The following is a 498,603-nucleotide window of genomic DNA, read 5'->3' on the forward strand; positions in this document are numbered from 1 at the left end:
GTTTCGAATCTCCCTTATTTTCGCCTTGTTGATCAGTTTTGACAGTTCCGCGAATTCTATCCTATCTCTTGAGTTGGACACTTTCATTTTTGTCGTTTCTTTACTAGGTCCTTTGTTACTTGGGAGAGCTTGCCTACTGGTTGCCTTGATGCCTTTCCCCCAACTTCATTTGCTGCCTCTGAAGTCAGCCTAGTTACGGTTTCATTCATTAGCTCTATGTCATCATCATCTCTCTGTTCTAAGGCTGCATATTTGTTTGCAAGTGCCAGCCTGAATTTGTCTGCTTTTACCCTTACTGCCACTAGGTTGACCTGTCTCTCCTTGACCAGTTTTGCTCTTTCTCTCTTCAAATTGAGGTGAATCCTAACCCTCACTAACCTATGATCACTGCGCTTTACCCTATCTATCACATCTACATCCTGCACTATGCTGGGATCAGTAGAAAGTATGAAGTCAATTTCATTTCTTGTTTCACCATTAGGGCTTTTCCAGGTCCACTTTCTGTTGCTATGCTTCCTGAAAAAGGTGTTAATTATTGATATTGAAAGGGCTATTGATAGCCTATGACATCGTGCTGGGTCCCTGCTTTTAAGGAATAAATTCGCTTGGCAGAAAATACTTGAAAATAAATTCTAGAGTGTGTTCTGTAGGTTTATGTCATGCTCTGTAATTAGCAGACATTCCTTTGTTTTGATGCAGACATTTAATGTCTGTACCCCTTTAAGCTTTATCAGATCAAAGGTTTCCTTGTTATCTAGACAAAAAAAGAAGTGTGAATTAGAGAGGGAGTACTTCGAGGCAGATTGTTCTTGCATAAGAAGATTTTGGTTCAGTAGGTTTTAGGTCACAGGCTTGATTCCAGCCCACTGCATCCATATCCCAGTGGGGGCACAAAGCAAAAAAAAAAAAAAAAGCTTATCTTCCATTTATTGTGTGACATAAGAGCTCCATGTGATCATAATAATCCAGAAGCCTCTACTATAGTGGGTCTCTTTGCCTCCCATTTGCTTTTGGATGGTGAACTGCACCAGCCAACATTTTCTATAAATTCTCTTTGAGCAGCTTTTTGTAATGAACCGCCACATACTCCATTGGTGACTTGCCACACTTGTTCTTCCTGCAGTGTTCAAGGAAAGATGGTTCAAGTTGAAAGGAAACCTACTGTTCTACTTTCGCTTGAACGAATATGGGGGAGTGTTTGAGAAAGAGGTAAGTGGGCTGATATTTTCTTTTTTTCCATATTCGGTATCATCAGCATGTACTTGTTTTTCATTCTATAGTCAAAAAGCTTTGGCTGAGCATCTGGAACTTGCTTTGCCTATATATAATGCCTGTGAAATGTGTTTCCACAATCTCTCTCTCTCTCCGGTGTGTGTGTGTGTGAAATTGCCGACCAAGATTGCCTTAAAGCATTGCACCTCTTTTTGGAGTGGCAGTTCTCTGATGTTTGTGCATATCATGTGTGACTAAGCAGATGTTGGGAAATAGCAAGACACGGGAACATTAGCTTTTGATGGGTGTAAGTATACATTTTCAGCATGTGTCGTCGGTATAGACTTGGTAGCAACCTTGCTTGTGGACAAACCTTACCTGCAAAATTGTGTTTATTAAAGTTATTGGTTGAGTGAGCTGTTACAATACCAATCAAAGCATAATGTTCATTGAGAGAAAGTAAATTTTTGAACTGTGTCTGATAAATTTGTGAGACATGCTACACTATCGTGATCATATCAGTAAAACTTTGCAGGTGAACTTTTTTGACATAGAATTATGCTGAGAGATAAAGCAAACTTTCGGAATTTAAGATGTCTTTCACTGAGGAATTGGCTAAGAGTGCTGTGTGTGGCTCAGGTTCTGATTTTCCTTTTCCAGCCTGTGGGCCTATTTGTCATCGAATGCTGCAAGGTTCAGCACGAACCAAGCGTGGACTATGCGTTTGCATTTTCTATAGGTGCGTTTGGATTAATTCTTTTCTGTTGCAGTTTAAAATATCTGTGTATGCCAGTGTTATGGCAGACGCATGCCGAAAACACTGAAGGTCACAATATTCACAGAGCGCAAAGAAATGAAGTCTTGTATGCTTTCTTAAAAACCTTCTGTACTGCTGACTTTGGGAGAATGCTTTCATGTCTTGAAAACCAGCACTTACTTCAGTGCAGCATGAATACCAGCATGGTTTAAAGGTGTAGAGCTTAAAATGCCTGTGTAGTGCTGCCCACATAATGCTTTCTTAGTATTTGTGTGCTGACTGCAGCATTTGCAATTAATTGCCCGTAAGAAGAAGGTGCAGTCATAGTACCACAACCACAGGCACTCTATGTTTTGTGCATATGCAAGAAGTTAAAGATGCACAGCCTATTTTATTGTAGGGAACAACAGCACTAAATTCTACTGTTCCTCTTGGTGCAACAGCAATTTTGCAAGTTGTTTGCTATCACGTTAAACATGATCACACTGTTGCTTCTGGCTCAACATACTTCTTTTTCATTACTGTTTTTCACCCTGTTTTTTAATAAGTGTCATCAAGCAATGAAATATTGTGTGCTTGTAAGGTTTCTTTCTTCCTATTCCATTACACTAATTAGATTTTCTGTAGCCTCAATAGTTTTTCTTCAGTGTTGCCGAAAAGAAGAAAAACGAGGGAATTTTGTGTATTACTTCTTAAATATTACTTTTTCATAAGGAACATAAGAGAACAGCTTAATCTACTCTTTAATAATGATAGAATGCCGAAAACTAGCTGGAATTTTTACGTAAAAGTAATAAATATTGAAAAAAAGGCTTTCAAAGTTGTAATGCTTCTTTTTTCTGCGCTTCTGAGAAGTAGGCTCAAGTTTGCGAATGATATCACAAGAATATTGCAATTACTGATAGATATTGGCATTTGCACAGCTTAAAAAAGTGTACGAAATTTTGTTGGAGTAAGCCGTACAGAACCATAAAAAAAGTGTGCGCGAACTTTGAGAATTGCTCAAAAATGCAGAAGGAGAAAGCTGCAATTGAAAGTTTTAAATGAATGTATTCATAGAAAATAAACTGAAATGTATTCATAAAAAATGAACTTCAAGCAGAGAAATGGTATGCTTCACTTTGATTTTTCTAGACAAGGAAGCAGAATGTTCAAAGATTTCAAAACAATAAAAAAAAAATGAAAATTTCTGATAAAAATTTTTTTTTTTTTCGACTTGTATCTGCCCTAAAACAAAGTGTAGACACTCAGTTAAACAAACAAGTATGCAAACACGAAAAATGAGGCAGAGGTTTTTGTTGAGAGAGAACTGCAGCTAAAGTAAGAAACTTGAATACTCGTGTGTCAAAGTGCATAATTAATGACTGCTTAATGCTCCTTGAATTTTGCCTTCAGTGTCCTTGGAACCTCAGAATTTTTCTTGAAACTTGACTTGCAAATCGGGCGTGCACTGTCAGTTTTTGCTGGTTTTCTGTGATGTACCCACTTGTGTCTCAAATGTAAAATTTTGCACCGAGGCTGCTCTATATCTGCAACTAGAACATTACTTGCACAAGAAATTGAAGCTCATATTCAACTAATTAACAGAAGTTTGCTAATTAATTTCTTAAGTAATTACTTAGTTATGCATATTGTGATTTATTAATTGTAACTGGTAAGCTTGCAAGGCATGTCCACTTGGAATAAATTTACAGAATTACACCAGTTCAGTGATAAGCACCATCAAACTCACCGTAAAAATTCACTGTTGTTCTACTTAGTTTTTTAATAAGAAGCTCTTTTATGCATTGAAGCACAAAAGTAACTGGAATGCCCATGTATTCTGTCTCACACTTTGGGAAATGATATGTCGAAACTTGTCATCCTGGAGATTCATTTCTAATGGATGCATCTTGTAAACTCATTGGCTACAATTTGTAAATTGCAATATGTGCCATAAAGTAATTAAGTTTATTAGTAAATATTTGCTAACTAGTTGAACACATGTGTCTATTTCTCGTGCTAGTGATGATCGCCACTTTGAATAATCCAGCTCTAGAATAAGAACTACTCTATCTGCCAAAGGCGATTTATAAAAATTCCAGAAAACTTAAGAACGATCATGCCGTAGAGCATTAGTGAGTTACGAGTGAGCCGACATGAGTATGAATGGGAGTGAGTCTGTGATTTCAAATGCAAGTTAGTCTGAACCCTGAACCTGAGTGAATGGCAGTGAGTGGGATCGGACGCAAGTGCGAGTAGGTGCCGCAAAGTGTGAATGGAAGGGGCTGTGGACGCCAATGAATGTTGGCGAGTGTGATTTGGCGTGAGTACAGGTAATAGAGAGGGTGACAGGGAATGCAAGCACACACGAGAGTGGGAGTGTTGGAGCCTGCGAAAATATTGGTTAGTGCGTACGAGCGAGTGTCCACTTAATCTGCCGAACTTTGAAGAGGGGTTATGCACCACAGTTTAATTTCTATGTGACTGATGATATGAGAGTTTACCTTCAACAGAGTTGCAGATAACTTCGGTGTTCTGAAAGTGCGGTACAGTACAGCTCGCCTTGAAATGGGCCTCTGCTAAGATGAATTTTTTGACAAGGTGAAGGGCTCAGAGGACCTTTTTGTTTCCCACATGATCAGTGCATATGCAGGAAGTGTAACCGATTCGCATGATGTTCTCTTTTACATTCACATTTAGAGAAATCTACGGTGCACCAAATATCGCAGCTGGCTTGTGGTGTTGAAGGTTATTGAACTTTGTCGAACTACTACTTTATTGCCAATATGTCTGCTTGACTAAGGGTCTCTGCTTGCAAGCTACAATGGGTGGCGTCTTTCTCGCACGCAGTTGACTGGATCTCATGGCGAAGAGGCAATCGGCAGACTTGTGATGTGTTGGACGCTCTATATTAGTGCACAGATACTCTAGTAATATCTTAATCTGTAAAGGTTCTGTTGTCTTTGTTTGTGATTGCTTTCTGCATTCATTTTTAGCATTCTTAGATGATGCGGACCGGAAGCATCTGTTCACGTGCACGACACAGAAGCACTGTGATGAGTGGGTGAGCTGCCTGCAGCAGGCTGGGTGAGCGTCATTGCTTTGCGTTTGTATGACATTGGAAACAATCAATGGACATCATTTGATGCCTCCTAACTTATGTATGCTGTGGAGTTATCATATTGCTCTCGTGTGCATTGAAAGCCCCCTTTGTCTTCCTAGCAAATCTGAGCAATCTGAGCAAGAGCTGCATGTGTAATCTTCATGAACTCCATTGCAACAGCATGCTTGTGGTGCACTAGTTACAGATGCATTTAATTGACACAAATGAGTTACATAAGTTGTGCAGTGATGCGTACATTACAGGAGATGCAGGAAAGGTATGGACAAATGAAACGAGAGTGATAGGAAAACAGATGTACCAAGGCTATGAGATCAGAGACAAAATTATATATGTGCATTTAAGGTTTTCATTACTGCTGTTTTCTTATGTTGCTGAATTGAACTACTTTCATCCTCAGTAACTCACTCTGGATGGTTTTGACAACAGCTGCATGCTCAGATCAGTTGGTCTTTTTTGATGTTGGCCATTCAAGCACATTGGCAGGTTTCAGCGAGTCTTTCCTGTTGTATGCTTATTGCTTAGGCTCCTTCTTAGTGAAGTCCTTTACATTGTGGGGATGCGCGACTCTCACGCGTCCCCTGATATGTTGTTTTCCCGCACGGCTCGCGTGGCCTGGCGCCCGCGGCGGTCGGAGTGGTTGAGGCGCATTACGAGAGATGGCGCGAGTGTTGCGCTGCTAATGCCGCCGACAGGCGGGGTTACTTGGGCGCCGAAAGACAAGGCGCTTCCTCTTTGGGTCGGGACAGCAAGCAGTGCGGACGTGCCGCGCGTGCGCCGATCCATGCTTCTGCGAGACCGTCTCGCGTGGCCGCCTTCGAACGCGCCACCGTTCGCGTGACCGTACACGCGAATGACCAGGCGTTGGGATCCAGCATGGGGCGAACATATTCGCTCGCTATCCGGTCGCGGTGAGTCGGACTTCTAGATTTGTCACGCGCCCATCGGCATGTTTTGTGGATAGCAACACGGCTAGCTGGCATTGATCTATGAAAGGTGCAATAAATGCCCTTGTGATTGTTTGCACTACTGTGTTGTCGTTCCTTTGTCCCAAGAGCACGGAGGAGAACCCCACAACATATACTAGTCTGCAGGTCTAGATCTTGAAAACTGTGAGGCCACAAGTTGAGGGTGGCATAGTCATGATTCTCAGCCAGCCATGGTCAGTGCACATGTCATTTCAGCAGGAGGAGTGTCAGTACATATACCACGTAAATCTTCTATGCTGTGTTCTTGTGCACATGCTTGACTGTTAACTCTGATGCCTGCAGCTTGGCAATAGCTCTTGTCAAATCCTCCTGAATGTTGCCAATGAAGGCCTATGCATACTGGAAACTCAGCAATTCTGTTGGCATCGGGCCATTTGTAGTGTTTCTTTTTCCTTGCCATGGGCACCATATTGCTGTTTGAAACCATAAGATCTATCAATGAAAACAAAAGATCTTGCTACAGTTGGGAAGGTGGCGACCTCCATGTTGATATTGTGAATAGCAAAGGCAATCAGTCGGATCGCAAATGTTTGCCTCTGGGTGCACCAAAAAAGTCTGAACTACAAGCACCTGTCACTCACATGGTCAATTGTTTGTTAGTAGCATGTCATTTAATGGCACATTCGACTGGTTTGCAAGCACTCTTGTGAAGCTTCACATGTCTTAACAAAGTAACTGACTGTTATCGTGACAAGCATGCTCCTATGTTAACAGAACCTTAATAACACCGTTAGAGGCCTTTGTCTGTGCAATCTAACTTCAGTGTCATTTGACACGACCTAAATTTTCTGGCAGCGCTCTAGAAAGTCCAGCCGAATGTGCCACAAGTCTTTTTAGGGCCCATTTAGGCACTGTGACATATTTTCCCTCAGTGTCCTTAGGCGTTCAATTGTGAAATTGTGATGTGTGTCCGCTGAACTACTATTGTAAATACCTCTCACTAATTATTTTAGAGACACAAAATCTTATTTCGATATCACCGCCCCATCTTCATTTGTGAATGCTTGCTTTCTAGCTATGAATACCAGAGGGGTCGCCTGCTCTACATGCAGCAGAAGATTTTGGAACTCACTGGACGGGTGAGTTAAAGAGTCTGAACTCTCACACAAGAGGCCTCTGGAAGAAAGTACATCTAACCTAAAGTGGTGCCGCCCCGCGCGGTGCGGTGAATGGTCATTGGGCACTTAGTATTGACCAGAGTTGTGGAGTGGTGACTAGGGCGTAGACACCCGAAATGGAGTTGGAATGGAACGGGCGCATAGACCTGGAATGCTAAATGTTGACTTTGGGAGAAGCAACCACACTGGTAAATTTGCCATTTAGACTAGACTTTGCCAATATATTGTATTTTGACTACCAGTGCCTTCAATGTCGCCTTTAGGTGACTAGTATCTCGGCCACGGTAATTATAAACTACACTGTATTCTGCACACTCTACATTTTTGAAGACATGGAAACCTTTCTGTGTTACAAGAATGAAATGTATTAAAAGACAGCAACTTCTAGAAGCCAAGAAAAATGTTTCGGCTTAGCAAGCACATTGACCTACGACACGAAGATGGAGGCCAAAAACAATGCCGCAAACAGTTCCTTCCTACACAAGTCTACGGTAATTTCAAACGGGCATAATTTTTTGGGCACACTGTCCAGTATCCAAAAAGCGCAATAACAAGAGCTCAAAAAAGTATCCTGATCAAAATTGTGCCCGTTAATATGCCCATAGGTACTAAGATCAGCCTGCAAGACATATCATTGTGTTTTGCTTTTATGTTAGTCTTCAAAGTGATGGAATAATCTAGCTGGATGCATGGCATACATAGTGCTGGAAGATTATTTTCTCCTTTGCTCTATGTAAACTTGTTTTGGGTGGATAACAGCTTTCTGGAAATGGTGGATGTTATTTAGAACGCAAGCCTTGCTTGTGTTGCAGCGTGCGATGTAGTCGTAAACTGCCAAACATGTGTGCAGCTGTAGCGAAGCTAACTTCAGTGGTCAAAAGGTGGTAGCTTCGGGCTATAGGTGTTTGAAGAATTGGTGCACCGTGATGTCAGAAATGAGTGTCGTGTTTGGCTTATACCTAAATTGAAGAAAAACTACATAACTATGATGAGGCATAATTTCACTTATGAAGGCCTTGATTATTACAGACCATTTTTGAAATATGGTTTTGAAGAAGTCTAAAGAGTAAATCCTTATTTGGCTCATCGCTTCTTTGGGTGTAAGGAGGCAGAAGCTTCGAATAGTGGACGGCACCTCAGGCTGTCGTCACAAATTGACATGTTTTAGAGATATTTTGATTGCAAGAACTGAACATATTTAGGAATCACATCACATATTTGTGGCTTCTAACCCATGCAACTAACATTTGTTTGTTGATGCTTTTTGACAAGCAAGACAATAAAACTTGTGTAATAATGTTTTACATGTTTCTTTGTCTAGTCCTGTTACACTTATCATTCTCTTGAGTACACATCTTGTGTGTGTGGTTCTGAAATAAGTTTCCATATGTATGGGTACTGCATTGACCAGGCATGTGCTCTACCATCCGAGTGATCGTGCAATGCTACTTTGGAGGGCTGATGATCGTCTTCACAGCACATAGGCAGAGAGATTTTCGCAGAAAACAAAATTCACAAAGGAATTCTTTTTAAAGAATGTATGCAGATCCAAAGCAGATCTTGGATCCTTTGTGAAGCAAAGCGTACGTGAAGCGATTGCTATAAATTTTCTCATTTCAGAACTGCATCTTTTGTGTAAAGAAAACTGACAAGTGCACACGTTTTCTCATGCACCTGTGCTACTTAATGGGACACACATGGAAATCGTCTCAAAGAGCTAGTTGATGCTGGCACTATAGAAGTGTACGTGTGATTGTTCCCTAATGGTTGCAGCATGTGGCTGCTGTGTCGAAGAACCGAGGTTCGACCCTGACATTGGGCACGTAATTCAGTTTTCTCTCTCTCTCTTTTTTCTTCTTTATGTACGAGATATTTGGCAAGACCGCAGCAACTAGCCATGGTCGGGAAAGCCCGGGAGGGTTTGCGAAGAAAGCTTCACTTTTAAACAGTGGATATAATAGAGATATTACAGGCAACAATGGACTGCAGAGATAACAGGCCACAAACATGTTGCTGATGAGAAAATAATTGCATGTGAATTATTTGTCACATTTTTTGCGACTTCAATAACGTGGTTTTACTTCCTAGGAATGCAGGTGCAAATAGTAAAAAAAAAAAGAAGAAAGTGTTAAATTTACTGGAATTAGATTGCTGAAATGGTTCAGCTCGGTCACTCCGGGAGTGGGAACTCTCACCACTTCGAGGAGTTAAAAGCAGTGGGATTGATGAGGATTTCTACTCTACCGAATTGTGTGGGAATGGAATGGAAGGCCCCACTCCGCAACTCTGGTCTTGACTGCCCAAGTCTATTTGGAATTGGTACCTGTTCAAAAGGTGTTAGTTCAAAGTTTTTGAAGGTCTTTGTGCACACCAGCTGTGCAACAAGAACAGAACACTACCATAATTCCTGGTTCTTACACCTACTGCTGCCTCCCCAAAGTGGGAGGCATAGATGTGTGCTGGATTGGCATTAAGCACTAAATGGAGGGTGACATAAAGTGCACATAGTGAAGCTTTGTGACATTGAACGCTCGCAGCTGAGCTCATAATGAACCTTCTTAAAGCGTATTTTCAGAAGAATGTCCCTCAAGTGTTGCCTTACAATCGTGGCCCTAGAATGAAAGTGATCTGGGATGGATCAGTGACGGGTGTGACTAGAATCACAGAAATCCTAAGTACCCCTTTGCATGGCACTCTTAGATGCACAAAGAACTCTGGCATTGTAGCCACAGTTGAATTGTTTACCTTTCTCATAGGTACAGTATCATAATCGTAACCATGCTTTTCTCAGTGACAGGTGCAGTGATCACCAAAGCTTTGAAATTGTAGACACCCTATCTTGGCAATCTTGGATGCTTTAAGAATTTGCGCCTTGCAACGTCTTAAGTGCTTGTTTGCGTTACTCATTTGTTTATAATAACACAATTGCCATTCCTTTTGTTGCCAGGACCCTTTGGCAGACTTCATTAGTCGGCGAAATGGCAATGCTCCGGGGAGCGTACAGGCCATTCAGAAAGCACCTGAAAGCAACAGCAGCACTGCAGGCAAGTTGCTTGCATTCCTTAGCACTTGGTAGCATCTTCATTTGATGCCTTGCAAGCTGCAGCAACGATTGGGGTCTGCATGCTGGTATTGCATTGCGCTTGTTTTCTTCTTGCTTCGCCGTTTGATAGAGAGCTGTCTTTAAATGTGTGCTTGGCTTCTTATGCGTTGCTCTGTCTTAGTTTTGGCTGCAATAAGTGGTCTGATGTTTTTATTCGTTCGTTGTTTTTGGTTTGTGAGACGTATGTCCTGTTTAAAAGCATTTTCATAGTAAAAGAAATTGAGTTATAGATAAACTAGGTTGACCTTAAGTTGTGCTGCATCATAATAGCTAATTTGCCATTTTTGCAGTTAGCCACCATGTACTAATTAATGTATCCATGGCATGTTCAACCAAAACTACAGATTGCACAAACCATGTTTCGGTGCACTGTGGAAGAATTGCTGTAACACAGTCATTGTGAGCTTGAAGATGTTAATAATAGCAGATGCAGTGGATGAAGTGTTTGTTCCCCTAATTATTTACTATATGTCATGACATACTAATATTTGTCTATCTTTACTATAGCAATGTTCAGTGTAGCAGTGTTCAGCTGTGCATTGATGTAATGACATGGAGAGCTTCTGAATAGTTGTAAGGTGCGCTCTCACATGAACGACTGTGTAATAGCTCATAACAGAGCAGCATTACGCACTGCACTCCAGTATAATTTCAAAATTTAAAATTTGGAAGTTTTGGTTCGCATGTTCTTCTGCTCCATGAGTTAAATGCCCCTCCCCCCTCATCATTATGGCCGTAAAAGTATATGCGGCATGGCATATCATGGCATATCATGGCTATCCTGGCAGCGACAATCTTGGAGTTGCTTACGCAATTATCGAAGGCCCCTTCTATGCTTCAACTTGTCTTTTTTTTTTTGCCCCAACATGATTATGTGTGCTGAAATGAAACTGTTACAACCAGTATAAACATTAGAGTTTATTAGCTGCAGCTATCGCTTGAACATATCTTAATGTCATGAAGTTGGTATGCAAGCTACATTTGAAAGCCATGTGCATATTTGTTTACTGTGGTCCTTAATTGTGGTAGTTAAAATGCTATGAATGTGATTGTTGATATTGTACAGCTAAGTGCAATATAAGGGCAGGTCTTACAAAAGAATGAACATAAGCCTCATAACCTTGCTTTCCTTGATAAACATGATATATATTTACAGTCATTTATAATCACATTGTTTTGTTCCTTTTAGTATGATTCAATATGACACATGTTTATGCGCTTATTTGTCCTGAAAAATATTGGTCTTGAAGGTTTCTTTATTAAGATTTTTATTTTCTGGAATGAAAAGTTGTGTGGGACTGATAACTAAATGATAAAAAGCTGTTTCCTATTTCAGATGCGAAAAAGAGAACCACAATATGGCACTGATATCATGCCACTAGGTCACAGTATGTTGTGGTCTCACATTGCCATCATCTTCATTCCCAGCGCTGCATGAGTTGCACACGCCAAGTGGAGTATCACTGATCCTGCTTCACCAATCGTTTCAGCCCTTCTTGGGTGAAGTCATGCCCTGTTCATGACTTCTGATGTTGTACATTGCATTTTAAATGTGTATGTGTGTATCTTGATGTTCCACCACTTGTGCCTGCACATTGCTCAACTGGTCCTTATCCAAGTCTGGAGTGTGCTCTTGTGCGAGTTTACTCGGTGATACTGAAAGTTGTTTACGTGTGATTAGAGCATTGGATGTTTTCTGGTGCTGTATTTTAATACCACTTCATTATTTTTTGTCTTTAATAGCACCACTACTTTTTTAATTGTTGAACTGTCCGTGAAAGGTGATTTCATAGAAGATGGGTGATATGAACAGAACACCTTATCAATTTATCACGAGCCAAGGAGCCCGCCTTGTGCACAAGGTGATGATGTGGTCTGGTTGACGCATGTTATGAGTGGGGTTCTTTTTTCGCCTTCTTTCATCAATTCAGTGCAGCGAAACAAATATATAAATAACCTTTTGCTGAACACAGCATTCTGTTCATTGAACACTGTAAGACATGTTTATTCAACACCTTTATTTTAATCATCAGCATCAGTTCATTATCATAGTTACAACAGGAGTTCCCACGTTATCTCTTATCCGTGAAGCACTGGTGCTTTGTGTACAAGAAAAAGAAAATTAAGCATTTATCACTGTCATATTAATGCAGCTTTTTGCACACAAGACGAGGACAAAGAAGGGGCTGAGACACTGCACTCGTGTGTCTGTCTCTTTCTCGTCCTCGTCTTGTGCGCAGAAAGCTGCATTCATGTCCTACCAACATGCCTAAATAGTCACCTTAGTCATATTAATGTAAAAGACGCAAAAAGCAGCATTTTAGTAGACAGCTGATGATACTTATCCTATTGGTTATGGCATAAGAAGAATAAAATGACAATTGCTAGGTTGACTGGAGCCCCCCTTGTTCTAGCCTGTCTGATTATATATCTGGGCTTTTAGATATGAGCAATTTATTTTTGCTGGTTCTCTTTCCTTTTTTTTTTCTTTTGTTGAGCAAGTTGTACAGTAAAACCTTGTTAATTCGGATTTCGCGGGACCGAAGAAAATGTCAAAATTAACCGCATGTCAAATTATTGAAGGTATCAAGAAAACAAGTAAACGCTTACTACATCAACATGCTTTTGTTTATTCATCGAATCAGCAAATCCTGTTTCTATTTTGCACAAAAGCAGTGTGGAAACTGCAATTCTCGTCTCGTGACTGATTAGTGCTCGCAGTAGCGAAGACCTCGCGACTTCCTTCACAGCGCGGTCACGGCCTTCATCTGAGACTCTTTTCACTACCATGCGCACATCCTGATTATTTTTTCGACACTGTTGCCAGGTAAACGCCCATCGTGATGTAGACTGCAACTCCTCATCCTGAACAGCTTCGCACTGAGTAAAAACAAAACTACTGTTTGCCGCAAGCGCCGTGCCGCTATCGATGGGATCCTGTATGGCAATGACGCAGTCGTGAAGGCATGCGGCCAACGTGGTGCTAAGTGCAGCTGTAAAAGCAAGAAGAAAGGCTTTAAAAGCACAAATAAGCACAACGCGTTCTGGCGTCACTATCATTGGCATTTGGTTTCCTCTTATGACTGTGGGGATGCGAACTGTGCCATTTTCGTGTACGCTAACGCTGTTCTTGCTCTTTTGCGTCGCTCATTTGCAGTGCTCCGCGCTCGCCGAGCTCCAAGAGTTGTCTGAATTAAGTGGTGTGTGGCCAAATACATCCGAATTAATGAGTTTCATTACTTTAAATAATGCATACGCTTGCCGTGACCAGAGGACGAGTCTGAATTATCTGACTTTCCGAATTAATGAGGGTCGTATTAACCAGGTGTTACTGTAATGGTATAGAAAGCAAGCAGCCAGTTATACATGGTGTCCTACATAATTTGAGCTAAGAATTTAAAAATAAAACGTGTGTCGGAAGCAAATTGAACCCAATGCATGCTATTCGCAATAGCCTATAGTAACTCGGACAATTCTTTGTTTTCCCAATAACTCGCTAATTAAGTTTAATTGCCCAACTTTTTTATTATTGGCTGAGGACCCGAAGTATGATATGCAGATTTGTAGTGCACCTTCAGAAACCACTGATCGAGTTGTTTCCTTTACGATACGTCTTGCGTAGCCCTTTTTTTCCGGGTTGCAAAGAAAGCCCGCAAAATATGGATAAAGCCAAGTGATGGGAGCGTTTGCATAGAGGTATCGTACTGCTCTCAAGCATGCGTTTGGTGAACAAGGTTAGCTCCCGTTGGATGACGGCAAAAATGCATGCCATTGGCGGAGTACTGCCGATGAGATAAAGAACGGCCTGCCGCTTCCTCGTCGCCAGTCACGATGCAGCCGACCTTGTTCGCTGAATGCACACTTGAGAGCAGCACAATACCACTGCGCAAACACTTCATCACGTGGCTTTTTTTCATATTTCGCAGGCTTTCATTGCAACCCGAAAAAAAGGACTACGTGAGACGTATCGTAAAGGAAACAACTCAATCAGTCAACTCAACTATCAAGTCTGATGCTTCTACTGTTCTTCTTTGCAAAGCAGAACCCCATTGGTGAGAATTTTTGTGAGAGCATCACAAAGTGTCTGCATAGCAGAAATGGTGGTGCCGATATCTTGTGACACTATTTAACCAATGCATGCCAAAGTTTTGTTGGAATGACTGACTGTTCTAGGGTCTCAGTCGTGCTCTTGGGACAAAAGAACGACAACAAGGTAGTCCGAACAATCAAAAGGGCATTTATTGCGCCTTTTAAACACTAATGCCAGCTAGCCAGGTCGCGACTAATGAAACATGTCGATGGTGCTGACAAATAGACAATTTTTTTTTAATGTTAAACATCCCTATACTCATCCGCTGAGCTTGCAGCTTCAGAAACATAAATACCACAGTAGCTGCATTATCATGGGCCGTTTCTGTTGCATCCATTTCTTGCACTTCAGTTCAGGAAGGCTTAAGAACTATCGACAGGTTATGTCCCATGTCTGGGTAAATTCATGCTTGCTTGAATGATTGGGGCAAGAGGGGAAGGGGGCAAATCCATAGTCTAGCTCATTCTTATTACCCTGCACATTAATTAATATAACACAGTAACTCCTCTTACATCACTCCACTTGCAACCCGAGCCATAGTCATAGTCGCATGATTTTCTTGTGTTGAGGTACAGGACGCATAGGGATGATTGCTCTATGCCAGGAGGCTGCTTTAAAAGAACATTAAGGAGAAATACATTTTATTACTGAATTGGATTCTCTTAAGACCCTATTTGCTTTTGCTTTTTCTTTTTTTTTTCATTTATTTATTTATTTATTTTACTTATACAGTATCAGGAAAAAAAGTTCCGTTCTCAAATTTTGTGCCAGAACTACGGTGGCGATGACATTAGTGTGCCACCGCAACGTATACCCTCGAATATTTGGATTGTTTCTGCTCGGGAAAATGTTCAAAAAGTTGCCAGCTATAGCCTGCTTTTGCTTTCGAAGGCATTTGAAGATGATCCCAGTGGTGCTTCCACCTTTTTTCCTTTCTTGTATCTTTTGTGGCTTGTGATGGCTCAGATCATGGTCTCACTCACTTGTTTGGTACTTGGCAATGTGATATACAAATACAGGTTACTTAACTTGCTATTTCTCCACAGTGTTCTTTTAAGGTATGTACGGTGCTTACCAATGAGTAGGAAGTCCAGCATGTCCTTGTATTAGGAATGGTTTGGTCCATGTGTGCCCAACAAATGTATTGTCCTTACATTCCACCTGGAATGGCACTTCGAGTACCTGTATCATAAAACTGAACTTGCGTTTGGTGTCTCTGCTGCCGAAAATCGGAACAATCTCCATGCCGTTGGTGCGCGAACATATATTTTGTGCCTTTGTTGTCGTGTGCCTCATAGAAGCACTTGTGATGAATGATTGTCCAGTGTTCCAAGGGTAGCAGCCCCCACTACCTCCCCGCATTGCTGAAACGTTGTGCCGGCCATATAATAAAATAAGGGGGGAGTTTTCTTGACATGACTGACTGCTTTGAACAAAAAGCTGTAGTCAGCTGTAAATGCAGACTCTTGTAATAGTTTGTCTTGGCTTGAGCTTGAAAACCTTATTATAACAGTATGCATATGTGATACTGTGTGTTCTCATCATTGAAGCATTTTCAGCAGCTGCGCGTCGTGTTACAGCAAATGTTAGCACAACCTTCTTTTTTTCCTTCTCGACTTTGTAAGTCTGAAGGACTTGGTTAAATCAGGAAAGCTTAGAAAAGGTTGAAAAATTTTTTCACCACTGGTTTTTTTCACCACTGGGCTCTTTCAGGTTTTTCTTCAAGTTGTCTTTGATACAAAAGCCTTGCATCCACCACTGCTTGTAGTCTTAAAGGCCAACTGCACCAAAGTTTCACTTTGGCTCAGTTGGTTATATATGAGTAGTTATATATTGCAGCAAGCTTGGCAAAATCTAACCAGGCTACACATGCACCCGGTGGTTAGCAGATGGTGGTCAGCGCATTGCCTTGCAGATCTTCAACGTACCACAGGTGCCCCCTAATCTTGCTTCTCAATCTTGTTCTCAATGTTCTGGGTTCTTCAGCGAGAGCTAATGGCATTCCCCCCCTCCTCCCTCAATTTTAGAATCAAAATTGTCTATTTTTGCAAGTTGTTGTGCCATATCCACATGTATTTCAAAAGTTAAATTTTGCACAGCGGCTGCTCTATGTGCATTGCTGAAATCATGCTTTTTACGTGTTCATAAATTGGTTTGCAGTTGGCTTTTAAGTGCAGTGAGATAATATATATATTTAGTAGTACTACGTAACTGTTAAATGAAATATTATTTATTGAGAGTTTCATTATGCTTGCTGTTGTTCACAGGGGTTTTCACTGCTGTATCGTGCAAGCAACCATTGTGCCATAATGTTACAAGTGCCGATCTTTTGTATAGGGTTGATAAACATGGTAAAACTATATGAAGGAGAAGCCTCGTCTAATCACTGTCTGGTGTTGTTAAGCAAGTTGCAGCAAGTGGTTTAGCAGATTTTTCTGAACTGAAGTAGACAGCTGCTGTTAATGTAGGTGTCATGTTATTTGAGCTGAGTGGCCCTAAAGCCTTCAAAATCGGCTGACAGTGGTCGGACATGAATACTGTAGAGGAATAAAATCAAATTGCAATCAGACACTGTACTTTAGTTACTTTATTGACAATCTTGGCCTGTCACATCAATCTGTGCAATGCGAAAAATGGAATACTCATGGCTTTTAATACAGTATTGTAATGATGCTTTAGGCAATCGTAGATAGATATATTGAAAGTCATTATTAGCAGATCCAGTAGTATATTATGTCAGCAAAAGCTTGAAAGGGCTTTTGCTATGTTTTGTAAATATCTCTCAGATGAAGACACATTTTGTGGAGTGTATAAGATCCTTGATGTGTTCACCTCAACAGTCCTTGGCAAGGAATTTCTGAGGCTGGGCACATTCATGAAGGAAACAGTTGGTTCTCATTGATGTTGCCAGATCTTTGTATGATGTTTTAATCTGGCTTTTAGCAATGTTACCTCATTGGGACCAATAAATGCACATGAAAGTCTAAGTTGTCTCTTCTTGTTTTGGTTCTTTATGTAGCCAGTTAGAGGAGTCGCTAACATTTGACACTGCTCTTTTCTGGTGCACTCTAATGGCTACGCCCTTGCCATGACTCCTAGTTATATGAGACTATGGCAGCACATGGTGCTCGTGCAGCAAAGCGGGATGGGGCAGCGATCCAGCAGTGCTGCTGTCTGTCTCAGTGAAGGCAAGAAAGACTGCGGTCCACGCTAAGTGATCTCCCCTTATGACACTTTACACTTAACTCAATTGTGTCACACTAGCGTTTTCTTGGACAAGATCAATACTCGAGGACCGGCTTTCCAAAACTTTTGGCAGAACAACATGGTTCAGAGCGGCAGACAATGAAGGAGCCGGAAGGCAATGCATTTGCTCATTTGTATATACACTTTTGCAAGATCTCCGAGATACAATCGAAGATAATTTAATGCGGCCTTAGTGATAGACCGGTGGCCTCCGTTGCGCGACAATGCTTCGGCCATATGCCTCGGTGCAGTGACTTTGATATGACACCGCTGCGTAGAAGCTCAAAAAGCTGAGAGGGCTCGAACGGAGGCTACTGTTATCGAGCATCCGATGGAAGCACCAGACTAAGATCACAACTTTAGTGAATAATGATTACAACTGCACCCCCTAAAAAAGTGTCTTTAAACATAACTTCTAAGCAGCAATAATGTGCCTTATTGAACGCTTTGTTAATGGTTTGTTAGCTTTCTATTCAAGTTCAAATAAAGATTTAGGGCAAAGATTTTTGCATCAGTTGTAGTGTTTCCGGAAGCTATATCAGATGTTACGTTTTCCTGGATTATGCGGTCTTTTTGCGTGCTCAAACGTATTTACTGGGTTGTGTATCTGCTTCGTGAGGATAATGTCGCAAAGGAAAGGAGGGGCGTTTGTGTTTTCCTTTTCGTTCCTCCTTGCATCCGTGTTTGCACGCCTGCCTTTCAATACCGTGTGTCCTTATACGAGCTTGCTGAACTTTGTCATTCGAAAATAAGAAGTCCTGACACTTACTTTGGACAGGCTGTCTTAACTTTCGACGTCAAAACCTGGCCACTTGCACATTCACGGGTGTAGTTGGAATCGCACTTGTCTAGAGTTGTTCCGTTTTCATTTGCGCCAGTTTGTCACCATATATTGCAAAGAAAAAAAAGCACAGGCCGACGGCGCACTGAGAACACGCATGGCCTTTCTGCTTGCTGGGTGCATGGGCTACAGGAGAAACGTGTTGAACCCAGCAGCTACTTCGAAGTAGCAACTATGGGGAACCAGCGCTAGCTAGGAGGTGCTACGGCATGCAGTTTGAGTGTGCAGCTGAAATGTGCTGACACCATCCACTAGGGAGGCCACGAAAATTATACTAAGTTTTGGATGATAAGACGCGCACCTGTGTCAATCTTTGCTTTAGCTCTATGCATCCAAGCAAGCTCTGGCCATGCCCATGTCTGTCAGAGAAGCATGTGTGCTCGTGTTCTGGCACGGCGGTTACCAGTCGGGCCAGAATCTTGACACATGTTCCTCAGGATCAGTGGGGAAATCTGCTGACGTGAAATCACAGCATGGGCTGCTGAAGAATGTTTCCACCATTTACTGTGTGCTCTGGCACTGCTGTTGGCATGCGAAGTTTCAGCACCGGTTGCCCTTAGGGATGCTGGCGCTGTCCACAGCAGCCAGCCCCACGGCCACCTTAGACAAGTGCGTTTCGGTCTGTGCATGCAATGTTTGCCAATTAAGAAACAGCGAGTACTGCAGTACCATGAACTGACACAATACAAATAGCAATTCACGGATTGCGTGCGTCGTCCTTGCAGCGTTGCCTTTCTAATGACCATTCAGCGACAACTGTCGGAGCAGAGAAGTCGAGAAACGGCATGTGAAATATTTGCATGCACTTCTGACGAAGAGGCGTTTCCCTAGCTTTCTGCGCAACACCTCTTACAGTCTACGTTGTTGCTAATCTGGTGTGTGTGTGTGTGTGTATATAATATGTATATATATATATAAACGAGAAGAAAGGGGGTTAACCGAGGGGCCCGATTTTTATTAGTCATATCATAAGAAGCCAACAAACACTGACACCAAGGACAACATAGGGGAAATTACTTCTGCTTAATAAATGAAAATAAAGATATGATAAATTATGGAAATTAAAGTGGATGTAAAAACAACTTGCCGCAGGTGGGAACCGAACCCACAACCTTCGCATTTCGCGTGCGATGCTCTACCAATTGAGCTACCGCGGCGCTGTTTGGCCATCTACTTTCTTGGGTATTTATGTGTACTAGTGGAACCCTGGGAGTGTTAGCCAGCGCCACCACTCACAGACCTTGACGGCGGACGTGGAACGTCTTTTTTGCCGCAGGCGTCACGAGAACGTTATCTTTTGTGGGGTGAAGGCAACTGGTCAATAAACCCACATATGCTACCTGTAGGCATCAATGTTGCCGGATTCGAGACCCTCGTTAGTTAATAAACGAGAAGGAAGGGGGTTAACCGAGGGGCCCGATTTTTATTAGACATATCATGAGAAGCTAACAAACACTGACACCAAGGACAACATAGGGCAAATTACCTGTGCTTAATAAATGAAAATAAGGAAACGTTAAATTATGGAAATTAAAGTGGATGAAAAAACAACTTGCCGCAGGTGGGAACCGAACCCACAACCTTCGCGAAATGCGAAGGTTGTCGGTTAACCCCCTTCCTTCTCGTTTATTCACAAAACCGTGCGTTTTCTGCAACCTCAAGGTTAGCGCGCCCGATCCTATGCATGCAGAGCTTCCTTCTTTGTGCGCTACGCTCGCCGGATGGTAGACACAAAAATCGCACTTTCGTCGGAAAGGCTAAGCATTGATTGAGATAGCAAATTAGTAGACGGGTATACGAGTTAGCATAGTAGATTTATCGGCTGTATAAACTATTCGCTCACTAAGTAAATTAACAAGCACGGTGTCACGCTCGCACAGGCAAACATATGGACACATCTCGCTCGATGACTGCAGGAACTCGCTCTCAAAACGCAGGCGCGAAGAAGCGCGGCAGCAGCAGCGAGCGAATTGACTTTTGTGCTGCGTCTCGCTTCAACGCGAACAAAACGTCGAGAGCACAGCGCATACGAAGCTGCACCAGCATTCGGCGCACTTTGTGCATATCACAGATCGCTTTGAAGTGAGGCCCACGAAACCGCGCACTCTGTCCACATCGGAGATCGCTTTCGAGATGGGGGCGCCGCGCCTTCAGGCCGGCCCACACGGAGCGGACTTTCACGGCGAACTGCGTCCGGCCCGCACCAGCGTGGCGAAACGCCAGCGTACAGCCGCCGTGCTGAACACACGTGCGGCGAAAAACAGGCGGCCGCCGCCGCCACGATTTCAGTGTTGCTAGAAGCGGCGGGTTTCCATTCCCGGTAAAATGCAGTGAAAAATAGTTTTGTATCTGCAACTGAACCATTATTTATGCAATGGTGGCAAATAAGACGACTTTTATCTGCGCTTATTAGCGATTTGACAATTTTTTTTTTATTTCTCTTATCCTTCAAAACATGTACTGGAGGACGCGGAGAAATCGCTGAGGCTGGCCACGCTGTGCAATGGCAATCGTGATCGCGTTCAGCCACACACGTGTAGCGACAACAACAACAGCAAACACCAACTAGATCTATGAACTACACCACCTGTCTAGGTGGTGTAGGTGGTGTTACGTAAAAAGTATCAGTGGGCCGCTAAAGTTGGAGGACAGACGACAAGGTTCGCGCTCGCTTTGAAACAGTTTGTCATCTGTTCTTGCTTTTCTTCGATTGGTGATGCATTGTAGGTGAGTAAAGATGTAATATGCGTGAATGGAAACATTTTATGAAGATTTTACTTTCAGAACGCGTTCTATGTGTAGCCATATCCACGTTTTAGACGAAGCCTCCTACAACACCAGCCAACACGAGCCTCGCCGACACATATACCGTCATTCCCATGACGGCACGGTGCCCCCTTAAGAAACTCCCATAGACGGTGGCGCCAGATTTCCCTCTAGGTGTTATAGTGAGAAACTCTATGGCGGACGCAGCGCGCGGCCGTTCGGCAGTTTTTCGCAAGAAAGTCGCTCCAGATGGGCCGGGCTTTACGCAGCAGCCGCGGGAGTAGAACGACCCCCGCCCACCCTTCAGGGCCTCGCACGCGACGGAAGACGACGCGCTTCCTCCTCGCTTTCCTCTTTTGTGCGCGCGAGATTGAGCCGCGATCCTCTGCTGACCCTCGCAAGCTTTGGCTCGCACATAGAGCATACGGCGCACGGCGACAGTGTTATCGCTCTTGCAATTTATACGGAACATCACGGCGACGGCAATACCGCTGTCGACAGCATAAATGCACCTGGAGTGTATGTAATTGCTATCGTAATAAAAGCCTTGTGCCTACGTCTTGTCTGATGCGTCAACCGAAGGCGCAGCAGTACAACCTCAGTGCGTGTCGTACTGATCCGCCTTCGGTTGACGCATCAGTACCACACGCACTGAGGTTCTGGTCCCTAACACGTTTGATATGGTCCGCTAACGCACTCGATCAATTAGTTTGCGCGTACAGCACTTTCGTCGCACTGGCGCGAAAATGGCGATTGGCGCGGGCTGGAAAGAAAAAAAAATATATATAAACGCAATAGGTGCTTCGACTTGACACGCATTGGCCAATGGGAAGCGCAGGAGGCTGGAGCGATCGGAAGCGGTGAAGAGGAAACGTTGGGGGAACGCGGGGGTGGAAAGGTGGAAGAATGGCATTACTTTTGAAATATATAAGGGCTTTACTAGAAACTCCGTTTCTAGCGCCGTCAAGAACACACCGTAGTTCACGTGGAATCATAATCAGAATTTAATATTATAAGTTGGGTCACATGACGTGGCTTCAGCATATTGTGGTGTTATCATTTAAATGAACAATCTCGTGCATCTCTCAGTGTCTACATGAGCATTTTATGTGTAGGCAAACCATGGTTCACCACTCACGCAGTATCCGTTGCGTCGTTATGGTAAAAAATGAAAAGTGAAAAAAGAAGAAAAAGGCATTATAGGCGCTTCCCGGGACGTTCGGCAAAACAACGTAAAAACCCACGAAAATAATTCTGATGAAAACTGAACACTTGTTGGAGACAACTGAAAGTTGGTATTTATACGGCAAATGTGACAAAAGGCGGCAGTGCGTACACAAGAAACAGAAAAGGATCCGTATAACTCACAGTTGCTCAAGACAACGTTACAGCGTTGTATACAAGGCTTGCAGTTAGCGCTAAGTGGGAAACTTCCAGTAGCCTCAACGCTGTAATGTATCAGTGGGGGTATAATTGGAATGCCGCCTGCACAGTGGGGAAGTTCCGATTATTCCCAACTGGGGGTGGGCACACACCGGGGAAGTCGTCGTACTCAGGGTTCATCACGCCAAACACCTCTTCTTCGTATTCACTGTCCAGTGCCTGCACGTTGTAGTATACGTCGTCTCCATCAGTGAAAGCGATGGCATCCTCGCCTTTACAGGCAAAATGATAATTTGGACGAAAATTCGCGCTGTCGGCATAAACGAAGGTCTGGTTCCACGAGGAGTCCAGGATGTCGCACACTTCTGGCAGCGACAGGATGCCCGCCATCTTCGTCAGCGGTCCCGGAGGCCCATATCCCAGTGGATCGATGTCGTACGGCTTGCTGCGGCTTCCGTTCTCGCACTTAGCAGGGTCGATCTTGTACGTCAGTGCCACAAATGGATACAAGTGGCAAAAGGCGGGGCGGTCTGTATAGTTCAGCTTTTTCGAGTAGACTTTCAGTTCCCGAATGGTGTACGTCGTCGCCTTTCGGTGGGTGAGGTTACGCGGGTACTCGTGGTAGAACACGATGGTGTGGTAAGCCTGTCTGTGCGCCAGCTTACTCGTGTTGTACGATGCCCGTTCGTAGGAACCGTATGGAAAGAGAAAGCCAAACGTGCGGTTATTGTGCCGCATGAAAAGATCGTTGGTGTGATTGTAGAGCTCCGCCATACTGCGGTTAAGCGAGTCGGGCGCGTTGTTCCACCACATTCGGATGGCGTCGTAGTTGTTGGCTTTCATCCAGGCGAGCGCGTTTCTTTGGAAGGTGGCCTTCTCGTTCTTGGCGTTGTTCAGCAGTTTGAGAAACACCGAGTCCGGGCCCCGAACAACGAGCCACACCTTCAGGTAAGGGTTTTCCGCCTTGAAGTTGGCCATGCGGCGCACGGCGTCCCTTGGCGGAAGGTCCACGTCCGGTCGCTCCGGCTGCAGCTGCATCTTGTTGTCGAGAGTGTAGCAGCAGTACATGGCGTAGTGGCAGAACATGTACGGGAAGAAGGCGATTCCGTACGTGCGACGGTGACTGCGAAAGCCCTGCTTGTCCGCCCAGAAGGGACAGAGGTAGCTGTGCAGAGAGTGCCAGATTGGTAGCTTATAGTCTTGGCTGTAGTGCCAGCTGTCCTCTGTCGTTGTGGAGATCGTAGTAGCCTTAGAAGTAGTAGTAGCCTTAGAAGTAGTAGTAGCCTTAGTAGCCTTAGAAGTAGTAGTAGCCTTAGAAGTAGTAGCAGCCTTAGTAGCCTTAGAAGTAGTGGTAGCCTTTGTAGCCTTAGAAGTAGTAGTAGCCTTAGAAGTAGTAGCAGCCTTAGTAGCCTTAGAAGTAGTGGTAGCCTTAGTAGCCTTAGAAGTAGTAGTAGCCTTAGTAGCCTTAGAAGTAGTAGTAACCTTTGAAGAGGGTATCGTGGTGGTGGGCATGGGCGTGACTTTAGGCGGTGGCGGTGTGCGCCTCGGCAGTTGTGTTTGGCTCCACGAATGACTTGAACGTGACGATGGCCTCGTGAAGTCCGACGACCAAGACGTTCTGCTCCTTGTCGTGCCTCCACCGCGATCAGTTGACCGAACAGTATGCGTAGCGGTTGTACTCCCGCTCGTCGTCGTGGCAGAATTCGGCGTCGCCCGTGGCGACGATTTTTTGAAGCCGCCGCCCACTTTCGCGTAGACGGCTAGGTCGGTCTTTCCACCTGGTTCACTCTCTTCAGAAGCACCGCTAAAGATTCCGCTTAAGAACAGCAGCAGCAGGATAAGTAGAATAAGGAGGAAGCAGCACAGTGCCACCATGATGGTACGGCGGTTGTCATCCTCACTCTGGCTCGTGTCTGTGCTGACCTCGGACAAGGCGCTCATCTCACTAACCTCACTCATCTGGCTCTCTTCCATAGCTGCAGTGTTGCCGACACGAATAAAGAGTTAAACGCCTACGAGAAGTGGCTGCCCGGAGCGCGCCAAGGAGAACCTGACCTGATCGACCGGGGGCACTCGCAGATTGGTAGCTTCTAGCGAAGCGAAAGAGCGCAATCCACTACGGCGGGTATGCGCGTAGTCGGGCGCTCGAAGGGGGCAGGAGCGCGGTGGAACAGTTGCATATTCAAGTAAGGATGGTAACGAAGCATGGCGATACCTTAATTGTACAAATGTGAAGCAGAAAACAGCTTTTTGTCGTAACGTCTTGCATGCACACCGCATATAAATGCAGTAAAGGCTTGCTGTTCATGCAGTGCGCGTTCTGTTAGACATTGTGAAATACAAAAGAGACAATGTTTAATGCCTGTTGGCAAATTTGCTTAATTATTAAAGTTGAAATCATACTATTGCCGTCGAATTATTGCGTCATGATTTCATCTCATTTATGATGCAGAAATATCCTAATTAAGATGTAGCTTTAAGGCTAGAATGTGTAGCGAAAGCGAGTGGCTGCAACGACGAACTGGATTATTTATGGGCAAATATGACTTGAACGTCTGCTGAGAGCCATATTTCTGTTTGTGACGTTTTATGTTTTAATGGTCTGTCAGATCATAACGGAATAACACCATAAATTATTCAACGTGACGTGCAGGCAATGCCAGCGTCGTGAATTATGATCAATTTTAACGCCACTCTGAAGCGCGCGCCCAACACCGCAAGTGTCGAAGACAGAGACTGATGTCAGTCGGGTGCAGTTTGCTGATAGCAAGGACCTTTCTTCCTTAATTGATAGAAGAGCTGTGACTGATTAACATGGCGCTGGCACGATTGCTCGCATCCCGCGTTCTCTTCGGTTTTCAGCACATTTCCGCGGCAGCGTCGCACGTGTGCGCCTGCAGGAGGTGCAGCCGTTGTACAGGACGGCGGGCCTGCTGGCCGTTGGACAGTAGCATCGGGAATGACCACACCATGGCGTCTCTCGCTGGAAACGCTTTCGCACCGTGGCTGATATTTCATGTATGAGGCGGCGCCTTTATGCCCTCGGCGACGAGCTCGTCGGGCTGTTAGTTTGACGACTGCATCGGCTTACTGTGTTGAGCAGAGCGTAGAGGAACAAGAATTATGCTCGTTCCCTCAGTTTTCAAAACCGTCGAAGAAGACGCTCCGGATACCGGACTCGTCGTCGTGGCAGCTGCATCAGTCGTCGACGTTTTCGTCCCGGCGGCAGGACTTCTGTTGCGGCTTTCTGCGTGCCGAGACAAGTAGAGTCCGGAACGGCGTCGTGTACAAAAGCTAACATACTCCAATGGTGGCTTGGCAAGTGTCGTTTGCGTCCTTTGGGTTTCGGAGGTGCCTATTGCACAGAGTCGCCGCATCTCTGTCGGGTCAATTTCGTGCGCGCATCGCCTCTTCTGTTCACACGCAATGAATAGGGTGGACGTGCTGGTGTTCGGAGACGCGCCCTACCGCTTGGCGTACCCACCGAGGCGTCTACCATTAATTGGTAGACGCCTTGGACCGTGCAACCAAAGACAGTCTTCACTGCGCATAGGTCGCTGCTTAGCCTTTCTATCCTTCCAGTCAGGAAACGCCAATAATAGTCGGACAATCAGAGCACGGATTATCGATCTCGGCCGATCGCCCTGTTAATGCTCACCAGTGACAAGCTCCTTGCGTTCACGCAAGGGTGCGAGGAGATCTTGCCCGATCGCCAGATTATTCGTGGTGTAGACTTCAGGTAACTCCAACGCTTCTAAGTGGATGTCGCTGTAGTGAAAATGACTGGGGAATTTGAACCAGATACTTCCACAACTGTAAAGGCGGGAATACTTAGAAGCGCCAAACGTCGACAAAGAGAGGTCTTGCGCCCCGAGGGATGGCAGGTCGAGCCTTGTTGACAGGTCGCATCAACTGAACGTTCTCTGGCTGCCAACCTCAAGCAGCAATCGCACAAACGCGGAGTTACCGCACTGATGCCGGTACAGGTGTCCACGTCGCATTGATAGCGTGGAGCGCTTGTGCTTCGCGCATTGTCACTTTTCGTAGTCTGATGGTTGACTCGTGTGTAACTGTTCTCCGGAGGCGGGCTACCGACGTTTCGTTTCCACATGGAGCAAAGTGCGGAAACGCGATGTCTCGAGCAGTATTCGCACTTGAGTCCCGCTGCGTTGTGGCGCTTTCGTTCGACGTGTTCCTCTCTGCTATATTAAAAAAAAAACTACAGTTCTTGCCAGCGAGTCCGCGTCTAATCTCGTCGGCTGGCAGTTTGAGGTGAAAGTCCTTTATGGCGTGGTCGCGCTTATTGCACAGTGGGCATCAAGAATAGGTGTTCGTTGCAGATCTTGCGGCCAGCGCTAATGCTGACGGTGCCTGCGGTGGTAGACGCGGTTTGCATCGCCCGTGTCTAGCGGAGGTGCTTTTTCGGTAGGGACCTTGAGCGGGAAGTATGACCTTGTTCTCTACTCTCGGCTTACATGTGCAGGCACTTCATGACCTTGCCCTCCTCTTGTTACAACCTCGAAGAAACCCCGTCGATGACCTCAGTCTCCTTCATGCATTGTTGGAGTTGCGCAATGTGGCAAAAGATGCGGACCTCCTTCTTTCAGCGACCGTATATGTTCAGCTGCGCGGTCATTCACGCATCTACCCGTTTGGCCCACATAGGTTTTCCCGCAGGGCAATGGTATTTGATATACCACACCGGTTCAGCGCTCTTACAAACTGCTTGCCATGCTTTTTGCTGCAGCTGCTCCTCGCACCCTCGCGCTCGACACGGGCGCAGAGTTGTGCTTTTTTTCCGAGGAGCCGAAAACATGACTGGGATGCCACGTCTGTTCTCCCCCCTTTTTCACGTTGCGGGCGATACTGTGTACGGTCACGTGCAGTATGACCTGCCTCACCAGTACCCATGATCAAGGGGGCTCCAAAACGTACAGCTGCGCAGACGCAGGGTATGTTCCACACCTAAACACAAGTTTCAATCAGTGGTACTTATTACACCGCTATTTCGTATATCAGAGCCCCTGCACAGCCCTGGAGCCTCTTCGACCATAAACAAGAATGTTGAAAGTCATATTTCACGCGACCGTGCGTACAGAACCGCGCAGTGACCGCGCAGCTGAACATGTGCGGTCACTGAAAGAAGAAGGAGGTGCGCATCTTTCGCAACATTGCGCAACTTGCACTGTGTCTGACCGAGCGCGGCAGAACATTCGCCACGAAAACAATGCCTGTACTGCAAGAAGTGTGAACCACGACTCCGAGAGATAGAGATTCTTGGCAGAAGCAGAGATACACAGGCACGTGAGGTTTTGGAAGCGTTTCATATAAAGAAGAGTGGAAAAAACCTGAGTTAGTGATACCTTTGTGACCCTCTTTAGAAGCGAAATGTCATATCTTGAAATGTTTGGCAGGTGATGCATTGTGGTTCTTGTGCGCAAGTCTGTGATTTTCCTTACATGTGCGGATTTTTCAGTGAATAAAGAGAGATGAAGTTGGCGCCTGCCCTGTGTCGTTCTCCCGCACGTGACTGTCTTAGTTGACGCCGTTCTTTCCTTGTTCGAATGCGCAGGTGAAAGTCGCTCGAGGCCGGGAGCGTCACAGTAAAATGTAACACCGTATCCACCAATAGTTGCGCTTCATTCTCTCCTGACCTAGTGCTTGCATCGGATGCTCGATAACAGTAGCCTCCGTTCCAGCCCTCTCAGCTTTTTGAGCTTCTACGCAGCGGTGTCATATCAAAGTCACTGCACCAAGGCATATGGCCGAAACATTGTCGCGCAACGGAGGCCACCGGTCTATCACTAAGGCCGCATTAAATTGTCTTCGATTGTATCTCGGAGATCTTGCAAAAGCGTATATACAAATGAGCAAATGTATTGCCTTCCGGCTCCTTCATTGTCTGCCGCTCTGAACCATGTTGTTCTGCCAAAAGTTTTGGAAAGCCGGTCCTCGAGTATTGATCTTGTCCAAGAAAACGCTAGTGTGACACAATTGAGTTAAGCGTAAAGTGTCATAAGGGGAGATCACTTAGCGTGGACCGCAGTCTTTCTTGCCTTCACTGAGACAGACAGCAGCACTGCTGGATCGCTGCCCCATCCCGCTTTGCTGCACGAGCACCATGTGCCATAGTCTCATATAACTAGGAGTCATGGCAAGGGCGTAGCCATTAGAGTGCACCAGAAAAGAGCAGTGTCAAATGTTAGCGACTCCTCTAACTGGCTACATAAATAACCAAAACAAGAAGAGAGAACTTAGACTTTCATGTGCATTTATTGGTCCCAATGAGGTAACATTGCTAAAAGCCAGATTAAAACATCATACAAAGATCTGGCAACATCAATGAGAACCAACTGTTTCCTTCATAAATGTGCCCAGCCTCAGAAATTCCTTGCCGAGGACTGTTGAGGTGAACACATCAAGGATCTTATACACTCCACAAAATGTGTCTTCATCTGAGAGATATTTACAAAACATAGCAAAAGACCTTTCAAGCTTTTGCTGACATAATATACTACTGGATCTGCTAATAATGACTTTCAATATATCTATCTACGATTGCCTAAAGCATCATTACAATACTGTATTAAAAGCCATGAGTATTCCATTTTTCGCATTGCACAGATTGATGTGACAGGCCAAGATTGTCAATAAAGTAACTAAAGTACAGTGTCTGATTGCAATTTGATTTTATTCCTCTACAGTATTCATGTCCGACCACTGTCAGCCGATTTTGAAGGCTTTAGGGCCACTCAGCTCAAATAACATGCCATTTACATTAACAGCAGCTGTCTACTTCAGTTCAGAAAAATCTACTAAACCACTTGCTGCAACTTGCTTAACAACATCAGACAGTGATTAGACGAGGCTTCTCCTTCATATAGCTTTACCATGTTTATCAAACCTATACAAAAGATCGGCACTTGTAACATTATGGCACAATGGTTGCTTGCACGATACAGCAGTGAAAACCCCTGTGAACAACAGCAAGCATAATGAAACTCTCAATAAATAATATTTCATTTAACAGTTACGTAGTGCTACTAAATATATATATTATCTCACTGCACTTAAAGGCCAACTGCAAACCAATTTATGAACACGTAAAAAGCATGATTTCAGCAATGCACATAGAGCAGCCGCTGTGCAAAATTTAACTTTTGAAATACATGTGGATATGGCACAACAACTTGCAAAAATAGACAATTTTGAATCTAAAATTGAGGGAGGAGGGGGGGAATGCCATTAGCTCTCGCTGAAGAACCCAGAACATTGAGAACAAGATTGAGAAGCAAGATTAGGGGGGCACCTGTGGCACGTTGAAGATCTGCAAGGCAATGCGCTGAGAACCGCGTCGTATCTGCTGACCACCGGGTGCATGTGTAGCCTGGTTAGATTTTGCCAAGCTTGCTGCAATATATACCTACTCATATATAACCAACTGAGCCAAAGTGAAACTTTGGTGCAGTTGGCCTTTAAGACTACAAGCAGTGGTGGATGCAAGGCTTTTGTATCATAGACAACTTAAAGAAAAACCTGAGAGAGCCCAGTGGTGAAAAAATTTTTCAACCTTTTCTACGTTTTCCCGATTTAACGAAGTCCTTCAGACTTCCAAAGCGGAGAAGGAAAAAAAGAAGGTCGTGCTAACATTTGCTGTAACACGACGCGCAGCTGCTGAAAATGCTTCAATGATGAGAACACACAGTATCACATATGCTTACTGTTATAATCAGGTTTTCAAGCTCAAGCCAAGACAAACTATTACAAGAGTCTGCATTTACAGCCGACTACAGCTTTTTGTTCAAAGCAGTCAGTCATGTCAAGAAAACTCCCCCCTTATTTTATTATATGGCCGGCACAACGTTTCAGCAATGCGGGGAGGTAGTGGGGGCTGCTACCCTTGGAACACTGGACAATCATTCATCACAAGTGCTTCTATGAGGCACATGACAACAAAGGCACAAAATATATGTTCGCGCACCAACAGCATGGAGAGTGTTCCGATTCTCGGCAGCAGAGACACGAAACGCAAGTTCAGTTTTATGATACAGGTACTCGAAGTGCCATTCCAGGTGGAATGTAAGGACAATACATTTGTTGGGCACACATGGACCAAACCATTCCTAATACAAGGACATGCTGGACTTCCTACTCATTGGTAAGCACCGTACATACCTTAAAAGAACACTGGAGAAATAGCAAGTTAAGTAACCTGGATTTGTATATCACATTGCCAAGTACCAAACAAGTGAGTGAGACCATGATCTGAGCCATCACAAGCCACAAAAGATACGAGAAAGGAAAAAAGGTGGAAGCACCACTGGGATCATCTTCAAATGCCTTCGAAAGCAAAAGCAGGCTATAGCTGGCAACTTTTTGAACATTTTCCCGAGCAGAAACAATCCAAATATTAGAGGGTATACGTTGCGGTATCACACTAATGTCATCGCCACCGTAGTTCTGGCACAAAATTTGAGAACGGAACTTTTTTTCCTGATACTGTCTAAGTAAAAAAAAAATAATGCAAATAGGGTCTTAAGAGAATCCAATTCAGTAATAAAATGTATTTCTCCTTAATGTTCTTTTAAAGCAGCCTCCTGGCATAGAGCAATCATCCCTATGCGTCCTGTACCTCAACACAAGAAAATCATGCGACTATGACTATGGCTCGGGTTGCAAGTGGAGTGATGTAAGAGGAGTTACTGTGTTATATTAATTAATGTGCAGGGTAATAAGAATGAGCTAGACTATGGATTTGCCCCCTTCCCCTCTTGCCCCAATCATTCAAGCAAGCATGAATTTACCCAGACATGGGACATAACCTGTCGATAGTTCTTAAGCCTTCCTGAACTGAAGTGCAAGAAATGGATGCAACACAAACGGCCCATGATAATGCAGCTACAGTGGTATTTATGTTTCTGAAGCTGCAAGCTCAGTGGATGAGTATAGGGATGTTTAACATTAAAAAAAATTGTCTATTTGTCAGCACCATCAACATGTTTCATTAGTCACGACCTGGCTAGCTGGCATTAGTGTTTAAAAGGCGCAATAAATGCCCTTTTGATTGTTCGGACTACCTTGTTGTCGTTCTTTTGTCCCAAGAGCACGACTGAGACCCTAGAACAGTCAGTCATTCCAACAAAACTTTGGCATGCATTGGTTAAATAGTGTCACAAGATATCGGCACCACCATTTCTGCTATGCAGACACTTTGTGATGCTCTCACAAAAATTCTCACCAATGGGGTTCTGCTTTGCAAAGAAGAACAGTAGAAGCATCAGACTTGATAGTTGAGTTGACTGATTGAGTTGTTTCCTTTACGATACGTCTCACGTAGTCCTTTTTTCCGGGTTGCAATGAAAGCCTGCGAAATATGAAAAAAAAGCCACGTGATGAAGCGTTTGCGCAGTGGTATTGTGCTGCTCTCAAGTGTGCGTTCAGCGAACAAGGTCGGCTGCATCGTGACTGGCGACGAGGAAGCGGCAGGCCGTTCTGTATCTCATCGGCAGTACTCCGCCAATGGCATGCATTTTCGCCGTCATCCAACGGGAGCTAACCTTGTTCACCAAACGCATGCTTGAGAGCAGCACGATACCTCTATGCAAACGCTCCCATCACTTGGCTTTTTCCATATCTTGCGGGCTTTCTTTGCAACCCGGAAAAAAGGGCTACGCGAGACGTATCGTAAAGGAAACAACTCGATCAGTGGTTTCTGAAGGTGCACTACAAATCTGCGTATCATACTTCGGGTCCTCAGCCAATAATAAAAAAGTTGGGCAATTAAACTTAATTAGCGAGGTATGGGGAAAACAAAGAATTGTCCGAGTTACTATAAGCTATTGCGAATAGCATGCATTGGGTTCAATTTGCTTCCGACACGCCTTTTATTTTTAAATTCTTAACTCAAGTTATGTAGGACACCATGTATAACTGGCTGCTTGCTTTCTATACCATTACAGTAACACCTGGTTGATTCGACCCTTATTAATTCGGAAAGTCGGATAATTCGGACTCGTCCTCTGGTCACGGCAAGCGTATGCATTATTTAAGGTAATGAAACTATTTGGCCACACACCACTTAATTCAGACAACTCTTGGAGCTCGGCGAGCGCGGAGCACTGCAAATGAGCGACGCAAAAGAGCAAGAACAGCGTTAGCGTCCACGAAAATGAAGTGGCGCAGTTCGCATCCCCACAGTCATAAGAGGAAACCAAATGTCAATGATAGTGACGCCAGAACGCGTTGTGCTTATTTGTGCTTTTAAAGCCTTTGTTCTTGCTTTTACAGCTGCACTTAGCACCACGTTGGCCGCATGCCTTCACGACTGCGTCATTGCCATACATGATCCCGTCGATAGCGGCACGGCGGTTGCGGCAAACAGTAGTTTTGTTTTTACTCAGTGTGAAGCTGTTCAGGATGGGGAGTGCAGTCTACATCGCGATGGGCGTTTGTTTACCTGGCAACAGTGGCGAAAAAATAATCAGGATGTGCGCACGGTAGTGAAAAGAGTCTCAGATGAAGGCCGTGACCGCGCTGTGAAGAAAGTCGCGAGGTCTTCGCTACTGCGAGCACTAATCAGTCACGAGACGAGAATTGCAGTTTCCACACTGCTTTTGTGCAAAATAGAAACAGGGTTTGCTGATTCGATGAATAAACAAAAGCATGTTGATGTAGTAAGCGTTTACTAGTTTTCTTGATACCTTCAATAATTTGACATTCGGTTAATTTTGACATTTTCTTCGGTCCCGCGAAATCCGAATTAACAAGGTTTGACTGTACAACTTGCTCAACAAAAAAAAAAAAAAAGGAAAGAGAACCAGCAAAAATAAACTGCTCATATCTAAAAGCCCAGATATATAATCAGACAGGCTAAAACAAGGGGGGCTCCAGTCAACCTAGCAACTGTCATTTTATTCTTCTTATGCCATAACCAATAGGATAAGTATCATCAGCTGTCTACTAAAATGCTGCTTTTTCCGTCTTTTACATTAATATGACTAAGGTGACTATTTAGGCATGTTGGTAGGACATGAATGCAGCTTTCTGCGCACAAGACGAGGACGAGAAAGAGACAGACACACAAGTGCAGTGTCTCAGCCCCTTCTTTGTCCTCGTCTTGTGTGCAAAAAGCTGCATTAATATGACAGTGATAAATGCTTAAATTTTTTTTCTTGTACACAAAGCAGCAGTGCTTCACGGATAAGAGATAACGTGGGAACTCCTGTTGTAACTATGATAATGAACTGATGCTGATGATTAAAATAAAGGTGTTGAATAAACATGTCTTACAGTGTTCAATGAACAGAATGCTGTGTTCAGCAAAAGGTTATTTATATATTTGCTTCGCTGCACTGAATTGATGAAAGAAGGCGAAAAAAGAACCCCACTCATAACATGCATCAACCAGACCACATCATCACCTTGTGCACAAGGCGGGCTCCTTGGCTTGTGATAAATTGATAAGGTGTTCTGTTCATATCACCCATCTTCTATGAAATCACCTTTCACGGACAGTTCAACAATTAAAAAAGTAGTGGTGCTATTAAAGAAAAAATAATCAAGTGGTATTAAAATACAGCACCAGAAAACATCCAATGCTCTAATCACACGTAAACAACTTTCAGTATCACCGAGTAAACTCGCGCAAGAGCACACTCCACACTTGGATAAGGACCAGTTGAGCGATGTGCAGGCACAAGTGGTGGAACATCAAGATACACACATACACATTTAAAATGCAATGTACAACATCAGAAGTCATGAACAGGGCATGACTTCACCCAAGAAGGGCTGAAACGATTGGTGAAGCAGGATCAGTGATACTCCACTTGGCGTGTGCGACTCATGCAGCGCTGGGAATGAAGATGATGGCAATGTGAGACCACAACGTACTGTGACCTAGTGGCATGATATCAGTGCCTTATTGTGGTTCTCTTTTTCGCATCTGAAATAGCAAACAGCTTTTTATCATTTAGTTATCAGTCCTACACAACTTTTCATTCCAGAAAATAAGAATCTTATTAAAGAAACCTGCAAGACCAATATCCTTCAGGACAAATAAGCACATAAACATGTGTCATATTGAATCATACTAAAAGAAACAAAACAATGTGATTATAAATGACTGTAAATATATATCATGTTTATCAAGGAAAGCAAGGTTATGAGGCTTATGTTCATTCTTTTGTAAGACCTGCCCTTATATTGCAGTTAGCTGTACAATATCAACAATCACATTCATAGCATTTTAGCTACCACAATTAAGGACCACAGTAAACAAATATGCACATGGCTTTCAAATGTAGCTTGCATACCAACTTCATGACATTAAGATATGTTCAAGCGATAGCTGCAACTAATAAACTCTAATGCTTATACTGGTTGTAACAGTTTCATTTCAGCACACATAACCATGTTTGGGCCAAAAAAAAAAAAAAGACAAGTTGAAGCACAGAAGGGGCCTTCGATAATAGCGTAAGCAACTCCAAGATTGTCGCTGCCAGGATAGCCATGATATGCCATGATATGCCATGCAGCATATAGTTTTACGGCCATAATGATGAGGGGGGAGAGGCATTTAACTCATCGAGCACAAAAACATGCGAACCAAAACCTCCAAATTTTAAATTTTGAGATTATACTGGAGTGCAGTGCGTAATGCTGCTCTGTTATGAGCTATTCAGAAGCTCTGCATGTCATTACATCAACGCACAGCTGAACACTGCTACACTGAACATTGCTATAGTAAAGATAGACAAATATTAGTATGTCATCATATAGTAAATAATTAGGGGAACAAACACTTCATCCACTGCATCTGCTATTATTAACTTCTTCAAGCTCACAATGACTGTGTTACAGCAATTCTTCCACAGTGCACTGAAACATGGTTTGTACAATCTGTACTTTTGGTTGAACATGCCATGGATACATTAATTAGTACATGGTGGCTAACTGCAACAATGGCAAATTAGCTATTATGATGCAGCACAACCTAAGGTCAACCTAGTTTATCTATAACTCCATTTCTTTTACTATGGAAATGCTTTTAAACAGGACATACGTCTCACAAACCAAAAACAACGAATGAATAAAAACATCAGACCACTTATTGCAGCCAAAACTAAGGCAGAGCAACGCATAAGAAGCCAAGCACACATTTTAAGACAGCTCTCGTATCAAACGGCGAAGCAAGAAGGAAACAAGCGCAATGCAATACCAGCATGCAGACCCCAATCGTTGCTGCAGCTTGGAAGGCATCAAATGAAGATGCTACCAAGTGCTAAGGAATGCAAGCAACTTGCCTGCAGTGCTGCTGTTGCTTTCAGGTGCTTTCTAATTGGCCTGTACGCTCGCCGGAGCATTGCCATTTCGCCGACTAATGAAGTCTGCCAAAGGGTCCTGGCAACAAAAGGCATGGCCATTGTGTTATTATAAACAAATGAGTAACGCAAACAAGCACTTAAGACGTTGCAAGGCCCAAATTCTTAACGCATCCAAGATTGCCAAGATAGGGTGTCTACAATTTCGAAGTTTTGGTGATCACTGCACCTGTCACTGAGAAAAGCATGGTTACGATTATGATACTGTACCTATGAGTAGGGTAAATAATTCAACTGTGATTACAATGCCAGAGTTCTTTGTGCATCTAAGAGTGCCATGCAAAGGGGTACTTAGGATTTTTGTGATTCTAGTCACACCCGTCACTGATCCATCCCAGATCACTTTCAATCTAGAGCCACGATTGTAAGGCAACACTTGAGGGACATTCTTCTGAAAATACGCTTTGAGAAGGTTGATTATGAGCTCAACTACGAGTGTTCAATGTCGCAAAGCTTCACTATGTGCACTTTACGTCACCCTCCATTTAGTGCTTAATGCCAATCCAGCACACATCTATGCCTCCCACTTTGGGGAGGCGGCAGTAGGTGTAAGAACCAGGAATTATGGTAGTGTTCTGTTCTTGTTGCACAGCTGGTGTGCACAAAGACCTTCAAAAACTTTGAACTAACACCTTTTGAACAGGTACCAATTCCAAATAGACTTGGGCAGTCAAGACTAGAGTTGTGGAGTGGGGCCTTCCATTCCATTCCCACACAATACGGGAGAGTAGAAATACTCATCAATCCCACTGCTTTTAACTCCTCGAAGTGGTGAGAGTTCCCACTCCCGGAGTGACTGAGCTGAACCATTTCAGTAATCTAACTCCAGTAAATTTTACACCTTCTTTTCTTCTTCTTTTTTTTTTAACTATTTGCACCTGCATTCCTTTGAAGTAAAACCACGTTTTTGAAGTCTCAAGAAATGTGACAAATAATTCACATGCAATTATTTTCTCATAAGCAACATGTTTGTGGCCTGTTATCTCTGCAGTCCATTGTTGCCTGTAATATCTCTATTATATCCACTGTTTAAAAGTAAAGCTTTCTTTGCAAACCCTCCCAGGCTTTCCCGACCATGGCTAGTTGCTACGGTCTTGCCAAATAGCTCGTACATAAAGAAAAACAAAGAGAGAGAGACAGAAAACTGAATTACGTGCCCGATGTCGGGGTCGAACCTCGGTTCTTCGACACAGCAGCCAGATGCTGCAACCATTAGGGAACAATCACACGTACACTTCTATAGTGCCAGCATCAACTAGCTCTTTGAGATTATTTCCATGTGTGTCCCATTAAGTAGCACAGGTGCATGAGAAAACGTGCACACTTGCCAGTTTTCTTTACACAAAAGATGCAGTTCTGAAATGAGCAAATTTATAGCAATCGCTTCATGTAAGCTTTGCTTCACAAAGGATCCAAGATCTGCTTTGGATCTGCATATATTCTTTGAAAAGAATCCCTTTGTGAATTTTGTTTTCTGAGAAAATCTCTCTGCCTGTGTGCTGTGAAGATGACCATCAGCCCTCCAAAGTAGCATTGCACGATCACTCGGATGGTAGAGCACATGCCTGGTCAATGCAGTACCCATACATATGGAAACTTATTTCAGAACCACACACACAAGATGTGTACTCAAGAGAATGATAAGTGTAACAGGACTAGACAAAGAAACATGTAAAACATTATTACACAAGTTTTATTGTCTTAGAACGACAGAAAGCTGAGCTAGTTGGTAAGGATTCATTATGCAAAATAGAAGTGAGGCGTGCAGACAGGACACAAGAGTAGAGAGGTGGACAACACAAGCGCGTTCGTGTTGTCCACCTCTCTACTCTTGTGTCCTGTCTGCACGCCTCACTTCTATTTCGCATAATGGATTTTATTGTCTTGCTTGTCAAATAGCATGAACAAACAAATGTTAGTTGCATGGGTTAGAAGCCACAAATACGTGCTGTGATTCCTAAATATGTTCAGTTCTTGCAATCAAAATATCTCTAAAACATGTCAATTTGTGGCGACAGCCTGAGGTGCCGTCCGCTATTCGAAGCTTCTGCCTCCTTACACTCAAAGAAGCGATGAGCCAAAGTAAGGATTTACTCTTTAGGCTTCTTCAAAACTATATTTCAGAAATGGTCTGTAATAATCAAGGCCTTCATAAGTGAAATTATGCCTCATCATAGTTATGCGGTTTTTCTTCAATTTAGGTATAAGCCAAACATGACACTCATTTCTGACATCAGGGTGCACCAATTCTTCAAACACCTATAGCCCGAAGCTGCCAGCTTTTGACCGCTGAAGTTAGCTTCGCTACAGCTGCACACATGTTTGGCAGTGCACGACTACATCGCACGCTGCAACACAAGCAAGGCTTGCGTTCTAAATAACATCCACCATTTCCAGAAAGCTGTAATCCACCCAAAACAAGTTTACATAGAGCAAAGGAGAAAATAATCTTCCAGCACTATGTATGCCATGCATACAGCTAGATTATTCCATCACTTTGAAGACTATATATATATATATATATATAAAAGAGAAGAAAGGGGGTTAACCGAGGGGCCCGATTTTTATTAGTCATATCATAAGAAGCCAACAAACACTGACACCAAGGACAACATAGGGGAAATTACTTGTGCTTAATAAATGAAAATAAAGAAACGATAAATTATGGAAATTAAAGTGGATGTAAAAACAACTTGCCGCAGGTGGGAACCGAACCCACAACCTTCGCATTTCGCGTGCGATGCTCTACCAATTGAGCTACCGCGGCGCTGTTTTGCCATCTACTTTCTTGGGTATTTATGTGTACTAGTGGAACCCTGGGAGTGTTAGCCAACGCCACCACTCACAGACCTTGATGGCGGACGTGGAACGTCTTTTTTGCCGCAGGCGTCACGAGAACGTGATCTTTTGTGGGGTGAAGGCAACTGGTCAATAAACCCGCATATGCTACCTGTAGGCATCAATGTTGCCGGATTCGAGACCCTCGTTAGTTAATAAACGAGAAGGAAGGGGGTTAACCGAGGGGCCCGATTTTTATTAGACATATCATGAGAAGCTAACAAACACTGACACCAAGGACAACATAGGGTAAATTACTTGTGCTTAATAAATGAAAATAAAGAATCGATAAATTATGGAAATTAAAGTGGATGAAAAAACAACTTGCCGCAGGTGGGAACCGAACCCACAACCTTCGCGAAATGCGAAGGTTGTCGGTTAACCCCCTTCTCGTTTATTCACAAAACCGTGCGTTTTCTGCAACCTCAAAGTTAGCGCGCCCGATCCTATGCATGCAGAGCTTCCTTCTTTGTGCGCTGCGCTCGCCGGATGGTAGACACAAAAATCGCACTTTCGTCGGAAAGGCTAAGCATTGATTGAGATAGCAAATTAGTAGACGGGTACACGAAGTTAGCATAGTAGATTTATCGGCTGTATAAACTATTCGCTCACTAAGTAAATTAACAAGCACGGTGTCACGGTCGCACAGGCAAACATGGACACATCTCACTCGATGACTGCAGAAACTCGCTCTCAAAACGCAGGCGCGAAGAAATGCGGCAGCAGCAGCGAGCGAATTGACTTTTGTGCTGCGTCTCGCTTCAACGCGAACAAAACGTCGAAAGCACAGCGCATACGAAGCTGCACCAGCATTCGGCGCACTTTGTACATATCACAGATCGCTTTGAAGTGAGGCCCACAAAACCGCGCACTCTATCCACATCGGAGATCGCTTTCGAGATGCGCCGCGCCTTCAGGCCGGCCCACGCGGAGCGTGCTTTTACGGCGAACTGCGTCCGGCCAGTCCGGCCCGCACCAGCGTGGCGAAACGCCAGCGTACCGCCGCCGTGCTGAACCCACTTGCGGCGAAAAACAGGCGGCCGCCGCCGCCACGATTTCAGTGTTGCTAGAAACGGCGGGATTGCATTCCCGGTGAAGTGCAGTGAAAAATAGTTTTGTATGTGTAACTGAACCATTATTTATGCAATGGTGACAAATAAGACGACTTATTATGTACGTTTATTACCGATCTGACAATTTTTTTTTTTATTTCTGTTATCCTTCATCAAAACATGTACTGGAGGACGCGGAGAAATCGCTGAGGCTGGCCACGCTGTGCAATGGCAATCGTGATCGCGTTCAGCCACGCACGTGTAGCGACAACAACAACAACAGCCTATGATAATGTAAACCCAGAAAAGTTATGGAGCCAGTTGAGGGAATATGGTCTAGATAGAAAGATGATTGAGTTCCTACAACAAGTTTATACAGATAATGAGGTAGAGATAACATGGTAGGGGGAAACTACAAAGCCAGCTAAAATAAGAAGAGGTCTCAGGCAGGGCTATCCATTGTCGCCTCTGCTTTTTATGATTTACATGAGCCAAATGGAAAAGAGACTAGAACAGAGCACAATATGAACTGACATAAGCTGTATGCTGGAAGGGCAGAAGGTAGCTGAAGTACTAGCCGGACTGATGTATGCAGATGATATTGTACTGCTTGCTGACACCCGAGTAGGGCTACAGGAACTAATGAACATATGTGGAGAGGAGGGAGAAAAATTGGGACTGCAATTCAGTAGAGAGAAGTCTGGGATAATAGTATACAATGAAGTAAGGGGGAAACCATTGGAAATACAAAGCACTAAGATTGATCATGTTGAAAAATACAAGTATTTGGGCATATGGCTAAACGAGGGCAAAAAGTACTTGGAAGAACAGGAAAAAATTATGATTGAAAAAGCGAAAAGGAACTCAGCTGTAATGAAACGTAAGGCACTTTGGAACTATAATAGGTACGAGGTCCATGGTTAGGGGCGTATGGAAAGGGGTTATGGCACCTGGCCTCACATTCGGAAATTCAGTACTGTGCATGAAATCGGAAGTTCAGGCATGCATGGAAACGAGACAGAGAAGTGTAGGCAGGTTGGCCTTAGGAGCACACGGGAACACCCCTAATGAGGGAGTGCAGGGGGACATGGACGTCATTCGAAGGCAGAGAGGCAATAAGTAAACTAAAATTTGAACAGAGACTCCCAGCACTGGAGGAAAAAAGGTGGGCAGGAAAAGTGTACAAATATCTGTACATGAAAAGTTTGAACACAAAGTGGACACTCAGAACGAGGAAGCTGAGGAATAGATACCTACAGCCGAGGGAGGGGGTCCAACGTGGTTCTAGTGTGGGAAAGGAGGTGAAGGAGACGGAAAGAAAAATGTGGGAAGAAAGAATGCTCGGAAAGCCAGCGCTATCTATGTATAGGTCACAAAAACAGGAGATTAAGAGAGAGAGCTCTTATTTGATAACTCGCGGGGTAGCTCACTATTATTCGAAGCTAGGACGGGGGTTTTGAGAACGAAAACATACAGGGCTAAATTTGAAGACGTGGACCTTCGGTGCACAGCATGCGGAGCCGAAATGGAGACCACTGAGCATATAGTGCTGAGATGCTCAGACCTTCGCCCAACCCTGGCAGAGGGAACTTTGGCAGATATGGAAGGGGCATTAGGTTTTCCCGGGGAACGAGGGCAAATAGACGAGAAAAGAGTGGCAGTAACGAGGGGGAGGCTAGAGGATTGGTGGAGGAAGTCAAGGGAGAGATAATACCATAAATCGGGGAGATAATGTTTCCTCTACTGTTTTAGATAGTTATTTTGGGGGGAGGAGGGGAGTGAAAACTAGGTTAAGGAAAAGAGGATAAAGAAAGGGAAAAAAAGAATAATATTAAAATAGGAGGGGGAGCAAAAGGCTAGGTGGCGCCAGCCGCCGCCCGTTACAAAGGGTATAGCCGCCATCCATCCATCCATCCATCCAGCCAACACCAACTAGATCTATGAACTACACCACCTGTCTAGGTGGTGTAGATAGATCCAGTTTGCACTCAAAGTAATAGCGCAAGGAAGTCACGAACACATATATTTGGTAGCCGCAGAAAACGCCCAGCTGCGGTGTGAACCGGTGCGTACATCGCCATGCTTCTGCTCAAGTTAGTGCTCTTGAGAAAACAAGAAGCAAAAAAAGAGAAAAAGAAGACCTTGCGTGCATTGTGCGCACGAAAAAAAAAGTAGGAAAAAAAAAAGGGGGAAGGGGGGAGAGACAGCCTCAAGCAAACCAAAACAAGTTATAGAAACGCTTGTTTGTGCCTTTTTGTTTCGGATAACCAATGCGACAATGAATCGGAAGAACCCACGCTGATGTAAAGAAAAAGCACACGTCAATAAGAATTGTGATTATTGTTGGCTTACCTTCAGGATGGCTACGATTCCACAATATTGGCCGCGCCTGGACTGCTGTGATCAGTCGATCGTTTTCGCCGTGTTCGCTCCAGGATCCTTGGCTGGCTAGCCGAGTCAAATGCGGCGGCAGGAAGTCGGACGCGACCGCGCCCTGATTGGTCCGCGCTGACAGCCTTCATTCGCCGCTTACGGCGAGCGATTGACCGCCTGCGAATATATCCAGCCCGCCTTGATCGCCGGCGAACAGCTGCCGGTGGCGGGGCGGACGCCATAGAGTTTCTCACTACATTACCTAGAGGGAAATCTGGCGCTGCTGCGCTGTGGTATGCATGGGAATGCCGGTATATTGTGACTTCGGATTGGCATCGTTCTCGGAGAGACAGGACACCTTGAAGACGTGCTTGGCAAGCACCGTTCCGTCTGTCGCAATGATTCATTTTCAACTAAAACAGCACGTGAAAAGCTGTTTCGGTTTTATTATTACGCAAAAACATGTTTTGTTTAAATATGATAACTTGTTATTGCGTGTACGATTATATGTTACGTAAAAAGTATCAGTGGGCCGCTAAAGTTGGAGGACAGACGACAATGTTCGCGCTCGCTTTGAAACAGTTTGTCGTCTGTTCTTGCTTTTCTTCGATTGGTGATGCATTGTAGGGGAGTAAAGATGTAATATGCGTGAATGGAAACATGAAGATTTTACTTTGAGAACGCGTTCTATGTGTAGCCATATCCACGTTTTAGACGAAGCCTCCTACAACACCAGCCAACACGAGCCTCGCCGACACATATACCGTCATTCTCATGACGGCACGGTGCCCCCTTAAGAAACTCCCATAGACGGTGGCGCCAGATTTCCCTCTAGGTGTTATAGTGAGAAACTCTATGGCGGACGCAGCGCGCGGCCGTTCGGAAGTTTTTCGCAAGAAAGTCGCTCCAGGTGGGCTGGGCTTTACGCAGCAGCCGCTGGAGTAGAACGACCCCCGCCCACCCTTCAGGGCCTCGCACGCGACGAAAGACGGCGCGCTCCCTCCTCGCTTTCCTCCTCGCTTTCCTCCTTTGTGCGCGCGAGATTGAGCCGCGATCCTCTGCTGACCCTCGCAAGCTTTGGCTCGCACATAGAGCATACGGCGCACGGCGACGGTGTTATCGCTCTTGCAATTTATACGGAACATCACGGCGACGGCAATAGCGGTGTCGACAGCATAAATGCACCTGGAGTGTATGTAATTGCTATCGTAATAAAAGCCTTGTGCCTACGTCTTGTCTGATGCGTCAACCGAAGGCGCAGCAGTACGACCTCAGTGCGTGTCGTACTGATCCGCCTTCGGTTGACGCATCGGTACGACACGCACTGAGGTTCTGGTCCCTAACACGTTTGATATGGTCCGCTAACGCACTCGATCAATTAGTTTGCGCGTACAGCACTTTCGTCGCACTGGCGCGAAAATGGCGATTGGCGCGGGCTGGAAAGAAAAAAAATATATATAAACGCGATAGGTGCTTCGACTTGACACGCATTGGCCAATGGGAAGCGCAGGAGGCTGGGGCGATCGGAAGCGGTGAAGAGGAAACGTTGGGGGAACGCGGGGGCGGAAAGGTGGAAGAATGGCATTACTTTTGAAATATAGAAGGGCTTTACTAGAAACTCCGTTTCTAGCGCCGTCAAGAACACACCGTAGTTCACGTGGAATCATAATCATAATCAGAATTTAATATTATAAGTTGGGTCACATGACGTGGCTTCAGCATATTGTGGTGTTATCATTTAAATGAACAATCACGTGCATCTCTCAATGTCTACATGAGCATTTTATGTGTAGGCAAACCATGGTTCACCACTCACGCAGTATCCGTTGCGTCGTTATGGTAAAAAATGTAAAGTGAAAAAAGAAGAAAAAGGCATTATAGGCGCTTCCCGGGACGTTCGGCAAAACAACGTAAAAACCCACGAAAATAATTCTGATGAAAACTGAACACTTGTTGGAGACAACTGAAAGTTGGTATTTATACGGCAAATGTGACAAAAGGCGGCAGTGCGTACACAAGAAACAGAAAATGATCCGTATAACTCACAGTTGCTCAAGACAACGTTACAGCGTTGTATACAAGGCTTGCAGTTAGCGCTAAGTGGGAAACTGCCAGTAGCCTCAACGCTGTAATGTATCAGTGGGGGTATAATTGGAATGCCGCCTGCACAGTGGGGAAGTTCCGATTATTCCCAACTGGGGGTGGGCACACACCGGGGAAGTCGTCGTACTCAGGGTTCATCACGCCAAACACCTCTTCTTCGAATTCACTGTCCAGTGCCTGCACATTGTAGTACACGTCGTCTCCATCAGTGAAAGCGATGGCATCCTCGCCTTTACAGGCAAAATGATAATTTGGACGAAAATTCCCGCTGTCGGCATAAACGAAGGTCTGGTTCCACGAGGAGTCCAGGATGTCGCACACTTCTGGCAGCGACAGGATGCCCGCCATCTTCGTCAGCGGTCCCGGAGGCCCATATCCCAGTGGATCGATGTCGTACGGCTTGCTGCGGCTTCCGTTCTCGCACTTAGCAGGGTCGATCTTGTACGTCAGTGCCACAAATGGATACAAGTGGCAAAAGGCGGGGCGGTCTGTATAGTTCAGCTTTTTCGAGTAGACTTTCAGTTCCCGAATGGTGTACGTCGTCGCCTTTCGGTGGGTGAGGTTACGCGGGTACTCGTGGTAGAACACGATGGTGTGGTAAGCCTGTCTGTGCGCCAGCTTACTCGTGTTGTACGATGCCCGTTCGTAGGAACCGTATGGAAAGAGAAAGCCAAACGTGCGGTTATTGTGCTGCATGAAAAGATCGTTAGTGTGATTGTAGAGCTCCGCCATACTGCGGTTAAGCGAGTCGGGCGCGTTGTTCCACCACATTCGGATGGCGTCGTAGTTGTTGGCTTTCATCCAGGCGAGCGCGTTTCTTTGGAAGGTGGCCTTCTCGTTCTTGGCGTTGTTCAGCAGTTTGAGAAACACCGAGTCCGGGCCCCGAACAACGAGCCACACCTTCAGGTAAGGGTTTTCCGCCTTGAAGTTGGCCATGCGGCGCACGGCGTCCCTTGGCGGAAGGTCCACTTGCGGTCGCTCCGGCTGCAGCTGCATCTTGTTGTCGAGAGTGTAGCAGCAGTACATGGCGTAGTGGCAGAACATGTACGGGAAGAAGGCGATTCCGTACGTGCGACGGTGACTGCGAAAGCCCTGCTTGTCCGCCCAGAAGGGACAGAGGTAGCTGTGCAGAGAGTGCCAGATTGGTAGCTTATAGTCTTGGCTGTAGTGCCAGCTGTCCTCTGTCGTTGTGGAGATCGTAGTAGCCTTAGAAGTAGTAGTAGCCTTAGTAGCCTTAGAAGTAGTAGTAGCCTTTGAAGAGGGTATCGTGGTGGTGGGCATGGGCGTGACTTTAGGCGGTGGCGGTGTGCGCCTCGGCAGTTGTGTTTGGCTCCACGAATGACTTGAACGTGACGATGGCCTCGTGAAGTCCGACGACCAAGACGTTCTGCTCCTTGTCGTGCCTCCACCGCGATCAGTGGACCGAACAGTAGTCTGCGTAGCGGTTGTACTCCCGCTCGTCGTCGTGGCAGAATTCGGCGTCGCCCGTGGCGACGATTTTTTGAAGCCGCCGCCCACTTTCGCGTAGACGGCTAGGTCGGTCTTTCCACCTGGTTCACTCTCTTCAGAAGCACCGCTGAAGATTCCGCTTAAGAACAGCAGCAGCAGGATAAGTAGAATAAGGAGGAAGCAGCACAGTGCCACCATGATGGTACGGCGGTTGTCATCCTCACTCTGGCTCGTGTCTGTGCTTACCTCGGACAAGGCGCTCATCTCACTCACCTCACTCATCTGGCTCTCTTCCATAGCTGCAGTGTTGCCGACACGAATAAAGAGTTAAACGCCCACGAGAAGTGGCTGCCCGGAGCGCGCCATGGAGAACCTGACCTGATCGACCGGGCGCACTCGCAGATTGGTAGCCTCTAGCGAAGCGAAAGAGCGCAATCCACTACGGCGGGTATGCGCGTAGTCGGGCGCTCGAAAGGGGCAGGAGCGCGGTGGAACAGTTGCATATTCAAGTAAGGATGGTAACGAAGCATGACGATACCTTGTAGAAATGTGAAGTAGAAAACAGCTTTTTGTCGTAACGTCTTGCACGCACACCGCATATAAATGCAATAAAGGCTTGCTGTTCATGCAGTGCGCGTTCTGTTAGACATAGTGAAATACAAGAGACAATGTTTAATGCCTGTTGGCAAATTTGCTTAATTATTAGAGTTGAAATCATACTATTGCCGTCGAATTATTGCGTCATGATTTCATCTCATTTATGATGCAGAAATATCCTAATTAAGATGTTGTAGCTTTAAGGCTAAAATGTGTAGCGAAAGCGAGTGGCTGCAACGACGAACTGGATTATTTATGGGCAAATATGACTTGAACGTCTGCTGAGAGCCATATTTCTGTTTGTGACGTTTTATGTTTTAATGGTCTGTCAGATCATAACGGAATACAACCATAAATTATTCAACGTGACGTGCAGGTAATGCTAGGGTCGTGAATTATGATCAATTTTAACGCCACTCTGAAGCGCGCGCCCAACACCGCAAGAGTTGAAGACAGAGACTGACGTCAGTCGGGTGCAGTTTGCTGATAGCAAGGACCTTTCTTCCTTAATTGATAGAAGAGCTGTGACTAATTAACATGGCGCTGGCACGATTGCTCGCATCCCGCGTTCTCTTCGGTTTTCAGCACATTTCCGCGGCAGCGTCGCACGTGTGCGCCTGCAGGAGGTGCAGCCGTTGTACAGGATGTCGGGCCTGCTGGCCGTTGGACAGTAGCATCGGGAATGACCACACCATGGCGTCTCTCCCTGGAAACGCTTTCGCACCGTGGCTGATATTTCATGTATGAGGCGGCGCCTTTATGCCCTCGGCGACGAGCTCGTCGGGCTGTTAGTTTGACGACTGCATCGGCTTACTGTGTTGAGCAGAGCGTAGAGGAACAAGAATTATGCTCGTTCCCTCAGTTTTCAAAACCGTCGAAGAAGACGCTCCGGATACCGGACTCGTCGTCGTGGCAGCTGCATCAGTCGTCGACGTTCTCGTCCCGGCGGCAGGACTTCTGTTGCGGCTTTCTGCGTGCCGAGACAAGTAGAGTCCGGAACGGCGTCGTGTACAAAAGCTAACATACTCCAATGGTGGCTTGGCAAGCGTCGTTGGCGTCCTTTCGGTTTCGGAGGTGCCTACTGCACAGAGTCGCCGCATCTCTGTCGGGTCAATTTCGTGCGCGCATCGCCTCTTCTGTTCACACGCAATGAATAGGGCGGACGTGCTGGTGTTCGGAGACGCGCCCTACCGCTTGGCGTATCCACCGAGGCGTCTACCATTAATTGGTAGACGCCTTGCACCGTGCAACCAAAGACAGTCTTCACTGCGCATAGGTCGCTGCTTAGCCTTTCTATCCTTCCAGTCAGGAAACGCCAATAATAGTCGGACAATCAGGGCACGGATTATCGATCTCGGCCGATCGCCCTGTTAATGCTCACCAGTGACAAGCTCCTTGCGTTCACGCAAGGGTGCGAGGAGATCTTGCCCGATCGCCAGATTATTCGTGGTGTAGACTTCAGGTAACTCCAACGCTTCTAAGTGGATGTCGATGTAGTGAAAATGACTGGGGAATTCGAACCAGACACTTCGGCAACTGTGAAGGCGGGAATACTTAAAAGCGCCAAACGTCGACAAAGAGAGGTCTTGAGCCCCGAGGGATGGCAGGTCGAGCCTTGTTGACAGGTCGCATCAAATGAACGTTCTCTGGCTGCCGACCTCAAGCAGCAATCGCACAAACGTGGAGTTACCGCACTGATGCCGGTACAGGTGTCCACGTCGCATTGATAGCGTGGAGCGCTTGTGCTTCGCGCATTGTCACTTTTCGTAGTCTGATGGTTGACTCATGTGTAACTGTTCTCCGGAGACGGGCTACCGACGTTTCGTTTCGACATGGAGCAAAGTGCGGAAACTTGATGTCTCGAGCAGTGTTCGCACTTGAGTCCCGCTGCGTTGTGGCACTTTCGTTCGACGTGTTCCTCTCTGCTATATTAAAAAAAAAACAGTTCTTGCCAGCGAGCCCGCGTCTAATCTCGTCGGCTGGCAGTTTGAGGTGAAAGTCCTTTATGGCGTGGTCGCGCTGATTGCACAGTGCGCATCAAGAATAGGTGTTCGGGGCAGATCTTGCGGCCAGCGCTAATGCTGACGGTACCTGCGGTGGTAGACACGGTTTGCATCGCCCGTGTCTAGCGGAGGTGCTTTTTCGGTAGGGACCTTGAACGGGAAGTATGACCTTGTTCTCTACTCTCGGCTTACATGTGCAGGCACTTCATGACCTTGCCCTCCTCCTCTTGTTACAACCTCGGAGAAACCCCGTCGATGGCCTCAGTCTCCTTCATGCATTGTTGGAGTTGCGCAATGTGGCAAAAGATGCGGACCTCCTTCTTTCAGCGACCGCACATGTTCAGCTGCGCGGTCATTCGCGCATCTACCCGTTTGGCCCACATAGGTTTTCCCGCAGGGCAATGGTATTTGATATACCACACCGGTTCAGCGCTCTTACGAACTGCTTGCCATGCTTTTTGCTGCAGCTGCTCCTCGTACCCTCGCGCTCGACGCGGGCGCAGAGTTGTGCTTTTTTTCCGAGGAGCCGAAAACATGACTGGGATGCCACGCCTGTTCGCCCCCTTTTTCACGTTGCGGGCGATACTGTGTACGGTCACGTGCAGTAAGTATGACCCGCCTCACCGGTACCCATGATCAAAGGGGCTCCAAAACGTACAGCTGCGCAGACACAGGGTATGTTCCACACCTAAACACAAGTTTCAATTAGTGGTACTTATTACACCGCTATTTCGCATGTCAGAGCCCCTGCACAGCCCTGGAGCCTCTTCGACCACAAACAAGAATGTTGAAAGTCATATTTCACGCGACCGTGCATACAGAACCGCGCAGTGACCGCGCAGCTGAACATGTGCGGTCACCGAAAGAAGAAGGAGGTGCGCATCTTTCGCAGCATTGCGCAACTTGCACTGTGTCTGACCGAGCGGCAGAACATTCGCCACGAAAACAATGCCTGTACTGCAAGAAGTGTGAACCACGACTCCGAGAGATAGAGATTCTTGGCAGAAGCAGAGATACACAGGCACGTGAGGTTTTGGAAGCGTTTCATATAAAGAAGAGAGGAAAAAACTGTACTAGTGATACTTTTGTGACCCTCTTTAGAAGCGAAATGCCATATCTTGAAAGGTTTGGCAGGTTATGCATTGTGGTTCTTGTGCGCAAGTCTGTGATCTTCCTTACATGTGCGGATTTTTCAGTGAATAAAGATAGATGAAGTTGGCGCCTGCCCTGTGTCGTTCTCCCGCACGTGACTGTCATAGTTGACGCTGTTCTTTCCTAGTTCGAATGCGCAGGTGAAAGTCGCTCGAGGCCGGGAGCGTCACAGTAAAATGTAACACCGTATCCACCAATAGTTGCGCTTCATTCTCTCCTGACGTAGGCACTTCCCTAGCGACGTTATCAGTTGTACTTTAGCCGCGCTATGGGCAGGACGCGTATCGTTCGCTCTGAAGAAAACAGATGCGCGAATGGGTTTCGGGCCCATCGAATAGCTATTTCCTCGCGGACGAAGGACAACGTGCCCGTCTAGATCATCGGCAGCAACAACGGGAACACGTGCGGCGACGGCGGGTCAAAATGACCGACGACGAGCGGGTCGCTAACGCCAAACGAATGCGGTGCGCCCGGTATGACCGGTATATATATATATATATATATATATATATATATATATATATATATATACACACATGCATATACACATACATATACGCAAGAAAACCAAAAATGACAACTTTCAATTGGCAAAGAAATACTTTTCAAGCGACAAAACAAAAAGTTAATATTCACAGAAGTTTTTGTAGTAATGTTCTTGGAGATATGACGTATGTTTGCATCACTTAGACTGTATTTGTTAAGTGTTGAGGGAAAACAGTAGGAGAGTGCTTGAAGGCTATAGTTAGTCCGAGGGCGCGGGACACACACACACACACACACACACACCCCACTGTTTTGGACGCTGTCGAATTCCGCCATGCTGTAAAAGTCGCCATCTTGCCTTCACTGATTGCCTAACGGTGCTGCTACGGAGACTGAATAGCCCAGAACGTCAACATGCGCAAACTTAATATACGCTTGGCGTTCTCTGTGTGAGAAAGTGCTGTTGCTGGAAGGATTTGCAAGGGACCCCATAAATAGGCTCAGTTCAGCGGGCTGACAGCTCATAGCGCTCTCGTCCGGAGGCCGCCGCATTTACGGCTTTGAGCGAGGCGACCGTCTCTGCCAGCGCTGTAGCCACGGTGTCGACTACGCTGAACAGCGTCAAGAATGACAGGCCCAAGTAGATGCCCATTGTGCCACCAATGGCGGTCACCAGACTGGATAGCTGCACATGGAAAACGAAAGGAAAGCGAAGGAAGGTGCTATATTTTGACAGCATGAACCGAGCTATGTGATTATTGTGATACATGATGGATCGGCGCATTGCCTTGATCGTTCTGATAGCAGGTGTTAGCACATGTTTGAAAAAAGCATAGGATTCTTGCTCGGTTGTTTTAGAACGCTGTTAATTCAGTGCACGTCCGCCACACTGTTTAAGAGGCCTGATTGGTGAATGCTGAAGTTGTACGAAATATTCTGCGCCAAACAACAATAACATAACTACATTCTCCCCGATGCAGCCTAAATAAATTCAGGTATTCACATGTGCATGACGTGCAAGGTAGTGGTACACGCTGAAAGTGGCTCGATCGTCAATATTGGTACACATGCAGGACCAAATGTGAGATGGAAAGACGCGCGCCGTGAAACTTTTTCGTGGCGTTTGCAGCGACCAACCTCTTTTGTTGTCCTTGTGTATAATTTAGGGCCTCGCCGCATTCGTCATTCAATAAGTATTACAAGAGTATTTGTAGAAAAAAAGCTTTTGGTAACGGGCGCCTAGAATTATACTGGCGGGTGCGGCAATTCCGACTTGACATGTGTTGTCATTAAATGGCAGTCCAGAGCTTCTTACAAAAAAAAAAAAAAAGATACTGGCAAGAGTAATAGCGCCCTGTAATGGTGTAATGCTCGTTCCTACAAAATAGTTGTGAATTTCGACAGTGTCCCAACTTCTACTCGGGTTTAGTTGATTGCTCATCGTTAAAGGAAGATTACACAGCATTAAGAAAAAGAAAGCTGCCTAGTTAAGAAATTTTCTCGCGTCAAAACTGGCAAAAAGAAATTACCTTCAAATTACTGACATTTCAATGATATACAGGCATAGAGAGGCAAGCGGAAAATTCCAGAACTGACTTTCAGTTTAATTTTTTCCGCTACTGGATAACCTTTTTTTTTTTTTTTTTGGTAAAAGTCGCACTTTCGCGCAAAAGGCAGAGCATTGACAGCAATAGCAAAATATTACACAACTACACCAAATATAAGGGTCTTAGTTCTGCCGCATAAGTTGTAGTAAAGATTCGCTTACTAATCAACTAGCATGGGCTCACGCACGCGCAGGCAAACATCATGAACAGGTATCACTCGATAAACGCGAATACTGGTGTCAACGCTGGCGTGAAGAACATCGCAAACACAGAGTAGACGATGCTTCCTGCTGTCTCTCTCCAACGCGCTTCTGAAACTTGAGATTACGTGACCTCCAGCATTAGGCGCACTTGATGAAAGCGTGCACGAAGCGACCAGCCATCTCGACTCGCCCAAACCTTGCACCCGCCGCAGATTACGGTCAAGATAACGGCATGTGGCTCGCGTATGCGCTCAGCCACGTGAACTGCCAGAGAGGTGGTTCACTACAGCCGGGAATAGGGGAGGAAACGCAGCCTCTCCTGCCCCTCTCCCCCTAACTCCCTAGTTCGCCTTGACGCCGTCACGTGATCAAGGGTGCGCATCATCCACCATCCTTCTCGGCTCATCCTAGAACGCTTTCTCGCATACCTGCAGCCTGCGGCTGCGATAGGATCTTAGCGCACCTGGATTTTATAAGGAACATCGAAACGGACGACGGTGAAGATTCGACTGTAGTGTCACTGTACTCGCTTCGTAGAAAAAAAAAACGAATACAGTCTTTTGAAAAGATACTTTGACAGCGTAAACTGATTTAGTATTTGACGTAATAGTTCTGCGAGAACGCGAAAGGCGGAGAGAAGTAATTAACAAAGGGAAAATCAGGCATCCTCCCGTTCGTTGCAATTGCTACAAAGGAAACCCATACGAGTTCCTCGAAAAAAAAAGCGTCGCAGTTGAAGAAAAATTCGTCCTGGTGAGGGACCCGTTAGTAGCAACTGCTACTAACGGGTGGATGTCTGATTTCCCCTTTATTGATTTAGTATGATTTAGTATGATTTAGCTGTGTCTTACCAGTACTCACCTACGGGGCAGAAACCTGGAGGCTTACGAAAAGAGTTCTACTTAAATTGAGGACGACGCAACGAGCTATGGAAAGTAGAATGATGGGTGTAACGTTAAGGGATAAGAAAAGAGCAGATGGGTAAGGGAACAAAGGTGAGTTAAATGACATCTTAGTTGAAATCAAGAAAAATAAATGGGCATGGGCAGGACATGTAATGAGAAGGGAAGTAACCGATGGTCATTAAGGGTTACGGACTGGATTTCAAGGGAAGGGAAGAGTAGGAGGGGGTGGCAGAAAGTTAGGTGGGCGGATGAGATTAAGAAGTTTGCAGGGACGACATGGCCACAATTAGTACATGACCGGGGTTGTTGGAGAAGTATGGGAGAGGCCTTTGCCCTGCAGTGGGCGTAACAAGGCTGATGATAATGAGGATTTAGTATTCTTTATTGTGTCTTTAAATCTTTAAAGAGAAGATTTAAGCTGTTAGGATATATAGTTTGCTCTTAGTTTGCATAGAAATCAAGATCATCTTTATGGAAATCAGCCGCATGTCGCAATAATCTAGGAAACTCGAGGGAGTGTTTCATCCAAGCTAGAGGGTCATTATCCCCAGAGGTTACTAGAAATACTACGTCGCGTACATAGCGTCATTATAATCATAATCAATGTCGCGTTAAACACTTACGGTAAACTGGGGATAGCGCTGGCGTTTCTCGATTTTCTCGTCGTCTAGGTAGATGATCAGCTTTGCCACCGTCCTGGATGACACACATACAGACAACAAATTTAGGTTAACAGATAACAGCGAGTGTCAGGTTGAGCATCAAGGTCGCCAGTTTCGAACAGGATTTTTTGTTCCTTCGAGTTTGCTCGGAAGGTTATGTGCATGATGCAACGAGACATTAGGACTTTCTTCGGCAGTGGGAGGAAATCAGAGTTTCTGGCGTCTTTTACAGCCACCTTTGATTATGCAATCTTTATCATACATCTTGCTTCAGTGCTCCCAATAAGAGTCTGAAATAGAGCAACAAGGTCCGCATGTGAGCGTAGGTGGGGTTGGGGGCGTAATTTAAACCCGGCGAAGGAGATTTGGCTCACAGCGTCTGAACTCTTAGAACTCGCAGATGATTATGTAAGGCAAAGAATTCGAAGTCTTGCAGGGTTAATCGGTGTAGTTAGGTGCCCTGAACAATATATGCGAAAGTTTTCTATGACTTCATTTGTGATGACGTGTATATCTGCGTGCTCACATGCACACATGTATACCTGCCGTACGTACGTACATATGCACACAAATATGTGCACCGACTCTACTGCAACTGTAGGCGACGTCTACATTTCGATATGTAAGGTTCTCGAAAATAAATATTGAAATGGAATTAGCCTATCCACGTTGGAGCATCACACGATAATCGTCACTTTATGCTACGTAATAAAAATGCTTTGTTCTTTTCGGTGTAAGAGTCGTTTATGCCTGCTCACCTGTTTCCGTATTTTCGCCTGGCCTGCAAACGAATGAGGAAAGAGAACATTAAGCGACACGTTAGTTCAGGCATAACGGGGCTCGTCCTCAAAACTGCACTGCCATGATTAATGTTGCTTACACGAGTATCTCTGACGTGGGCAGCATTTTCTGCTGGACTGAAATCTTGTAGCTAAGATTTACTTCCAGTTAACAACACTTCAGAAACGAGCCGACGTCACGCGTATTAAACGCAACAGTCGCCGCCTTATGCAGATTTCTTTGTGCAATTGTCTCGAGCACATAACACATCGGTGCTTTGTAAAAATTGTTTGACTTTGTGTATTAAGATTTCAGTACGTTCATCTGTTCATTGTCCTTCTACGGCACGTTGCATCATGGATGCAAAATACGACAGCATGTTTTGCGTTGATTTGGTACGTACGGGGGGCCATGCTCGGTGAGTCAGCATTTTCTTGTAGACAGCTTCGCTGCAGGTAAACAAAAGAAGTGCATAAATAGATTTTTGTTACGGTTACTGCATTGTACAGGTCTGCATGCTATGTGATTTCTTATCAAGAGTGCTTAATTCATACGACCCTGAGGAGAATTCGTAGAAAAAAAGTGCTGAAGCATGCGACTATTCGTTCATAACGTATTTTCTTTGTTTCACAGTAGTTCTTTTTTTTTTCAATCATTTTTCTTTTCAATTGTATTGCTTGTAATCCCAAAGAGCACGAATTCTTAGCCTTGTTCTGATGATGGCGATAATTTTTTTTTTTTCTAGTTGGGCGGCAAGCATGGAACGTCTCTTGCACCTCATGCTAAGATTGCGGTGAAGATGCTGACGAAGAAGAATAAGATAGAACCTATTCGCCAGTAACTCTCCGAATCCCTTAACTTACTTTCAGAGAACAGCAATCTCAAACTGGCAATAATTAGTACATGCTCATTATATCAGCACAGTCACTCACCTGCCCCTACTTTAGTATTGCTGAACTCCCCGAGGTGCGAGGAACTCTTTCGGTCTTTAGGTCCTCAGAATAAACAAGTCCAGCCCTATTTCCTAGTTCATTTATGTGCGACTACTTTTTCAAACTCCTGCAACTGCAACATCTTCTACCTCGCGTTTTAGAAGAGCACGCAACCGATCTTGGCGTCACGCGGAATGCTGCTCTTTTTTTTTTTTTTTGACATGTTAGTGTACCCTGGCACAGCGGATGGTACTTAAAAAGAATCGAAGTTTCATTTACCAGCGTGGTGTTGCCAGATACCAATGCTTAATTTTTATTCACGCATGTCTGGTTTGGCCCTTTCCTCTCAATGTTATGTTCGGTCGGGATCCCGTGAGCTACTACTTTTAAATGTCCTCTGCCTGTTATCAGTGTTATTATTGCAGTGGACCTGAAACCACGAAACATCTCTTTTTACAATGCCATAGGTTTAGAATCAGAATTAACGCCTTCTGGAAAGTCATCTCTGCCAGCTTAGATTAGGTTTTACGCTTCCTCTGCTACTCTGCCTAGGGGCGTCGGCACAAGGTTTAGGCACCAGGAACGTGCGTGATGCCATACATAACTTTTTAAGTGAAACTAAGAGACTGCCATGCTAATTTTATCAATTCTCTATGTTATTTATCAATTCGCAGAATAATATAGCTCCTATAATGTCATTATTCAATAATGTATATTATTATAGCCCCGTAATATATTCTCAAGTTTACAAAATTCATTTTTTTAGTTGTTCCTTTTTGGCTTGCTACCGCCCACCCGCCGTGCTTGCTTAGTGGCTATGGCGTTGGGCTGCTTATCACGAGGTCGCGGGATCGAATCCCGACCACAGCGGCCGCATTTCAATGGGGGCGAAAACACCCGTATGCTTAGATTTAGGTGCACGTTGAAGAAACGGAGGTGGTCAAAGTTGATCCGGAGTCCCCCACTACGGCGTGCCTGATAATCAGATCGTGGTTCCAGCACGTAAAACCCCATAATTTATTTATTCCTTTACCACCGCCCGACTCGGGTCCTGTCTCACCTGCCGATCGCGAAAGGATAGAAATTGGGCGAGTTGGTACGGTAACATGATCTTGGATTGTAGCGCGAAGTGACACGGACAGAGAGTAGAAGCAGACAGGACGAGGATAACACTCGTCCTGTCTGCTTCTAGTCTTTGTCCGTGTCACTTCGCGCTACAATCCAAGATCATGCTACCGGTCGCGCCCACATTGCCCTCTCTCCCCTTCGGCTACAGCGCATCGGTCTGCGCGCATCCAGGAGACTCCCTACGAGTGCGCCTCTGATGTCACAATAAAGCCTCGGCGTGACGACACAGGCGGTGGTTGTTGCGAACGGACACGTTCGCCGTACTTCGCTCATTCGCAGCAATAAAGAAAAAGAGAGTTAAGGACAAAGTGGACGTTTAACAGTCTGCTGCTTGTTTCAGGAAGCACAGTTGTTTTTGCTGAGTTCCACTAAAGTTTCAAGGAACCATTCCAGCATGGCATAGTTATGCGCGTTGACCACCTGAAAACCTCGCAAGCTCATATAATAGGTTATTAGTATCTTTTTTTTCTTATGAATAGTGTTTCCTAGTCTATATTACCGCCGTTTCTTTCTTTTTTCTTTCAAGTATATTCAGTTTTATAGTTTAAGCGAAGTTCTGTGCACGCGAAGAGTCGCAGATCTTCGGAAGTGCAAACTCGTGGCGAAGTACGATCAGCAGCAGGAAATGGGAAATCGGGCGCTCATTTCTGATTCACAATGGCAGGAAATGAGAGATACGTGAACTGTCCACCTCCAGCTTTGCGCGATAGCGAGGTCATCTATCTGGCCAATGCTAATTCTGTCCATGAAAGAGCTTAGAAAATGCAGACTTACTAACACGGCAGAAAACAGGAACACGGCAGCTGGTGCAGGGAGTACAATCGCTTCACATCAGTCACGCACGCCTCCGACTGGCATTCTGCGCGAGATAACCAGTGGTTACGTGAAAATAAGAACTTCGACAAGGTAGGGAAGCATGATGCCAGGTGCGGCCTCTGCCAAAAGGGTACGGGCCACTCCGCGTATTCAGTATTAGCTGTCGTTCGGCTGTGTGGTGCGGTTCACGTGGCGCTCAGCCCTGACACAGCACACCTCTGGACTTTCAGGGTGCTGTACTTCAGGCTCCTGTAATTAACCTCGCGATCGCAGGTAATTAACGCAGCTCGTATTCTTTCGACAAAGGGCGGACATATCACGACGATAGCTCCTATGGTCAGCGACGACGCATCCCTCTTCGTTACTATATCCTTTCTGTTATCCTCTCTCTCTCTCTCCCTCTCTCTCTCTCTTTATCTCTCTCAATCCTTTTTCTTACACCTCTCCGCTGCTGAGCGCTGTTAAGTTGTCGGCAGCCTGCGCTAGACAGTTTCTGCGGTCAGCAGTAACTTCCTGCCCTTCCTTTTCATTTATCATTTAAAAATAACGATGAACGACCAATTGCTACTAGCGCTGCTACTGACTGACTGATTAATAATGCTATTGGTTAAACCTAGAGCTATGATTCGGCACGACTGCTTAGTTCTCTATGATCTCACTGCGCTGTCTGAATCTATTCTCCGCGAGCGAGGGAGTGCATCTCCCAGGAATGCATTTCGCTGATTTCTTATTCAACTTGTGAGTCTTAAGATTCTCCGCCGTCATCGGCAGGATAATTTAGGCGTGACACAACAACATAAGATCCCCGCGCCGGCAATAACTAGACGTCTGTGTAACACGCCAATGATGACAAGGCCGCCTTGACGATAGGGTTTTTCTTTTCCTACCCGGTAGTCAGCCAGCCTTTCTGAGGCATTTTACCCTGCTTTCAGCCGGTTTCTTTCTTTTATTTTTTACTCACAAATAGACTAGTGACACCGAGCGTGACAGATACCACAGCATTAGAGGAGATTCAGGGTGGCGAGGTGAGCCAGTTGGTTTGGGTTCATTTTAACGGGTAAAACAGCGCAAACAAGGACAAAAGGAAGAACACACGACCACACGGGGCTGTGTGATTCGTTGTCGTACGCCTAGTCGTCCGCGGGTGTAGCATTAGGCGGCTGCCGTGTTTTGTTAGCTGTCACCATCACCAGCACTGTTATGACTAATATGAAGCATGGCTAATATGAAGCGTGAGAAGAGCAGCAAGAGCGTCGGACTGCTTAAATTCTTTTGCTACAATATCTTCGGGATCATACTACATATTTAGGTTGCACACGCCCATGCGAGCAGCCGGCATATTTAGGCTTCATTACCTCCGGGATCGGCGCATATGTTTTAGAATGCACCATCTCCAGGATCGGCCAACTCGCTAAGAAAGATAAAGAGCACGAAAAATAGCAACGAGGAGTCTTTCACAGCGTAATAAGTTGTGGAGTTTCTGTGAGGTGTGAGGTGTGAGGTGTGGAGTTTCTGTGTGAGGTAAGCCTCGTAACATCAACAACCTTCGACCCATCTCCCTAACGTCGTGCGCGGGGAAACTCTTTGAAAAGGTTTTGCAGGTCCGGCTCTCGAACCACATAGAGCTAAACAACATGTTGCCCTCCAACATGTTCGGTTTCTGACCCCACGTGTCAGCGCAGGACATTTTTCTACTACTAAAGCACGAGGTCCTGCACCCCAACAGAAGGTCGGAAGATAAATTTGTACTGGCATTGGACATCAAAAAGGCCTTCGACAGCATCTCCCACCACGCTATTCTGGAGGGACTGGAAGCGGTGAACTGCGGATCGCGAATTTATAACTACGTGCGCTCGTTCCTCAGCCACCGCATGGCCACAATCGGATTAGGCTCCACGAGGTCCGACACCTTCAACTGTCCGGACAGAGGTACCCCTCAGGGAGCTATACTCTCTCCACTGCTATTCAATGTAGGGATGAGAAAGCTTGCCCTGGAGCTAGATAAACACCCGAATCTCGGTTGTGCGATATATGCCGATGATATCACGTTCTGGGCTCACCAGGGGTCCTACGGGGACAAGCAAGAAACCCTTCAAAAGGCCATAGACGCAGTCGTGGAATACGCGAGGGCGGCGGACATGGCATGCGCACCCGAAAAATCGGAATTCATTCGGGTGCGTGCGAAGTACGCAAGAAAGAAGGACTGGGTGCCGCTCACTCTGACTCTCGACGGGGTGCCAATTCGTGAAGTGGAGACACTCAGAATATTGGGGATGTGGATACAGCAGAATGCTGGAACATCTCACACCCTACAAAAACTAAAGGCGGTCACAGGAAACGTGGCCAGAATGATAAGGAGAGTGGCAAGATGCAGAGACGGCCTAACTGAGGGAGAGACCATCAGCCTGGTTCACGCATTTGTAATTAGCCGACTCACATACGCCCTTCCGTATCAGGCCTTGACAAACCAAGAGATTAAACAGGCAAACGCAATAATAAGAAAAGCCTTCAAAGCCGCCCTTGGTCTTCCCGAATGCACTAGCACAGAGAGATTCGAGGGACTGGGCCTGCACAATACTTTTGACGAGTACGCAGTCGCGACGTTATATGCCCAGAAAGAAAGACTCTGTTCTTCAACTCAGGGCAGGGAAGTATTGGCGAGGTTAGGCTTTCCCCTGAGACCCCAGTATTGCGGAGAGGAAACGGCACAGATAGACCGCAATGTTCGATCGCACATCGCGGTGGCCCCAATTCCCAAAAACATGCACCCCAAGTACCATCCCGGACGACGCAGAGCAAGGGCAAAGACCCTTCACAAACGTTTCGGCATGGGCCCGGGGGTGTATTATACGGATGCCAGTCGAGCCAGCTCAGACACTTTCAGCATAGTCTCTACATGCAACAACAACATAACAACGGCATCCTTCAAAACCTCCTCGGCATGCGTGGCAGAGGCTGCAGCCATCGCCTTGGCCATTCAGGACGTCGAGCGCCAAACCAGTACGGCTGTCATATTATCCGACTCACAAGCGGCTTGCCGCCTGTTTTTACAAGGAACGGCACCCAAATCAATAATCAAAATTTTAGGCACTCAACTAGAGGGGCACCACACTATCGTCTGGTGTCCGGCACACGAGCGACTGGCAGAAAACGCTAGGGCAGACCGTATTGCTCGAGGTTTGAACGTCCGAGCAACGGCATGGCCTAGCGACGTCCTTCCACCGAATTCTCGTGACATCCTCCTACAGCAAAGGCAGGAGCGGAGACGTTTTGGACATCCTCACTCCGATTTAAACAGCGAACAGGAGAGGGACTGGCGTCGTATTCAGACGAATACATACCCCAACCTGCACCACCTACACAGAATACACCCCACGAGGTTCACTGACGAGTGCCCGTGGTGCACAGACACACCCACACTAAACACATCACATGGGAGTGCCCCAGGAGGCCTCCGCACATAGACAGTCCCATATTACACCAACATCCACTAATGAGGAATAGGCAGTGGGAGGCATGGCTTGCGGACGAGGGTCGGGAGAGCCAGTTGGCTCTTCTGGACCAAGCCCAGCGAGCCGCTCGTGCCAGTGGGGCCCTGGAATAGGGGCTCCAACCATCGTGCCTTATTTTATTTACATTGAATAAAGTTTTACTCTCTCTCTCTCTCTGTGAGGTGTCTAGGGAAGCTTAGAGACCTGCGTAAAGGAACGATTTTATTTTTTCGTTGCCTAAAGCAACGTCACCTAGGCTAGGGTGCTGGTGGCCTCACCCTGCGCAAATCGACGGACATCTTCAATAAAGTTTTCACTCACTCACTCGCTCGCTCGCTCACTCACTCACTCACTCACTCACTCACTCACTCACTCACTCACTCACTCACTCACTCACTCACTCACTCACTCACTCACCCACCCACTCACTCACTCACTCACTCACTAACTAACTAACTAACTAAAGCACCGTTGGTTAATACGCACGGCGTCCGCTGCAACACTGCTTCGCTCCGGAAATATTGAAGGTTCGCACGCTGGAGTCCATGCATCCGCACCGTTCCACTATGGTCAGCTGCAGGCAAGCCGCCAGGCACTTCTACGTCACGCGCGAGAAATGAATACGTAAAAAAAAAAACGAAAGATAGTTAGCAAGTTCGGTATGCAAACCGTTAGTAGGTTGTATACATCAAGAGCATCATTGGCTGAGAAAGAATCGCTAAAGGCACGCGAGTATTCACAATTGCAATCTTTGATCCGCCTCGGTGATTGTGGCGCTCTGCTACTGAACACGAAGTCGTACGTTCGATTCCCAGCTGCATTTAGATAAGGGCCTAATGCAAAAAGAAAGGGTCGACCGAGTGTTTATGCTAAAGAAGACAAGGCCGACGTACAATTGGGGTTCAAATTGTTCGATGAATATATATTGATTGTATCTCTCTATACTGTCACCTTTTCTCTTTTTCATGTTCATTGTTCACTGATTTCTTATCCTATTCGCGTCGTATTTCACCGAGCCATTACGTCTACCTTATCCTCTTAGCGTCGACATCTGGTTTCCTTTTTTTTTTAACAACTCTTTCAGGCATGTAAATGCCAGTAAGGACGTTAGCTCCAGAAGCACGGCCTGAATATTTGGTGCAGTCACCACAAACTTTTGGTGCTCTAAATCAATAAAAAAGTAACGAGGGGGGATTCAGGAATAATTGCCAGGTATCACCTCCCGCGTGTAGCTGGTCTGGGTGTAGAGTATCTCCTTGTATCCCGGTGGCCAGTCATGGCGGCAGGGCTCCGGGTACGGAGGCTCCAGTCTTTGTATCGTCATCTGCAAAAACAGGCACAAACCACGACACCACTTCAGATGCGCGTGCCTTGTTTGGCAGGGGCTCACGGAGCACGTCCGGAGTTCCAGTGTCCTGTTCCTGCGTTCCTTACCCTCTTGCGAACTCACGAAAAAGAAACGCAAACTCTGACGTAACGACTGAAGATTAAACAGGAAAGCTCCAGAGTTGGCAGGAAATCTTTGACGCTAAAGAGTGCAAAAAATGGAGAGGCGCCCATGTGTATTTTAGTTTGTATGCTTACATGAGCACGCGAGTGAGAGAGCGTTGTGTGTGTGTGTGTGTGCGTGCATGTGTGTGTGCGTGCATGTGTGCGTGTGTGTGTGTGTGTGTGTGTGTGTGTGTGTGTGTGTGTGTGTGTGTGTGTGTGTGTGTGTGTGTGTGTGTGTGTGTGTGTGTGTGTGTGTGTGTGTGTGTGTGTGTGTTTGGGTGTCTGAAATCACATGCACGCGTGCCTGCTGAGTTCAGCATACCACGCAAGATGGCTCTGGAAGCGAGCGGCGCGCGAATGATTGACGGGCGTGTGTTCTGACACTTCACCGCCCACAACACAAGCTGGAGGAAGAAAGTCTCCCGGAAAGGAACGCTGGTGATTCCACGCGTAAGGCCCCTGCCACATCTTGCAGAATCGCAAGTGCATTGCCTTTGCGACGCCAATCGTACAAGACTTATGCGTCAAAGACCCTCAAGCTGTGTAGTCATCATCATTATCATCAGTTTATTTTCACTGTAGGGCGACCGCCACTTCTGGCAATATCCGGTTTGCAGCTTGACACCAAAAAGGGCTTCGCCGCAGCAAGCTTCTATTTGCAGTGAAGTACGCTTTACAGGCTATGGCGGCATCCCCTCACCTCGGCCGAAATGTAAGCAGTGGCGATCGCCCTCGCTCACGCAGAGCGTTCGCAAAGGGACTCAGTTGTGGTCACGGACTTCCGGGAGACACGTCGCATGTTTCTCAAAGGGCACGTGACTGCGGCTAGCTTCGCGATAATTGCCAAATCTTTCAACCACCGTCATCGCCTACTCTGGTGCCCGGGACACGCGGGGGTACAAGGAAACGAACAGGCTAACACGTCAGCTCGAGGGTGTATCAACCGAGCGACGGCATCCTCTTCTAACTCCAACCTCTCGCACTGTCCCTCTGAAAATTCCATCAATTTAAACGCCAAGGACATCCTTGCTCATCAGCGCGGAGTCCGCAGAAAATACCCGCCGCCTCACCGACAACTTAGCGGGGAAGAAGCCGCCGATTGGCGCAAAATGCAGACTGGGGTATTCCCCCATCGAAAATTGTTAAATGCCGTGTATCCCACTCGCTATAGGGCCAACTGCCCTTGGTGCGATGACATACCCACCCTAATACATGTAACTTGGGAGTGCGCTAAGCGCCCTCATAGGCCAAATAGCAATGACACAAAGAGCAGTGGGAGGCATAGCTCGCCCGTTCCGACTTGGCAGGACAAAATTCCTTAATTAGCCAGGTCAAGCAGGTGGCAGAGGCCAGTGGGGCCCTGAACCGGGGGCCTGCGACCACCCCTCCTTAATATCTCTTCCTATCCAATGAAGTTTCTATGTATCACTAAGTTTATCATTCTGCCGATGGTAAATATCTTTGAACTAAGGCGCGGTATTACTTCGCGTTGTGTGTTCTGAGTCTGGAAGGACATCACCCATATTCCATATTAAACAGACGGACAGGAAATCAAAACAAAGTTTTGAGTGTCAGGCACAAAATTGACTGAATATAGCTCGGTTGTCTAATGCGAATCAGGACCCAGGTACACTATCTGGAACCTAGATTGTGAAATGAACATAACTGGAAAAGTAAAGAAGGTTCAGCGTAAGGGCACTAAGGAGAAACACTAAGTCAGTTCAGACTGATAAGCCATTCCTTGAAAACTCTCTTGTCGCTAATTTCGCGATGGTATAGGTTGAATATTAAAAAAAAACAATATGGACAAAGTTTTATTTTTTTAATATTGCGCTGAACCCCACCGCCGGTACTTCAATCCAGCTTGGAAAAACAAATTGAAAATGTGGCATCACGTATTTCAAAGTATTTTTTTTTGTATCTGAGCCACGTTGGCTCAGTAACAGTTCCCAAAACTTGGCGTGTTCAATCTTTGGCATGTTGAAGAAAATATGGTACCAGATTCAACGACGTAGCATTTCTTGCTGACGAATTGTAAATCGCAGTCAACCACAGAAAACTGATACAAAGTTTGTGGCGTTGCGTTCGAAAATGGAAGGTAATGGAGTTTGGCAATTTAATTTTACTTTCTCAGACTGACTCTCATTTATGTGTTACCGCGTAATGTACAAACTACCGCAAAACGTGTCGATGATATTATATTCCTTCTTATTTTAACAATTTCCCCAAAATTATATTTGAACTTTCTCAAAAGAAAGCCGAATGAAACGTGGAGTTGTAGTTGCTGTCTTGTGCATATCACAGTAAAATGTTTGCTAAAAATTGTATTCTTTTTAAGATGGTGTACTTTATATTGTTGCTTTCGTATAGTCTAGTTTCGAAGCAACGAGTAATACTTTTTGAGCTGCAGAAATAACAATGTAAGTGTATATATGTATGCGTCTGCGTGCACATGTTGTAATGGCATGTGTCATTAAGAACCTACTCACATTTCTCATTTTCTCTCTAGGCGCACTTACCTTGGTAAGCTGTAGGTAGGAGGCGAATTCCGGTGGGATATGTACTCCGTTGCGATTGTAATCCGACTCCACCCCCGGCTCGTGGATCATGACCTTGAAGCCGACTTCTGTCGACAGGGGCAGGTATTCCTCAATCTCAGTGTCCAGTACCATTCGGAGAGCTGTTCGTAAGCAAAAGCAGGTGAACCCATTGTTTATTTATTAATGCGAGAGCATTACATGGCTCATTGTGCGACCCAGTCGTCGTCATCGGAAAGCCGTGGCATAAGAACTGTACACAAATTACGTCATCTAGCTTTCTTTTTTAAATGTGGCCACTGTGAGGATTCGATCTCTACTTCAACGCCACTGCTACCACTGCGTAGCCGAGCAGGCTAAAGACTGCGTGACCTTTGTTTTTTTTTAGACATGATATTTATTACGACGAATAACATTATTTATGTACACGAACTATTTACCATAATATGAGCACTATAGGAAGTCATAGACAATCACAGGCCGACTAGCAGTACATACAAAGAAAACGTCACCCCAAAGCAACTTCTTCCATCACGACAAAAAACTTGAAAGGACAAACTGAACACGTAATCAAAATAGGATACCAATCCGGGTGACACCCTTCCTGATCGTAGATGTCCTTTAAGTGCGTAATCATTTGAACGAAATGCGATTTCGAGGAAATTGTTCTTTCTGCATTTCAGTCTCGCATTCGAGTTTTCCATAGGTTATGCATGCCTGTGCAACCCTGCTGTAAATCTTGCCCACCAACGTCTGTCGTAGTGTTTCGAATCCGCGGTCTTTAAGATTTAGGAACATTCAGCTCTCAAACGCGCGGTATAACTACGGCATTATACACATTCGTGACACTCTCTAAATGTAAATCATTTGCAGCAAGAGCTTATAAACTAGGAGGAAAATGAGGAAACGAGAGGTCGCCGGGTGTCAGCCAAAATACTGTGGCTTCTCATTCACCTTGGGTCACACTGGCCTTACGCACTGACCGTTCATGAGGTCGTTTCTGTGTTCCGGGGCAAAGTGAAAGCCGTGCCTGAAGTTGAAACAGTAGCAGGTGCCGTAGCGTCCAAACGGGACTGCGTAGAGAAGACTGCACACAAGGCAAGACAATAAACGGGAGATGGGAAACGTGAAATCAAGAGTATTTATTTATTTATTTATTTATTTATTTATTTATTTATTTATTTCGAGCACTCCTAAACGTCCTCATGGAAAATTATTATATTTTCGTAGGAGGGGGGAAGGCATACGCTGGGAAAATTGTTCCTAGTAGAAAGACAGAACAAAGAAAGCACTCGACTCACCGGATGTCAGTGTTACATCAAAGCAAAGGGTACAGGGTAACATATCGAGATGCATTAATGCAGCAGATGATATCGACGACAGCAATATAACAGCCAAATAAATACCCGTGCAAGTGTTACTTAAATATATTATTGATATATGTATTACTTAAAAAATTTTATTTAACTTGATTCACAACTATTATAATATTGACCTAACAAAATACATATGTTTTTCGCAGTCACGATCATCGAGACATAAACATGCACACGCTTTAACAGAATATTCATGCCACAATGACACATTCATGTACGCTTATTTCCCTTTCGTGATAAGGGAATGGAATCGCCTCGATCCGTCGGTCATTTCTGCAGACTCATTATCTCAGTTCACATCACGGTTAGAATCCACATCTAGTATTCAGTAACGCAAATCTTATTCACATAATATGCTTTGCAATTCTTGTAAGCCATGCTGATTATCGTGAAGGTGTTTACTGTTGTTTTTGTTCCCGTTTGCTGTTCTTTTCATGATGTATTATCTGTATTGCTGCGCATGTCTCCTAGAAATGTGCTATCTATATTTGTTTTTTTTATGTATTCTTACCTTGTTCCTTTACGTTCCTTGTTTGGCTTATTGACACGCAATTTGTATGTGCACGTTTATTACCATGTCTTTCATTTCTGTATGTCCACCTGCTATGGTCCCTGATGGGACTGGCAGTATTGAAAATAAATAAAACTAAGATAAATAAATATGCATCACGTAGGCTAAACTGCGCAGTAGCTGATGCAGTTTAGTAGTCAAGTTCAGTTTCAACATACGGTGGTAGATTATTCCAGTTAGTTGCGATTCGAGGTATGAATGAACCGGCGAAATACTGTGCGAAAAGTGATTCGTTTGGCTTTACGTGAATGAGCGCCGCGCACTTTTCAAGGAACAAGAAGCAGTGCAACCAGTTGGCTCTTCCTTCGTATAATAAACTTTCTAGTTTATTGAATATTGTGCATTATCGCGTTTTATGGCCGCAATAAACTAACACGTGCACGTTGAAGCAGTGCCTCGTTAGAATGGACTCGAACCTTAGTAAATTTTTAGCTAAACTGTTTCTTTCGCGTACTTGCAACAATAGTCAGTTGCCTGCAACTTAATCGCCTACTTGAAAACTTTACCAGTACCCGCTGTCTGTTCCGTTTGAAACCTTGCCCGCATATAACGGTTTCCAGCACTTGCTGAGGAAATTTACAAAGGTATCAATTCACAAATCATTTTTACCCAGTCTTTAAGCGAGGGTACTGTGCCCAAAGACTGGAAACTAAGCAAAGTAACCCCCGTTTTTAAATCTGGTAAGCGCTCCGACCCATCCAATTATCGCCCGATCTCACTTACATGTATTGCCTGTAAACTTTTAGAACATATCATATATTCCCATATAGCGTCCCACCTCGACAGAAATTCTTTTTTCTTTAGCAAACAACATGGCTTTCGTCCAGGCTTATCATGCGAAACACAACTTTTTGAATTCACCACATATCTCCACCTAAACTTAGATTCTTCATTTCATACTGACGTAATTTACTTAGATTTTTCAAAGGCTTTCGATCGGGTCGCTCATCACCGACTAGTGTCCAAACTTTCATGACTTCACCTCGACCCACTAATCCTATCATGGATCATTTGCTTCCTGACAGATCGCCCCCAGTTCACCTGTGTTGGAGGTCGCTGTTCAGATACTACCAAAGTAATATCGGGTGTACCACAAGGATCCGTCCTCGGCCCACTCCTTTTTTAATATACATTAACGACCTCCCAACAGACATATCATTCACAATACGTCTACTCGCCGATGACTGTGTTATTTACCGTCGTGTCACTACTAACACTGACCAATCCATTCTGCAAAATGACCTAAATTCTATTGACATGTGGTGCTCACGCTGTATGATGGAACTAAATGTCTCCAAATGCAAGTTAATGCATGTATCACGTAAACGCTCTATATCCAAATTTCTATACTCTTTGGGCTCTGTGAATTTATCTGAGGTCGACACTACCTTGGCGTTATCATCACTAACAAACTAAATTCGTCGAAGCACGTTATACAAATAACAGCCGATGCCTCAAGATCCCTTAATTATATTAAAAGATCCCTATCCTTGTCTCCTCCGTCGATTCGTAAACTAGCATATGAAATATTCATCCCTACCAAATTATAATATGCGTCTACAATTTGGAATCCGCATCAAAAGTACTTGATTGACACTTTAGAAGCTACTCAAAATCGTGCCTCCCGTTTTATCTTATTGAATTATGACAACACTATCAGCGTTACTAACTTGAAGTTATCTATTGGTCTACCCCTTTTAGCATCAAGACGTGTAATTTCGCAACTCTGCCTATTCCATAAATTGTACTATAACTTTCCTGACCTCCGTTCCTCGCTTTTATTTCCACACGTGCGCTCATCACATCGTCTATTCAATTCTTTATGTATCCAACGCCTTCATGGTTCTACAAACGCTTTCAACAAATCTTTCCTTCCCGCTGCAATGGAACAATGGAACTCGCTCCCGGAATCCATTGTGTAGTAGAGCGAAACCCTTCGAAATTTCGAGAGTTACTAACCACCCATATTTGCAACTAATTATGCAAAAACCTGTTCTTTTTAGTGTATTTTCAGTTGTTGCCTTTTAATGCTTCGTACATGACCATTCCTTCGATGTTTGTATTATTGTTTCCCCCCCCTTATGTAATACCACACATGGGGCCCTTAAGGGAATAGCAAATGATGCATAAATGATGATGATGATCCACACACAGTTTACTTCGCCAGAAAGTTGGCGATGGTTATGTTCAAGGCAGAAATATGAAATTCTCACCCCATAGTACATTTCGAATTTCCCTTGTTTTAACTCAATTTGATTTTGGTCTCTTGTGCCTTTGTTTCATGGCTCTGTGGAACGTCGCCGATGAAGGCAGCGTGGCGCTCTGGAACGCTCGAATACGTAGCTTTCTACGAAGGCTGTAAGTAACCTTACGCAGATTTATTTATTTATTTACCCTCAGGGCCTTTGGAGCGTTACACAGGGGGTGGGTACATGGTTTAACAAGAACATAATCTAAAGTTCCGCATGAAATCAAGAGATGAAACAGTTATTGCTAGTTAATCACGACGTGATTCTTACTTAAAAGAAATAAAGAAATATTAGCACCGTGCTTGGCATAGTTAACTGAGGACACCGGTGAAAAGCAATTGCATGCCTAGAACAACGCATAATATTGAAATGATGACTAGTATTCATTGATTATTTTCAAAGCACGTAAATAAACTGCATGCTTTAAACTTTCGTTACACGCTTCCTATATAGTCTCCACCTCCTCTAATTTCCTGGAAATGTATATTATCTGCCGTTTTCTTCGTCATCTTGGACAAGCAGAGAAATTTTTGAAGCGTTTCATATAACGCCTCTAAACGGGCCGAGAAATGAGGGTTCAGCAATTTTCGCTGAAAGCTCAATTGACACGCACACTTCAAATTCAAAATTTTACCCGCATGTTGCCGCTATAATTAACCAGATTTTGTCAAAACATAAACTTCTCGAGTTGTGAATTTCTTTTTTCATAAAAGTGTGAAAAGGGGCATATAACGCTTTCGGAGCACTGCTATAGTCGCATTAACAGCTTCGCTGTAAAAAAAGAAATTATCATGGTTCTGTTAACTTTGCAGATAAATGAACGCGGACTGCCCGTAGAGTGACCACTCTGTATTTCGGCGGAGAATTGAATGGCACGACTTTGAACAGCGCTCGCGTGGAATCGAACGCCGGCCACGGCGGCCGCATTTCGATGGGGGGGGGGGGGCGAAATGCGAGAACGCCCGTGTACTTAGATTTAGGTGCACGTTTCAGAATCCCGGGCGGTCCAAATTAATCCGGAGTCTCCCGCGCTACCACTTGCCTCATAATCATACCGTGGTTTCGTCACGTAAAATCCCATAATCTAACTTTGAGCAGCGCACCTTTTTTTCCGACAGTTGAGCGAGCCGAAGGTGCACTCGAGGAACAAGCGTTTGCGTTGGTGTCCCATCCGCTTGCCCAACGCAAAGTTTCGCCGCTGTATTCGCATCACCCATTCCGTGAAGTTCTCCGCTTCCTTCAGTACTTCCTCGCTCATCTGCAAATTACGAAGAGGGTGAAATAACAAGAAACAGGTTAGGAGAAGCCATCTGCGATGCTTGCCTAAGCTAGTGTTACCATCATTTTTTGAAGCGTGTCGCTAAAGTGAGAGCAAAAAAGTCGCTAAATTTCTGCTAAATTTTGTTGAAGATCCGCTAAAACTGTCGCTAAAACATTTGAGTAAACTTTGCGTAACGTAGGTGTTTTTCGCATCACCCATTGCGTGAAGTTCTCCGCTTCCTTCAGTACTTCCTCCCTCATCTGCAAATTACGAAGAGAGTGAAATAACAAGAAACAGGTTAGAAGAAGCCATGTGCGGTGATTGCCTAAGCTAAGGTTACCATCGTTTTTTGAAGCGTGTCGCTAAAGTGAGAGCAAAAAAGTCGCTAAATTTCCGCTAAATTTCGTTGAAGATCCGCTAAAACTGTCGCTAAAACATTTGAGTAAACTTTGCGTGACGTAGGTGTTTTTCGCATCACCCATTCCGTGAAGTTCTCCACTTCCTTCAGTACTTCCTCCCTCATCTGCAAATTACGAAGAGGGTGAAATAACAAGAAACAGGTTAGGAGAAGCCATCTGCGATGATTGCCTAAGCTAGTGTTACCATCATTTTTTGAAGCGTGTCACTAAAGTGAGACCAAAAATTCGCCAAATTTCCGCTAAATGTTCCTGGACATCCGCTAAAATTGTCGCTAAAACATTTGAGTAAACTTAACGTAACCTAGGCGTTTTTTCACAGCGCTATAATATGCGCTAGCATGGCGTAAATCATTTACTGAAACATCTCACGTTTGTCTCCTGTTCGTATGAGAGGAATAAGCAGGGAATTTACCAGTGTATAGTAGTGGGCTTCTACTTTAATCTTGTACGTACGTAACAACGGGCAACGACAGCTGAAATTCGGCGTTTACCCTGCGGTTGGGAGTTTCCAGGTGCAGCACGATGCGAAAGAACACAAGCAATCTGATTTTCCTAGCACGCAAAGGCACTTGGTCTACATCATCCCTGAAAATTTTCTAGTTATCGGCCTTCCCGAAAGGATAGCAAAGGACAGCAATTTCTGCAAGACGCACAAGATCGCATGTTAGCACAGCGATGGCAATTACGTTACCCTTGTGCGCATGAAATACTATGCTTGTACGCCAGTTGGTCTATCTGAAGGCTCTTCTAGTTACTGATTTGTCAAGAACACATGCGATAAGGAAGCAGGATAAGGAAGTGTGTTGAAGTTCGAGTGAACGAGCCCAGCGGCTCCTATATATACGCCTTTCTCCGATCTGTCTATTTTTCACCTGCGGCGTCCTAAATCTCGCAATAAAATTTGTAAATTTTTACGAATCGGACGTATTTAGTAAAAGTACAGAACGAGGAGCGTTAAGTCCCAAATCGCTTTCTAAATTTTTTTAAAGAAACATGCATTTTGTGAGAAAACTGGGAAGGTAACAATTACTTCATCATGGTCACAGAGCCTGCATGTCTACAGCCCATTTCGGTCACTCGTAATTTTTGAATTATGATATGCGCTCTAAAAGGCTATTTCAAAGCACTTTCCTAACTTCGGAGTCGCTAAAGTGTCACCAGCTGTTTTGTAATATGGCTAAAGAAAGCCGCCGTTTGCTAAATTCAAAGTTTCTTTGCTAAACAGACAAGAAGGTCGGTAAATCTAGCGACAAGATTTCTAAAATGACGACACCGTGAAGCTATGCGAGAGTGTGCGAAAGCGTGAAGAAAATTAAAGCTTCTCGACAACCGCCACTGAGGTAAGATTTGAACCCTTGCTAATGAAGCAGTGTGCATTTAGGTGTCGATCGCACTAACCGCTGAGCTATTTCACCTTTTTTTTCATGGTATTTATTACAGTGCGCGCAGTGTCATCAAGAAGCATCACCTGATAAACAAACTATTGATACTCATACTTAGAGACGCTAAGGCACAGCGATGCCAACACCACATATGTGAACTAGAGACAATAACTGTACCGCTTACTACTGCACACCCTTAAGAGTCACCACAAAACACGCTGTTCACATTTCCGGGGCATTCTTCAAAGGAATACTTTTCACTAGAAGGTTGGAAATGGTAAACTCCCCACCGAGATGAGGTACCAGTCCGATGTAATGTCGCATTCTTCATAAATGTCTTCGAGATGGATTATGAGCAACACGAGAACAGTGTGAGAGCAGGAGCCAACGTTTCGGCAAGTTGGCTACTGCTCTCACCTTGTTCTCGTGTTGCTCATAGTCTTGAATTTCCATCTCCCGCATTCCCCTTGTTTTCCGTAGATTTCTAGATGGATAGCCATTTGAGCAAAATGAATTCTTGAAGATATGATTGGTTCTGCGTTACGATCCTGCATACGCGTTTTCCTCGAGCTGTGCATTCCCATCGGAAAAAAAAAGACAATTCAAAGGGTTCATCATCGGGTATCGCACAGTGTGAGAGTTGATGTTGCAGTCCTGTTTCAGAGTTCGCTGAACTATATCCCAAAAGAGGATGGCGTATTTGCAGTTATAAAAATAAAACGATGTTGAACTATCGCGCAACAGGAGTGCTGCGAAATTAGTTCGGGGTTTCGCGCTCTGCGCAGACCTTGAGAGTGGTGCTACGCTAGCAGGGCTAACAGCGCAACGACGAAATGCTTACCCACACGTTTTCCATCGGTCTTCCGTTGCAGAGCCGTTCCTTCCAGTATGCAGTGCCCTCTTGGGCTTCCAGGTCCGCGTCGTTGCCACACAGCACGGACCTCCGCATCTGGTTCATGTTGCAGACGGTAATGGCCGGCAGCGGCAGCTCACCGTCCTCTATCTCTGACAGCTCAATGTCTATTGCAACGCGTCGCTCCAGAAACTCGGTCACGCTCCTGCGTGGCAGGGAGAAGCAGGGGGGGGGGGGGGGGGGGGGGGGAAGGGGAGTGTACAGACATCTTGGTGTATAAACGTGTGTGCAACATACGGCACATAATGATGTCGACCATAACAATACGCTGACTGACATTAGAAGGACGAAGAGACGGCAGAAAATGTTGCGAGACGTGAAAAATGAAACAAAATCGTAGCACTGGCAAGAAAATTCGTCGATATCGGCGCAAACGAACTGTGAGCTTAACGTGATCTAGTGTAGTGCCATAAACGCGACATAAGACGAAGTTAACACACTGACGTTTCGCCTTTATCACGCTGCGGTACGTCATGTTTAGTCAATACTGATTAAAACAGTTTTCTGTTCTGCTAAGCTAGTGAACTAGTCGTTTTAGGCAGAGAATAGATCTTATCGGATCTATTCCACGTTGTTTTGGCTTGATGTCATTTGTGCCAATTGAGGGCTGACTGGCTTCGATTTAGTATTTCTAACTTCTTATTCCCAGTTGTGTTTCCTTTTTGACTGAAGAAAAACATTTGAGTGGCACTTTAGGGTATCGCACCGTTCGGTTAGAACATCCAAAATTAGTTTCGCGCTGTTTGCTACCTCTGGGTCAAAGTTTTAGGGTTGTTACGATAAAACTGGAGCGTACGTCCTGTGCGAGAGAACGTCTTTATATCGACACGTTTTCTCACTGTACGTCTAACTCGGAAGGAGGCTTGTCTCGCATGTTATGGCAACCTGTAACGCACTCGGTGTACCAGATATGACTACCTGCGTACGTGTTCGCCACGCGAGAAGACGTAGCCAGAGACAAGACAAGACGAATGCCCTCTCAAACTTCGTATTAGCGCTCGCCTTGGGTTGTCTTTGCTTGCGTCACTTCGCGCTGCCACGAAGTGTGTTACTATCATCATTATAATCATTATCGTCATCATCATCATTATCCACAGCCTATTTTATGTCCATTGCAGGACGAAGGCCTCTCCCAGCGATCTCCATGCAATTACCCCTGTCCTGCGCCAACCGATTCCAACTAGCGCCCTCGAATTTCCTAATTTGATCGCCCCATCTAGTTGCGGTTCCCTTCTATTGGCACCCATACTGTAACCCTAATGGTCCACCGGTTATGTAATTTACGCATTACGTGGCCTGCCCAGCTCCTTTTCTTTCTGTTAATGTCAATTAGAATATCGGCTATACCCGTTTGCTCTCTGATCTAAACGGCTCTCTTTCTGTATCATAACGTTGTGCCTAGAATTCACAGTTCCATCGCTCTTTGCGCGGCCCTTAACTTGTTCTCAAGCTTGTTTGTCAGTCTCCAAGTTTCTGCCCAGTATGTCAGCACTGGTAAAATGCACTGATTTTACGCCATCCTTTTCAATGATAACGGTAAGCTTCCAGTCACGAGCTGACAATGTCTGCCGTATGCGCTCCAACCCATTTTTATTTTTCTGTAAATTTCCTTCTCATGATCAGGGTTCCATGTGAGTTATTGACCTAAGTAAACGTACTCCATCACAGATAGAGGATGACTGGTGATCCTGAAATCTTGTTCCCTTGCCCCGCTACTGATCATTACCATTATCATTATAATCATTATCTGGTTGTCTTCGGCATATTAATCTTCAACCACACTCTTACGGTCTCTGCATTAAGGTCCTCAATCATATTTTGTAACTTGTCTGCAGTGTTGCTGAACAGGATAATGTCATCTGAAAACCGAAGGTTGCCGAAATACTCGCCGTTGTTCTTTACTCCTAAGCCTTCCCACTTTAATAGCTTGAATAATTTTTCAAAGCACGCAGTGAATAGCATTGGAGAGATTGTGTCTCCTTGTATGACCCCTTTCTTTATAGGTATGTTCCTGCTACGCAATTTGTACACTTGTATGTAACGAATGCAGTTGGGCACCTAACTGCATATATGCCGCGTTTCGAGTTTCCTAACGCGTTCAGCCTTTTTGCGATGGAGGAGAAAGAGAGGACATTGCTGGCTACAGGTGCATCTGACCTTGCAAGACATACTACAACTCGTGGGAAAGTTCGTGTGCAAGGCGTTCTTCTAAAAGCTAGAGAGGGCGACTTCCTGCCATATTTTTGTTTGACAAATGCGCAAGACGTCATAATCTGGTTTTTATCTCACTTGAGAATTTCGTTCCGATTCAGGATTTCAGAATCAGTATAACTGAGAAGTCAGGCAGCTATACTTCGCTAAAAAAAAGAAAGAGCCCATTGTCAACATATATGTTCGCCACTTCTTTGAAACTTAGTCGAGAATAAATGTGTCTTTTTTTCCTCATGTATACACTACCATTTCAAAATCAGACACACTCATAGTTGAGGCAAGCAACATAATAAACGCGACGTTCTCCCCCCCCTCTCTCTCTTTCTCTCTCTTTTTTTAATCAGGTGATAGTTGTGGGGTCGGAGATACAGAGTGCGCGAATGAACTGAAATCCAGAAGCACCCGGACCACATGCCTCACGATGTCCCAGCACGTAAGCGCCGCGAAAACCGCGAGCATCAGGACCCAACATGCGCGTCGGCCGGAGGTTACTCGGGGACTGAAGACCACCTTCATGCCAGGAATATGGGACTTGTACAGATGCTCCTTGAAATGTGAGCGCATGGTCGCGCCTACGGGGACTTCTGCGCGAGCTTCGTGTACCGGATCTGCCTGAGTCCTCGCACCGGGTCGCGTCCGTGACTTCGTTGGTCTTGTCACATTGGAGGCCTCGGAGGAAGCTCCGAAACTGCATATAAGATTCATCGTCATCACCGTCATGATCAACTTATTATGTCCAGCGCAGGACGACTGCTCCTCCAGCGACCCCCAATCTCGCGCCACCTGCACCCTGTCGTATTCCTGCAAGCTTTTCAATTTCATCGCACCACTCAGTTTTCCGCCGTTCTCGACTGCGATTCCCTTCCCTTGACACCCAATCTGTGACCCTAATATACAACAGGTTATATAACCTACGCATCAATGGCATGTCAAGGTCTATTTCTTCCCCCTTAATGTGAACTACGATATCGACTATTGCCGTTTTGCTCTCTAATCCACACCGCTGTCTTCGTGTCTTTCAACGCTACGCTCGACGTTTTTCGTTCCATTGCTCGGTACGCGGTCCTTCTTCTCAAGCTTCTTTTTTTCTTATCGAAGTTTCAGCCCCACATGTTAGCGCCGGTACAATGCAGTGTGCACTTTTCTTTGCAAAGGTAGTGGTCAGGTTCCCGTCGTGACTCGGTAATGTCTGCCGTATGCGCTTCAACCAATTTTCATTTTTCTGTAAATTTCCTTCTCGTGACAGGGATGAAATTAGACGCGTCTTGATTCCACAAGAGGTTGCACTTCTCAAGTGACACATGTACAGGAGTGCTAAACAATAAGGAGTTCCTATACACGGCGACATCTTTCTGTGGCAGCGCAGTCAAAGCTACCGAGCCGAAGAAATTTTTTTTATGCGCATCTTCATATTTTCCGCGATCGCAAAGAAGTGAATGTTACGTAGCGTAAAACAAATCGTATCAGTTACTATTTTAACTTTTTTGTTCAAGATTTATTTCGTACAAAATAAAAAGCTTGCTTAGGAAATGGATTTCCGTTACTTGTTTTTCTTAGTTTTGGCTTTCTAGTGGCCGCGTCTGGTTTCCTGGTCCTATAAACCGTTACAGCAAAACGTTAGAACTACTTGGCTTTGTAACACAAAAGCAGAAGCTCCGGTCGTACAAGTACATGCACGCAGCTTTGTCTCTGCTGCCACAGAAAGTTGTCGGGCATAGGGAAGATGGAGATTTGTGAAGTAATCAGCAACGGTCGAACATTGGAACGCTCAGGCTGGAGCCAACGTTTCGACAAGGGGAGTTCATCTTTATCGGGGCGCAGGCAAGTCCCTTGCCCTGACGAACTCAAGTTACCTGCCATAACGAAGGCAATTCCCCTGCCTTGACTAAGGCAAGTCTTTTATGCTGACGCTGACGAAATCGAGTTACCTGCCCTAAGACAAGTCCCTCGACCTAAGGCAAGTTCCTTGCCCTGACGAACGCAAGTTACCCGCTGTAACGAAGGAAAGTCCCCTGCCCTGACTAATGAGAGTCACCTTCTCGAAATCATGGCTCCAGCCTGAGACTTTCCCTTTTCGTGCATTGTTAAGCACAAAGGAACACCGACACGCAAGCACGAAACGTAACAGAGCCCGTGAAGTAGCTACACGTGTTTGCTGCGGTTAAGACATGTCATACCAGATACTTTTAAAACTAGGCTATTTCAGAAGTGTGTATAGACATTGAAAGAAGTTGGAGTGTGATTGATCCTGTAGTTCATATTTATGAAAGACGACGCCTTTCTGAGCGAGTTGGGGTTGAGAAGGGGGCTTCGTGAACCACTGCTACCACTGAGCCACGAGTACGATGCTTCGAAGCGGTACAAAAGCGCCTCTAGTGAATGCGGTGTTGCCTTAGAAACGAGCTGTTTCTAAGGCTCAGGCGTGCGTCGCTTGCTCAAGCGCATATTTCGTTGCCGCGCCGAACGCTGCGTTGCTCGACGCTCACCGCGTCCAATGCGGGGCGCGTAGTCGCTGCGCCGTAGCCCATTGTCTTACACCCCTTGGCGGGTCGACGGGAACGCTGTCGCGTTCCACTCTTGAAGGCGAAGCAGAGTAACGCATGAGTTGTTTCTTCTACTAGCCGAACCAAATATAGCCAAGCAACAGCAGTTCACCAGGCTAAACAGTGGTTCAACAACTAAAATAAAGGCTAGTATGCTTCGCATCCTGGGCTTAACCTTAGCTAAGCCACAGCCATTTTTTTAGACTAGACTGTCTCTGGGATCGACCAACGAAAGCAGCGAGAAACCTACCCGATACGGAAAAGTGGGTCCAACTTGATCCGTATTGCTGTGCACATAACGGTAACTGCTGCGGCGCAGTCACAGACTAAGTGGCGGTAGTAACGTTAATGTTTCTCAGCGATTTTTCAGCTGAAGCGATTCCGAGCACAGGCGGTGCACGTAAAGGCAATGAATTCACAGGGAACTGGCGCAGAAATACCTATTCGGCCTCGGCTAACCCTCTATCGCTTTTGCGTCGTTTTTTTTTTTTCTTATACAAAGTTTCCGCCTACGGTAAGGCACACCTATTCAGCATAAATGAAAATTATCATCCGCACCGACTGTAGCACGAAGCTACAAAGCTTCTTGCTGAGGTCGTGTAGATGACAATTTGTGTTTTGCTTTTTGATGAAGCTTCCAACACATTGTGGTCTTTCGCAAAATTAATTTACCTGTTTAGCATTTCAGAAGCGTGATCTAACCAATGAGACAATTCGTGACATTTCTCCGCATTGTTTATACTCCGTCTCAAAACCTTTGTGCAGGACAGTGAAGCCAATCTGTAGAGAGACTTGGTTGCGCGTTTTAGATAAGGAAGGAAGGCTCTCCCATTGCACGGCACTAATCCTTAGGTGATGCTTTCATGCAGTCGACATCGTGCAGATGACAATCAGCGTCGGGCACAGGAAGAAGCCGTTTCTTTTTTGTCTCCTCTTTACTGGCTCGCTTACGCCAGCTGCCCCAACTTTTGCTTCACGGCACGGCGCTGATGAGATGGAGTAAAAGTGTGAAGACGCGGCTGAACCAACTGCTCGTGTGCGAGTTTATCATACGGAGTAGTTGGAGCTCCCTCCACCTGGCTCGCGTGCGAGTTCAGCAATTCGCTCGAAAATGCCGTTCGCTTTTCATTAGACCCGCAGCGAAAGGCACGAACGACTTCGCAAGAAAACGTGACACAACCTCCAAAGCTTACGTAAGAGCACGTTTTTTTTTACGCGTAACGTAGAATCAGATAAACGGATAAGTCCCACCTTTCCATGCTGGGCATGTCGCCGGGCGTATCTTACCGTCCACTGCGGCACAAGCCGTAGAGAAGTCTTTCGCCCACACAATCCAAAAAAAAAAATAGTTTGGTTGGAAATGGGTGAGCGCCATTTTCGACGATATTACTTTTCTTGTCTGAAGTAAAAAAAGAAAGGCAAGACAGCTTGACACGCGATTCGACCGTTCTGTTGGAAATCAAATTGCGAGTTCTGCCTTTGAAGTTAGCGACACACCACGAAGTAGTCGTTGCCGTGTTATCACTGCGTCTTTTTGTTGCTCATACTTACCTTTTTTTTATGACATACTTTTTCTCAAAGGCATGCTTTTATTGAAGACGTCCGGTGAAGGCTGCAGGGGGATGTGTAAGGTAAGTAAATGTGTGCAAGGCTTGGCACCTCATCTCCATCTGATTGTCCTTATTTATACTTCTTTATATAAGGAAAAATAGTCTTTTTCTTTTATTCGCGGACCGGAGTGCCTCGAGGCGATTATTTTGATCACCTGGATCTACACTTGCACCTTACCCTGACTAACTTGCGAGACTCTTTCGCGTTACAAAACGACAAACTAGCTCGCACGCGTGTCTCCAGCTGCGCGTTCTATAAACCAAGTTGACGAAACTCGTCAGTTTCGTAGAAAGCAGCCTGCCAAGGGGCGCGACGTGATCTTTAACTATGTTTCACCACCAGCCTAGACGACCTCTTGTGTAGTTACCTGATCACGAATGGCGCTTATGCGCGTGCGTGCGTAGATGCAGTGCATGCTGTGGTTTTCTTTCTTCATTCCTCTCTGTTTTTCATATGAATTTTGAAATGAAATGAATGAAATTTTGGAATTGAATATTAGGAGAGGTTGGCGCGTTTATGGTGGCACCGGCTACTCCTTGTCACTTAGCAATGGAAACAAATTTGCGTAAAAAGGAAGGATAGCGACACAAACGTTGACACTCAGTAGAACACTGGATGAATAAAAAATATACAGTCCAACAGTACATGAGTCGCAAAGTCTTGTGCATTAGGAGTATCCACATGCGTTACGCTGCTGAGTTCGAAGTGTTGGGTTCCATACAGGCCGCGGCTGTCGCATTTATACGGGGGCGAAATGTAGAAACGTTCGCGTACTTAGATTTAGGTGTTCGTCAAAGAACCCCAGCTGCTAATTAATAATAATGATAATAATAATAATAATAACACGGAGTCCCCGACCGCGGCTTGCTTCATAATCATATCGGTTTTGGCACGCAAAACCCAAAAATTAAATATTTTTTCTTTTCTTCTGGTCATATTTTTAGTCCTCTTTCTCCCTTTCCCCCCGTTCGGGGTAGTTAACCGGGTTCAGCCTGGCTAACATACTTGCCTTCCTCTTATTACAACTATCTATCTATCTATCTATCTATCTATCTATCTATCTATCTATCTATCTATCTATCTATCTATCTATCTATCTATCTATCTATCTATCTATCTATCTATCTATCTATCTATCTATCTATCTATTATCTGTCTGTCTGTCTGTCTGTCTGTCTGTCTGTCTGTCTGTCTGTCTGTCTGTCTGTCTGTCTGTCTGTCTGTCTGTCTGTCTGTCTGTCTGTCTGTCTGTCTGTCTGTCTGTCTGTCTAACTAACTAATCTCCACTGTGCTTCATGGTATCTTTTCTACATGTAAATTTTTATTAGAGCTGCAATCTCGAAATTCATATCACAATCGAAAAAGCAGACCATAAGAGCTTTTTCTTTTTCTTTCTTCTTTTTTAGTGTGGTATGGGGAGGGAACGTCTTATAGCCGATGCAAGGAGGCTGCGTCTCGCACTTTCGCCGGGCTAAATGGTCACTCTATTTGTTGGGCAAAATAATAAAAAAGTTTTACCTTCACGTCCTCATTAATAAGTAATATTATATATTTCTCCGTCGACGAAATGCAAGAGGGTTACGCAAAACATTAATTTACTAGTCTAGCTTGATTTATTGTTGCCCTCCAGTGATTTGTTGGTGTCGCAAGGTCACCTGACCGCCCCCGGCGTGTGTCCTAGCGAGCGTAAAGCAATGCTGGAATGCAAATGTGCTCAATTTATAATACGATTTCTAGCTTGGCTGAAACTAGAAGAATAATCGCGTCTGTCACGCGATTCGGGCGTTTTGCGGCAAATCAATGCGAGGACATGACTTTCAGATTAGGGACACGCCCACCGAAACAGCCGCCGGCGCTTAATCACTGTAGGTCGTTCTTCCTTGCCCCTTTTTGTCACATGAAGAAACTTTTTTTTTTTCTTTGTCTCAAAGGTAGTTTTGAAAGGGATAAAATGAGAGTAGGAAATGGAACGGCGGGAGTACACTGTTTAGTTTTACTAGATATATTTCTTTTTTCTCACTTCTACTTTGTCCGTGGGTGGTTTGGGGTTACAACAACGAATTGCTTGTACACTTGCTTTTTCGCAGTGCCCAACTAAGAGCAGTAGTCGCTGCTGAGCAAGTTCCAGCTGCTTATCATTTTGCGAGCGCCGCTCGCAGAATTCTCATTTCCAATAGGTCCAAGCTTAAAGTCGATACGAAATCCGCCGAAGCTGTCCTATCCTAGCGACAAACCATCTTTGGTTATGAATGGAAAGCTACAGACTAGAGTTCCATACATTTACTGTAGAGAACTGTGGCGGTGTTGTCTACGGGAGCTTCAACCAGGACCAGCATGGAGATGATGGGCAGTACATGAATTTGCCTAAACCTCGTTTTTGTGGCCTTAAATGGCATCGTGGCTTTGAGAAGTGATCATTCTTTAAGAAAGTACTCTGTTATATATAATTAAATAAACGTCACTAAAATGGTGCTAAAGTAGGATCCGAACATTGAGGATCTCTCTATAGCGCAGGAGCCCAATATTAAAATCAATTACGCCACGCGTGCATGTACAAGCGGAACCACAGCAATTAGCAGCGATTATGCGTGTTAGCAGAATCTCATTATCTTCTGCATTAAAAGAAATTATGAATTTCTTTGAAATACAATTCTGTTTAGGCCCAGATAATGGGTAATAAACGAGGCCACAAGAACGTTTGAATCCACAAGCACGAAGATCAGACAAATCCACGCACTACCCATCACTCCCATGGTGGCTGAACGATAGCAGCGCCAGTGTGCCCTCTAGTAATTGTTGTAGGAAACTCTATGGCTACAGGTACGGGGGCTTCCGCACGTGTGTTACTGTGCCAAGTAGTCTGGCGGCGTTAGGCATGCACTTTTGGTTTCTTGAAGCAGACACTGAATCGGCGTAGCTTCCACGTGCGGAGGTTTCGTAATTGCCCGAAAGCGGAAGAAGCAGGAAAATGAGCCAAATTTAACATTTGGTGCTGTATTGTGTTCCACCTTTCTGTTGTAAGTAAGACGTCTATGCTTTCTCTTCCACAGCTGAAATTATCGCGGGTGTCAATGTGGGACTACTTTCAGTAGCGCCCTCTCTTGTGCTGCGCTTTGCTTCCGCAGCTTTCCCTTCATTGCCATAGAGAGTTGTCTGCGAGTTTAGCTAGAATTATTCTCAGCTGCGGGTCTGAACTCTACTTTCTATAGGTATTCGTACTGTGTGTGCGTGTGTGACATGTTGTGCTATGGCTTCCTGTGCTCTCTTTTGCTTCTTTATTTCTTCCTCATCTCGCGGGAGGGAAAGGGCGGCTTGAAATCTCGGCTTGAAAGCCGCTAAGCCGCGTTTTATTGGAATCCATAGTTTCGGATTTCTAGCTCATAGCTCTACGCCTATAGTTCGCCTTTCCATCGCTCCCTACGCGGTTCTCGCAACTTCCTTAAATTGACACTGAAGGGAAGCGCAGAATCAGTTCAGATTGATAGAGTAATCTCTCAAAACTCTATTTTTCCTAATGTCATGGTAGTAGTTTGGATATTAAAAAGAGAAAGTAAAAGATAAAGTTACGTTTGTTTCTTTCTATTTCGCACCGAAACCGCGGCGCCGATGCGTTACGGATTTCGAAGTATTTTCTCGTATTTGAGCTGCTTTAGCGAAGAAAAACATCTAACAAAGCTCGATAAGTTTAATTTTTCACCTTTTTAAAACACAGTGTACAGTCTATCTTTACCGATAAGAAATTAACCAGGCTCAAGCAGACTTCGTCGAAATCCGTGACGTCATGGCGAGATCATGCGGGAACTTCAAGGCAGCGTGGTCACGTGCTTCTCGTTTTTAATGCGAAAGCATTATATGCCCCATTAGGCGGAAAATCCCGTCGGCCTAGTCAGCGTGACCGAAAGATGGTACCGAAAATGGCCGACTCCGCAAAGAGTAAAAACAAAATTTGACGGATTGACGTCAAATTTCTCACTAAGGTTCCTGCAAAGTAAATTAATTGCTTTGAGAAGAATCCTTGGTAAATTTTGTTGTGGATGGGAGTCGAACCCAGGCCATCGGTGTGCAAGACGAGCACGCTTCTCTGACGCCATGGCGGCTCCATGTTTCTGGCTGACTCGAGGTGTGCCTAGTGCGGGCGTCATTGCACACGTGACGACGTCGCAGCCAATGGGAAGGAGGTGGCGCCACGTCATGAGTGTATAACATGAGCGCGTTCATGGCGTTTCGAGGTCTACAAACGGTACAATGCCTTCCCATTCCCACACGTAAACAGTCTTAACTGTCTCCGCCGAATTTTCCATGTTTTATGGCTTATCAAGCGTCCTCACGCGGTAAGAGTGTCATTTCTGGTATTGTGGAAGGGTAATTTACTAACACAGCTCAGTCGTGTTTTTGCGATAAAGTTACTTCAGTTAATCGAGGGTTATTACAAGATAGAGATCTATCACATTCTTTTTTTCTCCACGGTGTATGCCACAAGCACGAAGCACGAGTTAACAATGACTCCATTTCCACCTGTAATAACACTTTTAAGCATTCTTTCTTCTTCTAGACAACAAGCGAATAGAATAAACTTGTTAACGAAGCAGTCTTGCAATCATCTATAAACCTTCTTCTTTTTATTATTATTATCGTGTTTTACGTGCCATAACCACTTTCTGATTATGACGGAAATTTTGACCACCTGGGGTTCTTTAACGTGCACCTAAATCTAAGTACACGGGTGTTTTCGCATTTCGCCCCTTTCGAAAAGGCGGCCGCCGTCGCCGGGATTCGATCCCGCGACCACGTACTCAGTAGCCGAACACCATAGCCACTGAGCAACCACGGCGGGTGCCTATAAACATAGTTGCCCCACACCTTCATCAGTGATATGCGGCTCACATCATGGGCTGTGTTTTCAATTTCGTGCTATGTTTCGGGTATGCGTTTGGTGTTTACACGAAGCATCGTGATGCATGGACAATGCATGTTTTCCTTTTTCCTGTATTATTGTTTCTTTCTCTGTCTGCCAACTTGTAAAAAGATAGTAAATGTAAATTAACTCTCCCAAATTCCCAAACCGGTGTTGCAGTATAAATAAAAATATGAAGAAATAAATAATCTCTTTCGTGTCCCTGTAAGCTCCACAGCCTGATCGCTACAGACAGTCGCTTTTCAAGGTCAATCGTTGCTCAGGAAAACTTGAATTCGAGTTTCCATGCGTGCTTGAAATGCGGCGCACTTGCTTCCGGATCTCCTTCCTGTGCGAGTCGCTCGGTTCCTAGACTACAGCTGTATCGGTTCCGGCCTTCAGGCATCGATTTCGCTGCGGCACGCGTTTTAACACCCGTACGTGCACACGTGCATTTTGTGAGTCACGCTCGCGTCTCCACGCCCGCAGTCATTGTGTTCTCAACAACAAATCCCGACTCCCGTTTCTTTCCCCGCACCGGAAACCAAGACGAAACGAAACATATACCCACACAGAAGCGACGCAGGGTCCCGAAGCACTTCAACGTGGCTCGATAATTTCGTGCAGCTTTGAGGGAAGCAAGCGGTGGCATTGCGGGATGACGAGTTCACGAAGCTGACTTCACGAAGCCGAGTACCCGAAATTATTGTCTCGTATGGAACAATGGTAAATGTCATATTATTATATTTGCACGTTACATACAGCACGTTGTGTATACGTTACGTGCATAATAGCATCCTGTTTATAAGAAGGTCAAGGGAGTGCATGTGTGTAAAACTCCAACACGTCAGGAGGCACGATGTAGGCGACGCTGCATTTAATCCGTGTAGATTTAATCGTGTCGATAAAACAAATAGCATTGATTTCTGCATAAACATTGATTTCTGCATCCTCCAGAATTTTTATTAGGGCTGCTTTTGCTTCTCTGCGCATTGAAATAAATTTTCTCAATCATAGCCCCCCCCCCCCCCCCCCCCGTTTATAGGCACAGTTAATTTACTTCGCCTACCTGTCGAATATATTCTTGACTGTATGAACGTATAAATACATTCTCTTGACAAAAGTATTTGGCAAGTGTTATTTTGCTGTGCCTATTGTTGTGGATATACTTAAAAAGTCAGAGCTTCGCCCGAAAGTCGAAGCATCGATTGAGACAGCAATTTAGCAGACAGCGATACGAAGTAAAGATCGTACTTTTATCGGCCACATCAACTTGTAAACTTTCCCTTGCCAACTAAAGTAACAAGCGTGGTGTCAGCACGCGCAGGGAACATGAATACGTCACACTCCATGACCGCGGACACTTGCTGTCAAAACGCTGGTGTGAGGAAACGCGGCAGGAGCAGCGAGCGTAGTGACCTTCGTGCTGTCTATCGCTTCAGCGAATACTGAGCGCCGGGAACACACGGCACGCGCAAAGCTACGAGTCGTCGACGCACCTAGACTCTGCCCCCAGCGCAGATCGCTCTCAAGATAGGGCCGGCCGAGCGAGCGCAGCCGCCGCATGCGCATGCGCAGACCACCGCCCCTTTGCTCTCTCCCCTCCCGGTGCCTCGCGACGTTGGATGCTTCGCGCGCGACGGAAGACGGGGTGCTTCCTCCCCGCTTTCCTCCCTCTCGCGCGGGCGAGATTGAGCCACGATCGTCGCCCCCCCCCCCCCGTCACCTGCTTTCACTCGCACATAAAGCATACGGTGCGCGGCGGCGATGCTGTCGCACTTGGACTTTATACGGAACCTCACGGCGACGGCAGAAATGCGCCTGCAGTGTCCATATAATTGCTATCGCGATAAATTGTTTTCGTGCGTGAAATTATCATCGGTTATAGGTGACAGAAAGTAATATATTAAGAGTCTCACGGGTTGTCTCGTGCCGTTTTATAGACCTTGAACTATGACATTTCTACACTTTCTATGAACTGACCAAATAATTTGTGAGGATGCGTCTCAACAGAACCACGTACCACCGTGAAAGAGAAAGTGTCATGCGATTACGAGACCAGATCACAAAGTTAACAAATTAGGCTGTAGGAACCACATGAAATTACATGCAATTGTGGACGATTCTTTTTTTTTTTTTTTTGACACGATAGACGGAGATGGTGGCACATAAACACGGTGTCAGCTATACCTTCCCTGTTGAGCAGGGGGTATAATTAACGTACAATTTTGTACAATTATGCCCATGGTTTTGCAGGAAAACGAGAATAAGAACATTTAGTGCGCGCCCAACGACGTTACCACACAATAGTCAAAACGACACACTGCACGACGAACGGCATCCTCAGATGATATGGTATGGTATGAAAAGCTTTATTCGATTGACTCCTCAGATGTGCAATAAAATTTCAGATATCAACGTCTCACCAACTCCCTATAATAGCGCGCACACTCAAAACGAATTCCTGAACCACTTTAATTTGACGTCGGTATTTTGACAACCGACGTTTTGTGCACTGCAATTCACAAGCGGTGTGAATGGTATTTCGAATTTGTGGGCTCAAACACGCGCCGTTTCGATATCCGACAGTAAGAACGAAAGTCATGTCGTTGCTGCAATTTGGAGCAGCGCATCTTTTGTTCGAAATGTCTATAGCGGTTATTTCCGGCGAACTTGCAGCGACGGGCTATACATACTGTCAGCGTGGCAGTGCACTATACACGTAAAACGCCAACGAACCGGGAACCAAGCAAAGCCGTGACGTCTTCACCCCTTCGCGAGAGCGCCGTTTCGTTAGGTGATGGCCAGCCAGCCAGCGACGGGCCACTCGGCCGCTTTCATCGTCGTGTGAGTCAGCATTGTTGGCTTCTCTTTTTTCCTTAGCCCGGTCCCTGTCACTCGCCATTAAGTCTGATAGCCCGATTGCTCGGATAGTGGACGGTGCCGGCGTAAGCCTGGTGGTCGGCCGAACATATTCTTTTCTACATAGGCCGAATCTGGCAAAGAACGTAAGCGGAGCGACGGGGGTCATAAAACCGTGGAACGAATGCGAACGAATGCGAGAAGTGCGCCATTTTGCCTCGACGCGAGGTCGGTCCGCGAACGTGTGGGTCCCAGGAACGGCTTCCTTTTCAGTAAGTATCTCGGTGTTCCTGGCGAAGTAGTGAGAGAGAATAGCGTGTACGTGTGTGCAGAGTGCTTTACGGACGGTCAGGATAGTGCGCGCTGCCCGATTGCACGAAGGAGCATCCCAGAGTTCTGCACGAAGAGGCGTTGAGGGACCACCGGCGTCGATGTAATTGCGTGATGGAGGTTAAGTAGAACGCACGTTAGTTTTGCAATGAGCTATGCTGTTTATTCCTAACCTATTACTCTTGATTTACTGGTGGCTTATTAATTCAGAAGCGGGACGGCCTTGCTGCGTAGTCTTTTGCCAATTTGGGCGATGGTGTTGAAAGAGCAGGCTGGTTCCTACTATACGCTGCTGTTACTATGGGCGAGGTCTAGAAATGTAAATGCAGCATGCATATGACCTTGCGTGAATAGCGTCCGCAAGTGTTTGCAGTGTGCGTTTAGTGATTTTGTCTTCAGGTGGATCCGCCGCTGCCCAACTGTACCAACCTTAGTAATAACGAACTGCTGGGCCAGTTGTTCTTGCGTAATTGTTGAGGGTAATTACCGCTGAAAAATAGGCACATGTATAGGGCTCGTCTTCGACTCCCTTGTTGTGTGTTTTTTTTTTCTTCTTTTTTCTTTTTGGTGCTGTAATTCCTCTCAACGTTTGTGCCACCTTTAGTTAATGAACGTCGTGAAGGAACTGCACTTGGGTGGTATTCTTGATCATTACGACAGCGATGTACACAGAAATGACCGACTAGAGACTTGTCCCGAGTGAATCCATAAGTCACACTTAGAGTTATTTTCTTGTTTTTCTTTTAATTTTTTATCCATGCAAAGTACACATGGGCAGAAGTTGTTAGGAAACTTACTTTCTTTGGTCCATCGTGGTATTACTGTAAAAAGATTGAGGTTATACGTATTTAGGCTCTCTTCTGATATCGTGTGCTAAAACGCCAATAGACCAGACACATTTCTGTCTGTGGTATCGGCTTGCCCGTCAGGCCATGGGACAACTCGTTAAGGAATCTGTTTCTGTAAGTCTGTAGCCTAGATATTTCCAAAAGGTCGCATCTAGACAGTAAGTTGACAACAGTCAACAACAACAAAAAATCCCCGTAGAATTCCCGGATTGATACCCTTGTAAGCGATAGCTTTGTAATTTTCCATCAGCATATCATGTTATGCGGTAAACACACACACACACACACACACACACACACACACACACACACACACACACACACACACACACACACACACACACACACACACACACACACATATATATATATATATATATATATATATATATATATATATATACAGTCTGTTGAAATTATGGGGTTTACGTGCCAAAACCACGATCTGATTATGAGGCACGCCGTAGTAGGGGACTCCGGAAATTTTGACCACCTGAGGTTACTTAACGTGCATCTAGATCTAAGTACACGGGTGTTTTCACATTTCGCCCCTATCGAAATGCGGCCGCCGTGGCCGGCATTCGATCCCGCGACGTCATGCTAAGCAGCGCAACACCATAGCCGCTAAGCCACAGCGGAGGGTGCCGGGTGTTTCAGCGAACACTTTAAAAAAAATGTTTAAAGGTTGCCTGCGGCAGATAGTACAATTCTAGTTCTTGAGCTGGTTTACTCGAAGAGGAGGGCATTAATTGCAAAAAAAAAAAAATTGAAGTGCGTATCCGATTAATTAACAACGATTCACTAATTATGCTTTTAACTAATTCTCTTATGGCCCATATTGCAATTTACAATTTCTAGTCGTGGAGTTCGTAAGGCGGATGCACTTGGAACGAATTCTCAGGATGACATCACCTTCGAGATAATAATTCCTGAAATTTACGGAAAAATGCGTCGGCGCTGCAGTTACTTTCGCGCTTCAAGGCATAAAACGACGTTTTGTTAATAAATTAACTGAAACGCCAATGCATATCTCCGCAAAGTTCGGGAATTAATATCTCGAAAGGATGAATTCTCAGGATGACACCAGCAGTATTAGCGAATGCTGCCAAATTTAAAATTTGCGCAGTTCTTATGTGATGAAACTTCAAAAGTACAGTGCGTATCGGCTTCCGTCCGTTACTGTAGAGATTCGCCGCAGAGTTGTGACCTTGCTTCGGTTAAAACCTAATTTCGAGAAAACGAGTTCAACGTTCTTCCTGCAACGTACTTGTTTCGCTTTACGTGAACGCGATGAACCCTCGTTGCTCGGTGGTTAAAGGTATTTCTGCCTGCTCACAGCTTCGCGAATCTAGTCGCTGATTAGCCGACGGTTATTCATCTAGCCTTAACAACGCTGCATGCATCTTGTGACGTGGCATGCGAGCTTATTCACGCTCTAAATGTGATCGACCCATTAGGACCTACGCGACTTCCATTTTCGTCTGCTCTTTCTTGTTTTCTGCGTACTTCCTTTCTTTCTTTCTTTTCTTTTTTTGCCTAACTCGACTTTGTGTAGAGTCGTGCTTCGTGGCTCGACGGGCACTGAATTTTTAATGGCGGTCATCGCACGCTTTCGCTTGCTTCTTTCGTGGGTGTATGGGGGGGGGGAGGGGGTAGTAATGGCACTATGAGAAAGAAGCATCCCCATAGCAAGCAGGGGGAAAAATCACGCGACTCTGTGAGGGCTAATAACGCGATGCGTGAAGGATCTAACCGAAAACAAAGCGTAGCCATGGTTCACCCTTTCTTTGTAAGTACACTTTGTTTTAGTTGTCGTTGCATTGGCTCACGGAGTAAGTGCTTCGCCCTTTCGCGTTTACTTTTCCTTCTTTTTTTTCTGATACAGAGTGAACGGACGACTTCGCCGGATGGCACGGCCACAGTGGTGTCGTCTGCTGTTCGACGGTCGTCTGCTCGAGCCACACCGCCGGCTGGAACTGAAGCATCACTTCAGAGGAAGCCCACGTTTTGCAAGGTTAGTAATTCGCCCTTTATGAGCTTATGAAATTTTTTTGTTTCTAGTAGCCTATCGTGCACATTTAGAAAAATGATCGCTAACGTTAGAAGCAGCGTGGTTTCTCACGCGATGCGCTCGGACAACGAATATTGAAACACAGCTCTGTGATTGGATCGCAGAAAGCAAGGATGATGAGCGATAGCTTTGAACGCGGCGTCGATGTATCGCTTTGCAGAAGGATGCAATGCCAGCGATGAATATTGCTCTTGCTGAAGTTCACGTTTTCGATTTTAGAACGAAGCCTTTTTTGCCTACCGTCCCGGGTTTGCTGTGGCTGCTACTGCTGAGTGGATTGGTCGGTCGGTATCTCGGCGGATATATTTGTGGATATATATACGAAGGTGGTTTTGTCGGACGATTGTTCGGTACCGGACACAGCGCAAGCCGCCACCAGATATAATACAGACCGACGCGGCCCGGTGTGGCAGGTGATGTAACGTAGGTACGGGCCTGACTTCCAATACAAACACGCTGTCGTAGTGATTTCCTCGCCTTCGTTCCGTTGTGATCATTATTCCTTCGTTTTCAGGCCGTCGTCATCATTCCACTCTCATCACTCTGTCGTCGTCACTGCGTCGTCATTTCGTGGTCATCACGCCGCCGTCGTAACGATACTGTCCATTGTCATTCCGTCACCCGCCGCGGTAGATTTGTTGCTATGGCGTTGTGCTGCTGAGCTCCAGGTCGCGAGTTCGGTTCCACTTTGTGGACGCGCGCGAAATACCAATACGCTTGTGTAGATTTAGTTGCACGCCAGATAACCCCAGGTGGTCAAAATTAGTAACGGAATCCCCCACTATGGCGTGCCTGATATCAAATCGTGGTTTTCGCACGTACAAGCACAGGAATTATTTTTTTGTCATCATTCCGTCGTTGTCATCATGCCACCGTAATTATGCCGTTGTCGTCATAAAGCCGACTTTCCATCGTGATCATGCCATCGTCATTATGCCGTCGTTATGCCATCGTCATCATTCTGTCGTTGGGATTCCAGGTTCGTCATCCCGTGGTCGTCGAGCCATCATCCTCATGTAGTCGTCTTCACTCCAGCTCCATATCATCTTGTCGTTATTCCTTCTTCGTAATTCCATAGTTGTCGTGGGGTTGTCGTACGTTGTTAGTCATTCTAGTGTCGTCACAGCGTCGTCGTCTTAAAGTCGTAGTTTTATTGTCGTCATACCGTTGTCGTCATGCCATCGTCGTTCAATCGTCGTAATGCGTGGGATCCGCATGTTTGAGTGCCACAAGGTTAAGTCCAGTGAAACTTTTTCCGGTGAACATGCGTACCATTTGGTCGCGTGTCCTACGCGCTCTCTTAATTGCGTGATGATTTGCTAGCAACGCTCGATAAAAAGGTCGCAGTATCGCCCGAAAGGCGAGGCATCGATTGCGATAGCGAATTAGTGGACAGCTATACGAAGCAAGGTTAGTAGTTTTATCGGCCGCATAAACTTGTAAACATAGGCATACTAACTAAATTAACAAGCATGGTGTCGCGCGCGCACAAGCCAACATGAACCCATCTGGCTCGATAACCGTGGAAACTCGCTGCCGAAACGCTGCAGTGAGGAAACGTGGCAGCAGCGGCGAGCGAATTGACCTTAGTGCAGCCGCTCACATCAACGCGAACTAAGCCGCGAAAAAACAGCGCAGCGCAGCGCGAACTCTGTACCCGTCGCAGATGACTTTCGAGATACAGCTGCCCTGGCAGCCCGGCCTAGAACGCGTCCCCCTTCGCTACCCTCCCCGTGAAGCCTTGTGCGACGGAAGGCGGCGCGCTTCCTCCCCGCTTCCGTCCGTTGCGTGCACGAGATTGAGCCGCGATCGCCGACTCACTCTCGTACGCTTTCACTTCCACATACAGCAGGCGGTGCGCAGCGATGATTTTATCACCCTTGTACTTTATACGGAACATCACGCAGACGGCAGAAATGCGCTTGGAGTGCCCATATATTTGCTGTCGCAATAAAAAATGCCTTTGGTGGAGAGCACAATTTTAATCTTTGAACTGTTTCATTCATAGAGGCATTCATTATTTGCACAATAAATCAAAACGCATAATTAACCAATTACCAAATATTCACTAATGGCTTTCAGTAAATACTTTACGGCACATTGCAAATTACAAGATGTAGCTGGTGAGCTTGCAAGTCATATCCACTTGGAATGAATTCTCAGGATGGTACAAGGATGGAGATATATGCGCCGTCAAATTTTCTGTAAATATGCACTATTGCTCTACTTAAACTGGTGTCGCCCTGACAATTCGTTCCAAGTGAACACGCCTTGCGAACTCACCAGCTACAATTTGTTAATTGCAAGATATGTGTCATAAAGTAATTGGCTCAAAACTTAATTAGTAATATTATGTAATTTACCGTTATGCATTTTTACTTCTCGCGCAAGTAATGTCCACCTTTTGAATTAGTGCAACTTGAGGGCTTGAATTGCGCGATGTGCCACAGCTGACTTCTGAAAATTCCGTGCAGTAGAAAAAAGAACGCCTAGTATTCGACCGAGGAGTGGGAAACAGAACGAAATAGCAGCGGTGGTCTTTCCTTGTATCTCTTGCCTACCGATGCTGTCCGGCTATCAAAACATTTGTTTGGCGGCAGAGCCAAAGTGCGTCATATTTATGATCGCAACTCTGGCCGGGCCTAATATCAGTCAGTCGTAGTCAATATGTAATATCTGTCACTTCCAGGCAATATTTTCTTTGCCCAAAAGCAACCGAGAGAGAAGGGCTTATGTTGAAAGGAGCATAGTAAAAAACAAGAAGCGATGAATTTTTACCTGTCCAATTTGTTTTCGCCCTCCCATGTTCTCTTTGGCAGAATATTATTTGTTATCTCGATGTGTTTTTCTTTCTTTCCCAGCGCATGTAATAAAACTTCTCAGCCTTCTTACGTTTACTGGGGTTTGGTAATTGATTATCTACCGATACGAAAGCGAGAACGAACATTCCGCCATAAGTTATTGAAAGCGTAAATGTTTTTCCAGCTTTCACAAATGAAAAAACAAAAAGGAAACATAGCAAGGCTGCTCGTCGCACTGGTTGTGAACAATGAATGAAGAAATAGCAATGGCAGGCTATCCGTCGGAAAATATGGGTACAGAAACAGCAATAACAAATAGGGGCAACCAATAGCGGCCCCAGCGAGGTATCACGACTTCCATTTCGGTGTCTCGACCTGGACAGGTCTATCTTACTTGCCATCATAGCGGGGCAAGGCTTTCTACTGGCCGTTCATCGACGGCTTTGACTCTGTGACCATCGACGCATATGCGCCACAACAGATCGAAGCGGCAAACGCATGGTGTACGACACATCAATCGCCGACCGCATAGAGAAGGAATGACTAAGGAAAAAAAATAACTACAGAAAACATGCAATCCCGCGAAAAATCGTTGCCCTTCTGCGGGTCGCGAAGGGGAGACTCTAACCCTGTCAATGAATTCTCTCGGCGGCGCGATTCTAAACGCCTCGGTAGCACGCGACCAATCGCTATCGACCGGCAGGAGTCGGCTGACCAACTGCAGCCCGTCGCGGTCATGACGTCACTGCCGGAAGGCTCGCGCACCAATCGCCACCCTCTGCTCGCGTGCAGACGGCACGCTCTGAGCTGCTGCGCGCAGAAAATCGACTCGACGAGATGTTTTCTGTGTCGGCTGAAGCTGCAGAGAACTCGTGATCGAGGAGCGTGTGGTTAGCTTCGGATTGACTTCTCGGGTGACTGCGGACTTGGTACATTTGCAGCGTGGGCCGTTTCTCGCTTTCTACCTCACTGTTTTTCTCATTGGGAACGGATACTTGTGATCGTTCGGATGCAAATGTTCGCTGCCAGTTTTTCTGGGCATTCGACGAAGGAAACGACGGTGGAAAGGCGTCTGCCTTGAAGCGTAAGTGAGAAATCGAAAAATAGTGTGACCATATATTGCTTATAAACGAGCATTTTGTCAGATTCGTTTCTAGTTCGGGTGTCAGTAAAGAAGGGAGTCTACGCTCGCGCGATTGGTAGAAGCCGTAAATTCAATTAGAGCTGTGAACCGGAGCGGCTGTTGCATAGTTTCTCGCGTGACACGGTGCGTTTGCGGTTTCACGTTTGCATGAGATATGAATATTGCATGCAGAAAATGCGATGGCTTGTTGTGTTTGAACCGCAAGCATTATATGGCATGTCTGAAAGGTGAACACCTCTAGCTGGCAAAATCGGAGAATGTTACCATAAAGTTGGAAATACGTAGTAATGATGTGCGAAGTCTTCAATAGGAAAAATGTGTTAGTTCCCTTGAGCATCTGGTGCTCAAGGGCTGCCTCCCATTCTGTTTGAGACCGATTTCGGCACAATCTCTGTCAAACCCAGCATCAATAGAATCAATGTAAAGCGAAACCTTAGAGAAGTGGTTAAATAAAGCTATACAATTAACTAGGAAGCGTTCAACTGCGTTTATTTTCATACTACGCAACGCGTAATGTCGTGCAACGCTTAGTTTGTTTATTCACCACAAAGATGACAACTTTTATCTCGTACAACCTTTGTGTTTATGCACTACATCTCTCACAAGCTATGCCGAAGCCGCAAAACCAAATTAGGCGGATGTACAGTGAGACGTATGCGGAGCATTGTCAATATGACGAAGGTTATATGTGATGCTTGTCGAGGGCGGGGTTGCTCTAACGCAAAGCTATTCCGATTTGTTTCTATTCCATTTATGCTCAGCCCTCCACGAGGGGTCAAAACTTATGGAGCCATGCCCACTTCGTCTGCCTGTCAAGCGACGTCACGAAAACTGCAGAAACTATCGATTTAATACGATGTGTACCCGGTGATAATGCATGATTAGCCCGAACAAAGAAAGTTATTTCTGACTCTACGCCGCCTTCGCCATTAGCGCTCCGTTATTGGCGAAATTTCTTTCGGTTTGCGCCTGCTTCGTCTGTCTGTTGAGCGATGTCACAAAACCGCGATAACTCGCCACGTCAAAGTTACGTGTACGCACCAAAGAGGAAATAATACGCAGAACAAAACTGATTTCTTTTTTTTTTCTGAATAGCCGGAGACATCCCCATTTCGAGAGGAATAGAGGATGGCTAGCCGCCCATCGTTGCGGCACTGGCTGCTCGGAGCTGCCGGCGAGGGTGGATTTTGTTGCGTGTAATATAAATTTTTGCGTGGCAGTATAACGTTGTCGAGCCCTTTCGACACATATCAGACATCTCTTTGCCATCTCTTCATCGTTGAGGGCCCGTTTTAACGACATTTCTAACTCCCCGTTGCATGCTGCCGAAATTTTCGACCAGCGACCGCAGGCTGAGCAAGGGGAAGCGGACCAATTGCAGACGCCGGAACCACTTTCTTCTCCAGATTACCTATTTTCACTGCGCTAGCTCGGCCCCACCAAAACTTTCGCTACTTTTGCGTGCTTTTGCCTTTTGTTAGCCAATTAGATTTAAAAAAAGGACTGCCAAAGAGAACAATGCTGCTCGCTTTAAAAGCAAACAAAAGTGATCTCCCATATAACCGATGAAAGCGTTTAATTTCAAACAAAATTCGGTTTATGGCCCGATGCTTACGCCGGAAGTTAAGTAAATTTGACGTCTGGAGATTGGGGAGGTGGGGTGGGGTGGGGGGAACAAAGCAGAGTGGTATAGTTTTGCGTCATATGGCCACTGAATAGCGATGTCAAATGCATGCGCAGAGAAGTACAACCTATTTCTAGCTGCGTTCAAGGATTCTGTACCTCTTGTGTCACTGTGGCCACTGGCCATTCTAGATGATTGGTTAAGGATGGGCAAAGCACCCAGTGGCACGTATCGAATCGCTAAATCAAAGGGTAAATCGAATAAAATCAAGTAAGTCCGAAAATCCATTGAATATAATGCGCTATTTCAATACGATGTTGGTGTGTTCCAAATATATCCGTGTGCCGACATTGTGTGTTCATGTTTGATGTAGGAACGCTTATTGGTACTGCTTTGTCGGTCAGCGGAGAGGAGTTATGTAGGCTCGTTTATATATGTATATATATATATATATATATATATATATATATATATTATGTATTTTACTTCATGTAACGAAGCACACACTTATCTTGCAAGCTTCTCGACGTTCAAGAAGTCCTCAGTGAAAAATGTTAACGTTTCGAGATCTGGGTTCTCTGTTTTAACAAAACACATCTTTAACAGACCTGCATCCAAACTGCAGGCCATTCAGAAGGGTAATTTACCGATACGTTTAAAATGATATTTCTTGTTCGAAGCAAGGCCAATATAGTCGCAATGCGGGACCAGCATGGTCTGGCGTTAAGCTGATGGGGACGCACGTTAGGCCAATATGTTCCCAGTTTCCTGTGCTGAGATATCTAACTCCTTTTGCGCGAAAAATATAGTCATATTTGGAAAGCGCATATAGGCAGCGAAGACGACAGTAAGGTATTGATGTTTGTTATATTCTCTGTTAGTGGCTTTGCTTTCTCTCTCCGTGTGTGTGTGTGTGTGTGTACTTCGTACTTTGGGTTTTCATTAGGACTTTTGCACCGCGTCAAGGACATTTCATTGCATGAAGAAGAGATACTGAAATAAACACAGAAGACGCCACGGTTTCTTTCTGTCGCCTTATATTATGCACTACGATGTTGTCAGAGTATCGGTACCAACGATCCCGACAACCGGCTGTGCTGTACGTCTTGTTTCAAGCGTAAAGGGCCGGAATTGACAAAGGACAGAGCAATGCGGATAATGAAGCCTTCCTTTTGCAGAAAAGCACTTCTGGCGCGGCGAAACATGACTACATGTCTGATAATAACCAAATAAGTAAGTTTACCGATTGTCAATAATCAGTTGAGGCCAGTTGATGAAACTGTGCAAAAGACCGATTTCAGGACAAGTTTCAGTACCCCACTGCTGCCGCAAGGCATGCCGGTAGTAGTAGTCATTAGCCGGCTGAAGGGCAGCAACGGAAAGAATTGTGATGTGTTTGTGCCATGACAAACCTGCTTACGCCTCTACGCTCTTTAAAGGGAGGGAGGCAAGAATAAAAAAAAATAGATCGCAACTCATCTACGATGACTAAGTATGATAATAGCCGAAATAAGCCGTGTGTGAGGCATGTACTGCAGCTGGACTCCCCCCTCGCGCTTCACTCTGGTCCTCGCATGGCACACACACATCGGTCCAAATTGGCGTCAGGTAGGTTCATTGTGGAGCAGCACATACGCGGGCGAACGGTCAAGATTTTTAAACTGCGCCATCTCCGGGATGAGCCCACATTTTTTGGTGCTATAGCTAGACTGCCAGAAAAGAAAATTTTGCCTGAGTACGACAAGAGTGATATTCGCATTAAACGATGGTACAATAGGCGTACAGGTTGAGAAGACGCACCCGCCAACTTCCCTCTAAACTTCACAGGCAAAAAATAAAAATAAAAACAAACAATTTCATTGTTTTCGCCATCCGCCTCAATGTTGCCTCGAATGTAAAACCCGAAATGGGGTTTTTGAGGTACAAATAAATAAATAAGTAAATAAATAAATAAATAAATAAATAAATGTTCAGCGGGAAAGGGGCGAGATCTACCGTGTCATCATGACCCTAACAGTTCCGTGGCGCGTGCACTCAGAATATCATGGTCTTTCTACTGAAGTCGGTTAGTGCTCGAGCCACTTTACTTAATAAAACTTATGAGAGTATCTATCACCAGTTTTTGTCGTACTTGTACTCAAAACACTTCACAAAATGCAGCGGTCTGCTTAGGTTTGTGGGGCATTGCGCCGTGGAGGCGCCTAAAAAAATAATATATGAGCTGGAACTTCAGTGTAGTTCATTCTTTTTCTTTTATTTTAAGAGAAGAGAACCGTGAGGGTAGGTTTTTCAAGGACCGGCTATCTCGAAGTTTCGAACACTACCCAGGAAAAAAGAAACAAAAAGAAAAGAACTATAAAATAGCGATAAACTACACACCACTATAGCACAGGTCACAAGCGCGCAATCAGCGTTACTCAAATACTGAGTACTTGAGGAACACTCAAGTACTAATTTATTGGCTTAATCACAAAAGGTACACTCATCAAAATCCTAAGCTGTATAAGCGCTGGGGTGCTTCAGTGCAGCGCATGTTTTTTCAATGTTATCCTGTTAAACAAGGCACCAATTGAACGAGATATCACATGCAAGAGATCACGAACCTTTAAAATTTTTGCAACCTAAAGAGAAATGATTAGCTTGATTACGAAGCATAGCGCATACAAGTTCTCGTCTGCAATCATTGCAAATCGAATGTACAAGAAATCGTATTACAACGCATTTATATCGTGATGTCACACGATACCGCACGATAACAGCACATATCGTGATATCGCGCGCTAGTTCTGAACTGTGCTGTCAACAGCCCTAAAGAGACCTACGTTGCATCCTGTGTGACCCAGTTACCTTGTATACAGATTTGAGAACTGGCTCGTCTCGGTGTGCACTATCTCATCAACTATTTACGACTCCGAGCATGTTCCCCTTTTCTAGATACACTGCTCGCTTACATAAAACTGCATAACCGTTGCCAGGCCAAAGAGTTTGAATGATGATCCGCTATAAAACGCTTGTCCCTCCGGGGTGGGTATTACCAGGATGAGTCGCGATCACGTAAAACCGTTTACAACGTTCGGGCCGGAGAGCGTTGTATTGATTACGATGCTTAACAGAGCGTGACTGAATGCGACCTGGCCAATTACAGCTCGAGCGTAAAACATGTCCTCATTTTGACATATCTTTTTCACCATCTCCGCTTTATCTTTTTTTTATTGCGCACTTCGCAGTGCTAACTTCAAAGCATACACAAAATATAAAAATAAGGGGACGTATTCCTACTCACTAGTTCGTTTGATTACTGCATCTGAGTATTTGCCTTCGTTGCTTTTATCAATTAGCACGTGGGAATAGTTTGTGGTTCTGAACCAACTCAGAAAGGAGATTTGTTTGAAAATGATGTTTTCTAGTCATTTACTAAAAATTTTTGTCTCTTTCTATAGAGTTTATACAGATGTTTCGTTCGTTTATTTGTGTGTGTGTGTGTGTGTGTGTGTGTGTTTGTGTGTGTGTGAGAGAGAGAGAGAGCAAGCGAGTGAGTGAGTGAGTGAGCGAGCGAGCGAGCAGTACAGATTCTCTATACGCTGCTTGTGGTCTTACGGGCTTACACGTGTTGTTGACTAATACATAGTCTAGCGGTATTGTCAAATCCAAGGAATGTGGTCAACAGTCGTTGAACAAAAATGTCGTGGGATATAAAGGTTCAGTTGTTTGTTTGATTTATTTATTTATTTATTTATTTATTTATTTATTTATTTATTTATTTATTGACAATTAGACTTGTCAGGGTGGCATCCCTCGTTCGACCATTGTTAATCACTCTATCTTACTGTGAGCCTAAATTCCTTGTAAGACTGTATACCATGTCGCCCACGTTACTTGAATTAACGCTAAAGACAATTCTGAATCAATTTAGAATGATAATCTATTTTTGTAAAACTGTATTTTCATTTAATCGGGCGGTAAATTGTTCAATATTACAGGTTAAAATTAGGCCTAATTGGCTCACGTGGGCAGCTGACTGACCATCATCTCTTTGGCCACTCTTTTTCCACCCATTCACATACATGCAACATAGACCAAAGCGCCCAGCCTTTCCAATTAGGATGTAATCAATTCATTCTTACGCTTTCTTGAATTTCACACTCGAAGCTTAGCGTTGGTACGTCAGTGTGACGTCACGGACTTCGAAAACTGTTTTCTGCTATTGAAGGCCGGCTCTCGAGCAGGGAAAGTTATCCGAACTTGCCATGTTGAGTCGTAGTTTTCTTCAGAATACAGTGTAGCCCTTCTTTTACTGGTAAACAGTAAATTAGAACTGAGCAGACGCTGTCAGCATCTACGACGTCACGGAATGCCGGTGCGGGTTGTTCAGGACAGCGTCGCGACCAGTGTTTCGTTATCACGCGCACGGTGCTCTTAAACATTTCCTTGAAACGCACACGCATATTCGAACTTCGGCTGAGACTAACGCACATGGCACGGCGGGCCAGATGTGTGCGCACTGGCGCTTATATAACCGTCATCTCGCTAAGCTTACGTGTCTGAGTTTGCTTATTTACGTTTTCGAGAGCTTCTAGTCGAAATGAAGCGTTTTCGCTGCATATAGAAAGGCGTGTAGGGTTGAGAAAATGACCTTTTAGAATGTTTCGTGCCATAACCAGGATCATATTATGAGACACGACGTAATGGGCAGGAGGGGGGGAGGGGCGTGCTCCGGATTAATTTAACTTTTTAGTAAAGCAATCAGCGGGGCTAGTTGGTGCACTTTCTACTTGCACCCACTGCCCTTGCACCCAATGCCCGGTACACGAACTTGTTTTTTTTTTTCTTCTTGCATTCTGACTCCTTATAAATGCGGTCCCTGTGGACGGCATCGAACCTGCGACCTCGAATGCTCAGCAGTGCGATGCCGAAGCATCTGGGCTACTGCAGCTGGTGTACGGTGATCTAAGGTGATGATCCCTTAGCTAGCGACATGATGCGGCAAAGGAAGGATATGTCTTGCGAGGATAGCGTCATTAACAGCTATTCGCTGTCAAAAGAAAAGATATGCGGCGGAAGAGAGAGCAATTGATGAGAGAACAGCTGCAAGGAGACTGGAAGTGTGCAGACTGCAATAGAGTGAGCCCGATTAACAAGATAATCCCCATGTTTACGAGATATCCAGAAGAAAAAAAGCGCCCTTTCGCACTTCGTTATATAGCCTTATAGGTTAGGACCGGTGCTAGGAGGTCAGTGGCTCTCCCGCACGCGATGGGCGTATCGCGAAGACTGACGGCTCCGCGCTATCAGCATTCGCTACTGCACCACCCCAGAGCACACGCAGCATGTAGTGTAACAAAGCCTAACCGCTTTGTGTCACGGGATCGGGTGGATCCTCGCGGAGGCGCGTCGTTATATTCGTGACTCGCTCTTTCAGATGTTGTACGCTGATACGATGATGGTGTCTACGAAGCGGGATGGCCAAGCGCTGTAATAAGGGCGCACGCGCGCGACCACAGAGCCCGTTTAATAGAGTGTGCCGAGATAATTGACGTAGTTCTCGCTGAATTTGCCTTACTGCCTTGTCCTTCGTGACAAGGGAACGACCGCGATAACGACGAAGTCGGCCATTCTTTCGTTCCCATACGACCTTCAAGCGCAACCCTTTGGTAGCGACGTCTGTTACGGGCTGTTCCCCGGCTCGCATTTACGAGCGGAGCTTAAGGTAACCGACGTAAATTTCTCGACATCGTGTAACCTGATCTGAATAAATGAAAAGGGGAATAAGACACACAGAGAGAAATTCAGATGTTAGCTTGACCATGTCTGGCACGCCACACTAGAAGCGTGCTTCTCCACACAAAGACTCTTGATGAGAGAAAGCCGGAACTGACGAGTACATTTAGCGGGAGTTGCGGTCACACATGCGCGCAGGGACGTCTTTTAAAGCACATCGAGCGTACCATATATATTATTATCTACGGTTGAAAAAGATCGAAAAGGAATAGTAACGGCTCTGCCCCGAGTCCGAAGCAGTGATAGTAATTCGAAATGCAATACTAAGTAGCCCCAATCTTTGACGTTGAAAAGTAACAATGATGGAATTGCGCAACTATGGAGACGCATCGTTGTGAAGTTCCCTCTTTGAATTCTGTTGTCTCCAATGATGTCTCGACGGTGTTTTGACCTCAGCTTCCTGCTGAAATATTAAGCGCCTGAGCACGTCTTCGGCTGTGCTTATGCGATTTGCAGTTGGTATGCGTACAGTCGCGAGCAAAATTCTGAGGACCACATGTGGTACCAAATAAGCCGTTGACTTCGGAGCCTAGGTATAACAGCTGAAATAAAATGGCTAAACCTACGTGCGTCTGTTCTACCAATGTATCTCATTAAAGCATTTTCACTTTGCACAGGCAGTGCCAGAAGAAATGTATTATTGTTATTGTTTTTTTTTTTTTTTCGGATACCATGGTCTTCACACTTTCGTTCTCGACTGTAGATAGGTGCAAATACTCAAGTCTTCGGGAACGATGCACTTGCTTTTCCGGGTCCACTTAAAATTTTGAGTACGTTTTTGAATACTTTGTTCTGCTTTATAACTGCCACGAGGACGTGGCGATGGTGATAGTGATGATGATAATGATGATCGTTCTTTTCCTGCGGAGTCTGGACAGACACAATGAGAATTGGAAAAAAGAAACAGAACGGCTACACCTGTTGAAAAAAAACACAAATAAATAGATAATTAACATATCTATGGCAATCTTAGTGTGCAGCTAGAATATCATTGGTTGAGAGCGGATCGCTAAGCACGGGCAAGGATTTTTAGGTGCACTCTTTAGGTGACGCCGGGAAATAATATATTCTGGAGTTTTTTGGCCCAAATCACAATCTGATTAGGAGCCATGCCGTAGCGGGGTCTTCAAGATAATTTTGACACCCCTGGGGTTCTTTAAGCTTGCATCTTAATTTAAGTACACGAGTGTTCCTCCTGCATTTCGCCCCATCGATATGCGACCGCCGCGGTCGCATTTCGATGGCGGCCGATGCAACTGCCGTAGTCGAACCCGCGACCTCATGCTCACCAGCACGACGCCATAGCCACTGGGCCTCCGCCGAAGGTAGCTGAAACTGGAGCCTTCACAGGGTATAGCTCGTGACTATACATAACCTTGCATGAGGACCCTTATAAACTTCGAGAAGGCTCCTCGCCTCCGTCCAGAGCGCCTGACGGCTCTACGAGTGCTCAATGCGTATTTGTCAATTAATTATTGGCTTTGAGGTTTCACCGTGCACAATTTTAAGGCTTTCACCAGAACGTACACACAAAGTATACTCGTTTCAGCATGCTCGTTTCCTGATGCGTTTTCCTTCACCGTCCTGTTGCAATCGTTCAAAAAGGCATCCCGCTTCCTCCTGTGTCTCGGTCATGGCGAGCAAAATTAACAGCTAGTGCTGACACGTGCACATGACATGGCACTTGCACGTGACATGCCAAACGTGGCATGTCACGTGCCACACGTGACATGTTCGCACATGGCACCAAACCAAACCTAAGCAGGAGAGGACGGAAAAGGTTTGCGCTATAAATGCTCTTGCTGACGTCAGCGCCTCTCGTGTTCTGCACGACTGCGGTGGCATTCTAACGGCGCCAGATTGGGGCGGCGTTCGTGGCGCGGCACGGCCTTATCACCCGCGGCGCGCAACGGCCGTGTCATGCGTTGTCGTTACATGTGAAGTTCAACCAAGCGAGGCGAGCGGCGAGAGCGCGTCGCAGGTCACGGAGCACCCGACATACACCGCTGCCGACCGCTTGGATGCAGCGCGCCGTAAGCCGACGGTGGCGTCCCTAATGGAGACAACTATTAATTGCTCTCGTGCGCTAACCACTCATATGTTTGGACTAAAAAGCCGCACCCAGGTGACGAGCTATCACTATCGCGTTTGCTTACAGTTTGGGAGCCACCTCGCCCCCCCCCCCCCCCCCTTGCTCGCCCTCAACAGAAATTTCAAAGCTTGCCGAATAACCCCAGCGTGCTGTTCCTACTCTAAAACGCAGTGCTCCTACTGATGAGGTACCAGTTGCAGATCAGCGAGTCATATCCGTAATAAGGTTGCTGTTGGCGTTTCCGTGGGCTCTTTGAGCAGTCAGCGCACTGTGCGGGGGCTTAAAGTGCGATGCATGCACACGATGCACCAAAGGCAGTGCTAGCTTCCCTCGAGTAAGGGTAAGGCTCCACGAGCTAGCTTCATTTCGCATGCAGAACATTCCAGCCACAAAAAGCGTCCTCGCCAAATCTGAGCACAGAGAGAATGGCGCACCGGAAACGCTCGTGTGCAGCGTGTTGGGTGCGCGTTTAAGAACCCCAGCTGGTCGATATCAACCGGCAGCGCCTCTACAGCTGCGTCTGTCGTAACAACTGCATTACTCGGCGACGTGGAAGGGGCGATGAGGGACACTGCATCAGATTGTACTCGTAAAGTATTGTTTCAAAACGCTATTTTCGTTCACCTGACAGGGAAACAACAAGAAAAGGTCACTGAATGTAGAAATTTCCTTAAATTCACCGCTCAAATCCCAGGGAAGCCAGATTAATGTGACGTCACCAACAGTGGGAGAAAGGGAGGCGTTAACCTGGAGCCAACATTCCGTCATTGGACTTGTCCTTAAATTATTGTCAAGGCCCTGCTAAAGGTGGCAAGTCCACTTCTTAACATGTTGGCTCCAGGCTGGTGCTTGTTTCGTTCGCCAACTCTTGATCACTTCAAATCTACATCTTCCTGCGAACCGGTTGTTTAGCGTGGCGTCATGAATTCAAATATATTTTCTTGCATTTGGGACCTTCTTTAGGCTCAGAAAACGTTTTCACAACTTGCCCCGGTTGACTATAGGATCCTTTTAAAGTTAAATGTAGTCCTTACTCTAGCGTTAAGCAATTAACTGTACCCAAACAGACGCTCTCAAGATCAATGACGTCATCGCGGGCTGCCGCAGGAACATCACGGTGGCCTCGCCACCGATCTTTACGTCTTCTTCAGCTTACGAAGTCTCATCTCTTGGCAATAATGGCCGTCTTGCTATTGCAGGAACGCAATTCCCTAAATCAGCTTGCCCGCACATTCATCTTTAGTGTGCTTTCAAACATTCCGTCTCGACCAGTCAGACCACCCGCGCGTAACAGTCCAGAGAGGACTTCTGACGCTCTCACGTGGTCACGCTTTCTTTCTTTCTTTCCAGACTGCAACCGAGAAAGAATATATAAGGAAGCTCCGCAACCACGCGGTCCCAGGGACATGCGGTGAGCGAGCGTCGGCCGAAGGTCGCATGTGCCGCAGATGCGCCAGGGCTTCCCTCTCCAGTGGACGCTGGCCCTGGTGCTACACGTCCTGACCGGCGCCCTCCTCCCGCAAGTCGTCTGGGCTGACGAGAGTGAGTCGCACAACCCAAGAAGAGCCCCTCCCCCCATCTTTCTTGTTCGATAGGCGTTCTACACAGACTTACTATACAGTAAAACCGAGTTATAATGAAGTTGAAAAGGGAGCCAGAATTACTTCGTTATATTTGTTATTTCGTGCACTATACTATGGATCTGCGTGCGGACTTCAATGAGGATTTCACTTACCTCGTTATAACCATTATTTGTTATATCCCGTTCCGTTATAACGGGGTGTTACTGTATGCTGTACACACCGCACTACAGCTGCGGTACTGTTTTATTTCCTAGTGCGATTACACTATAGGCGGACCTCGTATACTTTGTGGGTATCTGTCTGGCGAAAAATGTAGACCGATCCCGAAGGCAGTGAAGTCTAACACAGCGTCACTTAGCCCTAGCTCATGCCTTGATGGTTAGGGCATTGAGGTAGTACTGTACTGGAACACAGAGGTTCGATCCGACCATCCGTCACGTATTTTTTTATGGCATTCAAAATCAGTTTATTATTCTCCGCATTGACCTGGTTACATATAAAAGTATACAAGAGACTTCATCTACTCTGTAGGCAGACTTCGCCTATTTTAGAGGTATTCACCTACTTTGGAAGTATCTAGCAGAAAACTCGAGGTGTGTTGGGCGATTTCGCCACAGTGTGCACTTAATCGCGAAAGAGATACGAGGTATTGAAACGTCACTTTGACAAATGCGTCTTTATAACCTGGCGCACAAATTTCTTCTGCAAACAGGTCCACTACGAATAGGTAGTGAGCCCGATTGCAAAATTAGACCGTAAGACTCCCACTAAGTGTAACATACGTTAGGGATGTAAGCTTTCCAATGCGTGAATGAATGTAACTTATGTATTTTGTTACGCCATTTCTGTGTATACCCTAGTGCCCACACACACCTTGCAGCACGCACAAGACGTTTTACGTACCACGCAACGACTGCGTCTTATCCCCCCCCCCCCCCCCACACACACACGCCCTTCCCCCAAAGAGAGGCTTCTTTTCTGCCCCGTTTTCCTCTTACCCGGTAGAGGGAGGTCAACCGGAGGTACCCCTCCTTTGGTCAATCTTTCGACTATCTTTTTTCTTGTCCTCTTTCGGCAAAAAAAGGTGTCGGTATTGTGGCGTGAGCAACCTCCACATGTCACGGGACATCGCTTCGTGATATACCGACGGCTTTAACTTCAATTGGGCGGGCAGCCGGAGAAGAGGCGCAACGGGACCTTGTCAAGGCGAGAAAGATTAATGCCTTTCTCAGCCCGGTGTTCTGTTCGCGTTGCGTGGGTAGCCACCCTATAGCGCGGGCGGTGAGTGGCGTTGAAACCGACCGTGACGCCGAACGAAGTCACGTGATACTATACACTACGACTGCGTGCTGAGAACACTGACGGCTTTGACTTACTGGCGCCGTGCGTTGGCGGCTCGGATGGCGTGCCATGCCGCCATCACGCGTTGAAGTCTCGGCTGAATTGCCGCGGGCGTGCCGCGTCGTTCCGAAAAAAAAAAAAAGAAAGATAGCCCGGGGCACCTCCTGTTTTGTGTGACAGCGGTAGTCACAACCGGAGTCGGGACTCTCGTCCTTCCATCGACTTTCTTAATCGAGCGTCCTTTGAGGAGATGCAATGGCTGTTAGTAGTGAGAGTTACGGTCGGGTAGTGTTTACGTGACCATTGATACGCTGGTATGAACGTTGGAATGCCTTACCTGGCGAGTTTCGTTCGTAGCTACTGATCGATTTTTTTTTCTCTGCAATTCATGTGTGATGTTATCCTCACTCTTACAATAGTCCCAATGGGGCTGCAGCACGTAAGAATAACAGAAAAATAAAACAGAACTTAAGGCCATTGGACAAGGGAGAAAGGATGTTCTGTGTCGTCGCCGTTGTTCGTTTGTTGCAAATACAATTTTTGACATTTTGTTAATTACTCAATCATGCATTTAGATTTCGTGTGCACTTATATTGTCCGCCTCTTCAAGAGTAACCCAGCTCGAGGGCTAAATTCTGCCATCTGCCACAAGTGATTTTTTTCTTAATTCTGTATGTCACGTAAGAAAAATAAGCACCCTGCATTGTTCAGTAATATTGTACCTTCCCCTGTAATCTCATTATCGTCACCTGCAACGTTCCTGTTGCCAGTCACGCCCGATATAGTGTCGCCCGGCCGTAACGTTAATTGCCCCGTGCGTCGTGTTTCAACCCGCACGTTTGCGACGCGCAGAGTGTTCGAGCCTCGGCTTCGGCGGCGGCGCCTGGCTCAACCCGTGCGGCTACTGCGTGGGCGGCAACACGGGCCTGGAGCGCACCCACGGCCGCGACTGCCGGGGCGCCTGCGGTGGCACGGCGCGCAGGGACTGCAACGGGGTGTGCGCCGGCGGCGCCTACGTCGAGCCATGCTCCGGCCAGTGCGTCTGTGAGTTGAACGACGACGCTGCGTCTCATCCCCGCCCGCGCAATAAAGTGCGTGAGAACCGGAAACCCCTTCGCGCGGTGGAAGCTTATTGTTGCTGCAATGCTTCTCTTTTAGAGCGCAGCTCTTCGGTGCCCGCTCCTGCGTTTCGCGTCGCCGTCGCCGTTGTGCCTCGCCGTTGTGCCTCGCCGTTGTGCCTCGCCGTTGTCCCTCGCCGTAACCAGCTCCGTAGCCGGGGCCAGCGCGCTGCTCTAGCTGCGCGAGCTCCTGGCGCAATTTCTCACGCCACGGCGTGAGCCTTTTCTCTCTTCGCTCCTCTTCCAATGCGACCCCTGTGCGGCGGCAATCAGTGCGGGCTCAGTGGCGGCTGTTCTCGATGATGTGCTGCTGCCCAAGGCGAAACGTATAGCCGCCGCCGTTCGCCACTGCGTGTATTAGTAATGCTTTTTTTAACGAAAAAAAATTTTTGCCTACCCCCGACTGTGATCTGGCGAGTGGTCGTCATCGGCTGTCTCGCCGAGTAAGAAATTGTCGCTACACTAGCCAGCGTGTTGTCGCCGTCGAGGTTACGACCGCTTTCGAGAGGTTTCGCCTCATTCGTCACCGGACGCTACCATTTGCACGGCTGGCAGCGTTTGGAAAAGCTGTACCCGAGCTGGGGGCTGCTTTCGCGCATTGCCAGGAACGCTTTCGGCTGTCTACTTCGAGGCGTCCGGTGTCTGCCACGCGAAATCTCGCAGAGGTAACAGCACCTACGAGCTCGATCGAGAATACCAATACCGCCCCTGTACAAAACTTACCTTTTGCTCAACAAGGTATACGCCACCGCGGCAGATCATACTGTGATGCGCTGTTTTGTGTTGTCGGGTTATCGAAGCTTTTGAAATTAGCGTGATAAAAAAAAAAGCTTAACCAATACCTATTAAGAGGCGAACGCACGTAGCAATACTATTCACACGCTTACGGGTGCTATTCAAAGTTGCGGCACATGGTCGATAAGACTTGTTTCGACATTTATACGACACGTTTTCAAACTCAATCATAATAACAAGTATCTTGTTCATTCAGTCTTGGGCAGTGAACACAGTAACAAAATGCATAGGAAGAAGTCGGAAAGATCCAGGCTGTAAGGGGATCTCCTGTGCTAAGAAAGAAAGAGTGATGAACTTTATTTCTTTACGACTCTTAGTCCGAGTCGTCACTCAAGCTAAAGAAGCACGCAGGCTTAAGCAAATGCAGCAAAAGGATCAGAGTCACAAACACTAAAACAACGCGAAAAGAGAGTACAGTAAGATAACATATTGGTTGTTCAGTGCTATAGATTATAAATAGAAAAGGAACTCCCAAATCACATTAAATGACACTGCAGTAAAATATGATTGTAAGGAAAGCAAAAATAACATTAAGCCCTTTTAAGACTGCCTATATGACAAACAAAGGACAGTGGTTAGAAGGAAAATATGGATTTTCCTAATTAGTTTTAACTTTAGCTAAGAGGAAGATATTAGCTGATGCAAATTGAGTTCCATTGGGATTAACAAGTAGGTCTCTAATAAAATTTTTTGAAGGAATGTTTAAGTAAAGTTGTTCGTAAACAATGATCGCGTTACCTAATTTAAATAACTTAATATTTAAAAAAAAGTGCGATGCTTTTGCAAAAGTGACGATGCGCTGTATCTGAGTGAACTGAAAGCAATAATGCAAATGGCCCTTTGTCGAACGTATTGCAGCGGAGCCCTATGGATGTAATCAGTGCATACCAGCCAACTGTCCCGAATGTTCATAAAGTTTATGAATTTGAACTCGTTTTACAATTTTACGAATTTGCTATCAAACTTTACGAAAAATAAATTTGGCGGCAAAAGGAAATTTTGCTCGTCGATCTTCGAACCATTCGTTGGAAGCTTTCTAATGGCGAAATGATGCAAGACGGGTACGTAATTCGGAGCAAATTCACTCAGAGAAGTTGGGGAGGCAGGCAAAACATTCGACAGGTGATCGTGAAGTCATCGTGAACTAAAAGCAGTGTGTTGTTTGCCGGACTTTGCTGTTCTAAGTCTGCCGCTGCTTGTAAGTTCGGGGCAATTGCTTTAAAAGAAAAGCATGCTTTTCACCCCACTCCATCTCGCTCGTGTCCACAGAATTTACGAATTTACAGCCTAATATTTTCGTCAGCGTGTACAGTTGTGCTCACTATACGGCTTAAGAGGATCATCATCATCATAATTATCATCATAATCATCATCAGCCTGTTTTATGTACACTGCAGAACGAAGGCCTCTCCCTGCGATCTACAATTACTCATGTCCTGCGCCAACCGATTACAACTAGCGCCCGCGAATTTTCTAATTTCATCGACCCACCTAGTCTTCTGCAGTGCTTGACTGCGTTTCCCTTCTCTTGGTACCCATTCTGTAACCCGTCCTGCCCAGCTCCATTTTTTTCTCTTGATGTCGATTAGAACATTGTCTATACCCGTTTGCTCTCTGATCCAAACCCCTCTCTTTCTGTCTCTTAACGTTATGCCTAGCAATCTTCGTTCCATCGCTCTTTGCGCGCTCCTTAACTTGTTCTCAAGCTTCTTAAGAGGACACGGAAACTAGAGTCCGGCTGTGTCCACTTCTGCGCCACTAACACGTTCCCTTTGTCCGTCGTTGTTCTTCGGGCCCCGCGCTGCCAGACGGCAAGCACAGCAAGGTGTACGCGGCCGACAAGGAGCTGCTAGCCCAGCACCGGGACTGTCGCGGCATCTGCCTGGCGAGCCAGGTGTCGAGCTCGGCCCGGCCCACGTCGCCGTCGTACACCAGAGACTCGTGCGGCGTTTGCGTCCGCGCTCCGGTCGCAAAGGACGCCAGCGCTTACAAGGACTGTCTCGGAGTGTGTCGCATACCAGGTACCGTGCATCAACCGCTTCTTCCCCCCTCCTCACGCTCTCTCTCTCTCTCTCTCCTTTCCAACATCATTCCTTAGGGTTGTGTTCGTGTGTTTGTTTGCTTGCTCGTTTGTTTTGTGGCGCAAAAGTGACTAAGGCTACGGTGCGCCAGCGAGAGAACACCGCAAAAATGACTAATTAAATAATGTAAGCAATCACACTAACGTCACTACAGTTTCCTTTAAAAAGCACATTCTTTCGAGATATCAACGATGTTAGCCTACGAAACAAGAGCGTTCTCACGTGAAATTAAGCTGGGATGCAATGGTATTATTAGTCTGTGCAGCTCGTGAAAATTTTTTTTTTCGCGCGGCATGTAATTAAAAATGTTACGTTATCGTAAGTGGTTCTTGATATTCGATGCACGTAGGTTGTCGTTCCGTCCTCGATAAATAGTTGCGCGTTACGTGGCTGCATTCTATGCGCAGACGCCGTTCGCGCCTTAGATGCCTTAAATGCGTTAGGTCTGCCTCATATTTGCCTTTTATATGCGTTCGGGTTTAACTTGACACAAGAAGCGCAGTTTTAGATCGATAGCTTCCTCTGTGTGTCATTGTTCGTCGTGTGACATCGTCACCATTCCGTCGTGTGACATCGTCACCATATACATCGTCACCATTCCGTCGCGTGACATCGTCACCATTGACATCGTCACCGTTCCGTCGTGTGACATCGTCACCATTGACATAGACACCATTCCGTCATGTGACATCGTCACCATATACATCGTCACCATTCCGTCGCGTGACATCGTCACCATTGACATCGTCACCCATTCCGTCGTAGACACCGTCGCTCGTCATGTCGGCGCAGCCGCCGTTGTCAGCTTTCGTCCTGCCGACGTTGCCGTTGCTGTCATGCCAGTTACTGTTGTTCGAAAAGTGGCACCAGAGAGATAGACAGAAAGGTCATTGGGGAAATGCAGGGAGATTAACCAGGCTGGGCCCGTTTTGGGCTGCCCTTCACTGGGGAAAAATGGAACTGAAAGATGAGGAACAAGAGAGACGTTCACACTTTGCACTGGTACACCCACAATCAGATGTTCATCGCTGAGTCAATCACAACTGGTGATATAAGCACCCGAGTTCTCTTGTGGCACAGGGAAGCTGAAGCGGCTTTTGAATTGGAACATCTACAGTGGCTTGCAGAGTTACCACAGTGTACTTCAATTCCTGAAGTTACTGTCTAATGTTGTCTAGAAGAATGAAGTTGTTTACTGCTCTCTCAATTGCGTGTGTAGAAACGCAACAATCGGCCGTTTGCATTTTTCTTGAAGAACCCTCCCCCCTCCCAACCCTCACGCACCGAGCGTAGCGGCGAGAAACTGGGCGCGAGAATGGCGTCAACACAGGGGTCACGTGAGCGGTGATTCGCTGAAATGTCACTTCCTCTGAAAAGTGCTTCAGCTTACCTTTAACTTTCTTTATGTTACCCTCCACAAGCTCTTCCTTCTTTTATTTTTCTTTGCATACACTCGGAAGAATTGAATCGAGACGCTCGTGCGTAGAGAAACCGCCACGGTAGGCCAACGTTGCCACGACGACGGCATTCAGGCGAAATAGGATATGAAACAAATAACAAGGAGCAGTATAGCGGCGGAAATTGAAATTCTAGGGTAATAATAAACACACCCACCCAAGAACCAGGGCTCTCAAAGTGCATGCGTGTACGCGAAAGCCGTGGTTCTTCAAACAGTGGTCGATCCGTCGCGCATCGCGGCACGCTCAATAAATATTCTTTTCTTTTTCTTTTTTAGTGGTCTCCCGGGCAACATTTTACATTCTCGGCGTATACGCTGAAGGAATATTAAAAAATAACAAAAAAATCAAAGAATATATTTAAAAAAAAGCTTCGATTGGAGTCGGGGCCGGATTTCGTCCGTTTCCCTCTCTTTCGCAGTATTTTACTACACGCCAGAAAAAGCGGGCCTGAGCCGTCCACTGCAACGTCGTGTTTGCAACAACGCGATCGACTCCCGTCAGCAAACAATGCGAGAGACTCTCCAGGTGCATTGCGAGCGAAAAAAACAGGACTAAAGAGAAAAGAAGCCACGCCCATTACACGAGTCCGCTTCTAAGACACTGGGGTGTTTTTGATGCCGTATTCGATTATTTTCATGCTATCGAACATCGGCCATGATAACTTGTATTTTTTCTTCTTTCCTATCACTACTATACTTCTTCCAACTTTTGGAAGCTGGGAACGCTCAATATTGGGAACGCTCAATGAAATTCTTTTTCTTGAATGCAAAGTATTCCTCTTTTGAGCTGACTGTATTCAGTAATTTTATTCCATGCAAAGCTCGTTATAGAAATTCTAATGCGTTTCTACTGCTTTTCGAGTGTCCTCAGCTGCAGGAATGTTTGGGGGTGTAATCGATTTCCTGCAATGTACAAAACCTTGTATAAGGTTACACGCTGCACAGGATGAAGTTTGTATGCATCATCATTAGTTGTATAGCGTCTAAGTAAACGCTTAAATAAAGTTTCTCTTCCCATAGATTCTAATTGCAGCTACGCGCTTTTCTTGCCTTTCCTATTGCTATTGCATTTATTTCAAGTCCTTTTCGATCGAAATTGTTCAATGAAACCTTTTTACCGAGGGGATAGGAAAGATAGTTATCTTTAGAGCCTGCTATTCGAAAAATTCAATTTCTTACGTAACTCCTTACAAAAAAATTTTGTTGGGTTTCTGTTGAGTGTTGAGTTTCTGTTCAGTTTCGTTGCAGTGAATGAAGCTATTTTATAGAATTTCCGTTGAATGTGATGCGTGATTTTTGTAAAGTATGAGTTAACTCTTTGTGACATTACCTGACCTGTCCCCTTTCCACGGTGCTTCCTTTGTTCACGCTTTCATGCCGTTCATGTCACGGCCGTGTAGTGTTTTCCCTAGTAACACTTATGTGCCAGCTTTTGGACGTTGTGTATGTTGCATAATCTCCTCCCTGCGTAATGATGAGGTGAGTGCCCGAAATACTAGACCATACCTGTAGTGCCGGTCGTTGTGACACTATTCGTGGGCTTGTGACTTTCGTTTCTGTGCGTAGGTTTGTTATTTTCATCAGTGAAGCTTCTCTCTTCTAAATATTTTATTAAGTGTCCATTCATCTGGTCCGACCACTCAGTCATGTAATATTCTTTCTCTTAAATTATTGGATTTCTTCGTCTAGTTATTTTTCTTTTCGTAATATTTGTAATACGTTTATTAGTACCACCCTTGTTCTTGGCTCGTACCCCTCAGTGTACAAATATTCACTGCATAACTCTATGCCTCAGTGGATACGTATCATATTTCAGAAGCAACAACTGCAAAATGGCGTTGCAATCGACGGTGGGCTTCGGTCAGCTGTCTAGCTGGGGCCGTCTACAACCGAATCAGAGTTTGCACGCCGGTATAATTTCGCTAAGACAGCACGAATGCAAAGTATTGGTGAGTGACGTTCATATTGATCGTGTATGGTTCTTTGGTTCCTTGCTTCGCGGGGATATCAGTCATGCTCCCTAATCTATGGCCGTGCGTCTTGAAGTGGGAGCCTTTCAAAATTTGTATGGCGACCCGGTGTGAAGGAGAATGCGGGCAGGCGACTTGAAAACTTAAACTAATGGACATGAAATTATTGGGGCCGAGGTCGCAGCGTCCCACTGAAAGTCATCGCTTAGGTTGTTATTGTTGCTGCTTGACTTCTTTTATTTACTGAAGAAAATTTACTCTTTGGTGCGGACTGTCAAAAAATCACAACAGCGCTATTTAAAAGAATTAAAGGGAATGACAAACCGACAGCAAACTAAGCTAAGGACCACTGTCCTCAACCGTCGCAAGCACACAATGAATTGCACAACGGGTTTGGCACTGGAAGCTTGGTCTAGTATTTCAGGCAGTCACTCATCACACAGGGCGGAGCCTACAAAACTCTTCAGTAGACTCTCTATTGATTTGCAGCCGGCTACGATGCGTGACTTGTGCGAGAAAAGTGTTCACTCGCTGAGGTTGTCACTTCGGCGTTGTTGTATTTCAAGCTTAAACTACACACTTTTCTCGCAGAGCCTTGCAACTTCCCTCTCTTTTTTTTTTTTGTTTCGCTTATGACGTTGTTAAGGTATGTCTCGAGAGAAGGCCACAGTCACGTGCGGCAGCTGCGTCGGTGGCAACGGAACCGTATCCAAGGCCGACGTATTGGACAGCTGCGGCAACTGCAAGACGTCCAAGACGCCCTGCCTCTGCGACGGGTGAGTGAATGGCGTTCTTGAGACGCTACCTGACGTTGTACCGCGTCCGGGACCGGCCCAGGTCGTGCCAGAACGCGTTGTAACGTTTCGTTCGCCGGAGTGCAGTCGTCATGCCATCACCCTTTTACTGTCGTCGTCATTGTCGACTTTCCGCTGCCATCGCGTTCGCGTCACGCTCTGAATTCCGCGCCTTACATAAACAAGTTGCTCCACCTGTTGGTGCTTTCCAGACCCCCAAAACAATGTCGGGTAACCGGCAATACCTGCAGAATGCTTCAGGTAAAGTCGGTTTCCACACTGCGTGGAATCCTTTTTTTTTTTTTTTTTTTTTTTACGGGAAGCTTTCTTTAAACGAACCCTCCTGGATTTTCCTAACGGTGGTAAAGCCCCCTCCTTACACGTTTTCGCCGACCAGGTCAACACGTCGAGCTCCACGCGACCAGGTCAACGCGACCAGGTCAACGCGACCAGGTCAACGCGACCAGGTCAACGCGACCAGGACAACGCGACCAGGTCAACGAGACCAAGTCAACGCGACCAGGTCCATGCGTCAACGCCGCAAAAGCGGCGTTGACGCGTGGTTGGAAGGGCTTTAGACGGTGGCTGCTGCCGTGTTTGCGTGCACGTGCTTGCGTGACCAGAGTTCGCGCGGTAGCGTGGGCGCGCGCGCCGGTTTCCACTAAGCCACGAACGCGCTAATGGAACCGGGAAAGAAAAAGAAATCATGGTAAACGTTACCCCTGTCTTTTGCGCTGTACGTCTCTCAGCACACATCCCTGTCCTCACCACTGCATCGTCGACAAACGTCACCATCGTGCTCGCGACATTGCTGCGTCGTCGACGACCCAGTGCGTGCGTTCGCATGAAACGATGTTTGCATTTCAGCTTATACTGCGAACAGTACGTGTCGCACGTGAGCGCAGACATTGCATGAGATGATACGCGTTGCATAGGTGATAATTTAAGTGAACGCTTCACGAATGCTTCCGTTTCTTGAGATTCCAACCTGTGTGTTGGGTCTGCGGTTTTTTTTTTTTTTTCTCTTCAGGAAGGGTGAAAAGGACGAGTGTGGCGTGTGCAACGGTAAAGGCGCGACGTGCTTCGTTCTCAAAGCCGTGCGACCGTCCGCCGTACCGGCTGACGTGGACGTACAGGTACGGCAGCCATTGTTCCTTGTCGTCATTGGTGTTGTTGTGCCCTGCTGCTACAATAACTTCTTCTTCTACTCATCCTCCTGGTCAGCTTCTGGTCCTCCTGGTCAATTTTTTGCATCTCTCTTGCGAACACATGATCAGTTACACCACCGCCCTTTACGGCTGTATTCGATTTATTCACGGTGTTGAACATCCCAAAGCGACACTGGGGCTACAGCAGACGCCATGGATAAGACGAAGGGAAGTACCTCGCTCTTTGAGGCTCGAGCTGGTCGCCTAAAGATAAAAGCATACCGCAGCAAATATTCGCAGTTGGATGAGACCTGTGTAGGTGGCAACAAAAAACCCGGAGACCATTGAGCACACCTGATGGAATGCGAAGGGATTCACCTAGCTAGACCCGTACGTAAGGTTCAACTTCAAGAAGCGCTTGGATTTAATGCAGACACAAGTATCAACCAGTCAGCAGTCGAGATAAGCAAGAGACGTCTTGAGTATTGGTGGAAAAAAAAGCGGGGGAGAGACTGATACGACCGGATCCATTACAGGCATAGGCAGCGGTACAAAGGTAGATAGAAAGAGATGTATACAAGATTGCTAGAATGGAAAGCATTGGTAGCATACCCGAGTAACTCAAGCAAGTTAGGTGACGATGCCAATAATAATAATAATAATAATAATAATAATAATAATAATAATAATAATAATAATAATAATAATCCGCGCCCCTCCCCGATAAACAGGTATATTGGCTGACGGTAATAGGTTTACGAACAATCTAAAGCTCTCGGGGGAGTTTTGCGGTTTCATTGTTGCGGTGGCCGTGAAGCGCTCAAGTTTCCTACATAATATATCGATTGCTTCAACAATATGTCCGGTGGCATTAACACGCTTCGTTCATAAGATCACCAAATTCCCTTTATGGGTCAGTGAACGAGATCGATCGAACTTCGTCGCGTGTTATATACAGCGAGAGTACATTTGACAAAAAATGTAAAAAACCTTGCCGCAGAAACAGCAAATCTAGCCGGCCATCGCGTCGCTGTTTCAGTGAATGCATTTAGAGTAGTGCCAAGAGTCTCTTAAGTTTACGGATAACAGGATTTGACGAGCCACGAGGAAGACCATCGTCGATCGATTAAGGTAAGTAGCAGGGGCATCACGCAGGGAGTCTTAAAAGCGTTTTCATAGAACAAAGAAAAAAAGACACGCCTTTTTTTTTTTTTTCTGGCCAGAGCTACAACTTAGCGAAATGCTAAGTCCTTGCCTTCGATCACCGGCGAGATTCCGTCCAACTCGAATACGTGTAGGCGAGCCATTACTCGCCGCCGGCAGCTCGGTGAAGTTTGCGGTCAATGAGCTCGTGGCTCTCACGTGATCACGTCTATATACACTTAGCTTCTCTGCGTCGGGTCGACTGGAAGTAAAGTTCGCGGGTCCACCAGTGCATCGATTCACCTGGACACTGGCCTGCTGGGCTTGTTTTGGCTCCTGCTTCGTCTGCGCGGGAAGCCGATAAGGAGAGCTTGTCGCCGAACTCTCATGTCACGTTGCTGAGGTTCGAAATTAGGTCGCCCCCTTTGATTTACGACGTCCTCTTGGCCACCGGGTCTTCGCAGTTCACAGGGATACGACGCCGTATCGACGGTATATGAATTGTTTCTGTTCGGAGCTTATACGGTCGATGAAGCTTGCTAAGCAGGACAGGCCGTGTGACTTCTTTTTTCTTTTTACGGGAAAAATAGAGCTCGTTTCGAAAAAGTGGGAACTCGGTCTCGTGACTTGTTATTGTTGTTTTCGAACAGTGAGAGTCACGCACTAAGAAGGATCAGCAAAACAAAAGCAAGAAAAGAAAGAAAGAAAGCAGGTGTTATTGGCATTATATTAAAGCGAATAATATGTTATAGATCAAATTCGCACTTTCGATAATGAATATGGGAGCGTGTAGTTGCCCGTGAAACCTAAAGAAAAGGATTACGGATATTTGTAGTAAGCTGAAGATAATTAAGGAATTTCGGCCAGTAATGTTTGAACAAATGAAGCGAGCGACTATTTTGAAAATTTCAACGTGACATACTTTTTGGTGTCTTAACCGACACATGGGGCTCAGTGGTTATGGCGTTCTGTGACTTTTCTGTCAACATCTGTGACGTCACGGTGAGCTGTTGCGGAAACATCACAGTGGCGTCGCCACCTGTCTTGTTTCTGCCTGTTTTGAGGCTAACCCCCTGACACGGTGGCCTTTCTAGCTATTTACTATGTTATTGACTAATACAACGTAACTAAATGCAACCACTCGTATCCCTTTAAGTGCGCTGGATAGTGTCACTATAAAAAAAATATGAAATGGATCATTTTTACCTGAAGAGTAACAAGTGTTTGCTGGAAGGAAGATATTCATAGAAAGCGTCACCAATCACCTTTCACCATAGATTAACACATGGTTTCTGCATATTTCTGTGAAACCCATCCCTTATGTAATACGCCGTCACAGGGTCATTAAGGAATAAAAATGAAATGAAATTTTTCTGTCGTTGTTACCCTACCCGCCTGTCTTGTTCACGCATGTCGAAGTCAGTCGTGCTTGGCTTCTTCAGGTCACGCTAGAGGGCGCCTTCAGTGGCGAGTCACGTGACGTCCTCTGCGTGTTCCGGCGGCGTGAGGCGACCACAACAGAGTCCGGCGAGCCGCCCCCGCCAATCACGGCCGCTGGTCGCGGCAATGGCACCGTGTTCGTCTGTCAGCCCAGTGCATTCCCTCAAGGTACGGAGACACCACACAGTATACTTAGGCGTTGACCAAATCCTGTAGAGCTTACTGAGTTTGCCTGTTTCCGTTTCCTTTTTAGGCTGTGTTCGTGTCATCGCTGTTTCTATCTCTCGCATTTCGTCTCCTCTGTTCTTTACCTTTATATCCACATCCTTATAGCCTTTTAAGGATGTACAGTATTGTACAGTGCACAATATTCTTTTTCTTCTTTTTTTCAGTTTCTTTTTTCTTGTTCGCTTTTCACTCTAACCATCGAAATTATCATGTGAAACTTGTTGCTTGTATCGGTCCATACACAAGACTCCACTAAAGTATATCTCTCCTTTCATTCGCCTCACCCCCGTTGGAAGCTCAACTTATGCTACTTTTGTCTTATATGCTGATGCTTGTCACGTCATGTTTGGTATCGCTATTGATCCAAGGAAACTCTTAGCCCTAAAGCATGAACCATAAATGGCAGGTATAATAGATGAACTTGCCTAGACTTTGTCTTTGGCTCCAAATGACCTTCTGGAAGCCGATGTTTTTCACCGCGGATATGTTGCACGCCGATTATTATTCTGTATTTCTCTGAGTCGGCCGAGCTGGGTGTCTATTTTGGTAAATTGGCGCGAGGAACGCTGACACGGGAGACGCCATCTTTACGATTACGGCTTCGTCACCGCTTGCTGCTGTATAAAGCCAGCGAATGTGGATATTTAGGCGATCGCCTACGTGATCGCAATATCCAGTATATGCATAATGTGTTCAGGCACCTGAGTAATGTGCCTTTTACGTAGGGCACGTTCGCGTATGGATATACGGATAGAACTTGATCATCATCATCATCATTACTGGTCTATCTTTATGTCCACTATAAGACGAAGGACCGTCCCGGCGATCTCCATTACCCTTAACTTGCGCCAGCTGACCCCCCCCCCCCTCCCCCTTCTATGCCCGCAAACTTGTTGATTTCGTCACGCCACCTAATTCTTTGCCGTCCACCATTGTAATAACGTCCACCATTGCAACTGTAATAGACCACCGGTTATCTGTTCTACGCATTAATGGCCTGCACGACTCCTTTTATTTCCTACTGTCAACTAGAATATCGGCTTACCACCATTTGCTCTGTAATCCATATCACTGGATTCCTATTTCTTAATGTCACGCCTAACGCCCCGCAGCTTAGCTGCTCCCCCCCTTCCCCCTCCCCCCTCGGCCTCGCGTAGCCATCTTTTACGTTTTTTGCCTTGCGAACATTTCTTTTAGTGTGTTATTGTCTTTCGCAGAATTTCACCACAGCGTATCCATAATGTATTCCAGCGGCCGTATATGACAAATTACAATTCCAGGAACCTACGTGGTGACGGCGCGACTTTCACGGATCGGCAAAGAGGTCAACAGCTCAGACACGATCCTCACAGCATTCAACAATGAAGGCAAGTCTGTTTGAACAAGAAAAGGGGGTGAGGAAAGGCAAGGCGCAATGTATACAAGTCAGCACTGCCAATCATGCAAACATAAAATACTTTTTTTTTCTTGCACGCGGGATTCTCTACGGGTGGTTTGTTGCTTCCTAGTATGTGCATTAATTTACTGTTTCCTTCGCGCCAAGTTAATCAGATTGACAGTACGATTCTTTATCACTACTTCTGCCAAACTTTCGCTGTAAACATTTTTTTATTCTCGCTGTCCAAGTATGCTTTTCACCATCTGCCAGTGCTCTTGCCCGACAACTTTAACACCACAGTTACGCAAGACGCCTTGTTTCTTACATCCAGAGTTATCAGGTCTAAACGTAAAAAATAAATGCTCATGAAATCTAAAAAAGAAAAATATACGACCAATCTTGACTACTTATCAGAAAAGTAACCAAGAAAATAGCCAAATAAACGGTCGGGCTGCATTTTCGGTTTTAGTAACTTATCTCTTATAATGCTATTAACGGAAATAGGGTTTTGAAATGATACTTTATAAGCCAACACTAATTCACTAATTATTTCAATTGGGTTCGCCATCACAAATAACCACCACAAGCCCAGTGGAAGCAGAGCTAACCGGCCGTTCAACGCCGACTTCTTGTACGCCCAGTGTCCTTTGAAAAGATGGAGCCCGTCAGCGCCCCCTACCGCCGGGAGGAGAACAAGGGCGATTTTCTCACGCTCACCTTCTCTGGCGGAGACGTCCCGAAGTTTCCGTTGTACTGCATCCTCGTGCCATCAGGTGATTGCTCCACTCTGCAGGCGACAGTACGAGCTAACGTCGAGGTGGTGTCTGCACGTCCGTAACTTGTGCCTTTGTAAACAGCGTCGACGGTCCGGCGACTTAGTGGCCAATCACTTTCAAACACTGTAGTGTCAAAGGAAAGAAAGGGAGAACATGCAGAAGGCGCAAGTAGCGACTATGTCGGCTGTTGCATTTCTTTCTCCTTGTTATTTTCTCTGTCGTGTTTCGTGATGAACTTGTGAAAATTGACTTCTCCACTTTTGTCTCCGTCCGTCCGTCGTTGCGTTTGTGCGTGCGTGTGCGCTTGCACGTACGCGTGCGTGTTTGGGGGGAGAGCGAATGTATTTTGGTTTATGGATTCTCTGCTTAAACAAACTTTTTGGGACGGTAAATCATGCTGTCGACGCGTCTTGATAACAGACTACAGTTTGGTAAGCGCATGCCTCTTCTGTCCCTGCATAGTGTTCTCTGAAATGAACTAGTCATGAAAGTAGAAAGTCGCGTCGTCTTTCTTTTGGCTGTTTTGAGCTGCCGGTTTCTTTAATTGGGAAATACGAGTTCGGATGATTGTGGCTGCAATCGGTGGAGTCGGTATATTCGCGACCCGGATTCACCTGGGGCCGAATTCACAAAGCTTTTCGTACGTAAGTGCTGTTTTTAATTGGCTAATCGCCTTCGCTAATACTATGTCCTACATCACTATTGGCTTGCGCGAACGGTTCTAGCGTAAGAACGTCTTGTATATACGGGGTCCTGGTGGCGCCGGTGGCGCCATTAAAAGGTCGTTGTGCGTTAAATTGCAACTAGCTTTTCTTGAAACATTGAAGGACGACTTTGCAGTAGTATAGTGCGGGTTTGACGATTTCGGTGGTCGTAAGGCGTTACTTCACGCAACGTGTGGCCTCTCCCGTTGCAGACAGAGCGAAGAAGCGTGTCCTGGTGCGGCCTCAGGGATCGGCGCCCTCTTGGTTCTCACAGTGCCGCCTGCCTTTCTCCAAGACGTCGGGAGACTTCGTGGTGTACCCTTCGCTCGACGGGCAGCACCCCCTGGTGACGGGTTTCAACCTGTCGCTGTACGCGACCAGGCCGCAGATCAAGGCGTCATACATCACGGCCGACGGTGTGTTATCCGCGTGTATAGGGACGACAAAGAAAACGTTTGAGCTGATTGGTGAATTCTCATCTGTAATACCAAAAAAGTCACTCTTACCGTGAAAAGCGGCTTAGTGAGGTAAAGAAAAGTGTAAATGAAGGACGGGTGAACTTCCCTTGCTTGAAGTTCCCAGCACCTGCCTGCTGTGACGTCATAGATTTTGCCTGTATCCGGTGACCAACTTAAGCATAAAAAGTTATATTGACGCTATACAACTCAAACGCAATTTGCATATATGCCCCAGCCAATCAGGTTTGCTCGTTTTCGTGACTTCAAGCTGTTTTGCCTGTCTAAAACGACTGCCTTCTCCGCACAGGTCTGTCTTTGCGTCATTTATTTCAGGATTAAACTTCGAGCGCCTTGGAACATATTATGGGTGATCCTTATATTAGCGCTCCGCCAATGGTAACATTTTAGCTTGAAACAACGAGCTGTTATTTTCCAACTAGCCTAGCATTTACATTACGAGAGCGAAATCGTTAAACTGTTAGCGGATCGATCTGGCTCGGCTCACTTTCAGCGGTAAAAAGCAGGTGCACTGTGGTTTTGTGGGCGGAGCTTGTTTGTAAATCTTAGGTGGTGGTGGTAACAACTTTAATGATATTCTGCTCAGTTATCTGGCAGGCCCGAGTCCTAGGATGGCCCCTCACGAGGAGCGACCCTTTCGGCCCAGGCAACGTGCCAGTACACTTTCACTGCTTCGTTTCCGGGCGAGACTGCCATTTTCTCAAAAGCGAAATATTAAGAACCTAGCCGGGTTTCGTAACCGCGTGTGCTGCGGCCTGGCGGCTGTTCTCTCGCCTAATTGGCTAACCAACCAATCACAGCGGACGACGTGCGCGCCGCTGGGTTCCTTGCACCGCCACCAGATGGCGCTGGCCTCCTCGCATCCGTAAAGCCCCTCTATTCTGGCTTTGCGCATCCGCAGAGGCGAGCGCCACGTATAGCATACCTGATTACGGTATATCATTTACCATGTATACTCTACATGTAAACATGCATAGCATACCTGATTAAATTGAGCAAGGTAGGTGACTATTTGTCACCGCCCCGTTTCAAAGGGGATCTCAATAAATCATCATCATTCGCGGTGGCGCCGGCCTTTCGAAAGAAAGAAAAAGAAAACCCAGAAAGCTCGCCTCCGTGCATTCGCGGCAGCGGTGGTGGCATTGCAATAGTCACTCTGCGATGCCTGAGTAAAGCCTGCCGCGTCACTTTGTGCGGACATTCAACAAGCAAAAAAAAAAAAGAAAAACTCGTAATTCGGCTTTTTATGCATTCACACAAAACTTCGCTGTATACGAAATAGATTCCAACTCGTTGCATCTGCTGCATATTTTTTTCTAAATCACGGGTGCACTCGCGAGCTTTCCTGGCGACCTTTGGTTAAGTCCAACTATACAAGACCACGGCTAGCGCTGTGACTGTCGGCCTGGGTGCATGCAGCCGCGTGATGACTTTTTACCGATAATAACTTGCAGACTAACCTTGTGTTCAACATTGTAAGCGCATGCGTTCTCACGCCTGCGTGTGTGTGTCTTTCTTTTACTTCTGCGTCTTCAAAAAGGCAGCAGCGCCGTGGTGTTGTTCGACCGCGCCGTCAACGTGTGCCTCGCATCCGGTTGCGAGCGGATACTCTCCAGCGACACGCTCAGCGCCTTGGGTCCTCTTAACGTGCACTGCCGATGGGCGACCAAGCAGCAGCTCGTAGTGAACCTCGCCAAGCCCGCCTCTGGTGAGTTTTACTGGCCTCCTGAGTCCGTCCACAGATCGATCATTCAATAAAGGAACACCTCAGTAACCCAACTGATCAAATATGCAATGTATTATTCGACAAACTGTGTGTGTACCAGCAATTGATTCATGGGTTTGCGCCATCAGCCTCCTCGTTTGCTAGGCTCTCATTCTGAGCAAACCAATCCGAATAATCTGCGCTTACCGAATATTTAAAAAAATGAAATCAGATGACATTATTGATAAAATAGTGTCGTAATGTATTTTCATCATTTCCATGCCTCTAAAGTGGCTTTTTGCACCATTCTTTTAGCACGACCCAATACGTCGACGTGTTTTTTACTGAAAATTTTTGCGTAATCATCCTACGCCAGAATCTCTTTTTACCAATGCAATGACTTTTCATTGATTACTCATGTCGGTCAGTGCCCGAACGTGGCCCTTGCGCCCCGAAAAGCTTCCTGTCAACATCATCATCATAAATTATTCTCATTGATTTATTCATTCATTCGTCGATCCAGTCGTTCATTGGGTTTAAAACGACCGAAAGCAACACGAAGACAGTCGGTGGGTTCTTGCTGGAGCGCACGAATGATTTTGACCCCCTGTATTTCTTTATATGGGGCACCTGACAGCTCTGCGCACGAGGGTTCTTTGCCTTCCTGCTTTACTTTAATGCAACCAGCTTTTTACAAACTGTCGCAAGGTTTTATCGGTGTCTGACTTAGACGCACCTACTGTACAATCGCTATAGGAGTCCCCCTCTCCCCTCCCTCCCTCTGCGCCTCTAACGCATTTTTCTCAAACGCTTCTCTGCGAAAATTTTCCAACAGGAGACAAAGTGAAGCTGGTCCTCATCTCCGAGAACGTGGTCGAAGACAAGCAGGCAGTCATCTGGAACACTGGTGACGAGCTGGTCAGTTGACCTGTTCATTTTATTCGTATATTCCATTTTAAATGCCCCCTCTGTTACCCACGTTCATCGACAGTTGAGTGCGTCTACAGTAGAAACGCGCACGTTGCGATAAGTTCGAGCAGTTCTCCATAATATGAACCGATATGGGATTGTCTTTGTCAAATTGCTAAGTTTATTGCCTTTCTAGAACAGGCAAGGACGTCCGTTCTCTTCCCATATCTTACATTTATTTGCGATCAGAAGGCGAATTAACAGTTGCGGACTAAAAGAAAGACTAATTTAAGAATCGGAAATACCTAACCTGCTTTGTTGTTGTGCCCGTTTTAATGACATAAAGGTGTACCAAATGTGCTAAAACTATATTACAAATTAATCTCAGCCTTGACATTCGTTCGCGAAGTCTCTTGTCTGAAGCCTGTTGTGTGTCGTGCACATGCCTCCGAAAGGTGGGTCCTGCTGGAGTTTTGATTTTGATAGCAACTTAGTGCTCGCACTGGTTCGTGCAAACTTGTCTGAAGCCTCTGGTGTGTCATATGTCTAACCATGCAAAAAAAAATGACGAGAACGACGCAGAGATGTCAGCCGAAATCACGAACGCAGCCGCCGTCATTCGTCCAGTGTATGCAAACACCGCACAGCAGCAAACCCAGAGGCTTGCTATGACGCCTATTGGCGGCTTGCTATTGCAAGTTCGTCACCTTGCACGTTAAAGGCCAACTCCGGCGTTTTTTAACAATATTTGGATATTGAGGATATTGTCATCTTCAAATGGCATCCACAGTCATGTCACCTGTAGGCTGGTTCAGTTTGCTTAGAAATTCATCAATAATTTTAAATAACCGATAAGCGAGGAGCCGAAACCGAAACGGGTAGCTGCTTAGTGTGATTTTATGATGAGGTGATGACTACCATAATGTAAACACGCAGTACACATGGCGCTAACGCCAAACTAGTGAAGCTGATGATGTCTTCTGACGACACAGGAAGCTTTTACAGATTTTCCGAACTAGACAGCGGCGATTTCAGCGACGATTTTCAGCGACGGTGGCGACGTAGTTTCTGACGTCACAAGCACAGGGTGGCCAGTAAAAAGTCATGAGTCGGGAACGCGCAACCAATGTATAAAATTCATTTTTCAGGAAAACTAAATGGCTTGCAGCCATATTGCCTGGCAGAGATAATCAGACTGCGAAAGAGAACATATATTCAATATTTTATTAAGATCAGTAGGCATCGAAAAATCGCCGGAGTTGCCCTTTAAGCAGCAGTTGATGAGCGAGAGCGCGTACATAAGGCTGCACCTTGTGCCAGAGAAACCCGAACTTGCCGTCGCTAGTGTTTGCAGTAGCCGCTGTTTTATGCAAATGACTTTTTTTTTTACTCAGGGAATTTATTAAGGGCTTTGTTGCTCGTCCTACAGAAAACGGACGCCAAGCGGTCGCCGGCGTCGGAAAGCCCCGCCCTGTCGGCAGTGATCACGGGGCCCAGCGTGGCTCCTCGATGCGGCACGCTGACTCTCAACGTGCAGTACACGTGGCCCCTCGGTCCCGTGGAGGCGTTCGCGTGGTCGGCCGTTCGGAACGACACCGCAACTCTAGAGGACCACCTCAAGGCCAAACTCAAGGGTGAGGCAGTGTGCAGGATTAAGCCGCGTATTCAAACTGACTATGACGTTTAGACAGCGCACTGTCTGTCACAAGATTGCCCACTCGAAAGTCCTCGGGATCAAATAAGGTAGAGACAAAATGAACTTTTCAAGCAAACAGGAAGAAAAAGCTGAGGGCTGCACGAAGTCTTCTGTTCTTGCTCGCCGCTTTGAAGACCTATAGTTGCAAAATATAGGTCGCCTGCCGAGAAAATTCATGCCAGGGGAGTTTTTCTCCTTTGTCTTTTTTTTCTGCCCGCGGAGAGAGTGACCGCATGCCGCCGTCATGCCATGGCCTCCGAGATCACCCCGAACGCTCGCGAGGGTGATCTCGGAGGCCATGGTCAAGCTGTACAGCTTGTCTGTAGAGCTGGTCGGTGGCGCTGAGGTCGCCGGCGCGCCTACTGAGCAGCTGTATGCATACTACACCGCGGTGTATAATACACCGGTGTGAACGGAATTGATAGTGTATGTCTAGCTAAAGTTGTCCAATACTTTACTAAGCGACTACTAGCGCCAAAGGTTTCCCGTCGGTCCCATCTCGTTCACCATCAAGTTGCTACGCCCGCAGCACCACCTGGCGGCGCTCCTCACTGCGCCAGCGTTTTGAGACGCCTGGTAGCTGCCGGGGCGCTGTCCAGCACGCAAGGCAACATGTCCTAACAGTTCAAGCGCTAAACCGTGCTCTCGCTTTCAATACTTCCCCTTTGGGAAAAACGGCTAAATGTTTTCTGTCGTGCGTTCTCATCATTTCTTCTTTGAAACTACCGCTCATGTGATAATGAAATGCTATTTGCTGCGAAACAATCGTTTATTGTGTAGTTGTGCATCGGGACATTGCGTAACGTCTTTCGCTTGCAAAAAAAAATTTCCTCGGCAGGCACAAACACGCCGTTCCTGGAGCTGGACGCCGAAGACCTGGAGATCGACATGGAGTACAGATTCACGGTCAAGGTGACGGCCGACAGCAAAAACGTGGTCGAGCTTTTGCACGCTGTCATCCGCAGAGACGTCAACGCCCCAATCGTGGTCATCTACACCGACGCCATGATGAATGGACAGCAGGTGTCACCCGAAAACGAGTGAGATACGCCTGAGCATCTCTCTTAAAGGAGCACTGACATGATATTTTTTATTCATATTTTCTTGCGTTAAATAAAGGTCCTATACCGCTAAACCGTGGAAAAAATACTGGCAAGCCTCACGGCGCCCTAAATAGTTTATTATAATAATTTTTTACAGCCAGTTCGGTTTCTTTTTCCCGGAGGTGACTGTATCGTGACGCCGACGCACAGAAAGGGGTCACGTGAGAGCAGGACATCGCGACGTTCCGACACTCGCTCGGTCGTCTGCTATGCGGCTACATCGGGCGTCACTACGAGTAGCAGCATAGGAAGCGACCAAACGTGCAGTCTCCATGTCCTGCCTCCGCGAGACAACCTTTTGCGTCACGACGTCATGACACGGTCGCCTCCTGAGTAACGAAACCGTTAGACTTTGCCGTGGAAAACCCATTGCAACAAATTATTTAGGGCGGCCTGAGACTTGCCGCTATTTTGTATAGGATTTTGAGGTCTAGGACCTTCGCTTAACTCAAAGAAGTGAAGAAAAGAAAACGAAGAGTCAATATTACCATGTCAGTATCCCTTCAACCATGTTTAATCGCGTTGCCGCGCTAATGGTTAACAGCTCGAAATTGGATGTCCTGCGTCTGTCCGTCCTTTCCGCTGCGCGGTCATCGTCACGTGATCGTTACGCCGCGACCGTCGCCGGGCCACCTATTAAGCCTCACTCGAGAAGAACAAAACGTGCTTGGCACAGTGTCATTACTGACGATGTGCCAAGCTCGCTATCTGCTGACACTGGGAACGTTATCGGCCGCATGCTCTGGCACATTCGAAGCAGTCTCATGAAAGCGGTGGTAGTATATGTAAAGGTGATCGCTCGAGAATACCGCCCCTGTGTGCTTAGTGTCTGTGCCAATGAAGCGTAATAACGATAACGACGCACACGCTTCAATTTTGGAAGCACATTAAATAAAATCCCGTTGTGAAGGTACATTTTTCACGTGTCCTTTCTTTTTTTCGTTTTTCCTTATTGCGAACGTATAGGGAGTGCGCTATATTTTACTTTTTAATTCGCTGGCACGCTACATTCAAGTGTACTTTGGTTCTCTTACTTTTAAACCGTTAAAATTTTATGCATTTAGATTCGGGGGCGCCTTAGAATCGGATAAATATGGTGTATGTGTAGCCAGTTATACTGCCACTACAGGTGCGCTGGTTAACGGCTCGCTTCTTTACGGAATTACACGATGAAATAACAGATCCTACCTAACTATTGCCGCTGCAACAAATGTAAGACGTCGAGTGCATAATTCCTTTAATGACGAGAGTAGCTTTCTAGAAGCGTTTAGCAATTCACCTGCTTTGACAATCATCGTCGATGGTTTCTGCGCGATTTCTTTCTTCGGCCCCTGTTGATCACTTCAAGTACGGTCACCATACTTCGAACTATCCATCTTCGTTTAAACTTTGCGCCTTGTTTGGACTACATGCATGGCGCCACGCTCCGTCGGCTTGTCCATGCCACCCACTACGCGATAACTCTTATCATAACCTCACATTTCTTATGGCTTAGATGCACACCATTGAGAGTGTAGCCTTTTCTAGATAAAACATATCTTGAAGTTTTTTTAGCCGAATCCATCAAGAATTTCCATCGATCACATAGCCGTTATACTGATGGCATATTCAGACACTATATAGCTGCACACTACTCCCCGTGGTATTTCCTGTAGTATCAAACGTAAAACCTTATAACTTACTTTAAACTGTATGGCTACGGTCGTCTAAGATTACGTCCATCTGATCGTCCGTGCCATCTACAAATATTTGTTCTTGCAGTGTTTAAGCTTTCATTTAGCGCAACTGCCAAGCCTATCTATCAAGGGTGATCGGGCGATTAAGGGTGATATTAAGGGTGACATCTATGAAGAGTGCGTCGCCTGTTCACTTCACCGGTCCGTACCGCCGCGCCTCTTCGAAGGGTCTACCTCTACGCGGAGGTCACGGTGCCGGACTGCAACAGGACCATCGAGGACCTGGACTTCACGTGGGGGATCGACACCCCGCTGGTGCGCTTCAACTTTGGCAACCAAAACTCTCCAGTCTACAGGGTCAGGCCATTCGACCTGCCCGGTACGTCACTTGTCATAACGGTGTCGCCACATCACAAGCGCACAGCGTTCGTTCATACTTAACCCGAACGCGCCTTAAGAGGAAGCGTTAGCTCGGGAGTTTCTGTATAAATACATGGAAACGGAGAAATTGTTTTTCTCAGCAACCACTGCACCGATTTTGAAGACGCTTGTTACAACCTAGGAATTGCAGGAAGCACGTATTTCATTTCGATTGTCAATACTTTAGCAAAATTCATGAATATTACAAAGTTTCGCAAAACTCAGCTATCAAGTTTATAACTATAACTCAGCAATGAAAAAGGATGTCACAGTTTTATGAGCTGAACCTAATAACACTTTTAGATTGGGCGAAGGTTATGTATTGTACACCGCTCTAGTGTATAGCACTAATTTGTGAACAGGACCTTTGTGAAACATCTAGTAAACGTACCAATTCCACGTCAGCAGGAAACGTATATCAACTTTGTCCGCTTTAGATGATCTAACGGATGCAGTTCACAGAACAGAGATGTTTCTCTTCGGTGCAGCGTTACGAATTTGTAAACGTCGTGCTTCAAATTTTTTGTTATCCCACCAGTTCTCAGGAATATTAGTGAAATTTCCAAGCCCTAAGTCAAAGTTTTGCTTCTACTGTCACTAGAGTTTAACATCTAGTCTCAAACGCAACCAATTTCATTCACATTTGTCCAGCTGTTGTCTCATAAATGTAATTCTGCGTTTTACATGTATTTGAATGGGAAAATCGTTTCAAGTTCTCATCGTTCGTATCGTATCGTATTTAGTGTGTATCGAACTAAAGCTTCCTTTTAAGCTCTTTTTTGCTTCTGCTGCAGAAAATGCTGGATATTTCTGGCTCACAAATCTTGAATAGACTACCTTATGTCGTCTTTCTTCCAGAGCAGTCGATTGTTTTTTCTTCTTACAACCCGCCTTTGTTAAAGTTAAGCCGATAGAGAGACGTATATTCATCGTTCGCGCTAAGTCGGAAGGCAGCTGTACTCTCTTATCACTGTAATCTTTATGACGGTGCGCGCGTTCGCACATAAAAGTAACAGGCATATCTGTAACATTAAAGAGCGCTAAAAATCGTACCAGATCTAATGTAATTGTACTGCGTAAAGTGTAAAGACAGCATATGAATGACTTAGCCCACAACTTTAAAGCAGGACGGAACACAGCTAGAGTACACGAAGCGCGTATATGTATGGCAATGCACAACCAACTGGCCCCTATACAGATACACCACGACGCCGCAATTGCCTAAAATTATTCATCTGAGTTTTACTGCCATCTATGTACTACAGTGTCAAGCGATTTACACCCTAAGAGTCCTTAAGTGTGCAAATCGGTGCATAACTCACACCCTTACACCCGTGAAGGCGTAAGAGTGTGAATTGTAGACATAAAACACCCTTAAGGGTGCATATCGGTTTACGGTGTAGCTTTAGGCCTAATTCAAACTAAGCGAAACATGAAAACATGAAGGCGAGCGTACTGCCCCTTGTTGTGAAAATGTGCATGTTTGAATATATGTGTTTTACTGCGCGAAAGGTGCATCTATAAATGCCACCGCTGTTATTGGATCCCATTACGAATGGCTATAGCCGAAGAAGTATTACCTTCCTTTAGAAAGTTGCCGTAGACTAAAAATAATTACATTTTCTTACGGTTATTTTGGGAAAACATCAAGCTAACTTTCAGGTCGTTTTCCTGAATTCGAAAAATGATGCACGCGCGTACCTTTTGAAGCGTATGTATTTCAAGCTTAACGCAATCTGTGAACCCCATATTATTATTATTTTTTTTTTTTTGCTAGCGTTGAAGATATGAATAACAGCGGTAACGTGAGCGAACAGAGAAAAGAGAGGGCGAAACTAGATTTAGAGTGTTCGTAAAGCAGATAGATAGAGGAACAGATATGAGCCAGCAGAAAAAAGAAAGCAGTGCACAGAAAATAAGTAATTGGAGCAGCAATGTATTTGGTCGCATATTGTACCAATATGTGTGTGATATGTAGTGCGGTAAGTCTGCAGTGTGATGGGCGAATTATTTTCTCATCTTTCTTTAAGTATTTCTAGAAACTTCTAGTGACCCTAAGTTCGCTTATTAAGCTATTAAATATATTTGAGGAGCGCGTTGCAATTGCTTGATCCAGGCCACACAGCGCTTAACGCCTCGAAATATGCGCCAGCAAACTTGCGGCAAATGGCAATGGCTATTGACTTATTTTCGCAGCATGCCTTACGCCCTCGCGAAAAAAATAACCATAACGCGTCACGCCAGTTTTGTTCCGCAATGCTACTAGAATGCGCCTTGTTCGTTCTCTGCGTCCTCTAGCGGTTAGCGAAGGCGGGCTGCCCGGAACGCCTGAAGCAAACTGTTTTTACCTCTATATTTTGTGGGCATGAACTATAGACACACGTGATGTACTTAATTTTTTTTAATATGTGAAAAACCTTTGGTACTTTTTTTATTTGACCTCAGCGGACACGAACGTGACGTTCACGCTGCGCGTCTCCAACTACTACGACGCCGAGGAGTACGGCGAGGCGACGGTGACCCTCGTTGTCGGATCGCCTCCGCTAACGGCTGTCATAAAAGGTGCGAACAGTGCTAAACTTCTGCTGAGTGGCGCTCGACTCGTGTTTCGATACGGATGCGTGCCTGCGTGTTAGCTTATAATCTGTCTCACTGCCAAGTACTTCTTCACATACTACTCAAATTCGCATTTATTTACTTATTCACAGAGGCCCTCAGTTGAGGATTACACATAAGAGGAAGTAAGTAAACAGTACAAACCTGCAAACACGGTTACCAAATAGCGAAAAAGAAATTTTAAATACAAACGCACTAGGTTAAACGCAGCGTAGGACCTCGAAATCTTTATTGTACTTATTGACAAGTCCTCTGCAATAATTAATTAATTAGTAAAGGCGGGTGCTTAGCAAGGTATTAAACATATGTTTAATGAAATGCAGTATCAATGTGAGGTTACAAGTGGTTAAATTCAGTAACAGCGCTTGGTATGACTGAGTACGCGTAATTTGCGGCACTGATATGCGTTTGACTTCAAAACGATGATCCCGGTCTAGAAAAACGATTGGCGCTGAGTAAAACAAAATAATCGTGAACAGTTGCGTGATAACGATGCTTATAGAACAAAGACGACCTGTCCTTGTCTGTTCAAATGCTTGTCAAATACTCGTCAGCAGTTGTCATATTGTCGTCACAATGTTGTCACATACTGGCTGAGGCTAGTCCTCACGTACATTACCAGTGCTAAGAACGGCGTATATTGTATACCCTTCTCTGTGAAAATTGGTGAAGCTCGTGCCCGTTCCGGTCATTGCAATCCAGGTGGCCCTGTCCGGGTGGCTGGTGTAAGCCAGAATGATGTCGTTATTGACGGCTCGCCGTCAAGCCCTAATGTGAAGCCGCTTGTCTACCAGTGGAGCTGTCTAGACGAGGTAGGTGCATCGACACTAAATGTATCAATAAATCCTTCATAACGCATCATTGCCATCGTCATCACCACCGTCATCATCATCGTTTACTTACAGTGCCTCTAAAAAGAGTAGGTACAGGAAACACCCTAGTCAAAAAATACTGCAGAAAAATTATTCTGACGTTTCCTCTGCCGCCCAAACTAACTACGGCGTCCCTCGTGAACCGTGTGAAGCTGTGGGACGTCAAACTCCACGAAAGAATAGCGATGCGAATTTCTGTAGTTCTCTCTGTTGTGCCCTCGGTCCCGAAAAAGTCGATTCTGTCGTATCGGCAACTTCTGCAGCGATCTTGACGGTATGTGCTTGGAAACCGGAAATCCGGTGCCAGGTAACCGGAATTCGAACCCTCAACCTCATGTTCGGAAGCATAGTGTCATCTGAAGGACATGATAAACGCTGGTAGGCGTATACTGCAAATTTTTTACGTGTTTTCTCTCTCTCTCTCTCTCTCTCTCTCTCTCTCTCTCGAGGACCTGCAACCGTGTTACGACTACGGACCAGCAGCGACCGGTGACCTACTGCTCGACCCGCTGGAGGCGAATCGCGGCGTGCTCCGGGTCATGGCCGAGAGGCTGGAGCCCGGAAAGAGACTCAACTTCACCCTGGAGGTCTTCCGCGGGGACAACAGCAGCGCAGACACCGCAGCTGCCTCCACGCTGGTCATCACACGTGACGAACCCATACCCCTGGTGAGGAAGCGACGCGCAGGGTTACCATGCAGCGCGGCCGTGAGCTATAGGAGCACCGTAACTTCCGGAGTACAAGCCGCACGGTCGCTTTCACTTGTATAAGTAAGTAAGCTAAAGGCCCTTGGCGTCAAAATGCGACTGAAAGGATTAGCGAGAGAGATCACGTGGGATAGTCAGGTCCTGATTGCGCCTAACGTAGCGCTGAATAGTTAAGGCAACCGCGGAAAACAACGTTCCACTTTCCTCGCCTTTAACGAGCGTCGTCATCAAACGAGTCTCGGGATTTCTTTCGGAAAACGCTGTTGCTTTGTCTTATCACCACCAACACACGCATAAAATTTCAGTAGTCGCTGTGATTACCGCCGGCAATCTTTCTCTGAGTATTAGTTGAACGCTCACAAACATCGTGACATGCTTTGTTGTAAACAAGAGGGCTTGTAAACAGTTGTAAACGAGAGTGGGGAGCAATCACCGTTGTAAACAAAAGCGCGCTCATTTGGAACAACCAGCGCGCAAAAAGGGATTACTGGTTAACCGTCTGATTGATTGATTGATTGATTGATTGATTGATTGATTGATTGATTGATTGATTGATTGATTGATTGATTGATTGATTGATTGATTGATTGATTAGACCTCGGCATAGAGAGAGCTTCATTGGCATTGTTATCAAGCACAGTGGATAACCCACTGCGTCCTCTGGTGCAGGTATCCCTTGACGAGATACTGGTTGGCGGCAAGCCGGTGTACGAATATGACGCCACCACGGAGTCCTATTTGGTGAACGCGGGTCCAATGGCTGTCGTCCACGCAATCTTCTTCGTCCATTCAAAGTCCATATCGATCAACTGGAACGTCCCAGGTAGACGAAATTGCCTACTACATGTCCGATTAAACGTTGATGTGATCTTCAATGCTCAATTTATTAACGCATTAGCATCATGTGTGTGAAACTTGAAAAAAAGTTGTAATTCGCTTCTCGAATAGGCGGAAGTGTGTCGAATGAGCTCCAGAGCAACACTTGGAAACGTGGTGAACGCGGTTTAAATCCATGAATCGGGGACTTCAAAGAAGTGCACCTTGATGCCTAACGCATTTCTCTCGCGTTTACCGCTAAATCGCCACACATTCTTTCTTCCGCTCGCCCTTTAGTCCAGCATGCCTGAGACGGAAAGCGCAATTTATTCTGAATACGCGAGCGTTTATGAATTGGTGCATTATAGTAGCCATTCATTGGCGCTGCGCCGTGAAACCCTAACATGTTTCTGCATTGTGTTCCTTTTTTGAGGGGCGATATGCAGCTTTGAGCATGTTTTTTTATTGCGGATGGTACACGAACACAAACTGCTCACGGCCCAACGATCGGGAAATCATAGTGTTTCCGCTGTACTCTTTTTTTGTTAAAGTTCGAATAACATTACAGTGCATGTGGCGCTGACAATCGCTCTCATGTGTACCCTTCTAGGTTTCCCCTGCCAGTACAGCACAGCTGGTGTTAAGAAAGGCTTGGAAGGCCACACTTACCTAACGCTGCCTGAAGGTATGTGTGCTGTAAAGCTTGTTTGTCTCATGGCCGTACAGTTCTCAGTGGGATCAGTTACGCGCATTTCGGCGTATGAGGTGGGGCTGGAACGAATGGCATCGCGAAATGTATACAGTTTGATCAGCGTCTTAGAGCGCAGCTTCGGCGCCCGTTCCTGTGTTTAGCGTCGGCGTCCCTCGGTGTAGTCCCTCGGCGTCTCCTCTCGACGTAGCCGAGAGAACGAGTGCATCGAAGGATGAAAGAGCGAACGCGGAGCGCAGCGGGAGATAAAAGACGGCGATAGCGAAGAAAGCGCGAGGAGGAAAGCGAAGGAGGAGGGTCGCAGCGGTATCATGAGCCGGAAAGCGGAGGATGAGGGTATGGCGAAAGCGTCAGAATAAAAGCGCAGTGCCGCGCAAGACGGGCTGTGGGGCGACGACCGCTACGAGATGGCGCCATAGTAGCGCGCCGTCGTCTGTTCACCGATGGTCCACCGGTACTATATATGGAAACTAGGCGCTGCATGAGCGAAGGTCTCTCTGCAGCGGCTGCTGTTAATCGCGCCCATGCGTTATCCGCACACTGCCTCTCGCGATCTACCGATTAACGAGGCAGTAGCACCACACTTCTCTCCGTTTGCAATGAGCCGCAAGGACAGATTATCAGCGCCAGCCAATATATCACGAAATGGAAAGGCGTATAGAGCTGCGCTCAATTTCACATTAGGGACTATCGTAATCATCGGTGAAATTTCTTTTTCCTTTGAGATTCTGACCTTGTCTGTGCTCGTGAATTCGTTAGCCTCTCACTCGGTCTATCCCTGCGCATGCGTGTGTGAGTTAAGTTTCACAGAATATTAGAAATTGCCTGTGGTAGATAGCGTAATTCTACTCCTTGAGCAGGATTAGTCGAAGAGGTGGGCATTACTTGTACGAGAAACTCACATAATAAACTCATTAACATAACTGCACTGCTTCCTAATTAATTATCATAAATAATTGCCGCGCTCAACCTTCCTCTTTCAGGTTGTGATAGCTACCAACTTGCCCAAATCAGTACTCTTATTCATTAATTACATTATGGCACATATTGCAATTTACAAATTGTAACCGGTGAGTTAGCAGGGCGCATTCCCTTGGAATTAATTTCCAGGATTCGAGATATTTGCCAAATTGTGGAATGAAATAACATGGGCGTCTCAGTTGCTTTTGTGCTTAAATGCATAAAAGAGCAGTTTGATAAAAAAAAAGTAAGTGAAACAACTGTGCATTTTTACGGCGAGTTTGACGGCGCATATATCGAAACTGGTGCTATTCTCCAAATTCATTCCAAGTGGATACTCGCCTTGCAAGCTCAGCGACTGAAATTCGTAAATTGCATGGCGTACCGTAAAGTAACGTACTAAATAAGAAGGTAATTAGTACAGTTTTGTTAATCACTTGAATGAGTTTCGCCTTCTCATGCAAGCAATGTCCGCCTCTGAATATTCCAGCTCAAAAACTGGAATTAAGCAATCTTCCACAGGCGGTTCCTAAAAAATTATCTGAAACTTAAAAATGATCACCTCGTATGTATGCGACGACGAACAGAGCTGCTTAACCTCTATGGGTCCGCTAATAAATGTCGTTGAGAAGTACCGGGAAGACGGGCGCAGTTTCTCACTCTGGTACTTTGAGCTATCTTGGAGCACAAACAAGCATGTACTCGGTAGCAGGTACGTTTGACGTTTCTCAATCGTCGGTTGTGCTGTGCGCGCAAAGGGTGCCTAGTTTTCTGCGATCAATTAGCGCTGAAGTGATGTGCTGGCCAAGCGCTGTCGACACGGCCCGCAGCAGCATCGCCTTCCTGACACAAAGCGGTGGGAAAGGACCCAGCAACACCGTGGGAAGCATTGATGGTAGTCAAATTTAGATTCTAAAGCCAGACGACTGCGCTGCTTAATATGTAAACCGGGAGAAGAAGGGAATCTGTAATCCTGTATGTGGTCCGCAACGACCAGAACAGGTTTTTAGATGTCTTCGTTGGCTTCCCTGGTTCCGCACATGACGTCCGGGTGTTGAAAGAGAGTACCTTCTTTAAAGAAGCTATTCTAACTACGTGGCGCTGGCGTATTCTTTAACTTTAATCCAAGGTACGCGAGATGCGTGGTCGAACACCTTTATAACGAAGTGTTTGGGGCCTCCGAAAGCATTCTTTATGCAGCTAACTTAGCTGGTAAAGTCGGCGCGCCACACAGCTCACAATGGAACCGGGACAGAATTATCCATGTTTTTTTTTTTTTTTTTTTTTTTGCCGCAAGTTAAAACACACCAAAAGGAAGACACATAAAGACAACACGGGCGGCACCAACAGCAAGCACCAACTAGGCCAACAAGCAGTTCTGTTACAGCAGAATTATTCATTCGTTGTACAGGTAATTTCGTTATAAAGACGCTCGACTGCGGTGACTTATGGCTCGTCATGTCTATGACGCATTCGAAAAGTGCATGGCCCACGGGCGGAGCGTGCACTTGCCGGCAGTCGTCTTCCGAGGATTTGAATCCGGCTGCGCATCTCAGTAACGCTCGTGCGCCCTCTTCTGCTCCGGTGTAAGCCCGCTCTGCTCCCCCTTTTCCTAAGGAAGCCTGGTTCCCCACGGCTCTTACACGGCCCAGCTGGAAGTGTGCGAGAAGTCGCGCTGCGGCGGCATCAACGTGTCGCTGAGCGCCAAGCCGGGACCCTCGCTGTGCCGGCTCCAGTTCGAGGCCGAGGAACCGGTGGAACAGCTCAACGTCGTGAGTTTACTCGTTCGTTCTTTAATAGTAATCTTTCGGACAAGCAACGACTCGACCTCGGCTCGACCTCCTCAACCTCGACCACTCCCGAAGTGGAGTGGTCGAGGTTGAGGAGGAGGAGAATAGACACGTATATATACTGCTGCAGCCCTAATGGGAGCACGGCTCAGAATAAATTTCCGAGCCGTGCTCGCAGTAGGGCTGCGAAAGTATGTGCCTCTTCTTCACCCGAAGCGTGTCGCCGAACGAGCGGCGAGAGGTAGTCTGTTGAAATGTAATGGTATTTTCGCCTGGATCCGTGACTTGATTAGTTCTCTGCGACTTGTGCTATGTGGTTGGCGTCGTGCGCTCGTTCCAGTTTCAATCTTCAACTTGTATATAACTTGTTATACAACTGTATATAACATTTCCAACGCATTAAGCTATCGTATTCAGGATAATGACGCCGCGATGACTTTCTTGAGTCAATAACATCTTGCGCGATCTGATGCCAGCTTGACTGTTCGGGCACGACCGTAGATTATTCATGTTCTTCTGCCATTTCCTTCCTTCAATATTTCTTTGTGTTTTGGGTTAAACGGGCTTTTCAGTACCCTGAGCTCCCGTTTTGTCGCACTCTGTGTGGCATAACAAACGATATATTGGCGTTCTGCGTGTTGTTGCAGACGACAGCCGTGGTACGCGCATGCGCAATGCCGCCCGGATCTCACCCAATGACGTACCAGCTCTGGGCGCACGACGGTGAGGTGGTCACGGTACCGCTCACCACCGTGCAGCGCTCCCCGTTCCTCGAGTTCATCGTGCCTTCGGCAAACTTCAGCGCCATCTGCGTCCAGGCGAGCGACATTGCGCTATAAATTGTGGCCTCCGAGATCCAGCGTCGCACGCCGTTGCAATCTCGAAGGCCACGTATCAATTCGAACTTGCACTATGCTTGCGTGTCGAAGCGGGCGTCTTGCGATGCACTCTCAATGAGGATGCACAGAATGACGTACCTACGAGTTATAAGTTGCTTTAAAGCTCTGCCGAAAGGGGGTGCTGGGGCGGGCAGTTGCATGCAATTACAGCAAGGCTATAGATCCACCTGCACCGAACGTCCTCCGCCTCCTTCTCAGAGCGGCAGTTAGCGTGCACTGTTTTCAACTCAAGTATCACAAATGCCATAGAAATGCCGCGCAATACAACCTGCGAGGTTTTTTGAAGATGCAGTTTTCTACACTAGAAAACTAAAATGAAGTTGAAAGCAAACAACAAATGTGGTTGATTTATTGAAGTAAATTGCGTGATTTATTTTACCGAAACTTCACAGAGTGCGTAGTAGTGGAGTGCTCCGGTTTAACCCCTTCCTGCATGAAATTTTATTTTCTAAGGGGAAAATATTTGACAAAGCTTTGTTTTTGCCAGAAGTGTCCAAAGAATCGATTTTGTAAAGAAAAACGCCTGATTGCGTTATTTACGAACGGGAACTGACGCGTACCATGTATGATACGCTATTCCCAGTTACGGGTAAACTTTACAACCATACAAAATGAGGTTACAAAATGACCATACAAAATGATCGGAGAAAACTTGCGGAAAAAATCACAACAATTGAAGAAACTTGATGCTTCGCTCTAATAAATGGGGTGTGCTCATAAAATTTGTTTTTTTCGTACGGAAACAAATTTCTGCTGTCGTCTGCAAAACTACTCATAACTGCATGCCCGTCTCAAACATTATATAGTAATAACTTATTGCCTAACATAATTTCTTTCTCGTTAAAAACTTCACAGTAGACTGATATGAAGAGCTAACAAACCCCTTGATTTTTTTTTCTGTGCTTCTTTCGTGTGCAGAAATAACAAAACCTCTTCGTTGACAATCTTTTTGCTCAGTGAGTGACGAGCTGTGGTAGCACATCTTTCGAGAGAAAAATAACTCAGAACTTATTTCCAGAGTTCCACCCTCTACGAATTTCATCGCCGGAGATGACACAGATCACCGTTATATAATATTCCTTGTGTTGATTTTATTAAGTTAGAAAAAAACATTGTTTTATAAGTATAATATATGGTACGTACAGCACGCCGCAACGTGTTAACTGGCGATGTGGCTGTCAGTGGTCCGCCATACATTCTTCGAAATGCATGTGTAAGGCCCCGGGCATCGTCCCCGGGCTCTTTTTTCTCAGTGACACTTTTCATCTAGCTGTAATATTTGAGAAGTTGATTAATTAAAACTAGTTATGTAATTAGGCGGAATGCAAAGTATGATCTGTATCTCCAAGCGGCAGCAAATAACATTACCTTGGTTCTGTTCAGCTACGTGGCATTTACACATTTTTAAGTCTTGGTGCATCATAGGGGGGTCAACCAGTATAGCACAAAATGAGGCCACGTATAGAGCTGCGCTCAAAATTCGCATTAGGGAGTACTGTACACTCTTGAAATGTTTGCACCCTTCTCCCACAACAGTAATCGTCACCTGCCTTGCTTGCGTTTCCTTTCTTGAAAACTTGGAGCTCGCTACTTTCCTGTCGAGAATGCTGTGTCACACTGATAACGCGCAAGCCGTTCGTGACTGGAAAGTACCGGGCTCGCAGCGTTAAAAAAAAGGAAACGCGGGCAAAACAGATGACGATTACTTTTGTGGGACAAGATAAGCCCCAAAGGGTGTAATTTTTTTAGGAGTGCAATAGTCGGTGAATTTTCCTTCTCACGCTTTCGCCATACCCTCCTCCTCCGCCTTCCTCTTCGCGCTCTCTTTTGCTCTCGCCGTCTATCATTCCCCGCTGTGCTCGTTCGCTCGGTTACGCCGAGGGACGCCGGCGCAAGAACGCTATAGGAATTGCGCTCTAAAACAAAACCGCAAGAAGTACACTGTCTGCAAGACAGGGGTGATATATGATATACCTTTATCATGTGACCGACGATATGTAAAACAAAGCAGGCAGGTGTTTGAATGACAGTACAAGAGAGCATGCAGTACCTTTGGAAGGAATCTCCGCTGGGCATCTCGATTTTTCATCATCCACATTGCACCGTACAATTTCACCACATCCAGGTTTTAGAAAAAAATAGGGCAGGACAAGCTGACGCGCGAAAGTTTAGAAGGCCATTGCCATCGACAGATGCGGGCAATCATGCATCAGTACACCATCGATACTACTAAGAGAAAAAGAAAATAGCTGCTGCGCAAAAACGAAAAACGACCTTTCGCGCTAGGCAACGGATAATCGGCATGAGAAAAGAAGAAAGAAAAAGCTTTGGCTGTCTCGCGCCATAAAAAGTGTGGGAAACAAATAATTAACATTCCGTTGCCACCAGCGTGCTTCGTCTTTCCTTTCAGTACGTTCTGCTAGATACCGTTTGTCCTGCGTGCAACCAGCGAGCTCGGGTGACAACCACTTTGCCGTTATATGTCGAACTCGCACGTAATATCAAAACGACTGTGTTGTCCCTAGAGACCTTGCCTTGTGTCACTGGTTTTAGGTAGAAACCTAAATGTCTTGGCAAATCTTATAGGCGATCCTGATATCAATGCTCAAGCAAGTGCAATTTTTTTGGTTTGAAGCAACGACGTTTTATTGTTCAGTTAGCCTAGCGATAAGATTAGCAGAGCAGTCATTAAGCTGTGAGCGCACCCCGGCTTTCAGAGGTGGAAGGGCAAGTTTACTGAGTTTTTGTGGGTAGAGCTTGTACTGAATTTTTAGGTTGTCACCGACTATACACTGGCGACCCCCCCCCCCCCCCCCTAGCTACCGTATGTGCCGTGACTCGGGATATATTTCCTAATGTTCCAAAGCCAAGTCCAAACTTATGTACATCCCATTACAGGTTACATATCCTGTTAGCTTTAGTAATAGGCAGGTTTCAAGCGCATGGCCTTATCGCGCCAAGTTCTAACTTGCTCTTGCTGCATTTGTTGCCGACTGAAAATGTCTGCTCTGAAAAGCGGAGCGGTTTAGGCCATAGTTGGCGCTGGACGCTATGGCGTAGGTTCGCAAAAAAAAAAGAAAGACAAAGATTACGTGTCTCCTCTCAACCTTTTTTTGTCCTCGGCTTGCTAGTATTTTTTTTTCTTTGTTCTTTTTTTATAGGCCATGGTAACACAGTGGCTATGGCGTGGCGCCGCTGAGCTCGAGGTTATGGGTTCGATTCCCGATCCTGGCGGCCGCATTTCGACGGGGACCAAAGGCAGAAACGCTCGTGTACTTAAATTCAGAGCTTCGCGTTAATGAATCTCAGGTGATCATAATAATCCGGAGTCCTCCACTACGGCGTGCCTCATAATCTGATCGTTTTTTTTTTTTTTTGCACGTAAAAACCCAGAGCGTAATGTGAGATGTTTCTCCTTTATTTATTTATTTATTTATTTATTTATTTATTTATTTATTTATTTATTTTCCACCTCATTTACGATGATTATATTATCATATTGAGACCATTCTTATCCGGCGTTTCAAAATATGTCGTTTCAGGCCTGCGACATGTCGCAGCAATGCGGCATCTTCTGCAACGACTCTCTGGAAACCGTGCCTTCTGGGAACCAGAGCGAAAGCCTCACGATGGCCTTCAAGAGGTCCGCGATGCAGTACCGTCAAGGTACGACGTCATTATTCGCTCGCCTTCCGGCTGCCGGAAATTCGCTTTCGAATGCGTTCATTTTTACGGTCGCCGTACTCTAACTTGTACCCGTGCGCCATACGGGGCAATGCCACACGTCTGCGCCTCTTCTGTACGCGCTGTAATGTCTGTTACTGGACAAGTATTGGCACGTAATTGTACTGCTCAAGTATATATGGTCTAAGTTCAGGAATGCAACTTTTCTGTCCTTCATGTCGCCATGTCTTTTAAATTATTATGACTGTCAATGCCAGGCAGGCAATGCCAGACCGCAGGCAATGCCAGATTCCGACTGGGAGCTTACCACTGTCGTTGAAAAGTGTACAATCATTGCATTCTGCCGTTGCTAACGTATGGGCCAGAAACGTGGAGGTTAAGTTAATTTAGCTTGGAAGAAGTTAAGGACCACGCAAAGAGCGATGGAACCAAAAATGTTAGGCGTAACGTTAAGAAACAGGAAGAGAGCGGCGTGGATCAGAGAGAAAACGGGTATCGCCGATGTTCTTGTTAACATTAAGAGAAAGAAATGGAGCTGGGCAGGCGATGTAATGCATAGGGTAGATAACCAGTACAGCCGAGGGAAGCACCGTCGAGGACGGCAGAAAACTAGGTGGTGTGATGAAATTAGGATATCTCCAGGCGCACATTGCACTCAGTAAGCGCGATACAAAGGTAACTGGAGATCGTATGGGGAGGCCTTCGTTCTGCAGTGGACATAAAAATTGGCTGATGATGATGATGATGACGAATGTCCAGTAATTTCCGCGCTTACTGTCCAGTAATGTCCAGTAAGCGCGTATGTTCACCTTCTGGGTAATTCTGTTCATCATACTGAACGAGTAATGCGCCGGTCGCGCAAACCAGGGAACAAGCTGGCGAGCGTGGTGACGCTGGTGTCGGCGCTGTCGGAGGACGACACGGAGGCACCGGGCCGAGTGCTGGACCAGCTGCTGGGGGCCACCTTCCAGAGCACCAACGCCCAGAGGCTGGAACCGGGCGACGTGCGGGCACTGTACCAAGCCTGTCGCGTCATGATGGCGCGAGGGAACGTCGACCTGGTCTCCGGCGCCCTCGAGGCCACCTCGGTCATCTCCGAGATGGCCCTCAAGAAAAAGGCACGTGTATCAGTGCGCCGCTTGTTCCACGAACGAATCACTCACACGCGTGCGCATGATGAGAACAAAGGAAGTGATGGGAACTCCTTTGCGCGGAAGCGCAGGCTTGCTCCATATGTAAAACCATCTAGTCAGTTAAAGGGCACCTGTCATCTTAACGGCTAAACTCGGGCTGCTTTTCGAGGTCTGCAGAGCCCGACGAAAAATCGTGTCGTACGTTCCTCCGGGAATTCAATTTTTAGATAAGTGTGCGCGATCCATGATTCGTGACCTAGAGTGAAGCTACCTCGCGCTTCTCGTTCGTAACATCGGCGTATGAGAAGCAGCGCCGCAGCGCTCACATCTTTGGAACCTGTCTCGAAACAACTTGTGCGAAAGCGTATAGCCTCAAATAGAGGGCGATCATGCTTCTTGTGATGTCAAAAAGTAACGTCGTGACGTCAGTTCAAGGGGGCTATGGTTCTCTTGATGTCAGTTGTGCCGTGGAAGGATTCTCACTACCATTCATGAGCAGCACGTTTTCAAAGTGCTTGCTGGCATAAAGGTTTAGGTAACAGCGTAATTTTCTCATATCCTAGTCCCTTCTTCTTTTTTCTTTTTTCATTTGTCTTTTTATCGAGGATGTCGTGCGACGTAAGAACTCCTACATATCACTGTAGTTGAGCACGGCGTCTAAAGATGTGTCCACTGTATAGCGCTCCTTTTTCTTGGCCCGTCTAGATTCCCGTCGGTTTCGACACGCTCGAGGCCGTGTACCTGTGGACGCGAAACGTGAGCGCCCGTTACCCGGACAACGACCAAGTTCGCAGGAACGTCGAGAATGCCCAGAGGAGAATCGAGGAGGTATTGTATAGTTTATCTCACGCGTTGTAGGAGTCGTAAGGATATGATACATGCGTGCACGCCTACGTGCGCTTTAGCGAGAAACAGAAAAAAAATTAATGAGTCGTGAGGAGGATATGTTGGCCGGATGAGCGTGCCTTTGGCCAGCTACTTCTACACTAGGGTAATATTGAAGGAGTAAACAGAACAAAGACGTAGATTATCCAAAGCACTTAATTTAGCAATCATTCGTATAATATAGTAATTTTGACGCAACCTACAATCTGAATTGATCAGCAGTGAGTGATAGAGGAAGCCTCGATGAGGGAACGTTTCGATAAGGGGACTTGCCCTTGTAAGGCCCTGTCGATTATACTCCTTCGTCGCGCTGATGAGGACTGAACGTCTCGTCGAAATATTGGAACCAGGCTTAGTGCTATTCTTGTTCACAAACTCCGCACCACTTTAAGTCTCGATGAGGGACTTGTTTGCATCGAGGTCTGTTGAATACTTATTTTCATTATTCACCGTGATCGAGAACAAACCTCGTCAAAGCTCTGACCGCACTGTTGACCACTTCGTGTGTCAATCTTACTATGACTTCTTCAACTTGTTTGGTTAAGCAACTTATAAGACAAAAAAAAGGATTTGGGTAAGGAATAGACGTAATAGAAATCTAAGGACCACGCACCGACTGATGGACTAGACAATGATAGGCGTTAACTGTTAAGAGGCAGGAATACATTGGTGCGCAAAACCGCTAGATCAGGCGCGACATTGTGACCACTCCTCAATCTACCAACACACTCGGTGCCAGGTGACAGCTTCCAGGCTGCCCAAGGGCCAGCAGGTCCGTTTCGTGGCTGACCAGGTGACGCACATCCACCACCGGTTCCTCAGCCGGGACCAGGTGACCATCCCTAGCCTCAACAGGCCCGGAGCCACAGACGTCGCTGTCAGCTTCGACAAGGCCCTATGGGAAAGGTGAGGGCTCTTCAGAAATAGCGCTGTTGCTCCACAAGACAGGTGCATAGCTGCAAGCTTCATGAAGGAGATCGCCCGAGCACCGGTTAACAGAACTTTTTTTTTGTTTGCTGACGCCGATGAACGCACGCTCAGTTAGCTGTATACAACGGGGTGACGTGTTCAAAACAGAAAGCATGTGATCTAACAATGCTGAGAGGATACGTAAACATTATGTGCAAGTATAAGACGCGCGACGTCTTATACTACTATGTCACGCGAGACACTTTCGAGTAATCGGAATCAAATTTTTCTTTTTCGATCGGCTCCCTTGGGAAGCTTGCGCAAAGGAGCCAATCGCAATGGAGAAGTTTGATCCCGATATGGCTCTACCCCGGTCGAATGTGCCAGATGTGACACCGGACGTTCCCATATCACATATCAGGTTCCAGATCTGGAAGTGTGGTTCCCGGATGTGCCAAGGTGTGGTGCTCGTGATCACGGTGCACCAGACCAATCCTTTCGTGGGTAGCGACGTGGGTACCCGGATGACTCCCGTGGTTTCGGTCACCTTCCGAACACCAGACACCGGTGAGCGCGTTTGACGATGTTGTAGTCGGCACTTGGCCGAATTGGTTGGCATTCGTTTTTCTTGCAGCGCAAAGGGGACGGTATCTCACGAGATGTATGTTAATAACGTTCTTGCATAAAGACGACCTCGTGAATACGGGTCCTGGTTCTGGCCACCGAGTAACGCTTTTCAGAAGCACTGAAATTCCTATTCAGGAAACCAAAAGCAGAACGCCCACGAAAGTGGTGCGGTTATAGGGCGTTGAGGCTTTCGTGTGAAATCCTAAACGTCTCTTTTTCAGCCAAGCTATGGTCGTCGTTAGGCTTTCTTGTCCTGTCGCGAATTCGCCTTCCGATTAGACGACAAAATGTCGTCCAGCTATTGATTTCATACCACTAGTTAGCCATAACAGAAATACTAGTGTTAACATAACGTGAGCCGATGGAAATGCCTAAGAAATGGAAGGAGTTGGTGGGCTGTGTCATTTCTCACAAACTCCGCAATCATTCCCGATATTTAGTAGCGCTCCTGTGCCACTCCTGTACGCTTCTGACCATAAATACAGAGCTGCCAACCGGAACGGAAGTTTATTCAGGAAATTTTGGAATCCCGTAATGGAATGACCGTTCATTCTACAGGAGTAAAGAGGGAGTGGAATTGGGACTATTTTAGTCCGACTCGAATTGGAATGTGATGGCTTCGATTCCAAGGATGTTTCTCTACTTTTTCTGTTGGAGGCGCCGCATGGACGCACGGGTTTGCTGATTCCTTTAGGCATTCCTGTCACGCCGTATAGAACAGGAAAAACACGTTATCAAGGCTGTTGTCCCATTCTGCAAAGACCTCCCTACTCCACGCACCTGCCAGGCGCTTTAATCACCTAGCATAAGCAAAGCACTCCGGTGGTCAGCAATTTAAGGGGTACCGTTTTTCATACGTTGTAGCTCATTGCCAGAATTCATGGAATGGAATGACATTCCTAGCTGCAATGAAAATTGGCTCGGAGTTTCAATTTCGCGGAACTGAAAGGAACGTAGTTATGCAACTACCTCATTCCCCGGAATGAATATGGAAATGAAATTACAGCCCAACTGCGCAACATTGCTCTCGATGATCGACTGTCGATCGCCGAGAAATCCACGTGAATCGTTAATCGACTACGTCAGCGGCAACGACGACAAAGCTCGCTGACTTCAGCGGCGCGTTACTTTGTTTAGACAGTTAGATGCGCGGGGTTTAATGTCCTAAAACAACGCTAGGTCTATCAGAGACGCCCTGGAGGAGGGCTCCGGAATAATTTTGTCCACCTGGGGATTCTTTAACGTGCACCTCAATCCAAGTACACGAGCTTCTTTCTCTTTTTTCACTTTTTTTTGCATTTCGCCTCCATCGAAATGCGCACGCCGCACACTGGAAATCGAGCCCGCGACCTCGCGGGCTCATCAGCGGAAGGATGTAGCCACTGCGCCACCGCGAGGAACTGTTGATTGATTTCGTCACTGTGGAAAGTCGCACATATGCTTCAGCACCATACATCCGGCATCTTCCCGTATGTTGGCGACGAGGCGTCTATTTTACTAACCGACAGTCTTCCGATCCTATGTACTCGATTCCGCTTCCCACTGGCCCCAGGTGAGGCGGTGCATATATGCTTCAGCACCATATATCCCGCATCTTCCCGTATATTGGCAGCGTGGCGTCTATTTTACTGACCGACAGTCTTCCGATCCTATATATACCCGATTCCACTTCCCGCTGCCCCCAGGTGAGGTGGTGCATATATGCTTCAGCACCATACATCCCGCATCTTCCCGCGTATCGGCGACGAGGCGTCTTTTTTACTAACCGACACTCTTCCGATCCTATATATACCCGATTCCACTTCCCGCTGCCCCCAGGTGAGGTGGTGCATATATGCTTCAGCACCATACATCCCGCATCTTCCCGTATATTGGCAGCGTGGCGTCTATTTTACTAACCAACACTCTTCCGATCATACATGTACCCGATTCCACTTCCCGCTGCCCCCAGGTGAGGTGGTGCATATATGCTTCAGCACCATACATCCCGCATCTTCCCGTATATTGGCAGCGTGGCGTCTTTTTTGCTAACCGACACTCTTCCGATCATACATGTACCCTATTCCACTACCCACTGGCCCCAGGCGAGGCGGTGCGGGGCGTCTCGCTGCGCGACTCGCTGAGCCTGCAGATGCGCCAAACGGGCAACGAGTCCCGCGTGCACGGCATGGTGCTGCGCTGCTTCCGCTGGCACGAGCGGGACGAGGAGTGGACCCAGAGGGACATGACGGAGCTCGGGATCAAGCAGCGACAGGTCACGTGCCTCGCCTCTTCCACCGGCTCCTTCACCGTCTTCGAGGTCGAGGACGGTACGACCGCGTTTGGCCTTCTGCGCGATGTGGAAACTGTGTGCGCCTTACAATCGTATAGTCTCTGACCTTCGCCATCGCCTGCCACCTTCATTGTCGTCATCGTCTGCTCGGTTAGGTCTACTGCAAGAGCAAAGCTTGTCCCGAATCTCGTTAAGATTACCCCTTTCTTGTACTGACGATGTCAGCCGAGTCCTTTATTATGAATTATAATAATACAAGCGCCATGTCAATACATGTCAAAAGACATAAAGTCAGTACTGATCTACAGATTAACGATATGACGAGAGGCCGACATTCCATTTGAGATTAAGTGAAAAAAGGTTGATTTAGGCACGTTGTATAATGCGTGTAAACGGTGGTCCTTTAGAGTGGCAGAATAGATGCCAAGGGACAGGAACCGCATTCGAGGGCAGCAGTGAATCATGTGACGTGAACGGGTCAGTACATATGCTGGCACTTACGATGGTCATTGGAGATCGCTAAGGCAGGACAGTGCTGATTGTGCTGGCTATGATGACGGTTGTGATGTTTGCTTTATTCTTGCGCGGCCCAGGCCTGAGCACGGCGGCCATCGCGGGAATCGTGGTTGCCTGCCTGATGAGCGTGTTCATCATCGCCGCCGTCATGATGTTCATGATGCACAAGAAACAGCACACCGGCTCCGCCAAAGTGGCTGACCAGGGACCACGTTGAAGCAATAAAACACAGCCATGCCTTTCTTCTTCACATCGTTTAACGGTATAGCTATGGCGTGAAAAAGATTAAGGCATGTGGCAGAAGCATGTCTGCCTCCTCAAAAAAAAAAAAAAACATCCATAACCTTTCATGTACTGCCACCTGAAATAGACTATGGTGCCACGAGTTTCTGAAAAATGCACGCTGACGTCTCTGGAATGACGGAATTGGTAAGGCAGCAGTGCTGATTGCATTCTCCTCAACTCTCGAAGGGAGGTTGTGTAAGAAAAATATTTGAAGTAACCTAGGAGCACCCTGCTTTTCGATGTGAACTGAAACCGTGCGAATGAGACAGGCACAGTTTTTGGAAGTAGCGGTGAGACCTCGTTAGCATTTGCTGCGCGTCTCTTAGGGACGAAACGAGCCCTATACACATTGCTGATCTTAGGTTCAAGCTTGCACATTCAACAGCGGACGACAAGCAATGTGCAAATGCAGCGTGAAATTGTGTTTATATGTGCAATGCTGCATTACATTCGCGACGAGTGCGTCGTAAAGGGACAACGCCAAAGTAAAAAAAATCTAGAAGCCATAGACTATGATTGTCAATGAAGCGAATAGCCGAACGCTCTTAGGACGCTATTCGCTTTATGGAACGATGCGCTTCATGGTGCATATTTGTCGCAGTGAAGACGTATGTGGCGTTTCTTGTTTCATTGCGTAATTCCGTAGAGAACAGAACCATTTAGCCTGCACATTTGCAGCGGTAGTTTAGCTGCATGGTATAATTATAAGCCAATTTGTCATGTGTGTTATCTCCAGCGGCGCCGCCGTGGTAGGCGACTGCCATCCTCCTTTTCTGCAGACGCCAGCAACTCGGTTGCGCGAGAGCACGTGCGTCTCAAATCGCTATAACAGTTGGCGTTCGGCGACGGACACGCCCAGCAACTCGGTTGCTTGAGAGCACGTGCGTCTGAAAGCGCTATCAGTTGGCGTTCGGTGACGGACACGCCCAGCAACTCGGTTGCTTGAGAGCACGTGCGTCTGAAAGCGCTATCAGTTGGCGTTCGGCGACGGACACGTCCAGCAACTCGGTTGCGCGAGAGCACGTGCGTCTCAAAGCGCTATAACAGTCGGCGACGGACACGCCCAGCAACTCGGTTGCTTGAGAGCACGTGCGTCTCAAAGCGTTATCAGTTGTCGTTCGGCGACGGACACGCCCAGCAACTCGGTTGCGCGAGAGCACGTGCGTCTCAAAGCGCTATAACAGTTGGCGTTCGGCGACGGACACGCCCAGCAACTCGGTTGCTTGAGAGCACGTGCGTCTCAAAGCGTTATCAGTTCGCGTTCGGCGACGGACACGCCCAGCAACTCGGTTGCGCGAGAGCACGTGCGTCTCAAAGCGCTATAACAGTTGTCGTTCGGCGACGGACACGCCCAAAACTAGGTTGCTTGAGAGCACGTGCGTCTCAAAGCGCTATCAGTTGGCGTTCGGCGACGGACACGCCCAGCAACTCGGTTGCTTAAGAGCACGTGCGTCTCAAAGCGCTATAACAGTTGCCCTTCTGCGACGGTCACGTCCAGCAACTCGGCTGCGCGAGAGCACGTGCCCTCTGTAACGGCGGTTTGTAACGGGCGAATGTGGCTAAGATAACAATTCGGTTTAAGAACTCGCACTTTGCATAAAACTGTGACTGAAAGGACCTCCAATAGCAAGTTGAGGCGTCCTGCACGCGGTGCCGCTTCAGATGCACTTTTTTAGAACTTTTTTAGCTATCAACGCGATTAAACCTCTGTTCGTTTGCTATGGTGCTGTATTGTGGCGTCATCTGCCATACAGTCGGCTAACAGTGGTGCTGCTTCCGCGATTTTGACGCACAGATTTGCGTTTCTTTCCGCATTCAGTATTCTTTGTTGTTGTTGTTTTTTTTTTCTTTTGTTAGAGCTGATGGCCCTTTCCTACGACGAGCTTCGGCGGCGGCTTAACCGAGCGAACGAGCACAAGAGCGAAAAACGAAAGAGCGAACGCGGAACGGCAGATGAAAGACGCGAGCCGCGAACGGCGGCGACCAATGAGAGCGGCCTCTTCAGTGACGTGCGCGCGAAGCTGGTTTCATGCGGATCCACAAGACCGTTCGATGCGTAGTCGTGCGTGGTCTCAGCCGCACCGCTTGTTTCGTACTATCGTCTGCTCGCGTCAGCTCTCACTCGCGCTTGTTTCGATTGTTGTGGTTTGCGATTGTTTTGTAATCTGATTGTATGCGCGACACGAATTGTGTAGTACTTTCTGGAAGCCAAGCGGCACCCGCGATTACACTGGAACCTTCAACAAGTCATGTATAAAAGTGGACAGGCTTGACCCGCAGATCAGGTTTTCTATGATTGCCTACTCTGCTACATGTCTGTCAAATTATTTGCCTCAATGTATCGCCGAATGACAACACGAATAGAGCTGCACTCAAATTTCGCATTAGAGAGTATCGAAATCGGCGGGGTAAATTTTTTTTTTTTTTGCCTTATAAGATGCATGACACACAAAAGGCTTCAGACAAGACACGGACCGCTGAAACGCTTAAGTATAAAGTGCTATCGCAAATAAAATTATTCGGTTATTCCTACTCGTTACGTTTATTTTAAACCTAATCTCGCGCCGCGATCTGCACCTTTATCAACAGGCCTTTTGTCCGATTCCGATCTTGCATTTCGGCACTCCTAGCACAGCTACTCTTTTTTCCCCGTGCATTTGAACCGAGAAACCAAATATGAAAACTCCAAGCACATTTCTCAGCCGAACACGCACGCTACGTGATTATGAGTTTCGCCGCGGTATAAAGGTTCAATTCCACCGGCGACTTGAGGAGGTCGCGCGACCATTTGCGACTGGCGACCCAAAAGCGACTGAAGGCGACCGATGCTCACACCGGCAAGCCCGGGCGAGCGCGACCAGCATGCTAGTCGCAATCCCGGAGATTATCGTTATCGGCGAGAACTCTAGGGATCTGCGCAGTTCGCGCGAACTTCGCTGGTTCCGCGGTCAGGCAACAGCCATGGATTTTGATTCGAGCGAAGAGGAAGACGTCGTCACTGTGCTTACGTGCTCTGCTGCGGAGGCTTCTGCGCTGCCACAGCTGACACCATGCTGTTGTTGTTGCTGTTGTTTTGAGGCAACAACAACAGCAGCATGGTGTCAGCTGTGGCAGCGCGGAAACCTCCGAAGAAAAAGTGACGCTAGTGGAGCGCCCGGGCCGCCGTGCCGGCCGGCCAGGCAAGCCGCCTCCTGCCCGAACTCGGCCCGCATGACGAGGAGCGATATCGAGAGTGAGTTGTAATTTCTAGTTCGCGTTGCCTGGGAAACGGTGCTTTCTTTTGCTGCTGTTTAGCTTCGTACGAATGCTACCACGTAGATTCGACACGTTGCTGGAACTTCTGCGCCCCGGCATCACGAGGCAAGACACCAATTACATTCCATGTAGTCTGCCGTGGTGACGTGGGCTTTGTATTTGGTGCGACGCAGGAGGTACGCCGGATGAAAACGCATGCTAACAAACTTTCTGCGCGCCTCTGATTGGGTTGGCAGTTTTGCGACTACGGTCGCGCGACTGAAAAAGTCGAGCGGCTAGCGACTGGCCCATAATATTCGCTTTTCGAGAAAAAAAGCGGCCATTTGCGACCAACTTGGTCGTGCAATTGCTATCAGTCGCCAGTGTGAATGAGCCATAAAGCGCAGAACAACGCGATAGTCATATTATACGCCGATTATTGAGTCGATCGTCCGTCCGTTTAAAATAAAAAAGGAAATTCGGCATCACACCACAGTTGTGGACTATAATGACTCTTTTTCTGAAGCTCACCAAATTAAATCTGGTTTGTTACCGAACCAAAATTACGAACTTCCTTACTTGAATTCTGCGTTGCAGCCGCGGCGCTAACACCCGTCAGCGTGATGTCGCTATCTTTGCAGTATTTTCGCGTATTTTGCTGTTCTCTGTGAAGAAGAGCGTTGTCAGGTTTAGTCTTTTTGTTCGCTCACTAAAACAAGTTCCCATTTTTGTTTAATTAGTAAGTATGCTTGCCGAACGAAGCCATAATCTGTGACGTATTTCATTAGCAAATGAAAGATGGAGTACAGCGGAGAAAATTGAGATCCTTATCTTTGCATTTTTTTTTTCGTGACCGAATTGCTGCGCCGATGGCGGTACCAGGTGACTCGATAAACTTCGTGTCATATTCGGACACTTATGTCTCGCGCAGGCGAAGTGCTGGAAAGGTTTCATGGTTGTCTTTCGTTTATTTTCGGGTACAATAGCTAATCCCTTTTTGTTCAGTAATAAAAAAGGTTATGGGATGTATGTGGCATGTGATATGTGATGCACTTCCATGTCACCCATGTGAAAAGAGGTAGCCGGCACCGAATGTTGGTGCCAACGTCTCCTTATTTATTCATATCTTTAAAAACAAGCAAGCAGCCTCGTCCAGACGTCGCCAAAGCCGGCGACGCCTCCGGAAGGTAGTGCGAGAATTTCACGACGGGGTCGCCCCCAGTCCTCCCCCTTTTCGGTTGTTAAGCTTCAGCTGTACGCAACATTGACCTAATTCTGGGTACACTGGTAGTGCGACCTATCAGTGTAGATTTCACTTTGTGTTTTCTTTAATGTCCCTATAAGAAGCCGTCGAGGTTGCCCGCAGAGATGGTTATTTCCCTCAGGCATTGACCTGTTCGGCGTGTCCAGCCGCAGTTTCTTGTGCCCCTGCTACTTCTCTGGAGCCGGAGCTTGGTACATAGTGTAGTACGGTACGTGGCCACCTTTCCTGAACGGCAGAGTTTGGTACAGCAAGCTTTCCGATTCCTGCGAAGAAAACGGGAGCATTACTGAGTCACGCTAACGCAAATGATCACGTCGTAGCAGAGAATTAAGTTTCTCCCATATGCAAATGGAATAATTCAGGGCACGGTATGTAATTATAGCCAGATACGGGACAGGTTGTAATCTCTTCGTACACCCATTTGTCCTTTTATCGATTTGAACTTTTGGCTATATGTAAAGTTTGATTACTGTCTTCAGGCAAAAAGTTAAGCAGCTCATTTGGTCTACTGTGGCAAGCAGACTTCCAGATGGGTTGTCTGCCGAAAGTCTGCCCTTATTGGGCGAAAAACGTGAAAGGTCATACTTTCACCGCGAGTTCAGGGCAGAAAAGATCTCCAGACATTAAAATAAAAATGCCGATAGCTTTTCTATAGGCTGCTTATATAATTGTGAGGGCTAAAGGACGCTAACGTGTCCTTACGGTAAATTTCAAAAGCAACGCATGCATAACAAAATAGGGCGCCCAAATAATTATTTCATGGCAATTAACTCTTCTTCTCTACATATGCGAACGTTCTACAAAACTCTCCTCCAACCCTAGACTTCGCTTGCTTCGTCACAGATATTAGCGTACTACGTACGTACCCTCTTTCGGTTTTCCCTGAGGCATCTCCACAGAGCAACCAAGCAGCAGAGCAGGACGATGAAAACAATCAGACCGACGGCCACCCCGATGCCTATGGCGGCGCCTCTGGTGAGCTTGTGGACGAACCCGAACGGATTCAACGCACTCGCGGTCCCTGCAGTCGGAAAAGAAAGCGTCAGGCGCTGTGGTTCATCGACTTGGAATTCGAAGGCAGCCTGTCCGTTGGAGAATGGTGAAGCGGAAAAGAAAGAGGGAAAGAAGGAAAGGCGGGGAGGTTAACTAGACCTTGTCTAGTTTGCAGCCCTACACGTGGGGAGCGGTAGTGAAAGAGAGAGAGAAGTGATAAGTCTAGACCAGTCTTACAGCTAGGGAAGTGAGCAGAAATCTGACAAAGACGAAGACATGACAAAAGCAAGATAAATCGCTGTGCTTGAAACATTTTTTTTTTTTTTTTTGCCGGTAGACCGGTTTTAAACTGATCCCAGTAACAAAACGAGAAAACATGCGTATAGATATGCTGCTTCTGATGCCATCACTATCGCGCATTGACAGTGGTTTCTAAAAACAAGTCGGCTCTTTTTTCGGGCAAGGGTACAGATGCACAGCTTACACATTTTCTACCCCCACGTGCTTCTTGCCTTTCTTTTTTTCGGCAACTTCGTCCCATTCCTTGCAGTGTAGCATATAGGCGGAGATATGTGGACTAAGGACACTGCGTCTCAATGCGTACTTTTCTCTATGACGACTCAAAATTATGAGAAACGTGGGAATGTAAGCACGACAAGCTCAAAAGGGGAAAAAAAAGAAAAATCCCCGTTGTAAGGTCGTATGAGCTATAGATGAACCATCATTTAATGACATTTCTTTTTTTGACAGCATTATCGATGCCTGTGGAAGAGACTGTGGAAGAGTCTAGCGCCCAGCTGACACCTGAACATAATTGATCAATGTGGGGAAGGAGGTGCTGGCGCATGGACTCTTTTTCTTTATAATGTTTGGCTCTTGGAGTTCTACGCATGCAGATATATAGAGAGAGATTAATTTACTGTCAGGTTTGACGTCACAAATCTGCTGCTGTGAGCGGAAAAGTGCGCTATATAAGACGTCGAACCAGTTTTGATCTTCCGGGATTTCTTAAGCTAAATACTTAAGTAGATTCCTTACCACCCTCAGTATTTTTTTTTTTCATTTTTGAGTTCGCTTCTGTAAACATATGTTACGCTCTTGAGACTTTTGCGTTAAGTTAACGAGATTTATTGCTGTTCGAATCAGTAATTTACTATAGGATAGCAGCACTAAATGAACGCGGCATCACGCTCTATGCACAGTTTAAATCGTTTTCTTGGGCAGGTTAAGTGAGATTCGGAAATAGGGCTTATCATTTAAGAGACGAAGAAAGGAAGATGCCATTTCCACAATTTCAAGAGTGCAGGATAATTATATCCTAGTCGGAAATGAGTGCTAAAATTTTCGCAGTTTAACGCTGTAGTGTCACAATCAAAGTGCGCTATTTAAATCGTTGTAATCAGGAATGTAAATGATATACGGAGATATTTGATACAGATACAGTCGATGAGTCAAGCATTATATTAGTGTTTTGTTTTCGTGATAAAATTGGAATATTCAGATTTGTGTGCCGAAAAATAAAAAAGTCGCGCTTAGCCCGAAAGGCGAAGCATCTATTGCGATAGCAAATTAGTAGACAGCTTCAGTAGGATTAGGATAGTATTAGTATACTATCCTAATAATTAGGGTAGCAAATTAGTAGTATAGTAGCTTTATCGGCCGTATAAACTTGTAAACATTCGCTTACTAACTAAATTAACAAGCGTGGTATCGCGCACACAAGCGAACACGAACACATCTCACTCGATGACCGCAGAAACTCGCTGTCAAAACGCTGGAGTAAGGAAACGCGGCAGCAGCAGCGAGCGAATGGACCTTCGTGCTGCCTCGCTTCAACGTGAACTAAGCGACGAAAACACAGCGCACACGAAGCTATCAGCACCCGGCGCACTCTGTCCCCATCGCAGATCGCTTTTATGATAGGGCCCAAGCGGCCGCGCCAGCGCCGAAGTAGAACGTCCGCCCTTCCCCTGGTGCTTTGCGCGCGACGGAAGACGGCGCGCTTCCTCCGCGCTTTCCTCCCTTGCACGATCGAGATTGAGCCGCCCTCCTCGGCTCACCCTGGCTACGGCGCGCGGCGACGATGTTGTCGCCCTTGGAATTCATACAGAACATCACGGCGACGGCGATGGCAGAAATGCGCCTGGAGTGTCCATATAATGAATATCGCAATAATACTGATTTGCACACATTTGGCTTTCAAGTTAAGCACGGCCATACGTAGCGCCGTCGTCAGTTTCTGCGTTGCTCCCGCACAAGCAGCTCTTCGCTGTCAGAAATTAACGCCAGACAATTCGAAGTTTCACCAAGGTCGCGAAGTGACATAAAACGCTTTCCTATTTTTGTTTTATTTTTCATTTTCCGAGTACTAATCGGAAAATTTCGTGATGTCACGGGTCTATTCTACCGCACCTGTCCCTGAGAAGCCCCCCATCTCAAGCTATATTCGAGACAGTCGCGATGTTTCGGAGCTCTAACTGCTGAGACCGATCCCGTTCGCTGCTCGCTTTTGAGGCCAATCTAAAAGTGGATTCGTGAACGAAAGAGTGGGGTTACAGTGCTGCTTTGAGGGACAAGAAGCTTGCGCAATCGCTGCAAGGGTTCAATTTAGCTTATTCTCCAGCCAGATTTTTGCGAGCCAAACGAAATTGTTTGGGTTCATTAATGCAGCCCTTTCGTCAGACGGACGCGTAAGATACAGCTGCCGACGTCGCGCGCCGCATTCCAACGAACCTGCTGCATTGTACATACGCAAGCGATCGCTACTGTCTTGTGAAATACTTGTGCATTGTATGTTAAACTGCGTGGGCAACCAAGGTCATTTCACTGCGCCGGTATAGGTATAGTGTAGAGTCACTGCATTTGCCTGCGGTTTGCGAACGAGCGGTTTGCTTTTGATATATAGTAGCTAATGCCATCTATATTCGCATATTTAGCTATATCTTAACCGAGTCTGTAGACGCAGTTGGCAACCATGTAAGGAGGACAATGGCGGCTTAACGTAGCAGTTGCTGTTCCTTGGTCTGTTATAATTGTGTTGAATTCTGGGGTTTTCAGTGCCAAAGCCGCGATTTGATTATGAGGCACGCCGTATAGTGGGGGACTCCGGGTTGATTTTGACCACCAGGGTATACTAACGTGCCCCCAATGCACGGGACACGGGCATTCTTGCGTTTCACCCCCGTCGAAATGCGGCCGCCGCGGCCGGGATTTGATCCCGCGACCTCGTGCTTAGCGGTGCAACGGCACGGTGACCGCTAAGCCGCCGCGGCCGGTCGTAGTCTGCTATAATCGTGCGCATCTGGTCCAGTCAGTCTTTCAAGACACGGCACGGCCCTCGTGACTTTAGTTTTGGACACGCGGCCGCAACGTCAGATGCTGTGCGAAAGGTTGACGAAAGGCGACTCTCAGTGACTGTATTAGACGTGACAGTTTCTCCTTTTCATTTTTGTTTACGTTAAATAAAGGTCCTGCACCTCGAGCGCTTGGAGGAAAAAAAAGAAAACCAACATACTGCCAATCCTTGAGGCGCCTTAAATAGTTTACTGTAATAGCCATTTCTACGTGCCACTTTCCGGTATCGCTCCCCATTTTGTGTATCTATCCGTGACACAGAAAGTGGTGACACGGGAGCTGAACGTCGCGACGTTTTAGCACTTGCTGCGGCTCGTGGTAGTGAAAAAGGGGGAGGGGCGGGGAACTGGAGGCTATAAAGAGAGCATGGACATGAATCACGGATGTCGCTAATGAGGGACTATCATCTCCTTGGCCTGCGGTGTACGACACTCGACGAATGTTTGTACCCCAGTGGCTGTGCGTCTCGACGCGATCAGGCGCTTCGCTCTCTTCTTACTTTCCTAAAGGATACTAACGTTTGTAGCATATTTCTATTTTTTTAACTGACAATACCTTAGACTTCATTCTATTGTCACGTTCTGTAGTAGCGTGACTTGCAGTGACCGGCCTTATTGTGTGCGACCTGTGCTGTGTGTGTTCTACTTCATGCTTGAGATTTGTGATCTTCCTTTTTATTTTCTCTTTCGTCCCGTTCTTCCTATCTTCCATTTCTGTGTTTCTGTCTCCACCTTTCTGAAGACTAGGCAGGTGTTGTGCCCCTTCCGGTGGCAGTTGCCAGCCTGCTCCTCGATTTCTCTTTCGTGTCATGTGTATATATGTTTTCAAATCTAATAATAATAATAATAATAATAATAATAATAATAGTGTCACCGAGAACGCGTTTTCTTCGGTTTCACAGGCTGCTCACTCCAAGTGCTATGCGGCTGCAGCTGGGGCATTTCTTGCAAGTTTAGTATTTACAGCGACCGACACTCTTAGAAGAATATTCGTAATCAGGCACAGTGACTGCCTCATTCGCCAACCCGTTTTATTTGTTGCAAACCTTATACAAGCCTCTTAGCAGCACGAGAGACGCGTAATCGAAGTGGATATGCAGCAAACGCTACAACTACACCTTGCCCAACCTTGGTGTTCTGTTTTTCTGCATGATGGTTTTTGGTAGGGCGTTATTGTCGCGATGTACAATTTCTTTGACGACGCCGAGTTAAATCCGGCGCCGCGTTCCTGAAAGCAATAGCTGTGGACAATCGGTTCGACAAATACAATGCGCAACATTCTGTATTCCTGCAAAAAAAAAAAAAAAAAAAAGAACTCTTACGCGCTCGCTGCTTCAATTCGTGTCCTTGCGACGACGGCTGTAAAGAGCGACGCAAGGCGCTCGCGCAGTCCCGTGACGTTGCAGCTCTTCTACGTTGGCTGTTGCTGTGGTGACGCGTGATGGCGCACTGCGATGACGTACATATGTCGTGTTTCGTGTATTCGGCCGCGTTCCAGTGATCGTGTTTTGAAACATTGCGCAGCGTGAAAGTGATTGACGCATATGCTGCGAGCATTTTAGCGACATAGAGAGAGAGAGAGAGAGAGCGATGAACCAAAGAAAAGGCGGTCGGTAGGTTATAACCAGAACGAAAATTCGGTTTGCTAATCTGCACTGGAAAGGTGAGGGGATGGGGGGCGGGGACGTAGAAAAGAATGAAATGGAGAGGGAGAAACAGAGCACGTACACACATTCACTGCTGTTCATAGAACAGGGTAACAGTTAACGCTTGTCAGTGCTAGTCTTTGTATACACACTCTAAAACAAAAGTACACCGTTTGGGTTGTATTTTGCCACACAACAATAAACGTCAGCTGTCTTGCACGCATTTCCTTTCTTTAACGCTGAGAGCCCGGTACTTCCCAGTAACGAACGGCATGCGCGTTATCAGCATGACATAGCATTCCCGACAGGAAAGTAGCGGGCGCGGCGTTTTCAAGAAAGGAAACGCAAGCAAGGCAGACGACGATTATCATTGTGTGGCAGATATACACCCCAAAGGTTGTAACTTTGTCTAAGAGTGTACACTGCATCGAGGACAGTCACACAAAGCTTGTTCAAATGTCTCCTCGAAAACGGGAGTCATCACAGGCAGCGTTGTCAGCCGTCCCAATACCGACAAAGCAGGGTGTATACCGTAGCGTAGGCGAAGTCTGGTGTGACGCAAAAGGTGGGGCGAACATAGTCCGGGCAGCGCAATCGGTTGTTTTGAGTGATGTCACGTACCACGCAAGAGTGACGGACTGTAACTGACGATGCGCGTGCTGTGTTATGTGCTCTCTGTCTCTCTCCTCCCCATCTTTCATCCCCCCATCCCGCTCCCACGTTAGGGTAGCAAACCGGTTGAGCTAAACTGGTTAACCTCCCTGCCTCTCCTTCTCCACTTTTTCCTTCCTTCCTTCCTTCCTCTTTGTGTGTGCTCAAGGCTCCCGGCGATTCATGCGTGTCATGCTATACCTGGCCCGACTGCCATGCAATCTAACGGGAACACTCCCGAGCAAGTGTCAGTAATTGTGACGTCACCGCTTTCGTCACGCCGAGCTTATCGATGGAAATTTCGGGCTTGCTAACACGTCATAAAGCAGAGTGTACAGGCCTTGTGATACGTATGTGACGCACAGAGAGCGTGATGCATCGCGCCATCACCGGAAGTATTCTATAGCTGCATCTGAGCGTGACAACGGCATTAATTACTGTCCGTTAATTATCCTTATTTTGACAACGAGCTTGTCGATCTATGGTTATCGAATTTGTCCAGTTACTAGTTGGTCGTTACTAAAAATGCTTTGAAAAATGCCATCTGTGTTTCTTTAGGTGGAACGGATAGCGCTGCACCGCCTTTTTAGGTACATTTTTGGAAGAGGCGAAAATTTATTGCGTATGAAGTCCATGTGGTTAAATAAAGAGCTTCACTAACTAACCTCTTAGGTATTCTCTTTCGGGTGACCATAGTTAATTATTGCAGAATGAATCTGAGCGTTGGTTTGCTTAGCACAAATCGTAAGGTTATAGAACTACTGTCAAGATATATCCTGCCTTAAATGTACGCTATAACATCACTTCGCGTTCCACTCGACAGTTTTTCAAAAGCGTGCCTTTTTGGAAAACTTCGGGACGACCTTAACTGAAACGGCAATGCAGTGTTAGCAGATTTTGAGGGCGGATACGTCGAAAGGCCTGTAGGCGTCGCAGCCTTCGACATTTGGATGACTTCGCTGGTACACTCGACTTCAATTTCAGAATGAGAAATTGTGTCCTAAAGTGAGTAAATAAAATAGATACTTATCGACTCTAATAACTAGCCACCTGGACACTGCGATTTGTCATGCAAGTAATATCTGTCTCTTTTGTAATCCACTTGAAAAGACCGAATCGCATATAAACACTGTACGATATGTAAAAAAAAAAAAAGGAGAGTTTAAAGCCGAGAAATAAGGGGGCCACCTGCTGCATAGCGGTGAGTTGCTAACCTTATGCTAGGAACTGCCTCGCCTGTTTCTTGTTTCTTTTCTTTAAATTTTACGGGCGAGGATGGTTCAGCGAAAGTTCAAGTGGAACATACAAAATATTAACAATTATTGTTGTCACATTAAATGTACGCTCAGTAGTGCATGCGTACATCGAATACGAAATCGACATAACTGCTAAGTGCTATTACAATTAACAGACTTTCTACAATCGCCTGTACCATACGTCACAAATTTACTAATTGAGGTGGATTACTCGAAGAAATGTTTCTCTTCACCGATCGCCATGCTTCCTCCCCTTAACGATTTAAAATAATTTAAAATTGGTAAATAAATAAATACATAACGTTATCAAGTAGGGGAGAAAGGAAAATAAATTAGAACACTTGTTGCATAAAACTCTATATTTTGTGTCGTTCCATTTCGTCTTTCATTATCTTCATATATCACTAATTGCGCTAAGCAGGGCTGGTCCGAATGCTAAAGGTGGTGTTTGAGCCGGTGTCGAAGGGATGAAAGCAAAAAAAAAAAAAAAAAAGAGAGAAGGAAAGAAATGACGTTTTGAGAAGTGGAATAGCCATGTGGCGTTGTGCCCTTGCTAGCTGCAGCTGCTTCTGTCACAAGTTTCGGGGTGGAATTTTGAATGTTTTTGGCAAACTTCGTGGAAGTTAAAGATTTCAATTTTCAACCAAAGCGAATATTTTAGCCAGGAACAACTAGCCTTTATTTCTTTATCGTCCTAGCGGTCACAGAAAACGAGCAAAACCACTGGAGTTGTGCTGCAAAGCAGACTCCAGCGGATCCCGCCCTCTCGCAGGTGCTGCCGTTCGCTTCACCTTGTTCACCCCTCGTTAACCGAGCACAGTCTTGAAAGGCCCCGGGTTATGTCATTTCCTCTGCCTTACAAAAAAAAAAAAAAAATGTTGAGAAGAAAAAAAAATTCGTGGAGGTGCCGGGGATCGAACCCGGGGCCTTTCACATGCAAAGCGAACGCTCTACCACTGAGCTACACCCCCGCACGGATACCGCCTTTCCGTACGCACATGTGACCCGGATCGCAGCCCCTGCTTGTCTTGCAGGTACAGTGGCTAGTACTTGTAGGGGATTCTCGGCTCGCATTTGCGTCGGCAGTACCATTGCCTCCTCTATGTTTTTATAGAGGAGGCACTGGCAGTACCATACGCGATACCGCCCGCAGTCGCACGTCGTTTCATGTACTGAAACACACTATATTATAGTAACTGGAACGCCAGTGCATTTATCTGCTAAGTTCGGGAATTTATATCTCAAAATTGGTGTCGTCCTGAGAATTCGTTCCAAGTGGATCCGCCTTGCGAAGTCCCCTGCTAGAATTTGTAAATTGCAGTATGGTTCATAAGATAATTAACCAGAAAGTTAATTCGTGAATTCTTGTTAATTAGTCGATTTTGCAATTCAACTTTTTGTGCAAGTAGTGTCCGCCGCTTCTAGTAGACCGGCTCGTTAACTAGAATTGAGCCATCTGCCACAGGCAACCTTTAAAAAAGTTTGAAAGTGTTCGCTGAAACACCCTGTATATCAGCAGGTAAGAGGGGTCAGCTGGAACACTCCCCCCCCCCCCCCCCCCCCCCCCGCTTGCCGACGCTCCCCCTAGTTACGTCCCTGGTTCTGGAGAATGTAAGACACAAATTTCGTTGAGATACGTGCTCCTAAAAAAAAAAGAAGACGAAATTCAAGTTGCCCTTTAAGAAATACATATGCAATCAAAATTAATGTGCAGTCATCCAGCACGGCGTAGGCCAGCTGCAGCTGCAAGGCTATGTATATATCGTCAGCACCGCCTCCCTGACCACTTGACAGCAGAACAAAACACAGCTGCGCGCGCCTCCTTTATATATATATATATATATATATATATATATTTTTTTTTTTCAGTTTTGTTCACGGTAAGAGCGAAGAATTGCGCACAAAATGCTTACCCGAGCTTATATGCAATCGCTTATCTGAGCTTATGTTCGGCGCTCAGAAAGGTGGTTCCGAGCAGGACATAAACGCAAGCTCCTGTCATAACGATTATGCATCGCTTAAAGACGCACGGACGTACGCGCGCGCACGTGTACGCATTATCAATACGCAAGCTCCAACACCTGAATGCAATTGTCTTACTGAAAGCATTACGCATGGGGAATGCGTTGATATATGCAAGTCTGATATAGGGAACGGATATCCATTACGCGTGCACCGAAAAAAAAAAATAAGCGTACTCCGAGCTCATCGGTACTTGCGAAAATGTTCCGCTTACTGTAGTCGGTGACAACCTGAGAATAACTATGCACGTGACGTCAACGACAAAAGTTTACGGGCCGAGTGATCTCGGAAAACGTTCGATTTCCGAGCAGCCGAGAGGTAACAGCTAGTAGTCGGTAAAACCGAACATTCCAATGTTGTTCACATATATTGGTAGAGGCTGTAAATGTGAATACTAGGCTGCGTCGTGAGGTTGCACAGATATTTAGCTTTTTCTCGGATTTCGTGTTCCGTAAAAATTTGTGGTCCAACTCAAATACCATTTGCATACGTGAGCCTCCGATTAGGTTTGTCTACTTCCGTGACGTGAACCGGCATTGCGTGTTTAAAACGGCGTCTTCCTCCGTGCAGATCGGCCTTTGTGTCACTGGTTTTAGGTTGGAACCTCTCGGCCGTGAAGGGCGGGTGTCGATGGAGCTTTTTCTTGATTTGTCATCGAGTATAAGTGGAACCTATGTGAACTGCACGTCTTTGAGCGTTGGCTCTTCATTCGTTTGAGCGTCTTGCCAATGAGACCGTGTCGAACAAATTTGCCAAAATGTTCCGCTTAATACGACGAGATTAATATAATCGCACGAAGCTCCCCGGAAATATGAAGGAATGCATATCTTCCTTCCCATAGTGTAGGGTAGCGAACCGGACGCTCGTCGAATTGACTTCTTTTTTGTTTTTGTGTTTGCTTGCTTGTTTGTTTACATGTCCCAGTTATATGCTGAAGGTAGCATCTCACTGGACCACGGGCTCGCCGAAAAATAAGAGAGCTGAATTCATTCGTAATTCAGACGCACAAACTGAGATTGACGAGTGTACCGAGAAGTAGAATTGCACTCCTCAAAGGTGAAAATGTAATATCGCGTGGTAGATTGGCACGTTGACGCATGCATCCTGTATTTTAATGTCAACTCGCGGCACTGTGCTTTTCGTCACATGCGACGAGACAGCGGTCTAGGTCAAATTAGCGTCAATTTTAACGTGTGCCTGCGGTGACAGTGGGCTCAAATCGCTTTCAGTTCCGACCCTATACCCGGGTTGAACCTGACTATAACGAACAAGCTTATGCGCTAAAGATAGTTAGATGTATCGGGTACGGAAGCTCGCCTAGAAGGTAAGTAAACGAACGTTTGTGACGCGTTCGTTATATACGGATGTCACAAGCAGAGAAAAAAAGCCAGGAAGGAATACGCTTAGTAGTATGTAAATTTTCACTTTTCCTTAAAGTGTTCCCTATAGGATCACTGAGAATAGCGTTCTCGGTGCGCGGTATTCTGTAGACCTGCTCCAGATCGCTTCCCCCAATGCCGGCACAGTAATTAGACAATGTGCATGCTCTATCGAAAAATACCAATATGCCGCTTATCCAATAATTAATCCCACATAGACATATGGGGGTCCCATATGAAAACCCGTATGTTCTCATGTATGCGCCAAGTTCCATATGAATATATGAACATATAGCAATACTTCATAAAAATCGGTATGTTCCTATATACCATATAGGACATGTTCCCATATGTAGCAGGGGGCAAGTCCCATGTGGTTATACAAGCGCGTGGTGACCCCACATATCCCCTATGGGTCATGTTCTTGTGTAACATATGAAACAAATTACATGTGATTATGTGAACTTTTTGGGACACCATATAACTTCCGGTATGTTTCCATTGTCATTGTCGTATGTCATTTTTATGCGGGATTTTCATAGGTTCATTTAAGACTTGCCCCATATTTTATGTGGGGGCACAATCGATTATATATTGTATTATTTAATACGGGAATTATGGGCTTTTTTCGATGGGGTTATAGTGTACAAACGGTCGCACGAGGATATGAGTTTTCAAAAGATAAAGGTAAACGAGAGCGATCGCAGCCAAGCCATCCAAGCGGACACCTGTCACTTCGTGACGGATATAGCAACAGCCGTTTTTTTTTTTTAATTTTATTCGACGAAGCGGCGTCCCGTGTACACAAAGGACGTTCTGGCAGCTCTCGCAAAACCCGCTCTTGTAAACAGGAGAGTCGACATGCTTTGTATGTTCCATGCTTGTATGGGAGACTAAGGCATCGGTAGCCGTCGAATGAAAAGAGAGAAAATCGGAAGGACACGGAGCTTTAAAGTGGCGCAAAAGAGACTCCACTGAGCCAGCTCAGACTGATATTGTAGCCTTTCGAAAATTTGTTTTCGTTCGTTCCGCTCTAAGCGGTTAATTGCGAGAGGAGAAAACGAAAGTACGAACTTTGTTTTTGAATTTCGCGCCGAACACTAATTCACCTGCGCTGCAGTGTAGTGGTTCCACTTGTTTAACAAGACGCCTTTTTATGCATTTGAGCCACAATAATAACTGTAACGACAGTGTAGTTGGTCGCAACCCTTGGAATGAATATATCGAAATTAGTGTCATCCTCATAATTTGTTCGAAGTATAACTTGCCCTGCGAACTCGGCGTCTATATTTCGTAAAACGCAATATGTGCCGTGTAGCAACTAATTCAAAAGTTAATAATAATAAAGTTAATAAAGTGTAATTTTGTTAATAAGTCGGATACATACATTTCGATTTCCCATACAAGTAATGTAAGCCTCTTCGAAGAACCTAGCTCAAGGGTTAGAATTGTGCCTCGCGCCACAGACCATTTTTCAATCTTGTATTCAGTTTAAAAAGAAAACACCTTTGCATTCACCTTTCATTCACTAAAACGTAGTGGCCGTGACGTGTTTCTGGCTCCGAAATCATTTCCGGCGCATGCAATGTGCGAAAACATAGCCTTTGAGATCCGCTTCTCTTACTCAGAGGCAACCGTCGCTGGGGCGTGAATTTGGACACCGACTACATTCGTGCTGTGTACTTGCCTTTCACTCCCGCGCTGATCACTGTAGTTGTGTTCTTCACTACCCCGAACACGATTTTCGGCGCTGCCACAGCCGTCGACGGGAGACCTGCAAATGAAGGCGGTGATTTAAAGGGGGTACTGGCACAATATTTTCGACTATTCCCATAGGCTATTCCCAGACTAATCCCAGAAAAAAATCATGACGAGCCTCGGAGCGGCGTTAATAATTTGTTATAGCAGCTTTTCTGCAGCCAGCTTCGGTTTCGTCTCCAGAAGGATACTGTGTCGTGACGTCAGTATGACGTCACAGTATGTGTCGTGAGCTGGAGATTGGCGACCTCTTGACACTCGCTCCGGCTCGCTCGGTCGCCTCGTATTCTGCGACTCACTGTGAGGGCCTATGTTGTGTCAAAACCTCCCAATGACCTGCTCCCACGCAGGGCATCGCATGCTGGTCTTGGCGTAACGGCACAGTTTCCTCCTGGGAAACGAATTCATGAAAAGGCAACGCTGTTTGACGTCAGGAACTGAGGAGCCACCTCTGTCCCGTCTGCTTTGAAACGGTTCGAGACCACGTCGGACGTTTTCTCCGCGCGCTCTAACACCCAGCGGTGTTAGAGCACAGTTCAGTGTCGCCGCTGAATTGTGCATATAATTCCTTCACTTGCGTGATTAAAAGCAGTAGCAAACCACAGTGATGCGCCGAGACGCACATGCAAGAACGAAGCGACGCGTGGCGGCCGTGACGTATTCTGAGCTCCTGCAATCACTTCTGGTGTTTGCCGCACAATAAAGCATGGCCTTCGAGACCGGCTTATGCTTCCTGAGGTAGCCATTTCCGGGGGTGCCTGTTCATTTCGTCACCACTCCATTACGCCAGGCTGCTTGGCGGTTCAACTGCGGCATTAAAAATTCAAGTACAATATTTCTCTGCACCGAATGAACTCAGATTTTGCCAGCTCGCTGTGGGATATGTAAGGTTTAACAAACTTGCATAATTTAAGCTCGAAAGTCACTATTTTCTCTAGGATTCAGAGCTTTGAGACCGTCATTCAACGCAAAAGGAAAATTGTAGAAAATTTCATGTCATTAACCTTTTAAGTGCTAGATAATTGACGCGTCACATTCCGCAAAGGCTGAGCGCAGTGGCGTCAAAAGTACTTCCTTCCCCAGGCCCCATTTGTCATAGTTTAATTGAAATTAGACACCCAAAGGTCCCGGATGCACCGATGCACCGAGTTATTAAAATGACGAGTATGGGAGACCGCTTATGCGGCGTACCAGGTGACCTTATGTTAATATTAACGCAGTTTTTTTAGACGCCTGTGGCATATAGCGCATATCTCAGCATCGAGCTGAATTAATCGATCAGGTGATCATTACTTGCAAAACATATCGAGTACACTTCACTAATTAATAGATTTTTTTAAAGTAGATATTGAAACTTACGAGTTGCAGCCAGTGATTTCACAAGCCACATTCATTCTTTTAAATGTCTAACTTGCACCATTTGAAAGATAAGCGCAGTCAAAGTTTCGGTAGAAAGAATTAAAAATGTTCCAATTAGTTTTTCAGCAAAACGCTTTTTTCGTTGACGGTTAAAAAATAATTGGAACACCAGTGCATTTCGACTCACACTGTGGAAACTATTGTCTCGAAATTTGTGTCATAGTCCGAATTCGTTCCAAGTGGATACACACGCCTTACAGCAGCAATTCGCAAATTGTAACATGTACCACAAAGCAAATAGCTAGAAAAAGTTAGCGATGGTTTACTTATTTGATTATGCATTTCGATTTCTCGCCCGAGTAATGTCCGCCTCGTTTAAGTAATCCAGCACAAGCAGTGGGCTATCCGCCACCGTCGATTCTTTTTTTTTTTGTTTGTTTATATAGTTTTGTAGAAACACCGGAAACACATACTGTACTCTACTGCAAGTGTGAGCTATCTCTTCTCTTGCCTTTTTTTTTTTCTCGCTCTCTGTCGTGCAGGGTAGCCAACTTGATGTCGGCCTGGTTAATATTTATGTGAAGCGAGGCTTTCAATGAAGTGATTACTGAAATGCTATACACAACTAAATGCGGTGCGTACAATTGCGTTTATTTACATCATGTGCGACTTGTAATCCCATGCAACCTTTATGCCCATGCGCCGCTTGAATCATGACTTTAACCTCATTGTGTTCTTGCCTCACCCCTTTTTCGATCGACATTTTTCAGTTTTTGTGACATTCAGGTATGCTTCCTGTATTCCTTGATTACACAATGCCTCTATGACTGCTGGTATCTCTACTGAATCGAATGCCTTTTCGTCATCTATGAAAGCCATATAGAGAGGTTGGTCGTTTTACAATAGAATTGACCTCATTATGACAATGGAAGTGCGATACGTGTCAAAGAGCCGTTCTACACGGCGCCACGGTTTCACGAAATCCACCAGGAATTGCTTTAAAATAGATAAAGGTAACATAACTAAATGATTTCTTTTGTGTTGATTTTACGACAGAGTCGTGCATTTGAAAATTGATTAATGTAGTGATTAGACAAGTAATTATGAAAATCAGAATAATCAACTTTTTAACCAAAAGAACTATAGTGCGGCTGATTCCAGTGCAAGATTTGGAACTCGTCGAAGAGACCTTCACCGTTTCCAGAAATGATATTTAGTGGTGATGCTTACCAGGAGCATTTTGAAACTTAAATGATATTACGCGACAAAAAAAAAAAAAAAAAAAAAAAAAGACGACACGGACGTGAGAGAAGACGACACACCTGTCGTCTGGTGTGTCGTCTTGTGTGTCGTCTTCTCTCACGTCCGTGTCGTTTCTCTTTCTTTTTTTTTTTTTGTCGCGCAATATCATTTAAGTAATGGATTACCAACTTGCCCGGAATGCTGCTCTCCTTTTGAAACAGCGATTTAGAGTAACTACGCACCCAGAAATATCCAGAAAAAGATAACTCTCAGTGAGAGGTAGTAACTGCATGCTGCAGTTACTAGAAGAGAGAATGATAGCAAGAAAACTCTTTATTGCAAGTATTGAAAATTAAAACTATGCTGGTAGAGGATATCTGCTGTCTTATAAGTAGGCGCCAACATGCGTCTCTGCGTAGGGAAGAGGGTCAGGGACAGAGAGGTGCTAGCATTAAGGAGAAGGGCGGGGAAAGGACAAAAAAAAAAAACTTCGCGCAGGAACTCCTCTGGCAATTGTCTAAGTATGCGTAAGCATTGTGCCACTTGCTCATCTCCGCGCAGCCCGGTGTCATTATCAATGTTATGAAACTTCAGAAGAACTTCAGTTTGGTTATAGTTGGTGTTTACTGCATATCATATGGACCGCAAATAAAGACGGAGACAGCGGAAACAACCGCCCGTGTCGTTTTTGTGTGCTCTTCCGCTGTCCCCGTCTTCATTTGCGGTCAATATGATATGTTATGAAACTTGGTCCGACCATGTATAAACTACAGCGCTGCGGCGACACCAACTGCTGCTGACGGCGGCGCAAGGTGAACTGATGAGACAAGCAAACTACTGCAGGTGGCAGCGCCAAGTGCGATGATGAAGTTTCGATCAGTATGAACCGTTATCGCTCTATAGCGCCGTATCCATTCGCGTGGAACAGTTATCAACTGTGAGCAACTGCACAACGGCGGTGGCTGCGTACGGCGCAGCCTTCGGGGGCCCCTGTCTTGAAAGCGATCTGCCATGGGGACGTGATGCGCCTAGTGCTGATAGCTTCGTGCGCGTTGTGTTCTCGCCGCTTAGTTTGCGTTGAAGCGAGAGGCAGCACGAAGGTCAATTCGCTCGCTGCTGCGGTTCCTATCTTGAAAGCAATCGTCTTACGTTACGGATGGACGGACGGACGTTTTTCCTCCTTGAGTATATAGGCTTAGAAAATGCTTACGCATTCAAAAAGCAAATGCTAGAAAATATATGATCATGGTATGTAGAGAACGAGAAGAAAGGGGGTTAACTGAGGGGACCGAGGTGAGACAAATGTGATGATATTGCTGTAAACAGGCTATAGAGCTTGTCAATTAGGCGAATGTCTTCGACTGGCGTGACTTTTCATTTGGGAATGCAATGTTATGTAGTCTTTGGGAGTGAAACTTCACACGTAAACGTATTTTCTTTGCTGTCAAGGTCCTTACAGAGGCCGATTGTCTACGCACTCCTCCTTGATGTACTTTTTTCCTCGAAATATTTCAGGAACCGTGTTAGTTAATTATCTAAGAGACTTACTGACAACAGTTTCGGCAACGGGAGTGACGACGTAGTCTCTCGTTGCTGTCAGGACAGCTGCTGGTGCCGAGGCCACGGTACGTGTGAGCGCATTATCCGTCAGAGGCGATGCTGCGTCCTTCACTGCCTCCAGAGCGCTTCTCGCTAATGCGAACACCATCCCTATAAGCAGCTCGGTATTCCCCCGTCGCCACTTCGCCAAGCAAGTCCAAGACGCAAAAATTGGAAACCGAACTTCTTCGCTTCGCTCGAACTACGAACGCGAACAAATTTCGTGGTCCCCCCAACTCGAAACGGCGAAGAAACGTCGGTACAGACGCAAACGGTTCCTCTTTGTCCTCTGGTTTTTTGTTTTTTTTTCCCCCTCGAGAATCGGTTTTCTCGTTCAACTGGGCGATCGATCGATCACGGAAAGCCGTCATGGTCAAGCGGCATTGTTTGAAAGCGCGCTCGCTTGAACAATGGCAGCACGTTTTTTTAAGGAAAACAAAACAAGAAGCGCAAAGGTAAGTATGAGGAGTGTCGTAGCAGCTCTGTAGGCGGGGCCTGCAACCATAGCACGTCTGCGTGCGTCACCCGACGGATGCGATATTTAGCAATTCATTTCGTTTGCTCACTACCCGAGCCTTACATAAGCGTTCCTGGTATGGCGTATAACACCTGCAGGGAGTACACACAATTTTCAACGTTCTCGTGATCGAGCGACTTCGGCTCTTAACACGGCCATAGAGAAGTGGTCGTCGTAGTCATTGCACATGACCGTAATTATCGCCAATTTAAGTTCATGCACCTTAAGAATTAGAAGGCTCTTTTCCAGAGAAATGGGCCTGTGTACACCCTGTGCTGTGTGAGTCGAGCGTTCAGGGTCTCATACGGTAAAGATCGGTATACGGTACTCTCATGAGCCCGGCCTTTTGCAGCGGAGTGTAAGAATAGTTCTGAGCTTTTTTTGTACTCTCGATGGGAAATGTGCGACGCACAAAAAAAGGAAGAAAGAAAGGGTGTGCGTGTTTATGTGCTCGAGGGGAAGAACATCATACAATCATATATATATATTTTTGCGATGTTTATTCCCTTTGCGATTATGGTCATTACGAAAGCCAATCTACGCCCTCCTTCGGCCGAAAGCTAGAATTGCTCTGCAATATGCGTGCGAATAAATTGCAAATTGTGAATAATGATGCGAGAAGCGCTTGGCCATTAAGTCTACTCTGTTTATCTCCTGTAACTACAACCGTTATGCAACCTCTGTAACGACTGTTCTTTTTCTTTAATATTCAGCTAGCTACTTACAAAGAAAACAAGTCTTATCTATGCACACATGAGCTTTGCGCGATCGTTTAATTAGGACAGTGACAATACGTTTGATAAACTCGAGGAGGTCAAAGAAAATGTAATAAAAAACTGCAGTGGAGAAGGCGTCCTATAGTGGGAAAGCGAAACCGGATCACTGCCATCTTACGAGGGACACGAAAATAAATAAATAAACAAATAAAAATTCACAGGGTCTCTTATGTTATTTCTAAGACGACTTGAAAGCGAAAGCCCAAGTGCCGATGCATTGAAGACGCACACATGGCGCGTACACATCCCGCTTAATTCGCTTCGTCTACTTCGCTTAGTCATCCCTCTTAATTCGCTTACTCATCCTCTTAATTTCGCTTAGTCGCCCACCTTAATTCGCTCAGTGATCTCTCTTAATTCCAAAGGTCGGGGGCTCGACTCCCAGCCAAGGTCGTGGGTTCGAGTACCTTAAGTAAATGTATATTGATGAACTGCACGTGCCTTAACTAACTTCGCCTTAGTTACCACCAAAGACCGAGGGTTCGACGCCGACCAAAGGTCGGAGGTTCGAGTCCCTTATAGCTCTATCTTAATTAACTCCGTCTGAATTCGCCTTCATTAAGACCAAAGGTCATGCGTTTGACTCCCACCAAAGGTCGAGGGTTCGTAGCGTTTTTGTACCTTTCGTGTCGTCGACGCGTTTTCGCTCAAGGTCGACTAACCGATGAGACATAATAAGGCCTTCGCCTTAATAAATAAATAAAAGGTTAGCGTGTAGTGGAGAAATGAGAGAGAAAAGAGAACACTTGTCGCACAAACGCTGTACTTTGTAACGGTCCATTTCATTTCTCAGAGGGACCACTGCCCACCGCCAAGCTGTAGACGGCTACAGGTTCAAAGGAGCGAACCAACCTAATCTAGACACCTCGCCGGAAATATCGGTGGGGTTGCCTTTAATATGTGCACACATTTTTTTATTAATAAACGTCTCTCTCTCTCTCTCTCTCTCTCTCTCTCTCTCTCTCTCTCTCTCTCTCTTTCATTTCTCATTTTCATATCATCCGAGAATCTGATACGAGTGATAAAGGTGGCGTTCGAGCCAATGATGAAGTGATAAAAAAAATCGAAAAATGAACATATTGAGAAGTCATATCACTGTACAGCGTAGCGCCCTTTCTGAACTGCCTCTCTAAAATGTTGTCATCCTGTGTATTCTTTTTTGTAAGTGAAGTGTTGAAGAGCTGGATCTGCGGTTATATAGCACGTTTCGTCTCCCATAAATTTAGTGAACCAAACATTAAGAAAAAAACAAAAAACGAAAGCTCCATGCTAGAAGTTATCCACCGAAAATAACCCATGCAGTGAAAGTTCATGTGGAAAGATATATTCAACCGGAAAGAGTATAAAACAAATAAATGTATTACGCAAGACGACTTAAAAACATGCCTTGGCAGATAGGAAAGGGTTTATTGCTTACTAAAATTCGTTTCGTTGTTACCATTATCGACCCGTCATCAACCAGACAAGGAATGGCATGGAATCGTTATCTTAGCCGATCCCGCACTAGTTTCAACATATTCCCGCGCTGTGTGTTAACGCGATAGCGTGAACAGTCCCGTGTCGCAGAAACAGCCGTATATATTTAGGTGTGTGTACAGCCCCGCATTGCTATGTGACATGCGGTATATGCGGGTCATATTGCCACACCATTCTATCACTAAAGTTGCTCACGCCTTGTCTTACATTCTTGACAAAGTCATTCCTCGGAATTGTGAGAATGACAGCCCCGTAACAAATGACATGGAACAAAACACCGACAGCGCATGCCTTTTATGTTAAATCTTCTCAGACTTATATGTTAGAAGCGTGAAACAATAACAGAAGCCTGAAAATTATGTATTTTTTGGCTAGGCTGTGCACTATCTCCGGCATCGGTCCACGCTAGAGGCGGCGTTTCTACCAGAAAGCTTACCTTTAAGAAAGCGTGCCTTCGTGTATAGCATTCGCTGCCAGCGTTGCCCGGTAAACATTTCGGCTACGTAAGCTACAAGTGCCGGGAGGCGTGAGAAACAATCAGGGATCTTTGAATGCTACGACGAATGCTATAGTGCCGTTGTCAGATGGGAAGAGGACTTGGAACCCGGAGGTGCCACGTCCCAGATCTTACATGTACTCATCAACCCACTATCATTCAGTACATGACCCCGGCGCACCTCCTCTACCCGGGTTGGCTAGGCGGGGGGCTTTGGTTCGGGCCAACGGTCCTTTCCGGACAAGGGGTTCGTGCTGTCCATACAGTAGCACGAACTGGGCTACTGCGTCCACCACACAAACGGCTGTGTCGCTCTTACAGGACTTGAGCCCGACCGATCCTCCAAAACCTTACACGGTTAACTTAACCGCCCATTCACACGGTGCGCCGTAGAAATAATGCTCTACGGGCGCCATTATATAGCAAGTTTCGGGCTGGAACTTTGAAAGTCATTGCAAAATTTCATTCAGGAACAACAAGCTTTTGTCTTTTTTAATTTTTTTTAATTTTTATTTGGAAAATTGAAAATCCCTGCCTGTGTACTGCACTGCCAACTTGATAAAGGGGGCAGCACCTCTGTCAAGCTTACGAGCTTTTTAGTCCTGTATCCTTCTCTGTCCAAGAGAAAAATAAAGACTGAATTGAATTATCTTAGCGCTTATAGCAAACAAGTAAAAGCGCTTGAGCTGTGTGCAGGGTACAGCCGGCGCGGCTCTCGCACTGGCAGGAACGGGTTTCGCTGCTCACTAAACATCGTATTCGTGCCATAGAAAACAAACCCGCGTCGCTAACACCAGCGTGCCAATGCTAACACGTTTGTTTTCGACGTTTGTTTTCGATGCAAAGGCGAGACCCGAACGTGCGTCGCGCAGATTTGGGCACCGTAGTTTACGTACACGGATGAGAGTTGAATACGAAGCAGTCCTCTTCTTCGTCCTTTGTTCTTTCGCGCTCTTTTCACAAGTATGCTATTTGCGTAACTGCAACTAATTTGCATATTAACATTCACAGCGTCAAAAAAAATTCGGCTGCAAGAAAGTAAAAAATGCGTGGAGGTGCCGGGGATCGAACCCGGGGCCTTTCACATGCAAAGCGAACGCTCTACCACTGAGCTACACCCCCGAAGATGCTTGGTGAGTCATAAAAAGCTTACATAAATATTAGCTCCATATTTTTGTCCATATATGATCAATAAGTAATTTTTTATTAATAATGCTTAGATTTTTACAATAACCTTTGCGGAAAGAACAAGGCACGTAGCCATCTTTCTTTTCTTTAAATAACGCGCATTTCAGAATTTCGCGTGCTTGTTTGCACCACGTGACTGCCTAAGATGGCTGCTTCCTTGACCAGACGACGGGCCCTAAGCGGCTTGCGCGTCTTCTCCGATCAACAAATATTCCTTAAGCCATCGCTTCGCACGACCGAGTTATGCAGGGCGTTGCAAACAGGTGTGCTCAGGCACTCCATTTCGCATAGGGTGACGCATAGCGCTAGCTTCTGGACACGCTCCGTTGCCGCGCTGACGCCGCTGGACCGTCGACACTTCGCAACCCTCCCTGAAAAGGACTCTCTAGCCGTCGATCCTAAACTTCTGTTGAAGTACTTCCAAGTCGTGGCCAAGGAACTCAAAGATGTGGAGGAGGAACTCCTCCGACGTTCGCTAGATGCGAAGAGGACCAAGGAGCTCAACGACAAAGTGGCACGGTTGTCGGGAATCGTACGCTTGTTCGAGAAAGTCAACCAACTCAGAAGGGAAGTCGACGGTCTTAAGGACTTGGAGAAAGGTTGCCCTTTACCTACTAATCTTTCGTGATTGGTTGAAGCACTGACTATTTTTTTCTTTTTTTAACATAGAAAACAACTGCATTTTCGAAACCGCCAAAAAGAGCCTAAATGCTTCGATATATATATATATATATATATATATATATATATATATATACATATATATATATATATATATACTAGTGTCACAATGGCACTTTCGATGACGATAGAGCTATATCGGGATCAAATTTCACGATCGTAATTGGCGCAAGCTTTGTAAGGGAACCAACCTCAATCGAGAAATCCTGTACCGATCAGGCACTAACGCAATCTCAAGTGCCGCATATTTTGACATGAAGCCATGTGACAGCTGAGAAAATCAGGGGATGTATTCTGCGACGATCACTTTCGGCGATACTATCGCCGTGGCAACACCTTCGTCATCGGCGCGCGCTGATTGTCTATTTAACAAAATTGGATGAGCTGATTGGCTGGTCGAGTGCTACGTCACACGATTTTGCTCAACCAGCCAATCAGCGCGCGCCTGCCGGCGATACTATCACCGAGGCGACACTGTCGCCGAAAGTGATTGTCGCAGAATACGTCCCCAGTTCTCATTAATTTTTAGAGAGAAAGTTTAGTGCACAAGAAAGACATTACTGTGTCTATGTTTCTATCCGTATCTGCTTGCTGCAGTGAATTTTCCTCCTCAGAAATCACATTTGATGTCGCACGGGCACTCTCGAGCTTGCTGGAGTCAATTCTGGATGAGCACTACTACGCGCCATTTTCACGAACGCGCCCGGTTTGCTCCTGCTGCAGTCAATCGCCCTCAACGGGTTTTACAAGTCGACATCGGTGATGCTCGAAACCACTGCTGTGACACGCGCAACATGCTTAGCACAGATATAATTCGCTGAGTATGACAATCTGAAAGTGAAACAACCCCCGTTCCTTCTATTTGTCATGTTCCCTTAATGACGCAACACGTCGTTGTCCAATGAAATGTTTTATCCGTGAGACCTACAAATGGCGCATCCGTGGGCACAAAATCACTTCTGTAGGAGGTTGATCTCATTTTGGAAACCTTTATAGACTAGCAGTGTATCAAGGTATGTTGCTGGTCGCTGAAAAATTAAATTGCCACGCCCCTCTCTACTCTGGCACCAAATTTAGATGTTAATAGGTCATAATATGTATCATATCAGAAAATTTAAACATAAGTAGTAATGATTAGTAATCCTAATGGAGAAAGCATGGGGTGTCAGTTTATTGTTCCATAAACAGTGGACAAGAGCAAATTATGAATTCGAAAATTGAATCCAATTCGCACCCAACGAAATCCAATGTTGTCTGTAGCCTGCTGGTGAAGCATGCTGCCAAAGCCGGGGGAGGGGCAACGATGTAGCACTGCACTCTTCTAAAAGGGCTTTCAGGACTGTCTGTTTAAGATTTTAAACAGAAGTGAAAGTGAAACACTTCATATATTTGGTTAACATAATGTGTGCATGATATGAATCGCAGTATATGTGTATTGAAAGAGAGCGATCAGGTTAATCAAGGGGCTTGGTATTTCGTGCCAACCACATAAAGCCAGCAGATTATGAAGCCAAGGAAAGCATAAGAGAAATAGTTGAGCGCTCAATTGGGGGCTAATTGGTACTTAATTTTTTCCAGTGCATCAGACAAAAATGACAGAAAATGTGTCAGTGCTCTGTCTGTCCTTTTCTCTCATCATTGTCTAATGTGCTCGCAAAGAGATTATGCAGCACCTACCAACGTATTGCCCAACCTTGGCTAATTGGTACATCTTGGTAGAGAGTAGATTTAACAGCGTAACAAAGGGCACATGAGCCATTCTGCGGTCACACAAGCCGCTCTGCCTTTGTGATTCCTTCGATGTCCTGTTTCACGCTATTAGATCCCCTCTTTACCAAGGTAGCAGTTGTTTTATTGATAGTGTAGAATTCGTTGCGAGTGAGAGTTAAAGTTGAGATAAGCTTTATATTTGTAATAAAGAAAATGGAAACGAATGTGTGAGCATGCATGTATAGTGTGGCTAATGCTCCTGTGTTCATGTTCTTTAGATTTTGCCAAGACAGGTGATGACGAAATGCTCGCCATGGCCTTGGAGGACCTGAAGAAATGTGAAACTGAAATACATGATATTTATGACCAGGTAAGTGTATGGCACATGAGAAAATGCTGACTTCTTTGTCTTTGTTGCTGTGTTAGCTTGTGTGTACCTGGTTTTGACATATCAACATTGCTTCTATCACTGGCCCTCATTCTTGTTTGATTAAGCTTCAACAGAAAACGCACTTCGCCATGAGGCGCCATCAGGTCATTTATGCATCAGCTTTTAATATGAACTCATTAAGTGCCCCTTGTAGATAGGTTCCTACAATAATTTCATTTCGTAGGAAAGAAGGTTAACATTTGTGAGAAAAAAACGAAAAAGACAAAGAGCTTCATGTTTTTGTCTGTAATAGCCGCACCTCAAAGAGCTATTGCAAAGTTCTGTATTGTATCTTAATGCTTTATCTCGGCGATTATGATATGCACAGGTGCATTACTTCAGAAAATCAAGATCAGATTGGTGGTGATAATAAACACAACCATTTTCTCTTTCCACTTGGTATAGAGTAAACTAATTTGGAATGTTGTTTTGTGGGAGAAAATTTTTAATGTAATGACAATAGCATAGTTTAACTAGAGTTATGGATACTGCTCCTAAAAATTGCTTAGTATTTGTTCTGTGCCAATTCAATGCCATAGTGGTGGGGAAAATTTTCATTGAATTCAGAATGTGCCTCCCTCAAAATTTTTCCCATGAATGGAGGCATAGGCACACCATTTGTGATTTTCAGATTGGTGGTTAGTACAAGAATCCTGGGCCACACTGGCAATTAGTCAGTAAATAAAGAAAAATTATCTTTGAGAGAAAGGGGGCAACTGGAAAAATCTGAGAACTACAACTTGACTTGGCACCTCCCACTATGAAACAGTTCAGCAGTGAAGTTAAAACAGTTTGCAACATAACTTTGTGCATATTTAAGCAGCTACACAGGGATCACAAAAAGTGATGACAAATTATTGTACATCACATTTCAGTGGCCATTGTCATACGTAACAAAGGAGAGGGAAATAAAAGAGGGGGACCGCAGTCATGCTGGGAATACAATGGGCAGTAGAAAAGTGACATGCAGAAGTAGAGAAAATACTGAACATGTCTTTAGAGCATCACTTTATGCTTTCTGCTGTCAACTTGTAAGAATAAGCAACAAAAAATGCACATCATAATCACAAACAGCGTGAATCCTATGTGCAAAAAGACTTGGTATGTCACTTGGGGAAAACAATGGATAGAGAAAAGGCAAGTATATCGCTATCATTCAACTTCGGAAGAGTGAAAGACCATTAAAATAATTCATTTTTTTCTTTCTGTTTATCACTAGAGCTTGAACTCACCAGAGCTTGTGAGCACCTGTCTGTTGGCAATGTAGTTGTGGCAGCACATTCACAGAAATATTGGGCTCGAACCTCACCCCTGTCGACAGCTGGTGACCATAGCCCAAGCCTACTCATGCTGGCATGCTCCAATGACGAGAACGGAGACCTTTACACCTTTGCAACAAACTGTATGTGCGGCTTGTTGTGCAGCAAACGCTTTGAAAAGTGTGGAAGTTAACATCTTTTTTCATTCCTTGTGCAGATTCTAGAGCAAATAGTTCCTCCAGATCCCGTGGACTCAAGCGAGGTGCTTCTTGAACTGACGGCCGGAGTTGGAGGCCAGGAAGCCATGCTGTTCACTAGAGACATCATGGAGATGTACATGCACTACTGCAGGTGGAAAGGGTGGAGCTGTACACCACTGGATTATGAAACCGCTGACCAAGGTACGTGGCCTTGCAGTCAAAGTGCCATCTAGTCTATCAGGTGCTCCAAATCATCATCATCATCAGCCTGGTTACACCCACTGCAGGGCAAAGGCCTCTCCCATACTTCTCCAACTACCCCGGTCATGTAGTAATTGTGGCCATGTTGTCCCCGCAAACTTCTTAATCTCATCCACCCACCTCACTTTCTGCCGTCCCCTGCTACGCTTCCCTTCCCTTGGAATCCAGTCCCTAACCCTTAATGACCATCGGTTATCTTCCCTCCTCATTACATGTCCTGCCCATGCCCATTCCTTTTTCTTGATTTGAACTAGGATGTCATTAACTCGCGTTTGTTCCCTCACCCAATCTGTTCTTTTCTTATCCCTTAACGTTGCACCTATCATTCTTCCAAATTCCATGTTCCAAATGTGACCAAGTAATTATCACACATGGCACAGCTTTTTTTTTTTTTTTTTTACAGCACCACCGCATTCATAGCAGCAAAGGCTAGGATCTAGGGACGGTGAAGAAGCAGAATTACTACCAGAAAGTGTGAATAAAATTTGTATTCATTGTTGGGCAAACTTGTGCCCAGAAAGGAAAACACTCAAAATGACTGAGGTGGTGGTGAACACAAACGTCAGTTTTCAAATGCGAGCTCGAGGGTCAAGCCCATTCATTATTTACATGCCAGAGTAATCACTGGTGCTTGCATAGATTGAAGATTAATTTTCTAACTAATTCATTAGTGATTATATCATAATGTTGACATTCCTAACCATGAATGATGGCAAAAAAAAAATATTTGCTGCATTGTGTTTAATCATTACTCGGGGTGCTCCTAAAACACGTTTTTTCAGGCTGCAGTAATCAAGATTTTCAGTCAGTAACACCATACAGCCAGAAATTAAAGAATGCATCTATGTCAGAGTACTGTGGCACTGGAAATGAAGCTGTCGAGGTGCCCTCTAGCTTTTGACATTGAGTTGTTGTTACTCAATCACCAGGAAAAATGTGGTGTAAATACATGTTCATTCATGTACACACATTTTAATGTCTGTATTTCGTTCTAGAGCCACATTATATAATAAAGCGCAGGCACCACTGTCAAAAGATTCCATTGTACTTTGCACTCATGCCTTCAAGAGAAAACGGTTGTGTTCATTTGTCCATGTGGACAAAACAAAAGTAAATTAGTTGTGACAAACATGCAAGAGATGCTTTTCCCAGCTGCAATTACTAGTGATGCACTGGTGCAAGTGATTTGTCATTAGTACCACTAAATTTTGCTGTCATTTGAATGGCTGAACTCGCCTCGCATCATGCAGGAACTGCAGTAAGGTTACTTAGTTAGTCTCCTCTTGAACCCACGTGCTAAGGAAGCAGGTTGGTCTAATTGTGGAGAACATGCCCTTAGACGAAGCATTTCCAGATATGCCTTGTGCCTGGGTAGGCCCATAGCAGGTGGTACACTTCTATCACCTTGTGGCAGTCTTCTTGTACATTTGGAGAAGGTGCACCTGCCCATTCTCCCAAATTTTTCGTAATATATACGAATTTGTGCTCATATTACATTTCTACGAACGTTGCGTAAAGCTTTACAAAAATAGGTGCTCCTTGCGAAAAAGTTCTGCTGGTTGGTTTTCGAGCCTTCTGTTGGAAGTCTTGCCCCCAACTAATCCAAATGCCATAAACTTTCTGTGAAATATTCACAATCCTGTGCAACCACTAAACTGTACACAATGATGCTAGTGGCAGCATGATGACGATTGCATGATGTTGCAAGTCACAGCATGACAGAATGAACAGAGGGAACCTTTTTAAGCTCTTACACTGACACATCAAAATGTTGCATACAGTGTTCACATGCTCTGCTTGTTCAGTCATGCATGGCTCCCAGCACAATACGTTAAAAAACAAGAATTTTGAGTCAGTACACTAAAATTTGCTTGATTTCAAGCCCTGCTTTGGACTGTAAGGTGGCTGCGGGCCTTTGCGACTCCACTTCTATTTTGTTGTCATTATGCAGGTGGAGTACGGCATGCTTCTTTAAACATTGGTGGAAGGGACGTGGGAAAGTTTCTCAAGTTTGAAAGTGGTGTCCATCGTGTTCAGAGGGTGCCAGCAACAGAGAAGTCTGGCCGCATACACACTAGTACCATGGCTGTTGCAGTCATGCCAATGCCTAGCGAGGTGAGATCGATCGTAAAACATACTCGTATCCGTGTGTGCACGTGTATGCGACAGTCTGCAAACCTTTAGTCATCTTCAGAAGAAACATAGGCACATATGCAAGAGGCACCACTATTTTCTTCACGCTGCAGTATACGTAGCATAAAGAGTGCAACAGCCGCAAGTGTATTTGTTGAGAGTGCCACTTCTACGTTTGATCCAGATACGGCCGTTATGATGTGGCCAATGAGAGCAGCAGCGTCGGGTTTCCTTTTCTGGTTACATGACTTCAAGCATCCCCCATTTAGAGAGCTCCAAAATTCTTCGTTCTGCGAGACTTCATTGTAAAAATTGTGCCCCATACCATTTACAATGGAGCAGGCTAATTACGTTCAGCAAACAAAAGCTTCATTTAACATGTATGCAAGAGGCACTTAGTTAAAAGAAGCGGCATATTTTTTTCTGCACTCTTTGCCCGATGCATTGTGCGGCTGCAGCTAACCTTACGACATTAGGTTCATGACATGCTAGTGGCGTTCAAAAGTGTTCAGCCTGCTCTTTTTGTCTTCTTTATGCGTGTCGAGGATGGTAAAGGAGAGGGGGGGGAGGTTTGCTACCATTGCTACTGCATACTCCAGGTCGTCCCATGCAGTTTCTGTTGCGGTGTCGACCAACGCTTCCTATACGAGGCATTGTATAGGCAAATTTGTTGCAGCAGTCTTCAGTGTAGAGGTGTTCAGAATACATAAAGATAGGAATTCAGCCGAGAATTACAGAATCCTTTGTTACACAGGTTATTTCATCGTAGAGATATGCGACCGTATACATATAGTATGCACTTGGCCAACATGAACAACAGGCAGCATTTACGCTCGTACAGCTACAAAAACCCAACACTATCATTATGAAAAATATGTGCTTTGCAAACATTACGACTGCAGCTTGGGTGAAGTGTGTTTTCCCTCACTCCCTTTCATCCCTCATCAGTAGCATGCCAAGCCTGTCGCTAGGCTAACCTCTGCAGTCATCATTAAACGAACTCTCTACAACAGCTCGCTCACTGGTGGTTTCTTTTTTTCCTTGCCAGAATAGGTTGAGGTTGTCATCAGCCCGAAGGACCTGGTCATTAAAACGAAGAGGGCTAGTGGCCCTGGAGGTCAGCATGTGAATAAGACTGAGTCGGCAGTCCAGATGCAACACATCCCGACTGGTAGGAAACATTTGCCTTTTACACTCTGAATGCGCTTACCCGAGAGAAAAATACCAGAGTCACAGCAAAGTGTCCATGCAATTTATAAGGTTTGCTGTCGCCCACATTGAAATTTGTGGGCTTGCTGCAAAAACTCCCTGCTGGCATAGAGCATAAATAACACTTTTCTGTCTTTGATGATATCCCAAAGCCAGTTCAACTGTGAAGGGCGCTGCGTTAGAGGGGCTTCAGATTTGTTTTTACCGTGTGGCTTTTCATTATGTAGTGAAATTCCAATCCACAAGTGTTTTTGCATTCTGCCTTCTTCAGGACCTTCCCAAAGCAAACAAGCCTGTGACCTTTGCTCAGTAGCACACACCACCGTAGCCACCGAGCCGTGACAGTGTATCTTTACGTCCTTGAATCATATCTATCTTATCATATCGTATCATATCTTATAGCAGGTTATAAAACGATTTGTACAAATGCAGGGAAGAACCTAGCAGTTTGTGCATCTGAATGAACGTAGTCGTGCTGGTTTCTTGTAGCGTCCAACTTCACAGGGAGCTCCCATGTGCAATTTACTTTGCGACTGCAAGATGTCACCTCACTGTTACGTTAGGAAGTTTTAGGCTTTGCACACCCGAAGGGACACAAACCGCTGGGCACACAAAATGTTAGGAGGTATACAAAAGAATGCAAGCAAGGGCCCGAGGCTCTCTGTACGCAAAGATTCTCTGGTGCATTATTTCTAAGACTCCCAGATGTCACCAGGTAACCACACGTCAGAATCCAGCTTTCTCCCACTTGATCACCTTACATTGATCAGCATGTGAAACTGCAGCATGGATAGCAGCACAAGGCACGGCAATAAATTAGTTAGCACCCATGGCTTTTCAGCAATCATAGTTATAAATTGCTAGTTTCAGTCCCTGCCATTGGTGCTGCTGGAGACAGCCTTAGGTAGCTAAGGCTGTTCTGTTTATTAGTTACTATGCTGCTGGCCTCCAGAGCAGCCACAGTGGTGCCACCTTGTGGTGAAGAGCTTAACCAGAGCGATTATTACTGGCTGAGGCGACTCACTGGCTATGACGTTCCACTGCAGAGCAGGAGGTCACAGATTCAATTCCCAGTGCTTCAGCAGCTGCATTTTGGTGACGGTGAAATGCAACAAACGCTCGCATACTTATGTAGGTGCACATTAAAGAACCCCAGGTGGTCAAAGTTAATCTGGATCTGACTCTATTTTGCTTTGGCACATTAAACCCCATGAACCATTCAATAACTTCCAAGTTATCCTGTAGAATGCACCACGTGAATTTGATCAAAACATTTGCCATTAGCTCCCACTTAACTATTGCCTTGTGTCGGGCAGGAAAGGCATGGTTGACGTGTGCCTTGACATTCTATGACTGCAAAATGTTCTCAAAATCTATGTAATGTGTCCCACTTCTGTCTGTCAACAGGAATCATGGTCGAATCGAGCCAGGAGCGTTCGCAGCTCACTAACAGAGAATTGGCCTTGAAGATCCTGCGGGCAAAGCTCTACCAGATGGAACTTGACAAGCAGCTGAGCCAACAGTCGGCTCAAAGAAAACTGCAGGTAATGTGTGAGGCAACTCTTTTTTCAAATATGGTAGCTGCTCTTTCCATTTAGCTTGGCTCTTCTGAAGCTCAGCCAGAGAAAATAAGATAAGTCCTGGAGTTGTATTGCTTCGAAGCCGGTTGTGATGCCCATCAATTTATTACTGCAGAAATTTTTGGAAAGACCGTACAATAATGGAGATTTAAAGAGTGCAGTTTTTACTTTCCCCATTTCTGAACACGTTTCCCTCAGCCGAGACAGCACAGATAGCCATGCCCTGCCTATTGCTCCTTTTTTTTCTTTCCGTACTGCACTTATGGTAACACTTCAGGGTCGGCGTCTGACAAAGCTGCCAGCTTTGCATTGCCCATTTTCTAGAGATTGAAGGGGTGTGCGTGCAAGCAACTCATAGTCATGAATGATTGCGGAACGACTGGTATCATAAGCAGTACATTATAGAGGGTGCCCCGAAAGCAATTTTGGATGCAAAATTATGGCCTCCCCACAGCATTGTCAACATATCATGTTTTTTTTATAGCATTCAAAATGTGTTGCAGTGGCCCTAGAAACTCGAAACCTTAGCAGCCATAGGGAATGTTTCCTTCCCTATTCAACAGCGCCTAACACCCACAGGGATGTACAGTCAGGAGCAAAAGTCTGAAGACCAGAGGCGCCGCAAAAAGTTTCTTAAGCAGAGAGTTATGCCATTGTTCGACCAATGCATTGCATTGACACAATTCCACATTGCTCAGCCGTGACAACTAACTGCTGCCCTGATCTTCCTTATTTTTTTTTTGCTCTTGAGGGAATGTTTTTGCATAGTACACCGACCTGCATTTATTTAAATGTCAAAAGCAAATTCAGTGGTCACTGCTACCTTTTCGCTCACATTTCTTAACATAATTGCACTTTTTGGTCCAGATCATTCAATAAGGCACTTGCATCACTGCATGATTAGTTAAGTAAATGACAAAGCAGGGGCATGCTTGCAATGTCTTTTCAAAGTTTAATTAAAAACATGTCACTGTATTGATGCGCCACTAACTGCTATTGCAGAGAATTCTCAAAATGTATATAAAAAATTTGAATGGTGCCTTTGTGGTGCTCTCATAGCCAAGAAGCAAGATTTCACATTATTCTTTCTACAAACAGTTGTACGATATACTATGTAGACTCTTGTATTCAACACAGCTCAAGTTTGTCATGCCACAAAACTTGGTGCGGATTAACTAACACGAACAGTACTAACTAGAATGTTGCTTTGCATTTTCACATTGACCAGTGTCTGTGAGAAGCAATTCTTGTTTGTAGACTGTTTTCAAGCTAAGGAATATTCAAAGAACTGAACACGCACCGATGTTCAAATCAACTAAAAGAAATCGAATTTTGCACATGCAGCGCTAAGCATGTATGCTGTGGGCAGTTTTTTCTTTTTTCGACCCTTTTTACTCAGTAACAACGCTTTGCGTTTGTATAGCCAAAAAGGAGTCTTCTTTTCCAAAAGCAAGCCTCAGCTCAGTTGAGTTCCTTGGGCTAATGAATCTCATCAACAATCCTTTAGTATTATTTCACTGGAGTCCCATTTTGTTATTAATGAGAAATGTGAGAAAAGACTGTATGGTAAATGTATGATCTGAATGGAGTATTATTCTTTCTGCTCTATTTTCCCTTGCATTCACCAGGTGGGGTCAAGAGGCCGTTCTGAGAAGATAAGAACATACAACTACGCACAGGACCGCGTCACCGACCACAGGATACCAATAACAGTGCACAACATAGAGGAATTCCTGCAAGGAGAAGAACAACTAGACAATATGATACAGAGACTACTTCAAGAGTCAAGAAAAGAAATAGTCCTCGAAGTGCTGCAGCCAGTAGTAAAGTGATATAGAAATAGACTACACAGTTGTTTTGGGGGGCTTCTTTCCTCTTTTATTTCTTCTTGAAGTCAAACTTGCGAAAAGAACTCTGTACAAGCTTGATCCCGCATTTACTCCTGCAAAGAGAATCATAGTGCCATGAGTGAACCTGCATTCCCCCGCAACACCACTGTAACATTCAGGAACACAATTTCGTGTGAACTTTCGTCGTTTTCGACTTTGACGAAAACCAAATTACTGGCAAAAAGTCTCAAAACTTGTGCACTAATGTTAGCTTACTGCAAATGATTGTGCTTAGAGAAATTAGCTTTCTAAAGAGCTACAGACAGTGAACTGGATAAAAGCTGATAACATGAGATATTACAAACTCGCCTCGGGCACCTCGACGTCACCGCTGTTCACCTTGTCGATGAGGTCGTGCGGGTGGCAGCCATCGACGGTGCAGCCAACGGATTGGCATGTGCCCAGGATCTCCTTGAGAGTGCCAGCCAGGCTCCGTGCCATGGAACGGGGCCGCATTGTCCGCGCAATCGTGAGGATCTCATCGAAGGTCAGGTTGCCACTGTGCTTCACTGCAAGTCGCCAAGTGGCAGGCAGAGCACGTAAGCTACGCAATCACCTTACAAGAGTGAAAAACCATTAGTGCACAGGAGTGACGAAAAAAATGTGGCACAACCTCTTGGTAAGTGCATTTTTTTAAAAAGGCAAGTGTTACAGTACAGTTTTAATTCCTGCATGCTAGCTTTGCTGAAATATCAATACGAAGCTTTGAACATCAAGACTGGTAGTGATGCCGTGTGCGTGCTGGTAATGTTTGTTCACTATTCAGCAGGATAGAAGTTTTTGCAACAATGGAAACACATACTAAACTCCTCCCTGCCAAGTGTCATGGAACACTTTACGGTTTGAGCATTGCACTAAAATTTACTAGTACTGGCTTCCCAATCTACTATCTGCTGCAGAAAGTATGCACACACACTGCTAATGAAAACGCAAGCATCACAATTCAAACTTGTTGCTGATTACCAGTCGCATGGTGCAACTAGCTTTGATACGATGTCTTGATATACGGCATTCCCAACAATCGTGCGCACTGGCTTGCTGAGAGTTCAAAGCTGAGCAAACTCGCATAACCAAGACAGCGAAAGCAATCCAAGCCACTGCAGGTATTTCAGAATTTGTGCGAGCATAGAAGAGTAAAGTCTTTCCTCACCGTTCTTGACCTTCTTGCGGTCGCGTGGGGGCTCCTTGAGAGCCTTGATGATGAGCGAGGCAGCGCTGGGCACGACTTCGATGGTGGCCTGCCTGTTCTGGATGATGAGCTTGACGGTGATCTTCAGGCCTTTCCAGTCCTGCGTCGCCTTGGCGATGTCGTCACCGACCTTCTTCGGCGACTGCGGATAGCGAGACACCGAACACCGTTAAGCATCTCGAAACAAAAAACCTGCATCAACGATAGCGCGCAATGTGGCAAGCAAATCAAAGCATTATTTGGCCGACGAGTTCTTTTACACACTGCGATTAGCCATTGCTTACGAAGTTACTTAAGAAGTTTCTTACGAAGTTACCGGATCTGGCATCGCTGACAGTGTTCAGCAACTTATTCCTACACGAACTTATCGTCCAGCTGTTATTCTAGCCAGATAGTGGCTACAGTCGCCAAACATCAATTGACAGTACTTAGTTCGACGGCGTAATCAATACGAAAGGTAGAACTGGCCGTTATGAACGCTAGGTTTCTTCACCACTATGCTGTCAACGCAAGACACGGCGGTCGTACACTTACCAGACCAAGGGGACCAATCTTGGGAGCCAAGGCAGATGTGGCACCCACTTCACCGCCAACGGCTCGTAGACACACTGCGTTGTTCAAAAAGAAGATACACCAAAGGCACAAATGCTGTCATTCGCAACGAAGCAACACGATGCAGTGCAAGCTGTAGTGAGCCAGTCGTCGGCATGAGTTTCATCGCGGCAAATTTGTCTAAAATTAAAGCACTCACCCACTTTAATCTCCGACGGATCAAACTTGGGAGGCATCGTGTGTAGTTTGTGCGCGCGGTAGCGAGCGAAAGAAGCCCTTAATTAGGTTAGATTACGGTGGATTTGCCCAGATAGCGAAATAAATCGCCGCAACTCTGCGACAGCCACCTTGCGGAAAGAAGGTGACGTTGTTGCCAACCCAAAACTTTCATTTCGCTAGCTGTACTAAGTACTGTACGAGCGCTTCGCAATACGTACTAAATTTCTACTAATAAACAAATTCGAGAGTACATAAGACTACTGTAAGCACTGTATATATGCTCGTAAATATTACTTTAGGAAGCACTTTTTATGACAAAGGCGGTGTTTCTCGCTTCAGTCCGACAGCGGTAGCGCGATCGCTAGCAAGAACCATTCTGCTGTAACCATCATGGACGACTTGTTCAGTGTTTTTGACGATGCGCCAAAATCCAAGTTTTTAACCTCGACTACTGTGAAAAAGGAGGACGTAAAGAATGAAGAACCGACGCCTGATGACAATAGGTTTGCTGCCGTTTCGATGAACTCTGACACTTACCGCGATGTTACACACAGCGTGATACTCCATAGTTCGGTGCAAGCGCACCGTGGATTGTCACGCTGTATTATGGTGCGTTCACTAGTATGCGAAGGCGCGAGCTCTGTTTCGAGATGACAGCATTGTATGGCCCACTGTAACGATTTTCGTGAGATGATGCGGGAGGGTGTGAAAGGACGCGTTCATTGTTGGAGATCAGGGCACCGTTTTCAATCGGGAGTTCCTTTTTCCTTGCAGCGCCGGCGACTTTGTGCAATCTATTATTGATGGCAAACGATCTCTGGATGGCAATTACGAAGAGGAACCAAGCAAGAAAAGGAAGACATCGGACATTTGGGACGACTTTGAGTGAGTGCTTGCGGACCTGTTCTTTTTTGCTCACGTGCGTGTTGTCATTGGTTTAGCTTTTGGCCGCGTGACCGCGTGGCTGAGCTGTATCATGCTGTTTAGTTGGTAGTGCGCGCATTGTAACTACGGGTCATAATGTTGTTCTTCAATAACACCTTGCAGCCCCGCTGAATACCTGCCGCACGTTCATGTTCATTCTGTAGAGGAGGTGGAAGGGTGCGTGCACGAGGTAAGCCGTCCCGCTGCTTTTCTTTTTCTGCCGCTCAGGTGTGTGTGTCATGCTACTTGCAATGTAGAGGTCATGTCTTCTCTTGATTAACATGTTATGCACACAATAAATGATTTCTTTATCGGCATCTGTCTATTAAGAACTCATCAGTGTATTGATTACATTGACGTCTCGGTCTTCCGTGTGTGCAAGGGCAATTTTTAAAGAGTGTTACACGGGCAGATGACTAGAGCTAGTGGGATGAAACTTAGGAGGCAGAGGGTTGAGCATTTGTTGGTTCATTCATTCATCCATTAAATCTTTAAAGGCCCAAATGCATTTTTTGAAGTGTGCCTGATAGAACCCTGAAAGAGTGGGTAGACGCATTTGGTTGAACATTTGTGACATCTAACTCTAAACATCTTTAGGGGTAAGGTTCATAGATGTGTTATGTATTTGTGAAGAAGTCTCACAGCCAGAACTCGAGGCATCTGGTCAAATATTGCAGATAGTGAGTAGGCCCGGTCTTTTACTTTTGCCATTTTGGTTTCAGACTTTGTCATGTGTAGCCAGATTACGGTGGCTAGGTGTGCTGACCGGTGTAGTTCACTGCTTCTGCGCATTGTGACATCGGGAGTGGGCACTGCGGTCAGAAGCCTGTCGCGAAGCGCACATCGTCTGCTACTCAGTCTATTGTTATTGCTGCACCTGTAATATTTTAAATAAATTGCTTTCACGCTAAAACTTGCAATGGAGTGATTAACATATGGTGAGAGAGTGCATAAAAGTGTGACACTTCTTGCTGCGATGAGTCATCTTGAAAAGCGGTGATTTTTATGGTCTGTTCACACACAGATAGCACGGTGCACTGTGCTCGCAGTCACTATAGTTCTCTGAGGTCCAGTAACTTATTTAGACATTTAAGGAGCAAAGTGAATACTGTAGGTGATGTTCACGAATACCAAGTTCCTGAGGCTCTGAGACAGAGTGAAAGTGTTTCTGCTATAAAGAAAACTAGCCAAAGGAGCATCACTTGCTTTGCTTTGAATTGTAAATTCAGCTACAAACATGGCAGCCACGGGCGAAACTTTCACTGGTTTCGACGCCATGAGACCGAGAACTTTCTGAGAAACATGAGCTTGCACTTTGCCATTCAGAGAAAATGTTTCAACCACTTTAGTCGTGTGTGAATGCCACTTCAAGGAGTGTATTTCATTGAGCGTATGACAGGCTGTAACATTTTGATAGTGTACCTGCGACTCAGTATCTTCAATGCTACTTGACGCTCAAGCTTACATAATGAAGAAAATTCCCCCCAAATGAACAAGCAAGACTCCCAGCCGAATCCCAGCCGCTAAAATATTCCTGAAGAGATAGCGAGCCACACTTGAACACGCTTCAAGCAAGTAGGATCTGAATGAAAATGCTGCATGTTGTATGCACAGTGAAGAATCAGTATTTGTAGACAAGTGAGGAAGTGAACCTGTTGAAAGAAGGCCGACAAAATGATTGTCTGTGAGAGGCTTGAAGCCATTTTGCCAAGTACAGCGATGAATATCAGCATATAACAAAGCAGTAGAAAACCCAGCACTAAGTGCAGTGACCATGGTTCACAAGAAAACGACTGTTGTATGCACTGGCAGATGTTTCTTTCTTCCTCCGTAGCTCAAGCCTACAGGACTGGTCGGTTTTGAGCAGCACAAGCTCGAATTTACAAACAGCATCATGAAGCTAATTTCTTGCGAAGAGCAAGAATAACTTGGCTCCTGATCCTACTCTGTAAAAGAAAAAGCACCTTGCTCTACCCTAGGATACCATGGTGCATCGTCACGTTTCATTTAAATCTATAATTTGCTGTAAGAGCTTGGTGTGGCTGGCTTGTGCATGCGACCGACAAATTACCCTACTATGTTCAAATGCACATGTACAGTGCTCACGGATTGAAATAGGACACGGAGCATTTAGTACAACCCTACATATGTGCAAAGTACGCGAGAGCACAATGTCATGTCGCTAGGAATTTGGTCACCAAAGGTGACGAGGACTCCGATGTAAGTGTACGCGCCAGAATTACGTCGATGTGACACGAACTGCAGCCGGTTGAAGCGAAAGTATGCGCATTACTTAGCCCTAAATTGACGCGTTTCATTCCATGAGCACTGTACATGATCATCTATAGTACAAACTATAGGAATTTGCATGCTGTAAATTAATCCTCTCTTGGAGTTAATCATAGGTGGTTGAACAAGACAAGAATTTTTTTTTCTTTCCACATACACAAGTTCATTTCTACTGTCGAAAAACATTGTTGATTTATGTTGCGAATATGAATGTCTCATTTATAATAGTACCCATACAGCAAAAAAAAAATGAAAACAGGGGTTTTATTTGTACGGATGTCAATATTTGTTTGAATGTATTTTACATTCCTTCAAACAAAATTATTTCCCTTATATGAATACGTCCTGTGCAAGTTAGGTTTGCATACAAAACCTATGTATACTGTTTTGTAAAACAAACTTCGCACCTCTCACTATATAAGAACTGATGAAGGGCTAGTTTGTTCGCGCAGAATTTGTGCTCCTCCTCATATACTCAAGATTAACATGTTTACTGAACTAAACAGTATAAGAGCTCTACATTTTTGCCCCTCAAACCGGGAAACAAGCAGCTGACGGATAAGGCAAGTGTGTTAACTTCACAAGTGGCAGAGCTCCACTGCATTCAGAAATTTGCAATTGTCTGTGATGTCACTGTGATGCCGGTTTTCGGTTTAACTTAATAATAAGTACACCTTTAGTTACACTGTAAAACGGCTGCAGCAGCACAAGACTCGCGCTGCTTGTGACAGACCGCTGACCACAGTGTAAAGTTTGTCGTCACGAAGCGGAGAAGCTGAACTATGCTTCCCACCCAGGAAATGGCAAGCCTACCCATCTAGCCACAGTAGCCAGGTGCTTTGACCTTGTGTATAGCAGTACAGGATGAGTGAGACAAGTAGCTGGCCTTGACCTGGGTGGTTCGCTCCTTTTCTACCAGGTGGCAATGCCAGAGGGGATGGAATACGTGCCCCTGAAACGGAACAGAGAGGGTCCTGCTGCACGAGAGTATAGATTTATCCTGGACCCGTTTCAGAAGGAAGCCATCCTCTGTCTTGAGCACAACCAAAGCGTCCTTGTGTCCGCCCACACCTCGGCTGGCAAAACAGTTGTGGCTGAGTATGTATCATCCTGCATATTGCGTTGTGTCTGCCTGGAACAGCTTGTAATGTCCGTATCCACATCCAAGGGGTGACTTCCTCTGAATAACCAAAATTAATCTCGAAGGCTATGCTTTTGTTGGCGGCATGCACCTGGAGTGATTGCAAGAGCCGGAAACACGTCGTTACCACTATGTTTTGGATGCTACCTATTCAACTATCATACCTCTCCATATATTAGCTATTGTTCAGGACAAACTTTGTTAAGCTGCATTTAAAAAGACCCCCTAGGGCATTATTTTGTAGGGATTGTTTTTCTTTGATTCCATCTATTTCTTCGCAGTCATTGTTCCGAGTGGACCATTCCACTGATAAAAGGAGGTGGGTCATGCGTGCCATGCTCCGCCCAACATTCCAGCGTGCTTTGGCTTCTGAGGTGGAGCTGATCTCAGAGACCACACTATCAGTGCAGGGTTATTGTTCTTTGCCACCAGATTGCATAGCCACTTTACCAATTAGATTTATCTGTTCTTGCTTTTACCGGAGGTATGCTAGTTAGTCATCATGACATGTAAAGTAATCCATCAATGGCATCAATATTCACAAAAAGTGGCAAGGATCTCCGGAAATATGAGAGAAATTGTAGGCTACCTGCTGTGTTGACAAAAACATTTGTCTGAGATGGTTTGTGACAGCGTCGTCTAGTAACTGAGCTGGTTCATTCGTTATGTTTGACGATTGTTGCAGGCCCCTTTAAACTAAAACCCCTTCAAGGGCTCCGGTCATATTAAAACAAACTGTTGTGCACATATATCCAGGTCGAACTTGGAAGTAGGATTCTGTGTTTCAGCATGTGTTTAGCTATTTTAGGAATAGGCTGTGCCTCTTTATTAGCTAGCAGCAACTGAGAAAATCTGGCTTAGTGATTGGCAGATGCATGTTAAATGTTTGAGTGTATTTCACTGCTGTGGTTTTTATGACGTTCCTTTTGTAACTCCAGCTCAGTTAGGTGCTATGCAGCATTACCAAGACAACTGCTTGCGTCATCACATCTTCAAATACTTTGTCTGCTTAGTTAGATCGGTTTACTCAAAATCACTGTTTAGCCACAGGACATGGCTTAAACCCACTGAAGTGGTTATTGTATTCTGCTGCAGAACATAAGGTCACAAGTTTGACATCCAGCCGTGGCAGCAACATTTCATTTGGAGTGAAATATAAACTCTCTCTCATATTTAGATTTAAATTCATGTTAGAGAATGCTAGTAGGTGGTCAAGGTTAATCTGCACCCCCTAGCTATGACATCCCTCATAACCTGCTGTGCTGTTTTGGGATGTTAAACCCCAGAATATAATTCACATTACTTTAGTGCCTATACAACATGCTTGCTGCAGTGAGTGTACCAAAGACAGATAGTTTGATCTGAGGCTGGGTTCCTAACATAAGTTGAAATCAAGGTGCCCAAGGCTAAGCGCCTGGTGTTACATTGGCTTTTTAGCCAACTAAAGGTCAAAAACGTCTTTAAAACAGGAATTTTGTTCATTTCACGGTCATTTCACTTTGACTAATGGGCAAGGAATTGTGGCATTGTGCTTTCGCAGGTATGCAATATCACTGGCATTTCAAGAGAAGCAGCGTGTTATCTACACGACGCCTATTAAAGCACTTAGCAACCAAAAGTTCCGGGAGTTCACAGATGATTTCAAAGATGTAGGTTTAATGACTGGTGATGTGACCATCAACCCAAGCGCCAGCTGCCTCATAATGACAACGGAGGTGAGTTGATTTTGTGTGACCATACTTCCTGCTAGATTCCTCTGTTTTGACATGCAAGTCGGTTGCTCTTACATTTGCATCCTCGAGACACTGAGCTCGTCAGGATTTAGCAGTGCCTGCTTTTTCGGTGGCTGGCAGTAGCACTGCTTTGAGCGCTTGTTTGTGCCCCCTTGCGTGGCTCAACATGACATTTCTGTCCTGTTCAGGGTCGTTGTCTCTTGCATCTGTCTTTCTGGTAATTACTTTTATAATATATTCTTTTCCTAACCTGCAACTGTGCTTCCCTGCAGTGCACGGATGCCCGATGTATGGCGGCGCTGGCTATCATTGAAATGAATGTGAAGTGTTAGCTGTACATGCTTGGGCTTGCCTCTTGTGCATGGTTTCATCACAAGAGACACGTCTGCATTTTCCCTGTCGTAATACAAGCGAACCTTATCTATGTCAATCAAACCTGATTAACACAGATGAGATCTGTTGAGAAGTGCACTTATGGATTTAGTGCATCATCTGTTGGAAGAAAAATTTTTACTAACGAATGTGCGTAGGTGACCTCTGGCTTTATTTTATTTTAAAATATAGATCCAATTTAGTGTAAGAACACTTTGTGAATACGGGCCCATATTCATGAAGAGTTTGTAGTATGTTAAATGCTGCATCAGACTTAAATTGCTTGGCCCTTTGAAGCATTAGCTGTTTTTGACAAGCAGAGCCATTAAATGAGCACTGTCATATTAGTTTCCATTTGATTATTTGTTTACACAAGATATATATCTATAGCTGTATTTATATCTAAATTATGTATCTATCTCTAGGTATGTACATCTAGTTACTCTAGCTAGTGCAAGGCTGTTTATACATGAATGTTTGTCTAGAGTACCCACTGCGATAGCTGAATGGCTATGGCACTGCGGTGCTTAGCTCGAGCTCGTGGTTTGATCTCAGCTTCGGTGGCCGAATTTCGGTGTGAGCAAAATGGCAGGAAACGCTTGTGCACTTCAATTTAGGAGCACGATAAAGAACCCCAGGTGGTCAAAATTATCCCGGGGTTGCCCCACTACGGTGTGCCTCATAATTCTAATTTTAATTTTTTAAGATACTGATTTTTATATGCAGCTGTATCTGTCTATCTCTAGATAATATCCCTGGATACTCTAGTTTGTGCAAGGCTGTTTATTCCTCTGTGTTTGTCAAGATCTTCAACACAACTGTGCTCACTTGGTTTTAGTGCATTGTGCCCTATTTTTCTTTTTTTTTAGATCTTGAGAAGCATGCTGTACAGGGGGTCGGAGATCATGCGAGAGGTCGGCTGGGTCATCTTTGATGAGATTCACTACATGAGAGACAAAGGTAAGTCCGCTGTACGGCGAGTTTAGACAGTTGCAGCGTGGTGAAATCTTTGGCACATCAATGCTGGCAGGTCGGGGTGGTCACAGAACAGACGTGGTCAGAGAGCAACAATAGCAAATGTTCGGCTTGGTCTAAAAGCAGCCATTATGAGTGAGCTATGTGCTTTTTAATATTTCAACTCAGTGGCATAAGTCACAAAGCTAGGTACTTAACCAATCAGCAGCACATCAGAGCAGAATGTTGGAATGCACACTCTTTTCGTACTTGCAAATATAGTGGATGGAGGTATATCGTCAATGCCGGGCCACTTCCTCAGATCTCCCCTTGCCATAGCACGCAGCAAGACAAAACTTTACCCACCGTAGCCACTGGGTCTTGAACCTGTGCTACTTTGGCAATGTGCAGTTCAAAGCTCCTATCGTAGTGTTTGCTGGTAGATTCTGCTGTTCTTGCAGTAAATGTGTTCAGAGCTGACGGAATCTCCAAGGTATGCTTTTCTTGTGTGTGTGTAATTGTTTCTCTGCAGTTTTTACTTGTGATTTAAATTTCGAGCTATGGACTGTACTAAAGGTGCTAAACTGTTTTGTGTTTGCTCCTATTGACAAAGAAATAAAATAAATTTGATAATGCTATGTGAGCATTGAATCCCTGATGTGACCTTTGCAGAAAGAGGTGTTGTCTGGGAGGAGACCATCATCTTGCTTCCAGACAATGTGCGGTATGTTTTTCTGTCCGCCACCATCCCTAATGCGAAGCAGTTTGCCGAGTGGATATGTCATTTGCATAAACAGGTAAGGGCACATACATCTCGGGTATTGAAATTTGCATAGCGGTTTTGTTTGTATGTATTTGTATACTGTAGCTTGCTAAACAACCGGTGAACTTTGTTTAACTTTATCATTTGACATATCAAAACAGGCACAGCATGTCAGGTCTAAAACATTACCTTTATCCTTAGTTGTATTCACTAACCATGAATACTGCATGCTTCATATTCCTCATACCTACATTATCACTTAGTAAGAACAAAAAAAACTGCTTTAAAATTTGCTTCCATCTGCAATTTTGCAGGCCCCTTGCTTCACTGTGACCCAAAAACTTTGCTTTCAAGCAAAGTAGCATTGTAGTTCTTTTGTCTAAAGTCTTGATTTACTGTCCTTCAGTGTGGTCATGAGTGTTAATTGATCCTTTTCGCGTAAAGAAATGAGCAAAGCGTTCAGTAGTACGACAGCCATGACTACAGTTTCTCTATTGTTTTCCATGTGTCAGTCCACGACACATGCCCTCGGGCACCATCAAAGCTCAACCCACCGAAGTGTTTTAACCTAAGCTATATACCTCCACTTCGAAAAGCCATTTCTATTCTACACGCAGAGCTGTGGTGTAGCATTCACCGTAGCTATGCATTTCCATTGTTATGCTGCGAAGAAAATGGGAGGCTTGTTTTTTTTTTTGCTGTTGCTGAATGCGACATCAAGCTCATTGCAGACGGAATGCTTAAACATCTTTGCTTCTTGTTTACATGCAGCCATGCCATGTAGTGTACACAGAATATCGCCCAGTTCCCCTGCAACACTACATTTTTCCAGCTGGTGGCAGTGGTCTCTACCTTGTCGTAGACGAAAGTGTGAGTTCTTTTTTTTTTTTCTTTCCTTCTGGTGTCGTTGTTCCCTGCGTGAATGAAATTTGCCGTCGTTTTGTAAGCGCTCTAGTCTTTCTCTTTACTGTCTCCATCCCTCATTTTCTTGCTTGGTGTTCTGTGGAACCGTAAGCTGCTTTCCCATGAGGCATAAAATCTTGACTGTGCAATATGCGCAATTCTGTGTTTTTTTTAGCACGAGGTTTGAACGAGAAGTTCTACAGATGTATTGATAATCATGGACAGTTTGCAACAACACCATCCTCTGTGGCCTAAGTCTGTGGAACTCTGGTTTCAGTATAGAGGATTTCATTTGGTTCGTTTTATTAGTACCCTCAAGGCTCTCGAAGGCATTACAGAGGCGAGCGGGAGAAGTCAGAAATACAGCAATAGGAGGAAATACCTGGTTGTGCAATGCTAGCTAAAGATTCCAGAAAACAGGCAATGTCTTTCACGGAAGTGATGAATCCGGGAAGGCGACTTGAGTCCTCCAAAGTCCGTAGAATGAATGAGTACAGGAAGCCTTTGTGTAACATGTCGATGCCAACCTTATCACTATCACGTGAAAAAATATGGGAGTGGGGGGAAATTTAGTATTCAAAGTTCAAACCATTTTAACTCACGGTTACGTGCACTGTTTATTGCTGATTTTTGGCCCAATGTGTGCCTTGTCTCAACGAGTTACATTACGGTGTCCTTAACTTTTTGTAGTGGTATAGCTACTCTGTGTTTTTTGAGTTCACTATGTGTGAGCATGTCCATTTGTGAGTACTAGAGAAAAAAATAATAATGGAGCTGGTTATAGTAACACTAGGAAATAACAGGTGGTGGTCATGTGACATCATCACACCACCACTGGCACGCATACCTCTCAGTCCTGTGCTATATTCCACAACCACACCATGACCATTTCACTGTAAGCCGGGAACACATAACTAAATTGCCCCTTCTGTTACCCTTCATTCTATGCATATTCACATTCAACATGGGATAAACTTGTTTCTCTGATAACGAGCCGCAACCCTAACACATTACCATCGCTTGGGTCTAGCATAGAGGACCCTTTGAGTTATCAAATTTGTCCTTGTCAATGTCTTGCCGATAAAATGTTGTCACTGATACTGATATTCTTTGTTTCCTCAGGGGAACTTCAAGGAGGACAAATTCAACGAAGCAATGGCTTTGCTTCAGAATGCGGGCGACGCTGCCAAGGGGGACTCGGCCCTTAAAGGGCGCAAGGGAGGATTCAAAGGTGCCCACATGTTTCCTTGATGTCTTTGCAAGCAGTGGAAAACTTAGGACTGCAGCAGCACTATCTTTATGTCAGCTTTTTAAAGGGGCCCCAAAATGCCTTTTCTTGAAACATGGGCAACATGCTCGAACGAGTGCATTACCTTTCACAGAATACTATATTCTCTATGAAATTTTTTTAAACGAACCCAATAATAAAGGTGGTATATAGGGCACAATATTTACTTTCCCTGTTCCCGATGGCAAAACTCTACTCTCAGCTGATGCGGCACTGATAGCGGTGCCCTGCCTATTGCTTTGACTTTTACTTTTCCTTCTTTCCATAGTACACTAATGGTAATCTTTTGTGGTTGTTGTCTGACAGAGAGAGAGAGTTGTCTGAGCAACAAAGCAGCAGCAACAAGACGGGCAGGGCATGTTAACAATTACCACACTTCCTCATTTCTTAGAAACTCTATAATTACAATCTATTCGCAGATTCTGACTGCACTTTTGGTTTCCTGCAATAGATACTAAATAAGTGTAGCTTTTACATACGGTGATTTAGATTTTGACTAGACGGAGAAGAGAAAAGCGAGAAAATAAGTCAGATTTGACACTCGGCAATGTATCCTCTCTTATTTTTGCTGCTGTAAATGAGGTGTTTAAGTTTTCTTTTTTCCCAGCTTTAAACTAACGTGGATGAAAATACGAGTATTTATTCAGACACACTCTAACTTGTGCATGCTCTGCTTTCGTAGCTTTCCTTACCAAAGAAAGTTGTCCACAGGTATAGAAGGTGTGCATCCACATGTCTATAAGCTACCAACGCCCCATTGCTGTCATTGCCAACATCACGTAGTCCTGCAAAAAGAATGGTGCATTTGAAAGACGCAGAAGAGAGCAGGTGATATGTTCGCACGATATAGGTTCCCGGGAGCCTGCTGTGAAATAATATTTGCCTTGCATGTTTGTGACAGGATGGGTGACAGGATGTTCTACAGGTCAGAAATTTTTTCTGTGTTCAAAAAGCATTTCAGTGTATGGCCTTTTCTTTTTTTCTATATTAATTTGGTTCTTTTGATGGCTGTGCGAGGGACTTCTGACACTCTTATGTCTGTTACTTTTCTCTCCCGCCCCACTGTTTTTTTCTGTTTTTCTGCTTATAGGCGAGTCTAACTGCTACAAGATTGTGAAGATGATCATGGAACGCGACTACGCGCCTGTTATTGTCTTTAGTTTCAGCAAGAAGGAATGTGAGGCATATGCCACCCAGATCGCCAAACTGGACTTGACCACTTGTGAGTTCCGGTGCCTTGTCTTTTTTTGTAAAATCTTTGATATGGTGGAAAGGGCGTTGGGCTCAAGATTGCCCACTACACAGAAATTTTCTATGACGAACAAACTGTCAGTGTCATGTGGAAAACAAATTAATTTTGTGATTAGTATTACAAAATCTTTTTGCTATTGCAGTTGCTGGATAACTTTAAATGCTAGATTTTAAATTTATTATTGAAACAAAAACAAAAGAAACTTGCAAAATCCTTATACATTAATATCTCATTAATTTAAATTCAAGGTGACTGGAAACTTATTCTAAGAAAACGGAGTTCGAACTAAGGAAAGTCTCTTTAAATTACAGTAGTGCCCAATCAATTGTGCGTTGCAGCATGCAAAACCAAAACCGCCTCGGGGCTCGCATTGGAAAATTCTTGTTTCCTCCATGAGCATACTACATGTGCTGGAATAAGCCTAGTCCATATAAAGTCTAAGTCTGATAAGGTTGTGCCTCGCGCTCCATTTGCTGTCGGTGCAAGGGAAAATGTGCGAGGGTGAGCTGAGACGGATGATGGGTTGGCGTGTGCCATACTTCTGTGTGGCCAATGTTGGAGGTGACTTGATGGAGCATGCGCTAAGAGGGGCAGGCAGGTGGGCGCACACTGGGGGCTCCTTCCTGCTCCGGTTCGGTCTTGGCTCCCCGCATGTCTTTCCGCATTACTTTTGCGGCACGCGACATTACGGTAGCTAGCGACACATCAAACTTTCACCTTTGGCTTGGGTTTGTCCAAAAAGTGGTACATAGGAGCAAGAGATTTCATTCGAAATAATAATTGCATGGTTTTTGGTGTTCGAGTTCGCAGGAGCCTTTCCCTTTTCAAATACATAGGACTTTGCCAGGACCAACAGAGCAGTTTGAATTATCTGTCAATTGCAGTTAAGGGATTTCACAATATTGGGATTTCACTGTGTCTACTTTTGATGTGGCATTCTGGATTTGTAAATTAAGTCCTTCAAGCCTTTTTTTTTATTTTTTTTTATTTTCTTTTAAGTTCTGCCAATTTTCACAACATATCCAAGGCCTCATAAAAATACTGCCACAAAACATTTGGTAGACTTTCTCTCTTTAATGCAACCAATTCCTTTCGGATAGCTTAAACAGTTATCTAGGGCATTTCTGCATTTCAAATTTGTTCGACTAGGGATGTCAGGGTTGACCCAAGCTAAGCATTCCCTGTTAAAGCACTCCTGAAGCTGCTGTTATTAAACAAAATACCACATTTATCTGATTCTAATGCACCTCCATAACTAAGGTGCACCAGGTTCAATGTAAGAAATACAGCGCACCCACATCTAATGTTCACCCAATTTTATAACATGAAGTGTAGCACGCCTCTGAGTTTCGCAACGAGAACAAAATGAAATGTTTTTTCCTTTGCAGAAGGAAAATTTATTATGTTGTGTTGATGGTAGCAGCCACTCTACTCTGTCTCCGATGGTAGCCAAGGCTACCGTCGGTTTCGGTTTCGCAGCTGATTGTAACACATAGACACTCTTTCTATAGATTTTCTTAAAAGAAAAGGCACATGTTAAAATCAAGTAAATACTGTTAAATAAGTAGGAGATGTACAGAAATCACAATGCAGTTGTACTCACTGCCGCCACCATGTTTTGATGAGGGCGAAATGCAAAAACGCTGTGTCCCGTGCGTTGGGGGCACATTAAAGATCCCCTGGTGTTCAAATTAATCCAGAGTCCCCCACCACAGTGTGCCTCATAATCAAACTGTAGTTTTGGCGCATAAAATGCCAGAATTCAATTCAACAGTGCAGTTGTGCAAGTTACAAGCTACCGCGCTGTACTGATACTGTTTAGTCACCTGACTATCGCCAGCTAAAACTGCGAGATTGTTAACTCTCCATGTCGTGTCTTTGTCGGTCCTTTGTCCGGCATGACTGGCAATATGTTCATGATGCTCAATAACTCATGCGTGTAGAGTAGAGGGAAAGTAAATAAACTGCTAACTGCAAATGTGAATCTTTCGTGCTTTCAAACAGTAAAAGAGAAGAAACTTGTGATGGAGGTCTTCCAGAATGCCATGGACTCACTTTCGGAAGAAGACCAGAAGCTGCCTCAGGTGAGGAAACGTGTTTAAGCTTCTTTCTCACTCACCTGCCATCATTATCATCACTTTGTTATTCCATTGAAGCACCATGTTTCTTCGCCGACCAATCTTCTTGCAGGACACACAAGAAGAGCGGTATGTGAATAAACATGGCGATTTCATGGAATAACAAAGAATGTACATGATGATGATGGTAATGGGTGAGTGAGGAAGAAGTTTTAGCAAGGCATGGTCGATCCCCCATAGTTGATTGAGCTACGCTAATAGGCACCAAAGCTAAGGCATGTGACATGCTTGTAACACTTGTCTTTGACTACCCTGCTCCTTGTCAAAACTTATCTTTCTCTGTCAGTTGCATGCATAATTAGACTATCTTCACCTTCCACTCTTAGTGTGAGAGAAATGCGCAGTGTCCTTCTTCGTCTTAGCGCTTTCCTGTCACCCTTTATAGGTTGAGCAGGTTCTTCCACTGCTGAAGCGAGGCATTGCGGTGCATCATTCCGGCCTGCTGCCCATCTTGAAGGAGACCATCGAGATTCTCTTTGCAGAGGGGCTTGTCAAGGTAATGCTGCTTTGCTTCTGTTGTGCACACTGAGGTATTGTTGGATGGTCCGTGAGTGACTTGTGTATCTTGAAGATTTTGTTACATGCCGGTTAAGTAATCACTTTGCGGACACTCTTTCATTACTGTATCGCAGGCACTGTTTGCGACAGAGACATTTGCTATGGGACTCAACATGCCTGCCCGTACAGTACTGTTCACAAATGCAAGAAAGTTTGACGGCAAGGACTTCAGATGGGTGAGTGTGTTTGTCAAGCAAATGAGTGTTGATGTTGTTCGCGCATGAACCAAACCATGGCCGGTGCTGTAGTCACATGGTACCGTCTATTACAAACATGATGAAGCAGTAGTTAGGGCCACTACTTCAATAGATGCAACACTGCTTGTTTGTAATGTGCAAATTCCTAGTCATTGTTTCTTGCAGCACCTACTAGACTGGTGTCACTCGGCTCAGAGTGCGGTACATGCATGAGTCAGGCTGGTACCATCGTGCGAGTACTAGTCCTCGCTGCTTTCACAGTGTCTTTATGTGCAAGGCAACCTTCTTCCCCCTCCCCCCTTTCTGAGCTGCCATATTTGCTTTGCTTGTGGATTATTATAACCACATTTTAATGCAGTCACTGTGGAATGCTTTTGAATATTGTTCTCTCTCTCTCTCTCATAATAAATGAAGGTTGGAAAGGTGAAGGCACCATCAAATTTGTAGTCTGGCAGATTGTGGACTTGAAAAGTTAAAATGAATTCAATTGTGGGGTTTTACATGCCAAAACTACTCTCTGATTATGATTGTAGACTTAGTGGTACTTTATGTGTTGGAATGATGGATGTGCTGCTGCCTTTCATATCTGCTTCTCCTGTACCCAGCTGTTCACACTCTCCTCGTACCACTTGCACCTTGTTGAAAAGAAATGAAAATTTCAGAAATAAATGCCATATTGTGTGACAACTAATCCATGGAGCTTACATGTTTAAATGCCAAATAGTTTGCCAAGTTTGGTTTCCAAAATTGTGCACTATACATTATTAAATGTCTTTCGATATCATTTCTTACAGCCAGAGAGGCTTAGTGGAAACATCTAGAAATGAACGATTCTATTGCATAAGTTTGGGAAAAACAAGGCTCCAATGCACTTGTTGCCTTTTATTGTTAGGAATTGCACAGAGGCGCCACTGTGGACAATGTTGCCTGTGAAATTTGCCGATGCGGACCATACACTGGGCACATACTAGAGATTTTTAAAAAATGTGGCAAACTATATGTAGGTGCTTCCAACCATAGTTGTCATTCATTCCACGAGGTGCGACTCTTAGTACTAGCATCCTTTACAGCAGAGGTAGAGTAGGGATACTCACTGTGAAGTCATCTATGCTTAAACAGTCATATGTAATCTGGTGCATCGCGCATTGTGGCATTGCAAGCTTTATTAAAGCTTTTGTGAAATTTAGCACCACTCGCTTTTTCAAACAGTGGTAGCATGCTTCATTCAATAGGAATATCTGATGAGAGCTCCCTCAATGTCACCATAATTCCCCCTAGATTGTTAGTGAACCTAGCTGAGCTTCTGTAAGCATTGCAGAAATGGCAGCAAGTGTGCATTATACCTAGCTTTTCAGAGTGAAGAAGTGCACTCTCATCCCAGTTGAAAAGTATAGGAAAGCTCTTGTCAAGCTTCAGAGTTCATAATGAGCAATGCGCGCCTTTCTGTTGCTTTGTTTAGGTCACCTCTGGAGAGTACATCCAGATGAGTGGTCGTGCTGGGCGACGTGGTCTGGACGATCGTGGCATCGTCATTCTCATGATAGATGAGAAAATGAGTCCAGCGGCTGGCAAGGACATTGTCAAGGTTAGATATTGTTGTGGGTCTTTTGTTTTTTGCTTTCTTCTCCCTCTGTTATATCTCACAGCTGAGCTTGCTAGACAGCTATTTGGTGCTGGCGAGTGTCTTTATACGTGCCACAGTTGTGTTCAGCCGAGTTGGTTTGTAACTTTAACAAGAAATGCGATAAAGCCAATAGGAATCACAATAGACACAAGTGCCTAGTTCTGTATCGCTTCTGATGTCTTGTGTTGACCGCGCTGCAGTCCATGTTAATAACTTTCTTCTTGTGCGTTAACAATCGTGGTAAATAATAATAATACAACACAAATAATTATGTTTAAGCTGACTTTTCTGACACAGTTTCCTCCTTTGTGATGAAGAATGTCGTGAATGCTGCCACTTTCATTTTCGGATCACCCCTTCCAAGGAATGCCACAATTCAGTGTTCCCATACATAGCAGACTGCTTGTCAGACAAACTCTTCTAATATGAATTATTCCATGAATGAAACAGTTTTGGAATTTAGTTTGCAAACCTGTAGATTTCAAGCTGGTGCCAGATTTCATACTATAAAATCTGGACGTCAAAGTGATACTTTCATGTGAGACTTCAGCATTGAGGAGTGCATGGCAAGATTGAATTATTTTTTTTCGAAGTTGTCAAAATAAATACGCAGGTTACTGTGTTTGCTGTTTCACACAAGCATGTGCTGTTGAAATGGTATCAAGGAAATATACTGTGGACAGACATAGCTGTCAGAAAATGATTTTTTTTCTTCTTGCTTGCACATGCTGCACAGGAGAGAGTGTGGCTTTGCACCGGTAGTTGAACCAGCCATATACTGCGTCTTTCATTTACACATTATATAAGCTGGATTTGAGAATGTTTAGCTCCTCCGGATCTCCGGTTTCCCAGTCTTTTTCTCATTGTGGTGCATTGACTGCGGTCATGTGGGCTATGTTTGGAGATGTCTGGTACAAGTCAGTGTTAATTAATGGTGTTCCTTATGCCGTAAAAAAAATATAGCTGTTAATTTCCTTCATGCTGAGTACTGTTGCATGTGTGCTGGTAAAGCTGCAGCTGACACATTTGAATTTCATTCTTGGTATACTGTGCTACCTTTTGTCGGCTTAATACAGCTGTCTAATATGCCCACCCTTCAAATGTGCCCATCATCTCTGTAAAGTCATCGCAGTTTTCTGTTCGACACCTGTGAGAACCTTTGCAGATCACATTTATTTTCCTACCAAGATGTCTGATGTGCTTGTTCTCGTGACAGGGCTTGCCCGACCCCATCAACAGTGCTTTCCACCTGACCTACAACATGGTGCTCAACTTGATGAGAGTGGAAGAAGTGAACCCGGAGTACATCCTGGAGCGGTCCTTCTTCCAGTTTCAGAACAATGCATCCATCCCGGTTTACTACCAGAGTGAGTTGTGACAGCTGGCCTTTCACACCTTGGACCTCAGAGAGCATTCTACAAATTCATAGGCAACACTTGAGCTATGTTTCAAAAAGGAAATTTCAAACTAGTGTAGTCTGAAATACACAAGATGTGCTAGTTAGTTATTTATCTATATACATAAAAAAATTTAATTGGACAGTTGGTGCTGTAAAGTGTTGTCCGAGGAGCATTCTAGCACAAGAATTCGGAAATTGGTTTAGTAATAGAAGAGAGAGAGAGGCAAATGAAGTTTTGCAAAGTGGTGATATAGGCAGGGTGGTGGTGCAAGGAGGTGAGCTACCTTCCCTGCTACACAGGCTCTCTCCCCGTGCCTTGGTGACTTCTCAGAAGTGACAGTCCTCCCCTGTCTTTTTCTATATTGGAGCTGGAGGCCCATGCGACATTTACTTTGTGACCCCTACCTCCTTTTTTCCTTCTCTCTATTTCTTTTTTTCTTACTGCTTGGTACATTTCCTCCAGTGCTTTTGCATGCTCTGCAATTCAAGGGAATCGCTCAAGTTCATGTTGCTGCCGGCTGTTGGTGCAATAAGCGTGCTACACCCGTGACATGGAAATACCGCGTCTGTGACGTCACCTCAGCCGGCAGCGAGAGTGGCTCCTCTAAGGCCATGCGAGTTTTTGTTTGAATTCTTGGTTGTTCTTGCAGCATACATTTGTGTAATATTTGGCAAGTACAACTGTCACCGTGTGATCTGTGTATGTACTGTACTCGTGTCTGTCTGTCTGCAATGCCCAAATCATATGAGGGGCCGGTAAGCTTTGTACGGTTGAACTCAGTATCTTTCGTGTCATCACAAAAGAGCGTTATTCTGCTGGTCCTGTCGTGCCCACAGAGCTCCAGAAGCTGCAAGCGGAGCTGGAGTCGTACAAGATTCCGAATGAGACAGAGGTGGCCGCGTACTACAAGGTGCGGCAGCAGCTGGCCTCCCTCTCACGCGAGCTGCAAGCCTTCCTCACCAAGCCCCAGTACTGTGTCCCGTACCTGCAGCCGGGGCGCATGGTCCAGGTAAGTGTGCCTTGACCCCCACATTTTTGCTTCTTCTTTTTTTTTTTTTTTTTCATTACGTCACTGCATTTGCCTGAATGTACTGGGCAAGCCCAACTCCCTAGTAAAGCATGAACACATGGCCCACGCTTCATGCTGCAATAACTGGATGTATCTGTGGAAGCATTGTCAACACAATGTGCTGCACAGATGAGAACAGTGCATTTGGGTGCCATCTCTGGCACATTATCTGCTGTGTAGCCAGATTGCATTGTCACAAGAACTTTTGGCAATTTAAATCTGATTGGGTGTACTGGCAACTATAGCAAGCATGCACACAAGGAAAGATTTGGGATTTTCTTTTTTTCTTCTTTTTCTCCCCCCTTTTTTAAACATTTTTTGCTGTTGTTGTTTCAGATAAACAATGGCACTGATGACTTTGGCTGGGGTGTGGTTATCGCCTACTCAAAGAAGAAAGTTGTTGTCGCAAGGGTGAGTCATTGTAACTTCTTTCAATTCACTCTGCCGTCTCCCTGCTTGTGCTGTTGAAGTCGGGAAAACCTACCTGATGTGTCTCAGTTCTGAACCACGTTTTTGTGACTGCCAACCACAATGGCTCAGTGGCTATGGCGCTCTGCTGATTAGTACGAGGCTGCAGGTTCAATTCCCAGCTACGGTGGCTGCATTGCAATGGAGGCAGAATGCAGAAGCACTCGTGAGCCCTATTTTGTTTGCACACCAAAGATCCACATGTTATCAAAAACAATCTGGAGCCTTCAACTATGGTATCCCTCATAGCCCACTCTGCAGCCAGGCAGTGTTTCACTCCACAAGTCGACATTTAACTTTTAAAGCGAATAGCTTTCTTTGGCTCTTTTGCCCGTTTCTTGTGGTGGGCAGTTGGGCGCCAGTGGTGGTTGAACTTTCACCACCGAAAGAAAGTCGCCAATGCAAAAAGTGGGTACTCTTGTGCAACCAGAACAAGGACAAGCGCTTGTCCTTGTCCTTCTTTCTTGTTTCTGTGGTTTTATTCGCGCTAAGTTACTACTTCAAATATGGACGACCAACTAGCTCTCCTAACTCCTGACTAACCCTCTTGCTGTGCTTTCCTCCTCGCGCTCTCTTTGCTCTCGCTACTTCTTTGATCCCCCGCTGCACTCCACGCTCGCTCTCATCTTTCATTGTGCTCGTTTGCTCAGTTACAAGGTAGGACACCGACATTCGCCGCGGGAACGGGCGCCTAAGAGTTGCCCTCTAAAACTTGTTATGACGTTTATGCCAAGCCAAGGTGGTCACATAGTCCATTGAATGGTGATGTTTTCTGAAGATGTGCACATCCATATTATGTCACAAACTGTTTGTGACCTTCCATGATTGTACGGAGGCAATGGCAACTATGTTTGCACAGTCATGCTTCAAGGCTTGACAAAGGTTGAAGTTTGTTGTTGTGGTACTGTACTACATTTATGTAGCAGCAAGAAAAAAAAAAGGAAAGAAAGAAAGAAGTAAAATGTTGTTAGGGTGGACATGGAGGAGCACTTGTAATATATCAGCACTCTTGTGCGCCTCTGTCTAGGGACAATCTGGCCTCAAGGACCCTGTGGTGATTGTGGACGTTCTTCTCAACGTTTCCAAGGAAAGTGCCCAGACGAAACTCACGTCAAAGTTGACGCCTCCCAAACCGGGAGAGAAAGGGGAAATGCAGGTTGGTGTATACCTTGTTCAAGCACTTCGCTACTGCTGGCCTTACTAGAGCTGTGGTTGTGATAAGTCATGATGGTTGTGTCAAGTCTATTGCGGATTGATCAGGAACTCCCTTGCATATTTTATCTTTTACACGTGAGTGTAAATGCAAGACAAGATCTCACGCTGTAACGACCTACTGATGGCTAAATGGCTATGGCTTTCTGTAAAGTCACAAATTTGATCCCCAACCACAAGAGCTGCATTCCTATGGAGGCACAATGCAAGAACGCTTGTGTACATAGATTTAGGTCAACCGAGGTGAAACCACCGTCCTGTGTACCCCCCGTTTCTTGTGTATGCATTTCTTTTGCTGGTTTTCATTTTAGTTGACTATCTACCCTGCACTTAGCCCTGCTATGCAGCATCACCTAGGTTTAAGTCCACATTAAAAAAAAAACCAGGCAGTCAAAATTAATCTGTTGCCCTCAAACTGTGGCACCTCTCATGGCCCATGATTTAAACCGCAAAATGTGACTTTTCTTTGTTTCTTTCTATCTTCACTTTTTTCTGTCTTCAATTTCTAGGTGGTTCCCCTGACTCTTGACAACATCACCAAGATGAGCACTATTCGCCTGTTCTACAACCAGGATCTCAAGTCTTCCGACAACAGAGCCGCAGTGCTCAAGTCTATCAAGGTTTGTTGTTTGCTTAATATGTGCAGCTGTATGTACAGGCGCAGCCACTGCTAGAAGGAACGCAGGAGCTTGCGGCATCGCTCCACGTAGCGGCACAACCAGTGTCTCATGAAGCCTTGGCAGACAACTCGCCGGGCTTTTTGCTGGGCTTTTTATTGTGCCTGCACCCCAAGAGTTCATGAGGCGCCATGGAACAATACCATGACTCCCGTGTTCCTGCTAGCAGTGGCCGCACCTGTACACTATGTGCTAAGCATCTGAGTCGCATTCATGTTTCATTACACTTGTCTTCGCAAAAGACGAAGGACACAAGGAAGTGGACAGACATGACAGTCCGCTCATCCGGAGAAGTGTGAAAATGCACACGAAGGATGTGCTTTCTGCATCCCATGTTCTTTGTGGGTGCCACTTACTAATGCTGTTTGTGGGTGTGTGGCGCCCTCTTTGTGTGGTCCTCGACTCTAAGCATGTGACAGTGCGTAGCAGAGCATGGCCTCCAAGATCGCTGGTGCAGCTGCTCAAGAGAGACATGTTTCCAGTGTTCTGGAGACATTCCTTTTAAAGGGACACTAAAGGCAACTACTAAGTCGATGTGAACTGTTCAAATACCATTCCAGAAACCTGGCAACACTTATTTTGTGCCAAGAAAAGACTTAGTTTACGAGAAAGTTGCATCTGCAGGGTCCGAATACCTTTTTCTAAATTCAAATCTCCCGCCGCCCAAACGGGGTGTGGTGACGTTGCATGCGCCTCAACACCCTCTGCTGCCATGGGTGAGTAAAACGGTGCCCGACAGACGGCGGTACCGAGCCAAGACAGAGCGGTGGATTCGCCGCTGCGGCTGCTTTTTGGTCTAGTGGAATCGACCGTTCGAGCATCCTGCGACACCACATGGAAGTTGAATTCTCTGCTACTTCTAGCTTGTGCGAGTTTCACGAGCCAGCAAAACCACCACAGCGCTACGTGGTGACGAAACTAGTGAAGCGCGAAAGCATGGGCGGCACGGAGTCAAGTGAAAATGAAACCTTTCAACCTCCTGCATCGTTGTCAAGGGTAATTTCAATGTGTTCGTTTTTCTAAAAATGAAGCAGAACTGATCAAGTAGCATTTTAGTTAGTCTTATAATACAATACAAGGATGTTTTTATAATGAGTGGTTGAGCACTAGTAAAAGAATTTAAGTAAGGAGGGCTTTCGTCATCGAGCAAGCGCTCGATTTTTACGGGGTAGTCCCTAATCATGTCCTGCATTTATTTCCATTTCTCGATTATTAAGGGTCTTTTCGCGATGATATTGGCACCTTAGAGATTCTTGAGCATTGATCTATCACTTTAGCTTGACTTAATATTTGCCTTTAGTGTCCCTTTGAGAACTCACAGAATTTGTCACCACACAGTCGTCATATACCAACATACCTGTGATCGTCAGAGCCATCTCCCATCGTCGTATGCGAAAAACATCAGAGGGTGCATGAGAGTCGAGCGTCCCCACACTGCTTAAATGAAAACTGGGAGGTACCAAAATGAGCATAACAAAAGCTATGCATTTGGCATTGTGGGGTTAACAAGGTTCTCTTTGCTGTTTCGACTTTCTTATTTTTCTTTTTCTTATCTTTCATTTCCTATCAGGAAGTTGAAGAGAGATTTCCAAAAGGCATCCCGCTTGTTGACCCTTTTGAGGACCTCAACATTAAGGACATCAACATGAGAGAAGTTGTCAAGGTAGGATGCCTTTAGTTCACCTCTTGTCACCGATGTTTGTCTTGTCACTCCAACGATTGCAGTTTGAGAACTTTGCGTCTGGTTAACATTTCGCAGAAAATCGAGGCCTTCGAGAACCGGATGTACGCGCATCCACTGCATTCGAATCCTGATCTTCCGAAGATCTATTCAGAGTATGAGAAGAAAATGAAGGTGAGAGAACTATCTTTCTTTTAAAGCTGTTTTTAACAGGGATCGGAAATGGAGATTTTCGAGACTGAATTGAGTAGTGAGCATAGCTCCTAACTCTCCCCAAGTTTCTGTAAAGCTTGGTGTTCAACCGCACCCTTGGAAGTCTGAGCACTAGAGGGGCACTTGCTTCGAGCAAGTCTGTGCTCACAAGTTCCTGAAACAGGTGAAATCGGCAACAACAAATTTGCTGAAGAAGTCACTGCATTGCTCCATAAACAATGCATTACTCTTCAGTATCTGCTGTTCCAGGATTGCTGCTGTGCATGTGTGTTGCATTCAAAGGTAAATCATCGTTAATACAGTGTGTATGCATTACAAACGGGAACACTGCAGGCAGTTGCAGGCATTTGTTTTGTTGATAAATGAGGATTTATTTCTAATGTATTTTTCATGGCTCCTTTTGTATCAAGATCAATCTTTAACCCTTTACGGCTTTTTGCCATACATATATGGCACTGATGATTCGTCCCGCATGGTTCTTGGTGTACATGTACTGCACCAAACTTATGTGTGATATTTGGCATAAATTTTACACCGCTGGTTGTTGAGAGGTGCTGTCGTCTTCTGTGGAGTCTTGCAGTCATTTCAAATTGTGTTTCCGCTCACCAAGGCGCACAGCTTGGTTTGTTTACTTCCGAGCGCTCGCTAACGTGTTCACACGCGCATCTTCTGCTACCTCCAAGCCATGTGTGGAGGAGATGCTATTGTTTTTTTTTTTCAACCACCGCTGTTGTGTTTCCAGTAGCTTAGATATAGCCCTGTGCAGCCAAAGTTCAGAGATACTAATTAGTTTTATTTTTCGTTGCCTTCAGTTGCAGTTCGCGTATTCCTGTGCATTGTGGCTGTGCGCAGTCATAATTTTGATGTAACCGCATGCAATGCTTCATCTGCTCAAGCATTCTTCTTCTGACCCCCTTTCTGACATGTTTCTTCTTCTGATGAAACATGTTTTTGGGACAACAAATTGATAGCCATAAATTCTGTGGCATGTCTTGTGATCTCTTTCTGTATAGTTTATTTGTGCATATACTGTTTGTGCGAGTTGAGTGTTCTTGAGACAAACTATTGCATGAAATAAATTTTTGCTATACGCATGAGTTTTCAGTCATTTCCTACCACTGGAAACTGCAGTAAAAAAAATTACCTCTCGATGGTGCAGGAGGCTTAGTCCAAGCAGTATGCAACTTTAGTGACAAGACTGTCGTTCAGATTTGAGTTGGCAACATTCAGCAAATGCTAGATACCATGGAGTTTTCTACAAAAATTAGTAGAGGGAACTCCAGCACCGGTGTCTACAGAAGATGTAAATGTGGCAGTTCAGCCAGATTGGTAATGATTAGCCACAGTACATTGATTTGCCTAAACTTCATACTTGCAGCTTCAAACGTATCTGTGACATTGCAAATTGATTATTTTCAACAAAGTGTTGCATTCTAATGCAACAATTTGGATTAATTATGCACGTGGGAAGAGACTGATTGCCTTGCTGTGCTTAGAAAACTGTTGAGTGCTTGGAAATTTATAAATATGCAGCATAATACAGCCGATCCCAGATACATCAATCTTGAATATATTGAATTATTGTTTATGTCGAAAACATCCTCCTGGTAATCCCATGCAAAAGTACAGCTCAGGGCTGCGCCTGTGTCGAACTCCCGTTCACGCCACATTCCGTATATTGAACGCTGCACTGCGCTGTACTCTTGCAATTTAAAAAATTAAATTATGCGGTTTTATGTGCCAAAACCACTTTCAGATTATGAGGCACGCCGTAGTGGAGGGCTCCGGAAATTTTGACCACCTGGGGTTCTTTAACGTGCACCTAAATCTAAGTACACGGGTGTTTTCGCATTTCGCCCCCATCGAAATGCGGCCGCCGTGGCCAGGATTCGATCCCGCGACCTCGTACTTAGCAGCCTAACACCATAGCCACTGAGCAACCGCAACGGGTCCTCTTGCAAGTGCGCTTCTACTTAGGGGCTACAATCACTTCCCATGCCGTCGGAAATATTCAATGTCGACAGAATGGCACAGTTTCAACAGGTACTGTTATCTCGGTTTTACTTACTGCACGTACGGATGGCTTGTGCAAACTGCAGCTGTCTGTTATCTGCAAAAGCAGATCGCCGCACCGCTTCAAGAACGTGAAAGGCCTCCCAGTCTGATATCCGTTCCACGAGAAAGCATGGATGACGCTCGTATCTTTTCAACGAGTGACTCTGAGCTTGGGATGTTGAACTGGAGGTGCCTGTACCACCGGGTTTTTCTTGTAGCCCAGGACTTTCCATAAGCGGTCATGGTGGCAGAACAATCGCAGCTCCCAAGTTGCCTCTAGTAATTTTCGTTGCAAACTCTGTGCTAGATACTGCTTCCACCACATCTCAATGTCACTTGCAGTGAAGTGACGAAGTACATACTTTGTTTTGTTTGCTTCTCCTCTGCTTTATTTTTTTTACTTAGGCTGTTAATTGTTAAACGTGCAGGTTGCGCAGGAGATAAGGGAGGTTAGGAATGAGCTCAAGAAGGCCAAGGCACTGCTCCAAATGGAAGAACTCAAGTGCCGCAAGCGAGTTCTCCGGCGGCTTGGTTACGCCACGGCTGCCGATGTCATGGAGATCAAGGGCAAGGTCGCCTGTGAAGTCAGCAGGTGGGCTTGTGCACCGAGCAAAACCGCATGCTTGTGTAGGTGTAGAGTGGTCTGTTCTGTGGAGTGGTCAAGGATGTTTCGGTTGAGCGGGGCCACAGTGCCCTCTGACACACCCTGGGGGACGTAACAATGCCCCCTGGATGCTATAATTAGGCGTGACCCCCCAGCAAAAGCATTGCAGGAGCTGCTGCGCTTGCCTCCTTGCTCATGCACAACAGCAACGACAGTCCAGGGAGGAGGTAGAGAGAGAAGAGGCAGGAAAGGGTACAACCGGATCCCGTATAGATGCAGTCGGGAAACGGGTCACTAACCTTACCTCTCTGCACTCATGGCAGTTCACCTAATATGGCACGGGAGAAAGAAAGTGCATCGTCAAAAAGAATCTCTCATTTGGACTCTCTCCAGTAAAGGAGTGAGTGAATGAATGACACGTATCTCTGTGTTCTGTGTACTACGTGAAAAAAACATAAGTGGTGCAGGCAAGGTAACATGTAACATCACACCACAACTGTCATTTGCAGTCAGCATCGCCGCTAAATACCATCAATGAACGCAAACAGCACAGAAAGCTTCACTTACATAGATTCCCACAGTGTCTGGGATCTGCATATTTTGGGGGGCTTTTGTCGTTGCCTGGTGCAACATCAAACATTAATTGCTGTCAGTATCACTAGCTGTGGCAGCTGATAAGTAATAAATAGAATTGAAGGGAAAAAATCCTTGCATAGCACAGCCCCTGATTTGTCATGATGACTGTAATGTCAAAAGCAGGATCCTTGTTACTTCCTGTGCTGTGCAGAGGCCCCTCTTCCAACTTTTATCCGACTGCACTCATCCCATGTCAGCGTAGTTGAGTTCATGGGTGCGACTTCTTCCTGACCTTGGTAGTCGCATTACAGCAGGGACGGAATGCTAATACGCAATTGAAGTATTCATGCATGGTAAAGAACCCCGAGCAGTTGGCATAAATCAGAGCTTCACCCACCATAGTGACTCGGTGGATGTAGCATTCTGCCGCCTGGCGCAAGGTTGCAGGTTTTATGCTGGGGTGGTGCAGCTGCATTTCGATGGAGGCAGAATGCACTTTGATTTAGGTGCACATTAAAGGACCCTAGGTATTTCTTACTGACCCAGAGCCTTCCACGATGTCGTCACTTATAACCCACTGTGCAGCAGTGGGACGTTTATATCTTTGGATCAAGTCCACCGAGGCCTCTGCTACCTATATTTCCTAACTGATCCGCCAACACGGCAGATCAGTTCTCCATTCAAGTTGACATAGAGAAAAGAAAAATGGAGTTGGGTAGGTCATGTAATGTGCAAAACAGATAACTGGTGGTCCACCAGAGTTGAAGAATAGGTATCAAAGGACAGGGCACGCAGTTGATGGCAGAAAACTAGGTGGTGTGATGAAATTAGGAAGTTTGCAGGCATAAGACGGGGTGCAGCTGGTGCAAGATTGGGGTAATTGCGGATCAGTGGGACAGACCTTTGTCTGGTGGTGGATATAAAACAAACAGATGATGATGGTTGTGTGCCTCAAGTTGAGTTCAGGCCAGCTTCATTGTTTTTTTGTGCACGTGAGCTACTGTACTCCTCGTGGGCCACAGATTAAAGAGCTGACCGTTGATAGTGCCCGAAGCGCACTGGTAGCCTGACTGTAGGTCGATCTTATGGCTTGCAAAGGATTAGCGTCTGTGATAATCTTCTGCGATTCAGCGTGACATATTTCATGCAACTTGACTACACCTATAAAGCACCAATGCATTACCCTAGTTTTGCCTCATAGCTTGTTCTTCTGACTTCTCCATTGCTGTGCAGTGCTGATGAACTGCTTGTCACGGAGATGATCTTCAACAACATGTTTAACGAGCTCAACGCGCACCAAGCGACAGCCTTGCTGAGCTGCCTCGTCTTCCAGGAGAAGTCAAACGAGATGCCCAACCTCACCGAAGAGCTGTCTGGCCCTCTGCGACAGATGCAGGTCTGTGCGAGTGTCCTTGCACATGCAGCAATTGAGGGCACAAGTGTAGTGTTGTGCTGCAGTGCCTTCCGAGTTGCTTGATGCACAGAGAAAAAATTGCTGTTCAAATACGTCCCGGTAAAGTTGAAGTGCAAGCACTGGCAGTGATAAAGTATTAGAATAATCACACGAAGTTCTGTTACTAAAATTGCACTAAACATTCACTCACTAATTAAGCACACAATATGTCACGTGCCCTATGACACACATGAATAGAGTTCACTTTCTTTCAAACTGATGGTAGCACTAAAAGGGACGAACACACGGTGTCGTCTTTTCACTGTGTGTTTGTCCCTTTTAGCGCTACTGTCAATGTCAAAGAATGCATCACCAATGCCCAGCACGAAGTTTTATTGAAAAGTTCACTTGGTGACTACAAGCAATCATGGTCAGAATGCTGGTCCGATGAGGAGCCCCGGCAATGGGGAGTACACATGCTTGTCAGAAAGCAAACATTCCGTGCTGCCACTCCTTTCACCATTTCAAACTGTGTTCTGTGTGCATGTTAGCTTATGGTGCTTCTGTAATGTGCGTCGCAATACAGGGCAGGGCTTTGTTGAGCCAGTATGGTGGGAACGTGGAAATCGACCTTGGACAAAATTCAACACGTAGAATATGTTTTCAGTGCACAACGTTCAGGTTATACTATTAAATTTCAGTGCTTGCTAAAGCTTATTGACTTAAATTGCTGGAAAAACTGCATTAATCTGTTCTCTGTGGACACCTGCACCATTGTTTTCTTTGGCTGCTATGTTGGTGTGCAGTTGTTTTCTCCACTGTGTACAGATCTCGGAACTGTTACTGACAGCATGAGTTGTTGGGACTTCAGAGCACTGTGCGGCGCTTTCTCCAGTTCAGTGCCCTTGTCTCACTCCAGGGCATGCATTGTTGCATTGTCTACCTACAGAGGGAGGAGATTTCGGGAACCTCTCGGCAAGCTTCAGAACTCCTTACAGTAGGGCACGTGTGTGTAACCAGTGACAGTCCAGAGCTCTGTACAGACACGTGTGATGTGTGGGCAGTCCAACTTCAATGGTTCACTTGTTGTAAACTTGGGATGCTGTTGGCTTTGCCGCAGGACATAGCGCGGAGGATAGCACGGGTGACCAAGGACGCCAAGCTGTGCATAGATGAGGACACCTACGTCAACTCGTTCAAGCCACATTTGATGGACGTCATCTACTCCTGGAGCAAGGGAGCCTCCTTTGCACAAGTCTGCGGCATGACAGACGTGTTTGAAGGTTGGCACTAACGCACTGCTGGAAGAGCCTCTTTCAGTTCGGGCATCACCTATCCAAACAAGAATTTTGGTCATAAGCTAACAGAATGGGTGGTGCCCAAAATATAGCAGCATGACATATTTCCAGCTCCTGCAATTACTGCTTCCGACTCCTGCAGTGCGTAAAAAGCATGGCCTTCAAGATTAGCTTCTATTACTCCGAGGAAGCTGTTGCTCAAAGGTGCGATTTGGACACCACCTGTATAATACACTGCCAACATAAATTTATGAACCCAGAGCTCAAAATGGGTTGAGAGAGGAATCTCCATGTCGCATAGTGTTATACTAACAATCAATATACTAACTTTACTAACAATTAATTTACGAAACAATTATACTAACTAGCACACTGGATATGTTGGTGCACTGGAGTGTATTCAAGTATAGTCTCTTGCAGCAAGATACTTGTTCTGCAGGTGACCAATTTGCAAGCATGCGTGACACGGAGTGAGATCTTAAATGGCACTAGCTGAGGGAACAAAGACACAATCTTCAACTTAAACTTTTTAATTTAATCTATATCGAAGAAGCTTTATCTGACTCTTCAAGTTATCTTCAAACAGCCCACTGCACCTCCCAGTAATGATCACAAAGTTAAGGTTCAAATTTGCACCTCCAGGATAGGTCTTCTTTAATATATTCATTTTTCTCAATGACCATTAGTGGGTGGAGTAAGCTACCAGCATAAGTTGTTGGCTGCAAGACTGCCAACTCAACTCAATTTATTATGGTACTTTAACCTCCTGCAATAATGCCAAGAGCATATGGACAGCTATTACTATGTCAGCTCATGTGCATTGCTCAAAGCGGATACTTTTTTCCTGGTTACGTAATGGTTACTGTGGCTTTTCTGTGCCAAGCCCACACATTTTACATACGGAAAAAAACAAATTTATAACTTTGAATGTTTTCACCATGAAATCCAATACCTTTAGGTGCAAGGGAAAAAAGAAAGTTAATGTTACAACAAGTTAAATATTGCAACCATGCCTCCTTGAGTTGTGTCAGATGATTTGATTCACTGTAGTATTGCCTCTATAGGCCAATGATTTCCTGTGCAACTAAATTTTTGATGGTACCTTTCAGGGAGCATAATTAGGTGTATGCGGAGGCTGGAGGAATTGCTACGGCAGATAATCCAGGCTGCAAAGTGCATAGGAAACACAGAACTGGAAAACAAATTTTCAGAAGGTAAGTGTTGTGATGTCCACATGATGTGCATAAGTAAATGTTTTTTTGTACTTCATTGCTCCATGGTCAGATTGGCTGAGCACTGTTGCAGCTTGCAGTCACATGGAAAAAGTGGTCTGTTTGGTAAAACCTTCGGGAATTTCGCTTCATGCCAAGTTGTCTTTAGTAGTGGAGGGTAGTATCCTGGTAATCAATCCGTAGGGTAAACCATGTAGATCAATTTGTTACCCTTCGGTCGCAAACATCTGTGGACAGTTGCTTCTTTGTTAATTCTGGCTTGAAAGGCACTATAGTTCTGTTCTGCAGGAAGCAAAAGATGTTGAAACATTTCAGGTGGCATTTTGTACAATCTCAAAGAGAATAGTGTGGATGATCTGGCATTAATAGCTGTGCCTGAGGGCAGAAACCTGGGCTTATTGACAAGGCAGGTCTCACTGAACAGTGCAGGAAAGACAAGACAAATAAGTAGTGTGCTATAAGCAACTCGTCCTCTCCGCTTATTCGTCCTGTCTTTTTTACGCTGTTCAGTCAAGCTGTGCCTGCTTTTCACATAGTATTAGCACTGTAACATTGTAACTCTTCCGTTCTAGTACAGCTTGCTATTCTTGTATCCAGATTGAATAGTGGGACCAGCTATGTTATGACGTAAATGTGCAGTCTGAACACACAAGCTACAATGAAGGAGCCTTGTGTTTAAATTCATGGCTCTGTAAATACTCAAAGACAGTGTTATTTTTGTTTTCTTAACAACATGCAAAGTATTTCTCATCTTTCTTGAATTTGACCCAGTAATGCTCAAACACAGTTAGTTCCACATCAAGAAAAGCTTGCTCACCTTTATTTCTGGCCATGGAGATTACACTTGCACAAGAAAGCGCAATGAATCGTTACTCTAGTACAATCTGAACTACACTGAGCTGTAAACATCTGAAATATCACTCCAGTATATATAGAAGAAATGCTGCTATAGACTGTGTGCTGTTGCCCATGTTTAAATCATAATCCTGAAGTATTAAACCCAGCACAGCATAAGTGAATGCTTAGAATAACAGGTTTAATAGCATATGTTAAAAAGAAAAAGAAGAAAACTTCAATTATTTTACAGGTAAACACCGTGGTGTGCATAGCGTGTGTGCCGTGTTTTTCAATCTTACATTCTGTGGCCTCGTGTGTTTCAGCCGTCAAGCTCATCAAGAGGGACATTGTGTTTGCAGCCAGCTTGTACCTCTAACGACGACGTCTGCCGGGAAAGTTAACCGAGCATGATTTTAATAACAAGTAAATCTATACAATAAATCGAATAGCGGCATGGACAAGCAGAGCACCGCTTTTAGTGCGGCTGGGGCACGTGACCGTCAACGTAGAAGTTGCGTGTTGCCATTGGCAATGTCACCTCCATCCCTTCCAAGTCCTTGGTCAGTATGATCTGGCATCCTGTAAATAAACACTTGCATCCTTCACATGGCTCAGAAACCAAAGTCACCTGGGATTGCTTCCTTTCTTATCTGCGCACAGTCGTGACTCTACCGTGCCTCGCCACTGTTTTCGGCAGAATCAACAAAAACGGAATGACTGGTTATGTGTTGGTTCAGCCCTAGAAGATAGAATGCCAGTGACATCTAAAAAAAAAAAAAAAAAAAAAAATGGAACAGATTGCTTGAGTCACTCTTCTGCAAATAAAAGCAACAAGCCTATGAAGGGTTCTGTTTTCGAGGAGTGGTGGCTTAGTAGCAGCGTAGGCCTAATCACACATGGTAGTTTTGATTGCAATTGGGTGCAATCGAAAGTGGCAGTATTAAGAGCTGTGACATTGTGCTCCTGGGCACAAGGTCACAAGTTCGACCCCTAGTCGTGATAGCCACATACTGATAAGAGAAGAATGCAAAAATGTTTGTGTGCCGAAGTTTCGGGGCATGCTAAAAGAACCACACCAGATCAAAATTGATCCAGAATACCTTGCTACGGCTTGGCTCGTGGCGAAACTACCACTCTGCAACATAAAACCTTATTATTATTGTTCATTTATTGCAAGCAAGAAATCCAGATGTGCAGTTCCATCCTTCTGGACTTAGCAATGATGCCACTCTTATTTGTACCATGGTGCATTACCGGATGAGCTTAAATCAAACTTTTCAGGAAAAAGATAGTGTGTCTTTGGGGGAGTATACAAGATTGCCCTCCTGGAGCTTCTGGGATATATGAAATGTATGCACAAGAACTACATAGCAGATACAATACGACTTGCATGCGGCTCAACTGGACTTTAGAAGAACACAAGGTGAAAGGTGCAAGCTGCTTTTTTATATAACCGGAAGAGAGAAGTGGTTTAAAGCAAGCTAATGCATGCTTTTTAACATTTTCAAATTTCTATATAAGGTAAGCTGTTTAATATACTGAAATGCCGCATACAAGGACAGATCTCTACGCACACGCGAAAAATTGCAATGCCTTCTTACCAAGCCTGGAGTTCTCTTTGAGGAATGGCGCCAGGTCCAGGAGGTCCTCCTCTCTGAAGGAAAAGGCAGAGGCGAGATTGACTTATTTCGCGCTTTTCTTTGGAAACTATACGCATTAGGCAGGGGCACGAATTACTTTTCATCGGGCTCTGGTAGCTTGTCGCAGTAATCCTCCCTCACGTACACGTGACACGTCGTGCACGCTAGAGAAGCTTCGCAAGCACCTGTGACAGTGAACACAACGCCTGCGTTAACAAATGATCGCCGAACGCTATCGCCCCGCACAATGCGCGTGCGAGAGCGCAGCACGTATGGTGAAACGTAAACTACCCTACGGCCCACGACCTAACAGTTAGTTATCGTACCTTCCATTTCGACGCCGTAGCGATGAGCTAAGTACATGAGGTTGTCGCCAACTTTCCCCCGTACTGGCACTTTCGATCCATCTTTTCTTACGTAGGTAATATTGACTCTGCAGTGAGAAAGTGCACAATAAGCACAGCAGCAGTGAACCTGGTGGGAAAAAAAAAAGAAGAGAGTACTGTTAGTCCCTACAAACAACTCACACTTCGTCGTCAGACTTGGGATCCTTCCATTCGTAGCGCACTTCGCAGCGAGACTCTGAAAAGGCAGGCGCACGTAGGCAGGATTAAGAATAAACAGAACTTTCCAAGCGTGAAAAGTTTATGAAACTACGAAAGTATTTTTTTGCTCACTGTTTCCCGTGTGCAACCACCTTCGCGCCTGTAAGCGAGCTGTTCTCAAGTGCCCTGGCTGCGAGAGGGAAACACTGACGGGTATATATATGTGTCTAATAACACTACAAGTGATAAGTGCCACATATTTATTAGCCAGGCAAATCATGCTGCCCTTGCTTCATCGCCGAACTCGTCACAACTCAGCTGCTCTTTGCTCCATGTTTACAGCGTGTGGGCGCAGCCATATTGAATCGCAGATCCGCGGCAAATAGTTGTTTTTGGACCTTTCTTAAGATTAAAATATGTTTGTTAGATTAAATAAGATTACTTTAATTATTTATATAATAAAATATCAAAAAACGTACGTTTCTATTTAGAAAATTAACATTTTGCTACAGACCTATCACGTTATTGCTTTGCCTTCACCGCCCATTAATGGCAGACGCCGTCGGACGCAAGGTGTCGGACATGCGGCAGTCGGGCGGCTTGTGTGATCTTGTGTTGTGGTGGTGGTCAGGTCGCGTTTGTGGAGCCGCCGCGGTGGCCTTGATGGTGGGCGACCTGGCACAATGAATCGGCTACAGCGGCCAGCGACGGTTACCTGACGAAGTCGTCGCCTGCTCAGGCTCATCCTCACCGAGCCTCCGAAGAGGGCTTGCAGCGCGGCGGGGTTCTCCGTGCGTGTGTGTGTTTGTTGACCCCCGCTAGGAGGAACATGGCGGCGGGTTCTTCCGAATTTCGGGACCTCCGGAGAATTGCCGCTCTTGGCTCCGTCGTCTTCGTTGTCGTGTGCCTCGACTGTGTGCGATGTGCCGCGGGCGGCGACGCCAAGCCCTCGATAAAACTGTTCGGGAACATTGGCAAGTTCGCGAACCGCTCCGGAGTGCACGAGTTTCTCAAGAGCAACTTGTTTCTCGCGTCGCTCGCCAAGGAGTCTTCGGCAGCCGCCGGGGCGGAAAGTGCGGCCTCGGATCGACAAGATGCGATCGCGGACAGCATATATCTGCAAGTGGAAGCGCGTTCGCTGGGATCTCACCTTCGCAAGATCAGCAACGAGGAGCTGGGAGTCACGGCTATGCAGGTGAGCGACCCTAAGACGTGTCGTCGAGCGGTGCCAGATTTCGTTTCTAGAAGCGACAAACAAGCAAAACATTACGGTCGCGCCTTGAGCTGCCAGCTTCCGTACACAAAACGCACGGCTCTTCCTCTGCGAAGCTGTAGCGGGCGTTGGTGCTTTTGCTGCGAAAAACGCGGCACGAGGAACGAGCCTCATTGCTATGTTTGTGTACGCTTTCGTTTTACCAGCGCGGGCGATGTTTTCGGGCTCGGGTACGGATATCGTACGCGGCACCTGACAAGCTACGCGCGGTGCCGGCAATTTCCTGAATGGAGTCGATTACTGCTCGCGGTGCGGATGCTGCGACGAGTGTCATATTTCTCTCTTTCCTTTTTTTTTTTTCTTGGCGTCGCTCGTGTGGCTGTCGTTCTTTTTTTTCTCCCGTGCTTCGCTGCCGTAGCGCTTATTGATTGGAAAGAGGCGAGGCCGCCTCGACGCGTACGGTCACGTTTTCGCGCTTCTAGCAGCGTACGTGCCGAATGCTTTGTGATTATGCTGTGTTTTCTGTCTCTCTTTTGCCTTGAGTCGTGCTTCGAATGTTACGTGACGCCTGTCGTTCATAGCCGGGCTGATCATAGATGCCGCTTATGTCGATGCACTTTTGGAAACGACCTTACTGGCACGTCGGATGTCTGAGCATCCCTGCGTCTTTATTCGAGTGTTACCGACACCGCAGCTTTTCTTTATTTTCGTCGTTATTCGATTCAGCAAGCGAAATGGCCGCCTTTTCTAAATGATTGTTTTGCCATCGCCATTATCGTCAACTTCATTTCATCTCTAGAGCCAGCCCACGAAGGAAAAAGACCATGCGATCAGTGAACTATGCACTCTCTGTTTTTCGATTCCGAACAGTCCGAAACCAAAGTCAGCCACCGTTCTACAAATAGCCCGTGTGACGGCTCAGTGGGCTTGCATATCTTGCTTTATTTAGGGCCATTTGGGTGGCAGTGCCTCGAGCGATTTCTCTATAATGAAGTGACGTTTATAACGAACCACTTTCATGGCCCGATCTGTTTCGCAGCACAGGTGCTCGAACGTAACGTATTTCTTTTTTTGTTCGTTACGGGTTCGTTATAATTCGCTACCTCATTTCTTTTTTTCTGTCTAGTTGAGGCGCACTCATGCTTTCGCTTCCCCACTGTCGCCATTTAAAGAGCCTAGCAACTTGCGCTGTATCGCTGTAGGTCGTGGATCTTTAAATCGGGAGAATCTTGGCAACGTGTACCGTGCGTGCGCCGATTACATTGCCAGTGAAGCGTTCGAGATGCCGGTCTCTTTTATCGGGGAAAGTGCGATATCGAGGCATCCTCTCCAGCCTCACCGAGCGAACAAAAAGAGCGTGTTTGCCGACCGGGATCGTGTTGGAACCTGCCTCGCACGGCTCGGAGGGAGGCCGAAGTAATATCAGAGGCTGGCGATGATACAGCGTGGCGGACCCAAAGATTCACCTGGAATTACTATCGATGCATAGCCGTCCGAGTGAGAAATGTTTTGGGGAGGGCAGGTGGGCTGTGTCACGTGGCCCCGTATCTCTAGGAAAGCGCGTAGAGGCCGCGTCCCGCAAACCCGTGTTGTTCTGAAGCGTCGCTTATGTGTGCAATATTGTCACGTTTTTTTTTAAATTATTTTTGGCCAACCGCATGTGCTACTCATTATCTCAAACATCGAACCATGCATTTAATCTTCAACTCGTATTTTCATATTTGGCCTGTCATATTTGGCTGCGTAAACAAAATTGAATGCCTGCGTGAGAAATCATGAAAGAAAGATTGCTCTCCAGTCCACCTAGTTTGGTTGGATACGATATCATCATGACTGAACAACCATTTTCATTGTTACGTACCGCAAAGTGATACCCTAGAAATTCGCCATCCTGGCTGTAAAGCGTTGTCACAGCAAAGGCCTCGTGCATCTGTAGGCATGCCATAGGTTGTTCTAAGAGCAATGTCCGCAGAATATCTGAACAGAGTCTGAACAGAGCATTTCAGACGTGATGGCTCAAAGCTGTCATATAGTGTCAAGCAATGTCGGACCAGATCCAAGGCACAAGGATACAGTTAGCTCTCCAACCTAGTGAGCTTCCCCACAATGCCATCAATCACACCACTCCACATGCTAGCAGTTGCTCTCATGGCCCACTGTTTCATCGCCATCTGTTTTGGACTGAGATTAACATCATGGCTGTATGATTTTGCTGTTTAGTAGCACTACTACGACCAATGATTAAACCTTAGATTACATTTTTCTTTTTCTGGCACTGATTTGTACAGCTACTTGGAGCTTACATTGTTAAGTCAGCTCACATAGTCCAAAATGCATCTTATTTTTTTACAGCTGTAGCTTCTACAAGTTCTTTTAGTTCTGAATAAATCGATGCATGAGTGCACCATGTCCTAAAATTCTAAGCTCTTGCTTTTGCTTCGAGTTGTTGATGAATTCGATTTCGCCCTTCCATCTGCTAGCCACCTTGTTAGCTCAGATGGTAGAGCGGCGTCCTGAAAAGGCGGTGGTCCCGGACGAGGACGAATTTTTCTTCAACTGTAAGGCTTTTCTTTCGAGGAACCCGTATGGGTTTCCTTTGTAGCAATTGCTACGATTGGGTGGATGTCTCATTTTCCCTTTATTAATTACTTCTCTCCACCTTGAAGGTTTCCGCAGAACTATTATGCCAAATATATTTCTTTGCTTGAATTAAGTTTAGCAAAGCAGGGTACTGGGTTGTTCTAGTTGGTTACAATATATGATGAATGTTATTTGCGCACCACATGAAACGAGGACTGGGGAACGACAGGCATAAACGACAGACATTGCGCTTGTGTCTGTCGTTCCCCAGTCCTCGTTTCATGTGGGTGTGAATAACATTGATCATTAGTAAAGCAGGCAACTTATTAATAAGGGGCTCCTCAAGTAGAAGATAAGGTGGAGTCATCTGGGCCAGTTCCTCCTCACAAACATGGCCCTATAAGCACTGCAGAGCCTGCACAATGTTGACATTCATACATTCTTCGAAGGACATCACAGTAGGCAACAGCTGGGGCTGAGAATAGGGCTGTCGCAAGGTAGCTAGGTGCTGGATGGGATGGCTGTGCCCCTTCGCGATGTAGGCTGCAGTGTGCCCAGGCCTGAAGGACTGTTGGATATAGAAACGTCTGTGGCACTTTATTTCCATATATAGTATGACACTCAGTGCCATATATGTATTTAGCTTCTCAGTAGCACTCCCAATAGCAATCATAATGAAACAGAATTAATTACTGGCATACCTCGATACAACAAATACAGATATAATGAATTATCTGATAAAAAGAAAAGTAAATTTCAAGTGTTTATCACCAATATCAACATGTAACGACTATGTACTTAAAGGAATATTGGATATAGCAAATATATTTTTATGTGTAATGCAACTTCATTATATTGAGGTCCCACTGTATGAGTTCTTAAAAATAAGTAATGTTGGGTAGCATTTCACACGTTCAAGAGACATGTGCGAAGCATCACGGTGCTAGACTTGCGCTGCTTCCTTGTGGAGAAAAGAAACAAATAGGAGGCAGTGTGGAAGTTCTAGCACCACTGGAAAATCATCCTGAATAGAGAGTTTTAGAATAGGGGCCCCAATATTTTGGGGCCCCTAAGAGCTTTGCGGGTGTTAGCGTTGGGACACGCAGGAGTGAAGAGCTTTAGAATAGGGCTTTGCGTTTGCAGATAGCGTCTTGCACTGACAGCGCCACTACGGCGTCTAAGAAAAGCTATTAAAAATAATTAAATAAAATATACCATCTTATCATATGAATAGTAATTTTGACTTGCGTGTATTCGCGTTTAATTACAATTTAGAGGTTATTCTTCAAGCAGCAAACAATTAGTTGTGCTTAGTTTGGAGCAACAAAACCAACTTTACGTGCCTTCACCAGCCAAGCTTAGCCGTGTTAGGCCTACGAGCCATAAAATCCATACTCGAATTCGGAATCAGCGGCGTCTAATGAATCAATCTTCATAACACACGCTAGTTGAGAGAAAGCGATAACTGCAGTCACTTCTCCTAGCTTGCGAACTTCACGCATTACCGCGAATCGAACCCAGTTTGGTGCTAGGTTAGAGCCGTCGCTTCGATGGGTGCCGCCATGTTTGTTGACGCAAAGCTTTTGGGAACGATATTTGAGCTCCCGCTAAATCGGTGAAATAGCGTTCCCAACGCAAAACCCAAACGCAGTTTGCGTCTCGCGCATGCGCAGTGGCTTCGACGCTATTTCTTTGGGGCCCCAAAATGTTTGGGGCCCCTATTCTAAAACTCTCTAATGTTCACTGCCATTGGAATGGGACACTCCACCACTCTGCAAGTGAATTGCTTTGCTGGAGATTGCTGATGATGTCTGCGCCTTTGTCATGCACATTAACCAGACTTGTGATTTATGACTCCCCTTGCACTGCAGTTACGAGAACATGTGCATATCTGTGTGTTCTATGAGGAGTACTCGTAACGCTCACACTATCGGCACCATAAGTTTAGAGCACGCGTACCTCATAGGCATCAAAATGAACACATGTCTCTCTAGATTTAGCAGTATATAAAAATTGTATTCTATATACCGTGGAAGCAGGGTCCATTGGGAGAGTTGGTTAAAGCATGGGCAGCGATCCGCATTTCAAGGGATAAAAGCCTGAAGTAGTTTATGCAGTGCTAGTGGCACTGTACAGTGACTGTCACCATACACCCGCCGCCAGCTGGAAGTGTTCCCAGTGGACATTGTGAACAAGGGATTCGTAGAAAATTCCAAAGAGTCATTTTGCTCTTACTGTGTTCAGTGAGCTACTTCTTTTCTAATTTTACCTGACCAGATGGTATTCCGTCGGAACCCTTGACTACATCATGCTCCAAATTTACGGTTGCAATAGTACAAACTTTATGAATGGCCTTTGTAGTACAGCCACCGGAGGCCCATTTCCAAATAGAATTTCTCACATCGAGTTTTTTATCTGCCATTAAGGTTAGGACTGAACACACTCGTCACAAGGACACTTTCGGTGACCATAGAAACATACCTCTGAAATCTCTTTGACACATCAACCTGCATAACACAGCCTCAGTAGAGTTCATGACTTCGAATGATCATGGGGTTCAGATATCATTGCAAGCTCACATGTAACAGGACCGCAAGAATGAGTCTTTCCAAACAATTTCAGTCTTTCCCTTGTATCTTAGCTGTCCCTTGCATAATTGTAATCTTAAAGTGTACCCTTGAGGACAGACAGCCGCAGGGCAATAAAAAATTAGCTGCCCGTGGTGTTTCTCCAGAAGAATGCATGTTGAAGTTTTCATATATTGGTAGGCTTCTTTTACTCCAGAAACAATGTTATTGGGCTACATAACAATAAATGGTACATATACCACCAATGTTTATTGCCTTATGGTTGCAGTTGCAAATAGCCAAGGGATTTGGACACAAGAAAAGGTGCACTGCTCTGACACTCAGCTCTGCCATAATAACATTCACGCTGTCCTTCTTGTGTAAATATTCATGGGTGGCACATGACTAGTCTAGGTGTAATAACTGGCTGTAACAGTTGGAACTGGGGCATTTATGGATATTTTTGCAGCTATTGCATTTTTCTGTCTCAAAGCCACAAATGAGAAACTCAAGGATCATCTGCGTGCATTGTTTGGCTTGTTGAACATGGTGACTATCATTAATGGCGGTTTATCAGATTTGTCATGCAATCGCAGTGGCTTCGAGCTGCCGTTTATACATCAACCGAAATCGCTTCTTACAACTCCAGCAGGTCATTTGTTGGACATGAATTGTGATAACAAAATTTAAGGCTTGTTTTTCTGTGTTTTATATAATGTATCCGCTAGCCTTTTTATAGAGCCTCTTATTTAAAAGCATAGTCATTCTCAAAGCACAGTCTTAGAAAACAGCAGCACTCATGTATCTCTTTTGTGTGCAGGGAATCTATGATGAGCTGCCGTTCACCACTGACAACTTTGATGCAGCCAAGCAGCTTGACGAGGTAAGTTTATCATATTTGCGGTGAAACACATGCTGCATCAGCGTTGCATGTTTGTGGTACAGCAGCACTAAGCCAAACCCTGACTCAGCATTCCAAGATATCAGTGTGCTTGGTGACCTCCACGGTAAATGCAATCATGCAAACTGCATTGCTTCCTACACTCTTCTACTTCCAGTAGTACAAACAGTGACTCCGAGCATTCTGTTGCGATGCAACAGCCATTGCCAACACATAAATTGTGGCCTGATTTTCTTGCGCAATGCATTCACCATCAGATATGCCAGGAACATTGGACAGCGTGTCACCGCTTGCAAGCACTGCGATGGCAATCTGGAACAGTGACCCTATTCACCACCCGTTATGAGAAAGTAATTTTGTCGGTTTTACTGAAGAAAAAAAAAATATTCCGAGCAGTTTGTATTCTGACACCGAAATGCTGCCCCTGCTAACGCAGGCAGCTTGCATGCCTCATGTGAGTCCTGAAGGCTATGGCGTTGGTCGCGAATACATATTTGTTGTGTTGTACTCCTCGATGCCGCCTACGCGAACAATTACACTGGTCACTTTGTAGCAAGCTGCTCCCTCTCTCACACTCACACGCACGTTTTTCAGCACCATCGAGGGGTGCTTCGTTGCGGATCATCGTTTGCGTGCGTGGGCGGCGATCCCTTAGCACTGCCCGACCGCGTGCTTGCTTGCGCTGAGTGTTCCCGCTGCCGGTGCGTCGGTTGCGGTGTCTCTGGCTGTGCTGGATGGCCTCCTCTTCGTTCTCCCCCGGGGTCGGTGTGGCGCACAGCTGGCAAAAATATATATCCGCGTCGCGTGGCAGAGGGCCGCCTTCTTTCCGTTCTCTCTTTCGCTCGCCTCTTCTTCTCCTTCCTCGCAACACCCCCCCCCCCCTGGAGGAAAGAAACTGCTTCGCTCGTCTTGGCGGTGGTGTTGTTGGGGGTAGCTTGGCTAAGCTCGGCGCGGCGGCGGGAACCCTGTAATTTTGGGAGAGGAGGTGGGTGCCAACGGCGACTGCTCGAAGCGGCGGCGGTGGTGATACCCCCCGCTCGCCCAGGCCCTCTTGACAACACGGGGTTCCCTTCTGTGTGTGTGTGTGTGTGTGTCTGTGGTGTGTGGATGATGAAGTCTTTCCTTGCCTCATCCCGCTTTGCCGTTCTTCCTTCATATTTCTTTTTGTTTCCCTTGTGTTTGTTGCTAGCTCAGTTCGTTCCTGCTTTCCAACGGCTCGCCCTCCTCCTCCCCCTCTTTCCCTCACGAAATCGTCGGTTTCTTGTGGAACGCTGGGAATTTCTGTGTGAGCGGAAGCTGCACAGCCTTCCACTGTGATTGCGTTTTTCTTTCATTCGTTCTTATTGTAGAGCAACAGTACCTTTCTGCTGTCATTTTGTTTTGCCGGTGGAGGGAAGGGGGTGGGGGCGCGTAGCTTTGCGGGAGGGTCGAGGAACAGCCCTCAGCAGTCCCGGGAAAGACCTGGTGCAGTGATGATGGCTCTCGCGGCTGCTGTTAGTCGTAGTTCGTCGAGGGCTTCGGCTGCCTCACTTTTCCTAAAGCCCCCTCCCCCCCCCCCCCTGTCGGAGGCGCCAACGGCTGGGCAAAAGACCGGTGGAGAGGGCATGATACTCCGTTGGGGAAGGGGGCCCTCCCGTTCACCCTGACTGCAAAATCCTCTTCGGTCGGAATCTCATTCATTCCGATTCTACCGTCAGCTCTCCTCAGCGGCACGTGGTAGCGCGCTGCATTTTATTCTTGTTTAGTGCAATAATTGCGGACACCGTAGCTATAAGCAGGGATGGCGAAACAAATAATACAGAACCGCTGATTCGAACAGTTGCACTTCGCAAACAAAAGTTTCCGTAGCGTTGTGTTGTGGCCAAGCAGATCGTCAGTTAGCTCATTTCACTCACTCATTGTTCGTGTTAAAAAGAGAATTGATTATCTATATTTAGGTGAATACCGTCGTCAATGAATGCGAGTGGTGTCCGACTGTGTACGCACCCTGTGTGCGGTACTTTGCTGTCGACTTCGATGTCGTGAACAGGCTCTGTGATTGGGCGCTCGATAACGAAGAAAACGGAAAGGAAAAAGGTGGTGAACAATATCACCGCACCGTATGGACGAGTCCGAGCCACGACTCTTTCAAGCGAAGCGCTCCATTCCTCGCATCGCAAATAAGGAAGATAAACAGTGTACCGAGCTCGTTTCGGCGCGCTTTGTTAACGCAGCTTCGAGGCGTGGGCGTGCTTTACTGCGCTGGAGGAAGTCCTCGTTCGCGCGATAAAACGACCGGTGCTCGGGCAGGACCCAAAATGGAGGCGAGAGAGAGAGAGCATTTCACACTTGGCCCCGGAAGTGCGCTTTTACAAGGGCGCAGCGTCGTTCGTGCGGGTTTCAAGGCGTACTTGTCATTTGCGGCTTCCCTTTGCGTGTTCTCTTCTAGTGGTCTGTAGAGTGCTAGCAAAGTGCAGCGTTGCTTTACGCGAAGAACGAAGGAAGTGGGGGGTAGCGTGCTTGCAATGGGCGCTTTTGGCGAAGCATTACGACCACTGATTAGAGCGCAGAGTCCATTTGCCGCCACGCTAACAAACGCGCGCAAACATGCACGCGCACATTTTTGTCGCTCACGAGCGATAGCAGGCGCGGTTCCCCGTACCGGTGATTATACAACTCGCCCGTTGAAGCGGCGACTTGACTACATGGAGCGTATTTAGTGCGCATAGCGGCCGTCGTCGGCGCGACCGCTTAGTACTGTGTACGCGTTATCCTCGCTTTTATGCCGTGCTTTATCGGCTCTTTAGTTGAGAAAAACGCGGAATACGTCTTGTATGCCCATCACTGCTGTAGCAGGGGGGTCATCGCGAGGCGCGAAATACGCGCCGTGACGCGCCAACGCCGAAACATATGTCTCATGGGGTTTCTGTAGCGATGGCACGGGTCCGTACATCGGTGGCAAGGTCAGCCGTAGAGCATTCGCCTGTACCACATCGGGAGCCTACAGCAACTCTACTGCGGTCCACATAAGCTATGTTCACATGAACCTGATAAATTCGGGTCGAGCCAGAAACCAGTCGTCAGGGTCATGTAAAAAGGCTGTTTCTTCCGATAGGTGAACCATTGATTGCGATAGCACGTTGTTAGACAGCTATAAGAAGTAAAGTAAGTCGCTTTATCATCTGTATAAACTGCTGTAACCATTTCGTTACTAACTATATGAACAAGCACGTTGTCACGCGCGCACAGGCAAACATGAGCACACCTCACTCGATGACCACAGACCCGCGCTGTCAGGACGCTGCCGCGATGAAGAGCGCCAGCATGCGGCGAGCGAATTCGCCTTTGTACTGCATCTCGCTTTAGCGCGAGCTAGGCGCGCGAGCACATAGCGCACACGAAGCCATCAGTTATCACCGGTCGGTTAGCCTTCGAACCCAGCGCACATTGCTTCCCAATATAGACCGTTTTTTCATGGTCGCCGCCATATTGCGTACGCAGTGGCGCCACCTATGGGCATTCGACATGCTGGCTTGGGCGAGTTGCATGTCAGGTATGCGCACGGCGCTGGTTTCTGATGTTTGTTTCGCGCGGTATATTTAGTGTGACGTGGCGCCTTGTACGTGGAAAACGGTTCTGTGAGACGTAGTGAAGTGATTTAGGTCGGCATGGCCGGACTTTCTGTTGGCTTCGAGGCGGAGGGAGCACGCAGCGCGATGTGTGCGCGCGTGTTTGAGTCTAGAATCAGCCTCAGAGATCAGTTGTGTATTTCTGAAAATTCGATTCACTAATGTGATCTTATAGCAGTATTCGCCTTTAGTTCTAAGCTGCGGTTTAGGAGCAATGAAACATGCGCGACGATCGTAACAGCGTGGGCATCGTTCTGCTACGACAGAAGCTACGACACACTCACCCGTATTATAGAAATTTTGACCTCATAAATAGCCGTCGCATTCTTTTTATGCGATCCCTCGGATATTGCGGCTTTACAGGGCAAAAAAGGCAATTCTGAAGCACATGCATGGCTTATAAATGTATCATTCTAGTTCACCAACCGCAGTGATCGCTGTGTTGAGCAGCGCCATCGGCCTAGCACATACAAGAGGCTAGCGTAGGCATATAGTGATTTCAATACTAGACTTGAAATGCGTATATTTGATAACGCCTGGCGCTTAGTTGTGTCGTGGCTGCCTTAAGTTGGCAGTGCACGAGCATGCGCTCTTATGTTACAGTTCCTACGCCAAACGACCAGATAGTGAGCAGAATTTCCATTTCCTGGCAATACACAAACGCCGGTTCTCTTCGTTGAATTAAAACCAACACGCCCAAAATAGTTCGTAACACACACACCGCGTCTGACGATGCTCGTCACATGTTTGCGCCCCCAACAGACATTTCCGCATACCGTAGTTACCGATGCACCTAAAGGCTACACACTTGTTTCCCTACGACCTTGTATGAACGGACATTGCGTAAATTTCAAAAAGTACGAGCTGAAACATCTCCAAATCGTTCCACAGCACGCGACAGCCATAATTTTAAGCACGACGCGCCGGATCGCACAAACCAGAGAGGAGGAATGGCTCGCTGCGCGCCCTTTCCTCCTCGCCCGATGAGGTCTATAGGCCACGCTCTTCCGTTGCAGCTGGATAGGAGATGCGCTCTAACATGCCCCCCCCCCCCCCCCCCCCGCTCCCTAGCGCGCTTAAGCGCGCAGCCTCCTCACCTTCCTCCCTTGCGAGCGCTAGGAGACACCGGCGCATCAAGCCATCATCCTTCTCGCTTTCCCTCGCACCTACAGCATATGGCGCACGGACGCGATGTTATCGCGTTATGGGACCTCACGTCGACGTCGACGCCGACGGCACAAATTCTCCTGGAGTGTCCACATAATTGTCAGCGCAATAAAACGCTGTAGCGGGTCGGGCCGAAGGGGCGTCGAGCCGAATTCTGCCAAGCGAATTGATTCGCCCAACCCGGCTGACAAGCTGCGTGTAAACGCATTTAGGTCTGGTCGGTTCGACTTCTCTCGTGGCCCGGTCGCGTCGAGTTCATATCAACGACACTATGGCCGGTATCCTTCATGAAGTTGAAATTCTGAGCGCTGCCACAGAACAAACGTCGACGTATAATGCGAGGAGTCCCGCGAATCCACTCCGCTCATGCGCATTTACGTTCCTCAATCCCTTCCCGCGACGACGACTGCACGCTCACATTCTCGAGTCGGAGACAAGTGCTGGCAGCTGCTGAGGCTGCCTGAAACTCGCCTCCACGCGGTCTCAGTGCCCCGTGCGACCGTAACTCGACTGCGAGGCGCGGTCCTCCCGGCTCGTACAACACTTGAGACGACGGCGATTCGTGGTCTCTTGAAGGCGAGCCCCTTGTTTCGCCCGCGCGCTTCTTCGGCCGCGGACCGAGAGGAACGTCCTCTCCTCTTCGCGTGGCCTCGACTGTTGCCTCCCTTCACCGACCGTCGTGCTCGCCGAGAAACGTTGACGGGAGAGACGCCCTGCTCGCCGCGGCTGTTTCTGCCGCGAACAAGCTCGGCTATTCATTTCGATGCTGCCCGCGCTCTAGACCTGCTGATCTCGGACTCTCGAAGCACGCTCCACTCCCAGCACTACTATACACCGCGGTTTCTTTCAGTTGCGTGCGCAGTCGTACGTGTACATCGCGGTGTGTGCGTGCGTGCGTACAGACAGCACGTCGACGCTGTTCTCGCAGTGGCTTTCCATTCCGGATTTGTCTCACGTTGTAGCGTACGCCGTTGCGTACAGGGCGCTTTCCTTTTCGAAGTTACCCGTCTCCTTCCTGCCTCTCTCAACCTTTACTTTGGTCTTTCAACAACGCTTCTCGTTCAACAAGCGGGAGGTGAGGCGGGGGGGAGGTTGCATGTCGATGCTATCTCGCCAGCAGCTCCGTTGAGAGTGCTCGCTGCTGCGGCGTTATCAGGAGGAAGGAGCTGCTCCAGAAAACAAGAGACGGGTCTTTGTGCGCGTTCGTATATCTACCTGCCATGTTATATAGGTGTAGTGTATACTACGGAACGTCTCGGGTGGGGTGGTAGGGGGGGGGGGGGGAAGCGGTGGACGTCTTGTGGCGTTCTCCCCGTCAGCCGGTGTATACGCGCGAGGCCGCCGGTTCGAATCCCCGTCGCTAAGCCTCGTGAACGAACGTCCTTGTTCTTCCTCGGCTGAATGGGATGATGAGCTCGGAAACGACGCTTTCCTGTCCTGGAATTGCTAGTGCGAGCAGAACTGCGGAAATGTCAATTCACGGCTCGACAATGTTAAATCTGTCTCACGCAAAAAAAAAAAAAGAAACAGTTGTATATTTTTATTTTATTTGGCCTTCGAAGTTGTGCGCGGGCTTCTTTCGTGTCCTTGAAGAAACGTCAAGCTGTCTGAATGGCTCCTTACTGTGGGCATCCTGTTTTAGTGCCGGTTGCCGCGAAACCCTAAGGCACGGACTACACGGAGCGGTTCAGCTCGCGTTAGGCCGGCAACGCGACAAATGGATGAAGCCGCTTTTTTCGAAGTGTGAACGTAATGAAGTGATGTTGATCACCGAAGCGCTTACTCACCAGCTGTGCATGCGATGTTTAGAGATGGAACCTTACGTCGACACGTGCAGCTAACCCACATGAAGCATGTCTCCCGCGCTGAGGCGCTTCTCACTTTGAGCGACAAATTTCTCAGCTCGTCGTTAACACTGTTGCGTCGTCTAGAAAGGTTATGGCTCCCATAGTATGTCTTGCTAAGGAAAAAGAACATCGATGGTTGGTACTAAGTGTCGGCCTCTTGATGTCAGGCGGGGCTTAAGGCGTACAGGCCTTCTTCTGCTCAACAGGTGCTTGACGGTACGGTGAAGTCGTAAAGTCGCCGCCTAAATAGGATCTGCCTTCTCTGTTTAGCCTCTACTGTACGCGTTTGAGCGGGCCAAAGTATCCGATGTAACGCGGACCGGCGTAGAGTTCAGCTTGAACCGCATGGAAGTTATTTTTGGCGAGGCTTCGGCGCTGCTATAGGCTGCTCTACGCGATGACCGCGCCATGTGTGATTTCTAGGCCGAAATATGTACCGTACGCGGCCTATAGTATCAGATCCAATGACCCGCGGTGCACATTTCGGCCGTGACAGCAATGCGGTTCTCGCTCGGCGCGAAGCGAACGCGCACCGACGCTTCAAATACGTCGTAAATTCGGTGCATGGGGTTACCCGCAAGGCCGCGTTATTGCTATGCGTTTGGTTATCGCACGTATACTATAACATTGCGAATCTTTCCCTTTATTTATTTCTTGCCTCCCCCCTCCCCCTCGTTTCAACAGAAACAGTTGTGTCGTGTCGATTTGCACGGAAACCGCAGCGCCGTTACGCGACAACTACCGCGGGGCGGGGGGGGGGGGGGAGTGAAGGGGTGCGCCCTTCGAAATCGCGTGATCTTGGAGGCCACGGTAGAGGACCAAACACTGGTGCATGCAGCTGGGACGGCCGGGTGTGCCCCCGGCGCGCCTAGTGTTAGCGCACGCTCGCAGGCAGCCCTTGGTGCCTATATAATAGCACGTTGGTGGGGGAGGGGGGGGATGAGGCAGTGCGGGGACGGGTCCTCCTCTATCCTCGCGTCTATTCAGCTCGCTGCGGCCTATATACCGCAGCGCCGCATATCGCCCGCCTCCATGAATAGCGCTCCCGGCGCGCAACCCACAAACCGCACGGGTCCACCTGAGCCCTCCGCGAATGGAGAAGCTTCGCGCGTCTCTCTCTTGGACAGAGCCTTTTGGCCTCCGTTTTCTTTCTTTTTTCGCCGTCTCGTTTTTCCTCTTTCGAGCGTTAGCAGCTGGCCTGCACTCACGACTAGGACGGTGCGACAAGAATGCATCTTCTTCCGCGGGGGCGGCGACGAAAGAAACGTTTTCCCGCGTGTTTTCTCGATGTTATTGTTATTATTATATTACAGCGCTGGCTGTTTAGAGCTCATCATCTACGCCATTTCCATTTCAGTCCAGTCTTTGGTGAGCACACCCAAGGACCATTTTCAGTGAAAACCGCGCCGGCAGGCGCGGCGCAGAGTTGTGGCAGGTCGCAACTTTCGCCGATTTCTTTTTAGCATGTGTGGATATGGAGCATGAAAGAAGAACACTGCACAAATTTATACCGGTGACGCTTCCCCCCTCTTTGGGGTGACCGATGGCGGGATCGAAACCTCTGTCCCTCACCACAGCAGCTCGATGCTACAACCATTAGGCCGCGATCGCAGGTATGCTTATTGTGTGGCGCCAACGCCAACTATATCTCTTCGAGATTATCTCCGCGAGCGACACACTGCGTGCTAGCTGTGCCTCAAGGGCCGGTTTCCTCTACGCCGAAGACGCAGAAATGAAACGGGACAAACGTATAGCATTTGACTAACCGCTTCACATAGATTCCAAGATGTGCGTTGTTTCAAGACTCGGCAATCATTCCTTCGGCGTGAGGTCGACTTTGATTGCCAGCGAATAAAATTAAGAGTAAATCTTACGTTATCTCTGTCTCTCTCTCTCGCTTTCAATTTCCTGTTCAAACTGACCTGAGTGACGGGAACGTTAGCGGAACAATGCGGATATTTGGCGTATTTTTCTTTTATTTATGCCGTTTCGACCTCGGTTCGCATACAACGCAAACTGCACATTCTTTGCCGATGAGTAACTCAACGGACACGGAGAAGACGCTGTCAAAATTGATCATCGTTTCGTGCGGTTTAACTTCCAAAGCGACACTGGTGGCAATGTACGACACACGGTGTAGTAAAGGACTCCAGATCATTAGAGAGAGGGGGGTGGGGGGCCCAAGTGAGGGGACGCTGTCGGTCAGGCGCATACAAAAAAACGCAAGAGGGACGTGCAAAGATCTTACGCATATGCAAAGCGGCTTTGACCAGCCGGAGTTCTTGCACATCTAAGTACCTGAGCGTTTTTCGCATCTCGCCCTCCCTCCCACTCCTCCCCGTCTAAACATTCCCACCGCGGTCAGGATTCGAACCCGCGAATCAAAAGCCGTGTAGCTACTGAGCCACAGCGGCCGGTATAGACACTGCCAGAAATCCGCCTTGGCGTGGCCTCCGAGATCGCACAGATCTCCGAGGCCGTGGTCATGGGAATCTTATGCGGGAAGTTCGCATGGGGTGTCGCCGCCCGTATTTCGTCTCTTCCACTGTATAAGAGCTGCTTTTTCCCTATTATCACGTTGTAGTGCCAGTTCTGTTGTGCGCACTATTCTAGAAGCGTAATTTTACTCGTACAGGTTGACTTCATATTCATCTTTAGTGGCCCTTTAATCTGGGCTATGGCGCTGCGCGGATGAACACGATGTCGCGGATTCGATTCCTAACAGCGACGACAGCATTCCGATGAGTACAGAATGCAAATAACGACCGTTAGTTACACACACAAAAAAAACCTTTCTTTTTTTTTTCACGTTCGTAACACCCAGCCAGTAATTAAGAGCCGATTTGAAAGGCGGCTGTGTACCTGAGCTGCCTTCAGGTCTGCGGAGGATATACACAGCGTGCCAGCGAATGGAATACTGACAAGACGAACAGAAGCGATTTGTCACTTGTTTTGTCCGCTGGTGCGCCCCTGCCACCCACGTATCTTGTGTCAGCTCAGGTCACTTTCATTCCTTAAAGGCCCCCTTATAAGGGGTGTTACTAAAGGGTGAGGAACGTCGTGTAACGGACAATTCAACGTGATAGCCAATGGGACATTTGAAAAGTGGTAGATACACCGTGCAAACAAATACAAACACGCGATAAGTGATGAATTTGTATAGGAAAGAGTATTTCAGCAAGGTAGAACGTCGGCAGTGGACAGTTGAACGTAATAACTAATGGAACATTTCAAAATAAGGTAGATACATTGTATGTCACATCAATCATTGTAATCAAGTTAATGACAAATCAGTTCATCCGACAGCAGTACAAATCTACAGAGTTAACCTAATGCGAGATTCCCAGAGAGAAAGCTGCGCAGTTAGGAAAATTCGTCCCTGTCCGAGGATCGAACCTGAAACCAAGGCCCTTCCGGAGCAGTTGCTCTGCCACCTATGGACTTAACCAGGAGGCTAGCAGATTCATAGCAAAGCCTTGCTTCTGTACACATTTGCCTGCATGACCGCAGAAACTTGTGTTCTTCAGTATACCGGGCTCTCTCAAAAGCATTTCTTAGAAATCCCCTGCCTTCGTATGCTCGTAGCTCGGTTTCACTGCCACCCAGCAATGTTCGTAAGCAGTTCCGGGCAACAAAAAAATGGGAAGAGGCGGGGGGAGTGAAGTCCTGTAGCCGCGCAAGAATGGCAAGAGAAGGAATTTGCTCCGGGACTCCTTGTCCGTTTGCTCCGCGCCTTGTTCGACAGGGGAAAGCCACTCACTTTGCTTTCTCCTTTTCAAACCGAAATATCCTCTATTTTCTTCTTTTTTCTTTCCATCGCTCTCATTCTTTATGGCTTCCGTTGCCGCTTACAAACACGCGCTCACACACACACAGACACGCCTTGCAGGAGAGAGGTTGTGTAGGTGCTCGTAAATGATATCCCTCCCTCTCGCACACGGCCGCCGTGCTTCGTTCGCTTTTTGAAGATGCCGGACGGTGCGGGCCTGGAGAGCCTCTTCTGGTACCCCCCCCCCCCCTCCCCCACCCATCCCTGCAAGCGGTGTTTCACTTCTTCTTTCTCATGCGCAGCTTCTTACCGGTCCCTACCCCTCCTCGCCCAAATTTCGCACCTCCGCGCATGAACCAAAGAGCAAGGAGGCGGCATAGCTTCGCTTCCTTCATACCTGACGGCGGCGGCAGGGGCATAACCGTGTCCGGCGGCCGCGCCGGGCCTGTCTATCTGAATACGGTTCCAACCCCCCCCCCCCCCCCTCACACCCCTATTCCCCGCTCTGTACCTTTGGACCGGCCTGCCTGCCGCCCATATCGCGTGAAGACCGGTATATGGGGAGAGGGTGCGGCGCAAAGGGCTCGACCTTCGCCGAACACCTTCGAGAAGGTAAAGCAGGGGGAGGGGGGTATGAGAGAGGGGTGCTGATGCTGGATTGCGTTTGCTGCGGATTCGAACTTTCGAATAACATCCTTTCCCCTTCTCCCTGCGTGCAAAGCGAAAATCTTTTTCAGTGTTCCGTACCGAAAGAAAGGGAGGGCTTGGCAGGGCTGGTGGGGGAGGGTGAATTCCGCGGCTGCAGCGGCTCGAGTATGATATAGAGAGCTGAGAGAAGTAGGTTGTGTAGTTGTCGATATCGGAAAGAGGAAACGTGTTTTCCTGCGTAGAAGAGGGGGAGGGATTTGAAGGCTTTTTTGTTTGTTTGTAGCAGGATGGCCGTTGCGTTCTCTCATCTTTCCCCTCTCTCATATTCTTGCATTCGCGGAGGTAGGAGGGGTTGGTGGCTCGTGTCCACTCTACCCAAGACAAAAAAAAAAATAGTTTTGAAAAATGAAAAGGAATAATGAGGCTGGCGGTCTGCATCTTTACGACTCCTCCTCCTCCTCTTATAACGTGGACTCCGCAGTATTGCCGGTCCGAGAAGCCGCGCGAAGTGCTGCGCTTCTCCGCGGCCCCGTCACTTCGCGCCGTCTTCACGCTGGCCCGAACTGAAGGAGAGGGAGAAAGCTTTTAGTTTTGAGCGAAGAGACGTGCGATGGGCGTCTCTCGCTTGCCTTCTTTTTTTTTTTTTTTCTCGTTCGAGCTATCGCTGTGCTGCTTCCTTTCTTTTCTTTTTTTCTGCCTCGGCGAAGAAGCGAATGGCGAGGCAGGCTACTTTGATGTCTTCAGCGCCTCCGCTGCTTTGACCGCCCCGCGGCTCGGGGGATGATGCCTTTTGAGAAGACAGTAGGGGGAAGAGGAGGAGGGGGATATCCGAAGAAAGAGGAACACAACCGCAATCTTTGTGCGGTGCCGGTGTTGGGCCGTGTGGCGAATGCGTCGCCGGTTGAGGCCGCGGGCCCGCCGCCGCCTTTGCTCTCTCCTCTGCGCTGCTGCTTTTGACCGGGCCGGTTATTTATTGTACCTCTTCTGTCTGTCTCTCCCTGGCCGTCCTGTACATGTCAGTTCGCGGGCTCCTTCTCTGTTTTTTTTTCTTTTTGTATTTGTTTGTTGCGTTTAGTTGCCTTCTTCCTTTCGTATCTTCCGTTAGCGGCTAGTTGTGTGTGTGTGTGTGTGTGCAGGCGGACGGATGGCGCCGGTGAGGTTCTAGTTTATGGTCCGGACCTTGCGGCTGCGGTTGTTTCACTTCATTTTTCTGTGCGCATTTCGCCTCTAGTTCTGGTGCTTGCTTCGTTCTCGGCTTTTGACGTTACCTTGAAAAGCGCGAAGGGGTAGCCGAGATGCAGCGTCTTAAGCATTCCTTGCCATCTCTGTCTGTTTCTTGTTTCTCTCTCTCTTACGAAGTCCAGCAATACACCCAGCATTACTGCTTGTTATGATATTTGTTGCATATTTACTGCGGTTTTTCTACCCGTGATTGCATTAGCTTTCCTTGCCTGTTTTCCATCTAGTGTAGTGCTTTCAGGGTAGCCTATACATAACGAATGTGTACGCTGCCTTGTTCTGCAGTAGCCGAGCCAGTTTTCTGTTCTTGTTTACTATTTTTTCAGCGTAACCCGGCCGTCTTGCGGTTTCTATGCGTTTCACTTATTTGCGGAGGGGAAACAGAACCAGGGTTCGTTCCCGTGACATTGTTGCAAACGTAGAGCAATGCATGTATAGCCGGTAGTCAAAAATAAAATCGAAAATGTTCAATGCTGAAAAAGAATTTCGTATTGATTCTCTTTTTAAGTTTGTTGGGTAGGATTTTAAAGTGCAGCAACTGATACGCACATGAACACACATACGCAAAATGGGGCTCAGGTGCGTGGAGAGGAGGTGGGGGACGAAAGCAGAATCTGAAACTATCTGCAGTCATTCTGCCGCACTGGAGTAGGCTGGTCTGAAGGATAGCGAGAGCATAGTAAAGGGGCAGAAGATGCCTAAGCTGAACACTAGTTGCGATACCATCTTGAAATTGCCTTACCTGTTCTCCGTGACGTCACCACCTTTGGCAGCTTGTGCTCAGCACTATAGTCAACTCTTCATCGATTCAAGGAAAGAGGACATAGCGATTAAGGCAGGACGAGCACATACTATGTGGCGGCTGTCGCAACATAAACACAGTCCAAACCCGCGAAATTACCGCGAAGTTCGTGACATCGACCGGATGTAAATTCTCAGAAGCCCTGGAAAATGTTGGCCCTCATTTTCTGCCTCCGCTCCTTTTCGCTGAAGGAATGCGGCGCGAACAATTCTGGAGTGACACTGGACCGGTTAGTTCATTGTGTTTGTTTCTCTTATCGCCCAGTTATACTCTGTTTCATGCATAGTAGGCTACACTACGAAGGACCCGCCGTGGTTGCTCAGTGGCTATGGTGTTAGGCTGCTGAGCGCGAGGTCGCGGGATCGAATCCCGGCCACGGCGGCCGCATTTCGATGGGGGCGAAATGCGAAAACACACACCCGTGTACTTAGTTTTAGGTGCACGTTAAGGAACCCCAGGTGGTCGAAATTTCCGGAGTCCTCCACTACGGCGTGCCTCATAATCAAAAAGTGGTTTTGGCACGTAAAACCCCATAATTTAATTTAATTACACTACGAAGCCTAGGGCCACTTCTTTCAGTTCGCATTCGCCACCAAGAAGTAGTGCGCCATATGTGCGATGAATATGTCATTCGCTGCAACGTTGACTCATGCTTTTAACCTTGCTTCCGCCAGTTGTAGGTGTTATATATGAAGTAGTTGTTCCGTAGAAGTTGTCGCAGACCAAAACCGTTTTCTGCTTGGTATGAAATTGAATGTAGTGGTTTCCATGGTAGGTAGGACGTAAACTCGGGGAGAGCATTGCGTCACGCAGCCAGCAAGCGAACTCTTCGTGAAGCCATTCTCGCTTTCTCCCTCGCAGTTTTGGCCGAAAATGTTTGGTTGCCGATAGCTTTTAATCGATGCGCACTTGTTTGGCTGTGCTGCTGTACCTCGCCGTAGATGTCAAAACAGACGGCAAAGCGGACAGTGGCCATCTTAAGCCTCGTTTCGATTCTGGCGAAAGCAAAAACGATGCAAGCTACTTTGCTATCTGAACAAGGTGGAAGCCGAGCAGCAGGCACGGAAAACTCCACAGCAAGGTCGTGTATACACTCAAATACGATGTGTGGTTTTCTTGGGTGTTTCTTGTTACCGCGAGGTGGCCTCACGTCGCAGAGGCGTCTTCCAGACGGTTCCAAAAGCGTTCCATTACTCGTGCTCGAAGCTGTCTCCTTAGCTGTCTACGTAGACTATCTCCGATGCTGTCCAGAATTGGAACCCACCCTCAGCTTGCAGAGCGGGCGGGAAGTACTGAAACCTTGCCGCGCGCTCGGACGTGATGATCACGTGTTGGGCCGATGCGTTTTGCTTCCTGCATTGTTCTTTGAGACCCATGAGGACAAAAATGAACCTTATTGATATCTTTCCCTAGAAGCTGCGCTGCGCTAACAGCTTAATAGTGCTTGGCCATGGTGGATGCTGTGTTCCAGTACTCGTCGTAAATGGTTATTCAGGCAAGCCAAGTGGAAAGCGGCCATCTTCAGTGGCGTTCCAATTCTGACGAAGGCAACAAAAGAGAGAGGCTGGTGAAGACAGCATTGAAGTAAATAAAAAACGATGCTGGCTGCTTTGCTGTCCAAACAAGATGGCGACTGAGCAGAAAAATGGGAAACTCGACGGGAACATCGCCTGCGCAAAAGAAAACACGTCACGCTTTCTTCTGTGCCTAATATATGATACGTTGTTTTCTATGAAGGTTCGCACATGGGAAGTGTTCAAAAAGAAAGCTACAATATGCCCTTTTCTGAGCCTTGTCGATGCGAGGTGGCGTCTTCCACGTGCTTGTCATAACTACAGGGTTCGATGCTGTCTTAGCACTCAACAATACTGGCCAGAGCTGAAACACAGCCAGAGTAAATGTGCTGCCGTCTGCCTTGGAGAGTCTCAACCAGGCAGTCTATCTCATAAGGCTTTGGCCCCTAACCCACATTCTGGCGCCCAACGTGGGGTGAGTGGTCGCAGATGCGCTTGAGACAAATGTCGTTGGCGCACACGGCAGCAAGCGCAGGTTTCTTTCTTGTACTTTGTGTACCTCGTCGCTTCGGGGATGCGGACTGCAGCGCCTCTTATTTTGAACAATCGCGGCGGACAGGTGGTGCGGTGCGTAAGTGGCTATTACGCACAACGATCGAAGCACGAATAGGTTCGATCCCGAGACCGATGCGCTTCGCGGGTGGTATCACTCTGTGCACGCATCTCTCTCTTCCGTTCCCTCTCCTCCGGAAACGCCGCGCCTCGTTCCGTTCCTGCTGCGTCACGCAGGTGCGCGCTTGTCCGCGCAAATCCGTGCTCACGAACCTAACCAATTGCTTTATTGTTGTTTTATTTTTCCGAGTATTATTTAAGCCTATCTCACTCATTCATCATTTGGCGGCGGCTTCCTTTTTCCCCCGCATCCGACGCAATAAAGAAAAAACCGCTCCGCAGCGGAAACCTTAATAGGAGAGGAGGAGACAGAGGTACGTGTGTCTTGCATCTGTCCGCATCACCCGTCTTCGACTCGCAATTGCTGGTGTCTCTTGTGCCTTCTTTACTTTTCTTTCACTTTTTTTTTCAGCAAACTCCTCGCGCACGGTCACTCGTCTGCCGCTCGTGTCTTTGTGCATGCACCCAACTCCGGCTCGCGAAGTTACGAGTTTCTCTTTTCTTTCTGTACGTTCGTCGCAAGACTCCGCTGCTCGGTGCATGCCTGGGCGCGCGTATTACGTTATGTGCGGCTCGGCTTTTGCACTGTCGGCGGCGTCTCGGTCGGAGCCAGTCCCTTTGTATTACTCCTTCCTTGCCTCCTTCTCGAAGACGCCTTTAGCGCGGCCGACCGCTCCTCGCGCACGGAAATTGGTCGTCGGCTCTCTCAACTGCTCCTTTCCTCCCCTTCGCTCCCCCCCCCGCGTGCCTTGCCTCTCCGCCCCCCCCCCCCCCCCTTTTTCGCGCCGCGGCTTGGTTGCCGGCGCGTCGCTTCGTTTGGGGCCGTTGCTTCTTCCTCGCTGGCTCGCTGCGGAGCGCGCATTAGTCGCGCGTGATTGCCGTCGCAGTGGCAGGCGCCGGCGGAACGCGGAGGCCTCCATCTTCTTCCTCGGTATTGCGTGGCCCTCTCGCAGCCTTCCTCCCCTTCTTCACGGCGGAGTCCCAAGAAGGGAGGGTTGGTGGACGGGGAGGGGGGAGTCGGATCTTACGCCTGCGTCCTGCGTGGCGTCGTCGTCGGTTCGGCGGCCTGTCGGAAAGCGTGCGGCATTTGCCGTTGCTGTACTTTTTTTCGTTGTCGCTCGAGACAGCTGCGTTTGCGCACGCGCTTCTTTCTGAGCTCGCTATGGCGGCATGCGTCCGCAGGGGGGCGCTACCTTCGTTGGTGGTTTGGGCAGTGGTGCGCTTGAAATACCATGTAATGCTCGTTTGTCGATGAGCTGTTGTCTCCACTCATCATCATCAGCCTGGCTACGCCCACTGCAAGGCAAAGACGTCTACCATATTTCTCCTACTACCCCGGTCATGTGCTAACCGTGGCCATGTTGGTTGTCCCTGCAAACTTCTTAGTCTAACTTTCTGCCGCCCCCTGCTACGCTTCCCTTCTCTTGGAATCCAGTCCGTAACCCTTAATGACCATCGGTTATCTTCCCTCCTCATTACTCCAATCAGTCTCTACTCAATGACAGCCAAATAATTGAAGTACAGGCTCCGCCTACGAAACTGCGCTACCTACGTGCTGCGAAACTTCTTTAAAGTTCGCCTCCGTGACGTCATGGAAACGAGCTAACGTTATTGGGTGGCGCGTGTATAGAAATTCTGCTCGAGTTCTACAGCTGTGTACGTGCCGCCGCTTTCTTAGGTCGTCACCGAATATAATCCCGAAACACATGACGTCACGGGGCGCCATTGCATGAACTTTGATGTGGGGGCGCCACCGTATTTCGTTACTACATGTTTCTTTTTTTCTTATCAAGCTTCCGCACATAAGACAGCTTTCGACGTTCCAGAACAGCAGTTTACCTATCCAGCATAACTGTTAGCAAATCTGTTGGCCAGCAAATTGTAGCACACTCTTGTATGGCACCGTGTTGAAAGCGTGTTAAAACCCGCCGGCTCTTCTTTTCTTTCTCCGCACACGCGCAAACAAACAAGCTTCTTTGTCCAACACAACTCTATGGTCCTTCTCTGCGCTGCAGTGTTATAGTACTAATATAACGCAGGCGGCGCGCAAGTCGCCTCCGGGTGGGCAGAGGAGGGATTGGGGGGGGGAGGGGAGGGGAGGGGGGGAGGGGGGGATATAGCGGCATAGGCCCGGCCGTCTTCGTTAATTCCTAATGACGGCCAGAGGAGGTGCGGGAGGTCGTAATTAAGCGGGACCCCCATCACTCTCCCCTCCCTCCCCACGCCTCTCTTTCCGTCCGAGTTGGAAGAATAAGCGGCCCGAGTGTGTTTGTGGATGCCTGCGCCGGGCTATATAGCGTTCCCCCTCTCCCTTCGCTTAGGCCGACTTCGTGGCTCGGCGGTCCCGGTGCAGAGGCTCCCCTCCGAAATGCGCACAGGCTCCCGGCGTGTAATTAATGGGCCGACGAGGAAACTCTCGCCCTCGCCTTTTCTCGCACTGCGGCGAGAAGACCGCTTGCTCCGGGCTTTCGGCTTGCGCCGGGCGGTGGCCCCGCCGCCTTGCTCGTGAACTTGAGACGTGTAAATGTGGGAGAGAGGCGCTAGAGGCCGTAACGCTTGTTTAGCGACATTGGGTATAGCTCTTCTTCGCTTGCTTTTCTTTATTTTTTTCTTTCAATTACTCATCAAGGGATTGTTCTGGTAGGAAGTGCTTGTTATGGTACGAGGTTCACTTCATTACGGAGGAGGAGTCTGCGAGATGTATTTTGAGTTTTAGCGCGTCCGTAAAGGAGCTGTAGTTTGCAGAAGGTTGGGGTATTGGAGACGTTTGCATGAGAGGCCTAATTGGTATTCCCGTCTCGTGGTGCATGGTTTTAACGATAGAGGACACAGGGCAGTTATTGCAGCGACCAACCGTATCCTAATTAGCTGCCGGTGTCAAAAGGAAAATAATTTTAACAAAAGGCTGCACGTCAGTGATTCTGCCGCTGCCGACGCTCTACACCGACAGGTAAGTAAAGTAGGGTAGGTGAAAAACATGGCGAGGTTTAATTATAAGGGACGGTGTAGTGGAAGGCCGCGGTTTAATTTTGACCATCCGTGGTAACGAGTCTCTCTCTCTCATTTCATTTCATGCAAGATAGCATGGCGGCAGGACACCTTAACCACTGAGCCAACGCGAGGGGTAATATGGTAATTTCTCTGGCTCGGAGTCACGAGATGGCGCCATTAGCGCTGCCACTCACCTAAATATCTCCGGTGTTCTGCAAAGAGTAAATGTGCACGAACAAGCTAAAATAGAGAACTTTAAGGTTTTAGCTTGTCCACAAACTTACTTCCGATTGTGGTTTACCGGAGAGGTGTACGGCAGCAACAGCGTTGGTAGCGACATTTTGCGACACAGAATTTGATCGGCGACCTGCCTCATTCCACTTGCCTACCAGCAACTGCCAAATGTTGGAAGCGATGTGACCGTTGACGCGCACTCTTTTTACGATCGCCCTTCGACAAGAACGCCCACACGCTGGTGCTATTAGAGACTTTTAGCCTGTCGGCTATTCCGGCCAACGGGGGCGGTTTGGGCGGATTGCTGGATTTGCGGGGACGTAAACCTGAGCGGCCAGAGCTGTGCAGCCACCTGGTGGCGTAGAGTTCAACCAGACAAACACAGAGCTGAAACTGCAGTAACCCACTATATCCTGCTTTGCTGCTGGTGCAAATCTTTGGCAGTGGCGTAATTGTGAACACGATTACGCCGCTGTCGAAAATTTAAAGCAGTAGCTAAGCAGAATATAGTAATTAGCTTTGTGTTCGTGTGGTTGAGCTTTGCGCCACCAGCTGGCGCCACCAATCTGGTCGCTCGCGTTTACGCCCCCGCTAAACCGGCAAAGCGCCCGCGCTTGTCGGAATACCGGACGCACTAAAATTCTCTATTAGCTTCGCTGCTGCCGTACGTGGTTCTGGTAACCCGGTAGTCCGTAAATAGTAGGAAGTTTACGGATTACCACGGATGCATACGCCAGCAACATCTGGTGATGCAAATTCTAACGAGAGTTCACTCATAGCTAATACTGCAGTGACTTGCATATACTATTTAGCTTTAAAGCGTTAAATATTGCTGCGTGAGAAACAGTGCTGCGGGATAAAGCGTTAAATACGACCTAATTTTAGCGTGCAGTAAAAAGTACGTTTTGTTTCGGCGGTAACACAGACTCCACGAAAGAATTTTTTTCAGTGCATTGTAGTTGTACAAAACACCACAAGATGTCTCTACCAGCTTTGCCACTGCCGTCCACTGCTCCAGTAATACGCGAACGTAACGAGAGAGAGAGAATAAACATTTTTATTGGGTGAAGACGGCCATCTCGCGGTGCCTTCTTTAAAGGGACACTAAAGCGAAACAATGAATCAGTTAGGCTAATGAAGCGTTGTTTGAGAACCCTGCAGGCAGTCATATAAAAAAATATTTTTAGTATTAGATGAGAAATGAAGGTCCAAGTATCAGTATTTTAATTTCGCGCCGAATCCTCAGCGCCGGTACGTCAACATGACGTCAGGGATTCCAAAGTATGTTTTCGCATTTGGGCAGCGTTGACTGAGTAGAGGTTCCTTTGGAAAACAATGTAGTCAATTTGTACCGCTATGTATAGTTGTTAGGCCCTAGAAGATGCCATCAAAATCCAAGACGTCACAGCCATCAGGTGCGGAAAGTTCAAGTAGGCGTCGCCATCCGTATTTCGTTCTTGCGCTTTTTCTCGCTTACCAAACGTCTTGTCGTTGTAAGAATGTTTTTGGTGTTGTAGAAAGGTAATTTACTGATGCAGAAGAAATCATTTTTCACTTTAGTGTCCCTTTAACTATACAGCGCTTAAAAAGAGACGTGTTCTATCATTGCTGTCGCATAAGCGGAAATGATAAAATTAAACCCACTGTGAGCTAATGATTATTGCTGCAGCGTCTTTGTATCATCTAGCAGATACACGGAAAAGAGTCGATACAGTTATTGTAATTCTGTATGCTTCGTAGCAGGAAACGCTACGGATTCTAGAGAGACTTCTTTCACCGCTTGCATTCGCCACCAGGAAATAGTGCGCCAAATATGAACTCTATGCGTCGCGTGATGATGTAACATTACGTCGTAAAATATGACGGACTTATCGCGTGAAAGGCGTCGCATGTCTGAACGTATTTACCACCCAACGAGCAAAGTGACACGTTTGCTTCGACTAGCGGCTCCAGCGCAGCGCTGGCGCTCGCGAACGAAACATAGTACGTCGCATACAGGAAGCACAAAGGGGCGCAAGTAACACGGAATGACGTAACCTTACATCCACTTGCACGTTGTAATATACGCAGTCGTTATTCTGTAGCATGCGTAGCAGATAAAAAAAATTTGGCTTCCAAACACGCTGAGTGAGACCTTTATGACCGCAATACTTGCTTAGCTTCTGCCACGTATGAAATGGACTATATTTGACGTTGTCGTCGCAAGATGGCGACCCCGGCTATCATCTCTAGTGTACATTGCGATACATTTGTATGTAGGCCAAACCTCTACTAACGGCTCTCCAAACAGCCCGCCAAGGAATGTTGCTAACAGCTGTGAGGTCTTTAGTAAAGTCTGTGTGCCCGGTCTGAGAGAGCAATGGCAAAGAGCGGCGGCGGAAAAAGAAAAGTAACGTGAAAGAGTGAAGAAGGAAAAAGAAGGGGGGGGGGGGGGGGCGCAGGGCTATCGCCTCGAGCTGCTCCGCGCCTTGAATAGCGGCTAATGTGTCCGCAGAATAGCCGTCGCCTTGCCTGTACACCGCGCGCGCCACCTCAGACGGTGGGGATGGGGGCAGTCTCTCGTCGGCTGCTTTTGGACACTCAGGAACGAATTCCGGGGAAACGAAAGAATGCGGACGCTGTGGGCGGGGGGGGGGGGGGGGGGGGAGAGGTTTAGCGTGTGCGACATCGGTTGGTCTCGCGAATTAGGCGCGCTTTACGCCGTAGAAAAAAAGAAACCAAGAACAGCTCGAAGAGCCGCAGTTAAGAATGGTGGACGTCGCGCGTATAATTTTGAAAAGGGCAGAAAATAGCTAAATTGGATTGTTAAGTTACAGTTCTGGGAATGCCGTAAAGGTTGGGACTTCGCGAGAACAAAAGGCAGAGGGCGAGACACAGTGGGAAACATTGGGAGGATCGGTCGAAGGACGTCAAAGCGCGCATGATTTCATGGTGAGGTTTGTAGCGGTCACTGAAATTGAAGTACCGATTGCTGTTCAGTAAATATATTTATAGGTTACGTCACGGGACACAAATTATATGCGTTCACCACACAGAACTTAAGTAGCTTCAGAAGATCCGGCGCATCTATTTGGTGGCATGTCGCTTAGTTTGTCGTCGAATATCAGGGATCCTTGCTGACCACCGAATCATCCGATACTTATTAACCACCCCTTTTGCTAGTCGGCGACCTCCTCTTTCTTTTGACGTAAAATAGTGTCATTGGGACTGCTCCCAGTGCTAGGCGTGCGATCCTTCGACTGACGTCATGCCGGGCTTTATCGTGCAGCTGCGCGGCACGCCGCTAGGGGTGCCTGTCGTCTGCTACGGGGTGATCCGGACGGGGTTAACTTAAAGATATCCGTGCTCGATAACCTTCCGGTTTTGCCGCAGTTAATGCGATTACATCTGCTACCCGTTTTTAACAAGTTGTGCTCAAGCGAGGCTTGGTTGTAGTTTCCCATTTTAAGCGAGTCGACGACTGTATATAGTAGTAGTACGTCAAGGTGAAAAGCACCGGTGACGTTCTTGTGTGCGCGGTCGAACCATTGAGCTGCTGCTGGCGTTGCTCTTCCTCCTACTATTACACGCGCGCGCGCGCGCGTGAGGTCTCGTTTTCCGCCCATTGTTGCCTCCTCTTCGGCGCGTTGCCTGTTGTAGTATTACGCCTCGTTCACGACGACGCTCATTGTGTAGAGGACTCCGGGACACGGTGGCGGATTACAGGCGTCGTGTGGAGGAGGCTCGGGAGGGCGAGGGAAGGGCCGAGTCCGGACGAACTGTCGCGCCGGTGGATCGGTGGCTGCAACTGGCGTGCCGGAGCGGCCGGAGGCGGCTCGCATTTTTGAAAGCGAAGCGCGAGGAGGGGAGGGGGGGGGGAGACCCCTAGCGCGCGCGTTGCACGCGCTGGTTTCCCCTCCTGCCCTCAGACAAAAGAAAGGCGAGAGGAATAGGCAGCCGGTGTGCGACGTGCCGCCTCCTCACTCGCTGGGTGGTCTGCGTCATTGGGCGGTGGTGTGGCTTTTCTGTGGCTGGTGTCGCCGGGGAGTTACAGCCTGGGAGGTGCGGTACGGGTACAAGTTGGAAGGAATACAAATGCGTGGCAAAGGAGGTAGCCAGTTGGGGAAGAAAGCACGAAGGGGTCGTTCAGATGTTTCTAGTTTGTGTCTGACCGATCCTGCGTTTCTTCTTGTTCTGTCTGTCATCAGCCTTGCTTTTCAGGGCAGCGTGTGTTCAGTGGCAACCTAGCCGGAACGCTTGCTTTGCTTTAGGAAGGGACTCCCTCTTCTGGAACGTGCTTTTGCGCTTCGTCTGTTTGTTCCAGGTTGGACGGATTGTTACGCATCGTGTGGACAAATGAATGCAGCCTTTCATGTCTGGTCAGAGCTGGAAGAGATCGCTGATTAGCTGTTCCTTCCGTTTCGCACTTCAGGAGAGCCTGCTGTGGGGCAAAAAATAACAGCGGGAGAACTGCACAAGAGAGACGGACAGAAAGCTGCGTGTCTTTCTCTTGTGCAGTTATCGCATTTTTTTTTGTTCTTAACTCCAGTTTTTCCCAATGAGGTTTAAACAAAAGAACTTCGAAACCTGCTTGGTTTTGCCTTGGAAGGCGCTTGTCATAATCGTCATAGTCATCGTGATCTACAGCCTATTTAGATCTACTGCAGAACGAAGATTTTCTCCCAGTGATCTATAGTTGTGCCTCCCTCTGCGTCATTTCCACAACTGTTTGCATATTACGGTGCTGTGGTGATATTACACCTTTTAGGCCCCGCAATGCGCGTTTTGGGTTTCTTCACTGTGTTCGCGGACTCGTGGTCAAAAGTAGCATCACTACCGTTATTTATTACCTTTCTTTATCCGTATATGCCACATGCATATGCAGAATAAAAACGTAAAGTCAGTTTCTTGACTGACACATGCTCGTGAAGCAGGGTCGTGAAGTCATCCTCGTCACCGTACGTCCCTTGTAAGTTGGACTTTGTAGCACTTCTCGCCTAACCCTACCTTGGGTGCAGTATCTTAAGGGCGAAGATACAGATCTCATGTTTTTCCTGATCACTGTTCATATCTGTTCCTTCCGACGGCGGGACGTTCTTGTAAATCGTGCTAACGGCTCGGCGACCTACGGTCATCAAACAAAGAATTTTTTTTTCTTTTTCTGAGCGCTGTTTACATCATCATCGTCGGCCCATCACCGGATTTCATACGGCCTGTGTCTTGCCTGTGACTGAGTTACGACGCGTAATTGCTAGTGTGCTGGTGGAGAGGAATCCATCAGGGGTCGCTCGGCGGAGTGGAATTGATTGAAAGGATGGAGCGCGTGATTGGTGGAAGTGTGTGGATGAGATGTGGTTGGCGGAGTAGTAGGGAGGCGCGGGTGGGTTGTAAGGGGGGCAGGGCCATTCCCGGTGCTTGGTGACCCGGAGCCTCTTTCTCCCCGCGGTTCAGCGCTGAAGCGGGCCCTTCGGTTTCACGGCGGAAGCCGCCGTGTGAAAAGCGCTGTATTGATGGTCGGCTGCGACCGGGTCGCCCCCCCCCCCCCCCCCCTCGTAAAAGAAACGGGCCGAAGAAAGATGAGCCCCTGTGCTGAAAGCGTCTCTCCCGACTTCTTTGTGGCCGTGTTCCTCTTCTCAAGGCGGCGGCGCGCACGGCAGAAAAGGCCCCGGTGTCGCATGCAGAAATGCAGATTCCCCCCCTCGTGGTACAAGAAAACGGTTGAGGCAGGCGTGCCCCCCCCTCCCCCCGCCTTTGAGTTTGGAAACGACTCTCGTTCGCTTCGCACGCGGACGCTCCCAAATACGGCGTTTCGCATCCGGAGTTGTACGGTGCCGGTCTGCGGCGAACTACTGCTTTAGTGAAAGGGGTTGTTGGGGCGCTGGGATGGGGGGGAGGGGGGGGGGTGCAGGACGCGTGTATTGATGAACGCTGCCGCCCCGTCTGGATAGTGAGACGACGGCTGTCCTCTTTGGAGGAGTCAAAAAGGAAGTCGAGTGGGAAGGCGCCTGTGTCGGCGGGGGAGAGGGGGTCATGGTGGGTTTGAGGACGTCGGTTGAAGATAGAGGGTTTGTGCGTAGTGAAAATGGCTGAAGGGAAAGGGCGGAGCGGGGGGGGGGGGGGAGGATCTGTAGTGCACTTCCAAAAGTGGTGCTGCGAGCGGCTTCTTGTAGTAGTAACAGCAGCAGCAGCAGTAGTCGGCCGCCGACGGGGTGGCCTGCGACGCGCCGCCATGTGATGCTTGTTGGAGCTTGTCCGGCGGCGGCGGCGGCGGCGCGTCTTAAAAGCGGAGTCTCCCGCCCCCCCTCCCCCCATTAAGATAAGCCGGGCGCGGTTGGCTGGCTACGGCTTAGCTACGGTCTGCCTCGAAGCGCCCCCCCCCCCCCCCCCCACTTCTCAGTTCAAAGCACGCGGCGACCACACAGAGGACGCCCCTGCCACGGTGCAGCGGACGTCTTTGTCACGTTTTTCTTGTCGTTTTTGTGTTTTTCCTGTCGTGACGGTGTGCGGCGTTGTCGTGTTTAATTTGTGCCTTTGTTTTTCTTCCGAATTATTTATTCTTCGTGCTTTGTTTGTTTTTATCCTGACTTCCCATTTTGCAGCACTCGAGAGCGAATATTGCGGGAAAAAAAAGATGAGACACGACCTACACCATCAACTAGATTCTCTTCATTCATCATCATAATCATCAACCTATTTTATGTCCACTGCAGGACGAAGGCCTCTCCCTGCGATCTCTGCGCCAACCGATTTCAACTAGCGCCTGCAAATTTCTTAATTTCGTCACGCCACCTAGTCATCTGCTGTGCTCGATAGCGCTTCCCTTCTCTTGGTATCGATTCTGTAACCCTAATGGTCTACCGGTTATCTGACCTACGCATTACATGACCTGCCCAGCTCCATTTCTTTCTCTTAACGTCAATTCGATTATCGGCTATCCCTGTTTGCTCTCTGATCCACACCGCCATCTCCCTGTCTTAACGTTACGCCTAACATTTTTCGTTCCATCGCTCTTTGCGCGCTCTTTAACTTGTTTTAGAGCTTCTCTATCAGTCTCCAAGTTTCTGCCCCATACGTTAGCACCGGTAGAATTCACTGACTGTACACCTTTCTTTTTAATGATAATGGTAAGCTTCCAGTCAGGATCTGACAATGTCTGCCGTATGCGGCCCTACCAATTTTTATTCTGTGAATTTCCTCACAATTTACTCACTGGGTACCCTGATCATGAGAAGGAGGAGTCTCTGGTTAGCCCGACAATAATCCTGACCACCATCGACAAATCAGCGTGGAAATGTACTACTCTTTAATAAATTATAAATTATTCATGTCGCTAGTACTGTTCAGTGATTCAGCACGCCAACTGAAACGTGTATCTGAATTTGACGGCGTGAAAGCTGATCAGCTTTTCCGAAATTGCGGTTTGGAAACGACACATTAACACCTGGCTGCTTTGATTTGAACGCGCAAATCCTGCCGTATTGCCATATTCCGCCATGTTTGGATTTTGAGCGAATCTGGGAGGGGTTTAGCCCGCCATGTGAACCAGTCAGAGCTGACAGTGTGGCGGCGACCCACCGGATATGCGTTTCTGGCGGTTGCCGCCCGACGATTTCACGTCGCTATCTGCGCTGTAGTTACTGTCGTGGCGTTTTGTGACTGCCTCCCGTTGTCGTGCGGAGAAAGGTTCGCTCGAGTGGTGTCTGGTGTGGAAAGAGCTTTTCTCGCTGCTTTCCCGTGTCGTAAACTTTCGTTTTGTCTTACTGAAAGTACGCGGAACGGCCGCCAACTGCCCGATGAAGCTGTTGTCTCCTGTGCTTACTGCTCGGGAAACGAGCTTGTAGTACGACGGGCCTCTCAAAAGGCGCTGCGACATCTAGAAAAGACTTTGCCTTATACGCTGCTCACAGCGCTTGCTTCTTTACGGCTATATATACATCCGTTCAAAGTGAACCTTTCTTTCTCGAGTTCTTTCTTCGCCCGCGTGGCTTCACGCTCGCCGAGCCGCTGCGCCTTTACCGCCTGTAAAGGCTGTAGTGCTCGGCGAAGCGCGCATTTACCGACTGCTCGTATACCCGCGGCTCCTTCTTTTTGTTCTTCCACAATGGCGGCGTTGGCGGCGCGTTTTTATGGCGGCATGCTCCGGCGATCTTTATTTATCTCTCCTGTTTGCCCACGGGGCATATCCGCTCGCGTGCTAAAACGGACGGAATATGGCCGCCCTTCTTTGTCGGTGTCGTCTGCTGCTGCTGCGGCGGCGGCGGCGCTTGGCATCGCTTGGTGCTTCACTTTGGGCCGAGGCTCTGCCGCTGTCGTCTGCTTTCGCCTCCATTTTGGTCCCTTGCCCGTGGCCTTAGAAGCAGGCTATTCAAGGGTAGCGCTGTACAGAGAAATATATATATATATGTTATACCCGTGTACTAGGCGCCTTCTTCGGAAGAAGGGCTGACGCTTTTGTTTGTTCCGGAACAACGGGGTTTTCTTTTTTTTTTAACTGTCGGGATCTCTTTCCGTATGCGTCTCGCACCGCCGCCTCAGCGGTTGTCGTCCTTTTCAAGTGCGCCTTTCTGCTGCGGACGAGCTCTTTGTCGGTCGCCGAATCGCCATCTTTATTTTACGTTAGCTTTTCTTTTTCTTTCATTGGTGGCGCATAAGACTGCCGCGAGGCTTAGGGTTCTTCTCGCCGGTCTTGTTCGGAACGAGCTGTATGCGCGCACAGCTCGTCCGGTATGCACGTTTGTGCGTACCCGGTCGTGACGACGCATGCCATCGGAACTCTGCAGCAAAGTAGTTTGTTGCGCCCGATGCGGTGTCATCTGCTTCTCCCATCTCTATAAAGGGGAGGCATTCTTTTCACCACGACAGGCAGCGGCGGCGAGGCGGCTTTTTGGGCCGCCGGCATTTGCGATGCGATACGGTGACCGCGCGGGACTTGGCTTCTTAGAACGTTGGCGGACGTCGTATGTATTCGCGCGGCGCACCGACCAAAAGCTGGCGGGATTGCATTGCAGTAGACAGCCGGAACGTTTTCGTGGACGGCAATCTCGCAGACAGCGCAACGAATGCAGGGAGGAGTACGAAAAAAAAAAATTGAAGCAAATAAGGAGCCGTAGCGAAGTCGTACCCAGAATACTCGAGCGCTTCGGAAAGGACTGCGTCCGAAACGGAACGGCGCGCTGACAAGAGAGAACAAACAGCTCGCGTTCCTTTTTCGGACTGCCTCCTGCGGCCGTTATCCCCTTCTTCGTCTGCCTCGGAACACGTTATCCCATATTGCGATCACGTAATCAGTTTCGCCGTCGTATTCCGTGTGTGTCCGGCGGGTCTTGTACTGTAGCTTTCCCACCAGCTACTGTTACCACCCATTGAATCGATGCATGAGCCTCCAGCTCCCCTTACTTTCGTTTCTATGTTATTTATTTTTTCCCTCGCTGAGGCGAATTGGATTATCGCCCTCGGGAGAACGTGATTTCGCCGCTCCTTTCGTTTCCTATCTTTTTTCCCCAGCCCGCCACGACAGTGCGGGACGGGAAGTAATACTAATGGGATTTCAGACTTCACACGTATATACTGGCGGACTGCGACAGGACGAACAAAGGGCGACGTCGCTCCCGCCGTCGGCTCTGTTTCTCCGTGAAAAGAGACGTTTCCTCCCCCAATTCTTCCCCCTTTTCTTTTATTTCAAGCTTCTTTAGATTGAGAGCTCGAATCATTCGAGCGCGCTAGTCCCCAGCCATCTTCGACCTGTCGTCCCGACGCAGTCACTTCGACGTTCTCTCTCCGGCCGTCGTCCAACCACCACAGCGCGGCTATCTCTCTGTGCGTCTGTGCGTGCGGCACTAATGGAATCGAAACACGAACCTCGCGCGCACGAAAAGACAGGGCGAAGCCCGCCGCGCGCGCGCGCTCTAGGCACGAAAAGAATGGGCCGCAGCAGCTCCGGAACCATTAGCATTAGCGCACGAATTTCGGATGAACGGGTGAGGAGGGAAGGAGGGGGGGAGGTCATCTAGCCTCCGTCTTCCATTTCTGCAAGCAGTGCCTTGCTTCGGCCCCCCCGTCCCATCAACCCGCCTATTTCTAGTTCCCCTCGCAACCGGTAGGTGGTGCCTCGCTCGCTATTTCTTCGTGGGGTCCGTCCCAGACTTGGCGCCTCCGGTGACCCCTGGCGGCGCGTAATTCGTTACGGCTCACACCGGATCGTTGTTGTTGTAGCCTGTCTTCTTCATCCTCTCCCCTTCCTCTGCGGCACGGAGGCTTCCTTCCACTCCGAAAGCCTGTCGGCTCGCAGCGGGACATCGCGTGTTACTAGTGCCTCCCCCCCACTTTCCCCTGCCCTTCGTCATCTTCGTCTGTCTTGCTCCTCTTTCTTTTTTGCCGCGCACGATCATCATCGCGCCTTCTTATTTCGGCGTGGCCAGTGCCGCCGTTGTCTTGTATGTGTTGTTCTCCCGCTGACCACCGCGCGCGAAAAGCGGTGTAGAGAGAGAGAGATGGGAGAGGATGGGGTATGCACGGTTCGAAGCAGCATTCTCGTCGTGACGGCGTTTTGGCGAAGGGAGCCGGTTTTGGCACCCCACTTCGCTCTGCCGAATTTCATTCTTGGTTCTTCTAGCAGCAGCTGCTTGGTGCAGTGCGGTATATTTTTTTTTGTCCATCGAGGCACTGCGCGCGTCGCGCATGTTTGTGATTGTATGCATGCGCGGGATGCCGAAGGAGTGACCGTATCCGTCGCGTTATTTATTTCTTCACGCCGAAGCTGTCATTGGCTCTGTCGTCTTGTCGGTGTGCATGTTGCGGGAAGGAAGTGGACATCTGTCGCCATACTGCGGTGTATCCAGAGGTGCTGTGGAGCACTTGGGTAGTAGAAGCCGCAGAGCATGCAAGTTTAACAGTAGGGGCGATGGTGTTGGAGGTGAAGAAAGGAGAATGTTGGCTTTTTTCTTTGGCAGTACTATAACACCCAAGACCTGCAAAATTTAAACAACAAAACTTTGTTTATAACGCTCTTGTTGCTGGCTCCAAATCTTTTACATGGGCACCTGGTACATCGAGAGCTCGTTCATTTGTGCTGGACAGTCGCCCTTGATCCACCTACATCAACATCTGTTGTCACTTTCTTCATTACACAGTGCACTACCATCATTTGTGTCTTGGGCATCTTAAATGGAGTGCTTTCAGAAACATTTCAGGGATACCTTGAAAGTAATGCCTACTGACCATTTTGTGTCCTGTCTGAGCAATATGCGATTATAATGCTTATAGCGCAGCTGCTCAGCTGTCACTGGTGCTCTTTCTCAATCAACCTTCAGGGTGGCATCAGCCGTCAAGCAATGAACATTGTCATTGCAATATTTCAAGTGGCAGCATCAGATACTTGAATTCTGAAACTGATTTTTTACCTGTCTACTCAACCTGCATCTTGTAATATAGACCAACTGCCAAGACACATTGGCTAAAGTATGGGTAATTTACTAAATGTGGTAGTTAAACCGATCAGACAGCTCTAGGAAATATCACAAGCAGTCCTAGAATGTGCAGCGAGTTGTGTTGATCATTGCTCTCAAGTCACAGCATGACACTTGTAGTTTGCTTTAGCGTCAGCTGCATACATTGTCATTTGTTCATTGAAGGTTCCATTTCGAGCTCTTTCTGTAACATTTGGCTGTACAGTCCAAATACGAGAGGCACAGGACAGTTGAGCCTCTTAATAACCAAGTTGCAATCTGACATGAAAATAAATTTGTTATATGCAATTATTGTTATAACAATATGTTCGTTAGAGGCCGATACTGGCGTTGGTCATTCCGAATTATTAATTATATTTGTGGTTCCACTGTATAAAACTAACTCCATTCACATCTCGTCTCGCATGTAGCGTGTACATGGACCAAGTGAACATTTGCAAGCGGTCTATCGTGCAGACCAGTACCAGTTCATTTGTGTGGGAGAGATTGAAAGGGAAAGTTATCTAGCCAAAAGCAATCGCTAAACACCATTTAGTTCAGTTATTACAGTGATTTGTACTTGTTACATTTAAAACAACATTCCTCTTATGTTTGTTGCAAACTGCTGTCGCATAGCTTTTTGACTCGCTGTACTACAAACTTAAATACGCTTCAATAGGCCACCGTGCTTGTAAATCTCGGAGCAAATTTGCGGTCCCTCTCATAACTCATTACGGTCAGGGAGTAATTATTTTCATGTTACGTGTGCTTGATGATATAATGAAGCAAGAAAGATTTCCTTTTTACGAGTAATAGCTTCACCTGTTTCTCATCTTATTCTCGCACTTTGAGAACCCATGGTGCTCACATTCTTTGCAAGTCTTCATGGCACATTGTCTTAAACTGTTGCACAAGCCCAGGTCTTCAGAAACGTCCTAGAGTGTCATTCCACCTTCCTTTGTGTGGCCTAGCTCATTGTTATCTCACTGAGCTCCTGCCTTTATATCAAGGCAGAGATAAGGCCATGTGCCCAGCTTTTCTTCAAGAAGTGCTTTCGCATTGTCTTAAGGCACCTGAAAGGAGCGCCTTTTGTTGGGATTCTTATCTTGCCTGGTCTTGTGTTCTCAACATCTTTTTCTCCACCTTATCTCTCCAGTTTTTTTGTCTCCCTGCAAGAGCAGTACTGCACTTGACATCACTTACATTCAAGTGTTTTGGAGTTGTCTTAAGTTTTGAACGGGACACCTTTTGTTGGTATCTCTATCTAAGCACATCTTTCCTATCATATTCCGCTCCACTTTCTGTCACCTTTCAGAAGGCTTTTTTTTTTTTTCTTTTTATGCTGCTGTTGTCTTTCAACAGGTACCGTGCCATCTGTTCAAGTGCTCCTTGCATTGTCTTAAGACGTTGAGAGGCTCCTTTCTTTCTGTACTGAATGGCTGACGTCTCTTGTTCTTGAGATAATGTGCTTCTTCCATTGCACTTGAGTTGACAGTGGCTGCGGAAGATAAGGAACTGAGGAATGACGAAAGGGCAATGTGTTTGTCTGCTCAGCCTTGAAAGTGGTGCACAGCTCTGTGTTACTCGCATTTGAGTGTGGTGTTTTTTTTATTTATTTTTTTTTTAAAGAAAAGCTCACAGAAACATTGCAAAATAGTGGAAGGATGTCACATTGACTGCTCATAGCTTTCCAAGAAACTGAGTGCGTTTAGTTGTTATTTCTTTCTCTACTTTTTTTTCCCTGCCCTATTGGTTACTAATCTGAAGTGTCAGATTACTACTTCAGTTATTGTTTTGACATATAACGATCAAGGAAGTCGCCTATGCTTGTTCACAAGACTGCCTCTTTAAAAGGACACAAAGTAGCAAGAGTAGTTTAAGCTAAATGAATAAAGTGTATGTCCTTGGTGGTATTCACGTTTCAGTTTTTTTGTCAATGGAGGCATGTTATGCTAGAAAGAGAACATTAAGCTCCTGCACCAGCTTGCTATCATGCCATCAATTTTGGCACCGTACGACAGACTAGCTAATTGTCTATAAATAAAATTTGCCTAACATATAAGAATATTTAAGCCTCTATTAAGTATTGTTATTCTTTCCTGCATAAGATGGGCCTAAATATTCAAGGAGGGATTGATTGATTGATTGATTGATTGATTGATTGATTGATTGATTGATTGATTGATTGATTGATTGGATTATTTAAATAATGAATGAATCAAAGAAGTATGTAATATGTATTGACAAGGCATAAGTAAGAAGGTGGATACTGTAATGACCTTTCGGCATTCCTGTGCTTGAACTATCCCTCTGCGAAAATTCCATGAGATATGTGACATTACGGATGTCACAGTGTTTATCCTGCTAATAAGCAGGCCTTTGCTACTGAAGAAATGCACATATTTTTGACAGCGTAGCATAACAGCGTAGGCTTTCAGTGGCTCCCTAAGCCCTTTTGATATCCAGTCGCCTGCTTGTATGTCAATTTTCTTTTTTTTTTTTATGTGTGTTTGCGCGTTGATCATGTAGAGTTCTTCTTGTGTTTATTAATACCACTGGATAATGTGGTTGAGAAATAATGCTTACCTGCTGTGGCATATTAAAGCATTAAAATTCAAGTTGCACATTTCACTTTATGGTGCTCAAGTGCACGTTGAAACATATTTCACACTGACATTGTTGTTCGTTGTTCCTGACTATAATATTAACGTGAAATAAGTTGGCACGTGATGACACTGGCCCCTTGAGGCAAGAACGAGGAAATTTGTGGTTGCGCGCGCGCTCTCCGAGAATCAGCCATTGCTAAAGGCAGACATTCTTTTGCCAATCTGTCGCTGGTGAACTGTTTTAGCTTGTACTAGCTGGGTGACATTTCTGGTACATTGCAGAAATCATATCAGATTGTCTTGCAGCCTTGGCCACATCCATCACTCCTTTGATAGTATGGTTATTCTGTACGTGATAGTTTCCCACTCCTTCCATTGCATTTTTCTTGTACACAAGCATGAAAATTCTCATAAACACAGAAAACTTTCATCTCAGGAGTTTGTTTTGTTTGTGTTTTATTTTTCCAGATCGCTGACAAGCTGCAGAAGAAGCTGCTGTCGTATGTGGCGCTTCTGAACCGCAGTGCAGACGTTGTGGAGGAGGTCTACAGGTTTCGACAGCGGTACGCATTTCCAGCGGTGAACCCATGCTGCTTGATGGATCCGAGTGTGTTGATGTGAGTCCCTCTGCAAGTTGTCTTTGATTGCTCTGCACTTCTCGTAAACCAGCTGTAAATACCCCACACAAATGGCTCAGTACTCTGTAGTTCTTGCCCTGTACTTGAACTACTTATGTCAAATCAACTGGGTACACTGGGTAACACCTCTGTGCTTGCAAAAGTTATCGTTCCAGAAAATATTTTGAATAGATCGTGACACAGAAAGAAAGGCACAAAGCATTCACAGTACCAACATGTTGCTACCTTTTCACACTGTCCTTAATGGCAAACAGAATTACTGCAAACAGAGAACAACAGATATGGCCCTGAATTTTTCTTGCCTCCCCTTTCATGTTTATTTCCCTCAATTGTTTCAGCTGATGAAGACGAATAGACAACAGCACATCATTACTGTGAATGTTTCTTACCTCCCCTTTTAGGTTGCAATCTTTAGGAATCACATGCAGTGAGAATTACGTATTCACTGTTGCTTTTCTCTCCTTTCTCCCCACAGGATGGACAACCACTTTGGCACAGAAATCACAAACTCGACGACTTGTGACACAGCACCCCTGTCCCTGCCCAAGGGTGTTTTCAGTCCTGGGCCCAATCTCACTGATGGTCAGTGCTCATTTATTTCTAGCCTGAAGTTAAAGTGGTGTTTTGGTCTTTGAGTGGGAAACCATTTTTCAAAATGATATAACTTGAGCCAAGAATTTAAAAATGAAAAGCACATCGGAAGCAAATTGAACTGAACGCATACTATTCACAATAGCCTATAGTAACTCAGACAATTTTTTGGTTTCCTCGTGACTCACTAATTAATTAAGTTTAATTACCCAACTTTTTAGTTATTGGCTGAACACCCCAAGTATGATACACAGATTCGTAGAGCACCTATAGAAACCACCAATCGAGTTGTTTCCTTTAAGATACATCTCATGTAGTCCTTTTTTCCGGGTTGCAAAGAAAGCCCGCGAAATATAAAAAAAAAATAAATGAAAATGTGACGGAGCGTTTATGCAGTGGTATTGTGCTGCTCTCAAGCGTGCATTCGGTGAACAAGGTCGGCTGCATCGTGACTGGCGATGAGGGAGCGGCAGGGCATTCTTTATCTCATCGGCAGTGCTCTGCAAGGAGCATGCGTTTTCACCTCATCCAATGGGAGCCGACCTTGTTCACGGAACGCACACTTGAGAGCAGCACGATACCACTGCGCAAGCGCTCTGTCACGTGGCTTTTTTCATATTTCGCTCGCTTTCTTTGCAACCGGGAAAGAAGGACTATGTGAGACGTATCGTAAAGGAAACAACTCGATCGGTGGTTTCTGAAGGCGCTCTACAAATCTGCATATCATACTTGGGGTCCTCAGCCAATTTTTAAAGAGTTGGGTAATTAAACTTAATCATTCAGTGAGGTATAGGGAAAACAACAAACTGTCTGAGTTACTATAGGCTATGGCGAATAGGATGTGTTCGGTTCAATTCACTTCCGACGCACCTTTCATGTGTAAATTCTTGGCTCAAGTTATGGACACCCTGTATACGTGGTGACCCAATATGAAACTGAGCAGATAATCACTATTCCAGCAGTGATTGCTGCAGAAGTTAAAGCTAAGACATATGCCTTGTTATATGCCTTGAATGTAGGTCAGGTGTCTTCTATCATACTGGTCCCCCTTGTGTTTATTGATTTTCAGTGATAAACAATTGTAGCTGTTTTTTCGGGTTCCTAAAGCCACGTAGTTGAGCTATATGAAGTATGTTCTAGGCGGCCCCATGGGGGGTGGGGGTTAGTATTTATTTACTTCAGTATTTTAATAAGTGGAGAGTTTGATTCTAAGTTTAATCCCTGTAGGGCGACAAAATAAGCGGACATTTCGCAATATATTTTCCAGATCTGCGCTCTCTCGCACTTTCACTTTCTTGCTAGAGGCTGCTGCTGCGATAGTATTGCTTTGTATCGCACATGCTTCCAGGCCCTTGTGTTTCAAGGGCTCTGGGAATGCAGTAATGCTTTTTGGAAATTTTTACCAAGGACATATTATCATCTTTTCAGAGTGTATCAAGACACTCTGAATTTATTACATGTACATTTTACGGACATTACAATGACTGTTTTTGAGGCCTCTTTACAGCCATGTCACAACCAACTCTCGTAATTCATTACTACACTGTGAACTCATTAACTGTGGCCTGGTGCTCTTTAACCATAGTTGCACCACAAAATGCAGAATTAATCATCAAATGGGTGTAGAGTAGTGAGTACGTCAATGCTTGTTCATCACTTTATCCTTTTTGCTGTACTCGCCCTTTACCCTGCAGTGTTCCGCAAGAACTTGGAGTCGCACCCATCAATTAAGTGGCAGTACTTTGTGTCTGCTGCTGGCATCCACACAGAGTACCCTGCCTACAGCACCGTCAGGAAGTGGTCGTGCAGGCATGTCGACGACCTTCGGCACAGGTGAGCCAACGTTGGTAGTAAGTTCATGTGTGGATGGGCAGGTTTGAGGGGGCTGGTTTTGGGTGTTTTATGTGTGTGTTTATGTGTTAGTTGGTCACCATGAGTGCAGATGTGGAGAGTCAATACCGCAGGAACGCAAGAGGCAAGGTTGTCATGGATAAGGTTTGGATGTAAAATTCATTGTGTCAGAGTGGTGATTTATTCAAAGGCATGCAGGAACATCTCCTTGGGAGGGCCACTTCTTTCTAATTGCAGTCTTCCATATCATCCATTCAATGCAACCTCATTAGATTGACATGGCACAATTTTTTTATCTAATAATCTTCTCTGCCGAGCATCTCGTTCTGTGGCAAACTTGTGTGCATCCTGATGAGATGTGCCCGCAAGGGATTATAAAGGACAGATATGCATGCAAAGGTAGACAGAAGTGTTTCATGGTTGTGCATTAGACTTTGAGAGTACTGTGAAGTGGGATGGGGGATGAATACAAGGCTGTAATTGTTCGGCGTTGTGCATGCAGTTACCTTCAGGCCTTCTATTTTGTTGCATGCGAAGATCACACTGTGTCATCGCGAATGTGCCATCTTGCACAACTCTAGTACCAGCACATTTCCAGCTTTTTATCACACAACTTTGCATTCCTGTTACTGCCAAGTGATTCAGCTAGTGAAGAATGCTTTTTTTTTTTTCCATGCTTTTTGCAATGTCACAGATTTACACTGGAGCATGCCTTCATTTCGTGAAACTCTCCCAACGAGCTAACTACTGTTTACTTTTATCATTTGAGCAACCACTCTATTAAAATACAATCAAACCTTGTTATGACTGAGTTACATTCAACACGAATATGCCTTTGTCATATCTTAATGATTCATTAGAAGCATGCATGCTAATCAACAAAAAGTGTAAATTTTAGATCTGCATCATTATATTTAATAATTTGTTATATCTGTGTTCATTATATTGAGGTTTAATGGTATGCTTCAAAATTGTAAAATACTTGCATTATCATATTTTTGGAAATAAGATGTCCACAAAGTCCTGATTTCACCACTGCACGCACTGATATACAATGCCGGGACTAAAGTGCATCGGGTTATTGCGTAATACTGACTCTGTTAGTAACTCAGTCGCATGCTATCATTCCTGATGTATTAGGGACATCTACCTGGCCACGGTGCAGCCACACACAAAGCACGTGGTCATTGTGATCGACCACGGGAACTCTCTGAGCCCCAAGCAGCTCGTCACAGCCAAGGCGGTTGCCAAGTACGTCCTGTCAACGTTGTCCCACCACGACAGGGTGAGCCCCCACAGCCTTTCCGTTTTTCACTTGCTTCGCTTGTCAGTGGGCTGTCATGCGCATAAAATGACTGGAAAGCATCAAACGTTTCTTAATTTTACACCATGGATTTATGTTTGGGGATGTGTTCTAAGCTGTGTGCAAGTGCACCTTTCATACTTTTATATATATATATATATATATATATAAGGAGTATTGAACGGGCACCAGTAACAACTGTGGAGACTACCTAGAAGGATAGAATGTGGTTCTCAAAGTCTCTTGGCATTTTTTTTTGACGCCACCAAGGGATAACTGAGACAGCTGCAATTGAAGGCAGCAAATTGTGTGAGAAGACAGGTAGAGATAAGTCATCCACACATCATGAGCACAACATTGAAATCCTGCATGTCACCTACGATACCAAAAGTAATGCTCTGTCAGGTGGTACCATTGCACAAGTCAGAGGGTTGTACAAAGGAAACACCACATTTGTGCAGTTCTGTAGAACTCAGGACCTGTGGCATACTTTCGTAGTCTAATTAATTCTTCTGGAGCAAAACTCAACAGAATTAATCCAAGCTGCATTTTCAATCCAAATTGTCTCAAATGCAAATTATGAGGGGTAGGACTACTGATTAGTGAGACATAGTCACATCTTCTGTAATTTCAGATTAGTTGGTTAGATTCTCTCATTTCCTAGCTTGCAAACTCCGTCTAACTTGTAAAAGTGGCACATCGGGCATTTCAACACGTTAATCTACTAATCTACTTTAGGTACTCTTTATGTTTGGCTTTGGTGCCCCTTTAAAGAGTACACCATAACTTGAAGAGCTCAAAAATCTTCAGGAGTACACATTTCCACATAAGGCTGTGTTGTGGCAGTATGTGAAATAAAAGTGCAAGTGGGATTCTCTCGCAAATTGCTGCAGTTTCTATATGCGCACCAGAATTTGGTGCATTGATTTTTAGTGAAATTACCATTAGTTTCTGTGCCCTGCCTGTTTGGAAAATGCAGTAGAACTCATGCTAATTTTGTGATAGTGACCATGCCACGGACAAAGCAAGCAGTGATTCTGCTATCAATTAATAAAAAAATATTATAGTTTGTGTTGAAAATTTTAGCATTTATCAGCTGTATTTCCTTTCCTATCAGCTTCACTGCGCGGAGCAATTCGTGCATGTCAACATGTTAGTGCCATTGAATTTATATTTAGATCACTGTCGCGTAACTTGTAGGGCACCCTCAAGTTTCTGGTTGAATGGCTGATGACTGAAATTGTAATGCTGTTGTGGTTCACCTGCTTTTTCAAGCAGGCAGATAGATCACTATAGTTGACCTTACTCATTAGGATATGTCTGTTTGGCCCTGTTCACTTTATTTTCCAGGTTGGTCTGATTGGTCTGTCGGGAGAGCCAAAGTTTCCTCAGAGCGACAAGTGCCTGTCCAAGGAGATGGCCTTTGCCACCTACGAGACCAAGTACCACTTTGGCCGCTTCATCGATTCTCTCCAGAAAGCTCCTAGTAGGTGTTCCGCCTCCTCCTTGAAAGACATGAAACCTACCCTCTTGCATGGTTCATGTGTTCTTGATCATTATGCTGAATTTCACATCAGTTCTTCCCATTTTTTTTTCTTGCTGCCCTTGTTTGCCGTATGTTTAAACTGTAATGGATGTAGGAAGCATTCGTGGAATACAGTCAAAATAATTTCTTGACCTGTTGGCGAGATTGGTGGCTGTTTTGGAAGTTGTTGAAGACACAGGATTATGCTAAAAAACTCCAGCCAACTTTTGCAGAAGTTGGTATGCTATCAGCTGCCAGTTGCTATCAGCTGCTATCAGTGCCATTAAGGTTCTTAATTATTGGCATAACAGCATTTTTACATGTGCGCATATTGTACATCAACCAATGTGGCATTGCTTTTAACAACTAAAGGTGCACTTTCCCCAAGATATATTTTGTCACAGTTCTCTGTAGCTCCATTATTGCTGCTACCTTCCTTATTTGAAATTACTTTTGTTGAAAACTCAAGTTCCTTCTGCGATTTCTTGCTTTCAGATTCTACCAACCACCGAGTCGGGTTCAGCAAGGCATTCGAAATGATCCAGAAAAGCCTTCGGCCCTCCAAGAACATTTCAAAGCAAGGTTAGTACACCTTCTCATTTTTGCTACAGGAAAACCTCGTTAAACCGTACCCGCTGAAACAGTAGTTTCATTTGAAACGTAGTAAAGTCAAATCCCTGACTCAGTGGCCATTGAACATAATGCGTTTTGTATCCGGATAAACCGTACCAGCGTATTGCGATGTATCAATTAACACATAGTGTTTCCACTTTTCGTCGCAAAAATATGGTGGTACGTCGGCCCGGCAGAACAACCGAGCCTCAGAGATCAGAACGGCCTCCAAGTGCAAGCACAGAGGGCGCTTGGAAGGGTGCTGCCACATCAATATCAACAACATTTCAGCACCGTGCCAGAGTCGGAGCATTGTGGCCTGTGTTGTGGTGTCATGTAAGCTAGGACAAAAACCGGTTACTCAGCATAGAAGAAAAATTGGGCATCGTTTGTGCGGTCGAACGTAGCACAAATAAGTTGGTGCGAAAGAAGATGCGAGAGGGATCTATCGTTGACTACGGTATGTGACATTTGGAATGCGAAGGAGAAGTTGGTCGGCAATGCTGCTGCAACAGCAAAAATACATCGGCTACGAGGTTCAACTTTTCGAGGTTTGGCTTTTCGCCATTGTTTCATCTGTTATTGCCGAAGTATCGCCGAACAATAGTGATGAGGATGACACAGAAAGCGACAGCACGGCCGATTTAGGCCCGACAGTGGCAAATGCTGCGTGTTACCGCTGCGCGTTACATCAGCCTCATGCGTGTGTTTACCGAGAAGAGGGGGCTGGCAGAAAGGCTGGCTCATAGCTTGAGTGAGTTTGAGCCCGCCGCCGTAGCTGCTAGCCTGCCACGGCATCAAACAAAAATAACATACTCTTGTCGCGCAAAGTGAATAAATACTGCATGTTCTCTGCCCTTTCATGGCACTGTCTCGTAGTTCCATTTTTGACAGGTAAGTGGGCAATATCACGCTATTTCAGTTAAGCAGTACTATTGTTTAGTGCATACCTTTTCCAAGCTCTGGCCAACTACGGTTTAATGAGGTTTCATTGTATTTTCTAGCAATTAGTTTCATCTCTTATACTATACATCATATGGTTTGCATACTAGTAGACTTTAATAGGTCTTCATTTATGGTCTTGCGCGGTGCGATAGAATCGCCACACTGGTCGGTGCAACATCTAACAGACATTCTTTCCCCCTTTAGTAGCATCTAATTATCTTCATCCACTGCTATAAACTCATTCTTATTTCTGTGTTACTTTATTCGTAGTAAACTGCCAGTTTCTCAAAACAGCACTCTATGAAAGCACAGCAGTGGGCTTCCCTTGCTTCAGACGTGCCCAAACAAGCACGGTGTTGCTGTACATGTTTTTTTACTCTAGCCTACTTGGCTACACTATCCTACGCTACAAGGTTTGGCTGTATTAGTCATGGTAGTTAAAATAGATTTGCTATATTTCTTGCCTCTTTTGGAAATTTCCCATCTTGCGACACATTTACTCAGATTTATTCCTGCTACCCGCCTTGGTTGCTCAGTGGCTATGATGTTGGGCTGCTGAGCACAAGATCGCGGGATCGAATGCTGGCCACGGCGGCCGCATTTCGATGGGGGCGAAATGCGAAAACACCCGTGCGCTTAGATTTAGGTGCACGTTAAAGAACCCCAGGTGGTCGAAATTTCCGGAGTCCTCCTCTACGGTGTGCCTCATATTCAGAAAGTGGTTTTGGCACGTAAAACCCCATAATTTAATGTTAATTTACTCCTGCTCACTATGCAGCCGAGGCGCTGATTGTCTACGTTAGCCGGGGCCTGCTGTCGTCGATTGCGGATGCTCGGCCGGTCTTGGAGACGATTGCAAGTGGACACAGAAGCAGCGGCCATCGTGTTGTCATCAACACCTATGCAGTCATTGACGGTGAGTGTAATATTTTCTGTGGATCTTGCCTGCAACTTTTTGCGTAGCTAAATGTGCTTTCACATGAGTAGCATATGTACAACTAACCTGTCCTGAACCCTGTGATGACAAAGCTAAAGCCATAATAAAGTTGGCTGTGTATTAACTGAAAAAACTGAGTACAGAGTACTTTTGTTCTCAAACCATGACTTGTTTCGACAGAGCCTTTGTACCCTTGTCTGCAATTTGCTTTAGTTTGCAGGAGTCCAAAAGAGACAATGATAATTATGGATTAAAATTGTGAATGATAAAAAATGACTATGTGCTGTTAAAATGATATTTAGTCAGTGAATATTATACAGAAAGGCAACAGTAGAAATCTTGTTAAAAAGTTGTTTAATAAAATTTGTGTTTTACAGCTGCTTGGTAGGATGCGCTCATGATGACGCATTGCGAGATAGTACTTAAAATCTGCTTTAAAAGACAAAAATAATCTGCCCTCTGTGCACATAAATGTACACGACTTGGGGAATTGTTAATCAGCTGGTCTGATTCTATCTTTTCTTGCCTTTCTCATAGATGGCAAGCCCATCATGTACGAGACATCATTTCTCAAGGACATTGCTGAACTCAATTTTGTCAAGTACAACGTGCCTGGCGTTCCGTCACCAGAGCTAAGGGTGAGTGTCTCGCTGTAGGCATAAGATTTTGCTGCTGCAGTCAGCACTGCGAATTTTTGGGACTTGTGCTGTACTTTTTGTGTGTTTGATACACTTCTACAGCTCTGCCTAGCATAGCCTGTAAGTATTTGACATTCGCACTTCATCTGTGCACGTTTAATGCCCAACATATCATTGTTTTAAGCACTGGTTTTATCTAAACTTGAAATGTGTTAGTCAAGGATTGTGTAGCCTTACAACTCTTCTGTATTCACAGCCACACAAGTAATCTACACAGCTTGTACCTCAGAATTGGTTGTTGAAGTAATTCACTGCTCTTGTTTATGGAATAACCACACAAACAAATGCAACTACTTTCAACAACTGTTAAATTCTGTCATTGCTTAAATCATTGCAGTCTATTTGTGCTGATTAACCTCCACCACTTATATACAAATTGTGTGTTGTGTGACATGAGCTGATGACTTATATAGATTGCAAACGTCAGAAAGAAAGCAGCAGAAACTTGCAACCTGTTATAAGGTTAATGATGACACCAGTCACCAACTCCTGAGACTGCCTGTGTGGTGACTGGTGTAAATATTCTATATGTAGTGCTCTCTAGTGCGACATGGCTTTGGGAAGCCTGCATCGCAAAATGGCATCTATCATGCAGCAATGTTGTGCATACCATCTCAATATATTCAAGGTTGTTTTGGTGCAATGTTCACATCGAGGAGCTAAGCTGCTTCTTCCCAGATGAGGCCATCAGTTAAACTCTTCCATGGTTCTGTTCTTAGGGAGCCATGGTGGCCATCAACTCCACTGAGAACCTCAGCTTCACAATGGGCCAGTTCTACTCTGCCTTGAGCTTTCACCGGCATCCTACGTCGGTTCACTTCTCTTTGCCCTGGTTCGATAACATTAGCAAAGGTAAGTCAGAACTCCTGTGTTGTTCCTCTGTTTTATGTGTGTGTGTGTGTGTGTGTGTGTGTGTGTGTGTGTGTGTGAGAGAGAGAGAGAGGAGGGGGGGGGGGGTTGTAAAATTGTGGTGCCAGCCAGCCCAAGTTAACATAACATGTGCTTATTGCACTCGAAACAGTGTGCAAGTTAGCAAGGGACGAGGTAAAGGTCCTCATAGAAATACTACTAGAGAATCGAGTTGTTTTACCCCTCTCCTTCCATAAGTATGCACTGGATAGAATTGATTTTTCCTTACGTCCAGTTTTCATGTGGGCACTGTGAATGTGATCAGGTGTAATGTTCAGCACCCTAGAATTCTGTGTTTGCATGCTTGCATTTACAAGTGTTATGGCATTGTTTAAATTTCAAATTGATATAAAACCTTGTTAGCTTCCAAGTTAGGTCCGAGCATTTGCAACTGTTACATTCTGTTGCATGACAGTGTTTTCAAGGGTATATAGCTTTAACTCCCGTTGCCAATCATTGTTACAATTTTGCCCGTCTCTTCGCCTGATAATGCACTGGCACTTCACAATTGTGCAGTCGGTTTGTGCTAGCATGAATCATAACAGTCATTATACCAACTCCCTACTGAGCGGTTTGTTCATTTCTTGAGTATCCCTGTTTGCTGAAGCATCTCTGGTTATGGTAAAATTTCCTGTGCCTATAGCTCAATGCAAACCAGTTTCCCTCATTGCTGTTATTGGATTTCACTCCACAGCCATTTAGTGCAAATTAATGCTGTCCTGCAGTTGCCTCTATCTTATTGCCTGCTTGACTCTGGTTATCTTTTCAGACCTGGTGATAAGCATCAGCAAAGCAGTGGTTCACCACGGTGTTCTCTTGGGCGTCGCTGGCGTGGATATCTCGGTGTCGGACATGGCTGAAGACATTGTCTACTTCTCAAAGTCTCAGGATGTCTATAGCTTCCTTGCAGAAAAATCAGGTGAGCGAAGGGACTTCTTTAAATTTCAGGAAACTTAAATAATATAATGTGTTGTTTGTGGCAACTGTGGGTAAGATATGTACAAGAGGTGATTGGAGGTCATTGCAAGAAGCCAGGCAGGGAGGCAGTCTCGGAGTGGACCGTGATGACATTGCCAAATAAATTATAAGGCATAGCTTACGATGGCGGACCATCGTGTGCTCTCTAATATTTTCTCTTTTCTTTTAATGAATAAAGTGCTCATGGTATTGCTATGGTCCTTTCCTATCTTTTACCTTATGTCAAGGTCACACAAATATTCCTGCTAGTTTAGTCCTTACATTGTTTTTGGTTGCACACATTGCGATGCACAGAGCAAATGTGTTCAGCAACGTAGGGTTAGCTCTCAGTTGGTTCTGTTTTCTCATAGTTTTTTTTTTCTTTTTTTTCCCCCATCTTAGAATGTAACTTACACTTGCATTATGGTCAGTTGAGGAAAGCTTGCGTTGTTAGCAAATATGATAAGCCTGCCAATGATAGGCTGTGTGGTGTGGCAAAATTTTGCGGTTTGAAAAGACAGGCACAGAAAATGGGGGCTTTTAAGAGGAACAAAAACGAAACATGTTCCGCTTAGTTCGCCTTGTGTCTGCGTTTTTTATGCCTGCCTTCTTTTTTTAAAGGCACGAGGCCTTTTCTACTCACTCGGCTTGCTGTCATTCTTAGTGTGCCAAAGCTAACATGTTTGGGAGGAAACCTCCTCTCTCTTTTCTTTTTTTTTTCAACTATTTGCCAGTGCATGTATTTTTAATGTGGTTGCACTTTGGTCACCTTGTGCCATCTCTGATTTTTCTCCTGCCTCAGGTGTGGCCATTGTGCACCCAGCGTTGTCCAAGCCGTCGTCAGTGTCGGAGCAGCCAATGCACACGGACATCCTCCACCTGGAGAACAGGCCTGGGTTTCATGCCGTTCGACAGGACCTTCTGAAGTGAGTTGCTGGTCATTTGTGGTGCTTAGATTGTTGCGCATTTGCAAGCTTTTTAGCCTTTCAAATCGGAGACCCTGCACCGTGATTGCAAGCACGCACGTGGTGTCGGCCGACTACGACAGGAGTGCTTTCTGAAACGAAGGAAATAGCACACAGGCACTCGCATGAAAATACATAAATTTTTCTGTGTACTAGTATAGTATAGAAAAGAAGCATGTAGGAGTTTCGTTTAATTTCTCTGTTAACTTGGGAGAAAAATGTCACTGCCCAAAAACATGTTGGTGCTGCTAGGCGCTGAGGATTTTAGTAACGGGAGTGATGTGCTTCATTATGAAAAATAAAACAAGGCTAGAGTTTTAAATTGCATGCTTCTGTAAAGCCTATGATGTTTGACTTTTATAAAACAAGTTCTCTGCAGAATTTTTTTTTTTTCTCACTGCTTTTAGTGACTGTGGTTTGAAAGTTCCTTGTACGTGGTGGCCTAAAATTGGTGGCCTAAAATGTGAAGTTTTTAATGCTGTGTTGCTCATTTCTGTCCAGCACTTTTTATGTGAAACCACTGTCACCTACAGTGCGAACACAACTGAGGAGTGCTTCTGTTTTTTGTATTACAGTGGTTCTAGCGGTGAGAACAAGCTCACACTTGCATCAGTGGTGGAGTCCCCCGATCGTGCGACAAACCTGGTTGAAGCCGAGCCAGCTGAAGAACAGTTGTCTGAAGTTGTCTACCGCTGGACTAGGGTGAGTCTGTCTCTCCAGCACCATTTTCTTTTTTTCTTGTTCTTCTTTTTGAAGTCTTCGTTTGTAGAGACAGCCATGTCAGTTGGACTGTCTCCGTTTAGTCGAGGCCTCCGTGGTAAAGTGTTGGCATTGATTGTTTCTGCGTTATCAACATTTTGTAATCAGTCATTCTTAGCCTCATTTCGATGATTCCTGAAGCCAGGGGAGTTTGATTTAACCAAGTGGCTTCAGAAGCATTGCTAGGCAACAAACATTTTCAGATTTGGTTGGATTAAACAATATCTCAAATTGCCAGTTTCATATGAGTAGCACTGCCGCACACAAATGTCCATGAACTCTCCCAGGTTTCTATTCTATTTGAATTGAATTGCTGCGCATTGACTCAAGTTCTCTGGAAAAGAGTAAACGCCAAGTTTTGCAGATCCTCCTGAGTTTTATGTATTCTCTCATGACATCATTGGGTATGTGCAACAGGCACACGCAGGCTCTGACGTGCCGCGCCTTCTTTCGCCTGTTGTGCAGGTGGCTGGTACACCCTACATTGTTGCCATTGTGAGCCTGAAGCCAAGCCGACAGCAGCCAGTGCTGAGGGGCACCACAGCGGGCGACGCACTGGGCGAGTTTTACTATCACAGACTTGATCTCGTGTCTCCGCCTCAGCTTTGTCGACACATGAAGCAGCTCTCTACGCTAGGTAAGTGCTCTGTTTGTTTGATTTTTCGTTTGTTTTTCTGTCCTCTCCCTTCCTTTGTGACTTTTCCTCACTGTAAACCTAGCTTTTCTGGCTTTAATCTCCATCATTAACCCTTTGTTTCACTGCAGGATACCAGATAAAATGCAGATTATTGGCTCCTCCTTGAATGTGTACAGGCAGAGATTGGTGGCTCTTTTATTATTATTATTATTATTATTATTATTATTATTATTATTATTATTATTATTATTATTATTATTATTATTTGAAAGTTGCATGCATTGGTGTTGAAATTGCAGTTTCTCACCAGGACCACGAGACCTGCAATATGACAACAACGTTCGCTGGTGGCAACAGTCATTGCTAATGTTAGACAGTCTCTTCTCCATTCAAGCAGTAGTCCTGAGTTCAACTCCTGGAGTACGACAAATTTTTAAGCGAATATTTTAGGACAGCGCAGAAATATCAGGACGAGACAACTTGAGAGTCAGCACGAGCACAGAGGCTGCACTTGTGTTGTCTCATCTTGTCCTGTTCTTTTAACCCTATCTACAAGTACTCACATATAAATATGTGTCAACTAGCTCAGTTCAGAACCCCATGACAAATGTTCCTTTAGCTGTAAAATTTTCATTCCATGGAGCCCTCATGGGTCATCATAGTAGCAATATCATGTTAAACTCAGATAGACGGCCACTTTTTCTCTCATAAGTCAACCTCCACATTGTGGATTTCTGCAGAAATGCATTCAATCAGGGATTGCGGACTGTGTAAGGTGATGCTTGTGCACTGTTCCAAGTGCTACAGAATGTGTGCTGATCTAACTTGCAATCTGTTCATCTGCAGCTGGCAGTACACTGTTCCTGTCTGCGGCCTGCTTCCTGTCGCCCTTCGAGTACCTGTCCCAGGAAGAGACGAAGTCCCGAGTGCAGGGTTACATGGCCTACCTCATAGACACCACCATGCTGATCGCGAACCCAGGACTCAAGGTAAGGCATCACTTGTCGCATGGTCGTGACAGAAAGATGTTCCCGTCCTATGATATGTGCTTAGGATCACGTGCATTGGCAAGAAATTTGCCTCATGACTATGAAAACCTTATCAGATTGCATTAGCAGAAATTTGTTCATGGTTACCAATGAGGTCATTGTGGACTACATCAGAGTGACAAGCTAATACATAAACCAGGGCCTTGTTAATGTTTGTTTTATCCTTAAACCCCTATTGAGGTGCTAGAGGAGGCCTCAGTTTGTGTCTGTTTTTAGGAATGATTGCATCGCATCCAATCCATTGAGCTACTCGGAGCTACTGTTGCAGGGCATGAAGTTATGTACAACATAACCTCATTTCACGGTCGTACCTCATTTCACGGTAGTGTCAAGTGTTAAATGATACCAAATGAAGTCAGTGAACGACTGTAACATTCACTACAACTTCACTTCCGAAGCACTGTGCACAACAGAGTGGAAGTTAAACAGGCAGATTAGTGGAAGCCAACAGCTTTTTCAGCTTTCATTAATGTATGTGTTTCCTTTTCTGTGTTGCCAAGAGATTCAAAGGCTATGCATATGATGAGCAATTCCGTCCTTATGCCGAATAGCCGCAGCGCTGCTGCGGGTGTCATGCTGGAATCATCTTTTGCCTGATTGCTGGCCTGAAGTTATTCTGTGTTCCTTCTACATGCTGCGATGTGAACACTTTTGCATGATGCTTAATTCGGTTTTCTTTTGGTGCAGCCGGATGTGCGAGACGAAGTGTTGGCGATTGCTCGCATCACTGCCGAGTGGAAGAGAACCTTTGAGAGCAGCGAGTTCACAAAGCATGTGGTGCGAAGGTGAGTGTCAAGCTTTTTTAATATTTGTGTTCGACTTTTCATCAATTAGGAACACACATATTCAAAGCTGCGCTATGGTACATATGCGGCACCTAAATATGTTATTGAAGAAAAGAAGTTTCTGCATTTTCTGGATGCCAAGCTTGTTGAGCTTTCTTGAACTCAAAAGCAGTCTTGCAACACTTTCTGAACACAGTAAATAACCAATACATTCTCTTCTTTGGCACCATGAAACGATGGCCACCTATTATTCATACACACTAACAACCACCTTCCAGTATTCAGAGTGCGGGATTCAAGGGAAAATTAAATTCTGTTGCTCACATCCTATCCTCAGAAGTGAAGAGGCCCATGTATACTTGCCCATGCAACCATTGTAACACTTCAATGCCTACCTCATGATAGATGCAACAAAATTTAACTTTTTGAATTCTGTACTGTAAAATTTGGCTGTGTGTTCTACTCATACATAGTGACGTGGCCGAATGGCGTGACCCTGTTCAATGTCCACTCATCATTTGTCATCAGCAGGGCTGTTCATATATGCCTGCCCTGACCTTACTTTGTATACTGTATGGCTTACAACATTCAGGGACTGCTGTTAATATTGGATGGTAGTGTTTATACTTATGTTTATGATTGAGGAAGGAGATGGGAGGTTATTTGCTGTAGCCGGTAGTGAGGATGTTGCTGGCTTGTCCTGTTCCACCTGGCTTTTGCCATACACACAAAAAAGAACCAATACCACACTTTTAACGGCGAGACCATCTCTTATATGCAGAATCAAGCAAAAGGAACACTTCCAGTAGTGACAATCTCCAGCAGTAAATAATTTGCAAGATTTGATCTAATCATGCTTTGGTTCGTTTGTTTATTTTCCTCACAGGTACGCAGCAACAGCGTGTGGCGCGATGGTGGCCTATCCCGGCACGGTGCTAGAGCGCAGCTACGACCCGACCGAGCGGGAATGGTACACTCGCGCACTTGAGCACCCCGGCAAGGTTGTGCTCACGGCCCCATACCTGGACATGGGAGGTGCTGGGTACATAGTCACCCTGAGCCACACCATCTACCAGGCAAAGTGAGTTGCACGTTGCTACATTTTAGGATTTCTTTCTTTTCCTTTCTTTCTTTCCCTGATGTCTAGCCACAAGAACATTCAAGTGTGTATATAGATGTATGGGTTTGTGTGTTTTAACAGTAAACTTTCATAGTCATGGAAGCTTAGCAAATTAAATGCTTATATAACTACAGCACAGATCTGGCATCTACATCATCTGCAACGATGTTAGTGTAATGCTTGAATGGCAGTTATATATGCTAATGTGTGTTCTTCAAGCTTGTGATGTGTGATGTGTGTGTGTATACTGTACAGCCTCTGTCATACTTAACCAGAACGCTCACTTTAAGCACCTTCTTTGCTTTTCCTGTGAGGGTGCTTCCAAAGCATTTAGTGTTTGCTTATTGCAGCCTGCGTTAATCCTCTATAGATTTGTCATCACTGTTTAGATTAAGTCTGGTAACGACTGTACATGTGACTGGCGCAACTGTCGAGCTCACTGCAACCACATTTGCTATGCAGGCCGGATGCATTGCACAGCCCTTCAGATGTGGTTGTTGCCGTCATTGGAATGGACCTGACACTGGGCTACTTCTACAAGTTGCTGACTGTCAACATGGACGTCTGCGAACAGGACAAAATAGCGTGAGTGTTAATTCTGTTTCTCCTCTGTCCTTTAACGTTGCGACCAGTTTAAATTGTAAAAGCTTCAAGGAGGACATTGGCCGCACTTGAGAAAAGCATCAGGGAGTCTAAAATTGATTCTTAACCCTTCGTGATGACATCGCCTAATGGCCCACACGTTTCACTTTTACATTAACCCTTGTCAGTATTTTGCAAGCAAGGAAGGACATTTGGCTGTGTTGAAACAGCGACACTGCTTTGTGATTGCTTGTAATTCATCTGCCCTCCATGCCTGTCATGTCATATTTAAAAAAGCATGAGATGTCTGGACAGGGGTCATGAGGGGCTCACTGCACATTTTTGTTACTAGCTACAGCATAAGTGCTGTATTTGTATGAGCATTGTTCAGTCATACCTGGTAACACAATGTCTTGTGAAAAGCATCCTGCTGATTGCACGAGCTGGTGAAACACACCTGCTGTTAACACCTCTCTGTTATCAGAGTTTCCTTGTTTGGATTAAAAAGTCTAATCAAATGTGCAATCAGCTTCAGAAGTTAACAACGTGGGACTTGTGAAAAAGCTGAATTGCTGAATGCTTTGTGCATGTGGTCTGTGGTACATAGAAGCACCACATTGTTCGCGCCTATTGTTTCGGACTGCTGCTCGGAATGCAATTCTGCAAGTCCAGGCACCACGAAAACTTAGCTTTTTTTCCCAGATTCCACATCCTGTAATATTTTTTTACCCGTCTGTACATCGCAATGCACTGTCTCTTGTTGCTGGTGTTACGTCTGCCACAAGGAGACATTTCTCATCATAGCGTGTCTGTGTTCTTTGTCCGCATTGCAGTTTGGCACTGCAAATGTCGAAATGTATGGTAGCACCTTTGTCACCTCTGAACTGTGAACTGGCGTGATATATCTGCGCCTTGTGTTTCTAGATGCTTCATCCTTGATGACCGTGGGTACCTGATCGCCCACCCAAGCCTCATGGAGCCTACCCTCAGAGCTACGGGCTTGGAGCAGCAGCACATTACACGCAAGGTGAGTTACTCTGTCCTTGCTTTCTGTGCTTGCATGGGTATGTTTTACCTCTCCCCACTTCAAGGTGTTTCGTTCTAAACCGTTTTCATTCCACTTCACCACTTTTCAGGAGCCCCTCGTTGTCAGTGACATCACCAATCACAAAGGCTTTGTGAAGAAGAAAGAGTGCAACAACTATGGGGACTGGACGGTGCAGCGCTTCTACAAGGTCAGCTGTTTTCATTTATTCGGCACGTTTTGTTTATTTCATGTCACGATAAAAACAGAACCAAGGCTAAGGAGTCACCAGTCAGTTATCCAGTTTGCGAGTTCCAACTAGTGTTTCACAGCGCGGACCGTTTCAGCGACGACATTGCAGAGTGAAATTTGCTACAGTCCATTTTTAATTGCATTGTACTTTTCGTCAACTATGCATCGTTTTCAAACTTTTTCAAATTCAGGGAAGAAAACTAAAACTTATCCTGGCTTGTCTTGTTTTCAGCTCAACACCAGTCTTGAGGGCATCCTAACCAACTCGGTGCACGGGGAGCACTGCGCCAAATATCAGGTGAGGTTCGGCACGGCCGAAACTTCCTGCGTCATGTTCACTTAAGACAGTGTAGTCGTATTTTTCAGGCGAAAGCCTTAAGTGGCTCGTTGCAATAGCTCATGCCCGAAAACAGCGGTGTCTAGGCATTGCAAATCGGCGCTATTATTCTACTGACAATAGTTGAAATTGACTACTATTTGCTAAATAGTCTTTTTCATTTGCGGAAATTGTGTCATGAAATACCGTATGTGAAATTCACTTGAGTTCACCACCTGCTACAAGTGCAGTTTTTGCTTATGAGCAAGCCGAAGACTTGGTGCAGTTGGCAACACTACCATGAGGCCCCATAGCCTTTTCAGTCACAAATTGCGATGCGCTGTTAATAAATGTATCAAAATCCCGTAATTTATTTCAAAGTGCTCAAGGCTGTCTTAAAGGAAAGCAAAAATAGTAGCAATATTATTTCTCCTTTCTAGTGAGTGCTCATAATTGCGAAGTAATTAATTTCAGGCCTTGTATACAGTCAGTAAAGCCACACTTTTTTTTTTCATAAAGAGATTTGAATCACCGGCCCAAATCACATCTACAATTTGATTGGCTGCAGAACAATGAAGAAGGCAAGCTAAACTGCCTCACCATTACTGATCTAACGCCGCATTTTGAATGTCCCATCAAACATACGGTAGTGATCGTAGTAAAGTCGTCATGTGTTGGGGGGGGGGGGGGGGGGGGTAGTATACTGTGCAGTCTGTAGTGAACTGGCGTAACGTTGGGTAAATAGAAGGATCAACTGAGCTCTAGGTCAATTGATCTACATCTCAATTTACTTCCTTGTTGTTGTTTTTTCCCCTCGCCACTACTGAACGGAATTCAGTCAGAGAATTTGAATCCACAAATGTGGAAACGTGACTGAAGTACTATAGATAATGTAACTGCCACTCCTCCCCTCCTCCATTTCCTCCACTCACTGTTTAAAAGTATGTTTAATGGTCACGCTGCCATTGTGCTTTCACTTTTTACAGATCACTGCCATCCCTGGAACCAACGCCTTCCTGGGCATCGTCAACCACACATGTGACACTGTCAGGGCTTTCTGCCCGTGCAGCATGGTTAGTAGCAACGCCTTTCGAATGTCGAAGCGTTCGTTGCTTGATTCGTGGCTGTATTTCAGTGCTAATGAATTGCGGCTGCTGCACAAGTACACGAGGGTTGCAATGTGGGCTTGTTGGTAATGCATCTTCAAGGGGAGTACGGTAGCGCGATTAAAAGACTGGACAAAAGAAGTGTGTCCCTATGTGTCTTCTTTTGTCCCATCTTTTAATTGCACTATTGTACTCCCCTTGAAGAGGCACAAGTACAGCAGGCTCATGGTAATTTGAATGCGTCTTAACTCTATAGCAGCAGTCAATTCACATTGGTAGGATTGCTGTGTTTTTAGTGCATTTTGAGCATTTTTCTTGAGAACCAGGATTCCAATATTCCGCATATGTTTAGGTTTTCCAGGTGAAAGGAATGTGGGGGAAAATGCTTTGCAAGAGAGCATTCTTGGGCTATAATTAGGGAAGTTCTATAGCACAAACAGCTTGTGAAACACCTGAATGCTAATACAGAACCAATATAGCTCAAACACTTATTTTCCTTTATTGGAGAAAAGTGTCCGATAAAATATATGGATATAGATTTATGCAGACAAAATTAGTCGCTTGGCCTTCATGCCACATCTCGGCAATAATCAGTGGCAGAATGATAACTGCCTGTTCCCTTTAACAGTGGACCATACTGAATTTGGCGGGTGCCACTACAGACTCTCTCCAATTGCAGCGAAAGAGCGACGAGGTCGTGCACACATCTGTGTACGCGTACCTGTACTGGTTGTGTATGTGTTCAGACACAAACGTTAGCGCAAGTGTGTACTAGCAGCATTATTTCAGATGCAAACAATAGCAAAACTACTCCAATTCGTTGTTCAATTTCCCGGTTGGCTGCATTTGTAACAGTGCCTTAATTCAGACCCCAAAACGTGCACTGGGGACTGCAACATGCTTAGAAACATTCTATGGAAAGATTATGTGTTCCACATCCATGTAATTATGTGTAACATGCATTCTGATCACCTAATCACATTTCAGTTTATGCAGATAGTCCTGTATTTCTGATTCTGACCATATCCTATCGAGTTTTAGATAGCTGAAACTTCTAATAATGTAATGAAAAAATCTGCAGTTCCTAGAGGTTTTAGAATTAACGAGAGTAGACTACTTTGCTAAACCGTTAGCTAGTGAAGTGAAGACTGTTGCTTTCTGATTTCAAAAGCAAAAGGGTGCTTTATCAAGCTCTTCCTCTTGTTCAAGGCAGACCAACAGTAAAGGAAAATACAGTCGACGCTTGTTAATTCGACCTCAGTTCATTAATTCTTTATTTTTTTTCGCTTAATTTGAATGCACTGAAAAGTCGTGGCAAAATGCCACACATTATTATGAAAAGAACACTCGTTTAGTTCGAACACAAAGCCATGCCACTTACGTTAATTAAACCCCACGGACCTTTACCGGCGCACCCTCATGCGTGCAACGGTTACAAAAAACCTTGTAAACAAGAAATTGATGAGACGGCGCACCAATGCACCAACGAGTGTTGAAGTTTGCGGGCCACTCACTGACGATAACACTGTCAGCAATGTGACAGTCCAACACTGAGAAAGCGTTTAAAGATCTCGGCACTCTTTGCTGCATGCTGGTTGATTCGAGCTTCAAGAGGAAAAAGCAAAAAGGCATTGCAGAATACTTCAAGCAATAAAAAAAGAGATTTGAATCAGTTCATTTTACCACTAAGATTTGTTTTTCTTTTTTTAATTTCGACCTTGCGGATAATTCAACCAAATCTTGCAGTCCCGTAAGGGTCTTGTTAATGGGAGTTTACTGTACGTAAGAATGGTTTATTGTATGGTATTGTGGAAGCCATGACTGTAGCGTGCTGCATGCTTTCTTTCTTCTGGTAATCAGGTTGACAGGCTGTGCCTCAACTGCCATCGCATGGAGCAGCGTGATTGCGAGTGCCCGTGTGAGTGTCCTCTGCAGATGAACCTCTGCACTGGCGACCTGGCACACAACGAAGACAGGTACGTCCCTGCACGCTGGTCCCACACACTTGCAAGACATTGCTTCTATCTTTGCCTGCTTTGCTTGTTTGCTTATTTACCAAAATACTTTCACGGCTGACAAGGTGTTGTGAAGTAAATGGACAAAGCAATATATTGAAATTAAGAGTTCGACGAATACTCGTCTGGTCGGGATTGCTCATAGTCAAGGGTAAAAGGGACGCCGACCAAAAACATTAAAAGAAAGGAAACCAAGACATTTTGGCTCCCATACGGGGGCCTTGTTCAAACGTCTTGGTCGGCGTTCGTTTTACCCTTGTCTAAAGGCAATGTATTATTATGTGCAACCAAGTGCAGTGCCGAAACCAGATTTCAGCTCAACGATTTCCCACTGGCTCCGTAGTCTTCCTATGGTCACCATGTCGCTGCATCGGCTTGTCTGAAGAGCTGCTACCGCGCTTTAAAGGGCTTTACACAATATTGCGTCAGCTTGGTGATGTCAACTACGAGATCACTCCGCTGGATTTGCATGTCCCCACTGAGGTTGTACATGTGTCTCGGCTGAAGCCTTACATTGCCACGAGTTCACTTCCATTATAGCCAAGACGGCGCCTTTATAGCCAGGGGTTATGTTACAGCACAATGAAGAGTGGCACAAAAGTCGCAGGGAAGATTTGATATGTTGAGGTGAAATCGGTGTAGGCAGCCATCATGTTTGTGTATCGTTGCCTTTCTTGTAAATATTGTAAACACATCTTCCCATGTGATTTCCGCAACGTAACAATATGAATTTACAAATTTACGCTTGCACAGCTGTAGTGCCTTCGACAGCAAAACATCTTTGGGGCACTTGATCGGAGGAGGAATAAAATTTTACTGCAGCCAATATATATATCCAAGTTCAAATTCCAAGGTGTAGTCCACAGTTGCTGTGAAGAGTTTCATGAATAGAGGCAGTGACGGTCTCTCTATATTCATTTCATTTTTCAGGCCAGCCCTACTTAAACGTTTCCATATGAAGTTCAATAATTCTGTGTTTTCCTTATTATTCTTAAGGAAATAATTGAAAATATTGAGAAATTCCATAAGAGGCACAGAAAACATATGTACTTGGACTGTGTACGCAATATTTTAGTATGGCAGTATGTTATTCTCCCAGTTTTCTCTTTGTGCAGCTTGTGATTTGTTGCTGCATGCTGTCGCATTTCAGGAGTAGCAACTGCCCCCGCTTTGCGAGGCCCCCGCAGCTGCCCAAGCTGGAGAGCTACCACTTCGACTTGCTGCTGCAATGCTTCAACAGCGAATGCAGTTCGAGGATGAGTGAAAAGTGAGCCCCAATTTTCTTGGCATGGCTGAAAGATACCCCACATGCCTCTTTCTATTTGGGCATGAAACTAACTCCCAACTGCATGCTTTTCTTTTTTTTTTTTCCACCATGATTATGCATCAGCAACTTCTTTTTGTTTGCATCTTCATGGCGTACGCAAGGTACAGTTTGCTCACAGGAGAGAAGGCAATAGTTTTTCTCTGGTGCAAATGTGGATACTTTCTTCCCCATCTCATCTTTCCGACTAGTCATTGCAGGCGTAAGCTGTACTGCAGCCAGGCAGTAGGCCCGCAAGATGTTCTGTCCTCACTTGTGTGCTTTAAAGCTAGCAAGTGTTTCTTTACCTGCTTTTCGTAAATACTTCAGTACTGCTGTATATTGTCTGGCTGTCAGTGCTGCATTCGCATACCTTATTTGTGGTATTATTTAAATTTTTATTTTTGCGTTACTGGAAGCACAGCTGAAACAGTTCCAAGGTTAACACGATGCAGCTGGCACCAGAAGCAGAAATCTTGAGCTTCTGTTTAGAACTGTTCCAGCTGGTGCTGTGAGCATTGCCCATGATGTGAATGAGCCCGAATAGACTGCAAGATTTGATGCATTTCTGCATGCATCAGCATGAGTTGCATTGGTGTGATCAAGACTTGGATGCCGAGTTCTTGGGACTACAAGATGTTTGTCCAGCTGGTATGCAGCACTGTTGGTTTGCACCCTTGAATGGCGGTACACAGAAGTAAATTCTGATACATATCTAGCCACTTCAGTTCATGATGGTAGCGAAAAAAAAAAATGCCTTCATATCACTTGGTATGGTTGTAACTCAAAAAAAAAAAATTATAGTCCCTCAGATCTCCTTATTCTTCTCGTTCGTCGTATATACTGTGTGACGGTCAGTGCGGTGCCCTGTCTGCCATCTTGCAGGGACTGTTCGGGTGTGCTGGGCTGTGAGTGGTGCTCGGTCGACATGGATGGGGAGACGGCACTGAAGACGCCCTTCTGCCACGAGCAACCCAAGTGCTTTGGTGGTGTTCTGGGCGCCAGGACACCTTATGCGGATGAGATAATTGGTGAGGTTTGGGACCACATGACCTCTTGGTTCACGTTCTTATGGCTTGAAATGAAGTTGCGAGTGCTAGTTAGATTACACAATCGTTCAGCTCCTTGTGCACTGTGGGCTAGGATCACTGTTCTGAACATTAACGAGCGCAAGTCTGTTCAAGGCTTCATTTCTCGAATCCACCTGCATAGCATGCCACATAGTTTAGTGGTTTTGAATGGGCAATGCAAGCCGGTGTGTAGCCAATATGGTCCAATATGGAGACCTGCATGGACTCGCACATACTGTGTTACTTGAGATTGAAATAGTATATCTACCTACTTTTGATGCAGTCTGGTTACAGTGAAGGTGACATGGAACCCGTGTTGGTTTGAACTTGGCCATGTTGGTCACACATTGGGCCAACATTGGCCCTGCTTTGTGCAGGACTTGAGCAGGTTTAGATACCTCAATCGGCAACTGTCTGAGGCACCTGGCGTAAATGCAGTCAGGAAATGCAGCCTTGAGCAAAGTTGTGTTACCAAGTGTTGAGAACTGTGATCCTAACTGCACTCAAAAAACCTTAAATTTGCTCCTAGCTACAGCAGCCATATTTCGGTGGGGGGCGAAATGCAAAAACACTCATGTACCTGTAAATGTAGGGGCAGGTTAAGGATACCCCGATGGTCAGTATTAATCCGGAGCCTTCCACTACATCTCTCCTACCCTCAGATTTAGTTAAAGACTTTAAAACCAATCAGTCAATCAATCAAATCTAAGTTTATGTTGGGAGAGGTTATCGGAAACGTGCAAGCAGCTAGTTGTTATTGCTGCAAGCTGTTCACTGGCCAGTTTACACAGATTATCACCCTTTCCTTGCAGGTGCTCTCGAGGAAGATTTCCCGTACATCCGCAGCACTCCGCTTGGACCAGTGGCAGGTGGCATGATTGGAGCATTTTGTCTGATTGCCTTCCTGGTGTACTGCTACAAGAATCGTGTTACACGAAGCTCGTCAAGCCAGTATGCCCTGTCGTACCCAGCGGCACCTCTTCAGGGAGGCCAGGTTTTCCACGACATTGACGACTCGGACTTCCACACGAGTCCCAGCCCTGGTGAGTTTCCTCGTTGCATCTAGGGGGCCCGTTTGTTTGGCAAAATGAGTGGAGACAACCGTGGGTGATTTTGCAAAACAGAGAGAAGGTTGATTGTAGAGGAAAATTTTTAACTAGGTACACTGGGATTTACGAACATCACCAGCATACGGCGCTCTGTGTCGCAATAAAAAAAAAAAATTCATTCGCCTGCACATGTCTGCATAGGCGGCATTTAGCAGTGTTTAGGCTGTTCAGTGTCACGCAGGGACAGACTGAAGACTCTTGAAATCCTTGACAGGCTTTCAAAACCCCTCGGACTGCCGTGGACAGACAAAGTCCTCTTTGCAATGTTTGTGACATAGCACGGCTTGCTTTAGCTTACGTTTGCAAGATTAATTTGAAGTGCCTGCTGAAAAAAATGAACTGATACTTGGAAACACTGAACACTTTTAAGCTTCGCAAGTCCATTTTACAAGTTAGTAATGCCATGCTCTGTAACAGTGTCACTGGGAACAGTGTACACTGTTTCACAGTTGCAGGGAGCACACACTAAAAATATACACTATTTTAGTCGAGATTGAGAAGTAATAGAGTTAGGTAGGTAATGATAGCACCTATAGAGATAAGTAATGGTCTCTGAGTAGTAGTAGAATGGATGTCAACAGAATAGAAATGCTGTAAAGGGCAGCAAAAGATTCGGTGGTGTGATGAGATCGGGGAATTTTCTGGCATTGAATGGAATTTGCTGACTCAAGACGGGGATTATCGGAGACCACTTGGTCAGGCCTCTGTCCACATTGGACACAATAAAGGCTGCTTCTGAAGATTAGAAACAATTTCAGTTCAGAATTAGTCTAGTCTTCAAGTGCAGCATTTCCCATTCTTCGAACGTAGCTGTGGGACGTCAAAAATCAGGTGAGCAGATATTTAGCGCTCATCACAATGTCACTCTGTACTTCACGTCTCAATTTTACATCGCCTTGCTTGCAGTGGGACCTCACAACCTCAGCCTAGCTGGCTGTACCTACGACAACCGGGTGGTGGTGTCGCCGTATCGTGTCAACACAGCGTACCGCCGCCCGCCCGGCGGTGACAGCGACCACGGCTACAGCACGATGACGCCACATGAAGACTCCGAACATCTGCAGTACTTCGAGCCTCTGCTCACAAGCAAGGAGAAGGGGCGTTCGCCGCCAGCGCCGCAGCCGTCACTGAGCAGTCGGGCTTCATCACCCGCACAGCAACAGCTGACGCAGTTTCCCGACCCTTCCATCACGAGGCTTCCGAAGAACCCAGCGACCATGGGGAGGCGAAACTCCTTCCAAGCCAGTGTAGAGGTGCACGCTGCAGCTGTGCGGTGAACAGTTGCAGCCACTTTCATCACCCCCCGCATAATGCGCACTGTGGCTGTGTGGTCTTGGAGAAACTGTTTTACTGCCAAGAAGGTGTGATGTACTGACTCTTAGATGCAGACGTCACTGCCGATAGTTTATCTCAGAGGAGGTGACACTTGCCAGTCCTTGTGGAGTGATTGCGTTCCCGGGCCCTCTATCACGTGCGTGCCGCGCTGCATCAACACGGGTGCGGACGACACCACTTCACTGCCAAGGGGGTGCACAAGGCCTCACCGGTGTCAACATTGTGGGTAGTTGTTATCTCGCAGGTGTTTTGTGTTGGGGACGCCCATGCGCTTCGGAGATCCAGGGTGGTTGACGTACGTCGTGGGTGATTCACCATGTCATGAAAACTTTCATTTCACTTTTCATTGCGTGGTAGGCTAGAAAGGGACGGAGATGTGAGCTCTTTGAATTGCCGCACTCGTCCTCCGCAGTGCGGTGTCACTCATTTCATCTATTCATTGTGTATACTTCTTCATACCGCACTTCACCTGTGCCGAGCACACTGGAAGTGCTGACAATGCCGCAGTTTTCATTGTTCTGCGCAGTGGGACAGCTAGCTGCTCTATTCACGAGTTTGTGTAGCTTCATCCGTCAGATTACTTCATGGAACTGAAATTAAAGTCTAGGAGTCTTACGAAAAACAAAAAAATGCAAGAAGTAGGGCAAGAGCCGGTGGTATTCCTGGCGAGTGGATGGTTCTTATCAGCTGAAAGTGCAAGCCTGAAATCATCTATTCACTGCAGTACTATAAACGCGACAGCTTTAAGGGCTGGCCGAAGATACATTAATGTGACAGTGTTATCCTGCTGACCGAAGATACGACGTGGACTAGCTGTGCATCTACGGCTAGAAATTGTTTTTTTGAAGATTTGAGCAATGTTCTGCGCACTTATTTCAGGGGTGATATGCATGGATTTTTAATACTTTTTTTCTGGCTGTTGTAATTGGGGGCACAGGTTACACACGGGGAAAATACAGTACAAAGCTGCATCCCATGACATTTAAATGGTACTAGGTGCGAAGAAAGGCAAGCTCGTGCATGATGAACAAAACTGCTGCCACAGCAAACACGAAAATTACTCGGAGTTGCACGATTCTACGATGGCAAATACCATTGCATGGTGACATGTTAATCGACAAATATATACAGTGTAGTCCAGCGTGAAAGGGAACAGGGACACCTTATTGTGATTCGGTCAATGATTACTAGAAATGTGACGTCAGACATTGCCAATGCTTGCCATGTAGCTTCCCTGTTGATGGGAGAAGACTTACTTTATTTGGACTTTTTTGTCAAAAGCAAGGAAAATTCTTAGTTCAGATACAAATGGAGTGTTCCCTTTCACATTGGCCCTGCCTGCAAAGTGGAAAGACATGCAGGGTCCTAAGCACCTTCATTTATTTTTCTTTTGTCACTGTGATATATCAATGCAGACAGCTTGCGTGAACTTTGCCAGTATGGGTAGCTTGCGACGCAGATCGTCCATATTTAAGATGTCGACAAAGGTTTTCGTATGGCGGCATTGTCATCACTTTCGGCATAGCCTAAGAGAGATGGCAGTCCTCGTGGAGTGACATGTGCATGCGACCTCATAGACTGAATTAATTAGCAGAGTTACCACAAACTCCACTGGCACAAGTTTTCTTGGAATACTAAATTGATATTTGATGGCATGCTTGTGAAAGGTCTTGGTTGAATCGATTGAGAGTGTTGCGTAGGGAATGAAGGACAAATAGCCCTTTTTATCCCCCCTCTTTCTGCCTACATGCGTGTAGGACCGGAGTAGGTGTTTATGTATGCCGTGCATCATAATGTCCCATTTGTTCACAAATATGCAGCTTGCCTATTGGTGTGTCTAGTTCGGCGCAACATTGTTAAAAGACTGAAGCCTTTACTCTGGCCAGCATTAGTCTTCTTGCTAGCAAAATTGGCCTGGCAGGCCCCTACTGTTGCACACTGATGCAGAAGACCTTGGAAGACAAGCGAATTGCACGCTGCTCTGGCTTGTCATTGTTGAGTTGCCCTACTGCTACATAGCCTTGCCTGCACTTGCTTAGCGAACAAAGCACAAGCACACGCTGTGTGATGTCATCCCGACAGCTTGGGCCTCTGCCAAGGGCTCCGAGCGTCACTGCCGACATGTCGCTGACGTTACAACTCTGCCTGTGGGTTAGAAACCAGACACATTGCCGAGGTGCTTCCCTCATAATTTTTAGGTTGCCGGGCAACCGCGTTTGTCTTTATAAATTTTGTTGGCAGCTTCTATTTCTGAATGAATAATGAATGGTGCAAACTCACATATTCAAAAGCGGGTCCTTATGTGTAAAGTTTTTGTGGAGCTACGTTTTGAGGCCGTCTTTATGGCGGCGGCTGCGTCCTTCCTTATCCTCACTTTACGGAACCGCTGTGGGCTGAAGTCTTACTCCCTACAATGGCAGCATATTTTGTACATTGTGCCACAATTTCGGCGTGTAGCACATTTCACATTTTAAGCTGAATACTGAAGAGTTGGAAAGGCACTAAGGTTTTCTATCTGTTTTCGTCGTAGTTTTCAAGTGCTATCACTTCACATTGCAACCATCCTAGTGCTATAAGGTCGCTTTGCGACTTCGTACCGATTTTGACTTGTCTGTATCATGTACAATACAAGGGGTACTGCAGAGTTAAACTTTAAGCACATTCGTCTGACTGACAGTGCAAATACTGTTACCGTGACATGCTCGAACATTGTAAATTCTCTCGGTCATGAAAAGGGATCACACTGACTGCCCTCAACCAATTTTCTTGTGCCATACACGCCAAACAAGACGCAATTCTGCAAACAAGAGCTTGGCATAGCCAAGCATGGTGCTCATGCGGGGTTTCGGCCAGCCCCTTTCTGTGGTGGCGGCGGTGTACAAGAATTAAACATATTAGCTTTTCATGGTGAGCAGTTGTGAACCTTTTCAAAAATCATAACACCAATACTATTTGCTCAATCCATGGCATTCAAGTGCGTTTTCCTTTAACAAGCACCAGTGTCTAAACCACAAGAACAACGCAGTGAAAAAAGAAAGTTCATAGGTTTATTATTTCCACGTTGCATAGTTCTAGTGCAGCAGTAGGTTGTAAAGCTGGGCCGCAATTTTGTAGCAATGCCTTTTCCAATGCCATTCATTTTTGCACTTCATCATTGATCATAGAGACAGTCTGCCCCCTTGTATTATCAATAGGATCAGCCGACCGGGAACAGTGCATGATAAGAGCAGCGTAGATTGAAGTGGAAGGCATCAGTACAACATTGCAGCCCTGAATGCCATGTACTCAGCAAATAAATGCATGTAGGCACAGTCGAGTGCGAAAATCTAGACCACGACATAGGCAAAAAAAAAAATTAATTTTCTTCTAGGAAAGGCGTGCAACGTGAAATTGTATAAAAGCATGGCACTGATCAAGCAGGCGCACGTGGGCAGTACACCTGATTTCAGCCTTTATGCCTAGGCCGAGAAAAAAAAAAAAAATTAGCAGCAACTCTGGTCCTCGAACTTTTGCACTCGATTCTACATTCGGACGGGTGCCAGCATTGTGCTAAAGTGGGATTATCACCAAAAGTGGTGTATCTCAGTACAGTTGTGCTTAAGACTGGATTCTCCGACGAGCTCAACAATTGTTTGGGGACGACCATTTGAGTTTCTGCAGGTTCATTGTGGGTTTGTCGCACTGAACAGATAATTTCCAAGGTCCCTTCCAGCTCGTCTTAGGAAGGAAATCCACTTTGCGGCCCCTGGTTCGTCGCTAGGCCTATGATAACTGCTAGTGCATGCACTTTGAATGTCTGGGCACTGTTCGTGTCGTGCCTTGGAGCACACCTCGATAGACGTTAGCCTCTCGTGCGTATGGGCTCACAGCCCACGGTTGGACCCAGCCGCTTCCCTTACCTTCAATTTCTTCCGCCGCAGGTTATTTTTACATCTGTATATAGCATGCTGTACATAATGAAATGATATGCAAGACAGTGTTTCTTTGTGTTTGTTTGTCTGACCCTCTTGTCATTTGTGCCCTGTATATACGAGTCTACTCAGGTTGACAGTGTCTGAATGAGTTGTCTGTTGTGCCAACATGATTCCAGCGTTTGCTCGTTATAGCTCCATTTTTTAAATTATTTTGAGAATGCTAATTGTTGCTGGGATGTTGGTGCTCCCAAGGATGGCCAGCTCTATTGCTGCCTTGTTTCATCTTTTTTTTTTTTTTTTTTAGGACTCGTCCTGAAAGCAGAATGTTTTCTTGTTTTTTTTTTTTTACACTATAAAACAGAATGAGAAGTCCATGTGTGTGTGTGCAAGTAAATTATTGTATGAAGAAGATTGTAATCAAGGCCCATGGTATGCGCACTTTCTTTGCTTGTAAGTTACCGCGCAAAAGTATGTGTGTTCTATGCAATGCAAACAACTCGTGTCGGGATCCCCCTTGTCAATATTGTAAACTTCTTTCAGCACGCCTCTGATGACTATGCACAGACGTTCTTTTGTTATGCATCGTTAGCGGGCTTCGTTTTTGGCATGCGCAGTTGATGTGTGCCTTTTTTTCGAAACAACATGGAGGTCGTTTCAAGGGAGACTTGTAGACTCGTTAGGCTACTCATTAAGTTTATCCCTGCCCAAAGCCTCTTGACTATCCCCCAGATACTATTGATGCTTTGTATTTCAAGTTGGAGTGAACTTGTTAGTCAAATGCAGTTCAGTGATGCAAACCGAAGGCACATGATTTTGTTCAGCATAGCATAGTAGTGTTTTTGCTATTGAAGTCTGGAGGAATAAAGAACAGTCTATGAACAAGCCAACGCTGGCCTTTCTCTGCTTTCAGCATTTATTTTCAATGAAGCAACAGCAAAAGCTAACACACATACTCAACACGTCAATATACGCCTTCTTATTTTAAATTTCAAAATCCTAATTTCAATACTAAGCCTTCCCCGAGAAATCAAGGTGAAGACAATACTTCGGAAACACTGACACAGCAACAAAAAGTAAACGAAAGGGTTCTGCAACTTGTACGAGGCTGGTGCAACAAACTAGAAGGTTCAAGGGATGAAGGCACTGTGAGGCACGCCACAAGTGGAAGAAGATCTGTCACAGCAACAAGCCAGTGTAAAACCACAGAGGGCCGGTCGAAGACGACGGGAGAGCACGCCGGCCGAAATAAATGCACGTCTACTATTGCAGAAGTTGGCACATACCACCAGCAAGCGTCCAGCCGCTTGCGAACGACACTTCGAAGGAAGATGCATCGCACGAGAACACTTTCTGCATAAATTCGATGGTGCGGGAGAAAGATGGATGCGGAGATGGATTGGTTCACCGTTGTCAGGGGGCACGGAAAACAGACCAGTCAGTTCATCGGCCGTCCGGCAGGATCTGCCTCGATGCACCGTATGGTGTCATCCCAGCCTGAGACGCTCCTTTGTTCGTGCCCGACTGTAGTCCGATGATGGTCTTGCCGAGCTGAAGTTTCTCCTTGGTGAAGCCTCGTCGGTTTTCATCGGCTACCTTGACTCCAATTGTGGGACCTGGGTATCCCTTTTTCTGTGCCTACACAGGAAAGGAATGCCAATGCTGAACTCTCAGGAAAAGGTGAGAGGTTACTTTAAGCTTGGTGTTGAAACACACGTGAAGCCTACATACTTCTCACGAAATATTTTGCTATAAGAATTGCCAAGGGGCATTGTTGAATAACTGTATGCAAGCAGGAAAGATAGCCAATGGGTGTTACCCAATGGGGTACCGATTTCAGGCAAGGCATGGAAGTATCTGCAATTTACCAAGAGTTCAGTGAGGAGGTGCATTGGTGAATTGTAGGGTAACAGTTTTCGTAGTGCTTGTAGGATGTATTTTGCACTCGGTTCAATATGAACAAGACAAGCAGTGAAAGAAGATAAACGTAAGAAAATATGGATAGTTAAAGCACTGTCTAAGTCTTGTCCTTGGCTTTGCACCAAATCTCATCACCTCATTATAACAAGCATTTAATGTGTAGTAATTATTGTGTGCATCATCATCATTTCCGATATGCATGTTGGGTGCAATAGCCATTCACTATACCAGTGTGCTATATCGATGGGAAAATAGTTGTCACTCACTTCACTGTAGCGTAATATTACCCCATAATCACCAAGTTTTGCCAAGGATCATACTATGAACAGTTATGTCTCGCCACACATTACCTATAGTAATTCGTCAACCACAAAATCTCTAAGACTTTCTCTTTAAAGATAAACACATAAAATGACCAATACAGCCCTCCCTCCCATCTCTTTTCCACGTATATAAAACGTAACTTACCAAACCACCTAACGCGAACATGCAGTTGACAACCTGCAAATGCAGTAAAGATGAAATTATTTCGAGTTCAGTAAAAGAATGCACTGGAAATTTATTCTAGATGCAATGGTGCGAAAAAGATGGCACAAAGACATATGAAATGTACACTGCAAACACGAAATTTGTTTACCATGTAAAGGTTTTTCCTTTCATACAAATCGTTCACTTGGAAAAGGTCGTGCGATTTGAGCCCATAGCTTTCACAGGCTTTGAGAAACATTTCCAAGTTCTCCCTCTGTGAAAAAGATTTTAAAATTTCCATTGTTAGTGACTGCACACATGTGGTAAAGGTGACGAATGAATGTAACCTCGAGCCTTCCACTCTGCACAGTTGAGAAACGGTCACATCGGCCATGCAAATGACATCAAATCAAAATAAGAACCCCTACCTGTTTGAATGGTGCTTTCATTGTGTTAATCTTTGGCACAGAACCAGGTTGAAGTTTGTTAATAAGCCTGCAAACAGAATGTAAAAAAGAATAGTAAATTATGTAGATGTACCTCTGGCAATGTAAATTATATTAAAGCAGCAGCACAAGGATATATATATATATATATATATATATATAATTCAGCACATTGGATCACATTTCTTGTTGGCATTGTATTATGAAAGGTTGTGTAGATGTCACGCAGGTTATCGCCTAAACGGTTGCAATCGCGCCGACAGGCGACTTCAATGCGAAACAACTTCGGTTGCAGCATGAGATTTCACATATTGAAAGTTAGCAGTAAGTCACTAAAGTACCTAGCTGATGCCACGTTGGATCAAGTTTAAGCTTTTGCAAATCATAATTGACATGTGACTTATGACACTGCGAGTTTCGGATGGGCCGTGCTTGTACGCAGCAACCGTGCAGCGTGCTTACGTGCAAAGCGCTGTCCCATCTTTCAAGACGTCTGCAAAGTCCAGCTGGTCCTGAAAGCCTTTCTCCGAGTTTGGTGGATCCAGGTCGAGCTCGGTGACGGCTTTGATCCAGTCCAGTGCCTCGACAGCTCGCGGCATTTCAAACTTTGCCTGAGCCTGCACGGGAAACACGACATCGTATATGGTACGTGACACAAATTGAAACTTGTGAACGCGTTTTCGGCCGCGCTTTCACGTTCGCCAATGCGCGCGCTTCCTGCTTTCGATTATGAGGCGTACGGCAGAAGTTGAGCAACTGATTACGCCGTGATCGCACTTTCAACGAACGACGCGCGAGTACGGGGTTTTGGTTCATTCGTTCGAAGTTGTGAAGGCATGTCTGGAGGTCAGTTGCGCGCGCAGCAACCTTTTTTTTTTTTTTTTTTTCGGCGTTCTTTCGGCGTGAAAAGAAACGGTGTCGCTTAACGACGTTTCAAGGCTTTCGCCGGCTTTCACCGCTACACCCCGTTCGCTTCCCGTTCCAGCGGGAGAAAAAAAAAGTAAAATAAATTAGTCGCGAGCAATTGAGCCATTGACGGCCCAACGTCAATCGTCCAGTGTCGCGCGATCAACCAAAACGACAAAACAGAAAAGCGCCGGTCTGAAAGATCGGCGCACTTGTTTGCTTCTTTGGGCGGCTCGTTTTAAGCACTCAGACTCTCGTTAACGGAAACGCATACCGTCTCGCCATGCGCGCTTTTTTTCGGCAACGTGAATGGCCATTTGCGAGCGAAACGATGCGTGACAGCGCGCGCTCGGCTTCGATGCTTAGCGTACAACCAACCGGTCTGACAGCAACACCAGCCGTACGGCGGTCCGTCTTGTACCGCACATAGCGCCGAGCGAAGAAGAGTTCGTACAGGAGAAGAGTGCTTACCTTTAGCATGCATTCCCGGCTTAATCCGTACGCGGGACCCTGGAACGCAGCCATTGTGTGTGTAGCCACCCGCGAAATACCGTCGCTTTTGTTTTTAGCGGACTATCCGAGGCACAGCACAACGCCAGACGGCGCGAGGAGGGATATTTTTTTTTCGCCGCTACTACCGAGCTAGGCCGCCGCCGCCAGGCCGGGGAGATTTGCAAGCGCTGGGCGTGCACGCCGTAAGATGGCGACGGCGATGGTCGCTGCCGATTGACCAATCGCAAAAGTGGTTTCTACGCGGCCGCGCGCTCTCGACCAATGGGAGCTGGCCTTTCATTTGGAGTTTGGAATGTTTGCGTCACCCGCTGCTGCATGCGCGCAAAAGCGGCGGCGAAGCAACAAGTGTCCGACCGACCGACGGACGGACCTGCAGCGCCGGTTGCCGGCGAGGGGTGAAAGTGCCTCTTTCTCTCTTGTCTTTTCTTTCTCTGCAGAACATTTATGTTTTTACTTCCGCCCGGGCCTCCCGCGTTCGCATGTGTACGCGCTCGAAGCCCCACGAAAAAAAGAAATGCCGATAAACCGCAGTATTTTACGCGTGGCTGCGTTCGTTTTCGCGTGGCTCGAAGTGTTCGAGTCGAAATCATGTTATGCGCTTTGTCACGTAAGAATTGAGGAGAAGCGCGCTTTGAGGGAGAAAAGAAGAAGGGGGCTCGAAAAGGTGACTGCACTCAGTGGACGGTGTCAGCCGAGCTAGCTGACGAGCCTTTCGAGCACGCCAGCCTGTTCGGTGTTTTGTGTGTTCGAAGGGAATGGCCGGACGCCCTGCTTTTTATCTTATCTCACTTCACCGCGGCGTCTGCCGTCGGGCACGCAACGAAGCCATATAAGGGCTCTCTGTGCTCGACCGGATTCAGTACAGTCAAAGTGCCCACTGCAATATTTCGGCACAGTGTGCAGATTCATAATGTTGAACGACGCTTTTACATGAAATAATTAAAGTAGGTCGTTGCTCTCTCCGCTCGAGATGAGAATAGAAAACAAACAAACCTAGCGCACACTGTTCATTGCATTATAGGTATATAAAATGAAAAAAAAAAGATACTAATAACGATGTGTAAAGACAATCTCCGCGAACGGTTTCCAAAATGGCGAAATTTTGTGGACATGATTTTGTTATTTTTACATTACAGGACCACTTCCGCGTTATTTCATCATGAAACTACCTGCGGAATTCTTGTCGCAAGCCGCCAAGCGTCTCAGTAAAATCTCTTGGATTTGCTCTTTAGTCCGGGCCCGGATAGTTAGGAATGGAAAATAACCTGGCTTATACGGGTGTTACACGGGGGCACTTTCGAGCCCGATCGGGATCGAATTTCAAGGCCGCGATTGGCTCCTCTGCTAAAGCTACGGTAGAGAGCCAATAGCGGTCGAGAATTTCGGTCCGGATTAGGCTCGATCGCGATCGAGAGTGCCGCCGTGTGACACCGGTAACAACGTTCCATTACCACTCGACCGTATATTTCGCTGTCAGAACGACCACGCTACCACCGGTTTTGGTATTGCGAAAACCCGGATATAACGAACAACTCTGGTCCACCTTGGAATCTCCGCACTGAGACCTACGCCTTGAACGAATTCATCGAGCTTTGTAAGTGCAATCCTTCATGTTCGACTCTAGATCCGGAATAGATAACTGAGGTGTCCACTTATTGAGTCATTGCCAATAAATTCAAACTAAAAGACTATGTGGCAGGTGGTATGACTGGCGTAGCATTTATTCACTAGAAATTCTACAATTATAGGTACTCTTATAGCAATGCACTGAATACAAATTTTGCACATGTTTTTCTTCTTCACGCTCTCTTTCTGTGTTTCATTTAGAGCACAGCTCTTAGGCGCCCTTGTAACCGATCGGGCGAGTACAGCGAAGGATGAAATGGCGAACGCGCAGCGCGGATGAAAGACAGCGATGTAGCGAAGAGAGCGCAAGGAGGAAAGCGGAAGAGGAGGGTATGGCGTAAGCATGAGAAGAAAAGCGTATAGTGCCGCGCAAGACGGGTTAATTTTGCGGCGACGATGGCTGCGAGATGGCACCAGAGTAGCGCGCGTCGTCTGTTGTTCGCCGATGACGCGAACAATACCATATATGGAAACAAAGCGCTGCATGAGCGGAGGTCTGTCTGCGGCGGCGGCTGTGAATCGCGCCCACGCGTTACCCACGCGCTGCCTCCCGATTAGCGAGGCAGTCGCGCCACAACTTTGCAACGTGCCGCACGAGACAGCTTGTCCACGCCAGCCAGTATGTCGCGAAATGAAAGCACGTATACAGCTGCGCTCAAATTTGTCGGTGAATTCTTTTTCTACACCGGATAAATAGTGTACTTTGATGTCGGGCCTGTTATTTGTATTAGCATGAACGAGTCGGCTCGTGTCAGACTGGTTTTACAATGCGTCTGCTGGCTCCTTATACGTATGCGCTTGTCCTTTAATTCTCGAACATTACGCTCTGTATCTGTTTCGGCTACCGTACTTTATCGTCGCTTATACTTATGTATGCTTGCGTACGCATGACTACGTGCAAGTTGATTTTATTCGCGTTATATATGTGATATACGTTCTCTTCGCTGTAGTGTATGATGCCATTCAGGAAACGGGATGCTAAGCGTCACTCGACAATAACAAAAATGAATAAACAATTATAGTGGGGAAGGAGGGGAAGAAATAAGTATTTAAGCTTTTCACATAAATGAAGCACATTGTGTTTGTTCTGGCTGGTTGGCTGACATGTTTGTTTATCACTTCAGCACGATCGCCCCTTACCTTTGATCATATGTGCACGAACGGAGAAAGGAATCGAGATGTCAGCAGTGTGAGTATATATGCTGGTTAGCAAGGCCACCCGTGGGATACAACACAATACGATGCACTTTATTGTCAGGTACTTCTGGCTGGAAAAGTCCGCGTCAAATGCTTACGCGCTGGAACAGCTCTTCCCTCCTTTTCCGCCCCACTATTAGGCTTTCCGTTGTTGTTGTTGTTGTTGTTGTTGTTGTTGTTGTTGTTGGTGGTGGTGGTGTTTTCACACGGTTCGAGGTAACCTCCGCGCCCAGCCTTGGTGGCGCTGAACCGAACTACGTCGGGACGAAGTGCAGGTAGCAACGCGAACACGCCTCGGCGGCAAATCGATCGACGCTCGCGAGAGGTGTGCAGCCTTGCGTATCGCGCGCTGTGCACGTGTTCTAACGTCTCGCGAGAGCTCCTTCCTGAACCGGGATTCTCTCGCTTTCCCTCTTCTTCTCCTTCTTCTTTTTTTAATATTTATCCGCTCCCCGATCTACACGCTACCGTGCGAGCGTGCGTATAACGGTCTATCTGCTTGCAGACTACCAGGCGCACTACGCCGGCGAGCGCATGTCGCAACTCTCTTTTTTTTTTTTTTTTTTTTTTGCGCGCAGCTGGGATGCCTCGTACTGCTTCCGTTCCGCCGGTCTACTTTTCACCGATTTTTTTTTTTTTTTAATTCGCTATCGTTGTCCTTGTTTTCGTTTTCCGCTTGTTTTGTTTTCCGTTTAGCTTCCGAGCTACTGCGCGTCGACGGGTGAGTGTGTCGCCGCCAGCTACCGCCGCAGGACGTCCCGCCGAGAGAGACGCAGAGAGAGGGGGGGAAGGCAAAAAAAAAAAATGAAATGAAGCGGGAGAGAATGGAAACGGGATAATGAAGACATGAAAGAAAAATGAAAGATGAAGGAAAATGCGTGTAGCTCTTTGTCAGTGCATGAACTCTCTTCGGTATATATAACGGACAGGAAGGAACTCCCGCAGTCAGGGGTCCGGTCCAAGTGAAATCAGTGCAGCAGCATTGCGGAAAGTTGTGCGAGTGGGGGGGGGGGGGGGGGGGGGGGGCTGAATCGACTACACTGTCTCAGATGAAAATCATATTATTAATTAAAATGGTGCACCGTGTAGTACCTCTTAATTTATAAAGCGCGTGCATATATAAACTGAGAAAGCGATGCTTTCGCCGTGCACAGATGTGTTTGCGAGCGTTCCCGAATTCCGTCAGAAAAACTGGCTTATGGCCCGACTCGATTCGCGTCGGCACTTGGTCCTGCGGGCTACATAGACACGCGGCCACTGCAGCAACGGGACCTTGTGCAGAGCGCTCCACCCGAAGCAAGACGGATCACTCATAATGAGTTAATAGATGTTTATTCTCTCTGCTTACGATTGCCTTGATAGCAGACGAACGCTGGCGCGGATGAATACAGTTTTCGTTGCGCGTTCGGCCCTGTACATGACATGGCTTATTACACGCAACGGCCTGTATAGCTAGCCCCCACAATGCTGCACGCTTTTTTTGTGTATGCGCGTACATACGCGTGTGTTCAACGGCAGGTGATAGTCTGCGGAGCACCGGAAACTGTGTCAAACGCTGCCGCGAAGAGGGAAAAAAAAACAAAGAGAAGTTGATGGGGGTGAAAAGATTGAAAAGGAGGGGCAGATTAGAGAGGCGGGAGCTTTGCAGCGTAACAACGTGTAATCCGTATTACGCATGCGCGTATCGTGTGGTCACGCGCTCTTTTTCCCTCGTGGAAAGGCAAATTAGGAGCACGATTGAAAAAAAGCAGACGGACAGCAGATCGCAATTGTGTAAAGGCATGGCAGCTCCCAACAATTGAAGCTGCTTCACGGATGTACGCAGACGACATGCAAATACGTCTGCAGCCGCCGTCACATTTAACGCTAACAATGATGACGCCTTCATGGCGGCCAAAACTTTACGAAACACGGGATGTAATGAACAAATATCTAATGCTTTTGAAAGAAGATGCACTAAGGTATAGCGCATGCAAAGCAACTAAAGCACTGGCATTGGCCTAGGGAGTGGGAAAGTGAATAAAGTGGGAAAGAGGAGAAAGAAAGGTTCAAAAGAGAGAAAGAGCAACGTAACTTCACATCTTGATTTCTCTTTCGGACATCTTCAGTGATGAACATTTGAGTTAGTATGAACTGTTTATTTCGCTGCTGGCTCTTTATATGATATGCATGGTAGTCCGAATGCTAGCTGTAGAGTTTGGAAAGCCAGCCGTCAATCGATGCAATGTATTTAAACAAGAGATTGAACATCTGACGTTGCATTGATAGAGAGTTCCTGTAACCTACAACGTGCACGTTAGTGTGAAATAGCAATATTTGTCTTGTATATGGCCCTTCCTTCACTGTACACATAAGAGTCCATTACGGGGGAGGACCCCCTTCCCTCCGCCCTGCGAACCGTATAGGTAAACCCCCAATTATACCGGCTGCATTCTTGCTGCAAAAGTTGGACTGTCTGTTGCCACTGCACTTGTCTTGAACTTTTGTAATGGGTCGTACTTTTTCTTTTGGTATTCACGTGGGTAAAGTGCTTTAGAAAGTATAAGTAACAATCTGCGGCGCATAATTACGGTCGAAGCAAAGAGTGCATGCGTCTGTTAGTATTTCCTTTTTCTTTGATTATGCGTTGTCGTTGAATGTTACGACAAGATTATTTTTGTACGAGGAAGTAACCTTGCGTAAATAAACTTCCAATTTGTGATCACAACAATGATTCACTTATTTTCTGCGCCTCCCCCCCCCCCCCCTTCCCTCCACCCCAACTCGGGAAAATGGGAAAGCCTCTAGATTGTATGCTTTATGTGCAGTCTAAAAGTAGCACTCTTCGCAACGTTCGGCTTAAAATGCATTTGGTCTTCGAAGCGCTCGCGGTCCGAGAAATGTCAAATTTTTTTCGCAGTCAATACATACTTTGCTCCGCAGGTATTACAGTGGATTGTTCATACATCGTTTATCTGAAAGGAGCGAGAGAATAAAGTTATTTTCTAAATAATTTTCTCGGCTATAGTCGTCAACCTTTTCCTGCCGCACGGATTTAAAAAGGAGTTTTGAAGCCGTCTTTAATGTTGCTCTTGCGTTTCCTGCTCCGTTTGTTATATATGTGTTGCTATAGTTCTAAGATTGGCGGTAGGCGTATCTCAGCTCCTCCACTTCTCTTTGAGCTCGATGTTGATGATGATAATGAAGATCAATCAATCAATCATTGATTTAACGTGCCCAGGAACAACCCTAACGTCTGAGCGCTGCCGCCCTCCCGCCCCTCCTGCACGTATACATTAAGTACCAAACCAAAATATAATATAACCAAATATAAGTAAAACACACATACACAACGAATAAAAAGAACAATTATGAAAACAAGAGTACGCATACAACGAGGTGCAAGATAAACGCAAAATAAAAAGGAGGAGAAAGGCAGTTGAACAATGTGTGAAACTACGGAACAACAACGCATGCAAATATCTGAACAGAACAATCACAACGAGCTATGAAAAATACCTGTATCACACACACACAAAAAAGAAAGAAAATGAAAGTAGAGGACACCTAAGCACTTATGAGTTGCGAATGCGAAAGCTTAATGTCCCATTGAACGCCGCTGAGCGGTCCTTCGAGTTATGAACTCGCGGGCTTGGCGAACGGATTAGCTCAGTGGGTAAGGCACTCGGCCTATGGTCGTGGGGTCGTAGGTTCGACACTCACTAGCGCCAATGTCTTTCATTTCACATTTATTCTGTTTGTTTTATATACTGATTTATACCGAGGCGCAATTAGAACGCAGGCGAGAGCTTGCACGGACAAGGAAAGTGTGGATAACACAGGCTTCCGAGAGCGAGGGTGACGTGGCGTCGCGGCGACATGCCCTCTCCCCTCACGCAACACCTGGCGCGCTATCCCATTTCATCCGCTCTGATTCGTCGAGGCGAGCTCGTGACGTGGCGTCGCAGCCAATGGGAATTTAGCTGCTCTTTTCGCTTGTTCGGACGACAGACGTACACCGGCTTTTTCGCTCACTGAGCTGGTTGACCTTTTCGCATCAATGAGCGTTATAAAGACTCAGTATGGTGGATGGTCTTAGCGCTGGTGATGACAGGCAGGGACATGGAAACATCTCCGTTCTCTGGTGATCTAGTAATAATCATAATAAATCTCAACTACCAACTGTAATCCACGCCGCTGCACAACTGCGGGACACACTTCGCAGTGTTAGGGTCCCTGTAACGGAATTCGGGGCAGTTGGTTGGCGGTCAATTAGGACGACGACCCGTTATAAATCTGGGACGTCGGCGAGCCTGCGGCCGCTGCATCTCTTGCGCCCGGAGGCACGTGCTCATCTCGGCCTTGCCTCGTCAGCGCAGCAGCGCAAGTAGCATACACAGCGTCGAGGGGCTCCGTCTTTTCGCACGGCTCTCAATCGGATGCCTTTGTTCGGAGCTCACACTCGTATATAGGCTCCGCATCCGCGGTGGTCGCGAGAGGAATGCCGCGCCCGCCGTCGTGCTGAGAACCCCTGCGTCCTGTCACGCGGGGTTTCCGTCCGCGACGGCTCGGCTCCGTATCGTGTGTCGCCCGCGGTCGACCGAATATTTTTCTTTCTTTCTTTTTTTTTCCCCTGTAGCGGATCGCGCAGCGCAGCCCGTTGCTCGCGGAAGAGTCACGCGGTGCGCCTTCGGCAACGCCGTATGCACGTGCATGTCGTATGTATTGCGCCGGATCGTTTCGCACATAAGGTGCCCCCCTTCGCATTGAGCAGGCGCGTGAACGCACGAAAGTGGAGACGCGTCGTGTAATGCGTTGAACGCATCGTCGCTGGTCTCGGTGACAAGTCTGTTTGCCCGAGACTTCCGCTGCCATGGATCGCGTGCAGTACTGTAACCCTGAAATCACATTAGCTGTAGTGTACAAATGACAGCGTTCTTTAAAAAAAGTTCAATGAGTTAAACAACTTTCCACTCTCGGGTGAGAAATTTGGAACACGAGCCGCGTGGCGCGAACTGTGCATTCCGGTAGAGCCATGGAGCGCCGTGTGATGCCCGCCGCTTTGGCTCAGCGGTTATGACATCCGGTTTCTGATCAAGAGGTCGAGAGTTCGACTCTCCGCCGCTGCAGTAACATTCCTATGGGGAAGTGTGGAAGCGTTAATGGACGCCAGCTGGTCAAAATTAGTGCCTCTATAGCCTTCCTACTGGAACCATATGCACAGGGTATCCATTCAAAACCTTAAGGCGTTTCTCTTAGCCAGAATTTTGGACCTAGACCACTATCGGTCACACCATCATTACGTATATGCGCACGACAGATATTATTTCTTGGTTTATCTTTTCTAGCCTAGAATTTCTTATCCGTGTTTCTTCCTCTGTTGAATGCTCTGTCTTCAGAAGCCATCTGTTCTTTGAGGAAGGGCGAATGGTCGAATCATCCGCACACTCTTGGAACTACAAGGTTCCTGAATTCCCGCTGCATGTAATGGTCGCGAAAATGCGGCACGTACTTCTGTTTGCTTTGGTAACGGGATATCCAACGACGTCGTGCAGTGGTGAAATCTAATGTGTGTGCCGCAGGGGTATGTATTTGCCTGCGTGCGACCCGCATGATCTCCGTTTTATGTCCCATACCATTTCAGGCCGCGCGGTGGTTTATTTGTGTAGTACGGTTCATATATGGCTTGGCGCAGAGGGTTACTGCGCTACCGACTGGCTAGAAGCGTGTCGTCTTCATGTTTCGAGCGCCAACGATAGAGGCGACATCTTGCGAGTGATTAGTGAGCTCGAGCCTCTCGTATTGTGGCCTCTGAGATAGGGCGCCGGCTCGGCGACTCATCGCTGAATCTCGGAGGTCATGTGTGTATCTACGGCACACTACAGCGGCATACTGTGAACTGTAGTACACTGTAGTGACGCGGGAACGATGGATGGAGCGAGCCTTTGTCGCACCACTCTATGGTCATTAATTTTCTGTGAGCACACCTTCCTATTTCATTGACAAAGAATGACTTAATTTATATAGGAATGCCTGGTCATGGCCTTTTTTTGTCTGTTGTTTTGATGAGCTTGTGTGTAACACGTTTGTGCAACATCGCGCGCACCCATTCAATCTATGCACAATTTTTGTGAAACCAAATCACACTCCAATATAGCATCCTTTCTGTGCACTTTTACCCCTCTTCCTTGGTAATTTCTCCGCCTTGATTGAGCTGCTACCCTTGCCAGTCATGTAAAAAATTCGTCCAAACAAGTAAACCATATGTTAAGAATTCAAACTAATTCAAACTTTCGCGCCTTGTCGCCTGCTCCACTGCCCGCACGTGGCGGTGCCATCGCTGTTACGTCAGTCCGCCCTTGCGCGATGGCGTCGATGGCTGCATGTGCTTCTTGTTTACGCGGTAAGTCGAATGCGTTTTTCTAGTTAATAGAGGTTAGGAAGCGCGAACTTTCTGCACTAGCCTACTCCGACCTGTGAACGACGCCCCGCTGCGTTAGTTGGAAGGCGTGTCGTGCGAACAGAACGAATTTGTCGTCGGCGGCACGGAGGAAGGTCGCGAAAAAGGCCGGCGCGATGTTCGAAGCGTCTCAACAAGTGTCGCGAAGTGGGCGTTCTCGAAAGAAATGTGGCAGAGGTGTCAATGGTTTGTTTGCTTGCTCGGATTTTCTCGATGTAAGTGCACGACGGTCAGGTTAGGCGGTTTTTTGACGCGTTCAAAAGTTCTGTTCCTCTTGGTTTGCACGCTACTACGGTTTTGTTGTCTACCTGATACTTTCGGAGGGAAAGGAAGTGTGTGTTAGCAAAGTGCGTTGTTGGGCGAGTCGGTGCATGCTTGCAAGGCAAAACGGTGCTTCTATAAAGCGAGTAACGAGAAAGAGCACAATCATTGGTCGACCTATAGTATATGCAGGCAATCCTTGGAAAATATCCAAGCGCCTACATGCGTGGATGGCGAGGCTCTGAGACATACACATTGAGTCGCAAGCTGTGACTGAGCGCAGCTTCTTTTGCTATGGCATAGCTTACTGGACGTTACATGGCGCGCTCGCGGTGCTATAGTGTGCAACCGTGAAAAGAACAGTAGTTGTTTCGACGACTTTACGCTTAGGATATAAAAAAAAAAGTGCTTAGCCGCTTGCATGTGCGCTCACAACCGTGGTTCACATCGCGGTTCGTGCGAATAAACCGCGCGCGCGGACCGTGGCGAATTGAGCGGCCGCAGCTCTAAGCATCGGCTTCACAGTGCGTCAGCATCTTTGGCTGTGGCACACACGGAAAGATGCGGGAAGGAACTAAGCGCCGTCATCCCTGAGAAGCGATAGGCTCGAGGCATGGTTGAGAGCGCTGCACTACGATAGCGTTCGAGCGCAGTCACGTGGTTTTATTTCATATTTCGCGGGCTTTCTTTGAACGCCGAAAAAGAAATAGCCGCGCAGCATGTAAGTTGCCACAAAAATTGGATCGGTCGTTTCTGAACCCCCTCTACAACATAACGATACGCATTTGACCCTAAAGCGAATATTACAAATTTTGCATAATTCGTCTTAGTTAACTAATTAATCGGCATATAAAATATATTCAAAGGAGCGCCACATGACGGCAAACCATATGCCGTTGGTTTCAGTCAGCTGCGGCTGACGACTTTCTTCAAATTCTTGGCATGAGTTATGTGAAACACCCTGTATATATTGCTATGCCCTAGGAGAGATATAAAAGAGTGATAACGCGACAAGTTTTCGGTTACTGAAGTGGAATGCCCCGACTTATTTGGGCAACGCTGAAACGGTCGTGAGTGCCTGTCGTCAATCTAGTTGTTCTAATTCTGAACATCTTTCGGCATGCGGGTGAGATAATCTTGATATAGAGACCATGTGTACGGTTGAAGCAAATCTAGTTGCGGGCGAACAAATGTTAGATAGGCTGATTTCTTTGTGATTAGGGAGAAGTTAAGCAGGTTTCTTCGTGCGACTATAGTGTTCAAAGGCTTCGGAACAGGTGGCTGCTTTAGCTGCCCGCACAATGTTAGGTGTAAGATGGACGCCAAGGTATTTGTATAATAAAGCACTAGAAGCTTTGGTATTACTTATGAAATAGGAATACTCAGTCAGTGCGCTCACGGCCAAAAGAAGTTACGTTATATTTGGAGGGGTTAAGGGACAGCTGCTAACTTTTGTGCCAACTTTAGGGTAGCTCAAGCTCATTTTGAAGGGCAGAGGTGATCATCGATACCTTTAATTGTACGGTAAATAATGTAGTCGTAAGCGAACAGTCTAACCTAGAATGATGGGTAAATCACTGATAGGTAATGACGATGAGTAATCAGGAATAGTGGACTGAGGACACTGCCTTGGGGCACACCGCTGACTTCTACCTTCGCAAAGGTTAGACGAAAAGTTATTCACAAGTGTTGACGTAAAGACTGAAATTTATGAAGCCAAGATAGCGGTGATGAATCTAACGGAAGGGCAGATACCTGGGACGCAAAAGGGCAACGAAGTACTGCATCTTAACAATGAACAGCGCGCAGAACACGAGACAGTAAAATTCACAAACACGAACAGTACGAGCGCGTGTGTGTCTGAATTTTACTGTCTCGTCTTAATGCGCGCCATTCATTGCCATTCAAATCATGCACCAACAAGCCCAAAAAGCTGCGCTGCTGCATCGTAAGATTTGAGAGAAATCTAGAAAAACGCAATCAGTCGGCTGGTTCACGTTAGAATAAAGCTGTCCTAAATTCAAACCACTTTGCGTCTCGGTGAGTATAGACCGAAATTTTAGGCGAATCAAATGCCTATTTCCCCCTCTTAAATCCTTATCGCGCCTATTTATCATATATAAGCACGAACTATGGATTACATAGGAGACATTTTAGTGTCACCTTTATCGTCCCTATATATGCTTATTTCGATGTTGTTGCCTGTATTGGATTTTCAGGGCCTAGAAATGCCTATTTCCGTGTTTTGACCTATTCTCATCTTGTTTATAATGTTGTCACCCGCTGGAAAACTTGGCTGAAGCTTGCGGCGGATTATTAAACAAACGCTGCCGGTGTAAAGGCTCTTATTGACAGCTTTGCAGCTGTCAGAACAGAACCAAGGATATATGTTGTCTGCCGTCGCTTGGAGTGATACTCGGATTATTTCTTGCATCCCGCCTAATTACGTAATTAGTATTAAGTATTCAACTTCTCACATATTATACTTAGATGAAAATTTTCAATTAGAAAATTGTAGAGCAACATAAAGCTTTCTGTTGCTCAATGCGTGCTACATAAAAAGTGTTTTTCCGAGCGTGAAAGAAGCCCGAGAATAGACGTAAGTATAATTGCCGCGCGACTGACCGCTCGAGGCACTTTGTATGCTTTGTATGCACCTGCCATCTGTCTCATTTGCGATTAGCTCTCAAGAAATCTATGTGCTAGTTGTTGTTTTCTTTTCTTTCATGTATTTCCTTCTTTTGCGTCAGTAGTTTCGCAGTTTTTTTTTTTTTTTTTTGGGGGGGGGGGGGGTCAATATACTGCGCCTGCCAAGTTTGTCACCGTTGTGCTTGCACGTCACGAATGGTACGGTATGTAACACGCATGCGTGGAATTTTGCATGGAAGCCCACATGTCCTCTGATGGCGTCTTGTGGAACGCGTAGAAGTGAATCTAACTGAACGATGGGTATGCCTTGGAAATCAAACCACAGTATAGCAATACGACAATATGGGTCTGCGGTACAGTCACTGGAAAATTTTCCAGTGAATGTATTTTGTTTGAGTTACTTGTGATGGTACATTCCTTAATTTTTTAATTAAGTTCATAAGTACATTTAATTTCCCTGTGATTTCCTTGGTGTCTCTATTTGTTGGCTTCTTATGATATTATGGTAGTAACTCTATCTTGTGGGTCACCTCGGAGCCACCTTCATATATAGTGTGGGCCAACCACGTTCATCGGATGTGACGCTGTTTCTGGAGAGGCGTAATTTTTATGCACGTTACTTCGTGGCGGGAAATTAAAGTTTTTTTTTTTCTTTTCTCCTTTTGTAGACTCGTTACGCCAAATCGCCCTCTTTATGCAACTGCTAAAGCGGGCAGTTTCATATCCATCGAAAAATGTCACGTGCCAGAACGCTTGTGCTCCGAGGCATGCTTAAGGCCGGAAAAATGTCCAATGCGCGTTCGACGGATGGTCAGCTCACGTTCAGCTGTGAAAGCACTGCGAACACGGAAAGTTCTGTTTTGCAGGGTTGCAGCGGCAAGCGTGATCACGCTCATCTCGACGCAGCACGTCGTATCGGGTTCGAGACAGAACATTATACATCGCTGGGGAGCAGTGCATAAATAGAGACAGCATACGATTATCACAGTCGCTACAGACAGTACACAAGAAGCACGCCGAAGAAGCGACAGTGTTAGATCAATGAGCACGCAAGAGGGAACGCTAAAGAAAGTAAACGCGAATATTCACAACAACGTCGCGTCACCCTGCGAGATGATTGGAATTATCCGACCCCGTCAGTATATTCAGAGCCCTCACTCTGACGGGCAGCCACTTCGCCGGTGGGTCTTCGTGTGTTTCGCATGAAATCGCGGAACGTCGAGTTCATCCAGATGTCGAAATGTATAGATACCACGAGAATGTATCCATAGAACCAACGCAGATCTGTTAATTTTGCTGTGTCGAGAAAGAAGCAGCAGTTTATTGAAATAATGAAACGGCAATCTCATCTTCTCTCTTGCTTAACACGCATGTCACCTGCTCTCCTTTGTGTGCGTGTGCGTGCGTGCGTGCGTGCGCGCGCGCGTTTGTGTGTGTGTGTGTGTGTGTGTGTGTGTGTGTGTGTGTTCACATTAGGCGCAGAAATTAGGCAGCCGCTGAACTCGGATTCGAATGAAATTTCTTGCATTTGAGAGAGAACGCTGTATCTTACGGATTACAAGAATTTTGACGTATAGAGTCTCAAATGTTTTGCAAATGTTGCCAGAAGTCTTACTTTTAAGTAAGTTAAAGAAACATTGAAGCGCGAAGCTTACAATTCCGTAACTATGCGCAACAAAAACAGATATCGCGGTTATGTAAACTGCCTCTTTTAGAGCATCTACAAAGCGGAGAAATTTGATGTGTCAGTTAATTTACAGGGTACGTAACGTTATTGCAATCATTTACGAGTGTTTTGCAAAAAATCCTGTACCGCAATTTATTAGTAGGCTTCAGAGCGGTGTTTCACGAATTAGTCTTTCTTTTTTTCGCCTGAGATGTTTACAGAATTTCTGATGTCGCTGTTTGTTACTGAATTACAGAGTAGAAGACTTGGTACTTGGGTTGTTTCTGTCTTGCTTTTTTTCTTTCTGTCAATTTGTGTATATTCAAGAACTTCTGTTAAATCATCGATGGTCTGAATATACAAAACGTGTAGCGTTAGATTGTCCCCCCCCCCCCTCTATTTTAGATGTAATACCCGTGTCACACGGGCGTTTGGAAGGCCTTCCAACCGATAGTCAGTTGACTCAAAGGTCAAGTTCGAGCTGCTACACGGGCGGTTTCGAAGGCCGCCGAGTCAATAGTCTATCGACTCAACGGAGCACCCTATAACTCTATCGAAATCTCAATGGCCTTTGAGCAACGGAAGCGGAAACGCGCGAACATGCCCGCTCGTTCACAATGTGCTCGTACTCACAGTTAGAAAGAACAAATCAAACCAAATGCTCTAAAAATACTATATATGAGTGTTATTCATTATTCAATAAAGTGGTTTTGCCACTTGACATGTGCGAACACACTCCAAAACGGCAGCGGCATCGAGAGGCGCAAACGTTGCCGCAGTTTCGCTACTCAACAACTTAAAAACTAAACATATATGTATGGCAATGTATAAACAAATTTTTTTAATGTAAAAACAAACATAAAATAAATTATAGTGTTTTTAAATGGTTTTAATGTTGTTTAACTTTTCGTGACATGAAAACGAAAATAAAGATCCGCAGCGCCACACAATTTTGCGAGAAACGCCTGAACCACTCAACGGCCTTTCAAAAGTGCCGTGCAGCAGCGCGACAACTGCTTTGAGTCGATAAGAGTTGTGGCGTTTCAAAGGCCGTTGACTGGAAGGCCTTCCAAATGTGCCCGTGTGACACAGGTATAACAAACATCATCAAAATCGGTGCAGTTGACGCCGATCAAGAAGGATTTCTCAGTTCCCGTGCATTTAAATACGAGGGCCGGAGGCAAAGCTTGCGTTTATGATAATCTGAGACATTTGTCGCACGAACAAGCGTTGATCCGTTGACGTGTACCTTGTTCGGATGATAAACACAGCAGGAGCGTCCGCTTCTATCACTCCGGGGTTATGCTTTTCGCGTCTCAGAGAAACGCAAGGTGCGACACGAACTCGTTACGTACACATTTCCTTGGCGTCTCGACATTTATGCCGCCTGTCCGTTCGTGCACTTAAAGGAGACACTAAAGAGAAGTATTATGTCAGGCTTGGCTGATGGATCGCTCGTCCGGACGGCAAGTAGGAGGCCTTTCGCCAGGCGCCGAGGGAACTGGCGCGACAGAAAACTACGTGAAGGGAGTCGAAATGTAAAAGCTGAGCTGAGCTGTCTTAATAAATTACGCATGTGCAATGGAATACAAAAGAAAAAACGAAATGCAAGAAAGACAGGAAGAAAGAAAGAAGGAAAGAAGGAAACAAGAAAGGAATGAAAGAAAGACAGAAAAGAGAAAGTAAGAAAGAGAGAAAGAAATAAAGAACAAGCCATTGTTGCCACGGAATAAGCCTTGGTGAATCAGAAAATAAGCCAGAACAAAAGCCCCGTGGCAACGCCGCCTCGAAATTCCTGCGCCAGCGCACTGTGACGTCATCGGCTTCGACGGCAAACCCTCTTGGAATTTCCTGACGCGCGTAGTGTGTGCGCATGGCCATGGACTCTCAGGAAAGAAACGGGGGGGGGGGGGAAGCAATAAGGATCAGCCTCATTACCCCCGCCTTTCGTCGAGCGTGGCTACTAGGCCACTGTAGCGTGGCGTGCACATCGATTGATGTTTACAGTTTCGGCATCCCAAATTGAAGTTATGACCGGTGCGGTGCGTGAACTGATACCCGTGCCACCCGGGCGAGGTTAATGTCATTAAAAGTTCAAGACCTTAAGTTTCTTAATGTCATTATATTTCGATCGCTGCTACACGCGCATACTTAACGACATTAAACGTTGCGATGGCGATAGCTGCAACGAAACGGTTAAGTTTGCTTGAAAATCGTAATACAATAAAAGAAAAAACAGTTATCTAGGGAGCAGATGTTTAAGAAATGGCGTGAGAAACATTAATAGGCGCATTGTATGTAGTTTACTTCAGGAAAGTCATTGTTGCACCCAGCCGTAAACCGTTTGAAGCCAAAGCTAGCTCGACGGACAATCCATAGCGTAGCCAAAGCATTGAAATTGGAAAAATGGCGCTCACAGCTTCCAAGCTCTCAAGCAGCGATAGTGAAGAATTTGATGACCGTGTGTTCCAGTTTTTTCTGGCGTATGTGCTTCTTCGAGCCAAACATCGTCGAGAAATTCTAAGGCTTCAATGTGAGGCCAACAAGGCATGGAGCCGCCGCCGTGCAATCGGAACAGCTTCTCCTGCTTATAACGCGCTCACGATTAGTGCTCAAGCCATGCGTAGCGGCAAGATGGCCTGCTGATCTCTAATAAAAGAAAGAGTTCCTTTTAAAAAAGTGAAGAATATATTAGTTGTTTTTATCTAGAAGTTGGCTTACTATTTCTTAATATCGCCAGAATGTGGTCGCCACGGCCACGGCGGTCGCATTGTAAACGAGAGTACGCTTTCGACTATAGCCAAGTGGGTTGTAATAATTGTAAGAACGCAATACGCCGCGAGAAAGAGCAATCTTTTTAAAGAATTGTTATTCACTAAGAATGCGTTTAGTCTCGTCAGAATGTGGAGACACTGGGATCGAGAGTACGCATTGGACGGCCAAGTGAGTTACGAGAACGCACTACGTCGCGAATGGCATTAAGCTTTCATGTCATTAAGCACGTCCGTGCGGCACCCCGCGAATGACATTAAAGTTTAAGGCATTAGCCAGTTAATGTCATTTTCTGTGCCCGTGTGGCAGGGGTGAAACGTTGCACGAGATGACGCGTTGCGGAGGACGACAATGCAGACAATCGTACGCATCGCATAGAGTTTTACGGCCGTTTAAGTATAACTGCTTCACTAAAGAAAGTTTCCTTTCACGCAGATTCCAACCTGGGCGTTGGATCTGCATATATTCTTTTTTATTGGTAGAGACGGACTGCACTGTATTCTATAAAGCAGCGAAAGACTGCACTTGGCGAATTTCGATAACATTTACTGAGCCGTAATAGAGCTTCCCTCTACCCCCCCCCCCACACACATGCACACGCGCACACACGCGCACGCACGCACGCACGCACACGCTCGCACACGCGCACGCACGCGCACGCACACACACGCACGCACACACACACACACACACACACGCACACACGCACGCACGCACACACACACACACACACACACACACACACACACACACACACGCACGCACGCACGCACGCACGCACGCACGCACGCACGCACGCACGCACGCACGCACGCACGCACGCACGCACGCACGCACGCACGCACGCACACACACACACACACACACACACACACACACACACACACACACACACACACACACACACACACACACACACACACACACACAGACACACAGACACACAGACACACACACACACACACACACACACACACACACACACACACACACACTATAAAAGAATTGTGACGTCGTACTGACGTATTGGCGAGTTCTTTCAACGTGAAATTGAAAAAAAAAGGCAGTCTAGTCTTCATTTTGTGTTCTAGTAATCAACATTTTACTGCGAATTCAACGATAATAGTGTTCTGAAAGAATACTTTATCAGTCTAAGGTGATATTGTGTTTCTCGTGTTTCTCGACTTTTTTTTTGCGTTATATGAACGTCTTAATAGACCTCGACACCGTACTGCCAAAACTTCGAGAGTGGCCTAACAATTACCATGGTAGCTTCTCTACGAGCCAGTTTTCGTTTCGTTCCCCAGGAGGCACCTTTGTCGTGACGTCACTACGCAGAGGGTGGTCACGTGGGAGCAGGACAACGCAACGTCTCTGCACACGGCTCCTGCTCGCCCGGTCGTCTGATATGCTGATAATTTATGCGCTCGGCCCGGTGATAAGTGAGGTAATTTATGATGTCTATACTCACTGCACGTCTGTGTGTCAGTTTAAATCGATGTGCGATTACTGTACAGCATTCCACTTCGCTCCTTTAACGTATGCAGCGTTGCTCGTGCATGTGGTGACGTATTGCGCCTTTGCTTCAGTACGAGATACGATCACTTTTCAGTTGTTTCTCAGACTTAAGCTCCTCAGTTGAGCGGTCTTCAAGTTTTGAGTGGCGTTACACGTGTTCGGTAATGTAAATGAATCTTTTCTTTATCAGGTGGACTCGTCGTAACCATTATAACTTCCTGCGTTCACAAATAATAATAAAAATATTATATATTAGTTTAGGTATTTGATTCAATATTTAATTCGATAGTAAATGTGATATTAGATTCTTTTATTTTTTATTCGATATTTGATTCGATATTTAATGTGATATTCGATTTGGATTTCGATTCGATATTTTATTCGATAATCGAATGTCGTTTCTTCGATTATTCGTATTCGATTTATTGGAGCACTTCTAATATCGAGTTAAGCCATATAAGTAAATCAAGCTTTGGTAAGCCTGAATGGACGCGGAAAATAATGGCAGGTTGCCGCACAGCCCCGAACCACCAGCACCATCTCGCCGCGACGTAATCGATGTTGACAGCATCTACTCGAGTCTACGTAATTGTTTTATTTATAAAAGAAAGGAGCTACATTGGATTCTAAAAGAAGCGCACACTCAACCTAGCGAGTCAGAGGGGAAAAAGACGCCTTTGCTCACAAACTGCCCGTCGAAGTTCTGGCGCGAGATTCAAGACGGGGAAGTTTGGCGTTTGCAGTGTCCGTTCTTAATGTAGGTTCTGTCCAATCCTCAACATTAACCAGTATCCTTCTCAAGTTTTAACTTTGGATCACCAATTCACCCTAATCAGATCCATTTCCCGTCGAGTGGCTCAACAATGACTTTTGAAAGATTACGACTGAAACTTTAGTTTTAAAGAACTAGTGACTCCCTCCTCTCTAGTGCATTCGGGCCCTGAGAGTATGGAAACAAATAAATACAAATAAGTTCTAAGCTGGTGTAGTGTTGCTCTTTACTGTTCCTTTATTAAGTGGCGTCCAAAACATGGCGGCCATGACGTGTTTTACTTTTCTGCATTTGCTTTCGACGCACGCAGTAAGTAAAAACATATCCTTCGAGATCGGTTTCCTTTATTCCGGCCGACACAGTCGTCGCTGGGGGGGGGAGTACGAATGTGGACGCCACCTGTTGGTGCCTATAATGTCGTCGGTTGGGCAAAACCTTATGAAGGCAGCGCTCGATTGCAGTAAATGTGCTGCAATAGAGCGCGCGCTGCCTTTATTTTGTAGTGCACTGTAGTGCACTACAAAATTAGTTACACACGGTCGACAGCTCCGGCTTCGGAACGCAAAAGCTACACCGAGACCTGCGTTTTTTCTGCCAATTAGAAAAGAAAAATGACAAAAAAAACGATGTCGTGCGTACCGCTGCTCTGGTCTTGCTCAAAATGTTCAGAAAGATTGCATTTTATGCTCGGGACCGATCAATGTAACACATTTTATTATTGATTGCCCGGATTGCCCCCCAAGAAAACTCGAAATTACATTTGGTCGCGCCCCTCGCAGAGAGTGGCGCTTAAAACGTGGCGGCTATGTCACTTACGTGGTCTGCAGTATGCCAGTGCATGTCCTTCGAGACTGCCGTCTATTAGCCTCTGAGGAATGGGATGTGAACACCAAGATATAGGCTGAGACGAAGGCAGCTACGCATTATTATTATTACATTTTTTTACAATCCAGGCAAGTAACACAACCGAATAAGTGTCATATTGAACGATCCGAACTATAAAATGCTATATTGCTTCGAAATTTGAGCAAGAACAAATCAGTGGTAAGCGTTAATTAAAGCTATACAGAACGCATAGCAGTTTCTATCGAAAAAAAGACAGCGCGTTGAACTTTAACTACTCATGCTCGACAGCTTCCCGTTTTCACTTGCAGCTGCGTCTGTCTGAGACTTAGTCATCTTCTAAGATTCGCTTTGCGGATGTAAATCGGAAAGAAGTCTGTGTATCAGTACAGCATAATAACTTCGGCATTAAAATTCCAGCGAGATCCCCGTGACGTTCTTGCCCTTTCGTCATTCACACAAACAATGCTTGTGCGACAGCATTCAGCGTAGACGATCGTCTCGCTTCGGTAAGAACATCCTTAGAGTGCATCAAATACATTGTGCAGGTCCACACCAAGTTTTACAGGCGCTTGCAACTCGGACGTTCGTTTTTACAAGCTATGTGAACTTGCAAGAAATCACTGTAGGCGGGACAGAGGCGAAGGTAACATGTAAATAATAATAATAATAATAATAATAATAATAATAATAATAATAATAATAATGTATTTTTGGTGCTCCATATTGATGAGGCAAATCGTTCTAAGAATTTGAATAAAATTGAGTAATATTATAGTGCCAATTTTAATGCAAAACAAAGTACACTACGCGGCGAAGCGCTAGTAACTATTACAAAAAATTATCAGAGAAACCACGACACGACGCCGAACGTGACATTTCTTTTTCATTTTTTTTGCATTAATTCCGCACTTAAAAGTGCGTCATTTCCTAATAACGTTCCCCGAATTGCGGTTGCTGATATCTTTTTCGTCCACGTCATTTCTTTTTCTTCGCTTTCTATTATAGAAGATGCATTTGCGTCAACTAGCTCGACAAACTCAGTTTTCTAAGAAGCCTTCACGGATCAATTAAACTTTATTTTCCAGAAACATCTGGATGGACTCCTGGGCTAAAAGCTGCAATCTGCAGCTTGACAAAGGCCCAGAAGCCATGGCACGTAGCAAGCAACATCAACAACTACAAAAGCATTGCATTTGAAGTAAGTACCACATAAGATACACACTAATAAACAAATACACCAAATATTTTTACCACAAAATTTACAGGATTAACCAATTAACACGATAAAAAAGTCATGAGCCATTCCACTATTTGAAGGTGGATGGTCAGCGAAGCTGTGTAGCAAACGACAAAGACGTAACACGGAACTCTGAAGAAAGGTACGAACACATTTATTGTCTTGATCAGTAGTCATCGTGACGAAAGGTACGCACACACATTTATTTTTATACATCCGCGTTCATTCGTGTTATACATTCATAATCTACATTCGTGTTTTCATTTCGCGATATATTGAGGCAAAGAATTTAAGACTTAGATCACCGCACCGACTGGCAGTGGGCCAGTGCCGTCAGCGTCTTCGCGAAGGGGCAGTATGGGAACGCTGGCATGATGAGCGGCAACGGAGCCAACTGGAAGACGACGATGAAGGCGCGAGCATTCACTCACGTGTGCGACGGGCAGTATGGGAACGCTGGCATGATGAGCGGCAACGGAGCCAACTGGAAGACGACGATGAAGGCGCGAGCATTCACTCACGTGTGCGACGGGCAGTATGGGAACGCTGGCATGATGAGCGGCAACGGAGCCAACACGTTAAGAGGACGGCGAAGGCGCGAGCATTCAGGCACGTGTGCGGCGGGCAGTATGGAACGCTGGCATGATGACCGCCATCGGAGCCAACTGGAAGACGACGACGAAGGCGCGAGCATTCACTCACGTGTGCGACGGGCAGTATGGGAACGCTGGCATGATGAGCGGCAACGGAGCCAACTGGAAGACGACGATGAAGGCGCGAGCATTCACTCACGTGTGCGACGGGCAGTATGGGAACGCTGGCATGATGAGCGGCAACGGAGCCAACACGTTAAGAGGACGGCGAAGGCGCGAGCATTCAGGCACGTGTGCGACGGGCAGTATGGGAACGCTGGCATGATGACCGCCATCGGAGCCAACTAAAAGACGACGACGAAGGCGCGAGCATTCACTCACGTGTGCGACGGGCAGTATGGGAACGCTGGCATGATGAGCGGCAACGGAGCCAACTGGAAGACGACGACGAAGGCGCGAGCATTCGCTCACGTGTGCGACGGGCAGTATGGCAGCGCTGGCATGATGAGCACCATCGGAGCCAGCTGTAAGACGACGACGAAGGCGCGAGCATTCGCTCACGTGTGCGACGGGCAGTATGGCAACGCTGGCATGATGAGCACCATCGGAGCCAGCTGTAAGACGACGACGAAGGCGCGAGCATTCAAGCACGTTTGCGACGGGCAGTATGGGAACGCTGGCATGATGAGCACCATCGGAGCCAGCTGTAAAACGACGACGAAGGCGCGACCATTCACTAACGTTTGCGACGGGCAGTATGGGAACGCTGGCATGATGACCGCGATCGGAGCCAACTGGAAGACGACGATGAAGGCGCGAGCATTCACTCACGTTTGCGACGGGCAGTATGGGAACGCTGGCATGATGAGCACCATCGGAGCCAGCTGTAAAACGACGACGAAGGCGCGAGCATTCACTAACGTTTGCGACGGGCAGTATGGGAACGCTGGCATGATGAGCACCATCGGAGCCAACTGGAAGACGACGAAGGCGCGAGCATTCAGGCACGTGTGCGACGGGCAGTATGGGAGCGCTGGCATGATGAGCGGCAACGGAGCCAGGGTGTAAGAAGGCGCGAGCAGTGGCACGAGTGCGAGGGGCTGTATGGTAACTCTGGCAGAATGAGCGGCAACGGAGCCAGCTGTGGAAGAAGACGACGACGAACGCGCGAGCAGTGGTACGAGCCATTGCTGGTGATGATAGTTTTACGGAACCCTAGGCATAAACAGGTTCGCTGTAATAATGGCATATCAATCAGTTTAATTCACCAGTTTCAGATAGAAATTACGTCTGGCGCCACCAGACAAATTACGCTGTGTGGTTACGAAGAATCGCATTCAAACGAGAGCGTATGCCTGTCCGAGCTACTCAAGCAGCAAAGAAAGCGAAACTGCGAATCGGAGTGCTCATATCGTCCGGATGTTCTTGTGGTCTGTTTTGCCACTGACCCGAAATCTAACCGAGTCTTCGCAAACGCTTCACTATATAAACCCTGCGCAATTTCTTCGCTATATACGAGCTTTCTGAAATGATTCGCTATATACGATCGTAGTACTTCTATTTTCTTTGTTACATCCGACGCATGTTCATGCATGTTGCGCCGGCTCCAAGGAGCAAAACCTCATTGGCTGCGGCTCCACTGACGCTGGCTGCGTGTTCGAATGACATGGTAGGGCTGCGTTGCCGGCTGTTATACCATTGACATTCGATTTATATACTAACGAGTGCCGCCGCAAGGCTGCGCTTATGGCTGCCCTTTTCTATGTCTTTTTTTTTTCTTTCTGACCCGAGGGCGCGTGGTTGAATTTCATCTGTTTTTTGTGTGCGCAGCGACGTAATGCTTTGGAGACACGATCTTCAGCGCGTGAAATAGAGGTTACGCTTGTTTGTTTAAAATGGGCAAACTTGGTGAGGGGCTCTGAAGGGACTGTCCACCACTTAGAAACATGTCTTTGAATTATGGTGGGAATGAGAAGATTGTGTGTCCTATCGACGGAAACGAGCATACTTGTATCTTATAAACTAAAAAATATAACTTTAATTTGACCCTGAAAGTGGTGCAAGAATGACATGTGGCGCCGCTCGACGGTGAAATAGTGCAATCAATCCGTGTGCCGTCACGTGAGCGAAAAGTGGCGCGGGGAGAGTTATTTTGCTTCAATACAATATTGTATTACCTGAAATTGTATCTATGCTCACCTATTAACTTTTCTTTGGGCGATACAGTAACTTATTTCGTTTCCAGCTATAGCGCGTGTTTAACAGTGGAGCAGCATTGGCCAGACAAACGGAATCGCGGTGAACGGAGTGGTGCATTATGCGTCGCCTCCGATATTGCCTTCGCGCCCAGTAGTAAGTGTTGGCTGCGTCCGTACACAAATTTAGGAGTAGACTACGCAGATCCAAGAAATAATGTTTTAAAAAAATTTCTGCTCGCTTTCCGGAGAAGGCACTGCACGTTTAGGCACTTCGAATGTGGCTGGCGCAGCATGGCTTTTGTCGCTTTTGCGCCATTAAACCCGAATTAACTAACCAACTTCGAATTTCAGGCTTTCGATTACGCTACAACATAGAAGGTCCTCGAAAAGCGGTAGGCAGTCCCATTAACGGCTTCGCCGTAAAGTGCTGCTGCAAATCTCCCGAAAAAGAAAAAAAAAAGGAACGAAGAAAGAAGCGTTAGCAAATGAGATCCGCCATTTTGTTTTATTATACTGTGTACGTCTGGAGCGCGCGCGCGTCAATGCTTAGTACAATGCTCATCCAATCACGTTCCGGATGCCTCGTCGTCGTATGCCATGCGGCAGTGGAAATTGAGTGCGTCATTCGCAGTTGCCTGCTCTTTAGTTTTTTTTCAGTTCTTGGCGGAATGGCAATGCCTGTTCCAGCTGTTGCTCTCTTGAATGACTCGTGCAAAAAATACCAGAGGAACGCGCCGAGGTCACCCGCGGTTGGGGCCGCGCGTCGACATTCTTCGTATACAGCCATATTGCTCTTCTTAGACGTGCCTTCTACACTCATTCGCCGAAGCGCTGATATTTCTTTCGTCCCTCAGTCGTCGTACATTTTGAACAATAATACTGGTCTGTGCCTGCAGTTCACATGACCCTGCTTTCGACCATGTTCTTTTTTTCTTTTCCCCCCCTTTTTTTTCATCATCGACGGCTTTTGACTTCGTGGTATGCTATCCATTGTAAGCTATCCGTTAGTTAGTATAAGAAAAAAAAAAAAAAACAATCCGCTTACCGTATTCGCTCATACCTAAGCTTTCGCCACGATTCTAAACTGATACACGGGAGCAATGGCTCGGTGGCTATACGGCGTTGCGCTGCGGAGTACAAGGTCGCGGGTTCGATCACCGATCGCGGCGGCCTCGTTCCTAAAAGGGGGAGGGGGGGGGGCGGAGCGAGGTAACGCTCATGTACCGTGCATTGGGTACACGTTGAACAAACACGGGTAGTCGAAATTGATCAAGTGTCTCTTATAGCCCGTGTCTTGATTTCTTCATTTGTTTGTATTTATTCAAGGCAACTTCAGTGCAAGTTTGCCTCGAGAGACATGGCTCAAAGCTGAGGAAATGACTGACTTGGGACGTATCTTATTGGCAGCAAAGGTAAATTGAAGTCGACCTCTCTGCCTTTCTCTCTCTTTATTTATTTACACGCCAACATCGAGATATCGTCGGCGGGTCGAAAAAAGTGAATTTCCTTAAATGAAAGCCTTCTAGTCAAAAAAAAAAAAGAAATGAAAAAGAAGCACTTAACAGCCGTTGGCAACAGCAGCTATAACATTGAATGTAAATGTCAAATTCACGCATAGTTTAACATTAGCGTGCGTAACAAAAATACGCGATATTCGCGGGAAGTATAGTCCAAAAGTTGCGTCAGCTCATGTTTACGCCTGTGCGATGGCTTTCGATGTATGATTTCATCTTTGTTTGCTTGCTTGTTTGTTTGTTTGTTTTTGTGTAGTGCTGGTATGTATATTGTAAGCCTTGTGTGTCCAGCGCTCGTTTCTGCGTCGCCGAAGTCTCAGCTACACCTGCAATTTGCGTTCATATGGCCTCGTTCAATTCCATGTACCACAGATTACAGCGTTTGATCGTCTCGCTTTCGACGAACGCGCTTGAAATGCCGTGATCTTTCGTCAGAAGGTACGGGTTTAGAAAGTCTGTAGAACGTCTGTAAATGTCTCGTTATGCCTTGCTATAAACTTGTTCATTTGCCTACATGAATTAGGTGCCGCTATCTGCCGACAAAGGTAGTCAACGAGTATATTTCTCTTGGTGTATTGTGGTCCCCGGACCCCCAAGCTATTATAACAGAAAGCGCTAACATCTGTTCGCAGGTTGACGTTAAACGTCATATGGACTTTATAAAAAGAAAACGTGAGAATAGCTTATGTAAATCGGCTATGTAAGCAAATCTTAGTGACGGTCGCAAATGTCGCGAGGTAGGTTCGGCAGGAATTTGCGCTTCCGCTCCACCGTTCTTTTTTTTTTTTTTTGCCACCTGTCTTGGCGTGTCTCGTGATTGATTCGACTTGGCACGGATACAGCTGTCGTCGATGGTGCGGGGGAGAAAACGGCGTCTACTGACGGTCCACTTGTTGTGTTGTCCTTTTAGATCGCTAACAGCGCCGTACATGCCATTGCGGTCGACTAATCCGACCCTCGGTACCACACGCATTCTGAAACTTGTCTCTACGTGAACCTCTATCTACGTAATCTATAAGCCAGCCGTGACTCTCGAGGTTCGCGTTACGTACTTCGTTAACAGAAGATATCGCCTCGTATGTAATATATTCGAGCGGAAACGGTATTCTCATGTGTTCTTTTCGGCGCGGGCGCTCGGAAAGCGAGAATGTTTCGAGAGAGAGGAGAGGGAAAGAGGCGACAAATACCAAGCGCGCTCATACGTACCGAGAGACCTGCGCGGCGTCTTTATTGGAACGCGAGAAAGATCGCGCAGAGAGGGGAACGTTTGATGCATCGCCCCTCCCGCGCGCTGTTCAACCTTGCCCTTTCGCTCGCATCCGCGGGCAAACAGCTCATTTGCGAGCGCCATAGTCAGCGTCATGGGTACCGCGGCTGAAGCTGACACTGCGGAATTGTGTCCGGAGGCCCAGCGGCCTCGCCGCTTCCCGGCCAAGTACGTTTGCATAGCCGGCTCTCTGGTAGCGCTCGTGCTACTCGCGTTAGCCCTATCTTATCCGATCAGCAGCCTGTTCGGCGGCAAGCGACTGGACGACGCTTACAAGAACGCCAGTGTCGATGAGAACGAGATCGACGACAGTGCTCCCGATGGCTACCGACCGACGCGAGACGGATTCAAGCCAGACGTCTCGGAAACCGAAAAACAGCCGCCGCTTTCTTCAACGCCTGCGTCGACTACGGAGTCAACCACCACTACCACAACTACGCCGTCAACGACAACCACAACGCAGTCTACGACGACCAGCACGACCACGATGACCCCGGAGACCACGACGGAGGGAGCTACCAGGAGGCACCGAAGGTCTCATCGCGACGTGCCCGAGACTACGACGGCGGTATCGCCAACGAATCGAACGTCGAGAATCCGGCCGTGGCTCAACCGCACCAGAGGCCCCGCCGTACCCGGCTACGTTTCGTACGAGATCTCCATGAAGAAGGTCAGCGTCCAGGTGGTCTACGAGTGCCTCTGCCCGCACAGCCGCCGCTTCATCGTCTCCCAGCTGCTGCCCGTGTACGAGTTGCTGCGGGAGTACATGCACCTCACGCTTTTGCCCTTCGGCCGAGCCCGCGTCGAGAACGGTAGCGGAAGCAGCGGCGGTGACGATGCCGGTAGCAACAACACCGCCGCCGTCAACAACGGTAACAGTACCGAGGGATCTGACGGTACGGAGACCACAGGAAGCAGCATCTCTACCGAGCGCCCCGACAGCACCCAGGGCAGCACAGACAGCAGCGCCAGCGCAAACACCACCGACGCCGACAGCGACGGCAGGGGCAACAGCAGCGAGCACAACTCGACGTCCAGCCCCACCATCTGGTGCACCCGCGGCAGCAAGGAGTGCCACGCCAACATGGTCCAGACGTGCGTCATGAGACACGTCGAGGAGACCCTGACCGCGGTGAGGATCATCGCCTGCATGTCCCGGCACCCCGACCCGCACCGCGTCGGCCGGCGCTGCGTTGAGCAGCACGGACTGGAGTGGCACCTGGTGGACCAGTGCGTCACCGCGGAAGGCAAGTTGCTCATGCTGGACATGGGCAAGAAGACGTGGCTCATCACGGCCAGCGTGAACAGCACGCCCCTGGTGCGGATCCAGGGTGAGATGAGCCACGTGATCCAGGTCGAGGCGCAGACCAACCTGCTGGGACTGATGTGCGACCGCCTGCACAACCGTCACGAGGCGTGTCGCGGCCGTGGGAACGCTACGACGACCGCGCAGGAGGGGCTGCACGGAGACGACGCCTCGACCACTGCCACTCCGCCGCGTACCACGACTCTGACTCCGTCGACGGGCTGCTGAACTGGGCGCCGCCGCTGTCGTCAGGACAGTCTTTAAGTGCATTTTTCTTGTTAGCTTAAAACAGGCTTTCTGCGCCGTTTCGGCCAACTTGCTTATAGTCGTTATGCCAACTGGTTTCGATCTGTTTCTCTAGTTTTTAGTTTTCTATTGTGTACATGCATTTCTCTTGTCATTCTACCGTTTCTTTCTCTTTAATATTAGGCAGATGGGAGATGGACCTCTATGGCCTCTCGTGATGGCAGTTGCCCTGCTTGTCATCTGTACTGTCTCGCTTTTCAAAATATTTTGCACTATATATTTAATCTTGTTATCCATGTTGCACATTGATCGTTTTAGTGGCCGCTGAAAGCGGCTGGAAGCCTAATCTTGGTTCTGCAGCACGCCTTTTTTCCCCCATCAGAAAACTGTGGCGGCGTCACCGCTCTTAAAGTTGTCATTCCACAATGTACACTGTGACAGAAAGTAGCGATGTGTTGCAAGCATGCAGTGTCCACGTCGCGCGGCCGTGCAACTTGACACTTCTTCAGTCATGGCATTTGCGAAGCTACGTAATGAAACCCAGCCCTCTTCCGGGACTATTCCGGAGGCTAGCGGACCGATGCGCCATTCATTACCGACAAAGCGAAACACTGCTTCTATTTTCAGTCCTTGTTAAAACATGTGCGCAATGTCAACACCGGCTGGGTCACATCATTATAATTGCAACGACTTGTTGTTGCACATAAATATAACTACAGCGACTATTTTCTGTACTTATCTAATTGGGAGGGGGGCGGGCGAGAGAAGGGGTGGGTATGTAAAGGCATCAGCAGCAACAATCAGCGTACAGCTGATTTCTTTCCCCTTTTTATTTACGTACTGCGAGAACAGTGACGTAACACAAAAAGGGTTCTAAGGCGTTTTGGTTGAAGAAAGCGTCTCAAGATGCCGATGCCAGCGCTGCTGTCCATCTCTCCGGTGCTCCGATATTCTAGAAACTGTAATAGGTTGTGCTTGAAAACATGGCTGCCATGACGTGTTTTCAGCTCCTGCACTCGCTTCCGGCGCCTTCATTATAAAAAAGCATGACCTCGGAGATTGGCCTTCGTTTCTTCGATGGAGCCAGCTCTGATCGATCGATCGATCAATCAATCAATCAATCAATCAATCAATCAATCAATCAATCAATCAATCAATCAATCAATCAATCAATCAACCAATCGATCAATCAATCAAACAATCAATCAATCAATCGTTTTTTTATACAACGAACAGAAAAAAATACATCGCTAAACTTGCAGAACGAAATCCCCGAGTACAAGGCTGCACGACCTCCTGTCAGGAAGTCATATAAACAATAAATGTGGAGTGAGATTTGAGCTTCCGGGTGCTAAAACTAAGCCTTCGCTTTCTTTATATATGTCTTTCTCTCTAGGTCCACGTGTGACGCGACAATAGGTACTACTCCCTTCTTTTGACAAACAATCGTGCCACGTTTTGATGTATATGGGAACTACAGAGCTCGGAAATCCTGCCAAATCCTGGGCTACACTGAATGGACGACCGCTGGCTAGTCTGCATCGATCTTACCTTAAGTTCCAGACGAAAACAAAAAAAAAATGACGAGAAAGGCTTGAGAGAAATTCTGCATAACCATGGCAACGCACTGATTTCAGAATGTCAAAATGTTAGTGTACGTACTTTGGGCGCATGTTAAAAAAAGGAAAAAAAAAACCTTGGTCAAAATAGCCTTGTGCAGCTTTGTAACGTTAAACACCACAACTTATATAAAAAAAAACCTGCCGTGGTTGCTGACTGGTTATGGTGTTGGGCTGCTAAGCACGAGATCGCGGGATCGAATCCCGGCCACGGCGGCCGCATTTAGATGGGGGCGAAATGCGAAAACACCCGTGTACTTGAAGTTAGCTGCACGTTAAAGAACCCCTGGTGGTACGAATTTCCAGAGTCCCCCACTACGGTGAGCCTCATGATTATATCGTGGTTTTGGCACGTAAAACCTCATAATATAATTTTAACTTATATAAGATATTTCATGTGATTTCCGTATAGCACGCCCCTGGTGCCTATGTATTTATGCTACAATAGCAAGTGACATTTGACTGTGGATATACCTACACTGCGGAATTAAAGGTGCATGTTGTTATTCTGCGCACGGGGGTGGGGCCGGGGACGACAACGTCTAGTCAAGCTGCTGGCCAGAGTGCACAAATGTACAAACGAAACCGTTGTTTTGAGAAAGGAAAATAAATTTGGTTTGGAATTGGCGTTATTCTTGCTTTTTTGAATGAGCATTGACACTCGTGAGCGTGACATTGGCGACGGGCGAAGGCCTTCGCCGATATGCTGAATACTTCATGTTTTTAAGCGTTGAAATCCGCATGCTGGAAAGAAAGAAAAATATTTGTTCATCCTTGCGGTAGGAACTGGTAAAGCTAACCCGTTTGAGCGTATTTAGACCAGCGCAGAGAGCAGACGTCCTTGCATTTGCGCGCGCAAGGACAGACAGGCGGATGCACGGACGGACAGACACGTTCACTGGCATACAGACATACAGACAAGCAGACAAATGGAAGGTACGACAAACAAAGAGGTGCAGTATGTGTACAGCGCAGTGTGTGTGTGTGTGTGGGGGGGGGGGGGGGGGGGTTCTTCCCTTGTGTCCCGTCTTGAAGTGCTGTTATTTCTGATAATGAACCAACTAGCCCTTCAGTCAATCCTTGCAGGTGAACGTGGTCAGTCAAACGGGCCCACAGACGGACGTGCAGACACAGTCATTCAGATAAACAGATGCACACACTAAGTCAGACGGACAGACTGGCGCATACAGAGAATAGAGACAGATGGACTCAGTTCGACAGACTCTGTTTATGAAGACACGTTATGAATCGCGTCCTACCATTCATATTGGACTCATCGCGGGAGCAAAATGATGTGAGACGCTGTTCGTTCTCGAGGTGTGCGAATATTCCAACTTTCGAGCACGAATCGAATAGTTATCTTTGTAATCGATTCATGACAATATGGAATCGAGAATGTGGCCTTCTGTTTCTTCGAATGTTCGGTTAATACCTAATATACGGGACTGCTACAATTACTGGAGCGTGCCTGCCATGGGACAGGGCCGATGCGCATGGTGCACATGGTTGCGTGAAGTGCCTGCTGTTCGCCAATCCGGAACTATGGATAGCCTTTAGATTGCAAGCTGCCCCGTTAAATGGTATATTGTCCTCAAGTGCCCTTGGTAATTAAGAAAACGACAACACAGTATAGTGCAAGCATAAAGGGGCGTTTATCGTTCCTCTTGTGCAACGTCAGATAGCCGAAATACAAGAAGTTCCTCGACAAGATATGCTGAGGAATCGGGGACGTTCGACTCAACAGGCAAAGTTACCGAGCGAATAATTTTCGCCTGTGTTGGACACCTGCGCCTAAGTCATTCGTAAGTGCGCTCGGAACGAAAACCACGTGAACGGAAACCAACAGGCGAGCGATCGTGTTCTGAGCAAGCGATCGATCTAATCCTGCTGGTTAGTCCCGCTGAGCGCGCAGGCGACCTGAAGCCGAAGGGGAGGGAACAAGTTCCTGTTGCCCCCGAGGGTTATCCACGACGTCAGGTGCAGCTTTAGCATCGGAACGCTCGAGTCATCTGTCGTAGAAGCGGCGGAACTACAACACCTATTCACTCAGCCGCGCTTCTGCTATGCGAGGAAGCCGAATGGCGGGAGACGCGGCAATCGCGCGGCGAAAGCGAGCTTCAGGGGGGAGAGCGAGAGAGAGTCGACCATCTCCACAACTGGCCTTGCAAATAGGAATGCGAGCTTTGGCATTGAATAAAATAAATCATCCATTTCGATTGTTTCTTCGCCATGTCTCTTCTCCCCCCCTTCCCCCCCCTTTTTTTTATTACTTGATAACCGAGGAAACACTTAGTATTCGAGTCGATATTCAAACCCCGTATTGCTCGAATATTCGACTGAATTCCAATATTTTGCTATATTTGCATTCGATTACTTGACGTGGACGTTGTAGGGCGTGGGGTGAGTGATGCAAACGAGTCTCCGTATGGCGCTGTAATTAAACGTCGTCGACGTCTCCGCAGAACGAAGAAAGCTCAAGTGGTGTTCCGTCTTAAACAAAATAATACCGCGCGAAAAAAAAGCGGTAGCCGCCGAGCAGCTGCGTTTCATCGTTGGCTTTTCGCTCGCGCGCATCGACCAAGTGAAAAGTCGCTGGCTAAAGGTTAAAGACAAATATAGCAAATGTTGCGTTATATAAACGGAACAACTCACAATCGTTATGCGTATGCACAGATACTTGTTGCCTTGACGCGCTTAGAAAAAAATACAATCGCTCGGAAATTTAGAAGAAAGAAAGCGCAACAAGTAACGCCACGAGAAGGCCTGAAGTCGTAATCACGAAGGTAAGACAAATGTGTTTGCTAACCACCATACTCAGTGGCACTTGAATGACGGTCGCGCCAAAGTTTCTTCTAATGATTTTAGTAAATAACTTCCATAACCTCCTTTCCCCTGGCTGCGCAGAACGGTGCGCAGCTGTAGCTGGAATTTGGGGGATGACTTTTGCACGCTATGCCGTGCGTCACCGTGGAGGATACAGGCAGCAGATGCTCTTTTTTTTCGCATACGCGTAAGACAGTTAGACAGCGAGGACGCAGAAGCTTTAACGTGCGACTTACAACATTCGCTTGAACGATGTGTGCATGTTAAGGAGAAAAGAAAGCTGCATGCTCTATACCATAACGCGTATGGTATAGAGTACAACAACTAACCAAAGGGTTATTTACTTCTTCTTTCGTTTTGACAACTTATTCCAATTCATCAATTCTAACAGGTTACACATAAGTATGTCATGCCAATATATGTCATATTTGTTTTTACAAAGCGTTGTTATATTGCAGCGAGCATACCATATGTAGATACAACGCTGCAATGAAATTTAAATACCTCTACATTTTTACGGTCGTGTTGAGGCAGGGCTTATTTCGCTCGAATTATCCGTGATTAGGCAGCGGGCATATCAACAGAGATTGTATAATATCTTTATTGCAACTATAACTGAACTACAGTCGTCGTACTCTTCGAGACAATGCTTCATTGGCAGACCTTTCCACACTGGCTTTCGCAAGTATCAAGTATGCAGTCGTCATTTACAACGAAAGTGCGTCATTGCTTTAAGAGTCATATACTTTGCTTGCATTCCAGAAGTCCTTTGCTTGTTTCTTTACGGGCAAACAACTATGCATGCGTTAAAAATACGACTTTAACATCTCCGCACCGCCAGTATATGTGTAGAACATACGCGGTGCTTGCTTGGAGCCAATGAAACTGGTCGCCTGTGGGACGTCATCAGTATCCTATGTGACGTCAGACGGACAGAAATTGCTAGAAACGCCCGGATTAGTGTCGCTGATCGATGCAAACGTGCAATATTTAATATCCCTTTTTAAATTGACAATAACGCTTCCGCAAAATATAATATTTAGGTCTGATGTCCACAAGGGCATCCTACTGACTCAGTGCGTTCAGAGTGAACCAACGAATTTGCTTTACTGTTCATTCTCAACTGCGTGTAGTCTAAATTAGTCCCACGCGGTCCTTTTCACGGGTAACATGATCTCCAGTGCATACTGCACGATTGATAAAATAAGCCAAGAATTCGTTATCTTTCGTAAGCTCATACTATGTTTCTATTGTATCCCCAGCGAGTGGCCCTGTTTCTGAGTAATAATTACCAGTTGGACTTATTATTAGTGTTTATTATTAGTGTTTGCATTTCCTGTATGACCTTTGAATAGCAAACAAAAACAGGAGAGAAAGAAAAACTCATATGTGATATTGCCATAACCTCCATATCTAATAATGTCGCACGAAGACATGGTTTGTATGGGATATATGATCATACGAGAATTTTTTAATGTATGGTAAATGTGGCGTGATATATATATATATATATATATATATATATGAACCACGGCTGCCGCGCAGACAACCAGGTGGAAGAAAGAAGACAACGACGTTATCCAAGCTGCCTCGGGACCGCTCTCATGATGCGCCTATCAACCAGATTCATCTGGTTCTGCATTAAACACCTCGTGTCTAACATTTGGGTGTAACAATATATATGTAATGAAGAAAAAAAGTACGACGTACGTTGAATAAGCACAGTATATTTGACTGACGTTTCGGCTGGTCGATCAGACAAAGGCTGGTCCACCAGCCGAAACGTCAGTCAAATATACTGTGCTTATTCAACCTAACCTGCGTCGTACTCCTTTTCTTCATTTTCTCCATATATATATACACACACACACAACCACTCACGAAAACACTCCACATCTACGCGACAAGCCATTGAGCGATTCCCGATCAAGTGTAAACGACCTAGGCATCCCAACTGTGGGATACAGTTCGTTCTGTTGATAAGTTTACGTCACGTGCTAAATGTCAAGGCAGCGCGATGGCTTAGGCGGTAGCATCTTTTTTGCTTTTTTAATGCACCCCCATAAGCTTCACTCCGAGCTGCGCGTTGCGTGTCAGTCAAATGACACCCGTTACTAATTTCGTTGCCGCTTCTCTTGTCGCGGGAAATTTTCCCTCCTTCGTAAGAGAATGACCGCCTTCGAGTTATAATAGCTCTATTCATGGAGCAGCGCAACACAGGCAGGAGGATTGCAGTGATTCGATTTCTGTCGCATCGCTTAATCCTTCTGGGAGAAGTGGTACGTTAAAACTATAATCAGGACGTTAGAGACGCCCTCATTGATCATCATTATCAACACCATCGTCATCATCATCATCATCAACCTATATTTATGTCCACTGCATGACGAAGGCCTCTCCCAGCAATCTTTAGTTACCCCTGTCTTATAAAGGCTGACTGATTCGAAGGTGATTCGAAGTTCCTGATTGGTGCAGGACGTTAATCAATCAGTCTATTGCTATATGAAGAGCGGAGTTTTAAGCAGGCAGGTAAAACCCAAACAGGTCATTGTTCAATGCTTGTTCAGTGGTCACAGCTCAGTGGTCATTGGTCAATGCTTGTTCAATCAATCAATCGACCAATCAATCGACCAATCAATCAATCAATCAATCAATCAATCAATCAATCAATCAATCAATCAATCAATCAATCAATCAATCAATCAATCTTTTCACACACCGGACACGCCAGCAGAGTCACTCTAGCTTCATGATGTCAGGTCTGTAGGCTTGTCTATTTAACTGGCAGTACGTTTCTTTGCACCTTTGAGTCACTGGGTCGTGCATGGTCCGCCCACATTTTCTCCAGGACCTAAAACTTTGCACGCCGGACTAACAAAGGTGCAGCGGAATCTGAAAAAAAAAAAAATCTGTATTCTGAACGCGCTGCTTTAAATATCGCTATATCCACCTCTGTAACGTCTGAGGATACCACTTTAAGGAAACAAAAGCTAGTTTATTTTCCTTTAACGTAAGATATATATCAGCGCGTTTATCGGTTATACGGACACTTCAGACACAATTAGGCAATTACACGGGCATCGTATTTTTGTACGAACAACACGGTGCCGGCGCCGCGGTCGCGATGGCGCACGAACGCTCAGCGTTGGAGGACACGTGATCTGCCCTAAAGGGAGCGGCAGCACGGAACGTTCGCTTTGGCGCAAGCAAGCGCGCCGCCCCCTGGCGGCGTTCGTGATCGCAGCAGCGTCGTGAGCGCGAGCGCTCGCAGCCACCGAGTGACATGTGTTCGTGCGTGTCTCTTTAAGCGCTTGGCACCACGTGTGTTTGGCTATTATAATCGAACATTTACTGCGTTTCGTATACTGCCCGTGGAACTGCGGGCCCTACTTCGCCTGATATTCTACTGCTTTGTCATCCCTCTCGTTATTGATTCGCTCTTCGGGCGCAACTGCGACCTTTTTTTCCTGACGATTCCGCGTTCGGTATACGTTTGTTCGTTTGCACGACATCGGTATTCCACACGTCGTTGAGCAGAAATGTATTTTGTTTTTTCTTCTTCGGCATCTTGTACTGCTGCTGCCGTCAAAGTGCAGATTATGCCGTTGCTTCTAAGAAGAATGACGTCTCAAAGCCAAACGCCAACTGTGATCGGGAACGCCGGCCGCACTGAGCCGCTCCGCATTAGTCACTTCTGCCGAGGCTTCGTCGGTGCGTGTCGAAACCTACTTACAGTCAACCGCGAAAGTTTACGGGACGCAGGATCTGCCAAGAAGCTGAATTCTCGCGAAGCGTGGTCGCACAGCCCTTGAAATAAATGTTCCAGCATGTAGTAGCCTTCGCCACCTACGCAGTGATTAATTAAATACGAAGTGTCACGCCTTAACAGTGAGGGAATTCACATTTGAATAGGAAACCTCATCCCGTATACTTTTGCTGTTGACTGTATTCGTAGCTGCATTAGCCGCCCTGAGCTGTTACCGAAACGCTGCCACCGTGGTTGGCAATTGAAACGGCAGGTTCGTCTTCTTTCGCAGCAGCGGCAGAACGTGATAGGCGCAGAGCTGGTGCGGTTAATTGGTCGCAGGATGTTTTATAACCCTGTAGTTTCGTAAACTTACATTCTTGCGCCTTCGTGCCTGCTGCTTCGAGGAGTAATGACAGAAAATTTTCGTTTCGTTCTTATTTTTTTGTTGGGTATAGCTGCCGATCCAATAATTATGCTATAGTATGGAGCCTCAATTTCTTATGCCACTGCGTGTGTTTTATACAATATCTCTCCCTCCCTCTCAATTCCTCGAAAACGCAACAAATAATTCATTACGGTATCGTTTAATGAGACCGGTTTAATACGCTCGCCAAGTGTATCTAGCGTGGCTTTAAACGTGAACAAAAAAAAAAAAAGAAAACAAAAAACAAGAAGAGGCTGTTAGCATCGCTGATACTTATGCGGTGGTCTCGTGGTACAAGCTGAGGCCACTGACGCGTGCACACACGTTATGACCACGCTGCCGCAATAGACCTCAGACTCTGCCCAGGCGGCGCTGCGGAAAAACCCGTCACCAGCGCCCCCATCGGAGCCTTGGCGCGAACTGAGTAGTGCAAGGAGAGCTGTCCGCAAGCGAAGGTGCATAGGCCACAATGGCCCCTTCTCTTTCGTTTGTGTTGAGGCACGGTTTCCTAAAAATTAAGGACCTGGAAAGCTTTTTCCGGCCATCCACGCTTCGGAAAATAAGCTCAGCAGGACGAACTACGTGTACAATATAAAATAAAGTCTCAAGTGTTGTTTCGGCGTGCTGCAACTCGCAAGTACAGAGAGCATCAGGTTTGTCTGTAGGCATATCAGCATAAAAATCTAAGCATTTCAAATTGGTTCATATTGAAAATGTCCTGAACACAAGACTTAAGTATCTCCTATATTTTTATGTATTTTATCGTAATGTTTTGTCTCGCAATTATTTACAGAGAGTAAATCCTTTCATAGCCTTTTCCAGGGCAGCAAACAGCAAACGTTTTCCAAGGCAGCAAACAGCGTGGGATCATAACGAAAGTAAGCTTCCTACAGTGCCTGCGCGCTGCATCTTTCTTTCTCGCAGGAGCTACAGCATCGCTTAGTACCTTAATTTGAACTTTTCGCAGACGCTTTGAGCAACAAGCGCGCACAAATAAATGTAAATAAATGAGACATTTTTTTTCTTTACACACGTGCATTACTTCGCAATTACTCATCCAGTGCTCCTACAGCAACTTTATTACTCACATTTGAAAAACGCAGTCGAGCAGGCTCAGCACATTGCGAAGCGTGCTTGTTGTATCGGCGCAGGACATACAAAATACCGAAAGGAGAAATGAGCTCGCGATACAACGATGCTCTAGAACAGGATTTTGAATTCATAAACGAACCAAAATATTTGGTTAAGCTGACCTGCCAAATCTCTCCGTTACACTTGTTGAGTCAAGCGGAGGCGGACGTCTGTTAAAAGGTAGAGATATCGATGGCACATAAGCAGGATGGTTCGCAACGTTGTTTTTTCTGTTACCAACGAAGTGGCGGCTGCAGATTCTTGAGTTTTCGCTTGGTCACCACGGTCCTCCATCAGGGCTACTCAACACAATTACAGAAGAACAAAATTGTCGCACTTTCTCATGCGAGCCGCTGTGTTGTAATCCGGTTACCCAACAGGTTGAACGGCCCGTATCCAGCGCTCTCGCATTTCCCCTTCATACGATCGCGATGGAAATCGGCAAAACTGAACGTTGTTATTCCGTCCTTCACGTTCATGACAATTTACAACACAACAGTAGCGTCGATTGCGGCGTTTCTTCGTAGCGCGCGGCGCTATCGCGGTTGCCGTCGTTTCCGCCATCAGTTTGAACAGTGAGGCATCAAGCGCTTTTGGCAGTTCGGCGGCGCGTCCGACTAGCGTAGAATTTCGTTGCTCTCTGTCTGGGTGTTAAATGCGCAAAGCACTCGCAATATGGACCAAAATCTGGTTAAATCGTTGTTTCGCAGTCGCTAGCTGCATAGGCAACTTAGCAAAGGAGTCGGGCTTCACACTACTCAATTACTGCCTGTTCGCACCGGCAGGTGGCGCTACACGTCTTGCAAAACTCCAGAGTCAAACGTCCATGCGAAGGGGAGCTTCTTTTTCTCCTGTCGACGTGTTTTCAATACTAAGCCCGCGTTACAGCCGTAAAGCACATGAACGAGTAGGAACAAGCGAACCGAACAGCTTGATCGTTTAGTGGCACCACTATCGAGTCATCAGACAGTAGAGCGAGTGAGTGAATGAGTAATGAAACGGCTGTATTAAAAACTAATAAAAGGGGGGAAATAAAAGAAAAAGAAAATAAATGTACAAATGACCTCAGGGCCTAGGCATTAAATGAATTTATAAAGATCATTGCTCCTTATAAAACCAAACAGCCTAATTTACTCATTTAGACGGGCTTGCTGTTAGATATGTGCTCCATTATTTGTAAACCTCGTCGTTTGCAGCACGGAGAGACAGTCCATGGATGGCCCGCTTCTTTTGTGGGCAGCCAACGATCGGCACTTCCACAAAATATGTGCTTTGAACGTGGTGTGGTTTGAAGGCCACTTATGGGGCACTTCGGCTGTTCTCTCTTTTGTGGAGGACCAACAGACAGAGAGAGAGAGAGAGTAAACTTTAATGAACACCAGCAGTTCTGTCGGCTGGGCCTAGGCCTCCCACGATGGGACGTCGAGGTCTTGCCTCTTCGCCGCTTCGTAGGCCTGCTGGGTCGCCCAGAGTTGGTCGTCGAGATGGGAGCTGCGCAGGGCGGCGTGCCATCTCGACGAGAGGGTCACGGGATTAAGCTCTTGGTATTGATCTTTGCACTCCCATAGCATGTGGGGGAGTGTTGCCGATTCAGTTTTACAGACCTTGCACGTCTGGCTCGGGTAGATGTCGGGGTATATAGTGTGATAGCGTGTGAGGGAGGGGTATGTATTCGTCTGTAGCAGGCGAAGGGTGGTTGCCTGTGCCCTGTTTAACTTGCGGTGAGGGGTGGGGAAGGTTCTTCTTGCGAGGTAAAATGACTTTACAAGGTCGTTGTATCTTGTAAGGCGGTCGCGCCCTGCGGGTGCACCTGCACCGTCTCCGGCACGGTTGACTAGTCCTCGTGCTACGGAGTGTGTAACCTCGTTGAGGTTGGTGAGGTGCGGGTGGACAACGCCGGCGTGTGCTGGGATCCAGACGAGGGTGATTTGATTTTCAGACGAATGCGGGGCTTGTCGTAAGATACGGAGTGATTGATGAGAAATACGACCTTTGATGTAGTTGTTGACTGCTGCGCGAGAATCGCTCAGTATGGTGTGACAGGATGGGTCAAGAGTGGCCAGGGCAATGGCCACTTCCTCGGCCGTCTCGGCATTTTTTGTAATGATGCTGGCATCATGTCGGAGCAAGCCGCCTGCTGTGGTAACCGCCGCAAAGCGCCGTCCATCTTGGTACTCAGCTGCGTCGACGAAGGTGACACCCGCTGTGTTGGCGTAAGCTTTGATGAGGGAAGTAGCTCGTGCCTTCCTGCGTTCTTTGTTGTAGTCTGGGTGCATGTTTTCCGGAATAGGGTCGGCGTGTATCCATTGCTGAATTTCGCGTGGTATTGGGTGTTTGTCTCCATGTTGACGGTGGTAGGTGATATTAAGCTTGTTTAGAATGCTGCGGCCCGTTTCCGTGAGAGTAAGCCGCTCTAGTTGAGATCGACGTTGGGCCTCGATTAACTCGTCTAGCGTGTTGTGGATACCTAATTGTAGTAGAAGATCCGTGCTGGTGTGGTTGGGTAGTCCTAAGGCCTGCTTATAGGCTCCTCTAATGATGATGTCCAGTTTAGTCTTTTCAGCTTTGTACCAGTTGAGAAAGGGCGCAACATAAGTAATGTGACAGACGATAAAAGATTGGACAAGGCGGATGAGGCTGTCTTCCTTCATACCCCCTCGCCGGTTGGTCACTCGTTTCAGCAGTCTGGATGTATTGGCGGTCTGTCGAAGGATCTTTGAGATAGCCGTAGAGTTAGCTCCGTTGGCTTCTATGGTCATACCAAGAACGCGGATGCAAGGGACCACGGGTATAGGTCTGCCATCCCTCAGGTTGAGCTCTATTTCCTCGTATTGGCGTTTAGTCGTGGAGCCCCGCGACCGTACGCTGGCTACCGTACGCTGAGGGAAGGGAAAAGGGGAGATGGGAAGAAGAGGGCTAGAGGAAAGGGCTCCTCATATGCACTCCTAGAGACGGCCGAGGAAGACGAAGTGTTCCACAGGATGATGGGCATCAGTGGAATCATCATCATCATCATCATCATAATCAGTGGCCTAATGAGAAATGCCTCACCCGGGAGATAACGTTTCGGCAAATGGACTTGTCTTCGACAGTATAGAGAGAGGGTGCGTTGTCATATCTGAACGTTACAGGAGCACAAACTTTGACTGAAGCACGGGGCTTTAAGTAACACCTTACTTGCCGAGCTAGCCCAGTGGCTATGGCATTGCGAAGCTTAGCTCGAGGTCGAGGGTTCGATTCCTGTCGCGGTGGCCTCATTCCGAGGGCGGTCGGAATGGAAAAAAAAAGAAGCTCGTGCACCGTGCGTTAGGTGCGCATCAAGGAACTCCAGGTGGTCGAAATTATTTCGGAGTCCTTCCCTGCGACGTGCCTCGAACTCAGATCGCGGTTTTGGCACGTAAAACCACACATTTCTGTGTGTGTGTTTTCTTTAAGAGCATATAAAAGACACCTCTGACAATTGAAACAACGTGCAATCGCGTGCTTCTTTGCGGGCTTTATTCGAGCCCTTCTTCGCACGTCGTGACGCCAGGAGGGTCATACACGCGACGTCACCAGAATAAAAAAAAGAAAAAAAAAGAAGGCTGTCGATTGGTCCATGTCGCAACTGACGAATCGGCGAACTATCCGTCGGTCCATATATATCGGCGATAGGTCCGTCAGTCTAATCGGCGAACTGTCCGAATCGCTCCATAACGGAACTGAAGAACCGGAACTGACGTCCCTCGTCCCGCACCACTCGGTATGGACATAGTGTCCTAGTGTACACGTGCCTGCTTGAGAAATACGCGGCGAGGAGAAGACAGTGGCAATGGCGATCAAGAAACCTGACTCTCACTCGCCTTCGAGCTCGGAGTGGTTTTAGAGGCCCTTTCTCTTTTACGGTAGTGCGGCGCCCTCTCAGTGCAGATGTGTAACTCAAAGCAGGCAGCAACGTCTGCATTAGACGTATTTGCCGGCCCCACAATGAAATCGAAAACAAGTGAGGCGACAGCATACGTCCTTTCAGTGCCGATGGCCCCGCGTCTAAAGCGGTTGTGTGAGAGAGGTAGGAAAGGAAAGAGAGGTTGTCGACGAAAAACACCTGACAAAGTGTACATGACTCGAATGATCAATAACTTGAGACATTTCTTTCGTTGGTTGCATGTGTAACTAAAGTGAATGTGCAAAGAAGTTCCCCTACTCAGGTTGCATATTGGAACTTTTAGGAGATGGTCGCGACCAATGCATCGAATTCGCCCCCCTTGATTATTATTATTGTAATGATCTTTTTGCATTTGGATATAGCGATTGACGTGGGCGTATATATCAGAATTTAAGTACGGAGGAAGCGAAGAAAATACAAAATGACGAAGTACAAAACAAAACAGAAGAAATGCAAAATAGAAAAAGAAATATACCGGAATACTGAATAAAACGTATCCATCAACCGGCTGGCGATGTTTCGTAATGCCGCATTCAGCGCCATAAAGCATGCAAGACAACCTTCTGTTTACAACCGTTACACCTGAGTAAAAAAAAGTTATGCAGAAATACTGGAAGCTGATTATCTCAGTAAACGAATATCTTTCTGACTCCGCAGAATTATCCGTGCAACATTGCTATGAAGATGGTATGCTTTGACGATAAAAACGGGTTGTAGTGATGTGTAATGCTTTAGGATGGGTATAGGATAAGGTTTCAAGTGGGTCAATCAGGTTTTATTTAGAAGCCTTTCTTTGGTTGTGCTTTAGACCTTATCAATGCGCGCAAACTTGCACTGCACTGATTGTATGCTGCGGCTGAGTCTCTCTCTCTCTCTCTCTCTCTCTCTCTCTCTATATATATATATATATATATATATATATATATATATATATATATATATATATATATATATATATATATATATATATATATATGTATCCGTTACAGATAGATAGATAGATAGATAGATAGATAGATAGATAGATAGATAGATAGATAGATAGATAGATAGATAGATAGATAGATAGATAGATAGATATAGAACGTGTTTCATCTAGGGACCTTAACTGCCTCTCCCTTTATACCTCATGCGAGGCGAACACTGACGGAATGATGTCATTCTCGTAACGAACCACCATCCATCGAGTGCGTACCAACCTGAGAGCCAGCTTCTCAAGCAATCTATATTCGCTTCGGCGGAACCCAAAACAGCTCTACGAGGGCATCTCTACGCCAGCAGATAAGCGCGGAGCGCCGTCGATCATTTCGGTGACAGCTCTTGGCACGTTTGTTTAACGCGGCGTCCAAAGACGTCGCTGTCGTGCGTCGATGTTTGCGTCTTCATTTATTCAGGTATACGCTTCTACCGTAGGTGTTTTCTCTACGCTGAAGTTTTCTACCGAAAAAAGTATTTCAAGCACAGCTGCGTTTCTCGCCTCCTCGGGTTTAGTGTTCAAGGTTCAAACCAGTAACAAAAGGGCGCGTTTCGAACTTAAAAGAAAATACACAGCTGGGCCTTCCTCGGCGGAATGCTTGCCTAAATGTCAGCCTATGGCTGACGCGCCTGAGCCGCCGACTGTTTCACTCTTGGCTCCCGCACGAATCTCTGGCTTCTCGGCGTTCTGTATGCATTGTTCAAAGCGAGCTCCACTCTTGACTTCGTTTTTCGGGATCACCGCAGGTAGTGACGTATCGTATCGTCACTTCCTCCCCGCCCTTTCTCTCGAGCGCACGACGTAGCCGACAGCTATAGACACGATCGATGTTTCATTGCGGTTAAGGCGAGCCGACCGCGCGTCTGTGTTGTGGAACAAAGTCGCGTGCCGCTTGTTGAAGACCGCGCGGCACGCCTCAGACGATGAAGCGTGCTCGAACTGGCGGCTCTCTGAGCCGAGTTTTAGCGGTTTTGATCTTCGTGTGGTGCGCCTCGGCGCTGGTGACCGGAGCTCCTGCTACCGACAACAAGCTTTACAAGCCTGAGTCAGATACCGACGACGACGACCAGAACGCCGGAAGTCTATCGGGAAAGAACTATAGGAAAGCGCACGTTAACGTCTTAGAGAAACCTGACAGGAACTTGACGACAACGACCACCACGACGACGACGACGACGACGACACGTAGACCCAGCATCTCGGTCGTGACCGTGACCAAAAAGGTGGAGGTTGTCGTCGTGTACGAGTCGCACTGTCCCTACAGCCGGCGCTTCATCTACGGTCAGCTGCTGCCCACGTACCAGAAGATGAACAAGTTCATGAACCTCACCATCTTGCCGTTCGGCAAGGCCCGCGTCGACAACGTCAGCGCCCCGGTGCCTCACTTCACCTGTCAACACGGCACGAACGAATGCATGGGCAACATGATCGAGACCTGCGTCGTGCACGTCGTGAAGAAGCAGATGACCGTCGTGAAGATCTTGGCCTGCATGTCCCAGAGCTATCAGCCTCACCTGGCGGGCCAGAAGTGCGTCGAAGGCACCGGGGTGAAGTGGTCGAAGATTCAAGAATGCGTGACCAACAAGGGAACCCGCTACCTGCTCGAAACCGGCCTGGAGACGTGGAAGGTACAGTCCTACGTCGCCCGGGTACCGCTGGTCGTGGTCGACGGAGAGAAGGACAACTACGTCGAGTACTACGCCCAAAAGGATCTCATGAAGCTCATGTGCGAACACCTCCCGTACGACGACTACCGCGTTTCGCCATGTGCTGCCGCGGGCAAGTGAATATGTGGTGCGCGTTTCTCAGGCTAACCCGTTCCGCATCGCTTTTATAGGAAGTATACGTGGAATACAGGAAGTGATGGGTGGTCATATGAAAATGCGTGTCCCTTCTCGAAAACGACTCCTTTGCTTTGTCCGTAGATCTTTCTTCCCCGTCTTTCTTCTGCGTGAGACGTCTGTATATGCCATCACTTTCCTCGGCACTGACGACGATGCGGTGTCCAGTAACGTGCTCGGCCTTTCATCGACGTTGCTGTTAGCGCCGTGAACGTCGCTGGATCGCGAGACTCGACCAGCTGGAGACGCTCAGGCAGCAGCATTTTAGTACTGTCGAGCGGGTCTCTTTGCTCTGTGGTGATCGCTGCAGCTCTGTTGAAACACTTTCCTGCGCAGTGCAATGATCCCTCACGTGTGTCGCACATATTTTTTTTTTACGTAATCGACAAGGATTCCGTAGAAATTCCGCATATCTACCGGAGTAATATCGCGGAACGCACGTGGGATCATTGGTCTGCGCAAACGGTGTGTTTTTGAAACGTGAGTTGTGCTTTGCGTATGGCGCGCACACCATAACGCTAGTTTGCTTTTGTAGCCTGTTCATGGCTTTGCGGTGTTGTGGAGGCAAGTTATGGCGTATCACCCAATCAGTAGCGTATCCCTCACAAAGCTATTCACATGATAGAGTTTTCGGACGATTGGTTGGCTCCTTCCTGGTATCGCCTTGCTGGCAACCGTGAATGGACAGTCAGTGGTACGCAGGAACCGGGGATCAGATTCAGGTTTGATTCGTACGGGTATGCATGTAAGACGTGTACTCACGTACATGCACGTGGTAAAAATGTACATATTTAGAATATTCTGTTCAGAAAGAGGTGGCCATTGTCAATGACTGTACGAAGAAATTTGTAAATTAAACGTAGAACTTAAATTGCCAGATATATAAAGTAGTACGTGACAGTGATAATCTTAAAATTCGACGCACGTTAAAGGGACACAAAGCGAAGTTAACGTAAATGGCAGCTAAATAATCGATAGCCACTTGCAGCAATAATAACTCAGCACTGTTTTAACAACAGGCAAAGCTGAATGCGAATGCTTTTAGAAATCCCGAACACTGTGAGTTCAATCTTACTTGAGAAGAGTTTGTGAGTTCGACTACTGATGAGTTGAAGCTTATTATCATGAATATAGACGGCCCTTAGATTATATTTTCACTTCGCAAAGACCGCTTTGTTTTCCTATTGCCTTTTTGAAACAAATTCTGCAGAACTAACTACAAACAAAAGTTGTTAACAGGTCTACTTACTTTGTTTTATTGCGGACTGTACACTTCCGAAAGTGTTCCCTGATGACAAATGTAAGGGCATACGTCCACAGCCTGTACCGGGCGTTTCAGCGAACACTTTCAGTTTTCTTTTTTTAGATTGTCTGTAAATTGCGATATGTGCCACGAAGTAATTAGTTAAAAACATAGTTAATAATTTTTTTAATTAGTCCATTATGTGTTTCAATTTTTTGTTCAAGTAATGTCCGCCTCTTTAAGTATAGACCAGCTCACGGACTATAATTGTGCTACCTGCCGCAGGCAATTAAAAAAAAAATTGTTTTGAAAGTGTTCGCTGAAACACTCTTTACATTGGCAACGTATCGGCTTCCCAGAAAAGCGTCTATAAACTTTAATAGGCTGTCACAAAAACAAACAAATAAAAGGAATTAAAAGAAATACTTTTGTTAGGGAGCTTTATCTTCAACAAAACTACATCGTTTTGTTGCGCCATGGCGGAAACGGAAGATTAGAGCTGCCAACTGCCACGTTTACAGGAAGGGTTATGACCGCTTCTGTTCGTAGTTGGAAAAGCGTTGGGAAAGAGAGAAAGTGCCACCGGCGCAGGTCACTGATTCTGTCACTTCTGCTGACGCTTCCGTCACAATTTGCGTGCGACGTGCCATTTTCGATGCGCGCTGCCCTTGTCGTCTGCTTTCTTCACGCAGCCGCAGAAGTTTTCAAATAACTTCGACAGTAGCCGAGAAATGCGATGACGTCACTAAGTGCGGAGAAATGTCCTAAATTATGGTGATGCTAAAGCCTCACGTATACTACTGCCTTCTAATATCGCGAGGTTTAAGGAGTGGTTTGCAGTCATATTTGCGTGTTGTAACCACGCGCGATGAGGGAGGCTGTAGTCGCGTGGTCACTTTTCTTGCCTCGGAGCGGCATCCGACGCCTTCGGTCACCGCAATCTATCGCTGCGCGTTACGCGGGGCAAGCGACGGAGAGTTGTTTTCGAGAAGGGGAGCTTTTATTATTTGTGTTGTTTTGCATGATTGTGTGCCATACAAGAATCTGTGTGCGGGTTCTATAGTTTACAATTCTAGCGGCAGTTTCAGCCCCTGCCATCCATAGCGTCCGTTCAAGTTGTACCTGGTTTGTGATATTTTCTGTAGCGGCGATCACATGCAGTGGCGGCTTTAAAGAGATGATATTGAGAAGCAGTAAATCAGTCAAAGAGTGGTATAATGCTCTTCTAAAAAGGTCGTTTGCATTTCTTTGGCGAGAAAGGGGTGCTTGTGAGCGGAATGAAGGCCGAACTTCCGCCTCTCGAATTTCGCGTCCAGTCCGCGCGCAGCGCCTATGACGTCAACGTGACGTCAACTTGACATCGAGTCTTGCAGGTGATCTTTCATTATTTGCAGATTGCTTTAGCCAAGAAAAGGTTCTCACAGTGGCCAGGTCGAGTATTTTTTTTTTTACTTGCTGGATAATACAACGTTATCCTTCTTTATATTTAAGCAATTTCCCAGCAAACGCTTGTCAAAAGTCACGATGTCATAGCGACTTGTTGCCGGAATCTGAAAGATCGCTCACGTTCTTTTCCGGATTACGAAGCTTCCGCGAACTCTGAGATTGACGTATATGGTAATTCCAACGTGTGTCGAAATGTCCGGCTTATAGCTTGACAGTTCTTCGTTAAGATACATCTTATAAATCTAAAAAAATAGGCAATAATAATGACGTTATATATATATATATATATATATTTCATGTTACTTCTCATTTAGACTTGTTGATCAAAATAGGTTATTATGCGCTAGGCTTGTCCGAAAAAATAAACAATAACAAATTAAGTACTATGAAATGGGTACCTGAGTGCTTTTCGGCATAGTTTCCTGGAAGCATTAGCAGAGATGACTCTGGCGCCAATGCATACTCGAGCTGCAAGTAGATAGATAGTCGTTGTTTCTAAGTCCATTACGTTGTGCACTCGATCTCGCTCATATAGCTGAATATAGTGTTGGGAGTTTAGGGGTGGCGGATCGCGCCCTTGTGGAAGCAATAAATCCGAGAAACTCACGATTTTTATCTCGTTTTTGGCAGCTGCCTGTTTCAGTAATGTTTAAGATGCGAAAAAAGAAAAGCTAAATTTTCAAATCATAAAAATTAATTTGTATCTGAAACGGGTACATCTTCAGTTCCAGCCACCGTTGTAGTTTGGTTTTATATATGCCACCGAATGATTTTCTTTTCTTCTAATTACCCGTTTTCCCCTCGTTTGCTACCCGCTTGCTCTAAACAAAGTGAAGAACTCAGGGAATATGACAGGTGAACACCAAAATGTCTTTGAAGAAATTGTTGTGGCTAATCACCCATGCCTCGCACAAAATTATCCAATGAGTCTAAATCTTCAGCGTGAAAGCTACTTGTTACATATTAATACGTTGGATTCGAATCCACATATCATGAATAATCATTACTTGAAAAAGAATTCGGTGTTCCCTGAAGTATTACTTACGACTGTGCATAACAGCACCAGTGTTGCATATTTTTCTCTGTTTTGCGTCGAATGGGGGGGCAGTGCAATGTCACTTCCGTATTGCAAAGATAAATGTTCTTTCGCTTTCTTTTCTTTCTCTCTCTTTTGCTGTAAACGCATCGACCTTGTACCTAGCACCAGCATATTGCCACGTTGTAGTGAATGTGAGTAACCAGGCAGTACCAAATCTGCAAGTCACGAGTCTAATTTCTTTTGCCGCGAACTTGTGTCAGGGATGCAAGTGACACTCAAAGCACAGCGACAGCGGCTACCCTTTGTAACAGTGGCTAGCCGATGGAAAAAAAAAAAAAAGAGATCACGTGGAAAAGATGATGTACGCGTGTCAGTGTGCTTCAAGTTATTTTCCCTTTTGTGCACGCACGAAGCGAGTGAATATTTCTTGCGGTCGTTTGACTCGCTTCCTCCGGAAGTTTGTACGCTCATTTTTGTCTTTTATTTTCTTAGCTCAGCTCTTGCTGGCCTAAGTGGGTCAATTAAGAGGGGAATAGCCAAGGTTAGTCAGAACTTTGTGTGAGAACGTCATTTAAGTGAGAACGTCATGAGTGAGAACTTTAAAGGTTCGCGGTTGAAAATTTTTTCGAGATGCGGGTTATCCTGAAGATGTATTCACATTCGTGTGCAAGACCTTAGCGAAGGAAATAAATAGGTAGGACTAAGTAAACGAATTCCGAAGGAAGCAAGTCAAAACGACCGCAAAATAATGGGCACTCATTCTGTATGCGCACAAAATGGCGCATAGTTTTAATCATGTTGGTGCTACATAGAAAAACTGATCCATCTTCTGAACACAAAAGGGGAGCGCTGAATACCTGTTACGAAATTGATGTAGCTAGGTGCAACCTGCTTTTTACGGGCTGATTCCCGATCGTTTTTCGAACAGCTCAGCACGTCTCGGACGGCCGCTGTTTTGGTGATTCTATTACTGTTATATTTTGGTGCTATGAATACTTAACTATAAGTACGTCATGTATCTACTGGGTTTGTTGCGATTTTCATATGTACTTCTGATTTACTTGTTCAAATAAACAGATTCATCGTATTGGTTGCGCAATCCTGTTGCATGTGCCGTCTTCTCATCGCACTTAATATTCGCATTTATATTTAGGTTGAGACATAGTTAAGTATAAGGAAGCACAAACGACACGACATATAGGTTGGTGATGTGCAGAGAGTTTATTTATGAATAAAGGGAAAATCAGACATCCACCCGTTCGTAGCAATTGCTACAAAGGAAACTCCCATACGGGTTCCTCGAAAAAAAGCCTCATAGTTGAAGGAAAATTCGTCCTGGTCCGGGACTCGAACCCGGGACCACCGCCTTTCCAGGGCAGCCGCTCTACCATCTGAGCTAACCAGGCGGCTAGCAGATGGCAGGGCGAAGTCGAATTTGTCGACAACACGAAGCAAAGGCAAGAGTGTGACGTAGTAGTTCTGCGGAAAAAACGCCTTCCGGGTTTCCGCAGAACTGCTACGTCAGAGTTTATTTATACATCAGAGTGAGAGAGTGAGCCAGAGAGATAAGTCTTTTCTTTTTAATTGATACGTCAGCTTAAGAAATGGGCCTATACGCGACGAGAGTTGCGCATGGTAGACTGGCGCATATTTTGAAAATGTCCATCGGTGGGATGAGCAAAAGCCAGTTGAGGTTCAGTAAATTTTGCTGCTGGGCGAGTTGGTTGAAGACAGAGGGATGCATGTATTAGCGCTACCAGTGAGCAAATACAGATGTATCCTTCATGCTCCCTTCTTCTTGAGTCTTCAATTCAATTCAATTCAGTTTATTTTTCATTTATAATAATTTGTACAAAGGAACTGTTGGGCCTGTAGCCAAAGGCTAGTGTAGGCCCATAGTCATATATATAGTAGCAGCTACAATGTCATGCGCATATCTAGTTTTTAATGACACAACCTAATACAGTTAGGTGGATACATACAATTAAAACCATTAAAAAAGAAAAACAGTGTATATCAATCAATGGTAATAAAACAGAACTGTCAGGAGAATACATGCACATAAACAATGAAAAAACCGAGATAGCATATTATACGTAGAAGTGACATATTAGGAAGGGTGCAAATATGCAACCTTGCATATTTGCAAGGTTTCTCGTCGCGCCAATGGGGGCACCCCATTTTCCCACTTGGAGCTTCTTTCTTTCTATAGCTGTTTCTTCGGCTACTCAGATTTTTTTTTTTTTGCATCTATAGTTATGTCTCAAACTTGGAAGCTGCACCGGCTAACCAAACCATCTTCCTTCTATATTTGGCGCTTGAGAAGTTTTGACGACGCTTTCTCTCGTACTGTTGCTGTTTTGTTTTTACGCTTGGCTGCCTGAAAAGCGATAAATGTGCAGATCAGCCGTGTTTCTGTATATTATAGAAATTCTAGCAATGAAAATTGGCTTTAATTGCAACGGCCCCGCGCTGTGGTTCACTGAATACGTGGCGTCCCGCTGCTGAGCAAGAGGTCGTAGGTTCGACTCGCGGCTGTGGCCATCGCATTACCATGGGGGCGGAAGGAAAAAAAGAATGTACGGTCATGTACTTTGTTTGGCTGCATGACAAAATCAATCTGAACCCCTCGAACCCGCATAGGTTCAAGATCTATTTGTGCAAATAGATAAGGGAAAGGAAGATCGCACCAAACACGCACGCACGCACACACACATACACACACTGCATTCTGTGCTTCGGTATATTCTTCATTTCATATTGTAACCCACACACCGCCCAGGCTCAGCCAACCGTAATCATCTCTGGTTAACCTTATCGTATTTCACCTTTTATCTCCCCCTCTAAGCGTCCGTTACCCAAGATCCCACAGCAATTCTTTTCTTCTTTTTTTTTTGCAGTCGGAGTATGGCAAAGCGAAAATTTCAATACCGTCAAGAGCGGGCGTTTATGCAGCCGCGGGGGAAAAACAAAAGAAAAAAAAAACACCTCCGACCGTATGGTCGACAGCTGGACGATCAACGAAAAGTCAGCGGGGACGGTTCGAACTTTAATAAGGTCGAGAAGATGTGTTCAAAAGAAGCGCACGTCATTGCAGTACGTCTTTCTCTCACTCTCCACATTCTCAGCTGCCCAATCATCGAAGGCGTCGGTCGCCAACGGCGCCGTAGGACACGGAATTTCAAGCCTCCAGGAAAACCGAAAAAAGGTTTGCCGCAAAAGGTTTGACAAGGCCAACGAACCTTCAATAAAGAAATGTTGCAAAGACGTTGGTATGCTCAACATTTTGAGCACCCTAATGCAACCTGATGAAGAAACTAACGACACACACACACACACACACACACACACACACACACACACACACACACACACACACACACACACACACACACACACACACACACACACACACACACACACACACACGCGCGCGCGCGCACGCGCACGCACGCACGCACGCACGCACGCACGCACGCACGCACGCACGCACGCACGCACGCACGCACGCACGCACGCGCGCGCGCACACACACACACACACACACACACACACACACACACACACACACACACACACACACACACACACACACACACACACACACACACACACACACACACTCTCTCTCTCTCTCTCTCTCTCTCTCTTTTCGGGGACACTTCGGTTATTTCCCTTGGTTAATATTATATACTGGGTTTTGTAGACGTCGCATTGCCTCCGGGATCGGTCCGCGCTACTAACCACATTAGTACCTTTGCGAGGACGTGTATTGCCGGTCCAGTTTACTCTGCCGGAGAGTTGACGACAGGTGGGGAGAAGACTCAAAGAAAGCTTCGCCTTAAAATGAATTTCGACGTTCTGTAGATTGTCTACGTGTCTTCTTGCGAACTGATTCGCCTTCTTAAACTTGTTCCTTTGGCTATATAAATATGGTTAGCATTTTGTTTAACTCCATTGTGCCCCGCATACTTGCCAACGGGTTGTTCGTAGAAATGTTAGTCGGGCTGTTCCACAAAAAAGCGTGGGACAGTCGATGCCCAAGCTGTTTGTAGAAAATCTGTTCACTTTATGCAGGACAGACTCAACAACTGCGCGCATAGACGTTCTATTTAGCTTGGAGTTAATGCGCGTTCCACAGTTTCGAGATCTCGTCGCTAATTTAACGGTGCCTGTGCGTACAGCTAAAGTTGTTAAAGGTACTGTCTGCCGTTTTTCGAGGACCTTCTTTTTGTAGCGCAATAAGGAGCCTATAACAGTACCTATAACACCCACGACGATAAGGTGAGAGAGAATAGTCTAGAGGAACTTGAAATCCCACAAGTAACACCGGAAGAGGTAAAGAACGCCTTGGGAGCTATGCAAAGGGGGAAGGCAGCTGGGGAGGATCAGGTAACAGCAGATTTGTTGAAGGATGGTGGGAACACTGTCCTAGAAAGGTTGGCCGCCCTATATACACAATGCCTCATGACCTCGAACGTACCGGAATCTTGGAAGAACGCTAACATAATCCTAATCCATAAGAAAGGGGACGCCAAAGACTTGAAAAATTATAGACCGATCAGCTTACTGTCCGTTGCCTACAAAGTATTTACTAAGGTAATCGCAAATAGAATCAGGAATACCTTAGACTTCTGTCAACCAAAGGACCAGGCAGGATTCCGTAAAGGATACTCAACAATAGACCATATTCACACTATCAATCAGGTGATAGAGAAATGTGCGGAATATAACCAACCCTTATATATAGCCTTCATTGATTACGAAAAAGCATTTGATTCAGTCGAAACCTCAGCAGTCATGGAGGCACTACGGAATCAGGGTGTAGATGAGCCATATGTAAAGATACTGGAAGCTATCTATAGCGGTTCCACAGCCACCGTAATCCTCCACAAAGAAAGCAACAAAATCCCAATAAAGAAAGGCGTCAGACAGGGAGATACGATATCTCCAATGCTATTCACAGCGTGTTTACAGGAGGTATTCAGAGACCTGGAGTGGGAAGAATTGGGGATAAAAGTTGATGGAGACTACCTTAGCAACTTGCGATTCGCTGATGATATTGCCTTGCTTAGTAACTCAGGAGACCAGTTGCAATGCATGCTCACTGACCTGGAGAGGCAAAGCAGAAGGGTGGGTCTGAAAATTAATCTACAGAAAACTAAAGTAATGTTTAACGGTCTCGGAAGAGAACAGCAGTTTACGATAGGTAGCGAGGCACTGGAAGTGGTAAGGGAATACATCTACTTAGGGCAGGTAGTGACCACGGATCCGGATCATGAGACTGAAATAACCAGAAGAATAAGAATGGGCTGGGGGGCGTTTGGCAGGCATTCTCAAGTCGTGAACAGCAGGTTGCCACTATCCCTCAAGAGGAAAGTGTATAACAGCTGTGTCTTACCAGTACTCACCTACGGGGCAGAAATCTGGAGGCTTACGAAAAGGGTTCTGCTGAAATTGAGGACGACGCAACGAGCCATGGAAAGAAGAATGATAGGTGTAACGTTAAGGGATAAGAAAAGAGCAGATTGGGTGAGGGAACAAACGCGGGTAAATGACATCTTAGTTGAAATCAAGAAAAAGAAATGGGCATGGGCTGGACATGTAATGAGGAGGGAAGATAACCGATGGTCATTAAGAGTTACGGACTGGATTCCAAGGGAAGGAAAGCGTAGTAGGGGGCGGCAGAAAGTTAGGTGGGCGGATGACATTAAGACGTTTGCAGGGACAACATGGCCACAATTAGTACATGACCGGAGTAGTTGGAGAAGTATGGGAGAGGCCTTTGCCTTGCAGTGGGCGTAACTAGGCTGATGATGAAGGAGCCTTCCATTCGAAATGTCTAAACATGCAGTGGTTACTCTGGAAAACGAGTAGAAATTCTTCAAACCTAGTTTATCGATCTGCGTAGTCTCTTTTTAAAACGGTGTACGCGGACGCCGACAACACTGATTATTGGACGCGATGGCAATCTCGGAGGACGTTTTTCAGTGAGCCACTCCATTCACCGTGATTCCGTTCGTATGCACAATGCGGCGCCACTTTTCGGCACGTGCTAGTCGGAGACGAAAGAAATTACTCTCTCACGTAAAGAAAAGTTAGCAGAAGAGCGTAAAGTACAATTTCAGGCAACGCAACAATGTTTACAAGCAAGATAACTCTCCCTGCGCCGCTTTTTTTTTTTCGGTCACGTGTCGGCACACGGATTGGTTGCACTATTCCACCGTCGAGCGGCGCCACATGTCTCTCTTGCACCGCTTTCAGATCCGAATGAAAAATATATTTCCTTGTTTATAGGATACAAGTATTCTCGTTTTCGTCAATATATGACACGCAATCTTCTCATTCTCACCACAATTCAAAGACATGCCTCCAAGCTTGTAGACACACTTTAATACAGTAAAACCTCGTTGTAACGAAATTGGGTATAACAAAATAATGATTATAAGAAGTGAAATTCCCCTTGAAGTTCTCATATAAATTCACATTGCAGCACATATACAATACTTAAAGGGACGAGGTAATGTTGGCTCTCCTTCAGCTACGTTATAACGAGTTTTTACTGTATTGAAAACGAGCGATGCTGCGTTCTCGTGCCTTTGCCCTCCGACAGTCAACAGCTAATCGTTATTGAGCAAATAGCAGATATCAGTTCATGCGGTAGAGTTTCTATTGTCGAACGCGGACAGTACGGAGAAGATTGGATGGATAACTGACAAAGTATGCAAACTCATCGATGCGGCGTTTGCATCACACAGGGTTGCATGCGCTTAATTATGTGATATTCTTATTATTTACTTTGCTAAATCCGCCAAAACAAGAATGGAAGCACAGAAAGATTGGGCGGGTCGCTGGTGAAATGGCCCAGTACGTCGTGCGTCATAGTTGTCAAAACAAAAGCCATAGCTACGAGAGAAAGAAGGAACAGATGCATGCGCTACTCTCAACAACACTCGACCAGCCGTTGGAACCAGACGATTCTTTTTCTCAGTGGAGACAGACATTGAATATCTCCAGTGACAGCGCAATCCTGCGACATCAACTGGAGGCGGACATTGTTTTTCATGGCAAATCGTATTGTGAGTTTAAGCAATTGCCATAGTTCCACTGATTACTTTTGTAATTATTCACGTTATAGGGTATATAAATCCCAGTTTTATAATAATTGTGTTGTCTGCGACAGACGATTTTGACTAACCCTCTTGTCTCCCCAAAAGGAAAGTCATCTTCTGTACACATGGTACGAATTCATACGATAGCTGCCGCTGACGTCGACTCCTCTTAAAATCCAAGCAGATCAACATTCCTTAAGAGCTAGCTGTTAAAAAACGTGAGATATGCAATTTGTGGAGTGGTTGCTTTCGCCCTTCGATCCGGCGTTCTTTCAGCGCAGCGCGAAATGCCAGTAATGTGCTTCGAATCGCCGAGACGATGCTGACAGCTTGAACGCAAATGTCAGCGTCGATCGACAGCTCACGTTCGCCATCGAAAGAGCCTCCGCGGATCTTGCAAGCGTTCGCTCGGTGCCTTCGCTATAGCACCGATGACGTTTGAACGGGTTGGAATAAATTAGAGGACACTTCAAACGTTGCTCCTTTCAGAGCCCGCGTGATGTGCGAACGTCGCGGAGAGCAATCACGTTGGCAAAGTGAAAGCGCGTCTTCGCGCCGGTCCACCTGTGTTTAGAGGTGCGCGCCGAGACGTCGATAGACGCGCCGACGCTTCTTGTGGGCGAGATCGGCGCGGCACTTAAGTGGGAAAATAAAGATTTATTTATTTTTGAAGTAAATCCAGCTTAGTTTGAGATTTCGTGTTGTTTATTTATTTTGCCTGTCTCGGGCGTAGAACTATATCAAGTAGGGTAGCAGTGAATAACGCAATACAAAAAAAAAAAACAAAAGTAACCCCGCTCTCCACGCGCGTCTGCGCATGCGTGACGTCACAAGTGAGCGCAGCGTGGGATTCCGAAACTTTCCCTCCAAAAGCGTAACATGGCGCAACGAAACGAAACAGCGGCCTCGGAACGTCGGAATCCGGGCTTGTGAGGGTCGTGGTTACTGTAGTTGCGTGCATAGGTGATATGCCTGATAGCGGCATCAATGCGAGAGATGCAACTCGTGGTAAGATAGAAATTGCTGGCCCCGATGTGTTCAAGATGACGGTTGGAAGTTTTCGCATTATTGCGGCCGCTGCATTTGAAGGAGATTTTCTACATTTCTACGTGTCAAAAATATTTTTGCGTGTCTACTGCATGGTGCTGTTTCTTTGTAGCATTAATATATATAATAAAAATGAATGCAACTGGCACCGATAGCTGCGATGAACTGTAAGACAGTTTCGACGTGCAGGTTGAAAGAGAACTGTTTTTCTTGTTTTTTTTTTTCGGGAATAATTGTGCATTTAAGCAATGCCTGCATTTCTACTAATCCACACGTCGTTCATTCAACCTGGTGATGACAAGTTAACAAATTGAGCAAATTTGTTTTCTACCGCGTCATAATGTGTCTCAGCTGAAAAAAAAAAAAAAGACGTTCACCTGCTGCACAGAAAAAAGTATTTTATTCTTTTTTCTTCGGGGAAGAAGGACGTCATAAGAAAAGCTGCATAAGCAAAGGGTGATTAATATTCAGAACAAGTGGTTCCACTTATTGTCCAGTCAGGGAGGTGCGTTATAACATGTGCTGATTGGTTGACAGCTTAAGGGCTGAACCCAGCAAAAGTTAGTCGTAGAAGAGGGTTTTTTTTTTTTTACTTAAAGCATAGTGTATAAACCCAACCTTATTCAGAACAAGTGGAATGAAGGTCAACATATATTGAGAGTGTCACAAGCGTCGGTGCTGGCTTAGCAATTCTAGACGAATTCCCTGACTCTTTGCTCAATGGAAAAATATCTCGTATAAACCGAGGCACATATCAAAGAAGAAAACAATTGCGACTAGGACACAATAGCAAGGCTCTGCATATTCGTGGAGAAAGGAATATACAAACACAGATATGTGCCCATTAAAAAAAATATATACATATGTCGGCTGAAAAGCAGAAAACTTACAAAACGTTTCGTACTTCTCTCACTTTCAACACCTGTGCATTCGGGGCCTCTCAGCCCCTAGTATGAAAAGGCTAGAATTTCAACCAGTTTAACAATGAAGGATGTAGCGAAACGGCCTTTTTTTTAAAATTTGTGGTTTCGGTTTCCACGCCGCCGACTAGAAACGACCACCACGCCACCTCCGGTCGAAACCGACGCGACGCACACTTCTACCTGTGTCTTTCTTGAGCTTCGCGTTGCGACGTAGCACACGTAACACTTGCGTAACCTATTACGTGACCCGCCACCTGTTGGTGACAGTTACACACGTGGAGTCGCGATGCAAGTGTGAATTGTGCGAGCGCCTGCGTTCCGTCGCCCACCGACGACGGCCTTGAGACGGGAAATGATCGGGTGAGTGCTTTCGCTCTGAAAACATATTGTCAAAACGTCTCGTGCACTCGAGAACCCAAGCTTGCTTATCGCACGCGTACAGCGTGCGCCCACGGGAGAGACAAAAACGTTCGAATCAGCAGATAAGAAAAAAGTATAGTGCATGCTCCGCGCTCTTTATCTTGTAGCACGATCTCCCCGCCGCTGCGCTTAGTTATCGCCACTGTCCTCTTGTAGCGAGATCCCGTTATAGTAAATATGTACATCGCAAATTCCTCGTTATATTTAACGTGCGTGCCGGTTCCGTTCGAATCCCTATGATTACTGATATGGAAAAGTAAACGCGATAATGACTCAATACCAGACAAGTGCGATGGGTACTCGATGTCTTAGCGACCTTCTTTTTATTTATTTTTTTTTAGTCGCGAGGAATGATCTATTTATAGGAGCGATCAATGGGTTGAATCATTTAGCACGGGTCCGAGTGCCTTCATCTTGGGGCGTTTGTGTTCTCGTGCTGCTTACTATACGGCAAAAGAAGAATCACATATGGAACTAGACGTTACGCGCTTGTTTTGATGTCGGGAAACGCAGGCACTGCATATAGCTATTGAAGCACACGGCTCGAAATCGCCCATCTGTTGGCTCACTTGCACCTTCCTGCTCGATGAATACACCGGCAAACTTTGTTCTGCCTGCCAAGCTAGACGTCCGCGGAGCCAAGTAATGCTGCAGTGCGGACATGTTGGTGTGTCTTCTTGGAAGATACATGAACACATAGACACGGGGCTGTCTTTAGACGCTAGGACCGTACTTTATGTTGTCCTCGTCTCTATACGCTACATTAGTATTCCAAGAACCCATGTTGTTGGCAGGGAATCTAACGTAGATATCGATGCCAGATTATTGGGACAACCGTGAAAGGGGGTCGGATCGTGTTTTCCGCGACCAGTGACGCATAAAAAAACCAATATACATAGAGCATACCACCTGGCATCAAGAACGTTGCAAAATTTGGTGAAATAATGTGTGGCATGAGTGTTTTGTATATCCCAGTCACGCGGGTCACTTTTGATTTCGATCGAGCACGATCGGGATCGAACTTCACGATCGCGATTGTCTCCTATGCGCAAGCTGCAGGCACTCTCAGCCAGTCGCCCCCATTCATAATGGCGTCGGCCAACACCTCACTGGTATACTCTCACGTTCATGCGTTCCACTCACGCGCCCTTCGCAACTAAGCGTGAGTAATGACGTGTCAGCGTAGTCATGGGTAAGGGCCGACCTGTGGACTCCATAACTGCATAACCACAAGGTGAAACCGTGCCAACTCATCTGTACACACGATTTCTCCCACAGCACTTCACTTTATTGGGTAAGTTTGGACACGGGTTTTTCGCTTTTCATGTCGAAGAGAGAAAAAAACTAAAAGAAATGTTTGTTTTTTCACAGAATTTTCTCCTGTTCCTTTTTTCCCTGAGCGCTTACATCTCTACTATACGACTATACTACATCGTTGCTACGGCGCGGCTGACGTGTCTAACATCTCTTTCCGCATTTTCAAAACAGATTTGTTTTTTACATATTTCTCTAGCGCGTATCCATCATTAATTTGCCTCTTTTGCAGTTACGTTATGGTCTGATATGTTATTATTATAGGTAATGTTTACTAACAAGTTAGCGAAACGATTAACTTACCACGGCAAATTGGCCATTCGTCTGTCGTGAGCACGTGCCAAATTTAACATACAACAACAACAACAATAATCAAGATCATGATGGCTTAGTTAACATCAATAATAGAAACGCACTCAGTCGCTGGCGCCCGATTTCCACCTGTAATGTTCTCAGCTAGTACATGCCACTCGATCTACGTGAGCAGCCCACGAAACAACCATTTCAGGTCCAGCGCGTGCAGGCATGGCGCAGCGAGAAAAGAAGGAAGACGACGACTGCGAAACATGAAGTCGCTGTTCTTTCCCGCGGTCGCCCTCTGCCTGGCCTTCCTCTGCCAGCGGGTCGCGGTCGCCTCCGCGGACGTCGACGCCGCCAAAGGCGCGCGACCGTCGCGTCGCGTCAGGGTCCAGCTCTTCTACGAGACCCACTGCCCCTACAGCCAGAGCTTCATCACGAAGCAGCTGTGGCCGACGTACGTGCGCCTCAGCGACCGCCTCAGCGTCCGCCTGGTCCCTTACGGCATGGCCCGGAAGAGGGAGGCCGTGGGCGCCGACGGTCACAAGACGACCGAGATCTCGTGCCAGCACGGCCGCAACGAGTGCCTGGCCAACATGATCCAGGCGTGCGCCGTGACACTCTTCAAGGGCACCTACCGGCTGCTCGCGTTCGTCGTCTGCATGGAGTCCTCGACGACGCCCCACCGCGTGGCCAAGTCGTGCTCGTCGCGAGTCGGCGTCGACTGGGCGGCGCTCGATCGATGCGCGTCTTCCCGGTCGGGACCCCGGCTCCTGCTGAAGATGGGCCACAAGACGGCGTCCCACCGGCCGGCGGTGCCGTACGTCCCGTTCGTCGTGGTCAACGGGAAGCAGGGCGACGACGTGCAGAGCAGGGCGGCCACGGACTTCTTCGGACTGGTCTGCTCCATGTTCGCCGAGCCGGCCGTGCCGCCTGCTTGCGTCTCGGAGCAGCAGCAGTCGCAGGAGCAGCCGGAAGTCCCCACGGCTTCGACGGCAATGCTCGAGCTGCGTGGATTGGGCTTCGAGGCGGCGGCGCCGACGGCGGCCAGTACGGACGAGGCCGCTGCGAAACGGACATAAATGGGGAGAGCGACGCGAACAAGTTGTGTGTGTGTGTTCTTTTAGTGCATTCGTTACGTGTTTTGTCTTTCTGACGCCTCTAATTGAGTTTACGTAGGGGGTTCGCCGACGGGTAGCTTAAGAACCTTGTGCGAATGTCCGCGCTGATGGAAAACGTTACAATGGCTCGGTATAGTACGTGCTGCCGGGCTAGTCGGTTCATACTGAACAATTTCAGAACATAAAACTTATGGCGACTTTGCAAAATGGAAACAAAAAGAGGTAGTGTACAAGGTGAGCGTTAGCCCTCAACTTGTCCCCTCCCCCTTTCTGTTTCGAGCATGCGCTCATAGATCTTATGGTCAGAAATTGTACGTTACAAGGAGTTGCACTACAGTGGTCGAAACTACTGGCAAGGTATGATGTCATCTGGGAAAGATTATTGCAGAGGCAACGTATTGGACAGCGCATGTAGAGCTAGGGATAGCAAGGTCGCGCCGTGTCTTGGCACATGAGTAAGCCCGGGGAAGGAGGAAACAAGGCGAAGGAGGAGACTACCACGCGCGTTAGGAAATCTGAGAGCTAAGATGAACAAGCCCGTGGCACAGTAATCTTCGAAGCGTGTCAAAAGAAGAAACACGCAGAGGAAACGCAGTTGAATACAACGCGTCCTTGAGTTTCTTTAGTCAACTGCATTGTTGCGGTAACTCTCTGCGGGCTTTACCGTTGTTTCGGTGGTCCTTGTGGACGATGGTCATGGCTGCTGCCGGCCGCCGTCAAGAAATCAGGTTGGCCCGTCGCAAACAAACTCGCAAGCGTTTTCCAGGAGCCGGTTTCCTGCCGTGCCTCTTATTAGTTATGATTATTAGAGAAGTTAATCGACGGGAGACTCGGCGACGCCCTTCTTTTTCTTTAATCGTAGCCACGGAGAGAACACAAAACGAAACAAAGCATGGTGCACACACACACTTCTGTGCGTTTTTTTTTCTCATGGTTGCTTAGAAATTATTCTGGGTAAATATGCACCATCGTCCATTGTATTGCATAATGCGATGCCCTGTTAATAAAGAAAAGGTAACCTGACGCACTGCATAGGAAAATACTCGTGAGAGACTTTCCGGCTAGCAACAGAACACAGTGACTTCGCCGGTGTCACTGGACAGGACCTTACGTATAGACACTTATAACATGCAGTGTCCCTTGGTCGTGACTCTGGGTATCCTTCCTTGTTGGTTAATTTAACTGTAATACAGTTAGCAGCTGCGTCGCACTACGCGAGAGAGGGAGATAGAGTAAACATATTTATTATGTGAATGTTGCAAATGTTTCAGTTCCGCGTCGATTTCTATACTGTGCAAAGCACGAGCCCTCGGGCGGTCCTTGGTCGCTGCTCTTGAGCGCAGCTAGCGTCCTCTTCTGGCCAGACATGGCGATATGACAGCCGCTGCAGACATTTCCAAGATGTGTGACCAGGGGAGGTATTCTGTAAGAGTCGACCTAGTGGACATGTCTATTTCGTCTGCTATTGAAGCCCTGATTGGCTGGGCTGGACTGCGTATCCGCAGCAACCAGGCGCCACAGCCAATCAGCACTTCGGCAGCATACGAAATGGACATGTCCACTAGGTGGACTCTTAGACAATGCCTCCTCAGAATACGCTTTGGCGGTACGTTTAGGCCGCGACAGCGTTGCCAGTAGGCGTTCGTTCGCTATTCACAAAAAATGGGAGCGCTGGAAAAAAAGACCCTTTTGCGGGAAAAGACCTATCATGTATTTTGTTTTCATTATTAGGATTCATTTCCGCATGTTATCGCACGCCTTATGAGGTACGCTTACACAAGCAGAGCAGACGTTCTGCACGGGGAAGCGCGGCAACTCACGTGCCCTAGTCGTCGTTTCTGTTTTTACGAACTGCGACAAAGTGGAATGGCAAGTTTGGCGATCACAGAGCCTGCAGCGTTTTGCCAAGAAAAGCTTGCCTTGGTGTTTTGTCGAGTGTCACCTCTGTCGACTACAAGAGAGAGAGAGAAAGGCAAAGGAAAGACAGGGAGGTTAACCAGAGATTATCTCCGGTTGGCTACCCTGTACTGGGGGAGGGGCAAGGGGATGCGATAGGTGAGAGAGAGAAGGATTAAAAAAAAACTACACACACACACGCACGTGTACACAAACTGTTTCTGTGGGCACTGTCACGTAGCCCGCAAGGGCGTTCCTACAAGCTATGTCGACTACAAGCTATGTCGACTACAAGCTATGTCGACTACAAGCTATGTCGTTTGAGAATCCGGCTAAGCTTCAACCACTGAGCCCGTCGGCGCTATGCAGATATTGTGGCCAGAAGGCAGACTTATGCCATATGGCATGGGGCTTGTCAGAAAAACAGCAGTATTGCCATGATAACTCGGCAAACATGGGAGCGCTGGGAGGCGACCCTGTCCTGCTCGGATCTCGAAGAGCAGCGAGCCGTCGTCGAAAGAGCACGAGCAGCGGCTTTCGCCAACGGTGTCCCGGACTAGAGAACCAACCAGTCTTCCCGTAACTCAATCCTTTTTTGGTTTTAAATAAAAGTGTTTATCATCATCGTCGTCGAGTAGATGATGGCGGTTTACTAAAATTTCATCCGTACCCCACAGTACTTGTCGGCCTGTCGTCTTCTTCGTCTGTGGCCCATCATGCTCGTCGGCTCAGTCGCTTCCGCATGCACTGGAATGCCAGACCGTTACGCCATATCTAGCTCGGCCGACAGAATAGCTGCCAGCATTCCATTGCTTTTGGAGCCTTCCACCAACCAGTCCACAAATTTTATAGTTATGCTGTGGATGAGAGAGAGAGAGAGAGAGAGAAACATTTATTATGCTAAGTGAGGAAGTCCTCCGAGGGAGGATCCCTTAGTCCAGGACTTCTGCGAACCGCGCGACGTCCTGGGCCCGCCGGATCATACGGCGCTGAGTTCTTGGGGCTGAGGTTTTCTGTTCAAATTTAACCGGGAGTATTTGCAGCAAGTCACAAAGAATAAAAGAAAGTTAAATAAAGGCTTTCAACCGTGCATCGTGCAAGAACTGCAGTAGTGTCCTTGCTGCAGTTCTTGCTGCAAGAACACTCCGCAGGACCGAGATGGAGAGCACAGCTTCTCGGTGAGACAAACGGTACGACTCGGCTTCCAAGATGGTTGCTTCGTCTCCTGAGTCTGCTGGAGCCTATTGGGAAGCTTAACAGTCGCGGGCGAAGTCGATATGGGCGGAGTAGGACGCATTTCGTTCGTTCGGAGCAGCTGCGCTTTTATAGCTTGGACGTGACGTCATGGTGACACCTGAATCGCGGTGTCACGGTGAACGTCATCGTTGACATGTCAGAGAGTTTAGTAGTCGGCCATGATGCCGGCGGCACAGATGCTCCCACGAGCCACAGAAGCCACACTGACAAAGACATTCCCGCATGGAGCGCCAACCAGCGCCGGGACTCACGGGTACACGACCGCAAACTCGGCGGCCCTCGTCGCTCGCCGCGCAGCGGTAGTCGTCATCCCAGGCGAGCAGAATCGGAGGAGGCGACCGGCCGGCACGAGCGATCCTCGTGGTGCGCGGCGGCCGCCCCCCACTGAGGAGCCGCCGATGACAAAGCCGGCGGTGCGGCTGTCGTCATGGCTCCACGTTCGCGCGGTAAAGGAGGCGGCGTCGGCGTCGCCGTGCGGTCGTCGCAGCTTCTGCTATGGCTAGTGGTGCTGTCCGCGGTCTTCGTCAGGGGGCGCGCGCTGCGGGGCATCATGGGCCGGCGTCGCGTCGACTTCTCGCAAATTCCCAAGACGGCGCGCATCCAGGTGTACTACGAGTCGCTCTGCCCGTACAGCATCGCGTTCATCACCGAGCAGCTGTGGCCGACGTATGTGCGCGTCGGCTACCTCATGGATGTCCAACTGGTGCCGTTCGGCAACGCGTTCAAGGAGCAGCAGCAACAAAATCTGTACGTGAACCGCCAATTTGGACCAACACAGCTTCGCTGTACATACGATGACACTTACAAAGTTCATGTTGTAGCTGTTGTCAGATTGAATTGTGGGGTTTTACGTGCCAAAACCGCGATCTGATTGTGAGGCACGCCGTAGTGGGGGAATCCGGATTAATTTTGACCGCCTGGGGTTCTTTAACGCGTAACTAAGTCTAATTATACACGGGTGTTTTTTACATTTCGCCGCCATGGAAACGCGGCCGCCATGGCCGGGATTTGATCCCGCGACCTCGTGCTTTGCAGCGCAACACGAAAGCCACCAAAACCACCGCGGGTCTCTTGTCGGATTGAATGCGGTGTGCCATGAATACGGCCGCTGCGGAAGAACGAGATGCATTCATACGCAATGCTTAGCTTTTACAGACTGTTTCGAGATCCCCGAATCATATCTGATTAAAGGGACGGAAACGCTCTATTAGATTGGAAGATCAATGACAGCACACGTTGTTAGTTGCGGATAGTCGTTGTGAGCGCGACAACGAGGTTTTGTACGCTAGTAAGGACATCGAAACGAGGTGCGTGTGGCGACACCACGTTGAAATTTTCTCACCAACTCACCTTCACGTCATATACAGTAGTGCCTTCCAAGGTGCACTGTCAGTACAATTTTGACAAAGGAGGTTATGTTGCATACGCAAAGGCTGATTGCATAGAGAGCTTCGTGCGCTTTGGTGCGCACAATTTCCGCGAGCAATTAGGCTAAACAAATAACAATTAACACTAATAATTAACCTTTTTTTGGTACCGATGTTTAGTGCCAGTGTTTGTCGGCTTTGCTACGAACCCTGCTTTTGTTGACGTTTTGTCGTGAAGATGAAGGCATACCAATTTGACCATGCATGTTTCGGTTCTCGAAAATGTAAATTTCGCTTTGCTTTTTTGTCCGCTAACAGTCTGCTGTAGAACTTCACATGGAGTTTTCAAAGCATATATAGTGGGCCACTCTAAGCTGAGTATCATTTCTTTAGTGGCTTTGAACACCAACGAGGTGGTGGTCAAGGAGTTTTTACCACCTACGCTTAAGATCCATATACCCATAAACCTTACATCTAATATTCCGGCGCGGAGTGTGGGAGGTTCGTATAAAATCTAGATGGTCATGTGGTGGTCCTGGATGTGGATGATACGGAGATTACTTTTTTTTTTTTCGTATGGTTGTTCATTGTAATGGGAGAAGGCGTTCGTACCACACCACGGCGTTCATACGTATACATTCCCTGTGTTCGCGTACTATACTGTCTACCTGTCAGTTATGACTGTTTTGTCCTACTCCGCAGCGCGCAGACTGTATTAGAAATTGATGTATTCCTATGTATCGGTTCAGTCTCTAAGAACACATTTTCCCCAATTTTGGCAAAAGATCTGTACAGTACGATTACAAGCATATATACTTATCCGCTTGTGTTTGGGCGGAGGCTCTCTACCACGGGTATAGCGAAATAAATTTAGAACGTTCCTCGCCAGCGTCTGCATGTAGCGAATGAATGGTCAAAGCGCATATTGGATACAACGAAGGCATTTGCGTGTTGGATGCGGCTTCGTTATAACGAGACTCGACTCCGTAACAACGTTTCCGGCCACAAATACCTTCTACAAATAACAAGGCCAGCGCCGACAGTAAGAGCCGCGGTTAGGTGCTGGCTCAACGCAATGCCAGCGCTTGATTCGAACAAGCTCACCGGGAAGTGTTGACACTTTTAAACTTTCCCTGTAGGAACCCCGATTCGTTATCGTACAACGTCTGTAATCGTGGCTTCCCAGCAGCGCTCGCGCAGAACGCTTTGCCCTGGGCCGCCGTCAGGAGCCCGAGTACAAGTACAGCTGCCAGCACGGGCCCGAAGAGTGCTTCGGCAACGTTGTACAGTCGTGCGCGGCGAGCATCTTCAACGACACCATCCTGTCGCTGGCCTTCGTCACGTGCATGTCGCTGGCCGAACACCCCAACGAGGCGGGTAAGGAGTGCGCCCGGGGCATCGCTCGCAACTGGAACGCCATCCAGCGGTGCGCCAACGGCGGCAAGGGACGCGCGTTGCAGGTATGCTTGATTCCTGCCCGGTCCTGTCAGACGTCGCGTCCTGCCAGAATCGGTTGGAAATCTCGCTAGGTGCGGCTGTTGATGCGACTTAAGTCGCTTGTATAGCGGTATACTGGAAACGATAGTCGTACCAACGGTTGTACCAACAGCCGCACCCGGCAAATTTCCAGCAGGTTCTACAACAGTCCTGGGTGCGGTTGTTCACACGTTCGAAAGAACAATGGCACCTAACAACATTACGAAAAGGTTCGATCAGATTCCGACAGTGCGCTACTATCTGTCAGACGCGGTATCACGCCTGCAACAAAAGCAGGAGACAGGTGCATGATGCTATTCATCTTGCGAGCCGTCGTGCAACCTGTCGTAGCGGCAAACCCAAAGATTTCAAACAGCTTACATCGGGTTCCTACGTGGGTTCAACAGCGCATATGGGGCGCGTCGCAAGTCGTGTTTGACGCGACGGCTCGTTCGTACCACGTGTCTGCTGAAAACGATAATGATAGTGTGGCATAACTATGTGATACGTGTAGGACGAGATGAGCGAGCGCACGTGGAATCTGGACCCTCCGCACCACTACGTGCCCTGGATCGTCATCAACGGCGTGCACAACGACGAACAGCAGTCCATGGCGCAGACAGACCTGCTGCAGGTTAGTGACAACTCGCTCAACGAACGGCGAGCTGCCGTGGCGAGCTGTGACGTGAAGGCCTCTCCATCTCTGCAGACTTCCGAGTCGCATCGCTGCTGTTGCGCCCGCGAAGCCAAGCGGGTCTGGGCCTCCGAGACCTCCGGCGCTAAGCAACACGCTACGACGGAAGTCTCGGAGGCGAGGTCGCAAGTAGCTATAGCGGCAAATTGACGGGCTTTGCGAGCTCTCAATTAATTTTACTTTAAGTAAGGCGTCTATCTGGCTAGGGGTGTTGCAGTGGGCAGCCCTTATGTCTTTATTGAAGGGCATGCAGGATGCACGCTAGCAGCGTACGGTTTCTTCCGTAGGCGAGGTCTAACACCTATTTGTGCGGTGCTTTACGAACTGAAGTATCAGCTTCACGGTAAAATTCTCAAGTTCAAAAACAGTAATTTCGAGGGGGAAAAAGAATGCGTTAGCAAGTCTGCGCAAACTAGACATGCACGAATAATAAGAGTCAGATGAAATGAGAAATGCAGTGTATGAGGTTTCGCGAAGCTGTAAGTCGCCTCGCCGCCGCAGGTCGTATGCGATGCAACTCCGGACGGTCGCAAACCGCCGCCCTGTTTCGCCGACCTGGAGGATCGGCGCTCCCTCCAGAAGCTGTCCGCGTCCATCGAGGAGCACGCCGAGGACGCGCCGAACGGTTCCTCCCAGCGAGCTAGGCCTCCCGTCGTCGGGCACAGCCTCAAGGAAATCCAAGATTGAGGACGAGTTGGGGGCCCGCGCCTCTCCGGTCAAATTCGCCGCGCTGGCTGGCGCATCCGGCGTTCGTATACCTGTATATACGACGCACATACCGCCGTCATTTGCCATCGGGACGATACGCGATTGTCCTTGCGTTGGACCCGTTTATCCTTGCGTTGGACCCGTTTGTCCTTGCGTTGGACCCGTTCTAGAGTTCTTGTGACCGTTGTATACACCGACCATGTTTCTAAGCGTTGTCGTATACAATGTCATGTATAGCGAGTCCCTGTTGGAAGTTCCTGAATCGCAGTAGCAACACAACACATTTGCGTGATGATATCGTTCTGATGCGTAGATACGGGCTCGGTTAGGTCAGGTTGCTCGATGTTAGCTAAGGTCAGGTTGGCAACTCTAGGCACATTTAAGAACTTCGAAACAAGCGAAAGTAATGTGCTTACTGAGAAACTTGCCAGAGGCGTTGTTTTGTATTTTACCCTGGCTTACCTCGCTCGCTGTTGTTGTTAAGCTTTGTTTTTAAGCCTGACTTAATATTCTTCACCGTCACTACGGCGTGACAATATGGGGGCTGGCATTCGAAAGGTCCAAGTTTCGTGACCCTGCTCTCGCTCCACCGTCATGTGTAGAGGGTGTCCCGACTATCATACACCAAGATTTAAATATATGCAAATTCTACGTACCTGGACAGAACCAAGGTAATGTTGTTTGCCGTCGCTAGGAGATAGGCTATTTCTTGCAATCCACCTAATTACATAATTAGTCTTAATCAACTTCTAAAATATTATATTTAGATTAAAAGTGTGAACGAGAAAATTTTACAGCAACGTGACGAACTCCCGATGCAGCTTTCTTTTGCTCTATACATGCTACATAAAAATGTTTTTCCGAGCCTGAAAGAAGCCGGCAAATGCATGCAAATTGCCTCGAGCGGCCAGTAGCGCGTCAATTATAATATCTCATAAATTTCAAAAGAAAACAGGCTGATTATCTCCAAGCGACGCCAAACGGAATTACTTTGGTTCTGTCCAGCTACGTTGCATTTGCGTACTTTTAAATCTTGATGCATGATAGTTGGGACACCTTGTATAGCGCTGAATGTTTGTGGTCTTCGTTCTTCTCGGACTGAAGGCCGATCTTAACATCGAGCTTAAACGAAACCTTCCTCCCATGACTGAACGTATGGATCCTTTTATCCCCGTTGTGGAATCGGAGTGTTCGTGACCCCCTGAAAACTTCCGGTCGCGCGTTTTCGGCACTCAAGTTTTCCTAGATAAAAAAAAAAAAACACTATTTTGTCCTGTAGTTGACTGTATATATATTCAGTGCTCAACGCTTTAGATGATCCGCCCGCATGGCATTCGGAGCTTTTTGCGCCATCTGTGGCCGCTGAGGGACACTGAGTTGATGTAAAAGCGAGGGCCTCTGTGACGCATTGTGAATACATTTGTACCCTCCAGCGGTTGCGCAACGTTCTCCGATGGCGCTAAAAGCAACGGCCGCCATGCAGGCCGATTATCGCGTTTGAATCGCCCAGCACTGCACCTGTCTTTGACGTACTCCAATGTATAAGGATGGATAACAATGTTACGGTTCGTCGAGCTCTCGCACATAGCTTTCTTGTGCACCCGGGAATAAAATTTATTTGTCAAACAACGTTTTATAACTTTGTAATAAACGTGGTACCAGCTTGTAATAAAAGTGGTACCAGCTGTATGGTCCTAAATATTTGCAACCTGTAGCACGTTATAGTGTCTTCGTTGCTCGCTAAGTTTAGCGAGCTGTTCCAGAGGGCGAAAAACGGAAGTCATTTGGGACCCCTGTGTGCAGCGTGGAATTAATGTATGGCTTCAACAGCGTACGAGTAAATCGCAGAGGCATCCAGTGATCTACAAGATAGCACTTAGTCTCTTAGAACGGCTTGGCCAAGAATGTCACACCGGCCTACACCCCCTACACACTTGCCCTCCTTCGGAGTTGTGCAACAGCCTTTCGAGAGCGATTCTGCTAATACCGTTGTTGAGTCCACAGCGGGGTGTCCGCAGACAAAGCAACGCTGTGGCGAAGTGAAGTTTGTAGGACGAGTGTATATATGTATAACTAAGGCGACTATTCTCAGTTGCAGGCGCATAGGTGCCCTGCCGTTGCCGTTTAGGGATGCAGATTACGCTTTCGTTTGCACGCGCTAGAATCTGAACGCTCGCTCCTTGACAGTCGCGTGCCGTCGCGCAGAGGATTTGCACGAATTCTTTCGCGCGAAAGCGTACGCGCAGCTTCCCAGTGTGCACGTGTGTGTATAGGTGTTCGCGGTTTCGTGTGTCCCTTGTCGTAGTCAGAAGCTAAGTGACAAAAGCAGCGATGATCTCCAGTCGTAGAGGCACGCAACGGCTGTGGTATTGGTGTTGCAGTGTATAGCGTATCTTTTGTTTCCTAACGACGAGATGGTGTGTACAATTCAATAAATAGTCGCAGCATCTGCTGAATACGGTAAGGAGCGTAAAACGGCTCTCCTGCGGGACGCCCTTAGCGGACTGTAACCCACTGCAATTCTTCGTGCGTGCGTGGAACGGAATGCGACGTACCTTTGCAAGCAGAGCAGCATCCAGCCTGCCTCCAATAGGGAAAGAGAGAACAAACTTTCTTTCGGAGCAGCTCGTACTTCTAGGCCCGTGAGTGCGGGACCTGGCTGGGTTGGGATGCGGAACACAGAAACCGAAAAAATAGTATAAGTTGTCGCTACACTTGTCTCTCTTCTCGTCTTGCGCATGCAACCTTCATGTCTATCCTCGACTGCCTATGCGTGTGAGGACTATTAGCGCCATGGTGTCACTAAAGTGGTAAGCATATAACTTGCTATCGCAAGGTAAAACTCTGCGCGATTACACGCCCTCGGAGGTACATATGACACATTAGGGGCTTCAGACAAGCGGCTGCGCGAACTCGTGAAAACATTTGCTGTAGCTGACTTTACCGAGTGAATAGCAAAGCGCATGAAAAGGAGGCAGAGTTCAGGCTCGCTGGAGACGCAGACAAACTGGAATGTTCGTCACTGCCGCGCAGGCGGTAGCTCAGTGTGGGCTGGCTGATGCGCTTTTGTGACTCTCTGCTGCTGAGTTTTGCGAGGTCTCAATTGATCTTGCTTTGAGTAACAGGTCTATAAATAAGGGTCTATTATATTATAATAAGGGTCTATAATAATGGTCTATAAGGGTCTATAAGTAAGGGTGGTGTGCAAGTATAAAATTCTGGATTACAGTTTGCCTTGCTCGTTATATTAAGACACCTTGGAGCGATGTCCGAGCTTTCTGCTTTTAAGTTCTTCCTAACTGTATAACACCGCAGAAAAGCAGTGTTGCCGATATTTACTGTCATTTACTTTTCTTTTTCTTTTTTTGCAAGACTAAGTTTCTACGCGTACGCGCCGTGCTACGCTGTCTGCGCGCCTCTTTCATCATCCATTTTCCTGTATTAAAGAATGAAAAATAAAGGCTTAAAGGCTTAATTCATTTGTAGCGTTGTGTAAAACTGTCAGGAAACTGGTCGCCGTCGTTTGCCTTTGCAAATGATGGCAAGTGATATTACAAGGCGCGGTAATAATTTTTTTTTATGTGTGTGTGTCCCGGCGATAGTTGCAAATGGCCATGCTTAACACGCCACTTCGGCTGAAGCCCGACGCAGAGCCCCCCCAAGGAAGCGATGACCAGAGCACCTGAAGGAATATACCTACATAGTTGGCCAGAAAGAAATTGAAAAAAAAAACATTTTTTTTAAATTAAACGAACAAGAAGGAGAGAGCAGCAAAGTGCCACTTGGAGGAGTAGGGGTAAAATGAAAGGAACCCGTCAACATGACTCGTGCGTCAACATGACTCGTAATTTCCTTTAAACGATACTGTTTTCTTTTTTTCAATTTTCTAGAAATTTCATACTGATTCTATTTTGTTGTTTATTCCTTTCTTTTTTCTTTTTTTACAAAGCTTTGACTGTCTGTAATCTTTCTTGGTTCCTCGCTACGTGGGTAATAGCCACGTGGTTATGTATGTGACACGGTTGTAACGTCTCGACATTAACTTCAAAAGGTTTCGTAGCTAATGTTTTCGTATTTCTATGACTACCGGTACCATACATATCCCCTTCGATTTCTTTTTATCCCTACCCTTCCATTTTATATTTCTAGAATTTGTTTGCAGAATTTGCGATATCTATTTTCATCGATATCATTCCCCCTCTGCGTTCCTCTGCATATTTGTTTGTTTGTTTGTCTTGCAAGGACCACTATGATCAGTAAACTATGAATTTTCGTTTTTTTCTTCCTGTTTTGCTACTAGCAAGTAATTATTGGCCCATCCCTTATACGGACAGTGGAATTGTGTTTGGGTGGAAATAGTAAACAAAAAAAGCGTTTTCTTTTCTCCATGATTTGGTGCATTTTCACGAGGCTGTCATAATCACCACCAACAACGTCAATATCGTCATGCTTCATTATACTATTGTTCAGAGTTGTACAGTTTGACTACAGCCGCAGGTCAATTCGCCCAAGTCAATATAAGTACCGTTACGTCGTTATTAGGGGTGCTTTCTCCGTTACTGTATTTCATCGCACGGTCTTTTAATAATTGTTTGTTGTGCTTTTCTGAGCCCTGATCAAACATATTTTTTTCACGCTTTCTCTTCACAAATTTTGTCATAACTGGTCGGCACCTAGTCACTTGATTTCGGCGTTGCGCGGCCAGTCCCTCTCGCGGGTACGTGCCATGATTTAGCATGCACTTCTCGAGTTTCGTTTCATTCATCGTCAAGCAGTCCTGTTTTGTGACTCTTATCTATTTAAAGCGAAGCTATCTTTGTCTCCTGTTCCTACTCTGAGGGTGTATGGCTGTTGGCTGCTGCTGCTTAATTGTTGATTATACAACTTACGGCTACTGGATCGATATGCACCACTGGGTATGTGTCTGAATAAACAACTTGGGCCACATGGGCATGTGCAACTGGACATGTGCCGCTTCATTCATACGTCTATATACACCGTCTGCGCAACCGCGCACCGCTCCTGGTCAAATTGTCATACCGCAATTCCCGAGAACAATAGGTTAAAGTTAGCGCAGCGTGATGTCTCCGTTTGCCCCTTTCGTCCTTGTCTGCTGGCATTATAAATGTTCTAAAAAAACAAAACAAAAAAAAAACTGTTCGCTTTTCGGCCTATCTCTCGTTGTGGGTATGTGCCAATGATTGGAATCATCATCATCAAAATCAAGCCGCGGTCTGGGAACCCGTCGCTCCTCGACGCCTGGGATGCCGCCGCGAGCGTCGAACAAGCAAGCAGCCCCGCTCTGCCCTTGAGAAAGTTGGGGGGAGGGTGTCGCGGGGCAGAGTGGGAGGGCGCAGTCGCACGCTCCGCGCGTCCCGGGCTCCCAAAATTCTCGCCGGCTATAACCACTCGTCCCCCCCCTCGTACGTGTATAGGCGCCCGGGCCTGGGACGGGCCGGCGCGACGCTTGGGCGCGCTCACAGTGGGACTGCACGAACGACGTCTGCTCCGCGACAGGCCGAGCTTTCGGGTGCCGCATAACGGGAGCCGGATCTACATGGACAACGGCACCAACGGCGAGCGTGTCACGATGAGTGAGTGCTTTGCGCATGCTCCGTATGCGCGTACTATGCTGTAAACATAACTGTATACTGAAGTACTAAAGCGCCAAACAGACGACACAAGAACAGACAGAGACGAGCGCTTGCTAACAACTGATGCTTTACTGTCAGAAACACACAATGTATACGCAAATCTGGCAGCGCAACTCACACGTTGTCGGAAATCACATGGTAACCAGGCAAAAGGCAATTGTCGTCTGTTTGGCGCTTTAGTACTTCAGTAACATGCATCGACGAGACCAACAAAAAGTTCTGCTGGAATAACTGTATACAAGGTCCATTCGATTCGACGCGAGCGGTGGAGATGCCGCCAGCTCGAGCAAAGGAGCGCGTCCGAAGACGGCGAGTGACGACGCAGACACAGAGAGTTATAGCAGACACTAAGAACCCTAGAATACTTGGCGCATTGAACATTAGGTTACCACAGAAACAACTATGGAGACATTATACATTGTTTATCACGGCTTCGGATAGGCACTATCATTTATCATTTAGCGTTGTTTATCAGAGAGAACGCGACGGTTTTGTGATGTGCATTACGAGCAGTAAGTTCCGAGTAAATAATAATGTGCGTCGCATACGTATGCTGACAAGCAGGATGATACGGCGTTCGTTTACCTGGTAGGTGGTGTTCTGTTTTCTGTGCGCGGAGTTGTTCCAAAGACAGCAACAGCAGCCACGGTCAGAAATCGCAGGAGGGTTAGCGAAGAAAGTTTCGCGAAACACCGTCGACGGAATCGCCTCACCCTTTTGCCTGCACCGGGAAAACCTGCGTTTTCAAACACGAATTCGTCTATGTATATGTATACAGCGAGGTGCAGCCCCTCCCCGAACTAGTTCTGGAAGCGCAGTGTTCTTGATGCAGGCAACTTGCTTTTCAGCGCACAATGTGCAAATGCTATAGGCGCCAGTTATAAAGTGCCAATATTAGTAGGGTGCTGCTGGTTCCCGAAGTGTGAAGTTGCATTTAATTACTTTCATTTACCTTTGCTTATTTTTTTTAACTTACTTTTACTAGTTTTACCCTATTTTCCACAAATTTCAGAATTTTACTTTGCCTATCTGTCCAGTTCACCCGGGCATGCGTTTAAACATGTCGATGCTCGCCGCTGCATGCGGTTTGAGTCGCGTTTCAGGAGCAAGAAGCGGAGAGAAATGAGTCTATACTTCGAGCAACAACAAAAAATTAAATTTGCCTTATTGCCGGCGTTGTTTAATTCGACCTTTCTGATGATTCGACCAAACCTCGCGGTTCCGAAAGGGTCGAATTAACGGTTGTCGCGACTTACGTAGAACTTAGTTCAAAGCCATCTTGGTGGCCGACACAATGTCCCCAAGTCAGTTCTATGGCAATGCTAGCACCATCTCGCACAAAAGAAGTCCGTGCGCGTGTCTCGGAAAGAGAGCCTCGCGGGGTGAAGAAAAATTGATCCCGGTCAGGGGGTCGAACTCGGGACCGACGCCTTTCCGAAACAGTCGCTCTACTGTTTGAACTTACCGGGACGTTAGCAGTTTGTGAGAGTGGAGCCCAAATCCGTCAGCAACTCGAGTGGGCTTTCTTGGTAGCTTTGTGCTGTACACTCTCGAGTGGAGAATGATTGTTCCATTTTATTTTCGTATGGATCATTGCTGGCGCGTAACGGGCTCGACGCATGCCACGTGACACGTGCTAAGTCCGTGCTCCTTTGAATGCGCAGGTGGCAAATGGACGCAAGTCGCGTTCGTTGTGTCCGCCATCTTGGGCGCGTACCTCTTCAACCGCCAGCGTGTGAGCATCTATACCTTCGAGCCGCCGTTGGACGAGAGGATACCATGCGCTGCCGTACCTTCCAGTGAGAGCGGCTAGCCACGAGCAGCCATCATTCTTGTATTCTTTCACAGCCCTGCTCTCCAAAGGAAACCCAGCAGCCACCGAAAAAAAGAAAGGAAAAGAAACAACGATTGTATTCACTAGCGGTCGCGTTTACGGTCCACTTCACAGGAAAACGTCAGTGCAGACTTTCTCATGGCTGTCTAAATAAGCTTTTGAGGGTTCTCTTGAACACACTTCAGGGAACACAGAGTTTGCTAAAGTGAAATTTCATTCAAGCGAAACATGGGCATGGAGGACTTGTAATTCTAAAGGCAACTATAAAGTAAAAAAAGAAATGGGAGGACGCTTAAATTCCGCCTCTAAGAGTGGAACGTGATAGCATTCAAAGATTCCTGATTGCTTCTCGCGCTTCCCGGCAACTGCAGCTTATTTAACCATGATGTTTACTGGGTAGCGGCGGCGGCGAACGCTATGCATGAAGGCGAGCGGGTGAGCTTTCGGTAGAAACGCAGCGTGGGCCGCGGATGCGCGGAGGCGAGTGCCATCTGGATGGGGTTCGAGGAACCGAGCGGGTCGCACCCTTCTATGAATGGTAGAAACGCTGGAAAAGGGGTTTATGTTAAAGTTTTCGCGTAGCAGAATTATGTTTTCTGGTATATTCAAATTACAATACGACACAATCATGTCTGTAGATTGTGTTTAGGTTTTACTTTAGAATTTTTCTGACGCGTCTTACTTCGAGGAATTCAATTAGTTCAGTACCGCCTCTGCGCCTCGCGGAGGGCCCGCGTGGGTGTGGTTCCGGATGGTTTTTTGCCAAGCGATGTCCGGCGTCGGCACCGGATTTTTTTTCGACACGGCGCCCTTCACGCTATCGCATATTAAAACAATTGCAGTATCGCCCGAAAGGGGAAGCATTAATAATGGTAGCAAAACACTATCACTAAGTCAGGTTCGTCGTTTTATCGGCCGCATAAATTGCCGTAAGCATTACTTACATATTAAATTACCAATCATGATGTCATGCACGCCGTCAAACGTGATCAGAGCTCACTCGATGATCGCGAACACTCGCTGTCATAATGCTAGCTTTCTCGAACGCCTCTGCTGCATGTCGCTTCAACGCATCATTGAAATCTGAAATTACGCCACCTCCAGCTCCTTAGGCGCGCAGGACGGCAGAGCACGTCCAGCCACCAGCCATCTCAACTCGCCCATTCTTTGCACCCGCCTAGGATTACGTCCAAGATGGTTCTCGGGGGGGGGGGGGGGGTAGGCGCCCAGCCGCGCGGGCAGTCATGTGCATCGACGGCCGCGCTAGAGTAACTGACGCGCGCTCGCCTCCTCCCGCCGCCTTGGGCGCGCTTGATCACGTGACCTCCAACATTGGGCGCGCATCAAGCCGCCACCCTTCGCGGCTCACCCTCGACCGCTTTCCCTCGCACCCACAGCCTACGGCGTGTGAAAGGCTCTTATCGCACATGGACTTTAAACGGGTCCTCACGGCGACGCCGACGGCAGAAATTCGCCAGGAGTGTCCATATATAATTGCAGTAACAGAGGTATCCGTCTTCTGATTTGCCATGTGGTTGCACGTAATTCACACCTATGTGACTGTTTGTCGCCACCCCGGTTCAACAGGGATATAGTATTAGAAATCGTCAATAGGTAATCATTTCCCGCAGTGATGGAGCGCCGGGAGGACTGTGAGGCCGCTGTGTGTTTGTGGAAGGAGGCCGAGGCACCGTACCCTCGATGCTTCCAGCCTCGGGACTACTACGGCTACCGGCTGCGCAGCTACTCGGTGCAGGACACGGGCCACGTCCTGTTCAACCTGACCTACGCGGGGGGTCCGTACAGCCCTCACTCCGATGGTCTCATACCCAACGTACAGTTCGAGGTGATCAAGTACAGCGACCGCATCGTGCGCTTCAAGGTGCGCGCACGGACTGACCTGTCCTTACGAGTTTTCGCCTTGGTCGGTGTGTATAGACTACCGTTCGCGGAACACCGAGTTACCGGAAACGTTCATGACAGTAGAAACATTTGCCGACAGGTGGCGCAATAAGCGCACGACACAAGTGAGGCACATACGTACGCATAATTGTGCGCCTCATCTGCTGTGTTGTGCGGGAATTGCGCTATCTGTCGGCAAGTCTGCTGCAGCGACTTCCCCAATTTTCAACATTTGCAGTAACAACGCTGCTGACGCTTTGTCCGGCAAAGGTTTTAACGCGACAGCATTAGATACATTTAGCTCAGCGGGTTTACGTTTCGCTCCGCTCGCGGTCGCCACCGTTGCGCCAGCGGAGCGGCTCGTGAAAAAAGAATTTTAGCCCGGCGGATCACTCACCCGCTCGAGCGGGGTAAAGAGCGGGGTGCTCTGCTGCCCCACCTACTGGTCCGAATATGAGTTACTGAGAAATGAATTTGAATTACGCTTGCATTTATAATGCGAGAAATGTTGAATAAACATATATTACATGTTCTCAGTACATTATTTGTTAATAATGTACTGAGTACTAATGTACGGGTCAGCGCCGCAGTCGCCGCCGTCGATGCAGAACTGCCGGCGTTCATGTTCGCGGCTGCCATCTTGCATTTCCCATACACGCCCGCGCGCGCTTACGCACGCTCGCGCGCTGCGTGTACCCTCCGCTGGGGAGTGCTTTCCAGCGGGCGTAAACGCTGCTCCGTAAAACCGCTGGCCGCCTCAGCGTGGTGCGCATGCGCAGTCGCGTCTCCGCTCGCCCGCTCCGCTCCGCTGGCCGTAAACCCGCTGGGCTAAAACTCTCTATTAAGGGCCCCGTGTCGCAGAAAATCTGGCGTCGGCGGAGTTGTCCGTGAGCGAAAATTGTCGTATGTATTTGGGTGTATGTTTATGCAAACACTCGCTATCTGACGTGCGGTATATGCATGGTTATATTGTCGCGCCATTTTATCACCAAAGTTGCTCATACCTTGTTTTACATTAATCACAAAGTTATTCCGCGGAATATTGAGAATGACAGCCCACAAACCAATGTCACGAAACAAAGCACCGACAGCGCATGTCTTTTATGTTAAATCTTTTCAGGCTTAATTATTGAAAGTGCGAAACAATAACAGAATTTTCTGATAATTACGGGTTCTTTTTTTTTTTTTGCGCGGCTGTGCACAACCTCCGGGATCGACCCACGCAAGCGGCCCCGTTTCTACCAGAAAGCTCGCCTTCGTGCATAGCGTCCGCCGCCAGCGTTTCCCGGTAAACGTTACGGTTGCATGAGCTGCAGTTGCCGGGAAGCGTGAGAAGCAGTCAGGGATATTTGAATGCTATCGCGTTTCACTCTTGAAGGCGAAGCTTAAGCTTAATCCTCTGAGGTTTTGTGTTACTTGGCTGTTCTCGTCGATGAGAAATGTGGGAAGGAACTACACGTTAAAGATTACATCTCTGCCTACGCTTTACGCTATGATGGATGCATTGTCGCGGTCCACTCAGTCTGCCCTCTAGTGGTGCGAGGGCAGCGTTATTAGCTCCGCTGCCAGCACGGGAGGTGTTGTGCGCGCGCACAGTGTTCCCGTTGAGCGGCTCTGTGCAATTTGGCAGGCTACACTGGTCTGAGCGGAGCGTAACGTAGACGCTCAGCTAAAACTCTAATCAATTAACCTGTTTCACTACATTGAGAGCGCATGCGCAGCGTCCGTGCCGACGCCATGATGACAGTATAGTCCTCGACGATTTCTCGCCGTGCTCAGGTTGAAGGCAGCACTGAGGGGCATGCCAACGTAAGTACTGTTGAGGATTTTTCCAGTGAAGTTTAGAGGGTACTTGGGGAAAACCTCTCCTGAAGACGAATCCTATTGCGGAATCTTTTTAGTCTCACCTTCCTGCCGTTCTCAAAACGTAACACACTTATTTCAATAGATAACAGTGGTCGGAAGAGGGCGATTCAGAGGAAGATGGAGGCTGGAAGTGACTGGCTTATTCTCCTCCTCCTCCTCCATTAAGGGTGGGTGAGAGTGAGCTACGCGCACATAAAAGCGCTGTTAAGGAGAGCATTTGCTGTCCTGACGAAGACAGGACGCCTTGTCGCAGCGTCTCGGCTTCAGCGACGTTCCTTGTTCTACCACTGTTAATCACTTCCGAGCCTGAACCGCTCTCGTTTTGGATTGTTGCCACAGTTGTGCTTCAGCCTGCTGCGGACTACTAGTGCTACCAGCATTTAGCCTGGTTTTAACAACGCAAAACGTAAACGTGACACGAGACGAAAAGACGACACCACAAGCGCTGACTTTCCAACAACCTTGTGGTGTCGTCTTCTCGTCTGGTGTCTCGTCTACGTTTTGCGCTGTTAACACCAGGATGGAACACCAACAAGCCCAACCTGCTATTCCAGCATTTATCGGTGGGCCTATATAGTGAAACTAGTCGTCAAATCGGTCTATATTGACGAGGGTCTGTAATCTTTACGCGCCTCTGTCTGCCGCTGCGCGCAGTTCGTGAATGCCGAAGAGCGGCGCTACGAGGTGCCCGTTCAGGATACCTTCGAGTCCCTCCGCAAGCCTCTGAACATGTACAACCTGCGATACTCCTTCAAGATGGGCTCCAGCAGCCGCGGCGGCTTCTTCCACTTCAGCTTAATGCGTCGTCACACGGACGTCAAGCTGTGAGTGGACACGCGATGCACGTGCGGCTTCAGCGCTCCCTCAATGAATCGCCGCCCGTCCCAAGTTAAATTTAATCTATATATATATATATATATATATATATATATATATATATATATATATATATATATATATATATATATATATATATAGCTTCAGTGAACAGCGCAGGAATGTCGGCGCTTTATACTTAAAGCTATGCAGAATTATCTGAAGTTATCTGTGGCAAATATCGCAATTCTATAGTCCCTGTGCTGGATTACTCGAAGAGGCCGACGTTAGTTGCACGAGAAGTCGAAGGGTATAGTCGACTAATTAACAAATTATCGCTTAATAAGGTTGATAATTACTTTACGACGCGTGTTGCAATTTACGAATTGAAGCCGGTGAGTTCGTGAGGCGTATAACCACTTAGGAACTAATTCTCAGAATGACATGCCCTACGACGTGGGCTCGGAGATGCTAGTTCAGTCGGGTTCTTATTGTTCTGCCTAGAAGGGGAGGTAGGTAGACGGAAGTCTTGGGGGCGGTATTCTCGGGCGGTAATTTTCGGGTGTAGTTTCTCTTGCGAGATTTCGCGCGACTAGCGCCGGAACCGTCGGGTGAGAGCATTCCTGGCACAGTGCTAGGTACGCTGTCTTAGCACAGTTGGCACAGTGATTTTTACACTATATCGAAGTACAGACATTGTGTAACGACGTATACGCTGTCTTCGCGCAGTTGACACCGTGGTTTTTAAATTGCGAGGTACGTACATTGTGTAGCGAGGTACGTTACGTAATGCCAGGCACGTCGCCATAGCGCAGTCGGCAAAGTGCCTTGAACGCTGTCGTCCGTAGAAGTCGGTTGCGTCCGGCGCCAGTGGCCTGAAATTTCGCGAGAGTTAGTGTCCCCAAAAGTACAGAAGGACTCTGGTATCACAGAAAGTGATCGCCCGAGAACACCGCCTCATAGTTCAAAGCCAACGTGGCGGCCATTCACTAAGTCCCAAAGCGATCGTGTGGATCGGGACGGCTCTTTATGGTACGCGAACTTTCTGGACTGAACTTTAGAACAATGAAAACCCAGGAGCCGGAGGTGAATGTCGGGGGAAAATGTTTCCGCAATTTGTTGCACTAATTGTTTCGCGTCGAACTGTAATGTACTTATTGCAATCGCAGTTCTTGCGAGTTGCTTTAGAAGTGGGTAAATTGAAGTGGGTTTGGAAGTGAGCCTTCTTTGTCATTGTGTGAATGAATGAATGAATGAATGAATGAATGGTTCGTTCAAATGAACTTTAGCGAAGTGTTACCTCGCTTGGCTTGAAAACGGGCGTCCCTCTTCAGAAATTAGAGCGAACTACGCCTTCACGACGAACGCAGCATCGACACCAGCATCGGCGGCCTGGTGATGACCAACCAGTACCTGCAGTTTGTCACGTACCTGCCGTCGACCAACCTGTACGGCTTCGGCGAGACGGTACGCAAGAGACTGCGGCATGAGTTCGACTTCACTACTCACGTGATGTTCGCCAGGGACCAAATGCTCAAGGTGAGGAGCATGTCGTGTGTACGGTGCATTCCGGCGGGAGAACAGGAACCTCCAGAATTGCTGCACGGGCGACTTTAAGTAGTCGAACAGGGACACCTTATTAGAGGTGCTTTAAGGGACCGTCTTAAAAGCGTTAAAGCACAGAAGGCCTCAGAAGTGATCTGGCAACACGTCCTGCACTTTAGTAATTAGCAGTGATCTAATTGTGGCTTCCGGTTGTCGACTAACCACCTCTGCAGATGTACTGGCGGCCGGCTCCGCTCTGTATAATTATGCAGTCAAACGACGAGCCGTACCTAAATAACCTCAGTGCAACAAACGCGCTTTTTAAAGTGCATAATTCCTTCATTAAAGCGAACCTTTCTGTGCCTTCATTTCCCGTGTTTTGGCGCGTATGTTCAGTCGGCTTCTTGCCGAGTCGGTGCTATACAGTAAAGTGGGCCGATCCCGGAAACTGCGAATCGGTGTTTTTCTGCCCACGTTTTTCTCAGGGAGGGCTGTATATGCTGCAAAATGCGTTGAACAAGAACGGGATTGTGGTATTTAAATAACCGCTTCATTGAAAGCTTCGCTTCATATAGATTCCGAAATGTGCGTTGGATCTGCGTGCTTCTTCTTCTTCTTCCTCCCCCCCCCCCTTCTCGGCTACGAAATTAGGACGGCAAAAACCTGTACGGCGTCCATCCATTCTACATGTGCGTAGAGGACGGTGGCAAAGCGCACGGCGTACTCCTTCTCAACAGCAATGCTATCGGTGAGTTTGCAAAGAGATACCTAAAAAAATTGTGGGGTTTAACGCCTGTGAGAAAGAGTGGCTACGGGTTGTCGTGGGAAGTCCACTGCTTCCGCTACCGCTGAATGAAAGCCGCTGTTTTGATTAGAAGCAGCATAAATGCTCGCGGGGCGAGTGGAATGCGAAAGGGTATATGCTTCTTTTTTTTATTATTATCCGTCTGCTCTTATATTGAATTGTAAGTTGAATAACTCTTGTTTGCCCGCGTGATGTACCCTTATTATTATAATTATATTTTTTTGTATTCACCTCAGCGTATAATACGACGAACGGGTTGTCATGCACAACTTGGCGCGTAAAATTTGGTCCCTGCTAGAGGGTCCCTTTAATTTCGGACAGCTGGCGGGATTTACTGTGCACCCAGAGAGCGCGCGCGCTGCACGTGTGTTTCCGCATTCCGCTCCCATATCGGAATGAGGTCCCCGAAAATCTTAACGCCGCAGCCGCTGTTGTGCCATCGCCAAGTCCCCACGCGCTGGGGGAAAAAAAAGAAAGAAAAACACCTTTTCGGCGTTCCAGATGTGTGAGTTGTGCGTACATCCTAAGTTCGTGATTCCTCGTCATATTGACCTTCCAGAAAGCACGTTCAACGGAAGCTTACTCGAGCGGGCTTCTACCCTGGCTGTCTTTTCGAATCGCCAGGTGGCGCTACAATCCACTGTGTTATCGATGCATCGTCAAACCGTGTTTCTCGTCGTGAAAAATATGGCTGACAACCCCCCCCCCCCCCCTTTTTTTTTTCTTTAAGTATCGTACCCAGTATTTACGGCCATACAGATCCATAGAAATTGTCTTTTCGTTCACTTTCGTTTTCGTTTTTTACTTAATATTTCCACATTTCAGTTAAACGTAACAGTTAATTTTCCCCACGCTTCGTTGGCTTCATTGTCTGTTTGCCACCAACCGCGGTATATAGCTGCAGCGGCTATGGCGTTTTGCACTGCGTGAGCTCGAGGTCGCGCGTTCGATCCCTGCCTCGCGGCGGCTGCATTCCTACGGAGGTGGAGTACGTTCAAGAACGTCCGTGAGCCGTGCGTTGGGTGCACGTTATAAGGAACCCCAGAGGGTCAAAAATTAACCCAGAGTCCCCCCTCCGCTGTCCGGCGCGTGTCTCATAACCAGATCGTGGTTATGGTACGCGCAAATCCAGAATATCGTTTAGATGTTCGCTTGTTTGTTTACTTCACTTTGTTGTGCCCGATATGTACGTGCGAAAGCTGCCAACTTATGTACGTAGGCTAGGTGCAGTGAGTCGCAATACAGCTTTTCCGCGCGCTCTTGCAGAGTACACGCTTCTCAAGGCTCCCGCTCTGCGGCTGGCCACCATCGGTGGAGTGCTCGACTTCTTCCTTTTCGTGGGCGACAACCCCATGGAGGTCATCGAACTTTACGCCAGCGTACGTGACCGCCCCGATCTTTCGCGTCGCCCTTTCATCTCGAAGGGCACGGGACACGTTAAAGGAACTTTCAACTGCTGTTGGCTATAGCGGCGGCGAATCGAATCTGTGCCCTTGTGCCCAACAGCCATATCAATAGCCATAGCCATAGCCACTGAGCTACCATAGCGATGGTGCCAGGACTCTGAAACGAGGAGACTATAAGCCGGCATACTCGAGAACATCTCGAGGCGGCTCGTGTGGATCGTGATTATTGTGGGCAATTGCTACATCTGCTACAATGCAGAGAAATGGGCGCCATCCAAGAACGCGCGTAGAAACGGTGTATAAGCACTTACGCCGCTTCTGTGGGTGTTCTTGCATGGTGTCCCTTTCTTTGCGTTAGCGCCTGCAGTAATGACACCTGACAAAAAACACGCACACGGACGTGGTACAAGCGCATTATATTTATATTTGTGTGTCTCAGTACCGGCACGGCATTCATGCATGCCTTCAGCGCCCGATACCTTGACAAGTCGTTGGACCCAACCTGCGGCACACTTGGACACGAATGAGCCAGCGAAAAAGGGCACCCCGTCCGCTATGGACGTGTCCTGGTCTAACCGCGAGCTGCGAAAAAAAGATATCTATCTTGCTTGACTACAGAGCTCAGTGGTTAACGTTAAACGAATGGATACTTCCAAGAGGGAAGCCACCGGAACGCCATCTATGACAGCTTGCTGTGCTGAGAAGTAAAACAATCGACGCAACCTAGGCACGTCACCGGAAACGCCACAGGGGTTGCCCTCTCTCTCTCTCTCTCTCTCTCTCTCTCTCTCTCTCTCTCTCTCTCTCCTTGCGTGTCTTTATGTGTGACGTCCCCTTCTTCTCATTAGCATCGTAATTCCCTTCGATAAACTGGTATTAATTGAAGAACGCCGCATGCTCTTATATTAGAGCGTACTATAACCTTATTCTCGTAGACTGTATACATTATGTTATATAACGACAGAACGAGGGAACCCTCGAATCACAGCCAACTTTTTGACAAGGGGACCTTTTTTCTGCGCCGTACCCTGGCAAACACAAGGCATGTTCGAATATTCTAGACGTTTCGAATAATGAATCGAATTTATCTTGCCCGATTCGGTCTTCGAATTGAATAGTAACCGTTTGTAAATACGAATATATTTTTTCCTAGCCTCCTCGAATATTTAGGAGCCGCCAGCAGTGCTCAAACATGAAATTGGAACAAAAGTGCGATAAATTTCATCACCGAGGCCGTAGTATAGGCATAAAACATGGGAAGAAGCCAGGCTACGTGGCTCAGGGAGCCAGACTTTATCGGTTAAAATGCGATCATACCTACTCTCCGAAAAGTGTTCGGTGTAGAATCACAATACATATTTGTTCCTAATGATCCATTCGTGCCTTGAATAGGCGAGATTTCGTAACGTGCAGTATAATGACGGGAACTTGCAAGCAATATTTATGCCTGGATATGAACATTGTTTTATAATACTGATGATGAAAACAGACGTTCATTATTCATTAACTGTTCGATTCGGCCTCAACTATATATATATATATATATATATATATATATATATATATATATATTTAATCGGGTGTTTTGTGTACCGAAACAGGGATGACTATTAGGCACACCGTAGTGGGGGGATTATGGATGAATTTTGACCTCCTTTGTTTTCTTTAACGTGCACCTTTATATATACTCTTATAATTTCGCGAACGTTCTTGCACTTCGCTCCCAGCTAAATGCGGCCGCTGCGGCAGGCAATCGGACGCTCAACTTCGCACTTAGCAACCTTTGGTCGAAACGATGGCTGCAGTCTGATGCTTCTTTTGTTCGACCACTGTCGGTCACTCCGTTTGGCTCCGTGTGTCGTCTGCACGTGAAACTAGAGTACGTATAGACTCGTGTACGGGCCGCATCCGTGTAAGGGCCGCACCGCCAACTTCGCAGCCCAAAATTTTGAAGAACCGAGAAATTTCAACGGAGAAGCAATCGTGTTCGGTGCCCCGAATTTTCGCGCGCTGCCCACTTCCGCGTGCAGATACTAGATGGCGAAAACTGCGCGTTGATCTTAAAGCCCCTTAGACTTCATAAAGTAGAGGCCACGTATGGTATATTCTTACACCGTGGTAGAGGCACTTTCATTCTCCGCCTTAACTCCTCGTTTCTCCTCTTTTTCACGCTCCCTCCTCGACCGTGGCGCCGCCTACACTGCTCGAGCGTAGCAACGGCGCCAACATGCGCTCCTCACCACTCCGTAGACGCTTCTCGAGCAAAAATGGCGCTGATGTACGGCGCGAGGACCCACGTGATGCTATTAGGCCAATAGCGACGCGGCGTCGGCCTCGGCCAGAACGCGCGAGGAGGAGGCGGCATTCTTCAAACCGTGGCGCTACTTTACGAAGTTTAAGGGGTTTTAGTTGACCCCTGATGCCGTGGTACATCCGGGGTGTGAACAAGTCGCCGGTTGCGCCGGCAGCATTTTGACCAAGAGGTTCGTTCCCGTGTAAGGGCTGCATCTCGTCAAAATTGTGAAAAAAGAAGTGCGGCTGTTACACGAGTCTACACGTATACGAATTGCGGCTAGGCTCGCGGTGCAAATACATATTACTTGCGCCAAGGAAGCTGCACATTTTGGTCCTGGCGTGCGCGGCTTCAGGTGATCGGCAAGCCATTCCTGCCCCCCTTCTGGGCGCTGGGATTCCAGCTGTCGCGCTACGGTTACGGGTCGCTGGAGAAACTCAGGAAGGTGCTGGAGAGGAACCAGAAGGCCGGATTCCCCGTGGTGAGCTCACGCTGTTTACTAAACCTCATTTGGACGGTGTGTAGATACTTTGTAGACTTCTTTCAATAAAACCAAGAGACTGTTTATGGGTAGGCTGTGAATTGTGCCCACACATTTTCTGAGTATTGTTGTCTGCAGACTTTCTGAAGGCAACGAGCTTGGAACTTCAGTCAGAAAAATATACTTATCAACGACTTCCTTCTCTAGAAAGTTGTAGAATTGGCGTGGACTCAAATAAGTCTGTGAGTAGTCTTCAACCGCCTATAATATGTCCTACACTTCACAACGATGGGTTATAACCCAAAAGCTATAACTTATTTTTTTCCAGAAGGCCAAGCTGTAGAACAATGGTTCCAGAGTGTGTCTACCGTGTAATTCTTGTGCGCGCTGTGTACCACATGTCGAGTGCGTTTCAGGTGGGTGTAGGAATGGAAGAACCAACTGCTGGCGATGCCACGCCTAAAGTACGTCGGAATTTCGACACGTCCCTCACGGTACTTACGTGATGACAACGGTAATTTTATGACATCTCCTTTGAAACGGGCCAGCGACAGATAGTCATCTAGCCTACTGGAGCTCGTAAAATTTTGCTGCATCTATTTCATGTCTGTTTTTTGCCTATCTTGATATCCTTTATTCACTGCATTAAAACCTTTATCCTTATATTTTTTAAAACAAACTACACATGCCTGTAACGACCTGGCTTCATCTCTTCCCTGCTTTTTATTGCGACAGCAATTATTGTCAAAATTTCAGGCTAATTTCAGCCGTCGCCGTGAAGTTTCGCATAAAGTCCAAATGCAATAAGATCCCATCACACCCCGCGGCGCCGTATGCTGTAGGTACGATGGAAAGCTTGAGAGGGTGAGCCGAGAAGGACGGTGGCTTGATGCGCACCGTCAGTGTTGCGCGCGAAGGGCGGGGGGGGGGGAGGCATTCGAGCGGGTGTGGCCGTTTCTGCGAGTGGCGCGGCTGAGCGCGCGCTGTCTTGGAAGTAATATGCGTCGAGTACAAAGAGCACGCGAGCCGAAATGACTTGTGGCTTCGAGTGCGCCGTGTTCGCGCACTAATGGTCGCGTAATCTCAAGTTTCGGAGACGCGCTGAAGCTGGAGGCAGTACGAAGCGTTCGCTCGCCGCTGCTGCCGCTCTTCTTCGCGCCAGCGTTCTGGCAGCAAGGGTCCGCGGGCATAGAGCGAGATATCCTTGTTTGGCATTGCGTGCGCGATGCCATACTTGTTACTTTAGTTCTTTAGCGAAGTCTTAGCGCAGTTTATACGGCCGTTAGCATTACTAGTCCTATTTCGTATAGCAGTGTATAACAATTTGCTATCGCAATGAATGCGTCTCCTTTCGGGCGAAACTGCGACCTTCTTTTACACCAATACTGTTGCTTACGTCGACCAATGACCAGTTAACGCTCCCAGCAGCTTCGAACTGCATCGCTCCTGGGAGGTGGACGTTCCCTACCGTTCTTACTGGGTGAACATCTAGGCATTCCATTACAACGCGGTGGATCGTCTCCGGACTTTTGCTACAGCATACACCTGCCTCATGCAGTCACGCGTTTGTCACTTGCAGCGTCCCCTGCTGCAGTATTGACGCCGGTCGCTTGTTCGAGTCTCGACTTCAGCCAATACATCATTAAAGTTTTGGAAGAACCCTGCGTTTTCTGACTGTCTGTATTGCACTCAAGCATGCACTTGTGCTTATGTGGGACGTGCGCATCAACGATTATAGCGTAGTGAAAATGGACCTCATTCTTTCGTTCGTTCACATGCACCGTCTATGTCAGCGCAGGACGTGCAGCACCTGGATATCGACTACATGGAAAACTCGACCACGTTCACCGTCGACCCCGTGCGCTACGCTGGTCTGATCAACTTCATGGCTGAGCAGCGAGAGAAGCACGGACTGCGATTCGTCGTCAACCTGGTATAACGCACGTGTGATGATGATGATGTCGATGGCCGAGTTCTCTTTTGAGACGAGGTGGTGGCATTTGACACGTACCGCCACTCCAGCCTGCAGCTCAAGTTCTTTTGCAGCTTTAATGTCATCGATATGTTTTAATTTGCACTCTTTGCGGTCTGCGTACTAAGCGAATGGTTATTCCGCGACCATGTACCAATTCTTACTGGCCTTCACTCAGATTTTTCTCTACTAATGCGACACCAACCTTTCGAATGAACGCCTCGACAGCTTATAATCACCGCGACATCGTTTACCCTCTCATTACCGCCTTTATACCGTAGGGTTTCATGGAGACATACGACATTTGTATTTGCTTCTCGGTGTGCACTCTGTCACTCTAACAAGATAGTTGTTAATGGATAAGGGATGACAGTGCCCTCTGGCTTAGCGGTGATCCTGCGGCTTTCGTAAATAGCTATAGTAGACCTGGCGAACAGACGTGCGCTGACTTTTGACAGTTGGTGGACAGCGTCCAACCAACTGTCAGTCACCCTATAGTGTGTATAGCTTCGCTGTAGTAGTGGTAGTTAGTATACTAACTACTACTATAGTAGTAGTACAAAAACAGATTTCGCAGGAAGACGCATATTTGAATTGAATAACAGTGGGCGAACAGGGGAAGTCTGAAACTGGAGACAACCTTTCCACAAGGGGACTAGACAGCTGCAAGCAGTGGTGTAACCGTGAACTTTCTTCGCGCGGGAGGGGAGGGGGGGAAGGTGTTACGAGGGGGAGGGTGGCGGCGTGGCAATTCGTATATCATTTCGTAGTTTCCAAGATTGTGCGCGCAAACCCGGAGGTCATGATCGTGTAGATGGGTGCCCTCATCTCCCACTTGGCGCACTGCGGTGCGGAGTGCAGCGTGGCGCATGCTGACGCGCTCCGACGCTTCTGTCTGGTTAGCAGGCATCTGAGGGTCGCAATTTCGGTTGGCCGCAGACGCACGTAGAAACAGACTAAGGTTTGTTTGCATAGCGAGTAGTAGTTGTAGGCAGTTTATTGTAGTACGCGCTTGATCGAAACCGATTCATCAATTTTTGCTAGGCCGTTCTCGTTTCGAGTAACATGGCGACGCTGAGTAACGGCGGCTGCGTGTTAAGGTGCCAGTTTTCTTTCGCGCATGCGCAGACGCCAGCACTTCCGAGCACGTTCCGCGGCTACCGGCCGTTCATGCGCGGCCGCCACCTCAAGACGTTCGTCGAGTACCCGAGCATGACGCCGCTGGAGCGCCGCAGCATGCCGCCCGTCAACTTCAAGACGCGCAACGTCATGTTCGGAATAGTGAGTGAGCGCACTGATCCTTTGTAAATAGTTGTGGCTAACGATAAGTGATATCCGTGACGTTATTTCTGACGTTATACTGACGTCACCACCGCCTCACTTTAAGCGCGAAATTTATAAAAAAGGGGAGTCTGCACGACCTTCGTTTCCTCCGCTAATACGCCTTAAAAGAAAGTTGCATCCTTTTCTGCTTATATGTCTCGCTCCCCGAAAATAATCGTCATCGTAGAGTGCATTTATTTTCTTTAACGGTGCGCTCCCGGTATTTGCAGATCTCGATCGGCGCGCGTGTATCATTGGGACATATAGTGCTCCTGACAAGAAAGTATCATACGTGGTGAGGAGGTGCACAAAATATGGACGACTATTGTTGGAGGACCAGATGAGCCTCAAAGATGTAAATATCTTGTGAGGCTGTAAACAGTTTTCGATCGAAGCACGTGGAGTTTTGAAACTCCACCAGTCCTAACTTATTCTGGTGTCCCTCTAAAGTACACTGAAACGTGTTGCGAATCCAGTGCGTAGCTCATTTTTATTACAATATCAATTGCACGAACGCTGGAGACGACCCGTTCGCGCTGCTGAGCGTTGACGCGTTGGACTGCTGAGCACGAGGTCGCGGGATCGAATCCTGGCCACGGCGGCCGCATTTCGATGGGGGCGAAATGCGAAAACACCCGTGTACTTAGATTTAGGTGCACGTTAAAGAACCCCAGGTGGTCGAAATTTCCGGAGTCCTCCACTACGGCGTGCCTCATAATCAGAAAGTGGTTTTGGCACGTTAAACCCCATAATCTAATCTAATCGACGGCGCATGTGCAGCTCGCGCGCGGAGGTTGAGAAGGTCTCGGTAGACGCGGAGTGCGATTGGCTGCAAATACAACGAAGCGAAGTGGACGCACCGTCTATGATCTGCCCGATCGGCATAGCGTTCCGCCTTCCGCTTCTGGTACACATGCAGAGTTTCTGCTGAGCTGCTGTTTGTACGCACTGGTCTGAACGATGCGGACTGTCGACGTCGAGCGAACATCACCTAGTATTTCCCTGGGACCTGGCTATAACGCCGACGGTTCCTCGTTCGTCTCGCGCACCGTCGAGGTGCGTGAAAGAGCTTTAGAGGTGCGACGCCTGTAACGCCATCTGGCGGGGCACTCCTCAACACGCCAGCGTGGCGAGGCGCATGGCTTCTGTGCCATGGCGCTATTCCTTCTGCGTCCAACAGGAGCTGCCTTGCGTGGTAGCGTCGCGCCGACATGTCCCACCTTCGTATATACATGTTTAGAACACCGTCCGATGAGTTCGAGCACGACAATAAACATTGCTGTCACTATGAATAATTTTTCATTTGCGAGACTATCAATTTTGTATCACCTTCACAGGAATTAACCCGAGTTATTGCTCAACGTTGGGAACTCGGGAGACTGAAGCTTATTTCCTCTTCCTCGGAAGGTCACTCTATATCGATATTGCGCACCGTATCTTGCTCCACTGAAAAGCAGGAACCGTTGATTATAGCAAGGATCTCATGTTAATTTTAATCTGCGCTTGCGTGCAGCAACGATCTTTTATTTCTCTTTTATAGTTATTGTGACCAAGACTTGCCTTAATGCATAACGTGGTGTGTGTGTATGTATTACATGTATGCCGTGAGACCAATGTTGCGTATGAAATCAAGCAGCGTTCTGTGGTATTTGCTGTTCTGTACCCAGCGAGCGATCATAGCTGGTCGTGGCACTGTGGCAACGACCTACACAAGGCCACAAACTCGCAAAGTAAGGAAACCACACGCACAACCGTATCACCGTAAGGAAACAAACCTTAGGTTCAGTTCCCTTACTGTGCGGCCAGTTTATTGACTTTCTGTAGATCGTTGCGGCTCAGCTTTCTTTCGCGGTACGTTACCGGTCTCAGCGAATAACTAAAGCCTCACTCGGCGGACTTGTGTTCAAGCTCAGCCTTCAACGCTTTCGTCACTCAGCTGTGGCCCTGCAGCCCCGTGGCGTACGTGGACTTCTTCAAGAACTCCACCGCCCTCTGGTGGAAGAAGGAACTCGCGGAGCTGCGAAAGAAGCTACCCTTCGACGGCATCTGGCTGGCAAGGACCTTGAGCATGCTATTCTTACGATCCCTTATAAAGCAAATATACTTAGCTCTCTTGCCCGTTTTCGCGGTGGTCGCGGACTTTAACCGCCGGTGCAGAGGGCGCGTACTCTTGCGCAACCGAGTTCCGGCAAATGCCTCTATACCACGAAATGACCCGTATAACGAAGGAATATTTTTGTACCATTTCAGTTGTAAGCTTCGCGGTGCGCGGCCTTTATAACGAAGTGAGTAGTGTATAACGAATGATTTTGGAGCCTCCGAGCGCTTCGTTGTAAAGGCGTTCGACATATGCACGGGGTTCCGAACCATATAGTTCTTGAGGAAGTTGCGCTCGATGTATCGGTTGGCTCCCGCGTACAGGTAAGCCACAGTTGTAAGCATGCTAAACGCATTCTTAGGTAGCAAGCGTGGTTGCATGGTTCTTTATAATTGTTTTATTATTTTTGTTATTAGCATCACACGTATCTCAATAATTTAAGCATTAAACTAACTTGCGTCTCCAGTATTCAAGAGCTTAGAGTAAGATTTGGTGCTTCTTGTAAAAAAATAGTCTCACGCGTCTTCTTGTCACGCAGAAGCAATCGCAGTTTTGGTGAGAAGTTTTGGAAAAGATACAGAAGTACCTAGCTTCTGCTGCTGCAGTTCCTGAAACGAAAGGGCCCTAGCCAGGAGGTCCTGTTTATCGTCATGCGTCTACATTAAGCTTCTGGGGGAATACGGCGAAATTCTACACTGTCCGACTTCGTAATGTGCTCTACTTGTTGCTCTGTATTAAGCTTTTCAACCAACGACACTTTGGCCATTCGCTTACGTAGAAAATCGTCAACGGTTTCCGCTAAAACCTTTTGGTGGTACTTCTATATAGCACGCTGCTGCTGCTGCTACTGTTGCTGCTGAGGAGGAGGAGGAGGAGGAGGAGGAGGAGGAGGAGCACGAGGTCGCGGGTTCGATTTCCACGGGAAGCCTCACTCCGACGAGGCACGAGCTCACGCTTGCAAAGGCTTCGGCGCACAATTCCAGGATAGTCTAAATTAACTTGCCCTCGGCCTTCCACAACGGCGCTCCTCGCAGAAAAGGTTCGAGCTTCGGAGAAATACAATGGATGAGTCATTAGTTATAAAAGAAATCGATGTAACACACTGTTTTGATACCATTTATTTTCTGTTTCGAGCGCTTTCAGGGGGGAATTACTTTCGGGGAAACATGACCAGTTCAGTAGCACATAAGACAGAAACTTGGACTGTTACATGCTGCAGGGAAAAAATATTAGGTTATTGGAAAATTCTAGCTCATTTGTTGAAAGGAACACACAAAGTTAGGTCATGTTCTCTACGTACACTCTAACCCAACTGCGTAAGACTGGAAGTTTGATTGAGGTGGATAGACCTGGAAGGTGAGAAAGGAAACTTGCCTGCATCCATAGAACGTGTGTAATCTCGTGAATGCGCTCCTGATTGGTGCCAGGACTTGGAAGGGAAGCCATTAAAATAAAGATAATCAAAATAAGCAGTGAAATTGACTTCGCCTATAATATTTTACCACTTTGCGAGCATTAACTTTGTTGTAATTTGTCGCTTTTTTTTTACGCTTTGTCGGTTTCGACGCCCTATAGGCCTATAAAAGGACGCTGTTAAAAATTAAATTGTGGGGTTTTACGTGCCAAAACCACTTTCTGATTATGAGGCACGCCGTAGTGGAGGACTCGGAAAATTTCGACCACCTAGGGTTCTTAACTTGCACCTAAATCTAAGTACACGAGTGTTTTCGCATTTCGCCTCCATCGAAATGAGACCGCCGTGGCCGGGATTCGCTCCCGCGACCTCGTGCTCAGCAGCCCAACACCATAGCCACTGAGCACACGGCGGGTAAAAAGAGGCTGTGCTTCTCGTGAAAACGCTTTGATTTCTGTCAACCCGGGTGACACTACAGCGTTTAGCGTTGACCACGTGTCTGCTATGCGAAAAGGTCCCCTAAAAATTCACCGGCGGTTACTATACTCCCTAATCCGAAATTTGATCGAAACTCTATGCGAGTTTTCATGTCGCGATATATTGGCTGGCACGGACAATCTGACTCGTGCGGCAAGTTGCAAGCGGAGCGAAATGCGGCGCGACTGCCTCGCTAATCTGGAAATTGCGAGAGCCAGTGCGTGGGTGACGCGTGGGGGCGATTCGCAGCAGCCGTCGCCGAAAGACCTCTCAGACGAGACGCGCTACTCTGGCGCCATCTCGTATCCATCGTCGCCGCACTACGCTTCTCACGCTTTCGTCATACCCTCCTCCGCTTTCCGCCTCATTGTTCCGCTGCACCCTCCTCCTCCGCTTTCCTCCGCGTATTTCATCCCCCGCTGCGCACCGCGTTCGCTTTCATCTTTCGCTGTGCTCGTTCGCTCGGTTCAGGCTAATTCACACCGGCGACTGACAGTGGTCGCGCGACCAAGTTGGTCGCAAAGCGACCAGTCGCAAATGGTCGCTTCTCTCGAAAAGCGACCAATTTGGGCCAGTCGCTCGCTGCTCGATTTTTCAGTCGCGCGACCGTGATCGAAAAACCGATAAACCAATCAACGGCGCGCCGGAAGTGATCTTTCATGTGTCTACATCCGACCTTCTCCCGCGTCGCGGCAAATTCCGCTTAGATTCCGAGAGTTCCCGCTGAGAACGATAATCTCGGGGATTGCGACTTGCGGGTCGCGCTCAGCCGGGCGTGCCGGTGTGAACATCAGTCGCCTTCGGTCGCTTTTTGGTCGCGAGTCGCAAATGGTCGCGCGACTTCCTCAAGTCGCCGGTGTGAATGAGCCATTACGCCGAGCTACGACGGCGAGGCGCACCAACGCTCGCCGCAGGAACGAGTGCCTAAGATCTGCGTTCGATCTTGAAGCCTTCGCGGGGACGTACGCGTTGAGTGTATAGAGTTTGATGTAGCATGAAATTATTGCTGGCTGCAGGCGCCCCGCATGCATACATTCGCGCAAACGGCAGAAGGGCTTTACTGAAAACTCTCCGATGTGTAGGCTTATACCTACATTAGCATCGGTGTTCCCCGCAGGATATGAACGAACCGGCCGAGTTCAGCACCAACCGCGGGGCGCTGAGCCCCGCCGTGCGCGAGAAGTGCTTCAAGGACTGGAAGCTGCAGTGCCACGTGACCATCTTCGACGATCCGCCATACCCGACGAGTGAGCGAAGCCGCGTCTGCCGCTCATTTTCTTTGTGGAATCTCGATCGCGTCGTCAGAGAGCGAGTTGCAATGTTACCAATGCAGCGGAACCCGCGAATACTGTATATATTATTCGTGGGTTACTGCAGTATTCGCGACTGTATACGTGCATATACAGTCGAGTGCCTCTACACAACGAACGCCTTTATACAACGAAATCAACTGTATTACGGAGGAATAATTCTGTCGTGGTTCCATTGCGACTGGTCTTACACCCTTTACGGCGAAGTGACCTGTTCAACGAATTATTTCTGAGGCCCCTAGCATTTCGTTATAAAGGCGTTCGGCTGTATACTATAGACCGAGTTAACGAGTTTCACTACGCCACGGCTCTGTCGCCTGCTCTGGCTTGTGTTCCAGTTGCAGATTTCGAGGCGTCGATCTATACGCCGAAAAGAGTTCATCAGCAGCAGAGCCGGTAGGCCGATTCGCATCTGCATGCCACTGAAATTTCGTTGAGTGCCGTTGGTTGACACTTGTGCAGTCTTGGTTGACTCAATCACTTGCGACGCACGTTCAGCCCGATTTGATAGCGCTAACACAAGCCGCGGGCAGACGTATTTCAACCTTATACCAGCCGAATCGACCCGCTTCTCTTGTCGCAGTCGCGCGAACACCCCGAATGCGTACCTCGTGCAGGGGCGGCGACTCAGTACGGCCCAGAGGCCCGTCTCAGCGACCGCACCCTGTGCATGAGCGGCCGCTTGGGCGACACGGAGAGCTACTGGCACTACGACGTGCACAACCTGTACGGCTGGAGCCAGATGCGCGCCACGCACAGGTGCGCTTGACGCTGCATCACTTTGCGTGGAGTTAAATGACGTTGCCTTCCTGCACGTAGGGATACGAAAGAACCACATTGATTGTCGTTATGTGCCACTGTCTTCAGCTTGAGCAACAGATTTTCGTTGCACGCCCCGTTACGTATGTTATGCCCGCGTTCGTTAGGTGCAAGTATTATATAGGTCTAAGCGTTAGTTACCTACTCATGCGTCGTGCTTCTGTGCGGTGTTTGTCTCCGACGTTGTAGGTAGGTAGATGATAGCCAACCAAAACGAAGTTTTCGCCCAAGGGTTTATGGAAAGCCGGTGAGGAACACGAGATATAGGACATGTTCGTGGGCTAGTCCGTGCATTTCTAGTAGCGTGATTGTCCATGGCCTCAGAGACGTCTCGGAAACTATTGCCTTCATGCGGCCTCCTCATTCTCGCGTTTGTGTTGCTGCACGTGTACTTCACCTATATCAACCACTCACGTAATCGATAGTTTCAACAGGGCACCGTCTGGTACGCAAGTTAAAGCATAATCAGCCGAACAGATCGCTGACGAATGCCAAAAAATAAAATGCCGTATCAGGATATCTGTACAGCTACTTTGTTCAAGAGATCAAAGCCGAAACGTCGAGTTTTGGCGACTCTTGCAGCGCCCTTAACGAAGTGCTCAGCGAGCGGCAGGTGATCATCAGCCGGTCGACGTACCCGTCGAGCGGCCGGTATGGAGGGCACTGGCTCGGTGACAACCAAAGCACCTGGACACACCTCCGCCGCTCCATCATCGGTATTTACTGCTACTGCCACTTCTCTCTCCCTCGCCCGCTTCATATTTGAGAAGGATTGCTGCTGGAACGCAGATCAGGATTCCGCTGATGATAACATAATACCCCTAGAAAACAAGGTTAATATTTGCTCGAAGGTTTTCAACGTGTTCCTGCCTAAGGTTACTATTCAAAGTGGCGGTTAACGATCAAACAGAGCTGAAAGATTAAATGTATTCTGTGTTTTTTGCCTGCGCGCACCCCTGGTAAACCTGACTGTCGGAATATCTTGATTAATAAAAAAGAAGTATCTTGCTCTGTGCCCCAGCCGCCTTAAAGAGCCACTAACGACGAATGTGAGGTCATCTAAATGAGCGGAGCATTGGTCCCATAGCGGTACCCGTCTTCGGGTCTCTTTGATATGACGTCCTGGACTGCTCAGGACTACCGAAAGCGTCGGTCACAGCTCGTTGGTGTGCGCAGCTTCTCGGAAAGTCTTTGGCAGCTCGGCACGACATATCGATAAACCCTTTGACAACACGGCCATCGCCAGTTTCCGACTTCCGTTGGCATCGAAAGGGACGCGTCATATTTAGACATGCTTACCTCTGCAGGCTGTTCTTCGCAGCGTCTGTGTCGTTTAGGAACGTGCAGCTTGTCACGAATGCAGGCCGTCTCCTAATGGTCTTCTCTTTCTCAGGCATGCTGGAGTTCAACATGTTCGGCATACCGTACGTAAGTAAATGCCAGTTCAGGCAAAGTCAACGGCCGCCATGACGGACGGAACCTTGGCAAAAGCGCACGGAGGCGTTGCGTGCTCGGTAGAAGTGCAGCGGACCCCAACCGGTCGCGTTGCAGGTAGGCGCTGACATATGCGGCTTCGTCGGAAACGTCACAGAGGACCTTTGCGTCCGGTGGATGCAGCTCGGCGCCTTCTACCCGTTCAGCAGATCCCACAACGACATCAGAGCAGTCGTAAGTGCACCAGTCCGACGGGCGTTTTCTCGCGAAAGTTGTGCCGTTTGAAAGAGCGTGTCTAAAACGTGGCGTCTATGACGTTTCTAGGCTCCCGAATAGCTTCCGGCGCATGCCGTTAGCAAAAGCTTAGCCTTCGAGATCTGTGCCCCCGTTATTCAGAGAGAGCTGTCGCTGGGGCGTGGACTTGGACACCACATATTAGAGTAGTACTGAAACGCGTAATACAAGTTATAGAAACTTCACCACACGCTTCGTGCAATGACGACGCTCGGCAAGTACAAAGGTTGGAAAACGCGTGCTTATGAGATACATTACCATGTACTAAGGTTGTTTGAAAATGCCGGATTTGACTACACCGAGATTATTTTGACGTCACGACAAGGAGCAAAATATCTTAACGTAGCGTAGTAGCAAGTCTAACTACGCCGATGTTATTATTAAGTAAACAAGAGCGCTGTGAGCGACTATACTTGCTGTTTTACCCGGACTACATTACTCGGCAAGAATCCGACCGGGCTGACGCTCCAAACCCTGGGAAAGAAGGCACGGGAAGATGCACTTTAAGTGAAAGAATACTTGCTGTCCAAATCGAATGATGATTATGATTATGATGATGATCTATTCGCATATCTTTTGAAATGGGGCGAGTCACCTGCTTGAACGCTTGAGTCATTGCTTGAGTCATTGCTTGAGTCACTGCTTGAGTCAATCAGAGGTTCCGGCACCACCGTGCCCCAGTAGTGGCGCCCTCTGGATAAACAAATGCAGGTCTTAAAGGCTATATGATTTTGCTGGTTGCATGCGGGAGCCGGAAATACGTCATACACGTCGTCTTTCAGACGCCACCTATAATGCGCCTTAAGGCGTGTATTTGTTGCACTGAAAATATCTAGGTACCGTTTGTTGGTTTACTACGTAATTCCCCAAAGAACAGAGCCGGCAGCCGCCACGTCTGAAGGTGTAGTAGCTGGGGCCCACATATAAGCGGAGGACTGCTCGGCCACGGTCAGCAAAGTCCGAGGGGTTTCGCCTAGGAGGCTTTGCTTTAAAAGAAAATGTACATTTCATGCTAAAATAATCAATAGCTTAAGCTGGCAACTTTAGTTTTCCGGAATATATAAAGGAGCCAGAACGCGAGGAGTGCTTGCAAAATCCGTGACCGCTCGAGCACCCTGTGACACCGATCCCATTTGCCCGCCTGCGTCCAGGACCAAGACCCGGCGGTGTTCAGCGAGGCCGCGCAGGCCGTGATGAGGAAGGCGCTGCAGGTGCGCTACACGCTGCTGCCCTACCTGTACACGCTCTTCTACGAGGCGCACAGAAACGGCACGCCCGTCGTCAGGCCTCTGTTCTTCGAGTGAGTATACTCTGCGCACGTGGGTGACTCCTTGGGTCGATCGCGAGAAGAATCAGAAGAGCACGACATATACTGCAGCACTGGACTCTCATCTAATGTTTAGCAGAAGCGAGTGAATGTGTGTGTGTGTGTGTGTGTGTGTGTGTGTGTGTGTGTGTGTGTGTGTGTGTGTGTGTGTGTGTGTGTGTGTGTGTGTGTGTGTGTGTGTGTGTGTGTGTGTGTGTGTGTGTGTGTGTGTGTGTGTGTGTGTGTGTGTGTGTGTGTGTGTGTGTGTGTGTGTGTGTGAAACAAGATTCATACTTGTGTGTAAACAACGACGAAAAAATAACTGTGAGGATATCACGGCCACGGGTTCAAAAACATTTCAATCAGTCGTTGGCAATGTTTTGCATTTTTTATAAGGAGCTCACCCGCCCGCGCCCTTTATCCTGGCGACCAAAGTATGTCACTGGGGAAAAAGGGATTTGGTGGTGGTTTTGCTGCGATCCATGCATGCTCATTGGCGCTATACAGAAATGGATCTGCTTGTTGAGGAGAGAAGATATGTTGTATATGCGTAGACCGCGCTTGCGGCCTTCTCATTATTCGTAATTGCACCTCCGCTGATGACATCCTGACACGCCTGCAGGTTCCCGCAGGAACCCCATACGTACGGCATCGATGCGCAGTTCATGTGGGGCAAGTCTCTGCTCATCTCTCCCATCACACGAAATGTAAGATTTTTCTTTCTCTTGCTCCTTTTTTTAGCCTTTAGTTACAAGTAACCTTATATTTCTATGGGGTCGAAAAAAAAAAAAAGAGTGGGTCAAACAAGTGTTGACGTTAAGGAAGACAGAGAGTTTTAGCGTTTCCGATATTCCGCTAAACGCAGCAGATCAGGTGGAATAGCGGGTGATCGGGAGCGCAAACCGCCTTATCTGCCTCTGTGTAATGGAATGCAGGACACGCTAAAACTTTCTAATGTCTACGCAGTGGTGGTTAATATTATTTGATTATTACATCAAATACATCCCTCGATTATTTCTCGTTGCTTCTGTTTCGTGTTCATGGTTCATTAACTTCGTATCATATTCGTCTCGAATTTCACGCGCAAGTACGCCGACCCTGTCTTAGGCGTCGACGCTTGCTTGACCCTTCTTTTCTTTTTATCTGGAAGTAGTTACAGTATAGCCAGGTTCCAGATACACAAAACCCGTGTGAAGTCTGTAAAGAAGCATTTCTCTTCAAAAGCGTTCAAACATGACGCGCGCGGCAGAAGCTTGGAGCGTGCGCGAACATCCGGGATATCCCGTGCACGCGTGTCAGCGCATATTTGCCAAATGGCACTGGTAGTAAAATATCGCCAGCTTTAGCACCGTGCGTTCGCGGGTAATTATACTTCTTTTTTATTGTACACTCAGTCGCTAACTATTGGTGCGTGTTCCCGGCATGTATAAGTGCTATTTGATACTATCTTCATGTTCGGATACAAGCAAATCCCCTAAGCGACCGTCTCGTTCTGCAAGTGGTTACGATAGCCAGATCCCAGATACGCCAAACCCATGTTAAGTCAGCAGAGAATACCCTGTCAGCTTGTAGGTTTTCGTAGACTTAGTGAGCCCGTAATACTGCACGCAGTACGCTATAGTGCATAGAACAGCCTAGCAACGCACGATGTGGCGCCTCCTGCAGCAACCTGCGACCGCGCAACTGCAATAACGCTCTCCCGCTTGGCCTATCTGTGCATCCCGGCAGTGTATGGTGGGTCGCGATATGCTAAAGTGATAAAATGGTAAGAAAATGTCAGCTGAAAGCTTTTTGTTGCCTGCACGGCGAGGTAATTTTTTTCCCGGTGCTTTTAATTCGAAACTATATTGCACACGTGCGGCGCACTTCCACCATGTTTCTTTTTGTTTGTTTGTCATATATAACCAGTGACATGCAGTTATCACCATGTTGAGGGAAACACGCAAAGCTGAACGCGTCTTCAATATCAGTACATGAGCCCCCTGGCTTCTCTCTGTTTTTCTCTCGCAGAACACATACATGTCGTTCTACCTGCCTGCGGGACTGTGGTACGAGTACTACGACGTAAGTCGTTGCACAATTTGAGCCTAACCTGGGCGAATTGACTTTGCCATTTTGTAAGACGTGCCCCGGGGAAAAGGGGAGCGTGTGGCGACAGCTCGCTACTCTGATTAATTGATTTGGATTAGCGTCCCACAGCAACACCAGGGCTATGTGACGCGCCGTAGCGGCGGGCTCCCGAATAACTTAAGCTCACCTGGGGTTCTTGTGCACCCAAATCTAACTGTACGAGTGGTTCGTTTTAGAGCGCAGCTCTTAAGCGCCCGTTCCTGCGTTGAGCGTCGGCGTGCCTCGGCGTCGTACCTCGGCGTAACCGAGCGAACGAGCTAAGTGAAAGGTGAAAGCGAACGCGGAGCGCAGCGGTAGATGAAGAGCGCGCGAGGAGGAAAATAGAGGAGGAGGAGGAGGCTACAGTGAAAGCATGAGGCGGAAAGTGGAGGCGGAGCGGAGGGGAAACGGCCTGCGCATGCGCTGAGCTGCCGACGGCCACGGCATCCGCCGCTAGGGTGGCTACCCTACCGCCGCCGCGTGGGCGATCTCATCCGTGCTTCCGGTGGGGGGATCGCTGCTCCTGCAAGGGGCGATGGCGAGCGGCTGCGAGGATGCGACGCCCGTGACGTTCCCTTGGGTGTTGTCGCCGCTGACACTGGTGGCACCATTTCCACGCCACGAAGGGCCGCTCTCGTCGTTGGTGAAACGAAAGCGTGAGAGGAAAAGCGCAGTGCCGCGCAAGACGGGCTGTGTGGCGACGATGGCTCCGATGTGGCGCCAGAATAGCTCGCGTCGTCCGTATGGAGACAAACCGCGAAACTCACAGCGTTCTCTTCCTAATATAAACCGTGTACGTATATAATCATAATACAAGATATTTACGCGCGAAAGGAGAACACGTATAAAGATGCGCGCAAATTTGGCATTAGGAAGTGTCGAAATCGTCGGTGAATTTTTTTCTTTTTTTCTTCCTTTCATTTTCCTCAGGCGAACTTCATTAACTGAAAAGGAACTTAAAAATAACATCAGCGAAGATCCTGCTCCTGCTAGCATCATAACAAGATTAAAGCCAATCAAAGATATAAGAAAAGTGGTTAGCAAGTAATACCCAATGCGCAGTTTTGTAATAAAAGCCAATTCCCAAAAGAAAAGTGGGGCACGGTAACGCCTGGTCTCCTAAGGGCTGGGTCAGCGAACACAGAGGTTATCCTTGCTTATAGCGCTTATTGAAAATCTAGGTGAAAAGAAAAAAATAAATAAAAGGAACGAAAGTCGCGGACTCGGCGCCCGCTGAATCGATGGAGCTTGAGAGCCTGCGGTGACGATTGGCGCCTGCCCTACCGGCTTCGAGACCTATCCAGTGAGTGCGCGATCAAATAAATGGACAGTCCATTTCGCGAATCCACTTGCAAAATGCACCCCCCTCCCCCGCCTCTGTGTATCTCTCTTACGTGTGTCGTCGTCTACGCGACTTTCACCTCAATAACATGAATGCGAAAGTATACGCTTGAAGCTATACCATTTCCCGTATGCTACAAGGCGACGTGCCGACAAGCGTATAGTATCGCTCGCAATATCTTTGTTTCTTTCTTCTTTTTTTGAGAAAGAGAGAGAGAGGGAGAGAGGTCGTGTATGCGTACGTGAATAACGGTTTTCGCTTACCCAGAACACTCCGTTCCTGAGCACGGGCGAGTACATGGTTCACAACTGGCTCACGCTGAAGACGCCGACGCCGCTGTACGTCCGGGCAGGTTCCGTGCTCCCGACGCAGACCCCGGGGCCGAACACGCGTGACAGGTACATATAGGCGCTGTGTATAGAGGCGATTCCGCCTAGGTGTGAACGCGCAGTGGCGTCAAATGCCGCGATTCCTGCGGTGAGAGGAATGGAACATGACAAACGGGACAGCGTTGGTGGGCACAGTTGGACAATTTCGTCTGCGCCGCCGTGGTCGTTGCCGCCGTTGGGCGACGGCATTCTGCACCGCAGGCAGACGACAGTTGCAGCACTTCAATGCAATAGCATAAGTGTCGGTTACACTAGCGTTCTCGAACGTTGCTAGGCCTGTGTTATGGCGAAGAGATGGCTTAGCGGTGGAGAACGTAGCTCACATGTTGAAATTCGGCGTGAATAAGTTTTCTTTTATCGTCCGCGTTGACTGCGTATTAGTTACAAACCACATTGCGCGCCGATATATACCTAATTTCCACAGTGGAAGCACAAATCCTATCGTACACGTTACCATCGTGTTCTGTCTTACGAAGTCTGCTTTCTTGTTCCTCGTATAGGCTCAACAAAACCGTCACACTGGTGGTGTACCCACATAACGGGACGGCATCCGGTACTCTCTTCTGGGACGATGGCGTCGGGAAACGTGAGTGGATCTCGAAACACGTCAACGACCTCGTGATGAGTAGGCACCGTATACAGAAGTCTTAGTTTCGATCGATCAGTTTTCGGTTGAACTTCTGCACTCGCCAGAATACATTGGGGGTGTTTGGCTGCTAAGCACGAGGTTGCAGGATCGAATCCCGACCGCGGCGGCCGCATTTCGATGGGGGCGAAATGCGAAAACACCCGTGTGCTTAGATTTAGGCGCACGTTAAAGAACCCCAGGTGGTACAAATTGCCGGAGTCTCCCTCTGCGGCGTGCATCGTAATCAGGTAGTGGATTTGGCACGTAAAGCCCCATAATTTAATTTTAATTTTAGTATATTGTGATCATTAGCCGAGCGTGCACGTGTAACCAACAGCATTGCACCGGGATGACGAGATCTTGTGATTCTATGTTTAGTTGAAGCTGACAGAACTTAAACTTTTGAGATGACCGAGTGTAATGTATTAAACTTTTGAAGTAGCGGTGTTCGCGGCGAAACAGCCAATTTACCAGCCATTTAGATAGCTTTGCTAACAAAAGTTCGTTTTGTCCAAATGGCTGTTACTAGTTCTTGTAGCAAGTATATCTCAATGCAGTATGTTAAAAATTTTATATTCGCAGATGTTTAGAGTTGTGTATGTGAGAGGGGACGATATTCCTAGGGCCGCCGGGTCTTGAGAATGACTTCAAGGATTTTCCACTCCAGGAACCTGTTCGCTTTCAAATGATTTCTGATAAATAAGCATCAGGTATATTGAGGTCCGTTCTGCGTGGCTTCGAAGGGAAGCACACGAAAGCTGTCATGACCACAAGATGTCTTTAAATGAAAGTGTTGCGTAATGATTCAAAATATTTTTTTTTTACTACGGTTCATACTTGAAGACAAAATCCGAAGTTAATGAAGATTTCATTAAAGTATCCAATAAAACTGTTGAGTTCGCTTAGAGCTTTACATGTAAAGCTTGTTTTAATATAGGTGTGCTGGTAAAGTATTGTCACAATTCATGTGACGCCGTTGTGACAAAATTAAGCTAACCTCTATAGTTAATGCAAAAGTATAGAAAGTTGGGCGAGTTGGTACGGTAAGGTGATCTTGAATTGTAGCGCGAAGTGACACAGACAGAGACTAGAAGCAAGTTGATTCCGCGTCGCATCTATTAGCGCCCATTTTAGGCTGCGAGAACGCTAAAAAAAAAAGTTTAAGTTCGCTTGGCAAATTAATGGGAACCTGGTCTTAGTCTTGCGATTTTTTTCTCTCCTCACTGTCACGCAATAACGAAGGATTAGAACGACAGAAAGCTGAGCTAGTTGTTAAGGGTTCCATAATGCAATAATTCTCTTGAGTCCTTGTCTGCACGCCTTACCCTTTCTTGCATTATGAACCAAGGATTACTTTTACGTGAGTCATTTACGTTTTATTATGGCATATTGTCACAGACGGTGTTCGTCGAAGTAAAAAAAAAAATTAGCCACAGCTCGTCTATATACGTCAACAGACAAGTTGCAATAGCAGTAATTGACCGTATAGGAATAAGCGAACGCTCTGGGAAATCTAGAAATGATACATCGTCAGTTACGTCCAGTTGTTTACCCGGATCTACGCTTCTCTTCCAACAGGAAACATCGAAACCGGTGCCTACGATTACTTCCGGTTCCGCATCGCCGCTGTAAGTGAAGGAAACTGTCTTTTAGAAATCTTACGAACCCATGCCGCGGTTGCAAGACTATAGCGTACTCTCGTTTTGGAAACTGCAAGACGTGGTTCTGAACAAAAACACTCAGAACAAAACTCAGAACATACTGGTATAGACCACACTTCAGAAGTCTGTGTTTGTTGGGTTGGGAAAACGAAAAAAGAAATAGGAAAAAAAAAAATATGCTATCAGCGGAGAAAATAAAAGCTAAACTTTCTTTGAAACGCCCACGGTGCCATTAAGGTGAAGTCGTTGTTCTCGCGGCATTCAGACGTGTTTGTATCGTTCTTTTGCAGTGTGGCGTATACTCCGTTTCATGTGTAGCAGTCAACGCTGTGGAGGCTAGAGAGACTTCTTGCACTGGCTTCGTTCGCGCTTGGAATATAGTTCGATGTTTGTTTTTGTTGTTTTGACCGCCATTGTGCGCAACTGATTTTTACATATAGAATCAGTATTGAATGAAACAAGTTTTAATAATCCTGAGAAACAAACACACTGTGACATACGGCTACTAATGCGTTATCTTCTTATTTTTGTTGTCCTTTTCGGGTTTTTTTTATTTGCAACCCATCGTGAGAAGCCTCACGTGCGTGCTCGCGCGAGCGAACGCTGTTGGCGCGCAGCGAAGCGTGGACGCAACGCGCGGAGTGATACAACTTTTCTTGACCGAACTACTTGCGTAGCTTCCACGGCGTTGACTGCCGTGTATGGAACGGAGTATAGGCTTTATCTTATGAATACAAAAATAACTGGACGTGCGATCGACGAGACGTCGCCACAGCAGGACTTGACGGGGACCTGTCCTAAGGGGACCTTAAATAGAAACATTGAATCAGTTTAGATTGATAAAGTATTTTTCAATAACTCTACTTTCGTTGATTGCGCGCTAATAGGTTGAATAACCATTACAATGTAGTCGATTTTTAACGATAAATAAATTAGCTAAGCTCGGGCAGACGGCGTCAAAAACCAATGACACCATGGCGAGCTTGCGCGAGAATTTCAAGATGGCGTCGCCACCCAGCCTTCGCTGTTGCTTCTTTTCTGGCGTTCCAAGCGTCTTCTCGGGGTAGGAGTGGCTTTTTTTGGTATTGGGTGCAAGGGTTATTTACTAACACAGCTGCAATCATTCATTTTCTCTTTACTGCTAGCTCAACGTGACATCACCATTTGTGTATTGTTTTCGCTCAGCATTATCGTACACCTGGGGTTAATTTCGCCACACCGTCAAATTCCGCCATCTTGTCTAATTACGCAATAATGGCGGCGTTTGGAGCCAATTGTAGAGGCAATAGCAGCCATCTGGGCCAATCAGAGCTGACAAGATGGCGGATTCGACAATATGGCGGATTTTGTCAGTGACCAGAATTAGCACCTCCCCCCCCCCCCCCCCCGTTGTCTGCACTAAATAAATTCATTTATTTGCTATTTCAGGAACGTAATCCTTTTCAGGAGGCCCTTCGTGGACCTTTAGATGTACTTTTCGAGAAAATGAAGACTAGCCGGAAAATATATTACACTGCTGAAAGTTATCTTTATTTGTTGTGCGCCGAGGGATAGTTGACAAAGCCGCCCTCCGCGATCAAAGGCGGATTATAGTAGCGCACAATGGGCGAGTCATCACTTCTCTGGGCAGCAGGCTCTCGTCACTGACTGGGTGACAGGAGCCCTCGCCTTTGCTGCATCGCACGGAAGGTGTGTGAAGAAGCGCATTTGGAGAATGTCTCATATATTGCCTCGGCCTGTGTTGATTGAATTTTGTTACTTAGAAAACTGAACGCTGATATTTGTCGTGTCAGTATCAGTGCGGCCTCTTCGAGTAATCTACATGAATAGGTGTAACTGCGGCGCTAACTGCCACAGGCGGTCCATAGAAAAAAACAATAACACGCCTTCGCCCTGTTATTGAAAATATGGCGAACTGTTGTTGGCCCATTCGTGGAACAGGGCGAAAAGACTTCTTAGCGTCCTGTCCTTTCGCTCTGTTCGCCGTGAAGTCTGTCATCTTCCGCATGGTCGATCTCTATATAGTGCGAAGCACCTCTCGACGACTTGTCCCATGTCTTCGCCATCCTATCCCTATACCCAATGAGCCATCCTTAACGAGCAAAGGTTAATCGTCAGTATTCATTTTTTTTACAGTGTCACATGACCATTAACCGGCTGCACAAGAACACTGCACCTGTGCCTCTCATCATCGGAAGCCTCGTGATCGTGGGCCAGGAGACCGCGCCCACCCAGCTCTACGTGGATGAGCAGCAGCAGCGAAATTCCATAGCTCCGATCGGGAACAAGGTCGTGACCGCTCATTTCACGCCATTATAAGGTTTTTCAAAGCGAATTTTGTATTCGTTAGTTTCGGTGGCGTTGACGGTGGTCACGCAAAAAAAAAAAAAAAGAACTGTTGCTCCGATAACAGAGCAGCGGCAGGAAAAGGCGGTTTGATTAGCTGACAGCTGCGCCGGAGCGTGAGCGGGGTTGCCAGATTGGGCTATTGCTACCCAAATTGGGCTACTTTTCGTCCGAGTCAGCGTCACAATTTGCCTTTCGGCTATGTGGCTATTTTTGGGCTACATCTTTTTCCTGTGTAAAAAAAAAGAAGTAAAATGAGTTAAGCACAAATGAAAAGCACGCTGGAATCGAAATGGCAGACGACAGCAGGTTAAAGAAATTGAGCGCGCCTGCTACAAAATCGAAATTTGCAAGCTCCGCGATAGAACACACGTGCATGTCAAAAGGTCAAGGATCGCGGCCTTTTGATAATTTTAATTAAGAAAGCTAGCCTCAGGAAACACGCCTCCATCTGCGAACTAACGCTACCCGCGCGCGCGCGCGCCAGCGAACATATATGTTGCTGTCTCCACGTGTCCTCAAATGTAGCCAAAAGCATGACGGCGCTTGGAGCCAATTGTAGAGGCAATAGCAGTCATCTGGGCCAATCAGAGCTGACAAGATGGCGGATTTTGTCAGTGACCAAAATTAGCACCTCCCCCCCCCCGTCGTCCCACGTTTTAAGCATGAGATGCTTTTAGCTCCCCTTGACGGTGCGCCGCAGGAGACCTCGGCGCTAGGACGGAGGGGGAACACCGAGCTGAACCTAACCGAAATTTGCCGAATTTTCTGTCTGCCGCATGGCGCCTACGTCGCAACTCGGGCGGACCTGTCCTGCCCAAATTGCTCCTCCTCCAACGCCAACGTAGAACACATCCTCTTCCGTCGCCCCACAGCCACCGCAGCTATCCGTTCCTTACCAAACTCCAAACCCTCCTCCTGTTTTTGCTATCACTACCCGTATCAAATGCCGCCGTCGAACGAGTGTTAGTTCAGCCATTCGCTCATTAAAACCGACCTTCGAAATAGAATGTCGAACGAGACATTGGTAGCGCTCCTCCACGTGAAGTTTGGCCTGGCCAGGAACGGAGGCTGCTGCAAGGATTTTAAACCGGGCCAAGAATTTTTGTCCCGTTTCAGCTCGTGACATTTTGTATGGACCAAGCAGGTCCACTTCGCAATAAGCTCGTGATGCTTAATCATATCATACTTATTTTGTCTGTATATCGTACTAGATTTTGTACCAACCACCATCTATCGTGTTAGACTTTGTCTTACAATTTTTTTGTAGTTTTTCGTTTAGTGCGTTGTGTGGTGTTAAGCGAAATTATCATGAGCTGTAAGTAATAATACTGAACACCTGAATGCATGCCATTGCTTAGCGTGTTTATTGCGCGGTGCTATTTTTGTGTTCTTTTCGTGGTTTTTTGGTGTTCTGGGAAAAATAGAACGGTGCATTTGCAATGAAGACCGTATTTGCCTTATCATTAATTTGCCTGCATGCATGCCTGCGTTTCTGCACTTCTTGCGCTTGTGCAGCATCTGTTTTCCGTGCCGCATGACCTCCGTGACGATGCGCGCGGAGGTCATGGGTGGTCAAGCGCGGAAAAACTAATATGTAGGTATTCTTGCCGAAAATTAATTCAATATGCTTAAGAAATGACTTCACAAAAAGACGGAAGATTTTTGGCTACTTTTGGGCCACCCAAAAGTTTCGCTTTTAAAAGGCTACATTTGGGCTACTGCGGAGGCCAATTTGGTTACCTGTGGTTGGAGCGATCTGGCAACCCTGAGCATGAGTCATTAGCGAGGATTCCAGCTGCATAGTCGCGCGCAACCAATCAGAGCCGTTTCGCTGCCACCGGGAACGGAAAGGGCAGGAAAGGGTTTCGCGCACGCTGCCACCGGCTTTTTTTTCGTTCAGTTCAGTCTCGGAAAACGGATGGGAAGGCCACGCGTTGTGCGTTCCCCCCGAGGAACAGGCAGCCTTCGACGAACGGCGGCGAGAACTCGCCGTCGGCGCACCGATCTAGCCGTTAGAGCCGCCCGTGCCCAGGCAATCGGACAGCAACAAGATCCCGAGCTCAATATCCCAACAAGGCCGAAGCAATCCGGCACCGTTACGATAGTCGGCTGCGTGCAGGACAAGCTTCGCTTAATTACCCCCGTTTTCCGGTAGGGGAAGGGCTGGTCATTTTTTTCAGATGCAGAAAAATTAAGTATTACTTCTTAATATTGGGGCGGAAGTTAGGAGCTAATGCGCAAGTGCAAGCACTCGTTAAGAATCCGTCCGATCGCGGCACTGAGACGACATTGACTGCTGTTTTATAGACAGCGTACAAAGCGAATATATGTGCTTGCCGTTATTTTCAAGCAAAAGAAGAAGAAAAAGAAAATCCGGCTAACTGGACTTCATTTCGATTACCGCGCACAGGCCGTGCATCGAGTTTTGTGAAGATACGGCGTGTGGGGTACTGCATTTGCAGTTTGTCCAGGGCAGACTGTTATCTGTTAGTTACCGAATTACCTTGTTTTCAGTGCACTTACAGAAATTCCCAGGAGAGCGCCCATGCGCTGCTTTATTTGTACGCCGGCAGACGAGGTATACGAGGAGTGCGCCGTATTTATCCCTATACTGCATTAGTGGTGCGCTCCCGGTAGGTGGCACCACCGTGTGCCCTGGCGCCTAATGGCGTCGTCGATCGTTTTCTCTCGGTCTATGCGCATAAGTTGAAATGGAGTGCGCTTGTTCGGTTACCACTTTACGAATTTGACGAGTTGCTATCTGACACATTAACATTTGATTGCTTAATATGTTGTGGCTGGCGCAGCATGGCCTTAGTCGCTTTTGTGCCATTAAACCCGAATTAACTAACTAAGCTATCCAACGTTGTAACACCGTATATGTTTCCCCAACAACTCAAAGGTCACACCGAATAAAGTTGTTTCACTTACTCACTCACTCACACTCACTCACTGACCTCAATAATCGAACTGCTGAACGTATCGTGGTCTCACATGGACAGATCTGTGCCTGCTTTAGAGATACATAAGAGCCGACTACATTTATACAGGCATTGTTGGGCGAGTTTACTCATCGCACAAGGGCGAGAGGAGCCGGCAAATTTAAACGAAAGCACAGTTATAGAACTATAGGGACAAAGGCTGGATCAACAACTAACGCTTATTGATCGAGAAATCCACCAGAAGACTACAGCACATGCGCCAGACAGACAACTAGAAAAACTAAGCCGAAACGGAAAATAAGAAAAGCTGAAATGATCCATCGGTCTCATCTCAATAAAGAGTTTGCGTTTTTAAATCAGAAACTGTGAACACCTTACCTGCAGGCGATAGGCCTTTGTTCGACATAGTAAGGAAGCAGGAACTCCTTAAAACATCAACTATGCACCAACTAAGCTCTCGGCAAGTTCTTCCGATATAGTTTTTCCCATTGTCGGGTTGACACATGCACCGTCATTTCGGTCAGCTACCTTATACGCGCCTGCAATTATTCCTCGACTTTTGTTACCCTGTCTTCTTGTTACCATATTCCTGAACGTTGCGCCTTGCGTGTTTTGTGATAACCTCGTACTTCCTGTGTACTTGTGTACTACTCCTTCCGTGGCCATCAGAAGCCTGCTTGCGGCGTTGAATGAATAAATAATAATAAAAACGTGAGGCTTATAGCGCGTTAAAAAGACAAGGACGAAAGTGAGACGTGACACACACAGGCGTCCTTGTCTTTTTAACGCGCTATAAGCCTCACGATATCTTACCAACAAGCCCAAATCACTGCTTTACAGCATTTCATTTCTAGTACATCAGGCTCCTTTCTACTTCGTCCTTGTCTTGTTAACGCGCTATAAGCCTCACGATGTCTTACCAACAAGCCCAAATCACTGCTTTACAATAATAAAAATCTGTAGGGCGCTACACGTACTGCGTTCGTCCGCGCAGGTGTACGAGTTCAAGGTCCAGCTTAGCCTGCACTTGGACAATGCGGAGCACAGCGTCGACTGGGAGGGCGAGGCACACAGATGCGTCACGTGATATGACGGAGCATGGGAAATACCAGTCTGGCAACGCCGCGAGGCCACGCAAAATACCACCGTGGGCCTCCACGACGAAAATTCGAGGTTCGAGAGTTGACCGGTCTCTCCAGCCACGGCTGCCACGGGATGCGTAAATAAAACAAAACGATTCCGAACTTGTGCAGGAACAAACATTGGCCAGCGCAATCTCCGCCTTCTCGACATCGATCCTCTCTTCCACACAAAACGACGCACTCTCTCTCTCTTTTCCCTTTAAGTTCCCTATATATAGCGTTTCTTCACCTGTGGTTTTATTCTACACTCGTATTTTGTCCGTGCGTCGGCTCGTCATTTCACACGTACACTGATCCTGGAGGTCTGATAACGGCACTGTCGTCAGCGATCTCGTGTGAGATTTTTTGCTCATGTTCAAAGAAACAATGGTATGTCGTCTTTGTGACGAGCCGCCCATTATCATGAAGTGACAGCAATAGTTGTAAAGTTTTACATAGTGTTGAGGATGCACTTTTATTGCATAAGAAGAATGAGTTAGGAGTTCCAGAGAAAGTCCCACTGCAAGGCAAAAAGCGAAACTGCTGTAATGTTTTATCTAAAGTATTTATCATAATTCACGTTTTTTTTTATTATTTTGGGTGCTCCAGATATACGTGTCAAAATTGTGTAATGGTCGGGCTGAGAGAACGTGATTTATTATCCTACAAGAACGTGTGCATATTGGGCTTTGCCAGCTGACATAAACGTAATCGAAAAATTCTGGGCTTCACGTGGGAATTATTTATGACTGCAAACTGTGCAGAGTGACACATTTGACGTTCAGTTTGGATGCTGCAATGAGTGGTGAAAATCTGTCCAGTGCCTCAGCAGCGCGTTATGTGCTTTGTCTGATCGCTCATGAATATGCACGTGTTGACGCGTACATGTATTACCTCACAAATTAAAGGCAAGCTACGTTATGCAACAAACTCTGGGTATGTGCAATGGTAGCGATGTGCACCTAAAGCAAAGAGGATATATTCGTGTGCAGAAACCTTGAAATGCTTGAGTTGAACAGCATCGCGATACTGTCAGGCAAGCAATTCTTTTAAGCTGAAATCGACCGCTATTCATTGTCACCATCGATGCGCTGCCAGTCGGTCAGCCATGGCCTGTCCATTTTATTCGTTTATACAATGCTGCAGACTTTGCACAGGTCCAAGCAGGTACAGAACCATTCGAATAGACACAAGCAAAAAATGGCACATGTCAATCAGTAGTATGTTCAATTGGGTACGGCATCGAGTTCCATTTGCTAATAGTTGTGGAACAAAGGAATACTTGAACACTTCAGAACGTGCAAAATATGGGGTTAAAGTTTGGAGTTTGTGGTGCCGGGTGTGCCTATAGTTAAGGGTTTAGTATATATTGATGGCTCAATAATTACGTTATTACTAATAAGTGCAAAAACAAAGTCAAAGCGCATTTTTTTTTCTCCGTAAAACTAACAACTGTATACCATTTGTTACTGTGAGTTCTGAAGGAGAATCATACTGCGAAAATTTAGAAAAAAATAAGTCGGACTGCTTCTCTCTGTATGCTTTCAAGTTTTTTTTTTTCATGTTAATTTCGGTAAATGGATTCCAGACAATACATGGATACCCAAGTGTAGGCCGAATAAAGGATGTGTAGCAGAGAAGTTTTACATTAGCCGAGGCGTTTCTTAAGAATGACGTGTCCACATCCAGGCCCCAGCGACGGTCGCCTCCGTGTTGCAGAAACACTGGATCTCGAAGGCTGTGCTTTTTGAGGACTGCATGCGCCGGAAGTGATTGCGGAGCCAGAAACACGTCATAGGCGCCACGATTTAGACACAGCACAAGGCGTAGCTTCGTGCCTGGATCGAAGCCGGTACATTACAGTCATTGTGCACGCAAATGTGCACCGAGTTGTTTAGTTTTATTTCGAACAGAACATTTTTTTAATGACACATTACTAACAGCACCTTTATGCATCTTTTTCTCGTAAAGTTAAATAAATAATGGTAATGGTAAAGTTAAATAAATAAATAAATAAACAGAACATTTTTTTAATTACACATTACTAAGAGCACCTTTATGCATCTTTTTCTGGTAAAGTTGAAGGCGTTATTGTGTGGGGGGAGGGAGGGAGGGGGGGGGTGCAAATCACGATCGAAATTAGCCGTTTCACAAAATTGATCACGTTGCACTGAAAAATTTTCGACTTCGGGGTAAATATTGCAGTTGCGCACTTGAGGCCTACAAACTTCCAAGGAATGTCACTTCTAAAGCTCCCAAGTATATGTTGAGACTATTCGCAGTTTGACACTTAGTAGTACGTTAGCAGAAACAGTGCTCAGAATATGCGGGGAACGTTTTTTGGCGCCTTGCTAACATTAAAAAAAATTAATTTCGCCGTGTATCTTGTTTATGTGTTTTTTAAGAAATCGTACTTCTATTGAAGACTGCCATAATTAAATGGATTCGGCTCCCAGCGCTTCCATTAGTTCCGGCTTCAGCGAGCACAGTTCCACAAATTATAGTATCCTATAAGTTTAATGAGAAATTATACAGCACAGTGTCGTTATAAAATTAATTTAGCACTGTCATACTTGCCGACCGAGCGGTGCCCGCATCTTAAACTGGTTTACAAGAAGAGACAGCTACTTCTGAAAATTGTCCTCTCAATAAAAATAGGAAAGCCGTCTAGTGAATGGTGCATTCGCTCACGGCAATGTCGACGTATTATTTCCTCTCGTGCATTGGAGAAAAAGTGATGCAATAAGTATCCCCAGACTGGCTTCGGAGTACCTGAGGTATGTTACTTGTATTCCTGCTCTACGAAGACGCTTCGTATATATAAGGTATAGAGCTGCTGAGCACGAGGTACGCGGGATCAAATCCCGGCCACGGCGGCCGCATTTCCATGGGGGCGAAATACAAAAACACTCGCTTATAATTACTTAGATGTAGGTCCGCATTAAAAAACCACAGGTCAAATTAATCCGGACTCCGGGCCCACTACGGCGGGCCTCATACTCAGATCGTGGTTTTCTCACGTAAAATCCCACCATCTGAAATATGGCGCTGAGTAGGACTTCTGCAAAAATGTTGTAAACGTCGCAATAATTTCATCTTAGCTGTTTTATGCATTTCTCTCTCCATCTCTCTCACCTAAGCTGTAAATTTATATATGACATTTATCTGCCTGGGGATGAACTCTAACGGGTGCAGTTTACAGGACTGCGCAATCTGGGTTTAGTGCCGAGGTAATTACGAATTTCCGTTAAAAATACAAAATCCTGTTTTCATTTCTCTCTCTTTTGTTTTACACATTTGCTAATTTCACTCTCAGCTGCAACAGATTTCTTTCAAATTGGCAGAGGCGTTGCCTAATGAAGGTGTTTTTGCGTTTTACACATATCTGAATACGGAAATTGTAGTTTGCCCCCTCGAGTTTTAAAGCTTCCTCCAGCAGCGCGTCTACCGCCTGGAATTCGGAATGCGACGCGCGTTGCCGCAGTAGCAGACGACGACGAGACGTTCATTTGAGGGATCGCCAGCTGTTTGTGCGCAGGCGCGAGTAAGAGCGGGCGCGAGAGAGAAACTCTGGGGGCTTTTGTTCTTTGAATAATGACTCTGCCTAGGCACTACGGAGGAGCTTCCTTCGCCTACAACGCTACAACACGGCGCGTGTTGTAGGCGTTGGACGCTGGCTGCCGGCGCGGTAAAATGGTGAAGCAGCAGACGCTGACGACGCCCGATTTGGCGACCGCTGTGTCGCACAGACTGTCTCACACATGCGGCGCTCGTGCTATGTCAGTCGCGGCGGATCATAGCTTTCCCGCGCCTTACGGCGAAGTACCTTGTAAATAACATCACAGATGTTTGTGTTGGAGCAGTAGCGACCGTAGTAGAGCCCGGGCCGCATATATTGAAAATATATGGCATAGCGCCTTAACAACCGCGTTTGAACGCAAGTGGCTGAAAGGCCGCCGGTGACGATGACTGACTCAGCACCGCCGCCGCAGGCGCGAGAAAGTCTGTCCGATGTACCTACAGAGGCAAAGTTTTGACTGGTGTACACGTGGGGCGCGGTATAGCGCTGAATTTTGCGTCACAAGTTGGCTGCTGGACGTAATTACATTCATTCAATTGTGTGTGTTTTTTTCTAATTGTAGCAAGTGCGTGTCATTATTTCCCATTATTGGCGGCGCCCCCAGGACACCAAAGCAAGAACCCGGACTATTCTGTGGGTGTTGGCTCGCCGAAGCCTGCACGTGCCAGGGGTGTATAAGATCGGCTGTCCACGACAGCGGACAGCCACTTTTTTATGCAAACACACCCTGGCCCGCTTGGCCTCCGCGGCCCCAAACCACGGGCCGCCCTGCTTCCAGCACAAACTCGACCGCTGTCTAGGGGACAAATGCTACAACACGCGCTCAGGTAGTTGCTTTTATTGCGAAAGCAATACTGCTCGCACTTTCGGCCCATCGGTGGTCGTGGCGCCTCCTTACACAGCTGCGCGTCACGTGACCGTGTGACGTCACGCCAGACCGAGAGACGGGGCCCCAGCTGGCGGCATCGATGGTGGTGGTGGTGGAAAGCATTTATTAAGAAAGAGATGTGTGGACTCGCGCAGGAGCGCTACATACTAGGTGGAGTCCCTAGTCCGGGACCCCATTGGTCGAAGCCGCCAGCCTGGCCCTCTTGACCAAGGCCTTTTGGGCCTGAAGGTCTGAGCAACCAAGCAGGGCCGCCTCCCAGTCCTCTCGGGTAGGGTTGGGGTGGGGGGTGAGAGCCGAATTTCGCTGGCAGGCCCACACCATGTGATAAGTGTCAGCCACCTCGCCACAGTGTTGGCACCTGCCAGTGATCGCAAGATCAAAATGTTTCATTACTGCCGGGCACAGCATTGTGTTGGTGTATAAGCGAAGTAGAACGCGTTCGTTCGCTTTCCCCAGTCCTTTAGCTGGGGCTGGGTACCGGCGATCGCTATCCTTATAATAGGTAGAAATGTCTTTGAAAGTTAAGAGAATTCCGCCTTGTTCCAGGCGAAGCCTTGCGCGCCGCTGCTGCGGCGCTACCGAGAGAGGGCGCTCGCTGGTGTGAAGTCACTCCAGACCGAGAGATGGGGCCCCAGCTCGCGGCATCGATGGTGGAGGCGAAGCCTTGCGCGCCGCTGCTGCGGCGGTGCCGAGAGAGGGCGCTCGCTGGTGTGACGTCACGCCAGACCGAGAGACGCGGCCCCAGCTCGCGTCATCGATGGTGAAGGCGAAGCCTTGCGCGCCGCTGCTGCGCCGCTACCGAGAGAGGGCGCTCGCTGGTGTGACGTCACGCTAGGAGGATAAATGGGGCTACAGCTCGGCTCCTCGCAGTGGACGGCGCGCTGCCTTGCGCTATGTCGGATGATGTGTACAAGGCGAGGCTGGAACGGTCTGCTGCGGCCAAGCGGCGGCGCCGTGCTGAAGAAACAGAAGAACGGCGAGCTAAACAACGTGCGTATGCAGCAGCGTGGCGAGCACGCCGATCAACATCGCTTGATGCGGGTGCATCTACAAGTTCAGGGCCAAGTTTAATGAGTGGTGTTAACGGTAGCGAAACTATGGAGACAACCAGTAGTTCGGGGACAAGTTTCATGGACGCTCTTAATGCCGAAGAGACTATCATGGATGCTTCAAATGGTGACGATGCTGTATCTATGAATAGTATGGAACGCTACAACTTCAACAGAAGAAAGCGCCGTGGTGAAGAAACGCTGGAACAGAGAGTAGAGCGGCTTGCTAAAAGAAGAGTGCAGCAGTATGCAGCCAAGAAGGGAGAATGCAACGAGGCGAGACGAAAGCAGAGAGCCCAAGAGAAGGAGGAGCGCAGGGTATTGCTTTCGCAATCTTCCAGGCTTAACCAAGCTAAGCATTCAGCCAATTTTTTTAGGCAGAGTCAAGGAGCAAAAGCCCCCAGATTTTCTCTCTCGCGCCCGCTCTTACTGGCGCCTGCGCACAAACTGCTGGCCATCCCTCAAATGAACGTCTCGTGAGCGTGCCTGCAACCTGGATCACGTGTTCTGGCCTCTGAGATTACCGTGGCATCTGTTATCGTCTCGGAGGCCCGCGAGAATGCTCGCTAGCAGACCCCTCCACATGTCGGCGCTATCAACGCGCCGACATTAGAGTAACTCTAGCCGACATGTGAGGAAACCATTTACGATAACTCAAAGGGAAGCTCATTACTTTTCGAAGCGAGATCGGGGTGCCTTAGAACACGCACCTATAAAGCGAGATATAAGAAGGAAGAAGAAGCATGTGCTTGCTGCGGTAAAGCTAGGGAAACGACGGAGCATATTTTATTAGAATGTGAAAACGTCTACCCAGCGGTCGATTTAGGCACCACTGGCCTCCTTGAAGCCCTTGGGTTCAGCGGCAGCAGTGGTAAAGCAAACAGGTCCGCAATAGACATTAGTAAGAGGCGATTGGAGGATTGGTGGAAGAAAAGTAGGGAAACGACAAAAGACGGAGACGTACAAAAGCACAGTTCACAATAGGGGATCAGAAAATTGGGATGTGGTAGTTCATAGTGTTTTCTTTTTTCATTGTTTAACCTAGGTGGGATATTCGGCAGCATAGTAGCAAGAGCTTGGTGGCGCAACCCACCGCCCCGTTCCAAAGGGGACGCTGATAACATCCATCCATCCGGAAGCAATTGGCCGCCGCTGCCGCCGGAAGTTGAAAGCGAGCCGGTTCTTTGGCGACGCGGGGACACACGCGACTGTACTAAAACGCTCTAATGCGATTGCGTCCGGTTTTCGGTGGCACGTGGTGCTGCGTGTTGTTCAGTTACAGAGCCGCTGTAGTTCAGTGTTCAAACAAACTGGCTAAAATTACAAACCATCTTGGCCAGCTGCACCAACCTAAACCACCCAAACGACTTCACCCGAACGAAATGGAGCCGAAGCGTGTTCTGAATGCGGACGAAGTGTACCGTTCAGCAAGCCTTAGTGCGGAGGGTACAGAGACTCAAAAGAAGCGTCGAAGGGAACGGGATCGTCTTCGATACTCGGCGAAACGTGGTTTAGAACGCGAACGAATGCAGGCTCGACAACGCGAAGCGAGTCGGCGTCGAATTGCAGCAATGAGCGCCGAGGAGCGCGCTGAATATTTAGCCAAGAAGCGCGATGCCTGGCAGCGTCGATTCGCAGCGGTGAGACGGCCCTCCGCGGGTTACGGTAGCGTGTGTGGAGGTGCATGCAAGTGCTTTGAGAAAGACTTCGCGCAGGACGAGTAGGTTCCGTGTGTAGTATGTGCCATGAACTCTGGATTTGGTGGGACATATCTGCTGTGCTTGAGCGCCACTCGTTTACGTTGAGTGAGGCGTTTCCCGATGAAAATGTGTACTGTGGACAGTGTGTCCGTAAAGTCATATAGTGCACTTTTGACCTGTCAGAAGAAAGCAACAAAACAAGATAGAAATGTGAAATGTTCTCCAAAAGTGAAATTCTACAAGGTTCCGTAGTGTGATGTGCAAGGGTGTGCGCACACAGGTGATGACGCAGCAGTGGATCAGTCCACGCCAGTCCACATGTGAGGAAAGTTCGGTGTGTTCTGTGGCTTGCTAAATCCGAATCCGCGACCAAAGTTCAACGTGAATATCGTCGCGTGTACAACGGAGCGCCACCACATAGGAATAACATATCGGTAGGATAAGCACTGTTCTGGTAGGCCATCGGTAAGTGACGAGTAAGGAGCCATTAAAAAAAAAAATCTGTGCGTGCGTGTACATGTGCTCGACAAGGCTACAGTTCGTAAGGTGTTAATCTACGTTATTCGGGTTACAAATTGCAGCTGTTGCACACTATTTCGTTGATTTCCTGTGACCGGTCAAAAAGACACCATGGCTTTACGGACACACTGTACTTACAAGCGATCTCTAAACAATTAAGAACAGCGTTTCTCGGAAACGCTAACAGAAGTTTTGGTATCCGCATGATTTTCGCACGTGCTACTGTCATAACTGCATATCAAACACGCGTCAATGCGCTTTCGAAGCGAAAAGCTTCACTGCGCTATAATTATAGTCAACACCGCGCTTCGCGCGAGCCGGCGTATGTCGGAGCACGAGTGACGTCACGCACGGCACAGATGGCCGCCGCCGACTCCGTCGCCTGACCTTTCGCCGCTGCCGCGCGCTATGCTTCATCGTTTAACGTTCGCCGCAAGCGCGTGTTTGTCGCGGAGGCCGACAATATAACCGCTTGCCAGAGAATAGGCGTGCGCATTCAACATGGAAGGAGAAGAGAGTGATACTACCGATACAGAAGTGCTACCACGGGTGTTGGCTGAAAAGGAGCGAAGAAATGAAAGGCTGAAAGCTCAACGAGCGTCCGAGACACCCGAACAACGAGAAGAACGTCTCGCTAAACGACGCAGCAAAGCCGAGTCTGAAACGCCAGAAGTACGACAGGCACGTCTCGCTAAACGGCGTGAAAAGGAAGCTGAACAGCGACGTTCGGCCATGTCAGCTGAGAGTAGCCAAGATGGTGAAAGTTCGGGAATTGCTGAGCAGTTGCGAAGGAAGAATGAAAAGGCCAGAGCCAAACAAGCTAGTGAAACACCCAAGCAACGAGAGGAGCGTCTGGCTAAATGACGACGACAAGATGCTCAAAAGCGGCTTCGAGCCGCTAGTGCCATTAGCCATCAGAGTGACGGCACGACGACGGAAGAAGAGGTAAAGGCACGCCGTTACACCGTAAGCATAATCATAGGCTAAATCATAAAGCATAACCATAAGCTAAACCATAACCATCACCGAACCTTTTCGCTTCGAGATATCCAGGCTTAACCTTAGCTAAGCCCCAGCCCATTTTTTTTTAGCTTTTTACTTCTCATTACAGTAGAACCTTGGAACTACAAATCATTCAAGACCCCGCCAAGGTTGTAGTATATCAACGGTATACTGTAAGTGGATTTGCCCCGAACCAACGTTTTAACAGCAATGATGCTAACTATACTGATTTGACTCGTTGTTCAAAACTAGTTCCATTACTGCACTATGCTCATTTCTTCAACCTCCCATGCTTCAAAAGTCAGTGGAAAAAGTATGTGAATCTTCCATTCTATCCATAACCTGAGAGTGAAAAACTTAAGGCGGAAGCCTTTAATGGCTCATTGTCAAGGTCATCTGCTGTTAGCAGAAACTGTCGCAGCTTTCTGGCCTCCTGCTTGGTCTCCTCTGTGTCGTGACGGCACTGTCGTCAAGTGCGGGTGTCGGGGTGGTTCAGCGCCGCGCGGGATGACTCGTCACATCGACACGCGTGGCGGCCGTGTGTTTGACGGTGTGCTCTGACGTCACTGTCGTCAAGTGCTTGAGGTGGCCTCCCGGTTGGCTGCTGTGTGGCCTGACGCCGCTGTCACGAGGCACGTGGCGACCGTCTGCTTGGGTGTGGTGTGGCAGCGATGGTGGCAGCAGTTTACTTTGCGGTATCATGTGGGAAGGATGCCTCGTCTCGCCAAACCAGTGTCTCCCAACACGCGACGTGTGGCAGCCACTGAACGCAAGCGGCACCCAAGAGAGGCTGAGCATATACGTCGCATGCATCAGGGCGGCGAGGCGCGTCCGAAACCATAGAGTCCAGAGACGCGACGGGCCGAACCAAGAGTGGCAATGCATTTGAAGCGACGTGCTGCATCGTCGGGTACCAAGGCAAATAAAGCTCGGAAGCGCCCTGACCGCCATCTTGCCACGGCAAGCCGAGCAAATACAAGTCAATTGTGTGTACAAGCTCTAAACACTCCACAGGGCAGGACAGTCGACTTCATGCATCGTGTGATCCCACCGAGTTGTGTGCTTCTGTGGTGTTTCCGACGCAACAAATCGCCATTGGCAATGGTGTCAGGCTTCCGCCGTTTTACACTTTAGTCTCGACAAAGTGTCTTCCGTTTTTTTTTTTTTTTTACATTGTTACTTGAATCAACTTTTGGAGCGAGCAAGAAGCATGAAGCTCGAGGTGATCAGTTTTGAGATAAGATACTTCACTTTTGCTGTTTTAGCACAGTGCCAAGAATGCAGCCACCCATAGATGCTGGCGTGTTTGGCACGAGTGACGCGAAATCTTGCAAAAGTGATCATCTGAGAATACTGCTCCAGTACAAAGCGCTCAAAAGAAAGTGCTATAGCAGTGGCAGCTAAGGAAAGGGTCCTTCAGAAAACCACTGAATACCTTGCGTTGAATCAGCAAGTTGATAAAATGTCACTGCAAGCTGTAAACTCGGTCAGCAATGACAGCTGAAAAGAACGTTCACCAGAAAACCACCACATATGCTGAGGCCTGTCAAGAAATGACGGCAAAATACCAGATTTTAAGCTAACAGTCGTCTGAATAGTTGCTCTTATTTTTGCAGAAGCATGCAGCAAAGCAGGAGGCATCACAGAGCCCGACAACTTCTCCACCTCCTGAATCCGGTGACAGTTCCGAAACCCAGGTGAGTTGCACAGTTTATATATTTTATACTGTTTATATACATTAAGGGCCAGTTGTCCTAAAGAAACGCTTTGCTCCACAGAGTGGTATTCAATGATAGTCTTTCATGTTTACACCAAATGAACGACTACTTGCCCAAGAATCTAAGAGTTCCTTGTCTTTTCTTGTAGTCTGTGTATATGTTTCAGCATGCCGCAGGCAGCCACGAGTGGCACCAAATGTTGGTGGTCATGCCAAAGATCTGTGCTTTCCTGTTCATGTGTCACTTCTGGCGAATTTTAATAATGTCGGCTTTCTTTTTCTCCTTCAGTTTCAGTATTAAAAATGTCTACTTTTGCTAGCTTTTCGTGAAGCGACCACTTGTATTGGAAACATAAAATTTTGCATGTAGGTTGCTTTCTATATACACATACACTATCTTAATGTAGACTTCTTATGCAGCCTAAAATTTTGTTGTAGTTGGCCATTCACTCCCAAGCCCAAGCTTTACCTATCCCACTAATTTGTGTCGATATCATGAAGGACGAGTTCTACTGATCCGCACTGCAATTTTCATTGCTCGTCCCGCTGTCTACTGTCAAGTTTGGACACTCGTGCATACTTATGTTGTAATTTACAGTGGTTTTGCTGCATTGTATTCAGAGAATATTATTGAGCACTTTACTTATTGTGAGAGAGCTGTCTTTCTCAATATACAATTTGCACTGTTCGTTATTCAGTGTTCTCAACTAATTCAACAAGTAGAGTCAACATTTTAACATTTTTTTCGTTGAGGATGCTGTGTGCAGTACCTCAGGGAGGTAAAAGAATCTTTGGGAAATTTCTTGCAGTTCTTTTAGGAATAATTTTGTCTGTTTAAAACAAAAATTAATTCTGGGGCTCTAGTTGCCAAAATCATGATCTGAATCGGAGCCATGCTATAGTGTGGGGCTCTGGGATAATTTTGACTACTTGGGGTTCTTAGAAGTGCACCCAGTGCACTGTACGTGAGCGTTTGTGCATTTGGCCTCCATCGGAATGCAGCCGTCGCATCCCCGAGCTTATCTGCTACATTTTTGGAGGTAACGGGCAAATTTAAGCACATCACCAGAAGCACTACATGAGATTGCCGTTTATTTTGATGAATTTTTCTATCTATCTCTCTCTTTCAATTACACATTGTCTCTCTGTGCAGGCTGACATGAACAAGAAACTTCGGAAAAGAAACTGTATAGTCGTTGGCTGCACCAAGAGCAGCAAGCCTCTACACCGGGTGCCCCAAAACTACGAGCTGCGCCGTGCATGGCTGGAGCGAATCGGGCTCCCATCATCGGACACGCGAGCCCACATATCCGTGTGCGAACGGCATTTCGCCATCAATGCTCACGCGCTAAACCCAGGTCTGGTGGAGGAATTGGGCTTCGCTTCTAGGTGGCGGTTGCGGCGAGATGCGGTGCCGACGCTGTTTCTTCCCACCGGTCCAGTAAGTACAGAGCATATCTGGGGGACCTTTTGACAGTGGTTGTGGAGAATCGGCTGAACATTTTGTAGCAAAGTTTATGCACCCCCTTCAGGCACTGTGTACACAATTGTGCACACCAAGATAGTACACCAAGAGCAGCAGCACTTACGAAAATCGTGATTTATCGGATACATTGTGCAACGCTTCTGATTGGACCAGAAGTTGGAAGGTAGACGGCTATTGTTCCCTCTCAGTGTCAGTATATCGTCATGTGGTGGCACAGTCTTCCACTTAGAACATATTTTTCAGGTAGCTGGATAGGTGCTTTCAAAGTATGCTAGGTACGAAACAGTCTATGTTTACGTACCTGGCGTTTCTATATATAGTTATCACATGGAGTCCACATTCTGTAATCTTGACACATCACTGAAGAAATGAATGTCCTTAACCTGTTCTGTAGCTATGCACTGATCATGATTCTGAAAGTGCAAGAACAGCAGTGAAACTATATTTTTGATGCACAGAATTGTTTAGTTTTAGAAATAGCACAGCCCACACCCTGCTTGCTTTCTCTTGTGCTCCTTTTTGGTTCCTTAGTGCACCCAGCAGTCTGTGCCCTCAACTTTGGGTGCGTGATACCTAAAATTCTCTATTATGATTGATGCCTGAAGGAGATAAACATCATAGGGGCACTCAGCTCCAGTATAGAAGAAAGTAAAATTGAAGTTTTACTTGCAGACGGCTGGTCTAGACAATGTGAGGAGGTTAGTTCACCTCTTCGCACAATCCTTTTGCAATTTTATTTGCTTTTATCTTCGCTATTGTAGAACCGTTCAAATTGTTGCAGTAGAATGCTCCCTTGGCAGTGCTTTACAACTTCCAGTTGTTTAACTAAAATTTGTGACGAGGTCTGTGAGGGTTCCTTTTATGCAAATCCCCTCACTTTGTGGAGTGGCACCGCAGTCTGCTGATAAACTGGTGGATTGTCTGTAGGCTTCATTGCAGCAGTGCAGCTGTCATTGTGCAAGCGGCACAGTGTTTACCCAGACCATTCCGTACCAGTGCACTGTTGGTGAACAGACTTCAGTGATGGCTATGCAAAGGAATGCTGGTAAGTTCATCCTTTAAAAATCACTATGCTTGTGTGTATTAAAGTTAAAACTGTGGTTTAGCCTCTTTAATCTCTGCCCGCCAGGTAGAAATAAAAAATGAATAAAGAAACAGTGAAATCACCTAAAGGAACGCATCGATTAGGGAAAGTCAGTAGTAGTTACCTACAGGGATAAAATTTGAACAGTGACCAAAAAACTTGAAAGGAACCTCAGGACTGCGTAACAAGTGATGAAACAAGAATGTGGCATTTGGCGTGACTCTCAGAAATGGGACCAAGACAGTATGTATTGAAGAGCACATGGGTGTAATGACGTTTTAGTTGGGATTAAGAGAGAGTAATGGAGAAGTACAGTTGATGTAAATGGTGTAAGGCCACATGACACAGTTGAGGACAGCAGCAGATTAGCCAGTGGGATGAGATTAGGTGTGTGGGGATGCGTGACGCTCGCGCGTCCCCTGATATGTTGTTTTCCCGCATAGCTCCCGTCTCCTGTAATGCAGCTTCGCCGCGTGGCGGGATGCCCGCGGCAGTCAGTGTGGTTGAAGTACATTGTGAGAGATGGCGCAAGTGTGGCTCTGCTAACGCCACCTAACAGTGGGGTTACTTGGGCGCGGAAATGAGAAGGCTCTTCCTCTTTGACTTGGGGTCGGCAAGCTGCTTGGACGTTTCGCGCATGCGCCGATCCATGCTTCTGTGAGACCGTCTGGCGAGGCCTCGTTCGGATGCACCACCGTTCGCGTGACCGTACGCACGAACGACCAGGCGTTGGTGTCCAGCATGGGGCAAACTATTCGCTCGTTATCCGGTCGTGGTGAATCGGACTTCCTAGATTTGTCGTGCGCCCATCGGCATGTTTTGTGGATAGCAACTCGGCTAGCAGGCATTGATCTATGAAAGGTGCAATAAATGCCCTTGTGATTGTTTGCACTACTGTGTTGTCGTTCCTTTGTCCCAAGAGCACAGGTGAGAACGCCACAGGTGATAAGCAGATGTTGTAGGATTGGCTCAGCTGACGCAGAACAGGGACAGCTGTAGATCCTTAGGAAAGTTAAACATCCAGCAGTGGTGAATAAGGGATACCGAAGCTGTATGGACACAAAAACATAGTGTATTGTTAATATAATGTCATTGGATTGTTATCAGCGTTCACATGGTGCACGTGGACAAACTTAATGTCAAGCACCTTAAAAGCCTACTGAAATGAAATCATGGACAGAGCTCGTTACATAGTGACACTGGCAATACAGGTATAGAGCAGTCTCCACGCAAAGTATGAGTGAATGTGTCGCAAAAAAGCTATAAAAAGTTTACGTTTCTTATACCGAAACTCAAAAAAATGTCGCCGTTACTGCTTGCTGGAAATATGCAGAACCTAGAGCATTCATTCCTCAGCATGACCCGTAAGATAGGGAGTGCCCGCACTGCACTGAAATTCTCAGAGGCAATGTGCTGGGATAGGCATCATATTTGTTAACCATCAGATGGGTGTGTTTTCTGTGTAAGGTGCCATTTGAGGGCTGTTAATAAGAAAACTAGACAGTTATTAGCCCTGAAGCTTTGCCACAATTCCTTCAATACTAGTACATATATGCCACTCATTGATAACCAATTTAGCCAAAGTGAAATTTTGATGCAGTTGGTGTTTGATACCCCTGTCAAGCGGGCAAGTTAAGTGCACTTACAGAAATTGTCACTCGATTTAAGTGCATTTTTCCAATTCAATACGTTGCAAGTAGAGTACTCGCAGAAGAGTGCACTCCGATCAGAGTGCGTTCACGGAACGCACTTTGCTGGTCGAGTGCATAGCCTTGCTGCCATTGGTTTAAATGGTACAAAATGTAATGCAGGAAAAAAGGACACAGAAGTTCATTGTAGTTGTTGGACAGCTCTTAACAAAATAATCGGAACAGAACTTGCTCATGTTCTGTTGTAGCAGGATCAGATGCTGCCTCATCACAGGCCGCTTGTTGTTCTGGATTGGCTAGGCATTTGTCTTGGCCAGCATTGACATGCAACATTATTATAATAAAAAATCTTTAAGTTTTTTGTTGAGAAAAATGGATTGTTTCTTCTTATTTATAGTACAACCTAAACAATCACTTTTTAAAGTTTTTTCTTTCGAATCTACATCTTCAAAAATGTGCACTCTGTTTTCCCGTTTAGCACTGTGTAGCCTAAAGTGTCATTCAAGGTCCCGAAGTGTACTCCCCATAAGTGCACTTAACTTGCCCGCTTGACAGGGGTATAACTCCTTCTGTGCTGCATTACTATCGCAAATTCTGACCAAAAATGTCCAAATTTTTGTTAAAGATCCCAGTTGCCAACATGTTTTACTTTCTCTGCCAGAATAACCCTACTCCTGTGTGCGCTGCCCCGCGTATTGTGTGCTGTCATCTACCAGAAGCACAATAAAACACTGAGACGAAACCAGCTCAAGCATAGTATTTACCACTGTTTCTATCCTTCATTGCACTAACTACGAGTGACCCGCCATGGTTACTCGGTGGCTATGGTGTTGGGCTGCTGAGCACGAGGTTGCGGGATCGAATCCCGGCCACGGCAGCCGCATTTCAATGGGGGTGAAATGCGAAAGCACCTGTGTACTTAGATTTAGGTGCACCTTAAAGAACCCCAGTTGGTCAAAATTTCCAGAGTCCTCCACTACGGCGTGCCTCATAATCAGAAAGTGGTTTTGGCACGTAAAAACCCCATAATTTAATTTTTTTGACTACGAGTGCACTGTGGCAGGCACGCAGATGGATCTTCACATGTCGACGGCAACGCAGACCGCAGCTTCTTTCTCCCAGCCATGACCAACGCAGAACCCCGGGCGGAACACTGCTTTTCTAATGGTATGCCTAGTTCCAACTGCAATAAAGTTTGGGCCACATAAAAAGACTAGTTTCAGACAGTGAGATAAGAGCCGCCTCCATGTAAAATAATGTCTGGTGTGCTAGTGGATGTGCCACAAAAGGATGCAAAAAAAATACAAGTCAACAGTTGTTTTAGACCTGCATCGTTTTTTATAGGCTTGATGTTGCATGCATTTTGTGTCGTGGAGACGACACACTTTGAGTGCACAGATTGCCTGTTCGTGGCAAGGAATTCCAAAAGCAAACTCTGGATTGTGCGCATGCTGCAGAAACTCTCGAGCATTCCTGCAGCACCAACACCTCTAACTAGCATTATTCACGTAATTTGATTTGATCGTTGAGTATATTTCCTGCCTGCTAGCATGAATGTAGACATCCAAGTGTGAATGTAAACACTGGTATAGCGCAATTTCTCGTAGAAATTATTTTACTCATGCAGGATATTCAGTCCGTCTAAAAAAGTGCACAAGTGAACAAGTTCGATGTCGCTGAGTCCCATATTCATGACACCCTTAACTGGCTGTTGTATAACTCCCTTTTCAGTATCTTGGAGGTGGTTCTCCGGTGACGTACGTGTAGGACGAGCGTCAGCACAGCCAAATTTATTTCGAGGAGCTGGCAAAAGGCAGTCTTGCACTGCCTAGAACAGCCTAGAGTCATCGACTGTTCCTATGGCTGTGATGTTGGGTTTCCAAAGCCATCAGAATTGCAATAGTCTTACTTCAGCCAGAAGAAGTACTACTCTGCATGATGTCAAAGCATCCTATTAGACATGTTCGTAGACATGTTCACTGGCTAACCCAGTTCTACCCATGGTGCCCACGTCCTGAAGAAGAGCTTTTACAAGGATGCAGCAGCCAAGGGCCAAGGTATGAATTCATACATTTTTACCCAGTGCCAAGTTACAAATTTACAGATTTGTCCCTCAGCTGCAAAATCTATGACAATGGGGAAATCTTAGAAACAATAAAAGGGAATATTAAGTCGAGTTAGATCAATACATTATTCGTCAACAATTCTATAATTGTTTTTTGTGTGCCAATACTATATGACTGTGTTGCATAGAGGAGGCCACCGAAGTACCCGCCTCTGCTCATCAATTTGAATTGCCCTTGCCAAAACGGACGAGTTGACGTTCATCCCTACGTAACCACTGTCATTCCTGCTTTTCGTGAATCAGCCAGTGCCGACATCATATGAGATGTACCATAGTCGGATATAGGTGGCGCCACTCGTATTTCCCATTTTTGTCATTTTTGTACTTAAAAAGCTCCGTTCTTGCTACAGATGACATATTAATACAGAAGCCTAATTTTTCAATCTATCTCAGCTGGATATTTTCCTTTAGTGCCCCTTTTGGATGAGCAATACCTTTAAACAGTTTCGCAAATGTTATGTACGCAGCTGCATGTGCCGAAAGTTTTGCAGACTTTACTGTTTACATACTGCGTTACAATCTAAGGTATGCCGAAAGCTTGTCTAGTCAGGCATGATTCTGGCATAATTGAATAAAAACATGAAGAACACTACAAAAATAACACTTCTGTGATAGGTGCGTGCACTTTTGCATAACTGTGCGACACCACTACACGAATACTATGTAGTTTGTTTTCAGTTTTGGTTCTTGGCCACTTATGTGTGCTGTCATTACAGTTAAATAAAGATATTACCATGTTATATTTAATAATCATTAGACAGATTAAGTTTATTGTTGCCATACTGCTGTTGGACACTGTCAAACTTCTTTATATCAGTGGTGATCACGAAATACTGCGATATAGCCGAAATGTAGTCTTTAAAATTACCATCGTGATGGGCCAACAGCTGTGGAGGTTCAGGGGCTGGAAGCTCATAGTTGGACAAACATTAACTTGGAACATTAAAGCAATTTATTGAAGCGAGAAAAACTGCTGTAGAAGTAGCTTGTTCCTTGTTGGAAATACTCTGGCCTTACTACAGTCTGCTTGAGAGTCGGTCAGTCTAAACCCTGACCTTGACAGTCTAAACAGTCAAGAAGCACAAGCCCATTGCCTTTGATGGCATTTCTGTAGTGGCAGCCAGAGCATCGCTGAGTCGACATTGGGTTTTCATCCTTTAATGCTGCCACTATGTGCTTTCCACCTCACATGCACAGAGGGGCCTTTTGTGCCCCTGCTATCTGCCAGCTATCTAAGATATTGTCCTGTTGTGACGTAGTAGGGCAAACCTAACGTTCGGCCATACTGGTTGTACTGGCCATATCTTCTGCGGAGTGAACACGGTCCCATTTTACCTTATATCTCTGCCCGTTTCATTTTTGGTGGAGGTGCAGGGTCTTGCACAAGTTGCAGACTTCCTGCTCGAAGACGTCATCTTACACCACGGAGCTCCTCGCCAGCTTCTCACAGACAGGCGCCGGTACTTTTTATCTCGGGTTATTAAGCATCTACTTCCCTCTTGTGCCACGAAACACAAGTTCACGACAGCATACCACTGTCAAACGAACGGCCTCACTGAACGCCTGAACCAAACACTTACAGATATGCTCTCGATGTATGTCTCCTCAGATCATTGTGACTGGGGTGCCGTGCTTCTATTTGTTACATTTGCATACAACTCGTCACGTCAGGACACCGCTCTCTACTCCCCGTTATATCTCCTCTTAGGTCGTGACCTGACGTTGCCTTTCGACACAATCCTGCCAACTGCTCTCGAGCCCCTGTCTGAGTACGCTCGTCATGCTGTAGCTACAGCCACCCAGGCAGGCCCGATTGCCCACCGTCACCTTTCTGAGTTGCACGCAAGACAGAAGTCTCTTTATGACAACCGTCACTGTAATGTCCCGTTCTCTGCCGGCAACCTCATCCTCCTTTGGACTCCTTCACGGCATGTGGACCTATCAGAAAAACTGCTCTTCCGGTACTCTGGCCCTTACCGCATCGTCCGACAGCTCAGTGATGTGACTTATGAAATAGCTCCAGCCGATGCTTCCCCGTCGTCCACGTCAACTGATATTGTCCACATGGGTCGTCTCAAGCCATACCATGCGGCTGCCATCTAGAAGGCGCCGGCTCGGTGCTTTCGCCGCTGGGGGTTATGTCACGGTGCCACGAGAGGGACAAAGACGGCGATCACCAACAGGACGACAGAGCCGACGTAGTGGGGCTAACCTAACGTTCGGCCATACTGGTTGTATGAGCCATATCTTCTGCAGAGTAAACACAGTCCCATTTAACCTTATATCTCTGCCCGTTTCAATATTATATGTACAAGGCTGTCAAAACAGTTTTCGCAGCAAAAGTATGGACAGCTGGACAAGTTGGCGTGTTGCATTCGTGGGTATGTGGCTGCCAACCAGGCATCAAAGTCATCGAGGTGTTTCATATCAGAATACTTGGGGACACACATGCATCCACCAGCTGCAAAGCCTACCTGCAAAGCGTCTGTTGCACAAATGATTAACAATCATAATTTTCGTTTTGTTTTAGTAAATTCAGTTGAGTCTGCGCCCATCCTTCTCAGATTTTCTGACACTTGACCCATCTTTAACCGCACAGTTTTTATGAAACCTCACACTGCATTTTATTCTCGCTTGTCTTTTTCATGCTGCAGGGTACTGCTGCATTGTTGACGCATTCATGCCCAAATGCCTCGTAACAATATATTCATGTCACGTCCAACCAAGTTCAATGTATAGGGATTGAGATACATGGAATTGTCTTCATGATTCAGCAATATAAGCAATATTTCGTCTTTTTCATGTTCACTATAACTAAGTTTGACTGTAGTTGTTTTAATATGAGCAAGACAATGCTAACCTTTGTACGTGCATGTTTCACAGGTGGGGACGTACATTCTGGGTGGCTCGGCTTATCCCTTGCAACCTCAACTCCTGACACTACACAAGGCTACAACGAAAGACATGATGCAAAGGAAACTACTATTGTAGTCACAGTCTGCAGAGGGGGATTATTGAGGGCACCTTTGGACTGCTGAACGACCTGTTCAGACACCTCTTCAATGCAGCATCCATAAAGACAATAATCATCGGAGCATGTGTTCTGAACTTGTGCAGTTGCTTCAGTGATTGAGACAGTGAAGGATGAACTGCGGACATCGGCCTCAAGTATCGTGTCGCATGCTGATGACAGTGACATTGAGCCCTGGCCAGGCAGATTGAGAAATTGTACTGTGAGAACGCAGCAAACAGTTGAGTTCTGCTTGTTGATATTTGTTGTTGTTCAGTAGTTTATGCAAGAACACATTTGAATTTAACCCTGGGAAACGTTTTCTTCCATGACGAATACACATTTTCAAGTTGACATGCTCTTGACAAACTACACTAATGTTCAAATCGCGAGACATCGTGCTTATTTGGGAATTGGTTGTTTAATAAATGTTTTAGTTTGCGTATATATTTATTTTAGTTTGCTGTGTAATGTTACAAAAATGTTCTTGGAGTATGTGCTACAGTCCACTTCCATTAATGTGACCCTGGCAGGACCAACGAAACTGCTTGAATTATCCAATGGGTTGAATCATACAGGATGCAGAAAAGAATGCCACTGATTCACTTGCCAGTACCATTTGCTTAATTTAGCATGCCCCTGAATCAAACACGCTTTCTATGTGTTGAAACTAGAAAACTAACGTAGAGATCACATTAAAGCTCCTAAGCAAAGTAGAAATCCAACGTGCACCCGATTTTTTAGCAAGAGAAACGGGCAAGGGTCTAATATGTGTTGCACAACGGGGACCGGTTTTGTGAAGTGAGCTTTGCTGCAGTACATTGTGGAAAAGTATACGAACACTGTTAAGGTGGTTTTGGTTTTGTATCCCATTGCACCGTGCAGCCAATTTACAGCGAATTTTTTCTGGAATAAAAGAAAGGCGAGCGCTGGAATCGGGGTAAGTACTGTAATTGGACATTGTGAGCTGTTGTTATTGCATTAAAATATTCGTACAGCAGGCTGAAAATGGGTGTTTTCAACAGGAGGATGACAAGTGTTCAACACATTTGCTGTCACCCATGTTCCGCCGACACAGAAGTCCGGACACATAGAAATGCGTCTGCGCCGGCTCAGTTGCCGGGTGTTCAGTTGGGATTGAATTAACCAAAAAAATTGAATTAGCCGAAATAGAATTAACGGAGGTCAACTGTATTTACTTTATGTCAACAGCCTTTTTTTTATTCTTGGTGAGTAAAAAGTCTACATATGTTTCTGACAAAAGTTGTGCGGTGCCGAAATGCTCATGTTATTTTCAAGCTTTGCCTATTGTATATAAATTTGTATAAATGGTAAACTTACAGGAGCAGTACTTTCACAGAGTAAGCTAACTTTGTTTTTTTCTCTTGTACATTGATTCGCAGACAAAAGTTCTAGACGAACTCAAATGCCCTTTCATTTACTGTTAATGAGCCTTAATCTGCTTTTGTACACGTGATGTGCAACTTGATTTTTCATTTTTTTTTGTCCAATTTTCACCCACCGTGGGAACAAGGTAATGAGGAAACAGTGAACTGAATGAAAAGATATTGGGCAAATTTTGCCCCGCTAAGAAAAGGACTAAGGACAATGATTATGACAAGCATTGTTTCAGGACATCCTTTCAACCACAGGCACATCATGTCGTATGTGAACTTGGGAGCAAACAATTGGTCACTAAACACTCATACATAGGGTAAGCATGCTCACTCACAAGCATGCTTGCTCGTGCTCGCTCACACAGTCGCGAGTGAGTGAGTGGCAAAAAACGTGAGTGATGGTGAATGTGAGTGGATGTTTGAATGGGAGTGAGTAGGTGCGAGTATGGCGGTTGGTGTGAGTAGTGTAGTACGAGCACAAGTGAGTACTTGCGAGAGTGAATGGACGCAAATATGAATACAAGCGAGTGCTGGTGAGTGGAGGCGAGTACGACCGTGAGTTAAAGGCCAACTGCAAGGGAATTTCAGTTTTGCTAAATTTGTTGTGAGTATAGTATATAACACTAAAGCGATCTTCACTAATCTTGTATTTCAAACGTCAAATTTTGCACAAAGGCTCCTCTATATATAAAGTATCCTAAGAATTAAGTGTTAGGCCGCTGAGCACGAGGTCGCGGGATCGAATCCCGGCCACGGCGGCCGCATTTCGATGGGGGCGAAATGCGAAAACACCCGTGTACTTAGATTTAGGTGCACGTTAAAGAACCCCAGGTGGTCGAAATTTCCGGAGTCCCCCACTACGGCGTGCCTCATAATCAGAAAGTGGTTTTGGCACGTAAAACCCCATAATATATATATTTTTTTTTAAGAATTTTTATGCCAGCCAATATTTCATTGCAGTTGACCTTGAATGCTGATGAGTGTGAATGAACATGAATGAGTGCATGCGTCTCAAGTGCGAGTGCCCACTTATTTTGCTGATATATGCTACCTCACCATCCGGACTGCGAGAGGGTCAACAGGAAAACAGCCAGATGCTCTGCAAGAAGCAGTTGACAAAACGGAAAAGTGCCTGGAAGCATATGCACTGACGTGCGTACCAGAAAAGTCAGAGCTCTTGGTGCTAAGAAAGCGCACAAGAGGCCGACAACTGCAGCAGGTACCAGACCTGAAACTAGTGGTAAGAAGCGTCACGATTTCGCATGTTTCAGTGCTTTGCATCCTCGGACTCCTGATTCAAGAGGACGGGGCCAGTGGAGTAGAGTTGGAAAAGATTCAGAGAACACTGCAACAAGTAACTCACTTGATCAAAAGGGTGATGAGCAAAAGTCACGAACTCATGGAAGAAGATTACATGAGAATGATGCAAACGCTGATCACGAACGTCATCACATACAGAACCCCATAGTTGACGCGAAGATCAGTCAATGAGACAAAACCAACACTCTCATCAGAAAAGCTTACAAAATTGCCATGGGCCTGTCATCCTCCACCTCCACGGTGAAACTACTCAAAATGGGGATGCACAACACATGGAAAGAGCGCCTGGAAGCTCACAACATCAACCAGCTGGAGAGACAAAAGGTGACAAAGACAGCAAGGGCCCTGCTCCAAGATCTAGGCTACCAAATTGAGGTTGAAAGGCACAGACCTCAGTATATACCACATGAGATCAGAGACAAGCTACACGTCAGTAACATACCCAGAAACATGCATCTCGTTTACAAGGGAAGGAGACGGGCAAGACAAGAAAACAAGCGCTAAAGCAAATAGTCAAACTCGCCAACAAAGAAGAAAACGTGAGGTATACGGACGCAGCAGTGTACAAAGCAAGCGATAGATGTGCAGTCAGTGTGGTCAACGAGAAAGGTAAACTGACAGCCACATCCATAGGTGCCAAGGACTCGCGCATAACCGAAGAGCGTGGCATAGCCCTGGCCATCGCACCATACAAGAAGACCCTGGTTATCATGATTACAGACTTGCAAGAGGCGTGCAGAAGGTATATAAACGGAAGGATCAGAAAGTCGTAAGAAACGGCAGGATAGAAGAAGCAAGCATCCTCTGAACACCGGGACACAAGTCTCTCACAGGGAACCAGGCGGTGCACGCCACAGCTCGGAATCGCGCACACCGGGCCATCTCGGACACGCATAACACGGACCCACGGCGGTCATGAGAAGGATGAACGGATACCCAGGAAGTACTCCGAGATCTTGGCGCACTACAGGAAGCAGAGAAGTTGCTACCTACTGGCACACAAGAGACGAAGTAGGGAACAAGCAGTGACCTGGAGAAGACTCCAGGCTGGAACCTACCCGCATGGAATGCTGCAACACATCATGTATCCAGGAGCCTACAGGCGAGATTGCAAATTTTGCCTGCCAGACGCCCAATATCCTGCACCGCATGGTGCTGGGGTGCAGGAATAACCTGGACATACCACCGTCATTACCACCACCAGGCGATAACATGCAGAAAGTGGACCAGAAGAAAATTTGGAAGACCAGTAGGCTCTGCCGGTGACGCAAGACCATGAAAACCAGCTACAGTTGGTAAACAAGGCTTGGGCGGGAGCAGTGAGCCATGGCTACCTGGGCTGGAAAGACCACTCGCCTTTGGGCTCAAGGTGAAGAAGCCTGGTCAATATTTTTCTCTCATGCTACTTAGCAGCATTAAGGGTGCCACTTTTCATGCCCTTGCTGTGGCATTTAGGCTGTGTACTGCTTTTACTGGAGCAGTAAATTACTCATATAGGTATTTGGGGAATGCATCAAATTTTTCTTTCTATGCATAAACATAAGATCTTATGATTACAAGGCTTATTGTCTGATGACCAAGGAAACTGTAAAGTCCACATACTGCCTATCATAATGTGTGCATTCAGGCAGTGAGCATTGATCCATGCATCTGGCTTGTTTCAGTTGTATGTAAGACATATGATGGATGAATCTTGATGGTGCTGGTAAAACATAAGCAAATGTTTACTATTTGAATTTCAAGATGGCTCATTTAGGCTATCTGTCTTAAGCTGATAATTGTGAAAGATGAATATGACAAATGGATCTTCCTCAATGTGGAGGTGAGCTAGTTCCCTTCGTAACTGCTTTCATTTGAATTTTAAAAGTGCGTTAATTGGCTCACTGAATGTATAGCGTATAGGATGCCCATATCTTTATCACCAAGAAGAACACTGCAAGAGACAATAAAATTACAGTCCTGGGTATCTGTAGCATCCACTTGGTTATTAGTGGCGCACCACCGTCATTTGAAGTACAAAGTAACTGTCGTACAAAAATATACAATGTCTTACAATGGAATGTTCTAACAAGATGGTTTATATACAGGGTGAAATGTTTCATCAATCCTTAAAAACATTTCAACACACTAGCGCAGAGTGACCACCTTAAGGTTATCTCGCTAGAACCACCTTGTGTAGTCTTCAGATGGTCTAGTAATCTGCATGACATCTTAACGTCATCTAAAACGAGGATTCCTGAGACTGCGGGTTGCTGACTTTGCAAGAAAACACTGTGCAAGGTTTGCGCACACATGCTGACATAATGCATTTCCATATGAAAATCAAAGGTACTAATTTGACGTTCAACATTAACAACTGCATCTATTTGCTCGAATGTTGTTTGTAAATTACAGTTCGTAGAACACACTGAAATGCCACTCAGATACCGCTTTAACAACTATAAGTGTCGTGCTACTTTCTCTGATCATCCACTATCGAAATTTGCATATGCCAGGCCACTCGTTCGATAAAATCACTGCAACAATCCTTCAAACTGGTTTTCGTTCTCACTACGAAAGGGAGCTTCGAGAATCATATCGAATCCATAAATTTAAAGCGGTAACTTGCGGAATCAATGAAAGTGCCTTTTTACCCGTTTAGTTTGCTAACTCCTCGCAAGTTTCGTGGCCCCTAGTACTATTTTACATGCACATTTATCCCTGTCACTTTTTGCTGGCATGATGTCAAAATGAGCGCATGTGCATTTCTAGCTGTCATATTGGTTCCCTACTTTTCTCGTGACAATTCAATGTGTGGCCAAAACGTCAGTGAAGTCCTCTTATTTTTCTCGTGTTTCTATTCTTTCAATTACACACACACACACGCGCGCACGCACGCACGCTTGCACACGGTGCCCCAGCTAGCTGTAGCCAGAGCTTTAAAATGCGTGAATGCCACGTAGCTGGACAGAACCAAGGTAATGTTGTTTGCCTTTGCTTAATTAGCCATAATTAATCAACTTCTCAAATGTTATAATTAGATTAACAGTGTAAATGAGAAAATTGTAGATCAACATGAGAAACTTTCGATACAGCTTTCTACTGCTCAATGCGTGCTGCATAAAAGTATTTTTCCATGCATGAAAGAAACCCGTGAATACACGCAAAGTGCCTCGAGCGGTATATATATATATATATATATATATGTGTGTGTGTGTGTGTGTGTGTGTGTGTGTGTGTGTGTGTGTGTGTGTGTGTGTGTGTTTTGCCGGTACACTGCAGTCTAAAACTGCTGTCATTACGAAGTAAGTACTTACAAAGTACGCGAGTTATGTGGTAGGCAGTACATACGCGGCACAAGCCGCAGATTCGCCGCACTTTCTGCACGCTTCCTGTAGCAGACGACGGGGCCGGTGCGTTTTCACGCAGGCGCGGCTTCCGTGATTTTCAACGTCTTCTTTGTTGTTGTTGACAGTCTCGGAGGCCATGCAATTAAGCGGCTTATGTCTTTGTATTCCGCCAGGGCGCTGGCGACAAAAGTCGCGCAGCCGCCGTCAGGTGCCGGAAGGCGTCAACGCCCCGTGAAGCGATTGACGGCCGCAATAAGCAGCCGCTGCCGGCGATCGCACGTGTGATCATCGTGCGCTGGCCGGCGGCGGCGGTGTGCTGACGCTAAGCTTGTGAAACGACAAGAGTCGCGCAAACACCCCCGAAGGACAGCCAAGGACGCAACACCGCCGCGCCGTCGACATGGACTTCAAGAGCTACCAATTCTCCATCTTCGCGACCATGTTTTTCGGCTACGCCTTCTACGCGTACAACCGAAAATGCGTCTCTTTCGCTCTTCCCGAGTTGATGGAAGAGGGATTGACCAAGGAACAGGCAGGTGAGTAACGTAGTACGCGAGCTGGCTTGCTGATTGGTCTAGTCATCATTCATGTGCGCTGTTGCCGATGGCACACACTTCAAACGGTCGCGGTGGTCGCGTATTGACGGATGTCATTTTCTGACGGAGGCAGCGAACTTCCGAGAGTTCCTTTCTTTGCCACGACGAAGCATTTGACGATTCCGTTTTCCATGTTGAGATTCGGCGGGTTAGTTGCCTGGCATATTACGCGGCGTATTTGTCGCTGACGCGAAGTTTGGGATTATAAACACTCTGCGTATGCGCATGCAACGATTCAGAAGCGCTCGAAAACAGCTGCGTGATATTATGGATGATGAGTTCGTGAGCTTGCCTGCCTTGAAACGTGAACGAAGGTGTCGTAAAATACCGGATACTCGTAAAGCGCATTCGCGCTGCAGCTAGGTTGTTCGCAACGTTCGACTTGACCTCCCAGGTCGGTTTTAAGCATTTGGTGAAGTGTGCTATAGCTGTGATAGAAACTTCAGAACACGCGACTTCCTACCATTGGAATTAACCGCATTCCAGTGCTGCGTCCGCCAGAAGTTTCGTTAAATAGAATTTGTAGTTCTCCGGCAGAAAAGCAAGCCAGGAAGATATTCTCCACGTGAAAAGGTCTAAACGGCGGGACAAGAAATTACCCGAGTTACCAAGCATGTACTAACAAATCAAACTCGTATTTCCAACCCATCTGCCCTACTTATCTGCACACGTCTCTATAATTCATTCTAGACAATCAACTTTGCTTTGCTGGTCCAACAACAAATGATACCGCAACCAGGAAAGGTAACCACAATATGAAAAGGGCACGGCACAACCGTCGAGACAGTCTGTGTAACGCAGCTCGACTTTGTGCACTTGAAGAATGCTGGGCTAGGCAGCAGATATCTCACAGCGCATCCCAGCACAAGAGCCAAACATCAGTCGTGCGTGCGAGTTGTGTTTCCTGGCCCAATTCCACATCTTTGGCGAGAGATAAAATGGCGTTTTGACCGTGTTGTGGATGTCCGTGGGCCTGCCTGGAGAAACGTTTGATAAGTGCCTTCTACTTTCTATTCCCCTTGCCTTTCTCCGACCTCATGTTGAGAGGTTTGCTTGTGATGAGGTGCACGTTATCACCACACCAACTTGGGAGATAAGGAAAGCTGTCAGGAGTTGTTTCTGCAGAGTGGCGTGCCCTCCATTTCTTAACTTTACACCTTTATGGCTGTTCCTCGGCTAGTGTTGTCTTGTAGGCTCATCCCAGTGGCGTGGCCCTGTGTTCTGTCATGTGACCGCTGATTAAAGCAGCAGCTGCTCTGAAAACTTCAAACTTCCACTGTCCCTAGGTGTCTAAGTTAAATCAAAAGTGCCAATGAGTGTTGGCATAAGATGGAATATATAATTAAGAAGGAAAGGGTATTTTATTCTCCCATGACCCCTTGTCCACGCTCTCAGATCGTGCCTTTTATCCTTGTTAAAATGCAAGTTGAGATGAAAACTGAAAAAAAGGGGGGGGGGGGGGGGGGACTGGAAATATGTGTCAGTAATCTGTTCATGCTGTGCGACCAGTTTTTGTGACACTGACTCTAAACTAAACAAAATTGTATTGTCATTACTGATGAGAAAGAAAACTTGAGAAATATGACATTTCAGATGCTGCTAGAATGAAGTCGCGAACCATTGTGCAGCACCAACATAAAGCTGTCGCACAATGTTACACATTCACCTTTGCGATTGGGCAAATGCGACCCAGGAAACACGCAGCTAGCTAGTAGATGTCTTTGTAAGCTGTACTGTAGACTTAGACCTCTACAAGCCAGCTGGTAACTCAGCTAATGCGCGCTCCATTTACGGCTAGTGGTAGGCGCTGCGTAGCTGTGGTGTCAACATTCTATGTCCAGGCTTGTTCCAGCTTAGCAGGTGCTATAGTTAGCTCTACTTACCATCTTTACAATCCTGGAAGGTTGAATTATGTTACATGGCACTGCAAGTGCGCAAGAAAGGCAACCACCACAGTAATATTTTCACTTCGACTGTGGCGAGTTAATTCCCAGCCAGATGAGCTGCGATTTCATGCCACTGTAATATTGCACAAATATCAAATTGATAATCATTTAAAGAATAAATACAGTGCAACAAAATACTTTTTGTCAATACATAGCACTAATAACGAAATAGTTAACCCAACATTTATAAAGAAATGTATTTGTGCTCTATGTATTGTTCTCCTACTCCTTATAAACTGCAAGACAACAGTTTTTGCCTGAGCTCGTGCAAGTGTATGCATTTCTAGTGATCAAATGGCATCAGCACGAAGTAATTTTAAGGTGTACCAAAGTTGGTAATGAAACATTGGAGGTTTCCATACAAAGTATGACATCTGCTGCTGCGCATGTGCAGCAGAGCAAGCGAATTTACATTATGCCCCTTCATTTTTAAGAATTTAAGACACAGATTAAACAAGTGTAGCACTTCAGCCTAAGCGCACACTGAGTGCACGTAAAGCATTGCAGTCCACTCATTTTGTTCAGCCACTCTCAATGCTCTGGCACCATGTTATGAGCCAGAAAGGACCATTATTTTGCGAAACTTAGTGGATCAGTATTGGCATACTATACATGCCGGCTCCAGCAGTGCACTTAATAAGCATGTCTGTCTGACATAGTGCAACAAATGTACACGATTCTATTTCCCTTGTTCCACAGGCCATGAGTATCTTGCACTGGATGTGCACTGGATGTGCACCTTATGTGCCACTAGACTTGTGCTGGTATGAAAATGCCTGGATCCACATGCAAAAGCCACATTGCCATTTCCACGACTGAATACAACCAATAAACACCACTAACGCCTCAGGTAAACTGCAGTCTAAACAGTTGTGTGCAATACTAATGGCAACAGAACTGAGTGCAAGTCTGTGGAGAGTGCATATTAAACTAGATAAAACAGCATGCAAAAAGGCTGTTTCCCGTCTCTACACAAACACAACCTTACATAAGTTTTCATAGTTGGTTGAAGGAGCAGTAAAAAAATGCAGTTTATTTCATAAATACAAATGTGATTCAGTATGGTTCCCATGAATATGACTAATAGAGCGGGTCCTTAGTAAATGAAACCTCTTTGCAGAAAATTTAGAAATCATAATTATCAATGCACCGAAAATGTTTTTAAAATGTCTTGTTAAAATGGTAATACAAATGTTTATAAAATGGGTACAAGGACAAAGATTTTTTTCGAGAGCATCACAAAGGGGAATAGACATTATTTTCAATAAAGCAAACAGTGCAGAGAAAGAACAGGCTAAGACTTGGACAGAATTGTAAGCTTAAAAGGCAGCACAGGGGCGTTCACATTGCTCTCATGAATATATCGCCCCAGTAACCAAAGTTCTAGAAGACTTATTTCGCCTAAATCATGGCTGCAACAACTATACCATTGTCACACACCATACGTAAAACTGATTTGTGGTGCTTTCAAAAGTTACCATTTGGAATTACAACTGAACTGTGGCTGGCCTACCACAAAGAGATCATTGTGGGCCCCAGAGCCATGTTTTGGTTAGGAGGCCCTCCATTTCTGCTAACCGGAAAGGCTTAATTTTCACCCTGGAATATTTTGTTGCAATCTTCTATGGAACTTCCTTCTTCGTGCTACCTCAGGGAAATATGCAGCTGCTCACACAGGGATTGGCGGGCTCAATGGTTTCGAGTATTCTGCAGCAGTTAAAAACAAGACATCAACAGTGTCAAACGAATTGTGCATGAAAATTATTACTCTCTCTTAAAATCAATTAATGCACCTAAAAATTTATTAAGAGGGTACTGACACAAAAACTTTCCGCTTTTGCACTTTTTTAGGTAGTTGCTGATCGCACAATTATGACATTGAGCTGCAATTCCTTGAGCAGCACAAATAATTATTACATCACATTTTATACAGCTAGTTTAAAATGTACTCCAAGTGCAGCACTATTTTATATGTGAAGCAGGAGACTATCCACATCACCAATATCATAATTGGAATTCATGCGGTGTCACAAACAACTCGAGCATGACACAGTTGTCTCAGTGCAGTAGTTGACTGATATAATGACCTTGTCACTCAAAGCCATCAAATTGACCCTAATGCTTCTTTTTGAAATGCAGCAGGACTCTTCCCCCCCCCCCCCCCCCCCAGTTATCCTGTAGAGTGTTGAATGATCTGTTTTTTTTTTTTTTGGGGGGGGGGGGGGCAGCATGGTCATGGTGCATGTGTATACGTCAGTTGTGTCTGGTACCATGAGAGCAAGTGTTGGTGACATGAATAGACTTCTGTTTCACATCCAAAGCCACACTACATTTCATACATGTTTTCAGCTGTAACACTAAAAGGTTATGTATTGATAATCTTTCTGTGTTATTAAGCAAGTAATTGAGGCTCCATTGCATAATTAACGAGTTCACAGCTATCCATTCTTGGTACTATAAAAAACGAGACAAAAATTTTATGGTATCTCCCTAAAAAAAAAAAACAGCTAAGTATTCTCTAGTCAGCACAAACTATAAACAAACTTATCATCATTGTTTTGATGTCAAAATCACAGTAGATGTCAAATTCATATTGGATATTGTAAATTTCAAAAGGGAAAGGTCGTTTTTCTCACGTAGAAGTAGCACAACATAAAACTCCCTTTCCTGATGCAGACAGCATTTAAACATGGCAATTTGTTAAGGTAGAGTACAGGCTTATATGTATAACTAAATTAAAAAGCTAGAAGAGCAAATGCAAGCATAGCATACTTTCGTATATATGCCAGAAAACACAGTAAGAATTCTATGTAGCCAAGGGTATTACCGCATTCAGAAAACATGCGCTTGGCACATTATAGCCTGCAAGGCTGCTGTGCTAAAGAAATCCCAAATCATCATCAATCAAGGGTATAAAATGCATCACATTTTTCTTTGAGGCACAAGTGAGGCTCAAGCAGCAATGTTGTCAGCCATTCCGCAACTGTTTCAATTGAGTGTGACAGCATATTACCTCACGTTGGGTCATTCCTAGCCGCCTCTGAAATCCAGAAGACATTGATCAGCTGATGCAGATGACACAAACTACTTAAATTATAATAGCAAAATAATAGCACATTGGCTGTTAACGGCCTTAAGCTGCACTGGCTTATGTAGAGGAAACAGTTTAAATGTGGTTGCTCACTATACAACAAAATGGGCCTTGTTTTAGCCTTGTTTCTTGTCTCAAGTTTATTGTGATTGCTTTCTCCCTGCAGCCAAATTAACCGTACATTATTTGTAGTAGTAGTAGTGGTAGTAATAATAATGTTTATATTTCATCATCATAATGATGAAGAAAGCTGTAGGTAACAGCTGCTCTCTGTAGAGGCAGCTTGATAAAGGCCCACAGCTACCTTTGTACAAAACAGTCAGCAGCGGCAATTGCAAATAACATGCAACATACAGCAAAAAAAGAAAAAGAAATACAGAGGATATCTTAGTTTCATAAACAGGCAAAGCACAGGAACAAGTATAAGAGTGACCAGAGAAGCAATGCAGTTTAAAAACCTAGCACACACAGTTTTCATAATTCGACTGGCGTACACTGCAGAAAATCTGTACCAGCTTTCATTTCTTAATTAGTGTAGGCATTAAGTAGGGTAACTTATCTTTGGAATAATTTGTTTTCAGGGGTTATCATTTTCCACATTTCTTTATGTTGTTTATTAAGCTATGTAATGTTTTGTTGTACATGTGAAAGGTCATGTGGATAATGACGATTTTCTTTCATTTCGTGCCTAATTGCTACAGTTATTTGTAAGTGTAGAGGTTGTGGACACGTAAAATTCCAGCCTGCTGAAACAGTTCACCCGTGTGGGCATCACACGGTAAGTTAAAAAGTATTCCGATATATTTCTTTTGCATCAGGTATAGCTTTTGCAAGTTCGCGGAAGTTGTGGAGCCCCATACCAAAAAGCAATAGATGAGGTGTGAATAAAAAAGTGATTTACAACGTAACAGCTTTGCTCTACATGGCAACACTGTTCTGCAGCTACATGCATGTCATACCCACAACGCGTGATAACTGGTTCAGCGCACTATCGGTATGTTCGTTCTAGAGCATATTGCTTGAAAATGTAACTCCCTGAATTTTTATATCATTTACCAGCTCAATTTCAGTGTTACCATAAGTAAGTTGTAAATTATCATTTATTGGCTTTTTTTTTTTGTCTAAATAATACTGCCTTTGTTTGACTTGTGTTAATGCTTAAATTATTAAAACATGTCCAGTGTTTTTGTCTTGCAAGAATCTGGTTCATTCTTTCCTGGCCTATTATACTGTCTTTAGCCGAAACAAATATGCTGACATCGTCAGCATATAGAACGTATGTAGCGTCGGGATAAATGGGAATGAAGTCATTTATGTAGGCTATAAAAAGAAGATGCCCAAAAATGCTTCCCTACAGTACACCCTTAGAAATAGACTTCAGCTCCGAGCAGTTCCTGTCGATCTCGACTACCTGTTTGCAATGTTTTAGATAACTTTTTATTAAGTCTAGTGGATGACCACGAATTCTACAGCATTGTAATTTCTGAATTAATGAACAATGTTAAATATTGTCAAACGCTTTGGTAAAGTCTACATACATGCCTAGCACGACGTTTGTTTTCAAACTGGGATAGAATAAGCTCTTTTTGTTCTATTATTGCCGCTTCTGTAGATTGGTGTTTTCTGAAACCAAATTGAGTTTGTGAAATCACATTGTTTTTCGAGGAATTGGTACAGTTGACGCTGTGTAACTTTTTCTAATCCTTTCGAAAAAACTGGCAGTATAGATATGGGTCGATAGTTTCTAACATCATTTTTGTCACTCTTTTCGTACAAAACACTGACCTTTGCTACCCGCATTCTTTCAGAAAAAACTGCACTCAACAAAGATTAAATATATGAGTAATATAAGGGAGAAGAATATCCAGGGTATATTTAATGGGACTAATCTGCATGCCATCAACGTCACGAAACAAACTGTTCTTATGTTGTGAAAAAGCAGAATACACATCTTGTTTCACTACAGGCTCAAAAAACATGGAAGATAAATTTGGATCGGGAAGAAATTGAGTAAACTAGCTAGACATCACGTCACCTGTAACATTCACCAAGTAGTCAATAAATATATTTGCAAGTTCGACTCCTGATATTTTCTTCCCGTTAATTGTAAGGCTTTCCACACTTTGCCATGATGTGTTCCAGTTTAGAAAAATATTCAGCTTTTTCTATAGGACGTCAGTCTTATCTGCACTGCATTCTATTTCTGTGTCTATATAGTGCAACCTGCGTTTTCTGATTTCCTTGTTCAATCGATTTTTGTATGTCTTGTGTTCTTTAAGAATGGTAGAATTCCTACTTGCCACGAACTTGTGATGGAGTTAGTTCTTACATTTAATTTTGCTTAGCAGATCAGGGGTCATCCGTGGCTCGCATTTAAAAAAAGAATTCTAATGGACTTGTTTTTCTGAAAAGCGACATTTATATATATGTCTGAGATTGTCTAAAAATTTATTGTATGCTTGTTCAGCGTTTTTTATCAGAATTTTATCCAGGTTACTACCAAGCAATTCATTTCTAAAAGCCTCTAGATTAGGCCCAGAGATATCTTGAATTCAATATGCCTTGCTCTTACACTCTCGCGAACAGTGTTTTCTTTTTATGAAGAGAAATATAGGAAGATGGTGACAAAACTCCGGCAAAAATGTTATTACTGTTGATATTTGTAACAAACAAGTCCAGCAATGTTGCATTTTTCTCTGTAATTCTGGCTGGCGAAGCAATAGCACTAGTAAAACGATCTTATACAATCAGTGTATCTATATTCTGCTGTGACGCAGAATGACCTAATATATTTGTTAGTCACCTGCCAGTACCAAAAGATACAGGTTGTGAGACGAAAAACATAAGAGCTTTTTATAGAAGCATAAAACACTACCAGGGTTTCCATCTGGTGGCCTATATAACACACTGAAAACAGATGTTTACCTGCATGCGCACTAAGTATTTCAAAATCATCACATGTGATGCAAAAGTCGGGAACTAGTTCACATTGCATGCCTTCCTTCAATATTAACATAACACTGCCCTCATGGCACATTGCACAATTCAAACAAAGACTGATAAGATATGAATGTGGGTGCATCATACTTATCTTTGTCCCATTTTTCAGTAAGCAATATGGCATCAAACAAAGAGAATTCGGAGATAAAAAATTGAAGATCAACTTGTTTATTCCCAAGGGAACGAATGTTTAAATGTAAACATTTCAAGGAATATTTATGCTCAGTGGTGCTGATAACACACAGTTCTTGCGAAAGAAATGCATTATTTTTTTATTAAGCCATTTTGGATAGAATGGCAAAGGTTTACAGTTGACCAAAACAGGATAATATGGGAAAGTCATGTACGTTTCGTACAACAATAGCACACTTGCCGTTTGCCCTGGGCACAAAAACCTTTGCGTTCCTGTGCCACGCATACTGAAAGCTATTTTCTTTCGCCAATTCTTTTGCGACATTAAGCAACTGCCTGATGTGACTAGTTAGATTCTCTAGCACAATCACACGGCATCTTTCCTTCAATTTTTGCTGGTTTTCCAGTCACTGGTCCCTCACCACCTGCCTTATGTACTTCACAATTATGCCTGGAACTTCCCCGGTCTCGCTGGCGAACGGTGAATACTTCTGAGAGTATCGGCACACTGACCACATCAGCGAAGTTGTAAACTTTTTGTAGCAGGTTCTCAATTACAGTTACCTGAATTCCATGAAATTCTAAATTTAGCTTTCTGTTTCGCCACTCAAAGTCATTTAGTTCTGTCTTCAGCATTTTCTTCTCATCATAATTTTTTTTTGCATTGCATCTCGATGGCGCCCATTCATTTCTGAATGTTCTTAGTCCCTTTTTCCTGGTTTTCCAATCGGCACTCACATTCCATGACAGCTATAGATGCTTCATCCAAGGTTTTCTTCTTGCACTGAGAAAGGTAGAGTGTCATATGAACAGTGATAGCTTACACAGAATTTCAAATGTGACCTCCAAGTGAAGACAGGTGCTCTGAAAAAAAAAAAAAAAAAAAGAATTCATATACTCGGAACAACAAAGATAGAAAAAGATACAGGCTATATTGACTACACACTACTCTTTGACAACACTGGAATGGCTCAGCTGTTTTGAGTCGCAGCCACTCAGTAAAAACAGAAGAAAGGCCAAGTGATGGTTAAGCTACCTTACTTAAATATTTAAAAAAAATTATACTCATTCAACCAAAACAATACACGCAAAAGCAATTTAAGGTTCATGATTTGCCGATAGGCTTCTTACATTTCACACAGGAACATTGGAATCGCAAGTTTCATTTAGCTAATGTGTAAAAGTGATAATTTTTTTGCACTCAAGATATCACGCAGTGCCCGTTAAGTTTTGCAACCGCTTTAAATATTCAACTTTCATGAAATGTTGCACATGTATGCTTATCAGCTGCTGATCTTGTTTCACTCCCTTGTGGCTGCCCTTGAAACAGCATCGCAACCTTCTGCTCTTTACTGTCATCATTGTACAAAAGAGACCTCAGCTGCAGGCGGTGACCGCACTTGTTTGCAGCCTGCCGTTGGTGTTTGCATTGAAATTATGTCTAATAGTGGAGTGGACGCACTTCCATGCGCTAAATGTGAGGTCATTAGCAGTTTTTTCCACGTTTTGGATGGTCAACGCACGGTGTTGAGGCCACTGCCATGCGATATTTTTGGCTAGTTTCTCGTCTGCGGTCTCAGCCCGCAAGTACTGTTTACGCGATCATGTTTCATTACGTTGCATAGCGATGAATATGGTATTGCAACCGCATATCGAGCCGGTAACGGTATTACACAGCTCCCGTACGTCGTAGCCTGAAAGCCAGTACCACATTCCAGTTGCAAAGAGGCAAAAAAAAAAAGAAGATGCTGCTAACAAACCTAAAAAAAACTTGCAATCTGATACAGGCTCTGTTAACAACTGCATGAATGCCACAATCCGAACTGACGTTCGTGCGTTCTGATCGCGCAACACGATTTCCAGCAAAGTAGGAACCCTTCAATCATATAAATAATCACTTACCGCACTGAAATAAAGCGCTGTTGTTTGCCGTTCATGCAAACACGATTTGGAGATCTCTACTCGAAAACTCGTTATCACTTTATGCGAGCTAACAGCACGGACGGACCGCCGTCACCGCTGCCGAGTTTCAAAATCGCCAGAAAAGAGCGGCAAAAAAGAGCGCGAAGCAGCACAGTTGCATGTGGCGCCACCTTCGCTAATGGCGCTGCGCTTAAATAAAGCTGTCCAATTTTAAAAAGACTTTAATGCACAGCTGATTTTTTGAACAGAATACAATTTATCTTTTACTCTCTCTTGTTATGTTGATTTCAGATATCGCGCTGTCTTTGTGGGTTGCGAGTCGCAGCGTGCTGTCAATCTGGCGCCAGATTTGAACCGGCGAAGGTGTGCTCTTCAGAACGGGCGCATGAAATCTACGAAGAATCGGTTTCCGCGCTCTCTATTTGTGGTGCTGATTGCGCTAAAGGGGTTTAATATGTCCTGTCGACGCAACTCTCCCCTATCAACGCCACTGTGCCCTCACCTTTCCCGAGACATGCCGGCAACTTTCGCGCTCACAAAATTGACCGTTTCGCCCCCCCCCCCTCCACCCGCCCAATTAATGCCTTCGAAATTCCGACACATTTTATAAATGTCTTCACAGTGGCTAGAAGCATATAGCTTGGATACATCAAGTCCTAGCCATCTTGAAGATGTCTAAACTGCAGCTTGACATAGCTCTAACTGCTTCAAGCCTGCTCAAGCTGTACCAGGCTAGCTAGTAGCCGACTTGTGCTTCCTGGGAAGTTACTTTCACCTGAAAAATTAGAAGGCATGGTTGGTTTGTCCGTGTGAGAAAGTATCTTGGTACCATGTGAACCTAACCACAGCATTCATCATCATCATCATCATCATCAGCCTGGTTACGCCCACTGCAGGGCAAAGGCCTCTCCCATACTTCTCCAACTGCCCCGGTCATGTGCTAATTGTGGCCATGTTGACCCTTCAAACTTCCTAATCTCATCTGCCCACCTAACTTTCTGTCGCCCCCTGCTACGCTTCCCTTCCCTCGGAATCCAGTCCGTAACCCTTAATGACCATCGGTTATCTTCCCTCCTCATTACATGTCCTGCCCATGCCCATTTCTTTTTCTTGATTTCAACTAAGATGTCATTAACGCGCGTTTGTTCCCTCACCCAATCTGCTCTTTTCTTATCCCTTAATGTTACACCTATCATTCTTCTTTCCATAGCCCGTTGCGTCGTCCTCAATTTAAGTAGAACCCTTTTCGTAAGCCTCCAGGTTTCTGCCCCGTACGTGAGTACTGGTAAGACACAGCTGTTATAAACTTTTCTCTTGAGGGATAGTGGCAACCTGCTGTTCATGATCTCAGAATGCCTGCCAAACGCACCCCAGCCCATTCTTATTCTTCTGATTATTTCACTCTCATGATCCGGATCAGCAGTCACTACCTGTCCTAAGTAGATGTATTCCCTTACCACTTCCAGTGCCTCGCTACCTATCGTAAACTGCTGTTCCCTTCCGAGACTGTTAAACATTACTTTAGTTTTCTGCAGATTAATTTTTAGTCCCACCCTTCTGCTCTGCCTCTCCAGGTCAGTGAGCATGTATTGCAGTTGGTCCCCTGAGTTACTAAGCAAGGCAATATCATCAGCGAAGCGCAAGTTACTAAGGTATTCTCCATTTACTCTTATCCCCAATTCTTCCCAACCCAGGTCTCTGAATACCTCCTGTAAACATGCTGTGAATAGCATTGGAGAGATCGTATCTCCCTGCCTGACGCCTTTCTTTATAGGGATTTTGTTGCTTTCTTTATGGAGGACTACAGTGGCTGTGGAGCCGCTATAGATATAGAACCACAGCATTAGGGCACTATTTTCCATGTTCCTAACAGACCATTCAGCTGTAATAACCGACATCTGAAAGAAAACAGTGCAAAATTACAAACCACGAAGTAGAAAACATAAGTGCTTTTTTGACCACTTGCTTCAACTTTTTATATTGTTTTCTTCAAAATGTGAATTTAGCAATTAGCTTACCCAATTATCTATTCTGCACTAAAAGCTGCTTAAAAGGCATTGTGTTGCTGGAATTTTGTGGGGCCGCAGAAAATTATGCAGTATGCCTGGATTTCAAGGTTCCACTTATAGTGGGACCCACGGTTCTAAATGGGCACTAAAGAGCAATGGTAAATCAGTTCAGGCTGGTGATAAGTTTCCTCTGAATTTTATTTGTATTTATTTGGCAGCCAAACACTTACATTGTGAAGATGGGGGCCAAAGTTCCATTTCTTGAATTTCACACCCAGATTGCTTCTTGGGCACGGTAGTGTGACATCACAGATTTTTCAAGTATTTTGATTTGCGTGGAACTGTTAAAGAAGCTACCTAGGTTCAGTCATTGTTTGATTATGAACGAAATGCAACTATTTTCTATTGATGAAGAGTTCAACTAGTTCTGAGCAGGTGTTGTCAAAACCTATTGTCTCATTTGATGATGGTGTGCGAACGCTAAGGTATTCTTCTTTCATACATTAAGTATGGCTCACCAAGTTCAAAGAGAGAGTGATATTTTTTGGCATCCTAGAAGTGTAGCTTCCCACTTCAGTATAACTTAGCTTTTGTTTTTAGTATCCCTTTAAATTCAATAACACTGGATCTTTTAGCACATCATTATGTGATTTGCAGCAGAGGTTGTTGCACTCTTTTGTCAAGCATAAGGTTCCATGAAATTGATATCTGTTCATGGCAACTTGGGGAAATGCAAGAAAAAAAGATTTATGTTTTGGTCACTGTAAAAGATTACCAGATGATCAACTTTAATCCAGAGGATATCACACTGCAGTGTTTCCTAAGAGTAAGAGTAGGTTTGGAGTGTTAAAACATGTCAACAGTCAGTCAGTGCAGCAGTGTTTTATTTTGTTTGAACTTTTATATATTTTTCATTCATTGTCATCATTGCCTCACAACGGTGATCATGACCAGGAATACGAGAATAGGCTGACAGTCTAGTTGACACACGGTCTCCAAACTACAGCACTCGAAAATAACACAAAGCAAAGTGCAGTACCCAGTTACATAGAAGGCAGCGGTTTGTTATATGCATTTCCATTTGTCCTGTACCCAAGTGCTTCAGTTCTGTGATCATTACCGCAGAGCTACTCTGGCAGAAGTGCTTTAAAACTTTAAAACTTTTAAAAGTGGTGAAACTTGTGGTGAAATGAGTTTGTGACAAACCAGTTCTGTGGCAGTTGGGAAGGTTGAAGAAGATTCATGATAGAGAAAAATGTAATCGACGTAACTTGTAGCATGAAACTGCAAAGAAAACCTTAGGTTTATTTTGTAGCTTTTCCTTTCATTAATCTTTCTCCACTTCTGCAGGACTGATTTGCCATATTCAGTGCCCCTTCACTTTGAGCCGTCAACTAATTTGACTCCATGTTGCAATCGGCTTGCCTTCTGGTTAGCTCTGATGGCAGAGAGACTGCCCTGGAAAGGTGTTGGTCCTGGGTTTAACCCCGAACTAGTACATACTTTCTTCAATTGTGAAGCTTTCTTTCTGAGAAGCCTGTATGTGTTTACAGCTTTGTAGCTTTGTGCTGCAATCTGGGTGGAGGACAATTTTCCCTTCCGTACACCACGCTGTGTTGTTGACCGAAATCTGTGGGGATTGTGGTGTGCCCTGTCACAGCCCTGTAGCTGGCTAAGCCCATAGCCACGGTGGTCAGATTGCTTGTGAGTATACGAGTCACCACAAGCCCCAGTGCTTTCTCTCCACATTGCAGGCATGATCATCAGCAGCCAGAATTTAGCTTATGCCGGCAGCAAGTTCATGGGTGGCGTGCTCTCTGACCGCCTCAGTGCACGCCTGCTCTTCACCTGTGGCCTTGTCATCAGCGGCGTGGCGACCTTGCTGTTTGGCACTTCGCCCAACTCTGTGCTGCTCTTCTCTGGATTCTGGTTCCTGAACGGACTGGCCCAGGGATGTGGCTGGCCATCTTGTGCCAAGATCCTCAGGAAGGTGGGCTGCATTGACATAAGAGAGGTGTCAGAAACTGTGTAGTGACAAAAGAGAGCCTGTATTTAATGCTAGGTGCTGATGGCAAAAAGCTATTAAGTAGGTCTGAATTAGAACCTCAGTGACAGTGGAAACAGTTTTCGTGCCTGAAGAAACGCTTAGGATTACTACCAGCATCATAGTCATCATCATAATCACCGTCCTCCCCTTCTTCTTATTTCACTTATGTTTAGGGTAGGCCAAAGGCTTCTTCTAGCAATCTGCGATTGCCTTTGTCTTCCATAAGCCAACACTATCCTACACCTTCTAATCTTCTGATGTCATCACACTATCTAATCTGCCACCGTTGACTGTGTTTTTCTTCCTTTGCCTCCATTCTGTCACCTTAACAGACCACTAGTTATCTGCTATGCCATGTTGTTGCCATAACAACAAGGTAGTAATCACAATAGCCAAAGCAGTAGGCTGCAAGAAACTACTTGTTGCAAAATCTGTGGTTCCAGTACTTCAGTGGCACTACACAATTTTTCTTTTTTCCTTGTTTGCATTACATTCTTGCCTACCTTGTAAAGAGACTAGCTTCTTGGCCATCAATCCCAACTCGCCTTCTACTATAATGTATACGATTTGGTGCTACTGAAGCTTTGGTTTGATTAATTGATTGATTACCTGGTTGACAGTCAGCTAAGGGATCATCGGAGAGGAAGCACAGGCATGATATTCAAAGCGTCCGAGCACGCTTAGGGCTGCCGCTTCAGTAGAAAACACTCAATTATATGTGTGCACATTTACCTAACCTATAGTACCATTTTGTCCAAAGTGGTTCTCACCGTCTCAATTCGGCACCTGGTGGAGTGTCCTCTCCGCATCTGCAAACATCTCGGGTGGAGTGGCTCCGTTTCTGTCTGCATTCCTGATCCTGAACTATGGTTGGCGCTTTAGCCTGACAGTAGCTGGTAAGTAAGCTCTGACGTGACTTTTTGTTTTGCTCCAGAAATTTCATTGTTGCCATGTATAGTGACACCCCTCGTTTACACTTGTGCTTGGACATTATTCTTGATGGTCACTTTCGGGGATACAACCACTTTCGCATGACTAGCACTGGACGTGTCAGGGTCTACGGGGGCAGTGTTCCTGGATGCCAGGAACGCTGTTGATCGAAAGTGGACTCCCAAGAATACTGCCCCAGCAAGAAGTTGCACTGTGCCAACCGGCTTTGGCTTCAGAGTCTTCTTGGATGTGTTAAAGTAATAGTTAGCTTGATCCACAATCTCTTCCGGGATGTTTCCGCATTTTAGCATCTGCCTTGTCTAATGCCAAGCTTTACAAGAACAGCTCTTGTGTGCTTCACTCATTGTGACAGGAGATAGCTTTATTATCCCTGATGTGTACTAGTAGGAAACCTGAGCTTGTTACAAGATGCTAGCAGTTATTTCATCTTTTGGACGTATGAACTTAAACTCCTAGGCCCTCTACAAAAACATCTTAATCTGTGCCCTTGTATAGTAATAACACATTTGCTATGATTGATCAGCAATCCTTCAAGCTTAAGAAGGGTGCACTGAACTAACTTTATAATGGTGTTTGTGTATATCTGTGAACTTGCCTAACAAGACGTTTTTCTTTCTAATATGAGCAATGTGCTGTAATATATGTTGTACAGGCTGCACTTGCTGTGTAGTCTGTGCATGTCAACGTGAACTAAAAATAAAATGTAGTTTTCGCTGTTATTCATTCACTCAGCTCTTGTCATGTCCGAGTGCCCATTCCTATGCACCACTACAAAAATTGCTACCTTACAAAGCTTCCATAGTTGGCTTCTGTGCGAAGGTCGTTCAATTGTTTGAGCGACGGCTATAAATGTAATAAATTATTAACAGCTAGTTGGGACAAAGTGTATATCTTGCAACATAACAATGCCATTACTGCAAAGCTGGGTATTCGTTTATTTATTTATTTATTTATTTATTTATTTAGCATTGTTTTAAACACTGTGAATATTTTGGATGGCAAGGCTAAAAGCAGAGTAATCTGCCTAGTGTAGTCCTTGTCACCCATACCTTACTCAACACCTCTATTCATACTCTTCTATCAATTTGAGCTGCATGAAATTTTTCAGAGATCTTTGTGCCTTGTTTGAACTTTCATCTGGGAAGCAGTATTTGTGCATCTAAATGAAGATTCACATCTGTACATTATACATTGCATGTCCAGATTACTGGAGTGTTGCAATCTTCCTTAACAAATACAGGTTTGTACAGTACAGTGCAATTCCTTATAATCTAGCAAAGTATAGCTTATTTCATATGTCCTATGAGACATGAAAAGTCAGAGGAATATCTACTGTTGGGGGGCCTTTTGATGAGGCTTTCACCCTCCTGTAAAGCATCTTCAGTCACGTTTGCCTGCATCCCCTAAAGCCACAAAAAGATGCATCTGACCATTAACGTTCCATCAAATAACCACAGTAGGAAGGCTAAATTTCGCTCTTGCTGATTTTCATCAGGAACCGTGTCGATCGCCATGGGAGCCGTGGCCATGTTCACATTGGTCAACTCCCCGACCGACGTCGGTCTAGAAGCACAGGATGCAGCCGGCAAGAAGGCCGCGGCAGCCAAGAAGGATGCAGCAAGCAAAGGTGAGCCTCGCAACATAGGGTAATGACAGCCTAGTCGTCGGGAATTTCGCATTTTAGTCGCTCACGCAAGCATGCAGGAGAACCCCAGAAGCCAGCGGCCGATGACTGCAGCTCAGCGACTGTCTGGGACCTGGTGGTCAGTCCATTCCTGTGGCTCGTGTCATTCAGCTACCTGGTCGTCTTCTGTGCCAAGACAAGTGCTGTCGACTGGGGGCAGCTGTACGTGATGGAGGACCTTGGACACTCGCAGTATGCAGGTACACCGAGCTGTCTTTGTCGTTGTTATGGTTTTTATTTTTGTTATTGCTATATTGTCGTCATATCTGACATCGTTGTGAACCCACTCCAGGTTTGTTTTCAATTCAGTAATGGTGGTGTTAGGGGTCGGAAAAGAAAAGTGCTACAAAGACTGCAGGCTAATTGTCACACTTGTGGAAACAGGTGATAGTCTCAGTACATTCTGATGCTCTTGAACTTGACCGCCAATCTTTGCACCCACCCACAGTGTGACTACACAGCAACGTGCAGTCATGGATTAAAAATGAAGACAGAGAAGAAATTTATTTGAAGAAGGGCAGAGAGATTGATTTGAGCTTGTGAACTCTGGCTACAACCCTGCACTTTAGAAGGGGAACAAGGGTGAAGTGTGATGGTACTGGAGAACAGCAGTCATAATATGCCTGTGAACATTAGGCATTGCAACCTCCATCTATAAGGTTTAAGTGTGTAGTCTGGTGTCATGTGTAAATTGTAGCCTTGCCTGTACTGTCAAAAAGGCCAGAAAGATGCACACCTTTCACCTTCTTGCATTTTGTTCTGTAACTGCAAGTAAGTTAAGAAAGCTTTTTGATAAGGAGAGAAGGCTGAACTTGGATGTTTCTGGGCCACCTCTTCCAACCCTCTCACATTGTCATCATATTAATTTTTACAAATTGCATCCTGCTTGGCATTTTCTTGTGCTGTTCTAGGCAGTGCCCTAACAAGCAGTATAGAGTCTGGTGGGTTCTTTGGAGGCATTCTGGCCGGCTACCTCACTGACTGGTTTCTGCACTGGCATGTCAAAAGGGTGAGCTGCTACCAGCACACGTTTGCTAAGGAAAGCAGGTGCTTCTAAACGAGGCTGCAACTTTGGCCTACAGAGCATGTGCCATTGAGCTCTTGTTGTTTTCTGTGTGCTACTGTAAGTCAGTTAGGTAATGGACTCTCAGAACAGAGGATGAGGACTCTGGTCCCAAATGGCATCCTCGCTCATCGTGGCATGGCCTTCTGACCCTGGGACCTCTTTCTGTATATTCTATTCTTGTAATCCTGTTTTGATAAACACAAATGACCTTGAATTTGAATGCTCTTGTCTTTGTGACATGTCACAAGAATTTCAGGAAAAAAAAGAAAATGCCCTTGGCTGTGCAGTTTGCTTTAAATTGCCACTGATTTTTTAATGCAACATGCTGTGGCTCTTATCGTCATTTCAGCCATGACACATTTTTGTAAGAGCTGTTGATGGCTTTGTATAGCAACACCAATGGAAACTAGAAAAGCTTGCAAAAGATGGAATGCACCCTTCAACTTTCTTTCCTAAAAAATGTTCAAATTTTAGTGAAGTTAAATGAAATCGTGGGCTGCCCAGCCTGCTTACATGGTTCCTCGGGAGACAACTGCATTTTTATTGCTCTTTCAAAAGGGAGAAGACAAAGCCAGGTGAAATGGGTAGTTTAAATTTAAAAGAAAGGCATTGCAGTATCTCCATGTCAAAGAGGCATTATGGAGCAGCGTCTTTCAAACTTTCCACGTTTTGAAAATGGCTGCACTTCATAGCACTTGTGGACTAGAGCTCTCTCTTGTTTTAATGCAGAGCATTTTTTGTATTTTACCAGAGACTTTGTGGTATGTAGATAGGAAGTCTTATGTCTTGCCTCGTTTGGGGCTTCTTCAACTAAAATAACTACTTTTCCTGTAGTTGGATGTCATTCAAGGTCCCCCCTAGTGCATAAGCCAAATGCCTTTCTCTTTAGGCCACAGATGCACGCATGGCACGAGAGCATAACAGCTAACCATACTCCTTTCCACTTGAAAGCTAGTGCTTTGAGACAGTTGACTTATGCATCACGTTGCATAGCAACTGTTTGTTTCCCTCGTGTATCTCTCATCCTGCCCTGGCAGCAGCTGGTGCTTTGAAAGGTTATGTGACGTTGCAGTGCCCTGAAAATCAGTAATAGTGGGTCAGGTTGCAACATTCCACCATCAAAGTACAATAAGTTGTCGTGACATTACCGTCACCATCATCATTGTCACGCCATTGCCTTGTCATTGTTGTCGCACACACATGCATATGTCGCACGCACAATTGCTTGCCCTGCCTGGACATGTAGCGCCATCCGGCAGCACCTTGTGGAACCTCAAACGATGCTATGTAGCCAGCTACCTGCCAAATGCTTCACATAACATTGATCTCTGCAGTGTGTGTGACCTCCATAATATTAATTTTTTTTTTCTTTTTCAGGGCAGCAAAAGTAATGCAAACCCTAGGATACCCGTTGCAGTACTCTTCATGGCTGGGGCAGCCGGCTGCTTTCACCTGTTGTGCTTCAACATAGGAAAGGGATCCTCGGAGGTAAGTCTTCACTTTTCAGTCTTCAAGCAGTGATGTTGAAAAATAATTTTTAAGAAGTCTTGAGACACCCAAAATATTGCAGGTAAATATCACCTGAGAATAGGATATGAGGCCTCGAATTTCCTAGGCTTTTGCTTTCATTAGCATATTGTATTATCATTATTATTGTTGTTGTTGAAGAAGCCTTTATTTCAGCATTGTGTAATACAGTATGGTTGACAGTATCATCTACTGCTCTGCACATTGCATGGAGCTTAAACACGACCTTCTCCAAAAGTTCAGGTTGAAAAAATCCATATGACATAGGAATAAAAGTTAATTGCATAGGAGGTGTCTCTGATTTTTATTACAGTGCCTTCTACCAGAGCCATTAGGCATCTTCTACTTGGCTTGGCTAGTGCTGCTAAGGGATGTGGATGAGGAGACGTGTGGAGACACTCAGCACTTTGCCTGAGTGAAGTCTCTCTTGAGTGCATGCAGCAGGCCTGCATTGGAGATGGGAATGCTGTTTTGCATGCCATAAAAGATGCCAGCCCACGAACTGTTTCGTTCTAGCGCATGTGAACATAGGCATTTGTGTGCATTTCTCCAAGCCAGGGCTAGTCACATGATTTGTAATTCACTTCACGGTACTTAGTTGAGGCACCATCTACAGCTGAACACATTAAAGAAAATTGTCTCTCCCATCTTGTCATTTGGAATTGCAGCTGTGGATATCCAGCATTGGCCTGGTCTTGGGCGCTTGCCTCTATGGACCTATTGCCATCTTTGGCGTCGCTGCTTCAGAGTCGGCACCGGCCCATCTGTCGGGAACATCACATGCCATCGTTGCACTTGCAGCAAGCAGTGAGTCACCCTCATACTTTTTTCTTTCATAATGAATGTTTGTCATTAAGGTAGTTCATTACAAAGGGTTTTTCTAGCTTAATACACTTGCATCTAGCATTTGTGTTCAAACTGGTCACAGACGTGAAGTTTTAGTGCATTTTATTCACTAGCATGCACAGATTCAGTACCCCCTCGCTTCATTTGGAGAAAGTGTAAGGTACTCATTGCTCATGCTGATGCTGGAATAAAAAGTAGGTTTTTCTTGAGTGAAAGGAATGGTGGTGCCATCTCTTACTAGGTTCAATGCAGTCCGAGAGTTGTGCCATTTGTCATAAAGTCGAACGCAGCGGACCTCCCGAAGCGGCTCTTCTGTGTCCATGAGGAAGCCCTCAGGAAAGTGGTGGTGGGACACGATAAGTGCGTACACAGACTGCTAAGGCACACACTAACAAAAATGACAGGCACTTGGCTTTGCAATAATGTTACAGTGCAGCCAAGAGTGGCACCTAAGTCGGATTTGACTTGTCGAGGTGAAGTCAATCTCGACAGCCATCTTGTTTGTGTATTGTTGCCTTTCTTGTAAACATTGCAAATACATCTTTGTTTGCGAATATCGCAACATAACGATATGATACATTCATTCCCTTAAGCTGTTTAAAGATCCCGGTACACTTAAACATTCCTCCACTTTCCTTGCTGTCTTTAAATACTTAGTGCAGAGGGCAGCGCCATGCCTTGATAGAAATATGTTCACTGCAAATCATTGTAGCCAAACACAAACACAATCAAGGCGAGCTACTGGCTCAGATGGATTGATGACACAGTCGAGCATTGTTTAATAAACTAGCATACAACACAAAGATGCCTTTATTATATCCAATATTCATTGTAAGCATCTTAGTTATGATGAGGTTCAACTGTAATCAGAAACTTTATAGGATGGAGTCGGCTGGTGCAGGACAGAAGTAACTTAAGATCACTGGGAGAAGCTTTCGTCCTGCACTAGACATAAACAATAGAACAATAAAATTAAAACAGCGCTAGACGACAGGACCAGAAAGAGGAGGAGACAAACGCGGCGCTGATAGACTATAGACTGATGACGATGAGGACATGCTCAGTGGTTCCTCCTCTGATGTTCCTACAGTGAATGTGTGTGATAAGTTTGAGTGCAGGGGTTTCCAAGCATTATTGAAATGTAGGGTCTGCTTCTGTTGAGCAATGGTGTGGCCTGCCCATTCCTAGAAGTCTGGTGGAGGAATGTTAAAAAATGTTAATTTGGCAGCTAAAATGTCATAAAAAGCACACCTTGGAACGGATAGGAGATCAAGAAGAGATTGAAGCTTTTATTTCATTTTTAGTTATTTTATTAAGAAGATACTGTGGACATGAAGTCAAAGCAGGGAGGTTGTTATGCAACACAGATTAGTAACAAGAGTTGAACAAAACACTTAAGAAGTAAGTTTCAGATACAAGTTTGTTACAGGTCCCAGGGCTATCCTTCAGTCAGTTGATTACCATCCGCTATCATGCACAGGAAAAAAAGAAAAATTAAATGTACCTGTCCTCATAAAAAGCAGTGTCAGAGAATCAGTGTGGTGGTGTCTAGTGTGCCTGGCTCTCGAGGGTGATAAATATCTCATATCTCATCGCACACGTGAAGTTGTGCAGCACTCTAAGGATCATGTCCTGCTGTGCTTTTTACTACACACAATGGGATATGAACTAAGCCTAGGCCTTTGAAATTAATGAACGAAGCTTCGTCTAATTACCTATTTATCAGTGCCTATCAATGTCATTAGGCCAAAAGCTTAACTGCACATTTTTTTATTTGTCTGCAGTTGGCGCTGTCATTTCTGGACTGCCATTCAGTATTGTCGCCAACCGCTACAATTGGGGTGCCGTCTTCGTCCTCCTGGAGGTGTTGTGTGGTGTTACGTCTGTGGTGCTCTTCCTGGGAATGAACTTCAGTGCGAAAATGGGAGCATCGAGACCAAAGAAGGACTAGGGTCGACGGTCATCACACTTACTCTTGCCTACTCATTCCTTCAAGCTTCCACTTACAAGCCTCAACGTTATTGCATCATTTCTCTCTCCTATCAAACGACATTTGACTTTCAACTTGGAGACCGTCACAACATAATGGGAGAGAAGGGAGGGATGCTATTGTGTACTTTATAAATTCTTTCGACTCTTTCAAAGAATGCCCAAATCTACGAGGAAATGCAGTCGGTTACAATACAAGAATTACAAACATGCAGGTGTCATTGTGAGCAACCATGGAAGGCTTTAGTTACATGTTTCTTCTAAAAAACCTCCTTGACTTCCCTGGTCTACTTTTACAACAAGGTTGCCCGCCACTGTCGGGAAAGTGCACTGCCACCGAAGATTGAGCTTACATCTCAACAACTGTCATTATCTTTCATATTATTAAGGTTTACCAGGTAAATTCAGGCCAGTATGCGAGTATCTTTCTCAAAGCAAACCTGAGTAATCAGTGTGGCTTGTCTCAAGATGACCTGAAACTAACTGAATGCTACATCCAAACATTTTATGTAAAATCCCAGTTTGTTTGGACTAAAGATATGCGCCTCACATTTTATTTCTAAATGTATTTTAAAAGATGGCTGGATTTCTTTAAGGAAGGATGAGGAAAAATGGTAAGGAATCTGGTCTCTGCGATTAATTATGATGCTCCATTGCTCTGTGTAATAGTGATGACAGCCTTTAGGTGGGCTTTCTCATGTTTGACAATGATCAGGCATCAAAATGAACTTAGTACCTGTTTTTGAAACCTAGCATTTTGAGCGTGCAAGAAAACTCGGAATGTAAGGATAGGTATCAAATCATAATTTTTGGAACGACAATGATAAAATGGAAATACCCACGAGTCCAAAAGAATGCAACAAGTGACCAGATAATTTTATAATTGGCTCAACGTATACTAATTAAGCCAGGGTCCATTTAATGTAAGCAAAAATAGTTTCCCTGCTGTGTACTTAGCAAACTTCCTTTCCTCAGCACTATCACATTGTCCAAGGTGAAGGTGGGAGGTAGACAAAGAACTTGGAAGGGGAAGAAGAGCCAGCAGAGGTAGTTGAATGGCGCATAGGTGTCTGTTCGATTTGACGTGTTTTATACTTTATTCTTAGCTTGAAGCTAGCTGTATTACAGAAGGCATGGATACATTACAGCTATAGATTCAGGAAAATGGAATGTAAATGTTTCCGCCATTCTGTAGATTTTAATTGCTGAAGGGAAACCTGGAGTTGCAGTTGGTTAACCACCACTGAAAAGGTGGTTAGTATGTACGTCTTTTTGTGGTTTGTCATGGATTCATTGGGAAAGCACATTAGAGCTTCTTTTATTGTCCTTTATGATTCAATTGTGCTGCTTGCCAAGCTCACAGTGATTCTTTGGAACAGTTCTTCCCCTGTATCTGGCGAGTATACACGTGACAAATCACTTTTCTGTTACCTCTTTCTCTTTAAATAACTGAAAGAAGAAAAAAATGACAACTTGGATATCTTTTCAAAAAGTGAAGCTTTCACGTATGGTGCTGTTGAAAGTAAAATTTGCCAGCTAGCCTACAGAGTATGTAATGCAATAGCAACACGTATATGGTGACATGCGGCATCAATTGTTTGTCATTGGTAAACAAACGATTCAGTGTTTCAAGTTCACAACTATTTCATTTTATTACATAATCTTTAGCTCGTAAATAAATCGTAATTCTTTTGACCATGCCTGTCACTGAGTGTAAATTATGTTTGGTGAGCAACACTCACACTGCATAAGTAGCCAAGAGCTAGAAGGTTGAAGGTTAGGCAAATCCATCTAATGCCCGTTGTTTCCTTTGTTGGATGAACAGTAATAACAGTGGCACACACAAACACCAGGCGCTGCATTTTCCCTCAGTGTCCTTACTGTTAAAACCCATGGTTGAGTCTACCTGGTGATAAATTTACCGGAATAACAGTATTAGCTGCATAGTAGAAAATTCTACTTAGTAGATGTTCTTTCTGGGCTGCATAGCTGGTTTTTAGTCTTTTATTTCCATGTTCATTGAACAATAATGTGGGATTTCTTGCAAGATGATAATGCAGGGAATTTTATGATGTTTCTGCACTACGGTTCTTATTGTACTAAGCATTAGTGTAACTCTAACTACAAGAGTTTGTGCAGGGCTTTTGTGACGTTAAGCTTGGTGAGAGTTTTTTTCTGCAAGTCAATTTACATCATGGTGGACAATGCATTATTGTACCTTTTTGATAAAAATAAAGATGACATGCATATCATTAAATGATCTGAACTGACTTTTGCCTCATTATTTGAGTTCACTTTCCATTACCTACCTAACCTTAGTTCATCATTGCTGTGGTGAAATTCGCATGTAGGAATTGGCCAACTATGCATGCAGCTGTTGCCAGTTTGCCCAGTTTACCATTCTGATGTCTTTTTACATGTTGATATTTTCAGCTGAGTTGAATAGAGTGTTCACCTTTGTTGTCACCATTGAGCATACAATATGAAGGGGGATGCTATGCAACCCAGCCTTTCATTCACTGACCATATAATGATGCTCTTTGGCCATTTCTGGCCCTTGCACCATTAAACGCCACATATTGTCATTCAACATAGGAGGTTGTTGCTTCTCAGAATAACAGTGGGCTTTTGCTTCTGAAACTGCGGCACATATTTCATCTTCCTGTGACCACCACTAAGTATACTTGCAACTTGTGTCTCTAAAGACTTTTTGTCAGCTTCAAAAAACATTGTGTTGTAATTACTTAAATCTTGTGGCACTGGTTTTTCTTTTTTTGTCTCGCGACGCACTCTACTTTTTCGGTTATTGCAAAATTATTTGGTTATTATTTATTTGGTTGTTATCATCCTTCGGTAATAGTACAAACCCACTACGAATGATGGACAACAATTTAACTGGAGTTTGTAGGAAGAAACATATACATAAATACAAAGTAAGAAGACTGTTAAAGAAAAAGAATGTGTAAATGAGTGGTGAGCCTAGCAAAAGCATAAGAAAGAAGCTTTAAAGAGCTTGACAAAATGCAAAGGAAAGAAATGACAAAGGAAGTATTACAAATTTTGTGTACAAATTATATAAATACAGAACTCAAGAGAGCAACAAATAATGGGAAATATAAAGAGTCATTAAAATAGGAAAACATTAATACACAAGGTAACCTATGCTTAAAGGCGAACATTGCCTTCTTTTTGTTCAGATACTTTGTCACCATTTCGGACACCTACAAATTGGATTACTTAACTTTTTTTTTCTTTTTTTGCCGTCTGCTCCTAAATAATGGAGTCCCAACCAGGTGAAATGTTCTAGAGCTGGACATTTTACATGCAGGAAGTGCATACTGTACTATTGCTGGAATGTGCTACGAAGAAAAAGAGATAGCCGGGTGAAAGCAATTATCTCTAGTATCTTTCATTTTCAAAAAAAAATTTCTTTGCTACACCGTCCTTTTCATGGCCTATTCCCTGTAGTGAGTTGAGCTATAACCCCAAGTACCAAACCAAGATAAAGCTTGAAGCATCCCTCACGAAATCATTCTTTTGGGTTTTCTGTCTGCATATTTACCCGCACAGGTCTGGTTCGGTGCCTGGAGATTTGATGCATTTTCTGTAATGCGGACAAAGCAATAGATCACTTTTTTTTTTGCCATGCCACTTCTTTACTGTATCAAGAAAAAGAATCTTTGAAATCCTCTTTTGCAGAATTGGCCTGGATCTGACAACTCTCGTTATCCTTTCATTCGAAGCTTCAACTCTCGGGTAGAGTCACAAGGATGTTCGCACCACCACCCAGGATTTTATTATTGATTCCAAGTGAAAGTTTAGTTAAAATTTGCTTCCTTTATTATTTTTCTTTGTTTCTTTCGGTGCATTTCAATTTGGGCTACATCACTCAGTTTAACTCGTGCATCTGTAACAATGAACTTACCCTTTCGTACAAACTTGCAAGTTAAGTTTAACTTCTATGGTCCTTAGATTTAGCCACCAAAGTATTGGCCAATCCCCCATAATGGGTATGAGCCATGAGTTGAGAGGAAAACAACAATGGCCTCACCAGCCATGGTGTCTGCTTCACGGCAGTGTGCGTTGCAAGCTACAATGGCATAGGCCTTGGAGAGTGCGTTGTCGCACTGCAGCCTCACCGGCCACGAACATGGAAGTTGAAGACCCCATGGTGGCCCCTGCGGTGAGTATGTTTCTTTGCCGTTAAATCATGTGCATCCATCTCAAACTTCAGTGTGGTAGCACAGTAAAATCGTAATACACCATGCACTTAAAAAAACAAATTTAAAATAAACAAATGATTAAAAGAAGAAAAAGGGTTTACGCCCTTTTTGGCGTATCTTTATCCCACAAGAATAATCCTTATCTGTCTTGCTTGAGTTTCCTTTCTTGTCATTGCGCTAGCTACTTTCCTGTCGAGAATGCTATGTCATGCAGATTATTTGCATGCTGTTTGTGACCTGGAAGTGCCAGGCACGCAGCATTAAGGAAGGGAACAGCACGCAAGATAAGTGACGATTATTGTTTGATGGGGACAAGATTAAACCCCTAAAGGGTGCAAACTTTTCTTAGAGTGTACTGTGAGTCTGGAGTGTGTAGATTTGACAGTGCTGCCTTGAAATGTCTCTAGCATTTCCTTCATTTGTTATTTGTTCTCATTGACTCAGGATTTCTGGCTGCATTTGTATGAGTAGCAAAATCACTACATGTACATATTGACATGCACTCAAAGTTCAGGTTCAAGTTTATTCACTATTAGTTGTGCAGAAAAGCACAGAAAATTTTGATGGAGTTATGATGATATTGATTTATAATTAACGTTTTGCTGGAAGTCCCGAAGTTAAGAACCGTCAGGATGACCTGCACACAAAAGAACATTATTTGAACACATTTAGCATTCACTGGTTTGACATATTACGATAACCTAATAAGCACACAATAAAACTGAGAAGCAGATATCAACAAAAAAGGCAGAACCAATGGTATGGCTTGAGAACCAAGGGATGAATAAGTGAAAAATAAACATAAAAGAAATATGTACAAAGATTTTTTTCTGGGACTATACTTTGGAATGAACAAAAAGAGAGTGCCTTGCTTTTTTGAACAAACCATAATTGTTGAACTGATTAACTAATTGTGATGAAAGCTGAGTGCCCTAGTAAAAACATTTCTGATACATCCTTCTCTAGGCTGCATAATTATGATATAGCAGCCTGCAAATCTTATGTTAATGGGCTATTGATATCACAGCGCACCAGTGAGAGAAATGTAAAATGTGTGCCATTCAACTTAAAGAACTGTATACAACTTTTTCGTAAATGCACAATGTAACACCAAATTCAGCTGAGATCCTTAGAAACCTCTTTAAAGGTTATTTTGGAGATTGCCTGAATGGTAAGGAAACGTTCCTGAAGGTCGTTGCAGTTGATATTCTGAGCTTGCTGAATAAAAGTTGTTTCAGATGTGTTTTGTACTTCACAACTCGCCAGTCGGATTAAAGTCTGACCTTGTTGCTATGACATGGTAAGCATGTATGCGTGCATAGGATTCAAGTAAACCATTTGTTGCAAGATTATCTTGCATCCTCTCATTCTGTCTGTGTTTTAGTGCATTGTAAGCTTGTGACTGTGGGACTAGAATTCGGTAAAATATTTAGTGCGCGAATTCATTTTACTATGAATTCGTACCAATTCGCCCAACTATCAGTTCTGCTAGAATTCGGTACCTAAAGAATGACGATTTCTTGCAAAGCCAGAGCTTGTGCAGCATTTGCCATGTGTGCTTATAGATCTGCTTCTTCTACACATCATTTGGCCTGACGCTGGTGTCTCCAATGTTCTTGACATGTTTGCCCTGACTAGCATCATTTTGATTACGCAGGATGACTGTCGCCTAGTGCTGGGCTCGTCTCTGAACGCTGCCAAAGCAGCTTCAGCACTGACAGTCAGTGTAGACAATCCAGGGGTACACTTTAAAAGTAAGTCTGTGGTGGCTGCCTGCAGTCTTTGCAGTCTGGCATAATGGAAGTCCTTATGTTGACATAGAGAAGAAATACATTGTTTTTATGAGCTGAATGCGTAAATGAAAGAGTTGCATTGTGCAGCTTTCGCATTAAAGAAAAGAAATTACGGTGTTTTGATTTAATAGTTTGTGTCAATGTACTCATTGCTTTAAGAAGAGCTTGACAAGAACATTGGTGCTTATTGTAGAAAAAGATGTAAATGCTGTGAGAATTTATCAGTTGGACTCGAATTGTTTTTATTTTCTGTCATTTTCTCATGTTTCATACTATTTTAACTGCACTCCCTTCCATATGCGGCTTGCAGCTCAATGAGTTTAAGAAAATGTTTTAGTCCCAGTACCGTGTACTGGGGCCTGAATATTGCTTATATGTCTCAACACAAAGAGATTGTCATTCCAATGTTACACCAGTGCCATGCCAATGGCCAACACAAAAACTGAAGGACACTTTTTATAGCATTAGCATTTGTGTTTACGTGTGTGCGTGTGTGTGCATGCTTGTGCATGTGTGTATGCGTGCAGCACATTGGCCTGCTGTGCTAAGAGAACAGGGTTCGAAACCAAGGTCACACCAACTAGGGTCTCCACTGGCAATGTGCCAGTAGCTGCGTGCTGTGCTTCAATGAGTCTTTGACTACAACTTGGGTAACTAGGTATGTGTCACTAGGAATTCGCCGCTCTATGATGACGAAAAAAAAGCTCTTAAATTTCTCTGATGCCAAGCGGAACCGACCCTGTATCACAAGGGTTGCTCGAGGACATCAACCTGACACTATAGCCGTATAGCCGGCTGTGTCATAAATGCACTGGGTAAATTTGCCACTCTTCAATGAAGCTCTCGCGAAATTGGGTCACTTAGTGTGAGCTGCTGGGTGTGCAGCAAGTGAGGGAACAATTCTCAGCATTTTTAGGCACCGCGGCGTGCCATGTTTCTCACCTCGGAGGCCATGTGCAGACTTCTTGGCATAGCCACAGGCACAGCCTGTCCGGAAAGAAGCACAAGAGAACAGCCCGGTTGCCGCATGACATGTACATACCTCATACATAACTAATTTCGACAGCTACAATATGTTGAGTCGCTGGACTAAACACATTACTGTTGACAGTCATTGTGAGATGGGTTCTGCTGAATTTTTCTACTATCCTTTTTTAATGTTTCGATGGTACAAATTGATGTGCACCTGATAGCTCGAATCCACACCACGTTTGAGACATGCCCTTGCATGGTGAGATTGTTCAGGATTATTATAATGTTTTACGATTATTTCAGATTATTTAGGCTCCCACCTAAAACCAGCCATTGTATTCATAAAACTTGGTTGTGCAGGGTTCTGCCGGTGTGGTCTCCAAAGGCCAGCCTTCCCGGATGTGGAAATAGGTGATCCTGGCTTCATCCAGGACCTACACACCAAGAAACGCAACCAGAAGCTGATGGTGCTCATTCTTACAGTGGCCTGCATCGTAAACCTGGCTGTCACAGGCATTGGCATAGCCTACTTGCGGCTGCACTTTGCACAGGAGGACATCCTGTCTATCGATGAAGTGTCACCGGATGCCAGGCGGGACAAAGTGGAAGGTAATGAAACTTACCTGTATGTGTATATGTTGCTGTATATGTTGGATGGCAGGAACTATGGTTTTCAATTTCAAAAAAAGGTTGTCACTTTCTTGTGCAATATTGCCTTGGTGGTCCATTATATGGCTAATCACACGCATATAGACACCCGCAAGATTTCATGGATTAGAAATAGTATACATCCACTAAATACATCTGCATCTTTTTTCTATAGTGTATTGTGTAAATCAGAAATGTGCTGCATTGATCATTAACCAGCCAAGAGATTTTTTAACCAAGCCAAGTTAAGGTCTTGAAAGTGAGACGACGCTTTTACACGTGATACGCAGTTTAGTCTCCCGTAGCTATGCATGCGCTAATATTGTAGTCCTGGCACCCATTTACAGCACAATGAGTCGACAGCATTTTGTATCTCACAGGGAGACCATACACTCTGGGTACTTAAGTACCCAGAGTTGTACCTAGAGTGAGAGTACCGAATTACACATGTGCCGCCATGCATAGTGGGACTTATGTGCCCTTGCTAGTGTCGACTTTGGTTACTTCGTAATATGCATAGAATAAAGCGTAAGCGTCTATAATAGTATATGAACTGCAAGTTTAAGCAATAACTGTGCGATACTTAATAATAGCCAACTCAATTACAGTAGTCTCATATACTACGTCTGAAGTGTCAAGATTTCACTGCAAGGTTGTACAACTTACTGGGTTTTTAGACTTTCTTTGCCAATTTACACTTAAAGTTCCTACTGAAATCACAAAAAGTGTGCCGGATTCTACGACTATAAATCAGGGTCATTTCATTTCCACCAACATTTCACAAGACATTCTGGCCAGTTGTCAGTCCCTTTAACCATACCAAGATCCGTGATGCACCAGATGTCTCCTACTGTTTGCTATACCAATTATTACTCTTATTTTGCAAGTCAGCCTGAATGCAGGCCAACAGTTACCTAACTGAATGACCACGAATGAAGAAAACTATAGTTACTCTAGGTATAGGCTATGAATTTGACTGCCTTTCTTACAGCTTCTAACCCAGGGAAGAAACATTTACTGTACTTATGTACAGTACATGTACTTACAAATACAATGTGTTATTTCAGATGTGATATTCTGTACCAGCAGAAAAGTAGAATGCTTCAAATGTGCAAATTATATATATCTGCAAAACCATAATAATTGCAAGTTGTGATGTTGTGAGTACTTACCAGTTTTACTATGCTAGTGCTCAATAATTCATTACTGTATCGACATTCTTTGTACAGTGTATGTCATGTTCTTTATTACAGCTGCCAGTTTGTACAGCCACATCAAAGCCATGATCAAAAGAAGAGTGAAGGCACCCATAAGCACAAAACTAACATCAGCAACACCAGGCTACAAGCCAAAGCACAGGCAAAGAACGCGGTGGACACCCCGCTTTCACTTCCCGACCCTTCCATGGTTCAAAAGTGTCACCACAAGCATGGCGCCCAAGATCTTCAAGGCACCTTCTGGTTACTCTTTGACATGAGCTGTCAGTTGGCTTGCCCTTGGAACTGTACACAGCCATCTCATATACACAGCCAGCTGAAAATGGCTGAAATGAGAAGCGAGTGCCATTACACGGCACTTGGGCTAAACAATTAGTCAGTACTGCGCATCATCAAGATGTCTGCTGCCCGTTGTGTGGCTCATGTTTATCATCCCATTGCTGCTTTATCAACCTAGCTTATGCATCCCACGTTGTGCTACATTAGCACGGACTCTTGCAAAGTATCATGTGGCCTTGCAAAATACAAATTATGAAAGCTTTGTTGCAATTTTCTTGCCTTGCTACCTATACTTAGGTCACCACGCAAATATATGTTCCGAGGTGAAATAGGCATGCTTTCTTTGTAAGTTTTTACTGCTTAAGTTAGGGAACACGTAAAAGTGAAGAACTGGAAGAAAAGGAATTGGCTGTTAGTGGACTCTCTCTTTCTTGCCGTATTATCTGACATAACTTTCTAATGGCATTGGAAATGTCAGTGATAGTCGCATGTCTTCCTCTTTATATGCTAGTTGCTCGTTTAACTTTTGTCACTTGAACACTGCTCTCCAAAAAGCTCTTGTGGAGACTTGGACGGGCACATACAATAAATGTTTTTCGAGAAATTGGATTATCAGCGGGGCGTTAGTATTAATGCAAAGCGAACGCTCCAGGAATGTTAGCTCGAATCACTTTCCGCGCCTTGATCAGGCAACCAAGGCAACTCCATGCCGCGCGCGGAAGCCAAGCGAAGCGAATCCAATCCAATTTCTCTGGGGTCTTCTGCCACTTCAACATCGCGCGTAGGTGATGCTGACGGATCCGTGAGGAGACGGGATGCCAAGACACCGGCGGATCTTACAGCTCTTGTTCTTCACTGTGTTCTGCGTCACCGCGTCGCACGCTTTTATCGATGGTCTCTACTGCGGTAGGGAGAGCTGTTACGATGGTGAGTGACTTCCCTCGTGCACGTCCGCGCACGGTCGGGTTCGCCGAGGAACCGACGACGTGGTTTCCACACGGCGTGACCTACCGAAAGTGTAAAACGTGACACCTTACGAGGAAGACATAGCGCTTCATTGGCAACGCAGCGGGAGAGGCGCTGTCTTTACGCCTAAACTGCCGTCGCTTTGAAAGTATCTGTGAAACAATCAGACAGGCGCCGATTTCGAGTTTCGCTTGTTGCATAACATATGTGTCAAGACAGCATGTGTGGCTCCGGTGCTTGTCAGAGCTCACCGTTACTCGTTTTCGATAAGTATTCACTTGTACCTCATGCGGGATCGATCGCGTGTCGCTGTTATCGAGCTACTTCGCCCGAAAATGACAAAACACCGGCCAGACCTTGCTTGGACGAAACTGCATATATCATCACGTGTGAGAACGGCGCCGACACCTTACATACTTGCAAGTCCTGGCGATTTAAATGTGGACTTCACTTAGCCGGCTTTCCCTTTGAGAACTCGCAGCGTGTGATATATCGACATTGGCCAGCGAAAACGCACATATTCGAGGCGGCGTTGTCGTCTTGAAGTTGCGCGTTATGTCATGCCAACCTTTTCTTGTTGCGCACCAGTCACTGTCTCAGCATATTTTTTTTTTATTATTTGCTGTCGTCATGGCGTCTGTGTTCACGAATGAATTGTCCGGTGACATTCGCGCCGAAGAACTTGCAGACGGTCAGCCCGCGGACAAAGTAAGCTTACATTTGTAGCGGTCTTTTTTGCTGCAAATTAAAGTGCAACAGCGCATATACGAGACGGAAAGGTCTCAGCTTTGGCTTCCAGGAAAAGAACATGACAAGTTATTTGGTTGTGGATGCCCACATAACAGAACATTTAGCTCTAGCCTCTGCATTTCAAACCTCAACTTGCACACTATGACAAGATATTGTTCTCTTTCTTTTTCTTTTTCTTTATTTCTTTCTTTTTGCTTGAGCAATGGAACGGCATATCAGAGGAACAAAATAAGTGTGTGCAGTTCCTCTTTACGGAGAAACTGGAGAAGTTTCTTGTAGAACAGGTTTGTCCCTGGGCAAACACGCCATCTATATCCTGACACCTCTGCGTACTTTCTCACGTAGAGGTTATGCCTCTGGACCTTAGTTTGGCATACTCGCTCACGAGTACACTGACTCATTCTCTCTTCACAGTCATTTCACAATTGGCGAGTGGCAGAGGGCATGAGTTGGATGTGTGCACGAATGAGAGTGAGTGCCAGTTAACATAGGAATGAAAGTCAGTGGACATGAGTATGAACATGAGTGGCTGTCGACAAGCCGAAGTGGAGGTGAGTGAGCATTGGCACCAGTATAAAAGTGATTTGTTGCCAGTAAGTGTAGATAGAGGTAACTGTGAATGCGAGTGAGTGTTTGTGAATGAGTAAGGAACATGAGTGACTGAAGGCATGTAGCCATGATTTTCTTTTGCATGGGGCCCCGAGCCTCCAGTGGTCCGTACAACGAGAAGGGAAGTAGTGGGGCTCAATTTTTGTTAATCACGACACACATGGGTGACCAGAGCAATGGAAATTTGTAAGAGATTTTTCTACTGTGTGGTGGAAGAGGATGTGTGTGGGGTTTCGAATGAAGAGAGAGGGTAAGCAATGTGGTCAGTGGCCTCAGCCATGTCCTTGCGCTTGGTAGATTTTGATCTGGAATCTAGAGGCACCATGCAGCCACATTCACATTGTCGTGCGACTTGTTTCAGTGAATCGGCGTGTATGATGACCGGCATGCAGGCTTCAGAAGGCAGTTATATGATTCATTGAACACCTTCTGTTGCATCTCTGTTTTTTTTTCACTGTTCCCCTTTCACAGAATGATCAAAGTAATTCACTTTATTTTGTGGTTGAATACATTGATGTTACCAACAGTAGGCAAAAAGTTGCTAATTGCAGGTTTGTTGAAGCCAACACTCCATTTACATATTGTTGTTGAATCAGTGCTTTTAACTTAGTTTTAGTTGTTGGGTTCATGGGTACCTTATCGGATGTATCAAAAGCACTCACATTTATCGCTGTGTTCTTCAAAATTCGCATGCATGTGTTCTAGTGTTTGGCCTCCATTTCACATATGGTGAATGCTACCAGCAATGCAAATTGGTTGGTTGTACAGTCATAACAAGTGCTCTATTTTTCACATTTGTTTTCTATGCCTAACTGGTTCTCTCTATCCTTTCAGTATTGGGCATTACAAGAGACACATCCAAGGTTGGTACAGGTTTCCATTTGCCACCGGGCTATTAGTGTCATTTGCTTCTATTTAGCGCACGTGACTAAATTGGGGATACTGGTCTGCACTCTCTTGCAGGCCGAAATGGCAAGGGCTTATCGACAGTTGGCAAGAAAATATCACCCTGACATGCACAAGACACAGGTAAGCTACTGCAGTTTACTTATTTATTTATTTATTTTTTGGTCCACACTAGGTTTGGGCATCATACTTGAGGTTAGACAGCATGAGAAGGCGCTGACAAAACAGGTGTGTACATGCAGAATGTATCTCATTCCATGCGTACAGAAACAGCAACCATTCTGTGTGTATGCACTTGTTTTGTGTGTGTGCTTTCGTGTTGTTTATCCTTGAGCATGTTGCACTGACTTATCTGAACTGAATTTATTTGTTGCGTCATAACTGAACAGGAGAGAGAGGTCTTTAGCAGTAAGCATGGCACTGTTCTAATCACCATTGGTTTGATACTACTACATTTCAAATGTAATATCTGCTTTTGTTGAAAGTAAGATTATATGCTAATTTGTTCTTCTGAGGATGTCCACTAATGTGGCATACTTTAGTAAGCTTGGGCACCTTTTCTTTTTCATCGCTTAAACAATGTCCAAACCTAGTTGTGGCAGAATAAAACTTAATTGAGTTGCTGATTTAGGCTTGTGATATAATATGAGGCTAGACCTCTGTGTTCATTGCATTATATTGCTTAACATTTATTGGCGCTATATCGGTGAGCCAACTTGCACAGCAACAAGTAGTGATGTGTGAAAGAGAGCAGTCATGAGAATGTGAGATCTCATAAGAGATTTGCGCACAGAAGTGTACATAGATTGGTTTTCCAACACGCCTATGTAAACTTTGTGGAAAAAAAAAAAAACTGCTTTTGCCTGTAGGTAGCTGCACTACACCACTTTTTGCATAAAGGAGCCTGCATTGGTGAATCATCTTATATGAAGCTTTATAGTTATCTTGATGTGAACTTGTTTGAATTGGGTTTTATTATCTGAAGGATCACCAGAAGAGTACCTGAATAGTAGGATATTTTGCTGAAGATTGTTCGTTTGAATCATAAAAAAGCTTTCACACATGCTTTCTGTTGATGAGCATCTGTTTGAGAACTGCAGGATTAATTAAATGCCCAGTACGTTGCAAAAGGTCAAACTGTAGTAAGCTTTCTGGACATGTCCATGAAGGCTCTGACCACATGGGGACCGCTGCTGGAAATGCATGCTACGCAGAATACCTCACTATTCCTTTATCGAGGAACGGGCATTGTTTTATTTCTTTGGGAGAATTGAGGCCACAGGTGACGACACACTGGAGGGTGAACAATGGAAGGAGATGACAAGCGAGGACAGACATCCAGTAGGCAGAGTAGGAGTGATTGATAGCTTTATTGCGAGAAAATTTTGGCCTGTTTGTGCATTCACTACAGATCAAGCTTCTGAGCAGAAAACTCAGGTATAGCTACACGTGCAGCTATAACTTTAGATGCAATGTGGAAAGCATTGGGCATTTCAGCTCAATGCACAAGAGACAGCATGTCTGCGGACAGTAAATATCCTACATAAATACTGGGGAAATTGTTCTTTTGCTTCACCTTGTCTCATTTCACTTCACTTTGCTACATTAAACAGCATTAAGAGTATTGCATAAGAGATTACATATTACATTGGGGAGTGATGTGGATGCGTGCCCACGTTACTGCTGAATGCACCGGAGGCCATGTCAATACTCCCAGTGAATATCTTAAGGAAAGTTTGTTTTTCCTTGATGACAAGGATTCACTCTAAGCTGAAGACTGTGTTAGGTGTATATAAGAACTTCACTTTGCTTTACTAATACCTTAAAGACTGCATTAAGGGTATTGCATAATAGGTTACGTGTTACATTGAGGAGTGATGTGGATGCAAGTGCACATTACTGCTGAATGCACTGGATACCATGTTGTTAGTCCTCGTAAGCATCCTGAGAAAAGTCTTTTTTACCTATTATGTTGAGGTTTGGTGTGAACATATGCCCATTCCTTTCACCCTGACATTGTTTCATCGGTGTTTTATTTGACCTCGTGTGCTCTGCTTTGCGAAGTGTAGTTGTGACAGGAAGGAATTGGACTGTTTAACTGATGTGCCTTGTACTGCATGGATCATTTAATCCCTTCTGTTTCTCTTCTCTGTGATCCAGGAGGCAAAGGCCAAGGCTGCCGAACGTTTCACACTTATAGCAACTGCTTATGAGGTGAGTGATAGTTGAGTAAATTTCACTGCACCGAAAACGCACCGAAGTCGGGTGTGGTCTGCGGCAGTGTCGACAAAGAGCCAGAACTACCTACATGTACGAGACATACAATTCTGTGGACGTCTGGGAACAGGATGTTAGCTCTTTCTTGGCTGCCAGCAGGCGTCCAACAGGCTTACCGAAAAGATTGCGTGGCTTCTCTTTTCATGTGGCCGAAGTCGTTAAGGTCGAATTCGTGCGTCTGAAACCGTACCTTCGCAGTTCCTTGCAGGACATATATAACATTGGCTAGCATAAGTGTGGAATCCCACCTGTTGTGGTTGTTGACACATTCAGTGCAGGTGAAGGTTCCGGGGTCAAACGGGTAGGAGAGGACAACTTGTGTTGCTGTCTGAGCAGACTGGGCAGTGTTTTTAGCCATGGCAGCAGAACAGACATGACGTCCGCTGCAGAGATCCAGATCTTGGTTGTGCTGAGCTTACCCCACAGCTCCACCAAATATTACAGGGAAGACAACTTACAGAGAACATACGTGCACACACGGACGCGCGTATGCACACGCACGCACGTGCACACACACAGGGAGGAGAATCCGTAGCTGTATAACACTGGACAGAGCGATACCACTGATCAATGACAGCGTCACATCATCTTCCTCTTTTCCTTAACATCTCTTCATAGCGATACAAACTACTATGTAACAATATGATTTGTCAAACTCTACTTTTCTCTTTCGATCTCAACATAAGGTTATCTAACCTCATGTGATCCGTAATTCACACTGAGGTCTTTCTTTCCAACAGGAGTATTGTGATTACAATACTATGTCGAGATCACATATCACTTTGATCAGTCATATCAGGACAGAAAAAACACAAAATTCACACATGCATGAGGTGGCCATATCATTTTAAAATTTGGCTTGCAGAAACAGTTTTGCAAAAAAGGCCTTCACTACGGAAACTAAAATAACAGTAAAGACAATATAAAGCCAACAGACTATCAAACGTTTTGGCTGTATATGGTCGGGAATAAAAAAAAAAGCTAGCCCCACGATTCTCCTTCTCAATCATTAGAAAAAAAAATGCTTTGTAGCAAAAAAAAAAATATACATTGATAAAGAAATATGCCCAAAATAAAGTTTGCCAGTGAAGGTTTCAAGTTGTGAATGCCAACTCATCATTGCTGTGCAGCTTTCTTCATAGCTTGGTTTGATATCTTTCACAGATTCTCAAGGATGATGAATCTCGAAAGGATTATGATGACATGCTGGATAATCCAGGTACTAAGCCGATTTTTCTAACTTCTGTACGACTGGTTTCTACTGTTTTCTTATTTTTTGTATTACACGCTTTGTGTAGTGGGAAAGGCTTTAATAATAATTCAGGCATTTCCTTTTTAGTGCACATTGCTTTTGTGTCCATATAAATGTGCAGCACTTATACTTAGGCTGCCTGTTTAAATTTATTTTTTTCATATTTCACTTATTATCTGCTGGTACAGTCCTCACTGGCGAGCGTACATTATCGCTTGTTTTTCCAAGTCAGCTAGGATTTCTGGAATTTATTTTGTAGCTGGCTGGTTTTTCTGAGATAAATGTTCTAAATTTTATTGCATGTTGTAATGTCTGAATAATCTGTGGATGCTAAATTTATCAAAGTGGTCGCTGCAAAAGTAACTCGCTTTAATTTTTATATCTATAAAATTTAGACTGTTTGCAAAAACTGCATATTAGGTCTGTATCATAATTAAGTTGTTTACAGTATATATTTTTTATACGAATTTTCAGCGCTATTTCTTGTAACGAGCTTCGTTGGAATGTTACTTTCTGTATCATGTAACAAGATTCACTGGAGCTAATAATATATACTTGTGAGCTCTGTGCATAACATTCTTGAACAAAGAGGAAAATGAAAACAGTGCTCAAGCTTTGTTATGCTTGAACTGTGATAATTGACTAGTTGAGGGCTTTTTTAATAGTTTGTTACCTAGTATCAGTGAGTGTGGAAGCGTAGCACTGTAGCTGATGCACTTCACATAGCTTTGTCACGTATACAAAGGTGAAATAACCTTACAAAACAGTATGTGGCATGGCGTGCAATGTCACACTGCAGTACTTGAAAATCACCATTTGTTTGATTGATTTCTGTAGCTTGTGAAATCTGAAACTGTTAACTGTGAAATCTGAGGTGATTCAGTGGTACCTTGTCGTAATCCCATATGTGCTGCTCATGTTTCAGAGGCAATATACAGGCATTATTACCGGTACTACCGCAAGCGCATGGCACCTAAGGTTGACATTCGCGTCGTCCTCGCAGTCACAATCACAGTCATCTCAGCCGTTCAGGTGCGGACCTTTTATGGTGCTTGTCACAGAGCTGTGCGCGCACTTGGATGCCTTTGGATTTTGTTGCTGAGTGCCTGTGATGATGAGCTTGAAAAAGCAGGTCGCACTTGAAATACAGCTGTTTGCAATTTTTACAGCTTACCGGACTATTTCAAAACCCCTGAAGTGCAATGTTGAACAGAACAAGTATGCCTGCTTTGATTTTCAACACTTTACTCACATTTAACTGATAGCCCCTATTCTCTTGTTGAAGTGGGTATAGCCAGCACTCGTTTGAAATCCAAGCTAGAGGACTCCCACACGAGCTGAATGTACAACGCGCTCCCAGAACATACCACAGCTTGATAACACACCAGAGCCACCTCTGAGCAAATGCTGGAAGCAGGCACAATGCAAGAAATTCAGGTTGACAGGGTGGTGTGAAAAAAAAAAAAAAAAAAGGAACCAAGGGACAGTCAACTGACTGAACTTTGCCAGATCTTGAAGGTGTTTCTACAAGAAAGTCGGGTGCGGCTGCACCAAGGAAGGCCGTTGAAATGAACCAATACAATGTAGCCGGAACAGTTTAAATTAGCTGAATGTAAAGCGTTCTGACAGGGTGCTGTTGAACGCTCAGAGATTCGAATGTACCGCTACGTCACCACAAATAGGCTGACAGAAATTTGGTACTATCAACAAAGAATTATTGAAAGGCAGTAAATTGTCACATTTATTATAAAAGTGTTTTATGTTACCTGCTGAATCAGTGAGGCCACTTAGCAGTCAGGTGTTTGTTGAAATTGCCTGACAAAGCAAAAATATCATGTCTCCTTTTCATTACTCTATGCTTTTCTAGCAAAATTTACTGCAGAGGGTTTACCTGTATGATGATAATGATGGCAATAGTAAATGCTTCTGCAGAACTCTGAAAATTGCAAAGTGCTGTTAGGCCATCTCCCAGCTCAGTGCACCTAAAGTGAGCACACTTAAGCATGTGTAGCGTAGTGCCTAGCTTTCTTCAAATGTTCTCAGATGGTGGGCGGTGTGGGGTTGTTATTGCAATCCAGAGGTTTCTTGAAAACTGCTTTCTCACCTAGAGCATGCATGCACTCAGGTTAGTGTCATTGTAATCATGTTCGTGCCACTTCTAGCTGCCATGATGTGCCCGAGATACTTTTTCTCATGTTAAAGGTATGTGATCTCAAGGGGACACTAAAGGACACATCAGGCTTAGTAGTGCTATTATGATAATTAAATTATGCTTCTGTTATTGCAAAATGGCCACAGTTACCTTGAGAGGAGGCTTTGTAAGTCGTAAAAGACACAATGATGAGAGATTGGGTGGCGACACTGCTCTGTAGTTTGCACACCAGCTTACCGTGATGTCACGAGTTTTGGCAATGCCTTCTCGAGTCAATTGTTTCTTGGTAAATTAGCACTGCATTGTGTCCTAAAAAAAAAAGAATCAAAGACTCAGTCTAGCAACCTTTGGGAACTGTACCTGTGCTAAACAGCAAGATACAAGAAGATTTTTTGAAATCTGGGATGTCACACTTGACGTACTGGTACAGAGGTTTCGGTCGGAAATTCAATAAAGCAGTGTCTTTGCCTTCGTTCAGTCTAGTAATAACATTTCTTTTTTTCCACCAAATGAATTAAACTCTACCACTCTAAACTGATTTAGTGTTGCTCGTTTGACATGTGACAATAAAACGGTATACCCTCGGTATAACAATCAGGGATATAATGAATTACCAAATCATAATGAAATACTAAATGTAAAATATTTATCGCTGTTAATCAGCATGTAACAGATATATGGTCATAACGAATATTGGATATAATGAAGGTGTTCTCGTGCTGAATGCAACTTTGTTATAACAGAGGTTTGACTGTATTGTGGACAAATGAAGCAACACAGACAGGGAAGTAATAACTCAAAAGTGCAATTCCGCACCGCTATGTAATACTGGCACCAAAGATGATGTAGGCCCTAAACTAACTGTGCAACTTGAAATCATGCTGACATCACATGAAAAGTGAAAACTTGCAAGTCATAACGAAAGAATAGCTTGTATTTTTTTTTTTTTTTTTTTTTCCTGATCAGCTTGCCTTGCAGCATATATGTGTACTTAAGGTTGTGGAGGCCCTCCTCATGTAGAAATTGTACCTATCTGGATCTTAACATCCATGGGCCAACACCTATAACTGCCTGCTTGATCCATTCATAGCTTGGTAGCTCTTGGAATCCTCTCTTGAGTAACCCTCATTCCCTGGGCAAAGACTGAACAGGTGGTTCTAGTTAGCCCTAACTTGTTCTCATTTTATTCGTCCATGACAGTAGATGTTGAGCATCTTACTAAACCTTTGAATGCAACATGCGAAATTCCGCTTGCACATATTATATTTGTTCAATATCTTAATATATAATGTTGTAGTATATGAAAATAAATTCCTCAGTGTACAATGTTAGTTGGAGCAAAATGAAACAACTGGTGGTTAGTGATGGTAACTGGATCCAGGAAGGTGGTTCCAGTCGAGAGATGTTCTGTGATAAAATCTTCACTGCAAGATTTGTTTAAAAATTATGTAGCCCCAACCTTTTCTATATGGTCGATTCTAGACGAGATTTAAGGTAAGTAAACCAGAAATTATGTGTTTTAGCATTAGATGAGTGGTTGTTCTGGCTCTTATGAAGGTCATCACACAGCCTTCACTGAACACGTATGCAAATTGAGGTGCCAGTAATGGTTGCTGATGGACTGTGACTTCTTTTCTTGCAGTATTATGGTGCATGGCACAGGTATCATGCTGCCATCGACCATCTCATCACAGTGCCTAAATACAGGCTCAGAGTGAGTTTCTCTTTCTTTTTTTTTTTATTCGTTTGCAGGACTTGGTGTATAACAACTGGCCACTGAATTCTGTTTAAATCCGGTTAGCACCTCGTGGAAGTTGAGGGCTAGGACTGTGTTACATATTATTGGGGTGTTTAAATATAATAAAATTTTCTAATCAAATGCCAAGTGTCTTCCTGCTTTGAAAAGTAGAACTAGAAACATGGAGAGATAGGGTGGCAATATGTCTTTGGAGCCGCGTGGTACTATTGGAAATTTATTCAGCTCGGCTGCTTGTCAATGAGTGACGAGTGAAAAGCTACCATAGCTGCCAGTTCATTTACTATTAGTACTTGGTACCAGCCAACAAGCCAGTCAGTGCTTGGCTTTGGATTGGTGCTGGTAAGTGGTCAATGAACCTACTTTCATGCACGGGCCCTCTTTAAGGACAGTTGGGCTATAACAGTCATTGTGATCACATATGTTACACTATACAAGGTGGACTCTCGTTAAATTAAACCTCAAGGGACCAGGGAAATAAGTTCCATTATCAGGAGTTTCATTTGCTGAGAGATTGAGCTCAAGGGTACACGACGTGCACTTTTGTAAAGGGGCAGATACTTTATTGTCAATAGCAGATAATAGGTGTGACAGATCTGATTGGAAAGCTTCTTTTTACAAAGTCTCTGCTTGCACACAGCCACTGACTAGAGCTAGTAGCACAAAACTTAATTACAAAAGGAAAAGCTTGCCACCTTAGTGAAGCAACCAACCCTTCTTGAAGTCATCGGAAATGCTAAGCAAACTCACAGCTCACCAACATGGCTGACAAAAAGAAACCACACCAAGCCACGATAGTGCTATACTAACTACGGCACCAACAAAAGCCAGCAAAAGCTGCCTTGGTGATAAGGTTATGGAACTGATGAGAAAACCTGTAAAGGAAAAGCGCCAACAGCAGTTCCTTTTGCAGTGCTACTGAAATGGGCACTCAGTTTCATTTTTGTTAACTTATAGTTCTGTTTACCCAGAGTTTGAAAAAGCGTACTTCTGTTTAACAAGGTGTCTCTTTTTTTTTTTTCAACTAAAACCGGCTAATCGTAAGGCTGTTGGTCTGTCTAAATGGCAATTCTGTTTAAGCATTTTCCCTTTATGCAGGTTCTACTGTATTAGAATATTTGAAGAAATCATATATTAAGAAGAAAATTCTCAGCTCTCATGTACTTCGATTATAAACAAAATTGGTCTGTTCATATTCAGTATTTAGAATGTTTACATATACCTAATTATTCAGTTTAGGCACAAAGTGAAAGCAGTCTTTGTGTGTGCGTGCATGCATGTATGTGTGTGCATGCATGTGCGTGTGTGTATGAAAAGCAGAGTGGCTTTGTAACAGCCATAGCTAACTTGTGCTTAGTGCGAATATGTAATTTGCAGTGTTATTCCAAAGAAAGTTTTATTTCATTTACTGCAGGCACAGATAAAGATGTCTGACAATTATGGACACTGAACTACAATAGTCAGCGCAGTATGTGATGAAAATGTCGTTGAATGTGGCCAGTGCCACAGGATATGCAGTTGGAATTCAGTATATTGAACTGGGGAATGTCAGTGGTACCACAGGATGAACAGTAAAAACTCGTTATGTTATACTGGGGAGAAAAACAGTGTCAGCATTTCATAATGTGATTATCATTCTTTAGGAACTTCACCCAGCTTGCGTTTGTCTGCTTCTATGTCTGTCTGCCTTTCTGTCCGTGTCTAACCTCTCACTCCAACTTGGGTCTCTGGGTAGTCCGTGGTCTAATGGGTAGAGCATTGGGCTGCTGTGCTGATGGAACTGGGTTCGAAACCAACCATCGGACCAACTTGGGTTACTCAGTATATAACACCGGGTATGTGCCAGTCTTCATTAAACCTCTTTCACATCAGACAATCTTGTCTGAATATATAGTATTCATACATGCACCACATGCTGACTTTATGGTGGTGTGGCAAGATGGTGTAGTGTGTTCACAGGGAAGCTCCCGAGAGGAGCCCGGCTGTAGCGCGCCTCATACATGACGCGTTTCAGCAGTGGCAATACGGTGTGTTGCTACATTGCTTCAATGCTAATCGCATTGATGTCAGCAGTGATCCTGGGACGGTTTCTGCCGGGATGTTTTAAACCTCTAGCTTGTGCTGCTTGCTAACTTGGTATGCCATGTTACTAATGCATCTAAATGAGACGAAGGGGCCACGGAAAGGTGGATAGAGACCTGAAGTGATCAACAGAAGGCAAACAATGGAAACCTCAGTCTGGAGCCAACATCTTCACAAGGGGACTCAACTTCGTCGGGGCCTTGACGAAGATGTACTTGTCAGAAATGTTGGTTCAAGGCTGAGGTTTCTATTGCACTCCCAATGATTTTACTAGTGTACTAGTCACCTTGCCTTGCTCTTTGTCCAGGTCATGTTACCTGGCTGTACTGAACTAGCTGCCATATACCATTTATATGTTTATCACACATAACATTCTTCAGGTGCCAATTATTTCTGCCCATTGAACATTCAATTTCACCACATTTCTTGCATCTTCAGTCATGAAAAGTGCATAATTGCAGAATGAATTAATTTTAAATTCTGCTGGGAGTTTTGTCAAGTTTAGTGAATGTGGACTCCATGCGAAAACTCTCTGCAGGAATGTCAGATATCAACCATTTTATATCAAGCATGCTTGGAAATAGCCTATCCAGCCACGTGAAAAAGATGCTTGTTGTAGAACTGTGAAACGCAAGGAAGTGAGCCCGCATCACAGGGACATACGGTATTATTCAGACTTGCAGCACAGGTACAATGAGAAGCATTTCAAGAAGTATGTGGCATGTTTTAAATATTTCTATTTTTCATAGGTGCTTTTTCTTTTGCTGCACAATTGTACACACAGAGCCTGAAGGGGCTATGCGAGTTTAATTGCACACCAGATATTGACTTACAAGAGGGTGCCATTGAGACAAAATGCCAGTTTGTCAGTGACACGGTTACAAGTTCATGTAGCCACGAGTGCATTGTTTGACTTCTTGTCAGTGACCACTTTCCCTGTATTATCTCCATTATCAAATTATCACTTTGTATAAGATGTGCTTGCTGTATAAAATGTTTTGTTAACTTGATTGCCATTTCTATATTGAGGCACATCTAGTCAGATTGCAAGCATGATGGGAATAGCATCATACAATCTCGAATCTATGCAAGCATTAGCACTTGCTCTGAAATGTGTGCTTGCGCATGTATAAATAGCAGATTGACTTGTTTAGTGGGATTACATTCGACAGCCGACGACCGTGCTCGCCACTGTTGTCATGTCAGTGTCGCTTTTTTCCCGGGGACAAGTTTTGCGAAACGAATGGCTTTTCTCTATTCGCACTTTCTCGTAGTGTTTCTGCTTCTTCACTGTTACCGTAATGTGACAACATACAGAGACTGATAGATTTGCTATAATGCTTATGTATTCGTATTGCACACCTGGCTTTACCATCGCCTTCCAACTGGTTTTGCTTTCAGCGTGCATTCTATCAGTGTGCATTCAAGTGTGAACAAGTCGAAAATGAACTGAGTTTAGGGTCGCATTTCCAGATTCAGCTGCTTCATTTCATTCAGCTGGTTCATTTTGGACTATTCTATGCTTGGGAACCGGTTGCAAAGCGATTGCACATCCCACTTTCATGTAAATACATGGAACAGGCATTCTGATATTTTGAGTGCTTTCTTTTTCTCAATTTATGCTGGTGGTGGTACACCCTTGATACAGAGTTCTGAAAAAGAAAGAAAAAGGCAACTCGTACTGTCTACCTGAAACTAATGTATGCACTTTAATGTTTGCAATGCAAAGTCAAAAGTGCGACTTCAGTTTCAGGTTACATGCCGAGACATTGAGTAAATTTCTTTTCCAGACGCTTTTACCTGCATAGTTCTGTTCATGGGTATACTTGGGCTGCAAATCGGATGGCCAATAGTGTAGCTAATGATCCAACTTTCTTTTTGTTCCTCAACTTTCATACTTACAGGCCATGGAGATTGCCAAAAAGGAAGGGTTGTTCAACCCAAACAAGAAAAAGGACAGGAGAAGAAAAGTGAGTCCACAGTGGTGGCTGCACAAATTTTGAAACACATCTCACTTGTGTGGGAACTTTACTTTCATGGGGCTTTTTGTTCTGTGACTGTAAAGAAGCAAGTAGAGCTGCAATCGGGGCCAATTGGTCATACACGCTGTTTTGCAGAATAACTTTAAAACAGGAGATCGTTCTCTGTGTTCTGTCTCACTTTAAAGTTGTTATGCAAGACAGCACATTTATCTGAGAGAATGTAAGAAAGCAAAGTGTGGTCAAATTATAGCTGCTTAAAGGGAACTAGAGAGAGACACTTAATCAGTTGAGACAGATAAAGTATTCTTACAAAGTTTCATTCTCGTTAATTTGATGGCAACAGGTTGATAATTAGAAGAGAAAGTGAAGGTTAGATTACTTTCTTTTTTTTAAATTTCTTACCGAAACCCCAGCACTGGTATGCCAGTGCAAAGTAACAGATTTCAAAGTAGTATTGTTTCACTTTTGGATCACTGTGGTTGAGTGAAAGCTTTAAGTTCAGTCTTTGGCTCCTTTAGTCTACAATGTTCATCTTTGCCGATAACAACTTAGCAAGTCCCTAGCAGACACTGTCAAAATAAATTATGGCATGGTGAGCTGTTACGACAATCTCATGGTTCGCAATGTTGTCGCCACCCATCTTGTTTTTGCTTCTTTTATGGTTTTACAAAGTCTCCTCTCGCAGTAAGCATGACCACTTCTAAATTCCAGAAGGGTAATTCACTAATACAGCTTAACTTCATATTCCATTATAGTAGTATCCCTTAAAATATTTGTGGTGCCGTGTATGCAAAGTAAATGTTAGTGCTGCTGTTTGAGTATCGATGAGCCTTCTTTAATCAAGTAACATTGTCAGCGGCAGAAAATTTGTTCTTTTTATGCATATTATTTGGTAAGCAAGCAAACACAGAATGTGGCACAAAACGTAAACAATTAATAAATGGAAAATGAGACATCCACCCAATCATAGCAATTGCCACAAAGAAAACCCATACGGGTTCCTCGAAAGAACAGCCTCGTAGTTGAAGAAAAATTCGTCCTGGTCCGGGACTCGAACCCAGGACCACCACCTTTCCGGGGCAGCCGCTCTACATCTGAGCTAACCAGGCGGCAGATGGCAGGGTGAAGTCGAATTTATCAACAACTCGAAGCAAAGGCAAGAGTTTGAAATAATAGTTCTGTGAAAACCCGAAAGGTGGAGGGATGTAATTAATAAATGGAAAATGAGACATCCACCCAATCATAGCAATTGCTACAAAGGAAACCCATACGGGTTCCTCTAAAGAAAAGCCTCCTGGTTGAAGAAAAATTCGTCCTGGTCCGGGACTCGAACGGGACCACCGCCTTTCTGGGTCAGCAGTTCTACCATCTGAGCTAACCAGGCGGCTAGCAGATGGCAGGGCGAAGTCGAATTTATCGACAACTCGAAGCAAAGGCAAGAAAATTTATTGACCGAGGAACCCGTATGGGTTTCCTTTGTAGAAATTGCTACAATTGGGTGGATGTCTGGCTTAAATGGTAAACTCGATAAACTCGACAAACGGGACGAAGGTACCAACTTTGTTTGGCCACCCATAGGAACTATGTTAACAAAGTTCGGTTAAACGAAACTGTAACTAAAACTGCACCTACCTCATCGGCTTCTATACTTTATGCGAAACAGTATTAGGTTGAAAAGAATCTTAAATGGTGACGCCAAATATCCAAGAAAGTCCAATATATCTGTCATTTGCACTGTCACGGCATCATCGGCTGCTCTGCAGTGCTGACTCTGCCTAGCTTTCGCATTCCTTTGTGCCTTGTTATGGGCGACAGCAAAAAAAATGGAGAGCACATGGAAAAATACCTTGTGCGAAAGAAGCTGTGATAATTCAAGTGAAGTGCAATAAAGTCTCTTTTTTCTTTGCAGTGAAATTAAAACGCTCGATGCTTTCGAAGTACAATTTTTCGTAATTTTTCCGTCCTTCACATAAATGGAGCTTCTGATAAAGGGAACTCTATTTTCTGTCCCTTTGAGTTCCATTTCAGCAGAGTCTACTGTATACTATTCATCATATCCGTTGTAGCCGAATGATAGCAGCTTGAGTTCCCTTTAGTAAGTTTAGTAGGAAACTAGGCTCCTAAGGGCCTTCAAATTATTTGCTCATTGTCAACTGCACTGATGCCATGGCTCGCAGGAGGAGATAAAGGAGGAGGAGGAGAACACGCTCAAGCGCATTCTGGAGGAGCAGGTGGACATCCGGGGCGGCTACAGCAAGCCGACGGTGCGGCACGTGCTCTGGGTCCAGCTGGTGCTGCTGCCCTACACGGTGGCCAGCTACCTCTGGTGGCATGCCCGCTGGCTGGTCAAGTTCAACCTGCGAGGCGAGGAGCTGGGCCAGCCCGAGAAGGAGTACCTCATCCGACGCCAGATGGCGCTCTCCCAATCCCAGTGGGATGCCCTCGAGGAGCGCGACCGGCAGGGCTTCTTCCGCGACGAGCTGTGGATCTCCGAGAACTTCAAGGTGCCATACATCTTGCCTTCTTTCCCCCCATTTCGTGCATTCATATGGTGCATCCGTTTGAAAAGGAACACCTAGTTTGCTTTCTAGGTCGCCATATTTAATGTCCTTGTTTCCATCTATGGAGTTATCATGCATTGAGAATCAGCTGCGAACTTTGTATTTACCCTATCCAAAAATGCATCCTGTTTTTATTGGTTCAAAGTAACAGAATTATGTGCAATAAATCTAATGTACACCCAATTTATAACAAAATAATGTAGCATGTCTCACAGTTGGAAAAGGATGAAGCCTGCACAATGCACTTTCACAAAATTTAAGTTTATTCATACTTAGCTACGATAATCTTCAGACTCAGACTGCTCTTTATTTCTGTCTACAGACCTCAGCAATGTTGTTTCAGGTGCAGTCCATTGTGTTTTATATTCCTGATTTATTGAACCATTCCTCAACATTCATGACTGGAATGGTGGTTCCATGCCTCAACTAATCACTTTGCCACTTCATCTTGCAGTGCATGCAAGTTTTCGCAGTGCTGAAAACATGTGATGGGGCTTTGTTGCCAGTAGCCTTACACGTAAAATAACAAATGAGCTTTCATTACTGATGCAGTGTGTTGTCATCGTCGGCCTATGCAAAAACTTGTTCTGTCGCCATCTCATGATGACAAGAGTGATGATGCTGACCGGCTATTATGGTAGGCCGTCGTCAACGCTGGCCAATACTGCAAATGCGGTTTCGTATGCAGTTGTAATGCGTAAGCACTTTTTCAGGCCCACTTTCTTGGATAAAAACAAAAGCAGTGCGCATTAGAATTGGGTAAACACAGTAACTAGCCAGGTTCTTATCTAGGTTCTTAACTAGGTTCTTATCGTATGCACCTCTTGATTGTATTATGTGGCACTGCAAAATGCATAGTTTGGCAATATATGCCGTTATTAATATTTACACAGGCTATGTACTCACTTACATTCGTACTCAAGCCCATTCACACACACCATGACTCAGTCGCGTTCTAAATCGCTTCCATTTAAACTCGCCTACAGCCACTTACGTCCACTCAAAATCGCTCACTGTCACTCGTCCGTTCACATGTCAACTGGCACTCACTCCTACTCTAAATTGTGTTCAATCAAACTTGCTGCCACTCACCCCAATCATACCTCTGTCTACTCACACCCTTCGTCCGTCAATAACGCTCTCATGCTCTAACGCTCTCACTCTCACGCCTGCGACATGAGTGTGGAGTGAGTGAGTATGCCGACCTTTGTGCAAATGACACTATGCCATCTTGCATGTGGTTTCTTCCAGGTGTGGAAGCAAAAGCAAGAGGACGAGATGAAGGCCAAGCTTGCTGAAAGCGCCCGGTACAAAAGTTACCGGCGGTACATGAAGAACCACGGCCCTGGGCAGATCACTTTCGAGGACTGAGCCCGAATCTGGGCAATAAATTATTTTTACGTTTTTCTTGGGCTGCCCTTTCCTGTGAGTAGCACTGCAATGAGTGTAAAACGTGACTAACCCAGTGTCTGTGTTACTGGTGTGTCCTCTGTTCCATTATATCTCGGTGGTATCAGTCATCTGATTGGTTGGTATGGTTTTTAAAAATTAATTTGTTGCTTTAGTTTTCGTCTTTCAGTTACAGCTTACAAGTAAAACCTGTTACGGAACTATTTGTGTACCTGTCTTCTGCAAAGCACCATGCATTGTTTTCTTTAATTTATTTTAACATACTACAAGCCCTGTACAGAGCCAAGATAGGAGTGAGTAGAATAACGTATTACATGCTATACAACAATAAACACAAAGCAGTGCATATGATCAGGTATACACAAACAATATTAAGAACAATTCATGACACTTGGTGCATCAGCTTGTGGCACTTAGTACAGTACCGTATAAGGTAACAGAAAGACTGAAATCGGAGGATTGTTGAAGGTGGGACCGAAACTGCTCTCAGTCAGTCGTGCTTACCACGCTCTTCGGCAGTTTATTCCACTGTCTCACAGTTTGCAAAAAGAAAGAACATTTAAAACAGTCCTTAGAAAATCTATCCTGTTTCACATACTCTGAACATTTATTCCTTCCTACCCGCGACATTGTCTCGTTTATGTAGCGTTCCTTGTCTACCAGTACCATATGGTTCCAGGGTGCCTAAGAAGTTGACATTTCTAAATTCCCTGAGTTTTCCAAGTTTTCCTTGAATGCCTTTGCAAAATTCCCTGAGTGACGCAGAACTATGTTTTATGTCAAGATGGGCTGAAACAACGTCGCGCAATGCTGTCAGTCTGTAGTAAGCATGCGAAAAAATTTTGAAAAAGAAACAACTTAATCTAATTTAATACTAAGGAGTAGTGTTTATTTTATTCAAAAAGAAAATAGAAGGGAGGGGTTAGTAAAATGCACAGCAAATTAAATGTCTTCGAAAAAATTTGCAAATCAAGTCGGACATTCTCAAATATGAATAAAAAGGAGATGCATACAGGAGCAAATATTTTCGAATGTGAGCTATTTCTATCAACTGATAGCAAGCTCAGTGGTATGAGGCCCGAACTTTTTCACAATTGAGATTCTCTCTCAACAGCTCGTAAGTCAATCTCAACTGTCCTGACATACTCTCAGCTCGTGCACGTTGCCTCACTGTTGTTTGACTGGTTTAAAGAGTTTAAAGAGTTTATTTTGGTTTGGATGAGGGACACCTGCGTCTCGGCACCAGCCAACACTTCGCAGTTTTTTGAGCTCAAGCTCCTTCAAAGAGGCGGCAGCATGCTTCCTTTCCCATTCATACCTCAATGCGTAGGTCCTTTCTGTTCTCGTTCTCCTCCTTCTGCCGCTCATTCGCCCCACAGACCATTTGAAGGCTCTTGGTCAGTTGCACAGTCTACATCAGATTTTATTAACTCCCTAGGGGCTTCAAAAACGTCCGAAAAGTGGGCCAGTTGGAAAAAATGAATGCATGTCTTTTACTGCCCTTAAGGGCTCAAACCAAAAAAGCTCATAAGGCCTGTCGGTACACGTGTTAGGCATATAGGTGCTCGTACTGTGACGGAAGATACCGGGTGCACGCGTGTATAATTAAGGAATACATACTGTGTCCCGTGGCAATAGCCCCTTCCCACGATTGTTATGCTTCACTGCAATGCTATTGTGTATGCTTCACCAAGTAACATTTCTGTACAGAGGCGAGGCTGACTTTCGGGAACCGGCATTATGCAACACTGTGCTTTCCGAGCTTCGAAGCTAATCGCGAGGACCACAAAGGCGGAGTCGGTGCCATTGCTGACAGTGGCGAATACTTTAAATAAAAAACACTGCACCCAACGGCAAGAAGCTTAATAGCAAACGTCGAAGCGGCTAGGCCTAGCGTCGCTGTAGTGGTGGCTATGGCTGCCAGTGGATCTGCGTGCAAGAGCGCTGGTTCGAGGCGGCGAGGTAAACAAAACGGCTTTGATTAATAGCGTTTTGGACCTGTGGTCACGGAAAAAAGAGTGCGGAAAATCGGACGGCGAAGGGTTCATGCGTCCAAAATTTCAGACGTTATGATACATTGACTCTGCGAGGTACGTGGTGGTATCGCGAAGCCGTCAGAAAAGCTGGTCGTTGACTGTACACTGATAACTCCTCCAGTCGACGACAGGGCGTCAAAGATGATTCGCTACGATTTCTGTTTGTTACTTGAGCCAGCATTACTGCAACTTTCGTTCCCTTTCAATAAAATTACAGCCAATTTTCCCTGATGGAAGCACAATTTCCCAGAGTTTTTCCCGAGTTTTTCCCGAGTTTTTCCAGACTACTCAAAATCCCTGAGAATTCCTGGTTTTCCCGGTTGGTAGACACCCTGGGTTCATAACGCAGTAAAAAGGCTCAGCCTTTTCTGTTTCCTTTGCATTTTAAGTAAAAGAAGGTTTGTCTTTTCATAAAATGGGGGCACTGAGTCTTGTCTTCAATACTGGGAGAAAATGATTTATCGAAGACAAGACTCGGTGTTTTTGCTCTATGAATAGACTAACCTTCCTTTACTTAAAATGCAAAGGAAGGAGAAAAGGCTGAGCCTTTCTTATATGCGACAGCAAGTTATAGTGTTTGCATTGGCTTGTGAAGCCTGTTGTGTGAGTCCTCTTGTGTGTTATATGTACCTCCGAAATGTCTGGTCATGAGAAATATTACTTGGAATAAGTTATACATCGTGTTTGCATTGGTTCATGTCATCTTGTTGCATGTCTAATCAAGCACAAACAAAACAATTTAGAAGGGCAGAAGAAAGACACTAAGGTGTTCACGGAAATCTCGGAGGCAGTAACCGCCATATGTTGAGTGCATGCTAGATGGCATCATAATGCCATGCTGCGACAGACACAGAGCTCTCACCAAGGCATGCAGTAGCTTTGCCTCAGTAGTGCTAATTTGTCAATACACACATGAAGTCATTATTGATGAGCAAGAACACATACATCAGCAAAACTGTGTGCAATATAAACTTGAACTTGCTGTCACAAGGACTCTGAGTTTAACGAATCCTGCACACATCACATGCACATGTGCGCAGCCTCCATGGAAAGCAAAATATGAAATACAGGAACCGACGTTATATTCAGCATTTGTCTATGAACTGTGGAAGTGGTGAGTTAACGTTTTTTTTTAAGGGGGGGGGGGGGAAGATACTGAGTGACAAGCAGTGACAAGTTGAAAGCCAATGCAAGCTGACAACTGCCTACTCTAGTAGATCTTGCTGTTCTGTTGACTCTTGTGTCCAATGCTATTTTGGTTGGGTTATAGGTGCCTACTTTTTTATTGCCGAAATCTGGTTAGTAATAAATTCATAGCTTGCTTGCAGCATGGAAGTCCAGTGACATCACTGAATCGGTGCACATCATTTGTCAGCGAAAGAATGGACAGGGAAGGTGTTAGAGTGTAAAGCTAGGCAGAGGCACTACAGATTGTCATATGGCAGTACGAAATAGGTGGCATCTGTGCATGACATGAAGGGAAGTCACTGACAGCATCTCGGAAATGTCTCGCCTGACGCTTTCGATTATTGTTGGCATGCCGTCCAATAGCTGTCAGGTTAGCTTAGTGATTATGGGGCTGCACTGCTAAGCTTGAAGTCATGGGCACGATCGTGGCCACATTTTGATGGGGTCAAAACACAAAAACACTTATGTACTTATATTTAGGTGCTTGCTAAAGACCAGGTGGTCAAAATTGATATGGAGTTCCCCGCTACGGTGTGCCTCATAATCAGACTGTGGTTATGGCACAAAAAGCCGGAGCATTCAGTTACTGCTGTGCAAATGCCAAGGCACTTTGTGTTTGCTGGCGCCGAGCCTCAACTTTGATGCTGAAAATTTTTTGCATTGGAGGCAATTTTGCTTTTGCAGCCGGTCATGCATGCCCCAATGTTTGGTCGGGAACACAGTTGAGATGCTCTGGCAATTTTTTTTTCTCTCTCTCTTTTATGCATCTACCCCCTCTCTTGAATGTATAGGTACACTGGGTGTTTTTCCTTATGTGAAACACTTAAAAAGGGTCTTTTATATTCAGGCCCCTGCACTTTTTGCAGGTAGGCTAGGTGGCTAAGCAAACGTTAGGAGCAAAAATATTTTCAACAATTATTTGGTTAGTGGTCTAAAATGTGCTTATTACTCTTTTATTCATTCAGTTCAGGGTACCTGTTCAAATTGTGAAGTTGAAGCAGAGCACCACTTTTGAGATATTTATCTGCAAAGCCCTGCTAAAAAGTGCACTGGTGTTCCAGTTAGTAGGAAGCTTTAGAAATAGCATATCCAAATGGCCTTGCGAAACACAAGACCCAAGCTCCAAAGTTGTATTCTTTATTTAAGTTCCGCATAAGAAAAAACACCGGGTGCTTCTCGTGTGTGTGCCCGTGTGTGCACTTACATGTGTGTGTGTGTGTGTATGTGATAGAGAGGGAGCGACGCAATTTGTTCGCTAAGTAACAAAAACAAATCACAACAAAGTTCTGAACAGTGATATTCTGAGGTTGACTTCTTCACAAAACTTGCATGCAGGGTGGCGCAGTGGCAGCAGCAGGGCAAGCTTAGCGTATGCATTTGTTCATAGACAACTGCACGTTTCCCTGTTGCTTTTTTACGGTGGCACTTATATGGACACCCCAGGCAAATTTTCATCGTCGTCGCCTTGATATTTCGTATGAGGTCTCAGTGCCATACTATCACGCCCTGTGTGCCATATTTTGTGGGTGTGAGGGAAAGAATGCGAGGGTGAGCCAGAAAGGGACGGTGGCTGCAGAATGTCATAGCGAAACTTTTTTCGTTCTGGTTTTCATTTCGGTTCACCGAAAACGGTTTAGTTCTGGTTGAACTTCAGAGTGAAAAGATGACGGTTCAAACCAGTTTAAGTTCATTTGCATAAACAAAGATCAATTGCAGGAAAACAGCACAAATTTATTTTCTGCTGCTAAGCTGCACTGAAAGATTACACCTCTTGTTTGTTCTTCAGGCCGTACGAAGTTAGAAAAAAATGTGATTATATGTGATGTGTGTGTCACCAGTGTGAAAAGGAGTAGCCAGCACCATATTTCAGGGCCAACATCTTCTTATTTACTCATATCAATAAGAAGAGAAAAGTTATGCAGACCCCACATCAATGCTGGAATCTATGGGAGGCAAAGCTTTATCGGGGGGGAGGGGGGAGAGAGAGAGGAATATATTTAGGAAATGCAAGGAGCCATGCAGCTTGCTACGTTGCTCAGGGGGAAAGGGAAGAACGGAAAATAGGAAACTAAGGAGTAATGATGACATGTTCTTGTTGGAAAGGCCTGTCCACGGCCTTGAATCTGTGCCGCTGTTTACCAATTATTCTAGAGAGCCTTTATGACTCGTTTCATTGATATGTCCGCTCAGTGGCCCAGTAGCACTTTTTCATTGAACGACCTGGCCTTAATTGGCGCCAACTAAAAGATGAATGCTTGCCATTCAAACTCATGCTGGAGACAAGCTACAAGTATATGTACTGTACTGTCACAGGTAGTTTGCACATATGACAGTCTGGCGAGTCCGTGCGTCAGACGTGTTCTAAATATTCTCACGTCAACACAGCACCCAGTCTGTCTCCTGATGCAATACGCTGAAAACCGTACTAACGGTGCTCCTACTTTTAAAATCATGGTAGATGGTGTGTATTTACCAATGAGATATAGCGTAGTTAAGCCACATGTAACTCCTTATGCAATGCCCCCCAGAAAGTGGTCTTTAAGGTAATAAAACTGAACTGAACTGAACATGTGCAAGCAATGCACGGATAAGGTGGCCAACTGGAATGGAAAACAGTTTTTTTTCCTTTCAGTTTCGCTACAGAGTGAAAAAAATTGTAACAGTCTGGTTCGATACCCTGAGTGGCTTAACGCAAGCCGCTTACCTGTGCATCCAATGTAGGAGGGCACGGGATCAAATTCGCACGTCTCTTCGCATCTCTTCTTCAAATCAAGTATTGGCTGCGCACAACTGTTCGCGCAACTGAGCGCAGACGCGGCCTGCACGCTGTATGTTGGAGGTAATCTGAGGCGGGTGCAAATGTACACGGCGAGCTGCGAATGGCTGGTGGATTCATGCACACTGTGTTCCCTCGCATCAAATGTTGAGATCGCTCAGTACGTGGCGCTCTCTCCCCGCTGCATTGTGACTGCGAGTGCTCGTGGGCGTCGAGCGAGATCTCGTTTGCTTGTGCGCGCGTAACCGTGCTTGTTAGCTTATATAGTAAGTGAAAGCTTACCTCAATTTATACGACCCCAAGGAACCACGCGGCTAGCTAGGAGACATCTTCCTTCCAACTTCATCTAGCTAAGGCCACAGCTAGTAGCCTTCTTTTGTAAGCTGTACTCTAGACCAAGACCTCTACAAGCCAGCTTTAGCTCAGCTGGCTGGTGGAGGTCTAGGTCTAGAGGTGTAGTCATTTAATGTTAAGCCTTGTTTCAGCTTCGCATGTGCTACTGTTAGTTCTACTAACCATGTTTACAATCTTGGGAGGTTTAATTCTAATTTTACATGTCCCTGCAGAAGCACAAGCAAGGTAACAACCACAGTAATATTTTCACTTAGACTGTGGTTAGTGTATTTCTTGTGCCAAGTTAATCACCAACCAGATGATCTGTTGTGAAGCCTTTGATTTAATGGGACTCTAATAGTGCACATAGACTAAACCGATAATCATTTAAAGTAATAAATGCAGTGCAAGAAACTTTAATGCGCAGCTATGATTTTGGAAGAGCATACATTTAATGTCTTTTACTTGCTATTTATGTACACTTTAAATTTATGCGGTCTTCAAGTCGCAGCGTGCCACCAATGTGGCGCCAGATTTGAACCGGCGAAGGTGCGCGCTTCAGCACGTGCGTAGGAAATCTACGAAGAATCGGTTTCCACGCAGTCCATTTGCGGTGTTAATTATGCTACAAGGGGTTTCATGTGCTCACCACATTTTTCGAAGCATGCCGGCAATTTCCACGTTTCGAAAATTGACCGCGTACCCTCCCTCCCCCTCGCTCTATGAATTCACGAGCCACCACCAACCCTATCCAATTTCTTGAGGCTGCCCTGGATCCTCCCTGGCAATGCCGTTGACATTTTGATACTTTTTCTAATTGTCTTCACAATGGCGAGAAGCGTATGGCTTGGAGACAAGTGCTATAGCCATAGCGCTGCAATTTTATGTCGCATCTTAACTAAATGTCCTCACAATGGCTAGCGAATATGACCATGAATATGTCTAAGCTATAACTTGACATAGCTGTATACTCCGTTCCATACATAGCAGTCAGAGATATAGCAATCAGACAGACTTCTTACAGAGGCTTCGTTTGCACTTGGATATAGTTCGATGTTTTTTGACCGCAGTTGTGCGCAACTTTTTTTTTTGTATGCTCAGTAGTGAATGATGCAACTTTTAATCCTTAGAAACAAACACACTGGTATACGGCTGCTAATGTTTGAGATCATTTTTATTTTTGTTGTTCTGTAAGGGTATTCTATAAGTGTCCACTTGGTGGACATGTCCATTTCATCTGCTGCTGAAGTGCTGATTGGCTGGGGGCGCTTGTACCCAGCCCAGCCGATGAGAACTTCTAGGGCAGACAAAATGGACATGTCCGCCAGGTGGACGCTCACAGAATATCCGCCAGGAGAAGGAGAGGCCGGGAGAGGAGGAACGCCGCAAGAAAGATGCACGTGGCACGCGAACCTTTTTTTGATTTCTTTTTTCTTTTGCCAACGCAGTAGGATTTGCCACTGTAAATTAATCTTCGCAGGAGCCTCCCGTAAAGTCTGATTCTGGTATCGACCAGCGGAGGGCACTATAATGACCTTCTATACTCAACAGAAATAAGAGGGAAAAAAGTTATCCCTTGGAGCCTCGTACAATGGAAATCATTACTAGTACTATGACACCGCTAAGAGCGGCAACGTTGAAGTACGAAGCGAATACGTGAAGCCTGGCCATCACGCTTGGTCTTGTGATTTTCAGCTTGACTGTTGCGACTAGAGATGTGCCATCGTAGCAGCTGTGGTGAAAGAAAGAGGCATAGATGGGCTTAGATTTGGTGTTATACTCGGTTTAGCTGCAGCAAAATATTCGACTAAGTTTTGAAACCGCTCAACGCACGCATCCTTCTGACGTCAGTAACATCACTCCCTCCCCCTAACTCCTCCCCCGCCCCCGCCCTCCAGAGTTAGAAGCGCGGGCTTTTGAGGAACACGAAATGTTAAGTAGTTTCAACTGCATTGATAAGTTACACTTCTGGAGCAGGCATCAAAACGCTCAGCTGCACCGTAATCGAAGGTCAGTGAGAAAAAGAAAAGTCGGGAAAGACAAAAACAAAAGACAGTGGGTGACGCCACCTTGAAGTTCTCGCACTAGGCACCCGTGACGTCATTAATTTTGACGGGGCCATCTCGGGTTGCAAACTATTTGTCGATAAACTGATCACATTCCATTACAGTTAAACCGTAGACTCAAATTCGCAAGTTTCGAGAACGTTTTCTCGCACCAAAACGGCGCGGGTCAAAATTTATGTCGTCACGACAGCCTGTGTAGTGCCGGAACCTGAAGGAGGCGTCGTCACTTTAGTGTTTGCGTCTTTTCCTCGCTTAGTAAGCCTCCTCTCGCGGTAAGTGTGGCTGTTTTGATATTGCGGAAGCTTGATTTACTATAGTACAGGCTAAACATTTATCTTATATGAGCGACCGAGCGTGTAAATCGCTGCCGATGCACGTGCCCGTACTTGTAGATTCCCGTGTCCCAGAACTCTGCACGGAGTATGTGCAGGTTGTTGGCAAGGTCTATCTTGACGCGGCCGTCGGACAGCTGAGACACGACCATGGGGTTGAGCAGCACGGAGCCATTGCGCCACTGGTAGAATTTGCTGTCGAACCGCTGCCTGCGTGGTTTCCCACGTGAACTCAGGTGTGTTGACGAGTGCGTGTATATTTGGTCTTATGTTCAAGAAAAGTTGCGCGCTTCTGAATGAAAAAGGGTAACGTCGAGGCGCCGTGCAGCAGGAAGTGGCAGCAACACAGTCGCGCTGAAGGCCGTAGGTCTATCGCAGCAAACGTTACAAACTTGCATGAATCGTGTCATAACGCACCTTAACCGTGGAATGCTATCGCGTTATTACAGACATCGAGCAAGTTTACTCGGACAAGTTCTTGAAGCAGATGGAATCGGTCACAACGTGAAACAGCGGGTTGCTCCCCAGTCTCTGCTGTTTCAATTTTGGTGCAGCGTAATTGTGTTCTGCGTATAACTTTATGCCGTCGTCAATAAAGCGCGCATGTATATCACAAAAGGCGTGTCCTCGGGGCAAGATTTAGAAAAATGCATGAAAGCCCCCCCCTTTTTTTTTCTGTGTCCTGTCCACGGGATTTTTTATTAATTTTGATATTGATAGCTTGGCAGGTGTCCCGAGAGCAATGGATCGAGACTGCGTTCCCATGCTGAGTTTCAGGCGCACTCGCGATAACCGGCACGACACAACGTCTAGCTTTGCGGACCGTCAGGCGGCCTTAGTCCCGCACTAGTTCCTGACATCCCAACAATGAATTCTGAGCCAGCACCATTCATCGCCGCTGCAGCGGACGTCATCTCAGCTGTTCGGTGTAGTGAGCGTACAGTTGAACTTCGTTATAACGAAGTCGTATCTGACACAGAAGTACCTTCGTTATATATTCGTTACAGGCACACATCCGCTAACACTGATATTGGTGATAAAGTTTTTACGTTCGCTTCGTTATATCCGATAATTCGTTATATCCGTGGATAGGCGTGGACTCGCCTCGAGCAGGAAAGGAGAACCTCGCTGCCGCGCACCCGGCTGACCGTACGGCGCCGCACTCTCTTGGGCAGCTCGAGAATCTTCTGGCGCAGAGAGAAGATGCCGCGACTGTTGTCGACGACCTCCTCGACGAGGCCCGACGAGTCCGTCACCACCACGACGCCCTTGCCGCGGACGCAGGGCTCCTGCGGTTGAAGAGTTCGTCTTCACTTTCTCGTTCACCTTCACCGCGATGTCTTGACAGATAAGTAAGCTTTTCTTTCTTTTTTTGCGGCAGAGTGATTGACCGGCCTTGCTTCCACCGAAGCTACGATGTCCTTGAAGCTTGACATCACTTTCAGGAATGCAGAAAGTTGGACCGGTTGGTGCAGCACATAGTTCAGTGCAATGCGAGCATCTCTCTCTCTCTCTCTCTCTCTCTCTCTCTCTTCGTAGGCTTTGTCTAAGCGCTGTTTATCCGGAAGTCTGAGCTTGGCATCATCCGTTACCAGGCTAGGAAGCCGCACGGGCGCTACTGTTGTAACCTGAAAGCAGCCGATTTGAGTACTCCACTACAGACAAGCTGCGCCTTGCTTAGTGCACGTAATTAATCTGAACGCTCGTCTTCCCTCTTTCCTCAAACCCCTCTTCTCACCTGTAGGGTAACCAACTGGGCAAAGTCTAGATAACCCTCTTACCCTTGTTCCCCTTCCCCCTTTTCAAAGTGCAAGCATGCAGTCTTATGAATTATAGCAGGATACACTGCAGTTTCATTCAATAAGTACAGAGAGCTATCGAGTGCTTTTTTGCATTTTGTTTTTGTGGCAATGCGGCCGCTGCGTACGGGAATCGAATCCGCGACCTTGTTCTTAGCTGCAGGACGTCGTATCCCTCGACCCCCCGCTGCGGATTGAAAAACAATGTGATAGGGATGTTAATTTTTGAAGGTTAATTGTAGCATACGTTACGTCGTTCACTCTGCGGAAGCTTGTCGTGCAAGTCGCTTGAATTCGCGTGGTAACCTGTCAGAAGTGCTCAGTGACGCAACCTAGTCATCTTTGAAATAAAATATCGCCACACTGTGACACGTACACTGCACAGGCCAATCATGTGCACGCTCCAGTGGTCTTTGAGCACCGACGAGATGACTTCCGGTATCAAGGCGGACCGGCAGGGGAGGCCTTCCGGGAAAAGGTTTAAGAGAAGCGTCATCATTGCTGCTTCCTTGGGTAGCGTCCTGTTGACGCCCTGCAAGAAACAACAAAAACGTATTAGAGTATAATGTGAAATAGCTACATGGGCTTCCTATGTCACATACGGTATGTGACTGCTGGCTGGAGCCCTAGAAACTAATACAGAGCTCCAGCCTAACTCCGAGCATGTGGCATCATGTTATGATAGCATTATACGTCGTATGAGTTTAGTTCGGTTACCGTGCGGTGCCGACTGCATTGGGTGCACGTTAAAGATCCCCAGGTGGTCAAAATTAATCAGGAGTCTCCCACTACGGCGTGCCTCATAACCAGATCGTGTATTTGGCACGTCAACCCCCCCCCCCCTCCCTGTCTTTTTTGTGTGTGTGGTGCCGAAGGTCATAGTTCACCGCTTCTCTGCTGGTCTGGCTTATCCAAGCTTCGACAATGGTTGCCCTTGCATGTGCTGTGACGATAAATCTGCACCCGCACCATTGTCCTGATCGCATTCGTAGTTTGTCGTAGCCCTGTAAGGCTGTCCAACATACGCTGGAAATTAATATCGCAAACCAACAACGCAATGTACGAACAACTACGTAAGCGAGAGATACGGAGGGCGCTCTTTCTACACCCCTACGTTTGCGCGACGTAATATACGAGCGTAAAACGCGATATACGGCTGAACGCAATGACAAACTCGCGTTGATTTAATCTTGCCCCGCGAAGCTGGCTCTGCCGCAGCAAGGGTATGCTTGCAGAAAAGCCAGAGTCAACGTGCTGCTCTTTTTCTTTTTTTTATTTCTTTTCTTTGTTACTTTTTTTCTTTGTGTTTTAACGCTGGTTTTTGCTAAGATAGTGACCTGCCTTTAATGTAGCAATCTTCAACGCGATCCTGGATTATTCGGATTGACTGGAGCTCGGCACGAACCTCTCGCCAATACTCATCCCTAACAGGATAATCATGTCGCGGAAAAAATATATATATATATATATATATTCGCCTTGCGTCTCGTGCAACGCGGTAATGCCTTGATTGACAATTTCGCGGCATGCACTCTCTTCATTTCATGCTTCACGTTTATATGTCTCATGTGATGACTACTGTTCCTACAATTTCATATGCAAAGAAAGTATACACCTCCCAGCTAAAGAAAGTGTGCTGATGTCGAGCGGTACTTTTGATACAAACCCTTCCGACCGTGAATTATTATATCGTTCTATGGAGCTCGTCTGTATTAACAAAGTGCTTTCTCGCTGACGCACCGAGCGTGGTGCTTCAGTGGCCATGGCGTTGCTCTGCAGAGCACGAGGTCGCGAGTTCGAATCCCTGCAGTGACTGCCGTATTTCGACGGGGGAGAAATGCAAGAAAGCTTGTGCGCTTAGCTTTAGGTGCATGTTTAAGAGCCCCAGGTAGTCTACATTAATCCGGTGACCCCCGCTACCGCGTTTCTCGTAACCCACCGTGTAGATAGATTCGGGTCGTTAAACCCCACAATGTGATGTTTTTTTCCGCTCGCTTGCTTGTCGGCTTCAAGTTGGTGAAGTGCACAGGCGTGTTCAGTAACGTCAGACTGTGTGAATCCTTTGTTTTCCAAGTACGTTCGCTCTGTGTTCACTTACAGCGGTAAGCGTCAACCCCGCAGGCACAACGCTCCGCGACGTGACGACGTGCTCTTTTTCGCGGTTTACGTGTGTCCAGTTCGTCGCACTAAGGGCCACGCACGATGCGGGCAACGCCATGCCCGAGATCGTCCCACAAATTGCCCTACATCTTCGTATAAAGTGTTCTTTCTGAATCTATAACTATCGGCTCTACGGTACTCTTGGCAAAGAGACACGTACGCATGCAAGGTGGCTCTAACAGAAATGTTTTACAGCGACAGCCCTCTACAGGCGATGTGCAGCTATCGCCAGAAAGCTATCAGTTTACGGCTATCGCTATAGCATGTGTATAAACACTATCGGTTCTACGGTTCTCTTGGCAGGAAGAAACGTGTGCAAGGTGACTGTAACTGAACTGTTTTACAGCGGTAGCCCTCTGCAGCGATGTGTAGCTATTGCCAGAGAGCTCTCAGATTATGGCTAGATCGCTTTACAAAGAAACACAAGCTCAAACAGCTATATCAGTTTCAGTGAGCTATTCTATGGTGCTGTCAGTACTACGTTAATGCTGTAAAAACACAGATACGTTGGCTATAACAGGCTAGCTCTAACAGAGACCTTGGACGGCAGTTATCAGTGCAGAAACAGAAAATTGGCTCGAACAGAGAGGCTTGGAAGCATGAGGCAGCACAGCAGAGCACGCATCTCGCCTTGTATCCGACGGTGCAGATGCCGGCTCGGCGGCGCCTGCCGACAGAACCGCAGCGGTCACAGCCGCTCCACTCGGACCACTCAAGCCACGTGACCAGCGGGAAACCGGCGACGTCTGCTCGCTCCTCGGTGCTGTTGTGCTCGTTCTCCCAGACCTTGCGAAATGAAACACTTGTGGAGATCACGTGTGAAAGCATCTTACCTCCCTTTATAATGCGCATCGAATGCCATATCATGGTGGCCTATAAAACACACACACACACGCACGCACGCACACACACACACACACACACACACACACGCACGCACGCACGCACGCACGCACACACACACACACACACACACACACACACACACACACACACACACACACACACACACACACACACACACACACACACACACACACTTTTTACTTATTACAGTTATCGTTATTGAATTTTGAGAATTGTGAATTGTCAAAGAGGGCGGCCATATACCATTGTGCAGGAAATGCTTTTCTTAATGCGATTAGCATTCTTGGGATATTTTACGCACTTTCCGGTGTCTGTCTGTCTTTCTGCCTGTCTGTGCCTCTAAATTCTTTTCTAACCAAGGTTGGTCACTGTGCAGTCGAAGGTCTAATGGCTAGAGTTTGAGCGTGCAGAAGAAATGTTAGTAAACTTTAAGTGCTTGGTTTCTTTCGAGATTAATTTCCATTTCCCAATTACTGCACCATTCCTTTAACCCTGAAAGATCAGATTGTAGTACTGCGACGTCGGCCGTGCAAGTTCTTATAAATAACACAATCGCCTGCGAACAGGCGGATTGACGAACTTATGTTAGATGCTAAGTCATTAATGTATACTAAAAAAATACTTATGCCGACGACGTGTTACAATCCTGTGTTACAGGATTTTAACCGAGAAGAAGACTGGACGAAGGCCATCACAGACCCGAAACAAGACGTCCAGCTCCTGGCTGTCTAGAGGGCCCGTGAACGAGCAGAGAGGCATGTCCTCTCTGTTCCGACATGGGACTAGCCAACGGCAGGGTAGGGACCTAGTAGGGACCTAGCAGGCCCCCGCCTAGCTTCTCAGGACCCCAATAAAGTAGTTTACTACTACTACTACTTGTGACGACGACAACGACGTACCATGGAGTACGG

The 498,603-nt window shown here is 46.0% G+C and overlaps 16 protein-coding genes, 2 long non-coding RNA genes and 5 other non-coding genes across 26 annotated transcripts in view; 13 read left to right on the plus strand and 10 right to left on the minus strand.

The window, feature by feature from the left end:
* LOC126539060 (pleckstrin homology domain-containing family J member 1-like) overlaps positions 1–12,900 on the plus strand; it is a 15,401-nt gene extending 2,501 nt beyond the window's left edge. The window contains exons 2-7 of the mRNA XM_050185772.3: positions 1,124–1,209; positions 1,873–1,951; positions 4,948–5,038; positions 7,077–7,140; positions 10,127–10,223; positions 11,619–12,900. Of these exons, the coding sequence (XP_050041729.1) occupies positions 1,124–1,209; positions 1,873–1,951; positions 4,948–5,038; positions 7,077–7,140; positions 10,127–10,223; positions 11,619–11,650 (449 nt within the window). The 3' untranslated portion in view covers positions 11,651–12,900. The remainder of the gene's footprint in view (positions 1–1,123; positions 1,210–1,872; positions 1,952–4,947; positions 5,039–7,076; positions 7,141–10,126; positions 10,224–11,618) is intronic.
* On the plus strand, positions 3,170–4,919 carry LOC140214136 (uncharacterized). The gene is made up of 2 exons (XR_011891083.1): positions 3,170–4,699; positions 4,802–4,919. It is a non-coding gene; the product is annotated as an uncharacterized lncRNA (long non-coding RNA).
* A 6,643-nt stretch (positions 12,901–19,543) lies between the features above and the next one.
* TRNAS-CGA (transfer RNA serine (anticodon CGA)) lies at positions 19,544–19,616 on the minus strand. The gene has a single exon. It is a non-coding gene; the product is annotated as a tRNA-Ser (tRNA).
* A 10,811-nt stretch (positions 19,617–30,427) lies between these two features.
* LOC140214126 (uncharacterized) lies at positions 30,428–37,756 on the minus strand. Its single transcript, XR_011891063.1, has 2 exons — positions 35,913–37,756; positions 30,428–34,552 (listed from the first exon to the last, which is right to left on the minus strand). It is a non-coding gene; the product is annotated as an uncharacterized lncRNA (long non-coding RNA).
* Positions 37,757–38,684: 928 nt separating this feature from the next.
* On the minus strand, positions 38,685–38,757 carry TRNAS-CGA (transfer RNA serine (anticodon CGA)). Its single transcript has one exon. It is a non-coding gene; the product is annotated as a tRNA-Ser (tRNA).
* Positions 38,758–87,044: 48,287 nt separating this feature from the next.
* LOC126538961 (uncharacterized) lies at positions 87,045–149,163 on the plus strand. Of its 2 annotated transcripts, XM_072285553.1 has the most exons (30): positions 87,045–87,159; positions 89,951–90,079; positions 104,926–105,117; positions 107,352–107,543; positions 110,221–110,433; positions 114,569–114,698; positions 115,747–115,852; positions 118,450–118,615; positions 119,956–120,042; positions 120,695–120,826; positions 121,746–121,949; positions 123,550–123,717; positions 124,550–124,632; positions 126,053–126,257; positions 127,158–127,359; positions 129,326–129,477; positions 131,964–132,080; positions 132,837–132,946; positions 133,456–133,674; positions 134,383–134,536; positions 135,140–135,214; positions 137,816–137,970; positions 138,636–138,806; positions 142,430–142,553; positions 143,439–143,689; positions 144,410–144,532; positions 145,329–145,495; positions 145,920–146,065; positions 148,210–148,434; positions 148,991–149,163. In XM_072285553.1, exons 3-30 carry the CDS (start codon positions 105,024–105,026, stop codon positions 149,128–149,130), a joined length of 4,311 nt encoding a protein of 1,436 aa, XP_072141654.1. In that variant the 5' UTR covers positions 87,045–87,159; positions 89,951–90,079; positions 104,926–105,023; the 3' UTR covers positions 149,131–149,163. The 2 variants fall into 2 exon arrangements, with proteins under 2 accessions (XP_072141654.1, XP_072141655.1); XM_072285554.1 differs by lacking the exons at positions 87,045–87,159; positions 89,951–90,079 and adding an exon at positions 93,819–94,021.
* Positions 149,164–153,492: 4,329 nt separating this feature from the next.
* Positions 153,493–171,223, minus strand: LOC126539061 (uncharacterized). Its single transcript, XM_050185773.3, has 4 exons — positions 170,904–171,223; positions 166,684–166,770; positions 154,563–154,717; positions 153,493–153,959 (listed from the first exon to the last, which is right to left on the minus strand). Exons 1-4 carry the CDS (start codon positions 171,061–171,063, stop codon positions 153,864–153,866), a joined length of 498 nt encoding a protein of 165 aa, XP_050041730.2. The 5' UTR covers positions 171,064–171,223; the 3' UTR covers positions 153,493–153,863.
* TRNAA-UGC (transfer RNA alanine (anticodon UGC)) lies at positions 162,495–162,566 on the minus strand. The gene has a single exon. It is a non-coding gene; the product is annotated as a tRNA-Ala (tRNA).
* A 4,046-nt stretch (positions 171,224–175,269) lies between the features above and the next one.
* Positions 175,270–175,341, minus strand: TRNAA-UGC (transfer RNA alanine (anticodon UGC)). Its single transcript has one exon. It is a non-coding gene; the product is annotated as a tRNA-Ala (tRNA).
* A 191-nt stretch (positions 175,342–175,532) lies between these two features.
* LOC126539067 (peptide chain release factor 1-like, mitochondrial) lies at positions 175,533–186,717 on the plus strand. The gene is made up of 7 exons (XM_050185778.3): positions 175,533–176,006; positions 178,077–178,168; positions 179,705–179,888; positions 181,900–182,063; positions 183,135–183,252; positions 184,698–184,834; positions 186,499–186,717. Exons 1-7 carry the CDS (start codon positions 175,553–175,555, stop codon positions 186,700–186,702), a joined length of 1,353 nt encoding a protein of 450 aa, XP_050041735.2. The 5' UTR covers positions 175,533–175,552; the 3' UTR covers positions 186,703–186,717.
* Positions 186,718–186,722: 5 nt separating this feature from the next.
* RpL12 (ribosomal protein L12) lies at positions 186,723–188,866 on the minus strand. Its single transcript, XM_050185787.3, has 5 exons — positions 188,700–188,866; positions 188,483–188,556; positions 187,910–188,090; positions 187,069–187,268; positions 186,723–186,812 (listed from the first exon to the last, which is right to left on the minus strand). Exons 1-5 carry the CDS (start codon positions 188,734–188,736, stop codon positions 186,807–186,809), a joined length of 498 nt encoding a protein of 165 aa, XP_050041744.1. The 5' UTR covers positions 188,737–188,866; the 3' UTR covers positions 186,723–186,806.
* A 215-nt stretch (positions 188,867–189,081) lies between these two features.
* Positions 189,082–220,036, plus strand: Mtr4 (exosome RNA helicase Mtr4). The gene is made up of 26 exons (XM_050185775.3): positions 189,082–189,222; positions 189,494–189,604; positions 189,767–189,833; positions 192,852–193,030; positions 194,614–194,788; positions 196,048–196,138; positions 196,805–196,929; positions 197,667–197,765; positions 198,921–199,029; positions 200,177–200,308; positions 202,343–202,422; positions 202,862–202,972; positions 203,109–203,210; positions 204,691–204,816; positions 206,072–206,222; positions 207,092–207,264; positions 207,661–207,735; positions 208,820–208,948; positions 209,514–209,624; positions 211,252–211,344; positions 211,441–211,536; positions 214,059–214,222; positions 216,044–216,206; positions 217,324–217,486; positions 218,611–218,715; positions 219,894–220,036. Exons 1-26 carry the CDS (start codon positions 189,110–189,112, stop codon positions 219,944–219,946), a joined length of 3,096 nt encoding a protein of 1,031 aa, XP_050041732.2. The 5' UTR covers positions 189,082–189,109; the 3' UTR covers positions 219,947–220,036.
* Positions 218,728–222,125, minus strand: Fdx1 (Adrenodoxin-like protein 1, mitochondrial Ferredoxin 1). Of its 2 annotated transcripts, none has more exons than XM_055075171.2 (6): positions 221,888–222,125; positions 221,738–221,792; positions 221,537–221,643; positions 221,308–221,395; positions 221,172–221,224; positions 218,728–219,015 (listed from the first exon to the last, which is right to left on the minus strand). In XM_055075171.2, the coding sequence occupies exons 1-6, from the start codon at positions 222,033–222,035 to the stop codon at positions 218,906–218,908; spliced, it is 561 nt and encodes a 186-aa protein (XP_054931146.2). In that variant the 5' UTR covers positions 222,036–222,125; the 3' UTR covers positions 218,728–218,905. The 2 variants fall into 2 exon arrangements, with proteins under 2 accessions (XP_054931146.2, XP_050041743.2); XM_050185786.3 differs by lacking the exon at positions 218,728–219,015 and adding an exon at positions 219,525–220,149 and having other exon boundaries at positions 221,888–222,121.
* Positions 222,126–222,197: 72 nt separating this feature from the next.
* Positions 222,198–292,730, plus strand: LOC126539062 (VWFA and cache domain-containing protein 1). Its single transcript, XM_050185774.3, has 28 exons — positions 222,198–222,950; positions 228,936–228,998; positions 262,005–262,153; positions 262,650–262,756; positions 264,460–264,598; positions 265,757–265,901; positions 267,270–267,405; positions 267,940–268,026; positions 269,780–269,917; positions 270,476–270,576; positions 271,356–271,488; positions 272,315–272,464; positions 273,305–273,428; positions 274,043–274,169; positions 274,692–274,863; positions 275,710–275,852; positions 276,600–276,697; positions 277,584–277,778; positions 278,280–278,402; positions 279,324–279,426; positions 279,536–279,634; positions 279,908–279,973; positions 280,978–281,064; positions 282,958–283,073; positions 284,263–284,379; positions 285,301–285,446; positions 286,298–286,528; positions 287,501–292,730. Exons 1-28 carry the CDS (start codon positions 222,585–222,587, stop codon positions 287,869–287,871), a joined length of 4,032 nt encoding a protein of 1,343 aa, XP_050041731.2. The 5' UTR covers positions 222,198–222,584; the 3' UTR covers positions 287,872–292,730.
* A 3-nt stretch (positions 292,731–292,733) lies between these two features.
* On the minus strand, positions 292,734–296,333 carry LOC126539071 (myophilin-like). The gene is made up of 6 exons (XM_050185785.3): positions 296,052–296,333; positions 295,137–295,291; positions 294,657–294,723; positions 294,398–294,502; positions 294,229–294,261; positions 292,734–293,478 (listed from the first exon to the last, which is right to left on the minus strand). Exons 1-6 carry the CDS (start codon positions 296,103–296,105, stop codon positions 293,284–293,286), a joined length of 609 nt encoding a protein of 202 aa, XP_050041742.1. The 5' UTR covers positions 296,106–296,333; the 3' UTR covers positions 292,734–293,283.
* Positions 296,334–305,258: 8,925 nt separating this feature from the next.
* Positions 305,259–365,751, plus strand: LOC126539068 (uncharacterized). The gene is made up of 6 exons (XM_050185780.3): positions 305,259–305,298; positions 355,740–356,608; positions 360,195–360,549; positions 362,359–362,629; positions 363,160–363,279; positions 363,841–365,751. Exons 1-6 carry the CDS (start codon positions 305,279–305,281, stop codon positions 364,024–364,026), a joined length of 1,821 nt encoding a protein of 606 aa, XP_050041737.2. The 5' UTR covers positions 305,259–305,278; the 3' UTR covers positions 364,027–365,751.
* Positions 322,544–326,447, plus strand: LOC126539065 (uncharacterized). Its single transcript, XM_050185777.3, has one exon. It carries the CDS (start codon positions 322,743–322,745, stop codon positions 324,180–324,182), a length of 1,440 nt encoding a protein of 479 aa, XP_050041734.2. The 5' UTR covers positions 322,544–322,742; the 3' UTR covers positions 324,183–326,447.
* Positions 339,632–347,682, plus strand: LOC126539070 (gamma-interferon-inducible lysosomal thiol reductase-like). Of its 2 annotated transcripts, XM_072285497.1 has the most exons (3): positions 339,632–344,956; positions 347,316–347,442; positions 347,544–347,682. In XM_072285497.1, the coding sequence occupies exon 1, from the start codon at positions 339,770–339,772 to the stop codon at positions 340,631–340,633; it is 864 nt and encodes a 287-aa protein (XP_072141598.1). In that variant the 5' UTR covers positions 339,632–339,769; the 3' UTR covers positions 340,634–344,956; positions 347,316–347,442; positions 347,544–347,682. The 2 variants fall into 2 exon arrangements, with proteins under 2 accessions (XP_072141598.1, XP_072141597.1); XM_072285496.1 differs by having other exon boundaries at positions 347,316–347,682.
* TRNAS-GGA (transfer RNA serine (anticodon GGA)) lies at positions 345,747–345,821 on the minus strand. The gene has a single exon. It is a non-coding gene; the product is annotated as a tRNA-Ser (tRNA).
* Positions 365,752–366,233: 482 nt separating the features above from the next.
* On the plus strand, positions 366,234–427,892 carry LOC126539064 (lysosomal alpha-glucosidase-like). The gene is made up of 30 exons (XM_072285225.1): positions 366,234–369,641; positions 371,366–371,500; positions 373,167–373,417; positions 375,958–376,127; positions 377,490–377,658; positions 378,316–378,412; positions 379,736–379,848; positions 382,524–382,649; positions 384,448–384,582; positions 385,750–385,902; positions 387,881–388,196; positions 388,319–388,365; positions 391,051–391,180; positions 391,861–392,002; positions 392,645–392,778; positions 393,456–393,490; positions 393,614–393,730; positions 394,942–395,090; positions 395,719–395,803; positions 397,107–397,160; positions 398,815–398,945; positions 399,437–399,522; positions 401,143–401,192; positions 403,362–403,514; positions 417,993–418,073; positions 419,247–419,534; positions 420,507–420,624; positions 423,384–423,479; positions 424,044–424,369; positions 427,321–427,892. Exons 1-29 carry the CDS (start codon positions 369,245–369,247, stop codon positions 424,142–424,144), a joined length of 4,059 nt encoding a protein of 1,352 aa, XP_072141326.1. The 5' UTR covers positions 366,234–369,244; the 3' UTR covers positions 424,145–424,369; positions 427,321–427,892.
* A 5,820-nt stretch (positions 427,893–433,712) lies between these two features.
* Positions 433,713–458,560, plus strand: LOC126539076 (glucose-6-phosphate exchanger SLC37A4-like). The gene is made up of 9 exons (XM_050185788.3): positions 433,713–434,029; positions 447,945–448,180; positions 448,998–449,133; positions 450,684–450,815; positions 450,893–451,072; positions 451,784–451,881; positions 453,316–453,426; positions 454,134–454,272; positions 456,096–458,560. The coding sequence occupies exons 1-9, from the start codon at positions 433,894–433,896 to the stop codon at positions 456,260–456,262; spliced, it is 1,335 nt and encodes a 444-aa protein (XP_050041745.2). The 5' UTR covers positions 433,713–433,893; the 3' UTR covers positions 456,263–458,560.
* A 354-nt stretch (positions 458,561–458,914) lies between these two features.
* On the plus strand, positions 458,915–465,702 carry LOC126539078 (uncharacterized). Its single transcript, XM_050185790.3, has 4 exons — positions 458,915–460,483; positions 462,181–462,277; positions 463,649–463,897; positions 465,190–465,702. Exons 1-4 carry the CDS (start codon positions 460,262–460,264, stop codon positions 465,411–465,413), a joined length of 792 nt encoding a protein of 263 aa, XP_050041747.3. The 5' UTR covers positions 458,915–460,261; the 3' UTR covers positions 465,414–465,702.
* A 467-nt stretch (positions 465,703–466,169) lies between these two features.
* Positions 466,170–484,132, plus strand: LOC126539077 (dnaJ homolog subfamily C member 25 homolog). The gene is made up of 10 exons (XM_050185789.3): positions 466,170–466,359; positions 468,592–468,620; positions 468,721–468,786; positions 470,824–470,877; positions 472,105–472,159; positions 473,118–473,224; positions 475,987–476,058; positions 480,087–480,152; positions 482,342–482,668; positions 483,977–484,132. Exons 1-10 carry the CDS (start codon positions 466,248–466,250, stop codon positions 484,094–484,096), a joined length of 1,008 nt encoding a protein of 335 aa, XP_050041746.1. The 5' UTR covers positions 466,170–466,247; the 3' UTR covers positions 484,097–484,132.
* Positions 484,133–498,603: the final 14,471 nt, after the last annotated feature.

Source organism: Dermacentor andersoni, chromosome 11, assembly GCF_023375885.2.
Source record: "Dermacentor andersoni chromosome 11, qqDerAnde1_hic_scaffold, whole genome shotgun sequence".
Classification (NCBI taxonomy): Eukaryota; Metazoa; Arthropoda; class Arachnida; order Ixodida; family Ixodidae; genus Dermacentor; species Dermacentor andersoni.

Coding starts and splice junctions, on each gene's coding strand:
- LOC126539068 (XM_050185780.3), top strand. CDS start 305,279: ATGTGCTTCTTGTTTACGCG. Junction 305,299..355,739: donor ATGTGCTTCTTGTTTACGCG/GTAAGTCGAATG, acceptor CAACCATTTCAG/GTCCAGCGCGTGCAGGCATG. Junction 356,609..360,194: donor GGCCGCTGCGAAACGGACAT/AAATGGGGAGAG, acceptor CCCACTGAGGAG/CCGCCGATGACAAAGCCGGC.
- LOC126539076 (XM_050185788.3), top strand. CDS start 433,894: ATGGACTTCAAGAGCTACCAATTCTCCATCTTCGCGACCATGTTTTTC. Junction 448,181..448,997: donor GTGCCAAGATCCTCAGGAAG/GTGGGCTGCATT, acceptor TTTTGTCCAAAG/TGGTTCTCACCGTCTCAATT. Junction 451,882..453,315: donor TGCACTGGCATGTCAAAAGG/GTGAGCTGCTAC, acceptor TTTCTTTTTCAG/GGCAGCAAAAGTAATGCAAA.
- RpL12 (XM_050185787.3), bottom strand. CDS start 188,736: ATGCCTCCCAAGTTTGATCCGTCGGAGATTAAAGTGG. Junction 188,557..188,699: donor TCCGTCGGAGATTAAAGTGG/GTGAGTGCTTTA, acceptor TGAACAACGCAG/TGTGTCTACGAGCCGTTGGC. Junction 187,269..187,909: donor CCGCAAGAAGGTCAAGAACG/GTGAGGAAAGAC, acceptor GGCGACTTGCAG/TGAAGCACAGTGGCAACCTG.
- LOC126539071 (XM_050185785.3), bottom strand. CDS start 296,105: ATGGCTGCGTTCCAGGGTCCCGCGTACGGATTAAGCCGGGAATGCATG. Junction 295,292..296,051: donor GCCGGGAATGCATGCTAAAG/GTAAGCACTCTT, acceptor TTTCCCGTGCAG/GCTCAGGCAAAGTTTGAAAT. Junction 294,503..294,656: donor TGAAAGCACCATTCAAACAG/GTAGGGGTTCTT, acceptor TCTTTTTCACAG/AGGGAGAACTTGGAAATGTT.
- Fdx1 (XM_055075171.2), bottom strand. CDS start 222,035: ATGATTTGCCTGGCTAATAAATATGTGGCACTTATCACTTGTAGTGTT. Junction 221,644..221,737: donor CCCAAGTCTGACGACGAAGT/GTGAGTTGTTTG, acceptor TTCTCACTGCAG/AGTCAATATTACCTACGTAA. Junction 221,396..221,536: donor CTACGGCGTCGAAATGGAAG/GTACGATAACTA, acceptor TCACTGTCACAG/GTGCTTGCGAAGCTTCTCTA.
- LOC126538961 (XM_072285553.1), top strand. CDS start 105,024: ATGCGCCAGGGCTTCCCTCTCCAGTGGACGCTGGCCCTGGTGCTACAC. Junction 107,544..110,220: donor ATGCTCCGGCCAGTGCGTCT/GTGAGTTGAACG, acceptor CCGCGCTGCCAG/ACGGCAAGCACAGCAAGGTG. Junction 120,827..121,745: donor CTGCATCCTCGTGCCATCAG/GTGATTGCTCCA, acceptor CTCCCGTTGCAG/ACAGAGCGAAGAAGCGTGTC.
- LOC126539061 (XM_050185773.3), bottom strand. CDS start 171,063: ATGGTGTTCGCATTAGCGAGAAGCGCTCTGGAGGCAGTGAAGGACGCA. Junction 154,718..166,683: donor GATCAGCGCGGGAGTGAAAG/GCAAGTACACAG, acceptor TTCCGACTGCAG/GGACCGCGAGTGCGTTGAAT. Junction 153,960..154,562: donor TCAGGGAAAACCGAAAGAGG/GTACGTACGTAG, acceptor TTTTCTTCGCAG/GAATCGGAAAGCTTGCTGTA.
- LOC126539064 (XM_072285225.1), top strand. CDS start 369,245: ATGATTGGAATCATCATCATCAAAATCAAGCCGCGGTCTGGGAACCCG. Junction 401,193..403,361: donor TCCGGTTCCGCATCGCCGCT/GTAAGTGAAGGA, acceptor TTTTTTTTACAG/TGTCACATGACCATTAACCG. Junction 423,480..424,043: donor GGAACACTGCTTTTCTAATG/GTATGCCTAGTT, acceptor CTCCCTTTTCAG/TATCTTGGAGGTGGTTCTCC.
- LOC126539067 (XM_050185778.3), top strand. CDS start 175,553: ATGGCTGCTTCCTTGACCAGACGACGGGCCCTAAGCGGCTTGCGCGTC. Junction 178,169..179,704: donor TACATGATATTTATGACCAG/GTAAGTGTATGG, acceptor TTCCTTGTGCAG/ATTCTAGAGCAAATAGTTCC. Junction 183,253..184,697: donor GATGCAACACATCCCGACTG/GTAGGAAACATT, acceptor GTCTGTCAACAG/GAATCATGGTCGAATCGAGC.
- LOC126539077 (XM_050185789.3), top strand. CDS start 466,248: ATGCCAAGACACCGGCGGATCTTACAGCTCTTGTTCTTCACTGTGTTC. Junction 468,621..468,720: donor TTACAAGAGACACATCCAAG/GTTGGTACAGGT, acceptor ACTCTCTTGCAG/GCCGAAATGGCAAGGGCTTA. Junction 482,669..483,976: donor GGATCTCCGAGAACTTCAAG/GTGCCATACATC, acceptor GGTTTCTTCCAG/GTGTGGAAGCAAAAGCAAGA.
- LOC126539070 (XM_072285496.1), top strand. CDS start 339,770: ATGAAGCGTGCTCGAACTGGCGGCTCTCTGAGCCGAGTTTTAGCGGTT.
- LOC126539078 (XM_050185790.3), top strand. CDS start 460,262: ATGGTCCTTAGATTTAGCCACCAAAGTATTGGCCAATCCCCCATAATG. Junction 460,484..462,180: donor ACCCCATGGTGGCCCCTGCG/GTGAGTATGTTT, acceptor TTGATTACGCAG/GATGACTGTCGCCTAGTGCT. Junction 463,898..465,189: donor CAGGCGGGACAAAGTGGAAG/GTAATGAAACTT, acceptor TCTTTATTACAG/CTGCCAGTTTGTACAGCCAC.
- LOC126539062 (XM_050185774.3), top strand. CDS start 222,585: ATGGCGGCGGGTTCTTCCGAATTTCGGGACCTCCGGAGAATTGCCGCT. Junction 222,951..228,935: donor TGGGAGTCACGGCTATGCAG/GTGAGCGACCCT, acceptor TTTTGTGTGCAG/GGAATCTATGATGAGCTGCC. Junction 272,465..273,304: donor CTTCCTTGCAGAAAAATCAG/GTGAGCGAAGGG, acceptor CTCCTGCCTCAG/GTGTGGCCATTGTGCACCCA.
- LOC126539065 (XM_050185777.3), top strand. CDS start 322,743: ATGGGTACCGCGGCTGAAGCTGACACTGCGGAATTGTGTCCGGAGGCC.
- Mtr4 (XM_050185775.3), top strand. CDS start 189,110: ATGGACGACTTGTTCAGTGTTTTTGACGATGCGCCAAAATCCAAGTTT. Junction 194,789..196,047: donor GCCTCATAATGACAACGGAG/GTGAGTTGATTT, acceptor CTTTTTTTTTAG/ATCTTGAGAAGCATGCTGTA. Junction 207,265..207,660: donor AGCCGGGGCGCATGGTCCAG/GTAAGTGTGCCT, acceptor TTGTTGTTTCAG/ATAAACAATGGCACTGATGA.